At 41.0% G+C, this 512,550-nt stretch overlaps 34 protein-coding genes across 60 annotated transcripts in view; 12 read left to right on the top strand and 22 right to left on the bottom strand.

The window, feature by feature from the left end:
- The window catches only part of LOC118120514 (calcium-binding mitochondrial carrier protein Aralar1), a 20,670-nt gene extending 13,933 nt beyond the window's left edge, over positions 1-6,737 (top strand). For all 3 annotated transcript variants that reach the window (XM_035175543.1, XM_035175545.2, XM_035175544.1), the window contains exons 11-18: positions 1-53; positions 1,044-1,096; positions 1,335-1,415; positions 3,273-3,413; positions 5,138-5,276; positions 5,654-5,812; positions 5,957-6,047; positions 6,130-6,737. The exon at positions 1-53 is cut by the window's left edge and continues 106 nt beyond it. In XM_035175543.1, coding sequence (XP_035031434.1) covers positions 1-53; positions 1,044-1,096; positions 1,335-1,415; positions 3,273-3,413; positions 5,138-5,276; positions 5,654-5,812; positions 5,957-6,047; positions 6,130-6,337 — 925 coding nt within the window. In that variant the 3' untranslated portion in view covers positions 6,338-6,737. The remainder of the gene's footprint in view (positions 54-1,043; positions 1,097-1,334; positions 1,416-3,272; positions 3,414-5,137; positions 5,277-5,653; positions 5,813-5,956; positions 6,048-6,129) is intronic.
- Positions 6,685-25,312, bottom strand: dync1i2a (dynein, cytoplasmic 1, intermediate chain 2a). 3 transcript variants are annotated; one of them, XM_035175546.2, is made up of 17 exons: positions 25,212-25,312; positions 24,245-24,362; positions 22,804-22,918; positions 21,435-21,522; positions 20,133-20,222; positions 19,681-19,796; positions 14,172-14,258; positions 13,824-13,986; positions 13,629-13,728; positions 12,637-12,762; positions 11,320-11,466; positions 11,122-11,235; positions 10,498-10,631; positions 9,403-9,547; positions 8,164-8,304; positions 7,864-7,989; positions 6,685-7,591 (listed from the first exon to the last, which is right to left on the bottom strand). In XM_035175546.2, the coding sequence occupies exons 2-17, from the start codon at positions 24,350-24,352 to the stop codon at positions 7,478-7,480; spliced, it is 1,914 nt and encodes a 637-aa protein (XP_035031437.1). In that variant the 5' UTR covers positions 24,353-24,362; positions 25,212-25,312; the 3' UTR covers positions 6,685-7,477. The 3 variants fall into 3 exon arrangements, with proteins under 3 accessions (XP_035031437.1, XP_035031438.1, XP_035031439.1); XM_035175547.2 differs by having other exon boundaries at positions 20,163-20,222; XM_035175548.2 differs by lacking the exon at positions 20,133-20,222.
- Positions 25,313-25,561: 249 nt separating this feature from the next.
- On the bottom strand, positions 25,562-28,320 carry LOC118120054 (plasma membrane ascorbate-dependent reductase CYBRD1). Its single transcript, XM_035174666.2, has 4 exons — positions 27,972-28,320; positions 26,676-26,884; positions 26,253-26,407; positions 25,562-26,145 (listed from the first exon to the last, which is right to left on the bottom strand). The coding sequence occupies exons 1-4, from the start codon at positions 28,162-28,164 to the stop codon at positions 25,854-25,856; spliced, it is 849 nt and encodes a 282-aa protein (XP_035030557.1). The 5' UTR covers positions 28,165-28,320; the 3' UTR covers positions 25,562-25,853.
- A 1,132-nt stretch (positions 28,321-29,452) lies between these two features.
- dcaf17 (ddb1 and cul4 associated factor 17) lies at positions 29,453-35,253 on the bottom strand. 2 transcript variants are annotated; one of them, XM_035173996.2, is made up of 14 exons: positions 35,117-35,253; positions 34,914-35,017; positions 33,898-33,988; positions 33,644-33,780; positions 33,461-33,539; positions 33,215-33,304; positions 33,016-33,123; positions 32,721-32,823; positions 32,431-32,573; positions 31,687-31,796; positions 31,383-31,470; positions 30,881-30,964; positions 30,602-30,757; positions 29,453-30,512 (listed from the first exon to the last, which is right to left on the bottom strand). In XM_035173996.2, the coding sequence occupies exons 1-14, from the start codon at positions 35,246-35,248 to the stop codon at positions 30,405-30,407; spliced, it is 1,533 nt and encodes a 510-aa protein (XP_035029887.2). In that variant the 5' UTR covers positions 35,249-35,253; the 3' UTR covers positions 29,453-30,404. The 2 variants fall into 2 exon arrangements, with proteins under 2 accessions (XP_035029887.2, XP_035029888.2); XM_035173997.2 differs by lacking the exon at positions 33,016-33,123.
- Positions 35,190-41,906, top strand: mettl8 (methyltransferase 8, methylcytidine). Its single transcript, XM_047342523.1, has 9 exons — positions 35,190-35,326; positions 38,057-38,213; positions 38,462-38,553; positions 38,652-39,010; positions 39,165-39,214; positions 40,179-40,239; positions 40,595-40,734; positions 41,113-41,219; positions 41,574-41,906. Exons 2-9 carry the CDS (start codon positions 38,062-38,064, stop codon positions 41,765-41,767), a joined length of 1,155 nt encoding a protein of 384 aa, XP_047198479.1. The 5' UTR covers positions 35,190-35,326; positions 38,057-38,061; the 3' UTR covers positions 41,768-41,906.
- Positions 41,907-42,512: 606 nt separating this feature from the next.
- Positions 42,513-54,194, top strand: tlk1a (tousled-like kinase 1a). Its single transcript, XM_035173995.2, is given in 24 exon segments — positions 42,513-42,952; positions 42,954-43,016; positions 43,019-43,031; positions 45,579-45,700; positions 45,811-45,882; positions 47,061-47,099; positions 47,378-47,453; positions 47,559-47,602; positions 47,794-47,889; positions 47,980-48,066; positions 48,175-48,267; positions 48,410-48,520; positions 48,610-48,746; positions 49,384-49,572; positions 49,703-49,769; positions 50,245-50,342; positions 50,542-50,623; positions 50,709-50,800; positions 51,008-51,097; positions 51,189-51,358; positions 51,444-51,579; positions 52,263-52,374; positions 52,466-52,573; positions 53,092-54,194. Coding segments are annotated over 24 exon segments (2,310 nt in total). The 5' UTR covers positions 42,513-42,910; the 3' UTR covers positions 53,263-54,194.
- Positions 54,195-54,389: 195 nt separating this feature from the next.
- LOC118119760 (Golgi reassembly-stacking protein 2) lies at positions 54,390-60,490 on the bottom strand. 2 transcript variants are annotated; one of them, XM_035174000.2, is made up of 10 exons: positions 60,245-60,490; positions 57,874-57,954; positions 57,578-57,781; positions 57,402-57,488; positions 57,189-57,319; positions 56,325-56,454; positions 56,108-56,237; positions 55,872-55,952; positions 55,659-55,772; positions 54,390-55,224 (listed from the first exon to the last, which is right to left on the bottom strand). In XM_035174000.2, exons 1-10 carry the CDS (start codon positions 60,470-60,472, stop codon positions 54,989-54,991), a joined length of 1,422 nt encoding a protein of 473 aa, XP_035029891.2. In that variant the 5' UTR covers positions 60,473-60,490; the 3' UTR covers positions 54,390-54,988. The 2 variants fall into 2 exon arrangements, with proteins under 2 accessions (XP_035029891.2, XP_035029890.2); XM_035173999.2 differs by having other exon boundaries at positions 55,872-55,955; positions 60,245-60,488.
- A 10,181-nt stretch (positions 60,491-70,671) lies between these two features.
- Positions 70,672-84,274, bottom strand: LOC118120516 (glutamate decarboxylase 1). 2 transcript variants are annotated; one of them, XM_035175550.2, is made up of 18 exons: positions 84,226-84,274; positions 83,307-83,551; positions 81,531-81,593; positions 80,264-80,419; positions 79,559-79,801; positions 79,328-79,418; positions 77,338-77,450; positions 76,042-76,157; positions 75,852-75,931; positions 75,714-75,768; positions 75,161-75,277; positions 74,982-75,046; positions 73,799-73,877; positions 73,487-73,636; positions 73,286-73,393; positions 72,953-73,042; positions 72,220-72,435; positions 70,672-72,088 (listed from the first exon to the last, which is right to left on the bottom strand). In XM_035175550.2, exons 2-17 carry the CDS (start codon positions 83,419-83,421, stop codon positions 72,262-72,264), a joined length of 1,815 nt encoding a protein of 604 aa, XP_035031441.1. In that variant the 5' UTR covers positions 83,422-83,551; positions 84,226-84,274; the 3' UTR covers positions 70,672-72,088; positions 72,220-72,261. The 2 variants fall into 2 exon arrangements, with proteins under 2 accessions (XP_035031441.1, XP_035031440.1); XM_035175549.2 differs by having other exon boundaries at positions 70,672-72,435.
- Positions 84,275-93,450: 9,176 nt separating this feature from the next.
- On the bottom strand, positions 93,451-95,727 carry sp5a (Sp5 transcription factor a). Its single transcript, XM_035173843.2, has 2 exons — positions 95,371-95,727; positions 93,451-95,000 (listed from the first exon to the last, which is right to left on the bottom strand). The coding sequence occupies exons 1-2, from the start codon at positions 95,419-95,421 to the stop codon at positions 93,915-93,917; spliced, it is 1,137 nt and encodes a 378-aa protein (XP_035029734.1). The 5' UTR covers positions 95,422-95,727; the 3' UTR covers positions 93,451-93,914.
- A 3,185-nt stretch (positions 95,728-98,912) lies between these two features.
- On the bottom strand, positions 98,913-162,837 carry myo3b (myosin IIIB). Of its 6 annotated transcripts, none has more exons than XM_035173671.2 (37): positions 162,680-162,835; positions 157,754-157,937; positions 156,446-156,466; positions 155,628-155,762; positions 154,471-154,575; positions 154,128-154,227; positions 152,776-152,852; positions 151,929-152,074; positions 145,653-145,718; positions 143,082-143,237; positions 140,880-140,964; positions 140,672-140,788; positions 139,900-140,004; positions 139,658-139,741; positions 139,347-139,549; positions 139,171-139,269; positions 138,975-139,089; positions 138,754-138,880; positions 137,741-137,951; positions 136,804-136,951; positions 135,027-135,180; positions 134,785-134,873; positions 134,513-134,642; positions 126,282-126,361; positions 125,517-125,537; positions 124,337-124,414; positions 123,059-123,264; positions 120,032-120,143; positions 119,596-119,758; positions 119,111-119,191; positions 117,554-117,650; positions 116,108-116,162; positions 115,082-115,205; positions 105,913-106,013; positions 105,488-105,534; positions 104,950-105,103; positions 98,913-98,965 (listed from the first exon to the last, which is right to left on the bottom strand). In XM_035173671.2, exons 1-36 carry the CDS (start codon positions 162,799-162,801, stop codon positions 104,971-104,973), a joined length of 4,077 nt encoding a protein of 1,358 aa, XP_035029562.1. In that variant the 5' UTR covers positions 162,802-162,835; the 3' UTR covers positions 98,913-98,965; positions 104,950-104,970. The 6 variants fall into 6 exon arrangements, with proteins under 6 accessions (XP_035029562.1, XP_035029568.1, XP_035029567.1 ...); XM_035173677.2 differs by lacking the exon at positions 162,680-162,835 and adding an exon at positions 158,312-158,445; XM_035173676.2 differs by lacking the exon at positions 119,111-119,191 and having other exon boundaries at positions 162,680-162,837.
- Positions 162,838-164,341: 1,504 nt separating this feature from the next.
- On the bottom strand, positions 164,342-205,715 carry ubr3 (ubiquitin protein ligase E3 component n-recognin 3). 3 transcript variants are annotated; one of them, XM_035175202.2, is made up of 40 exons: positions 205,085-205,715; positions 203,900-204,039; positions 203,534-203,686; positions 202,989-203,144; positions 202,577-202,617; positions 202,286-202,352; positions 202,072-202,202; positions 201,675-201,903; positions 200,855-201,034; positions 199,919-200,052; positions 199,676-199,762; positions 199,535-199,600; positions 199,360-199,449; positions 199,129-199,257; positions 198,985-199,037; positions 198,743-198,876; positions 198,400-198,485; positions 198,163-198,304; positions 197,187-197,283; positions 195,682-195,823; positions 194,802-194,906; positions 194,540-194,710; positions 193,174-193,206; positions 191,893-192,338; positions 190,120-190,208; positions 186,951-187,100; positions 185,849-185,982; positions 185,265-185,375; positions 184,875-185,075; positions 183,732-183,868; positions 179,303-179,388; positions 175,738-175,843; positions 174,090-174,187; positions 172,850-172,974; positions 168,895-169,002; positions 168,570-168,695; positions 168,264-168,443; positions 167,463-167,672; positions 167,208-167,347; positions 164,342-166,770 (listed from the first exon to the last, which is right to left on the bottom strand). In XM_035175202.2, exons 1-40 carry the CDS (start codon positions 205,516-205,518, stop codon positions 166,653-166,655), a joined length of 5,565 nt encoding a protein of 1,854 aa, XP_035031093.1. In that variant the 5' UTR covers positions 205,519-205,715; the 3' UTR covers positions 164,342-166,652. The 3 variants fall into 3 exon arrangements, with proteins under 3 accessions (XP_035031093.1, XP_035031092.1, XP_035031094.1); XM_035175201.2 differs by having other exon boundaries at positions 174,090-174,190; positions 205,085-205,714; XM_035175203.2 differs by lacking the exon at positions 193,174-193,206 and having other exon boundaries at positions 174,090-174,190; positions 205,085-205,714.
- A 776-nt stretch (positions 205,716-206,491) lies between these two features.
- On the top strand, positions 206,492-208,624 carry mettl5 (methyltransferase 5, N6-adenosine). The gene is made up of 7 exons (XM_035175207.2): positions 206,492-206,750; positions 206,837-206,951; positions 207,027-207,211; positions 207,687-207,769; positions 207,915-207,966; positions 208,037-208,086; positions 208,508-208,624. The coding sequence occupies exons 1-7, from the start codon at positions 206,651-206,653 to the stop codon at positions 208,547-208,549; spliced, it is 627 nt and encodes a 208-aa protein (XP_035031098.1). The 5' UTR covers positions 206,492-206,650; the 3' UTR covers positions 208,550-208,624.
- Positions 208,183-213,101, bottom strand: ssb (small RNA binding exonuclease protection factor La). Its single transcript, XM_035175206.2, has 12 exons — positions 212,958-213,101; positions 211,630-211,720; positions 211,445-211,548; positions 210,825-210,999; positions 210,496-210,603; positions 210,313-210,416; positions 209,685-209,756; positions 209,566-209,608; positions 209,321-209,461; positions 209,048-209,234; positions 208,815-208,940; positions 208,183-208,725 (listed from the first exon to the last, which is right to left on the bottom strand). Exons 2-12 carry the CDS (start codon positions 211,684-211,686, stop codon positions 208,646-208,648), a joined length of 1,197 nt encoding a protein of 398 aa, XP_035031097.1. The 5' UTR covers positions 211,687-211,720; positions 212,958-213,101; the 3' UTR covers positions 208,183-208,645.
- An 881-nt stretch (positions 213,102-213,982) lies between these two features.
- Positions 213,983-218,190, bottom strand: klhl23 (kelch-like family member 23). Its single transcript, XM_035175196.1, has 4 exons — positions 218,008-218,190; positions 216,632-217,867; positions 215,066-215,218; positions 213,983-214,987 (listed from the first exon to the last, which is right to left on the bottom strand). Exons 1-4 carry the CDS (start codon positions 218,012-218,014, stop codon positions 214,677-214,679), a joined length of 1,707 nt encoding a protein of 568 aa, XP_035031087.1. The 5' UTR covers positions 218,015-218,190; the 3' UTR covers positions 213,983-214,676.
- A 1,972-nt stretch (positions 218,191-220,162) lies between these two features.
- phgdh (phosphoglycerate dehydrogenase) lies at positions 220,163-227,694 on the bottom strand. Its single transcript, XM_035175043.2, has 12 exons — positions 227,472-227,694; positions 226,059-226,210; positions 225,905-225,970; positions 225,748-225,802; positions 225,458-225,556; positions 225,235-225,367; positions 224,454-224,602; positions 224,202-224,354; positions 222,469-222,607; positions 222,108-222,235; positions 221,782-222,004; positions 220,163-220,633 (listed from the first exon to the last, which is right to left on the bottom strand). Exons 1-12 carry the CDS (start codon positions 227,607-227,609, stop codon positions 220,479-220,481), a joined length of 1,590 nt encoding a protein of 529 aa, XP_035030934.2. The 5' UTR covers positions 227,610-227,694; the 3' UTR covers positions 220,163-220,478.
- Positions 227,695-230,331: 2,637 nt separating this feature from the next.
- On the top strand, positions 230,332-234,097 carry LOC118120259 (protein CFAP210). The gene is made up of 10 exons (XM_035175045.2): positions 230,332-230,467; positions 231,088-231,113; positions 231,265-231,464; positions 231,556-231,729; positions 231,814-232,019; positions 232,164-232,320; positions 232,389-232,528; positions 232,614-232,806; positions 233,130-233,294; positions 233,388-234,097. Exons 3-10 carry the CDS (start codon positions 231,282-231,284, stop codon positions 233,739-233,741), a joined length of 1,572 nt encoding a protein of 523 aa, XP_035030936.2. The 5' UTR covers positions 230,332-230,467; positions 231,088-231,113; positions 231,265-231,281; the 3' UTR covers positions 233,742-234,097.
- Positions 234,098-235,793: 1,696 nt separating this feature from the next.
- Positions 235,794-240,609, top strand: LOC118120258 (protein CFAP210). Its single transcript, XM_047342674.1, has 9 exons — positions 235,794-235,894; positions 237,660-237,856; positions 237,948-238,121; positions 238,230-238,429; positions 238,655-238,811; positions 238,880-239,019; positions 239,135-239,333; positions 239,742-239,906; positions 240,001-240,609. Exons 1-9 carry the CDS (start codon positions 235,846-235,848, stop codon positions 240,340-240,342), a joined length of 1,623 nt encoding a protein of 540 aa, XP_047198630.1. The 5' UTR covers positions 235,794-235,845; the 3' UTR covers positions 240,343-240,609.
- A 1,788-nt stretch (positions 240,610-242,397) lies between these two features.
- ppig (peptidylprolyl isomerase G (cyclophilin G)) lies at positions 242,398-249,777 on the bottom strand. Of its 2 annotated transcripts, none has more exons than XM_035175008.2 (13): positions 249,642-249,777; positions 249,078-249,161; positions 247,770-247,844; positions 247,570-247,677; positions 246,848-246,892; positions 246,674-246,761; positions 246,528-246,557; positions 246,284-246,423; positions 245,988-246,162; positions 245,716-245,901; positions 245,532-245,622; positions 245,292-245,431; positions 242,398-244,847 (listed from the first exon to the last, which is right to left on the bottom strand). In XM_035175008.2, the coding sequence occupies exons 2-13, from the start codon at positions 249,136-249,138 to the stop codon at positions 243,860-243,862; spliced, it is 2,127 nt and encodes a 708-aa protein (XP_035030899.1). In that variant the 5' UTR covers positions 249,139-249,161; positions 249,642-249,777; the 3' UTR covers positions 242,398-243,859. The 2 variants fall into 2 exon arrangements, with proteins under 2 accessions (XP_035030899.1, XP_035030900.1); XM_035175009.2 differs by lacking the exon at positions 249,642-249,777 and adding an exon at positions 249,527-249,610.
- An 804-nt stretch (positions 249,778-250,581) lies between these two features.
- fastkd1 (FAST kinase domains 1) lies at positions 250,582-257,670 on the top strand. 2 transcript variants are annotated; one of them, XM_035175096.2, is made up of 16 exons: positions 250,582-250,629; positions 250,715-250,910; positions 251,040-251,551; positions 251,630-251,698; positions 252,324-252,449; positions 252,795-253,193; positions 253,301-253,411; positions 253,815-253,946; positions 254,022-254,508; positions 254,591-254,705; positions 254,790-254,918; positions 256,393-256,524; positions 256,628-256,741; positions 256,892-257,036; positions 257,123-257,237; positions 257,362-257,670. In XM_035175096.2, the coding sequence occupies exons 3-16, from the start codon at positions 251,217-251,219 to the stop codon at positions 257,455-257,457; spliced, it is 2,505 nt and encodes an 834-aa protein (XP_035030987.1). In that variant the 5' UTR covers positions 250,582-250,629; positions 250,715-250,910; positions 251,040-251,216; the 3' UTR covers positions 257,458-257,670. The 2 variants fall into 2 exon arrangements, with proteins under 2 accessions (XP_035030987.1, XP_035030986.1); XM_035175095.2 differs by having other exon boundaries at positions 250,605-250,910.
- A 581-nt stretch (positions 257,671-258,251) lies between these two features.
- Positions 258,252-261,586, bottom strand: klhl41a (kelch-like family member 41a). The gene is made up of 6 exons (XM_035175097.2): positions 260,405-261,586; positions 260,076-260,233; positions 259,867-259,974; positions 259,585-259,770; positions 258,717-258,863; positions 258,252-258,601 (listed from the first exon to the last, which is right to left on the bottom strand). The coding sequence occupies exons 1-6, from the start codon at positions 261,488-261,490 to the stop codon at positions 258,490-258,492; spliced, it is 1,797 nt and encodes a 598-aa protein (XP_035030988.1). The 5' UTR covers positions 261,491-261,586; the 3' UTR covers positions 258,252-258,489.
- Positions 261,587-262,519: 933 nt separating this feature from the next.
- Positions 262,520-266,157, bottom strand: bbs5 (Bardet-Biedl syndrome 5). Its single transcript, XM_035174667.1, has 12 exons — positions 265,951-266,157; positions 265,675-265,757; positions 265,531-265,596; positions 265,227-265,276; positions 264,861-264,988; positions 264,630-264,765; positions 264,163-264,258; positions 263,759-263,821; positions 263,494-263,628; positions 263,196-263,279; positions 262,932-262,955; positions 262,520-262,836 (listed from the first exon to the last, which is right to left on the bottom strand). Exons 1-12 carry the CDS (start codon positions 266,010-266,012, stop codon positions 262,735-262,737), a joined length of 1,029 nt encoding a protein of 342 aa, XP_035030558.1. The 5' UTR covers positions 266,013-266,157; the 3' UTR covers positions 262,520-262,734.
- Positions 266,158-267,454: 1,297 nt separating this feature from the next.
- Positions 267,455-283,426, bottom strand: col28a2a (collagen, type XXVIII, alpha 2a). Its single transcript, XM_035174989.2, has 34 exons — positions 283,282-283,426; positions 282,417-282,991; positions 281,858-281,878; positions 281,681-281,740; positions 280,421-280,474; positions 279,340-279,384; positions 279,222-279,248; positions 279,091-279,135; positions 278,952-278,996; positions 278,149-278,202; positions 276,894-276,962; positions 276,702-276,770; positions 276,487-276,555; positions 274,596-274,664; positions 273,593-273,661; positions 273,392-273,460; positions 272,961-273,029; positions 272,786-272,857; positions 272,534-272,602; positions 272,367-272,438; positions 272,164-272,232; positions 271,948-272,016; positions 271,773-271,841; positions 271,601-271,669; positions 271,427-271,495; positions 271,141-271,209; positions 270,807-270,875; positions 270,637-270,717; positions 270,259-270,294; positions 270,138-270,174; positions 269,138-269,695; positions 268,705-269,003; positions 268,348-268,597; positions 267,455-267,657 (listed from the first exon to the last, which is right to left on the bottom strand). The coding sequence occupies exons 1-34, from the start codon at positions 283,424-283,426 to the stop codon at positions 267,455-267,457; spliced, it is 3,714 nt and encodes a 1,237-aa protein (XP_035030880.2).
- A 2,502-nt stretch (positions 283,427-285,928) lies between these two features.
- Positions 285,929-289,920, top strand: LOC118120275 (ATP synthase subunit beta, mitochondrial). Its single transcript, XM_035175067.2, has 10 exons — positions 285,929-286,085; positions 286,748-286,921; positions 287,011-287,185; positions 287,607-287,728; positions 287,822-288,006; positions 288,102-288,260; positions 288,357-288,479; positions 288,566-288,778; positions 289,369-289,570; positions 289,663-289,920. Exons 1-10 carry the CDS (start codon positions 285,989-285,991, stop codon positions 289,758-289,760), a joined length of 1,548 nt encoding a protein of 515 aa, XP_035030958.1. The 5' UTR covers positions 285,929-285,988; the 3' UTR covers positions 289,761-289,920.
- Positions 289,921-290,429: 509 nt separating this feature from the next.
- Positions 290,430-295,027, bottom strand: zgc:172182 (coiled-coil domain-containing protein 89). The gene is made up of 7 exons (XM_035175068.1): positions 294,879-295,027; positions 291,722-292,194; positions 291,213-291,343; positions 290,993-291,129; positions 290,837-290,913; positions 290,651-290,750; positions 290,430-290,557 (listed from the first exon to the last, which is right to left on the bottom strand). Exons 1-7 carry the CDS (start codon positions 294,924-294,926, stop codon positions 290,471-290,473), a joined length of 1,053 nt encoding a protein of 350 aa, XP_035030959.1. The 5' UTR covers positions 294,927-295,027; the 3' UTR covers positions 290,430-290,470.
- A 752-nt stretch (positions 295,028-295,779) lies between these two features.
- Positions 295,780-344,481, top strand: lrp2a (low density lipoprotein receptor-related protein 2a). 4 transcript variants are annotated; one of them, XM_035175146.2, is made up of 81 exons: positions 295,784-295,941; positions 301,415-301,522; positions 302,007-302,129; positions 302,540-302,656; positions 303,064-303,174; positions 303,270-303,383; positions 303,533-303,649; positions 304,177-304,320; positions 304,413-304,532; positions 304,803-304,931; positions 305,366-305,535; positions 307,352-307,575; positions 308,308-308,514; positions 308,617-308,819; positions 309,044-309,184; positions 309,372-309,575; positions 310,133-310,325; positions 310,931-311,056; positions 311,226-311,356; positions 311,565-311,702; positions 311,789-312,070; positions 312,215-312,454; positions 312,890-313,009; positions 313,503-313,619; positions 313,779-314,159; positions 314,480-314,494; positions 315,783-316,031; positions 316,640-316,851; positions 316,974-317,158; positions 317,261-317,489; positions 317,629-317,806; positions 317,975-318,103; positions 318,917-319,083; positions 319,536-319,679; positions 319,835-319,944; positions 320,490-320,667; positions 320,791-321,004; positions 321,101-321,340; positions 321,555-321,743; positions 322,881-323,813; positions 323,904-324,069; positions 324,261-324,419; positions 324,515-324,804; positions 324,885-325,085; positions 325,288-325,314; positions 325,430-325,465; positions 325,546-325,788; positions 325,894-326,019; positions 326,794-326,913; positions 327,465-327,596; positions 328,172-328,373; positions 328,482-328,777; positions 329,301-329,967; positions 330,730-330,900; positions 330,988-331,211; positions 331,411-331,588; positions 332,028-332,224; positions 332,336-332,581; positions 332,828-332,956; positions 334,945-335,064; positions 336,189-336,305; positions 336,743-336,859; positions 336,997-337,134; positions 337,306-337,428; positions 337,568-337,696; positions 337,884-338,015; positions 338,127-338,258; positions 338,375-338,518; positions 338,627-338,792; positions 338,884-339,012; positions 339,102-339,325; positions 339,454-339,633; positions 340,249-340,368; positions 340,556-340,646; positions 340,816-340,883; positions 341,762-341,879; positions 341,971-342,091; positions 342,321-342,431; positions 343,010-343,126; positions 343,214-343,285; positions 343,386-344,481. In XM_035175146.2, exons 1-81 carry the CDS (start codon positions 295,869-295,871, stop codon positions 343,557-343,559), a joined length of 14,058 nt encoding a protein of 4,685 aa, XP_035031037.2. In that variant the 5' UTR covers positions 295,784-295,868; the 3' UTR covers positions 343,560-344,481. The 4 variants fall into 4 exon arrangements, with proteins under 4 accessions (XP_035031038.2, XP_035031041.2, XP_035031037.2 ...); XM_035175147.2 differs by lacking the exon at positions 314,480-314,494 and having other exon boundaries at positions 295,780-295,941; XM_035175150.2 differs by lacking the exons at positions 325,288-325,314; positions 325,430-325,465 and having other exon boundaries at positions 295,780-295,941.
- Positions 344,482-344,484: 3 nt separating this feature from the next.
- rdh1 (retinol dehydrogenase 1) lies at positions 344,485-350,155 on the bottom strand. Of its 2 annotated transcripts, XM_035175153.1 has the most exons (6): positions 350,008-350,155; positions 348,994-349,029; positions 348,560-348,890; positions 347,416-347,674; positions 344,907-345,070; positions 344,485-344,829 (listed from the first exon to the last, which is right to left on the bottom strand). In XM_035175153.1, exons 1-6 carry the CDS (start codon positions 350,008-350,010, stop codon positions 344,603-344,605), a joined length of 1,020 nt encoding a protein of 339 aa, XP_035031044.1. In that variant the 5' UTR covers positions 350,011-350,155; the 3' UTR covers positions 344,485-344,602. The 2 variants fall into 2 exon arrangements, with proteins under 2 accessions (XP_035031044.1, XP_047198643.1); XM_047342687.1 differs by lacking the exon at positions 350,008-350,155 and having other exon boundaries at positions 348,994-349,270.
- A 4,988-nt stretch (positions 350,156-355,143) lies between these two features.
- On the top strand, positions 355,144-363,336 carry LOC118120005 (bile salt export pump). Its single transcript, XM_047342667.1, has 22 exons — positions 355,144-355,306; positions 355,438-355,517; positions 355,622-355,755; positions 355,836-356,007; positions 356,447-356,571; positions 356,673-356,847; positions 356,944-357,057; positions 357,155-357,265; positions 357,350-357,475; positions 357,561-357,764; positions 357,855-358,025; positions 358,119-358,308; positions 359,215-359,279; positions 359,430-359,617; positions 360,292-360,472; positions 360,729-360,932; positions 361,029-361,270; positions 361,375-361,531; positions 361,621-361,818; positions 361,902-362,108; positions 362,375-362,521; positions 363,136-363,336. The coding sequence occupies exons 1-22, from the start codon at positions 355,144-355,146 to the stop codon at positions 363,334-363,336; spliced, it is 3,555 nt and encodes a 1,184-aa protein (XP_047198623.1).
- A 3,242-nt stretch (positions 363,337-366,578) lies between these two features.
- Positions 366,579-367,970, bottom strand: LOC118120147 (glucose-6-phosphatase 2-like). The gene is made up of 4 exons (XM_035174881.1): positions 367,753-367,970; positions 367,554-367,663; positions 367,183-367,479; positions 366,579-367,090 (listed from the first exon to the last, which is right to left on the bottom strand). The coding sequence occupies exons 1-4, from the start codon at positions 367,968-367,970 to the stop codon at positions 366,579-366,581; spliced, it is 1,137 nt and encodes a 378-aa protein (XP_035030772.1).
- Positions 367,971-369,360: 1,390 nt separating this feature from the next.
- Positions 369,361-376,145, top strand: spc25 (SPC25 component of NDC80 kinetochore complex). Its single transcript, XM_035174948.2, has 7 exons — positions 369,361-369,468; positions 370,651-370,822; positions 371,625-371,690; positions 371,876-372,022; positions 373,329-373,454; positions 373,887-373,985; positions 375,051-376,145. The coding sequence occupies exons 2-7, from the start codon at positions 370,672-370,674 to the stop codon at positions 375,173-375,175; spliced, it is 714 nt and encodes a 237-aa protein (XP_035030839.1). The 5' UTR covers positions 369,361-369,468; positions 370,651-370,671; the 3' UTR covers positions 375,176-376,145.
- On the bottom strand, positions 375,380-381,897 carry nostrin (nitric oxide synthase trafficking). The gene is made up of 16 exons (XM_035174946.1): positions 381,480-381,897; positions 381,223-381,308; positions 381,036-381,119; positions 380,751-380,813; positions 380,583-380,664; positions 380,435-380,497; positions 379,256-379,354; positions 379,036-379,161; positions 378,497-378,595; positions 378,273-378,398; positions 377,781-377,889; positions 377,577-377,665; positions 377,335-377,460; positions 376,154-376,409; positions 375,989-376,081; positions 375,380-375,901 (listed from the first exon to the last, which is right to left on the bottom strand). Exons 1-16 carry the CDS (start codon positions 381,573-381,575, stop codon positions 375,765-375,767), a joined length of 1,734 nt encoding a protein of 577 aa, XP_035030837.1. The 5' UTR covers positions 381,576-381,897; the 3' UTR covers positions 375,380-375,764.
- A 1,312-nt stretch (positions 381,898-383,209) lies between these two features.
- Positions 383,210-400,350, bottom strand: cers6 (ceramide synthase 6). Its single transcript, XM_035174947.2, has 11 exons — positions 399,998-400,350; positions 398,286-398,391; positions 398,068-398,198; positions 392,920-392,977; positions 390,903-390,953; positions 390,697-390,789; positions 387,731-387,859; positions 387,238-387,344; positions 385,723-385,879; positions 385,515-385,538; positions 383,210-384,161 (listed from the first exon to the last, which is right to left on the bottom strand). Exons 1-11 carry the CDS (start codon positions 400,165-400,167, stop codon positions 384,003-384,005), a joined length of 1,185 nt encoding a protein of 394 aa, XP_035030838.1. The 5' UTR covers positions 400,168-400,350; the 3' UTR covers positions 383,210-384,002.
- Positions 400,351-402,019: 1,669 nt separating this feature from the next.
- stk39 (serine threonine kinase 39) lies at positions 402,020-427,320 on the top strand. Of its 4 annotated transcripts, XM_035175307.2 has the most exons (19): positions 402,020-402,340; positions 404,068-404,180; positions 404,379-404,487; positions 405,300-405,438; positions 405,780-405,835; positions 406,908-407,017; positions 407,216-407,317; positions 407,997-408,130; positions 408,277-408,325; positions 408,876-408,941; positions 411,402-411,473; positions 412,545-412,667; positions 413,915-413,944; positions 414,336-414,389; positions 415,752-415,813; positions 422,613-422,665; positions 422,875-422,943; positions 423,165-423,229; positions 425,789-427,320. In XM_035175307.2, the coding sequence occupies exons 1-19, from the start codon at positions 402,226-402,228 to the stop codon at positions 425,861-425,863; spliced, it is 1,596 nt and encodes a 531-aa protein (XP_035031198.1). In that variant the 5' UTR covers positions 402,020-402,225; the 3' UTR covers positions 425,864-427,320. The 4 variants fall into 4 exon arrangements, with proteins under 4 accessions (XP_035031198.1, XP_035031201.1, XP_035031199.1 ...); XM_035175308.2 differs by lacking the exon at positions 411,402-411,473 and having other exon boundaries at positions 402,021-402,340; XM_035175310.2 differs by lacking the exons at positions 413,915-413,944; positions 414,336-414,389.
- A 694-nt stretch (positions 427,321-428,014) lies between these two features.
- Positions 428,015-473,624, bottom strand: b3galt1b (UDP-Gal:betaGlcNAc beta 1,3-galactosyltransferase, polypeptide 1b). The gene is made up of 2 exons (XM_035174202.2): positions 472,984-473,624; positions 428,015-431,744 (listed from the first exon to the last, which is right to left on the bottom strand). Exon 2 carries the CDS (start codon positions 431,507-431,509, stop codon positions 430,523-430,525), a length of 987 nt encoding a protein of 328 aa, XP_035030093.1. The 5' UTR covers positions 431,510-431,744; positions 472,984-473,624; the 3' UTR covers positions 428,015-430,522.
- Positions 473,625-474,523: 899 nt separating this feature from the next.
- xirp2b (xin actin binding repeat containing 2b) lies at positions 474,524-492,737 on the bottom strand. Of its 4 annotated transcripts, XM_035174199.2 has the most exons (10): positions 492,578-492,737; positions 489,655-489,816; positions 488,871-488,999; positions 488,164-488,253; positions 487,836-487,893; positions 487,644-487,732; positions 480,565-486,696; positions 477,030-480,513; positions 476,104-476,234; positions 474,524-475,933 (listed from the first exon to the last, which is right to left on the bottom strand). In XM_035174199.2, the coding sequence occupies exons 2-9, from the start codon at positions 489,703-489,705 to the stop codon at positions 476,143-476,145; spliced, it is 10,125 nt and encodes a 3,374-aa protein (XP_035030090.2). In that variant the 5' UTR covers positions 489,706-489,816; positions 492,578-492,737; the 3' UTR covers positions 474,524-475,933; positions 476,104-476,142. The 4 variants fall into 4 exon arrangements, with proteins under 4 accessions (XP_035030090.2, XP_047198581.1, XP_047198584.1 ...); XM_047342625.1 differs by having other exon boundaries at positions 477,030-486,696; XM_047342628.1 differs by lacking the exon at positions 488,871-488,999 and having other exon boundaries at positions 477,030-486,696.
- Positions 492,738-512,550: the final 19,813 nt, after the last annotated feature.

The following is a 512,550-nucleotide window of genomic DNA, read 5'->3' as shown; positions in this document are numbered from 1 at the left end:
CGACTGCGCCAAGAAAGTGCTGCGTTACGAGGGCGTCTTTGGATTCTACAGAGGTAATCCTTTGCAGATTTTATAGTGCGTCAGAGGACCTGAAAATCTGCAGCACCGGGTGCAACATGTGGCGGGGGCCGCGTCTTTGCAAAACAAACTGCCTGATGGGAAAGCATCGGGATTTGTCAGCGTGCAAATATCAGCAGCATGGTTTTGCTAATTGATACCAGAAACCTTTGCCCTCGCTGTGCGGCATGAGAATGGAAGCGACACCCAGGGGTCGAGTTTTCATTATCTCAATACCTGGGAACGCTCCCCGAGGAAAATGACCAGCAGAATTCATGTCGCGGCGGCGTCTGATCTGCCTCTGCCGGTGATGATAATGGTGCTGAAGGCCTGTGATATAGAACACTTCTCCCCTCAGGCTGCTCATATGAGGGAAGTCAAGACTGCCATCTACTGCTGCAGCTCTTTGTTGCTCAGATCTGGCTCCTTCCCTCCTCTCCTTGCACACGATAAGAGGGTGATTGACTCTGAGACAGACACGCTCGGCTGTTTTCTGGCCGCATACCAGCAGCAGTCACTCAGCAGCTCCTTCAGAAGTTTATCTGGCCTGATGAAGGACAGACGGTGAAACAGTACGGCGGTTATCGCCACCGTAGCACCCAGCCTCAACCCCCCCCGGCCCCTGCCCCCACCTCGATCTTGTCGGTGACCACACAGCGCTCCCTCTGTTCCCCACCAACAGTGGGATCAGGCCTCAGCAATGTTGATCCCATACGCACCGGCAGTGTCATATTTTTTTGGACTTTTGTTCCCATTTCAATGGGACCTTTGTGTTTTCGGTGCATCAGATGTATCAGGCACATCTGTAAATATTTATGGGTTTGTTTTACACACACGAGAACCCCGCAGCTCGTATTGTTCTCGCTGTCAGTGGATGTATTCATTCCGCAAAAAATACAAAAAAGTGCATTCATTTCAAACCTGACTTTCTCTCCCCCTCTCTGTCAGGTATACTAATGGTATCTATGAATAATATTTTTCTGCAGGTCTCCTCCCGCAGCTCATCGGTGTCGCACCGGAGAAAGCTATCAAACTCACGGCAAGTCATTCCACTGTGTAGCTTGTTGGAGTGTTCAAAATAGGAAAAAAAAAGTTGCTCTGAGTGATTCACTGTGAATGAAAAACATGCACGGAGCTTAGAGGAGATGCAGTCGTCGCAATCAAGATGCGACTGCAAGCACAAGTTAACATTAATGCCCCAGAGCTATCAAGAGGGGGATTGTTTCTCATCTGCCCCTTTTTTTTCTTCCTGTGGTCTCCCCTCCTTTTTTTTTCAGATGAATGATTTTGTCAGAGACAAGTTCACCACACAGGACGGCACCATCCCTCTGCCGGCAGAGATCCTCGCTGGTGGATGTGTAAGCATGACCTCCGTCATCCCTTAAATTCAGCCTGTTGGTGAATAACTCAAACACTAGTTGGGGAACAAAACAAAAAAAATATTTAAATATGTTAAACTATTATACTCCTATCAACACATAGCCATGCAAGTGAAGTAAATACAGTGGTGGTTGAAGTATTCTGATTACTTTACTTAAGTAAAAGTAACAATACTGCAGTGTACAAATACACTGTAACAAGTAAACATCCTGGATTGAAAATGTAATTGAAGTAAAAGTGTGCACTTTATATTATTAGTAAAAACTACATTAAATTAATGTATAATTTCCTAAAACTGTATTTAATATATTAATATACTATTATACATTTATATACATTTCATACTGTATATATTATCAGTTTAATCTAAAACAATTCATCAACAATTTTATAAACTCATATTTTGTGTGTAAAATCATGATCTGTAAAGTAACGAGGAAGTAAAGCCGCCAAGTAAATGTAAAGGAGATAAAATATTATGTGTATATATAAATTTCCTTTTGGCCAAAGTGTTAGAATCTGTGTGAATTTAGTCTCATTTGAATTCAATCTGACTAAATTTATCAACAGATGTTTCTCATAATAATGTTTCATTTATCATGAGTGTGCAAGAGATAAATTGTTCTCAGCTCAGCTCGTCTACAAAAGTTAAATTTAGACTCTGAATTCTCCAGATAGATTTTTCTTTGCCTCATGAAGTCATTTGAGTGCAGCAGTAGATTAAAGGTCTATTTCTGTGGTAAAGTGGAACAGGGGCGGCCGTGGAGCAGAGCCTGCAGGTTGCTCCTCACAGAGGAACGGGGTCTGCGGGGTTGTGACCCCTGTCAGGGTGTAATTGGAGGAAGAGGCCCCGGAGGGTCCTGGATGAAGCGGGGTCTCGCTCAACGTGATTGAGTCTGACAACGCTTTACATACCTGAGGCGTGGTCCCAGCGCAGGTCTCCTCACGAGCAGCGAGGATCTTTCCATTACAAACTGTTGAACAATATATATGGCCTGTTGTTTGAATTTATTCATGTGCTTTATATCAAGCGGCCCACCTCCTCATTATATTTAATGCAAGTTTAGAGTCTGGCTAATGTGATGGGAATTAGCTTTTGAAATGATCGCTCCCTTGAGAGGAGAACTGAAGAAGATAAAAGAGAGGAGACATTAATCTTCAGAGCAGCGGATATTCCCCCTCCACTTTGAAAATGACTGAATGTGCCGGAGCACTTTTTAGACCTTTGCTCGGATGTTTACAGATAAAACCGTTGGCCTGAATGTCACCAGCAGCCATCCTGGGGCCTGATTAGATTTGGGGAGGGTGATAAATGTGCTGGAGTCAGAGGGTGCCTCGCCTTTAGGGCATCGCTTATGAGGACCCGGAGCCGTCCGGGTGATTCAGCGCTCTCCCCTGGGAATGGGGGGTGAATTGGGGAAGTGTGCAGGGCAAGGCCAGGCAGGGCTGCTCACCCTGCCACAGGAGGTGCCTCAGGGGAGGCGAGGGGGCAGAGGGCCGGTGCCAGGGTCAGAGCCTCCCAACCATGGGCCGGGGCTTCTCCGCGCTCGACGCCTGCTCTCTTATGACCCCCGTTGTTCTTCCATCAATGCTTGCTTTTTCCTCCTCCTGTCAAGGCCATTCTCTGGCAAAATCAGACAAAAGTGTATCTTTTGTGCTGAAGTTTACGGAGATAATTAGAAAATTCCTACGATGAAGAAATGCTTACTCACCATTTTAACCCCGAGTTCACTCCTCAAATGTGTGACCCCACTTATGACAGAAAATCCACTGCAAACTCCTCTCTACATACAAACAACTCATCAGCTGTTTCTCTTTCCGCTTGCGTCCTGCAGGCCGGAGGTTCCCAGGTGATTTTCACCAACCCTCTGGAGATTGTTAAGATCCGTCTGCAGGTGGCTGGAGAGATCACCACAGGGCCCAGGGTCAGTGCCCTGAATGTTGTGAGAGACCTGGGCTTCTTTGGCCTCTACAAGGTAGGTCAGCACCTCTGCAGCACCGTGACGTCTGCAGCCTCAGCCTCTGTCACACAAGGGCAGTGAAAGGTGCTCCGATGTTTCTGAGACACATCAGCAACACTGAACGTTTATTCATTGTAACAGCAATTTGTTGTGAGGATACAGACTCAGAAATGTGATACGTTTACATCAACCTGTAAAGATCAAACTTCTTCAGGGTAACAACAGCAGACAACAAGCAGGGACAAGTGTCCACATTATGTCTAACATTCAGGTTAGAGACTGAATTCACAAAATACAGGCAAATAATGTTAAGGGTGAAATAAAGATGTTGAATTTTATTATTAATCTTTCAAATAACTGAGTGAAAAATAAATCATTGTAGAAAAATTAAAAACAAGAAATTTACAAAATAGGAAAACACTGGTAAAGAAACAGGTAAAGTTGAGAAATATCTAAACATACAGTTTAATAATGTGTTATTGTCAACGTAACAATACAATATGTACAAAAACAAGAATCTAAAATGTATTATTGTTATTGTCCTCGAAGTATATATCAAAAGAAGTTCTTGAGGACAACTATACTTTAAAGGTTGTAAATTAATCTGCCGCTTATTGTCTTCAATGTTTGTTTGGTCTATAAACCAAAGAAAATATTTTTTTTAAAACAATTTTTTTGGGATCCTACAAATTCCAGATGGGATCAGAGAATTAAGGGGAAAAAAGGAAAAATCACTTAGACAATTAATTATTTAAAAAGGTTAATTTTATGTTGCTGTTAAAAAAATAAGAGTAATAGCAGCAATGTTACAATACGTACGTAAATGTCCTCTATGGATAATGATGTCATCAGCATCACTTCAGTATTAAACTTACTCATTATACAGAATGGCCACTTTCACTGTTATATTATCATATACAATCATATTTATGATTATTAATGGTGCATTCACTTGAATGGAACTTTTTAACATCATTAGTGGAGGTGGAGTTAATTTTAGACACAATGTTGGATAGGTAATCAAAATTCATTGTGTTTTTTTTAGATAATGATTTTTTTCTATGAAAAATTGTCATCTGCAAAATAACAAATAAAGTTATATACAGTTAATATAATGGGGTGATACATTTATAGTTCCCTTTTAAAAGTAGTGAAGAAGAAGTTTCACAGTAACATAAATGGAAACACGTAAATAAAATACAACACTTTATTTTGCACTACTGTATATTATCACATAACAATGCACAGATGAAATACTACTGTATTTGAACCAACTTGTTGTTTGTGTATACAGACAAAACCAAGATCAAGATCACAAATGTGCACATCAAACAGTGCTTTTGTTGACTGTTTGTAATTTTCCAATTTTCCATACTTTGCTACTGCTCCTTTCCAGATTCTTGTGGGTTTACTTAGAGCTCCAGTCATGTGTTCATCCTCCATATTTTAATGAGGAGCAGACAGCGTGTGGCTTGTTAAAAAAAATGCTGACTTCCTCTTGGTAGAAGAAGCCAGCACACCGGGCTCCATGTTGGAGTGTGTGTGTGTGTGTGTGAGAGAGAGAGAGATGGATCTGTCTCTGGAGGCTGCAGCTCAGCCCGGGGCTCTTTGGCTCCATCATCATCACTGAAGCCCCCCTGTGGGTTGAATGAGACAGCTCCCAGACCTCAACCACTGCCTTTGCCCAATTTAGCAGCCCTCTGATATATGTTATATTTTAAAAAATGTCTTTTCTCTAGGGAGCCAAAGCCTGCTTCCTGCGAGACATCCCCTTCTCTGCCATCTACTTCCCTGTTTATGCCCACAACAAGAAGATGCTGGCAGATGAGGACGGAAGGCTGGGGGCGCTGCAGCTGCTCTCTGCTGGAGCCATCGCAGGTAACAAACATCTGGAACACCTCTGGACAGCAACAACAACAACATGTTGTGTTTTTATTAAGTCATGTTATTAAGCCTGCTCCTTCCACTGAACCTCAACAACAGCCTGTCTGCATGTGCATATACGTATTATCCTATATACACAATACAAACATCTACATGTATGTGTGTGTGCATTCCTGAACACACATTCATAAATGTATGGTTGCTACTCTACATATTATTTATATTAAATAAACATATACACACATATATTTGTATGTATATCTATAATATTTATTGTGTATATATTTGTCACACTATACTATCTAAATGCGACACCATCTGTTCATAGCCAAAGTGCCTCATCTTACACCCGTTGTGAAATGTATCCTAAGGTGTACCGGCAGCATCGCTGGTAACCCCTGCTGATGTCATCAAGACCAGACTCCAGGTGGCGGCCCGAGCAGGCCAGACGTCGTACAATGGCGTCATCGACTGCTTCAGGAAGATCCTAAAGGAAGAAGGTTTCAGGGCTTTTTGGAAGGGTGCAGGAGGTAAATGTACACACACACCGGTAGTCCTGTTAAGTGATTTTATGATCGGGGAAATGAGGCTCGCTGTGATGGCCGTGATTGTCTCGAAGCCACTGGAGAACTATTGAATCCCTCATTGTGATTTTCAATCCATCTTCCGTTCAGCTCGTGTCTTGAGATCCTCGCCGCAGTTCGGCGTAACCCTGGTGACCTATGAACTGCTACAAAGATGGCTCGACGTTGACTTTGGAGGACAGTAAGTGCCTCGCACCCCGTTTTCAAAAACACTCATTAATACCATGAAGTGCGTTTTTGCCCTAATCCGACTCTCTCCTCAGTCGTCCGGTCGGCTCCGAGCCCACTCCCAAACCCTCGGCGGAGGACCTTCCCTCTGTGACAGCAGACCACGTGGGCGGCTACCGTCTGGCTGCTGCAACCTTTGCAGGCGTGGAGAGAAAGTTTGGCCTTCACCTGCCTAAGTTCAAGCCTTCTGGAGAGGAGACCATCAAACCAGCGGAGTCCGGAGCAGATACACAGGCGTCATAAACCGTTGTGACTGCGAGGGCTGCATGCTCCTCCGCTCATTATGTCTCCTCCTTAGTGGTTTTATCGAGCCACGTTTCAATTCAACGCATTTGAGCGGTTGTCTTGCTTTGAATGCTGCATGAGTATGGCTTTACTGCTTCGTCTTTGCACACTTTATTGTACATATTGTACTTCTCTTCAGAGGGACATTATGGCTTCAAGAAAGGATTGTTAGCTGCGTTCTTTTTCTTCTTTCTGGCGTGCAACAGCTTTGGTGTGCATGTTTCAGTCGTATTTCAAAGACATGAGGATGTACAGATGTTTTCAAGTATTTATTTTGAAATCATGACCTGGGAGACTCGGGGGGGAATTATTTAAATGTATTTATTGTATTTTATTGAAATAAATCATTCAGACTGTTTCTACTGTGTGAAAAGTACATTCTCCCTTTTGACACCAGGCTTCGAGATTCTTCCGGAAACAAACCGTCTCTGTTCAGATCCCGTCAACACACGTGACAGATCTGGGAATCACTGAGCAGTTACAGCATCGAGGATATTCAAACTATCCCAGGTCTAACCAGCTCCACTGATCAAGTGTAAACTGGTGTAATCTATAACAATATAGAAGTAGAAATACATTTGGATTTTGGACAATTCAGTATTTTACAAACAAGTGAAGTCTGAAGCAACAGAGATGACAACATGGGCTACAGCTGTGAGATGTTTACATTCTTGAATGTTTAAAGATGTGATTGCTTCAGTTCAACTGTAGAGTTTCTGGTGAATATGTGGAGTTGAGCACTTACAGTATTTGGCTTGAAAAACTCAAAATTAAGGCTCATGCTTTAAATAAAGACAGGATCTTTACAGTCAAGGTTTAAATGAAACCTTTAAATGAAAATTTAAGGCATCTGGTTAAAAGGAGGACGACAGTTCTGCATTTGCGATCATGGCTTCCTGTTCACGTCTGAGGTCATGTTATTCCATGGAAGACTGGTGATGGTCCAGCTAAACAGACAAGGTAGAGTTGTCCGATTAAAGTACATTGAATCAAAACATGTCCATACTTCTTTCTGATCATAACCTCCATCTTTCCCGGGGGGTTGATATTAACAAGTGCACCACTGGTCCCTTAAGCGTTGTGTCCATGGCGATGAGATCAGGCAGCCAGGCGCTGGGCCGCCAGCTCTTCAGCATCGTCTCTGTTCTCGTTGATCTCTGCCAGCGTGCGGACAAAACGGGTCCACTCGTCGTTTCGTGGCACCGCAATTTGCTGTGGAGAGGCATTATCGAAATTTCAAAACACGGTCCCCAGTGGCACAGGATCACACGTAAAGTTTCACTTTGAGCAAAATCCTCAAGATGCTCTTAAGAAAAATCTCATTAAGGTGAATTGCCCCATGGTCTGTGTAATTAATCACTCGTTACTAAAAGTACAACTTAAGTCAGGCAAGAGGCAGAATCGCGTCTGCAACAACACGCCTAAGTGACAGAGCAGAGTAATCAGAGATCGAGTGGTTAAAAAGCTGAGTCATGCCCACTCACCTCTCCAACATCATATACACGCACTCGCCCATCAGAGTCTCCCACAGCGATTTCTCTGCCAGAATGAGCCCATCTGACCCTGTTGAGGGCCGGGTTACCCTCCACTGTGACGCTGGCAGTGGGGACCTGAAACAATAACACAGCAGAATAACAATCAGAGGAGCGGGAACATGTTCATCTACCTCTGCAGTAAATCATCTCATTAGGATATGAGTGTAGCTCTTACTAGATACACAAAATCCTTGTTTTTCTTTTAAGGGTGTCACAGAAAACGTGTATGTTTCAAATAGACTGCAGTACCTCGGTGTCGTTGTTGAGGTTCCACAGGTCCAGATGTCCAACGCCGTCCACACAGGCAAACAGAGCGGGGTGAGTCGGTGACCACATCACGTCATACACGTAATCAGAGTTATCCTCAAATGAGTACAGGGGCTTGTTGTTCTGCAGTTATGTTTGGGAAGAAAAAAAAAAGGTACAGAATGAATTATTTTTATCTTTTATTTTGAAGGGAATTCAGTTTTTGCTCTTTACATGAATCGGTTCACTCCAGCATTTTTAAACACCACTGTTTCTTCATCACGATCAAACTGTCCAATCTTTCTTATTTGCGAGACTCTATGAACTTCAGTTAATTGATCCAGTCTGGTCCAGAGTGTCTCAAAATATATTTAATGAATTGGCACATGGCTCATGTTCCACACTGGATATCTTTATGACTAAATAGCAGCCAAACTGACCACATTCTTATCAGCTGTTGTGTTGTTCATTGCTAAACTAAGATGATAAACATAGATTCAACACTGCTGAACGTTTAGCATGAAGACAGTGGTTGTGCTACAATGTCAGTTAGTTAGTCATGAGGCTGAAACTGTGGTAGAAATTCTTAATATGTTTTGTGTTTATAACATTTTACTTAAGTTGTTATAAGGTGTAAGAAAAACAATGGATCAGCTGTTTAATCTGTTGTAATAGTAGTGTTCTGATTGTCTTGTGGTTTCATTTCAACTGATTGCTGACAATGAGGGCACACATTTAACACTCCTAACACTTAATACTCTTTATTCTGTCTTATAAATTTGTTTACTTCACATTGAGAGTTACAGCCTCACAGAGCTGCTAACATTTCTTCACCTTGCTTTTAACTACTTTTGGGTAAACAGGATCCAGGGCAGCGACTCTTCTGGTTGTCAGAACCCGAGTGCGCCTTGAGTGGCAATTCTCTGACCGAGCCCAAGAGAAAATTAGCCGAGCCTGACAGGAATTCAGTTTTTTGTGTCCAAACCTGATCCAAGCCTGATGTTTCCCCCCCCCAGCGATTACAGACATGTGCAGCATAAAAAGTCAAGTAGATAGCCCAGCCAACGTGTCTGAACCCCCACCTGAACTACGAGGTGTCAGGTTCGGATATCCACACTCTACTTAGGACGTCTGTCTTACCGCTTTATCAACCTTTTGACTCAAGTGTGTGACTTGCACTACAACATCAACACATGAGAGGGGTCCTATCAAATCTCAGTGCGCGCTGGATCTCACTCGTACCTTGGTGCTCCACAGCTTGACAGTCCAGTCGAAAGAGGAGGTGACAAACAGGTGGGAGAAGTCCAGGGGCCCTGCAGCTGTGTGGCAGTCGATCCCTGTAATGGGCCCATGGTGGCCCTCAAACATCTCACTGATGCCCGCTTTGCTGTGGAGCAAACAGATGAACAGGGGAGTAAGATGTTAAGTAATGAGCTACAGTTTTAATGTTTGAATATACGTGTCTGTACAACGGAAACAAATGAAATTATTAACTGCTTTCTAATAACTGGGTGTTAGATTAAGCATGAACGAAAGCAGCAGGCGCAGACAGACCTCTGCTGGATGTATTCACATTAATCATTTACTTATATCATGTGATTACCAGCAGGGTGGCAAAAGATTCTGCAGCCCCTCAGCCACATGTTGCAGAGCTGTTACCGAACTGAGGCTCTGATAATTAACGTAGAGAGGTAAATACTCAGCATGAGTGATGCTTATGCATTATTAACTGCGATGAGAGTATCATACTATTGTAAATGAGGTGGAAAATTATTCCCCCAATTACAGAGGTGATTCTGCCGCGGGGAGCCTTGCAGCGATCCCCTCTCTGCGGTCTCAGGGCATACTGCAGGACATTTAGTGTGGCGCTAACATGCTACTCAGTGGCAGCTCTGATTTAAGCCACATTTCTCGGCTGCGGACCATCCACTGTATGAGGAGGCCTGGTCTCTTAAATGAGAACATTGTGGGATGAACTGCAGCTTTAATTCTCCCCGGGACGAACGACTGTAAACAAACTCTCTCACCGGGAGAAACATACTGAGAAAAAAAAAAGAAAAGGACGGGGAATGATTTGTTTCCCCTGCATGTGTGCCCTGTTTATGTTGAACAACCTTTACAAACACAACTGACAAGCGGAGAAGAAAAACAGGATGACCGGGCAGGAGTGAAACCTCAAACAGCAGGAGTGTGGATTGTGTTGGATTTGCGTTGCACGGGGAAGTGAGTGGGCTATATTTATTTGACACACGGTCTTAGGTGGGCCTAACAAACCGCCTCGGTTTCCTGGCGGCGTTCGGAAGGGGCGCAAGGGACCGCAGCTCCTTATGAACACACCTTCCATGACGACACGACATGTAGACCGAGCCGTCCTCGCTGCCCACCGCAAAATTGTTGACATCTCCAAGAGGGAAAGACATGGAGGTGACGGCTACAGCTTTGGACTGCTTGAACACCAGCTCCATGCTGTCCTGTGGAGGGGGGGGGGGCATGGAACAACATCCATAAAAAGCTCCCTGCTCAGACTTTAATGTTAACACACACTCTGCCAAGCACAACCTATAAAAATCACTTGACAGTTTATTAATGCATAATCAAAATTCTACGAGCAGTTTATGAAAAAAATATTTGACGTTTGACAGAGGTTGAGGTCTTGGCAGCACGGATGAAATGACACAGCTAGCAAAGTTAATTTCCTTGAAACTGAAAAATGGCTGGAGACGGGTAAAGCCGGGGAAAATACCAAACTGGAATGCTAAAAGGAAGAAGTCCGGCCAAAAACTTTGACATTTAGCATGAAAGGGAGGGACAGGAAGTGAGAGGAATGTGACACTGAGGAGACAGACATTACACAAAATGTAAAATCTGAGCTTAAACAATTAAACGTTGTGGTTAAAACTTTAATCCTATTTTTATGTTCAGCTATGAATAGAGAACCCACACACACAGTAGATGTGTTACCTGTGGCTGTGAAAGCATGTCCAGACTCCAGGAGCACATCTTTCCATCAGTGGAGATGCTAATCAGATTGTGGGCGTTCTGGGTGCCAACCACGTTCACACAGTAAACCGGGTGCTGCAACAACAGTGAGGGAGGAAGTTCAGTCTCCTGCTGTATTTTAATTAAGTGCAGTTCCACTCTGCCAGTTGTTTACAGTACCGTATGTGCTGCTGCAGACAGGGGGGTCCTCTGCACAGGGGTCCTCTTATTACTTCTGTTGTCCCACAATACAATCTGCCCTGAATATGTGCCCCCGACCACAACGTTGGGATGGAACTTGGCAAACGCAGCCGACATAACAGCAGACTGTCAGAAAGAGGAAAAGGCGGAGAAGGGGAAAAGGCAATATTTAGTTTCTCTGGTGGTGAAAAAGTACATGTTTATAGTGACACGTCCTGGTGCCAAGTCTAAAGTCATGTCCAACATCCAATCAAACAAAATACTGTATTTCCTGTCTGTCTTCATTGTCTCTATCAAATAAAGTTCCAAAATGCTGCAGAAAATATTTGTCAGATTGACCAAAAATGACAATAATCATTGGATAAAACCTTAAAGAATTATACTTTTTTGATGAAAGCTAATGGAAACACAATTCTAGGATTAAAAAAAACCTTATAGTAACTATCCACTGAGGTAACAGACCACAAGGCAGACCTGTGTTAAACCTTCAGAGTTACCAGTAATCAGAACATGGTAAACATCAACATGAATCCGCTGTTCTCCTGCTTTATCTCAAAAGTTCAAAAACTGTTTAGTACTTTAACAAATACATCTTGCATCACTCATGTCTGACTTCTTTTTGTGTAAGCAAAACAAAACTTGAATTATAACTTTAATTCATGAACTTTATCACTGGTTCTCGGGTGCTGACATACACTGCTCTACCTGCCACTATATTTTTCTACAGGGACTTCTTTATAACCAAAACTGTTATAACTTGATGAGCTAAATCTCATTTGGAGTCGACTTGGAAGCACTTGGAAAATTGCATTCTCACTTCTGTTCAGTTCTACTCATCTGAGCAGCACGCCTGCATCTACATCCGCTCTGGAGGCAACAACATGTGGTTCTACTCAACTTGTCTTGGTGAAGGAGCCTCGGGGCATGCATTATAATAAGGCTGGGCAGAGCGGAGGAGCTCTGCTGCTCTCCCTGCTCGTTCATCTGAACACAGGGCCCTTGTTTAGATGCACATGATAACCAGCCCTGCCCCACACACTTAATCCTGCTGCAGCGCTTGGACTCCGTTCAACTCCTGCACCACAGGTCTTCTCCGGCGCCGCGAGAACATGTGTTTGTAGATGGATGCGGTGGAGGTGGATGCCAGCCCAGTGAACTCACATTGTGGATGAAGGCAGAAGGGGTGAGCAAACAGGGGTTGGTTGGAAGGGCTCCATGCTTGTCATGGAAGAAGCCACCCATGAGAACAATGGGAGGAGTGGGAGGAAGAAACAGAGGCGCTTCACTTTATCGTACCTGACAATGGAAGACGTACTCCGGTGTAGGCCTCTTGTACTTCATGTTCCACACTAATACAACGCCATCTGGCTCATGAGGAGCTTCCTCGTTGTTGTTGTATGAGGCAACCAGGAGTTCAGGATACTGGTGACAGAAAATTTAAAAAAAATCAGCCCAAATGAATGTTAGGGGGGGAGGCGTGCAGACATGCCCCCCAGGCTTGGCTCCATGTGGACGAGCCTTGCTTGCCCTTTGCAGTGCTGCTGAATGCCTTAAAGAATGAGTTACTGTTTCCTCAAGATTTATGGCTCGTTTACGTCTGACAACCCTGTAGAAACTTTGGCAAATTACGTTTTTATTTGCTTTCATTATTTTTAACCAAAAGTTACAGTTCTGGAGGCGCTCAGCGGAACACAGCAGTCGACCAAAACAGAGCAGCTCACTGAGAAGCTTTTAAGATTTAAGCCGACTGATGTGCAGAGAATAAATTCAGAAACACTATCCAGACGTAAACAAACCATTAACCTCAGCTACTTCTAATACTTGATCTGAGGGTTTACAGTGTGTGAATACATAATTTCAAATCACCAGGGAGTGGATGTGGCTCTGAACAAGTGAATACTGTGCACCAAGAGTTGGTGTTCAATCACTGTCAGAAGTCGTTGCAGCATCATGCATTAAATGACCTTGGACACCGGAGGAAACAAATCATTACGGTGACACCTTGTATGGGACATAACTTACTTTTCCTGAGGGAGTTGTGGCTATAAGTAAATGCTGTCAAAGCCAACCTATGTAATCATAAAGCATTATGGCTGCTTAAAGCTAAGTTGTTTTAACAACCATTTAGCAACACATGCACATATTACTTTTATTTTAGCACAAACACGCCACAAATTAATTGTCGGGATTGACGTTTGAATAATTGCAAACTCTTTCTAAACTGTGTCAAGTGAGATGTGTTAAACTGTTGGTTTATATATAAAAGAGCTGTAAAAAAGGAAAAGGACCTGGGGGGACCAGTCGAGACAGGTGACAACACGATGTTTGGACCAGCGCTCGTCCATGAACTGCCTGTTGAGAGACAGCTTCGCTCCGGCCTGGATTTCACTGAGGGGAAAACAAAGCACCACAAATCAATAAAAACACTGCTTCAGAAACCAATTATGATTTAAAAAAAACAGCACTAGCTGTCCGACTATTACCCCTCCTTCTCCTCCAGGTCACGGCCACTGTAGTCAAAGAAGAGGTCCACATGCTCTGATAGAGCTCGCTCAATAATGCGAGTGCTGTGGTCAAAGAAATTCGCAAACTCCTCCGAGTGCAGGATCTGGAGTTTTTCCTCCTCTGTTAGCTCATGGGGGGCCACTATACAGAGGAGAAAAAGACAATGAAATGTATTGAGGTTATCCAACGCTCGGGGTCATTATGAAAAGTGATGCACTGCTTTACAGGAATAGAAACCTCTTTGTTCTCTGCATTCACTATTATAAATGAAATTGTAAAATTTCTAGAGGAACTGAAGAGGCTCAATTTCATGGGTAGTGAAGTACCTTCCTCCTCCTCTTTCTGGTCGGGTTTCTCAGTCGGAGTCACGACTGCTGGTTGAGGAGCAGCAATTTCTTCCTCCTCTTCTTCCTCTGTTGATAAAAACAGGATATGAAAAAATACACTTAGCTGGGTCGACTACATCTCTGAATCAACATATTCCTATGCAAGAAATTGCAAATCATTCTGTTTATGTCAAAACTTGAGCAGAAAATAAAACCAAATTCTGAGTAAAAACGTTCACAACACAGACGATCATGACTCCGGCAAAATGTTTGATCATTTCTGGTCAGTACATCTTCCACCTCTATTATTTTCTTCTTTCAATAAAAGCTTCACCCGGTGATTATCGGCATGCCAATAGACTGATTTTGTATCTCTGCCTTGCATTTGTTTGGTTTGTCAGCACAATGTCGCCTTTCAGACAGAACCTGCTCCTCTAAAGCAGGGAAGTTTGTCATTTGTGTCGAAGGGACACAGCGCAGCGGGTGTGTTGTTGTCATAGGGACCCCTGTCTTTACCAACTGTTAATGAGACTCTAGCCATTCAATAGACTTGAGCTGTCAGTGTAGCTGTTTCCTCTGTGTCCCAGTAGCAGGTTGCCCCCTTCTAGGCCACAGGGCAGCGGGGCAGAGGGTGTGGAGCAGCTGCCAGGGCCCGTCCCATTGGTGTGGCCAGATGACGGCATGGTGCAAAAGCAGATGGTGATGCTGGGATTGTCTTGTGCTCTTCAGAGGTGGCATGGGGATGGTACAGAGGTTTTCCGCCTGGCTGCCCTGACACAAGCTTCTCCCTGAACGGCAAGCCTATGCAATTACCATCCTAGCAGGAGGTCCTGCAACTGCTATTCAACCTCAGAGAATGTACGACAAAATACAGGCCAGACCAGCTGGCAAACTGCACACCGGTTCTACCTCAAAGAAGATGAACACGCTTTTTCAAAACACATCTCTTAGAGACAGTATATAGCTCATTCTTTCGATGTAAAAAATAGAAGAAAAAGCAGGACAAAACAGATTCATGAGGAGTGGGGAAATACTCGTCTGGTTCCTACAGCCGTTTATCTTGGTATGAACCTTATAGTTAATCTAGGATGACAGCACCACATGCCAGAATTTCCTTCCTACTGAGATAATCTAAATGATAATGTCATCCGTCACTTTGTCCATAAACTGATTTATCCCCTTTCTCAGACGGAGGTTTGGGAAGAAGGTTATTGGGTGCACTGATGAGTTTACAGAACTGGGTTGATGAAACAAGCCATTTCAATGTGCGGCCGTACTCCTGCAACCAACAGGAGAAGGTTAAAATCTTTCCTTTCAAGGGCCTCAATCAGGCTTAAAGGAAAACAGTAATCACTGTCTTTCAGCTAGTCCCGGCCGTGCTCGTCAGCCCTTTTCGTGGTGAGGCAGCCAGAGCAATCAACCTGCCAGGCATTAGGAGCGGATAGACAATCTGAAAATAAAGGGTATAATGCACCTGCCAGCCAAAATGGCCATTTGGAGAAAAGCTAGTGATCCTGGTGACCCCGCTGGGGAGGGACGTGTAGGGGGGCAGCAGCAGCGCTTAGCAAGGCTGGGTGGTGGAGGAAAGACAAGAAGGAGGGGGTGGTGGTGGTGGGGGTTTGCATTTAACAGAATTCACCCGAATCACCGATGTCCCATACACTGACACCTCCTCTCAAAGCAGGCCCAATTATGGCTTTTGTACCACTTAAGGAATAAAAGCTTTTCTCTGGGGGAGCCGGACAGGAGGAGGTGGGGTGAGGGGGGGGCAGAGTAATCACAGGTCTTCGTCAATTGACAATATATTAATGCAAACACAGCATGCGGCCAGTGATGTACAACCAGAAAACTAAATGACCTTTGCTCTTCGCTGCAGGTGTCTTCCACTTTCTATATGTCCCGCCAGAACAAGGACCTGACTTCAGCACGTGCAACAGGGTTTGTCTCTGCCAATAATGAAACCACACGACAAAATCTGCCAGTGTATACACACACACACACACACACACACACACACACACACACACACACACACACACACACACACACACACACACACACACACACACACACACACACACACACACTTTTACTTCTTAAAATAGAGAATCTCTATTGACAGTTTCCAAAATTGTGATCAATATTTTTCAAGTTGAAAAATGTCGGAATCTTTGACTGCAGCAAACCAGAAAAACGGATTTTGACGATCTGATAACACTTTGGTCGTCTGGGAAACTGGAGTATACTGTTTTCAACTGTTTCAACAGTGGTTACACACATGTCTAATAAACAGTGAGGTGTAAAGATCCCAAACATGCCCGTGGTCAGCACAAATCCAAAACCAGGAACAAAAGGTATAAAAAAAAGTATTTTCAAAAAACTATTCAACTGCACACTGAGAAAAATGTTCCATTAAAATGTATTAGCTGCTGTATGACAGAGGGATACGATTGATATTTAACAGTACTAATCATCAAGTGCATAAAAGCTGACCAATACTACAAGTGGCACTCGAAAAAAGAAGGCCATTAAGAGCTTTTGTGATTAAAAGTTTTAACCTGCCTCTGAATTCCGAGTGATTAAAAACAATCACATTCAATTAAATATTCGATTTACTAAACTCCTCTACATACTTACTGCTAAGTAGACACACACACAGACACATGCACACACACACCCCTCAGCTCTCCTCAACCTCCAACAGTATCTTACTCCATAATTACAGCCTCTTGTTGAGGAGTGCATACTGATGCTACATATTACCTACCAGTGCAGTTGGGAATACTGTAGCTGAATTACAGACATTCACCAATCTGACAACTAAAAAAATCAATTAATTTTTTTAAAGTGCCACCAGATAAAAACGTGCATCTATATAGAGCTCAAGAGCGTAGTTTTCTGAATAGAGATTTTGATTATCATCCATATTGTAACCATCCAAGGTAGACTTACCACAAGCTATTTTATATTATACTATTTTATATGCTCCTGCAGAAGCCAAGAGTTCTTATGATATCTGTTTTTTAAGAAAACACTTTTTTGCCCGCAATATCAAGGATACCACGCTGCCCACAAACCTCAGGTGTAGTAGCAACCATGGAAACGTTTACCACAACCGCTAAAATCAGGTTGGCTACGTCAGGATGGTTAAGCGTTACTCCACTAGGATACTGTACTAAACACTAATCGTCATACACAAATATTTGAGATACAAACTCAAATATATACCAACACTATATCAACAAGGTTGAATTCAAGAAGAAGGACAGTGGAAGTCGTTGGAAAGGGATAATTTGCAGTGGTTTCTGGAATCAGTATTAAAATAATTATGCACACAGTCTTGTACCTTTGCCATATTTTCCATTTTGCAATATTATTGTTTGATGTAAATCAAATGTTACGATTCATCTCGGAGCTGGTGCCTCCGGTTGCAGGCATAAAACTCTATGTATAAAAAAATTTCTGAAACATCAATGGAAAAAACTAATGGGATATTTAGTTCTGAAACCAGAGCCGTTCTAAAAGTGGGCGATAACTGTTATGCTACATTGTCCAAAGTTCACAAACTGGGATGATTAAGATGCCAAGGCTAATAGTTATCAATATGTAAGTCGTCTTATACAGTCACAGGAATCTGAGATGTGATTTCATGCCACAATATGTTAATAAAGACGGTCCAGTACTTGTTCAGTGGGCGAGTGACGCACTACTGTCCCTGCGACCAACAAACAAATAATATAAAAATGAAGATGCATTCTCCTCGACTGTTCAGGAGGTCTTTCTTCAGGGTCAATGGGGCAAGTGATGTTAAAAATAGAAAAACCTTGAATCTTTTACTCCTTTTCTCTGAGATGTCTTGCCGACACTGTGGGAACCCTTGGTCTGCAGCGAGCCGGGCAAGGCCACCGCTCCCTCTAATGCCACCGCCCGCTGACCTTGAGAGTGCCGCGCTGTTGCCTCCCTTTGACAACATGATAAATCGCTCAATCACAGAGCAGACCTGATGCCATCCCGCACATCAGAAATGCGCCGAGGGGAGCAAGCAGGGAAGGGGATGCCGTCTCATCGAGTGCCAGAAGTGATGGTGTGAAAATGCACAATGTCACTGACTGCGTTTTGTTATGTGCCTGTTCAGTGAAGGGAAAAGACAGGGAAGCGAGGGAGTTGATGAAATGATTACATAGTGGCAGAGAGGGGAAGGGGGCCTCGTGTTGAACAGCTGGCAGAAAACATCGTTGTTTAACACAGTTTTTACAATGCTCAGTAGAGTCCAGAGTAAAGGGCGACAAGGAACAGAGGGATGCTCTTCATCCTTCACTAGTTCTGCTCATAGTTTTCCACAAAATCACACAATTCTATCTCACTCACGCTGCATGCCACCAAAGAATTTCCGACACGTCACCTGATCGAGCAGAAACCAACAATCAGTTCACTGTTTAAAATCCTTACCAAGCTTTTAAGTACGTTTAAAACGATGTCAGCTGATTAAAATAAACTGAGAAATCATCTAAAAAAAAAAGACTCTTCTTCTTCCAGTGGTTGTACTTTGAGGAATTGCGACTAGTCCAGATACTTCTCTCAGTCGAGTGAATACCTGAGCCAAGACTCAAACGGTCCTCTTCAAATGAAACAAGCTGCTCATTGATATCAGTCCCCTACTACATATGCGTTGAAAAATGTCCTATGTCTAAAATTCCTGCATCAGCCCCATGATCCAGATCCACACCAAAATGTAATGGGTTCTTCCCTGACTCATACCGCATCCTTCCACCAAGTTTCGTCAAAATCCTTTTGGTTGTTTTTGTGTTATTTTGCTCACAAACAAACAAACAAACAAACAGACAGACAGGAGTGAAAACATAACCTCCTTGGCGGAGGTAAACATAACAGAAAAACACAAAACACAAATCCTCCAATCAGGATTTTAGTCAAGCGTGTCATTCACCATCTGTCAATACGTAAATCAACCACGAGCAAGCAGAGCACCCACAAATAATGCATATTTCATGGACATGTGTCCAATATGTGGACGTTAGCAGCAGCCCGAACATCAGCAATTACATACTTATCGACATGCTTCAGAGGCAGTAAGCAGTCATATGCACTGCGCTTCATATCTTCCCCTCAAATCACATTTCTCTTTCCTGTCACTGGTTTCTCATCTTGCTCATTAATTATACCGAGTTGGTTTTCGAGCTGCACATGAGGCTCAGAGGAGCAGAAAAGGCCGAGTTTAATTCTCTCCTCTGACTTGTATTTCCTGGGCCTCATTTTTACTTTACTTTCATCTCAGTGCTTTGTTAAATCAACTCTCTTCTACTTGTTGTTCATTTCCAGTCTCCACTTGTGCACTTCATGCAGCAGTAAATAAAACATTTGTCAACCCTCGTCAGACGACCATATATGTCGATGTATATAGAGCTTGTAAAACCTATACATTGACATATTCAAGCACTCAGTTGTGTACCGACATCTTTTGTTTGTGTTTTTTGATGTAAACCAGAATCACCTTCTTTTTGCTGGGTCACGACAGGTGTCTGCGTCTCTTTTGTGTAGGACACAGTTTCACGTGGAGGGAAGTCCACCTGTGTGACTTTGGCCATTCCCAGTTTTGGAGTCACTCGCCTAAAAGCACAGAACAACTCAAACTTTGCACAACATCACTGCAAAAGAGTAACAGGTTTAACAACAACAAAAACATACAACAGTCATACTACTATAGCTGCTCTTCTGTGTTTCTGAAACAATTCACAGCTTTTTTTTTAATTAAACTGCTGATCAAAGTAAGTAAATGAGTGTTTCATGGGATGGCTTCTGATTAGTTTAACAACCAGTGTGAATTCATTAAAAAGGTTTCGTCTTCTCACTCTTGCATGCACGGTTGTCCTGCACTGCATTAACTGAATCATGACTTTGAAAAACAAAGTAATCATGCCATAGATTGAGAGAAGGGAAAATGACCAGGAAAGGAGAGAAGAGAGTGTCCAGTACCCCAGCTCAGAATCAGAGTGAAGTTGAAGTGTGGACGGGTCAGAGTCCCAGTGCAGATTCCTGGTTAGTGTCACAGCAACGAGGCGGCATTAGTGAGAGAGACAGGCAAGCACAAATGAAGAGAGGAGATAAGGTTAGCTTTGTGGCACACAACATGCTGATCGGATCCTACGTCACTAATCAGTCAAGTTTGCATGTTGCCAAACACACTTAACAAACTCAATGTATTTTTGTTATTGTTGTTTTTCAGGTCAAATCACGCTCGCGTCTGTCTACGCAATACTCAAGATGACAGATGAAAGAACGTGTCTGCTTAAAATGCATGGACACATAGGCCCTCTGAGTGGGATGACACAGGGTGTAATGTGCGGCCTGCGGGGCTGATACAGCCGTGAACTGTGTCACACCAAAGGCTCCCAGTGCTGTGTAGACAGAGAGGGAAGGGGAGAGAGAGAGAGAGAGAGAGAGAGAGAGAGAGAGAAGGAGCCCTCAGGGAGAAAACATGACCTCCATGTGTGTAGGAAATGGCCATGCTGGTGAGGGAAATGAGTCAACACGTAGGGGGAACAGCTCCCTGGGCCTGATGGGACACTGGGGGAGCTTGGATTTCTGTGCAGGGAAGGGGCTCTAATTAGGGGTTAAGAAGTCCCCCAGGCATCGCAGCAGCAGCCTGCTGTTTTATTGTTAATTTAGAATCGTCCTAATTCAACAGCACACAAATTAAATAAACACGCACTCACTTGGCATTAACTCCTCATCATTCGCTGTGTGGGTGTGAGACTTTGTAAAAACTTTCAGCTCTCTTGCTCTTAATACAATCAGGCTTCACATTTATTCATAACCTGTGTCCCGAGTTCAATGTAATGCAAAGCTCACAAAGCAAAAGCAGATCTGCACTTCTTCAAGCCATGTGAAAGATATTTCAGAACTTATCTGCTGTATAATAACATTTGGAATTTCAGTGGCTGTGACAGTGAAAACATTTTCTTGTTGGCATAAGCATGAATGAGCACAAAAAGTGGACAAACAGAGCGGTTTGAAGAGATTTAAGATCAATGATGTAAAACACATTCAGACCTTCTGTCTTTAATGCAGAAAAAGCCCTTAATTCTTATAGATTCTTATTACAGTGGCCTGTTTTAAACTCTTGTAAAGTCCTGTAAGGGAAGTGGGGGGAAATCGTGTGATACAAACATTGAATTAGGTAAGTGTGTGTGTGCGTATATATATATATATATATATTTTTTAATATATATATATAAATAAACATACCTGGGTCCAACGGCTCCATCAGAGTCCTGGCTTCCTGCCTCGCTTGGCGTACCTGCCGATTTGGCAGTCGGAGACATGGGAGGAGGGACTACACAGTGAGACACACAATAATCATCTGTTACCATGTAAAGTTGCTGAGGTATTCACAACAGAGAACAAATTCATCCAAACTACAGTGGATAAACAATATTAAATGTTAGGACATTTTCTCAATGACACGATATTACTGAACATGTGGTAAACAGTGTTAACTCCTGATATTAGGAGCAGAGCAAGATAAATATGTAAATCTGTCTGTAAGTTACAAACATGAGAGTGAAAAAAGAGGCATAACAAAAAAGAAATTACATTGACTTTGTCTGTATTAAATAAACGTTTGAATAGCTGCAATGATATGTAGAATATAAAGACAAACATGATGTTGTGTCACTTCTGTTAAGAGTGTTTGCGTGCTGCTCTGAGGTGATGAGGGTTTTTAGTATGGATCTCTTCTGCCACCTGGTGTTAGCAACAGGACAGTGCTCCAAAAACCCACAGTAAAGAATCTGAGCATTACAAAAACATTAACATTTTTGACATTCACTAATACTTCTTTTATCAATGACTCTGCTCATGTTGTAAAACAACATCATTGTCATTATTGTGAAATCTGCTTAAGTAAGACTGTTTCAGAGATTATTTTCAGGCTCGTCTCAGCAATTTGCTGTGAAAACCTGCAAAAACATATTAAACACATTTTTGGACATGACATTTCCTTTTAAAAATCCCTTGGTGGTAGCCTAATAATCTGTGTAATGGATATGACTTTTCTTGTTTGGCTCTGTAATAGAGAGCTCTGAATCTCAAATAACTAAAATAAAAACATTTCACCTCATGAGAATGACTATGAGTTTAAAAGGTTGGCTTTCAGCTTTAATGTTTGGCTGTTAGCATCCAAACCAGATGAGCAGTATTAAAAAGGGTCCTTTATTCACCAAATTATCAGTGGCAGAAAAATAACAGACAAACTAAGGTTATTATAGTTAATATTTGGTTGTACATTAGTAGCAGTCAACGACTGAATGTTACTGCTTCTGAGCTTCTTGCCTTCAGTCTGGTCTTTAATATGATCTCATGATCAGCCGGATTAGAATCATGTGACAGAGTTGCCAAGTAAAGAACATGCCACTGTTTGGCCGTAAAGAAAAGATTCCTAAACTCTTCACCCAGTAGAACCTTTAACTCTTGTCATAGAGGCAAGACAGTGACAAAATATAACCATGAGACTTATAAAACAGGCTCCCCGAAATACCTGTTATTCCCTAAATTAAAAGTTATTATTAAAAGCGGATATGACTGAAGGAACGAACCAACAAGTAACGTAACATACCGACAGGAGCATCTGAGGCTATGCCCATGCTCTGTAGCATGGCCTCAGTCTCACGTCTTTTCTTCTCCAGGTCAGAATCATCCTGGTGAGCTGCAGCATCTTTCAACTGGTCTGCCTGGAAGAATGAAAACACATCACCTATTAATGCAATCATTACACATTACATTGCTATGATCTCAGACAATTAAGTTTTGTCCACTGACGTCACGACATCACTTTTCAGATGTTTAGCTTGGGGAGACTTTTGCACATCCCCAGGTTCTGACTAATTAACTGACAGATTTGCATTTGTTGGACAGTTCAAGAATTTAACCTAACTAGCACCAGAGAATTCAAAAAAATTCAAAATGAGGCAAGACAGAGCTGATCATCATTACGTTTCATTATGTAGAAAATCAAGTTATGGAAAATGAATTTAAGGCCTTTGAACAAATTACAGCTTTGTCATTATTTGACGATGCCCCTCTGTTGGACAGGCAGATTGTAGATTGTCTTAAAATCACAATGTGCAGACATGTTGAAAAGCTTTCCCCTCTCAATAACATTATTTTTGCTGACATCGCTATAGATTTATAGAAGTGAAGGCTTACGTTCTTATCTGAGTGGAGATTGTGTGCTACACGTACACATTATCCTTTTTATGAAAAACAACTTGCAAACACTTAAAAACTGACTCAGTCATTTTAGTTGTATTGTTCTGTGATCACATTACATCAGAGATGAGCATTTTCATACACTCTACTTAGTGTCAATCAACTCACACAAAGCAGTCCATGAAACACGTTCTCCTTTGCCAACTTTGTTTTGACATCGTAGATCATCAATATGAAATGAACTGTCTTCACAGATTTACAGTATGTAAATAGCACATAACTGAAATCCCAGAATCATGATCATGAATCATAACATGTTTTTAAATGATGTTTTACATGAGAAAGTTATGAGTGTCATAACAAAAGAGTAGCCAACTTTGTGTTTAATTTACTTAGACATTTTACAGTTAAATCTTCTGAAACTTGACATACTGACAGTGGGGGTCACCATGAACAAGAGTGAGGTGAAATGTCTGTGTTACCTCTAAATGTTTTTTCTAAATATAATATTTAATATGAGCATGTTATGAGTTATGAATGAAAAAGGAGCCAACTTTGAGTTTTATTTTCATTAAAAAAAGGAAATACATATATATATTTCATTAAACTTGTTATTGTCTTGTGTGGAATAAAATCTAACGTCCATAAGTCTCATTAAACCTTTAACGTTTGTTTATAGACACACAAATAGACTTTAGTTTTCAAAGTGCCACATGCCCACAGTGAATTGAATCATGCTTTCACTCAAATCGAGCCACTAATGGTTTTGAATGCGTTCCTTCTCCTTAATACTTTTCAGTCCTCATTGCCAGTGAGTGCTGGACACATATACAAAGTGATACTCATACCTCTTTCTTCTTGCGCTCCTCCTCCTTCCTTTTCTTCTCCTCTCGGATTTGGGCCAAACGCTGCTTCTTCCTCTCCAGCTCTGCCTTCAGCTCACTCTTGTCGGACATGATGCCACAGCTGGGAACGCAAACACAATTTCTTCGAGTTGCACTGAGAAAACAAGTGAATCTTGAGATGAAACCTGTTGACATCAGGGGGACTCGTTGTGTTTGCACTGGAAACTAAAGACAGCCATTTGAGGTGGGTCTGCTGACAGCTGATTCTCTCAGCTTCAGCACCACCTTGTGCAGGATCACAGCTGTGAGCCCAGCCTCCCCTGGCAGGAGGAGCACTGATCATCCAGCGGTGTTTCCTCTCCTCTCTGCAGCTCAGGGACTTTAATGTGTTCCCTGTTTGCAGAGCGACACTGACCATTAACGTCAGCTAGCAGAGCCCCACCCTAACCACTGACGAGACCGTTCACACCCGGCATTAGCTTAGCATGGGGCTAGCTTATCACCTCACTCTCTGCTTCTTATCATCTCTCGCGCATGATGTCGATCTACAAATAGAGTTCATGTTGGCATCTCTTTATTTTACCAATCGCATTACGGTTCCATTGAAAAATGACAAAGCGGCCTCGTTAGCTGCTGACGTTAGCCTTCCTTGTTATAGCTAGCATCACTGTTGTACATTTAACTGTGAAATCCTAACACCGAGCAAAGTTGGGTGTGATTTCTTACGTTAAACGGCGCTTTTAAGAAATAAAAGAAAACCTGATTCCCACAACTCAGCCCCTACTTTTAGTACTAAAGATGTAGCATTAGCTTTGTTTGTTAGCGGCTAGCTTTCAGCTACACAGTCCGCAGGCTGAATAAAGCTAAGCTAGCGAACAAAGTGGAGCTACAAACACGGTGACAGAAACATGTGCATGTTATAAGTGTGTGACACTGAAGAAAACGCGACTTTAATCCGTGGATCACCAACCTTAAAGCAGGTTTTCGACCTGACACCAAACACGCAGCCAAAACAATCGAGCTGACAGCCCAACTACAGGAGCCGGGAGGGGTCCAAAGGGTTATTTTAGCTTCGCCATGCCGGGGCTTGGGAAAAGACAAGCCACTGGACTTGATATTGTGGATAATGTTACAAAATTATCTTTGCAAAAAATCATCAATCAAGGACAGTAACAGGAACCCACAGTCCTAAAGGTTGCTCGTCATACAGAGTGTGTTCCACTCATAGACTGTACTCCATTGTAACATTTCTCCCTCTTCAGCAGCCAATTATTAGAACAATCATATAAGTTTCATTATTCAAGAACTGTAAGATGCTGATTAGAAATGTCCAGTATTTATTGTAAATATATAGAAATGCTCTCAAAATTTAAAAGCCCACACATCAAAATACAAAGCAATGAGATTATAGAAAATCGGTCATGATTATTTATACAGTGTATATTGAACCACCACACCACTATTGCACTATGCACTCGCAACAATACATCTTCAAGCAAACAGGAACAAGCTCAAGGTGCCAACAAAATGAAATCTAAGGAAAGATGAGCACACCCTCTCACACTAGTGCAGACTGGGTTAACATATTCTACATTCAGCCCCCCCAACTCATTTATTCTGCAATCAATGAATCTGCTCTGTCTAGTTTGTTGATCCTCTTCCTGACATCCCCAGTAGTCTCAGAATCAGCTCCATCCGTCAGCTGAGACAGGGATGGACCCACTTTGGTGTTGTCCTCACCTCCCCCGTTGGTATGCAAGGTATGCAAGACCTGGTCACTGGGGCGTTTCCAAGAGGGTCGAGTGGCAATCCAGAGGATCAGAGCTCCAAAAATCACCAGGAGGAGTCCCAGAACGTTCACAAAAATTGCCTCCGGAGGCAAGTCTTTATACTTTGGGTCACTCCTTTGTCATGACATACAAAAAAAGTTTTACTCAGTTTATGCAGCAAATTCACATTGCACATTTATTTTGTAGAATATAATTGATCTTAAGTATTAAAAAGTACTTACAGGCCAAAAATGAGTTTCTCTGTGATGCCCATGAGTGCCACAGCGACAACACTGGTAAAGAGAAATAGACCACTGTAGATGTGGAGGGGCATAACCGCTGCTCTCCAGTATACCGGAGTAATTGGTATCAAGTATATGCCAACTCCAAGGACCAGCTGCTCATTGAAGGGGAGAAAAAAATGCACTTGTCAGATACTCTACCAATCAAGAATGTTATTCACTGGGACTTTGCATTTTAGAGACTAAGTGAGAGTGGTATTTGTTTTTTGGTGTTCTTTAAAAAAAACCTCAGTATCACATGAAACTGTCCATAGAAAAGGATTAACAAAAGAGGTAAAAGTAAATGCAAAATACTGCACCAAACAACCAGCAGTCATTACTTCAGACACAAATAACAATAAATAAATACAAAAGTGTATTTACCTGCAGACAGTACAGTGCGACAGCTGTCAGGCCCAGCCAGCTGTGCAGACTGTACATGTTGGGGATTTTTGCACCATTATGGAAGTCAAAAACGGCCACCACAGATATAACAGCAAGAATGAAGGACACTAAGTGCAAGCCTGCATGGGTGAACTTCATCGTCAGTTTGCTGCACTGCCAGGTGAAGGGGAGCCTGTAGACAATGATGGCTGCAAGAGAGGGTCAGTCGGTGTGAATCAAACAGGTTTGGATGCAACCATGAGGGAAGATAAGATGAGACCATGTATATTGTGATTTGGCGTTATACAAGTAAAATTGAACTGAATTAATTGATTGTAAACATCACTATCCAAGCATTGTTATTGTCACTATATAATTACGTTTTAGGTCTTTTAACCATGTGAAGTCAACATGTGTCAGGTTCATGCTTCCCTAACAGGGATTATATCAAATATGTAAACCCCTTATATAAAACGTTTCATCACAGCTCTGCAAAGAGCGAAGGTGGAAGAAGAACTCTGCTTCTTTACTTTAAGTAGCATTGCAACACAGAAACACCACAGGTACAAGTCTAAAACCTTCATTCAATTACATACAAGAAGTATTAGCAGCAAAGTATTCTGTATATTCTAAAAGTGCTTATTTTGCAGACTGACCCTTTTTATGGTGTTTAGTCATTGGGGCAACCAAGGTGATAAAAGGTTGTTGTTTTTCCTTTTAATGTGCAAGATAATATCTTGCGCAAACAATTTATTATCTTGGGGGCTTCAGGAACTCTTCTGAAAACTTTATTGAGGGACAAGTTCCAATAAAATCCTTCTAATCATTATCTGGTGACTTATTTGACCATTTGTCTTATTGTTGCTATAGTACACAACACTGCACAACTCGACACATAAAGGACATGCAGCGTCTCCAATGTCATCATATATTATACTTAAGAAATCCACCACATATTTGAATTTAAAAATCACAATACACAAACTTCTACTTGCCACAAAAATGCACCTTAAGTTAAAATGCCTTTGGTCCATTTTCCACAAGTTTAGTGCAACAGTAGAATAAATTGGAAATATTTAAGTCTAAACTTAAGCACAGTTGTGTAAACCTGACACAATGAAAGATCAGTTAAGTTTTATAATTACGCATGAGTCAACATCAACCTCTTCAACGATCCTTTTTTGAGTCTTGTGTAACTTAGCCTCAGGGACAATCCTTAGCACTAATTGTTTACACTACTACAACAAACTTCATTAAACAAATCATATTTATTTAAGGGGGAACGAGTCCTCTCACCTATTCCTTGAATGAAAATAAACCCTGTGACCATTAGCAGCGGATGCCAGTTGAATTCGCCCAGAGCTCCATCCCAGGCTAAACCTTCCCTGTATTGCAGAACCCAAACCAACACGAAGATTATGGAGACAACCCCGAAGAGGACGGCGGCGAACAGAGCGACCAGGAACTGCCTGAAGTTCTCCATCGCCATCGGAGCCAGTGTGTGACCAATCTCGGCAGCAGAGGAACCCGAGGCTGCTTCTTCTCTGACGCAGCAGCTGTTTCGGTTTGTGTAGTAGTGGGAAGGAAAAGAGGTTTTGTAACTTCAGTGTTTACAGAGGAGTGAGAGGTCCGTTAGAAAACTACAAGTACCGCCCCCAGCAGAAGGTGGTCACTGCCTCCTCCTCAGCTACGTCGTTGCGAAATGGTCACGTCAAGTGTTTTTTTAAAAAAAAAACGAATATCAAGATGTCACTGACATTGACCGTTAGGATTTTATACTTCAGATGGCGTTTGTGGTGAATTTTAATGTTGACTTGTGTGTAATTGTCAAATTAAACTTTGACTGAAACTGATCTTAAGTAGGAAGTTGACACAACTGTGTTTAGATGCAATACGTTCATTTACGTTATACTTAAGTATTTACAATTTATTCTACTCCCTGTTCCACTGCACTTCAAAGGGATTAGTTAGCATATAGTTCATATTCCCTGCCCCCTCCATGTTAGTGGATGGGACAAACTTAAGAGTCAAAGAATTTTTCTCAATGATGGTTTCTATCATTTTAATAGTTGTTATCACACAGATGTATGTTCAATTGTTCATTTTCCTGGTAGGTTTGGTTGTAATTAGTTATTTGAGGGGTAAAACATGGGGTAAAACATCATGATTGACAGCTGAGACTGACATGTGACTGGCCGAGCGCATGTATTAATGGGACCACACTACCATGTTGCTACTGCACAGACCCTGGCTCCAAATGCCCAAGATGACTGCATTGGTTTCTGGGATATTTTGGTGTCATTTCTAGATAGAGGAAGGAAGAGGAGACGTGTTGTTCATCTTTATACACAGTCTATGGTTCATCTCAGAGTCCAAGTGAGTCATTCCGGGAATGACGTGTTCATCGGCACGAGAAGGACAAAATCCTCAAAAAAGTGTTGAAAGAATGGATTTTCTTTTTTTTTGACATTGTCTTAGTTAAAAGTTGTGTGCTTTCGAGAGGTGGATCCAGGGACTTTGGGGGCCCAAGGCGAAAGGGACCTGGGTGGCCCTATATCAAACCAAACTGACCCCATGTACCCACAAAGAAACACATGATACCAACATCATTTCAATTTTCCATCTAATCCACCACCATCCTGAGCAAATCATTCTGTTTAACTGTACTGCATCATACTGACAGGTGTTTCTATTATTTTGTCAAACCCCCTTAATATCAGTAGTTAAAATAACTCTGTATGATTCAATGCAGTACAACGGCACCACAAACTAAAGCCTTCACTTCATTATATAGTTTAATCAACAACAGTTTCAATAACATAATAACCAGCAACTGTGTATTTAACAGACAACATGGAAGGAAATAATAAAACATAAGATCTACAATACATCAGCTCACTTAAAAAATTGCGAACAAACGTGTTGGTCCTGAAAATGTGTTAAATCTCAAGTAATTCTCTTAGCTTAAATTCTCTTAAACTTAGCTGTACACAATCACTGTTTAGTGTAATATTTAGATGTTGTGTTTTCACTCTTCAAACAACTAGGTTCTTGACTATTTGCATGAATCACTGGATGCATTGGCTTCTTTCATCACTGCTTATTAATTTGATTGACAGTTGCCTGGTATCATAAGCAAACAAGTCAGACCAGTGGGGAAGAGCTTGGAGAAAAACGCACAAACAAAATTCTCTCACGTTAAACCGTCAAAACCGTTGCAGCTTTGGCAGAAAGCCGTCTCTTCTTGTAGAGACCACATCAGTCACCGTACAGAGCTGATTGTGAAATATGATGGGACCTTCAACAAGCTGCAACTGCTTGGCACAAACAAAATCTGCCAATTTTAAATACATAGCCGGGTTGTACCAGCTTGTTGGTGCAATACAATAACTGAAGTGAGTTGTGCGTGTGAAAGCAAGTAGACAAGAAATGTCATGTCAACAACTTATATTTTGAAAACCATTGTGGAAAGACAATATGTATGTATACGTAGCAAGTTTTAAAAATATATCATTTTAATTTAAGATTAACTGTATAAAAAAAGTTCACTTCACACAGTCCAGTGAAATACACACAAACAAATAGTTACGCACTGATTCAGAGGGTGAAAAACAGTATTGAGTTAAACTGAAAACTATAAAAAAAAAAAAAAAAACACGTTTGAAACAAATATTTACACAATATAAAAATTAGCTATTAAATGCTTTCCAGCAGCTTTATTTACATCACTTATTTCCTGTTGGCCTTGAGTTTGTAAACATGGCAGCAGAAGTTGGCGTTCTTCTGTTCAATGTGAACAATCGTGTCTTTGTCAAAGAACAACTCGTGCCGATACGTCTAGAAACAAACGATAAGAGCAGACGTGTGTAAATTCACATACACAGATCCGTAGATTAACGTTGGTGTGTTCATGTCGAGCTACTCACCTCATCCCAAGGTTCATGCAGATCAATTCTTCGCTGTAACTGTCCACTTTGGTTGTCATGCAGTCGGATGTGAGCTCTACCTTCTCCCTCCTCACCGTTAGTGAGCACGACTGCCAAAAGGTCCAGCTCGTCCTCGTATTCCACCACACGGAAAGTCTGCGAAATCAATTTTCTGTCACCACAGACACCACGAGGAGTTCTTTGTATATATAGCTATATATTTATATAATATATTTCTTTGCAAATAAACTCCATGAGCAATTTAAAGTATCGTGATACCTCTTGATCTGGGTCATCATCCAGCTGCTGAAATCTTCTCTTCACTGTGCGGCCTGATGAGGTGACGGTGACTTGTGAGGTAGGCTGTAACAGTTGATCACAATTGAGATTTTGTAAATGTAACATTAAGTCCACCTCTACAGTAAGATCATCTACTTTGTGCCTCTTTTGTAGGTAGGAGTTATTGCATGGGATTTCCATCCAGTGTTACAGTTACAATGTCGTACGTACACAAGAATAATTAATGATCAAGGTAACGTATGTCTGACGCACACTCTGTGACTTTTCTAACACGCAACAGGAAGACTACAAATATCTCAGGATGAAAAAGAGGTGCCATACACGTAAAAGATGCAGACAAAGATGTCAACTCGGAAAGACAACGAGATTCGAGAGCTTTTTGTGACAAGTGTCCTACTACTGTTGATCTAGAAGACTTAGGGCTGAAACTTCTACAATCTTGATAAAAGAAAGATATTTAGATGAGTAGCATTATACTCACGTTGATATTTCGAAGGGTCATCATAGAGAAGTCCTTAACTACCTTTGACAGCAAACTACTGTTCAGTTCATCAAGAATTTTAAGGACACTGAGGGAAAAATACATTTTGTGAAAAATGCCCAGTAAAACGGAATAAAAAGAAACAAACAAGTCATATGCACCAAACAATATAATATTTTTGTCTGACAAAGGTTGATGTCTTAAAAGGTCTTAGGATTTGGTATATTTGTCGACATACCTAAGCAAAATTTCACTGCCGTTACTTTACAAGCATTGTTTTGTAAAAGTTGACTAAAGTACTCACTTGATGGTGGTTGGTCCAACATGGATGATTCTTCCGGAGTCGTCAGGATGAAAGAAGATACTGTCATTCTCCAAAGAGTTGCAGCTCATGTTTTGTATTCCATTTGTTGCCTAAAGCCATACATACACAAATTAATAACTAATTACAGACAACAGCATGAGCAATTTACCTTATTACCTTTTAATAAGGTAAATTGCATACTATTTCAAAAATAACATAATTTTGACACTGTAATCTTTGCAGTATTTGAAGTTTCATCACAGGTACATTACAATGATCAGAGCAAAAACAAAACTGCAGTAAGTTTTCTTTTGGAACCTGTGGCAACTTAACTATGTGTCAGAGTTTCGACAATAAAGCTCTATTAATAAATCTGAGTGGTATTGTCATAAGACTGTGAAAATCTAAATTGAAAAAAATACAAGGAAGCATATTTGACACATGCAGCAAAGATCTGCAAAAAAGGTACTTGGCCCATTTTGTGGGTTTCTGAACTGCGGTTACAGATTTGGTTCCATCCTGCCTTGTGCAGCAGCTGAATACAGAGGCTGTCAAAAACATCTGTGGCCATTCTTACCGTGACACTTTCAATAGGCTCTGACCAATTTTGTGGCAGTTAATTCTATCATACAAGACTGGGCACGGCTATTACAGTCAAGCATGTGTTACATTCTATAGTCCAATTACCACAGTTATTGAAATGTGTGAGGCTGATGGTGTATGGTAAGGATTCTTTAAATTTACCATAATATTGTCCTTGAGTGAGCAGATGCGGTGAGTTCCCTTGTGATTTTTCTGCGGTGGTGTATAGATGTAGTGCCACGGGTACCCTCCGATCTGGACTCCATTATTCGTGCAGGACACCTCGAAAAGCACAGGAAGACAATCTGTGCAATAAGATAAAAAAAACAACAACTCATGCTTACATTGTAAAGAAAAAATTGTATTCTCAAAGAATGTATTCTCAAAGTAGCTAAGAAGGTTGTAACTGAAAAACAAAGACAGCACAAGTTTGAACCGAAAAACGGAGCTACCTGTGATCTTTATGTTTACTGGGATACCAAACGGAGCCTCTCCCACTTTTTTGCCTCCAAGAAGAGAACTGTGCTCTCCAAGCATTAACTTCTCCGTCATGTACTGAGAACAAAGAAATATTCCTCAGTTAAACAGATGTAAGCAGCTACCTAAACCAAAATGATGAGGAAATATTAAATAAGTGAATATTCGCAGAGACCTAATCTTTATTCCGGGAGCTATTTTTTATATTTTGATCGAATTAAATATTCAGCTAGAAAGACATCGGGTGAATTTTCACAAAAAAATACCAACCCTTTGCACAATGTGTTCAAAGCTGTACAGCTTCACAGATTTGTTGCTGTGAGACACAGCCAGGACACCTTGAGACAAAACAACATCGGTAACACCATTACCAAATACCTGAAAGAACAAGATTTATATTTCAATAATAATATATCAATCTTACCAACACATTTGAAACATGTAATAAGCTAAAAACAAAACTGCATACCTTTCTGTTAATCTCCACAATGCCTACAATCTGCAAGGGGAACACATGAAAGATGGCCAAGTGCAACACTGTATTGTGAGTGATACCTGCCTGTGGAATAACAAAAGGAAAAAGTTGTTTAATCAAATAAATAATCCACAGATTTATAGTCCTACGTACATTGTCATTATGGTTTTTTTTATTCTGTAAAATGTGCCGTGTCCCTCTTAAATTAAGCATAAACCTAAATAAAGAGATTGACCTTACTTGTCTTTCCAAAGGTGTTTCTTTGTTTTGAACAGATTTAACATAAAATGTTTCTTGAGAAACTTCCCAGCCAAGATACCTTTAAAACAGAAAGCAACACAATAAGGTGAAAATATTGTTGAACGAACTAAAATGAAAACTAAAAGTATTTATCTAACAGGAAACTCAGAGCATTGACAATACCTGAACTTATGGTTTGAAGAGAGGTAAACTCGTTGCAGCTCCTTCCCCGTTTCAGCTGAAAGGCGATACAGCCAGTTATTGGCTGTCAAAGTCAAGAGACTGGGTTTATGATCAGAGGGAGAGGCCAAACTTTTGTCCTGTCAAAAACACACACGAGACAAGAGTCTGAAACGGGGTTGTCGAAAAATGCTCACTGAAAGTTTAGTACTAAGAGGTCTACAAATATAAAATAAATGGTTTTTAGTTACACTTACAAGTGGGCTCTGACACAGCAGGGCATCTTCAAATTTCTCCAATTTAGACCTTTTAGGCAGTTTGTACAAAACCTGAGGCTCTGAGTGAAGACTGCAAACACAGGAGGGTTGAATCATCAATAAGCATGATGTAATGCATATACCCAATTTACAAAATAAACCACAATACATGCAGGAACAATTCATGTCTTAGTTGTTTCAAAAAGTGTTTCTTTTCCACCTCTCCGCTAGTTCTCACTACCAAATTTTTATTGTCTTCTATTATAGTACTATTACATTGAGATGATATTTGGTCCTGCATGAAACAGTGAATGTCTCTTAGTAATTATAGCTTCAGAGCTGATAAACACACTTTTTAAGATATTTTGACTGTATTGTTTACTCAAAGAAGATTACTATCGTTTATACAACAGCTTTTTTCTTGTATTGTTTCTTGTCTTTTCCCAAATCAGACAAACTTTAAAGAGCAACATTAGTGTAGGCTGCATTGTAACAGCTCCCAAAGAGCAGGACTCCATAATAATCTCACTATCACATTAAGTTCCTTAATGGTTAAATTAATTATGAAAATTTAGCACAGAGGGCAAAACTTGAGAAAAATAACCACTAAAGAAGAATTTGGAGTATAGCTATAAGTTTATTGAGGTCCCATTCATTTAATAGAAGTTTTTACATTTTACTTCTTAAGAAAACTCCAGACACAAACCGAGAAATTCTTAATAAGTTGACATAGGATGACTCCAATCTTTACTTTCTCTGTTCAAATACTTTCTTAGTAAAGAATCACATAGAAAGGCATGTTATTGTAGGCCGCTAGTATAGTTAATATATTCATTAGCTGCATCTCACAAATAATCTACATTGGTCTTCAGCATAGTGATTTACTCTGAGATACACTATTTGACTCAGGTTTTGTGTGACTTGTGTCATTTTGAAAGGTTTTGTTGTGAATCTGTAACTGAATGACATTATTGTATGATGCACATACTTATATTCATGTATGTATTAATACTCACCAGCTGTAGCAGTTCCGGTAGTTTTCAAAGTAGATTTTACCATTCTCGTACATGATGGTCGATTTTGAGGTCTTGCTCCACACTTTGATGAAGTCCCTGTTGTCCTACAGAATAAAACACATTCCGTTAAAGATAGCATGTCAGCAAAGAATCAACCACAACCAACTGTCCCCTGGTGGGTATTTAAACAGCCTCTCCATCACCTGGAGGAGGATGTTTCGGAGGATCCTCGTGTTCAGTCTGATCAGGCTCCCAGCATCGGTGACACCTCTCCTCCTCCGGCTCAGCAGCTGCGCGGCGTTCACGGCCCTGTTTCTCCGGCACGGCGCCATCATCAGGTGGCTCTTCAGTCTGCAGGAGGACGGTCCGGTGACATGTCAGGAGACGACAGCCAGAGGTGACCCCGAAACCAGGTGGGGAAAGCTTCCCTCTCTCGTCTGACAACTGGGGAACTGTTTACTATATGTTTACAGCGGGTTTTAGGGTTAGCAACAATATGGTTTTTAGCTTCATTCAAAAAGACGTACCCAGCTAGCTATATAATAGCCTAGCTTAACCGGAAGTTGCCCGAGTATGATTGAATAATTAGGTGTGGTCAGCAGCTGTAAGTTAGTGGAAGCTAATTTAACATTTTAAATGATGTAGCTTTAGTTAGCAGCTAGCGCCACAATGTTTGTACGAACGTCTTCTTCTACGAGAGAATTCAACTCACGACATTCTCCGTTGTGAATTGTAGCGCGCCCCCCTCTCCACCGCCGGTACTACAACTCAGTATTTTTATGTCGCCTAACTCCGGCTTTTAGAAAATAAACCCTAATATTTAACACAGCTTTCATATTTATTATTACGGAGCCCCTGAAGTCCCAGATGATTATTTTTAAAATCTTGCGTGCACAATATATTTATCGTGTGGGAACAAGATATTTATTTTCAGAAGATGTTTGAGTTTGAATCACTCAGATGCACACAGCCACCAGATTTGTACCGTAGATGGAGAGAACTCAGCATATCAAATTTTATTTTCTCTGGGAACATGTCATACAATGAAATTCCTGTTGCTCTTTCACAGAGACACAGGATTGTCAGTAAATCATTTGCAGCGCAGACTGAAGGAAAACAGGCTCAGACAACAGAAGGACTATGTTTGAATCATAATACTTGAGAAATAAACAAACCCTGAAAAGCTATAAACGCAATTTAGTGTAGTCTTTAAAGCAGTGGCCAGTCATCTCTTTACTACACAGATATTAACTCTGTGTGCACAACTTATTTATAAATATCTTTTTCCCACTAGATAATTATCTTGTGCGCCCAAGATGGGAACTTGTCAGCCCAGGATAAAAAATATATAATCTTTTCGGTCTTCAGTATGTTTAAGCTTTTCCCAGCTCTCTATTTTAACAATCTTAGTAACTGATATGGCAACAATTGGGCTCATCTGGGCTCGGTTCTATATGGGATAAAAGTCATGCCATATTCAAAAACTATAAAAAGGCTTGAAAGGTTGAAATTTGATCCAAAAAATTGCTCAAAACATTATCTTTTATTTGAGTTTTCCTTCTGCAGCATTCTTTTTACTTTATCGTTTCGCCAACATATTTTCAGTTTGTTTGTCAGGTTGGAAACATTGCAAATTGTAAACATTGGTGCATGTGTGTTGGGGAACAAAAGAGCTCTGAAATGTTGAAACCTGAGTTTTGAAAAGGCGAATCTTTATGACGTCCACCTGCACTCCTGTTACAGTCTGTTATTTCACAGTTTAGGACTCTCACTTTTCTGAGATTTACCCTTTCATTTGCGAACTCCTAACCTATTGTTTGCACTCTGCTGAAGTACAGTCCAATCATATGTCATATACTGGGTTATTTGATAGAGGTTTCCTCCTTCAGTTCTCACATGAGTGTCCCTCATCCTTCAGCTGTAGGTTTTATCACTCACACTCGGCCTCACGTGACTCCAACAACTCTTAACTGTTGGTACAACACCCCGTAGCACTAACAAAACATTTGCATACAAGGGCATATGAAGTCAAATATGTATTTCCACAAAATTCAGCCTTATATATTTGGTATCTTTGTTAACTTGGAGATTTCCACTAGAGTTTGAATTAAAGATTTGTGGTCTGGCTTCACAGCATGAGTTTATAATCACTGACAGTGTGGTAAAGAGGTGTGTTCTCCTTATACAGTAACATAGACGGTCAGGACTAGATTTCCTTCAATGTTCCCGAGCACCTTCCCTCATACAGTGTTTCTCTTCACACTTTTGAAGAGATTTTGTTTTCCATGGTTTCTATCTGAAGACCATTCACTCATACAATTATTAATACATACTATTCCATTAACAGTGACCCCATGTTCCTGCTAGATGCCATTATATTCCATTCATCATATTTATTTAGTTATATACTTATTGTGTGTTTATTTTATTTATTCAATGCTTTCTATCTAAAGATTGACAACAATAGAGCCATTTGGAACCAGGTCAGTTTCATAATGTTTCTGAAAGGTTACACAAATTTAGAAAATAAAAAAATTCACCATTTCCACATAACAGTACTAGTTATGGATACAGTGTCTCTGTCTTAACATTCTATTCATCTTTCCTTAACAAAATCCTCCTTGTTTGTTGAAAACCAAAACGATTCAGGATTGTTGATTTGTTGTTTTTAAATAGCAACTCCTCGAGTCACAGCACACAGGGGTTGTGACATACTAATTAAATTTGTTCTCGACAAAACCAAGATCCTAAAAATAAACACAAAAATGCAGAACTTTTGGAAAGTTCTAAACTGAGCACGCAGGGATGTTTGTTTGCTCATAAAATAAATACAAAATATTTACTGTGTGGAAGTCCGTGCTTTGAATGTAATGTAATTTCGAGACTTTATTATTAATAATTTTTGAACAGTTTTTGCTTGAATGTTTTTAATTATTCCTGAAAATAAATGACGTGTAAAAAAGAAAAAACACATAAAGATGTTGATGACAATATCCAGCAACAAAATATCAAAGATAGTATCAAAGATTAAACAATGATTTTGTTAGCATTAAACAGCTACAGCTCCCGCAAATCTATTAGCCATATAGGTGCACTGGCGAAGCATTGTTAAAGGTTGTTCAACTCTTGCTACATTTTTACAGAGTAAATGCATTCACTGCGGAGCGTCTCTGCGGCCAGTTTGGCTAAAGTTATCAGCAGATTGTCCACAAGACAGAAGAGCACAGGAGGACGACCTTCGGCTCCACTGGGTTCACGGATTCTGACCAATCCTGACGACATCTTTAAGCACAACATGTGGTTAGTGATGTACTGTTATTTGTTTGCGGCCAAACTGTACGTGCCTGTGAGGGGATCGCAGGATTTCAGTGTAGCTGTGCCAATAACATCAAGTTGAAATTTAAGCTGCATTTTTATTAAATTTGGAAAGAAAAATGTATTTTCAATGCAGTTTTGTATTTTCTTTAATTAAGTATACAGATTATATTTGGGTAGGGGTTAAATATGCAGTGTCTGCATTGGATAATGGATAATGTTTTACATTTTAGGGATCATGTACAGTGGACGGAGGAAGACAAAGAAAATGCCCGGCAGAAGGCACAAGAAAATTCCTCTGTACAAATTCCTTTAAATGAACAAGGTTCGATGATATTCCTGTAAAATATTTACCCAGATAGATTTGATTTATGTTACACGGCACCAAAATGGTAAAAATGTTCTTAAATTCCATCCACTCAGGTAAATTTGACACAGAAGCTGACCGGTACTGGGACAAGTTTTATGAGATGCACCAGAATAAGTTCTTCAAAGATCGCAAGTGGCTGTTTTTAGAGTTCCCAGAACTGCTTCCTCCGGATAGAAAAAGCCAAGAGACGACCAAGCGACAGGTTGATCAGCAGACAGAAATCCTGCTACCTTCTGGATCCAGCATCATCCAGCACCTAGAGAGCGGACACCATCAACACAGTGTTGACATTCCCCATCACAGACACACCTCTGATTATCAGGCCTGTCTGGGAGGATCACTAGAACAAAATGAAGATGTCCTACAGACCTCTTCTTTCCCTGGACAACATGCATCTTTCAGAATCTTGGAGGTTTTTAAAGATTTGTACATAAAATTGTCCCCGTTTGGTTTAATTGCTTTTATATGTGTATTAGACATATGAAAGACAATTTGACAATTAGACAATTTGCTTTGGCACATTTCCTTGGACAGAATTATCAACAAAATGTTTTCTCTCATGACAGGTTGGATGTGGGGCTGGTAACAGTGTATTTCCCATTGTTAATTCCATAAAGTAAGTACATTTTTATTTCCATATATTAATATATTTCAGTGTCTTCAAATCTCAGTATTGTTTCTATTTAAAGACACAAACTACTTTATATACACCCAATAGCAAAAAAAAAATGGCACAAAGATTTCAATGGTTTTTATAGCTCTAAGGTTAAGAACAAGATATAAACTGTAGCATTAAAGGTATAACTTGTATGGTAAAATACCCAATCAACTAACAATCATTACTTTTGTGCAGTTGGGAAATGTCCTCATTCTAACATGAGAACCATTAACTTAGATCCACGGAAAAACATATTGTTGCTTTGGAGGGAACAATATTTAGTCTTCAGTGTAGTTAAAGGTTAGAAAAGCAGAAGTGAACCAGCCTCATGTTTCAGTATTGTTGAAGAATTGTTGAAGATTGAAAGGTTCAGCATAGCATTGACAACCATTAAGTATGTTGTGATACAACCACAAACTTTAACAGTTGACAAATTTAAAAGATGAATGTTTTTGTTTCATGTTATAACTAATATTATAAAGATCACTCAAATCTCTTCTTCTCGTTATATTTATCTTAACTTTAGCTACAACACATGTGGGACATTAATTAGAAATAAATGGGTCATTACAAAACACTTCTTAGTGGGTGTGAAAAATCTCTGGATGGCTCTGTTGTGCATTTTAGACAAGGATGCCTGCAGATATTGAAGGGACAAGTGGGTTAGGCAGCACTCAAGTCAGTTTGTGGGTCAAAAGCACATTAGAATAAAGACAAGAGTTTTAAAGTGGGCTTTAACTCTTTTCACTTCCTCTCACTGCAAAATCCTGTCCATTTGTTTTTCCCAGAAAGACTGCTTAAGATTGCTCACAGTTTTTTTCCTTCATGGAGTGTGAACTGGGTTTTGAAGCCACAAGAAAGCTTCATCAAACGTTTATTTACGTACATGTTATGATCTAAAAATCACGCCTCTTTTTCACAGAGAAACAGATGCATTTTTATACTGTTGTGACTTCTCTTCACGTGCCGTTCAGATGGTTAAGGTAAGTTCCTCTAATATTGCCTAGCATGAATACATTTCATGGTAATCCATCCAGTAGTTTTTGCATAATCCTCCTAACTGACAAGCAAACATAGCGAGAAGTAAACATAACCTCCTTGGCGTAGGTAATAATTAGTAAGTGAATGCAGAGTTACATTGAACGTGAATTTCTTCAAAGTAAACACTTACGGGGGGGGGGGCAGAGGTCACGGTCACAGAGCCAGAGGAATAGTTAAAACACCTCCCGTAGAATATGATAAAGAAGTGATAACAATCCTTATCTTTGCCACAATTTGGATATGGACCCTGTTAATGACCCTGTTTTGGACGAAGCTAAATTTGTTTTCCTCATATAGACCCATCCAGACTATGATGACTCTGTGTGTCACTCCTTTGTCCATGACGTTCGTGAGGAGACGGCCTCTTTTCCCTTCCCTCCGCAGAGCCTGGATGTTATTCTGGCCGTCTTTGTGCTCTCCTCCATTCATCCGGAGCGGTAGGTGAAGGTTATAACTGAAAGATAGGAGAGTTTGACGTCATTTGTTTGTCCCCAACCCACCTTCACTCCCTTGCTTTATCTGGACATTATTGCAAACCTAATACAGAGGGTATTGTATCATAGAAGTGGGCAGTGGTTTGGTCGACATTAAAGTGTATACAAGAGTTTAAGGGATGACAGCAGAAATATTTACAAGAAGTATTAGGCTTAATATAACCAAGTGCAAATGAGTAACTTATCACGCTCACATTTCAGCTCAATGAATGAAAGCACTCGCATACATCATATATTTTGTCGTTTAATAGTTAGATCATCAGAAGCTGCAAACCTATTAATCAATATTATTTTCCCATTAATTGACTATTTCGTTGACAGATTGCAAGGAGTCGTGAACCGACTCTCTACATACCTGAAACATGGAGGGATCTTCCTTTTCCGTGACTATGGGAGATATGACCTCTCACAGCTCAGGTTTAAGAACGGTGAGCCTCCAAATATTGAAAAAAACAAGTTTGCCTAATTTAATGTGAATTCTCTATATTATTTTTACTATTTAATACGCGTTATTTTTTCACAAAAGGTATTATTCTGATTTTCAAGGAGTAAATACTTGCTAACGGAGCCGTGGGTGCTAAAGAGGACACTTAGATAAATTTGGGGGAATTTAAGAATATGGTGGGTGAGTTTATAATCTCTATTGATGATTATTTTATAAATAAATCTAAATATTAATAATGATCCAAATAATGAAAACAATTGTTTGACCTTATTTTTGATTTTTGATTTTTCTGGGGGAGGGGGGACTTGATTAAAGACCTCAGTGTTTAAAATCCAAGTGACAGCCCTTGTTTGTTTTTTTATATATTTCTTTACAGAAGAAGTCCATGATTTATTTTCCAACGCTGGACTGGAAGAACTTCAGAATCTGGAGGACAGACGACTGAAAGTGAACAGAGGAAAGAAAGTTGCAATGCACCGGGTTTGGATGCAGAGCAAGTACAGGAAGCCACATCCACCTTCGTCATCCTGACATCCCACCGTGCAGAGTCCTTTTTATAAACTTTGCTGTTTATTAATTAAATCCTGATAACTGTATTTTGTTTCTTCCAAACTAGTATGTGTACAACACCTTTACTGTACACAATAAACCTATTAATCCTATTTTTAAACAAAGCTGTGGGTGTTTTTTATATACGGTCAACATGCATGAAAGTTATAAAACAGATATGATTCAAATTCACTTAATTATCCCTTATTATTATTATAATGAATATGAGTATTGTAATTATTATTGATTTATTTTTCGTCAAGCGAAAGCAAAAGAAAATTGACAATTGCAATGTCAATTTCCTCAAATTTATAAACATGAGTATTTTTATTTCAATGTACCTCACTCTTCAGATAAATGTTGGTCTAATAACTAAAATGTAGTCTTATTTGTATGAGTATTTTCATCGTGCCTGACACTTAGGACAATCTGGGATTTTGGCATTTAAAATTAGCTCAGAAACGAAAATCAAGATAAAAAAGTTTATTTTTATCATGACCAACTCATCAGATTGTTGTTTGTGTCGGATCATTTTTACTAAATTGTCCAAATGTCATTATCACTAAGTCAACATTTTGAAGATGCCTTGCTCTTCATTGTTTTTTAACATATTAACACAGACAAGTATCCAAACCTTTTGTTATCTATATGTTATCATCACAACTTTTTTTATTGCCTTCCATAACTTTATTGATATGACCAATTTGATTTGTAATTTCATGGGTCTGAAGCGTGATCGGTCCACAGCTCGTGCCTAAAACTGCACAAAGATCATTTGTGCTGCGCGAGCGTTTTGGGTATTCACGCATCTTTGCATGTTGTCATTGACGTGAGGGGAAAAAACACGCATCACCCTCGCGATAAGAATTTTGCACACGCTGCGTGACGTTTCGTAGCCGAACCACTTGAAGACGGAGGTGTCCCCGGAGCCAGGACGCACTGCCGAGGTGTGGAGAGGTTCGTGTCCTAAAACCAGACAATAACTCGATCATCTCACCCAGCGGCGGGCGCTGTGTCCGTGTTAAAAAACCAAAAAACACCCGTGCTGCGACCATTTGCTCCATTTCCCCGCCGCTGTGGCACATCCACCGTGCGCGCTGCCACCTACACACGAAAAGTAGCTTGATGAGTGTCCAAAGTAGTGGAAGTTTGGAGGGGACGCCATCTTTGGTCCCAGCTCTCCACGTCCCCAACACGGACCGTGTGTTCAGCAACAAACCGCGGCGGTGGTGAAGGCCCCGGGAAGGTACCGTGAAACGTTTTGAGACGCTTGTGTCTTTTCCTTTTCGCCCCTTCGGCTCATTGTGCGCAGGACGCCGGGGAATTGCCCTTAAAAAAATGGAGCGAGGAAAATGTTTGTGTGGCGAGAACCTGCTTCGCTAGCTAACGATAGAGTGAACGCGTCGGCTCCGAAGTCCATTGAGCCTGTTTGGCTAGCTCGTAGCACCGAGGACACAGGACCGTGCTCCCGAGCCCAGGCCAGCGCACTAACCTCCGGACATGTATATACGTGCGTAATGGCGATAAAAGAGCTTTAGCACAGGGGGGAAGGTTAGCGCTGGAGTCGGTGCATCTTTCTCCAAAGCACGCTGCCGTTAGGAGAACAAACACTAGTCAAGTTGCCGAAAGACGAACAAGATCAATACATGCGAGCAGAGATGTCGGGTAAATTCCTGGTGATGCTTCTACGTTGTATGACACGATCAACCACAAGCTGTGCATCGCTGTGCATCCCATTTAACATGTATTGTAAAGTGTGTAGTGTTCACAGTGTGTGTGCATGTGTGTGTGTGATCGTCTCAACCTTGCACAGGGGCAATAGCTCAGCTGTAAATGTGACTATATGCACCTAACGTCAACTATGCTCCTGGCTGTCTGCAAGGGATGCTAATGCACTGAATGCTAGGTAGCCTCGTTTGACCTTAGTGCAACTAAAAGAGCTAAGTGTTGATGGACGGCTGGATGGATGCCCCAGCACACACAACAAAGATGTGTGGGATAAAGGCTGCTTAGGGGTTTGCGGCGCACACACACAACACCACACACACACACACACACACAAATGATGCATGCTTGGTAATGTTGTTGTTGATCTCATGTGGCTGTCACTCATGTTGATAAAGCCTGGTTGCACCCTCATCAGTTTTAAGAGGACTTTGTAATGATGCTGAACTTTTGCTTAGTTTGGAGAATTCAAACAGCCTTTGCATTCCTTTGTATTATCACTGCAATGATTGGGGATTAATGTGTGATGGCTGCCCTACACCAGCATGACACTTGTGGGGTAATGTATGGTCATTACTATATGTGCTGTGTTTCTATTTTTGGTGCCTTGAATGAATCGAGGTAATCCAACCCATACTGCGCCAGAGATTTTTTTAAGACTTCCCAAGTGTCTGCCATAAACAGGTGGTCACTCAGCCAGGCAGCATGGAGTCAAAATGACATCCACAGCAAGGGCTGTAAGGGTTCAACCGCTTGTTCCTGCAGGGGCTTGAAAATAGATAATAGTCATGCACCGAGGCCTTCATGGTAGAAACAAAGGGAAATCCTTGTAGGCACCACATGGCCGATAATGTATTTATGATGTAAAACTGGTATGAACACTGTGGGTGAAAGGTGAGACTTGGTTACGGCCTTGTCTCTTCAAATTAAAAGTTGTACCAAAAAGCCGCAATGGGAAGGTTTTTAAAGCCACAGCGTCTCATAAAGGTTAAGGTTTTTATAGGAACAGAGTCAAATGCCTTCAACGACCACACCTAGTGAATATTTTAGTGCCTTTTGTTGAAGTTACCATAACGCAACAGTTGATCTATCAGCCAATTATTTTTGCATACAAGTTACACAAGGATTACAGGGATGAGTACGTAATGATGCTGTTTATACTGCAAAATCATCTGGCAAGTTAATGACCAGATGCTTTCTACCTGGCTCTCAAAGGGGTGCAGATGCATGAGCAGCATCCCTACTGTAGTCTTATTCAACACAGCTGCAAAATTCATTCATACTTGAGTGAAAGATCTTAATAGTTGGTATATTTGTGGATAACTAATACAAGGAGGCTATGTTGTTGTTGTTGTGATTTTTGTTTTTGTTATTTCTCATTTTAGGATCTCGTTCTCTGAAATGTATTTAAAAATCCCTGCCCGCTGCACTATGCTCCACAGCCCTTTATACATTCAAAATGGTTGTCTCATTAAAAGCCAGGTTTGGTGGGCAGACCCCTCAGAGTCTGCAGCAGCACTGAAGCCGAGGGAGCTCATGTAACAGTCCCACAGGAGCACAGTATTCATCATTGCCTAGCAGTTGATACATTGCTCTTGTACTCTCATGATAATAGAGCTTGTGAGACAGAAATGCATGTTACTGTTAGGCCTGCTCCTCCTCTGCATTTTGAGTTGTAACTAATTATTTCTGATAGATTTGTTGTCATTTTTGGTGAGAGTAGTATTATGCTGCTAGTAGCAGACCGGATGGTGGTAACAGGAGTGAAATAATAATTAAAAAAATCCTTTTCTCTTCAGTGCTTCATGAATGTAGAATGAAAGCTGTCTTGGGAATACCACTGGAGATTAGGCATAAATTTGGTTTCGGCCTATATCCTGGTCTAGACTGAAATATTATCACCTGTCAGGGTTTGAGATCGTAAATTACATTTATCCCAACTCTGCTCTTGAGCTCATCGCTACTGTGTCATCTGTTTTGTTTTTGTTTGAGTGGGCATTCAAGGGCTCCAATTAAGCTGATCCTTAAATAACTGAGGCGTACTGTGAATTATTGCTAATCCTCCCAGGCACCATGGAGGAGCTGCACAGCCTGGACCCCCGGAGACAGGAGCTGCTGGAGGCCCGCTTTATGGGCGGGGTCAGCGGCAGCACAGGGGGCAGCACTGGCAGCATGAGCGGGGGAACCAAAGTGAGTGAATATATAGCAATGTCCGTTATCTTGTTGTTATGGAGTAATTGGAGAAATACTATTTTCTAAAAAACATGTATCTAAAGTAATATGTAACTCTCTTATTTCAGGGTTTGACCAATAATGAATGTTCCAATCACAGTTTTGGAAGCCTGGGATCTTCAAGCGACAAGGAATCAGAGGTACAGGTCCAAATCTTTGTCTTACAGATGCCTCTTTTAGACAAAAATTTGTGGGTTTTTTTAACGCAGGTAAACTTGCTACAAAGATGATTGACTCATTTCACATTGCCAGCACTGGCTTTTCGTTTTTTCCTGGTGATTCATGTTGAAGTCACAAACGGCTGGAAACCCCGCTCTCTAGCCAGTTTTGCATCTTGCACGACTCAAAGAAAAGTCGCTGTTGCACCGTGTCCATATTACAAATTAACAAATGTATTTGACTTTTTTGACAATTCATCTTTAAAGGTGCAATGGTTCATGCAGACCACATTAGAGGTGAATTTCTGAGAGCTAGAACTTTTATTAAATGACTCCTTTTTAGAAGGCAGGGGCATTAGCATTGTTCACCTTTTATAGGGCTTGGCGAAGAACCAAAAATGTATCGAAACCGACATTTATAACCTCACCGACTTAATCGTGCTCATGACTGTTAATTTGTTCAATTCTGTGCACTACCTGATCATGATCCAGTGGGGGGGGGGCATGAAATAATAGCTCATTTATCGTAATCGAGGTAAAAGTTTGAAATCACGATAATGATCTGGAGTCATATCGCCCAGTGCTATCACCTAATGAATAGCATGAACACTTTCATTCTGACACTGTGAATGACAAAGCTCTGATATATTTCTAAATCAACTGCTCAGTCATGTGGCTTCATGACTTTGGGAACCTTCATTTGTGAAGGTGACCATTGTAATAGTGTTTGACTAGGACTTCATCCTAGGGTCCTTACTCGTGTCACTGAGATGGATGCGTTGGCACAGCATGAGATGTCAACCACCATGTTGTGTCCTGACATTTAATATGGCTTCAAACTGGATTTTCATGTTCATATTTTATGTCCTCCTGTACACTGCAGCAACACACCCACATCACTGCAGCCCCTTGATAATGTCTCTGCAAATGTCCTTTTAAGAATACAGTCACACATTTGCTGCATTTGATGACGGACACCTTTACTGCAAATAGTTGATTGGATTTTGTCGTCATGGAAAGAGTGAGGTAGTGGGGAGAAATTCGGACTTGATCCATATTCACATTAAGGTCTTTTACTATCTTGTGAACAGAATCTGCTGGTTACCACCAGGTTCTTTCTCTCATGGTTTTGTTTAAAACTCTTTCTTCTCACTGTATAGGGTTCAGATGTGAAAAGAGGCAGCTCTCCAGCCTATTCGGTAAGTAAATGATCATATCTGAAAATGTGGTTGCTTCACAAGTCTTGCTCAGGGCAGTTTGCAGTGCTCCCCCTGGGTTAAGTGATAATGTAAAATAAACCATACTAAAAACGGAAAATAATAATAATATTTTAATGGATTATGAAAATATTATTTTATAAGATAAGACGAAATAAGATTGGTTATTATCATTAGAGATCACATTTTATAGCAAAACACTTACTATATATACTTATATGCTTGTTGTATTTGTATTTATTTACAACTTCTTTTGTTAGACCCCAGAGAAGAAACAGTCAGAAACTACAAGAGGCAGAAAAAGGAAACCTGAGATCCAATCAGAGAGCAGCCAAGGTGAGCATCTTTGTGTTTAACAGGTTTTATGTTTACTTTTTTGTTTGCTTTACTCTTTTGGAGTATTTTAATAAAACCCAATAACTCTTTCTTTTACCAACACAGGGAAATCCATTGTGCGAGGACCCAAAATAAGTGATTATTTTGATGTAAGTATTCTGTTTGGTGTGAGATGGATATGAAGTGATGTGTTAATCCTTTGTGCTAAATACGTCTTTATTAAACATCTGGCATAATCCCATTCGTGTTTCTAATAACACCAGTATGATTTAAACGGAGCCTCTGGCAGGTCTGCAATGTTAGGCCGGGATGTCATTTGTGTCCTCTTTTACCTTTTTAGTTCCAGGGAGGAAATGGGTCCAGTCCTGTGAGAGGTGTGCCACCGGTGCTTCGCTCGCCCCAGAACTCACATTCCTACTCCACTCAGGGCTCTGCTGTGAGAACCAAACTTGTTCTTAAAATCTCCTTTGCTGCTCTAGTTGTGTTTGCTCCTGTTACTAAAGAAATGCTGCCTCTTCTGTTGCAGGTTAGACAAAATAGCTCATCTCCCACTAGTCTGTCTTTTGGGGACCACATGATGCATCCAAAGCAACTAGCAGTCAAATTTGTTCAGGTGTGGTCTACGACTGACGAGAGTCCAGTCTCCATAACTTCCTGTAGTCACTCTTGAATGTGTGTTGGATCACTGCAAGTTTTTAAAATGTGTTCTTTCTCTCTCTAGACTGACCTTACAGTGTTGAAACTGGCTGCCCTTGAAAGCACTAAGAACCTTGACCTTGAGAAAAAAGAGGGCAGAATAGACGATTTACTAAGGGTGAGAAGAAAATCTCTACTCTCTACTTGACTGGCCTGTGATGTTAATGTCATACACACAATGTTGGATGAAAATTTGTTTGGTAATAAAAAATGCTTAATTAGTATTTGTCTGACTGTTGATGTTTGTTTCTGCTTTGTAGGCAAACTGCGATCTCAGGAGACAGATAGATGAACAACAAAAATTACTTGAAAAGTACAAGGAACGCTTGAATAAATGCATCACCATGAGCAAGAAGTTGCTCATAGAAAAGGTAATTGTGTTGTTTCTCCTAATCCTTTAAGAACACTCAGCATATATGTGTGTATGTTATATATTTGTATGTTTTGTATGGTTCTTCAGAGCACTCAAGAGAAGCAGGCGTGTCGAGAGAAGAGCATGCAGGATCGACTACGTTTAGGCCATTTCACCACAGTGAGACATGGTGCCTCGTTCACAGAACAATGGACAGATGGCTATGCCTTCCAAAACCTTGTGAAGTAAGAGTCTTATATTTGTAATATATAATTTTATTGTACTTTTTATTTGTTTTACTTATTATTAAAATGTTGTTGGTTTTTTTTTACCTGGAAACACCTGCAAGCTTCCCAGTACAACCACTCTGATCAAGTGTCAACCTTTTTAAAATTCCACACAGATCACATTACCACTTGTGATCACCTCCTGCACTGTCAGCAGTTGTTAGGATTCTATTACTAAACTAACACACTCTTCATTAGCGCCACCAAGGAAATTATGTTTTCATCTGCGTTTGTTAGTTTGCAGGATTATGCAAAAATAATTGACTGGTTTGACAAAACAACTTGGTGGAAAGATGTGGTTGGGGTATGCGGGCTTGAAATCTGGGTGTATGCAGGATTTCTTTTTCACATTTCATCCTTGATTTCTCAAAATAATGAATGGACCTTGATGGAAAAAAAATCTGGCATGTTTGGGTGACTGATATTTATGAGATAATTTTTTCTAAATCTACATTAAGAATCTGGATCTAGTGAATTTATATATGGTTTCTCAAGGGCCCAAGTTGGGCCTTGGCGGGGCCTTACAGATGCAATGAATGGAACACAAGTATAGAAACTGCTTAATTAACGAAAGTCACTGTTTTCCCATCAAAAGGCAGCAAGAGTGTATAAACCAACAGAGAGAGGACATCGAGAGGCAAAGAAAACTTCTTGCCAAGAGGAAACCTTCTTCCTCCAGCAACTCCCAAGCACCAACCACAAACTCGGAGCCAAAGCAACGCAAAACCAAGGCAGTGAACGGAGCAGAAAATGATCCCTTTCTAAAACCCAGCCTACCTCAGCTGTAAGTCCTGGACTGCTGTTAATCATAGATATCAGAGCAGTCCAAATAACTTCTACCATTAATCTCTTGCAGCAGCAGTTGTAATGCAAGTGTAACATGACTGTTTTTCCATGTCTTTCTTCCTGTTTAGGCTGACACTAGCAGAGTACCATGAACAGGAAGAGATCTTCAAACTGCGTCTCGGACATCTTAAGAAGGTTTGTCAGCTGCCGAAGCAGGCAGACATTTTGTTATCTGTCCAGTGGGGAATTTGCTTCTGTGTCTTGTGACATAAGAGCTTGTTTATAAATGTATTTCTTGAGTTACTCAATTAGTCCAGGACCTATATAATGGGGAGATTTTACACAGTTTAGAAGTCAAGACCTAATTGGAGTCAGTAAATTATTAAATGCTGCAAAACTTTTTCTGTTTCCTGAGCTGAACCGCTGCTGCTTTTGTGAATCACCCTGAGGATTGAGTTAGCCTGTAGTTTGTCGACGTATTCATTGTTTTCCCGATGAATAAGCCTTGCAGACAGCCCCTGACAGACTCTGTACCAAGTCAACCGTTAATATTTAATACAGAACTATTCAACTGTGCACAAGTGGGTTTTGATGAGCTCCTCTCCTTGTAGTCAGTACTCTGAAGTTTCTTCTGAGCCTTTGTGTGTTTGTGCATTTGAATCATTTATAGGAAGAAGCTGAGATCCAGGCGGAGCTGGAGCGTCTGGAGAGAGTGCGCAACCTTCACATTCGGGAGCTGAAGAGAATAAACAACGAAGACAGCTCACAGTGAGTCTGAATCGATGTCTTTGACAGTTACTGCATTGACACTGGAACATGATGAGCTCACAAGGCCAAAGAGCTACTTGACTTCTGTCACGTTTGTCATGAAACGGTAAAGGTGATGCTGAAGAATCTGTCGATGATACTTGTGTCTCCATCTGTAATTTTGTTTTCTCTGCTCTTTTTTTTTTTTTTCACTCCACAGATTCAAAGATCATCCAACGTTGAATGAACGATATTTGCTTCTGTACCTTTTAGGGAGAGGAGGCTTTAGTGAAGTTTACAAGGTACGTCATTAGATGTTAATATCGTAGGTTTCAATATAAAGAAAATTGCTTTTCACGTATAAGCCATCGTTTTTGTGTCCTTCAGGCTTTTGACTTGATTGAGCAACGATATGCTGCTGTGAAAATCCATCAACTTAACAAGAACTGGAGAGAAGAGAAAAAGGAGAACTATCACAAGTATGTAACTCCATGTGAACAATTGTAACTTCACCTGCTTTATCTGTCTTTTATTATTCATCAAGCGTTTAAACAAGTTGTTCTGATGTCGTTCACTTTCAGTGCATGTGTTATTCCTCTCTATAAACCTCAGCACCTGAGTGTCAGTGCAGAACCTGCACCTTCCTGCTTGGGTTGCTAATGGACATGTGATTACCCTCTCCACAGGCATGCATGTCGGGAGTACAGAATACACAAGGAACTGGACCATCCCCGGATCGTGAAACTTTTCGACTACTTCTCACTGGACACAGACACGTCAGTCACTTGATGTGTTTACAAAACCTTTCATTTGGTTGCTGTGAGACATCACGTTTAATTCTGATCACGTCTGTTTTCCATTCGATAGATTTTGCACCGTTATGGAGTACTGCGATGGCAACGACTTGGATTTCTACTTGAAGCAGCATAAGCTAATGTCTGAGAAGGAGGCACGGTCGATAGTAATGCAGATTGTGAATGCACTAAAATACCTGAATGACATCAAACCCCCAATCATTCATTATGACCTTAAGCCAGGTACATATCCCCCCCCTCTGGACAACTTTCGACAGTTGCTACTTCATCAACAACACGGTGCTGACTATTGTCTTTTGGTTTCCAGGTAACATCTTGTTGGTGGATGGCACGGCCTGTGGGGAAATCAAAATCACAGACTTTGGTTTGTCCAAAATCATGGATGATGACAACTATGGTGTGGACGGCATGGACCTGACATCACAGGGTGCAGGCACCTATTGGTGAGAACAAACAACCCATATGCATTAAACAACATGTAGGCAGTAGTTTAATGTTGCAGCTGTTTGACAGGGGTTCAGGTTTAACTATTTTTTTTAACAATGGGGTAATAAAATTAATATCAGCATCCTATTTAATAACTGACCATACAGTAGGGCGGTCCCGCAGAGACACCCACACAACCAATCACACGTCAGTCTCACCTGTCAATTGTGATGTTTCACTCTTTTAAAGCATCAGACATTAATTTAAAACCACGCACTTTAACAAACCTCGGTGTGAGAAATACCTAAAATGACAAACTATCTTTGAAAAACGTGTACTTTGATTTTTTTATTGTGGTCCATGTCCAATCCAGTTACATGGAGGTGTGGTTTATGACCTGTACTGCAGCCAGCCACAAGTTGGCGATCGAGACATCTTGGCTTCGCTTTTGAGGAGTTGTCATGTCGTCCGTCTTTATGCACAGGCCATGCATGCAATATATAAATCTGGATTCAAAACGTAACCACTAACATGTCAAATAAATGCAGTGGACAAAAAAGTAGAAAGGAGGAATTAGAGATGTTAAAGGAGCACAATTATCTTAGATTAGTACGTAATTACAGCACTTCACAAATTGCTTACCATCACTGGACATGGATGTTCATACTGACTAAACCACTTCTTGTTTTATTTTGGTCAGGTACTTGCCTCCTGAATGCTTCGTGGTTGGTAAAGAGCCTCCAAAGATCTCCAACAAGGTGGATGTTTGGTCTGTGGGCGTTATCTTTTTCCAGTGTCTGTATGGAAGAAAGGTAAGTTGGGAAACTGAGATCCTTCCCTTTTTAATGGTTGTTTTTGTTTTGTAATTCATGCCTGATAATTGCGCTTCGTTATACTTTGCAGCCTTTTGGCCACAACCAGTCACAACAAGACATCCTGCAGGAGAACACCATACTCAAAGCTACAGACATCCAGTTCCCTGTCAAGCCTGTTTCCAGCAATGAAGCAAAGGTAAGTGAACTTGTGTTGACGCCCTGTCCACACCAATGTGAATATTTTGCTAAACAGACTTTTTCCTTTGTGTTTGGGCCTCTTGTCCACAAATAGTGTTTGAAGTCACAGAAATGTAGATATTGCCAAATGCCATCACAAGGGCACATTTTAAAAGAAGGTTTGTGTCTCCGTGTGTGCATGTAAACTGCAGCGTTTGGTGAAACAATGACATCACAGTTTACTGGTCTCCTCTGATATTTGACAGTCTGTTGATGGTAGACTTTATCACCACCTGCTGGCCTGGCATGCTTGTTTAAGCGTTTTGTCATTTTTGTGTTCTCGTCTGGACAGAGACATTTTGTAAAATGAAGGTCATGTTCATTTTCAAACAAAAAAAGAAAATATCCATTAAAAAAATATCCACTAATGTAGACAAGGCCTCAAATCAGCCCATTTAAAAATGTTGTGAGGTTAAAAATAAAAAAAACCTACTTACTGACCTTGACATTTTGCATACTGCCTGTCCCCCCTTTTAGGCCTTCATTAGGCGGTGCCTGGCATACAGGAAGGAGGACCGCATAGACGTGTACCAGCTCGGAAGCGACCCCTACCTTCTCCCTCACATGCGGAGGTCGAGCTCCTCTGGAAACCTGCAGATGAGCTCTGCCAGCTCCGGACCAGCCTCCTCCAGTATCATCTCATACTGACGCCATCGAACTGTGACAGAAAGGCAAACTGACCAAGTTGCTCCTACGCCTGCAGCGCTCCGTTCATGGGATAGGCAACAGCCAGAAAGGAGGGAGGAGCAGGACACAGGTGGGGAGATCTCACCTGACACCCTCTGACCTGTGCCAGGCTTCTTCTTCCTCACCTGGACTTAATAAATGAAGGGACAGTGAAGGGATGTTTTTTTAAAAAGGACATGGGTAACAGGATCTTTCGACGGTCCGACGAAAGCACTGAAACTGACAACGTACCTTGAAGAAAAAGTGACTGTGCACTCTGTTCAGATGTTGCAGATGGATAAAGCCTTAAAGAGCCGAAGGGAAACTTGGCAGCCCGCCGTTAAGATTAAATAACATGGTCCTGCCAGGGTGCAAATGATTCCGCTGCTAGAAGTTAATATACTGTGAGGAGAGGACAGTCATTGTTAAGTAGAATTACAAAGATTTCACTGTTGATTTGGCAAAAATGTTTTTGTTTTGTTTTTTTTCCACAAATATTAGGCTTTAATTTGAGTTACTTAGCCATGGGAATGTAATGTTGTAGCATACAAGTGGCATCTAGTGACATGTAGGTCGGGGCAGCGTACTTAACTTTTAATGCACAAAGTAACCAAATGTAGAAAAAAATTACAATGTATAAAATCCTATGCAGGAATATTAATTAACAAGTAGATTGGAAGCTGTTTATGCTGTACAGGTGAATTCTCAAATTTTGAGCTGCAGCAGTAACGTGTACAAAGACTTAAAAACACAAAAATCTCCCCAATGTAAAACTAGTTACCTGGAGTGGTTTCATTTTGCTGCTTTGTTGCTCTTACTTTTTCAAGGGCTCTATGTTCCACTTCGGGTATAAATTGTACAGTTCTGCTAAGAGTGAATAATAAATGCCAGGAAACCTTTTTTCTCCCAGTGAATAGCGTTGAACTGTGTTTAGTTAACGTCCATATATATCACCCACATTTTAGGATGCTGTATACCAGAATTTACCTCAGTTTTCTGAGATTATACTGATCCCATGTGGCTTTGGCCGGTACTGCATCACTACGCCAAGGGATGCTCACAACATGAATTTAGGAGATGAGCATAAAAACACAAAGCAGAGGGTGAGATAGAGAAAATACATCAGTTTAATCAAACAGATACTTTTTTTTTTGTACAAAACCAAAACAGTTAAATATTTCATGGCTGCAACAGCAAGCAAACCTATTAAACTTGAAAATCCCCCATTAATGTAGTTGTGGAGATTCAGTAGTTCCACCCCTAAAGAAAAGATGCAAAGAAACTGAGTTGCACATTAGAAAGGAACCCGTTTACCACATTTTCACACTTGCCTAGAAAGTCCACATCAAGTTTGTTAACATATTACAAAAGAGTTGTGGCCTATTTTTTAAAGTTGTCCTGCAACAGATTTATTTACTCTGCAGAGGAGTTTGAAACATTCATGTCCCTTTATCTCACTGTCAAACCTACTGGATGGGACTACTTTTTTCTTTAGACAACCTTTTCTTAGGATATCTGACCGTTTAGCTGCATGTGTGAAAAACATCAGCGTAATTCCAGTGTCTGAGAAGGTGGAGTTCTCACACAACAATCTTCAACAGTGTGTAGGAGCAACTTGTCAACAAGAGTAGAGTGCAAGAGTGCAGCTAATAGACTGTATGTTGTAAAGGCTTGAGAGCGAACTGACAACCTCAAACAGTGCTCTCTGCTAAGAGGAGTCTGCAGACATTGGGATATTTATTGATTCAGATGTGGTTGCTGATGAAGAGACTGGCGTTCTGGTCAGTGAACTGTTCATCTGGAAGACGGAAGACGGAGATGATGTGTTTTGTGTAACAGCAGCAAATGTGTTCGCTGTGATGGGGGGAAGAACAAAGTCAGACGGAGGCAGAGTGACACCAGGAACCACACCGGGAAGGTTTAGTGGGTGAAATGGTGGAAGACCTGTGGCGTAGAACACAACATAAACAAAATCAGGACAGTGTTTGTGGAATGAAACCATAATTAAAGAATGCAGTGCCTCCGTACATCTCTGTGAGGGGAGGGTTAAAAATATATAGAGTTAAATATACAGTATGATTTTTAGTCTATAGTTTTTAGTCAGGCTGAACAATTGACAATCAATTATATCAAAATCCCAATATCTAAAGAGCAGAATTTTTGGGGGGGGGATAAAGGTAGAATGTCACATCAAATTATGCATTGAAGTGCTACTATCATATCCCTGGTCTACAAATCATATTCTTTAGATAAACAAATTTAATGTTCCCATGAAATTTGTGGACGGTAAGAAAAAGAAAAAAAAAGAACTACTGACTTAAAAACTTGATATTTTTTTACAACTAATCCAAGTTCACACCAAAAAAACAAGACAATACCTGGATGTTGTAATCCAAATCCAGAAGGCAACGATTGGCTAATGTCTGACAAGGACATTTTGAGGTTTGGCAAATTTGGAAATGGTGGAAGACCTCCAGGTAAGTGCATTAAACCTGTACAAAAGTATATATACATATAAGACAATGTTATGAGTAAGAGTAGTTACAAGTTTAGCCTGGAGAGCTACAAGCACAAGAATAATTTGGACTCACCTGGTATTGTCAGAGCAGGATTGACAGACAGAGGAATGCCTTGTGAGGGGGGGGCTTGGCTCAGCAGTGGAACTGTCGGGTCTTCTGAAAATAGTCATTACACAACATATTGTTGACTCCTGGTTTGTACCTTTTCTTTTTGTAATTTTGTTGGTAAACTTTTTTAAATTAATTTCACGTTATCTGCACATAATTAATTCAAACAGCTAATGTTAAACTGTTAGATGAGAGCGTACCTGTCGGTAGAGAGTCATCAGCCGGATTAGAGTTGACTGTCAGGCCGGAGAGAGACTGCTCTAATCCAGTCGATGCAGAAGACGATGACGCAGCGACTGGAACGGTTGGAATGACGGCAGAGAGATGGACCTGGTGACAAGAAATCGTTTTATCTCAGTTCATGCTCACGACATGCGGAACCAAGATGATATCAAAATGATGTTTATTCTGAGTTACCTCTGTGAAGCCATCTTTAGGTGAAGGAGATTCTTCAGGAGTCTCTGCAGGGAAACCGATCGTCTTGCCCTCTGCAAATGGGAGGGTAGGTATCCGGTGCAGGTAGCCATAACCAATCCCACAACCTAGACTGAGGTGAGAGAAATGCAGTGATTCTGTGAGGGCGTCCAAACATTTCACAGAAGCTTCAAAAATCAAAACCCCAGACACGATTTAAGAAACAATGAAATCATGTTGTATAGTAGCAATTTAAAATCCTGCCCAGTCACTGATGATTTTCCACACAAACACTATTGTTAAGTCCATGTGTCGATGGACAGGGAAATATTGATTTCTACATTTACTAAGAAAAGCAACGAGATCTAAAAACAGCATGTCTAATAGATATTGGCATAAACTGGAAAACTATGATTCTTTTATTTTTTTAAAACAGGATTAAAGAAGACTTTTCACCAAATGTTAAATGAGAAATTTGAGGGTTTTTTTCAGAATCATAGTTTAAAATATAAAAATACTTTTCAGAATTCTTTCATCCTTACCGAATTACATCAATCAAAAACAAATCAAGTTCTGAAAATAAAGAAAACTAAAACAAAACAAATACTTGCACTCACTCCAGACAGAAGCGGGAAAAGAATCTGATTTATATCAGGTAAAATTAAGACAAACTTAATTATTCCTGGTCGTAGTTGAAGCCAATATTTAACATCTACACCTGAAACAGCATTTATGTCACTGTATGTGCCTTAGACGAATCATTGTGTTCTTCAATTGGTTTCATAAAAATAATAAAACAAAATTCCTGTTTTTTAGCTGACAGAAGTTAAAAGTTCAGGTAGATGATTTCCTTGACGATGGTCATACCTGCCCTCTCCGCCCCATTGACCATTGGGCCTGATGATGACCTCGCGGCAGTTGTCTGTGTCCGTGCTGTAGACATACATCTTCAGCTCCTTCCCTTCATGGGTTTCAACGAGGGAGAACAGGTCCTCGCTCTGTTCAGAAAGCAGAGAGGGACGTTGACTCGCTGTCACCTTCATGTCAACACTAGCGCTACATCAAGCATCTGCAAAGTACCTCGCTCATAACGGTGTCAGCTCCTATGATGTAGTCAGAGTGGGCCCTCAAACCAGCCAGGGCCGCAGGTGAGTTTGCCTCTACTTCCTGTATGCAAAAAAATATCAAGTAACTCATTCACATTCATCTTTGAGTTTTTTTTTTTATGCATCTGCTCTTTTATTTGCAACACTCACCAAGACGTGCCAGATGTTTTCATTGGCTCCTTCAAAGCTGCAGAAGCGAATGCTGACGCCCAGCAGCCCCTGTCCTCCCCACATGTTGCTGGGCGTGACGGTCGTCTCCCTCACTGCCATCGACTTGCTGCTGTATAACAGCATCTTGATGGGCCTCTCCACGTTCACCTTCAGCAGCTCTTTCAGGGTGTCATTGTCTCTGCTCTATCGGCGGTCCAAACATTCACATCACGTATGAGACAGAGGAAAGCAGGTCCAGCAGCTACAGGTTGTTAATGTTCTGATAGGAAACTCACCAGTCTAGTCTCACAAATGGAAAGGATGAAATCAAAGAATGGCTCCAGGCCTGCTTGGCGACCGGGGGAATTCTCCTGCACCTGTAAAACACAGCATCATAGAGATAGGACTATAAAGCCTACATGGTGAGACATTAATGTGAAATACTTAATTCTGAGATGTAGGCAAAAGGCAGTGGTGGAAGAAGCACTCAAAACTTTAGCAGAATTACCAATGGAATAAAGTGAAGATACTAAATTTATAATATTCTATATTCAAAAGTGTACTAAAGTAATTATCATCAGCAAAGAAAACTAAGTAAAGAAAAGTTACTTGGTTCCTGTGACTGATAAATTAACATGACTTATCAGATTGCTAATATTATCACCTCAATTCATAAGTACTAATTCAAATGCCAACATTTCCCACATGTTTACCACCCGTGTAACACTGCTGGAATGGCTGCATCCAGGAATACAAATCAAATTTAGATCAAATAAATATTCAGAAGAATTTAAAAGGATGTCAAAATCTCTCCTATGAGGAGAAATAAAGTATGGTAATAACAAAATATGGTTTATCACTGAATCAAGAACAATAATCAACATTTTTTTAAATCATTGTCATTATTAGACATTTCAGTCTCTTTCTCCTTCTTCCTAATGTCAAAGTGAGACCAAGCTCATGTGACGGCACAGATCATGGTAACTCAAAAACACTTCCTAGAAGATATTTCTGACATGACTTAACTGGTTATCTTGCTTCTTTGAGCACCCCTCCCAGTTTGATTACTGCATTTCCTTAACAGATGCCTACACGTGACCTACAGAACAACTTAACCTAACAGAGGTGACTGCTACTTAGAGTGAAGGTATTTAGCAAATGCCCTTATTCAGACAGGGGTTTTACAATATGTGCAGAGGTTTACTTCTCAATATTAAATTCAGATAAGGCAGACTGAGAATTTAAAGATTAATTATTTATGATTAATCCAAATAAACAGCAACAATTTAAACATGGATGCGAAGATCCAACTTTTCCGTCCCACATACTGATCTCAAGGTATTGCCACCAACAGATATCTGCACACCTCAATAATAGTGAAGTCTTCACCACGCCTCACTGCATCAGGACAAACGTTCCCAATTGTGTATGAGCTAATCACTGTCTGTTATGAGTGAGTAATTTCATTGTACCCATTGTTGTACTGTGCCCGACTAAAATTTTACAGGAAACGGTGTCATTTACACAAAGCTTTTAGCCTAAACTTCCTCTGATATCCTCCTCTGGATCCGCGTTCACACGTAGACCACAGAGGACATTTAGGCTAAAAACATGGTGTAAATGATGAATTTGAATGTTGGGGCTTGTGGACGCTTGGAAGATGTATTGTACTGTATTTGAATTGGATTTGGCTGCAACGTTATTTACCTCTGAAACTCCAAAAGTGCTTTGTGGACTCAGACACTATAACCACCCCTCCATCGGCATATTAGACGGTGAGTAGATTTTCATTTCTGGGTGAACTATCCCTTAAACATTTAGTCTCTGAGAATAATTCACCGATCTCCATGAATAAAATCAGGCACATTTAGAGTACTGATATCAAAGAGTGTGCAACGTGGGACTGTGAAATAATATGAAACAGTAACAGAAGATTGACAACTGAAGATTATGTCTAAATCCACACTATGCGTGTCGTCCAGAGGAGGCCGCACCACCTCATCCAACTGTAATAACAGGGAGGTGTACGAGGCATTAATGGGATAGTTAGACGTTCTTTTGTTGGAAATCCACACGTGGGAGCTCCACGCCCAATTTTCCAGAAGTAAGGCAGTGGTTATTCCGGTTTCTCAACAAGGTTATCGCTCTTTAGATACAGTCTATGGTTATCACCTGCACACCATGACACAGAGGAGTTCACCCTGCCGGGCCCCGACAGGGACAGGAAGTCCGCTCATGTCGACCACCACTGCGCATGCGCGTGTAAATAAAGACCCGGTGTCAAATCGATCATAAACAATGATTCTGTTAACAAGCGTGAGGCGAATAAGCTGCTACGTAGAACAACGAGCAGCGTGAAAGACACACACGCAGACATGTGAGGTGTGCGTGTGAATGAACGTTTCTCCAGGTAAACCGGTGAGGGGCGTTAACTGCAACACTTCTTTCACACAACACGACAGATGACAGGCAGCTAGCTGTTAGCCACGAGCTACGTGGCTGATAAACTACAGAAACCTCTCCAGTCTCCCATCGCACGACTTCTACTGGATCCACGTGAGCTTGTTGATATTCACCAGAGGGATTTTAACAGTAATGTCTGCTCCTCCTCCAGGTCCCTGCAGCTAACAGAGTAAACACATGAACACAGCAACATCTGTCTCTTACTCTGAGGACGTGGTAGCCTTCAGTTCCTCCTCCTGGTATCTCGACGCTCTGAGAGAGCCCCATGTTTCCCATGAATGTGTGTGTTTGTGTGGTTCGGGGTGTTAGCAGCAGCAGGAAGCGGCTCTCCTCCAGATCATGTCCGTATAACAGCGCTGTGTTTCCGGCAGCTCCTGACTCCTGACCGCCTCCACTTCCGCTCCTGAGCAGCAGCAGCAGCAGCAGCAGCATCAGATCTCTGTGGCGGCTCAGTGGCGACAGGACAGGACTTCATTTATCCTGGTTTAGTTAGAGACAGGTCCGATTTTTATTTTCTTGTTTTGCAAAGATGGATTAACAGCTGCCTCCAGGGCCCCCACGCCCTCAGGGACCTTTTAGATGCAGACGATAATATCAGAAAGGTTTAGTCAAAATCGGGTGCACCACATTGCAGTGAGACAGTTAGATATACAGGATAAAACCAGTCAAGAGTTTTGGAAGGTGAGTGATGACTGTCTCAGCCGTCATCATCCTGTCAACACAGCTCAGTATGTGAAAGAATGAAACAGTCTGAGTGATGGAACAGTGATAATAAGGGATATCATCAATGCTTTGAAGAACACTGGGCTGCAGGAGCAGATTGATGTAAATGTAATTGAATATCTCTATAGTGCAGCCTCACAGTCACCTGACCTGAACATAAATCACCTAAGGAGTTGAAGTGATCTGCGGGAAGAGTTGGTGAAAATCCCTTAACCGAGAATAAAAAGACTCTTAACTGGCTACAAGGAGTGTTTACCAGCAACAATACCACCTATTGTTATCTCTGCCAGGGAGGTTGTGGTTTTGTCCCCGTTTGTTTGAACTTGCTGGATTACGCAAAAACTCCTTGATGGATTCCCATGGAACTCTGTAGGAGGATGTGGTCAGGATAGAGCAAATTACATTTTTGGCGCAGAAATGAAAATTCACTCATTATCTACTCACTCATCTACTCATCTAGTGTTTGAGTCCACAAAACACTTTTGAAGTTTCAGGGGTAACAGTGTTGCAGCCAAATCCAATACAATTGAAGTAATTGGGGACTCATTACTTCCATCACGTTTGGATCACCAAACGTGATAAAACCACAGAGAAAAAAAACATAAAATGCCTCCATACTGCTCCTGTGGTGTCATCCGAGTGTCTGTAAGCCCGGCTATTCAAATTTTACACGAAACGGTGTCATTTACACAAAGCTTTTAGCTTAAACTTCCTCTGATATCCTCCTCTGGATCCGCATGCAGTGAGACAGTTAGATATACAGGATAAAACCAGTCAAAAACAGTCATCCTGTCAACACAGCTCAGTATCGTCAGTGAAAATCACAGCTTTACTTTTCGAAATGTGTTTATTTATTTTTTCAGATCCCTGCTGCTTATGATCCGATTGTATAATCAAATCCGAGCAAAACCGAAAGCCAGAGAAGATGTGAAAGAATGAAACAGTCTGAGTGATGGAACAGTGATAATAAGGGATATCATCAATGCTTTGAAGAACACTGGGCTGCAGGAGCAGATTGATGTAAATGTAATTGAATATCTCTACAGTGCAGCTGCTCTTATCAAATAATTTGAAATAAACTTGCTCAGTATTGTGATTCTCCTCATTAATCATCGCTTATCCTGTCAGCCTTCTCTCTGCGGGCCACACTCATGATATTTTTAAATACACATTCAAGAGAATAGATATTGGTGTGAAAAAACACATCTCTTCTCTTTGCCCTTATTTTCGAGTTGAATACATTTTTATCCCAGCAGATTTAATTTAATTTTATTATCATCAGTATTTTGATATATTACGTATTCCTGTTTTTTTGTTGTACCTTTAACTTTGATAAGCACTTGGGTCAACCAAGTTGTTTTAAATGTGCTATATAAATAAAGCTGACATTGAAATTGTTGAGTGACAAAGTGCTTCACTAGAGGATAAAACCACAATTAAACAACAATGAAATAATAATGAAAAAAACTATTAAATGCTACATAGTTACTTTTTTTCAATTATTATTTTACAATTGGTCTCCTGCTTGAATTATAAATACCCAAGCAAACTGGTGGCTCCGACGAAGATCTTAAAACATTTCTGACAGACATTTAATTAATATGAGCTGTATATTTCTAATATTTAAAAATGTTTCTTAAAGTGACTACTGTGATGGAAATTTGACCTGGTGAGATTTCTGAAATAAAGAGACTAGAGAATCACAGTCTTTTAAGTAGACTTTATTCCTTGCAAGGAAGGTCAGACAATCATACAGCATGCGAAGAGCATTCTGCAGAGGGAATGACAAAGAAACAGTTGCAGGCGTATGCTTTTTATGCAGATGCAGTGAAGAGATGTGTGTGTGTGTGTGTGTGTGTGTGTGTGTGTGTGTGTGAACTATGTGTTGTGAGAACTCTGTCTGTGAGAACTACTGTATGTGTTGTGAGAACTACGTGTGTGAACTGAGTGAATATTAAAATCCCAGGAGATAAGACACAGACACATGCTGAAGGCCTCCTGGACACAGATGAGCACAGTCTCAGATTTGTGGCCCTGTTGCCATCTTGGCAGTTAAACAAGCAGAAATAGAGATGAATCAGATTTGAGATGAGTCTTCGAACATGTCACATCATATCCATTAACACCGTGGTTTGTTGTGGTCCCAAATTGTTGCTAAATGTCACACACACAACTGGAGACACTGTTGCAACACATCTTGGAAACCCGCCAGTAAGAAGCTCGCTCTTCATCCTCGCAAAGCTTCGACAGTTCACCACCACAGCTCAGGATGTTAATAAAAAACCACAAGAAGTGGTGAAGATTATTGAAGTCACTTTACCTGCACAAAAGATATTCAACAATTTTTGGGGGCTTTTATTTTGTAATCACTCCTGTTTGTTGTAATTCTCTAAAAGGTCCGTCATATTTAGGCAAGGCAAATTTATTTGTGTAGCACATTTTAACAATAAGACAATTCAAAGTGCTTTACATAAAATATAAAAGGCATCATGACAAATTAGTGTTATTTTATTAGATTGTTAAAGCAACACATTTAAACAGATTGTTCTTAAGATTCCAGCTTCTCCAATGTGAAAAATTGCTGATTTCCCCCATCATAAAAGTAAACTAAATAAGTTTCAGTGGGATGGAATGGGTGGGGTGTGTCTGTTCGTTTTTTCTGTAGTGACTTTTTGAAAATTGTTATTCGTATGTTTAGCGTATATGTATCTGTTTGTGTTTTCATGTAAAAAACGAAATATACCATGAAAAAGAAGCTAATTGCAGAGATCATGTTCATCTTTGGAAAATTACGATGTTTCACTGTATTTTCTGATGTGTTAGGCTTGATGACCATGTCAAATAATCATCACCATCATCATCATCATCATCATCATCATCATCATCATCATCATCATCATCGTCATTAGCAGCAGCAGCAGCAGATTAATCAGTAATAGAAACGGTGATTAGTTGCGGCCATTTAAAACTTACATTCTTCATGGTTCCATTGTCACAGATCTTTATTAGCATTCTTTACCACCAGTGAGTTATACACTTTACGTGTTGACACTTGCTCTTTTAAGGTGCAGATAAATAAACTCTGTATTTCAGCAGAAGCTTGCTGACGCCTTAAAACTCTGTGATCACCGCTCTGGATCGCTCTCGAAGATTTATTTCGTCTTCGGCCCAGCGAGGAATTTACAGCTGAAGCTGCAGAGAAAGAGCACTGTGCGGTTGTTCAGGCATTTAAAGCACAGACACGGGGGAGGCGGAGGAGGCGAGGACGACACTAACAAAGAAGTGGCCAGAAATGAAAATGTCCATAATTTGATAAATATCTATAGCTTGCTGGTCTCCCCGTCCAACACCCACTCACACACACATACATACACAGATTTCTGCGAACATCACGAGTGGTTACAGTCATGGTCCCCTCCACTTCTCTCTGTACACCAACTCTCTCGGCTCTGTCATTCACTCACATGGCTTTTCCTACCACAGCTATGCTGATGACACCCAGCTAATCCTCTTTTCCCCCCAATCTGAAACACAGGTAGCAGCACGAATCTCTGCATGTCTGACGGACATCAATCAGTGGATGTCTGCATACCACCTGAAAATGAACCTTGACAAGACTGAACTACTTTTCCTCCCAGGGAAAGGGTCTCCCACCCACAACCTGATTATTACCTTTAGCAACTCCGTGTTAGCCCCCGGACTTGACAGTCAACTCTCCCTTACTGCCAACATTACTGCAACAACACATTCCTGTAGATTCATCCTGTACAACATCAGGAGAATACATCCCCTTCTCACTCAGAAGGCGGCGCAGGTTCTGGTCCAGGCCCTGGTCATCTCACGCCTAGCCTATTGTAACTCCCTCCTGGCAGGTCTGCCTGCTAGTGCCATCCGACCTCTGCAGCTCATCCAGAATGCAGCAGCTCAACTGGTCTTTAACCTAAATTCACTCACACTACTCCGCTCCTCTGCTCCCTTCACTGGTTACCAGTGGCTGCCCGCATCCGTTTCAAAGCATTAGTACTTGCGTACCGTGCTGCGAACGGATCGGGTCCAGTCTACATCCAGGACATGGTCAAACGTTACACCCCAGCCCGTTCACTCCGCTCTGCTTCGGCCAATCGGCTTGTTGCTCCCTCACTGCGAGCTAAACACTCAACAAAATCATGACTGTTTGCTGTCCTGGCTCCTAAATGGTGGAATGAGCTCCCCAATGACATCAGGACAGCAATAAGTCTATACATCTTCGGCCGCAAACTAAAAACACATCTCTTCCGACTATACCTTGAATAAAAAAATACAAATAAAAAAACTTTAGTTTAAACAAATAAATTTAGTAGCACTTAAATGGCACTTACTTATAGCACTTTGTAGTTTGGCTTTCTTGAAGAAGATTGTACTTTCTTGATTCTTGTTGTTCTGGATTTGTACCCTCATGGTTGAATGCACTTATTGTAAGTCGCTTTGGATAAAAGCGTCAGCTAAATGAAATGTAATGTAATGTTTGTTTCTTAATGCCGTGCGTGTGTGAGTGCTCTTAAAACTCTGTGATCACCGCTCTGGATCGCTCTCGAAGATTTATTTCGTCTTCGGCCCAGCGAGGAATTTACAGCTGAAGCTGCAGAGAAAGAGCACTGTGCGGTTGTTCAGGCATTTAAAGCACAGACACGGGGGAGGCGGAGGAGGCGAGGACGACACTAACAAAGAAGTGGCCAGAAATGAAAATGTCCATAATTTGATAAATATCTATAGCTTGCTGGTCTCCCCGTCCAACACCCACTCACACACACATACATACACAGATTTCTGCGAACATCACGAGTGGTTACAGTCATGGTCCCCTCCACTTCTCTCTGTACACCAACTCTCTCGGCTCTGTCATTCACTCACATGGCTTTTCCTACCACAGCTATGCTGATGACACCCAGCTAATCCTCTTTTCCCCCCAATCTGAAACACAGGTAGCAGCACGAATCTCTGCATGTCTGACGGACATCAATCAGTGGATGTCTGCATACCACCTGAAAATGAACCTTGACAAGACTGAACTACTTTTCCTCCCAGGGAAAGGGTCTCCCACCCACAACCTGATTATTACCTTTAGCAACTCCGTGTTAGCCCCCGGACTTGACAGTCAACTCTCCCTTACTGCCAACATTACTGCAACAACACATTCCTGTAGATTCATCCTGTACAACATCAGGAGAATACATCCCCTTCTCACTCAGAAGGCGGCGCAGGTTCTGGTCCAGGCCCTGGTCATCTCACGCCTAGCCTATTGTAACTCCCTCCTGGCAGGTCTGCCTGCTAGTGCCATCCGACCTCTGCAGCTCATCCAGAATGCAGCAGCTCAACTGGTCTTTAACCTAAATTCACTCACACTACTCCGCTCCTCTGCTCCCTTCACTGGTTACCAGTGGCTGCCCGCATCCGTTTCAAAGCATTAGTACTTGCGTACCGTGCTGCGAACGGATCGGGTCCAGTCTACATCCAGGACATGGTCAAACGTTACACCCCAGCCCGTTCACTCCGCTCTGCTTCGGCCAATCGGCTTGTTGCTCCCTCACTGCGAGCTAAACACTCAACAAAATCATGACTGTTTGCTGTCCTGGCTCCTAAATGGTGGAATGAGCTCCCAATGACATCAGGACAGCAATAAGTCTATACATCTTCGGCCGCAAACTAAAAACACATCTCTTCCGACTATACCTTGAATAAAAAAATACAAATAAAAAAACTTTAGTTTAAACAAATAAATTTAGTAGCTCTTAAATGGCACTTACTTATAGCACTTTGTAGTTTGGCTTTCTTGAAGAAGATTGTACTTTCTTGATTCTTGTTGTTCTGGGTTTGTACCCTCATGGTTGAATGCACTTATTGTAAGTCGCTTTGGATAAAAGCGTCAGCTAAATGAAATGTAATGTAATGTTTGTTTCTTAATGCCGTGCGTGTGTGAGGAGTCATTTCTTTGCAGGATGAAAGTGTTGTGTAATAAATACCTGCTCTGTGCTGACATCATGTTCTCTGCTGTGCTGGGAGACAGAGATATAGACTGCTAAGTGAATTAGAAAAGCCTGTGTTAAGATGACAGAGCACAGGAGCCAAACACGAGTAAGCAGTTATCACGTCCTTAATGTTGTTGTTCATCATTTTAATTTCAGCAGAATCAGGCACATGTTTCCTGTCCGGTTCGGACCTATAGATCCTATTCAGGAGAGAAAGAAATGCAGCCCCCGCTTGAACGCTTTAGAGCTCTGGATGACATTGTGCGCTATAATCTTGTGCCGGGGTTGTTTCATTCATTTTGATAGCAATCAGTGCACAAATACTTGTTTAACTGCAGTGTAATTGCTCCTGGGCTCATTTATAAATTCTCCAACAGAGACATTTATTAGCAGCGTTTCAACTTCAACAAGCGTCACATTAGGTTTACACTCCCCAGCCGTGGAAGTTACAGTCTCTGGACTATTAATCTCCTGCTTAAAATTTACTTTCTGCCAAGATTCATCAAGCCGTGGACATGCAGTCAATAAGAGGAGGCTATTTAGATAAGTGTGACCCATTATAATTATTTCAGAAGTCGGAGGTGTTGCAGTTTGTTCTGTTATCGCTGCTTTGCTTTGTCAAGGGGACAAGCTTTGGCTGGAATGTGAGAACAAACTGGACAGATCACAGATGCAAGTACACACCTTTTACACACAAGAGTCTTTGTAAGCCCCAGGAAGAATTTGCACCGATACAGACCCACAGTTCATTCAGTTTTGATCAAAACAATTTGCAGTAGTCAAAAATAAAGTATAATTAACTAAAAAAGATAGAAATGAGTAGTTTGAGTTACAAAGCTATTTTATATCTGTTTCATTGTACTGTGCATTCTGTTCATCTTAATACTGTGTGCCCTTCCCTTGCTCCTCTTTTCTCATAACATGGTTCATGTGTCTAACGCAGTCTCTTAGCCCATGTTTCTGCCTCGTCATTCCCTTCAAGTCCCAACGATTCACAAGAGAAAATTGATTATTACTTGATTCTGAACCCAAGTTGTAACTTTATTTCTTAAACTCTGTGTCAATTGCATGTAGTTAGATTTCGTGTCTCCATTATCAAAACACCGTTGTGGCATTGTGTGAAAAGTAAATATGTCTGGATGTGGACAGCAACACCACCAATAACCTTTAAATTCCTCAAACATAACAGCACAATTCTTACCAACTGTGAATTATACATAAATAACAGTAAACTTCTTTCTTTTCAAAAAGCCATTGCTTTGGGTGTAAGACTGGGGGGAAGGGCTGGAAGGCAGCCTGCAGTCAATATCATCATCATCATTTCATTAGACTTGCCTTACACAATCGGAACGTCAGTATCTATCAGGAAGCTAGTGTGGCAGTGATTCCCACGGCTGGGGTTTGTATTTGGCACATCAGGAAAATCACTGACATGATTCATAGTCATAAAAGAGAGAGCCGTAACTCGAGTAAGAAGGAACAGATGGGCGAGCGTCCTGCAGCATGTTAGAGGAAACTTTGCATATATACAAAACATGTTTGTGTGGAAATAAAATAAAGACAGTCTAGAGAGACAGTGTATATTTTTTTTAACCCTCCCGGAATGAGGAGATTATAGCCGGTCCTCACTATTTCAAAGGGCTGTTAATGGATTTAGACTTGCTTTTAGGGGTAAAGTTATGTTTAGGTGAGGATAAGAGTTTGGTTCACTTTAGGGTTCGGTTTGGACTTAAATTAGGGTTAGGGTTGAGTTAGGGTTGAATCGGGGTTGAGTTAGGGTTAGGGTTGAGTTAGGGTTGAGATAGGATTTGGTTGAATTAGGGTTGAATTAGGGTTGAATCAGGGTTAGGGTTGGGGTTTGTGTTCGTGGTCTTCATTTCTTTGCACTGGCCTATTGATCCGTTAGAGTTGGCTTGAATTACGGTCAGGGTTGAGATAAGGTTAGTGTTGAATTAGGGTTAGGGGTGAATTAGGGTTAGGGTTGAGTTAGGATAAAGGTTGAATTAGGGCTATGTTAGGGTTAGGGGTTAGGGTTTGAGTTAGGAATTTACTTTGTCAAGTGTAGGGTAATGGGCTTGGGAATGCATTATGTCAATGAGTGTCCTCACAAACGTTTATTTATATGTGTGTTTCTGTGTGTGTGTGTGTGTGTGTGTGTGTGTGTGTGTGTGTGTGTGTGTGTCTGTATGAGTGTGTGTGTGTGTGTGTGTGGGTGAGTGTGTCTGTGTGTTTGTCTGTGTGTGTGCCTGTTTTTCAGTGTGTGTGCCTGTTTTTCAGTGTGTGTGTGTGTGTGTGTCTGTGTGTGTTTGTGTGTCTGTTTTTCAGTGTGTGTGTGTGTGTCTGTGTGAGTGTGTCTGAGTGTTTCTCTGTGTGTGTTTGTGTGTGTGAGTGTGAGTGTGTCTGTGTGTTTCTCTGTGTGTGTGTGTGTGTGTGTGTGTGCAGGTGTGAAATGGAGGGTGAACAGACTGGTGCAGAGACAGACAGTGCTTCACAGTCTGGTGTTCAGAGCCTCCTCACTTCCCCTGCAGACACAGATGCTCCTGCAGAAACACAACTGCTCCCACTACCCATCATTTTACCGACCTGAACAAAAACTGATGGCGATTCTGATCGTTCATCACATAACTGCTTAATACTATTTATATAGTTTGAGTTATATAGAAACCTGCTATTTACATTCTTTTTTGATACTTCCCCATCGGAATAATTATCAGTAAGGTTTTTTGCATAGTTTTGAATAACTGATATTTGCGTGGACTTACTTCGTGTGGTCATACATCCAGTTACTAGACTGTGACAAACTACAGCAGCCGAATGTCTGATATCATTTGCATTTAATCATTATAGGATTCTCCGACACCTGCTTCCAAATTAGCCATGTCATTACACTTTGGCACGTTTAACCGCCGGTGATGCTGCCATCCTCAGAGCGATCAACAAACAAAAAAAATAACCCATTCTCCTTTTAGATGTGACTATGAAGTCAAGGGTTATCATTTTGATTGCACCATTATGGGTGGTTATTCCTTTAATCCTCTGTTCCCCTGGAACTTTACAAAGCAACCAGGGACACCGAGCCTGTAATGATTGCTGCACTCAACCATGAAACAAAGAAACAGCGTCTGCCTGGTGGAGGATGGGAGCAGAGCCGCCGAGAGAGAGACTGTCCCTGCGCGACTGTGTCGAAATAAAACGCAGCCAGGCAGAGCGCTGAAATAGCCTCTGGGGGGGGGGGATTGTTAAGAGAGCACAGTGTAATGCATTTTATGATAAATATCTTAAAATTGTGAGTAATGATAAGAGAGGAGGAAATGGCAGGGAGTTCTCGTGAAATCGCTGCTATGAGATGATGGAACAATAAAAAGTCCCTCCACGGTGATTAATCCCACCAATTGGTAACAGCCAGGTGGAATGAAAAGATAGAAGAGAGAAAAACAAGCGATGGACAACATGCACATTTACCCAGAAATGCCCTTTTATGTCAATTGATTATTTTACCCCACTGCATATATTGAATTTATTTTGCATATGTTTGTCTTAAGGTTGGATTCTCATCTGTAAAGTGTGACCAACTGGTTTCAATCTCTCTTTGACAGTGACTGATGAGCAGTGAAAGTCTTAATCAATAAACTTAACACAGTATATTTAACACTGTTTTCATCACCTTGAGAGTTCACAACACAACTAATAAACATGATTTATAACTGATGACTTCAATCAGAAAATAATGAAATCCTTAAATTTTATGATCTCAGAGACTCCAGCTGCAAAATATTAAATTAAAATTTTTGTTTTATGTGTTGAGTGTCGACAATATTTTTCAAACAGCACAACCACATCAAAATAACACATAATATGAATTTTTACCAGACAAAATATATGTGCTCATGAATGACCCATATGACACATAAAACATCTTTTTATTTGGTTCATTAACAAGGCTTTATGATATTCTTATTCGTATGCTTTACCTTTTCACCCTGGTCCCTTTGTTGGTTGGTTTGTTTGTAAGCATGACTATTCAAAAACTACTGGATGGATTTCCATGAACTTGGTGGAAGGATGCTCTATGAATCAGGAAAGAGCCCATTACATTTTCCAGAATCACTTTCTTTAACATTGCAAAAAATGGATTTTTTTTTTTTTTTACAGTTTCACCGATTTCCAAGGAAACAATTCATGGATCTTGACAGTCTGAGTGAGCATGTTATGATAAAAAACAAAAATTTTGCATATTATAGTTTCACTCCACTGAACACAGTATGATACAGACAATCATGTGTGCCTCGGACATAAGCTAACCCACGATCATGGTTTAGCATTGTGCTTCTTATCAGCAGCAGCGGCAGCAGCAGCCGCACTGGCAGTCAAGCCTCCCACATCGAGCCAAATGTCTGGACAACATTCAATCAGTGAATCACGACATTGCACAGTTACACAACATAGATTGCACTAAAGTTTAAGGGCGGTAAGTCAAAGTGTTCTTATATAAACATCTGAATTCATCCATAAGGGTGAGTGAGGGTCGTGTGCATGTTCATGAACGTAACTCAACCCTTCTTTGGTTCACAGATACACTAAAAGACTTCAATGTTAATGGGAACATTGTGATATTGTACATTACAGGTGGAACAGAAGAGCAGATAACCTATTCACAATTATAATCTCTCCATATAAATAAAGTTACTCCTCTATTTCATACTATACCGCGCGGTTGATTTACATATAGGATTTTTCTCACTGTAAAACTCGGACACGTTTGGCACAAAGGCAATGTAACAATACTATACACAATCTACACAAAAATCTCTAAAAACACAGCACTCCAGCACAGTACCTGCTACAATGAGTGTGTTATATATCCCCACTTATGTAATATCAAATAACAGCTATAGGGTACAATATGGCGGTGCTTGATAATTACATAGACCACATGAAGCACCAACACTCAAACATCATATATATATATTCATATTTTACATTGATACTATTTATGTCAATGCTGTGAGGTTCCCTACATTGTGCTCTGTTACTTGTGAAAAAATATTTTGATCTTATTCTGTTTTCAATCGTGATTTTCATATAGTACAACAGTAAAATTACATTTCTATACCTGCTCATTGACAGAATCAACCAAGTGCTCAGGTATTCTTGCTTTTTTTCACATTTACGTGAAGAGGAACAACTCATCACTCTGACATTATACATATGAATTGTTTCGGCAAGAATAACAGTGTGCTCGTGTGATTCTCTCAAGCTTTGACTCATGTACTTTTTACTCTCACACCCGCTTGTGCAAATGTTTTCAATATCGTTGCTGCTAAAGACAGAAAGAGACAGAGAAGTGACACACAGGGCATATTATTATTCAATGTGCATTGTAAGCAACAAAAAAAAAATCTCAACATCTGTATAAGACAAAAGGGACATAAAGCCAAGCTCACGGCTCACCAGATGTTTCAGGGGGGTGGTTTTATTTTACAGGGGTGACGCTTACAAGTCATTCCCCAGTCGCTCCATCTCCTCGATGAGGAAGTCGATGTCTGACCTGGTGGCGGCATGGTTGGAGATGACCATGCGGAAGAAGTTGACCTTGTCTCCCTGTGGCTGGTAACCCACCATGGTGGTCCCGGACTCCATCATCAGGGCCTTGATCTTTGGGGCCACCTGAGGAAGGGAAAAAGACATCAGCATATCTGCACACAATTGTTTTCATCAGTGTTTGTTGCATCATGCAAAACCACTCAACTGATTTCCATGACATTTAGTGGAAGGGTGAAGCATGACCAAAGGATGAAATACATTGTATTTTATTTTTTAATATTTGTATACATTTTGGAGCAGATCCAAATCAGAGGGCGATCAACGAATAGTTTTTCGCTTTCCTAAACATTGCAAGATAGGGCGTATTTGTTGATTTCTCAGAGAATGATTTATGGCCCTTGATGAAAAAGCCTGCTGATATTAATAAGTGTATGAAATTTGGTGCCGATCCAAACGAAAAATCTGGACCTATTGAATTTAAATGTGAGTTCATACGGGGACTGTTGGGCCTTTGCACTCTACTGATGCCATTTAATTTTTTCTGTATGACTCCCTGTCTCTAAGCAGATAATATAAACCAGTCTGAGAGTGAAGGGGAACTAGAAACAAAGCTCAAAAAGGCAGATTGATGAGTCATTACCTTGTGTAATCTCTCGCGTCTCTCCTCACCATCAGGGAAGCTTCGCAGGCTTGGTGGTATGTACCAGAAGCAGACGTTGGTGTGCTGCGGCTGATAAGAGGAAATTGCAGCAACATTTTTAAACAGGCCTAGAAACAGTATCTTCAGCAATTTCATGTTTTTCTTGTCAATGTGTCAGCAAAGCTTAAGATCAAGCTAAGATATCAAACATACAGGTGAAGCTCATTCATCAAACAAAAAAGCAGGTGTGTCAAGCAGAAAAGTTGATTAATAACAGTTTTCCTTCATTATTAAAGCAGATCATCTACAGTAAAGTGAATATTTGGGTCTCACCTCTCCGTTGAACACCATCTTGAAGCCCTCTCTGTTTTTGATCTTATCGTAGAGGTACGCTGACAGATCCAGGCACTTGTCAATGTGCTGCTCAAATCCTTCTGTTCCCTTTTAGATTGAGAGACAAGAATAAGGAGCTGTTATCGTCACATTTTAGATACAACAGCATTGACTAAGACACAGGTCTAGATAAATACCCACTTTTGCCTTCCACATTAGCCAGAACTTGAAGATATCCACATGCCGTCCGCACTGGATGGCCTTGTCACCGGTATCGTATGTGATGTCGTACTGTTTATCTGGCTGGAAGAGGTAGCCTGCAGACATGGAGTTGCAGTTTTGTAGTAATCCCTGCAATGGAAACAACTGTGATGAGACATAAACAGGATAATAAAGCAGAATAAAGCAGTTTGTGTGTGTGTGTGTGTGTGTGTGCATGCATTTGTGATTATTTGTGCACATTATTTGTGTGGTGGCCTCTGTGTGCGGCAGGAAAGTGAGAAACCCTCTCACCCTCTCTCTGACCAGAATGGCAGAGCACTGCAGTGGCACTCCCATCATCTTATGAGGGTTCCAGGTGACTGAGTTGGCCCTGCACAGATATTGAAACAGTAAACACAGCTCTGTGTGTGTGTGTGTCTGGAAACAGAAGTGGCAATCTGAGAAGTACATCAACATTTTCAATTTCATTCCAATATCCATGCATGTGTCTGAGAAGACATGGTTGAAATATGTGGTCATATGAGCTGACTATAGATCTGAGATTTTATACTGTTTTTTGTGCAGATTTTAAAGGGAAATTCCAACAAATCACTATTTCACTTTCATGAGGTCCCTGGTTTGGGAAGTTTGTTGCACATCATTACTCATCTCTCTCTTCCCTTATTTCCTGTCATCATCACGTTGTCTACATAAAGGGATTCAACTGCCCCAAAATAAATTCTATTCAAAAGATGGGGGAATTACAGGAGATACATTTCAAAAATAATTTTCAAAAAATCTAAGCAGCACAGACAGAGATATCCTGACTTTTATTCTGAAGAATAAATCAAGCCCATGAATGTATTAAAAGAGCTGTTTACCAAACCTTCATGTTCTTGCTCTACCAATAGACTCTGGGATGATAACATGCACATAATAATTGCTTTTCTGGACTCTGGGGTAGTTTTACAAAAAAAGAAAAAAACACCTTTACTACAGCTGTGACTGTATATTACAATTAAACAGCTTCTGATGATAAATACCTCACAATACCTGGTAGATCAGAAGGAGACTGTAAATAAACATGGCCGACGTGTCTCATTACTATTCAGTAATGAAGCCAAGATGGATACTAGCGCTGCCATCTTGGTCCCGCCTATACACACACTGACCAATAACATGGAGGAGGCAGGGTCTATAACCTTTACTGCAGCTAGCCAACGGGTGGTGATCGAGATGTTTTGGATTCATTTTTGGGCACCAGTAATGTCGTCTCTTTTTATATACAGACTATGTGTTAAAATAACCTTGATGACATCACTAGGGTTGTTTTCTCTAATAACTACTCTATATAAAAGACAAAAGACAATACTTTATAAAACCATTTTTACAGGCAGAATTTGTTGTTTTGTCTGTAGCAAGTAAACTGAACTTGATGTATAACATTGGTGAAGTGCTCTTTAAAAGAATATGTTAATGTGTTGTGTTCTTTTACCTCTCGACTCCGTTCAGCTTGTGTCTGTGTTTCCTGGACATCAGCAAACCTCCTCCCCAGGCTCCCTTCAGACAACACAACACACTTATTACAGACTTATGAACCAATGGTCCTAATTATAGCTGATATCTACAGTAGTTGTCTCTTTTTTGGAATGAAAATTATCAATATTCTCTTACGTCCACGTGAAGCCACATGTTGTACTTTTCGCAGATGTCTGCAATTTCATTGATGGGATCAAAGGCTCCGTAGACGGTGGTACCGGCGGTGGCGTTCACGAACATTGGAACGTACCCCTGAAAACCAAAAGCATTGGGGAAAATAGAGAAAATGAAATACTGGCTGTGCACATTCTGGGCAGAATTCAGGTTGTTATATTCTTTCTCTGCAAGCTATTGTTGACATCAAAGAGACGGGGCTAAAGCCCATTTCCCAAATAATGCACTCTTCCTGTCTGTGCCTATTGTTGGGGCATAATTGCTTTCCAATTTCTCCCAGTCTGCACATCATTTTAGCTTTGAAGAATTACTTGCATGAGAGGTACTTTAGTGCAGGGTTGCATCACATGTGAGCAGAGGGAATTATTAACCTCATTGAAGTAACGCTGCGGCTCTGGTATACATAAGTTCTTCCTCCTCATATGAGTAAACTCCATATGAGAGTTTCTCCTTGTGTAGAGTAAATAAATAAGTTAGTGGGGACGATGTTTGACTCGCTGTTGCTGACATTCACCTTTTGCTTGGCCTCTATTACTTTGGCTTCCAAATCAGCAGGAACGACTCTCCCTCTGGAAAAAGAAGAAAGCGTACAGTAAAAAGATATTTGAAATTTTACCAGGTTGTGTGTGCGTAGGTCAAATATGAGGCAAACCTCTCATCTGTGTTCAAAAGGATCAGGTTCTCTGTTCCAAAGCCCAAGGCTGCACTGGCTTTCTTGATGGAGTAGTGACTCTGCACGAAAAGATGTTGATTGGTCACAGTCAGGTGAAACTTGTTCACTTGAGATTTGTAAAGATAAGAACAGTGATTAATGAGGGTCATGGAGATGTTGTTGGACTGACGTGCTCTGAGGTGAAGAGGACCAGTCTGGGGGCAGCTGCCATGCCTTTGGTCTTGACTTCGGGAAAGAACTTGTATCTGGCAATCATCACACTGTACATGTTGGAGATCGCTCCCCCTGCAGACACAGTACAGCAACCTGTCAGAGCTTAAATATGATGGTTACACAACTGTTCCTGGTCTCTCTCTCTCTCTCTCTCTCTCTCCCTCTCCCCTCTTTTCCACCCAGCTCTCCTCTTGTCCCAGTTTGTCTCCGCTCACCCCACCGGTCGAGGCAGATCGATGCTCACATTGAGTCTGGTTCCACCAGAGGGTTCTACCGGTTAATAAGGGATTTTCTTTCCCACAGTTGCCGAAGTGTTTGCTCATTGTAGGAACTGCTGAGTTTCTCTTTAAATTGTGTTTGTTCTTGACCTTACTATGTAAAGTGCCTTAAGATAATTTATGTTGTGATTTGTCGCTATACAAATACCTGTAAAACTGAATTGAATTGAATTACTCAACCACTGTAATCAAGTACAATTGTCAGTGACGTGTGCTTGTGAGTACCTATATTACTCAATGTACTCAATTGCACTTTATTTTAAAAATAAAATACACTTTGATATATTACTATAGAGGAGACTACCCAGCAGGATACAGATTAAATTTGTCCCAAATTTACTATTTTAGGCGAACATGACTTCAAACCAATGATATGTCTTATTCAAAGACACGTGGTATATAAAATTTTTAATGCATAATTCAAAATTATGAAATAGTTGAAGAAATGGGTTGCTTCTTTCACTTACACTGCCATCTGTAGAAATTCCTTTGCCAGATTCAGATTCATTGCTAAACTAAACTAGGATGGCATTCAGTGGTGTGCATACACCTCTGCCAAGGCCCAGCAGTCATCTTAAATGTAATCAAGCCAAACTATCAGTCTCCTAAACATGCCTCAATCATTCTCTGAGGAGTCGAGGAAAATGTAAAAAAAAAAACACCCTATCTCACAATGTGAAAGAAAGATAAAAGTAAAAAAATAAAATATCCTGGATCAGCCCTTTTATTTTGGATCTGTAACAAAATGTAATCGCTGCATCCTCGGGTCATGTCTCACCCCTCCACAAAATTTCACGGAAATCAGTTGAGAACTTTTAGCCTAATCCTGCTAACTAACAAACAAATGTAAAACAAACAAAACAAACAAACATAACCACCTTGGCGAAGGTAATAAGAAATGAATGTAAAATAAAAGTTAAGCCTCTGATTGTATCTGAGAGTAGAGATCACGACAGGAGCGGTTTGGCTTTTACCTGGAGAAAATATTCCATCACCCTCTCCTTCAGGCCAGCCAATGATTTCTCTCATCTTCTTCAGTGTCAGCTGCTCCATGAGAACAAAGACAGGGGCGATCTCATAGGTGAACCTGAAATCATAATCATAATCATAATCATAATCATACAAATAATAATACAGTCTTCTGTACACAATGTCACTTCAATGAAAACATGTTCTAATATCTTCAGAAATGGACTGTGCAGGGAAATGACACAGAAAATGACACAGACTTACAGCCAGGGCTCGTTGCCAAAGCATTAGGAGTGAGAAATGTGATGAAACATTGCAGAAAGAGTAGAATTGCTATCAGTTACAAAACAGATGTTTTTTTTTATATTGTCTTAAATCTTCTTATTGCAGAATAGTTTTTTTCACATTTTAATTTCTTGAAGAACAGTATACGTTTTATCCCCCCCCCCCTGCATATTCTAAGTACATGAAAGCCTCTTCGGCCTCACAGAGGAGTTGATTTGTGATTAAAGCACAGACGGCCTTATCCATCTTCTCCTGACCAACATGTTTACATACAGTCAATATCTCTCCATTCATGCAAAAAGAAAGAAAATGAACAGGATGTCGTATGTGCCCCACAGCATCTTCAACATATATACACACAGAGAGCGGTAATACCAAGGGAAATACAAATACAAACAAGTCAGATGCCACTTCGCAGACGTCACACATTAATTTCCTTGCATTCGTTCATGCAGACGACACTCGCTCATTGTGATTATGTAAGACCTCTGTGCGGCTGTCAGTCTATTAGTGTCAGTCAATATCTGAGGTAATTAGGGTTGATGTAGTAATTAATGAAGGTAAATCACAAGTACGTAAGAAGCCTCCGCCCTCTGGTTTCAACTTATGCTCTTTTGATGGTGCCAAAAACACAACAGAGTGATCTCATTGGAGATGTGAGCCGGCGAAACACAGACTGAACCAGCAAACAGGAGGCAGACCACAGACACTGATCAAGGTTTAAGTTGAGCAATAGAGGCTTGTAATAGAGGTTTATACTGATATCAAATGTGAGCCCTCCTTTAATGGCGGTTTTTCAAATTGTATATATGGTAAGTCAATTATTTAATGAGCCTTAAATAAGCAAATTCAGGGTTGGAGGGTAAGGACTGTTTACATTATTTGTTATCCATTACAGTTGATGGTAATGATCTTATCAATGATTTTTTTTCAGCATTTCACATTAATTGAAAAGTTTACAATGGGAATGAGAGCAGGAAACATGTTGTTAAAGAAGCTCTGACGTAAGCCCCCATAGGCTTTGTGGACCACTGGGCCACCAAGAAGGTCCCATAGCTACAGGTTTATGACGTAAACTTGTAAAAATGCATAAAATACAGCACTCCTCAATTTTGTTTTATGTTCAACCATCATTTATGGGAGAGACTATAACAAATTGCAGGGCCTATGGACTGTTTTGCATTATAGTAGAGATATCTCCACAGTACATCAGTGTATAAGAGTCATTGCTGAGTCCCAGTGATGTTTGCACATACACTGTGTACAGATGGTCTGGGGGGGAGAGGCGGTTTCTCCCTCCTGGCATTGGTATGTCACAGGAACTAGCGTTACATGAAACAAAGACACCATGTAAACTGTGAATGCGAATCAATATGCAATTTAGTTGGCCTGCAGGGCTGAATTATGTGACCACAGCCCGTGCACAGGCCCGCATCGACAACACTGCAGGGGGGAGAAACTGTACAAATGTCTTCTTTTGTTCTTTTTATTTTCCCGCTTGATTGACGGCCTATTAGAAGCTGCAGGGCATTCTTAAGCTAAAAACAGTCATTACTGGAGGTCCCTTCAAATGAGAGCTCCTCCTCTACACGGGCCATTGAAAAACAGGGAGGGCAAATAAGCTTTTCAGCCTGGATTTAATACGATCATTATCTGTGGTTATAGAGTGCAGAGATCTTAAAGAAGTACTGGATGCGTCACTGTACTCACATGTTAGTGTTGGCCGTAGAGGTGAGCCATTCTCCTGCCAACCCAACGATGTCTAATCCAGTGGACAGCTGGTTAAAGAACCTGGGGTGGCCTGCAGCCATCGACAAAGAGACAACAAAGCAACAGAAAACAATTCATCATTTGAGATCCGTGATCATTACACACGACATGTAAGCTAATGAGAGTTATTGATCGCGACAGGCCATGCTGCACCCCCCGGGCCTCTCTCACCTGTCCTCACTCCATATTTCAGGGTGTCCCTGCAGTCCACCAGGATCTGCTCCAGGGACTCGGGCTGCTCGGACAGCTCCAGGTTGAAGCCCTCCATGCCCTCCAGCAGCTGGTGGGGGTGGTGGAAGTCCAGGACCTTGGTGGACCGGTCGAAGGTCTTCCGGATGTAGTTGGTGAGGATTTCCACGACCTCCAGCATGAACTGCATCGTCTGTTCTTCTCCATTTTTAGCAGGCAACAGATCTACCAAACAAGAAATATACATCCATTAAACCAATGTTTGTTTGTGTCTCTTGTGATTTTATCTAAATCTGAAGCTTACTATCATGCTGTGGATTTTCACAGGTATTTTTCACAAGTTCCTGTTGAATTCGGTGGTGACCTCAGAGTTTCTGAACTGGCTAAGAATTACTTTTCTCATTTGCAGATTTTGAATCCTTACATAAATCCTTTGAATGCTAAAAACTGTTTTAAAGCGTCAATTAATCAATGCACATATACAACATGATGCAATTAAATAAACATAAGTGTCATTGCATCTAAGGAATTATTTTCTATCACTTGCATGTTGGATTTTTAGAATCCAGATTCTTTTCTTGAATTTTCTGTACTTAGTTAAATTTTTTATGTTAATTTCATTACATTACATTTTATATTCAATGAACCATGTTTCATTTAAAGTGGAAATAGCATATGCAGCCTTACCTCTGGCGAACAGGTTGGAGAAGTCCGTCTCCGTGCGTCTGAAGTGCGCGTCTCCGCCGCTGTTATCGCAGGACATCAGGTTCTTGGCCGCGCGCTCCTTGAGGGAACCCACGATCCTGCTCCTCTCCTCCAGACTGTTGTTCTTCTGCAAAAATCCTACACGGTTGCAGGAAGACGGGGAGTCCGGAGCATGGTTACACTTTGAAAACATGTTGAGAGCTGCTGCTGTTTTTGTTCAATATACCACAACAGGCCCACTAATAATAATAACAGGCTTTCTGCTCTCCCTCGCCTCATATATCCCTCCCTCTGTCTCTCTGGCCCTGCTCTGGGGAATCTAGACTTTACTGTCTCTGTTTTTGGGGAGGGGTTGAGGGTTGGGGGGGTGGTCCCAATCATGCACTGGGACTCCCATTCACGGGCGGAGGGAGGGAGGGGGTGCTGTGTGGGAGGTTGTGACATCAGCACCAAACTCCAGCCAAGCAAACACAAATCGCTGTCACCGTGTGGCGGCATGTAAATTCTTATTGAAGCTCCTCCGACACTGTGCGCACTTGAGGAAACATCACAAGTGGTCCGATAACAGCACAGGCGGCCCCGAGGTACATGCCAGAGGGCCGCGGGGATAAGAATACATGTGAATGTAATACATACATGTGCTTTATCACTCAAAACTGCAGGAGAGAGTGAAACGCACTGGTAAATTTCTAAAATCTCATCTCCAAATTGCGCAACAAGCGACGCTTTGTTTTCCTTCTTGTGCCAAACCATCAAGAATAAAGCTTTATTTTATTTTTATTTTATTTCACTGCTGCAGCTTGACTTAAAGTCCCATGTAATTAAACGGGCCCCAATCAAACCAGTAGATCGTGTCGGTCAAAAAGAAAGAGAAAAAAAAGCCAGAAACATTGCGCTGCGCACTGACGCGTGACATGCACCATTATGCTGGGTGTCAGTCCGTCCTTGGTCAATGGTGTATGAGACTCAAATAGACTCTCAAACTCCAACCCAGGGAAAAATTAATGCTTTGACAGTTAATGCCCATTGCCCCCTAGCTTCCATCCAGTCTGAATGGTTCATCCTTTATTGGATGATATTTCAAAATCAAATTCGTCCAAGAATTCACGTTGTTTTCCATTGCGTAAAACCATGCAGGCCATGAAGCCTATCAGTGGCTCTAACGCCAGATATGGTATCTATTCGTGATAATTAATATTTTAGCATAATTTTATCACAAATATATAACAATTCAAAATAACAGACTTACCACATATCTTCATTCCCAATTTCCTAGTACATCCATGCGCAACTCCACACCAAGCATCATAGCCTGAAATTAGTATTCATCAGGAAAACAATTAGGGGGCCTAATAAACGGTGGTGCTCCCCAAAAAAATTACATAGTCGTTTATAATTTAGCATGGAACAATAAAATGAATAGAATGTAAATGGAAAGTATATGAGGTCGAGTGCTGAAACAAAAATAGCCACGCAGACTAAGTGTCTTGGGATTATTTTTGAACATTTAGTCGCTGCACTCCCCGGGCCCCTGTCTGGATTAGCCCACTTCCACTCAACGTGTATAACCGTTCATGACTTATGGGCGAGGACGTAAAATTAATTAGGCGTTTGGGATCCACGCCAGCCCTCAAAGATCTAAGTGGGTGAGGAAAAGGGAAAAAGACAGAAAGATGCTGGTTAAATATGCGAGCATCAGTCGACAGGAGGCGGCTGCCCGGTGACAGATAGAGAATTACTGGCGTTATCAAGGGCTCCCAGCCAGAGAGGGGATGGGGCACCTTGGATGGGGAGGCACAGACCAAATCCTGAAAAGCAGCAAATTTGGAGGAGGAGGAGGGAGGAGGGGAGGAAGAGGAGGAGGATGGGTGGGTGGTGGGGGGGCAGTCCCATTCCCACACCCCAATTTAACCCTTGCTTTGGATCATTAGATAAATCATTGCCCTGCTCAGCTTATTGGACGCATTTTAACTCAGTCCTCACAATGATTTTTTTTTTTTTGCAGAGGAAATTAGATGGGCAACGAGGAGAAAACCAAGAAGACAGACAATGGAAAGAGAAAAAAGAAATTAAAAAAAAGGAGCAGATGTGCTGACAAATATCATCCAGATTATATGTAGCATGCATCTGCAGAGCTGATGCTGTAAAACAGGCTAATGTGGACAGAACATTTTATTTCTGCATGGGCCTAACACAATGGGTTTCACCAGACACATATTAATTCACAACGCAAAGCCAATGCGCCCTTAAAATCAATCACTGGTGAGATAAAATGACCATAGTAAGGTTTGCACTCGATAATAAATGTAATAGCTTATTATTATAAATTTTTTTTTTTTGTCAGAACACATCTACACCTGTCACTTGAGTTTCTTTAGACCTCCAGCTCATTCATCACTGAGAATCAGGCGTATATACATTTTTTTCTCTGTGGTCTCTACAATGCTTAAGTGTGCCATTAGCAGCCATTTAATAAAAGTGAATTAACCAGCACTTGAGGGGCAATTCGCCCCCCCCCCCTGCCCTCCTGCAGCCACTTTAATCTACCGGAGCACATTCAGCCAAACCAAGGGGCAAACAAAACATAGAATAAAAAAAAATTGAAATGCAAATATGAAGGCACTAATATGACAATATTCTAAGACCAATAATACAATTTTGACAGTAATAATAACGATGATAATTTGCAGTTTTTGTTAATGCATCTATATTTGAGCCTTTCTCAATAAGAAAACCTCCAGAGCCATGACAGGAGCTGCCCTCAGTGTGTGACATCAGGGGCGGCATTCCTGTGTCTCAGACGCCGGGAGGTCCGCAAACATGATGGGGGGGATGAAATGCAGCGGTGATTTGTGGCGGAGGAAGCCTTTTCAAATGGCAGTGGATTTTTTTCTTCCCTCCATCCCTCAATCCATCCCTCTCCTCCCTCTCCCCCCCCCTCTCGATGGGAAATGATGAATGGCGATGCCCACAAAGTAAATAGCGCACTGCACGTGAAACAGCATTTTATCTGTGATGGACCTACTTGAGCCCGGTGGTCGTAAATTTGTCGAGTTGGGATCCGCTTCGCCGCCGCCGTTGGTGGAGGATGAGGAGGTGGTGGTGGTGGTGGAGGAGGAGGAGGGTGCAGACGCCGCCATCGCTCCCGAGACCCTGTGCCAAAGTCTTCACCTCACAAAAAAAAAAGCCTGGACACTTTTCTTTTCTTTTAATCCCCCCCCAAAAAAATCTCTCCTTCTTTATGACCCAAGAGGGAAAAGTAAGGACTCACTGGCAGAGAGAGAGTGAGAGAGAAAAGCGCACAGGGATCGTGCAGTGAATATGCGGTTTAACAGTGAAACAGATGTAACTTGACAAGGGCACATTCTGTCTGACAAGTTGAAATTCAACTGGTCCAGGCAGGAAGGGGGCATTTAAAATAATAATAATAACAAATAAACAGTGGAGGACAAGTTCAGTCTCAACTATTCAGTGACAGGGGCAGCATCATATCTTGATCAGGCTGGAGGATGGAGCCTCATGTGTTTCATTCAACAATAAATAGCCCCTTGTTAATTAAGGAATACAGCTACAGATATCACATCCTCAGGAATATATAAGAGCCATGTGCAAAATTCAAAAAAACAAAATAAAAGAGCAGATTATTTGGCCTAAATGGTTTTGCAGTAAAAGAAAATATCAGCTCAAGGTGATTATTCCCTTATTGACTGTGATGCAGGTTGAAAAAGACGATGTGCACCCCTCTCTAAAAACACCATGAGAATAAAGAGCAGCAACAGTTTTTACACATTCTATTCAAAAGCCAATTATGCCCCCGACCTCATATTTTAAAGGCAGCAGACCTTATAAAAACACCTGTTAGAGCATCTCCATCTCCATCCCAGTTCAGTTTCTGACTCTTTTTCTAATAGAGTCACATCCCAAAATAGAGCAAAGCCACTCACCGTTATGCTGTGTATCCAGGTGAACAGGTGCAGTCCAGTGGGGGGGGGGAGAAGAGAAAGTGAATTTACCACCAAAAAATTGAGTCCTGCAGGAGGAAGAGGCTGCTGCATGCGTGCGCTCTCTGGCACCCTCCAAAAAGAATAACAGCCCCGTGCTTCAGTTCCCCCACTAGATCCATATCAAGGTGACCTTGCTGCTGCTGCTGAAGTAGATAGGACTTGTTTAAAGCGAGCCTCGTCTTGTCTTGTGGTCACAGATGAGTCACGGGATTCAGGCTGTGCACTATCTCCACCGGTGCATGCTGCATGTCTGTGCACGGAGCAGATGGGTCCGCAGGCACAGGCAGTCTGTGGGCTCCACTCTGAATGGCGCCCCTGAAGTGACACTTTTCGTTTCTTACTGGAAAAGTGTTATTGTCTCCGGGATCTCTGCAGCCCAGCTCCGGTTTTGAATCCCGGTTACGAACGTGGACTTGAAGTTTGATGCCATGAGCAACACATTATACGTGAGGAGGGATCTGGATGGAAGAGGGGAGGGAGGGAGGAAGGAGGGAGAGGTTTTGTTCTTGTGTGTGTATGGGGGGGGAGACAAGAGAGCAACACTGTCAGGAACCTGAATGCTGCTTTAATTGTTTCCAGTTATTTATTTACCCACCCTCCCATCACGTGCACGATTGTGACATCATTGGAAAAATACAGATCAATGGCCAACACTTGCAACACACTGATTTGAACACGGTTTGTTGTTGAATAATATTCGCCTGTCTCTTACATTTTATTTCATTTTTTATAGTATGTGTGCACTCGATGGTGTGAGGACGTAACGTGCATGATGACACAGAGAGAGCACGAAAACCTCCACAAGGTGGCAGTGAGAAACCAAGAATGGCTTTTACACAACGGTTCAAATGGGCCATTCCAGAAATACACCAGCAAGCTAATTATAAACCGGAGCCATTAATGTGGAACACGTCACCATCTTACATGATCACAGGGACATGCACAAAGAGACAGCCAATCACAATCAAAGGTCACCCATGGAGTCTCCATGCAGGAGATTTGTTCTGGACTCTGCTCCTTCCTCTGGTGATGGGTCATGACTGAAGGTAACATCACATGTACTAACACTGGTGATAACGTGTATGAGGAAGGCTGTGGAGCTTCACGTGTTGCCCATGTGTAGGTCGCTGTCCAGCCCTGACTCCTCCGATGACGCTCAGGGGCTAAATTGAGCTGTGGACCCCTGTCCATCCTCTGGTTCACCCCCACCTATATGTCCCATGAAACTGATCTGAGTCAGTTAGGATTTGATATTTCTGACTACATATTTTCATTTCAAGACTTGTGTACATAATCTTGTGGTGTTGGTCAGTAGTGTTGTCAATTAGCTGCATATTCTCCTGCTTTCCTTTCACATGCTATATTGTACTGTACAGTCTGAACAATCAACCACTAAGCATTTTTGTGCCACTCAGTTTTGTTTCCTCGACCCTATAGCTCTATGCCTGTTTCATTGTAGGTACAATGAGGACGATGTAAAAAATCCTTGTATGTACACTCATACTTGGCCAATAAAGCCAAGACTGATTCAGATATTTATATGTTTTGAAGTTTGCACACAATATCAAGAATTAAAACAAATTCTAAAGAAATACATTTTGACACTGGAGGCCTGTACGAGACAGGACCTGCCCCAAATTGTATATTTACATTGTTGGAGTACACACATGCCCAGACTTTACATGCATTAAAGGATATGTGTCTGTTTTGACTGATTACCCCTCCTATTCATACTGCCTGGTCTCAAAGAGATCCCTTGTGATGACACTATCTACAGTCCTTTTTCTTTGAACAATAAATGTTACGTTCAGTCAAAAATTGTATGAGGCTTCACGAGCCTGAGTTAGTTAAGTCAAGTTAAAACTTAAAAATGTTCAGTCTATGACAAAATTCCTTCTTATTTTGGAAAGAAAACAATGTGGAGTCACACGGAGAGAATTTTATACTAAACTGCACCGGAGTGACCAAGAACTCAGCATACAATAACAGACATCAACATACATATGTGAGAATTAGTGTATGTAGACATTAACATTTCTAAGCTGACAGTATCTTTTAAGGCCTATATATTATTTCAGTTTATATTATGCTTTTGAAATATGTAATTGATAAAATAACCACTGAGATACCATAAAGAAAAACTATGTGATTTTAGGGTGGTTTAGGGCCCCTGGCTGTTTCCTGCTTAGCTCATTTGGTAATTAAACCTTTGTACAATCAATTCGTACCAACAAATACACTTACAGTCAATGTCAATAGGTCTTTGTAAAAAAATAGAAACCCTGCAATGGTATTGACAAATAAGCAGGTTTTGCTTTTTTTTGCAGATGATTGGTTTAAGAAATACAACAGAAGATGTGAAAATCCAAAGAGAAAGGTTGTGATGATGGTTTTCACCAGTATGAGACTGTCCACAAGGTGGCGTATAATCCAAACCCAGAGAATCTGAATGAGAGAAAGAGAGTAGGGGTGTGTGAATGAGACTATTATTGTATTTGTGATTATTTTCACTGCAGTCTGTGGACAAACTCTCATTTGAACATGACTAATTGTCTGAATTGCCAGTGACTGAAAATAAGCCTGTGACAGAAATAAAAAAAAAAACCTCCTTGCGGGAAGGAACTTCTCCTGGTCGTGCTCTTGTGTCTCTGTGAGCCTGCAGCTGTCAGTGAATTACAAGAGCAGCACACAAATCTGGCTTTAAACACAATAATGACTCTGCCTTAAGTCCTGTAACAACGCAAATCATCATGTTTGAATAAAAAGAGGTAAATAAAGTTATTCATGTGGCAATTTACTAAAACAAATGGATGAATTAAACTCATGTGGCACAGATTAATTGCAGTGAGGATTAAGAATGAAATAGGCTACGGCTGCTACTGTGTGAAAACCCTTGTTTTATCACATTAGAGCAGGTGATGCTCCAGGGCCGTAGTCAGAATTTTCAGAGGAGCTGGGGCAATGTGTCCAAGACTTCTGTATTTTGGCACTGCCTCCTGCAGTCTGCTGGAGCTTCCTAAACCAAAATATGGAGCTGTATTTTAATCATATAAGTGTATGGAATAAAGTGCATGGAGCAAGTGCAAGTCTATAAATTTTCATTTGCTACTTTAACACCAAAAACTGTTTTACCAGGTTTTGGTTGGTCAAATACAGATACAATTGCTTTCCACTGCGTCAAGATAACGATGCACCAACATTACATTTGACCAACATGCTCAGGTTCTGGGCTGGACCCTGATGGCCGACCAGGGCCTTGCTGTCTGTGCGGAGCTTGCATGTTCTCTCCGTGTCTGTGAGGGTTTTTTCTGGCTATTCCAGTTTCCTCCCACAGTCCAAAGACATGCAGGTTAGGTTAATTGGAGAATTGGCCTTAGGTGTGAATGTGAGGATGGAAGGTTGTTTGACCCAATGATGGACAGACGCCCTGTTCACCCCTCGCCCTCACAGCATGGTTGGATAGATGGATGGATGGATGGATGGATGGATGGTGAGTCAGGTACTAACACATTGATAGTAACTTATCAGTCTGATGCACCACTGTATTTAAGAGGGTTTGAAAATAACATAATAAATAACCAGCAGCAGCTGGTTAGCTTAGCATTCACTAACAAGCCTTTCAGCTTTTAAAATAATTAGGAAAATGAGCTATTAATCCAGGAAAAAAAATGTTTGTGAAACAATGCTAAGCTATTTGTATTAGCTGCTAGCTGTAGTAGTTGTAATAGTTGATGTGTTAAGAGAAGGACACAGACACTGTATATATAGAAAACAGTCCAGGCAAATATAATGCATGAAAACCCTTTTTTGTAAAGATGCACGAACATTACTTATAAATCTGTTTTTTTTAGCTCAAATGGGGTCAAGGACAAAGTGTAAACAAGGTTTAATGCTCAGGGGATGAAAACGTGTCCATGGGGAGCTGCTGGTTCAAGTACCCTCACTGCGTTTTATTACTGGGCAAACACTGTGAAGCTATGTACATGCTTATCTGCATCTAAACATATTTATGTATTCAATAAAGAGATGGGAATCAGTTATGAAGAAAAATCAGGTTTTAATTAGACTTTAATCACTGTGTACTGATGTATTAAACATGGAGCCCAGTGTGAGACTGACTCTGTCTGACCCCTCACGTGTAAGTCTCCATTCAAGAGTCACCATTTTAATCAGAACTGGCATGAAATTTCGTCTTTATCATTTTAACAGTTTTATATGTCTAGAAATAACAAGACAAAGTTAGAATCCAATTTAACAATTTTTCATGGTTTAAATACCCAGTACCCTCGTTTCCCCCTTAAAAGCCAATTAAAATATGCAAAAGTACAATCCTTTAATTTTCTCATAAAAATGTAAATGACTCAAAATGGCTGGTTACAATCAGAGGAATTATTTCAACAATGGAAAATAAATCTTCGTGAAATTACAAAGCAATGTCATCTGAGTCTTTGTCAAAGTTACATGTGTAGATTAAATAAACAAAGGAACAACAGGGATTTTATTTGTTTCAATTTCTCTAGCTGTTGTGATTTGTAAAATTGGATGAGATGTAATGTGGTCATCTCAATTACACAACAAGAGGCGGTTTATAGGGTTTGACTGAATGAGTCCGTTGTGTTTGAGTGTTTCTCTTGGAACATGAAAACCTCCCATCACCTGTCACTGCTGCAGACAAAAATCTCTCTGTATTTCAGTAGCAAGTGTCAGAGAGCAGATGGCTGTTTATTCACATAAAGTACAATACGAGTCACTTTGCTGAATCACATCATTTTCTTCACTTCAATTCAAAGATTTGTAGTCACTGACCGTAGAGTTTATTCCCTTATATCTTAATCAGGGTATCGCATCATTTGTTAGTTTCACTTCAATATGTACAACAGTAAGAAAAGTCATAAAAGTTCACAAAAGCTTTCATTGTCTGATTCTGATACATTTTAAATGATAAATAGAATATGATGGTTGTCCATGACACAAAAAAGCATTTTCTGAACAGCAGGTCGACATAATTGGTCTCTGACTTCTGTAACTATTACACATCACTGTTGAAAAGTAAATCAGCTCTGGTGAAGAAATGACCTGGTCAGATTCAGTGAAAGGTCAAACGTCATGGTTTGGGTTTAAATATGTGCTCTGCTAAGGTTTGACACACAATTTGTTTTGGGTCAAAATTAGCACTTTGCAAAGGTTAGGGTCTTCGTCATGGCAACATTAAAACGTTTATGCTTGGGAACAATCGTGGTCATTGTTGATGTCCAACACATTGTGTATTTATATATACTGTTCAGCACTGTCATTGTCGTGACATATTGCCAAAATGCTGACAAAATTGCCAAACAACCGACATTTCATCTAGTTCTGGCTGAATCAACTCAACAGGAAATCACTTCTTCTTGCGGGTGGCAGTAGTGCACCACTCAAGCATAACTGCTGTTTTGAAGCAGCAAAGAATATTGGATTTTTGGGAAAAGACAATTGCAACTTTACCTGGGTGAAACTAATATACTTTGGAAGACATTGTATCGGAAAGGTACTTATATTTGCATACTCGCAGTATCGGAGATGTTTCCGATCAGTATTGGAAAATCGCTACTTAAAGGTTCTAAAAACCTATCTTTTGGGATTCTTTGTTCAAAAATGTTAGTTAGTTAACGTGAAACATTTTCTGTATTATGTTTTTTATTTATTCTCACTGTTTTGAGGTGGGTGTGGCTAAGTTAGGAGACAGGTGATGCCTCCCCTGATGTATTTCCTCTCACCAGTCAGGCTTTAACTTGTGGCCACTGTCAATCAAATCTATCCAAACCATCACTACATGAATGAGAACTAATGATACCAAGTGATGTTTTGACCAAAATTTCCCCAAAAATATTTCTTGCATAGTCCAGATTTAGCTATCGGAGTCAACATTCATTTATCAAATGCTCAAACAGTTTTTACTCGGCCTCCTGAAGGTAAAGCAGCAGCTGCCAAATCTGAAGCACTAAATAATTATCCTCCATCGATGCAGCCATTTACAGTTGTTGACATCAGGATTTAAATCACTCCATAGCCTATCAGTCATTTTATTTTGATAGCGTGCGTGGAGCCAAAGCCACAGTGAAGTCAGTTCTTGTCTGATGAAAACATCTCTAAAGCTCACATGACCAAAGAGAATTATTCAATTTCTCATTTGAAGGTCTCAATCACTGTTTTCAATATGATTCCTAAACATGGTAGTTAATCTTTTATCATTTCAGCACAAACCCAGAAGTTCTGTTTAGTGTGCATGTCAACATTTATATAAACACTTAATAAGTCGTTTATAACATGCTAGAATGCAGTGGTAACCAGATAAAAGACATTTTACAGTATTTATTACTGTAGTATTTTCTACAGTGTGAAATAGAACATGTAGTACAAATCATTCACTGACAAACTCAAAATTAGTTCTTGGCATCAGAAACTTTCATTGCATCATATTGACAAAGATAAATTCTTAACTCAAGGTCCACTTATGTCATTGCTTACGGAGCTTTGAGCTACTTCCTGTAGTCATCATCAGTGGTTTGTATTATTTCACGAAGAGTGAAAACTACTCTCTTAATAAATAATTAAATATAATAAAATATAATTTATAGATGCTTCATATTCATAACAATATAAAGACAAATTTCTATGCTATGTCCTGATAAATGAATACAGCTACATTGTTCATATACTGCTTATATATTTCATAAGGGGCATTGAAAGTGTAAATGACAAAGAAAAAGATTAGGAATAAGTATTTATCCTTTTTCCGGATAATTCTTTTATTCGTAGAGGTTAAATAATTTCGAGTCACATATGGACAATGGCAGATGAAACAAAATCTAGGTCATTAAGTCTTTCATTCATTTTTTGAAATAAATTTAATGATATTCTATAATATATGATATTCTTCTCTGTGAGCATTTAAGCATTGTGGTCTTTTACAGTGCTAAAGAACAGTGAGCCTCACAATGCCTCTGTCTGACTGCGCTCAACTTAATATTGGCATCATTTCTATAATAGGATCATGAAATTTGGATAAAGACTTTACAGTTCAAATGGTCAAATCTCCTCCTATACTGTACATTTTTTAATCTTCATTCCTCCTCATTCTTTTGTGATGAATGTGTGTTAATACTCATGCAGATTCTTCATTCTTTGGATTTGGTGAAACAACTCCCGCAGTCTCACTTGCACATCTCAGACCAAATGCACGAGGCAGCAGTCATTTATGACTATATGAACTACAGAGATGTTGTGTACTGTGAATGACTGTTTTGTCATCTGATGATAATTTTAAAAACACAGTCATGATTGGCTGATATTTATAAATATCACAAATGTAAACAAAACTTTCAAGACACCAACATTGTAATAACTGTTGTTATTGTTTTTATTGTTTTCTAATGTTAGTTTTTGTTATTTATGTATATGTGAGTTTATTTACCAAGGACAAGACAGATGAAAATGGCTACATAAGAGAAGTAAAGCAATAGAAGGTGTTGAATTGAGGCGGTCTTTACTCTTTTACTCTGATGAGTTCCTTTTTTTTTTTTAAAGAATATTTGGGTTTATCTTTCAAAAGGGGGCGCTGTTGAGGCAGCAACTGACAGTTCAAAAACTCCAGTGAGTGGCAGCAGTTGTTGTCTTCATACTGACATTTCCAATGATCCCACATAAGACAGTCAGGACGACAGCGTGACTGCTCGGTGCAGGCAGCGGCTATTCTCAGATTTCCTCTTGTTCAGATCTTTTAAATGCTGAAAAGTTCTTTCCTTCAATGCGATTATTAGTTTCATCTAAGAAAGTCTCAAATGGTTAGAGATTATTGTTTTTTTTATCCCCAGAAGGTCATTCATCGCTTAAAGTCCCCAGTCAACACTGAAAAGTCTTGATGGAGGAGGTCAGCATGAAAAACAATCGCCCAAAAAGTAGTTGCACACACATAAACACACAGTCGTACCACAAAGCAGTGCCTTTGAGCAAGGTGATTCACAGTAAACTGCTGTGGTAGAGAAGTTAGTGATATAACATGACATTAAATGTAGGTGTTGACATGTCATCAATGAGCAGTCTGCCCTTAAAAATGTAATATGAGTCAACTCAGAAAAAGACAAACTTCTTCGTCCATCAAGACCCTGAGTGACGTTAAAGTTAGACATTGAAGCTGCTGTATATAATGTGTATAACATGAATCCAGGGATCTGTTAAAAGGCAGTGTCTCTCTGTTACTTGATCTCAGAGAACTCAGTCTACGGTTTCACTACAAAGTTCTCAGAGGTAAATGTAAAATGCAGAAACAAATAGACCACATGGATTAGAGTGGATTCATAAATTTTAACATCTGCACACTTTATTCAAACGTAAGAAATAGACAAATATACAATGTGAAGAAAATGTACGATAATTTCCCAACGACTTATTTAATTTACTTATTCTTTTGAACAATATTTTGCATCTTTTCCTATAAAACTAATTTTGTAATTTTGAATTCAATGCCCCTACAGTGAAACGTTTAAGTGTGAATATGTGCACCTGTGTGCACCTATGAAGCGCTCAGGTTATTCAGTGGAGACAGGGTTGTATGGAGAGGAAATATTTACATGAATTATGTCAGATTTAACACAGTTGCTGGCTGATTTTCAGCACTCACAAAGCTACTTTTCATCAATTCACACTATACTGGGAATTGTTTGAGATCATATATATATACATTTCCAACATATTTCTGTAAAGATTTTCAAATACAGTGCAGACCAACACAACCACGGTCACCTCACTGTTCCCTAAATGTAATTTAAGATTTTTTTAAGGTTATACGAGACAAAAACAAGTAGGAGTTAAGACTGTGGAATATATTTTCAAAATAATATACAAAGACCCCTTTTGGGGTAAATTACTTTTTAACCTTTATCTAGAGGTAAAAAGTAAATATCACATTTGTCACCACAAGGGACAACATCTGGTTCTCACATTTACTGGTTTTAATTTAGTTTTAAAATGTAGAGCTTAACTTGTAAAACTTTTGACACCAGTTTACAAAGCACACACATATTATTCCAGGTAATATCATATTCAGTTTCTTAGCAAATATAAAACACTGACCGTCTCGTCGCTCATATAACTGAGGGAGATGGAATGAATTATTCTGAGAAGGGGAAATGTTATAATCTTTATTCTCACACAGTATTTGGGTCATATCAACAATAGCAGATCTTTTCAAGAGCATGCTTTTAAAAACAGCCCCATATGGAGCGAAAAACGGACACTTTCATTCAACAAAAGCTATTAAATATAATGTACAGGGGAGTGAAATCTTCCACCGAAGACAATGATCAAAACACAAGTTGAAAACTCGTCTTCCTTGATACGACAAAGACACTGAATTCAAACTCATGAGCTAGAACTTCTCCATGGTCCCAAAATTAACTTATGAAACTTTTATATATACACATACCAAAAAAACGTGTTACACAGACCAGCAATGTTAGAAAGTCTTGTCAGGATGTGAGAAATCAACCAAGGAAAGAAACAAAATGCCCTATGTATAGAAACTGTTAACTAATGTAGGACAGACTGTATTGCACTATGATGTCTACGGTTTAAAAGGACTATAACGTGGGTTACAACATATTCCTCGTGTCCTCCCTTTTGACGTGGTCAAGAGTCTTGTCGTGGCACTTGCTCTTTTTGTTCTGGTGCGTTTTCACGTGTTTTGCCAAGTGGTCACTCCTCATGAACCTCTTGCAGCAGTCCGGGCAAACAAAGCGCTTCTCCCCCGTGTGAGTCCTCAGGTGTCTCTGCAGCTCGTCCGACCTGGTGAAACTCTTGCCGCAGAACAGCCAGTTGCACACAAACGGCCGCTCCCCGGAGTGCCACCTCAGGTGCGCCTTCAGGTGCGACGTTTTCCCGTAAACTTTCCCGCAGCCCGGTATGTGGCAGATGTGCTGCTTCTTCTTGCCGGGCTCGTCGCTGGACGTGGAGGACTGGCAGTTGGGACACCTGCACCTCCTGCACCGCCGCGCAGTCGCCAGCGGGGACTTGGTGTGCAGGAGCGCGGCGATCTGCGTCTGGTACTGCGCAAAGTCCGTATGTCCCAGGACCAAGCCCCTCTGCAGCTGGAAGCGGTGGTGACCCAGGGAGGCAGAGTGGGTGACGTGGTTCCCCTGCTGCAGGCTCCACCACGGAATATCCTCCCCGGGGTTTGGGGACAACTGTCTCTGCTGCTGGTGGTGGTGGTGCATAAGGCCGGAGGGTCCCGTGACAAAACTTGACATCGCGGGCGGAATCTGAGCAGGGGCCGCGTAGCTGACGGCGGGGACGTAGGTGGGGGGGCAGGTGGACTGCAGGGACTGCATGGAGCAAGGCAGCATCTTCACGGGGGAGAAGTCATAGGGGTACGAGGGGTCCGCCGGAGGGGTGAGGGGCAGTTCGTGGTGCGCGCTGAAGGAGCTCTGGATGTGCGCGGTCAGCTGGGGCTTGGAAGATAGTCCGAAAGTGGAGTTGCCGGCCAGGCTGCTCTGGGGGTTCCCCTCGCTAGTCCACGGGTGAAACAAACGCGAGGGGGAGCCCAGAGTGGGGTCGTATTGGACCTGGAGGAAATCTGTGTGGTTGGATCCGTGGTGGTGCCCGATCCGGTTACAAGTGGCGGCCAGGAGAGCCAGCGGAGAGTGCTTACAGTTCTCTGGAGAGGAGTTCGGAGTGCGATCCTGGATAAAGGACACACGTATATTTTTATAATACAATCATTATTCAAGACATTTAATGAGGTAAAGCGTTCATAGTCTTTTTTTATTATTCTTCAATGCTGGGATGGTTTGCCTGAACAGTTTGAATTTCATGCGCACTAAATCGATCCTGCAGCCTGAGAACCGTGTGGATGTGACATAAAAGTTGACGCAGGAATCATTAACACGCACACTATTAGTGTTGGCAATTAAATTATATGACACCGAGCTATCAAAAGTCTGAAGTGCAGCCCTGTGCGTGAGACGCGTAATGCAAATCATCGCGGTTGAGCGAGTTTATTAAAGTTAAGTTTATTAAAAGTCGTGAAAAAGTAGAAAGTGGCGCACCGACCTGAAGAAAAGCCTGGAGTGTTTCATTCCGCAGCACCGCCACCGCAGCCATGGTTGGAAAAAAAACGTCCTCCTGCCTCTGGACGGAATAAACCAAGTAAAAATAAAAAATAAAAAAAAAGTTGTAATTCAGATAAATGTGCGCATTCGCGGTGGAAGAGCTCGTGGAGCGGTGCCTGCCTCCTCCTCGGTGGCTCCTCTCTCCCGGATCTCCTCGGTGTATCTGAAGACTGAGGGATCACTTCTTAGGCTTTGATAAGGACTTTGGTGGGCCGCCAGCCAGTCAGAAATAAGATTTATTACTTTGAAGTTTGCCGCTGCCCAATCATCAAAGAATGGCGGCTCTTTGAGAGGGGAAAGCAAATCCTTTGAATCCACAAAGCTCCAATGGTGTGTTTGTTGGTCTGGATAAAGGGGCTGATTATTAGGGGGGATGGGCAGGGAGGAGATAAAGGCGGGACAATTAATGAAGTAATCACTATGTGGGAAATGTATATACACAAATAATTGGATTTTCTTGATCAAAGACCCCTCATGCCGCCTGGAGACCCCGGTATTGGATGCTGTAAGTCATCTGATCCTCTTTTTGTAATTAAGGATTTGTAGCAGAACCGTATGTGACAATATGACATTGTTATCTCTGGAGATCTCAGAGAGCAGTTGCCTCACTCGCTTGATGGAGGAAAGAGAGACCTAAATCAAGTGACTCAACACAAAGTTCTCATTTCTAATTTGAATTAAAACCTTGTCTTTGTTGTGCCTTTGAACCGCAACACAGCATTAAACACTTAATTATGCCCCCACTGACTTATTTCAACACTTCTCTCTCCTTCTCGCATTTCAATCAGATGTTTTATCACAACTTATCACTAATTGAGATTTCTCTTTCTCTCGCCCCCTTTGTCGAGCAATACAATCTTAACTCTCAAGCTTATTCAAATGAATGTTCGTTAACGTGTCACACAGGCGGAAGCTCTGTTTTTAAATCAGGTGACAACAGCAACACAAAAGTGACAGCTCTGTTATGTTTCTTTAGAAACATCCTATGTCAATATGTCTGAGGAGGAAGTTTACGTTAAAAATCCCACTGCAGAGTCCAAATCAAACAGATTGTAATTTAAAGAAACTTTAAAACAAAGGCTAAACTGACATATCAAATCACATTTTCCCTTTTTTGTTTAATGAAGGCAGAAGTATGCAGTTTTCACGAGATAACATCCAAACTTTGGTGGGAGAGCAGTTGAAATGGAAGTTGTAGTTTTCTATATCAACCCTCTGATCTTTATCTGGCTTCCCTGCAGAAACAATCACTGTCCTCTCAACTAGTTTGGAGCGGCAGATTTTGAATTAGATCTGTTCCTTTGAAGGGATTAATGTTCCCAGTCCTCTCCCACGGCTTTATACACAGTCATGAGGGAAAGGAGGAGTCCTGCTGGGCTGCACTGGAGCCATGTTAAACTACAAAACTGGCTACAGGAGTGGTGTAGTCACACCGTTGACTGATAATAAAATAAAAAACAGAGGAGATTAACCTTGTTTACATCAACTTATGGCAGCTGTTTTTGAAGAAGCGCATAGAGTTAAGTTTATAGAAAATATGCAGAGAAAGAAAAGATCATTGCTTTGAATTCTGAGCCAAATTTACACAAGAGAGTGTTTGTACATTTGTTGGCGCTTTCACACCTTTACTGAAAATCCTCCTGCAGAGGTCAGGTTATAAACGAACGCAACCTCTGAATGTGTGGATGGAAGTTACTTTTATGATCAATAAACATTGGTACAACTTTTTAATAAGGCTCATATACAAATCGTTATACAAATCGTTATTATTAACTGATCTTTAACGCAGCATCAACATTTGTAATTACCATTATCGAAGCCATTAGCGACTTGTTGTGGACATTAGTGACGTACATGTATTTACTCAGGTTATCTGGGTGTTGAATGATTTTGACATAAAGGAGATAAAAACAGGTGAACAGATTTATGTTTTGAGTTGCCAGGTTGTAAAACAAATCCTTGTGTGGTGTCTAACATTTGTATTAGGGGAAAATTGAGTTATGAATGTTGATAAATACTCATAGCTTCTCATTTTCTACCAGTATATCAAGTCAGCAATATGTTGGTAAGTCATTGATAAAGGGTTTTTACACACATTCACTGTATATGTTAAAACAGTATCAAGCAGAAGGAGGATAAACACAAGTAAAAAGGATTTTTCACACCCTGGCAACCCAAAAGCCATTCGTATTCATTGCTTATAAAGTATTAGCAAATGATTTATTAACCATGAATAAATAAAATCATTAGCTACAACGTGTTAAATATTTGTAATGGCCATCTTACCAGAAACATTTGACCATTACAATAAAAATCATAATAAAATGATCAAAAATAAACTCAGTTGACTAGAGTGGACTAACTGAATTACAATAAGTTTGCATCTGTGCAGCAAAGAGCTGTCAGTTTATCTTTGTTAAAGGGACAATCCACCCCAAAAATTAAAAAAACAGACATCCCTTTTTCTGCGTTTCTGAAAAGCAGGGATGTGGACATTAAACTTGAGTATATTAACTCTGCCTTAGGGCGGATTTTAACTTAAATCAGCTTTACATATGAGCTGTCATGCAATGCAAGGAAGAAATTCTGCCATAGGTGACAACTGCATCAATGTTATGAGCCATCAGCTTAAATTATCAGTATCTTCCTTTGAGATACTCGGTTCAGCCCCAAATGCAAGTTCTTACATTATGATGCATCTCAATGGGACTCCATCTTAGGGAGGATTCTGCCTGAGCAGGACTTTGATACAGTTTGTAAGAAATTCATGACTGTGTGCGTTGACACAATGTCCAGTCCCCGAGGTAATTTACTTGCTCCAAACCTTCACCGTCTAATGGCCGTGACTCAAGTTTTACAGGTCACCTCAGCAGTGGTTTGGCTAAAAGACATTTTTCCTCTGGCATTTGATGGGAAAATTAACTTGAAGGAAACCCTACTGCAATAGTTTTCTGGCTGGATACTCAAAGGTTTGAACACGGTATCAGTCAATACCATCCGTGTACTTCATAAAGTACTTAAAAGCATAAAGCAGAGAGTCGATCAACAGAAACGCTGTTGAGAGGTGCAGACATGTACAGAGCTGCAGCAGGGATTAGCTGAATATTTTAAAAGAAGATAAAGTCTTGCAGTGGATACAGGATACAAAACTGTCAACAGTTGTCGTAATGGAAGCAGGCCTTTTTTGAATCTACCAATAATGAAAATCAAAGAAAACAATGAGGTGAATAATGGAAATGTGAATTTCTGAGTTTAAAACAAAGAGCTGATCAAAGAATCAACTCATAACAATCACTTTCAATAAAAGTGTGAGCGTGAAAGTGCTCATGTATTCTTCTACATACTTTTGTTTTGCATAAAATATGAAAAAGACCATTAATTACAAGGAAGATAATCAAAGTCAATGGTTTAAATACATTTATTTGACTCATATAAAACTGACATTTTCTATAAATAAATAAAAATATACAATAAATGTAAAGTGTATTGTTGAGATGCATTTTGTTTTGATCCAGTTCGGTGATGAAGACGTCAATCTGCAGAGGAGACAGAAAAAACACATTTATATACAAATTATGCAGCACGACCGGAACATCATTCATTATCATTCTGCAATTTTCAGGTTAAATCATTTAACGTGCAACTTATTGAATTGACCACGGATGGATGTGATAGAAGGGAGCTGTGTGTGATTCTGACATCTTGAGTGAACTGACAGTTCAGCTCTGTGGATTTGACAGAGTCGAGGGGCAACGCCACAACATGAACCCCTTTTTAACTTTCCCTATTCTCTGGACAGTTGGAGCGAAAACAGGTTCCACATCTGTCTCATACGAGAGATATCAGAGACTTGGGATGAGGGAGGGTGAGGGAGAGGGTGAGAGTGGGGGGCGGGCTGCATATGTGAGAAGGAGAGTGAGGGAGAGAGGGAGAGGGGAGAGAGAGACGCTCGGGGCTACTGGGTACTTGAGCCGCTATAATGGTGTCTCGTATGAGAAAACATCTGTGAATTTCCTCAGTGATCTACAACAAAGTATAACTCAGAGCAGTCACTCAGCAGACCTTTGAAGTTGCTTTCTGACAGAAAGCTGCCATTGTTCGCAGCCCCCAACACACAGAAACTCCAACTTTGGTCTCACTAATTTTCCCTGCAATGCGATACAACTCTTTTCTCTCTCTCCTCCGAGTCTATGAGGCAGGGGACCTCTGCATATTCAAGAGCAAAGAGCAAAGCCTTGGCAATGTGCAGGGTTGGCCTGGGGTCACGTAAGGCAGGACAGGTCATTTTACCTTCTCCTGGCCCACCCTGCATGTGTTAATCCAGCCTTAAAGAGGGGATATCCTCCCCCTCTATGATGATGTACAGCTGGGGTCACAGCCTGCAGCACTCTCCCAGGAAAAATTACAATAAAAAGACATCAGTTATTACACTGCAATGCCAGGGACAGGATATCCTTAAATAATCAAGTGTTTTAAAGAGAACTGGTTGATGTTTTTGAAAATATATGATAAAATCTTATAACAGTCATTCCCTTTGGTGACGACTTTCTAGGTGATATTGCTACAGAGCACTTGAGCAAGGCACTAAGAGCTTGATAGCTTCAACATCAATCTGTTCAGGTTAATCACTGTATTTTAACAGTACAGGAAGATTCCTTGCTGCACAAGGTTAAATAATCTTAAGCCGCTTTCAGACATGACCTGCGGGAAAGTCCGGAGAATTGGGTCCGGACTTAATCCGCAGTTTGCTTTTCACACATGCACAACGCAGCGGGAGGTTCTCTGCAAAGACGCGTTCACGTCTGCGACAAATCCTCCGCATTATTCAGGCTAGAGGTGGTGCAGCCGGGAGCAGCAAGCAGAGGCAGGAAGTGACGTATTAATTCCACTGCGGAGATCACGTGGTTTTCTTGACACACAGGCATTGGTGTCGGTCTGCAAACAGGAGGTACGTAGGTGGTTGCTTAGTTGTCTGACTCTACTGCTGATGTATATCTCACCAGAAATGTAAAGAAATACTGCAATAACACGGTAAATCAACTACGGGGGTCTCCATTCACAACTAAGCAAATAAAAGAAATACACGTATAGGAGCCGCTGGACAGGTTTTTAGAGCCGTTTTACCACACACCATTTTATTTTGACCTTAATAAAAAGATTGTTTGGTTGAACACCAGGTGATACGTCCCTGCACCTCCTGGCAGTGGCAAAAAAGACAAGCTTTCTGTTATGCATTCCAAACTGAAACAAGGCCGCGGTAATTCTCACACTGTTAACCGTCCAGCATTTATTCAGTGGCAGCTGGTCCCACCATCTGGGAAAGCAGTGCCGGGGCAAAACAAAACAGGTTACACCTTTGGCCATGCCAAGTCTGCTGGTGCCCCAGTCCGTCTACAAACTGAGAGAGGCTAATCACAATTTCACGCTCTGATTTGTCAAATCCCACTCCAGCACCGGAGGCACTGAGAAAACTTTTAAGTCAATAAATTTCATGGTGTACAGGATAACAGCTTTTCCATACGGTGCCTCTTGTTCTATGTGAGCCTTCTCTTTATCCCTCTTTACAGTGGCAGCCTGTTCTGCAAATGAAAAGGGAAGCGATCGTTTTGACCAAAACATCTGGTCAACTCCAAGAGTAGCAGCCCTCATGCATGCATTTAACATTCATGCAAATGTTAGACAACAAAACAGTGCATAGAGAGCCCTCAACAAACTGCAGGTGTGAGGAAGCTGAAACAAAAGCCACTGTAACCCTAATGGCATCCCCTTGTCATTAACAGACCTTTGATGTATCTACTCAACAGACTCTTTTATCTCCTCCTTCCTCTTTGCCTCTCACTCTCTCCTTCTCCACAGGCTCGACCAGTTTCTTTATTAATGCCGTCTTTAGGGAATGTTCTTTTTCTCAGAGCCCTCGACGCACTTCTGACATCTGGTCGACGCTCACGTTATGCCACTTTCTTTGGCGCCAATCATTAGCCGGCAAAGAGCGTCACAATGCTGAGTATGTAGCTACTTAAGGCGTTTGTTCATCCCCTGTCCTTGAAGTTCAGGGGAACAAAAACTATTAAGGAAGAAGACGCGACATTAATTCTTTAGTTATGCAAAATGCTGTTGTATGCAGCCATAATGTAGTGTGCTATATTCTACTGTGGGGAAAATCTGACACATCTGGATATCAAGAGCACATAAACTGCATTAAAACAGTATTTGAAAAGGCTGCACATGAAATACAGGTATTCAAACTCTCCCTTTGAACTCAAAGGATACAGAAGCAGGACAATGTTGGCCTAATCGTGTGCTCCCTTTGAAGTGAGACAACACTATTAGGTGAAAAGGTAAGTATACTTCTTTAGAAAATAAAAGCTTTTCATCATTTGTTAAGGCTGCAGCTTGAGCGATTTTCATAAAGGTGATTTAAAACTTTTGGAAAACAGTGTTTGTGGCTGCGGCTTGGATGTAGCTCTAATGAAAGTTCAGCACATGCAGAAAATAGCCAAAATGGCAAAAATAACACCAGCAGCAACGGCAGCCACATTAAAGGAGCCCCTCTCTAGCACGCCAGATGTTGTCAGATTTAATGAGGAAAAACAAGAGGGAGTTGGATTTATGAAGTCGCATTAAAGAAAACACAGGTGTCGGGCCTCGAAGCCGGACTTGACGCGGCGCTAAGGCGACCAGCAGTCCAAGCAGACGCAGACGCATCAGTTCATTAGGTCAGAACATGTTTCCCGAGAGTGACAACAGCATTTCATAACATTTTTCCTTCTGCAACGCATAATCAGCTAAGCAAGGCAATTACGTACACACCTCCGCTCACCTCCTCTCATATGCTAAAGCAGGCAATCAGCCAGGGAGTTAATTTGGCAGTGAAAAACAGGGGAAGAAACACCCACTCTGGCACCATTTGTCACCACAGTCCAACCTTGTTATTGAAACGAGTGAGCCTATTTGAAATTCCTCTCTGTGGTAAAACAGGGCCAAAATAATCAGGGGAGCATGATCACACTTAATTGATTCAGTGTACTTTTAAGATGCACTACAGGGTGCTGGGGTGACCTATTTCCGACTGCTCTTCAGAGGAACCAACTATCCCAGCAAGGCAGTAATGCACAGCGAGGATTTTAATTATTGTAGGATCTGTGGCTACGACCGGAGGTGAAATGCTTATGAACTAGCTGTGACACCACATTATAACACTGCCAGTGGTCCAGACTATTACTTCTGAATTTTCTGTACGGTTACATATGGCAAATTGAAAAGACTAGTGATATATTATTGATGGAGCTTAATTTGGTGAGCTATTTTTTTTAAATCATGGAATCAGCTTTTTTGAATAATGATGGTTGATGTGTGTTCCATCATTTCGTCATCTTATACTAGCAGTGGTGGGATGTAACTAGGTACATTTGCATTGTCCATAAGTCCAAATATAGGTCACTTTACTTGAGTATCTGCATTTTATGCTACTTAAAGACTTTTCAGCAGGAAATTTGTCATTCAATAAATCCATTTAACATATATAGTCACTTTGTTTCTTTAACAATTCATTTTAAAGTATAAATTTTTATATTGTTGGGGGGTATACAACCTAAAAGTATACTGTATGATTTCAAGGTTAATTTAATAATAACGATAATCCAATAAGATAATAAGTAGATAATCAATTTAACAATTACAAGAGCCCTTTCCTCTTTAAGCACATTTCACTGCTAATATGCTTACATACTTTTACTTACATTTTTAATGTAGAACTCTTACTTGCACTATAGTATTTTGGTGTATTTCAACTTTTACTTAACTTTGAAAACTTAATTCATCACTGTGTCGAGTTTGTGTAAACATTCCGCCTATTTGGATGTAGCACTACAAGCATTGTGGTCGTTCACTACAGCAAACAGCATAGTCATGGTTGGAAGTGTTGTCAGGTGATAAAAGTGGTGGTTTTAAACCATCTATCAAGTTAAATTTCACTCATACTGTGTTTTAATTATGGATGACCGCTGATGTTTCGTTGATGAGTCAGTCGTCAGCGTCTCAGCCTGCGTCTGACCTCCGCAGCACCGAGCAGAGGGATTTGACGAACACTTTGGGCCTCTTTCAACCCACCAGGATTCTCGGGAACCTGAACCTGAAAGTGAAGCCGGTCTCACTGTCTAGGCAGAGCTCTAATGTTTTCCCTGCTGAGTATAAGGAGGATGAGATCCTCAGTCATACCACCCTACTCTTCCTATTAAGATCAAAATCTCCTCTCAGGCCCTCGGGTGTCAACAAAGGGAGATGCAGTAAATGATATGCAAATTGAAAAGAAAAAAACCCCCTCTACAAATCAACTCGCCAGCCCTGCATTTCCGACACTTCACATCTTTAAAGAAAATTCCTGTATTTAGGGTGAAATTCAAAGTGAGGTCTGGCTCTGCCTCTGTGAGGCTATGTGTGGTGATTCCAGCACTCAGACAGCACAAAGCCCCTCAAACTACAGGCAGCTCGCTGTGGGAGCTCTCATCACGAGAGTTTCAGGGTTCAGAAAGGATCTGTCTCCGACAACAAACATAATGCTCGAAAATAGGTAAATGTTTCCATGTCAGGAAAACACCACTGAGTTTAGAAACACACTGCAAGATGAAGGGGGAGGGCTCTTTGTTGTAAATGTAAAGTGGTATTTAAATGATCCTCAAATAGGAAAATCTTATAAAGGAAATTAGAAATTAGAATTCTAATATTAATGTAATTTAAATGTTAGACCATACAACATCTACTAGTTAAAGCAAAAAATTAAAAGGATTAGCTTACTTTTCTTGAGTTCACATCAATTTATATTGAATACTATGGCTGTTTTGACCATAGATCACACAAAACATAGTAAATTAAAGACAAACATTTTGTCTATTTATTTAATATTTTAAATATTTCTTAGACTTAAGACCGAGTCAATAAAATAAATAACATACATGATAAACTACAAGATATTTATATAAAAAAGTCACCACCCCTCCTCTGCACTACATGATGATGTTACATCTTACGTCACTAATTTATTTATTGATGCAACATCTTTAACATTTCACAGCCATTTAAGAGCCAGCTAGTAATTTCTTATTCAGTGAAGGATTCAAGACCCTGGTAAGTTATAAAAATCATAATGCTATTATGAATTTTTGCACATTGAGACATACGATAGCAGCAAGTCAAGTATACAAGACCACAAAAAGAATAGGATGATGTCTAGAGCCCCTCTTCTTACAAAATGTAACGTCTCTCACTATAAGAACCTCAGAAACAGAGGAACTGTCAAGTCACTTCACAGAAAATGGCACAATCCTTATAAAAGTGTTAGTATAAAGTCACTGATGAGTAACTTGTTCCATGTGAACACTTTCTGACCACTTAGGATTCACAGCTGAGGCTACTGCCTGTGCAGGGCGCTTATTTTGCACGGCTGCTACTGGCTCCACAGCACTTCCAACACGGATGATATTCTTTGGAGTGTCTGTCTACATGTCTGCTGCATCTGTCTTACCGGTTGACATGGTTGTAAGGCTCAGCTCTGACTGACGAGCGGCCCAGTAGAAAGGGCGGGAGAGGGGGCGGGCACGTAGTCTTCCTCAGGGATCGACTCCACTGTTGACAGTAATTTGTAGTACTCATCTTCTCCATCCAGCACTTTGATTTGACTGTGATGTGGAAGAAGGAAAAGAAAGTGGTCAGAAGTTGCTGCGATACAAACTGAGTTTTCGTGATGGGATAAAACAGACATGCGGAAATAAAAACAATATTTGCAGATGAGGCGTTCAGGCGTCCTCTTCTCGCTGATCTGAACCAGGACGTAATTTATAGAACAAATACAAGTCAGACCTTCAACAACTTAAATTAGCATGCTGACAAAGCCCTAATATGTAACCCCCTCTCTAATGACGCAGAGCAACTGCTCATAAAAAGCCTGTTATTTTCGGCTCTCCATTTACATTATGAGAAAACAACTCCATTTCTGGATTCTCCTATTCCACAAAGGGCCTGCTCTGTTTAGAGTTGCTGTAAGTAGGAAAGCAGTTATTTACCCAAGTTTTCTCGGCTTCCTCTTGCTCCCCTGGTAATCCAGAGTTCTCTGAGGAAAGGGCCAAGAGCACACAGTCAAAAGATGAGCAGAGAGTCATTAATTTTTAATTCAAAGTGATTTTGTGTTGAATGCGAGCAGATGCTGATAATATCAGAAGTCACAGCATAATTTTTTTCTGATCAAAGGGCTCAAGTGAGTCTGATGAAGCATGCATCTTGCTCAGCTTTGATAAACCACATCAATTATTCACCGTGAAGGCAGACATCCTGACATGAAAGCAACAGATAAAGAGCATAAGCGCATGTTCAAGACAAGAGGCAGAGAAGCGTGGGGGTGGGGCTCCAGGGTCTGGCACAGGTAGGTTTAATTGTATTATCATGTGGAACCAAAGTCAGACAAAGGCCTTTATCGGCACTTTGAACTCACATTTAGCTGGTTGTAGTACAGGCTGTCTTCAGGGCTGTTGAGCAGCTTGGGCTGCTGGCCCCGCCGGCGAGGAGTTCTCTGCTGCAGCTTCATCACTGGACCTGCAACAGAGGAAAAATGAGGGCAGTGATCCAACTAAGAAAAAACAACAACAACACGAAGAAGCACCAAAATGACATCGACGGTAATGACAGCAGCAGTAAACAGATCCTGCCCTCGACTTTGAAAAAATCTGCACCCTCGTGTGTGACAAAGTGGCAAACATTTGAAATTTACTTTGGTGAGATTATGTAATTTCACTGATGAGCTGACTCAATAACAGCTTAACGTTACACAAATCCACACATATAAACCAAATCGAATTATATCTCTCCCCACAGGTACACAGACGACGACAAGTTAAGTTTGCCAAACAGCTACACTGGAAGAGGCTGAGGTGAGACTGTGGTGTGTGTGGTATATACTGTGGCCAAGACTCAAAGAGAAGATTCATTTAATTCCTGAATGAGCTTAAACTGATGCTCAGATCAGATCTTACCAAGCCTTCACAGTAGAAATCACAGAAAATTTTGCAGACGATTGTGGCATACTAGAATCAGAAGATGGCATACCTACGCCAAGGCCCCCAACGGGTCCTTAAATTCTGTCAAACATCACCAAATTTCTCAAACTCCTAAACATCAGTTCCCTAAATGTGTAAATAGTTTTCATCAAGATCCATCAATTATACCGTGGGAAATCAGTGAATACATCAAAAATGTGATAGAGTGTAATTCACTCTAGTGCTGGTCAAACACTAGCATAATATAAAATCACCCATTAGTTCTTGAAATAAAACACTTTTCAGAGTTTGATGGAAAAACTGTTATATTACACGAAGCCACAAACAACATGAGTTACCTTAGCTTCGCATAGAGAAACAACCTTGCTATGTCCAAAAGTAAAACCATCAATCTATCATCTACACTATATAATCTTTAATCTATATAATATAATCTAAAGCTACACCTCCCTTCCCAGTCTCTATGCTAAAATAAGATAATCATCTGTTGGTTATAGCTTCATTAGAAATTAGCTAATTTTTTCCTCAAACGATCAAAAGTGTATTTAAATGTGTTGATAGGTTGATGTTGAGACAGAACTTGGCTAGCGACACTTCCAGTCTCTATGCTAAACTAAGCTAATCATCCTTTGGTTGTAAATTCCTAAGGCACTTTTCTGACCCATATGAGTCCTGGGCTATTTTTAAATGCTTTTCATTTTGTCTTTATATACCACATTAAAATGTATAGATGGAGAAGCAATATTTCCCCTGGGCATATTGAACCCATGAAACACAGACACATCTTGGGATTTGATCGGCGACTCCTGAGAGTTGATCTTCACCTTGTTACCTCCTGAAACGCACACATTCACATTCGGATTCCCAACCATTGAACGAGTCCTCTATGGCTGCGTGAAGTTGTTTTCCCCCGATTTAAAAAAACTAAACTGTGTGAATGAAATCTGAAGAATGAATTAATTATCAAAGCACACACAGTGAGATGTTATTGATGTCTCACTAAAGATAGAAAAGAATTTTGATTATTCAAACACAAGTAAATTATGAAGCCTTACCACATTCTTCAAATTCGCTTACAAAAGTGCGCTTTAGAGCTGAGCCACCTTTACAAGGAAGCATATATATTTAATGTCAGATAACGTTTCATCTTGTTGAGACAGGACATTTCTTCATCATCTCTCCCTACCCCGGCTTCTCTACCTTGACTAAAGCTGCATTTGCTTTTTCCATCTTAACACTACTTTGTACTCACTTTGAACAGACCTCATCACATCTGAATCCTATACATCAAAGAGCAGGCCCCTCTCCTCAGCTCCCCCATCTTTCCTCGGTTTTCTTGATGTTATATTCAAACCAGCGCAGGTTTACTAAAGTCACACTCCTTAAATGCCCAGAAAGTTCCTGTCAGTTCAGAGATATTAGCCAACTTTTACCGTGAATCTTATCTCTCCATGCCTCAGAGGTGCTAACCAGCCACTGTCTGAATCCCTGCTGCCCCTGAGTATTTGAGGATATTTGGATGGAGCTCATGTAACTGTAAAAAAATATGGCTGAGGAAGAAACAGCTCAGTATATTTCCTCTTGACAAGTAGCTCGGTGTGGCTACATCATAATCACCTTTAATATTTAGATGTTACATTGAGATAAACTATAAACCATGTTGTGTGAAACCTGAAAGAACCATTGTATCTGCATCACAGGTTGATAACAGATTAAATAAACCAGCACAAATAAACATTTGTACCTTACTCTTTTAATAAAAACAAAACAATGTCAGTATGTAGGACAATGTTGGGCTAATGATGCAGAAAATGGGTTTGATAAGCAAATGTTTAATTCCCCTGAAATTGCATCAAAGCACTCAATCACAAATAATGAATTCTGACGGCCTTGGACAAGGTTTCGGAACTGAATCCTCCTGTAAAACAGTCTGAAAAGAGCCTGTTTGTGTTTTAAACAAGCATATGTTTTATCTTAATAAAATATCAATTCCACAAATATGAAAACAAGTGAGGCACTGACCCAAAACTACATTCAGAGCAAACATTAAAGAATCAGACCTCCTGTTTGTTTAAGACTCTCGATTGTAACTAAAAGAGAGGAACTGCTGAACAATTTAAAGCTTTTATCTCAAAATCAAAAGTACCAACATCTTAATTTTAAATACATAAAGTTCAAGCTGATCACTGGCTTTCGTGTAACTGATAAATTAAAAAAGTTACAATTAATTGGGCTAATATCTTATTTCTGTTATTTTATCTGTTTGTTGTATAGACTGTATGCAAAGATGGACGACATGACAGCTCCTCAAAAATGAAACAAGGGTGTTTTGATCGCCCCCTAAAGGCTGGCTGCAGTCTAGGTCATAAACCCTGCCTCCTCCATGTTAATGGAGAGACGGTAAACTCACGGCTCCATCCAGCGATTGCTACCGCGCAAACTCTAGATCCAAATGTGCACATTTCTGGATAGGGGAAGGAAGTAGAGATGTTTATATACAGGCTACCTCAGTAATAATTACATGTAGCACAGGAGGATTCCTACCCTGAAATTTCAACTAGCTCCAACTCGCGTAAAACATTCATGGTTTTGAGTTAAATGTCTCCACAATTCTTGGATGCGCTGCCATGGAACTTGGTTCACATATTCATGCTCCCCTCAGGATGAACTGTTATATTATTTGGGAGATGCCATGATTTTTCTAGCGCCATCATCCTGTTGAAATGTTATTTGTTGGGTTTTACATTTTTTAAATCAAATACCTGCAAAAAATGACACTATTCACATCATAGCGAGTCTTTAGTGCTAATGCTAGCATGCTAACTCAAGATAGCTCAAGGATGGTAAAAGTGCTGTACCTGTTAAACCAGTATTGTCACTGTGAGCATGCTGACATAAGAATTTAGATCAAAGCTGCACTGTGTCTAAATATAACCTCAGAGAGCTGCTGCCATGGCTGTATAGACTTTGTGTTGTTGATAATGAACAACAGAGGGGAGTCTCAGGGATTGAGGTTGTCTCACATTGATTTCAGACACATAAAGTATGTCACTTCTGTCAGTTATGCAACTACACAGTAGAGATGTTAGCATTATTATTTCATCCTATACATTATTAATAATAATAATACATAATTGTATTAATTATTTGTTCAGTGTAAAGCACAATAACGTGGGGGTTAGGGTTAGGGCCTTATTTGATCAGATCTTATTGTATCTTCTTTAGTAAAATGTACAACACAGGACTGCAGTTAAGTTTATAGAAAATAATTACAATTTAAATCACTGTATTAGTTGAGAAAAACACAATTTGATGTTCTTCTAAAAATCGTTCAGGCCTTAATCTGTTGGCCCCCACATCCTGCTGCTGATCTGGAGCCCAGAACATCACCCATGGGAGTTCAACATCTCCATTTATCCATCCTGACCTGCAGCTATTAGAGCGTGTAGCAGATCAGAGGATGGGTCAAGCCTCCCATCTCTGTGCCTCTGTTTGGGAAATCACTGCCATTTGATCCAGGCCAGCCCCAGAGGAATGCTGCTCCTGCAGATATATTACAGGCAGGGAGGCAGACAAACTGGCTTCTGGCAGGGGAGCACGGCTTGGACATGGAGAGGCAGAGCTGGGAAGGGGTCAGACAGTGGCTCACGCTGGGGGTTCGCTAAATGATCGTGGGTAACGTCTGCTGTTTGGGGTGGGGAGGAATAATGGTCGACTGGGAATACAGAGGCTGTGTGGTTCATGCAATATTGATTCCTCCCTTTTCAAAAGAAAGCCAAGCACAGTTTGCTCTTCTCGGTGAGAGACTAACATATTGTACAAGTTTGCTTCTTGAGATATAAAAGGGCTGGAATTCTTTTTGAGATAGGTATTTCTTTCATTTTCAAAGAGCGCCAGATGACTCGTATTACATCTCTAAATGCCACTTTGAAATCCCTTGAAAAATCTGAATGCTCCTCAAAACAACATAAAAGAGGTTTTTTTTTTTCCTTCTTCAGTCGAATAAATTAGATGTGTATCGATTTACTTCCCAAATCACGTGCCACAATCACCTGACTCTCCCAGACCACAGAGAACCACTTGGGCTTTGTTTATTCAGATGGAGGGAGCAGAGGCACCAAAAGGCATGGATTATAAGGAAAAATCATCATCAGAGCGCTTTGATGTCTAAATGAGGCATGTGCAACCCAGACCCCTCTCTTTTACTCCCAACCGCCTCTTCTTGCACACACACACACACACACACACACACACACACACACACACACACACACACACACACACACACACACACACACACACACACACACACACACACACACACACACACACACACACACACACACACAGGCACATAAACCCAGACAGACGCATACAAACATGTGCATGAACACACATACACACAGACATTACTTGTCAGTTGCAAACAAAGACCCTAAACAGATAGCTGCAGTCGAAGAGAATTTCCAGAAGTTTCTTAGGGTTCCAAAGATCCATTACCGCTCTCGTCATTTTGAACATCATACTTATAAAACAACTCATGTGCTTTAAATTACAGGACACGCTGGTCAGGTCCTGCAGATAATTCAGAAAAAGGAGTCGTTACCGCATCTGTTTTCACTATTGCAAGCGGAGGATGTTGTTACTTACAAGTAATTTTTCACACTGAAATCAATCATTTGGCCTGACAGCAGATTTCGGAACTTTGACTCCTAAAGAAATGTTTGCGTGGAGGAAAAAAATAAGAAATCTCTCAACTTTGTGGAAGTCAATCATTTGTCAGAGGCATAATACATGTAACTGTGACCTCGCAGGATGAGTAAAAAGTAAGTAGCGAGGAGGGAGACAAGAATGACAAGGAAACCAGGCCAAAAATGGATTAAAATATGCAAACTAACAGCATTAAGCTTCTGAGTTAGATAAAATACGTTTTTACTCAAATATAAAAATTCTGTCAACAAAAATAAAGTAATACGATTTTGTGTGTATGGAAAAACTTGTCCAACTACATCAAATGACTCATTCCACATGTGCGAAATAACAGAGAACTTGGAGCATCATCTTCCACCTTGATTTCATGTCTGAGGAGATTATTCTGTTGGAATTGTGATGATGAGTAGTTTGGAAGTACATCCTGTTAACTACTCCCACTGACATTAAGAGGATTACGTAGGTAGCGTCAGACAGAGGCAACTCCTTCCGTTAAGTTGAGTCTTTTCCTATCCCCTCCAAATCTCCTCTGCCGCTTCATCGAGCCTGTAATTTGCCTAAAACTGAAGGCATCCGGTTGAGTCGCGAAGATACGCGGAGACAGACAGATAAATCAGGAGGTTGAGAGACAGCGAGAGGGAGGGAGAGTATTTGTCTAGAGAACATGGAGAGGGTGGATCATTTGTCTGGCAGATGCATGTTGATACAGTGATGCCGCCGCTTTGGTGGTGGTGGTGGTGGTGGTGGTGGTGGGGTGGAGCAGCACCTGGTGGCTGCGAATCTCGCGGAACATGTGGGAAGACGTTTTAAGAGGCGAGGGAGGGAACGAGAGCCGAAAGTGAGATGTACTGGTGGGTGTGGGTTTGACCTCAGTGTGGTCCACGTTTTCCAATAAGCTCTCCAGCTGTGGCTATAAAGCACAGGGACGACTCCGGGCAACAAACAAAATCAATTCTTATTGACTGCACCATGCTATGCACTGGCAGCACATGACTATAAACGATAATTCGACGTAAACTTCAACCGTTCTTTTCTTTCCCCTCCTCATCTCATCCCTTCGAACAGGTTAACCATTTTCCAGAGTGCAGAGGTAATTGGTCTCTGTGTTGTGGCTCTGTTTTATCACATGTCTCTCTCTTGACATGTATGTTTACCACAACTATAATCTTCAAAAAGCCTGTTAACATAAGTAGCTCAGTTTTCATAAACCATAAAGTCAGCTCTGACTGATCCTCGGCACCATCCTGTTTACCACGCTGAGGAGCATAAGCAGTGCTCTGATCATATCTGCCGCTCGCTACCAAAAGCTTTCTTTCAGCAAACGCCTCTGTGACGCATTTATAAATATGTTGTATTAATATTCAGGCTTGGGAGACAGGTGACGAGAGGTGACATCGGTTTTTTTTTAACACGCAGCTTACACGACGACGGAACTTTTTCACTGACAAAACACGGGAAATCAAAGGTTGGCGCTTCAGACGTCTGAGAATGCCTGGAGTACAAAGTGCTTTAATGCTCTCTTCACGCCATAAAATGCAGCACTGCGGGTATTTGGCTAAAGAGGAAGACTAGTCGCCTCGCCTGGTGTCAGATACACAGTGAAACAGACATCTCTCCAAGTCATGTGCTCCGCTTTGTTTAATACGTTAAAGAAAAATACTGATTATCTTGTCACTTGCAACACCAGGCTTTGGTAAATCACTCAGAAAAGACCCAACGTCCGTCAAACACGCTCAAACACGCCCCGGTGTTTTGGCATTAATGGGAGCAGGGTGTGTGGAGTGTGTGCGACTGATTCTGGAGGGGTGGGGTAATTCAATTTCCATGGCTAATTTTCTGTTTTTCTCCACTGGTGTCCTGAAACACTCCAGGTCGAGCTCCAGCCCCGAAAAAAGAACCCGATGCGATCACCAGAGGCGACAGCAGGATGAGACGCAGGAAGGAGTCTGGTCTCCAAACATCTGGCAGGGCAAGGCTTCCATGACTCGCTCAATCTCGGGATGAAAAAAAAGGGCCCTCAGATCTGCAGGGATCAAAGTGTGCCCTGGGTGCCTGAGCCACCGTGGCCTCCCTCAACGTATTCAAATGGGGTTTCCTGAAAGAAGTCGCAGCCACAAGCAGACCTTAATAATCGCAGCAGGAACGGGGCGCATTGAATACCTGAAAATCTGTGTGCTCGCCACAGAGAAAATCTTAAGAGTCAGAGAAGCCCATATCGGAAGGAGAAGAGGATTTTTGACTGGACATTTAGAATATAGAATATATATAATAGAATAAACCTGGACTGACAGATGTGATGTTAGGTATGAAAGAACATGTTCAAAGCCACGTGTCTGACTTCTTGCAATAAATGCTGCAAATAAGTCTGAAAGGTTTTAGGTTACATTAGGTCGCAACCTCCAAACCTGGGAGTTTGGAGCCCCCATGAAATTCAGAGGGGTCCTGAGATCATTTCAAAAATCTAATGTTTGCTTGGAACTTGTAATGAGTAAACTCTTGAAACAACTTGATTTAATCTGGAAACAATTTGAAATCTATGAATCTAGACTTAAATGACTGTGGCCTCGGTACTTTTACAAGTTAGGATAAAATAAAATAAATAGTTTGTTTTCATATATTTTCCTGTCAAAACTGGACACTTTTTCTGACCCATGAAAAAATCCTTCAAGTTTAACAGCCTGAGAAGTGTAACTACTCGTAACTCATATCCACACTAAAGGTGCAGAGAGTAAAGAGCAGCGGAGGAAATACCCTATTTTACTTGAGAAAAAGTAAACAAGAACTTGCTTTTAAATATATATTAAGTATTAAAAGTCAAAGTACTTTCTGAGTGTAACCTTTTTCGTAATGTGACAATGTAGTGGAGCACAATGTACAAATATTAGATATACACCTAGAATGAAACTACATCCTCATCTCGAGATTTCAAGCAGCAGAGAAATAATAAAAACCAGAAAGTCCAACTGTTATTTCAAAGCTTTGTGTTTTAAAAGTAATGGAAGCTCCTGCGACGCAGGACAAAACACACATTAGAGCAAAAGGCCCTTGTAACCAGCATTGACTGCGACTCACATAATCACTCTGACATTATAAATTCATCAAACACTGCCTCCCTTCAGCTGCAGTGATGCCTGGGAGCGGAGGTCACCTGTATGCAGCATTACCGAATTAGCCGCTATCTAACCCAGACCTGCTGTGGCGTGCTGACACTAATCCCGGGCCCGCTGGAGAGCCCTGTCTGTGTTACATTATCATGTCTAATCCCAGTAATCTCTCAGCCGCGCCGCTAAATGCTATTCCACCTCCGTCTCTTACTTCATACCCCCTCTAATAACATTAATGAAGGGCCGGGCCCCCATTACCCAGGCTACCCTAGTGGTGGGCTGGGTGACGGCCGTAATCGGAGGCCCCCTGCGCAGCCACCCACTCAGCCTTCCAGGCAGGCGGGAATTAATGTAATTCATCGCCTGGGGCAAAAAGCAAACCAAACATATGTTCAACAAATCAGGGTTTGTGTATTTTCTTGTCACCGTTACTGTGCAGGTCTATTAAGAGTCACTGATGAGATCCTTAGTGAAGGACTCACCGTGCAGGAGAGCGAAAGCTTTGAAGTGCTCGTGCCACTTCCAAAGAGCCCCCACCCCCCACCACCACCCTCCACCACTTGCCATGAGACGTTTGTGATGAGCTGACCCGGGTTATTAAAATACCGCAGAAATGATCACCCATAATACTCCTCTCCCTGTGCTGTCAACAAAGAATGGCAGCAGGGGATTGGCTGGGATGAAAGGTTGAAAGGGGTCCCGTATTAAAAATGGCACTTTATCCATTAAAGCGGGATTTCTGCTGTCTCTTTGTGTAATTACCTGCACCCGCCAGCTCTGCGCTCGGGCTTACCTTGTTTACACTGCATGTCTCGCAGCCTAGCTGTCTCCCTGCAAGGCTTCGTTACACTGTCTTCCGCTCTGCCTTTGTCTCTCTTGAAGTCTTTCACTTGTCTGTCTCGGCTGTCGGGGCCAACCTTGAAAGAGGAGGCGTAAACACACCCAGAAGAGCAATGTCAATGAAAAGCGCTGGATAAATAGACACAAGTAGAAGCAGGCTCCGTAATTTTTTTCAATTTAGTCATGTAGATGCTGTATTCATTTATTTACAATTTACAATTTGGCACTCACACCCATTAATGTGCTTTGCAATGTTAATCAAATGCTAATGCAATTGCATATCCCCCTTTAGTAGCCCTACCTCCTAGCAAACAGCACCACACTGACTTAATTGTGAGGTTAAAAAACAGCACATACAGACTTCCTCTCATATTTAATTTTATCTTTGAATAAAAGAGCTATAGGAAAGTATTAATCTGCTTAACATTTCTAAGTACATCCTCCAAAGGATTTTGCTTTTTTAATCTTACATATGCTCAGCAGAGTTACTGGCAAAAACTGTACATTTTCCTCATTTCATCCTTTCAACATCAAATGGTGAGCAGCAAAAATTGGATCAGACTTCAAAGACTGTGATGTGCTCCAAGTCACGGAGTGGCTCTTCTATTTCACATATTGAATCCGAGCAGGATATCAAAGTGCTACCAAAGAACCTCAGGTCTTTACTAAAAAAGGGGTCTAACATCTGTAGAAAGAGGAGCGCAAAGACAAATCACCTCGGGGGAAGAGCGGGCATTTATTCTCAGCCGTGAATTTCCAGCCTTTTGATTCTCTCGCTCCCGTACCACCCTGTCTTCTCCGCTGAGATGGAGGTTGGAGCAAGAGAACTCTTTTGTCTCAAGGACTCAAAAATTCCCAAAGAATAATCTGGGTTAAAGCTGCTTTTTTATTTGTATTTTTTTTAAAAGGAGCAGCATTTTTACATATATGGCTAAAGTCAGATGTGAAAGAAAAAGATAATTTATATGTGGTTACTTACATTTCCTCTGCATACGTGATCTGTATGGGACTCTTTGCTCTTCGGGCTGATAGACCTGTGTAATTAAGAAGCATCTTTAGGTGCAATGAACATAAATATCATTAAAGCACATACATTATATTTATGATATTTACATGTTAATAACTGTTCAAACAGTATTAACATTAGTGGAGCTCGGGGTGATTTGTATTTATCTCCTTGTTTAGTGTTAAAAAACAGCCTTAGTTCATGATTATGCAATGATTATGAAGAGTGAGAGAGAGGTTTGTTTCTGTGTGATCACTCATTGTTGCATTATTTAAAACACAAACACACACAAAAAACCCACAGCAACATCTGCAAACACAAAGGTGCACACCAGTCACAATCACGCTCCGAGTCTAGAAAAACAACATCTCTTCCAGTTTGGACTGGGTGATGCAACTGGAGGCTCCGCTCTTTGGATGCAAAACGCGGAATTCATGCGTGGCAGCGAGGAGGGATATCAAAAGGGAAAAGAACAGCATGTAGGTGAGAACATAGATCTTACAGGAGGAAAATGGGCCAGATCATGTCAAAATAAATCTATATGGAGAGATTCCAACACTGATTAAACAGAATTGTTGAGTGGAGGTTTGAAGTGTTTCTCACCAAGGAATATGATTGTAAACATGGAGAGAAAACTCCCTGATGAGGCTGCGCTTGGTTTGAGCATATAAGGAGCATAACATTTTCAGATGTGTAAATCTAGTATTTTAGAGTATTTAAAGTCGCCCACGATTTGAAAGCAATTTCTTAACATGTGAGCCGTTTTAAGACATCAACATCATTTTAAACATCATACTCAGAATCATTGAATTTTTCCCTATTGTAATTTCCCCGGATTCTCTGACTCTCATAACACAGAATAATTCAAGAATAACTCTGTTCTCCCAAACCTTACATCAGGGGATTTGTAATAAACTGAAGTGTGTGAGTTGCGGTGCTGCGTTTCTGCTAAAAGCCTCCATCGACACCACGTGTGCTGCTGTTTGGTCGGTGGCTGCTCTCCTGCTTAGCACATACTTTCTTAATGACTGGCCTGCCCATATGCTGAATAAACACAAAGTTCTCAACTCGTACATCTGGAGACCAGTGAAGCGCCCAGCCCCGTTTGTGGTCAGACAAGTGTGCAATCTGGTGGAAAGATATTTATTACATTTATAAAACTGAAAGAGGTGGCGCGTGGGGAGGAGCTTTCTCTGCCGCTTGAAACAACAGTACATTATGGGGTGAAAGGAGCCCGTCCGACAGGGCTGGAGATGGGTGACGGGTGTGTCAGACCTCTTGTTCAATAAGTCGTCTCTAATGGTCTTGTTTTCAGTTGCGTTTGAAGACTACTGTCTGAAATGGGAAAAAAATCTAACTGCAGGGAAATAGGGTTTTGATGAGGACAGACCCTGAAGGGCGAGAGATGTCAAAGTTCACCTCGTGTGCTCCTCCTCGGTGGTCTTACTGCCGGCCTCGGGCCGACATCTGTGCCTTTGGGGTCCGTGGTCGCGACGCACCCGATGGCCTCTGTAAGCTGCACAGAAAATATACGTCAGACATGCTTTCACATGGTCAGAGAACCATTGTCCTCCCTCTGTAATACATCTAAACTACATTGGTATAGTCCACTGAGGCAGTTATCAAGTCAAACACAATTTATCAAAGCGTTATGACAGATTTGTATTAAAAACAATGCATTCACTGGGAGAACTGTGTTTAGCAACTGCACAAGGAGCGTAGTGCAGCAGTAGGAAAACAGTGTGATTATTGAAACATACTGAAGTGAGATGGATGGTAAATGGAGCCCACTGATTTACTCCGTCAACCGGCTTTGTATTTTTCTTGTAAAATTATATGCACAGGAAAGGAAAGCTCAAGTACATTGTTGAGCCGTGGTTCTATTTTGCATGGTCTAATCTGATCGATGGTGAGCATGTCCCCCAGGCCCTGCTGAGATCTGAGAAGCCACCAGGCTCATGCATTTGAAAGGCATCTGTTTATTTTCAGAATGCAAATGCAGTCCACCTCAAAGGCTATAAGCTGCAGAGAACACACAATGTGAATGTGCTGGAGTGCTCTGCCGGGGGGCTGAGGCCCCACTTATGTCAGGTTCAGGCCCACCCCCACCCACCCCTACACCCCACCCATCCAACAAACCCCGGCGGCCACACACAAACACTTTTCTAAAGAGAAAGACGGCGGCGACGACGACGGAGAGGCTTTTCTCACACCAAAAGCATGTTTACCCATTCTGCAGCGTTATTTACAAGGGCTTTAATGGAGGACATTTACACAAGGTGTGCAAGCGACCGAAATGCTCCATGTGCCAGATGAGGGCAGCCCTTAGGGAAGCCAGGGGAAACAATGCCAAATCTCCTCCTTCTGCCCTCCTCTCCCCTGCCCCTTTTGGCACCCTCCCCTGTCCTCCAGTGAGAGGCTCCAAGGAGGGAGTGGAGGGGGGGGGGGACCCGGGAAGGTTAATGTGCCCACTTTGATCTTCGTCAAGGCACACTGAGTAAGAATTAATTTACATTTCAGATGAAAAGGTTGACAGTATAAAAAGGCATCTTGTTTCTGGTATGTGAGAGCTGTGTAATAGGCCAGGAATTTGAGAGAGGAAGTCGTGAGGAAACAGAAGGGATAAGCCCCTCTCTTGCCTTTACTGGGAAAGAGATGAAAGGAAAAGACGGATCTCAGTATGCACTGTTCTCCTGAAACATGGGGACCAAATGCTGCCCAAACTTTCAAAAGCTTTCCTTTATGCATTATTAATTAATTATTACTGTTTCGTGGGCCACTCATTGAGATCAAAAAGGTGTTTCACAAAGATGCAGAAGGTTTTTGTGCTTTTATCCCTTTTCTCCTTTTGAAAACGTAGGAAAAAATGGGATTAATTTTTCCACCGGACACGGGTCCACAGTACATGAGAAAATTCCAGAGGTCTGCATTTGAATGTATGAAGAGCTTCAGAGGAAAATATAAACATTTTATTACCCGACTGTATGCGGATAGCGGCCCCTTCCCGCTCCTTCTTTATTTGCTTGAGGTTCTGCCGAGCAACGTAGCCCCTCCAGGCTAGAGAGAGAGAAAGAGACAGTGTGTGTGTGTGTGTGTCTGTGTGTGTGTGTGAAAGAGAGAGATTGCTGACCTACCTCTGTGAAACAAAATAGACGGCATATACTACACAAGATCCCACTTCAAAACACTGCTAAACCAGGTGGCAGAGGGATGGATCCCTTTGAACTCTCTGAGGTCTTATTGTCTGCTCTGAAGCATTGCTCTTAACCCTCGCAGGTCAAGCTCTGGTTATCAAACTCATCTCTTTTATGAAGAGTTGCCGATGCATAATAGCCTCGAGGTCGTTAAGAAACCAATATAGTCAGAATCACTTTGAATTAGCACCTGTTTAATTGTTACAAGATAAAAAAGAATGTTTTATATATTTTATTTAAATCAGAATAATTCCTTCTCCAGTGTACCTGACTGGATGATGATGGCACCGTGTTTTCTCTTCTGCTTCTCTTTTCGGTAACGTCGGGCGCCCAGCCAGCCTTTGGTGTACGCTTGCAACACCACGACCCGAGCGATCACCTCCCGCAGCAGCAGGTTGAGCTGCTCCACATGGTAGTACCTCAGAAACACCTGACAAGACATTAAGACCAGGTTAGAACGTCCCAGTCTTTTAGTTCTTTGAACTGACACTCACTGGATTAGACAGTTTGGACAGTTTTGTGCCTCCATAGTAGGACTTTATTACTTTATCATCTGCTGCCTTTCTGTTTTTATTGGTCTATGTTTTCTTTCTCTTTAACAAAAACTCTTGATCACATAAAATGTTAAAACTATGCACAGGTAAATGTGATTTCCGAACACGGATTTCTTCACCGTTTTAATTCTCAGGTGTAATCACGTTACCTTTGTTTTCCCCAGGGCCCAGTCCTCTAATTTGGCCCGCTGCAGGATGGAAACAGCGTTCTCTATGCTGGAGTCGGGCATCTGGTGAGCCCGAAATGCAAGATAGTAATATCTGAGAGGGGAGGAAAAGAAGGAAAGGATTCACAATGTGATTCAATTTAACATTTATGATCAGATCATGAAATAAAGTTTAAAAAACGTTTAAAGGTTTAACTTTACTATAATATTTGTTTTCTTTTTCATCTGTTCCAAAACCTTTTGGCAGGAACACAAAGACAGTGTCACCAAAAAGTTGAGATGAAAGTGCAGCATATTGTGGAAAAAAGATGTTTGAGACATGAGTAGCAATTAAATATTCAGGCATGTTTTCACTTAAATAAACTTTTGGAAATTTTACGTATTAATTCACATCACATTAACATAAAATAGACAAAAGTTGTAGAGTAGTCAAATTAAAAGTAGACATTTTTAGAAATTCTCTTGTCACATGAGGTGATTGAAACCATTGTCATGTCTGTGAGCTAAACATGAACTTAATATGAATCTACCTTCCCAAACCTCTTAACTCATAAATTACAATTGTGAATCTCTGTTAAAAAAACCGAAGAGTGAAAATGACTAGCTACTGCATCTCCTGGTTGTTTACTGTACTGACGTGAGTGGTAATGATTTGACTATTAGCAAAAAAAAGAAGCCAAAATGATTAGAATTCCCAAAATGTTATTATTGTACCCCAATGCTTCTTTTGTCGGAGTCTGCATTAGTAAAGTATAAATGTGAAATTTGGGATTATTGGATGACTAAATAATCCAAATGTGATTTTAGAGAAACCTGATTATTCCTCAGTTTTGTCATCTTAATCACAAACATGTGGCTCCTCCTCAGTAAATGACAACGGTACCAAGTCATTTTACCTGACCATGTTCAAAAGAAGCGACTGTGAACTTTGCATACAACTATATTGAAGCACCACAGTTAGAAAGCCGGCTGCTCAGTCTGAGGAGAAAAACGAGCCGGACTGAGACATGAGTCTTCAACAGAGGCCCATTGTTGCAGCTCTTTTGAACAGATCATCGTCTCGTATTTCAGTGACCACAGACGATGGCCATCAGCCTCGGCCTATCATTGTGCATCAGCTTCCTTGCATGTTTTATCGCTGACGGTGTCTGGATCTGGCCCATGATCCTCTAGTTGTAGTTTACAATATACCAGCATGGGACAAAGTGGCTCTGACTGTTTGCTCAGAGGACATCAAGGCTCCAAAACTACTGGTTAATCTCTTGGGTTCTGGCGTTGGTCAAAATCGAAGAACAACAAGAAGAAGAAAAACTTCTTTGAACTCCCCGTACCCGCCTCAGTCTACAGCCTTTCATTCTAATTCCTGTTGATACCTGTTATTTCTTTGATGGTAAATACAAAGCACTGCTTGGCAACATCAGACGAGCCTTTGATATGAGCGCACAAATTGAAATCAGTTTTCACTAAAGGTGCAGTTTATCCATTCGGGTCTGTTTGTACGACTTTTGCGAGGCTCAGGTAGGATGATATGGATTCAGTGGTGAGGTTAAAATATGGTCTGAAGCGGTAACATACACAGACACACACACACACACACACACAGACAGACATACACACACAGAAAATGTTTGGACAATTGGGTCCGAACTTTCTCTGGACTTTGCCTTCCACAAATAACGAACGCTACAGGTGATTGTGTGGGTCAGCTGTGTTCACACAAACAGAAAATGTCCTGCACATTAAATTGAGGGGTGGCGTCTGGCCGGCGCAAGCAAGAGACAGGACATGACGTATAAATTCCATTGCAGAAATCACATGTTTTTATTTAGAGCACATCGACACCAGCGTCGGCTCCTATGGCAAAAAGCACTGGGACCTCGTTGTCTCTTTCCTAGTTGACATCTTCTTATGTGTATGGATCATCTTTTTCATCCTGATAAATGTGTTTTATTTTTGTTTTTTTCCCTAGTTTTTCATCTGTCACGTGTAAGAAATGTCATCAAAACGTCCACTTGCTCGCAGTGAATCCTCCGGACATTATCCTACTTCATTCACACATGGGCTCACATAATTCATAGATTTTACTAGGGCGCTGACAGGAGAAACTCCAGAGAATCTCCGAGGTAACTGACTCGGAAATTTGCGTTCTCACATACAGCCCCTCCGGATAATTTCAGGAGAATATCCGGAGTTCATCTGAAAGCAGCAATAAAGTGTTGTGAGGAAAAACTATGTGGTCATTCAAAGAGCAAATTTCTAAAGCTTCACTAAATCAGTGAGACTGCCCGACAAAGTTATTTCTCTCCTAGAGGCCACAAGCCCAAGTTAATTAAATGTTACATCATTTTAAAGTCGGCACATTAGAAGAGGCTGGAATATTTTTCAAAGGAAAATTGATCGGACTTAAGTTTCCTTGAATTTTCCCACAGACGTGTCTAAAAATGTGTGTTTGTTTTTTGAAGGGGCTGAGAATGTTTAGGTTTACTACTTTTTAAATCTGAACACAAGTTTGCAGCATAGTTATCGGATCCTGTCCCACATTTTTAACAACAAAAACAACACCCTTACATAATGACCCCCTAATGAGGAAATCTTGTTTTAATTGTGTTCTAATATATACCAATGGGACGAGGAGACTACATTAGAGCTTTTCCAGGTCACTGAGTTAAAGAACAAACTCTTTATGAATAGCAAAAGGAAATCCATTAAAATGCATCAGCCCTTAATCACAGTTCCTCCCTGTTTGAATTTTATCCATATTCTCCAGACTGGAGTATCCACCCAGTTACAAGAGTTGTAGGATTTAGTCTTGCACTATCACTAATGACTGCCAATTAGTCTGCCTCTTGCTCTGCTCAACTTGTACCCCTATCTAATTAAAGAACCTGTGTTTTTGTGTGATGCAGAGCATGGCTCACTTGTTCTGCACTGTCTCCAGGGTTATGACAGCGCTCAGCATGTGTGCGTGCCGGAGAGAGGATGTGCCGCCTGCCTCCACGCCGCTCTTACCTGTTGACAAACTCTTCGAACAGGATGCGGTGGGAGTAGCCCTGTCGACGGATGTTCACCGTCTCCAGGATCCCGGTGTAGCGCAGCTGCACCATGACCCGCTCCTTGCAGAAGCGCAGCGCCTGCCTGTCATCGTTGGGTTTGATGCAGCGCACAAAGTGTGGCTGACCCACCACCATCTTAGACAGCAGGTCCATCAGGGAGTACTGCAGAAACACAATGAGACAACAGTAAACAGTGGGCAGGGGCAAGAACACAAGAGAGCATGAATTCACATTATCAAAGTCTGGTGCTATAGTTCAGTTGGGATGATTTGCACATCAAAGAGAAACCGACTTCTTCCAGATGAAAATGTGTTTCATTATAAAGTTTAAGGTGAATAGTAACTGGCAGGATTAATCAGTCCCAATGGGATTGAGCAAAGTTTCTCATTCTCATATAACACATGTAAATAACTGAATAATAACTGATTTTTGTAACTTGGGGCAACAGAAAATTATTATACATCATGTCCTGCCTCCTGCTCTATCCAGGTGCCATCCCTCGCTTGATATGAAATTTCCTGTTGTTGTGAACACATTTGACCTAAATGTAAAATGTCCATTCCCAATTTTTCAGACACTGCAGGGACCAGGGATCGAACCATGCCACCTACTTATCCAGCAGACATGGATTAAAATTAGAATGGATTTGGAGAAGAACTTTTGAATACCTCATAAAGTGACGTCCAATTTTGACTTCTTTTTAGCTCAGTTTTGTTCTGCACCAGCTTCCTATTCACTAGTAAGTCAGACTTTTGTTGCTGACCAGTATCAACTCAAAGTAAGTATATTTATATTTCTGAATGTATATCTGATCTTAATTTGGTGGGAAGCCCGTTGTCCATGTTGTCCTCCAGAGAACTTGCTGTGTTTGTGCTGTTTTTGCTTTATCTTAAAAACCTTCCAGTGGCTCTAGAAGAATAATCACATCTGCTATATCAAATTTTTTTTATTATGAAACAACTAGTGTTCTTTTTTAAGAAAAAGCAACATTAAGAAAGTACAATCAATCTCAAAATAAATGTATCTATATTTGCAGACATTATTATTGTTAAAAAATTTAAAAAATGTACGAAACTTTGATTACGATCAAGCTACTGTGAGTTTTAACGAAACTGAATAGTAGAATCTCTATTAGAATATCTTATATTTCTCTAGCACACGGACACATGTATTTCTTTAATGGTTGCATGCTGTGTGATAGCTGCTGGGAGAATGAAAGAGAACGGACACCTACACGGAAGTAGGAGGCAACTGTCTGTCTCCTCATGTTGGAGGTTTCTTCTGGGTGCCGCATCATCTCCATTGTGTCCACCTGGACACAAACATTCACACTGAACACGCAACATAGACAAACAGGCCAGACTCAGGCCAGGAGCATCACTGAAAACCAGGCAGATTCAAATGAGACGTCGTTTATTTGCAACCTGACGTCCTCTGTCGGCTCCGTAGAAATAAAGGTATTATTACAGCAGGTCTCCTTCCTCTAAATGGGCCAGTTGGGAATTCACAGCTGTACTAACTGTGCCGTCTGTATAACACAGCCCCATAAACACTTAAAGCTAACAATCTAGAGAATAATTCCGCACTGCTGTGGGGCATGGGAAAATTGTGGATCGTTCTGAGTAATGAGACTAGCCGTCACAAAGCAGACAGTCATCCTGACTACGACGGATTAACGAGGACACAATATAAGCTTTCTAATGGCCTTCGCAGTTCATGGCTTCATCAAAATTAATGATGCAATGGATATTTTATGGTAAGTCTACGTAGCAAAGCGTGTATGTTAATACTTGATTCCATCCCATCACAGAGAAAGAAAAGGTACGTCAAACGTTGTCTGCTTTACATGAACAGAGGAATCAGATTCTTTGAGAACCATACAGAGCTCCCGATATCTGGGGCTAACTTCCACGACTCTTAACCACCACCGCAAGACTTTAATTTCCAAACTTTTCGGAAGTGTCACTTTCTGTCAACTTCTAGCGAACTCTGATTGAGAACATGACTGCATACATATTACATCAATCACACCGAGTCGATATTAAAAAAGTCCTTTCTTGTTAAAGAATAACTGAGTAGGTGCTTAGTGGAAGTTCAACAAAGTTGTTTTACTAGTGTTATTTCTTACCCAAAATGATGTCCTGTGTTTGTGTCTCATATTACGTATTTCTATAAACTAAAATGATACATCACAGATAATTTGTTTATATTAATGTATCAGAATTGTGGCCATTTGGAAAAAAATAATTTTCCAAAACCAGAGTGTAATTGAAGATAGAAAAGTGAAGCAAAGTTAGTGAAACAGAGTTAGAGTCTCAGTTTGGATTAAAGCGAACAGGCTGATTTCAATGAATAATGTATTTCCAGAGAGCGCTGGCAATTTGAAAAGATTCATTTTTAAACAGGATTCTTACCTTCAATAGGTATTTGGGAGACTTTGAGTACAGCACATGTCGAGGAATAACATGGAAATAAAGGAAGAGAGAAATAGATAGACAAGAAGTAAAGAAGGTGTAGTTTTTTTATGTAAAACAAAAGGTGATTTCTTTTTTTCTTTACACAGAAGAAATTCAACAACAGACAAAACTATTTTCACTTTCATAAGAAATAAGATTAATCCCAAATTATTATGTGTCCCCTTAAATAAAGTGAATCAGAAATGAAGTGAAATCAGAAGAAAAGTCAAATCAGAAAAAGATTGTCCCTGCAACTGATGCTCATAAAACACAGTGTGTGTGACCACATAGAAAGTTACTCAAACAAACTCTGCAATACAAACCTCAGAATGAACATTAATATATTTTCAATGTGGTCCTTTAAAAGTTACTGCACACAGAGAATTATCATAGAAGATTATCCTAATAAAACCATCATGGCCTCTTAGTGAATCATGTACTTTAGTGAAGCGGCTGTTGTGATTTTTAGAGAAGCTACAAAAAAGTGATTCCAAGAAACAACTTTCCTGTCGTAGACAACGAATGCCAGATGGCGAAGCTGCATCACCACAAGCAAGACAGCAAACATAATAGGGGAGTCAATTAATGTGGTATACTAGAGCGCAGCTTTTTACTGGGTTTCTTTTGGTGCAATGTCTATCAGCAACAAATAATTAAAAAAAAACAAGAAAAACAATATGCTATCAGATGGGATGATTTGTGCTACAGGAGCACACGCCTCACCTTGGTGCGTCCTGAACTGAGCTGCGGGGGCAGAGATCTGGAGGCGGCGGTGACCCTCGCCCTGGATGTCGCTAAATTTCCTGTTTAAAAACAAACAGAAATCAGTTGATATTCAAAGGTAGTAACATCAGGACGAGGTATGAGAGACTGAATGAAAACAATTATTGTGAGTGAACTATCCAGCATTTGTGTGATTTTCTTTTTCAATATACAAGATAAAAAGAAAAGTAAGGTGAACAACTCCACTACTGTATTAACAGTGTTAGCGCTCGTATGCAGCACAGTATAAAAGACAGTTCAGAAAAAAGCCTAAATCTGAGCTGAATCCCATAGACTCAGGAGTGCAGCTGCGTGCACAGCAGTCCAACAGCCCCACACACAGCGGAAAGGATATGAACGTAGCATATGCACGACAGTCTGAACATTTCAAAGTTTCTGCACAAGATGTCCAAATGTTTTCTCTGGCTATATCTTCAGAGGCTAAACTGTGATTAATAGCAGTGAAAGAAGCCTTTGAAGCAGGATTGGTGACATCAAAGTCCTAATCCATGGGTGGCAGGATTTTTATAATGAGTGGGAAGTATCTTAACACATTTCAAAGGGTTTACTCCATGAATAAACAATAGCTGCACAGATGTGCCACACACACCTTTAGAAAAATACGTCTGCAGACACAGGAGGCAGCATTACCAGAGCAGCCGTGTACGGCAAGGAGGGAAACCTTTGTAAGTTTTTAAGATAAAGCTGAAGTGACAGGCCAACAATTGTTCTAGATTTTTCAGCCGCACACAGCCCAACTTCGAAAATGCAAATGTGCAGTCGGCTTTTCTCTATGTAACTTCAAGACTCAGACGTCAGTTGTTGAGGACATGGTCTGACAACGAGCCAGAAACTTAAAACACTGGATCAGCGCCTGCCTTCCTCAGAGGACCCCGCGCTATCAAGTGTGTGGACGCATCAATCAAGCACTGGAGAGATCAAAATCAATTTATGATGGATTAATTAACAAGCAGACCACTTCTAACTTTAGACAAAGAATGTCCCTTTTGTGCCAAAGGTTTTGGCGCGAGGCAACAAAGCAATGTGATGTCGCTCTATCTCTCACACACACATACACACACTTGTCTTTCATTAGTTGAGGACACTCGTTGACATTACGCATTCTCGAGCCCCTTACCCTAGCTTTCACCATCACAGCTAAATGACCCCTTCTATCCCTCACCCTATACTAACATGAACCTTTAAACGTCTTAACTCTCAAAAAGCAATTTTAAGATATGAAGAAACACAAACATGCCCTCACAACAATAGTTTAAAACTAAAATCTACACAAAATCAAAGGCATACACAAAAACAGACACTTGTCATTCATTAGCTGAGGACACTCGTTAAAGCAGTCCCTGGCCCTTTACTTTACTTTCCATATCACACCTAAAAACCTGCCGCTCACCTAAAATAAAGTTTAACTTGAACCTTAAAACAAAGTTGGAACTTTCAAAAAGGCCTTTGAAGTTGTGAAGATGAGCCACAATGTGTTTCATTAGTTGAGGACACTGGTTGACGCATTCCCTGGCCCCTTCCGCTAGCTTTCACTTTTACAGCTACATGCCTACCACTATGCCTTACCCTATACCCCAACCTAAAACTAATGTTGTGAAGACCCATCAAAGTGCCCTTTCAATGATGTTTTAAAGCAAAAATGTGTCCACAAAATCAAAGGCACACGTGAACACGCACAACCTTGTACTGTACTTCTGTCTTAAGGAGGACACACGAAGCCTAATTCTAATGTTTGACCTAGAAGTAAATCTTAACCCTCAAACAACCCATGGACAAAGTGAAGATGGGCAAAAATGTCCCCACCCAGGGAAGTCTTGGCTCAAAATGGTCCCCTAATAGACATCTGTGCAAGTATGCACGCACACACGCACACACTGCTTTAGTCAAAACAACCAAAAACATATGATGTGGGAGCACTTCAAAAGACTCTTTAAAGCTAGCAGTGATGCTGCTTTTAGCTTTTGACAGTTATCTGCTAATTTTTATTTATTTATCTCATTTATTCTGCTTTTAATACATTTTGCGTTCGGCAAACAAACCTCACAAGATACTCTAGGAAACATGCACTTTGTCTATTTGTTACTAACGTGCTTGAAAACGTAATCACAGGTTCAGAATTACAACCTAAAAATAGGAGAAAGTGTAAAATATGGTTACATGGAAATGTGATCAGCTAATTGCTTAATTTAAACGTGCGTGTGAGCCTGCATTATGTTTAAAATCGCGGGGACAGATTTTACATCCTCAAAACAGCCCTTCAGCACAATCCACACAAAAAAATATATATATACACACACAAAAAAAAGTATGATCTTTGAGAACAGGAGCCGTTAAACTGTGTCGGGTATATTACCAGCACACAGGCAGGGAGGGCCCCGCTCCAATTAGCCCAGAGTAAAGCTGGATGGATTAATTGGAGTGGGTCTTGTGCAAATGAAGTGCGCTCTCTCCTCTCCCCATTAGTGCTGCTGGGCCAGATCATCTGAGCACATTTGTCATGATGAATTAGCGGCTGCGGGTGGAACGGGCCCGTGGAGTGTCACTGTGCTTTCACGCCTCTCACTTCCATGACACCATCAAGGGGAGATGAAGGGGCTGCGCCACGATGAGAGAAACTATGACAGTTGTACCTAAGCCGCGCAAACGGCCACTCGCTGCTTTCTTCGTGTATTCCTTGGCGAGTCGTATTAATTCATTCTTCTGGCGGGTTTCATATCCCCTCCTGACTCCATGATTAGAGCACGGGTTAATAGTCAGCATCCTCAAAGATTTCCGTCTCCTGAGACATGAAACCAAGGGAACACCTGTGATGTCCGGCCTGAAAGAAGACCTTCTAATTTAGATACAGTGGGGGACTTGTCTAATGATGTGGATAATAATTATTCAAACAGAGACGAGCGAGGAAAAGCCAGATTTATTCTTTGACAGTGGATTGGGTACGAGGAAAAGGCCACATGTGTTTTTTATTACAGCGAACGGCAGGTCTGACTTTTGTGCTCTGGAATGATGAAAATAAAATGAGGGAGAAGAGACATTTTAATGTAAAAGGTTAATAATTAATAAAGGAGAGCGGTGAATATTTCCCATCAGGTCTTTCAGTCTTGAGAAACAGGAGGTGGAGGAGTGTCCCACTGATCGTTGTTGCTTCATGCATGTTGCTCTTGGCATGGACTCCCAGGACAAACACTGTGGTTTGTGTGTGTTCATTTGCGTGTGTGTGTGTGTGTGTGTGTGTGGGGTGTGTGCAGAAAGAAAAAAAAAAGCCTTCCTAGGCATCTGTGCGTTCACTTTGAAAATTAAGCCCAGCAAGAATCCTGTAGGAAAAAAAAAGCTAAAAAGCTCAAGCTGGCAGTTGTATTGGGGTTCTATTGACAAGAATAGTCAATGTGCTTGGGATTAAAAAGCAATCCCGCGTTCAATATGACACCTCCCTGCATGCTTTTATGAGTGCCAGTGTGCGCCTTGTACTTCAGAAGCTGTGGATCGAGCTGTCGACACGGGGGACAATCAAAGTTGTAAGAGAGTGCAGCCATCCCGAGCTGAGTGAGCAGAGGCTTGCTGGATATCTCCGCCGCTCTCCCGCTCTCTTTTTGAAAACATGTGATCTAGAAACTCAACTCAGCAACCAAGCAAATGAGATTAAAGCACCCGTAACCCCCCTGCCAACCCTCCCCGCCACCCTCCATAACCACCGCCGTTTATGCCCAGAGATGGCTCGGGGGGCTGTTGATTTAAATGCCATACACTACTGTCAGAGCAGATCAATCATAAAAAAAGCATGGTGTAATTGGCTTTTAGTGACACAACACAGTGTTGAATTTATCAAAGGATGTTGTACCATGTGACTTAGGAGAAGCGACTCCTCACTATTGATGTGCGGGGCCATCGAAAATCCCACTGCTGACTCAAAAAAATAAAAAAATCTCCAATACCACGATTAGGAGAGAAAATGAACAAAAGTATGAGTTGGCGAGTGTGAGAGTGGAAGTCTGGAGGAAGACTGCGGTGTCTGTCCACTGGGATGAAGAAAGAGGCTTCAGCTGGGAGGGAGAACAAAGAGCTGAAAGTGTCATAGCGCTGGGAGAAGCCTGTCACTTCTATACAGGAGCATCTCCTGACATGAAGGGAGACGCAGAGGGTCGGAGAGTGGTGACTGAGGCTTCATGTGAAGATGTAAAACCAATATGTAAATTGTTCCGCAAACATGACGACCTTCTCGAAACATGGGATTTGTTACAGGATCAGCTTGTTTCGTTGTAACTCACACTTTTGAAATTAAAATAAATGAATGAAGACAGAAATTCATTCCAGAAATCTTATCACTCCATAAATATAAGAGGAGTTTGGCCTTATTCAATTGTCTTATAAACACTACAATGAAATTAACAAAATTGCTGGTTTTAATGAAATTAAATGTATATTCTACGATCCTACAACTTGATTTGTGTAATATGGTGTATATATCTGTACATATATTTGCTGGAGTCTAAAGCTGCTCTCAGACGTGGACTGAACTCTTACATGTCTGAGTGAGAGACTCTGGAGTTTCTACAGACTTTCTCCGCCTGGCTCCGAGTATAAAGTCTGCAGAAAGTCCGCAGAATCTGCAGCAGGAGATCCTCTGCAGGATTCACCGTGCACGAGTTGGGGGGGGGTTGATGACGCTTCTAAAACATGACGAACGGTAAATCCGAAGCCTTTGTCGATGTGACGTAAACAAATTCATGTGATCTCCTCAGCGGAAATAACACGATGCATCCTGCCTCCGCCTGCTGCGCCAGCCCTCACCTGGATCCTCTGAAAAATGTGTTGATGTTGTGAATGCATCTGAGCAGAGAACCCCCCGCTGTGTTGTTCATGTGTCAAAGGAAAACCCAATTCTCCGGAGATCCTCCGCAGGTCATGTCTGATTGTGATTATTTTTCTTCTAATTGAAGTCACTTGCACTGTCACTTCCTCATAAGTCCCACTCCTATAAGTATATGTGTTTGTTTTATCTTTGCTATGCATTAGCCACTCTGATAAAGAGTTTATCCTGTTGTCTATGAAAAATGCTCATCTGCAAAGAAACTAATAATTGTAAATGGATAGTACAATGTTTACCTCTGACATGTAGTAAACATAAAGTATAAGTAACATAAAATGGAAAGAAAGTACCTACAATTTTTACTCAAATACAGTATTAGAGTAAATGTACTCGATTATTTTCCATCACTGCAGAGAAATATACAGTAAAACCACACAAGTCACCAGTTCGCAATGTTTCGTTTTCCTAATGAGACTTGTTCAATCATAGTCATCTGCTGTATACGATTTTAAAAGGGATTTTTAAGTTACTATTAAAAAACGTTCTCAAGGACGTAATAAGTTCCTTAAATCTCTGGACTTTTCAGCCTGATAACAATATTTTCAGAGGCAGTTGGTTATGATGTTAACTGAAATCAGCCCAGTTCTCATACTGGTGATTTTTCTACATACAGCATACATTATGAAGTAAAATATAAAATCCTGGCAAAGATTAAATGATGTAAATCAATATTGAAGACAAATTCAGGAAATAATGTCTCCACTATCTGTGAACTTCAACTTTTCATTGGGAAGCACATCTCTCCATTTTCATCGAGCTCTGACAAAGGACTGGCAGCCTTGAGGTGCAGTGTGTGTATGTGCAGATGTGCTGTGCTACAACCAGCAGGGCCAGGCAGCCCTGAGGCTACACACACACGCACAACACACACAACACACACACACAAATAGAGAGACCCATACTGTGACTGCAGGCTGCCCGGGCCCTGGTAGGCCCGACTGAACTCGGCCAATTCAAACAGTGTGATCCCCCTGATCTAGGGAAGGCCCTGGCTCTGAGGAATTTGTCCATGCAAATACATCCCATTTCCTCTGACAAAACACCACCACATGTCCAAGCTTCAAGGACCCACATTCTGCACGGCTCAAGTGGCCACGCTATTCACCACCTGGGAGCTTTTTACTTTGTGGGGCCTTCCTAGTTTCCTACTGTTCCACAAACATGAACTGCGTCGGCACACAGAGACACGAGCATCTACAATCTGGTGTGTGGAGAATAAAGCAGGTCATGGACATCATGACAAATCACATAAATCTGGACAGAGGGTCTGTATTAAACTTGAAACTAAACATAAAATAAAGGAAAATTATGTAGAGTAGTGGATTTCTTTTATGTATTGCTTCAAATTGATATGTGGGGTCAGCAGAGATATTACCATTCAGTGTGTGTGTGTGTGTGTGTGTGTGTGTGTGTAGCCATATTTGGCTTCCATCACAGAGTCAGGCTGCAGGTCTATGAGGGTGTCCCCTAGTGGTGACACAGTGCGGAGGCGACCCAGAGTGCGAAACCACCCTGGTGTAAAACAGATTTCCATCAGATCCCCCCAGATAATGGTAATTTCACAGATAACAGTGAATCTATAATGTGAAGTAAAATGCAAATTAAATCCCCCACATATTTTACCCTGAAGAATAGATTTGTAATTTTCTTATGCTATACTCTATCTCACTGTAAACAGGGCTCCATCTTTTCCAGAACGATAAGCCGGAGCCGAGTGTTTCATAGCTTTTATCTAATGAGATGATCTGCGGGTTTCGCAAAACTGCAATGAGAAAATTCAACCTCCAACTCCACAGAAACAACAGAGAACAGACGCGTTGCAGGCAAACTTGCTCTCAATGAAGAACGGAAAAGAACCAGTGCACCGACTGTGAGCTTTGGTGAAGCTTTTAAAGACGTAAAGGTTAAAACGACACAACGCAGTAACATTTTTTTTCTCTGATGCATCATTGCATCAACTCGATCCACCAGCGCAGACAAAAGTGCAATGGAACAAAAAGGAAATAAAGAAGCTTTTAGACCTAACTGAAGCTATGTCAACAAGCAGTAAACAGTACCTTAGTGCACTGACATTAAGTGTTCATTGAATTTGTTTTTATAATGTGCACTCCCAAGAAGCCGTTAATTGCAGTGAGAAGTGGCTGAAGGCTCCCTCGTGCACAACCTGCAATTGGAGTTTACAGACACAGATTTCTAGTGGAGTCTCGGCTGAGGTGCCTTTTGTGAAGTGAAGCGCCTTTTAATGCCACCGGGAGCGAAAGCAGCCATTTACAGGTCCCTAGAAAGGAAGTGAATCACATAATGTGGCTTAGCTGAAATAAAGGAGGAAGTGAGAATCTGATAATTTAACACATCTATTAGCATTTTGGCTAAGTCAAGTGACCAGGAGGCCTCGGCTGCGGCTAATGACGAGCACATTAGCACCTTCATTTAACTAACAGAAAAGAGGTGGGGAGAGTTGCTTTTGTGTTCTCTAAATACTGTTTCTTCATCCCCCGGGTATTTAGAAACCTTATCATAAAAATATCCTACTGCACCCACAATCTGTAGATAGCATTCAGCACTTGGAAACCAAGAGGGACAGCTTAGTGAAAATAAAAACAGAGCGCCGTGCAGAGAGCTGAGCCTCTCAAGAGATAATGGAGACTGCAGATTTATCCAAGCGCGGCACACAGAGGCTTGAAATGAAGGGGGACCAGGAGGTGCCTGGGAGCCGCGTCTTTACGAAACCCACTTACCTGAACGTTCGTGGGAGCAGGAGACACCAGCACAATTCAGTGAGTAATACAGTCAGAGCCCGGCATTGTTAACAAAGAAAAGTTTCCATTTCCATTTCTATTGTGGTAAGCGGGAGAATAATGCTCCTGTTAGCGGCAGGGCTTGATATGTTCTAAACGGCTATGTAAATGAGTATGTTATGTATATGTGTATTTGTATCTATATATTTATGTGTATATGTATGTGTATATGTATGTGCATGTATTTCTATTGATGTATCTGTATATTTATATGTATGTGTATAGTGTAGTGTAGGTGTATATGTATGAGAATGTGTATGTGTATGTGTATGTATATGTTTATGTGTATGTACAGTATATGTATACTGTATGTGTATATGTGCATATATCTATATGTATATATGTATGTGTATATGTACGTGTATATTTTTAGTATGTTTATATATGTACATGTACATACACGTGTATATGTATGAGTATATATGTTAATGTGCATAGGCTTATGTATGTGTATATGTTTGTGTATAGGTGCTATATATGTATATATTTTTGTTATTGATGCCTACCTATTTTAGTCAAGGGGCTGGAAAAGAGCTGCTGCAGAAGTTTGTCCTCTGATGTTCTCAGCACCACAACAATGTCTGCAGGAAGAGTGTCTCTGTTCTTCTCCAAAAATCCATTCACATTGTACATCACCTGTAACAGGGCACAAACAACACACATAGATACATTAGCAAGTATTGTTAATACACAACTAAATCTATACTTTTGTCATGGCAGGAATCAAGTCAGTAGATTGATTGTTGCATTGACATTGATCCAAACGTTCGTTTGATACCTTTCCAGCATAATGTTGGATTCCAAAACAAAGCTCTACACGTTTTGGTATCCAGAAATACTTGCAGCGAAGATTGTCGTCAAATTTATCTGTAAACCAGAAAAGAAAAAGAAACACCAATACATAGCAATGAATTACAATGATAATTGATAAAACTATTTTGACCTCTGACCTCTCATTCCATTCAGAATTTTTGTTCGTGGAAATGCGTGAGCATCCGTCAGGTGTAATTCCAGTCTTACCCACTAGGGTCTGGTCCGTGGCCTGAGGGAAGCGGCTCTCCTCATCCAGCAGGGACAACAGACCCATGGGCTTCTGCAGGAACATGTCCAGAATGGGCCGGTTGTCCTCGTACACCACCAGGCTGGCATCCACTCCCTCACTCTGGTACTCCATCTAATTAGAACCAGCAAATGTAGAACAATCTAGTTAATGATTTCTATAAATGACCCAATTAAACAATCTGGGCTAAATATGATTTCTGCATGTGTGGTGGAAAAAAAAAAAAAGAGAAAAGTTTCTCATCAACAAAACCAAACAGCAGCAGCGGGCTGTGTGTGTGTGTGTGTGTGTGTGTGTGTGTGTGTGTGTGTGTGTGTGTGTGTGTGTGTGTGTGTGTGTGTGTGTGTGTGTGTGTGTGTGTGTGTGTGTGGCTGAAGTTTACAGCATAATAGAGTCTTTACTGAATGCATAAAACAGAACAGCTCTGAACTAACAAATAGAGTCACTTACTTATTCATAATTTATTTCAATTTGCAAATAACCCACAGTCATATCATATTATTGCATCTATTTAATTTCAGATCAAAAAGTTGGTTTAAATATATATTTTACAAATAAAGTGGAACCATTGGATCTAAACCGTCCTCATGTTTAAGTCATCAACACTGAATAATCAGTTTGTGTGTACAGCCACAGCCACAGATTGTTTTTGATACCCATACTAAGTAAAAGTGCTTTTCCACTGAGCGTCAGGGGCAGCTGGCACTTCTTTGTATAAAAGCAACTTTTCCAGGAGTGTGAAGCTGCTTGAAGCTGTATTTAATGTGTAAAGGGGCAAAAGTTGCTTCTAATAACAGTTCCAGTCCTGCAGAGGGCTGGAAAATGATAATTAATGAGCAGTTCTGATGCTAAGTGAAATCCCGCCTCAGTAAATAATTCTGTTGGTATTTCTTGGGGTATTTTTCTTATCATTTGTTGCTGTATGTATTTTTAGGCACAGCACAGTGAGTTTGCACGCAATGGAATTATTACCTCAGCCAAGGAGGTTGGTTTGTTTGTAAGCAAGACTACGCAAAAACTATTGGATGGATTATTGTGAAATTTAGTGGATGGATGCAATATGGGTTCAGGGAAAAACACAAAAACCTTAGATCCAGGAATCTTTGATCCAGATTTGTGAGTCGCCTGCTAATGTATTTGTGTTACCATTCATATATACTCAACATATACAATTATAAAGACAATTAAGTAAATGACCAAAGTATGATTGGAGGTGTTTATTGTTCTTAATACCACACGGATCGACTGAATTGAAATCTGGTTTCTTAAGGGAGCTGTTGGACCTTGGCGGAGGTTTGTGCTTTATTGAGTGCAATTCTGGGATATAAATAAAATTACCTCTCCTTCTTTTTCCCTTTAAGAAGAGTGTTGCAGTTAACATAGACTAAAAGGCATTATGGTAAAACCCCTCTTGATTAATGGCTTTTCATTTCCATCAAGGAAAATAAAGACTTCTCGCACTTCAGGGTAAACAACTTCATTAAATCAATTAAGAGAGTAATCTGGTGGTGCACAAAAGTACAAACAATCCTTTAAACATCACAGCCTGGCTCCGAGAGAAATGTTCATGTTGAGAGTATCTCCTCCCCGATAGATATAAAAACACACATAATAATATAATCACTGATTTCCATTACAATGTGTTGTTTTTCTTGTTTGTCGCTGACAAGCTTTCATTGAATCTTTCAGTGGTATTTTACATACCACAGATAACATCCTTGTGTGTGTAAAACTGACCTGTTCCAGGGCAAATATGTGCTGGTTGAAGTAAAACTGGATCTGCTCGTTTGCGATGTTGATGCACAGTTGTTCAAAAGAGTTCTTTTTGAAATTTTCGAACCCGAAGATGTCCAGGATTCCCACGTTCATGCCACTCTCCGCGGCACTTCAAAGAGGGAAAAAACGGGGACAAGCAAACTTCAATTCTTCTATGTCATGGAACGAGCACATCCCCAGCAGCCATATTAATTGATTAAACTTTAATGATAATCCAAGTTCAACCCAAATAAAGAGTCTGGTCAGGATGGATGGGAAATGATAAACATCAGCTTTAAAAATAGTCCGAGCTTCTTAAATGTTTGTTATTTCTGTCTCTATTGATTAAACATCCAGTTATTTTCATCGACTGCACAAACAACACATTTCTACAACACAGCATGAAGACTTAACACTGGGTATTTTATATTCGGAGCTCGGAGCTGCTACTTTCCACGATCAGTCATTAACCACTGTATGTAGAGGTCACCTTTAGCCTGGGCGACCGGGTTATTAATGGCAATAAGGAAATGGCAAAGATGAGTGGAATGCAGACAGGAACTCTGAGCTTTTGTACATCTCAGAGATGAGTCCTTGACAGTAGACGCCCATATTTATGAAGGAATTCTTTTGGATCAATGAACAGCCCCTTTGCAGTCTCTCTGATGTCTTTTTAATCATCCCAACATTATTTTCTCTGCACGCAACTCAGTATCAAAAATTTATCAAAACTTTTTTTTGCTCTCCTCTTGCTTGCCCATTGATATTCTCCTCTGCAGGTTTGCATCTACCTCTGCAGACTTCCATAAAGGTCGTCAGAGCTTTGCCGAGAGGCCGCCTGATCGTTTGAGACAAAGACGAAGACAAGAGAGTAGTGGTGGACGTCTGCACTGATGCTCATCACCGGAGGACAACTCACCAGATATTCATGTCAGGCTGCAGCAAGGAGTTGATGCGGTTCACTATCCAGCTGAAGAGGCGTCCGTACAAGGCCTTGGACATGGCGTCTCGCACGTCCGTGGCTTTGTCCACGGTGTTGGTGCGGATGATAGTCTCACCTCTGGTGACCACGCACTGAGAGGTCAGCGCCTCCTGGAGCTCCTCAGGGCCGATGCTCAGGAGAGACGCAGCTAAGAAAACAAGAGGGATCAGAAAATGTGTTTGAATATGAAGATCTCGTCTGCCTTAATTAATACTATAGAAATTCGCTACGACTTTACTTTCATCTGAATCTGTTGGCGTGTTTACATTTTCACAATGCAGTTGCTGTTCTGAACATATTTCTTAGGCCTGTGATGATGCTGGTTGCAGCTTTCTTCAACAGTAATTGTGCCACAGTAAGTAAAGACCTGTGGCAGTGACCCAAAGAGCTGATTATCTGTTTATTCAAAGTTCAGTGAAGCTCCACTCAGAACTCCTATTAGTAGATAGATGTAAGTGGAAAGAGATTCTGTGCTTTTAGATACATTATGGTTTCACCTGCACTCAAAAAGATTTTTCCTTTAATTAAAAAGATGTTAAAAGATGAGATTGTTTGGTTTTGTGTTGTGCAAGTAAAAGTGCCCAGCCCACACAGACTCACAATCCATAATGAATCATGTATCACAAAAGAACGTAAACTATTACACAACATAACAAAATATAACCCAGACTTTTTAACATGTGTCTTTCATTCTTCCTCTCCCACGCACTGCAGATAAAATCAACCACTAAAAGGTTTGATTCTTAAAACCAAAAATCATCCAACCAGAAAATATGTTAGGACAGATTCCATAAAACATCACACAAATAAAGCATGAAAAATAGACTCTCTCTTTTAATCTCACCTAAATCACATAAAGGTATCTGTCCTCTCTGGGGAGACCATTAAAACTCCTTGGTTCCATGTTGAAAAGAAGGTTAGTGCCGACTACACCTCACGTAACAACTCACCGTTCTCTAAGGCCTCTGAATTTGGTACTTCACTCTTATCAGTCTGGTGCTGGGATGTGATGGCTGCAAATTCAATATTGCCTGTATTCAAAATGGCCGAGAGAATTCTGTAGACAGAGTTGACTTCCTAAAGAACAAAAGAACAATACATTAATTTACATAGAACCAAATGGATCTACAGATGAAAGCAGTGTAGAACATTTTGTTGAATATTTAACCACCTCTTCGGTAAAACCAATGTTCCGGAAGCACTCCTGGATTGCGTCAAACTGCTCCGTGTACAGTTTGCTGGACACAATGTCTTGCATGACTTTGCAGTGCTGGTTGTCTATGTACCTGCAGATGCATATAATGTTAGTTTCCACGATGGGAAGTGAAAGACAACAGGATTTCAATGAGCAAAGTTGCAGCACCAACCTGGGAGGTGTCTTGTCTGGAAGCCTGTACGTTTTCAGCTTGTCTTGGTGGTAAAGTCCGGCGTATATGTAATAAAATATGTGGAAGTTTTTCTCCCACCTGGAGGAAAGGAAACAGAGTTGTCAGAAATGTGACATGTGCAAATCCAACAAGATCGAGGAATGCGCGGCACACACATGGCCTGTTTGATGACCCTCGACTTCTCCAGCAGATATTCGGATATCTTGGCCCCGATCACCGCTCCCGTCGGCGTGAACTTCATCTCCAGGTACTTCCCAAAGCGACTGGAGTTGTCATTGATCGCTGTGCAGGCATTTCCGAAAGCCTCCACGAGGGGGTTCACCTGCAATATCTTTTCACGCAGCGTCCGATTGTTTGCCTGGAAACATAAACACATTTCTTTAATGAGCTGTGGTGTGATTGGTTGATGAAGTTTATGCAGTATTCAGCAGATTTAACCATAAGAGAATTGACCACACTGCTGTACCTTTCCCAAGAAGGTCAGATGTTGAACAATTAAATGAGCGCTCTCTGTTTTTCCAGCACCACTCTCCCCACTGATTATGATGCACTAAAAAAGAGAGATAACAAATGGGGTGACAAAAATATTTACATTACAGAAAACACATTATTTAACCAAGTAAAAGTTTTTAATACGTATTATATATTGCTTTCAATAGTCTTCTTTAAAGTTTTCATCTTCATCATCATCATTTTTCTACAGATTACCTGGTCTTTGCAGAAGGACACCATGCCTTGGTACGCTGCATCTGCAGTAGCAAAGATGTGTGGAGGGTTGTTGGCCCGCTTCACACCGTGATACAGCTTAGAGAACTAAGGAAATACACATGGATACATATTAATATACAATATGTTTATTAATTAATACAATTTACCCCCCAAAAAACATATTATTAACATGAAAATATCTGTTAAAAAGTAATTTTCACACATTAGCTATACACCCACACATTAACATGTTTGTGTTCCTCTGTCAAACACAATTTACAGTTTACAGATGATGTTTTCTTGTGATGGAAAAATCTCACAAAATATAGATGAGGAATGTAACAAGAGAAAAAATTAAGGGAAATTACCAATCAGTTTTTAAAAGACACTTAAAAATGGTCAATTACACAATATTTGTGCTGAAAGTAGTGTTTTTAAAGTCCGATTTTAGGCTAGATTTTCACATTGTTTATAGTACACATACAACAATCAGCGACATCATTAAAAAGGGTAACTGGTTTAATGTTGTGCTGGATTTTTTTATTTCATTTTTTGCTTGGTATGACCTATAATTAACTGAAACTACACAATAAGATTTAAATCAGTTGACTGATGGTTCAGAATGACCTCTTTCAAAACATGCCACAGACATACACATATCAGTGTATAGAATATTATGTACACCCACTACAATAGGACCAATGGCAGTGAATCAATCATCATTTCCATGATAAACCACTTGGAACATTTGTGTGATTGGTCGAAAGCCAACCTGGGGAGAGTAGATGCTGAGATTCTGGAAAGGGTTGAGAGCGATGAGGATGTCACCAACGTAGGTGTACACCTGGAGCTCATCAAACCTCTTTTGGAGATGGCTGATTATTGTCTCCTGCACACAAGAAGAAAAAAAATACATCGCATCAAGAACATTGTACCTTGCGCCGATCAATGCACGATGAGATAAACACGTTAAATCTTACCTCATCTAAGAACTCCAGGTTTACCAGATCATCATCAGGGCAGCTCTCTATTATGAGGGTTTTACGAGTATTGATCCGCTCGTGCCTGTAAGAAGCCAAGGACATGATAATGCCTCAGTAAAGTAACCACCAGATGAGAGGTGGTAGTTTGACTGGCTGGATGTAAGACCCAGTCTCTTCCATGGTTTGTGTGAAGCCCTTAAAGCCTGATCCCAGGGGACACATCTCCCACTATCAGAGGCTGTGATTGCACTTCATCTGTGTTTTGACCGATCACTATCCAACAAGCCCCAGTGGGCAGAGGTCAACCACCAGCTGGTTCTGTGGGGCTGCAGCAAACCTCAGGGGAGAGTGTGAGAGAAATAGAGTCTGTGAGGGCTATCTGCTTTATGTGCCTGTATAAATGTTGTGTATGCGCAGCACACAGTAATGTGCTGTCTACAATCAACCCTCTCTATGGAATTTAAAGGAAAATACATGAAAACCATTAAAAAAGACTGAAACCAACAATGAATCGATTCTACCACCCTGTATTTTCCATGTAGCAAAAGCAGAATTGGTAATGTGTTTTTATTCAGCGGTGTGTAATTGACCACTTGATGAAGCTACAATGTGTTGAAAATGTACCTTTACAGGGCTAAGTTTAAACTTATAGGCTTCACACAGATATGTATTGATCCATGGTTTTAAAAAGTCCCCAACAAATATGCTATTGTGTATTGTTGGTGTATGTTTACTAGAAACAAACTGTATACTTGTAAACTGTTTGTTTTTTTAAGTATCCTAAATTGAAAAGAATTAACTTGAAGCTGGGTGTTACAGAGGGCAGCGGTGACGTGGTGAAGGTAATGGAGGGATGGATGGATGAGAGGATGGAAGGATGGATGAGACAAGGGCTGGATGGATGGATGGATAAGTGTCATTGAGTAGCACAAACATGTTGTTAAAATTGTTTTTTGAATTTTTTTATTGGATTTGCAGGCAATAAGAAAAATACAGAATAACACCACCTCTTTTCTGAAATTGATGAAAACCCCTTTGGTTACTTCTCGATCTCCCAGACATTAAATAAAAATCTAAATCACAAGATATATCTATATTCTATTACAATAAATAATCAATCACAGTATATAAATAAAGATATGCATGCTTCAGGTCATGAACTGTTTCCTCCTCTGCCTTTGTATTCATCCTGTATTCTGAGTATAATGGAAATACTCAACATCTGCTCCCGATAAAGTGACTGTCATCATCATGTCCCTTTAGAGAAGGGCTTGAGACCTGTAGCCTCTACCTCCCTCTCTCCTGCTTTGAAGTAAGTCACACTATTCCACCTACGGCAGCCACTTTTAAGTTCCCTATGTCTTTATTCTTATCTGAAGTCATTGTGCGCTGATCTGTGGCATGAGAGACTAAACCAGGCGAGCCCAGTTCTCGCCCTACAAGCTCCTAATCCCATTATCCACTTTCACTGTGGACAGGAATTCGGGATCAGGCTCAGGCAGCGACTCTGTACACTCGCGGGAGTAAACAGAGCTGGCACAACATCAAGACTCTCAGTCAAGGGCAGGTTCAGCAAACTCCTTTATAATGAAGATTAAACATTGCCAACGTCAGTATATTTCTCCAGGAAATAACAGGAGACGTTCTGTGCTGTCATTCACCGACATGAGAGTCATCATATCCCATTTGACAATAAACCATCTATCCATCTATAACTAAGGAAAAACATATATGGCTAATTGAAAAACAAGCAAATAGAGGAGTAATTAATTTTCAGGAGTAAATTAACCCAGAAAAAGTAATCCATTTACTCTATCACTGGTTTAATCAGACTGGTGGGAAAGTGCTTTGAATCAAATACTCGTCCCCATCACACAGTTTTTCTCATCCACTGGCCTAAATACCATTTATTAATCTAAGGTTAGTCAGCACAATCACTCCTTCCGAATTAGTCACACTCCCCTAACTTCTCTTTAATCACATACTGTAATGTCCATTACTGGCGCTCATCATCATCATCTCTGTGCTCGAGTGTAAGAAGATGAGACCCTGCCCCCTACTGGACAAAAAAAACACTAACACTAAGTCAGAGGCTATCTGCAGCAGCAGAGATGACGGCACACAAATGAGAAAATAACCATTGCCACTGTTCTTCAAAGAGCTATTTTCTATTCTAAATTACATTTCAAAATAACTTACTTGGTTTTAGTTTTGCAGCCCAATTCTTGCTGCTCCTGGATGAGAGACGCTAACTGCTGCCGGAGAGCCAGCTCTTTGCCGTGGGCCTGCTTGATGAAGGGATGCTCCAGGAGGTGGGTCACAGATGGACGTGCCTCGAAATCCTTTATCAGGCACCTTTACAGACACAAAAACACCAGAGCGTTACTTCACCTCCACACATCAGTCAGTAAAAGGCGTCACACGTTACAAAATACCCAGCTAAGTGCGGAGTCACCTGAACATTTTAGAAAGCTGATTTGTCTGGGTCAGCTCAGGCTGATAGTCACAGCAGCAGGGAGCAAGTGTTTTAAAGTCTGGGTCACTAATCTGTCGTTCTCTCTCTTCGAGTAACACACGGTCACTGTCACCATGGCCCCGAGTCCAAACAAGCCCTGCTGGGGCAAAGCGGTAAGTCCTATCTGTGATGTGCAGTGTTTGCCAATAGGTGATGTCACTTAGTGATACTGGCCGGCGGCAACACTTCAGCATCAGTTTGTCTTTGCTACAAAGCCTCTCAAAATATTGACTGTGACAACACCGCGCACTGAAAACCCAGAGCAACCCGTCCATATTAAAACTGAAGTCATAAGGCCTGAAATCCTCACCTGAACTCACGAAAGCACCAGCATCAATATTCCACATGTGCTCTGTTCATTTGTTCAGCTAAAGACCTGAAGCATGGGACTGTGTGTGTGCAAAGAGCTACAACACCAACAACTGCAGGCGGAGGGAAGATAGGAGAAAAATACCAATCTAATTACGAGCACCTAATCTACACTCAAATTCTGTTTCTTTTATCAGTTTGTTCGGCTCTGGAAGTTAATTCCATGAATTCATTAGCACCAGGACATTAAGCAGAGGTTGCTGCTATTAGCAGGGCTGTGCTGCCGGGATGCTGCAAGGCGGGCCACTTTGTCACAGGAGTCGGCCCTTTGCCTGCACAAGTGCAGACACCGGTGATGGATTTATTATCCTGGACCCCCCCCACCCTTCCACTTCTCCCAACACACACATGCAGACCTGACAGGACTGAAAAGGCTTCAGAAACAGCCTGCAAACCTTGATAACATTGTCCAGCCTCCTCACATTGAACTCTGCTGGGCTTTGTTTGGGGAGATTAATTCTGATATGATATCAAACAATCCATTAACCCAGATTACAGAGCTGCAATTCACACAGTATCCAATGAAAACCATTGCAATGACACTGTAGACATGTATGAACCAGTATCACTTAAATGTATGTTGGCTGGTTTAAGAGGTAATATGCCTTGACTCTGTTTTGATTAATCAATATCTTGTGACGAGGCAGAGGGTCTGTTTGTTTTCTCAATTGCTCCCCTTTCACTTCATGTGTTAGACACACACAAATAATTCTCCGGGCAAATTTAATTCTATTTTCTCATTACGGCGGAGGCTCACACACCTCTGCATAGCAGATATTACGGCTGTATATTGTGAGGAACCATTACAGGCCACCCCCTGACATTATTAGCTTTGCACAGTGGAGGCATCGAGAAGTTATCTGGGCCACAGATGGAGCTGATAACTCAGGTGAATTAGTTTGTTCCTCTGTGGCAGATTTACACAAATGAAAGTCAATGAACAGAAAGACAAGAGGGTTGATAGAATCTGGCTATAAAATATCAATTTCGATTCCTTCCATGTTTACATGCACCTTCCTGCCTGCTGATAACATACGATAGCTACTGTTACGCTATCCCTGCTCAGGCTTTTTTTTTACCAATGTATGTTCTATCTTTCTATATACTGAACAAATCCTTTATTAAATACTGTGGGATATTCTTTATTCATTTTTGCCCATCTATAATCACAGGTAGGGGGCACAAGTTAAAGTAAATGTATGATTTAAAACATGTAGCTGTAAGTACATTTGTAGAATGTTCCTACTGTCTAATCCTATATAAATATATATGCGTGTGTGTGTGTCTGTGTGTGTGTGTGTGTGTGTGTGTGTGTGTGTGTGTGTGTGTGTGTGTGTGTGTGTGTGTGTGTGTGTGTGTGTGTGTGTGTATGCCCCCACACACATCTTACCCTTTAATAATAATAACTAAGAGAACTCTTGATAATAATAATAATATTATTAAAATCCTTCCATCCATTTATACATATTTATATATAAAGAAATAAGAATCTGCCTCAGTTCTTCAGAAAAGGTAAAACAGTCTTTTTGGAACATTACATTTCTCCATCAACTGTGTGTTTTCACGACCCTTTTAGTGAGTAATTAGATAAGTAAAGTTTATTCAGTGTAGCACTTTTCCCAGAGCAAAGTCACAAAGTGCTTCACATAAATAAAACAACACCATAAATGTAGTAATAAACAATAACTGCATGCATTAAAAGACAATTAAAATGCAGGGTTTCAACTGCAAAGCACAAGGTGAGACAAAGGCCTATGGGTTTTCACTTGTCTTTTGAAAGGCTTTAAGAGATGCTTGGGAAGTAACAGCTTTTTTCTTAAGACTAAAGTCTAAAGACAGAGGAGAGGACGAAGGCTGACAACTTAACGAAGTTAGAGGAGACTTACTGTCCGATGAAATGACAGAAACTCCTGCACCACTGTTCTGGATTTCGTAAAGTTGGGGAGGGATTTCTGAAACAAAATCACAACACGAAAAAGTCAGCACAGTGTGTGAAAAACTGAATTCATCAAAAGCATATAAATGACACGATCGTTGCTGCAAATTAAAGACTTGTCTCCTGAGTTCTGCTGACAAATGATCAGCAGCAGGCAGAGAGGGGCCGTGGAGACTCCTGTGAGAGCCGTTGGTCTGAGGAGGAGCTGGTCGGGCTCCAGGTCTCTGGCAGCCACAGAAAAAAGTGACAAATGATAACAGCTCCTCCACTGTCTGGCAGCAAGCATCTGCCATTGGGAGCCAAAAGTTATGGGAGCTAGTTATACCTCTGTCAGCAGCATTTACGGAGGCCATCCATAATGAGGCTAACGCTTTTCAAGTGCACAGGGTGACAGGAGGCAGGTCTGTATGAGGAGCCAAGGCTGGACGGGCCTGAGTACAGTCATCTTCACGGGGAGCTGACAGCTGGAGGCTGAACCTTTTATCACTGTCAGGAAAACAGTGACACCCCCGGTGAAGATATTTATTAACCGCTTTAATTAGCTAACGCATGTTGGTCCATGGAGCCATCAATCTATCAAATACAACACGAGTTTGGATTTAAAACATTTGAAACTCTTTCACAAACAAACCGGAGTGAGATGCTAAGCTACACATAAAACTACTACAATATATTCAACGTCTATTTTCCATCTCTTTGGAAAGGGTGGGGAGGATGTTGGGGCACAGAGTCTGTCATGTTACGCAGCACTAAGTTGGTGGAGTCTTTGATAAGGATTCAGGCAGCCAATCCTTTCCAAAGTGCAGATCAAAGCCTCTAACTGACTGCTTCAATGCAACCTCTAATATGAGCCTGAAGACACGTTCTCGCCTTGATGTTGTACCACACTGCTTATACATTACAAAGTCAATATAGCAGCAGGGCTGATAACACCGTCAACTGTGCTCATTGTGCTTCGCAAATTCAGGCATTTTTCCCCCCCCTTTCACCATTTGTGAGAGGGCTGGCTCATATTGTAAACACAAATGGCTTATTCCAATCTAGGTCCAGGCAGCGCTCGTACTGTCAAACGTTCCTCACAGTGGATTGAGGCAAAAAAAAAAAAAATATCACAGAGGTGTCAAAAGCGTTTGACGGCTGCAACTAAGCCATGAAGGAAGACAAAAATCAACCCCATGCAGCTGGATTTATAATTCTGCTTTCCATATGATGTTGAATATTCCTATTTTTCATTCAAGCAATTCTTCAGTTTGAAATGTACATTTGTCTTTGCTACTTTGTGATACTTTGAGACTGATATGGATTACTGCACACCTCTGCCAGGGTCCCCTTATGAAACTGACCAACCCCCTAAATATGTCAATGTTTTCATCAAGATCCACACATAATTCTTTCCGCCCGATCTCACAACGTTAAAGAAATCAAATGCAGACCTGATCTAGATCTGCACCAAAATTGGTCATGCCCCACCTCTCCATAAAATTTGATGGAAATCGGTTGAGTAATTCTGCGTAATCCTATTAACAAACAAACAAACAAAACAAAAATAAATCTACAAAATGAAAACATAACCTACTTGGCAGAGGTAGAAATTGGCAATCATTCCGAAGATGATGTTATCAAACCCTTATGATGACGTTTTATGATTGAACCTTGATATCTTACGGCTTAACCATAAACTATATTATTAATATCTATAAATACAAAAAACACCAATACAATCAAATATATAGAACTTAAAGATAATTTAAGTAGAGTATAAATATAAATGCACATCTTTTCTGCATTGTATGAAATACAATTCTGTGAAATAATAACATATTTGCCCATATCGGCAAACATAAACCTTGATAATATGCATGAGATTAACAATTTATTGGCCAACCAATAAATCGGTTAGACTCTACTTAGAATCTTTCCCTGAAGCTCTCTGTGCTGTAACTTTAAACTTTAAAACTGTACAATTATTATAAACGCCAATACAAATCTGAAATGATCTGTTTCTGTATCACATATCCACGGTTTACATCCTCTAGAGCAGAAATCATGATTAATGTGTCAAAAGAACAGGCACCCATACTGAGTTGTTCTCGCAAATGTAAAAGTGGCACAAAGATAAATCTACATTTGCTGTAAAACTATCTAAAAGCTGCCTTGCGTAACCTTGCTGATACAGAATTGATTCTGATGAAATTTGAGGAGAATAAAGAGTATAAGCTTGAATTCACTTTCAGGATTTATGCATTTCTTTGACTTACTGTAGAGGGCATTGGCTTCTGAAAGCAGAAACACAGTGGCCTTTAGACAAGGTAGTGAGGGCCCAAAATGAAGACTTATCCAGTGAATAGACCACCCGCTTAAAATCTCAACTCATCCATCACCTCAGCCAGAGCACTCGCACTTCTTCGAGCACACATGCATGAGCACGGAGAACTGCTGCCACATTTATCATGTCTGTGGCGGCCACATCACCGAAATGCAGCAGCTCTCCAAACACCGCACATAGCAGTAAAATAAGTGCATCAAAGAAGGAGATGATACAGTAAATGTTAAAACCATCCAACCAGCCAGAAACCTCTGGACATGGGTCAGGACTGGATCAGAGTCTGATGATGACGATGATGTGGTTTCATCCCTTGATTCAAAGACACTTTTTTTACACAGAAAATGTGGAAAATCAATTCAGTTATTTTAGATAGTGTCTGGTTTTTACAGTTATGAGGAATTTGTTGAGCTAAACGTTGGCAGGGTTCCATCAGTTTCCAAATGAGCGTACTTCTGACACTCAACTGTGACAGACATCGAAATCATCCAAATGTACTAGAATGGAACTCAGTGGAGAGCAAACCTCCGCCAAGGCCCAACAGTCCCCGTATGAAACCACATTCCAATTCACTAGATCTGGATTTGCACCAAATTGTACACACTCATAAATATCAGTCCCCTAAAGAGGGAATTTTATTCATCAAGATCCATGAATTATTTTCTGAGAAATCAACGACAATGTTAAAAATGCTCTCACAATGTTAAAGAAAGTGAAAGAAAATCCTGGATCCGTACAAAATGTAATAGGTTTTATGCCTCTTCCTTCCGCAAAATTTGATTTCATAGATATCGGTTAAGTAGGTTTTGCGTAATCCTGCTCACTTACAAAGGTAAAAACACTTTTACTTTCCTTGACGGATCAGGGATTTCGGGTTAATCTAACGTCAGGTCTTCATGGAGCCATGGTAGTTGAGTTGATCGGTCAGACCACAACTTTGATCCAGACTGAAATATTTCTAGAACTATTGATTTGGACCAAAATCTAATTTTGGATTATGTTAGAATCAAAGAGATGAACTCTAATACCTTTGGTGAATCCCTGACCTTTCCTGTTGTGCATTTAAGGTCACAACATGTATACATTACATTACTTAGTACTATACTATACTATATTACTTAATGTTATTATACATTACCAGATTACAAAATGGATTGGCACAAAACTCTGGACAGAAATTCATGGTCCCCGGAGGATGAATCGTCATCACTTTTCCATCCTCTGACTTTTCCCTCTACCGCCACCTTGAGTTTTACAGTTGTGATTATGAGTGAAACAACATTGATATCCCTGTCCCTCACCAGGTCTGGGTTCGTCTCCCTGAGCCTCATGATTTGATGTGATTAGCCTCTGTTTCCTCTGACACGCCATCATTTACTCCTCCCTCACCCGTTCTCTGCCTCTGCTCTGACAGATACGACTACTATTAAATATGTGGCTAGTATCTGCGAGCGATCTAGCCGAATCAAAGCAACCTTGGGCGTCTTTGCCAATCGCCTCTAACCTTTACAACGCATTTTACACACACTTTGGTTTAACGTTACATCGGACACTCCGGGGCCGTGCCGAGTAAAGAACATCGGTTCAAGCAATTAACCTTCGCACATATTAAGTTTCGCACGCCCTCTTTTGTCTTGAGTGTCTGTAATTAATTTTGCAGTTGATGATTTTACAACTTTACCCTCTGACACGCTCCATTACCTCCATCCATGGTCATCACGGACATCACATACCTGTCGAACACGCTGTAACACATTCAATTAATTTTGATCACAACAAAGAGCAAAAAACCCTTTGATTCATCAAGAGAACTGAAGTTACAACACCAAAAATATCAGAATGATCTACCTGAGGTTTAAACGCATGCATGGGTGGACAGTGTGTCACAACTCATCAAGCATCAGATATTTCTGAAGCACAAACAGACCACGCACCAAGGTGACCCTAATTCATGGAGCTCATCAGCGTCCCCTCTGACAGATATCAGAGCTGCTCTTATCGTTTATAGCTGCTGGGACAAGAAGCCTTTCCACCCGTGCATGTTTCCACTTGCACAACCAAAACTGGGACATAATGGTTCTCTGCTGCTGCTGCTGCTGCTACAGTCAATCTGTGTGTTGATATTGTCCTCACCAGGAAAAATGAAATCTGGGGCCTGACAAGACAGACTGACTTTTTCTTTTGTATAGCAGACAATGAGGAAATAGTCGCACTACAGAGGGCTGACTACACAATACGAGAACATACAAGGAAAATGTATAACATTACCTGCAGCTATGGGAGTATTTTACTGTCTCAGTCTGTTTAAGAAGCAGAGGAAGGATAAGGTGGATGATACGCACAAGATTAACAACATGACAGTGAAACCTTTAGCCTGGAAACATGCAACTGTAAAATATCTGAATAATGAAAATGCTTAATGCATGTTTTAGTGCTTATATGGATTTCATAAAGCATGTGCTACCCAAGGACAATACTTCAGACAAGGCTCCTCTGGTAATGGTTTGTGACGTATTAAAGAAAAAAGAAAAAAAAAGAAAATCTAGATCTAAATGTCGAACTTTGCAATCATCGAAACCTGGTGAAGATGAATCTCTTTGATTTAATCGTGAATCACTGTCGCTGCCACTAAAGACCCAAAGGTGAGACGCATTTCCATATTTAGAAAGTAATTCAGACAGGAGTCATAATTTACAGCACGTTTTTCCTGTGGTCTGGTCTGCCTCGCCACGGTGATGAGAAAATATATTTGAGATAAACGACATGTTAACAGAATCATTTCATGGTTCAACACATTCGCCGTGATTTATACCACGTCGGCAGAGCCTTTAAAGGCCCCGATTCACACACAAGAGGGCACAATATCTATTTTGAGTGGGACAGAGATGGAGAAATGTCAGTCGGAGATATACGTCTGATTCTATTAACATCCTAGTTATCCCCCAAAGTCAAAGACACTTACAGATCTGCAGTAATGAAACAGGATTGGACATTGACAAGGGCAAATGCATATGTCCCCTCTTATTAGGTCTGCTGATAAGGAAACATGCCTGACAGAAACCATTCATCCAGTTCCAGGCTACTTGGGGTTAGGGTTAGAATATTTAAGCTACATTTTCTCCCCACCCAAATAAAGTGACGTGTTGTTACGTGCATCCCTGAGAAAAACCCATCCCTCTGCATCCTGCTTTTAACCATCCCCTTTCCCTGTAATCATCCTGAATCCTGGTTAAATTCGGGTGCTGATGAAATACTGCACCGGCTCCCATAATTCCTGCCCCACGAGCCGTCCGCGTTCCTCCCCTGGCTTGGCAGGGAGGAGATAACATTGTGACGGGGAGGAGATGACAGCCTCATCTCAGTGTGAATGGAGCTCATCAACAATGCAAATTGCAATCAGAAGGGCATATCTCCACCTAACTGAGAGATAATTGCGCGATTGTGCTGATAACAAAAGGTCAACCGCGTGCAGCCACTAAGCTCTCAAATGATTATCAGACGTACACACCGTCTCCAGCAGGGAATATTTCTACAGATTAATCACTGCATTGATTTATAGCAATACAGCAAGACAATATGCTACTGCATTTTTGTGATGATAAATATTATAAACACTGATTATTTAGCAGATGCTTCCTTTCATGTAAGAAAAAATGGAAAATAGAAAAATGCAATGGCAACAACAAACATGGATGAAACCACAGAGATCCAGTTAAAATTTCAAGGAAATAAAAAATAAATGTAAATTTAAAAAAAAGCTAATGTCGTTTTCCCCTTTATCACCTTTGCTGTCAAATTCAGTTTGTCATTGTCCTCCTTACTGAAAGAGATGAAACAGTATTTGTGTGTCCTTGTGTGGGCTGCCTCCAGCTGTGTGGCAGGAGCGCCCCCTGGTGGACTCACCGTGGGATCTTGAAGAGGGCTTTGACTGGATGCATCTCAGCCAGGGGGGGGTCTCCGTCTGCCAGCTCGATGGCGGTGATGCCGAGGGACCACACGTCACAGCGGGCATCATAGGAGTAATCATACTGCTGTTCGCAGGCTATGACCTGGCAACACGACACCACGGTGACCATCTGAACATTTCATCTTCACAGAGTCCCAAAATACAGGTTTTCATCAAAGCACGTTAGGAAATGTGCCAGTAAGGTGACATTAGCAGATTTTACCAAAACATTATGTCAAATACATTTGAAATAAAGCACTTCATTAACACGGCCTTAGAGAGGCTACCTGCTCATTTAAAGAAAGGCTCATAAAGCTGAATGTCTCTTCCTCTCTCCTACTTTAAGACAAGAATCTGGCAGAGTTACAGACATCTATATTTATGGACTATTTAAAACACTGAGAGGTGGGTCAGTTCACTGGGCTCTGGCATGAGCTTCTCCCTCCACAGTCGATAATTATGACAGACACTACATTTTAAAGCCCAGTTTATTCTAATTGCCCATGAGGTGTCTCTCCCCGCCGACCCAATCACCGCACCTCATTTCTGCCACAGAGTCAGCCGAGGGGCCACAGACTCCCGGCTATTAACCTTGAGGCGACCTCGAGAGCTGTGCCCATGGAGGGGAATACACAATGACACAGGGGAGAGCCACACAGAAATAACCCAGGCTCTCCTCCCTCTCTCTTTCCTCTCTTTGTATCACATGAAAACAGACTTTGTTCCATTAGGCTCCGAGACACTGTGGCTATTTCACTGCTGCATTACTAGAGAGGAGCGTGTGCGTTAAGTATAGACTCTGACCTCAGGAGCCATCCAGAACGGAGTCCCCACTGAAGTGTTCCTCCGCAGCCGCGCACTGGTCAGTTGAGCTGAAACACCTGGAAAAAAATAAGTAAAAATAACCCTAATTCAAGTCTAATAATAATCAAGATTTAGATATTTAGTATTTCTATCAATGTGAAATGACTATGAATAAAAATAGAATTTATAGCAAAGACTAAGCGTTCGAATTAATCAATAAATCCTGGCGTATAATTTACTATGGCAACCTGCCAAGCAGTAATAATAATGGGCTATAATCATTTCAAATTATGTGGGACAGATTTTTATCAGCATGGGTCCACTTCGTCTCCGCTACACAGAGGACATAAACTTGCCTGGGGGTGACTCAAAGTCATTTGCCATAACAGTTTTCTTTTAATATGCAAAGGATCAAATAATGCAATTTAAATGAGCAATAATAGCCTTGGGTCCGGGCTACAGTCCATGGAATAACTGGAACAACCACCTCACGGGTCGTATGCCTCCACCAAGCAGTTAAGAAAAATGATCCTAATCTCCCCTTCTGCTCCATATGACTCTGAATAATGGTCATATTGTTTTTTTAGAAAACATCATGAAGTTGAACTTTGATATGTTTTCATCTGCCTTTGTTGGATTGTTAGCAGGATTGCGCAAAAACTACAGGATGAATTACTACAAAACCCGGTGGAAAGATGTGGTCAATGAAGAACTCATTCAATTTAGGTGTGGATCCAGATTAGGGGGCAAATCCAGAGTCTTTTTTCTACTTTCATAGGGATTGTGAGATTTCCGAACATTTCCATTGAATTCCCAGTAATTCATTTATGGATCTTGAAGTAAAAAAGATCAATCGTGTTTAGGGGACTGATGTTTATGAGCCATTGGCAGAGGTATGTGATCTACTGAGTGACATTCTAGATTCTAGTTCAGATCATTTTATCCTTTTAGATATTTGTCTTAAACTTTGTCATGTGAATTCTTGATTTATGACCAAAATCCTGCTTTGAGGTCAGAGTAACCTTTTCATTTGGTAACCAAATTCATATCAGTTCATCCTGGAATTGAAGTGGATGTTTGTAGATGTAATGAATTATGCTCCAGGTGTCGACCAAACTCATAAAGAGATGTAGTGCTGAGCGAAGGACTAGAATGTGTGAAGCACTTTAAACGATTAGTCCTGTGCTTGTGTTCCTGTCCCGTGCTGCTGACACTTCCCACAGATCAGTCAAATACTAAAAGATAATATCACGATGCATCTCAGATAAATCTGAGAGGCAATACTCAGGCGTTGATAAATTTGTCTCTTTCCAACAATCCATAATGTGGTTTAATTGCCATTTTCAAATTACCAAAGTCAACCAGTTTGACTCCCCCCTCGCTCGTCAGGAGGATGTTGTTCCCTTTGACGTCACGGTGGATAATCCGGTTGTTGTGCAAATGCTGGAGACCCTTTCAAACGAGAGGCCAGAAAACACAAAGTGCTCAGCATGAATCACAATCACATTCGTCATTAGTGAAAATCTGAACATGATGAATTCAAAGTTGAGTAGTGGAAGGAGCAGTTAAGGAGAAGAGACATCCATCACCACCTGCCACACTTCACACGCTGAAAATAAATCCTCGGCACGTTCTTTGCATGTTTGAATCCCACCTCCTCCCCAACATCAGCAGCTTTGCAGCGGGCCGTCTTACCAAGAGGGAGCTGTATAAGATGTATGAGATAACGGGCTCCTGCAGACGCTGGCCTCGCATGAGCAGACCTTTGATGAGTTCTGTGACGGAGCCGCCATTGCACAGCTGGGAGGGAGACAGAGGAACTCACAGTGACTCGTCCATCTTTCACAACACCCGAGATTATGATTCATAGGCAGAGCTGGCCCACACACAGACACAGACACACACACAGACACAGACACACACACACACACACACACACACAATGCAGCATCACACTGGCAGCATGATGGCATCAACATTCTGTAGATGAGTTGTCGTGACAAACTGAGGAATACTACTTTAAAGACAAAAGGTTTAACTTAAGCTTCCGCGTTTTCTGAGTTTTAAACATTTTTGGGGTAAAAAAGCCCTAATGACGCTTTGACATTTTTCTTCCTGTTTGTAAAGCAACATTTTTAATATTTTGACACCTGGATTATTTACACCCACATACAAGCTAGCAACTAGTCGGCCCCGTCATTCGTAAGCACATTGCTGGATTTACTGCTGCGTTCTTGTTGTCAAAAAGCTCAATGTGGACTCGGCTAGCTTTTGAGGTAAATGCCAATTTTATTTAGCATCACTTTTAGCAAACTGAAGAGCAGACTTTAGGTACAGAGACGCTTAAAGCTGAGGGAATTTAAGCTCTTAATATTAGCTAGTATCGTTAGCATCTTGTTTCCCACATTCATCTCCTTCTTTGTTATAAGTCATCATTCTAGCTCTACTGTACTCTGCAATGGCCGACATCTCGGCTGCTCTATCTTTATAAACAGTCTTTGAACTAAACAGATATAAGAGATGTGGCAGTTTTGAAAATACTGTAACCAGGCGCTTCTAGTGGACAAAAACTACACTGCACACCTTTAGAGAAATTATTTGACTCTTGGGGAATCGCACTGAATTTTATATTTGTCAAGAGTAAGGTTACAGCCAGCAATAATTTTAATTTAGCTTAACGCAAAGAATGGAAATGTGAAGGTGTGTATTTTCCAAAATGTCAACATACAACTTTAGCACCAAGACACATTTTAAAAATCCATCAAAATGCTTTACTGCAGTGTGCTAGGGATCCAAACGCGAGTACTCTGTGATCCAGAACCTGCAGAAAAAGACGTAATGGGGGAGCTCACCTCCAGCACCAGCCACAGCTGTCCGCCTGATAGATTGTCTGACTTGTAGAACATGCCATAAAACTTCACCACATTCGGGTGGTTGGACAGGGACCTCAAGATGTTGTATTCAGCCTCTATCTCCTCATCCACATCCTTTAGACAGCAACAGACAAAACAAGCTGAAGTGGATTGTACAATTGCAAGAGATCTAGGTAAACACATGTAAACAAACCGTTACAGTGACAACAGTAATAAGATTGAAATATTTCAGGTTGCATTCGATTTTGAAACACAGCAGAATAACGACAATTGAACGGCTAATGAAAGGGTTGTAAACTCGGTAACAGGAGAAAAGGGAGGCACTGGGTGCTAATCTATTTCTGGAAGCACTTTTCTATCAAAGTAAATCTCTGAAGGACGGAAGAGCAACAGTCAGAGAGGCAGAATTTCTCTTCCTGGATGTCTGAGTGATAATGTCAGCAGTCTAATCAGGGAGAGGGATGGAGGAGGAGGCAGCTTCATCTTCATGGGCATCAGGGGAGCATCCTGGTGGATATCACTGCCAGGATGGAGATTGTTCCATTCACACAACCACAGGCCCCTCCAGAGACAGAGTGTCATCAGCACAATGCGGTGCAAATGCAAAGTCTACAGCGTCCTTATCACGCAGACAAACGAGTGGAGGATACGGCCACTCGGAAAAGAGCTACACTTTCTGGTGAGGGTGTGTTGGACTTAACATGACAGGAAATAAATGAAAAAGGGGAGACATTGATGTATTTCACGGAAGCAAGAACAACTGCATCAAGATGGAGAGAAGGGAAAAAGTAACTTACTCTGTTTGTATGGCTCGCATGCTGAGACAAGTTACATAGTTATAAAGAAAAACACAGAGATTTTAGTCTTTGCCTCTTTCGGGCTTCTGTCACAATATTATGAGTTTTTGTAGTCATGAAATAAAAGTGTCAGAATAAAGGCTTGTGGGCATTCTTTCCTTCTCCAATACTGATAACAGCAACTTACAGAGAGGAGCAATACACACACATGTCACATCAATGAATAATCTAATTCATCCACACTGTCAACTGCACATCAAGCTTTACATTAAAGTATATTTTAAACTGATACAGGGACATTTGGCGTTTGTTAAGTTCGTCGATCCACAGGAAGTAGTGTATGGATCCTGATGTAAACAATCAAAAACCTGTATGGTGTTTGATTATTAGACTACTTAGAGCTACACATATATGTAAAGGACTATTTGGAGGTATGTGCCTTACTCTGTGCTTTTTTTTGGTGAATACACAAATGACTAAATTGTCTTTCCCAAATTCATAATTGTGAGAAAACCCCATGCAGATCTAGTTAATTTTACACTTGAAGTCACGTTGCAGTTAGAAGCAACTTCTGCTGGACAACAAGGAAACCACGGCATTAAAGCAACCCTATGTCACGTTTACTGAGCCACAGCGCCCTCTGCAGCCACATATGGTGATTAACTCTGTGGGCTGTGGGTCTGAGCGATTATGATATTATTGTTTTCATGGAGAGAAAAACAAATCTATCGATGTGTTCACTGAACTGAAACGCAACTCAACGGTGGATATTACCCATGATTCCCAGCTCCTTGAACCAGAAGAGCTGCTGCTCTAACAAATGCACCAAACTCTGTTTGGAACTTATGACTGATCTGCAGTTCAGCATTACTTTTGAGTCTGGCATTTTAAGCTGCGATTATCAGTCAGTTACACCCTTCTCACAGGAAATCGTACCCACTCACTACACATAGAGTAGGAACTGACATTCGAAGTGAGGAGTGGGAATGAGAGGGGAAAACATTCCTCCTATTCCAAGACTGTGAACCATAAAAAAATAATTTTAAAGCGGCGTTTTTAGGTTAAAAAGTTGCTTTAAGTTACTGTGTGATTGAGTTACTGGATGCTCTGATACATTATATTAAATGCAAAGTACTACTTTAGACTATTACATTAAATACTACATTGCTGCTGCTTCTATATCATCAGCATGTGTCAGCACCTTTAGGGATAGTTCAAACAGTTTAAGGTTATTATTCTGTCGAACAACGCATAAAAATCGCTGCATAAAACTTTCCCCAACGTAAATAAAGCTTTGATACGACTCACATTGATTGGGTCCAGAACTTTCACTGCTGCCTCACTTCCATCCTTCTTGTTGGTGACTCTGTAGACTTTGCCATATGTTCCTTTACCGATGGTCTCCACGATGTCCCAGTTACCCGACGGGTCGCCCAGGTTCTCCAGGCCAATCATGCTGGAACTGTAGGGGTACAGGCCGTACAGCGACCTCCTGGAACATCAACACAATCTAAAATCAACAGTGACAATTTCAAATCTCAAACCAGGACAACAGTAATTACTTGTGAATATAAGGTATGTAAAGCCCTTTCAAATTCCTAACACTTTGTCCTACAAAAATGAACCACACAGGCTCACCTCAAGACAGAGAAACACATACTGTTATACCCACAGAGAGGCAGGTAATTAAAATGTATGAACAGTGGGCAGCCCACAGTGCACACGGGTACATTTGCTCCCAAAAGGCCTCCTCGTTTAGCTCAGTGAAGCGACTACATCTGCCAAGGGAGACACTTAACAGGTTTAAAGCAGGACAAATCAAAGCAGAGACAAAGCTGTAGGTGGAGAGAACAAGACTCTACTTACACGACCAATGTTCTTTTCTTCTGACTCATCGGGGTTGAGAAAAAAACTCGACTAAGGACTCTCCAGTGACCATTATACAACAACACCTGTAGCAACAGCAAGGGCTTCCTCCGAGAGGACGGGCAACAAGTGGCATATTCACAGCAACACTGAATTAGCCCTCTCCACGGGGACCTTGTCACTGCCCGCTAAGAAGTGCAATCTCCTAGAGATCAATTGGATTGGTCGGAGATTACCTTGACAAGTGGCATCCTGAATGAGCGGTGAACCGGTGCCACACCTCCACACAAACACTTTTGAATAATGATTATTACGTAAAGGTGTTTTATAAAATGTCTTCGGCACTTGACGTGGTTATAAAGACCGATGATCGACCGCGATGGAAGAGGCCGACGTCGATCATCAGGCAACTGATGTTTTCCTGCGCCCGCATACAACATGCGAGCCTAACGATGCAAAGCATTGAGTGTCGAAGCAGCTGAAGCCCACTAGCATGATGGATGAGGAGATGATGTTGCCATGTTGGGGCGACACGCATCCTATTTTTGGAAAATGACACGAATCCCAGATAAGCGTGATGGAGGGTAATGTTTGTGTGCGATCACACGACTGTGCCGCTTGTCATAAACATGTTATGCATCACAGAGGTTGTGCGACCCTGAGGAGGGGAAGGAGAAGTCGTTTTTCGAGCAGCAGATTGATGTAAAAGCCGCTGAATGATGTCTAACCCTCAGGAGATGCAAGCACAGATTCATGAATTGTTGTGCACGCAGGTTGACATTAGATGGATTTACCCCTGTTCCTGGGAGGCGTTCAAACGTGCAGCGCAGAGATACAACAGATATCCTTCACTGTGTCCTTCAAGAAGCAGCCTGTGACAGCACGAGCCAAATATCTCTTATAATTATACATTTTCATATCACACATTTAAAGTCTCTTTTTGTCTTCAGTCTAACAATCCATCTTTGACTCTTCTGAAGTTAATCGTCCATCTCAAACCGACCATGAATAATGCATCGCAGCTGCCTTATTAATCAACACGGTCCAAACCTGTTTACCTGCCATTTATAACTGTCGCTCTGTTTGGTAACATGCACAGTGCGTTCAACACATCACCGGTCACCTGTTGCCAAGGCACCTTCACCAACTTTTCAAACAGATGGATCATATTCCTCTCTGGCAGCACCACGTACCGCCGATAGAATGTTTGACTGCAACTATTAAATACAGGTTTAAGTGACATGTGCAGGCAGAAGTGACACATGGTTAAATGCATAACATATTTTACTGGCTTTTGTCTATTATTGTACAACTATCTTATTCTGCAAGAGCTTTCAACGTACAACCCAAGTGTAACATCAGATTGAACATCACCAAAGGATTTGATTTAATAATAGAATCTATTGTTCAACCATCAACCATCAAATGCACAAAAAATACTGCATATACTTAAAAGCACAAGGTCGCTATAGCAACTGTTTTATGGCAGCCTGTGTACAAATATCTAATGAGCTCACTCACTCATTTCCATCTATTTAATATTCGAATTAGAGTTCAAAGATCAATAGAGCTCAGATCATAAAGCCACAAGTCAAACTTACCTGTTTCTGTGAAAGTGTTTGTTTCTCTCCTGCTCACCGACGTGCACCGGACTAATTCACGCCAATCTATAGGGATTAATAATTCACCGGTAATCTGCCACCTGATCCCCGGCACTGTTCAATATTCAAGTGGCAGATGTAGCTACTCATAATGGCCTGCTGATATGAAGCATCTCGGGTTGCACGCAGGTTACCAGGAAGTTCCCCGACAGTTGCTAGGTCACGTGATTGCTGCCCCGTCCCCCCCTCTGAACACAGTGTTCTTCACACGTGCGGCTGTCGCTAATTGAGAAAACAACTTCTGACATCTTGGTCTCCTGAACGTCAGTGACAATAACGTAACGAGCATCTCTGCAGCTGCTGCTGTGGTTGGAATGTTGTGGCAAAAGGATTCAAGTGAGCTGAGCACAATGTGTCGATAAAGTCATGTGTATGTCCAGAAGTGTGCAGGAAGCACATATCTGCATCTACATAAAAGAGCTTACACGCTGAGTGACAAGAAATTACTCCACCTGAAGAACCAAAAACACTGGATGTTTCTTTTGAAAAAGTCCCAAGGACCTAATATAACCAGCTGGAAAGAGCTAGAAGACAAAAACAGCAAATGCCTTTTTGAAGAACAAGGTTTATGTCAGATCTTCTTATTTGCTGAACAGATTTCCTCCTCCAGACCAAGAAGCATTAAAGCAAATGTTTAAAAACTGTAGATATATGTAACCTGCAGGGTCACAGATAGAAATGCATGGGCGTGGGACAAACCTCACTGTATTAGTGAATTGTGAAGCTTTTCTAGTCTTGATGATCAGTCAAAGCGCTTTACAGTACACTTTTTCCATTCACACATTCATAAACTGAATCTATGTGCAGCACTTTATCGATCACGCGTTATTCACACACTGCTGCTACAGACGTAAGGGGCAATTTGGTCGTGCTCAAGGAGACTGGGGTTCGAACTGCCGAGTTTTCGGTTAGTGGACGACCCGCTACCTTGTGAGACAGAACTGCCCAAATTTATATTTGTATATATTTACATTCAGCCGTATAGGTTTCAATATTTATGTGTTTTCTGCAAAATGTGGGTTCTTGTGTATGCATAGTAGAGAGAGGCTATAGTATATGAGCATAGACATTGACTGAGTATAAAGATGGACAACACGTCTCCACTTCCTACCACTATCTGTCATGTCCTCCATGTAAAATGTCAAACCTATGGTGCAGACATACAGAGGAAGTTTTGGCAGAATGTTAAATAAATACAGAACTCTAACTTTCCGTGAACAGTCGACGTGCTGTTCAAGATGGAGGACACACAAGCAGTGGGTTAGAACAGGACACCAGGGTTCCTCGATGGCAGCGCTCAGGTTTCCCTTTGTTTACCATCGTCTGTCAGCGCCTGAAAAAGATCGACTGGATCTGCAGTTCAAAATGCTGTTCTCTCCTATGTGGCCCTGTCAAGTAGTTTAAAAAAAAAAATCCAACATCAGTAAAGTAAACATACACATGGCTGTAAACTGTGTAAATCCTGGGATATGTGTGTGTCTATCTGTCGCTTTGGGGTTAAGCTCGAGCTAAACGATGCTCCGAGGTTCGGACGCGGCACAGGGACCAGACGGGGTCTTTCACACCAGGAAACAACGCAAAGTAAAAGTGAGTAATCTAATTTTCTGCTTCCATCAAACTCGCACAATCCCACCCTCTCTGGTAAAGCCCTTCGGGAACTTGGTAAACCCTTTGGTAAGTCTGCGGAGAGAGGGGCGGGAAAAAAAACTCTCATGTATAATCCCTTTTAAGGGGATATGAGGAGGCTTTGCAGTAAACCTCCAGTAGCCACGAGTCAGGCCTAAAGCCCTGTGCCCTTGTTGTCACCCTGGATGACCAAAGTCTCACACGTCCAGACACCAACACATCTTTCTAACGTTAAGGCCTTTAAATCATAGCTGTGCACCCACAACGTTTTTAACCAAATCTAACTCAAACTGAATCAACCCGATGAACAAAGAGACAACACTATGATCAGTGTAATGAGTCTGCACACCTTAACCACAGGACTTAAAGTAATCATAGCTGTTTTCATAACGACTGTGATGTGAAGCAGTGCAATGCTCCTGCTTGTGCACAACATGGTTAAATCTAACATGTTATAAATAAAGGTTTGAGATAATTCATTGCATGTGGGTTTTTGTCATTTTTATTCAGGATCATTTAACATGTTTCTGCACAAAGTGCACATTTTTGTATTAAGACAAATTGAAACAGTAGACAAAACCAAACCAAAGCTTAATAACATCAGAGCTTGACCCTCACTCATATTTTCCATAATTCTACAAGCTCATGAAAAAACATCTTATAAAGTATATATGACAGGATCTATAAAAATGCTTGTGTAGATGAATTGGTGAAACTGTAGCCTGCTACTTTAATTTTCCAATTTCCCAAATAAAGTACTTGCCATCCACTCCCAGACAAAAACGATATCCTATTGGAGCTCTTGCAGAACTATGAGGTATAACATGGTCTATTTTAACCTTGTAATAAAACCTGTTACATAAATGCTCACCTATTGAACCTCTGAGGTCTGTCAGTGCTAATGATGATGCAATTATGTGATTTGCACTCTTTACACCTCTGTAAACTCCAATGAAAAGATTAACACCACCATAGGAAGGAGCCTATTTTCTAAAATATAAAATAATTAGAATAAAAGACACCTACATCTACACCTGATGTGACCTTGAAGGTGTGTTAGTGTGTGTATTGTGAGTCCTACCTTGACATAGCTGCCCCCGTGTTTCCATCTCTAAAATCTGCAAAAGATGGGAAAGTGTGTGAGACCTCAGCTGATCCCTGCACACTCCTGTGTCCATCTTTAGATGAGTCAACATATCCCATCACCGGAGACAGTTTTACACTGGACTCACTGCTCTGACCTAAACCAACAGTTCTCTACGTGCAACTTACCCATGTCCACAGAAACATCTCCGAACTGATTTCCCTGTTTACTCAGAGCAGGACTTTAATAATTCACAGACACCCGAGCCTGTTTGTTCAACAGGACTGGAAGCTGTGATCTCACCTGCATCACCTCATACACACACACACACAGAGGTTTGTTCCAGTTTCTGCTCCGGCTCCAAATACTGACCTGGATCTGGAGGAAGTGAGGACACGTCCAGTGAAGCTCTCCCCAGCCCCGTCTGCAGCACCAGCTTCTCTCTGCAGCAAACCCGTCCCACAGTCCCGGTGATTTTACCCAGAGAAAATTCCTCTGCAGCTCCATAGTACTGACTGTTTTCTCTTTGTCTAACAGGCAGAAAACCAGAGGCTTTGTGCGGCCTCCCGTCACTAACCCGGGGGCCTCCCTTGTTTATGAAATTTCAACCCAGTTACCCTGGAAGAAAAAAGCTCAGTCACATGGTAACTGAAGGCCAACACACACACTATCTGGAATAACTTGAACTGCACAGAAGACTTTTAGGGCCAGGCATATGGAAAGAAATTAGAGGAGCAAGATTTTTTTTCTTTCATTTTTCATTTCGAGAATGTTGACAAATGTGTTTTTTTTATTTCGAATATAAAGTTCAAACGTCGAGAAAACAGCTGAAATGTCAAGAACAATGTCCAAATTGTATTTGAAATACAAAATGCTTGTGTAGATGAATTGATAAAACTGTAGCCTGCTTCAGAATCAGTTTTAGGAAGAAAGAAATACTAGCACAAATACAGAGTGAGGTAATCAGTGTTGGCACATTATTACATTGTGCCAATAAAAGTTTGCCTAGATGGGGAAAACAGACAAACTTGAAAAGCGCTGGCAGCTGTCTGTTGGCCCATTTCAAAATCTATTCCCAAAATGCAAAAAATATGATTCATTTTGACTTTGTTTTCAACATTGACATTTTTGCTCAACATTCCGAGTTAATTCATAAAATACTAAAATATATTTCCCTTTGTAAAAAGAAAAAACTGTACTTGTGCGCTCAGCTGGCAGCATTTTAAAAACATGTACAAACTGTTTTCAGGTACAGTCACATTACACGGTCACAGGATGTGCTCTGGAAGTTGTCTCTCTTAAGATTTGAGCTTGAATGAGCCAAGTCCCTCGCTCAACACAGTTTGAGGTGGATGTCTGTATCTTAAACAGACACATGTGCCCAATACAGCCAATATAGTGATTGAAGACAGGAGAAAAAAATCCTTATATTAAGTAATATTTTAGCTTAATGGAGCCAAATCAATGTTTTGAAATCATATGTCCTGTTGTCCTTCAACATTTATACCTGCTACAAGTGACTCTTAATGAGTATTATACTTATTAATATTACCACATGAGAGCATTAATACTAAATAAAAAAATACAATCATCTGGTTAATATAGTCGATAGGATAATGTAAATGACAATTCACAGACAGGAAAAGAAAAGGAGAAGAATCGGTGTGTTTATATTTTATTCACATATGTTACATTTTGCATTAAATGTCCAAGTCACACTTTCTGAACAAACTCAGAAAGTTTGAGTCAGCACCTACAGTAATATACTGTATTCTCTCTTCATTCATACAGGAGAACACACAAGAGCTTTCAGTTACTTTTACCCCCCCCGTTACTCATTGGCTATTTTGGTTGCGGTCATTTACAAAGTTGGTACTGCAGAACAAAGAAGGGAGGAGAAACTCAGTAAACAGAAAAAGCAGCATGCATGAATTCAAGAGGAAGGTTTTCAAGTGTTAGCTTGTTCCTTAAAAATTCCTTGATGCCGAACAATGTGGCCCAGCATTTCTTAGAGAAAAAAAAAAACAACATCAGGGATATCAGCAGTTTGTGCCGCTTATCACTCAGAAGAAAAATTATATTTCGCAGGCACTGGATAAATCTCCTCCCCTCCAGAAAAAAAACAACAGGTGATAATCAGAAAGAAAAGTAGCTAAGACACTTGAATAATTGTGGCGTAAAGGATGTCATGCACAGTGTAGACCAGATACTCAAGTTTGATGATCTTGTAAAGTTGGAATGCAACTATAAATCACAACTAGATGACAGTTATCACAGTAAATGTACTGTACTGCAGTTTGGACTCGACAATCAAAAAAGCATCAAAAGGAAAAGATTTTTTTTCTGACAGCGCAGACACATAAGGAATATCGACCTTTCTAGTCAAAAGCAACTTAGATTTCACAGAGTTTTAAATCTTTAGAGAAAACTTTGATGAAGCTGATATAACGTTTCATTTCTCATGTGGAGTTCAGCTCTGCCAGTGCAGCAGGACACCAAATCAAACAAATATGCGACTTCAATTCTGGGGGTTTGAATTCAGGGTTTCTGTGGAGCAGGGACAGTGAGTTCTAGACCGGATGCGAGTTTAGCTCAAAGACTGTATATAAAGATGGACGACATGACAGATCCCCCAAAGTGGAGCCAAATGATCTGGATCGCCCCCTAGTGGCTGGCTGCTGTATAGGTCATAAAACCTGCCACCTCCATGTTAGCAGATGGGAAATGGATAAAACTAAAAAGTCAAAACACATGTCGGATACATTTTTCTAAAAGATGTGTTCTGTCATTATCACTTTGATGTTTGTTCAAGGGATGATCTTTCTGGTAAGTTTGCTTTTAATTACTTGTTTGATGCTATTAAAATGGGGTGAAACGTCAAGTGGCTCCACACCACAATCACTACTGCGCAAACTCTGGCTCCAAATGACATCACAAGCACAAGATGGCCAAACCTGTGTCAAGGATATTTAAGCTTCATTTTTGTTCAATGTGAGGAAGTGGAGACACGTCTACCATCTTTATGGACAGTCCATGGTTTAGCCATTTAAAGAGTTGGCATTTGAGTGGCTTCTTCAGAACAAGCCAGACACACAAAGAGCAGATGGGGCAGGACTACGTTAAGTGTAGAGGGGATTCGTGAAATAAAGCGACCGCAAACCTCCATAAACATTAAAGTGAGTTGGAGTCAACGTTCCCAGCCATCTGCTGTAAACCCAAAGCACAACCTTAGAAAAAAAAAAAAAAGTCTTCACAAAAGTTAAAATTACTTACTTGAACAATGAGCAGCAGCATTTATTTAAATATCTAAAACTTGTTTTTTTAAACAGCAAAAACAGAAAAAAAATAATTCCTGAGGATGGATTGCAACAAGACCCATTAAAAAGAAAGAAAAGAGTCTTTGCTCGTTTGCAAAAAAAACCTCTAGTGTTGATGGGTGGACTTGTCCTGCCTAGACAATGAGTGCAAAAACATCGCTACACTCATCAGGAGCTTGAAACTCATGCCAGTACAGCAGAGCACGTTTTGATAAATAAAAAAGGGATATGCATCAACATCAGAAATTTTGCAAAAAAAAGTTATCAAACTCTGCAGGGACTTTCAGCACTCTCTACCTATGTAGTTTTTAACCCAAATAAATATGCAAGGCTTCAAAAGCCTGCTCCAAACCAATTTCAAATTTGGGCAAAGTTGTGCTTGCTTTACTTAGATCTCACCAAATTATTTTATTTCCCTGTTGAAAACCACACAATAAATCACTTAAACACACACACGTGTTAATCTTTAGGCATGATTGTACACCAAACTTCACATAAACCAAGGCTGTGGCAGCAAAAACCCTCACCGCAAGTTTGTGTTTATCACGTTAAAAAGTCCCAAATATTTTGATCGAGACAGACGCATGAGCCAGGAAAAAAAAAAAATCCTTCTCCGTTCACGGGTTGCGGTTTTCTCTGGACTGTGGAAGATCTTAGAGTCCATTATAGTGAGGCCCCCAACGCTTATTGATGTGATCAAAGGTGTGTGATACCCACTGCTGCTCCAACACTCGATACCTCTCCGCACATAAGAAGAGAGGCTTGCCACGGCTGGAGAAAGGCCAGAGGGGGAAACAAGAATGAGAGATGTGTTTTCACTGCAGCAACAGATATTTCAAAAAAAGAAAAAGCTGTGTCCCAAATCCATGCTGGATAGAAACCATGAGGGTTTTGAGGACGTTATGTGTTTTTACTACAGAAACATCAGCATGCACACTGATATGTCATAATACTTATATTACTTATAATATAATACTTATATTACTTATTTCTAAGTTTGCTGTAGTGCACCATTGTCCACGTCAGGGAATAGTTCAAACTAATTTTACTTTCTTGAAAGCTGGGGGCGTACGCTATATGGCCATTACTATTGGTACATACTGAACATAAGTATGATGAACACGGTATATGTGTATTAATATGTTTTAACTGTTAAAAGCTCACTGCACAATATCCTGTCTGTAATGGCTGCATGTGATGTTTCATACCGTAAATCCCGGTCCTCCTCTCCGTGAGCATCGAGGTACACAGAACCCCACAGGCAGAAACGATGTCCGCGGATGATGATGATGACTGAGGCGTTTATCAGTAGAAAGATGCCTGTAGCTGCGCCACAATGCTGCGAGTGCTACAAATGACAAGCAACACGTGAGTTTTACACACACGGATCATAACACTGTCAAAAAGCTGTGATATATTATATAAAGTCATCAACAGTTTGGCCCTGCCTTTGAGTCACTTACCAAAACACATTCACAAATACCCTGCTGTTTGCAACACACGCCTTTGAGACAGACGAAGGCGCCACACACAAGGCAGAGTGCAGGGTCTTTTGGCACCTTTTTGCAGGCAGTGCAGGCCTTCCTGTGATAGTACTGGAAGATGATATTGTAGTTGTCAGGTAGCTGCAAAAGGCGAGGGGTCGCCCACTGAGGATCCTGGACGAGCAACGTCTTCAGAGGACGGGAAAGACAAGAGTCAGGCCACAGCTCTGTTGTGCACCACAGTCAGTAATGAATTATTCCAGACTCTTTATCATAAAACTCTTCAGCTTTAGTCATCAACAAAAAACCCTGAAATATAAAACTGAATATGCTACTGCTATTTACTGTTTTTTTTGTTGAGTCGAGTAGTTTAATAAATCTACCCAGGTTGCCTTCCTAGTTTTTATGATTTTGTTCAGCTATCAGATGTAATAAATAACACAACACCTTAAATCCAATATAAATTGACATGCAAGACAAGTTCCCCCAAATGTGTAATATCCGAGATGACTGCAGTGCTGAATCATGAGGGAGTGTTAGACACTCGGTTATTTGTGCAGTCACTCTCCTCAGAGACACAGCTATGGACCTTGTCAACCAAGGTTGGAACTAAAAGTCTAAGTGTCAATAGCAGTTTTAGTTACATGAATCATTTACAAAGTGCCGAGTTCAAAATATGTGCTTTGAATTTTGACACTGCAGAGAGTTTGGAAGTCCAACTTCTCATTAAATGCTGATATTTTCCATATAACTTTTATATTTTGACTGAAATTCACGCACCACTGACTGCTCAGCCTGCATCTGAGAGAGCCCCTGGACCTCAGCACACCACTGTGTCACCAAGTCGAAGGCGCTGACCGCCCACTCCAGGTACGAGGCACTGTGCACAGTGTTGGAAGGCGGAGGGGCCGATGGTAAGAGCCCCACACACACAGCCAAGGACGAGAACTCATCCTCCTCCTGACAACACACAAACAAGTAGAGGGTTTCAAACTCATGCCTACTTACATCCTGAAACATAAATACATATAAAAGAATAACGTAGAGGATAAATTAGCCTGTAGAATGACTGATGTTATAACATACCATGCAGCCAGTGAGGTTATCTCCGTAGAGGTGATGCTGCAGGAGGCAGGAGAGGCGGAGGAAAGGCAGGCAGAACTGCTGGAGGCTGAACTCGATAGACTGCGGGGACCACACACTGGAGCTCAGCTGGAAACAATAGCAACACTTGATCAATAACCAGCAAACAGCTTGGTGATAACACTGTGATGTATATCTCCCCCTGGAGATGAGCAGAGATACTAGACCACTGTCTCTCACAGTAATGGCCACATGAGAGAGATAGACACAGAGATCCTGAGGGCGCGGTTATGTTAGGAAGTGCTAAAGAGTCAGTTTCACGGCTCACCATTGACGTTTCCTCAGCGTTCACCTTGTAGACACTCTTGTCCTTGGAGAGCTCACTGATGGCGTGACTGAGCAGCGCTTCAAAAGATCTCTCAGCGTTTGCAGCATTCTGTAGCAGAAATGCAGAATATTCAGAGCAAGTTATCAAACATTAAATGGCAAAGATTTTATTTTTAATCGAGTCTATGGTCGTCTCTATATTTCCTCTGTGATGTGAAATGAGAAAACACCAAACTCCACACACTTCTCTCTCTGTTACACCAAAATTAGCCGGTATATGCAGGTTCTTTAAACACGGGTGAACCTTCGAAAAGAAAATGCTGATTGATGCCTTTCCATTTGCCAGTAGAGGAGTTTATCTTTTTGTATCCTTCCCCGGTGAGTCATATTTGACGTCATGAACGCACCGAAAACTGAGAAGCTCTCTGACCTCGCTGTCTTGCTAAATTAGCACATTCACCTCGATGTCTCATTTCCTGATATGATTGAATCAATTTCCATTGCAGACAAAAGAGATTGTGTCTGCACATTTCAGAAATACTTCAGAAATAGGTAAGACATTGTAACTATGGACAAAACCACAAAAAAATAAAATTGTCCTGACTTAATCAATCTCTTGTTAGTTTTCAATTGTATAAAGGTCACATATCATAATGCGTCACACATGTGTCTTCCTGTTGCTCCTCTTTAGTATAAAATCTGAATCACTGTAGAATATAATGACTTATGCGGAATAAGCACAGGACAATCATTCTTTGCACACAATATAACATCTGATAAGTGGTAGAGACATTACTGGATGTATGTTCGGATAAAAATTCAACTGGTTTGGCGTATTTTATAAAGAGGAAAAGCTGCGAGCATTTATCAAGCTGAAGGTGATAGAATATAAAACAGCAGTCTTATCTCGCCTGCCGTCCCTTGTCATAGATTTATAGAGGAGGAATTTCTAATCCATGGATTTCTTCCCTCCAGGCTCTGATCTTTGCTCAGACTTTATCTATTCTAACAACCTCAATTTAATTACAATGAGCATTCTACCAAATATGGATGCCGTTCTCGTGGTGGATTTGAAATCCATCTTAACGGCAGCCCGTGAATTCCCGCATTACTGTTTAATGACAGCGTAGTAAGAAGATAGGAATCCAGGCCTCCATTATGGATGGAAACACCCTGCAGGGGGACAGTTTCAGCTATTTGTCATTTGACATTCAAGGCAGTCGCTCGCTAATACAGATTTAATAGACTGAGGACAAATAGCCAATTAATGCAACACTCTCCAGTAATCACACTTTTCCAGATAATGAAGATCGATACTGTCGACTGTGAAAAGCATATAAATGAAATCGGAAAGGGCTTAATTCATCTCAATACTTAGTCACAAACAATGATTTACTGAGGTTGTGGACATACTGTGGTTCCAGGGAAGTGTTCAACGAGCAAAGAATACATGTGGACTGACAACATATTCCCGTGTAGGCCTGAAACTGCACCGAGAGCAGAATTCTGTAATGGTTTCCTTACACAACATTTTCAGGCGCACTGAAAATGTTATGTTGTTTTAAGTGTTCGGACCAGACTGTATATAAAGATGGATGATGGACTTCCTCCAACTGTCCAGAAATGTAGCCAAAATACCCCAGATACAAACGCTGCCATCTTGTGCATTTGAGTCTGCGCTGCAGCGATTGGAGGATGGAGAAGCGGTAGCAAGATCCCGCCGATATCCACACTCGACCAATCATGAGTCAGTCTCAGCTGGCAATCATGACATTTGACCCCTTCACTTTTCTGGAGCTTTCATATCGCCCATCTTTACATACAGTCTATGACTCAGACATTATCTTTATGCTATAAACCAATGTTTATTCAGGTTTTCCTTGAGCTCCGGAGCAGATTTTTAATGAGTAGGTCCAGGTTTTGTTTGCATTGTGAACACGCACCACATGTACATTCACATGGATGTAATAGTCTTTCACACCATTTCATTGATCAATAGGTGGCAGTAATGCTTGAGGAAACATAGCAATACATCAATAGGGCAGAGAAGAAGAGTGCTAACCAGTAATCATGGAGGCAAATATGGCAGAGTTCAAATCTTTCGAAAGAATTTGCTCTGAAATTTTTTATGAGGAAGGAAAAGCAGTAATACACACAATGCTTTTAAGTAAGTAACGATTAATGTAAATGTTACTTTTGTTTGTTAACAAGGAAACTCCACAGGGTACCTCTCTGTACACTTAATTAATTATTAGGTTACACAGAGATTCATTGACTACCGAGGCAAAGCACACGAGAAGCAAAGGAAAACCAATAAAATCAGCAAAAAGAAAAAAGTAGAAAGAAAAGAAGCACAAAATATATGTAAATATTAAAGGGGACATAGCATGCCCATTTTACCACAAGTTGATATGGTTCCTTGGGGTCTTAATGAAATGTCTGTAACATACTTTGGTCAAAATACCACAAGGATCATTTAAAACAGCACCCTTTTACCCTGTATAAAACAGCCCTCCACAGAGCGACCTGTTTTGACTGCCTGTTCCTTTAAATGCTAATGAGCCAGCTCCCCCTCCCCTCTCCCCCATGATTTTAAACGATATAAATTACATATTTTATATGATATAAATTATCAAATATGCATCCCATACTTTGTATTCCCTTGTTGTCCTGGAGTTTTAATTTTCCCAATCACATAATTAAATGTCCCCCTCTGCCCATCCACTACAAGCACACAAGCAGACAGACAGAGAGAGAAAGAGAGGTGGGGGGCTATGAAGACCATCATTTACCCCGAACCCCGACATTCAACGGGTACAACAACAAGCGGAGAAAGCAGAATCGCGGGCTGACCTTATATGTACAGTCTATGGGGCTGACCAGCGAGAAATGCTCGTCCCGGGTGAACAGCCAGGCGGCTGCGCGCTGGAGAACGGCGCTGCGCTGCCTCGCAGCGGCACTTCGTCTGGTCTCGCGGTTACCCCGGCGGTACTACTGTAACCCGGCGGAACTACTGTAACCCGGCGGAACTACTGTAACCCGGCATACAGTAGAGCTGAACACTGCGGAAGTCTTCCACACAGCTGGCAGTGTGGAAGATCAAGGTGGCAGCGCAGCGCTGCTTCAGCCGCGCAGCCGCCTGGCTGTTCACACGGGACGAGCATTTCTCCGCGCTGGTCAGCCCCATAGACTGTACATATAAGGTCAGCCCGCGATTCTGCTTTCTCCGCTTGTTGTTGTACCCGTTGAATGTCGGGGTTCGGGGGTTACAGTAGCGCTGAACACTGCGGAAGTCCTCCACACTGTTGGCTGCGTGGCGCTGACACAAATTCCAGCTCACGCACGGGAGAGCGGCGGTCGCTCCCGAGCAGCTGCTGCAGCCTCCCAGTCCCAACGATCCAGACAAATGCCACATGTGAGTGAATCGCGGGCTGACCAGCGGAGAAATGCTCTCCCGTTGAACAGCCCGGCTGCGTGCTTGGGAACGGCGCTGCGCTGCCTCGCAGCCTCCGGTGTAAACCGGAAGTAACGAGTGTGGGGGACGGGACGGACGGACGGGGGCCAAGACCATGTAGGAGACTTCCAGTGTATTGTTACGACACAATACCCAGGAAGCGTAATCAGTCGCTCAAGCATGACGTTTCTGACTGAGAGGAACTATAACAAACGCTGCAAGTGCCCAGAGTTTTTGGGTTGGTAGACATGCCAGATACCCACATTAACCTGTAGAAGCACTAACAAAGTGGAATTTGCATGCTATGTCCCCTTTAAAACATCTTAAGTAATGAACTTGCCCTGACCCTGTTCATAGCACTAAAAGCTCTGAGCATTGCAGAGCAGACAAAAGAAAAAAAAGTGTCAACCTACACTTGATACCAGAAAAGTTAAAAGAGGTCAAATTAGTATGTGATGGTGTAATAAGGTCTCAGAGTCGTGTCAATTGATTGCACTTCTACCTTCTTGAGTGCTCCAGACGTGCTCCAGGCCTGCCTCTCCTCTGGGCTGAACTTGGTCGACAGAGCAGTCACAGCCTGGATGAACTGCAGGTTGTACAGCATCTTCACCACACAGGTAAAGTGTTCTACGAGAGATGAGAGATGGTGACACAGTGAGCATGCGTGATCTTGAATTACAAAAAAAGAGCATTAAAAAGTGCTCTTTGAGGGAGGTTGGCCGTCATTCACAAGGGCTTTGTGTTCGTTTCCGCTGCATTGTATGGAGAGCCTGACTGAACAGTGTGCAGGATAATTAGCAGAGCATGTCAGGTGGAAAATGAAGCCTGAAAGACATTTAGATTTTGTACTGAAAAGAACATCAGAGAGCGGGGTTGGTTTTCTTCCACAGCAAAGTGGTTGTGTTGGTCACTATGACATGAGTCAGTACACACAACAAAACAGAATTCAAAAAAGGTCATCCCTTTTAACCAACAAGTGCACTCAGGACCACGCATTGACCAATCATGGCTCTCCTTTTCTATTGCTCACTTTAGAAAAATCAAGGTTTTTTAAGATGTCATTATTTTTGCTTTAAGCATATTCATTCAGCACATTACTACTTCATTAATGTGCCTCTTATCCTGTTATTTAAAAAAAACTAAAAATTCAATCTCTTTTAATGTTTTTGCAAGAGCCAAACCAATATGTTTTTTTGGAGGCAGATGCCAATATCGATATTTGGTGTAACAAAATATTAACCAAAAACAATTTATGAAACCAAACAATATCTAAATATAATGTTAACAGTTTCAATCAAAGGCTTCTTTCCACTATATCCATCTTTGTTGTGCTGCAAAAGTCCTCCCTGTCCCTGCCAGCGGTCAACCCAATTCAGTCATCAATGAGATGATCTGCCTGCTGCGACTCTTCTCCCATTAAACGTGACTGTAGTGTGTCGGGCCAGGTCTTTAGGGATCCCCCCCCCTTACGTTTTGTTGTAAAGCTCTAAGATGGAAGAAATGCAGCGACAAGTCAAAGATAAGGGGCAGATGGAATTGCAGCCCTCCCATCGCCAGGGTCGCCTCTCTCTGATCCTCACAGTCAAAACAGCAACAACAGGAGCTTCGATAAGAGATGTGAAATGCTTCTGTCCTGCACTCAGCCCTGATTACGACTGATAATGGAGTTGTCCTTGTGGAGCAGCCACTGAGCGACTCCCCGCTCTCTAGTGGTGTCATGATACAGACAGAGGGGACCGTACCTTTTCGCAGAGGCTGTGGCATCGTAAGCACAAAGATGATCAGGAGGGAAGGGACGTCTCGAAACAGCATGGGTACCTCGGGTCTCTCTTCATCGAAGCTGCTGTGACAAAAAGCAGAAGAGCTTTTTATTACATTTGCCATCACATTAATGTGATGGCAATTTAGCATTCTGGTTTTATGTCTGAATTTATCTTTCAATAAAAGTCTATTTTCCCTTCATTGAATGACAAAAAGATGGAAAATCTCTCATCTTCCATTATCACAGCATTTTTAACTCATTGCTGTTTTCTCTCAACTCTGCTTCCTCTTCCACTAAATGCCAAATAATAATACAAATGACTGTGGCTTTCTCCATAAATTTGCTTTAATATCAGAATAACAGTAATGTTAAGAGTCACCTACACCGATCATCAGCCGATCAGATCATTCATGTCCTGGTGTCTAACACATTATGTCTCTTTCTGTCTTGAATCTTGACTGCATGTAAGAACGTGCTACTTAATGTACAAATTATTTCTGTTGTCGGTTGTCATTGCAACAGTTGGTGCGAGAGGAGCTTTAACAACCTTTCCTCCCTGTTAACGTTGTAAGACAGCTTTTAGACCTGTTACTACTAAAGTGCTCACAGCCATACAGTATTCTCAGAGGAGCCATTAGGTGTGTAAAAATACTTTGTCAGGGTTTGAGGAGGGAGCACTGTCATTGACATCCTGAGGCGGTCAACCTGATCTAGCCCAGTTAAATAGGACAGAGCGATGTTTCCACAAGATGTGAAAAATAAAAAAATAAAACACTGCTTTTGGCCTGTTTTTATTAGAGAAATTTAAGAGGAACGTATGCAAGTATAGTGTATTTTCAGTAGTCGAACCAGGGGTTGAAAGCTCTGTCCTCTATTGCTTTCCTCCGATGCACAGTGGAATTAACTGGTGAGTGCTCTGGTAATGGAAGGTATTATTCTTTAAGTGCAGTTCCTCTTTTTTCAAAACCCCTGAGGCCTTTCAATAGTCGAGTGGAGATTGGAACCTCGTTGAATTGTCAACAGAAGAGAAGACATGTAAATGGAGATGGCACGCAATATGAATATGTAACTAGGGCTTAGAGACGTTGAGGTGGAAACACAGGGAGCGGGCCTTTTAAAGACCTTTATTTGTTAAGCAAATTTGAAACTATATACACAGCAAGACCTGTGCTCTGATAGCTTTTTTTAAAAAAAACCTTTTTAAAACACTGCTGCTTTGACCTGGGAGTTAAAGTTATGGCTTATTAAACACTCAGATATACAGGGATCAGCATGCTGGTATGGTGCTGGTGCGGTGCAGTTGTTCTCCTTACAGTGTATTTGACAGGGTCGTTTTGTTCTCTGCAGAGTGCCCGGTAATTTGCCAGATGCAGCAATTATTGGTATCTATGGAAACCGCGCGGGGTCCCTTTTTATGTTTTTAGCTCGTCTTTGTGTGGAAGAAAAAGGCTGTTGGGGGCAGGAGGATATGGAGGCGTAAAGAGAGAGCACAAAGTGGTTCTTTGATTGCATGTTTATGAGAGAGAGGAAAAGTGGCAGAAAAAGTAGGGACTGGGGAGTACGTGACGCGTACAATCAGATTTATCGATGTACTGTTTGCGGCGGTGCTTAAAGAGAGCGTAACTCACTCTGCCTCTTTGCTTTGTGTAATCTGAGTCAGCTTAGTCCAGGGGTTGTAGGCTGAATCAATGCTGTACAGACGCATGTGCATGGCCAGCACATGGAACAGCTGATCTGAAAAGGAGGGGGGGGGGGGAACAGAACACATCATTGTTACGTTCTCACAAAGCTTTGACAGGCACAAAACCAGCGTGTGTCTGTTTATCTCAGTGCCCATTGTCACAACCCAGCAGCAGCAACCAGTGCAGATGAGAAGGATGAAAGCGGTTGACTAGAAGTGACTGCAGGCTAATGGTTTGACTCAGATAAAACCAGACCAAGTCAGGTGGATGCACGGTGGTGCTCGATAGCCTCGAGCGAGTGTTTGGTCAGGTCACACCTGTTCGCTGTGAAACTAATGGAACATGAACAGAGACCCCCTGTGCACGCACAATCTCTCGTGTACACACTAGCTTTTAATAGCAGTACATTTCAGAGCCTCTAAAGTCTTTGCCCAGATCAAGCCTGTACTATAAAAGGTAGAAGCACCAAATCCATGACATTATAGCTGACTGGATCTGGGTGAAAGGCAAGAACTAATTTTAAATGTTTCGTATCCAAAGTTAAAAAAAAATGTGTCTCGTCTTTCTTATTAGTCCTGGAATAAATTAACCTACTTTTACTAACTGTGAAATCAGAAGGTCTCTTAAATCCAGTAATTCAAATTGTGTAAGAGAAACAGATTAAAATCGCATCCCTGTTTGAAATCAGTGCCACTAAACCAATCACTTCCATTTGTTCTCATCTTTGGGTGAATGTAACAACGTTCTGTTCAACCTAAACCTTTTTCCATTGAGCAACACTAATCCTATTTGATTTTGTTTTAAAGGGAATTATGATACTGTAATGCAGTGCTTCCAATTATCAGCTCTGCAATTTGACTCGGACGGGAATCGTCAATATCTGGAGCAACACTGCCCTCCGCAGGGTGACATGGACACAGCAGTTTGAAAGCAAAAAGTGTCTGTTCCAGTCGCTGGTTACATCCCATTTGTCTTCACTGTGGCATCGTTTCCTCTTCCCTCACCTCTTGCAAGGAATTAACCTGGGAGCGGCAAGGGTAGGAAGGCAAGAAGGTAAATGAGAAATAGACGAGGGGTGAATAATATTATGGTAGTAATTTCCAGCTACTGACATTAAACTCCAAGATGTATACAGCTTCAGGTCCAAGATCTAATCAGTTGTTTAATAATAAAATAATATTTTTTTTTGCTGTTGTATGAGTTGAGTTGTAGTATTACAGTACTACAGAACACCCCATCTCACAATGTTAAAGAATCATAACCTCCTTGGCTGAGGTAACAATAAAGCATGTTATTCCGCTTCCCACACTACTGAGACACTGAGGAACACGGGAAAGAGGGGACAGTGGGAGAAGAGTTGAAGCATTTCCAGGGTAATGGGATGTGTCCTTTGTGCCAGACAAATTTAACTGTCCTCTACGATGAAATGAGTAAAAACATAAGAAACTTCACATGTAAATGACTGCACTTTCATGCTACTTGCCTGGTTTATGAAAGGTGGCACCGCCAACAACTCTTTCTCTAGTCTGATCCACCTGACTGGACAACATGCTTAAATGTAGGCACCTCACTCTGTTATATATAATAATGTTTCTTCTGTTTCCCATGTCATAAATCTTGATGAGGGGACATTTATATTTCTGTATTGCCAATGTCTTTTATCAGTTGACATACATTTGGGTCAACCACACGGTCTAGAAAATGGACCTTATTCACAGAAGAGGTTTTGATCTGTGCATTGACTTTTCGTCTTGGTGCATATGATCATACAGTGTTCTACGAACAAAATCACAGATATCATGTTCAAGAGAGCAAAAAAATGTTTTGTGATTGACCCTGCAAATTCTGATGAGTTCATCTTTGAGTCTAAATGAACATTTGTGCCAAATTTTAAAGGATTCCCTGGAGGTGTTCCCGAGATATTTTGTTCGCAAGGCAAAAATCTGTTTTGTGAGGTCACAGCAAGCTTGACCTTTGACCACCAAATTCTAATCTGTTCACCCGGGAGAAATCAATGAAGAAATTCCTAAAAATGCGTTCTTGAGATATAGGGTTCACAAGAATGGGACAGGTGGACAACCCAATAACACCTTCCACCACCGGTTGTCGCTGGCACGGAGGCATAGAACTGAGGTGAGTGAAATACAGCAGTCAACACCCTTCCAAGTCTTCACAACTGAGGTCAATGGGATTCGCCTTTAAACTCCCTGTACAGTAACAGCCACACAGTCCCAGAGATTAATTCAAATATTTGCAGTTAAATAAACCAAGGACAGTCTATTTTGAGGCCGGACTCTGGAGCCGATTCCGCCCATTTCAGTGGAATTGCAAACAGCTCGTCTCTGAGGTCCATCATATCCTCATCAGCAGAACAGAAGAAGTGCCTGCTGGGAAACAGGCTTAGGAACCCCTTGGGCTCTCACAGTTAGCACACGTCTGCCTTTTTCCTTCAGATCCATTTCCCGAAGAAGAACGAACAGTAATGTACTGCAACTGAGTAAATTTGGCTGTCAGCGCGGCTACATGGTTAATGTAGCTCATAAATGGCAAACCTCTAGTGTGAAATCTCTTTTCAGCCACTCAAGGATGACAGGCCATTTCACTGCAGCAGCCGCAACTTTGATAGAATAATTAAAGAAATAGGAAATGAGACGGAGTGTGAACAGGAAACTTTGACACCTAATAGGTATATACGACTTTGTCTTGCAACATAAGGTCATTCATTCACAAATGCTTGAACAATTAATTAAAATTGTAGATTTTGATCAGTAATCAATGTGATACATATTAGTAGTGATTGATGTTTAGCTTTGATCACCATTTTCATCAGTTGTGACACGGTCGACAAAAACATTTGACCTATTTGTCTGCTTCATTTACCCTGACTGCCCCCGACAGTTCACCTGCAACAGTCTCTGTCGTTGCATGCCATTGCTAATCACCCCTCAGTGTTTTTCTTTTTTTCTTTTAATGGTTCATTGCAGTAACATTGAAGAATGGGTTTGACTACAATTCACACAAACGTGCCCTTACAACTGACAACCACCATTTTATTAAAAGAAATATATAAAAAAATCTGTGGAAACACTGAAAAACTATAAATCGGTACACAATAAGAAATAATTCAAGTGTTATTTTGCACCTACCATTATTATTTTATAATAAACCAGACATACAGTATATGAATATTATTAGGAAAAGGGAATTGGTCGCTCGGTTTACTAAATGTCTTTCTATTGGACTTCTATCATTGGTCTCTGTCAGTACTGGAAGCTATTCATTCTAATGTTGCATGTGCAGTGTTGATGATATCTAAAATGTGATGTAAAAATGTATACAGGATCCATAAAATGATCCATAAAAACCTAATTTTTCATCCTTGTAATTAATGATCCCATATGTGGAGCAGTATCAGGCTTATAGCTGACATAAAATATCACACTCACCATACACAGATTTAAAGGAGACATTATATGAGATATAAAAGTTGAGGAGGTCTTAAAGTACTTACTGAGACATGAGCGTTTGGCAGCTGCACTGGCTCCTCCAGAGCGCAGGTTTCCTCCCCGATGCACAAGCTCCAACTCCAGGTTGGTCCTGAGGAGACAGACCCTGAGCATCAGTGGACAGCAGGTACACATGTGAAAAGACACAAACACTACACACAACCCTTTAAAGTAAACTACTCCGAAATGTGATACTATTCCATGGACGCTGCACAGCTGACTATGTCAAAGAGTTTACTACTCCTGCTTTTAAAGAGGCAAAACATTTCAATTTATTTATATTGCATATCCGTGAAATATATATTTACATTAAATCTCAAAGAGCAAACATTAGAACCTGCATTCACCCCAGACAGAAACCACAGACATAGAAATATATGAGAAGTCTCTCCAACTGAAGATCTTATGTCTACTTGCCATAACCTGTTAACCTCCTTTCAATCTAGCTGTAATAAATTTGCCAAGCAAACAGGGTAACGGTCACCCAACAGATAATCAATCAGTTAGTCAAGATATCCTCTATCCTGTCCTTTTTTCATCTGTGGTTTGAGTCCAAATTTGCTTTGTCTACTCTGTGTTCTCAATCATTGTGTTGATGACTGAACACATGCTGCAGGTCTGGTCTCACTCATTTACCTCTGGCTTATTCATCAGTGTAGACTAGTCCTGCTCAGTCACTCATACTACCACTCAAATTATTGTTAGGGCAAATACATTTTAACTGGTTTTCCATTGGGTAAAATCTTATAGTTTTACACAACACACAGTTTATCCCATGTTATACCTGCACATTAATGTAGTGAATCGTCAGGCAGAGTGAGGGACTGCTTGCCAAACAAGTAGGAAGCAGTTATGAGTTATTAAACTAGTTATTGAATTAAATGAACACCCAAGTCTGCCCAAGTGTGAACGCAGGTAGGTATTCAAGGGTTTTTGAAAAAATAATAATTTTAGGAATATATCATCTGTTCGAGTACTGAATTTATGAGGCACGACTAACAGGGAAGATTTGCCTTTTGTATTCATTTTCACTTTCATTGTATTGATTGAGGGTTTAAGGATAGAGTGCCATATGCTGTGCAGATTGTAAAAGCCCCTTGGGAGAAATTTGTGATATTGGCCACTACAAAATACAATTGACTGGTCTCTGAAGGCTAGTTTGCTAACGTGGGGGAGACACACAAACAAATTCCTACATTTTGGGTGCAGTATTTCTTTAAAACCATCCATAAAAGCAGATTGTACTCTTTTTGAGAAAGGGAGTGTGGGCACTGGTATTAATGGTGCTGAGTGAGTATCATCATATTCAGCTTCTGGTTACGTGGCCTGCGTCTTTTCCAGTTTGATTAGGAAGATGAAAGATGCATTTCTAGTTAAGCCATTTGCCATTTAATGTGCCTGTTTTGAAGCAGCAATTCCGTATCAAATAAGTGACAGCTTTCCAAGACTGATTTTGCAAAAGCTGGACCATTAGCATAAAAGCTGTTCCAGCTACGGTTCACTCATAATCCTCAATGTGCATTTCCCATGCAGATCCAAACACATTCTACTCCTGAATTTTAATTCCTCAACAGCAAAACAGTGAAAAAATAAACTAAAAGCTTTAACAAAGTACATAGATGGCGAAAACAGATAGGAATTACTAAAATGAGACTGATCTTAGCCCGTTTTTATCCTGCCACTGGCCATTTCTTTATATGGGCTGGGAAGGTGGGGGCAAATCCTTGGGTTTCCTGGGAGAAAAAGCAATTTCACATAGATAATGCAGCCACGGTGAAGCTCCATCTGGCTTTTGCTGATAAGAGCGCCCCTGTGACAGAGGAATTTTCCACTCCTCAGGCAATTTGCGTTGTTCATTGAACTTCAGAGAGCCAACAGGCACCCAGACGTACTCAGGGGATGTTTCTGTTCAGGGTGGAGGGCTGAGGGAGCCACAGTGTTGGGTGGGGGAAAGGGTCTCAATGGCTACGCTCCAGGAAGGGAAGGGAAGGGTTTTTTGGAGTGGGAGTGGTGTGGACTTAATAGACTCCAAGGTGAACTGGAGGCTGGTCATTTCTCTTACCTGTATCCAATCTGTTGAGAAGATACAAATACACGAGAAAGGGACCAGGTAATTTTCTTTCCCAAGATTACACTTCCGGCCTATTCTCCAGAGGATAGATGGAGGGCGACATACAATTAAGATCTCTAGTCAAAATTTAACAGGAACATCGAAGTTGAATAATGTGCGTCTTACAAGGCTAGTTCACCCCAAGATGACTCGGGACTAATGAAGAGGAACTGCAGACCATGTCAATGAGCAATCATCAGAACTGCAACTCTGACTAATGGCGTTGTCAAACTAAAACGATCTCTGTCCACACAAGCATTTCAGAGCTGTATCAGTTTTAATCCCTGTCCATATCAACACACCTGAAAACGTATAACGCTTGCAAGCTTACACCGGAAGCATTTGGTTGTTAGTTGTAGAAAGAGCTAGACGACAAACTAGATGCACCAATGGCAAAAGATAAGTGCAGTTGTACCATTGCTAATGGCTGCTGTTAAATTCTGCATTTTACAAGGACAACCGGGTCAGCATCGCTTGTAATTGATTATCCACGTTGCGTTCTACACTGGTAGTTGAGGCTGAATCCAAGTTGTTTTCTTCCGGAAGACGGTTATGTGATAAGAGCCTGATGAATCAGTGAAGGCTACGAATCAGCAAATGGGTTTGAGTGTCTAGGTCATCATTTCCAAACATCTCAGTTTCTGCCCGTTCAGACTACAATGCAGCCCCTATGTAGTGTGGATGCCAGTCGTATACGTAGTAGAGGTGCGGCCTTTTTAAACAAAAATGTAGTTGTATGCATGTGGCCAATGCAAGCTTACAAAAGACCACTGGTCATTAAATTCAGACATAGGACGTGTAATAAATTCATAGTCAGTTAGATGTCCCATCAAGTGGAGACACAGGCAATTGACACAGAAAGACTCGATACAACTTCATTGCAGCACATAGCGGCAAAGTTGCTAATGCTGCTTTAAAAAAACTCTTGAAAGACTTCCAGAACCAATACACAGCAAACAGTCAAATGAGAAATATGAAGAAAACTAATCAAACACCTTCACAGCTCTCTGAACAACTGAGAAAAAAGGGGAAATAATCCATAGACTTGCTACAAGTTCTATGCAACAACTGCAGTATTGAATTTCAGTTCAAGTTGAAGTAAAAAAACGTATAAAGTAAAACTTGAACACTGCAGAGGGGACACTTCTGTCTTTCTTCTACAGCGACAATCACTGGTATTCTATAAGAGGGGCTGACCTTCAGAGTCAAGTGGAAGAGCGAGTTGGCATTTATTCCTCTGGTCTCAATAGTCAGTGGTGTGTGAATGGGTTTGAGTGCTGCAGACAGAGAGGTCAGTGGCCACACAGAGCAACTTAGAGATAACCTGATACGACCTAGTCATTGCTCACATTTGCTGACAACACATGCGCGCAGGCGCTTTCCCAGATCATGGCAGGTTCTGCCAAGCCCCTAGTAAAAACTCTGGAGAATGTCCGTGTGAGCCCATGTGAGAATACAGCAGGATAATGTCTGGAGAATTCACGGTGAGTGAGTGGGGGTGTTGATGACGTTTCTAACAAGATGCAAAATTATATGAACTCATGATCTTTCTCTTGTTTTGCCTGCTGTTCTTTTAATCTCCATTTTTCTTTCTGTATGAATAGTCTTGTTTGCCTCAGTTTAGATCCATATTCAGCCCAGCAAGGGCACAAAATCATATGTGTATGTACAGTATGTATAATTTATATACATATAGCAGAAACACTATTTGCCCAGCTGTGTTCTCCAAGATGCTGGAAAAGTCCAAGGCCAGTTGGGATATAAGATCCCTGCTGTGCACTCTGGGCTTCTGGGTTCCAGGGTCACCTCCTAGTTGGACGTGTCTAGAATACCTCCATATGCATATCCAGGAGGAATCTAAGCAGATTCCCACCCAACATCAACCATTTCTATTTAATGCATAGGAGCAAGTACTTTACCCTAGTTATTGAGTTATCGAGTTATTGTTTTAGGTGTCGTTTCCTCTTTACCACAACAATCTATACCAATCTGCCTGTTGAGAACCTTTGACTCCTCCCCTTGGGACAGCACCTAATGCAAACCCTCGCCACACTGCCCAAAAGCAAGAAGTCTTACTGATGAGGAGAAAGAGTTACATCTGAACACCATATATCAGATGTGATGGAGTTTCTGTCCATGAAAATCACAAACAAATTCAGTGATAAGGTACAAATCCTGGTCAAAGATGTGCTGGCTGAATGGACACACTCCATCATCCCTCAAGTATTCTTACAGTGCTGAAGATTATGGTTCTAAAACCACAAAAAAAAATCTGCAACACTCACACTGCATCCCATCTAATCTCCAGGTGACTCTGCTCTTACCTTGCCACCGAGTACATGAAGAGGAAGTCGTTGTCAGGAGAGCCCGGGTTCTTGCCATAGTCCATGTATTTCTTCTGGGTGGTGTTCTTGATGTCTTTGATAACCAACTCCATCTCCTTACTTAAGTTGGACTCCGTCTTTAAAAAATAGGAACAACATGAAGTCAAAATTCTTCTGAAATAAACTTTGGGAATCTAGCCTGAACTCAGAACCTACATTTTTCGATCAAAATGATAAATTCACATTTTACCCACAACTTCCTTTTAATGTCAACTCGTGACAAAGCTTTAAGGTGGAGGTATTTACAATAAACTCATTGACCCAGTACGTAATCAAAAACAACTCATCTTTCCGCTGCAGCTAGTCATAATTGTGTTTATGATTTAACTTTAATGAAATTTCCTCCATTAGCAGTTTGGACTGGAGTTTATGATAAGTAATGCAATGATTTTTTAGTACACAAACAAGTCATGATTTTATAGTACAGGTCTTATATGCCTCTTGCTTCCAGAAACTATAACTACTACTATTAAGAAGGGAGCAATCGTACATCAAAAAGTTTTTATGGAGTAATCTTGCATCAGGCCAGTGAGATTGCTGGTGGTTAAAAGCAGCTGGACAATTGCAAGGGTAATACTAGGTAATCAATTTAATCTCAGAGACAGTATATTTCAAATAATTTACATTTACACCTCCATTGAATACAGTAAAAGCTAAATTTAAATGAATTGTTACTTAACCCATACAATACTAAAACATGCTGTGAACAATTATTAGACTGATCAAGTATTTATAGTGATTTGTAATAATCTGGATGAAACATGCAAAATCAACTGTGTGGTCCTTAAAGTGTCCTTAAAGAGTGTTAGTTTACCACTGGATCTAATAAACACTGACACTTTGAGGAAGGCAGGTGCTTGATGAAACAGGAGCTTATTTCCTGAGAGAATTAACCATCCTGTCCCATTTACATCAGTGGTCAACACCCCCTGTGATTTGGCATCAGCTGATTGTTTGTTCTAATTACAATCACCGTCTGTTACCACCAGCCACTGATGACTGTGTTAAAAAAAAGCTGTGTTAAACATACAGGATACTTGGATGCTTTTAGTGATGAACCCCAGGATTTATTGTAAAACTTACGGGAAAAGGTCCGAGTTTCTCCTGAAGATCTTCTACTTCATTCACAAGCACACACAACTTCTTGTTTGTGGGCGCGTGCCAGGCACCGCCCTCTGTGCCCCGCCCGGGGCGACAGGGAAGGACACTATTAGCAAACTGCCGACAGAGTGGGCACGTAAATTCACCCTTGTCAACCGAGAAACCCTGGAGCACCTGGTCATTCTGAAAAAAAAATACACAAGACAGTTGAATTTGACTAAAACTTAAAACTTGAAAGAGGCAATTGATACCAAGTAATATTAATAATAATAAATTTCAGGATTGCAAAATTGCAGAAAATGTCATCCAGTATATTTGGATCATACTGCAACTAAATGTGGAAAATATAAACAAGTGGTGGATTTATCTTACCCTCAAAGACTCCATGTATGACTTGTGGCAATCTATGTGCAAAGTGTGTCCACAGGTCTGGACGTAGACGCCTCCGTCCCAACCTATGGAGACAGACTGCAGACAAGAACTCTGCAAAATTCAAAGGAGACAAATGCCATCAATTAGAGAATGCATATAGATCTGTCTCTGGATGTTTTGTGGCGCTGAATTAGCAAACAAACTAAAAACTACATAACAAAGTGAAAATAAAGAAGCTTATGTTATTCTGTTGTGTTGTACACGGTACTTAAATGACAGATTATTTTCTAAATGAGTAAATAAACTGTGTTGTATTTGATTATATCCAAGGGATTAGTGTAATCATTATAGATGAGTGGTTGGCATCAGGAATTGTAAAATAGTGCTACACAATTACTACTGCATTTTACAACATATATTCATTTAGAAGACCATGCAACGTCCTGCAGTTACAATTTTTCTTTGGTGATGTTCCATGAAAATCGAGCAGTCATGTTGCATAAATAAAACCATATCCCTAATAGTGTTCTAAGCACTTTTTCTCTCTGGTATAAAGGTATTATTATTATGAGCGATACACCCACATCTTTGAAGAACCGTTGCATTAGCGTCAGCCTGACATCATGAGCCACTCCACACGTGTCTGCAGGATAGATGTGCTCTTCATCGCTCGTCGGTAGCTTCTTAGCCTCTTGGTTTTTGCAGCGGTGCCCAAGCACTGAAAGACAATCAAAGCAACATATGATTAATTAAACTATTGATTAATCTGTTGACTTCTTTTTCTTCTTTTGGTTAACCAAAAATGTAGGAAAACAGTGACTAATGCATAATAATTTATCGAATCACAAAATCACATCTATAAAATGAAACGTATTTTGCACTGCTCACCAGAAAAAAAGGAAACGGATGATATTTAATTTTCAACGATGTAAAACAGAAAAAAAAAAAAAATTCCCAATGCAGAAGCTGAACCAAAATAAAGTCTGGCATTTTTGCGCGGTTAATTAATTAAAAACGGATTATCAATATAAATGGCAATCTATTTTCCATTGATTGACTAATTGCTTAATGAACTACTCATTTCAGCCCAAGACAATATGGTTTGCAACCATAATGAGATGTTCATGCTTTTGTAACACATTGAAATAATAATAACATCATAACATGTGCAGCTTTCAATGACAATGGTTTCAGGTCACTAGAAAGGACAATGTAATTGTAAACTATAATGGACCTGCTGTTGGGGTTGTTTTTTTACGAGATGTTTTTTGACATTGAGGTCAGAGCCTTTTGAAAGGTTTTACAAGGTGACTAATTAATAATCAAAAATACCATTTATCTGGATGACAGTGAATGATCCTCCCTGTCCCCAAAATGGGAAAGAAATTACCTCTTACAAGAGCAGTCTCCATGTACAAGTGAGCAGGGATCAACATGAATGATAAATGAGCCAATTAAAACAAAGCTTAACCTGCCTATTTAACATGTGATTCACAATATGGTGGATCAAATGTGATAGGAATAAATGTTTCTGACTCTCAATGGTGAAATAGAAGGTGATGTTTGTCAAGGACTCATCCTGTTCATGTGACCCGACCAGGCTCCTTATTGTCAGGTATTTTTAAATTGTAGAAAGAAAATCAGGACAGTTAAATTGGAAGAGGAGGAAGCTGGGAAGTGTAGTACCTGAGGATGCCTGCAGGAGAACTACTAGGCCAGTGGGACGGTCCTCAGTGGACGGTCCACTCTGGCCACAGATGACACAGTCATAAAGAACCTCAGACTCCATTACTTCAGATGCTCCAAGATCCATGGCTGCCTCGGCCTCAGGGGATTCTGTCAAAAAGAGCAGAACCTTAAAGATATGACTAAATATGGCACAATAGGGATCATGTAAAATTATGAATACTATGAACATGAAAGTGTAACAATGGGATACAATGCAACAGCTCAAATTATTACTAAAATATTAATACTAATTTTGAGAGAATTCTGAGTGGTTTTATTTTGTGTTGATGATCCCTCAGCATTAGGTTCACATGTGAGAGGGTGAAAACGTCTCACTATGAGAAACACAAACACATAATGCTGTCTGAAAGGTTTTCATTTTGGGAAAGACAGAAATAGAGGGAACAAGCCAAGCCATCATTCGCGAAAATACCAAACTTACTCTGAAAACACTGAAAATAAATAAAAGCGTAAGAAGCTCCTTCTGATGTTGAACTTATGGTGTCTTCAAGAATTCAAAACCTATGCTTCTTTACAACAGTTATGGGCAAAAAAATAGGGATTGACAGCCAAAATGGGATTAAAGCAATGAAATATATACGTACACTCTATATGTCAATACTGAGAAATTTAATTAATGCACTACGTTGCTACTATTTGCGTGATTGCCACAACACTACAGATTAATTACTGATGGGAAATTAGTTTTAAATGTTAAGAACTGTGTTCAATTTGTGCAGCATGTATTGTGTAGAAATGTCAAGCTGTGGTGGAAATTGATTTATTGCTTTTTGGAATAATGTGTTCTCAGGAGAGGTCACTGTGTTCCTGGGGAAATGAATGCTGTTTGCATTAGATGTCAACGCTACAGCTTTAGCCCCCGGCCATCCCAGTACTCAGACACATGCGCACGCGCACACAAGGTAAAATGACAAGGACACAGACTGAGGGTGTGCTACAGCTTTATGCTTCCAACAGCATACATTTGTGATTCCTCTTTGAAGTTTTGTATTCACGTAGCAGGTACGTTTTTTAATGTAAAGTTGTTCTTTGAGAGAAGCTTTTACGTCAATGATAATGCACAACACTACTAAACACATCTAAACTACAACAAACGGACCTAATGAACAGTCATTGATCTGAAAGGAAAAGTTCACAACATTATTGATCCCACTAATCTCTGTTTAGAATCACATCCAATACTCTACGGCACAAAGGATTATTTTCACAATGAGGTCCTGCGGATTAACTCAAGTAACAGAGATAGTGATCTGGAAAATATTAAAGATAAATTCTCCACTGCAAAATTATTTCAGAAATCTCTCTGACATATCTAGGAACTTGGGCAAAAAATAAATAAATAAAATATGATTAATTAATGATCATATTTTACACGTTTGAGTGTGTTTACTTCAGATTGTTTTACAATCATGTCTCTATGATATAATAACAAAAACAAATTACCACTCTGAGATCAAGTCCTTCATCTAATCTTTCTCTTTTCCAGTAGCCACACCAATGTCCAGGTGGGAAACAGAATATGTTAAGATAAAAATGCCATGGTCTTTAAGTGAACTTTGGTATATTCTATGAGAAAATCGGATTTTAAGGACGACTTCAAGAACAAATAGCAATTCCAGCTGCATAAAACATAACACCTCTTGAAAACCTATCACGAAGGGCAGTTGGAGGAGAGATGCCTTTAATATATTTCCTTCCCGACATAAAAACAAATGCTAAATCCTGCAGGCAAATTCAAAAGATATTTGCAAGCATTCTACAGTACATTCACATAATTGGATTTATATCATCATCTTTCAATTACATTTAAATTTAACTTCAGTATAAGTGATCCTTACAACAAAATTAGCTTGAGGCAAAGCAAACTAAAGTTACTGCTCAGGAGGAAGTGTGCAGTAAGAGGTCAGAACACAGTCTTGCCACAATGGTCCATCCGATCACAGCAGCTATTATTCACTCACTAACAATGCTGTGTCAGAGTGGGTCCTGGGAGTCCAGCCCACTATTAGTGCTTTGATCCTGTGTGAACTCAGCCAGCAGCCACCCACACTCCCACAGGAGCACTCTCCTCTCACTTTCTCCTAACAGGCCCACAGCCACGGACTCAGACCACTGTCACCTTGTTCCAATGTAAAAAGGAAAAGCAATGATAGGTTTATTTCAGCGGTCACTTTCTTTAAAAGGTCTACAGAAGCAGGATGTCCTTCAAAAAAATACGTAGTGTGCTTTTATAAAAAGCTGTACATGTACGTCAGAACAAAACAAGTTTGATAAGCACGATTTATCAGACTGGTTGTTGTATTCGTACACAGGACACATCAGTGTCTTATCAATTTTTTTTTTTTAAATATAAATATCCGCAACAGAGCTCTGTGAAAATTACATCTTTTCATTTTTTTAAAATTTATATTAATGTTATTGTTGTTTATAGAAAAAAGAGCTCTATTGTAAGTAGAAGACAGTCCAGAGAATGTTGCTGTCAGTGTTTACCACTTCCAAGGCCCAACAGTCCCCTCAAATTCACTCAGGCTGCACCAAATTTCACACACTGATAGAAATTAGTTTCCTTAATGTTCCTGATCTTTTTTGGGATCAAAATCCTTGAAAGTTTTGAGGGAATCCGTTCAGTTTCTTTTGTGTAATATTGTTTACAAACAAACAAACATACAAACTAACCAACTACCAAATTAACAAGGGTGAAAACATAAACTCCTTGGTGGAAGCAATGTTAACAAAAACATGTATTCTTGAAAAAATGAAAATAAAAAATAGCATTCACACCATCCAAATACTAATCATATTTTCAAGAGCACTATATTAGAATGAAAAGGGAACTGTATTTGCACTTGTTAAGCAGCTCCACCACACATCTAACCTTTTGCATGTGTTTACGGAGGGGAGACAGTACCTCATTCACCGTACATTATACCGTCACCATTCATCACTTGCCTCAGTTGGTTATTGTAGACTGAATTTTGCACTTTGATTAACAACTACAGCGAGCACGTCGCAGTGCTGCTGCTGCTGCTTTTTTGCATATACAGAGCGTCCTGAAATGATTGGTGGCAAACTCTCTGCAAACAGAATTAAGTCGGCCTTTTCTTACCAACATCCATGGCTGTTTCCATGAAACTCTTCTGCCTGGAAGCAAATTCAGCGAGCAGTTTCTGCTGTCTCTCTCTGGCCCTCTGGCGTCTGAAAGAAAGAACAAGCAAAATGTTATTTGATGAATCTGCAGAAATATGACTTTTATAACTCTACCAGTAACATTGTGTCTGATTTTAACTAAGCTTTGCTGTGAAAGATGAAAATCTGTTAATCTATTAATTAAATTCGTATAGCATATTTCATACAGAGGTATGAAGGTATGAGAGACTCAGTGTGCTTTACAGTAAAACAGAGAAAACATTAAACAGATGACATAGAAAATACATAGAGATGCTACACACCAACTAAATAACCTAAGAGACACCCATACAGGACATATATGAAACTACTGCATTCAAACTTTATCACACACACACACACACACACACACACACACACACACACACGCACAGAAATGTTTTAAGTTTGTTTTTAAAAGAAGATACAGTTGCATTAGAAAGTTTGTTCCACAGAATAAGACCATAGTGACTAAATGCACATTCACCCAATTTAGTTTGGATTGTAGGTACATTAAGGAGACACATCAAAAGGTTGATTGTTAAACTAAGCCCCCTTTCCACTGGTCAAAAAACCCAACAACACCAACTAACATCTGCCTTTTGTCTGCAATGGGAATGGATACAAAAGGCATTCACTCCAGAGTTGAATGACTCTGGAGTAGACATGGGTTTTAAAATCGGGTCCGATCGTCAGTGATGGAAATGTGACACTCGGGTGAATGCGCTAATTTGGCAAGACAGCGACGTGAAAGAGAGTGGCTTTTATTATTAGTCTATTTAGCCGCATTTCGAAAACCTGCATAGACCTGTTCAGTTTTGGTGTAAAAGAGGTCTAAAATGGAGGGTTGAGCTCCACTCTGAAGACGAAGGGGTGAGAGCTGACTGTAAATTAAGCTCCTAATAAGAGCACATAAACAAATACTGACAGGAGCGTTGCAGCTCAATAATTTTCCACTGATGGCTTCAGGGGTGCCGACAACCAGCCTGAGGAATGGGCAGCAGCTCCTCACTCCTCACTGCCCAGAGCGCACTGCTGCCTGACTGTTGCCATGGAAACTGGCACTAGTTCCAGTGAGTGGGACTCGATTCTACCTTTACCTTTGTCTGTGGGGTGAAACCAACCCCAAAAGCAGGCCATTATCAGACGGTTATAGCCCATTCCATCATCGTTAGAGGAGGGGAAAGGGAGACACGAACTGGTGAAAAGCCAAAACCCACCGAGTTTGATTTGATTTTTGCAAAGTTTACGGGCTTAATGATGACACATGTGAGTGCATGAGGATATTGTCTTTCCACAAAGATGGTGAGTAGAGACTTGATATCTTCAGAAATTGATTACAATCTTGAGAATTTAACAAAGAGGCTTCGTCAGTGGCACATATACTAATGGTGACATACAGAATATTTGCATCCCGACACTCTGCACATCCAGTGCCTAGTGCAGCTGTTGAAAAAATAAAATGTGACAGGCTGAGAGAACCATGATTAATTATCACTCCTTTTGATTTGCATTCTTTTTGACATAAACCTCTTCCTGGCAGTGGATATATAGAGGGAAAAGTGACAGGATACACATTCATTGTCCTTGAACACATGACTTGAAGCAAATATACTGTAAAGCACTTCTTGAAAACAATTTGATAGATTATGTCTTCTAGAGGAATGTTAAATGCAAAATGGAGCTGTACAAAAGCACTTGCAGATTACAATACCTCTCTTCTTTATCCATGGTTTTCTTGTCAGATGGACTGTTCTTCTTCGGTGGCACTGGAGGACACACTTTTCCACAAATGTCCTGGATGCTACGCTTGATTTGGCAGCTGCGCGTGGCTGCCTTGGTGAGGATACGCTCAATGGCCGTAATGCCGTCTCCGTGAGCGTGACGGCTCGTGTCCATATCCTCCAGCCAGGACGGCGACAGGGAGTTCGGCCTGGACGACAGTTTCTGGTGGAGCTTGATGAGGAGGGACAGCATGCTCTCTCGGATCTCCAGGATCTCCGTCACCAGCTGGGGAGGTGTGCCTGGCGGGACCCAGCGGGTTGAGGAGCTCTTGGGCCTGACAACCTGGGTGGCCTCGGTGTTGCTGCGGTTGATTATCTCCTGGAACTTCCTCCTGCGCTCCGCCACGAGGCTGAAGACCTGAGCTTCACGCAGGTTCTAGGAGAACATTGAACAGACATGAATTACACAACACCATTTGTTTTCACATTAGTTTTTTACATGGGCAATGCTAATGTGATGTTCTATGATTTAAGATACAAGAACCCAATGCAAATATGAATGTTGTACAAATACTGTCACACAGATACAAACTCATTTTACAGCACTTGATACACATCAAGTATCAAGCCCCCACTGTATCAACACAATATGCGAGAAGAAAGAGAAGAAACACTTGATGGTTGACTTGTCTTCAAAACACAAACACCCTCTCCTACAAATATGTCAGTAATCGTCCGATTGGCTTTGATGGATTGAACAGGTGCTTCATTACCATAGTCTGACTGGGACAATATATATAAATGTCAAATTAGATGTCCTTTTTAAAATTTCAGCTGACGTCTCACGAATACCTTTGCTGATAGTGCTCAAAACAACCATATTCCTGAGAAAAATTCTAATCTTCCCCATGTAAAAGCTCACAAGCCGTCTGAAGGATTGCCCTGACCTGACAAAAAGGACCTGAGCTGCACCGTTAAATAAACATAAATCATATACCCCAGTCAAGGCGACATCAATCATACTGACATGCGGTTAAAAAGCGTTTACCCAAACCTGCATTACACACATAATTAGTTTCAGCAGTCAAGAGGGAGGGAAACTGCTGAAGCACGACATTATACACACGCCATAACACACCAAGGCAGACCTCCTTTGAAAGGCACAAAACAAACACGTGCACGGAAATTCTCTGAGAGTAAAAGATCACATGGACAAATGCAGCTGCTGGTGGCATCAGAGCAATCAGCCTTGTTTAGAAAAAGACAGCTACCTCTCTCCAATTCCCTGAAAGACGTCTGGAGTTCTGTGGAGCAAGTACAGCAAAGTGAACAACAGTGATGATGATGATGTTACAGATGAACACACCATGAGCACCAAACCATCAATGTAACCTGGTAAATGAAGCATGCACATGCCAGGGCTCAGCTGAAAGAAAAACGTGGGGAAAAAAAGAATATCCAAAAGAATCTTCCAAGTCAACAAACACTGAAACTGTCAGCAACACTTGTAAAGTCAGTTAATTACTAATAAATGATTTTGTGAAAATGTATCAAGTACTTCACACATTCAGTCCCTGCAATCCAAGAAAAGCCATTGTATTCAGTACTTGTTATATTGTTGAATTATTTAAAGCTGTAGTTCAACATTTCTGGAAATACGCTTACTTAACTTCTTAATGAGGGCAACACTCATCAGGCCTTAACCATAATTATTAAGCAGGTAGCCAGTTAGATTCATTTAGCACGAAGTCAATAAAGAGAGAAACATTGGAACCTACCAGCTTTTTTTAAATTCACTAAAAAAGCTCACTTTTACAACATGTGGCAGCTGGTCGTAGCCAGGAGAAGTGACTTTCTTTAGTTGCCTGGTGGTGTTCCTTTTATCAGGTTTTTGTCTTTGTCAAATGTCCTTGTTATTATAATATATAGCCAATCTAATCCTGCTTTGGCAAGTTTTATCTGACAAAATTCCGAGGGCTTTTCCTTTGCTCTTACCTCTGCTACCTGAGTTTCATATTTGGGTTTTCTTGGTAAATGAGTTCCAACTACCTCAATGTATTTCTGAGTGAAAATAAAGGTTGAACTGAAAATTTGAATTGAAATGATCTGATATCCAGCACAGTAAATACGACTGAAACAGAACTCAATATTTCGTCTCCTCTTCTTTCACCAACAAATATAAAGGAATTTTGATCATGTAGTTTCACATGAAGCACCGGAGCGAGGGCAGACATTTCTGACAGCAGAGGTTGTGCCAGTGGACTGGAGCAGCCTGAGAGTGAGGACAAGAACTCAAACTGAAGCACAAGTCATTTGCACAATATCAGCGTAGCTGGATGCAGACAATCTGTTTTGAGCAGGAGCAAAGGAAACTTGTACATGTGGAGCTATTTGAGGGAAATCATTTCATACCTTAAACATTTAATGAGGACATAGTGCCCTCAAAACAAATGACGGCACTCTTGTATAAAGACAGGAGAGAAACTCCACATTTTGTGCAGCCAGGAGGAACACAGTGAATAACAAACTGAGAGCTAGACTCACTAGAAGTCTCACTTCCAGATGTTTTTATTATAGCAGCATTGCAGTGTCATTAATGGCACTATAACTCAGCTGAGCCTTCAGCAGAACTCTCACCTGGCCATAAGAGGAAGCTTCAGTGCTGGTGCTGGGGGGGGCCTCTCTCTTCACTTCAGGGGCCGTTTCAGGGACCCGAACCCTCACAAAGTTGATGACATGGTGCAGGTTGGAGAGGAGGTTGGTGCCAGGGAACCAGCTGTCATGGCAGTGCTCCTCAATGCAAGGCTCCTTAAGGTATAAGATACACAATTTAAAAAAGGATGCTGGTTTGGGAGTCTACACAGTGAGAAGACTGCTATTCACAGCTCTTGTATCTCACCTCATTGTCCTTGTTGTCTTGAATTTGGTTGTCCAAGCCCAGCTCGATCAGGTACAGCACCATGCACAGCACATGCTCCGACATGTTCGGATGATCCATCCATATCTATAACATAATGAATCATTACTTTAACCTGAGGAAAATGTTTCTGCAAGTGCATCAACATTTTTGCTTTGACTTAGACCTGTAATGGTACCGGTACAAACATGATCCCCAAACAAATGGGATACTGATGGAGATGTTAAATACCATTTTCCCCTTCCGGATACCAATAAGGATACCAGGACTTTGCTAAATCATTGTGTTGACAATTACAACAGTGGTGCCACCCGTAGGCACAGTCTTGCTTAAGGAACATGTTGCTGTTTTGCTTGTGGGACCTAACAGCTTGAAATACTGCCAAACTGCTAACATTTTAGCAGGCTCTGGCTAACGCTACACTACTGGGAATGACTTCTTCTTCAGCCCCTCTAAAAACAATACTTGCCAGTGGCAGTACAGTGCAACTGATGTTTTGGAGCGGCGAGGAAGTGATTTCCAGGTAAAGAGGATGCTGGTATCAGTATCAGAATATCTCTTATTATTGATAATAACTACGCCAATGCTCTTCCAGTTAATGCACACCTCATAATGCACTGGTCCTTTGGTTCCTGCATTATGCCTCATCTACACAGTCTGTTCATTTAGTGCTGCACCTTCTGCATTTTGTCGTGAATTCAAGCAAATTCTTGTAACACGTCAACACCAATTATTTGCTAAGTCATTTTACTTGTGCACCAATTAAACATGGCAAACAGAGTCACTTCTGATTAAGTTCAAGGAGTAAATTGAGATGCAAGGGCAGCACTGCATTATCACATGAATGGTCTTTGAGGCTCACCTTGTAAAGCAGAGTGAATATCACAATGTGCAGTGTCTTGCAGTGCAACAGCTTGATTAGGCCTTTGTAGCATGGGTGCAGAGGAGTCCTCTCCTTGTAAGGCGGCCAAGGGTTGCCAGTGTGAATCCCAGACTGTTTCAAACTAGGTGAAGACATCATCGACAAGAAAAAAATATATATCAGCAGGACAATCAGCTTACATGCAACAGAAGTTTGAATTTCCACACTTTGATGAGGTGACACTGTTATAGAATAATTCACTGTAAAAAAAGATTTCAGTCTATTCAACAGCACAGCCAATGGGTATCACGGTCACGCACGCTATTAGTGATATTGGGATCATTGTTATATAAAACCAAGGCCAGCTTGACAGGCAATCCATCATAACCAAACAGCGTGAATGAGCAACATGAGCAACATGAGGCTGGTATCAGACTGAAGGTGGCAATGGCAGCTTCAATATGCTTCAAGGAGAAATATGGCTCCATTCCATTTGGTTTGGAAAAGAAAATACTGGCAGAGAAAAGGGTATACTACATTAAGGACATACAGTTCACTACATGACTGATCTATCCAGACTTTGAATTAAACTTATACTAAAATGTGCTAAAATCTTAAGACCAAATGATATGGATTTTTTGGGGGCTAATGCCGACACCATCATTAGGGAGATACAAAATTCCAACACAGGTTTATATAGAGATTTAAAAAAATTAATGATTCCTAAATTGTCGTTATTGTAAATTGTAACTGAGGCTTGCTATTTTTCGGTTTAACCATAAACCTTATTATAAATAACATAAAACACAAAACACAACCAAATATATATATATATATATATAAATATTATATTATGAAGAAATCTACATCTTTTCTACACAGTTAATTCTGTAAAATTAAAGTTTTCATCTTGTTGTATATCAAACAAACAAACAATGATACCGATATGACTGTGAAAGGTTCATGTCGGAAAGTATTATTGGCCGGGCTCTACTAAAATCACATTGTGAAAAAGGTCATATGCCCAAGTACGATTTCAAACACTGAAGGACGCTATGGTATACTTAGCATCCCCCACACACTCCAGTAACCTTTTAGAAAATTAACTCTAAAACAATTTCCTTCACCACCTTCACCGAGACGTCTCTACTGCAATAAAGAAGAAAGATTTCCTCGATTCTAATACAATTTAGCCTGAAATAATAAATTGATTTTTCTCGACAGCTATCTAATTGGAAGCAGCTCTGGCACCGAGCAGACCTGACCTTTCTTATCATGTCCCTTCATGAGCAGGTGAGAGAGGGGACCCTGTGACACTGAACAGATCGTGATGCAGGTTGGCTTTGTCAGGGATGACTGAACATTAATACTCCCACTAAAGAACAGAGTACTGTCAAGCTGGATACAGATAAAAAGAGCATTCTGCTATAACATTCTTAAATGAAAACCACTGCTGCAACCAAGGGATTTACTGAGGGGAAATTAAGGCATCAGTGTTCACTTACAATGCTGAGTATCTGTCCATTGCTGACTGGACGTCACGCCGGTAGACTGTTCTGAGAACGACCATGATGGGGTCAAACTCCTTTTCCCACACCTCGGCTAATTGAGAAAAGGGAGAGAAATGATTTGTTAACTCTGCTGCAAAGCAACCCTGATTCACTTTCGCACCATTTTCCCCTCCTCTTTGTGAGTGGTGTAAGCCTGACCCCAAGTGGTCAGGGACATTAATGACAGTGGAATGAAGTGTCCCAGTGATTCAAATAGTAACATAGCTCACAGATAAGGAGACACATTACAGTGTAATAGATAAAAATACAAAAATAGAATAAAAATTGTATAAAACGTAGTGTATTAAAGCAAATTAGTTCATGTACGCAGGATCATCTGATCTGATTTATTGAAAAACATTATTGTATGTGCCAGTATATACATAGCTCTTCTTACTGTAGAGCAATTCAAACTTTTGTATACCCACAATATTTAACTTGCGCAAAAATAAGAACATTTGTTGGACTGGAGTAGTGAGTTCTTCCCAATAAGGTATTAATAAAAGCACTATAAATAATAGGTTTTCCATTAATTACAAAACCAGCCCACTGATTCTGTTAATATTACACGCTGTACTTTTTTAATCTATTTTGTCCATTTTCTCTTAATCTGAAATGCCCAATTCCCTTCACATAGCAGTCCTTCTTACTGTTATAATTAGACTTGCTCAGTGGAGGACAGCAGATAGAAACATCTACCTCTTCACTGGAGGTCCTGCAGGTATCGAATTCAGTTTTTTTGGCCTGAGTGGCTGGGAACTTTGAGTCTTTGCAACATTGAGCCAAACTTGATATTAAAATAATCTGGACAGGCCACAGTGCTATGGTGTCGCTATTAGGCACTTTGAATTACAGGCTTTCCAGCACAAGTATTCAGTAATTTCAAATGACAGGTTACCTGTTCAAATGTTGAGTAATCAACTCATCCTACCTTTAGGTGTGTACATGCCCTGCTGCATCGAGCCTCCGGGCTCAAACACTGGGGCTTTGAAGTCGGCCACAGAAGAGAGCATCTCCTCAAAACTACAACTCCCTGGTACAATGCCACTCTTTGGGTTGGGATTCTCAGGAATCTAAGAAAACACTCTTAAGGAGAAAAAAGATTGTCTGGGGAAAACTGAAAATATCTATAAGCCATGTAATGCATCTGTTAAATACTGAAGGATACAAGATCCAAGAGTGCACTGTGTGTGCGGTCATTCATACACAGCTGGGAGACCATCTCAGATCGAAGGATCTCATCGTCCGTCATCCCTGTTGGTGAGAATGAGTGAGAGTGAATAACTGACAAAGTACAGCCCCAAACATTAATCATTTTTCAATGTCTCCCAATGATGCAGCAATAAGCCATGAGATGATCACCCAGTCTCTAACTGTGAAAGTTTCCTTGACAAGGATAAATAATCACACTGCTCGTCATAGTTCACAGATCTGTATTCACTGTAGAGCTACATTATCATATAGTAAGGTATTTATTATTGTGGTAATCACTGTATTTATGTACAACTTACCCAAATGTACACGCAGGCTCGTGAGTATGACCAGGAAGGTCAGAGCTCCTTCAAGCATCGGCCTCTCCTGCTCAGAGTCTAACACGGCGTTCTGATGCTGAGACGCCATAGTCAGCAGGTCGACCACTTTAAACCTGTGTTACAGACAACAGAGTGTAAAATGCTGGTACGACTACTAAGCTGTGTGTGAATTTAAGTGCATGCTGCAGGAACAAGAAAATAATGTGTATGAGATGCTTCACCTCTCAAAAACACTTGATATGAAGTAGTCAGGATCTAGCCTCGACGCACACACCTGTAAACCAAGAAACATGTGCATAAAAGGATTTAAAATAACAAAACAAAAAAATTAAATGAATATATGTATGGGATTCAGCAATTCTAACCTGGAGCAGATAAATGTCTGGGTCAATCATGGAGTTGCAGAAGTGCGACTGTACGTAGGTCATAGCCTGTCCCTTGATCTGTAGTCCATTCCTGACCCACATGTTGCTGTGGATCTCGGACAGGCTTGCCTACAGCAATAAAAAAAACACAGTGTTCATCAAAACATGGCTACGAACACAGGCAGGTGAATACAAATTGTAAATGTGTTTATTGGGCTGTGAATGTCAGACCTGGATTTGGAGTGGATGCACCATGATCTTCATCAGCATCTCTTGGTCGGGCAGGAGACTGTCCAGGTCCAGGCCTTGGCACTTTACAGCCTGAATTTTAAACCGCACGATTAACTTTAAACCACATAAAAAGATATGCCTGCGTGTCTTTAAGAGATGAGACTGTCTGACATACCTTACTGAGGAACATGGCATAGTAGCGGTGCAGTGGCAGGTGAAAAGTCACTTGATTTGGAGCAGGCTGTGAGAGACACATAAATCGTGAGAAACAGGAAAGAGGAATGTTTGCTCATAACACTTTGTTGTTTTAATTTACCTCGTCTATGAAGCCAATGGAATCAAACCAGATCTGAAGGGTCTCCAAACAGTAGCGAACCACAGTTTTAGTATATTCCTGAGTCTCCTGTTAACACATAATTTAATGGTTTTAAAATAAATGCAGGTTTATACATTAAGGGCGTTAAGTACAGGATATGTATGCGGCATGTTCCGGTAAACAAGACCATCAGGATATGGGAGCTGTGTGTGAGAGCAGTCCTGGTGTGAAGACGGGACTTACTTTGACTTTGCAGTGTGTTAAGAGACCCCACATTGGTTGTGCACATGCCTCAAGTTCTGCTGCAAACGCTGCATAGTATGTCTGGGACTCAAACTCCACATGTTCATTCAGCTCCCGCTTATTCAGGTTCATACCTGTCACAGCAGGAAATTGTTTTGAAAAGTTAGACAGTTGACAGATGCTACATGAAGTCTATACGCCAACATAAACTATCAGTTAAATAGGGGGGAAAGAAAATCACAAAGAGTGAGCAGTTTTTTAAGTTAAGTGAAAATCTGGCGATCCCTTATATAATTCTCTAAACTCATATCTGCCAAAGAACGGTTATGAAACAGCAGAATTAAATGCAAAAAGTAGTTCAGCAGACATGCATTCAATCTAATAGTGACACTGCACAGTGCCTCTGCAAGAGGATACTCAAACCCACTGTGCAAGGGTGAGTGTTATTTTTAGGGCGGTGGTACAGTTCACATGGCAAATGAGCAGCACTAGCCTCAATTCTAATTCAGTGACAAAGCGTCATGCACCCCACAACTCACTCTTTCTATTAGGGGTATTTTTACCAGGGGCCAGATGAGGTCGCCTTTATCTTGACTAAGCATATTGAGGGTATATAAAGTCTAAATTTGAAAATGTGCACAAGTATGATGAGCTGTGATTTAAATCAGCTGTTGTGTTTGACCTCATGTTGCTTCCATCCCAAATGACAGACATATCATATTGATAGTCATGGGTAATGGAGAAACCACCAGACTGTCACAATAGAACAAATGGGGAACGAGTAAATTTCAATCAAATACAAATAAAACACATCTTTCTTGAGTATTTGCCTCAATTTGTGCAACTATTATCTGAATGTGAGAAATCACAACAAACTCTGCTACCTTCAGTGCATGAGTGTGTCTGTTTACTGCTCAGGTTGAAATCCTGTTTTACCTTGAAAGAATGACACAAAGCTCATCCAGAGCATCAGCAGGGAGTGGTCCTCCAGGAACTTTTTCGCTACACTTTGGTGTGAGAGGATGTTAATAAAATCACTAACTAACGGCCAGTAGGTGTTGTTCTTCAATAGTGCCTCGCTACAGTTCACCACAACGTGACGACTGTTCTCTTCATCTAAAAAAAAAGGGGAAACGAACGTGCACGTTAGGTTACAGCAGTTTTTTAATATGTATAGGCAACACATTGAAAGAAATAGGCAAATATATAGAGAGACAATTCACTTGCAATTTCAACACCTGGCTGCCAATACAGAAAGACAATGTCATCTGCAGAGTTTAAAAATAAATAGGACGGCACTCAAATGATAAATTGAAGCTCATTTCACTCAGACCCTGTGAAAATTAGAAAGGCCAGAGGGATGAAACATCTGTGCATGATTTCGTCTACACTGAAAATGATTAGAAATAAAAAATTAACAGTTGCATTTCTTTGTTTGAAAAGCAATTCCATTTTTACATCATTGAACTAAGGACCAACTTGTATGATGCTATCCATTCCCTCGGGCTCAATCCATTACACAGGATCTTTTGACTGAGTGTGTGCAATTTGATATTTTGAGATACGACATAAAAGCTCCGTCTTAAAACTTAAATTTCAGTTTGATAAAGCAACAGTTCGACCATGTTCACTGCCACAGTGTTTGTGCAGTGATCCGTAATAAGCATCCCTACATCGGTCTACTTCATTCTTTACAATAATTACATGTGAAGAGTCGGATGAGCTGTGCAGAATCCAACACATCTGGACAACTTACCTTGAAGTTCACTTTTAATAAGGCAACTCTCCATCATGTAGAGGAGGACTGTGACCATTATGTCCAGCAGGTGACAATCCTCTGTCATGTGTCGAGCCAGCTCCTCATTGCTAAACAGCTGCACACTGATATGTACGATGCGATTGGACATGGTGTCCGACTCGTGGCTTTTCATCAGCGTTTTCATGATGAATGCATAATGCTGAACAAATGTCTTTGTAAAGGTGATCTGCCAGAGAGGAAAAGGGAAAAACCCACAACACAATTTAAGCAGACTGTTACTATTTTGTCTCTCTGTTTAAAGTATAATTTCAATTCACGGACACATCTGAGAAGGAAACTAGAGCAACACGAGACATATTTTTATGAATAAATGCAAACACAAAAAAAGAAATACCTTGTAATCTTGATCTGGCAACATGTTTAGTAAGAAGGTGACCATCTTCTGCGGAAACTCGTACTTTATTGTCCAGAACAGCAACTCCTCCAGAAAGCATTTATGCTTCAGAGAATCAATAATCCTTGGGTCTGAGGGCAGAAAAAAGACTCATAATAAATTAGGTAATTCATGTTAAATTTATCGCTGCATTACATTTTCTTTCCATTTTTACCTTTGGTACTGCTGCTCAGCTTCACCCTCTTCCTCTGACCAACAGATTGCCCAGCATCTTGATCTTCCTGGGAGTAAAAATAAAACGAACACTTATAGTAACTGTACATCAGTTCACATCAAGTTAAACTTCAGTGGATCTGTTAAATTGTGATTTATCATAATTTGTTCACATATAATAGATATTTATTCATATACTAATAACAAATGACAGAATAAACTTTTGAAGTCTGAACGTAGATTCAACTGAAAATGGTCATTAAGGTTTTATGTGTTTGATGCTGACACAAACCTCTTTACTAGACTCATCTGGGCCCCCTGGTGCAGTGGTTCCTAAAATAAATAAAAGCATACATAAATAATAAACGGATATCTTTTATTAATTAAAACAAATACATAAGTATAAATTTGCATCATCTTTAGACATTAGACAAACACAAAGCACATTTCTGAAATATAAAAATTTTCAAAAGGGACAATTTGTTCAAACAGCAGTATTCAGCATTGGTTAGAACAAGACGTGAAATGTTCTAACACATTCAAAATCACTTCGGCAAAGTTTGATCTCTCTAACAGTAATGTCTGACAATAACTTATTATTTCTGGCAAGAGCAAGACTTTGACCCCTGTGAGGAAAGCATGCAGATGAACAAGGATAAGCCATTTCCCAAATATGCTTCACATTAAATGTTATGTTATCTTACCCAATAGGACCATTGCCCCTGCACCTCCTTCAGCACCAACAGTGACATCAGCAGCAGCACCTTGACTTTTCTCCTCCACAGACACCAGACCGGAATTCTTTAACGCTGACAAATACTTGTCATAGTTCTTTTTAGCGTACAAATTCTCCTCTTGGCCTGCAACAAAGAAGAAAAACACTCGACACTGTAACAACAAGAGTTGTGTTGAAATCTCAAGCTGAAGAAAACTTAATTTGAAGCTAGTATGCAGAATTTGAAGAAAAGGGAATTTGTCCCTTCTTTCAATTACTTTATTTGTTAATAGTGGTGGTCAATTTTAGTATATGTTTTATTTCTGGTTTTGTCTTTTTATATAAGTGCTTGAGAAGATCAAGCACAGTCTACATTTTCCAAGCAAGTAGCTGTTGTACATCAACAGCAACAGATGAGAATAAAACAATAGCAAAGTGACATAAGACCTTAGACCACTACAAGTTATTTCTTATTTAAATTATTGTGGTCTCACTCTATGTTGTTTTAACACAAACAGGAGTGTAGATATTTACCCATGCTCAACTCTTTGAATGTTTGCTGATTGGTCAAGATCTTCGTCAGCACAGTCCTCATTGCTCCGCCCATCTTGGTGAGCTCCTCCAGGAAAGAGATCTGAGGCTCCAGCTGCTGCAGGACTTTCTGTAGATCTCTTTCAGTTGTGGTGTCTGACGAAGCAAGATAACAGATAGAAGCCACGAGACTCAATACGTAATTGGGGATGTAAACGGTTGTATAACACAACGGTATCTGTATGACACAGCAGACCGTGTTTTGAATTTGATATGGTTCCCAACACAAGACATTTTTACTGGTTAAATTGGTCCCATTAATATTCCATATCTATATTAAAAGAAGGTCGTTGTTGTGAGTGTTTTTACCTGCTTCGACATATCCATCCCTCAGGTACTGTATGATACACAGGATGAAGCGAGGAAGAACCATCTCAGACATCAAGAGAAGGTCTCGAGGTATTGAGGGGACATTTTCTCCTGTTCTCAACCGATGTCGTCTGCAAAATCTGAAGAGAAACATACGAATGTTACTGTTGCAGAAAACTCACCGACCACAAATCAGCCAAATCTCTCTCAACTTCATTTTTAATTCATTTATTATTTAATTCTTCTGACCTACATGATCAGGAAAGAGGCTCAGTAATGATTATTTTATTTCGAATTTCATAAGAGTTGAGTATTGGGGTTGGGCTGATATTACAAATGTTCAGGATTTGTTGATTAAACCAAGGTGAGTGTATGGGGAAGTATTTTTAATCTCTGTAAATACACATGGTGTGACACACAAATACACATGGTGTGACACAGACTAGTACAGCCCTCACTCATATTGCTTAAGACTACACAGTAATTGCTACACACAAATCTACACACAAATCAGTTATTATCAGTATTATATTAGGTGGTCATGGATAAATTTGTATTTTGTATTCTTTTATGGCTGTCTTTAATTGTTTTTGTGTTCTTTTTGCTTGGGTTTTTTTCTTCGTGAAGCTCTTAACAGAAGTGCTGTATAAATAAAGACATTATTATTATTATTAAAAGACTTAAAAGTACTAGGTGGGCCACTGTCACACTGTTTTGGATGGGTATATTTTTGTCCATCTCTTTAATACAGACAGCATCATCACGAATGGAGATATGTCAGACAGACTGGTTTCCACTGTTCATATAACAGCTGGATTAGCTGTAGCAACACATCAGTCTTCAAGATTATTAATGACACAACATGCAGACTCATGTTTGTGTCACAACAGTGTCACAGGGATCTGTTGTAGCCTCCAGTTGTGGCAACGAGCATGACATTAATGTTATGGTTGTAACGGGTATGCTGGTGAACCATCCAGGCTCGGCTGCTGTATCGAACCTTTTCTGCGATCAAATTATTAAAATTATCAGAACATTCAAACATGTCTCTCCCACGATTGCCAACGACAGCGCAGTAAATAACCACGTTGGACTATTTCCATCCGAGAGCTGTCAAAGCGACACCCGGCTGAACCCGTTCGTTAGCTAGCTAGCTAGCTTAGCTCGCAGCTAATTCGGTCTTACCCAGTCTCTCGCATGACATTACTGTCTCCACAGTCACAGGCCCCGCCAGCCTGGCTTCGGAACATGTTGAAGTCGTGGCCCGTGTGGTCTCCGTTGTTGAAGCACTCGGCGCACAGGGACATGCACGGGGAGATGCCACAGGTCCGGCATCGATACGCCACGAAATTGGCGGTCCACACCAAGCCGCACAGGGTCGCGTTGTCATAGGACCGGACCGTCTTGCAGAACTCCTCGAAACCTTCGCCTCCTGCAATGAGACATTTGCACCAGTCCAGCGCCTCCGTGTCCGCCGCGGGTTTCTCGGGATTTAGCACAACGTCGAGCAGCTCCTGGAGTTGCCCGACCCCGCTGGTATCGTCAGTCCGGGTTAAGTCTGCCTTCAAGTGGACGGCAGTGGTCTTCTTGTCCCGGCGCAGCAGCGACGCCGCCATCATGCACTCTGGCTTGTTGTCCACAAATTTATTTTTGTTGTCCTGTTTCCATGTTCTCGGGCTTTCTCGCGATACGACCCGTCGCCTCGCAGTTGGCTGGCGGACTCCCGATGTGCTCTCCGTCCGCAGTGAATGCAAATAAATGTGGTGTGAAGTATTTTAATCCCGCTGAGCCTCGAACAGGTATTTGATCCAGCAGAGTCCGAGCGGACGTTTACACGGAACATACACAGTCACCGCGGGGACGTTGTGTTCGCTTGTTTCTAGGCAACTGATAACCTTGTGTGGGACCGTCCCATCATCATCATCATCATCATAATCCTCCTCATCATCAACATAATCCTCATCCTCATCATAATCGTCACCCTCATCATCACAATCCTCATCCTCATAATTATCATCCTCATCCTCATTATCATCACAATCCTCATCATCCTCATCATAATTATCAACCTCATCATAATATCACCATCATCTTCATCCTCATCATCATCATCATCACCATCATCATCGCACTGATAAAGAGAAATTATTATGCAAGTGCCCCCATAAATGAAATGAGACCATGAAGACCAGAACATTATTTAATCTCTCTCTCTCGCTCTATATTATACATATATATGTATGATATACACACACAGGGTGCATCCTATATATATATATGTGTGTGTGTTTGTATATGTATATGCATATATGTATTTGTACAAATATTTTTTCATTCATATTATTTTCTCTCTCTCTCTGTATCTATATTTTTTTCCTCTGTGCATGTGTGTTATTGTATATGTATATACATATACGTATATGTATGAACATTTTTTCATTATTAATATTTTCTCTCACTCTCTCTTTTTCTCTCTGTGTGTGTATTTATAATTTGTTTCCCTCTGTGTGTGTGTTTGTATGTACATGTATATGAACTACTTTTTATTACAACAGGAACAGGAACTATCGAGATTGGCCTCGATCTGGTCGGATTGTTTTGAAGGATGCACACTCCCCAGCGGAAGTCGTCTGGAGCCATGCTGAATGTTTACACTCTCACAGATCACAGCTGAAGAAGATCGTGAGAAGTTGCTGATCTCTGGGTTGTGGAGCTGGATCCTCGCATGTTGTGTTGTCCCAGTCTCCAGTGATGAAACTGAAAGAGTTGGAGAGCTGTCTTCAGCAGGTGGACGGGTTTGACGAACCAAAGATCCTTCTCGAGCAGTATCCAACCAGTCCTCATATTGCAGGTTGGAGCAGATACACATGTGCTTATTGGGGGAGTTTGTGTGGAGAGATTGTTGTCACTAACTTTGCGTTTTATCTCTTCCTGCAGCATGCATGCTTTACACTATCCAGAACACATTTGAGGACATTGAGGGCAGACTGGTGGCAGATCTGGGATGTGGCTGTGGTGTCCTCAGCATCGGAGCTGCGATGCTAGATGCAGGGTGAGAGCTTTTGATTGTCCTCACACATTTGTTTTTAAAGGAGTTTCCCCTCCTCACACCCTCTCTCCTCTGCAGTTTGTGCGTTGGCTTCGACATTGACGAGGATGCACTGGAAATATTCAGAAGAAATGCAGAGGAATTTGAGATTTCCAACGTGGATCTGGTCCAGTGTGATCTCTGCTCTCTGGACCCAGATGCTTACGCCTCAAAGTTTGACACCGTAATAATGAATCCACCGTTTGGGACAAAACACAACCAAGGTGAGGGCTCGTTTTAAAAGTGCTGCTCCAATGATTCAGTATTTCACATCCATTAGGTTTGGCACTTCTGAACGACAGATGTGTGAACAGGAGAGGGTGAAATATTCTGATTCATAAAACGTACTTTGCATCAAGATCCATAAATACTCAATACTGTAATTCCCATAATGCAATAGTGGCCTTTTTCTGACTTTATGTAACATTCAGTACATAAGGGACATATGTTAGAGATGAGACAAATTCCCATGTTCACAAGTTCCTGAACAACCTTCCTTTGGACATGGTTTGAAAAATGACTTCATCTATATTATTGCTGAGATTTTCATTTGAGATTAAAATACTTTGCATTGAAAACACAATAGTTCTGCACATTCAGAGCAGATTCCTGTTAATTAATCATATAAAAAAAAAAAATCAATGTAGGTCCCTGTAGCTCTAATGTTATGTAGTTTTTATGTTGCTTTTACTCTTTAAGGGATGGACATGAAGTTCCTAAAGGCTGCTTTAACAATGGCAAAGACAGCAGTGTACTCACTTCATAAAACAACAACACGAGAAGTAAGTTCATACCCATCACCTGTTGACCACGTCCTTTCAATGACGTGGTCAAAACTAATGATCAAATCTCAGTTTAGTTAATTTCATGTCTACATCTCTGGTATCTATAGTGTGTAATGCCTGATGTGTAATCCTCCATCTACAGCACATACAAAAGAAGGCTAAGGACTGGGGAGTTAAGATGGAAGTAATCGCAGGTAAGAAAAATACAGTACATATCCTCTACAATTTAAATATTTGAAGTCTGACTATGTGTTTTCTTTACAGAGCTGAGATATGACTTGCCAGCATCTTATAAGTTCCACAAAAAGAAATCGGTAAGCTAATGAGCTGCATCACACCAGTTTCAGATGTTTTCCTGCAGATATCTGAAGCTGTATTTGACAAACACACAAAAACAAAACAAAAAATTAATTTTAATAAATGTTTTATTTGCTATTCACATATGCAAACATAAAAAAAACAAAATAGCAAATAAGATGTTCTCACGTAATGTAGGAATTCTACCAAGGAAAAACAAAACACACAATGGCGCACAACGCTAGATGTCACACGGGCCTTACAAGACCAACTAAAATGTCCCAGTGAAATCAAATGACTGTCTTTATGCTGAATATGATAAAATTAAAAAAAGATCTTACAAACAAAAGGTACATAATTAATGTAGGAGGCGCAATATAATACAGGGACTTAAAATGCTGAAAAACTGATGCCAATCATTGCAAATCGTTTCTCTAGGTCGACATCCAGGTGGATTTCCTTCGATTCTCCAAAGCCTGAAGCTTTCACTGGAATGGATTTAAGTTGTCTCTGCATTTTAACTGTTTATAATAAATGTTTCCACAAAAGAAAAAATCTCTGGCTGTGACCGTGTGACTAAGATCCGTTTTCAGTTTTGGCGACCTTTGCTGCAGGACCGTCTGTATCTTCTCGTTCTCTCTTTGGGGCAGCGGGTGCTGGAGAAGAAACGCAAAGTAAATACATTTTTAAAAGTCTAATTATCTTGCCATAACAAATTAGGAAGTACTTAAGATGCTGCACTCACCATCGTCTTCATCACCACTATCAAATTTCGTCTTTTTGCCTTGGTACCGACCTCTGCTTTGATCCCTTCCACCTCTTCCCCTTCGTCCTCCTCTTCCTCCTCTGCCGCCTGATCTTCCTCTACCACCTTTAAGGCGAACAAGATGCATCAGGACAAACTAATCAATACTGTAAATAACAGATGAGCTTATATATTGATCTACAAATCATTCAGTTGGGAAGTTTAGTATTCACCTCTACCCCTGGACCTGCTGTAAGATTCTTGTTGAGCTTCGATGATCTTCTTCAGCTCGTCTTTCTCCTCGTCTCCCTCAAGCACCTGCCATGTAACGCTGTTGTTCTTGATTTTTAGCTCTCCTTTGTTTGCCTCCTTGGCCTTGTCAAACGCCTCCTTTGCGTTTCCATCGAAAAGGAGGGTACCCTTGTTTGGAAGGTAAAAAAAACATTTTAACAACCCGATCTCTTCATCCTGAGTTCGAGGCTGCGAGTGGTGCAGATTTTATTTACCTCTTTAGCTCCTCGTGTGAAGTCAACCCACTTTATCTTTCCGTGCCCTGAGAACAATTCATGAAAGTCCTCTCGGGAAACATCTTCGAGCTCCCCTTTGAACTTCAACAAGCACCCTGTCTGTTCGTCCAGGAGCAGACCCTGCAACACAAATAACAATTTATTATTAAGGTGGCCATAACACGTTTGTATGAGTCCATCGCAGTGGTAGAATATAAGGTGATTAACACTTGAGGGGATCTTACCATTTCTTTATCTTCTGTATTTTTCTGCAGTTGCTCCTTGTCTCTAAATAATATATTTTTGTCAGAAATGTTTTTATAAACTGAATACTAGGACAAAATGGTATTGCATGTGTACTTACTGTTTTGCTTTTGCCTTTGTCTCTTGTTTGAACTGTTTTCGCTCTTCAGCCTTCTTTGCATGGTAGTCTTCCCTGAAAGTATAACAGCAATCAAATGATTACTGTCTTAAGTAATTAATCTATCTGGTGCATTAATCTATTCCTCTAGATCTTTGGATCATCTTAAGTGCATTTTACCCGTACAAACATATTTGAAACAGTTTCTCAATAATAAGGTAGTAACGTCCTGGTGGACTCAATGCCATGTCAAATGTAGTTTAATGTGATAGTACACCCATTTTTTGTATCAGACACATTACCAGTAATATTTTTTACACTCAGCGTAATCCGACAGCACATATCCATGGCACCAACAACATGTAAGAATGACTAACAGTACTTCCATTATCTAGTTTCTCAAAAGCGGCTCAGAAGAAGCACCCTGAGAGCTCAAGAAAGTGAAATAAGCTCTGGAAATGACTGACAGACTTGAAGGGTGCAAAAACTTCCAAATGCGTTTCATCCAGCAGAATAAGTCCACTTGTACCCTTTCTCAGATGTGGTGCTTCTTTTTTTTTTTTTTTTTAAATCACTACACAGAATTTGTCCACTGAAGATAAAGCTTAAACCAAGAAGCAGCACAACTTACCTTGATAACACAAGCATCTCATTGTCCTTGAATGATTTTATGTCTGAACGTTCAAGGAACTGCTTGGATGACTCTTCTGTGTTAAAACAGATGAACACTGATCCCTGCAAAGACACAAGTAATAAAAAATCTCCTCCAAAAACACAGAAAAACAAACTTGAGTGATAAATACAAAAATATTACCTTGAACTGCCTCTGCAGGTTTCTCCTCATTTGAATATTTTCTATGTCGCCTTTTGCATTCAACCACTCCTGAATCTCATCGAGAGAGGTTTCAAGAGGAAAACCTTTCTAGATGTTTAAAGATAAAAAACATTACAGAAACACGACACAGCAGCAGAAAACACCAAGATCTAAAGTTGGAAAATAGAAGACTATGTGACTGTGAATTTATAATAAAGTTTTAAAACAAAAATGTCTGATGTATATTTCAATACAGTGGGAATACAAGAAAATGTATGTATCTACAAAGACTATTTTCTTTATGTGTGGGAATCAATTCATAAACTTACAATGTACACAGATTTGTGTTTAACGGCGTCTTTGTATTCATCGTTCAGTTCAGGTAAGGGTTTATCTGTAGACCTCCTGATTTTTGTCTTGTCTTCATTGATTTCCAAGAGGCCGGTCTTGGATTTCTCAAGAGCTGCAACAATGACGCTGCTGTCGGTAGTTAAAGTCTTCAGTCTGGGAGGAGAACGCAAATGTTTTAAACACTCTGAGCAGGAAGGAAAGAAAGCAAGCACAGCATTTTACTGCAGTGACAGTACATAACTACAGACACTGGATGATACTGCTCCATTAGGCTTGATGAGAACACAAGTGTGCCGAGTCACACCGACTTCTTACCAGTTGAGCTGAGTTTCTAATAATAATCATGAATATCTCTCTGTTTACGAGGTGTGGCCGTTTTGTGTGTGCACGTTGTGGCTAAATGTGATCTGGTTGCTAACAGGTACACTTAAGGGACAGGTTTGAGGGAGCACATTAACCTTGTCCTACCTGTTTAAATTTTATTTGTATAGCCCATATTCACCAACCCCAGTTTGCTTCATAGGGATTAACAATATGTACAAGGTGCGACAACCTCTGTCCCAGGCGTTGTAAGGAGCAGTTTGAGAAAATAGCAAACCTGTTGAATTTAAGCATCGTCTCCAAAGGCACCCAGCCTTCATCCTGCTGCAGTTGTTCTTTCAGAAACTTGTCCCTGGGAAGATTGTGATCTCCAAAGTAGTACTAGGTGAGAATGAAATAGATTTCTGTGAGTTAAATGTCATTGTTACATTAATATAAACAAAAATTAAGCATTGCAATTACCTCTACTTGTCGTGCCACTTTCAATTCAATTGAAGACATCTCTTGCTTTTCTGCCATGATTGTCCAGTGGAGACAACAGTAACACCAAGTCCTAAAACAACAAACAATTATTATGTCTACAGCAAATAAATCCACAACAAATCTGCTGAGTAATGGCCTAAGTCATTTAGCTGAATATTCACTAATTCTAGCTTCTCAATAATGGAAACTTATCCTCCTTCAAGTTTGTTTTTACATCAGTCCAAATTTGATATTATTGAGTTGAAAATTACAATGATCCTTTTTACTATTTTATAAACTCTGACTATTTGATTGAAACACTGACACCCTAATTATCTGCCACCACCACCATAATACATACATCAAGTAAATAATATACAATCATGTACATTCATTTATTGTAACCGTGGTTTGTCCTTAATCTCTTGGTGTTCAGCACAGTTTTTAATAACGTTTAGTATTGCAGGCATGTGTTGAAGTTAAACTTTGTAAACCTTAACACATCCCTGCTAGAATTTGTACTTATTGCAATTTTTATGAACACTTTTGAGTATCTACATTGTTTGGTTCGACTCAGTCTCAGTGTATGAAAAATGAGCACAGAAAAGTTTAGTAAATTAAATTAAAATTGCACATTGCAAATGGAAATAAATGGAGGGCCATATACCATGAGTTTTTTTCTTTCCGATTTATTTAGATTTGTTTGAACCCGTCCTGTCGGGTCTTTTTAGCCATTAGAAGCAAAAACAGCTGTTTCTCGGGATGAACTGAGTGAATTATTCAGTAAAATTAAATACATTTGTAGTTTGTTTTGGATAAATACCAACAAAATAATCCACAAAACAAGATTAGGCAGATGTTCAGCAGCTGGAACATAATGATCAGGAATATGATAATCCAATCAGCAGATTTAAAACTGGCAAAATGAGAACATCTGAGCGTGATTGCCATGAGGAGTGGACATTTTTCATTTACCCCGATCTCACGCTGCCGGTGCTGCCGCTAGCTTGATGGCTAACACGCTAGGTTAGCTTGCGTGCACCAGCTGTACACTCGGACATGTTTTCGGGTGTAGACACGGCTGCTAAAACGTGTTTTATCCAACGTGAGAGTTAGTCGGCTGCTAGTTGCTTGTTCGCGTTAAGTTTAATTAGTTCTTTAAGTCATTAAGAAAACTGCGTAACTCCTGTCTCGTGTCAGCATGTTGCTAAAACACGCCTAACGTTGAATAATGTCTATTGCGCTCGTTTGTAAAGCTGCTAACATTAACCAGGTGACATAAAAACACTATAAAGCTCGTAGTTTTGTGTTAGGAAGCAGAAACTTACAGTACGAAGAGTCGGCGCTAGCAGCGGGTTTTCTGCTGAAATCTAAAAGTGCTTCACTTCGTCGCCTGCACGTTGTGGGACTGCGTGCTACGGCGAACAGCGAGGACCAAAAAGAGTTTGTTTTAGCGCTACAGCTGCTCCTCGCTACGGGAGCGGACGTGTGTGGTGCCGCTCACATCCTCAGGGTGTCGCTGTGATTCCCCCCACAATAACTACTGGCATAAAGAAGACAGCGTTGGCAACATTACAAAACAAACCCCCATATTTGAAATTGCTTTGCAACATATTTATTATTTTAAATAATTCAACATATTAAGATTCTAATTCAATTGTTCCCTTCCAGTTTATTCATTATTTCCATTTGACTCTTTGAATTGTTTGCATTTATATCATGTCTTGATGTACAATATGAAGCCCTTTGAATGTCCTTGTTGTTAAAAAGTGCTATAGAAATAAACTTACTTTGCGTTTACATTACAACCAACATGAATTAACTTTAATTCTCATTTTGGAATATAGGACTAGATCGTGAATATCCCTTGTATGTTTGAAGGTCTTCTGCAACTTCAGTTATACCTCCTGTGTTTCAAGGAACTAACAGTTCGGCAATCAATCCTTCTTTCATCAAAGTTTTTATGTTTAATTTTTGTTGGAATTGATTTAGATTTATTCAACCTCATGATTATTTTATGTTTGTGTTATTTAGACTACCTTCACTGAAATTAATGGGGTGGAGTAGTACAGAATAACATCGCAACAAACTACATTCAGAACAGGAGAACACCTCCTAAAACAGTATGAGCAATTACTGGACATTATAACCTTCATAAAAGGAGGATTCATTGCAACATTATTGTATTGGACTGCATTAGTTTGAGCTAGACAAAGCTAATGAATTGTCAACAGTATATGACATTCAAAGTCTGTGTCAAACATAAAATCTGTCTGTAGCTGGTCAATGTCAAATGGAGTCCAGTGTTATACATTTTATGGAAATAAATAAGAAATGTAGACAGAAATCACACCACAGTTGTAGATATTTATTTAATCAGTAGCAGCCTGGTGCTGCAGCTTTATAAAAAAAAAGATCATCATTGGCATCATTGGTCTGAGCTGGATTCTGCATTTCTCTTTTCAGTCTTTCCTTTTAATCTAATAAAACAGAAATACTCAAAAATGTAAAGTAAAATACTAGTTGTCCCTGAGGTTAAGTAATATACTTGTTCTTCACTATATGGACCATAGACTGTATATAAAGATGAATGACTTGACTGCTCCACAAAAATTAAGCCAATGCAATTCAAAAGCCACCTGCTGGGTGGCTGCAGTATTGGTCATAAATCCCTCCTCCATGTTAGTAAATGGGACATGGACCAAACAAAACGTACAAAATGACACTACAATGGCTTCATCCCCTGATCACTACTGCAGAGACTCTGGCTCCAAATGCGCAAGTAGACAGCGTTTGTATACGGGATGTTTTTGGCTTCATTCCTAGATAGTAGGAGGAGGTGGAGCCATGTCATTCATTTTTATACATAGTCGATGCTGAACAGTTTGGCAGTTGTGTAGTTCTCTACAGTGCAAAACATGGGCTAGCTTGGCATCTTGTGTGACGGTTTACATGGCATTTGCATTTTGACAGCATACTGTTCAGACTTTCATCGATTTGGCACAAAATGACAATAAATAAACATAAAATGTGATGAGGGTTTGACATTACACGCTGTGAACACACACACATCCATGTGATCTGGCTGGGCTAGGAAGAGTCCCCACTATCTCCCATGTGTCCAGCTCAGGGTCGTACTTCTCGATGCTCTGCAGATAAGTCCCCTTTGAGTAGGAATATCCCCCTGTTACATAAATACATCCATTTATTACTACGGCCCCACACTCCATCCTCCTCTCCTTCATCACTGATATTGGCCTCCACTCGTCTTTCTCCGGGTCGTAGCAGTCGGCGATCGTCGTCTGTCCGCCCACCAAATACAGCTTGTTGTTGAGAGGCACAGAGCACAGCCCGTATTCTAAAAACACAGGATTTCAACATAAGAACATGATGTTTAGGCCATTATCACTTACGTTCTTCTCTCCTACGTTCATACCTGGATGGGGACTTATTGTAATGATGCTCCACTCATTGACCTCTGGCTTGTAGACCTGGATTTTTTCATAGGTGCAGCTTCCTCTGTAGCCATAGTGGCCTCCGGTAACATAGATTTTGTCCTCCATTACACAGGCAGTGGCATTTCCAACACCTTTCAAGAGAACAGAGGTCATATGCAACATCTGATCAACAACTCAATATTTTTTGACTGACTTGGGGGCAGCGTGACAAGCTGTACACACCACATTCCTACATTATCAGGTTTCAAAGTTGACATGGTGAATTATTATCAAACAGGTTACACATTCAACAGACACAAAGCAGCCATAGCATGTATTTCTGTATCTGGCCACCTGTAGTCTAATGTTCACTTTGTTTTAAGTTAAATTTAGCTCACCACAAACTGCAGATGGAAATATCTTGGTTTCCCCAACAGTTGCTGGGCTACGTTCACCATCTAGTCATTAACATTGTCTGTTATTTGGTGAGAAGGTGTTTTACAGTGAGTTTAAGAGCTTTTTGCTCATTCTAGCTGGCTGCCCATGTCTGGTGAATGAAGAATAAACCACAACAGTGAATTTGTGGGCTGAAAAACCAAATCAATGAGCTGAAAGGCACTAAAATGCTCTTTGGACCTGGCATTATACCAGGCATTATTTAAACCAATTTTCCCAAACTGATTTCTCTATCAGCTTTCTTCAATATCTAGATTCAAGGGATTCAACCAGCTCACTGATAACTGAGCAAACTCCAGCTACTGATGAAAGACCTCAGATAACACTGATCAGAAACAGGAGTGGGCCTTGTGTTAAGATTATTTTTGTCTTACTGTAATTCCACAGGTCAAGAATGAAACACTAAGCTCAAAGTTGGGGTTTTAAATGATAATATAAATTGATGAAATGTACAAACTCTTCTCAGTATCATCAACAAATAGTATTTTCAGGAAAATGTCAATTTATTGAGTGTTCATTCTTGACTTTGGAGAAAAATGCAACTAGAAAGTCTCAATACAAGGTCTAGGATCTGTTCAGGAGCTTTCAGTAATGCAGCACGAGCTTCATCAGGAGATCTGAAGGCTAAGGAAGGACTTTGAGCCTCAGCTGAAAGGGTTTATTGGATCTTAAGAGGGTTATTCGTGTAAATGGTTCAATTGTCGAGATTTCCTTAAAGATATCTGTGAGAGATTCTCAGACATCCAGGTCATGGTATCTTCAGAAGTTGTACAAGTGTACGTAGGCAACTGGACTTGCTTGTGTTTCTTGAAGACATTACACCTCTCATCCAAGAGGCTTGTTCAGTTCAGTTGTGGAACAGTGTTACCACAGGTCAACAGTGCATTTCAGCTTCTGGACCTTTAGATGACAGGCGAAACTTCTTCAAGAAACACAAGCAAGTCCAGTTGCCCACGTACACTGGGTAAGCTCCACCAATTGATGAAGTTCATGTGATTTGATCGGAAGCTCCAGAAAAATAAATGGACCTTGTGGTGAGTTTTCTCAACATTAATTCATTCATTTTTCCTGCTTTTCAGTCAATCCATAACATGTCACCAATTATTTACCTTGGATCATTTTGGCCACTGGAAGCCATTTCTTTTTCAAAGGGTCATAAAATTCAGTCTCTCGCTCCGGAGCTCCTCCTCTGTAGCCTCCGATGGCGTAAATACAGCCATGCAACGCCACGGAACAGTGGTAGTACCTCGCTGTGATCATGGAGCAACCCTCGGTCCATTCGTCATAGTCGCAGTTATAAATCGAAACAGCGTCCAGGGCCTCAACCGTGTTTGTCCTGTAACCTCCCGTCACATATATATTTGCTCCCAGTGAGCTGATGCTGTAACTCTCTCTTTCGTGGTCAGGCATTGCTTTCCCTTGCACCCATGTGTCACTGACAGGATCCCAGAAGTGGACCTCACACAGTGGGTGCCAGTAGTATCCACCGATGATATACATGCTGGAAGACATTTTTCTACTTGCACACAACTCCTTGCCATTATTGGACCTTAACGCCTTAGTTATCATAGATTTAAATTTCCCATCACTGCTCAGCAAGCCCTGCCTGTGCACCTCTAGAGACGCTTTGAAATAAATCTCATCCAGGTCCAGTTGGATGGAGTGCAGCAGGTCTACAGTATGGTGAACGCGGTTATCCAAATCATGGGTCACCCACTTGACCACAGCATCTATCAGGACCTCATCCCTCTGCACAGTGAGGCTCTGTGCGGCCACCACCGCCCTCATCCTCTCATGGTCCAGCTCCAGGAACTCCTCCTGCAGCACGAGCTCTGGGAACCTGCTCAGCATCACTCTCCTGGCCTCCCTCTCCAGTGCGGGACACAGGTGCAGCTGTGCGAAGGCGTGCATCCCCAGGCAGTTGTCCACGTCCAGGAGGCGGATGAGGAACTCCTCGCACGCTTGTTTGACAGGGATGAACTGCAGGAGGTCCGCGGCCTCCAGCAGGCTCTGCACGTTGCTCTCGGTGATGCGCACCTGAGCCGTGTACACGTAGTTCACCAGGGCGCCCAGGACCTCGGCGCGCAGCCCGGTCAGGGTGATGCTGCTGTCGGTCCTCTCCCTCATGTCAGCCGTGAACATGACTTTAAAATAGGAGCTGCGGGCCGACAGCAGCGCCTTGTGGCAGTGGAACACCTGCGCCCCGGAGTCACCGCACTGGAGGGAGACGTCCGTGAAGAGGCCGCTGACGTAGAAGTGCCTGAGTGCGTCCAGGAGCTGCGACGGATGATCTCCATCAGTGAAGTCGTATGTGTAGATGTCGCCTTCTTTGTGTGACATGGTGTCTGCAGGAGAAACACACGCGTGGCATTGATCCAAGGGCACTTACAAGCAAAGGGCAGCACAGTGTCATATTCCCATGTATAATGAATGACAGTCATGCTGTCAGTTATTTACCTCTTTGCTGTAATAACACAGGTCTTACCTCTCATCTTATATCCATGAATAAAGGCTGCAGCTCCACACACACACACACACACTCCTCTGTGTCCTCTCTCTCCCTGTGTGTGAACAGATCGTCTCTGACAAACACATGAAGCTCAATTTAGCTCAGGCAGGACAGTCGCAGGCAGCTCAGATCCTATTTTGGTATTTGTGTGCCGCGGACAACCCCCCTCAACCCCCCTCCTCCTCCTCCTCCTCCTCCTCCTGCACCTTCCTCCTCCTCCTCCTTCTCCAGCAGTTTCAGGTCTGCACCAGCAGGTCCTCCATTGACAGGATTCACCCCCCGTGCACCGCTACTTTCTCTCCCCGAGCCTGTATATAAAAGCTACATCCACGATCACAGTCCCGTGGTGCGTTCACGGACCCCGCGTTGTGCAGGAGAGGCTTCGCCGCTGGAATACAAATGTTATTCTGTGCTGCTCCACTGCCTCTTTTCGCCATTCATGTGTTTTCCCCTCTCACTCTTGCGGTTGCCATGGCATCCTGAACCCACTTGCAGCATGGTCAAGGGCTTTGCCTGTTAATCCTAACAAGGATTAAAGGTTAACAGTGCTCACAGAGGTATAACTGCAGGCGCTGGTTTACATTCGTTTCCACTGGTGGGGATTATTTCTGATACTATGTTTCTATTTACCATCTGAAGTTTAATGATGATTTTACAAACAAATCATATGATCAAACATATGAAAACAACATACAGTTAAATATTAAACCGCTGGTTCCCTACCCTCATTGACTTGTGACCTCTCAGAGAGGGCCCCGGGGGTCTATTGGGGCCTCCTGTCTCAGATGTCCCTGTTATCAGTTCCACCAAGGGCATAAATATGTGTTGAAGTTTTGGGGGTTGAGAACAAATGGCATGGCCAACACAAAATGTATAATAATTTCTAATAAATACTCATTTCTAAATGAATATGTCTTACCAATGAAAATGTCCTTTATATACAGTACCTTAGAAATAATCCCTATTTATACTAGCCAACATAGCTACAAAAAATTGCAGGTAAAAAAAGATGGAAATGGGAAAAACTATTTTGAATCAAGAAAACCAACCACTTTATCATGTTTTATCATATTCAGTCAATGATTTTCATTCAGTGTCAAGGTATGATTATAAGGGGGCTGTACAGGCTGGTTTTGATTATTGGGGGGTTATAACACATCCATCCCCCTGTTAATTCCCCTGAGTTCCACCACAGGGACAGTCCCCCTATAAACTTTCGTGGTTTCATCAGTTAAATTACTATAAGAGGCTGTAAGAGGTCAAAGTGGGCAATTGTGCAGTTTTTGTTGGTTGGTTTATGTGATTGTTTTTCAGCAGAATTATGTAAAAACTACTAAACAGATGTCCATGAAACTTGGTAGAAGGATGGGACATAGGTCAAGAAAGAAGTCATTAAATTTGGCACAGATCTGGACAAAGGGGCAGACCCAAGTTTTTTTGGACATTTTCAGATTTCCCACGGAGTAATATATGGATCTTTTAGTGTAGTGTTGTCTCTTAACAGTGTGTATTTTATGTAGTTTTTAATCCATCTTTTTGTCACTCTTCCACAATGGAGATTATGATGTCATGATCCACATTGTTTTGTTTTCTTGTAGCTACAAGGCCTGATTGAATTTAAAAGGAAATGTTGGACTCTGGCAGAGCTATGCGTTCTGCGTGTGTGCTCTACGGAGTGTCATTCTAGTATTTACGTAGTGATACTTGCGTCTTGTTTTAGAGAAAATTGACCTGAAGTTCAAGCAGATGGGAGAGTAAAGGCAAGTGGATTTGAAATACAGAACTTGAGCTGAATGCATAAAACGATTTTGGAGAATGTTATCAAATTATTCTTTAAGTCCTACTGTCAGATTCAGACAGTAAATGTATTTAAAAGTCAGGAACAATCATACTGAATGAAGAAATGGGCCATTTCAAAGGGGTACATTTATAGACAGAATTCTACAAATTGTAGAAAATGGTGGTTGGGTTGCATTACTTCACTGTTGGGACATTTCAAACAGTGATGAATCATATTTTATTGACTGGTTTGGCATAAAACTGCAATGCCCTGGATCAATTGACATAATCATCCCGTGTAATTCATTGTTCAAACTCACTAAGTAATAATAAAAAAAACATTCTCACAGTGTTTTAGTAAGTGTATTTTATTCCACAGCTCTGCTTTGAAACGGTCAAATAAACTGAAAAAGAACAAGTCACTCCAGTCTTCACTTCAAAGGGCTCCTAACCCTTTATAACCACTGGAATGTTATCAGAACGCAAGACATTTTAAAGTGTTCAAGTGTTTCAAAGTGTTCTACACGAGTTCAACTTCTAAACAAGTTGTTAGCTGTAAACATGAAGACCAAGACAGATCAATTATATTAAAGACACTATTGAACGTGTTAGGCTTTTTCAGATACTGAATGTTATCCAAGCACTGCAGCGGTTCCTGCTGCCGTCAGTTAAATGGTGAGCTGTGCGGACTCCTTAACTGAGGACTTTAAGGCACCGAGGTCTCGCAGGAGGGAGGACACCCCCACACAATACCACAGATCACCACTGCGGTCTGAGGGAGTGCTGAAAGACTCGATCTCCACTCCCTCTGTGGCCAGCACTCCTAAACAAAGAACAATTGAAAAGAGAGAAAAAAACAGGTGCGAGTTTAAAAAGGCAAAAAATAAATACAAATACCTCAGGGAAAACTGTTTAGTCCTTAGTGATCATAACTCAATTCCATCTTTTATTTAAATGGAAAGCCTGAAATTAAAAAAGAGCATCTGTGACCACTTGTGCTATACTGCGTCTGCTTGATTCACTGCTCCAATCATTAACAGTAATAACTTGATGCTGCTCGATGCCCTGGAGTTCAGAAACTGAATTCCTCCTCAGTCGATTGATGAATAGACATGATAGAAAGGTTGTTAGTTGTGCGCATGACACAAAAATGAAAAAAATAATTCTGATCCCACCTCTCGCCCAATGACAGCTGGGATTAGCTTTGTAGATGGTTGTGCACGTGACCTCAGTTTGTTGTCAGTTTGGCTGTTGTATTCGCTAAGATTATTTTATAAAGTGCATTGAAAAAAAAATAGCCTTCAGTTCAATTTGTTAATATTGTTGCCACTGTAGTATTATTAGGGTTTTACTACCAGCAAAATGAACATTGTTTCAACAGATACAAACCATCCTTCAGGCTACTTTCTTTAAATTTTCTTCTTCTATTGTTTGATGCTGTATCAACTTCCCGAAAATCGGAACTATCCAAAAAAATGTCTTTCAAACTGGAAACAAACTAAACTATGGTTCAGTTTGATCCAGACAGAGACTAACTCTTTTGTCTGGACTAAATTTAGGTCCGTTGGTTCGGACCATGTTCTGTGGCACCTTTCACACCTGCTCTTTTGGTTTGGACTAAACTGAGAAGTCTGAAGGTCCTGACCAAACAAAGTAGATGTGAAAGGGCCCATAGATATGGATGGATGGATGGATGAATTCCATTTGTGAGGGTACACCATTATACTAATTTGATCATTCTGATAAAAGATCAAAAATAAGATGTTAGCGATGACCATGGTCCTCAACAGACTCAACTGTGCTAGTTTTTCAGTGTAAAATGCTGAAGCACAAGAAAGGACTTAGCTATTTAATTTTTAAATCTGAAAAGACAGAGACATAATGGTTCCTATCTTTTAACTGAGGCCTTATTCAAACACATTCAGTTCTACAAGGCTGATTTTCACACAAATGATCTTCAAAGTTTCTCACCAGCCACAGAAGTAAGGAGCTTGGGACTCGCAGGGGCTTTGAAGAACAGCAGATTCCCAGTGAGACGGACCGGTTGTCTGAACACACTGTTGCTCAGCTCCAGCAGGACCGGCACACCACCATGAACTGCACCCGTGGCTTTGAAGCTGCAGCCGTTGGCCATGACCTCCACCTTGCACACTCCATCAGCCGCCTCGTCAGATGCACAGTGGGCTTGGTTTACCTGAAGGGTCAGTTCACATGCACGACACGATTATTCCACTAAAAACAAAAAGACACACTCCTTGTTGTGAGGTGGCATTTGTCACAATGAGATGACACTGTACCTCGATTCCAGATTCCTTGGCCAGACTCAGGACATTGATGAGGTTTGGGCAGCAGCCAGATTCAGATTTCAGCAGTCCAACCAGGACTGATGATGTCATGTAGCCGGCGGAGGACTTCATGCCATCACCTGTTTGTAGAAAACAGTGAATAAGATTACCTTCCAGTTAATTTTTATAAAAACAGATAACACATAAACAGAAGGTCACATCTTTTACATTAGCTCATGTACAACTGATATCAAATACAGTATCTGATTCACAATCACGCCACTAGAGGGGGGAAAGCGCCACTGTTGCAATACTGTCTTCCTCCCTTTGAGTTCACTGATGAAACAAACTGATTAGACAAGTATAGTTTTACCTTGAGTGGTGATCTTCACTTGGCTGAACGGTTTATTAGAGCTGGAGCACGACTGCAGCACGGCTCCAATGGCTTCTCCGAGTTTAATCAGCAGATGAGATTCCTGGGAGAAGGTGCTCGCCAAAACCTGAGCATTTACCTAGAAGAGAAAAAGACATGTCGGACTGGGTCAGGTGTGTTTTCGTGAACGGGAGCAGATGCTTTAAGCAGCACACACAATCATACGATTACATCTCAATATCATGATTTTGCCATTTTCTTCTTGACTTTCAAAATTCAGTGACATAAATACAGATTTAGTCAGACAGTAGTAGTGAAAGCCTGCTCCTTGTACATGAACAAACAGAGCGGCGGCTTTCTCGGGGATACAACGTAAGAATAATGTTATAATTCACATTTTTAGATGAAAACATGAAGGTTATTGAGAAATCCCTATAATCTATGGCTGTACTTAATCACAATTTGATAACCTGTACTTATACATCATGAAAAATAAACCATGTTCTATTATCACTTCAGTCTCTCGGTGGAGAAACGCACAATCATTCACAACACTCATGGTCTGAACACATTCACTGGTGATATCTGAATGTTAAATAGTGACTGAAATGTAGAAACCGTCTGAACTTATCAGGTGTTAGTTACCCTTAGACCCTGTTGTGACCTGGTTTTAACACACGTCTCTGGTGCGACACGTCGAGGATGTATTTTCAGATCTGATCACTCCGGCTCACATGACATAATGCCACTACCTGGCCATGCTTTGACAAGTATTATAGAATCGTTGACTGTAAACGTAAAGGCTAACTTGGAGGATTATGTGACCGTTGCAGATTAAATTAGTTTGAAGTGGTTGCATGCATCGCATATTCCAATGAAGTGAGAGACTTGTGACAGCTCTGAGACGGGATGAACTGCAAACTGGTTTTCATAGAGGAAGTCTGCAAATGGAGATGATTGCCAGTAGCGTGTGCACAAAGCTGCATGTTCTTAATGCATTCGATTTTTGCTGTGCATTGTAAGTGTAAATAGTGAGAGCTCATGCTAAAAAAAGCTTTGTGTATGACGCCGCTGTCATCTTGCCATTCAGGTAAAGTGAGTGTTAGTGTCACATGTGTTCATTCAGTTCTCTTGTTACCTACCTTGGATTTTATGCAATAGCTTTAAAAAGAGAAACACAACATGGATTTAACATGTGAAACAGCTTATTTGTCATGAAGATGAAAACTGTTGCATAATGACATATGTGGCTCTAAAAAAAAAAACACCCACAGAGGGCACTGTCACATATACACAAATGAAGCAGTGGCAAATCTTTGCTTCTTGTTCACACAAACAATCTGCAAACATTCACTTCCTGTGTCAGAGCAATCCGCAGCATGGCTTGGCGTGGAGTTTAGCTTTGGGGGAACTTTGAGCCGCGACATTGGCCTGCATTCATGTATGTGTGACCGTGCCTTTAAAGTGTCATCAGCTTGTGTTCGTAGATCAATTTAAAAGTCTGCATTACAAACTGAGTGAGTTTGAAAAAACTGTGGGAACAAAATGTTTCATTTTATAACTGAGAGATTTGGTTTTATTGTTGTCGTTGATTTATCCATTTTCTCCAGCTTTCATTTTCACCATCTCTTACCAATCCCCCAGCTTTATGGAAGGGCAATACTAAATTCCTAGTGTACCTCTTAAATATTCTTTTCAACCAAAAAACTGGTGTGAGATCGGGTACAACTTACTGCTCCAACCAGTTTCTTGCCCTTCACCATGTCCACAATCTGCAGGGCGATGTCCTCCCCACAGCGAGCCTGAGCCTCCTTGGTGCTGGCTCCCAGGTGAGGACAGCTGATGACGTTGGGATGGTTCACCAGTGGGCGGTTCTTCGGTGGCTCCTGTGGCCAAACATAACAACACATCTCCATTGAGGAAAACAGTTTGATTTGTGTTACGTGATCAGACTTACGTGTGACAATAGGGGGTCGTAAACTTGCCTCAACAAAGACGTCAAGTCCTGCTCCTCCACACTGTCCGGACTCCAACGCTCTGAGGAGAGCGTCCTCATCGATGATTCCGCCTCGTGCGCAGTTCACCACCTTCACTCCTTTCTTGCATTTAGCGAATGATTCGTCGTTAAGCAGACCTTGAACACACACACACACAAAAAAAACATCTAATAAGTGCATTCTACAACTCCCCAGTACAATGCATCGTATGAAAAGTGATGTAATCAGCAAAGATTTCATTGAGCCTATTCAGACCTGGTTTTAGCATCCATCCTGAGTGATCCGAAGTACAATGCACCCAAATGTGTCCAGAGATCCCATCACTCAGACCACATTTCCAGGTGATCTGGGACACATGTGGCCACATTACTTTTCCTGTGTGAACGCACATGTTTCCTGGGCCACGTATGAAGGACCGCCTACTCAGCTGACGTCCTCTGACCCGCTACAGTTTCACAATAAATCAAAGATGTTTTTAAGATTCTCAGTGTCCACACATTGATTTGTTTGTAGCCACCACACTGATCCGCACATAATGATTGATCCTTTTCCTTAAAGTATCATTCGTAATTCAGTCCCTCCTGAATCCGCTCGCCCTCTTTCTCTCCATCTCTCGCTTTTGCCGAAACACAAATGAGAAAGGACAGTCGTGTTATTTGCATATAGTGCCGGGAAGTGAGATCCAATCACAACCGTAACGCTGTCCACTGGCTGGAAGCTAACACCAGGTCTGTTGCTGCTCAGTGGGGAGAACCTGTGTAAAACTCACCAACAGTAGAGGGCATCAGGGGAGTGTGGACAGTAATATAATCACACTGGGGCCAGAGCTGCTCCAGCTGCATCTGCTCCACCCCCCAGCTGGCCGACACCTCCGGTGGAGTGATTGGGTCATAGCCGATAGTCTGAAGATCGAGAAAAGAAAATATCTCAGCATTTGTGTCTCATCTGAACGTGTGTACACAGTTTCGTCGTGTTATAATCTGTTTACTTGCCCTCATTTCGAATGATTGCATCCTTGAGGCGACTTCTTTTCCTATTCTGCCAAGTCCCACTATGCCGAGCACTTTGCCGTAGAGCTCTGCACCCATGAACTGTAAAATTAGAAACAGGACAATGACCCTGATTACAAAATCCACAACTACACAGATCCAAGTGTCGTGTCTGATTATTGCAGACTGGACCAACAATGGAGTCGACCATGCGATGGTAAATCGCTTTGTGAGCCAACTGCGGACGCGGTCGTTCAAAGGGGAAAAAGGGGCGAACCAACATCTCTGCTGACCTTTTTGCGATCCCAGTTCCCTTGTTTCATCGACATTGCAGCTTGAGGCACATTTCTGCAAACACACGGACATTTTAACGGAAAACCACAGTGTTATGGTGCAATTAAAAAGACTGAGCATATCGACAAAAGCTCATGAATACAGAAGTCATCTTACCTTGAGAGGCTCATCAGCAGGGCACATGTCAACTCTGCAGCACTGATCGTGTTCCCACTCGGTGTGCTGCAGGAAACAGTCTACAGTTAAGGAACTGCACATTATATTGAGGCTGCAATCCAAGTCAAATTTTTACAAAAGCCTCGAGACTTACTTCATTACAATGATGCCCCTCTTGGTGGCAGCGTCAACGTCCACATTGTCCACACCGGTCCCAGCTCTCCCAATGATTTTGAGATTGCTAGCAGCATTGATAACATCGGCTGTTACCTTGGTTGCAGATCTCACCACAAGGCCATCGTAGTCCTGGGATGGTGAGAGAGGCACATTGTTGATTAGAAATTATTTTATATCTGTAGTTGATCTTATGAATAGTAACTATGCAAAGCAGAAAATTAACCTGCAATTCCAAATCTTCCAAAACCCTGAGGCCCACAAATTCAATTCTGTCAGTTACTTTGCGGTTATGCTACATTTTTGGACATCTGCACCACAATAGCATGATATGAAATGTACATAAGAAAAAAACAACATAGTATTGTATCACCTGGCGACGTTTTCTCGGCAAATTGTGCAAAATAAGTTAACAATAACTTATTGTATAACTTACTATATAATTTATATAAAATAATAAGTTCCAACACTTTAACTTGTTTCATTTAATGTGGAGCATAAATCGTACTTGTTGGAATCAGTTTGTGTGTTCTCATGTTATCGAGAATCAAAAGTGATTTCACAACAAACCTAAATCAAACAAATTTTGTAAAAGGGGGAGGGGCATGACCCAGGGAAGAACCTACTACATTTTGGTGCAAATCCAGATCAGATGTAGATCCAGGATTTTTCCCACCACTTTCTCTAAAATAGCTTGATTTTTCAACATTTTCAATAAAAATCAGGCATGTTTAGACGACTAATATTCCTGAATGTTTGCAATCTGGTGCAGATCCATATGAAATCTGTACCTAGTGAATTTAAATGTGGTTTCATAAAGGGAACTGTTGGGCCAGTTGTGGTGTAAACTGTGACATCAATGTCCCTCTCCTATCTGTTTGTCACTTTTTATGATACATGGAGGTGCAGATACAGTTAATTGAAATGCTCTTGAAATACAGAGCCTCCTCCTAATTGCACCATAATAAAAAAGTTTAAAGAGTTCATGCTTGCACTTATGATCTTTGTGGTGCGAACAGATTCATTTAATTCGGTGTAGTTCTATGTGATTGGAGAACTGGTAAAATCATGGATGAGTTGCATCAGCTTCCCAAGGGGGCGGTCCTAAACTCAAAATCCAGCGATCACACCTCAGCCTGGTGGGAAAGCTCTGCGAACCGAGGCTTACAAGTGAAAGTGCGCACTCTGCAAATCAAAGTTTGCATGAATCTAAAACTACTGTTCGCTGATGCATTTGTTATATTCACCCCCCCCCGACAACTGCAGCAGCAAAACTAATGACTACACTTTTCGGAACAGGATTGGGAGAACAAAACAAAAAAAAAGTCTGCATGTTGCGTAGCAGGAAAAAAAAAGGAAGACGATGCACGCTAAAGCAGAGAGTCAACTTCACCTTGATCTCCGCGATGAGTTCATCCTTTGTCATTTGCTGCTTCTCCGTAACTCGGATGCCATTTTGCTGCAGCAGGGCTTTGCAGCGAGGGTCCACACTCTCACTGATCAACACGGTCTTGATGGAGACAGGGGCCATCTTGCTGCTGGATGCTGGATGAAGTTGAGCTGAGTAGCGCTTGGTGCCCGGAAGAGAGTGATGGTGGACAGGGGGAGTTTCCCTCTGCTGGTTTTGAACGGTTACCTCGGGTTTGGGGACGGCCCCCTCACTCAGTGGACCCGCCCCCATCATGTCTACTGTGACGCAGCTGCACGTTTGATTCTAAGATAAATAGTGAAGGTGAATTCTTTATGATAGATCTTTTCTTTCTAATCGGTAACTACCACATTTAACAGATGTAAGTCCAGAGGCTCTAAACCATCTTTTCATGTTTTTAAAGTTGAGATGAAAGACTGTATTGACGTCATGACAGGCTCCAAGAACCCTAAAGCCATGAGGACTCTACTTTAAAAAAATTATTACTTGGTTTATAACAATTTTTCAATGAGTGCCTTGTTGTCTACCCATGGATTTTTTAAGCCATGACACTTACCCCAGGGCTTTTTGTTTTCTATCCTTTGTCATGTGTTTTATGTGTCGATATGTTGCATGTATGTTTAGGATTATGAATTCGATAAATACAATTACAATTTAAAGGGACGAAGAAGAAGAAGCTGCCCCAACCGATATGGTGAAATAAAAACAAGATTATTAAGACATAAATAAGAAACAGAAAATAGATGAAATTGAAGAAAAAGGTATACAACAACAAAAATATTAAATAGTAGCATCACAAGTCACAGTAAGCATTCAAGCATTCAAAATGTTGCTTAAGTCAAAGTGTACAATCGGCGCAAATGTACTTAAAGAGTCGCAGTGCTTATCATGCAAGAGTTTCCACTCCTCTTGCAGATCACTTCATCTTCCGAGATAATTGCACACACAGCACTTTTAAGATTTACCTACGGATTGTTTTTGATACTCGTTTTCTCTTAGCAGGACATTTGTAGGCAGAATTCGATGCATATTCGAATTGTTGGAATTATTCTTCCCTCTGCCTGGCAGCATATTTCCACCTGCATGCTTAACAGTTGGTAAACAGGAGGCTACAGACAGCGTTGAGCCGAAATATAATATATTTGTTTTGTTGAAATACACAAGGAATCACTTTGATCCCTTCAAGCAACATCAAACTTGATTTTATCTTCTTACACTGAACACTCGCTGGGGTCAGACGAGTTCAGTCTTAATTCAAGAGACAGTGTTCATCACCTGACTCATTAGGCTGCACATGACTGCCCTCTTATTCCAGTGTTGGCTCAGTATTTACACGTCCAACCCTTATATATATGCTTTTAACTCTGGTGTTAAAATGCATTTCATTTGATTTTCAACAGAATCCGTGTCTGTATATTTTAATGTAAACCCAATATGATGGACCTGTCAGAGGTGTTTCCCTGACTCTGTGTCGAATAAGAGTTAATTTAAGTACAAACATGTAGTTATAGTTTAAAACAACATACTCTTGTTATTTTACTGAAGTAACACACTATGAGCACAGATGCTATTTCCAACATGGTTCAACAAGGTCTTTATGTTAATTATTCTCAATGTGTGCACCAAAATGATGACTCTGTTCTATAAAACTTTTATTGAAATCAGTCTTGTCCGTTTCTATCGTAGCATGGTTGTGAAACCTCAATCTGACCCACGGGATTGAGCTTGGTCATCTTGTGGCCAGCAAACTCATTGGGGTGAATCCAGGTCAGCTCTCTAACCTCTATGAGCTCAACCTTAAGGAAGGTCCAGGCCATGTTGGACTGTGCTGACCTCCCCCTGCACAGCGAGTTTGTGTGTCTACCTTCAGGAAGAAGATACAAGGAAGATAAAAATGAAAAAGAAAATTCAAACTCCCTTTTGGCTGTATACTTTTGTCTTTACATGACAATTGTTACGCCAGGCCGAGGAGCAACCTGAGCATAAGCCAAAATAACAAACAAAACAATATATAAGACCAAAATAACTTCCCTACATCCAAAAGAGACGAAAAGAAAATGCAGGGATCCTACCAGCCTACCTTAAAAAAAAAACAGTAGTAAGGGGTACTAAAACAAAAAGGCTTCTCTTCCCTACAATTATCAGGACTGCTCCGAATATCATTCAAAAGGTAACAAATATAAAATACTCTTAACAAAATAGCGATCACACAACAATTTAGATCAGACGGGTTTCAACAAACGAAGGCACGGTTGTGTTGGGCGCCCGGAAAAAGACGAAGGCTACCGGCATCGGCAGGTGAGCATTTTAAAGTCAGCGCCATCAGCCAGTCCTCCAATCACCTGCCGGACCTGAAACACAGACACAGGAAAAACACAGAGCAGGGGAACAGCACCACCCCCAGGCAGGGAGGAAGAACAACACACAAACACACACATGCACACAATATGACTCAGTCATAACAACAATAAATATGTTGAATTTGCCACTAGTGTACTTTTTCTTTCACACTGGACTTTAGATGATCTTTATCTCATCATGTATTGACCCTGTATTGTGGTGTTTGTTGTCCCGGTCATCTGTTCGGTGTTTGTTTTTAATGATGCATTTATGACGGTTTGCATGTGATTTTCAACGCCAGGCTGCAAGGGAATCCCTATTGAATGGGAATTTTTTTGTGACTTTGTCTTGACTTGATGATGTAATACCAAACCAAGAATAACTACCACTGAATTTTATTGATAGATAGATAGAGCGCCACCTGTGGTCAATCAGCGGAAATGCTTGCTTCGGATTGGTTCTGCCGTCGCCTGGATACAGCGCAACAAATCCACACTGACGTGGCTGTAACATTGGCAACAGTACAAGTTTATTTTATCGTCTTTTTAAATAGATAATATATGTGATAAAAAGGACCTCCGAGGTTCAGCTCAGCCGCCGGAGAGGATCCAGTAGAAGAGGTAAAATAAACAAGGGTTTTGGGGGTTGAGGTTGATAAGAATGTGTTTTTAGTTCATAGGCAACAGCTTTAAAATGTATGTAATTTTATGAAATGGAGGAAGCTACTAAAATGCAGAATAAGCCCAGAGTTAGTCTGAAACCTTTAATATTCTAATCTATACAAAGATTTAAGCTAGTTTAAAATAATACTTTATACTATACACTGTACTTGTTAAGCATGCTATTATTGTTTGTTGTTTATAATATTATGCAGTATTATTTTTATGCATTTAATTATATTTCTCATATACAAGTTAAGGTCATCTATCTATCTATCTAACTATCCATCTATCCATCCATCTATCTATCTATCTATCTATCTATCTATCTATCTATCTATCTATCTATCTATCTATCTATCTATCTATCTATCTATCTATCTATCTATCTATGCATCCATGCATCCAGGCAATTTATTTACTTACGCAATTAATATAGTCTATTTATTTAATAAGGTTATTTAATCTATATATACACTTAGGCTATTTGTTTGTTTGTTTGTTTTTTGACTGGCCACCTGTAAACCCTTCACCAATAAAATCTGTTTTCTACACGATCCCATGACACAATTGTTGAAAAGCTCTTCAGTGGGTCCTGGTGGACAAAGTGAGTAACACATTCAGGATTTTATTTCAAATAATTAATCTGAATCGTGCAAATCTATGGTTTGAATAAACATACAGTGTTCTGGGTGTAGTGGTAAATTTACAGTTTTGTCTTCCTGGGGTCATTTCCTCCCTTTTAATCGTGTCTTCAGCAGAGGAAACCAGCAAGATGTTCCAGGCACCTGATCTCCGACAAGTCACCGTGTTGACCAAGGCTGAATGGAAGAGGGTTCAAAATGAAGTCAACCAGGGTGATAGAGGCAAGGAGAGTATGAGAGAGGCAGAGAACCAGAGAAAAGCCCTGCACCTGCAGTCAAAACAGATGGTGAAAGAGTGGCCAGACACCATCGCTGTAAGTCGTCCTTACAGGGCTTCTTGTCCGATTTTATTTGCTTTTATTGTTTCCACTTGTGAGTATAAGTGTGTGTTTGTTTTTATCAAAGAATCAAAGGCAAAAGAAGCTGGAGGCGAAGAAGATCCGGGAACAGATCGAGGAAGAGAAAAGGAAACAGATGGATATAGAGGAGGCCGAATACAAGGATCAACAACGTAAAGAGGCCGTGGAGAAAGCCAAGACTCAGCTCTACTATCAAACCGACCAAGTCAAAGGATTACATGTTAGTATTGCTTATTGTTTTTTAATTGTAATAGGCTGTTTATTAATATTGTGGGATAATAATAGATTTTTACTATTTCTACAGAGTGCTCTCTTGATGACAGAGGTGTTGAAGGAGAGGGAGGCTCAGATTGAGCTGAAGAAAAGGATAAAGAGTGCCTCTAAAGATGTGGAAAAAGAATTCATCAATTTTGAGGGGACCAGAAAGGACGAAGCTCTGAGGCAGGAGGAAGAGAAAGCAGTCCAGAGGAAGCTTGAGAAACTGGCTATTGCAGAGGAGCTGAAAAATCAGTGAGTCTCACATCAGATCAGTTTCATTGGCTCCATTTAACATCGTATTTTTTTTAGAAACAGTGCAGCCCCAGGTTAGAACCTGCAGGAAACTTAAGTATAAAAATATCTGTTTCACATAAGAATGTGATTTCTTTTCGTTAGGATGAAGAAACATGAGTTGGCCAGAGAGCGACAAGAGAAAGAGAACAAGAAGGACGGAGAGGAAAACCTTCGCCTTCATGAGCTCTATCTGTTGGAGCAGAGAATGGAGGAAGAAAGACAAGAAGAGCAGAAGAGAAACCTGAAGCAAGCTCAACTGGTAGGGTCTTAACAACACATGTTGTGTCGTATTATTTTTATTTTCTAACCCACATCTTCATTATACAGGAACATGTCACTAAAAGAGACATGATGAGAGCAGCAGAGGCCCAAAAACAGGCGGCTGAGGAGGAGCAGAGGAAACTGTTTCTCTCTGCGAAACAAAAAATGATGAAGTTAAGGAAAGAGAAAGAAACTGAATTGTTCAGGTAAGAACAAGCATCTCTTCATGCAGCTCCCTGTGTAGACCCACTTATCTGCCTCCACGTCAAAAAGAGTTTCTTTACTCCACAGAGAGGCCCAGAGGCAGAAAGAGGGGCTCATGAAGAAACTGACAGACCAACAGCAGGAGCAAACTGTGAACGAGGATCAGAGGATCGCCAAGGCCGTCGCCGAACAGGAGGCCAGACGTGAGCAGCAGCTGAGGGAGGAGGAGGAGAAGAGGACTGAAGTGTTGAAGTCCATCACTGAACACAGGCAACTGATGGTAAATTAGTTATGATATAATAGCAGGAAACTTTTGTTTATCAATTTCATTGGTACTTTAAATTAATTTTTTATGGCGACAGTGAAATGCAGTTTGTTGTTTTTCAGGGTTTTTGCAGGCTTTAACAGTTTAAATTTAAGCAGGGGCATATCGAGGATAAAAAATGGGCCACAATTTACACAGAGGGGCCAATTATATTAGATTATAAAATTTTAGGCTTTTTCAGACTTTTTAAGACCCTGTGGAAACCCTGTTTGTGCTGCTTTAGCCAGCTGAAGCAAACAAAATGTAAACACACCTTTAACACAACACTGTTTTATCAGAGACAAGAAACGGAGCAGAGGGACAAAGAAGACCAACAGAGATCCAGAGACACGCATGTGGCCAAGAAAGAGGCTGACCGCATATTTTGTGAGAAACAAAAAGCGAAGGCACAGAGGATCAGAGAAGATCTGAGAAAGATACAAGACTGCAACTCAACACGAATGGTAACGACACAGCTCACCATCACTGCACCATCACAGACGGTAACAGCAGCCTTTGTTCTCTGAAAGTAAATCTCGACATTTTTGCATACCCAGGCTGCAAAAGCTGCCAGGCAACAGCACCTGAGACGGGAGGAAGAGGAGTTTGAGGCAAAGACCAGAGACCTCATGGCTGAGGAAGAAAAGCAGTTTCTAATCTATTCACACAAGGTCATCCATGCAGCAGCAGAGGCTCAGCGAGACGTCCTCCCACTTTGCAAAGCTGCAGGTGAAGGGATCGGAGGAGGGCTCGGTCCTGTGTTCGGGGGAGTCAGGCCCAGCTACATGGTTCAGGACCGCAGCGGTGCTCAGATGCCTAACTACATCTCTGGTGCTACCCAGAACATTAAAGAGCTTCATGAGACAGTAGATATTCAAGAAGCAAAGAAGAGACTGGGGTTTATGTGGTGAAGACTAAGATGTTTGCAAGAGGAGTTGTTCCCATCTCTCTCTCTCTCTCTCTGTCATTCCCTGTCATGTCATTACTCAAGGCATAAAAATGTCTTCTTATTATTATTTTTATCTTCATTATGATCAGATTCCTTTTCTTATTACTGTTTCAGTTTTTGCTCCTTGAGCAACCTATCCTGCCATTACTTTTGTGCATGTGACCTTTATCTCCTTTTTCCTTCATATTGATTTTACTTTTAATTTGTCACCTGTCTTTGCATGTATGCAGGGGGGGTCCTAATCTACACTCAAACCAATAAACTACATTAAAATGAAATAATATGTGTTTATGAAGGGTTTGTAAATGTGTCCTGGAACACGCTGGCACTAAGAGAAGGAAACTGAACATCTAGTATTCGTATTAACATCGTATAGGCTGAAAATGTATTTCAGCACTCTATGATCGATATACACTAGTGACAGAGCAGTGAACAGCTTTAAGCAGCACTCTTTACCTCCCCTCAGAATTCCATGGCTTTGTGCTCAAATGAAGGTAAAAAAAAAGTTCTTTAAGTTTATGTTTCCTTTAAAAAGCACACAAACTCAGTATAAAGTAAAACAAACAATATATATATTTATATATAGCTTACCTATTGCTGTGTGTGTGTGTGTGTGTGTGTGTGTGTGTGTGTGTGTGTGTGTGTGTAGCAATACAGCAGGTTTAGATTAATGCTTATATTGATAAAAAAAAATCAATATCCACAACCGTTTTTCTAGAAGGGTTCAAATAATTAAAAATATATAAATATAGGCATATGTGATTCATTGTGATCTATTATGCCTTAAAGGTTCAGCGTGTAGAATTTAGTGACATCTAGTGGTGAAGTGTCATGTTGCAGCCAAACATGATTAAACCATACTTAGTGTGTCAGAAAGGCATTAATATAAAGCTCAATCATTCTTATAAATGAGTCAGTGATGCCGCTTGTTAAAAAGGCCATCACCATTAGGTCTGCCCCTCCCTTAGAGTGGTGAGTTTTGTTTTCCGTCTTGCCAGTGTAGTTCACGAAGATGGCAGGAGATGCTTTTGAGTTCCATTCATTCAACCAATTAAGCCCCGAAAAGGGTGTTATGGTCTTTGTTTTCACTGTTGTGTGCGCCATGTTAGTGTAAGTACTGTGACTCACTTATTGGTATAGTTTTATGTATGTTCATCATCTGTAAAGATAATTGTTGCTTGTTTTATGTTGGCCACTTGTTATCAAGCCTACTTAAGGACAACCTGGTGTTGGGAGTGTTCGCGGTCTGGGTATCATCGGATAATCTGTAATTAATGTGTAACTATCAAACAAAAAAAACGTAAATCTATTTGTTTCAAAATCTGAAACGAAAAAAAAAACGTTTTTGGTGTCAGAACGAAAAAAACGAAAAACCAATCCAAAACTGCAGTTTTTGAATTTTGCCAATTGCTTTTATAATGTTTCTTTTGGGACTGAAGAATGAAATGGCAGCTCACGCAGTTCGTTTTGGGGTTTTAAACGAACAACAGAAGTCACTTTACAATTCCTTTTTTATTTCAAAATGAAAAATGGGTCCCAATCTTTTTATTTCTCATTTAAGAGTGAAAGTACAGTTATGCCTAGACCGGGAGCAGAAGAGAAGTATTCAAAAAATAAAAGCCAAAGGGACTTAATAGGCAAATCTGCACTCAGAGACAGATATAAGAAGTCCTTTATTAGTCCCGCAATGGGGAAATTTACTTTCTGTGGCTAATCGGGAGGACCGGGACAATTCCCGGTGGGCCTGACTGACATTTGGGCCAGGAGGGCTGGTAAAATGGGTTGACACAATTCTCTCCAGCTCCTCCTTCTTTTCCAAATTTGGAAATGTCCAGCTCCAAACTGCCAAGATGGCGCTGGTCAAATGCGGCTTCAAAGCGGCAGCTCAGAAACAAATGAGTGATGTAACTGTAGGTTCAAAGGAAGTGGCCACCTTTAATGATTGGACCCTTTGATGATAAAGATGCCAGCCCACGTGGAAACAGCACAACAAATTCTGACTGACGCAGCTGCGTAAAAGGTCTCTTTATCGGCTTTTTAGATAGATAGACAATGTATGTGATAAAATGACGTCCAAGGTTCAGCTGAGCCACCGGAGAGGATCCAGTAAGAGAGGTGAGAAATAAAGAAACAAGAGTTTAGGGGTTGAGGGAGATATGGATTCATTTTTATGGTTTATAGCAGCATGATGACTGATTTAAAATCTTAATATATTATATAACCAAGAAATGAAAGAAATGTAGGAGTCGCTACCACAATGCACAACACCGCAGAGTAGCCCCGAAGCCTTTTATTGTCATGTTTCTACAAATAAATATTTAAGCTAGCTTTAAAAGGATAACATTCCTGTAACATGGTGTACATGTTAAGTAGGATATTACTGTTTCTTGTTAATAATATGCAGTATTATTATTGGAGTACTGAGTCTGCCTATCTATCTATCTATGCTATTTATTGATTTATTTTTTGGAAGTGGCCACCAAGAAATCTTTTGTCCCATAGGGAAACTTCTCTTCATCATACAACACGTATCACAATAAACGTACACACATATACATGGATCCTACACGTATCACAGGCAGTTGTGTTAGTGATCATATAATAAGAGGACAGTAGTCAATTTAAAAACATAGAGATAAATACATCACAAAGTACTCCTACTTGTTATTTAGTATCTTGATGGAGGATGGAATAAAGGAATTCTTGTACCGGTTCAGTCTGCAGTCTGGCATCCTGAACCGTCGGCCTGAGGGCAACATCTCGTATTCCATGTACAGGGTGTGTGTGGGATCGCTCAGAATCTTATGTGCCTCTTTAAGCACAGATTTTTCATGGCTGAAGATAGAGCTGAGTAACACATGCAGAGTGGGCGTCTACTGCCTCGATAATGCCATGTCCCATTATACCTCAGCCCTCGGAATGATGTCACACCCACCGAACCCGAGCTGATAGCATTCCAGCTGCACATTTGGTCAGAAGTCGGATGAATGCATTTAACGTAAACTTTGATTGAAAAGGTGAAGTGTATGAAACATTGTGACCATACAGAACAATGTTTATGTTAGCCAGCTCGCAATTGTTGCACAACCAGATCCTAATAACGTATTACGCTGTATTTCAGGCATACTAATACCGTAGTAACACGTCCACAGACAGTAATTGGACAGTACTATGTGTGTGACAAATTTAATGACAGAAGTGCTAATAAACAGTAAAAACTACAGCTTTCGCTTCTGTTGATATACAGAGCAGCCATCTTGGATTTTGAAGTCAGGGATGGTGAGGTTCCTCCGACCCTCCTTGAGGGAGCGTTTTAGTTGCAACTTCTGACTCGGGGGGGGGGTCGGTAATTCCGAGTTCCAAGGTATAATGGAACGCGGCATCAGCCACAGCCAGCACCGTCAGTTTAAATCAAATTAGTCTAAAACACCGAAACAATTAGCCCTCAAAAGATAAGTTAAAAATGGTAAGACAACATACACATACCAAACAATCAGCAACCAATCATTTCAGTCAGTGTAGTACAAAATACAGTAGCACACTTTGTAATTAACAGTGTGACTTATCATGTCTGCTTTTTCGAACCTGCAACTAATTACAAAATGAAAACTGCCCATATTCTAAGGAATTAACGGAGGGCATGGCCTCAGTGTGCTGCTTTAACCAGCCAGTATATAGCAGATGTTCCACCTTTTAATATGGAGGAAATACATTTGTATTCTATAACATTATATAGAATAATATTTCATACAGTAATTTATCTTAAATTATTCATCTGCACAATCCTCAACTATGTGAATAATGCAAATCAATGGTTCAAATAAACATACAGATCACCTTCATAGGGTCATTTCCTCCCTTTTAATCGTGTCTTCAGCAGAGGAAGGCAGCAAGATGTTCCGGGCACCTGATCTCCGACAAGTCACCGTGTTGACCAAGGCTGAATGGCAGAGGATTCAAAATGAAGTCAACCAGTTTGATAGAGGCAAGGAGAGTATGAGAGAAGCAGAGAACCGGAGAAAAGCCCTGCACCTGCGGTCAGAACAGATGGTGAAAGAGTGGCCAGACACCATCACTGTAAGTCGTCCTTACAGGGCTTCTTGTCCGATTTTATTTGCTTTTATTGTTTCCACTTGTGAGTATAAGTCTGTGTTTGTTTTAATCAAAGAATCAAAGGAAAAAGAAGCTGGAGGATAAGAAGATCCGGGAAGAGATTATGGAGGAGAAAAGGAAACAGTTGGATATAGAGGAGGCCGAATACAAGGACCAACAACGTAAAGACATTGTTGTGAAAGCCAAGACTCAGCTCTTCAATCAAACCAACCGAGTCAAAGGATTACATGTTAGTATTGCTTTTTTAAATTTATTTTAAAAATTTTTTAATTGTAATAGGCTGTATCAATGTACCGCCTTTTTGTTTTGGGATAATACGTTTTTACTATTTCTACAGAGTGCACTCTTGATGACAGAGGTGTTGAAGGAGAGGGAGGCTCAGATTGAGCTGAAGAAAAGGTGTGCCTCTAAAGATGTGGAAAATGAATTCATGAATTTGGCAGAGAGCAGAAAGGACGAAGCTCTGAGGGAGGAGGAAGAGAAGGCAGTCCAGAGGAAGCTTAAGCAACTGGCTTTTGCAGAGGAGCTGGAAAAACAGTGAGTCTCACATCAGATCAGTTTCATTGGCTCCACAGTTATCTCAAACATATGCATCACTGTTGGTAAAGTTGCATGAAAATGTGCATTTAACATCTTGTTTTTTAGAAACAGAGTAAAGTAGAACAGTGCAGCCCCACTGTTTCTGGTTGTGACATATTTCAAGTTAGAAAGGCTTGAGTAAAAAAACATTTGGTTCACGAGAATGTGATTTCTTCTCTTTAGGGTGAAGGAATTTGAGTTGGCTAAAGAGCGACACGAGAAAGAGAACAAGAAGGACGGAGAGGAAAACCTTCGCCTTCATGAGCTCTATCTGTTGGAGCAGAGAATGGAGGAAGAAAGACAAGAAGAGCAGAAGAGAAACCTGAAGCAAGCTCAACTGGTAGGGTCTTAACAACACATGTTGTGTCGTATTATTTTTATTTTCTAACTCACATCTTCACCATACAGGAACATGTGACTAAAAGAGACCTCAGGAGAGCAGCAGAGGCCCAAAAACGGGCGGCTGAAGAGGAGCAGAGGAAAGTGTATCTCTTTGAGAAAGAGATAGAGATGGAGTTAAGGAAAGAGAAAGAAACGGAATTGTTCAGGTAAGACCCAGCACCTCTTCATCCAGCTCCCTGTGTAGACCCACTCATCTGCCTCCACGTCCCAGTGGCTCCTTGGTTAACACAGTTTAAACTTATGAGTTTCTTTACTCCACAGAGAGGCCCAGAGGAAAAAAGAGGGGTTCATAAAGGACTTGATAGACCAACTGCAGGTGCAGGAGCACACTGTGAACGAGGATCAGAGGATCGCTAAGGCCATCGCCGAAAAGGAGGCCAGACGTGAGCAGCAGCTGAGGGAGGAGGAGGAGAAGAGGACTGCAGTGTTGGAGTCCATCGGTGAACACAGAGAACTGCAGGTAACACTGGTTCAGATTCTACCGACAACAACCATAAAACCAAGTCATGATATTATAGAAGCAAACCTTTGTTAATCAATTTCATTGCTTTTAATACAGGGAGCTAATATCTATATTGTGGAGGGAAAACTAAAACACACAAGAGACATTACAAACTTTGAAGGGCGGCCAAAACATTCTCTCAAAAAATATCTCTTAAAGATTTTTTTAAAAGCACAACAGAAGTTGTTAAATGAGCATTAACATACCTTTCAATTAAAAACACTGAAGACCTAACTTTGTTACTTTGTAAGGCCTAAAGTTCTGATAATTAAGTTTTAGACCAAGCGGAAACCCTGCTTGTGTTGCTTTGTCCTGCTGAATCAAACTAAATGTTACGGCACCTTTAACAAAACACTGTTTTGTCAGATACGCCAAAAGGAGCAGAGGGACAAAGAAGAAAAACAGAACTGCAGGGACATTCTTGAGGCCAAGAAAAAAGCTGAGATGATCTTTCTTGGGGAAAAAACAGCGAAGGCTCAGAGGACCAGAGAAGATCTGAGAAAGATACAAGACTGCAATTCAACACAAATGGTAACGACACAGCTCACCATCACTGCAACATCACAGACGGTAACAGCAGCCTTTGTTCTCTGAAAGTAAATCTCGTTTTTTGTCGCATACCCAGGCTGCAAAAGTTGCCAGGAAGCAGCAACTGAGACGGGAGAAAGATGAGTTTGAGGCAAAGAACAGAGACCTCATGGCTGAGGAAGAAAAGCAGTTTCTAATCTATTCACACAAGGTCATCCATGCAGCAGCAGAGGCTCAGCGAGACGTCCTCCCACTTTGCAAAGCTGCAAGCGATGGGATCGGAGGAGGGCTCGGCCCTGTTGTCGGGGGAGTCAGGCCCAGCTACATGGTTCAGGAACACAGCGGTGCTCAGATGTCCATCTCCTCTGGTCCTACCCAGAACATTTATGAGACAGTATTTATTGAGGAAGCAAAGAAGAGAATGGGGTTTATCTGGTGAAAACTAAGATGTTTGCAAGAGGAATTTCACCGGACTATATTGTTCGCTGTTGCTCCCATCTCTATTTCCGTCTTTTCCTGTCACGATATTACTCGAGGCATAAAAAATGTCTTACTATTTATATTTTTTAATTTGATCAGATTCATTTTCTTTCTTATTACCGTTTTGTTTTTGGCTTCTCGATCAACCTCTTCTCTTCTTTGCCCTAACTCTCTCTCTCGTTTGTTGTAATCTCATTACTCAAAGCAAAAATGTCCAAAAATACCAATAAAAATCACCGCACTGTGGTTGTAGGCCTCCACCAACCAGAGCAGTTTCCGTTTACATTTGTCTACATACTTTTCCCGCACAGATATATGGTCACTTTGAGCTTTGCACACTGAGACAAAATCAATATATATTTTGAGTTCAAGTGACTGATCAAAAGTTTAAGAAATTCCCTTAAGCAATCTTGAGATTTCACATTTTGAGGCCACCGTGACCACCAAAATCGAATCAGTGAGTCCAAGTGTAGTGTACCAGACGTAGTGAAATTCCCTATGGGCAGTCCTACTACACCAAATTCACAGGGATGCAAAGTCACAAAGACCTTGAACTTTGACCGCCAGACCAAAAGCTAAACAGGTTCCTCTTTGAGTCCAAGTGAACATTATAAGCCGATCTTAAGATATCACGATCAAGAAAAACAAACGTACTCCGAGAGGCCACCGTGACCTTGACCTTTGGCTACCAAGATCAAGTGGTTTAATCCTTGAGTCCAAACAATGGTTTGTGCCAAATGTGAAATGATTCATTCACGATGTTACAGAGATATCACCTTCACAAGGCAAAATATTTGCTGTGTGAGGTCACTGAGACCTTTCACCACCAAAATCTAATCATTTCTTCCTTGAGTCCAAGTGAATATTTGTACTAAATTTGAAGAAATTCCCTCAAGGCATTCTTGAAATATCGTGTTCATGAGAATGGGACGGATGGACGGACGGACAACCCTTAAACATGATGCCTCCAGCTCCTGGCGGCATGAAAATCTGTATCCATGGCTACCAGTGCCCCATCATTACTACACCAGTTCTGAGCAAGTTTTAGAGCATGGTGTCTTCACATTGGAAAAGTGATATCAAGTAAACCAGACAGCATTCATACTAAATACAGCAGAATTCTGAGTGTGCTGTCAGTGCATATTCTCCCATAACGCAGTGTGCAATTCTATTTGTGGACTATAATAGTAACTGTTGACCTATTTTAATCTATCCATCAATAAATCTACTAATTCCAGAAATCTGTTTGTGGAACGCAAAGAGATAAAAAGAAAAGAGAACTGGATATATTACCGGCTTCACACTTGGCATGTGTATTGTTAAGGGCCAAATGAAGCACATTGTCGAATTTGGTGCGATTTGGACACATGCTTTATATCGAGCTGAATTAGAGCTTTTATCAAGTTGTTAACTTGGGTCTGAAGATTGTGTCTTTTGCTTAACAGACGTCTGAAATAACCGAAATGCGATTTATGAAAAAAATAAGAGCAGCTTGGTAAATCATTCAACCTTGTACATAAGCCACATGCGTGATCAGAAGTGAAGCGGGTTCGTCTTTTGAAAAACTGACTGTAAACTCTTCTCTCCAGATAAACCAGGTAGGATGAACACAAACTTTTCTAACTTCACTCTGCACCATCAACTGTTTATTAAAGACGCTGCACACAACGTCTATCATGCAATATTGTAGTGTTGTTTGAAGAGGACTCAAAAATGACAAGGAACAATTCTGACAGAGGGTCTGGAGTGATTCAAAAAAGTAGTTATACTTAAAATCATTAAAAATATCTATTATTCACAATATGGAAGGGGGCGATAAAGCAGATCGTTAAGATCTACAGCATTTTCAATATTTAATTACTGCACTTCTGCAGTTTCAGATAGGTTCATTCCAAACAGGCATGTTAAGAACAGGCACTGGACTAGTTAGTGTAATGCTGGAAGCTGAATGTTTGCGATATTAATTGCATTGTTTATAATTATATCAGTATTAACAGAATATCAAAACAATAGATTAAAATCCAAATTGAGCATTTTAATCATTCTACACCGTAGTTGAGTACTTGAAACCAACTTGCACAAAACACAATTATACAAACTGATTTTATATTGTACTTACAGCATCATAATCACATTTCTTCTTTCAAAACAGAAACGCAAAAAAAGAAAGAAAACAAAAGACAATCCAGAGATATCACAAAATCAGTTAACAGTTGTGGATGTACAACAAAAAAGAGATGAATATATTTTACCTATTGATGTCAGGTCTAAGCACACATGCAAGTAGTTTTGAGTGGGCTCTTCCTGACTAACTGTGTAGTGAAAATAACTTGAACGGCAGGCATTTCCCAAATTTGGAAGAGGGTAGTCATCCCCAAAACCAACTGCTTTAAATAATATTAAAACAAATTTTAGTACAAAATGTCATCAGGGGAAAAGAGTTTGAGGATCTGTGTAGTAAAATCTCAAATGATCAAATTTTTTACAGCCTGAAATCAGAGCTTTTGATATGCCAAAACATAATTAACCAAGTAATCCAAAATTGACCCCAAAAAACATAAAACAGTAAAAAAAAAAATGAAACAGCTTCAACCCAAATTCCTCTGATCATGTACAATTAAAATAAAATCTGGTACTAATTCTAGTTTCTTTTTCAGTCTCAAGTCCTTCTCTTTTAAATGGCCGTGCAGCTTCAGCTAACCATCAAAAGTGATATATAATGAATTCACAATCCCCATTCAGAGCCAAACAGTTCAGCCAAATTTCATGTAATGCCTCAGTTTGTAATTTTAAGTAGTTAAATGTTTACCGTTCTGTTTATTGTTTGACTCTTCTGCTCTCTTGTTTACCGCTTAAAATGGGGAATTCCGGTATTTTTGAATCTGGACCGTATGTTTATAAATGAAAGGTTACAAACATTTTTGGAATCGGTCCAATAGATCCCCTCCACTTCTTTGCAAAGAGTGTGACAAGATTACACATGTGCTAAACAAGAAGTCTCATGAGACTTGGGTTGCTGCAGCAAGACGGAAGTAGAACTGTGAGTGAGCGTTGGAGAGAGGAGTTTATATTTTACTGAAACTATAATGACTGAATCCTTTCCTGATGTGGACTATGTCGATTCAGCATTTGACTTGAAGGCCGTCCCCACTTGTTACCGACTCCCTACTTACAATTTAAGCTTAGGGACAACCCACCGGACCGGTTAGAAAGGTTTTTGTGAGTACCATTCATTTACACTACCACATATATAAACAGGAACCTTGTAAAAAAAAAACTACAGAATTTCCCCTTAGGGCCTGTCCTACTTTCAAAAGTGTTTTGAAAATAATTTTCCACACTGTTTTTAAGTTCTCCTGAACATTTTTTTGCAATGAATGAGGAATGCGAATATGTTCCACTGTAGTTAAAAAGCTGCATGTGTCTATAAAATGGAGACAAACCAGAAATCTGTTCCTTCAGGCTACTGTCACGGGTCAGTCGCTGTCAGAGCTGGAGCTTGAACTCGATTTGTTCCTCTTGCTGTCCTTTCTGTCTTTGCCTTTTGTACTATCAGGTCTTGGTCTGGATCTATCTGGACTTCTTCTGTCTTTAGATTTAGATTTACTTTTTGGTCTTGTTTTGGACTCTGGTCTCTTTCGACTTTTCTCATTTCTGTCACTCTCGGAGCTGCTGCTACGTCTTCTCCGGTGACTGGCAGCTGCTTTGTCTTTTCTATGAGATGATTGGTCCTTGCTGTGATCACTCTTATTACTCTTACTTCTGGAGCGCCTGCTTCTGTGAGAGTCTTTAGTCTTATTCCTGTCTGGACTTCTTGTACGATGTTCCCTATCCCTGGATGTTCCTCTCCTCTTGTTCTCTCTTTCATTGGTGCGTTGTCTTTCCTTACTCCTGCTATGTTCCCTGCCCCTCTCTCCGTCTTTCTCTCGTTTTTCTTCTTTGTCTTTTGAGGGTGAAGATCCATGTCTATCCCTGTTTTTGCTACTCGATCTATGTCCATCTTTTGAGGTTGTTCTTTCCTTGCTTTTTGACTTTTCTCTAGTTCCCTCACCATTTCTTCCTTTTGGGTCCTCTTTATGTTTTTTGTCAGACTCGTGGCTCTTGTTTTTATCTTTACTACGATCAGATTCGGATTCTTTTTCTTTCTTATCACTGTTTCGGTTTTTGCTCCTTGAGCGACCTCTCCTGTCATCACTTTTGTGCTTGTGACCCTTATCTCTGCTTTTTGACCTTCTACTCTTCTCTCTGCTTTTACTACGACTTGGAGATTTATCTTGTTTCTTTGCCTTGTGTTTGCTATGCTTCTCATCCTCAGCTGTTTCTTCCTCTTTGCTTTTGGATCTATGTGACCGACTTTTCTTGTCTTTTTTACCCTCAGTGGTTTTTTCATGCTTCGTGCTGGAGGCTCGTCGCTCTCTTCTTGGTGCTTTAGCAGCTTCATCCTTGGCTTCATTCATATCACCTCTGCAAAAGAAAAAAATGCAGAACATATGTTACTGACAGAACAACAACTGACATCAGGCAGCATTATGCTTTCAGTAATGTGAAAAATAACATTACTTTAATGACACTGATAACACTTGAAACATCCAAGTATCCTGATTCAGGATGACGAAGTGTGAATCTGCCACGACTGCAGGTGCAGCCTGTTAAGCTTTTAATATTTAGATTTGAAATTTCGTTTTACAAATTCCTTTCACAATTAACACAATAACTCACAATATTAATATTCAATGTAAAGTTGCGTCAAGGGTATATTTTGCTAATATTACTTATTTCATTGTCTTCCAACTGCATGTCATGCAATCACGATCGAGTGATCAGACCTACAGTAAAAGTTAGGTTAGCTCAGTCAGCCGAAGTTTGTTTTAAAACTGTCCACAAGCATCCAAAGTCACTGCATCTTACCTGTCACCCTTAATCCAGCGCTCTCCAGTGACTGCTCTCATCCTCTGACGCTGCAGCTCTTGACGCCAGTGTGGAGGAGTTTCACTTCTCCGAAAACGGTCTCTGGACCTTGAACGAGAGTGGGACGGTGTGCGGTACCTCTGGATTGGAGAAATGACACATCAATTACTTCCTCTTCGATAAACACACTAAAACGACGGCTCAATAGAATGAACGGTGACAAGATTTTGGTCCACCTACCCTAGGACCTCTGCCTTTAATTTTCCTGCCAGATCTTGTCATCACCAGTCTTCTGTTGTATGCTGACTGAGAATTATATGTTGTGCTAGAACTGGAAAAGAGGTAATAAGTATTAATTGACAGAGCCAATTAAATGCTACAAAGAGATTATATTATATAATAAATGCCTGTGAGGCAGACTAACCTCTCTCTCTGCCTTTCGTCTTTATGTCTCTGATCCTTTTCAGCCACCTCATTCGACTTTTGGGCGGCCTGTGGACTTCTTCTCATGAGGAATCGGTTCTCTGGGATGGGCGGGATTTCTTCAGGACGTACAGTAGATGTTACCGTCTCCTCTTGTTCCTTCTCTTCAGCACTTTCAGCTTCTGACCTAGAAAACCCATTGTGGCTCAGTATAAAGACACCAAGTACTGTTTACACTGCACACAGTGAAAATGTGAAAAACTCATTAGGTACCTTTTCTTGTCCTTCTTCTTCTGTTTCTTTTTTAGCTTCTTTGCCTTTTTTTTCCGCTTCTTGGATTCTTTCTCGGACTCTTCAGAGTCAGAGGAGGAATCTGAGGAGCTTTCAGAGTCGCTGGAGCTACTGCTAGAACTGGAGACTCTCGCTCTCTTTTTTTCATCCTTCTTGGCTGCAAATAAGTAAAAGTGTGTCATACTTTATAAAATCTAAAAAGTGTGTCTCCTCAGACAATAACAGGAGAATAAGTTGAAGTTTTAAACTCATTTTGAAAATGCTTTGCACAAACAAACCTTTAGATTTAGGGACCAGCTCTCCGCAGTTCAAAACTTTCACGTCTGAATATGGTCTGCTGTTAGGATCTGTTTTCTGGTTCTCCATGGTTTGAACCACCTCTTGGCCAGAGATCACATGACCAAAAACCACATGGACTCTGAGAAAGTGAAGTGGTGTTGAATTTAAACTGCGAGACATTTAGTGTACATTGAGCACTATGCAATCAAATAGACTTTCAAATGACAGTCAAGCAGCCATTACCCGTCCAGATGCGGTGAAGGTTTTGTTGTTCTGATGTGTCACAGCGCGCCATTCAAAAGACAAAAGCAAATCATTATTATGAAGGCTTAGAGATGACAGAATGATACAAAAATAAACTATAAACACGTAATATAAACACTGCTTACATGAAAAACTGGGATCCATTTGTATCTTTGCCTCTATTGGCCATAGACAGGAGGTAATCCTTGTTGTGTTTAACAGCGAAGCTTTCATCTGGGGGAAAAGGAGAAGATTGTACTGTCACCTTGAAGCCAACGTCGATTTGGATAACAACTGACAGCTGATAGTGGCCTCTTTACCTTCAAAAAAGCCTCCATAGATGGATTCACCTCCTTTTCCATTGCCTAAAATGTGAAAGAAAGAATAGGTAAAGAAGCTGAAGCAAAAAATAAATAAATACAAATTTGAGAATTTTGAAACTTGTTTTGATTTCTGGATACTCAAGACAGAGGCTGATAATAGCTTTATTGCTGCTTTCATTATAAGATGCTGTCACTATCTGCATCCGATATCTAGGAGGTAAAACCTGAGAGCACACTTTCCCATAGCTTTTGCTGTAGATTGACATGCACCATCCAAGAAATGTAACAAAATATCACAGCCATGCAGATCACAACAACTGGGATTGGTCCTTCTGATGTCTATGGCTCGATCCCTCCTTCATCTACTCCAACATCTTCTGTCTTTTGTGCTTTGTGGTAATTTTATAGTAACAGTCGTTTCATATTTATCAGCTTCAACTACAACACGATCTATTCAGTTTCAGTCGCCATTGTTTGAAGTAAACACACAGTGGTATAGAAGCTCTATCTGCAATCTGCGTTTTGATGGTGTAATTGCTAAGCAACAAAAACACTAGTTCACAAATAGGCAAAATGCTGTAGGCCACAGTGTAGACACTGTGTTGATCCTGTGTAGAAATATAAACCAGGCAAGACAGTCAGGAACTGCATCCTTGCATGCGTCACATTTGTTCTCAACGAAGTACACCATTCACGAGTGTCAACATTTATTAACTCACCTTCACTGAAGTCTCCCCCTTGAATCATGAAGTCTTTTACAACACGGTGGAACAGACATCCTTTGTAGTGCAGAGGTTTCTGAGTTCCTTTACCAACGCCTTTCTCACCTGGAGGTCACATCAGCAATTATCATTATTCCAGGTGTGATCAGAGAAAAAGAGCTGCTGGAATATTCTTGGCGAGGAAATTACATATTCACCTGTGCAGAGGCATCTGAAGTTCTCACATGTTTTGGGACAGATGTCTGAAAACAACTCCACCACAACTCTGCCAACTGAGAGGAGACACCGGGTTAGAATGGTTTACTTGTGTTTTAACTGAGGTGAAACCCTGTACTCTAGTTGTCTTTGTATTGTATGCACCCAGCTACAACTAATGCAGTCTAAGGCCCCTTTCAGACATGGCATTAACAACTATTATGAGAGATTCAAACACAAGTGGACAGTTCCAAGTACAGTATGTCAGTTCACAGCTGGCATAAGAATGTAACTCTATATGTCTCCTGTGACCAATTCTGATCGGATCTCCCGTAACCCCTTTGTATGCAAATATTGAGGTTTTTATTTTTATTTTTAGCCAATCTGACTATACAGATGTTTCCGTGGTCATTGTGTGTGCGTGTGTGTGTGTAAGTAACAGAGAGAGGAAAATCAGTGTCAGGAGAGGCTGAGTGAATCATTGCGCTGCACACAGTTCCACCATGCAGGAGGATTTTACCCATTTGGAAAAAAAGGAGAAATAATCTCAGGATGCACAGTTGAATTTAGAGCTGACCACTTATGACCAGATCACTCAGGACAAATGTTAATGTCAGCCCGGAACAGTGTGTAATACAACATCCCTGAAATGAATCCTCCCTTAAGGGAGGTTATAATGTTCAGGTAAAATATTAGAGGGATTCCTAATCCTACTTTATGGCCAATCCATAGGCTGTAGTTTGTGGTGCCGTATTCTAATGCACTACACTGGGACTTGTTTTCAAATAGTATTTTGTACACCACCTTCATACAATTCATATTTAGTAGAGGTGTTAATTGCAATGCAAATTTCTAAATTCTTGGATGGATCGCGACACGGACAACTCTGCATCGAACAATCTTTCATAGACTTACTGTTGTTGTCTGATTTTCTTAAGTGAAACACTAATTTAGTAAATTACAGCACACTTGTTATAACAGTAACAGTCTATCTACCTTTTAAAGCACTTCCTAAATAAAAAAAAGGCACTGATTGAATTAATTGATGAAAAAGCCACCATGTGCAGTAATAGAGAAGATAAAATAATATGTAGAAAATTGAGGATGTGATACATTGAAATGCATTGAGATACATTGTTGTGCATTCAGCTCTGAATCACTCCTCTCTAGAGGTGAATCAAAAAAGACATTGATAATCCTCATGGAGTTTGGACTGTCCTTAGAAGACTGCGTTCGTATTGCAGAGGTTTCCCCGGTGACCTCGCAGGTGAGCGAGCGCATCAGAGAGTGAGGTGAGTTTCGATTCTTACCGAGCACATTACTGATGCCAACATCGAAGAAGCACCGTGTGCGCGGAGCCTTGATCCCCATTATAACCTGAACTGATCAAAAACCTGCGGGTGAGAGACACAGATCACAAAGATGAGTGACAACAGGGTGCACGAGTTAAGGAACACAGTGAAAATCTTGGTTGGTTGAAGAGTTACCGAAACCCACTTATCACAATAATAAACGACGCTGGTGTTGACTGTAAATCAGAGGTGTCCAACATGGCACGTTAACAGGGCAAACGTCGCTAAAACAGCAGAATTATAAACAAAATTACGAAAGCTAATGTTTATACTCGTAAGCTAACGTTAGCTAGCTAGCGTTACATTATAAAGTGTTGTGTTTAAAGTGTCCCCGTTTACACGCTCAAATCGCGGGTTCACGTCTCTCTACCCAGCGCCAGGCCTGGTGTTAGCATTAGCACGCTCACCTAGCCTCAGCACACACAACATGTAGGGGGCAGAGCACAGCACAACACGGACGGTCTCGGTGTATTAACCGCACACAGAGGTCGCCATGATAAGGATAATGTTAAACCACAGCACCTGGGGCGGAAAGGAATCGGTCCATACAGCGAGCGGCTCCTCACAGGCGACGAAAATGAAGTTTCATTCAGCGTTGCGCTCAGGGTTTCTAAAGATGGCGCGTCAACGTCTGTGGAGGCGCGTGCGCACGTCGGCTCGGCCCGAGAGGTTTGGTGCCCCGAGTCTTACCTGTCAGGCACAATCTCGTTTTTTGGCTGCTTAAAGGGATAGTTCACCCCCAAAATTAAAATTCACTCATTATCTACTTACCCTTATGCCGATGGAGGGGTGGGTGAAGTGTTTGAGTCCGTTTACATTTACTTTTAGCCTAAATGTCCTGTTATCCTCCTCTGGAACCGCGTTCACGTTCGCGGACACCCACTGCACACAAGCTGTTACTGCTTGTATCTGCCTTGACCTTGCTGTTGGTTGGTTTTGGTACTACCCTATATGGAAATTACTTCAGTTCTGTATCTTCGACAACTCTATTCATAAAAAAAAATATTTTGTACATACATGCACCATTTGTGATACTATGATGACAAATGTTTAACTTAATATTATTATTATTATTATTTTATTTCATATTGGCTAAACTTTCTGGTCATTATACCAAATTCAGAGATTAAAAAGATAAACTTTTTGTTATTCACAACACAGGTTCAGTACAGGTTTTCATAAGTCACATTAATGTAGTTTATTAATATGAAGGTTTTGTTTAAAATGTATGAATTGTATGAATAAATATTTTAGCCAATAAATGCAAACAGATTCATATCGATGTGGCATGAGGTTGCATCTAGTGCCTGGGAAAATAGGTCATTTTACAGATTTCATACAAATGGAAATCACTGGTATTCAAGCAAAGTATTAAAGTTTATGTTCGGAAATTGACAGTTGCCTTCATTCTCCAGGATGAACGAGCTGCAGCCTGAAAGACAAAACCCAGGGTTGAAAACTCTCCTACGTCACTGGCTACGGAAGTGTTTCACTGTAGCACACATGCTAGGTGATTTTGACTTTGAATGAGCGATTTTAGTGAGACTCTTGTGTTTTTGCCTCATCTATAATGTCTGTATCTGTATAACCTGCAGAGACACCGCTCACAACAGGGCGAGCAGGGGTGGTCCGGTCCTTTCAGTCATCTGAGCTGATTGTTTCTTCATCCACGTGAAGACCTCGTTGCAAAACTGAAGTGAGCTGCTGTCAGTGGCTGTCCACTCCAGTCCACACCAGAGGAAAGTCACAGGAAGTGTCTGAGTGGGTCTTTCTCCTCAAGCTTCAGAGCAGGTGAGATCCTCTGAACTCAGAGAGATCTGACATGTCAGGTGTTTGTCTCTTTAATGTTATAGAACCAGAGTCAATGTTAGAAATTGTGATTTAGATGAAAACAATGTGTGTTGTTGTGTTTTTTCTCAGTTGGTAGAGGTCCTTCAAGGTGCAGCTAACATCTACCAGCTCCACACTGAGATTTGATGGGAGTGATACCAGACTCCTGACCCTGCTTGTCAGTTTGACGTGGATGGTGGTGGTGGACACCGTTGGCACAATGAAGACCCCAGTCTACACTTAACCCGGAGCCCCAGGCCTGTGATCATGTTTCGCCTCCGGCGTGTGACCCCCTGCCTCCGTAGGCTCCTCCACGGGGGTACGGGGAACCGGGACCAGGTTCTGGAGCAGCTGAGGGTCTGCTCGGCCGAGGATCAGGTGTTGGACATGGTGGGCAAGAACAAGGCCAAGCTCACGGTGAGCCATGTGAGCTGTGCTGTGGGGATGCTGTGGCAGTTCCAGAGGGAGAAACCTCAGCTGCTCAGGACCGTGGAGCTCATCAGGACCCACCCACAGTTCCTCACCCTCCGGGTTTTGGCTGAGAACAAAATCGCCCTAATGGATGATTTCATCCTGGTGGACATGCTTTATAATTTCCTCAGGTACCTGAACACACAGACACCATTATCTTAAAGAGTATCTATCTGACTTATGAAACTGTATTATTGTTTGTCCTGCAGGCTGAATGTGGATCCACATGACTCCCTTATACAACAGTTGGTTTCTGAAGCATGGCTCAGAATAGACAGGTATGATTATATTACACTATTTTGTTGTTATTTTATATTTGTTTTTACGCAATAAAAGGCTCAACTATTACTTTCATCACTGATTAATCTAGTATTAATACGTATTTTCTTCAGTTAATCGTGTGATTGTTTAGTCTATAAGATGCCAGAAAATTGTGAAAAATCTTCCATCATTATATCCCAGAGCCAAGTAGTGATGTCATCACCTGTCTTCCAACCTACAGTCCTGAACCCTAATATATAAAATCTGCAATAAAACAGAGAAAAGCAGTTGATCTTAGGACTGGGCGATAACAGTAAATACCACAACGTAATTTTAATCAATTGTAATTTAACAAAAATTCGATAGATAGATAGATAGATAGATGTGCATATATGTTTTTTCTGTTTTGTAAAGAGCTCAAAACCACAACCTTCTCTTAGGAGAAAAAAATCGTAAAAGAAATAACAATATCACATTTATCTTGATAATATTTTGGCCATGTTACCCAGCCCCCGCTGGAACCTGCAAGTTTCCTGCATTGCTCCTTGATAATAACGACTGAAGCATCCAAGATGTAATTTTATTTGATTTATGAAAGAAATGTTTGATATTAATGAGATGTTACAAATGTTTATTTTTCAGATTTCAAATGGGTTCCCTGTCCAAGTTTGCCATTTGTCTCAGTGATCAGCACCTTCAACACAGTCCTCTCATGGGTCACATCACCAGTATTGTGGATCAGAGGTTGTCATCCATTGATGATGCCAGGTTGGTTTCTTAGACAAAAATCAGACAAATTAACCGTCCCCTTAAATTCAGTCATGCTGCACTAAATCGCACACACTCATAGATATCGATCCCCTAAATATGCCTGATTCTTTTCATTGAGGTCTGTGCATTAATTCTTAAGAAATTCCCAAAAATTTGGGAAAATCTTGCAACTGTTCCAAAGGTTAATGGGTTATTTCTTGGCTCATAAACTATCCTTCAACCAGTAAAATCAGTTAGGTAGGTTTTGTGTAATCCTGCTAAGAAACAGACTATGAAAACCTCCTCGGTGGATTAATCTGAATCATCTTAATTTGTGTATTTACTCTGACATCGTTTTCTCAGGATCCTCACGACACTCATGATAAGCACATCATCCCTGGTGTCTACCCGGCTGCGGGACGCCTTCGTCAGCAAAGCAGATGAACTCCTGGACACCATGGATCCCTCTAATTACAATAACCCTCGCAGAGTGGTGCAGTTCCTCCGCAACATGAAGTATAGCCATCGCCCCCTGCTGGAGAAGTGCAACCAGATCCTGTTGTCCAGCATTCCCCGGCTGGACGCAGAGAATATCAGCATCATCATGGGGCTGTATCAGGCCCTGCAGTTCAACAACTGTGACTTCAGGCTCGCTGTGAAGCAAAGACTGGTCGAACTGATTGATTCCAGCACTGATCCTTTCTCCTTCTCGAAACTGTTTGTGGCGCTGACTCCCATGGCCAGTCTGGAGATCCGAGAAGGGTTGGTATCATTATAAGTGGAGTAAGAGCGCAGTGGAAATCCAACCCCTTCACTTCACAGCAGTCCTCGAGTGTCACCCGTCTGCTTTGTGCTTTCCATCCATTCAGGCTGGAGAACACGGCCTTCCTGTTGGCGGATGAGCTCAGTGCACAGCAGGCTCTGGCTGTAGCTGAAGCACTCGAGGAAATTCAGAGCAGGAACCTCAGCTTACTGAACAAGTGAGTTTATATGTCTGCCTTATAGCACCTGGATAGGATATATGAAAAAAATTAAAGATTGTACGTTTTTTGTAAAAAAGATTGTACGTTGCTTTTTATTTTTGATCACACAATCGACCTCAGCAGATGAAGCTTCCCTGCTGTCATGTAATTGGACACGTTCACGTTTTTTCGCTGCCACATTTGCGTATATGTGACTGAAACAAGTAACATTTAAAACTGTAAAACCTCCCACTCAGGTTATAGCTTGTTTACTTTTCTTTAAAAATCTAATTTCAGGGATCTTTATCACGCTGTTGTGTATTTTATGTAAAGAATCATCAGATTTTTAAAATATGTTACATATTTTGTGAATTTTTTAAAGTATATTAAAGCTTAAATATTTTATTGCTTTATTTTACAGAATTGCATCAGTGGTCCAGAGGAACCTTCATGTGTATAAACCAGTGGAAGTGGCCAGAATCACACAAGCCCTTTATCTGTTGCAGTACCAGAACCCTGAATTCTTCACGAAACTAAGAAGGATTTTGGTCAAGTAGGTTTTTCTTTAAGCCATTCTTTGTCAACACTGTGATTGAACAAAAACACTGATGACACTTCACATCTGCAGCTTTTTGCTGAACAGCGTGTTCCCCCACGAGGTGACCATGCTGACCCGCGTCCTGTCCATGCTGCCCAGCCCGCGGCTCGAAGAGGCCGTGAAGTCGCGCGTGGAGGCAGTGGTGACGCAGTGCAGCCTCAACGACCTCAACACCATCTCTTTTGCCGTCGCCAAGTGGGTACGGAACGATCCGTCCTACCGCCACGGCACTCCCAGCAAGTACGTCCGCCTGCTGCAGACTCTGAACCGCTGCGGCCACGAGAGGCTGCAGACCACCGACCGGCTCGACCTGCTGCTCGAGGAGCTGAAGTACGTGTCAGGGGAGTGGTTTGAAGAAATGCTGCTGCAGGAGACGATGGTCACGCTGCAGAGAATGATGGACCAGATGAACTGGACCAGTGTGCCGGAGTTGGCTTTCTTTTTAACCAGGATGAATCACCTCTGCCCTCCGCTCATGGACCGAATCGCCAGTGTGGCCATTAAAGAGATTGACAAGGTGCTTCAAGGACCATCACACCACATTAAATCCGTAATAACTGATTTTATATTAACTTTACATTTCCTGTGTCATTTTAAAGATTCACTACTCAGCAACATATGCCACCCTGCTCCCCTTCTCTGTCCTGAGTTATGATCCTCCACAAGCAGACGAGTTGTATGACGTGTGCATTCAGCGTTTCACTCCTCATATCAGTAAGTGAATATTGGGATTATGGACTTTTATTTGTCCTTATTTTTTAAAGCTCACACTAACACCAACTTTTTGTGTATTCGCAGGCTCCTTTGACCCACATCTGCTGGTTCTCCTGGCGTACTCGTTGGCTGTGGCTGACTCTTTCCCTGAAGAACTCATCAGAGAAATCTTCAGTATTGACTTTCTGGGAAAACTGGATTCCCAACTAGAAAGTATGTGCCCAGTTGGTAATTTTCAACTTTTTTCAAGCAGACATTTAATAGACACACTAATGGAGAAGGGAAGGGGTGAAGGGGTATAGGTGGGTCGTTTCAGTTATAATGTTTCACACAGGATCTGTTTGAAAATATTAAATGTTGGGGGTCTTACATTTCTTTGCAAGACCCCCATGTTTGAGCTCCTTGAAGACGTTTCACCTTTCATCGCTTCTTCAGTTCTAACTGACTGCTGGGACTCCCAGATATTTAAATTGTAGGGTCGTTAGGAGTGGTTGAGGTTACCTGAGAGGCTGGACCCACCCTGCTGTTGGTTTCACTGGGAGTTGTTGTGGGTCGTTGAGAGTTGTTGACCCACCCGCCCCCTGTGAGCCATGTGTCCTCAGGTGTGAATTTCAGTGAAACTTCCTGGAGATGGAAGTCAGGACTGCGTTGTATGTGGCTGATAGATAGTGTCTTAAACCTCCTCCTCTGTTCAGAGATGCTATTATAACAATCCCGTTTGTAGATAGAGGGTCTAGTGTTCTGTCCAGTTCTGTCGCAAAAGTCGTTGTGTTGGTGCAAAGTCCAACTGCCTTTCCATGACCTCAACAGTCGGGCCGTGAACCTCCCCCCAGAAGTGCTGACCCTCATACAGCAGGGACTTCTGGCAGATGAATTAGGGAACATTTGACTTCAACAAAGTGGGGATTGGCACATTCTGTGCATGAATTTATAATTCTGTTCAACCATTTTCATTGCAACACAACGAAGCAAAGATACTATGACAAATAGTGTCCCACTGAGTTTGGCTAAGGTTACATCCTAAATCTTTTTGCCATACATCCCTAAGTGGGTTCAGAGAAGAGCTATGATGGACAAGTTCTCACTCTTTTTAAGAAATAACTTGAGGTCAGGATGACTAATGGTCAAATATTATAACAGTATTGACACATTTATCCCCATTTTTTGTTCCTCCTTTTTTAATGATGCCGGGTTCATGACGTGTGTGTGAAGTGTCTCTGTTACAGGTTATGGCTACATCCATCATTGTTAACTATGAAATAAAGTCACCTGACCCTTATTTGAATTGTGACAGTCATCCAAACAAGGAGGTCCCTCGTACAAAATTTAAACTTGGACACAAAATGACGAACAATTTGAATGTGTCGTAATAACACTAGCAAAGCTTTTAACCAACAGTGAATTTCAAACAAACTATGCGTTGAAGTTTACATAGGCGATCTATGTCAGGGGCTAAAATACTCCAAGTACTCCTTTCCAGGACAATAGAGATCCTTTCCAGGATATTTCATGATATTAATATATTTTCTAGGTTCTTTCAATGATGGGAAAAGTACTGCTTAAATGTTTTAGTTTTCCAGGAACCTTTTAATTACATCTCCTTGTTCTCTGTTCAAATATCATCTGAAACATAAACTCATCACTCTTTCTCAATAGGACAAGTTTAATTTCTTGTTATATCTTTCAGCTCTGCCTGATTCCCTCAACATGCGGACCCGATTGCGCCTCATGGAGCTCAATCGCGCCGTGTGCCTCGAGTGTCCTGAGTTCCAGGTGCCGTGGTTTCACGAGAGCCACTGCCAGCAGCTGCAAAGGAAAGGTAACATGGTTGTCTAATAATTTCCAGAGTTGGTGGGTTACAACTTTTCAATTCAAATCAATTTATACTATCGACTGACTCTCAATCAAAATGTCTTTCTCAGGGAACGGCTCTGTGAGTCCTGTGCAGCAGCAGATCCACAAAATGCTGGGTGAAGTTCTCGGTGGCATTAACTGTGTTCAAGTAGCTGTCGTCACTCCGTATTTTTATACCATAGGTGAGTAGCTTCTGTATAATGAAATTTGCCTGCACTTGGCAACACATGCTTAACTGGTCCCTCCTAAGAACTTCAATTGAGGTGAATGGGAAATAGTCCAGATTCCTATGATAGAATGGAATGCAGCCATGTCTTTGTTTTTTCTTTTAGACTTTGAATGTGTTCTGGACAAACACCTACAGCCACTGCCGTACACCAACCTGAACACACTGCAGATCTCTGACAGAGGGAAGGCTCACTGGGGGGTGAGGTCGCTGGAAAATGACAAGCATGAGCTGCCACCCGGAGCTCAGCGGTAACTAATACAGAACACGGCCCGAAATATCCAACAGGAATAATCACTCAGAAATTCGATGGACACTGTTTTTACTCATCTTTCAGAGTGGCTGTGAACTTCCTTGACTCAAGGTGCTTCTGCAAAAATTCCCACCACATGAAAGGTGAAGCCCTGATGAGAAAACGACACCTTGAGATTCTGGGATATCGTGTTGTTCAGGTGAAAAGACAAATTTCCAGTAGACGTTGCATGAATCATCTCTTGTACTGGATCTTATTAGTTGCCAGTTTAATGTTGTATAAAACACAGACAGTGAAATAATAAGTGTGTGTTTTGATTACAGATCCCTCACTTTGAATGGAACTCCATGGAGCTTTCAACACAGGATGCTTGGAAGGAATATCTAAAGAAGAAAATATTCAGAGAGCTTTCTTTATGAAGCCGTATTTATTGAAGAATGAAAGAAATGTTACATTGAACACTTACAGCATGACTGAAGAGATACCAGTTTTTTTGATATCGTTGACTAATAATCAAGTGCTCCTTATTTTTTGTCAAAGAGCCTAAAATTGACATGAATCTACCTCATTCATGTTAAGAACGGTTGTGTATGATGTGCTTTTGTATTAAATATCTAAAAAAAAAAAAAAAGTTGTTCTATATTTTTGAAGTTTTGTATAATTTTTTTTGGAAAGATAATTGTTGGCAATTGAAAGTTTACAGTGTGTTTATAATTCACTGTTATTTGGTATTACTATGCTAGCCCCCCGGCAGCCCTCAAAGAATAAGTGGTATGGATAATTGATAGATGGACGGTTTTATTATCTGCATTACACCTTTATTATTATTCCTGCTTGCTGCATTCAAAAATGTGGGAGTCAATGTGTGAAGTCACTGTATAGAAACATATAGATAGTTTTTTTTGTTAGTATGATATATGAATTTGCACAAACATTCCAACATTCATCATTAGCAGACATCTGACTTGTTATTATTCTTGTATTAAAAACAGCAATAATGTCTTGAAATATATATGCACAGGGCTTCATGTCCTAAGTAAGGAGACTTAATATTTCACGAGTCGTGTTAAAAATGCTAATGCTCATGGACATTTTGTAAAATGGAAGTGAAGGATAAATGTGGTTGAACATAAAACTAACATGTCAGAGTGGGCGATGATTTGCTAATGCCGAAGAGTTAAACTAGACATTTTAGATGAACAGACGAGGAACATTTCCAGATGAACAGGAGATATTTATTTCTATTCAAACCATTTCCTAAAGAAACAACAACTTCTGGTCCAAATAACAGTAACACCGCCTGATGATGATGAATCATGATCAGAATTTATATTGAAAAAAATACAAGTTACCGGGACGTGTCTGATATGTTAAAGTGACATTTGACCACAATGAACCATTCTGAGGATGTACTCTTCTACAGCAGAAAACTGAGTGTCCCTGAACTGTTATTACAGTTTAGGCATTCTGGCTGCATTTAGACGCATGGACACACACGATGCTCCGGCTGCGTAACGCATCTCTTTGATCATACCAGTCCACTGTTTCTTGTCATCTTCATACCTGGCAAGGAAGTGAAAAGATGTGAGGAGAGTTGTTATTGTACAAGAAAGTCACCAAAATCGTGTTGATTACCACAATAAAATATGTTGTATAATGCAAGAAAATCCACACTTACTGCCAAATGTCAGTGATTTCAGTGGGTGCACACTCTTTGTTCTCATTCTCCATCACAGCGAAGCCTCCCACAGCGTGGAGCAGCCCACCACAGCTGACCAGGTTGACTGAAGTCCTCTCCTGGGGAAACTCTGTGAAGGGCGACCACCTGCAACACAGTGCACTCAGTTGTAGTAATGTGATACTTTCCCCCTTTATGGTTCTTGATTTTTATCTTCTTTGTGGATTTAAAGCAGTTGCTCCCAAAAACTCCCACACAGAACATTCAGATAGATTAAGATAGACAGTTAGAGAAAAAAAAACTATATTTCAGTGACACATTAATCTTATTTTTTCTGTATTTCTCTAACTTTGGGGTTGGCGATTAAAGATCAGGTGAACTACAGAGGGGTCACAAACGAAAAAGGTTGGCAACTAAAAAATGTTATGTATATTTGACTGAAATTGATTTGAATGCTATAATTGAAGATAAAAATGTCACAAGAACAAAATATTATAGACATCCAAAGAAGACGTAATCTGCTCATATTCAGATTCACAATTTCAATCTAGGTTATTATTAAGATTTCCATGCTCTGATATTCAGAAAACGCATCACTTTCCTCATATACTGTAGCTGCAACTCCTCTGTATATTCTTTACTGAGGACTTTGGGCTGTTTAACTTGACAGACCCAAACCAGACTAACTCCTTTACAGACACACAAAAACCCACCTAACACACTAAAGGAAAGAGAAACTGAAAAAGCATGATGTGTTTACTTTTACGAGGAAATGTTAGAGCGATCCCAAAATCATATCCAAATATAGTGATAAAACACATTGTAAGTTTATAGGGTCCATACTAACTTTAAGAATAAAAGCACATACTTGTTGGTTGCAAAGTCGTAGGCTTCACATGTAGCTGTGAGTCCATCGTCATTGACGCCTGCAGCCACAACGATTCTGCCTTTGTGGATAACTGCTCCGAACATCGATCTGGCCGTCGTCATGGAGGCCACCTCCTTCCACTCTGACCTCTTGTGGTTGTATGCAAACATCTTGTTGGTTGATTTACTTTACGGGTGAGACAAATTGATTCCCATAAGAGTTAGCATACTGTGAAAATCGTGTCATGACTTTATATTTAATGTTCTGGCATTGCGGTCTTACTTGTCATCCGTTTTGCCTCCGATACAGTAAACCAGCCCGTTCTCAGAGACAACACAGTGGCCGTGGATCTTTAGGGGCAACTTTTTCGTCTCACTCCATTTCATTTTTCTAAAAAGGGTAGATAAAGTAACAAAGCATAGGTGAATAGAAAATTATTTTTATAAGAATCCATTGAATTAACATCCAAATGTTTGACGGGCTGAACTTACTCAGTGTCATAGCACAAAACTGTGTCATGTGACTCGTCAGCCTGTAAATCTTTTCCAGCTACAGCAAAGATGAGATTCTCAAACTCCCCCATACCGAAGAGACACCTGGGGGAGGCCATTGGTGGCAGAGCCATCCATTCAGAAGAAAGACTGTCCAACTGGAAGACACATTTTGAGATATTTGTTAAAGTGGATATATTCGAATGAAAATTAAACGTTGTCTTTCAGTCAATACACTCGGTACAAGGACGCAATCCCTGTCTTCTAATGTGTAGTACCGAGTACTGACCGAAAGGGAACATTGGTTATATAAACACATTTTTTCTTACCTGGTAGAAGTAACATTGCAACGGGTTTTCTTTGTCTTCTTCGTCGACAAAGAGTCCTCCCAACACATACAGGTTGTTCTGCTTTGATGTCAGACTGACGTGGTTCCGTGGGATGTGCTCAGCCATCGCAGCGAGTAAGCATTCGTTCTCCTGGCTGTCATAGGCCACGGCAGCAGTGTCACTGATCATCAGCACCATGTCTTTGGCATACATGCCATATCTGCGGCTGTTGTTCAGGTAGCCGGGCAACTTTTCCTCCTCTGCTTCCTCACCATCTTCTCCCTTTTTCTTCTCGGGCAGCTTCCCCGCAAAGGCTTCCTTGATGACTTTGATTTTCTTGAGAAGCTCTGGATCTGCCTTGATGAGGTCATCTTTCTCTACCTTTTCCTGGAAGTACTTCTCTGGGAGCAAACGGAAGCGAATGCAATCGAAAGCCTCTCCCAAGGATTTCACATGCTTCTCTTTGTCCTTCCTGATCCACTTCATGACAGTCTCAAACACCACCTCCTCCTTTTCTACGTTTAGTGCATCCGCTCCCATAATAGCAAGGAGTTCAGGAGGAGAAAGCTCTAAGAAATCCTCATACATGGAAATGGTCTCAAACCGATCTGCGATGTAATCACGAGCTGCTATTGCCAATCTGACGGAGTTCAGCATCAGTCCCAGCCTGTAGATGGCGAGGCAGTTTTTCTTTGACAGCTGCTTCTGCAGGTAGTTCACACAGACCGTGAACACCGAGGGGATCTGGAAGCGATTGGCAACAACCAGAATATCCTGCACGTTGTTCTCATTGATGTCTATGTCTGCTGAGTACATGTAGTTCACAATCGCCTCCATAACATCGGGATCCACGTTCTCCAGAACAAACTCAGATTTGTTCACATCCTTGCCATCCTCAGAGAAGTAAAGCTCCCGGAAATAAGGACTACATGCTGCCAGAATGAGCCGGTGGCAGGGGATGCTCCTGTCTCCAACTTTTAAGATACAGTCGATTAACTTGTTCTCATTCAGAAGCTCTTTGAGTCCGTCCTGCAGCAGGGTGCTCTGAAACAGACGCAGATCTTCCTTCATGCCTTGGGGATCCATTCTCTCAGGGCAAGGAGTGGATGAGCAGATGAGTTCTCGACCGACTGTCCCAGCTTGTGAAGACAGAACTATAGGCAGTCAGGTCTGAGGCCACTTCAATATAACTGTGCCCCTCTAAATATAGCCAACCACCCCATTCACAAAGTATTCAGCTTGGCCAAATCGGAGAGCTCACACAGCTGTCACAGAGCAGAAACAACTGTGACGGCCTTGTCACCTTGGTGATTAGTGACAACATTGTTGTACAGGCGAACAGAAATAACCTCTGATCTTTTCATTTGATTCACTCTGGTCTAACTAATAAAAATATATTCTTAAAAGAATTTCAGCAAAGTACATAGTAAAAGCACCACACACTTATTAACACAATGTCAGGACCATGTTCTCTACTGTACATGATGATGAATATGGTTGGTATTTACCACAATCCAGTGTGTTCTAGGTACTTCTAGATACTAAGTGTGGAGTGCGTCACAATCCTGGACAGGGACAGGGAACAGCTGCTGCTGCAGGAGGCGACAGTTTGTCCTCCTTTGACATTTTTTAAATACTTGTGCCGCTTTGTTGAGATCATTGTGTTCCTTCCCCACACAAATGAATTTTGTCTGATACATATTTAAAAACTAAATATTGTGTAACTGTGAGTATGTTTACAGAGGACTACCCCGCCTTATTAATTATTATTTTATTTTATTATCTATTATTTTATATTTCATTAATTATTTCATCATCAAATTATTTATTTAAGATAATTCTAACCTTATTCATCTTGTATTGTATTTTACTAATCTTTGTACTATACACATTTTTTTATATATTTTTATTTCTCAATGTAGATGAGTTTACAATTGACATTTCTTATGTGTATATATGTATGTTTATGTCATTATATATATATATATATATTTAAATATTGTTTTACTTAAAAAAAAATATTTTATCTTTTGTTTGCTTTGTTACTTTATCAAAACTCAACAAACATATTGTTGAAAAAACACCAAAATATTGTGAAAAAAGTACTCTACATTATTTATTTAAATACATTTATTTATTAACTTTAAAACTGTACAAACTTTATTATATTTCACATTCTACCCATGACAATAAAATATACTTTATACAAATGACTCCAGAATAAAGTATTCACACATGATATTGTATTTTGTCATTATGTTTGTATATAATATAGCTATAAATAAATACATTATTTTCTTAATGATTACACAATGTACATGCACATTATTTCAGCCCATCACTTCCCACAGTCCATTAAGTGTGAAGCCATCTTTTAGCTTTTCGATGGCGAGGCCCAGGTCCTCAGAGAAAACTGGCTCACGGTCTTGTTGCTTTGGAAAAACAATGAACAAGTTAAGTTTAGCATATTCTACAACATACTTAAGGATGATGATTATCATTATTAATTATTTGTGTGACATCTTACCTTATTGCCATCAGCAAAGTAGGCCTGAAAGCAAACAAACAGAAACAACAAAAACATATTGAGTGAAATTAGCTGGGCCGCTAACGGTGATAATAGGTTATTGTTGTCTGATGAGCTCCACCCATACAAACAGGAGCACCAGGCAACATAAATTCATGTTTGTTCATTAAGCTGAGGAACATTAGCTCACAGCTATTCTGAGAGTCTGAAAAGTAAACCACTGACTCCCAGAGGAGTGTTGTGGTGGCCAACAGACACACTCACAGTGAAAGCGTCAGTCTGCTCATCGGGCTCGATTTCCACATCATCAGGGGGCTGGTCCACGGTGAGTTCTTCCAGCGGCTGGGGCTGCAATCACAGTCAGGACAAACAGTGCTATGACAACAACATCAGCTGAACATATGGAAAACTATCAAGAACATTATTGAGGGTCTAGGTAAAATAAATCCACTTGTAAAAATGACATTATCATATTTGAGACAATGTTAAAGTTGGTGTGTTTACAGTTTTAATTTTATACTGATGAGGGTCAGTGAGATTTCTGAAAGTCAGATATTCCTACCTTTTCTTCCATTTCATAGTCCACTCCAAAGATAGGGTTGGCAGAGTAAACCTTATGCAATGAGTTGATTTCCTTCAGGGCGTCTTGAAGCTTATCCACAGGGTCAATCTTAAATCCGAGCACGTAGCCACCGCTCTAAAACCAAAACAGACAAAGCATGTTTGTCGATTACCAGTGAATTGATCAGAGAAGGGACTCCTATTACTAGTATTCAATCTTTGTTTCATGATGAGTGGAGGTGAATGACACTCAAAAACAAGTTTACCTGACGTGAACTCTCTATCACCAAAGCCAAGCCAAACTTTGAGTCTCTTATCCTGATAGACCACTTTGAGGGGGGGAGAGAGAGACAGATAAGACAATATAAAAAATAAAATACATACACAGTCTCAATCTGAAAGAGAAAGATAAATAGTAGCAACTCATGTACAGGGGTTGTGACATGAAACATGTTAACAGGGATGGTATGGGATTGTTACAGCTGTCTACATTATAGTATCTAGTCCCTATCTTATAGAGATATCATTTCAAAAATATTTTTATCAACAAAGAAGCAGAAAACTGTTTGTGAGAATAAAAATAATGTTTATTAAAAGCTAAACTATGAGTTATGTTAAATAGAAAGTCTGACCCTTGGATCTTTATTGATATTTAGTGTTATATACTTACAATCTGGAGGTAAGGAATGCTGACATTGAAGCTCTCATTCATATTGGCATGCCACACAATCCGAACATTTGTGATGAAGAAAGTCCCAAGATTACCCTGAAAGAAAGAAAGCCAACAGCAGAGGAGTAAGTACAATCCAGTAACTCACATTTATTTATTTATTACCAATCAAATTAACAACAGCAATAAGAGTCAAACTGTAGACACCTTTAATTAAGTCTGCAGTTAATGTCGTTTGGAAAATTTCTTACATTGTTTACTTTTGTTACAGTCATACTGCTTATTACGATGATTATTACAATTGAAAGTACACAATCTCAAAATATTTGGGTTTTGCATAGTAGAGTAACTGTTAAGATATGTAGAGCTAATCCAGGTTTAATCTGTACAGGTAAACTGTACATTACGTGAACGTGTAAATGCTAAATATTCTTTCAACAGACACATTTCATGATGAGCACCAGTACCTGATCACTGGATAAATTCCAAACTCCATTGATTTTATCGTACACTTGCTCCCGGGGCAAAAGTCTCAGCTGCTTATTTTGAATGAGAGCCGCTCGCAGCTTCAGGTCCCTGTACATCTTAGAGGTCTCATAGGCCCTGCAACAAAACAAAACATGGGAAAGACATTTAGTAGGAAATGTATTTTAAGTAGAAATGTAAGAGGATTGAATATTTCCACAGCTTTGTTTTACCTGTGTACAGCAATGACAGAAGTAAAGAGCCGTGGACTTCCTGGAACCACATTTGTAAAAATGAACTCAAATCGTGTGTTGTTGGACTTTGTCAAGATGTAGAGCGCTTCAGTTTGGCCTCTCAGTTTCTATAAAAGAGCATTCATTTCTTAAATTTCCATTCGCCTTTATTACTAATATACTTCAAATAAAATGGTGTTGAGGTTGGCAAAACTTGAGGCAGTTTTTCTTTTCATTTAAGAAGTGCCCATAACATCTCAAGCAATGCAGTATATGCAAAACAAGATTATTTGTAATTATATGTCATAATATTACAATAAAATATCTGATAATAAAATACTTAACAGTTAAACAAGGTTTACTTACTGAGTTAGCTGTCCTTGTTGTGATGTTAATGATAGAGTTGTAACCCACAGCTGAAAACCAAAAGAGATTTGCATTTACATTTCTCATTAAGTTTGTGAGACTTTTTTGTTTAATTATTCAGAACTATTGTTGCTTATAAATATTACAATTTGGAGGAGGTACATCCTAAAAGGAAAACTGAATAGTGGGTGCACAGGCCCCCCAAAAAATCTAACCTCTGACAATAACTGTTTTAAAAGAGTCATTTAATGTCCCTGCATTTCCAAGAGAGGGCAGAAATATTCAGCTGTTGGTGAAACCTTACACAGATTGACTCTCGGCAGGGCCAGCGAGTGCCAGATGATCCTCAGGTTCGTTACCAACAATCGTCCTGTAAGATAAAACGGACACGGTCGGTTATTAAGTCTCCGATCGGCCACACACTAGTTGTCCAGAGAGCGTCAAAGACCTCGATCTCCGTTGTTTCCTTTCGTGTCCTCTATGGAGTCCAGGCAGTCGATGAGCGCTTCTCCTGGACGAGTTTTCATCTGCCTGTGAACAGCGATACGTTGATAGACAGGTCGGCGTGTTATACAGTTATAATACTCACATCTACCACATGGCTGCTCTTCATAAACACCGTGGACACACAGTTATTGGGGAAACAACTCTTAGCAGCAGGCCGTGTAGCGCAGCTGAGCTAACCAGCTGCTAGGATGGAGAAACGAGTTCAGCGTAAACTTACTGCGCTGTTATGTCGAATCTCACGTCTCTGTCTTCCCACAGAGCGTCTAACACAGACGCCATGGCCACGGGTTATAAATCCCACAGGTTAGTTTATCCACGTCAACAACCTGTGGTCGGTTTACCTGTTGGACAAACGACCACTCGGTTAGCTAATCGGCTAATCTGAGCGAGCCTGTAGCGTCATAATCACTGTGGCAACAGACGGTGGGAGAGGAGGGCCAAAAATGTGGCGGAACCAAACTGCCAAAATAGAAATAGATGAAACATTTTAATAAGCAAATAAATGAATTTAGAAATACATACATATAATTACTATGGTATTATGTATGTATGTATGTATGTATGTATGTATGTATGTATGTATGTATGTATGTATGTATGTATGTATGTATGTATGTATGTAGGACGTCTGACTCAACTTATTTCTGATTGGCTGGTGGAGGTCTATCAAAACATAATGGAAGGCTTTAAAACTTTTTACGGCTTAAAAAATTATAAACTTTAAAAAAATTAGATTTCAAACTTTCAAACACAGAGTTTCAACCTTTCAAGGCAATGTAAGTTAAGCGATGGTACTTTTCATAACTAACAATCCAAAACATTGATTTCTCTGTATTGTGTATTTATTTTGTATAAAACTAAAAAGGTGTTCAAAAACTATATTTAACGCTAACAGTAGGAACTCAAAGAAGGGTGCACAAATATTTTAATACTAATAATGGTATTAGTAATACTGAACCAGCACATGTGAAACACTCAACGACTCTTGTTTTATATTTTATTATTAAAAAAACATACAAAACATATTACACACACGCTGCCCAAGTAGACAGGCATTTAAATGGATTGATTTCAGAATGCTTGAATGTACAAGATGACACTTTCACCAGTACCCACATAGACCGGCCCTTTATTACAGCTGCACAAAAATAGTCAGGACATATTTCAGCATATCAACATAATGTAAACAAACATCTCACTATTGCTATTTTATTAGAACTATATTAAATGTATGTAAAGCATACATGGGTCAAAGAGGCAGACGATCTAAACCATAGCTTATTTATAGATTAGTTTTGAACTGTAGTTAATTCCCTGAAGTTGTCGCTTTAAACCCAGAACAGCAAGGATTAAGACTTTTTTCTCTTCTGTACAATTTCTTTGAGGTAATACAGTCAGTTTTTGTAGAAGTTATTAAGTCAGTAGGTTAAAACAGTAACATATTGGCACTTTTTCAGCGTTTGATTCAATTTGTCATGACTATCTGACACAGCTTTGCTATTTGACCAAAAAATACATTTGCGTGACAAAAGTGCATGAAAAGTTTGGAACACGTTGAAAGAACAATTCAGAAGAATGTAGAATAGAACTGTCAACTTTCTGTCACGTTCTGCTTCTTTCTTCCTTTCTTCCTTTTATCCAGCTGGAGACAGAAAAGTGTAACAGATAGATATGAATAATAATGAGACAACAATTTCTAATATAGTTGCTTTTCAAAATCTCTAAAAGTCACCTGTTCTGGATAGAACACAAGTCTCCTTGCATTCGTCCTCTGTTTCATAACGGTTGTCATTTCCGCCACAGCCTCCATACCAAAACTGTGCACAGGCGTTGGCCTGCTTGTCATAGTACCAGCGGATAATGTAGGCTCGGCAGGTACCTTGGTTCAGGCTGAGGTTACAGCGGGATACAAAAATAGCGGCCTCTGCAGGAGAAATGGTGTGTGTGAGATCCACATTTTTCATAAAACATTTATTTACCCAATGAGACTAGCAGCATATCCCAAATCTATACTGAATATTACAACATGTCACTTTATTAGTTGTATCTAACTAACTGAAACCACAAATCAGGCTAATATAATAATTCTGCAATAAATCATCTCTTCATGAAGTTATAATGATCAGTTATTTAAATTTAGAGATGTTGATTCAACTATATGGTTTAAAATTAAACTTCATTTTCTTGAGAGGTTTTTCTAACAATAAGTCCAAGCCCGTGGGGATGAATATAGTACAAAACAGCACCGCAATCTGCAGCCTCCAAAATGACCATGCAGTTGTATTAAAACCGCTCACTTCACAGTTTCAACTGAAACAGAGCATTTTAACCTTCACTGATGTAGGATCTATTGTAGGGTTGATGTACTTGACTGCACTAGTTTTAGCTAGGTGTACCTAATAATTTGGTAAGCAGGTTTTGGTATAAAGAGCAATGCACAAAGGAAATGGAGGCGTTGCTCATTGTTGGAGGTGATGAAACAACATAACACAAAAGTATAAATACACTGGGCAGGAGAGCCAACTCGGTCTTGGACTGCCCTTTATGAAACATAAACCATCCAGTGACATGTCAGAATGTTCTCTGTGAAAAAGGTCTACTGAGCAGCTCTCACCTTCAAGCAGGACTGGGGTCACCACTGGCTGCAGTTGATTAGAGTTTAAGGATGAAACTGAACTCAGCGTTGAAGAAGACGTTGCTGATGAGGATGAGGAGGAAGAAGATGATTTGACTGCTTCATTGGGGACGGAGCTTTCTATCACAGAAGTTCCAGGCACTGTTGTTTTGTTAACAACAGCCACAGTGCTGCTGCCCCGCACTTGGGCTCTGATGTCTAAATCTTCACCATCATCATCTTCCACCACCTAGAGTAAAACGACATACATTTTTTTTAATCAAAGATGAATTTTGAACAATCAGTAGAGAAACATTTTTTTTTAAGAAAAACAGAATTTGAGTATTTCAGCAAGACCTGAAAAGGGAGAGGATCCGCACTGATGGGCAGCGCAAAAGTGTCTCCACGGCCTCTGCTGTTGGTGCGTCTCTGGTTTTGAATCTCCTCTTGGTAGTTATAAGTATTCCCGTTGTTCCCATGTCCATTGTTTCCATAAACATAACCATTATTACCATGGCCATTATATCCATTGTGTCCATTGTGTCCATTGATACCATGCCCATTGTTGCCGTTCCTGTGGCCATTTGCAATGCGATTGGAAAAGACTGCGCCGTTTTCATCTTCACAGAACTGATTGACGAGCTGAGACTCCAGTGCTGAAAAAAAGAAATGAACTCATCAGTTAATTTAAGGCACTTTACAACCTGTCGGCTGACAACAATTAGCTTTATATTCTAATGAAGACCCAGCTTAAAGAATGATATTTACAACATCTGGCTGTGAATATCACCTGGTAGTGTGTTGAAGTCATCAATAAGGTACATGTGTTCACTGTCGGGGTCAGAGGCAATGAGGTTGAGTTCCTGCAGGAACTCGGCCTGCGTAGGATCAGATGAATTGACGATCCCCAGTGCATACATCTCGATGTTGGCAGCATGAGCCTCCCTCACAGCTAGGTCAAGCTTAACAGGCTCTCGCTTGTCGGTCTGACCATCAGTGATGACGATGGCCACTTTCCGGACTCCAAGCCGAGCGCTGAAAAAGGCCTCCTGAGTGGCTTTTCTGATGGCCGTGCCAGTGTAGGTGCCCTCACCCATGTAAGGCATTTTTCTGATCGCCTGCTTGACATCCTGTTTGCTCATGTAGCGAACCAAGTTGAATTCCAAATGGACCTCCAGACTGTAAAGGACCAGTCCGATTCTGGTGGCGTTTCGACCAACTGTGGTGCGGTCCACCAGCCGTGTGACAAAGTCTTTGATGATTTCAAAGTTCTCGGGGCCGACACTTTCTGAGCTGTCGATGACAAACACAAGCTCCATGGGCCTCTCCTTGCACTTGATGCCACATCCTGAAACAAAATAAGGTCCATAGGTTTTAGCATATCTCTCACGTCTTCAGGACTCTACTTACCTTGTCACAGTGACATTGTTCATGATCTTAAATTTGCTTGTTAGCCTGCTAAAATTAGCATCAGACACAGCTGAGTCTGATGGGAAGGTCATTACTTTGGTCATAAACCCAATTATTGGTAAGTGAATTCTATACACAACTTCATGGTAATCCATCCAGTAGTAAAGATTTTTTGATCTGGATCCAAATGGTCCAACCGTTGGCTAAATTAATTGTAGCTTATTCAAAATGCTGTTGCCATTATTTGGACCAAGCTAATAAGATTTGAAAACAAAATACTTATACTGTCAATCTCACTTTGGCTCTACATTTATAGCAGTTGTGAATTTAAAAACTACCAGCAACGTCATAGTTTAACTAGAGTTGACTTTTGGTCTTACCACAGATTTCCTTGATCAGCTTAATAACGTCTTCTCTCTGTGAAACATGGAACATTTTCATTAGTATAAAATCTATTTAATTTGTTGAATGGTGAAACATTTGTTGAATTTATAAACTTACCGTCAGGCCTGTTTCTCCTTTTGTTCCTGGCTTCCCCTGGGGTTTGAGAAAAGTATAGAAATATCACCATTTTCACTTTGTGGTAAGTAGTTCAGTTTCTATGTCATAGGTTTGTGATGCTTATACTAAAACTAACAGTATACTCGTGTCCATGTGCTATACACACATACACTATAACTTCATTGTTCTGGAATAAGAAAAGCATCAATTTGACTAATTTTCATTTTTCTGCCTCTTGGTACATTTTACAAGGAAATTGAATTGAAAACACATCATCTGATGTATAACAGCTCCCTCTGCGGTTTTATTTGGACTATAGATGTGTATTAATCATATTCATGCAGTAAGTAAAGTCAAAATGGCAATGTCAGTACTTACTGCTTCACCAGCGACTCCAGAATCTCCCAACTCTCCTTTCAAACCTTTCATTCCCCTCTCACCCTGTAATCCACGATCACCCTGTAACAAGGAGAGTATTGTCAGTCTAGTCAAAGACTTGTTAATCACATAATCATTACATTTTTCAAGGCTACATAGAAATGTCTCACCTTAGGGCCAGGAAAACCGTCTCCATGCGGACCTCTTGGCCCAGTCATACCTTGAGATCCAGGCATTCCCTGAAATTAGACTGTACTGTAGACTGACTGTACATGGGACTCACATTCATCCAGACTCTTGAAAGACCTTAAATTACTTTTATGATTTGTCCTGCAGCTAGTTCATCAGACAGTTCTCTACTGTGTAACTTGTCAGAAATAATGAATTAAATCATATTGCTTCACACTTGTTACAAGGAGAATTGTGAAACAAACCTGATTATGAGAAGCTTTGTAAATGCCAGAAATAAAGAATATCCACAAACTGTAAACCACAATTATTTACCTTTGGACCTTGAATGCCTTCGCCTTGAGTTCCAATTGGACCAGGGGGTCCTGATCTCCCAAGATTACCCTTAAAACAAAGGTTTAGAAGTAATCATGACACTAGTTTACGACCAACTTGCATTTAGTTAATGATCAAATTCATGTGTTGGACAATTTCTAACCTTATATAGTATATTGTGTGTGGTTTATTTTATCATTTATTAGTCGTAATTCAGATTTTAATACCAATTGTAATTAGATTGATTTGAGTGGTTTGTATCTTAATGTTCAATAATGTTTTTTACCGGTGGTCCTTGTAAGCCCTCTCCAGCTGGACCAGGCAATCCTGGCAATCCTCTAAAGCCAACATCACCCTAGAATAGACATGACACAATCAAATTGACAATGAGCATCACCATATTCACACATACAGTCCCACACAAACAGAAAGAAAAACAACACCTAGACTCGACACAAACCTTGGGACCAGGAATTCCAATTCCCTCTGGGCCTAGTTCTCCTTGTAAGCCTGGCAGGCCTGGAGGACCCTAAAAGACGATGCATAGATTAGTTCACACTGTGCCAACGTCCACAGGGTTTTATAGGATAAAACATATTAGGATTTGTGAATTCTTGGTTGGTAATACAAACCCCAGGGCCAGGAAGGCCTTCTCCTTTTGGACCATGTGGACCCGGTAAACCTGGATGACCACGATCACCCTTGGAACAAAATTCATTGATGAAGACCAATAACATGTTGCAGTCCATACAAACATGGTTTTTAAAGTTCTATAACACTCTAAAATAAAAGAATAATGGTATTTACCTTTGGACCGGGCAGTCCAAGGCCTGTTTCCCCAACAGGACCATGGGGCCCAACAGGACCTTGATCACCCTGAAGACAGGACAATCAAGTCAAATGGATTCTTAGCTACAACAGTATTGGTTGCATTACATCTCATCAGACACTATCAGGAAATTACTCTTGATGTGTGGTTATAGTCTATCTGCCAAGGTAGATGATAAGTGTTTATTCATTTACCTTTGAACCAGATATAGACCGTCCTGGCTGACCTGAGATGCCCTGCTGACCTGGTATTCCACGTTCTCCCTGGAAAGTGAGAATTGGTTAGAGACGTAACATTCTCTATATTGACAATACTTCAGATGCCAATTTAAGATGTGTTTTTTTTGGTTTTAGGAGGAAGCTATCATACCATAGCAAAATACCACATTAATTCTTACCTTCGGTCCAGAGGGTCCTGAAATCCCTGGAGGACCATGTAACCCACGGATACCCCTCATACCCTGGTCACCCTGGACAGAAGGACAGCCATACATTATCTGATTAGCATTTTACCTGATAAAAAATGTGAACTACACAATGATATATGGTATAATTTAGAGCATACTTTCTCCCCTTGAGTGCCAATTCCTTGTGCTCCCTCAAGACCTCTTGAACCAGGTAAACCAGTCTCCCCCTAAGAGAGGAACATTAGAAGAGACAAAGAAACAATCTTATTAACACAAAGAGTTCTGGAAATAATCTTGTTTGTCTTTGTAAAAGTCAGTGGCCAAAGGGAAGGACGGTATGGTTCAGATACAAAGAGGAAATTGGGTTACACAGTAGAGGTTTTCCACTAAATTGGCATTAAATACTGTACCTTCTGTCCTGGAGCTCCATCTTCTCCAGGAAGACCAGGCAGTCCACCCAAACCAGCTGCTCCAAGCTCTCCCTGTAACAGCAAAATAGTTTTTTCATGGATTTGGTACATGGGTAGTGATAATATGGACCTTAGCTTCATTGAATTGTTTGGTTAAAGACATGTGTTGGATTACCTTTGAACCAGGCTCACCGATGCCTCTCTCTCCTGGACCTCCCTGCTCTCCTGGTAAACCTTGGTCTCCCTAGAAATAGAAACAGAAAAATGGCATGGGTCATCATTAAAAATGTAACACAGCATCAGGAGCAATCTTTACCCTGAGAATGTAAGCCTGCAAAACTCTTCTGACTCCACTGACTTCCCCTTTAACACAGCCAACAAGAATGGTCACTTCAAACATACTGTCTGTTTTCTGTCTATTTAACCATTCACACTGCTACGTATAATCATGCACGTCATATCACATCCTAAGTCTCAGCAACCCAAAAAAATCCTAAATGTAAAACCCTTGACCTTGTCTGTATGAGATGATAATAAATATTGCACCAGCTCTCTCTGACCAAACAAGCAAATAGACTCTTGAATTTTACACGTGTTTAAACAAACCTTAGGTCCGGGTAAACCTTCTCCTGTTAGCCCTCTGCCTCCTGGAGGACCTCTTGGACCCTCGATTCCCTGTGTAACAATAAAGAGTAGAAGAATATAATTACTGAATGTTCTACTATTGCATTTGTATGTGTCAGAGATTGTGACAGAGACATGAGATACACAACTTTTTAAACATTTAGAGAACACTATCCTGCTGACCTTTTCTCCCTGTATGCCGACTCCTGTCAGTCCAGTTGGCCCGAGAGGACCTGGAGGCCCCAGTTCACCCTAAAAGTAGAACACCATTGACAGGTCAATATCGTAAACTGTATATAAAGATGGAGGCCATGAAAGCCCCCCCCTAAAGTGAAGCTCAATCGCCCCCTGGTGACTGGTTGTAGTATAGTGGAAGGGACAAGTGCCAAACTAAAAAGTAAATTTCCAAAAGTACATGACAAAAAACATTTTTTGCAAAGACGGTTTCTGGCATTTTAGATAGTTTTTATCAAACTGCTGTTTGTTGAACTGCTCATTTTTCCCATAAGTTTGGTTTTAATTAGTTAAAATGATGTTATAAAAACGGGGTGAAACATTATGATTGACAGCGGAGATTGACTCAGAACTTTATTGTCCACCAAAGTGGAACATTTTCTTCAGCTTGTCAATAAACAAGCAACAACATGGAGACAATCATATAAACAAGTAACAATGAAAGACATAGAGTCATAAAAACAGGCAACATAAAGAGACAACATAAACAGGCACGTACACAGGGTTGTATTGCAAGCAAAAGGACTTCTTGTCATAGCCTACCTCTGGATTGGATGTCACTTTGTGGAGTCCAAAATAATTTTTTGCCAAAGCTACTCTACAGCGCCTCCCAGAGCTAGTGGTTCCATCTATTCATACTACAGACACCAGCCACAACATTGAAACCACCTGTCTGATATTATGGCGGGTAGTTTTTATGCTGTGGCTGATATGTATTACCTTTATAGTCCCACAGTATTCATAGCACATGGTGTAGCCCCTCTTTCCCACCACTAACTTTAAACTTTTCCATATTAACCAGATGTTTAATGTAGGTCTCCCTAATGTCCTCTTGGCTCAGTCTAGTGTTTCAAAGAGTAGAGAACATTTGGGCTCCTTTATGGATTTCATTTGTGCCTTTGTTGTGTACCGCAGTGAATACTCTGTGTTAGATGATAAATTTAGAACCCACCCTTTCTCCTTTGATTCCTGCACCCTGCTGTCCCCTTGGCCCCCTCGGTCCTGGAAGCCCCCGATCACCCTGTGGAAACGAAAATCAGATCATGTTCGTCAGTTGCATCACAGCCACTTGAGATTGGGTCAAAGCCAAATGTGCATTGTTCTCACGGAGAGAGTATGGAAGAAAGAGCATGTTGGCTCCTGTTAGCTTTTCATGATTGATGCACAATGATCCTATGCACAAGGAATGATACAGTTTTTTTTTCAACTTTCTTCATGGCCGCGCGATTGTTCAACTTTTTCCACTGCCCGTGAATAATGAAGCGCAAGGGGGTGATGATAGGAGCTGAACAAGCAATGGAAGTGTAATGAAATGCAGACAAGCCGACCTGATCTGAGAAGTTGATCACCTGTGAGAGATCCCCCTTTTACAAGAGCTAGAAGTGAGCGGAGAAGTACAACTTACAACAGCCAGGAAGTCTGGCACGGGTCGAACAGATGTGTAGTTGCTTGAGGACATTTCCCAGCGATCATTTTCTCAGAGCTTCCTTCGACCAATAAAAGTGTCCCAAGGTTTCCTCAACAACCTCATAATTATGTTCCTTACATTGTCAGATTTACTGACAAGCTCTGTCATGAGCCGCTGTAAAATGAGATATAGTTAACGTGTTGTAATTTCACTTCTTAATGCTTTTTGTTTTGAACACTAAGACATTTATAATCTTCATGTATATTTTACATTGTGAGCCACATGCTATTGCATCCAGTCTTGTATGTCACTTTAACACTCTGGTTGAATCCCTGCTATGTGCTTCTGAATGAGGAGTTTGCTGTCGATTGTAAAATACAATGTTCCATTGTGAGGCATGTTGCAGCACGGGAGGAAAAACAAAATCACCGTTTTTACAGGTTTAACACATCATCTGCAACACTTGAACAAACACCTGAGCCGTGAGCCATCGAGTTGGAACAGAAAGAGATGTGGTTTCGACAGATGTAGGCCATGAACTGAAGAATGCCCCTATTACCTACAATTACACTGAGAGATCAGGAAGTTTGTCAGCAGATTGTGTTTCTGTGTTAATTTTAGGCCTGAAAGAATTTGTCTATGAGCAATGCCAGCCACACACACTGGCAGCTGATGTCCCATTACTTTCAGGATCCAACAATCAATTGATGTGGTATTTATGCAAGTGGGTTTTTAACTTGGTCAAAATTGAAGCAGGTAGGTATTTAGATTAAGTAGTAATGAAACAACTGCTTTTAAACTAATTGGTTCCGAAATCTCTGTTTTGCGCATCAATTACAGAATGTCTGCTGCCCCCAATTTTATATTGATATCATGTTACAGGATACAGGAGCGACACAGAAGTAAACATAGGCAGCGTGACTCGACAGAATTAACTTGTTGTAAAACTCAAAGATCGATAGAGCGTGAGGCCAAATTTCCTGAAGGCATAGACACACTCAAAGTATGTATTCACTTGCTGCTGCTCTTTCGATGTTTCCTGTCAACTATTAAACAATGTGGAATAACCTTAGAGAGTGTCACAGTGGTTCAAGCTCTGGTTCTTCGGATACTTACTGACTTCTTTATTTAGATTTTCTACTTAAGTTAGGCTTTGATTACATTCCCAGAAGCACTGTACAGATTATATTATTGCAGATCCACATATTTACCGCTGAGCCATTGCCTCAGCAGCACTGGAGGTTAAATGCTTTCTTCAAGGGCAGCTTGACAGAATCATCAGTGCAGGGGATGGAGGGGTCTTTGCTCACTCTATTCTACTTTCAAGAATGTATTTATCTCTTTTTTAAATCTGTTACCAAAGCAATATTCCATACTCTAGTTTTGACCTAGACAATGCTACTGTTGTTTGATAGTCTCAAAATAATAGGCCTACCTTTGACCCAGGGAACCCTTCACCCAGGGGTCCTTTGTCCCCTTGAACGCCTTGAGATCCTTGAGGTCCCTGTAAACAAAGCCAGAGTGTTGAATACGTCACCCAAACAGTAAATTGAATAAAACATTTAACAATTTACCAATGATACAACTACGGCCATCACAGACACAAAAACCTTCAACAGTTTGCTACAGACAGTTTGGTTCTTAACTTACAGGAAGTCCAGGTTCACCCACTCCTTGAGGACCATGAGGACCTGGCCTGCCCTGGAACCCCATGTCACCCTGCAGATAATATAATGATTTAGTTTAATAACAACAACCCAAATAAACGACACCAAATAAACAATCACAAATAATCTCATAGTACAATAACTTATTCACTGGATCATCCATTACACATCTTACTTTTGGTCCAGCAAGTCCAATACCAGTTTCCCCTTGAATTCCTGGAGGACCACCTGGGCCACGTTCACCCTGTGATGACAAAAATAATGACACTTGACAAAAGTGTACACAGGAACTTAAAACTAGACTTGATTGACACGCAAACACATGTAGACGAGATGCTGAAATTAATGCAGTCAATCTTTCAGCGGTTGTGTGTACTGTAAATCAGGTAATGGGCGAGGTATTTGATCTCTTCCTGCAAATCAGGACAAATATGAGTGAAACTTAAGCCCCTGTAATGTCTCAATGTTTATCCCCAAACAACTGTGTCTCAAAATAACTGAGAATTGGTGGAAGCTCTTTGTTGTCTTTTTCTTTCTGGTTCAACTTCCTGGATTTTCTGCCTGGGTGTTTTGTTTTATCCCCATTTAGTTTTTGTTCCTGTCTGCTAGTGTTGCTGGGTAGACGAGACTTCTGGCTTTTTCATCTCCTGCCAACTGGCCCACACACCTGAGCTTCATCCTTCAAATTCAATCTAGGCCGCTAAAACAACATTTTAGTTTTTGATGGATGTTATAAAAACCAAGTGAATTGTCATGGTTGACAGCCGAGACTGAGAATTTGATTGGTCGAGAGCATGTATTGGTGCACCCTCGATACTGTGGCTCCAGACCAACATCACTAGCAGAGACACATCGTCCATGTTTATATACAGCAAGCATGACACGAAAAGATGTTATCATTTTGCCTGTTTTAATGTAATTGAATCATCAGTTGAATTTGAGCATTTGCTGCATTTCTTCCAGCAGTCTGTTTTTGGGATCAAATGCAAATTACACTAAATAGAGACCACCAAGATTGCTGTTAATCTTTGCAAATGCCACCTACGAGCATGTCCTCACATGGCGAGACTGAGCATATACATTGACTATCCATGTATGTTATTAACAGGAGCTCTCGTTGGAGAAGCTGACAATGCTGTAGGCACTTTCTAGTCTGTATTTAGAAACAGGATACACACAGGAGAAGCAGTAGTATGATTTTCTTTTTTCTATGTTGGTGAATAACAGTAATAATGGTGAGGATTTCGGCTCATTGCCAAATGTTCATGCAGGGGTCTATTAGCAGACAAACAGGCCTCTGTGCAGGATGGTTAAGACTCTGGGTGGTAAAACTCCAACCTCTTGTTTAAACTTATCATAAAAGGAAATGTAAAGGTCACAGCAGATGTGCACGATGAGCTGAAGTGAGAGATGTTGAGAAAGGGGCTGACCTGCTTTCCCTGAGGGCCCTCTGGTCCGATGTCTCCTTGTGGTCCTGGTACCCCCTGCAGAGACAACAAGCAACCATTAATTAGAAAACAGCCAGACGGTCGGTTTGTACATTACTCTGTATGGATAGGAGGAAGTGTTTGACGATGATGGGTACCTTGCTGCTGTGATCTCCCCCTATCGTGTACTGTCTTGAGACATGTATGATTTTCTCTTGCCTGTTGTCTGTCTTATGTGTAAGGTGACATTCATTTAACAAATCTTTTATCGTATAGTTTTGTTTCAAATCGTATATTTCCGAAACGTACCATACCTTACCTGTATCATTTTATTTTGTTTATTTCGTAGCAAATCTTTCCATACCTTATCTTACCTTGTCTTGCCTTACTGTAAGCTATTGTTCCGTAACATACCTTTTCTTGTCTTGACTTGTCGTATTGTATAATATCGTATGTTATTGTATCATCCTGTACTATACCGTACCGTATTGTACCATACTGTATCGTATTGTATCGTAGTTTAATAATCAACACACAGCATTGCTAAAGCATACAGGGATACAATTGGAACTGCTAATAATACACACCTATGTAAATTTAGAATGTCTTGCTAATATATATCTATATTTTTAATGGTTATCTAAAGTATCTGAAATAAGTTTCATTGTACTTCAAGTTGTAAGTATCCAGAGTATCCATGGATTGTAGGTAAAACGTCTCTTTTTTCTCTTCTGTGTGACTGTTTAAACAATATAAAGTCTTAACGAACAAAGACAAGCTCTATAAACACGTGAATTATGACTAACCTGCGGGCCTCTGACTCCTCTTGGACCAAATGCACCTTCAAGACCCTGGAGGAAAGAGAATGATCACAACATCAAATACAATGTTTTCAAACTGCAAACATGATATTCAATACGAGTAGTGTCAGTAGTACCACCGTACCCTGTCTCCTTTGATTCCTGGAGTGCCACATTCTCCCCCCTCACCCTGTGTAGAGATTACAAGTACAGCACAGGTCCATTTTGTGTGCAGCAGTATAAAACATCATCATTGTCCGAACCTGAATTGCATACCTTATCTCCTTTCAGACCTAATTTCCCCTGCAAATAGAATAAATGAAATATGTGTCAACAAACAAATGTGACAGAAGAGAATATTTTCTTTATTTTGGTCATAAATATCAGCATTTACCTCAGCACCTTCTCGTCCAGGTAGTCCACTCAATCCTGCTTCACCCTGATATGAAGGGATTACACAGACTCATTATATTAATCAATGTTAGTTTGTCCAACCTGTTGTAGAAGTTCAGAGTCTGACCTTGCAGTTATAAACAAGTTTAAAAGAAAAACAAAAAACATATCATAAAAAATGAAACTTCCAACTATCCAATCAAACTGTTACCTCTTAATGGACTGAAAACTTTAGACCCTTTAAAATCTTTGTCTATAAGCCCCATACGAACAAGTCAATAATATTAATAATATAAAATATATTTTAAAACAACAAATTCTAAAATAGTGCAAAATATACAGGAACAGATCCATGGATGAGCAGACATTATTGGTTAAACACCAATAAAACAGGTTGTGAAGGTAGTTCACAGTTGTGTAAAACAATGTCAAATGCTAGATCAACAAGCACATTAAGACAGGGACCAAAAGGGGGAGGCAAGGACATGAACACTCGGTGGCATCATCTGTTATTGAAGGAAGTTACAGTTACAGATCATCAGTGCAACAATAAAGGTTGTCACTTTGTCTATAAATAGAGCCTAGTAAGTATACAAATAAAATAAAATAGGGCCCAATAGCAAACCTTGGGGTACTCCACAGGAGATCAGTGAAGAGTAAGATGCAAGATATCATAATATGCTCAATATTTGCATAAATACTCACTAAATGTCAAGTAGAGCACAGAAGCGCTTGGGTCAGTAGCTAACGTTACTCCCAAATTACATTACTCAAAATGTGCACATCTGTTTAAAATTATTAGCATGTAATTGATCTAACCCTAAAACTAACCCTAATCACAGATAACATGATCAATAAATAAAATATAAATAACATACAAACAAAACAAAATAAAAAATATCCATAAACTTTGACACAAATATACATTTGTTGAAGTTTGGCTGAATGGATCACACTTTACAGATATTGGATGATGCAAAACGGAAACATACAATTTAGGAGTGCACTCAGGAGGGTTAAAAAAAAAACCAGGGGCCCCCAGCTAAGAATGTCAGCCCATATGTCCATCAAAAACCACCTACCTTATGCCCTTTAAACCCCGAGGTTCCATCATCTCCGGATCGGCCTTTCTTTCCCTGGAGAACGAAACAAAATATGGGTCAAGATTGGGATCATTTGTTCTTCTGAGTGTTTTCTCTCCAATCAGTATGCATTAAAATCACTAATGACAAATACACAAGTCCATGAGCCATAACCTGAAAATTAAAGGTTGTCTACTACGTTGTTTGCAAAGTCAAAGTGCAAGGATTTTTGTCCACTACAGACAGACACTGTGCAATTCAGACAGAGGCTAAGAAAACCACTGGCCTCGTGTCTGAATGTGTCGTAAGGGTGTGCTCATGGATTTGAGGGCTGAACGTCAGTTGACGCCATTAGTGGGCATGAAGTGTCTTGTCCACAGAGCCACAGGTCGTTGTCTATAGCTGCACCTGGGCAGTGAGTTTCAGTTGCTGTTCCCCAGAAATTGCTACTTTTTGACCATTAAACTAATGAGAGTAATTATGAGAACCTTTCTGTCTTAGTGTAAGAATTTGAAGAATCTCTCTGAGGAGAAAGCACCTGGTTAATGACCATGCAGCTGTCTGTCAGCAAATGATTACCCGTCCGTCTGCTGGAAAGCTTCACTTTACCTGCGCTGTCTGAGAAGGAGAGGGATCGAACGGAAGTTTGGAAGTATGTCTGAAAGTGTGCGTGGGTACTTAGAGGGGCTATGAATGTCTCCCTCTAGCATCAACCATTACATACAGTAGAATATCTGTCTCGCCATACTGCACTCCCTCATCCTGTGTCCCTGTCTCACTGACCTGGTGGCAGAAGGGGTTGCATGTGAGATTTATGATGGCCAAAGGTCCAGTTTTATAGGGAGAAGAGCCCTAAATGTGGTGCCTCTGGTTTCCAGGGGACATCTTATGTTGCATGAGAAATGCACAGTAACTAGCTGAGACAGGGCACATGGAGTAGCAACAAACATATTTCTCTGGGAAATACAATTCACCATCTCTCCTCTTGTTTCCCAGTTGCCATAGGTTTGCTTTTAGAATGTGGGACGGCACCACCTGTCCACTTACTGCGCGTTTGCAAATGCCTGCAAGCTATACTGGTGGGGGAAAAGCAAACAGTTATCCTGATTGTTCAAAACGGCACAATTACCATACCTTAAATAACAGGATCTATGTCAGATTTCTGAAATCGTTTGTTCTGTCAAACATCTGTGACACTTCAAAAGGAAAACTGATCTTTGGTTGTGAGGTATTTTGAAAAGTTTGAGGATTAGTACTCACCGCAGGCCCACTGGGCCCCCTCTCCCCTTTCTCGCAAGCACATCTCTGAGCCAGAGGGCACTTAAAAAAGAAGAGACATCGTTGCAAAGTTGTCACGGGTGTAATTCAGCACAATCAAAGTGGGCATCTTCACCTACACATTATTAAATGTCTGTGTCAGTTAACTGTAATACTTACTCCTTCCTCAGCCAAGCCAGTCTGCAAAGAAATGAGAAGTATATGAAAAAACATTATCAGGTTTGTTCATTCATTGCCTATAGATGTGTTTTAATAACTCAATGTTGCACAAACAACACAAAGAAAAGCTGATAAAGACTGATAACATTCCTGAATACTTCTACGTTAAGCATCTTCTACCCTTCGAGATGAAGTGGAATGAATTGCATAGCTTGCGTGTTGCTGTAAAGATAATCCTTGTTTAAATGCCACCGTTTCCACATAAAGGAATGTGTTGAGAGATTTTTTCTTAAAACAGACACTAAGCCTTTAAAGGAAATCCAGGGGATAAGCTCATAAAAATATGTTTTTTGTGTAAATTCTCTCGAGAAAAACTTAAATCCAGAGCTGTCACACACATGTGATCCCTTTGTCTCTCTGCTGCATTGTCATCATTCCATCTCTATATAAATACCTGAACAAGCCCGTATGTGTCAACTCCCAAAAGATGCTTCGTCAAGACAAACGCACGACTTTTCTTCTAAGTGCTCTCCGCTGAAAGACGAGGTATTTTACTCACAATCTCAGTGACGATTTTGTTGACTATGTCTTCGTCCTGTAAATTGCGGAGGAACTGGGAGGCAGGGGAGCTGGCGAGCAGACGCAGCTGGGCTACATTGGCTGGGTCATTGGCCGACCGGGTGATGCCCAGGGTGAAGAACTTGACACCCTGGTTCTTGGCGTCAGCGACAGCGGAGAAGATGTCAGGGTTCCTTGGGTGGGAAATGCCATCTGTGAGGAGGATGGCCACTTTGATGCTGCCGGGACTGGATTCCTCCAGGTAGATCTTGGTCATGTTGGTGATGGCGTAGGTGGTGTAGGTGCCGTGCCCGATGTAGATGATGGGAGCGATCCGGTACTTGAAGTTCTCCGTGCCCCTCCAGTCTCTGAAGGTTTGCTCTGTGATGACATGGCTGCTGTACTGCAACAGGGCCACCCTCAAACTCGTGCTGCGGCCGGTTTGCAGTCGAACCCCTTGGAGTCTGTCCACCACGTTCATGGCAAACTGCTTTTCCTGCTCATGGTTGTCCTTAGCGCTCTCAGAGCTGTCCAACAGGAAGGAGAGCTCCAAGCTACAGTCCTCGTCTAGGATGGCTGCGTGCACACAGAACAAGATGCAGCACTTTCCATTGACATTACAACCCAATTTACCGGTTGTTCTTCCAGTGATTTCAATGATACATTTTCATTGAATTTCATGTAAAAACCTTGCATTTTTTCAGGTTTTTATACAATTTGTATTGAGTAAAACATATATAAATCCTAATTATGATTTCTTTGATATAAATGAGGGAAAGCATACACAAATAAACCACCTAAAATACTGAGTGATGTATCACAGCAATATAAAGACTGAATATATTGTTTTTCATTCATTTTCTTACCTTGTCCATCATGAATATTTGCAGCGGTTTGAGGTTGAGGTTTGCCTCTGGATTTCTTAGCAGTTTTCCTCTCCTCATAGTGGTCCTGGGCCCAGACACTGGTCAGTGCAGTGACTAGCAGCACCGATGTAAAGGAGGGGAACATCCTTGTCCCGGCTGTGGAGAAAAATGGCAACAAGAATACAAAGTTCCATCAATGTTACTGTCCACAAAAAGTAGTTTGAGCATCTAATCAAGTGCATCCATACTTCTTATAACAGGACAACAGTTTAATTGCAGAAAGTTGGAGGAATAAGTCCTAAAAACAATTGAGTTTCCACATTGACTTACCTTTCAGTAAGAAACGCTGTACCTCAGTTTGAGTGCAGCCCAAAATGTAGACGTGATGAAGTCAGCAGGGACAGCGGAGGACCCGGGGTGCACAGCTGGCTCCAGTCAGCTCATTGATTCTGCAGCAGCCGCGGTCGTGTCAGTCATTCTGTGGAGCAGAGAGTGAGGGACCCTGAGACGCTCACACCTCCTTTATAAGACGGCACCTTGGGACCACATCCCATGGAGCCTTGCCAAGACTCCACTTCTGCCCTCGGGCAGGGGGGCGGCTGTGTGCAGCAGTGAAGCAACATTGTGTGTGTTTGCTGAATTTAGTGTTTGATCACTACAAGCACAATAAACTGCAGATACATAGGTTAACTAGAAGGCCACTAAGTTATTTTATTACTGCAGATTTAAAGTTATCATGTAGTGCAATTTGTTACACTTTGTATTTGACAATTATAGAACTTTAACAACTAGGTAGAACTACTAAGTAATAGTTAGGGTTAGATACATCAGGACACAACATACCTCTATGCCTTTTAAAATTTGGATAGGACAGCTTCAGGCTCTTTGTTTTGATTGCAGGGAGCGAGGAGGAGGGGTGGAATTGTTGGGCTATACATGGAAACTTTGGAATAGAATTTCCGTTTTTATACTTGCATTCCCTGTTCTCACTGTGTAGAGGTTGTGTTGCAAATAAAACAGTTCGTAAATTAGAAAAGCATGAATATAAGTTGCAATAAAATAACACTTAATTAATTTCAACAAAAATGTTCATTTTAAAGAAGTGTTATAAAAAAAGGCATTAATGCCGGCATAAATACCACAAGTAGGGTTATAAAGTTTAGAGCCCCTGATGGAAAAGGCCTGGCCACCTTTGGTCTACACCCTGAACTTTGGAAAGACCAACAGCCCCGCCTGAGAAAAAAAGGGTTAAAAGGTCCAGGATTTTTTTATGAAGTTACTAAGCCATGATAAATGGAAACAGGATGCTAGAAATCAGATTCTGTTGTGTTTTACAGTGGATGGTAAAAGCATTCGGAAAAAACATCAACTATATATAAATTCGGTTAACTTTATTAAAATCACCAAGGAAAAAAAGGTCAACAATACCTTCTCAACAGATGAGCGATGCGTTAAGTCTCTTTTTTAAGATCAGAAACAGATTAAGGATATGTTGTTGTCTTGTTTTATTATCATTTCATGAAAAGGAGGGTTGCATTGAGAAGGTGAGTGACATGCAAGATATCTTTCAGAAAATAAATTGCTGAACGCCGCTGGTGGTTCACCTCTAAGACCCTGAGAGATGACCATCTGACTCGTAGTAGTGACCTCTTAGCATACTCCTCCTGCTGGGATTTAAAGACGCATGGGGTCCGGTCCTGTGCAGACATGGCTTAAGATTCATTTAGCATTCTGCCTGCTGTGCTCGAGGTGAAGGGGCTTTGTATTTTCCGAAGCTTCAGGCAAGAAGTAATTAGAGGAGACTCCCTGACACAAAGGAATGTTGCGCTGAATGATCGCTTGGCAAAATTCACCCCGTCACTTTGTTTTATGACGAATGACAGCCGTTCACGCTGTGTATGTGCTGCAGCAAGATTTATAAGATGTGGAAAATTATAGTAAAATCCAATTGTCGTTCATTTACTTTCATCACTGACTGAATGCTTTTGTTCGTGTTCCCTTTTGTGTTTATGACTGCAAATGATTACAAGATAAGAGAATTATCTGAAAAGTGTTTTAATTTTAACCGATCAGATTTCAGAAGCGACACTAACTCCATCAATCAATCAACTGAATCATATTGAAAATATATAGAAAAGTGGATTTTGAGATGAATCACTTTCCACTTCTCCCCTCACCAGTTACATCAATTGGATTGGATTTGGCTGCAACGCTGTTTACCCCTGAAACTCCAAAAGTGCTTCGTGGACTCAAACCCTTCACCCACCCCTCCATCAGCATAATGGTGAGTAGATAATGAGTGAATTTTCATTTTAGGGTGAACCATCCCTTTAATGATTTATGGAGAAGGGGTGAGATTAAATAGATTTGTACTTCTTCTCACTCCTTTTTGAATATGTAGATTAAATCATGAAGCGTTTGAATTTTTTTTCCCCTTATCACTGTATGTAAATAATACTTTTTTCTGTTTATTTGTTTTTCACTTGTTTTTTATCATTTCTCGTGTTCTCATTTAAATGAATGAATGAATACCTAACGCAGTGGAGCCGAGAGGTCAGGTGACGCTTTAGGGTGGTGGGGGCTGCCCCCCTGCGGTTAGGGCAGGTCATAACAACACTGAATAAGGGCTCAGCAGTTCCTCCGATCTCCTGAAGGAGTGTGTGTGCGCGTGTGTGTTTGTGTGACTTCACCTTCAGCCATCTTTACCATGTTAGCCTCTGCAGGACGTCGCGCTCTGGGGGCTCTTAACCCCGGGATTAACTCCCTAAAGACGATCTGCCCAAACCATGCAGCTCTTAATACGAGTAAGTGAACATTTTGTGTTTAACACGGAGCGACTGTCAGTGTTTTATCCGTGACTGGTTTTGTGACGCAGCTGGGGGGGGGGTCGGGCCACAACTTCACCATGAAGTCTCTCCATTCACTTCAGTCAGAGATGTGGGGATTTTTATTCAAATGGAGCTGCTGGAATAAACTAAAAGCTGATATTTGATCATAGTGTTTTCTTCCGTCAGACTCTGGAGCTCCAGCAGTGGTTTGGTTTGCTCACTGCAGCGAATGACCTTTCAAAGTGACTTTGTACAAGTCAAATGCGACTGAGTTTCACTGACTTGGTTTAACTGTACAATAATACTTTTTTATCTGTGTGATTTGAATTGGATGAATCTGTTAAGATGTATATTGATTCTGTTTACATTTTACATATTATTTTATATTTTTTTTATTCGTCTTTATCAACTAATTTAACTGTAATTTAAGTTTATAATTTCTTATTGTAATGCACATGGATATATTGATCATCGTTCAGTCTTTTCCAGAATCTAAGAGATATAAAATCAAACCTGTAGAAACCTAACAAATAGAAAACTAAGCTATATATAGATTTTTCAGATCTAGCTGCTGCTGTCTCACTTTCAACATGTTGCCATTTATGTCATTGTCCCCTTTCTGTCTCTTTCCACCTCAGGCAGGACTTATGCAGGCCCGGCTGGTCAGGCTGCACTGGCCCATGGTCGCATCGTGGCAGTGATCGGTGCTGTGGTGGATGTGCAGTTCGATGAGGGCCTCCCTCCCATTCTCAATGCTCTGGAGGTGGCTAACCGTGAGAGCAGGCTGGTGCTTGAGGTGGCCCAGCATCTGGGTGAGTGGGTTGAAGTTTGTAATGCAGCTAAGACGCCTGCTATGACCTTTAAACACTGTTTTACCGTCCCTCCTCATGTGTTTCTCCAGGTGAAAGCACAGTCAGGACCATTGCCATGGATGGTACTGAAGGTCTGGTTCGAGGTCAGAAGGTTTTGGACACAGGGGCCCCCATCAGGATCCCTGTGGGTCCTGAGACCCTGGGCCGGATCATGAATGTCATTGGAGAACCCATTGATGAGAGGGGTCCAATAAGCACCAAACAGTGAGTATCTATTGAAAAGAATGATGCTGGAGTTCTGTATTTTTCTGAACCCATTTTCGAATATGAACTCCAGGAAATTGGGTCTGGGCCATTTCCAGAGTTTTCCTTTCACAGAAAGAAGAACACAGCAGGAGATTGTCCAAGTCAGAAAATTCAGTCGAGCTGTGGCGTCCAACCCGACATTGTGTCTTTGTGTCGGACTCTAAATAATTTCTGACTTCCCTACCCAGTCTGTAGAAGCTACAAACTCATTAGTTTAACTGTGGATTTAACCTTATAAAACTATATCACAAATTTTACAATATAGTTTTTAAAAAGGGAACGATTTGATTTCCTATTTGTGTGATTTGGGTCTCTTGTGGACAATAAAGTTGTATTCTATACATTTCATATTTAATCATGAGAATTATTATGTGTACAGGACTGCTGCTATTCATGCTGAGGCCCCTGAGTTCACAGACATGAGTGTGGAGCAGGAGATCCTGGTCACTGGCATCAAAGTGGTCGATCTGCTGGCACCCTACGCCAAGGGTGGAAAGATCGGTTGGTGTATTATATTACCACCATTTATTTTTGACACATTTTCCTACATGCTTATCATGCTGATTGATTATTGTGAATGACATCTTCCTTCAGGTCTGTTTGGCGGTGCTGGTGTGGGCAAGACTGTATTGATTATGGAGCTGATCAACAACGTGGCCAAAGCTCACGGTGGTTACTCCGTGTTTGCCGGAGTGGGAGAGCGAACCCGTGAGGGAAATGACCTGTACCATGAAATGATCGAGTCCGGTGTCATCAACCTGAAGGACAACACCTCAAAGGTAACAATCTCTAATTAGTTCACTGTATTTGTTTGAACACTCAAAGATACTCTGTGTTATATCATGCTAAACTTCCCGGGTCTTCACATTCTCAGGTAGCGCTGGTGTACGGTCAGATGAACGAGCCCCCAGGTGCCCGTGCCAGAGTTGCTCTTACTGGTCTGACTGTGGCCGAATACTTCCGCGATCAGGAGGGACAGGACGTGCTGCTCTTCATTGACAACATCTTCAGATTTACACAGGCTGGATCGGAGGTTCACAATGCTAGATTTTCTTCCCCAAATTTTGCAGATGTCATTAATGGAACAGTACTTTTTGTATCTCGTGTCTGAATGTTTGTGTTTTTCCAGGTGTCTGCCCTGTTGGGTCGTATCCCCTCTGCTGTGGGTTACCAGCCCACCCTGGCCACTGACATGGGTACAATGCAGGAAAGAATTACCACCACTAAGAAGGGCTCCATCACCTCAGTACAGGTGAGAAGACACAAGATGCGAATCACATTTCAGCAAACTCTGCTTTTTCTGGTCTTTTCATACCAAAACTGTAAACTGTGTTACAGGCCATCTATGTGCCGGCTGATGACTTGACCGATCCTGCACCTGCCACAACTTTCGCTCACTTGGATGCGACAACTGTGCTGTCCCGTGCCATTGCTGAGCTTGGAATCTATCCTGCTGTGGACCCTCTGGATTCTACCTCCCGCATCATGGACCCCAACATTGTCGGGACCGAACACTACGATATTGCTCGTGGTGTCCAGAAGATTCTTCAGGTTAGCCTTATGGTGGATGGCATCAAAATTTGACCATAGAAAAAAGATGCACGTTGCGTATTCAATCTCTATTGTTGTACAAAAATGAAGCTAATACATTCTGGATACGGGTGCTGCCATCTTGCACTTTTTAATTTGGAGCCAGAGTCTGCTGTAGTGATCATGGTGTGGAGCCATCGATATCCTGCTGATACACGCACTCGACCAATCACAAGTCAGGCTCAGCTATCAATCAGGCTGCCAAACCACATTTTTATAGCATCAAATAACTAATTAAAACCAAACTTGCGTGGAAATTAGCAGTTGAACAAGCATCAATGTGATTTAGAACTACCTAAAATGACAGAAACCCTTTTTAAAACGTGTACTTTGACTTAAGTTTGGTCCATGTCCCATCCACTAACATGGAGGAGGCCGGAGCAGTGAGCCACCAGGGAGCGGTAAAGATGATTTGGCTTCACTTTTGAGGCGCTGTCATGTGGTCCGTCTTCATTTACAGTCCCATGATTTTTGACTGACTGTAAACAACTGCCGCAATCCATAAACTTAACTAAAACCTTGTCTAACGGTGAATCTGTTCTTTTGTTTAGGATTACAAATCCTTGCAGGACATCATTGCTATCCTGGGTATGGATGAACTGTCTGAGGAGGACAAACTGACGGTTTCCCGCGCTCGCAAGATCCAGCGTTTCTTGTCGCAGCCTTTCCAGGTCGCTGAGGTGTTTACTGGTCACATGGGCAAGCTGGTGCCTCTCAAGGAAACAATCAAAGGCTTCCAGAGTATTCTAGCAGGTAGAGTGCTGCACCAACGCTAAGACATTTCTAAATAAGGGCTAATTAAGGACATTTGATGGTAATGACTCTATCCTTTTCTTTATTTCTAGGTGACTATGATGCCCTGCCGGAGCAAGCTTTCTACATGGTGGGTCCCATTGAAGAAGTCGTCGAAAAGGCTCAGAGACTGGCAGAGGAGCACTCATAAATGATTTGTCTCAAGGTTGGGAGGTTTTATGAGATAAATATTTGCACAGTATAATTTCTAATAGAGGAACTGCTGAAGTGTCAAGTTGCATATGATGTGTTGTGGCTCCATTTCTCTTGAAATGAGAAAATGAAATAAAAAAATAATGTTGTGATATTAACTTTTGTGATGGTCTTTCATTGCCAGCAGTCGGTGAGCAAACATTCTCGGTGAAAATTAACATTAGGTTTTCATTTTTATTAAAACCATGTCTCATTGGTAAGAAGACATAAAACTTGTATAATAATAATTGTCAAGTTCTCCAAGGTTTTTGTTCTCCTCCTGCCCAAACTTGAAAATGGCCTGGTTAACTTTAAAGGACGCACGGGACAACTCACTCTTCTTTGCCTCCCTTTTTATTTTCGATCCACTTAAGTGCACAATGGAGGTTTGATGTTGATTGTAGAATTTGATTTTAGTTAATCAGTTTGTTTTTTTCAGGTTGATAACCTTTAAAGACACAAATAAAAAATGTTTACACTATATAATAACAGAATATCCATTTAAATGTACAGAAGTACATCAAAGCTTGATACTCTTCTAGACAATTGTATTCACATTACTCGTAATCAAGGTGAGTCAACTTGTATCATTTTCATTAACTTTTCTTAATGAGCCAGTGATTCTCTCTCTCGCTCTCGCTCTGCCTTTATTTCTGCCTTCTGTTCAATTTAGCCTATCATGTGGCGAAGTTTCTTATTCAGCTCCCTCTCCTGTGTCAGGAGGCTGGCGCTGTGTTCTCTGAAGGCATCGAAATCCTGCAAAATCATTTAAAGAAGAAAACATGTTGGGTAAGTCCTCATTTCTTTATGGGCGACTGATTTCACTTTTCAATGCTGCAGATTTCAAACCTTTTGAAGCCTCTGGTACTTTGTTGCGGATTCATTGAGAGCACACTTGAGCGACTTCACTTTGACGTCTGCGTTCACAGCCTCTGCGTCCTGTTCAAACCTGAGTCAATGGCAAAGACCGATGGAGACATTACTAGTTATACTACTAGGCAGTGAAATAGAAGAAAATGTTGATCCAAACTTTACTTGTCTTCTGCTTCAGCTCTGGATTTCTTCTCCTTTTTCCATTTTCTCTCCAGCTGCTGGATTTCCTCTTGTTTCTCCTGAATTTAAGACCAAGGTGTATTTACATGAAGAGACTGAATCATTCTAAATTTTTCAACAAATACTCTTTTACATCACCTGTATCACTTTCCCTCTCTCCACGGACAGAGACAACAGTTCTTCCTTCTCTTTGATAAGACATGTTGTGCTTTTCTTCATGTTGATCTCCTTCGCAGTGTACTTTTCTTCATCTCTTTGTAGCTTCAGCTTCAGCTCTGAATGTAGACCGAAGACAACACTTTTATAAAAGCTTGTATTTTGTTGCACTTGAGAGAATGATAAAACGACCACTACCCACCTTTGCACATTTCTACAGCTTCTCTTTGCTGTTGCTCAGTGTCGTGCAATTGATCAAGTAGAGATGCTTCTTTGGATTTATGTTGAGTCGCTTCTTCCAGGAGTTTTGACTGACATTCAGCTAAATTCTTCCTGAAACAGAAATGCAAAATATCCAGCATGCAGTAGCAACTTACTGTATGGTTAACCAGTTGCATTACTGATTAATCCATATATCTCCAATGTAAAGCACTGTGTAAAATGTTTCTTACATTATCAATGAAATTATTAAAAAGTAAAAAATGCCTATAGCAATTGACATCTCCATATTGCTTGCATGAAGTCCAAATTCAGTTTTTACATTCTACAATCATGCATAAGTCTGATGTTGATTTTGAAGCTTAAACCAGTGAATGGTAGTTTAGTTTGACTTAATCGGCTAAAAATGTTAAATTTCAGTACCTTTACAAATGGATTTATCCACTAAAGGTTTAATTGTTATTAGTATATGAGTGATTTAAATAAACTTACTGATATTCCTTTTCTTTATTTGTGTAATTCTCTGTCAGCCGTTTGTTTTCTGGCATCAGTTTTTGTACCAACACTTCTTTATCTTGCAATTTTTGGGAGAAAAGTGTGTCATTTTCTGACTGCAGCCGTTTGTTTTCGATCTTCAACTGGGCATTCTGACTTTTGTGCTCATCCATAAAGACAATAATTGCTTGATTGTTGGCGGCTAAATCCAGAAACCTCCTCTCTATTAACTCTGCTTTCTTTCTTTCACTGTCCAGCTCTCTCTGGTGGTCTGTTACTCCGTCCTTCTGCTCTGTGTTGATTTTCTGCAGGGCTTGGCATCGAAGTGTCAGCTCATCTGCTCTCTGTTTCAGGATGCAGATCATACTTGACTGTTCATTTATCCTGGACCGCAGCATTTCTGTCTCGGTCACATCCTCTGTGGAAAGACTCCGAAGTTTGTCCAGTGACCTCCGAAAACTGTCCATATGCTGGTGGGAGGGGAAAATGGCAGATGATAAAACATGATAGACAGACACTATTCATACTACTTATTTTAACCACATACTAATATTAATAGACTGGCACATTTAGCAGCTTGATAGCTAATTCATGCTGTATTTGAGCTTTTAAAACAGATGCTGATGAGAAATATAAACAGAGGAGAACTTTTTACACTCAAATAATAAAAAACTTGTAAAACCCTGCCATGTAAACAGCATTTTCTGATTAACTCAACAGAAAATATTGTGATTATTATTATTTGTTATTTTTGCATTTATATTTTAAGCCACTAGGGGGCACTAAGCACTAGACCAGGTAGGATTCGCAATAAAGGTAGCAGGTGTGTTAATGAGGGGAAGCACCAGGAAGGGAAATCGTTTTTTTAACCAGAGCATGAGGAGAAGTACATGTATATATTTGTTTTTGAACAGAAAAATAAATCGACCCAACCGTGAATTCAGTGTGGACAATTGACTTCTTTATCCTGAGTACAACCCAGCTAGACTGGTGCCTCAGTGGCTTTTTGTTAAGTTTATTTAGACAGAAACATCTTTTGGACAAATAGCCACTACATAAAGTAAAAAACTATCCTTCGGAACATCAAAGTAAAAAACCTTCCTTTGGAACATCAAAGTAAAAAACGTTTCCTTTGAAACATAAAATTTAAAAAACCACCCTTGGATCAAGAAAACAGGAAAAAGGAACATCCACATTCCTGTGGATCGTTGGATCCACTAAGATACATTCTAGTATTTAATGGAGATCCTCAGCCGCGAGACGTGTGTGCAGCCATCTTCCTTCAAATCTAGGATACAAGAGAGCTCAAAATCTTCTTAAAGAACATTTTGGAGATGAAGAAAAAATGTATTCTGCTTATATGGAGAGAGTTTTAAGCTGAACACCTATTAAAGGTGCGGATGTTCAAGCGTAACAGGCTTTTGCTCTCTTTCTCCGTGGAAGCTGTAATGCAACAGAACAAATCATGTACATGAAGGAATTGGAAATGCCATCAAACATGACAAACATTGTGCTGACGTTGCCCTTTAAGCTTCGAGAAAAGTGGAGAGGCACTGCCTGTGATCTGCAAAAGCGCAGAGGGCCATGTTTTCCCAGCGCGTCAGATTTATCGAAAAACTAGTTAAGATTGTATCAGATCCCTTGTTTGGCAACATTTATGATACACATCTTGTAACTTCAAACAAAGGTTTTACTCCAAGGCAATGTTACTGCAATGGAAGGAAAAGCCAAGTCAGAATGGATGGAGAAAAAGGCATCCGGGAATTCTCAATATTGACGACTCTTTTCTAGTACGTTCTAACCAAATAGTCTGGCGCAATGGTTGAATGCGAGTAGACGAAGAACCCGCATTCTGTTACGAACAATGGGTCAAGAAAAGAATGTGGACACTCATGTGATATCAGGTTTGAAAACGTCTGGATTGGATAAGGATGACTTCATTGAGTTGCCTGATGTTTTCAAGTCAGTTTCATGTTTTCATGAAACTGACTTGCATTAGTTTGATATATTGGGATTATTATTATTTGTTATTTTTGAATTTATATTTTTAGACACTAGGGGGCAGTAAAGCCTAGACCAGGTAGGATTCACAGTAAAGGTAGCAGGTGTGTTAACGACGGGAAGCCCCAGGAAGGGAAATGTTTTTTTTTGCAAGGGCATGAGGAGAAGTACATGTATATCTTTGTTTTTGGACAGGGAAATAAATCTACCCAACCATGAATTCAGCGTGGACAATGGACTTCTTTAATATCCTGAATACAACCCAACTAGACTGGTGTCTCATTGGCTTTTGTTAAGTTTATTTTTACAGAAACATCTTTTTGACAAATCGCCACTACCAAATTAAGACATGAGGAGTATTTCAACCCGTAATCACTTTTTATAGACATGTCTACAGCTTAATCGAATTATAATGTCCTATTTGAGTTTTCGGAACATTTTGTGACTTCAAGATGTTTAACTGCTCGATGTCATACTCAGACTATGCTCTCCAACATGACCAGAATATGAATTGAGTACTCTATTAGCAACTTGTGTAAAACATCATAGTCAATATGACATCTTAGTCAGATCAGGTTTGAGTTTTTTTGTCCATGTAAACATACTCACTGTTTTTAAAATGACCCAATTTACTGATTGGGCTAAGGTTTGGACAATTAAAGTGGCAAACCTGGGTGATATCTATAATTTCAGTAAAAAGAGGTGTCAATACAGCCCAATTCACATATACATTAGAACATTTAAAGTAAAAGTACAGCTGTATTGTCAGCCAATATACATGTGAAAGTACATGTTGTTTGGGGCATAACAAACATATCAAGTAGAAAAAAATGCCCAAGATAAAGCAAATTAAGAGGCAAATACTGAACTTCAGGGGGGAAATGCAAACACAGCAACCTAAAGTACAAAAGCAATGGGTGAAACGCTATATAATAAAAGTAAAACATATATAAACATTTGCACAATATGAAATGCAGAGTGTGTGTACAAGTAGTGGATGTCAGTGTGGTGGACGCCCAGCTACAAAGTCTCTGAGGTTCATGCAGCCGTGTAAACAGAAAAGTAACACTCATTGTTAGGAAACTGTGAACTAACATTTCTCTGCAGACTCATTAGCAAACAGTGATTTATCATTGTTGTTACATTTACATACCTCAGAGGACGTCATGACCTTTTCAGCATTGCTCTGTGGGGTTGCCATGGTGACTAGAAATGCATATTCTCAGTTTTACGTGTTGTTTTCTTGTATGATATTTTTTAGTTTACGCTCAGATCCGATTTTACTCAAGAAACCTCTGAGAGTTTCAGTTGCTCGGTCGCTAGTGGCAACAGAGACGGATACGTTGCTCGACCGCACGATGGCGGCGTTCAGCTTCACGTTAGTGACCAGTGAAGGTACGCACCACACTGACAAACAACGGTAATCTTCTAAGTGTTCCTTAAATCCCCTTGTCAGTGTTGCGTTACTTTATGTTTATACGTGGCAGAGTTATTGGTCGCTTTCACCTCGTTTTGGAAATGTCTGTCGTGTATCATTGGAACGATTTATATTTGATTTCCCTAAATGAAATATATGGATTTTTAACATCTTAACGCTTCGTTTTAATGCGTAAAATACTCATAAAGTGAATTCTTATTGTGTGTGTACATTAAATTCAGTGTGTGGGTGTTGTTAGTGTAAAGTATGCCACATTAAGTCTACTACTAATCAGGCTCGAACCAGAGACGCAGGGATTACGTGACATCACCAGGCCTCCAGGACACCCTGGTTTATTATTATTATTATTTATACTAGTTTGTATAATCTAATAGTCCCATGGTTGTTTTCCTCAGTGGCAGCGACTTTAAGTCCCAAGTATGGAGCAAACACACGGAGCCGCTGAGTGAGAAGAATTCACCGGCACTCGGGACAAGTCGGGCCCGCATGGCGTTATGCAGATTCCAGGGCCAGAGGGATTTATCCGGAGGGCCGAGGCCGGGGCTGGGGCTGGGGGGGAGCGGCTCCCGGGCCTTTGTGCACGCCCCCTTCTCATCAACTAGCGGGGCCGGGAGAGACAGACAAGAGGAAGGCAGCAGCATCCCAGGCCCAGTTCCCCCCCACAGCTCCTCCATCTGCACCGCGGAGCTGGACGGACCGGCCAGAATGTGGAGAGCACCGCTACTCAGACTCCTCCTCGTCTTCTTCGTGTGCTGCGTGCGATGGTGCCACTCTGAGGGTAAGTGGTGTGATTTATTATTATTTATATTTTTTGGGGAGCTTTATTTCCCATTTATTTATTTCATCTACACTCACTGACACCTTAAAGATTCACTGAGGCAAAGGCAGAGTTGTTGAGATACCAGTGATCCCCCCACCCTCTCATTGCACTTGTTGCTCAATCAAAACAAACCTCAGATAAACTGAACTTTTTTTCTTTTTTTTCTTGGTTGAATTAAAGAAAAAGGTGAGTGCAGTTTATTTTTGATGAAAATGAAGATATTAAAATTGAGTGAACACTTGAAAACAACCCTGCTGAAGATTAAGAAAGCCCCTGTTTTACCCGAGCTACGGGATATCTTCCACTCATGTTAATGTGGCCTTTAGATAAAGTAAATCTGGCTGTAGAGCTAAACGTTTTACCACATAGTATTGCTTTAAAGGTTAGGCACAAAGCCTTCCCTCAGACAGATTGGAAGTTCTCTTGAGGAACTTTTGCCTGAGCTTTACTGTTGCTAGGTAACAGAAAAGAGCATGTGACTTACAGACAATCTGTGAGGACTGAGGGCTACTGGTACAAATCTCATTCGGCGGGGCAGGTTTTTTCACGCCCGCAAAATCACTGATTCAAACTTGATCGCGCCTGAGGGGAGAACTTTATTGTCCTAATGTGAGACGGACGAACAACATGCTGAGATGCTGCTCTTTTATACATGACAGCCTTGTGTTTGTCTCCTGTGTTTGTCGCCCCGGCTGGATCCTACTTCTCAAATTGTAATCTGCTTTCTTTTTGCTCAACCCTCAGTACGTAAGCTCCTTAGTGTGAATCAAGCAACTAATTACACTGCAGGTGCTGCAGAATGGAACCATTTCTACCTAAGGAGCAGTTTAAAGTTGAGAGAAAGAACTGCAAAGAGAGTAAGGTCACAGCTACTGCTTTCTTATTGATTTATTATGAAACATCCTATTTCCTCACTAGCTGACAGACACAGAAAAAAAAATAAAAAGTCAAACTCTACAAAAGACAATATATCTGAGACTGTGGCATCTGAAAAAATGTTACTTGGCATTTCCTTTGAATCGCAGCAATCTTAGTACTCACAGCTGAACTTTGATGATGACAACTGAAACAAACAAAATGATGTCTTATCTAAAAAGCACAGTATCTTCAGTAGTAATTGGTATCTTCATAAGCACATATTTTTTGAGATTAACATACAAAAATAGTTTGGAGACTTGTGGGTTGTGATGAGGTTCCTCCATTTATCTTTTTTCGGAAGTATAAAAACAATGGCATATTAATGAGGACAGTAACCACCACATAAGCTTCCTGAACGTTTCCAGTGAAGTGTGAATCACATTGGGAGTATATTTACAGATTACAAAGGGTTTATTTGTGTAGTTCCACTTTGAGATGACAATGTACTTCCCCTAATCTCGGCTTGATCCTTCGCCAAAAAGTGTGATAGTTGTTTCTTCCCTAACTTGTGACACGCTATCCCGGCCTCAACCTTGAAACTGATGCAGAATGCTGACACTGGTACTAATAGCTGATGTGACAGTCGGGGGCGATTTCGTGGTGGTTGTTTTGTTAACTACCCTCTGCAAATTTTGCTGTTCTATACATATTTTGTTAGTAAATTGAGTTGTTTTCTCCATTAATCATTGGCCGCTGACATCCTAATAACCCACTTAGTTCACAACAACAACCACAATTATGTTACACATTAAGTTGTTACTTCATGAGAGGACTATGAAACAGTATAATGAAAACAGACACGTTTACTAATGTCATTTCAGTCTGCTTGGGCTTGGGTCATGTGCGCAGCTATAGTCCGTCTTAATTTGATCAAACATATTTTCGGTTTTAGTCTCTTATGACGTTGATAAAAAAAACATTGCGTTCAAACTTCTAAAGGCACACAAACTTGCCAGCATGTGCACAGTAAACCTCATGCATGCCGGCTTCTTTCCGGTGTAGGAGCCTAAATCCTTGTGCAACAGTAACACAGCGTTAGAAACAAGAATGCAGTTGGCACAAATCGAGAGCAAATCCTTTCTTTTCCTGCGGCTCCCTGAGTCTAGGTTACAGACACTGAGGATGGAGTCCAGCCTCCAACTCACAGCTGGTGATCTGTGACTCACTGTACCGAGGAAAAACAAGTTGTCCAGTGGCTGTGGCATTGCATCGTAACAACTGAATTCTGTGATACATTTTACACAAAACCCATGTTGAGTTTTCCTCAGTAGTAACCAGACTAAAGCTTTATCCCTCGCTCCATCCATTTCTTCCTTTTGCTGCCATGCCAGTGCCAAAGCCCGCTCGGTTTTGTGCATCGCAGTTCAAGCCAAAGTCACTTGTTTGGCAATTGACTGCATTCTGCTGCTTTGATTTCCATATGAAATAGGCAGCAGCACTTCGCTCTGACAGCATGGACGGGTCCAGTGTTTCATGCTGCCAGCAGCCGTTTTCACAACTCTTCTCCACACACACACATTCAGTCAGTTTGGAAGAATGCGCCAAAACAAGACGATGTCGGTGAAAGCTTGACGACATCTTTCAGGGATCCCACGTGACAAGAAAGAGATTCAGAGAGTTTCAGTGGCAGTGCCCAGGTTTGCTTAATGGGTGGCCGTGAGAGGGGAGCTCATGTTTCATTTTTGTTTCACCTTATCGCAGGAAGTGAGCCTTACTGTACTCTGCCTCCTCCTGCCCATCTCCAGAGTGGCATTTTTATGGCGACACTTCCAGTTATGAGTTCGCAGCCCTGCTGGCACCTCTTTTGTGCCATTGTAATTTCACAGTGGGGTTTAAGGCTTTTGGGGGGTTTCATTCTAATGAAAATTCCTCTACTGCTCTTCTTTGTTGGTCAATAGTAGGGCGTCCTTATCTTTCTGCATGGATGGTGCGGTGCGCTCTCCTGCTGTGGGTTTAAGTTGCTAATTTGAAAACACAAGGCTGGAAAGAAGAGAAAGGAAAACCACAAATAAAACACAAAGTACAGATATAAAACACTCATTAACTGACTCAGACTAAACCTTCTAATCAGTGGATTTGCATCATTCACTCAGTCTTTTATGTAATATTTACAGAGGTAGTCAGATTGCCACTTTGTCAGGATGAAGGGATAGAAACTTGAGGATTAAGGAAAACTTACAAAGGTGATGTTCTTGTTAGGATGTAAGAGGAACCCTCACACAACGTAGCGTTGTTGAAAGGTTCTGCTTCACTGTATCTGTCACCTTTCCCAGAAGTGATACTGCCAGGAAATACTGGCTACATTTGAAAGCCTCCTGTAGACGATTCTCCTGGGAATACGTGGTTTTAAGTTGACAAACTGCAGGTCTCAATGTTTGGCAGCTATAAACATCTTGATATTTTCAAAAGCAGATTTTATTCATTTGTTAAGGACATTTTTACGGTTTTCTTTCATAACTAGTGTTATTAATGTTGGTTGAATGTAATAACTTTATATTTAAATAATATGAAAACATTTTTACTGTCCACTTTATTTGTTTTTTAAACTTTGTTGTCCTGGTGTTGTCATTTAATACTTAAAATCAACAAATATGCCTTTATTACCGGGGAAATTTTGTATTTTTGTTTCACAGAGAACATCTCTTTGCCATTCTTATACTGTACACTTGTCCCTGCTGCCAAGCTATAGATGATGCTGAAACCTCAGGGATCACTGCCTTGTAACAAAGGCTTCCTTTGAGCAGATCGTGAGCAATTTTATCATTAGTAAACTGAGCAGGAAAAACGGTTTGCTTCCCAGGTAGCTGCTGCAGGAGTTCAATTTGCAGCCTGGTTTTGCTGGGTTCATCGTAAAGACGTTTGGTTGGTCTTCAGTTAACATGAGACAAAGAAGTTTGATCAGAGTGGTTTTAAAGATTTTACTGCAGTAGCACATGCAGTGACCCCCACAACTGATGTGGAAGTCATCCATCTTTTAGAGAGTATATTAGATAAAAGAGATGATAAACTCCCTGATTTAAACTCAATAAATCAGAAACTTAGAAATGTTTAATATTGTATCTTTAAGATATTACTTTGTTACTGCACGTAAAACCACATATAGGCATACAAGTTTTACACAACATGTCTCTTTAATTTCTAGTAGCTTTAAGGCATTACAGAGGAGTAATGCAGCATTTAATTTTAATTATTCAAGTATTTAATAGGTTTTTAGTTTTGCTGTTAGTCTATTTGATTAAAAAGTGTTGTAAAAAGAGTGTTTTCAGAATGCAAGATACAGCAGGACAGACATAGACCACCAACCCCAAGCATGCACCACCAATCACCACCTCACAGCTCGTCTCGTGAAGAATTTGGGTTGAAATGGTTGTGGTACCACCCAGTACCACTATTTATTCCAATTACACCTCAGACCGGACAGGAACAGCATGCACCATAAATCAGGCTGTCGGAGAGACAATCAGAATTGCACATTCCTATTTGGACGGGTCTGATGGAGTGCTCTGCCACTGAACTATGCTGCCTGAATCAATCTCCCCTGGAAAATGTCAGGGAAGGTAGAGTGGTAGCACCTTATCTCTACAGATGCCACTCAGTGAGAACATCAAAAGGAGGCTCGGGATGAGTGCAGTGAAGGTTGTGTAACTGTCGGGAGGACGGCTGGCACGCTTGTCTCCAAGGCTTGTCAATGCTATTAACAGCATGCTTCATCAGTGGAAGGCGTCTCTGCCCCCTCATGCCATGTTTTCATTAAATATACAGTATTTAAGTATTATCTGATTTCTTTTTTTATGACAGGATGGATAGAATAACAAAAGTTTGGGATATATTTGAATAATGATACGATTAATAATTGAATCAACATTTATATTTCAAAAAGTACGAAACTGAATGATAGCAGTGGATAATCTTCAGTAGTAATCGGTATCTAGCACGTATTTTTTGAGATTAACATACAAAAATACAGGAATGGAGACTTGTGGGTTGTGATGAGGTTCCTCCATTTAGCTTTCATCGGAAGTATAAAAACAATGGCGTATTAATGAGGATAGTAACCACCACAGTAGAATAAGCTTCTTGAACTTCCAGTGAAGTGTGTAGTTCCACTTTGAGATGACAATGTACTTCCCCTAATCTCGGCTTGATCCTTCTCCAAAAAGTGCGATAGTTGTTTCTTCCGTAATTGTGACACGCTATCCCGGCCTCAGCCTTGAAACTGATGCAGAATGCTGACACTGGTACTAATAGCTGATGTGACAGTCGGGGGCGATTTTGTGGTGGTCGTTTTGTTAACTACCCTCTGCAAATTTTGCTGTTATATACATATTTTGTTAGTAAATTGTGTTGTTTTCTCCATTAATCATTGACCGCTGACATCCTAATAACCCATTAAGTTAATTTATATTTCAAAAGGTAAGAAACTGAATGATATCAGTGGATAATAGTCATATTAGCATGTAAGAAAATGCTTTAAATGAAGTACTGAATTATGGAAAATTATAATTGTTCATAGGATGTGAATTGGGGCAGTTCCGCTGTGGGACAGGCCGATGTATCCCAGGTGACTGGCGCTGTGATGGGACATTAGACTGTGTGGACGACTCTGATGAGCAAGACTGCCGTGAGTTACTCATCACTCATTATATCATGTATATTATATGCCAATATATTCTCTGAGAGGGTTGGGATCTTCATGATACTCGTTGGATGTGCCATTCCAACCTGATCCCTCTTATTACAACAGTGGTGAGAGAAATACTCAGAATTACATAAATATTAGTTTTCAGTAAAAGAAGAGAAGTAATGTTCTTTATTAATACTTTAGAAAAATATACTACTCTTTAGCACATCCATCATATTTTAACTTGTTTTAAATTCTTAATCTGCAAGTAAACTATAGTAGCCAAATGTAGTTATTGAGTGTAAATAACAATATTTTCCTCAGAAATGTTGTGTAGCAGAAGTAAAACACTCAAGTAAAGTAGAAGTAACTCAAAATCACACTAAAGTAGTGTCAAGTAGAAGAAATTATAGTTCTACCAGTGGATTTCAGTCAACTGTTATAAATACTGACATGCTCTGTGTGTGTTCCCATGTTCTCACAGCTCAGGTACCATGTGGTGACAGTCACTTCCAGTGCTTGAGTGACGGTGAGTGTATCCCTGATCTGTGGGTGTGTGATGATGAGGAAGACTGCGAGGATGGTTCCGATGAGAGGCAACACTGCCGTGAGTATATCTTACCATATCAGTAATTCTTTATCACCTGAAACCTTTAGACGCACGCACGCACGCACGCACGCACGCACACACACACACACACCTTTTTTTGCTGCACCATACATTACATCAATATTGTGTGTGTTATAGTTGATGTTGTTTACTATAATTTTTTTACAAATTTCCTCACAGTTTAATTAAGTTGTATTTGGTGTTAAATGACACCTTAATATTTTTTATTACAAACTTGAATTAAAATCTGTGTTTTGGAAAAAAAAAGAAATGCCCCTGGCAAAAGGTTCTGTGAGGATGAGGAGGTTAAGTATTTGAATTACAGTGTTGTACTTTGTATATATTTCCAAGTAGATCAAACTTTATCTATCTGGCTCAAACTTTCCTATGTGTTGCTTAATCCCCAGCTGGACAAACGTGCACCAGTGGCCAGTTCAGCTGCAGTAACAGGGCGTGCATCCCGGGAGAATACCGGTGTGACAGACTGGCGGACTGCTCAGATGGGTCGGATGAGAGAAACTGCCGTAAGTTTTCTCCAGGGTGGTTTCCTTTTTTTTTACATCTCAGGCTCCTGAGGCATTTTAATCAATTTGTTAAGATTAAGAGGCTCGCTGACTGACAGAATGGGCCACAATATGCTTCTTGTTGTCAAAGGTTGATTGCAGATTCCTTGGTGGATTAGTCAAGCTGAAGTTCAGCTGCTATGCCATTATTGTCCCGACATGGTAGACCCACAGCACTACACACTGTGGTAATCTCACAATTGCATAAAGAATGCTGCGGCGACTGCCGTTGTTATGCTGGCGGTGTTAAATTTGAGTCCTTTATCCTTCCCATTCCTGGAATTTTCACATTTAAAAGCTGAAATGCACACAGTTGTCAGGCGGATTTGAATGCATTGCATCCCCCTGATGATGATTTAATCTTTCAGATTACCCCGAGTGTACACAGTTGAGATGTGCTAATGGGGCGTGCTACAACCGGACTCAGCGATGTGACCAGATACTTGACTGCCGCGATGGCTCTGATGAGGCGAACTGCAGTAAGACACCAGTCAATTTTAGAACAAGGCTTTTTCCCAGCAACTGTCACTTGTGCTGATCAGTAACTAAATGTTTCTTTTTGTGTCCTTTTTAGCACAGCAATGCAACACGGGCCGGTTTCCGTGCCATAACGGCGAGTGTGTTCCTCAACGCTACGTCTGTGACCATGACGACGATTGTGGAGACAGAAGTGATGAGATAAATTGCAGTACGTAGCCTCTGTCTCTATATCCTCTTTTTTCTCTTTAATCTAACCGCATTGTCAGTCTAATAAATCGTATCTTTAACCACATCGATGAACAAATAAATTGTTATTTAATCTTTGATGTGTAATTAAACTCTCCATTTCACCTACAGCATATCCCACCTGCAAGGGCAACTACTTCACCTGCCCAAGTGGCCGCTGTATCCATCAAGTCTGGCTTTGCGATGGAGAGGATGATTGTGAAGACAATGCTGATGAAAAAGGCTGCGGTATGGATGTAGTTGGAAACCAGTTGTCATACGTTTAGTTCATTTTTACTGTTAGACCCAGTCATGGCTGGTTAAGGAAAACTGAGTGGGCTTACTGGGTTACAACTGGAGTTCTCTGTGTGAACCAGATTCATCTCCAGTCACCATTCGGGCGAGCAAGACACTATGCCTGTGCTCCTTTAAGTGCGCTATTCAAATGCCTCTTTGTGGCACAAGATTGCGCAGCCCCCCCAAAGGGCTTTAGAATTCCTTCACACGGCTGTGAAGAGTGTGTGTTTTTAGAGGATGGGCTGCAGAAGCCCTCTGAGCCCCCATGTGACCCCCTCAAAGCTCCACTCCCCTGCATCGATTTAAAGTGACAGTAAATTCCCTCACAATTAAGTCCTAGTCACAAATTTCTTAAGACCAGTGCCGCATTCCTGTGGACCCAGTATAAAATCCCAACAGTCACATTTAAAGCTTACTGCTGTCCTATTTTTTTTCCCATGTGTAAGCCTTGAAAGATGATGAATCTGTTTGGCCTACAGATAATGTGTCGAGAGAGTGTTACCCAGGAGAATGGCCCTGTCCCTCCTCGGGCCTGTGCATACCCATGGATCAGCTGTGTGATGGGACAACTCACTGTCCCGACGGAGAGGATGAGACAAACACCACCGCTGGCCGCAACTGCAGTTAGTACCATCACAACTAGTGTACAGCTGGTATCATAGAAACCGTGCCACTGAATTATGTTCCTCACCGCTCTGGTCTCCGTGTTGGTCAGGTATCTGGAGATGTGCCACTCTCAGCTGCGAGCACCGGTGTCATGCTTCTCCTGGAGGAGGGAGCTGTTCATGTCCTTCTGGTTACATTGTCAACAGCAACAATAGTCGCTCGTGTTTAGGTATATATATATTCATACTGCAACATTGCCCAATGATTTAGATTTTTTTGTACGTATATTATAGTAAGGAAAAATTACTATACTATTTGACACTTTCCCATGTAGCAAAAAGTTTTCTACTATTGCTAAGTTGATAAAGTAAGCAGTAGCTCTTTTCATACCTGTTTAGAATCATACTTAAATTGCAAAAACACCTTTTGAATATGCAGTGTGACTCAAACATTACAAAATTGGTGTTTAATCCTCATCCGCTCTGGTTTCATGATGAAGACTTCGATGACTGTTCGATGTGGGGTGTGTGTGACCAGCTGTGTGAGGACCGCGTTGGCTCCCATCGCTGCAGCTGCCGTGAGGGCTACACGCTGGAGCAGCACAGACACTGCAGAGCCGACGTCTCGAGTGAGTGTTGTACCCTCTCAAGTTCCAACTGATTGGTTTTACATGCAGTATGCTCAAATTCTGAACATATGAACGGCCCACCCCATTGAGGCCCATTAGCTTAGACCCACTTTCCTTCTTGCAGACCTCTGTGGCTGCTCTGCTGAGAGCTTGTGCTGCTTTGTGGTGCATCGTTGCGTACTGAACGTTGTTTTAGCTAGTCTCTGTCCTCTGTTGAACATACCGAGAGTGTTGACTTATTTGCCTTTGATGGGTATGCGTAAAAAAAAGAGTGTGAAATGACAATGGATAGAAAGTCCACTACCTTCATTAGTCTGAGTCATAGATCTGAAATAATGTGCTACATTCTTTGAAAATCACTACAATTCAGTTGTACATGCTTGCTACTTCAGTTTTAATACAATGTGACTTGTTGTATGCTGTTTCCTCTGCAGCTGGAGTCCCTTCTTTGATATTTTCGAATGGCAGAGACCTTTTAATAGGTGACGTCCACGGCAACAATCTGCGCACTTTGGTCAATTCACGGAACAGAGGGGTTGCAGTGGGAGTGGACTTCCACTACACTCTGCAAAAGATTTTCTGGACTGATACCATTCAGAATAAGGTAATTTTTTGTATAACCAATTTATATATTCAATGATTTATTTACTCTTACTACTATGGTAGTCAAAGTGCAGTGCCCCCAGAGTAGTCTGTTATGGCTGGGTAACATTTCATGGGTGGTAGACTAGTGTCTTCTTTGAGTAAATAATGGAGTTGGACTGGAGCTGACCATTACTGAATTCTCGCTGTTATCTGTTAAAATATCAGAAATGTTGATACTATAATAATAGGATTGCTGTTGGCTCCTTTGTGGCTGAGGCATAATGAAGGGGGGAAATAGATTTGGAAAGGAATCCAAATTGCCTGATCGTGAAGCCCGTCTGATAGGCTGGTATGATGTTCACATACCAGGGTGCAATTTTTGTAACTTGATCTTGTTCGAAGTTAATTATGCTGTATTTGTTTTCAGTGGCACTGTACATGCACATGCATTCTTTGGCCATCTAAAAAGTCTTTGTTCAGCCCCTGCCTTGGCTCCTCAATGGTTCGAACCGCAGCCAAAGACTAGGACACATCTCTGACTGGGCATCTGTGTGTATCAGCCACCTCCATGGCAGCATGTCAGATTCAAAGTAGGGAGAGAACAAACAGGGCATGTGAATGCAACTGGAAAGGTTAAACTATCAGGCGATTTCCACATCTTCTGTTTCTCTGTAAACAGGTCAGTTGAAAGTCCTGCTTTTTAGATGTCGGGATTTTGTTTCAAAAGAAGCAGAGCAGTGCCCCTCAAACCAGCTGCATGCTGCCGAGGCTTCCAGACAGAGAAGCTAGTGTCATCATAGACCCTTTTTTTCCTTTGTCACAGTAGGAGAAGCACTGGTGAAAATAATGACATCAATAATGGCTGAATTCCATCGAGCTGCTTCAGTTTCAGGATCCTGGGAATGAGTGTGTTGGTGCCCTGTCACAAATCTAATTACACCTGAACAGAACAGAGCCATTGTTACTGTTGTCACTAACACCTGTGCTTTTCCTGCTGTGACATTTAAAACTGTCTGCTGTGAAGACCTATGGTATCTATAGAGTGGCAGGTTCAGATAACTATCTCACAGAATTAAAAATGTAACAAGACAAGTAGAATCAGACAAGCAAACAAATAATCTCCACCTTTCCCTATAGCATCTTCCTAAAATGTGTTTCTTGTTGTTACCTACATTCCGCTCGATTGGCAAAAATACTCTCATGCCCATATGCACATTGAAAGCACATTTTTATATTTTAATACTTTCTTCTCTTCACATTAGCTGCAAGGAGATCTCAGCTGAAAGCAACTTCAATATAATTGATGGAGGACAAAATCCTCCATCAATCAGTTTTAGATCTTCTATCTAAAACTGATTCCAAAGTTCTATCAAAGTTAAAATCAGGCAGCTCCGGGTGTTTTTTGTGAAAAATCCTCATGTTGTGTTTCTGACTCTGCCATCGCTCAGCAAGAACACACTGAAATGCAAAGAGGGAATTTAGTTTAAAGAAAGAAGAACACAATTTTGAAAGATACCCGCTTGATTTGCCGAACTAATCCCACAGAAGCCAAATATTTGCTGTAGTTAAACTTCAGTAGTAATTTTTACACCAAACCAAGAATGTGGATTTGTCTCCCATCACCTACACTAAATAATTGATGGGATACCTTAATGGGTAGGGTTTTCAATTGCAGCACCTAATAACCCGTCCAATACACCTACATGCATGTGGGTATATACTTAAATACTCTTAATAAAATCTGAATCTGTCCTTTAATATTTTTCCTTTATTTTTAGAAGCAGTAACCACCTAAGGGCTAAATTCCCGACAACAATGGTGTGTTTTGTCTACAGGTGTTTTCTGTGGATATGGACGGTTCCAACATGCAGGTGGTTTTAAACGTATCAGTTGACAACCCGGAGAACTTGGCTGTGGATTGGGTGAACAATAAACTGTATGTGGTTGAGGCCAGCGTCAACAGGATTGACATGGTGGACTTTGATGGAGGTAACCGGGTCACGCTCATCACTGAAAACCTCGGAAACCCTAGAGGACTGGCAGTGGACCCCACTGTAGGGTAAGCACATCTCCTGGTTTCCATCCAGCCTTCCATTCATCTATCCACCCATCCCCACATATAGTATCTGTCGTGCTCCATTGGCATGGAATAATGGGGGGGTGTGTGTGTGAGATTAGGAGATTGCCCTGGGTGGATTAGTGTGGAGCAATGTAAGTGATGACCCTCAGTGTAATCCAATAGTATAGTTCAAGGGGGGAGGTTGGTGGTGGCTGCAGAGAAGTTGCTCACTGTAAATTAAACAGCATTCTGTTGAGAGGCAGAGCCACCCACCTGGAACATTCTGAGGCTGTGGACACTAGAGAACGGCTGATGTGGATTTTGGGGCTAATGTCGATACTAATATTAAAGAGTACAAAATGTCAGATATATTGGCTGATATCCTTTTTATTTATATTTTCCAAATGGCAATGATTACTAAGATGTCATTATCAAACGTTTATGACTAAGGAATGTAGTTGAATCTTGATATTTTTCAGTTCAACCATAAACTTTATTAGAAAACACTATAAATAAAAAGAAAACACAAGTAAAACAAAATAAGTAGAAAATAAGCTTTTTTTGTAAACCGTAAAATATAAATACACATGTTTTCATCATTTTGTATTCTGTAAATAAAAGTTTTCGGATCGGTGCATGTCGGCAAACGCTGATACCAATATGTCAATGACAGGGTAAATGCAGATTATTTTAACAGCCAACTGATAAATCATTCCCCCTCCTTTCACACAGGTACATGTTCTTCACAGACTGGGAGGCGCTGAATGGACAGCCAGGCCTGGAGCGGGCTTTCATGGACGGCACAAACCGTCACGGGATCGTTTGGAGTAAACTGGGCTGGCCAGCTGGTCTCACAGTGGACATCGAGGCCAAGCGCATCTACTGGGTTGACAGTCGCTATGACTACATCGAAACGGCAACATATGATGGCCTCCACAGGTACATATACCATATGGGATCCCACAAAAAGAACACAATAACAAGAAAGATTATTGCATTGATAATGGAATAAATCAATTTCATCATTATTTCCTTTAATAGAAAAACAGTGGTCCATGGAGGTGCTGTGATCCCACACCCATTTAGCATCAGTCTGTTTGAGCACAGTGTCTATTTCACTGACTGGACCAAGATGGCTGTGATGAAAGCCAACAAGTTCACCGACAGCAGTCCTCAGGTGGTTTACAGTACAGCTCAGACTCCACATGGAGTAGCAGTGATACATCAGCTGAAACAGCCTCAAGGTAAGACCCTTACTGAGCCAAGTGTGCATTCTTCAGAGTGGTCCAGCTCACAAACTGTATCTCATAGTTCTACAGAACTTCAGTGTAAATTAACCCAGATTTTCTGCTGTTGTTTCCAAAGGAAGAGTTGCAAATAGCTATCGTTGAAGAAGATCACAGTCCCTAATTGATCTCATATGAGTGTCTCAGGCCATTTACTGGGATTTGTTTTGTCTTGTCTCCAGTGCCAAACCCTTGCAGTGTCGACAGAGGTGGCTGTGAGCAGATCTGTGTTCTGAGTCACAGGAGTGACAATGGAGGACTGGGTTACAGGTGCAAATGTCGCATGGGCTATGACCTCCATGCTGATGGAAAGCGTTGCATGGGTAAAAGAACAATTCTACTATTACTATTTCGCTAATTATACTGAACTCCCTAAAGATATAACTCACCTACACAGCAACCAACATTGGTTTCATGCCATTTAACCTTGTCTTGCTTGTTTCATTATGATGTCTTGGTGAAACATAGCCCTGATGTCTATTGTTTTGTGTGCCGATGTCCTGTTTGCAGCTTTGAGGCAGTTTCTGCTGTTCTCCAGCCAGCTCTCTGTGAGAGGGATCCCCTTTAACCTCTCCACCCAGGAAGACATCATCCTGCCCATCACTGGATCCCCTTCCTACTTTGTTGGGGTGGATTTTAGTGCCGAAGACGATGCCATCTTCTTCTCAGATACAGTCAAAGATATCATCTACAAACAGAAAGTGGATGGGACAGGTGAGAATCATGTCGCTATAGCTGAACTACAATATCTTAGACATTCACAACAATAGAAGAAAAGTTCAGCAGCTAAAATGTTTACAGTGTTTTCTCTGTGCTTACATATTTGGAGCAGAGAGCTCTACCATGTGATTCAGTCAGGCTTATACAGGGAGTTATGGGAGTGCCTGATGGGGCCGACTGGTACAATGGGGGAGTGAATGGACACGAGTATGGACAATGGAAATGAATCATAAAATAAACCTACATCTAAAACTAATCTTCTGAGTAAAGACTAATCAAGGGTGTTTTACCAAGCAGTTTTGATGTTTAGTTAATAAACGACCACTTCAGCCGTGGCAAGTCGTTACTAATGTGATAATCCCTGAGGAGTCACACCGTACCAAAAAAAAGAAAAGAAACACCACTGCCCTGATCTGTGATGTTGTTTTTGGAGCTGCTCTAGTTTTTTCTGTCCCGTCTGGTCCACATGGGGAAAATGAAAGCTGACAGCCTATTTATTTAAATGTGTTCCTCTTTCATCTCTGTGGTAAACTGTGGTCTGATCTGTACAGGCAGGGAGGTACTGGCAGCCAATAGAGTGGAAGGTGTGGAGGACCTGGCTTACGACTGGATTTCAAAAAACCTCTACTGGACTGACCCGCGATACAGGAGCATATCTGTCATGAAGCTGGCTGATAAGTCGAGGAGAGCCATCGTACGTAACCTCAACAACCCGAGGGCCATCGTGGTGCATCCTCTTCTTGGGTAAATCAGTATAAGATCCTTAGAATTGTTGTACCCAAATGTAAAATATTAACATTTTGCTTAACCTCCACTTTAAGAGGTTATGTAGGTAATGCAGGGTCACTTCTAATTCTGCACTTTTTAGGTTGAGGGGATACAGTGGTATTCAGACTTGTATTGGGACATATTACTATCATACATTTATACTGCCCCAATAAAAGAGCTTTAAGCCAGTTTACACCTGTACTGAATGTTCTCCACTTTAATTAGTTTTTAGAATATTCCTTTGTTTTTAAGGATCGGGAAGGAAATCCCTGCAAAAGCAACCATGTACAGTAAACCTGGTCACACACCTTAAGATGTACTCACCAATTCATAAACTGTCCTCAAAATAAGCCCCCACCTGATAAAACAAGAATCCTTATTTAGAACAAGCTCTTATTTCCGACTGCCTCAAAGTCAAAAGACCTCTGTGTCCAACAGCTGAGATTAGTTGAGTGTGAAGGGCAGTATTGTAGTTGGCTTAAACCGAAAAGCTCCATAATGTGAAAGAATCTAATATAAAAGCTTTTTTGATTGAAATATGACTGAATGATTTTTGATCCTTGTTTTTTTTTTTTCTAAAGGTATATTTTTTGGACTGACTGGTACCGGCCAGCAAAGATTATGAGGGCATGGGGTGACGGGTCACATGCCCTGTCTATTGTAAACACCACTCTCGGCTGGCCCAATGGCCTCGCTATCGACTGGAGGTGAGCCAGAAGTCTTACAGTCTCATAATACACCATTTCACCTTCTTAATATCACTTAAGATTTATGTAGTTTTTATTTTCTTAAACAATGATCTTATATTTGAGTATTTGTGTGACTGTATTTTGTTTCTCATCCTCCTCTTGTTTCTCTGCTTTGATCTCCACGCAGCGCAATGCGTCTGTACTGGGTGGATGCGTTCTTTGACAAAATTGAGCACAGCAATTTTGATGGAAAGAACAGGCTTTCATTGGATCGCATTACCCAGATCTCCCATCCATTTGGTCTCACCATTTTTGAAGGTAATAAGCCTGGTATAAACAACAAGTCACCTGTAAAGTTCCAGTTCAGTAGAATGTGTTTGATCTGAATAAAGAAGAATTGCGTCTATTAAGATTGAACAGTGGTTTTTCAATTTTGCTTTAATGCTTATCATGTCAAAAGATCAATTACTGCTACAAGGAGGTGATGAAAGATGAAAAGACTTTCTGTTGCTCCCGTCCCAATTAGGTTATGCATATTTCACCGACTGGCGTCTGGGTGGCATTGTACGTGTGCGCAAGACTGATGGTGGGGAGATGGTCATTATCAGAAGAGGAATCAGCCACATTATGCATGTCAAATCGTTCAACTCCAACTCTCAGATTGGTCAGTAGCTTCATTCACTGCTCTTCTCACTGTCTCATTCATGTCAGTCCTATTCCTTGGTAATCAACCTTTACTCCCCTTCTCAGGTTCCAACTTCTGCAACAGGCAGGCAAATCCTAATGGGGACTGCAGTCACTTCTGCTTCCCAGCCCCAGACTCTCAGCGGGTGTGTGGTTGCCCATACGGCATGAAGCTGTCGCCCAATCAACAGACGTGTGTTGAGGACCCTTCCAGCGAGCCCCCCACACTGCAGTGCGGAGCCAATTCTTTCTCCTGTGGCAACGGCAAATGTGTCCCAAACAGCTACAGATGCGATGGTGTTGATGACTGCCATGACAACAGTGACGAAGTCAACTGCGGAATAAACAGTAATGCTTTTCTTGTAAATCCAGTTTATTGTACTGGTCCAACCTGACCAGGGTATAAACCAGTTTTCATGTCCTGGGTCTTTTAAAAAAAAAAATTCTCTTCAGTTTTATGATATTTAATCAAGATCCTCTCTTTTTTCTCAGACAACACTTGCTCCCCCTCTGCATTCACATGTGCCAATCAGCGCTGTGTGCCTGCCAGATGGCGCTGTGACGGGCACAATGACTGTTTCGATAACAGCGATGAGAACAACTGCCCTACACGCATGCCTGGAACATGTCCATCCAATCAGTTTACCTGTACCAACCATCGCTGCATCCCACAAACTTGGCGTTGTGACACTGATAATGACTGTGGTGACGGTTCAGATGAAGCTGACTGTCGTGAGTATCCTGATTGAGGCTATCAATTCAAAATTAATACAGTTACTTTGTCAATTCTAAATGTCAAATAGGCAGAAGCAAGGCATCAAGGAGCCCACAATTATTAGAGTGGCAGCTCTTAATTTCAAGAGCCAAACTACAAGCAATGTCTAAAGAATGAGTTTAAAATGCATTATACTAGATTTAAAGTTTTTAATAAAGTAATGGATGAGCCTATGTATGTGGCCTTAATTATAAAAACATAGATATGAAAGCTGGTTAATAGTCACATAGTAACATTAATTAGATTATTACTGAAGCATATTTTTTTTTTTTACGTAAAGAAAACTAAGACCCGTGTAGTTGTGTATTTATTGGCCAAGAAAGCCAGAGAAATTAGCTTTAAGGAAGAAGTTCATACTCTATATTCTCATATTCTACAATTTGTGTTGACAGATCTGAGGAGCATTTGTAATCCTGGACAGTTTCAGTGTCCAGACCACCGCTGCATAGACCCCAGCTATGTCTGCGATGGGGACAGGGACTGTGTGGATGGGGCAGATGAGCAGGGATGCAGTGAGTACCTTTCTACACTACAGTTTTCCCTGGACATGCACATAGTCACAGGTCTTATTTGGTCCTTACTTGTCTTTTGAGTGTTTTGTGGATAAAATCTATTTCGTTATTTCTTTGTTTATGTATTTATATAACTAATAGAAATTACTTGAGATTGCTAATCAGATCTATTTGCATCAGATCTCAAGACCATGTCGATTTTCCTATGACCTAACTGTAAACTTGCTTCAGTCTATCCTCTCAGTGTGAAATGTTATTATGACGAGTTATTTCAGATTTTATTAGCTCAAGCATGTTGAGCTAATAAAATCAGAAATAACTCTAAATGTTGTAGAGGTCAATTGAATGTTCTGAAAAATCCAACAAGCATTTGTTAAGCCTCTTAGTTCATTGATCTCATTGCCTGTGTTTCACAACAATGTAGCTCAGCATACATGCACAACTGCAGAAATATGGAATATCAGTATTAACATACTCGACTGGATTTTTTCAGTCTATAGCTGCACTGTGACTGAGTTCAAGTGCTCCAGTGGTCACCAGTGTATCAACTCCTACTACAAATGTGATGGAGTCTTTGATTGCAGCGATCACTCAGATGAGCGAAACTGTCGTAAGTATTTCACGTAAACTCTTCCTTTGGCCCCAGGTCATAAGCCTGAAGCATTACTCGATCTTGCACGATTATGCACACAGTTGCTAACATGTTTGAATTTTGATTCTTTGGTCCGTACCCAAAAATTATTTTATGGTGTTTCCTAATGTATTTCAGCTACCAGGCCTCCAGGGATGTGCCACCATGAGAGTGAGTTCCAGTGCCAGTCAGACGGGAGCTGTGTCCCGTCTACCTGGGAGTGTGATGGTCACCCAGACTGTGAGGACGGCAGCGATGAGCACCACGCCTGCCCACCTCGCACCTGCCCTTCCACACTCTTCCGCTGTGACAATGGCAACTGCGTGCTACACAGCTGGATTTGCGATGGGGACAACGACTGCAGGGATATGAGCGATGAACGAGACTGTCCCACGCCGCCTTTCCGATGTCCAAGCTGGCAGTGGCAGTGCCCTGGCCACAGCGTTTGCATCAACCTGACCACAGTGTGCGACAACACTCCTGACTGCCCTAACGGTGCTGACGAGTCTCCTCTTTGCAGTAAGTCCGTTCTCTGCTTTTACTCTTTGTTGACCAAAAAGGCTTGATTGTTTTATTACATTTCCAAGTTTGCCGGTCTCCTCAAACTCAATTACATTGTCACATCACATGACAAACAGGATCAGACTCACAACTGATTTAGTTTTAATGCCACATTGTGTGTTTCTTCATTTGTGCTTGATTTCACGTAAATTCTGAATTGAATGTCATCTGTTTGTCTTTGGATTCTTATTTTGAAATCATGCACGTGTGTGATTTGACCTGCATTAGCCTGAAAATGATGTGTGATCTGCCTTTCTTGCCTTTCTCATAACTTTCAGATGAGCCTTTGCCAGGTAGGAACATACTCTCAATCATTGGTATTAATTCTGCTTTAGTAGTTTTTCGATCGCTTTCAACTTTCAACATAAACAATATCTATAGTAAATAGTCTCCGATTGTTTCAAGCAGCATGAATCTCTGCATGTCTGACTGACATCTCTCAGTGGATGCCTGCACACCACCTGAAAACTAACCTTGACAAGACTGAACTACTTTTCCTTCCAGGGAAAGACTCTCCCACCCATGACCTGACTATTAACTTTGACAACTCCGTGTTAACCCCCACTCAGACTGCTAGGAACCTGGGTGTGACACTCGACAGCCAACTCTCCCTCACTGCCAACATTACTGTAACAACACGTTCCTGTCGATTCATGCTGTACAACATCAGGAGAATACGTCCCCTTCTCACTCAGAAGGCGGTGCAGGTTCTGGTCCAGGCCCTGGTCATCTCACGCCTAGACTATTGTAACTCCCTCCTGGCAGGTCTGCCTGCTAGTGCCATCCGACCTCTGCAGCTCATCCAGAATGCAGCAGCTCGAATGGTCTTTAACCTAAATTCACTCACACTACTCCGCTCCTCCGCTCCCTTCACTGGTTACCAGTGGCTGCCCGCATCCGTTTCAAAGCATTAGTACTTGCGTTCCGTGCTGCGAACGGATCAGGTCCAGTCTACATCCAGGACATGGTCAAACGTTACACCCCAGCCCGTTCACTCCACTCTGCATCTGCCAATCGGCTTGTTGCTCCCTCACTGCGAGCTCAACACTCATCAAAATCACGACTGTTTGCTGTCCTGGCTCCTAAATGGTGGAATGAGCTCCCCATGGACATCCGGACATCAGAAAGTTTACACATCTTCCGCCGCAAACTAAAAACACATCTCTTCCGACTATACCTTGAATAACATTTTAGTAACTAACAATTTAGTAGCACTTAAATGGCACTTACTTATAGCACTTTGTAGTTTTGCTTTTTTGAAGAAATTGTACTTTCTCTATTCTTGTTGTTCTGGGTTTGTACCCTCATGGTTGAATGCACTTATTGTAAGTCGCTTTGGATAAAAGCGTCAGCTAAATGAAATGTAATGTAATGTTTCAAAGCATGATCAAAGGTGTGTTGGGTTTTGCAGTTCTAAGCACACTGAATGACAGTAGTTAGTTTTTGTTTATTATCATAGAGTGCTGTGTACATATTAATGAAATCATTTGATGGATTTCTTTTTTTTTAATCATTTCCTTAGTTTATTTTGAAATGAAGATTTTTCAGTCCTAACTTGTGCGTCCCCTGCTTTCAACGCAGATCAGGAGAGCTGTTCTGACAACAACGCCGGCTGCACCCACGGTTGCATCCAAGGGCCATTTGGGGCCCAGTGCACGTGTCCTCTGGGTTATCAACTGAGCAATGACTCCAAAACCTGTCAGGATATAGACGAGTGTAATCCCCCTGGACTTTGTAGCCAGCACTGCTTTAATGAGAGAGGTTCTTTCCGCTGCCACTGCCAGGACGGTTATACTCTTGAAGCAGACCAACGAACCTGCAAGGCCTCAGGTAAAGAGGGAGTGTGTCTTAAACCCTGTGTGTATGGAACATATTGGTCCCCTGGTAGTTATACATTACCTGTTATTTTCTATAAATTAGGAAAATAGGCATATTATTAGTCCTACAGTAATTTGGATGTCAGCATGATATGCCTATTCAGCACATGTCTCAGTTTTCTCCACTGTGCTGGCTGCTGGGCAGGAATGAACTATTATAAGGTGGTGGGGGGGGGGGACTTGGCCACCAGACTCCTAGACTGACACTCCCCCGTGTCTCTCTCTGCTGCTCTGATTTCTTAGATAAGACAAATAACATATATGTCACTCAGTGGCCATCACTGGTATAATTAGGACATAATCACCAACAAAGGGCCGTTTATAGGGAGCGTGCCTGACATGAGCTCCTCTTCCACACAGATAACCCGCTGAAAGGCTTTGCAATACAATGGCTCATTATTTGGACAAAAGCGCATTCCCTTAGGATTGCCATTTGAGTAGGATCCCATTTAACAGTCCTGTTGTATAGTTTTGGAAGACATGCAAAAGCTGATAAGTGCTCTTATTAGCTTGAGAATGGACATGAAAAACAGGTAACAGAGATTTGACGTCTGTTTACAGATTCCCGTCAGGCCTTCCTCCTCGTGGCCAGTCGAAATCAGATCATACTAGATGACATAACAACTCAGCCCAACGTCGTCCGCTCACTGGTTCGAGATGGACGCAACATTGTGGCCCTAGACTTTGACTCGGTTGAGGACCGTGTTTACTGGTCTGATACCAGCCAGGACAGAATCTGGAGTGCTCACAAAAACGGCAGTGACAGAATTGTGGTAAGATTGATTTGTTCCATTTTTCTTACACATACATTTTTGACCATTTATGTACGTTATGTACAGTTCGACAGCGTCACCAGTAAATCATCTGTGACTAAGATTGAGTCTCTTTTGGACAGATATTTGACAGTGGAGTGACTGTGACAGAGAGCCTTGCTGTAGACTGGGTGGGCAGGAACCTTTACTGGACTGACTATGTCTTGGAGACTATTGAGGTTTCTAAGTTGGATGGCACCCATCGGACGGTATTAGTCAGTGAAAACGTCACTAATCCTCGAGCCCTGGTGCTGGACCCAAGGGACAGGTCAGTGACACTCAGAGAAATCTGTGTCTTGGAATATAAAGTATGAAACAGCTTTTAAAAGTGGAAGCAGTTGGTTTTAAAAGTGGAGCATTTGGTTTTCAGTGCTCACCTGATGTTCTGGACTGACTGGGGGAGGAACCCCCGCATTGAGAGGGCCAGCATGGATGGGAAATTGAGGACCGTTATCATAAGCAACAAACTGTACTGGCCCAATGGTCTAACCATAGACTACCCAAACAACTTGTTGTACTTTGCTGACGCCTACTTGGATTTTATTGACTACTGCGATTATAACGGCAACAACAGGAAACAAGTTCTTGCCAGTGACCTGGTGAGTGTATGAGAAGGCAGATTTTATTATGACAAGAAATCATATTTATGTTAACAACCTTATAGTAAACAGTACAATTTTCTTTTGAATAGTATGTGTAAGATGCACTTGTTTTTCTTTTGCTACTCTCTATGAAAAGGTACTGCAACATCCCCACGCAATTACCATTTTTGAGGATTTTGTGTATTGGACCGACAGATATATCAACCGTGTGATGCGAGCCCATAAGTGGCATGGGGAGAACCAAACAGTGATGCTGTTCAACCTCCCTCAGCCCATGGGTCTGGTGGCAGTACACCCAGCCAGGCAGCCAGCAGGTATGGCAAAGATAATTACATACGCCAATCTCTGACCGTTGTGAGGCCACCAGAATAGATTTGGTTGATAATGAAGCCAATATGCAGCAAGATATAACCTCTATCATAGTGTGTGTGGGTATGCATCATGTAACTTTGTGTGTGTCTGTGTGGTTTGACAATGTTTAGGTGAAAATCACTGTCTAAGGAGCCCCTGCACTCACATCTGCTTGCTCTCTGCGGTGGGGCCGATGTATTACTCGTGCGCCTGCCCCTCAGGCTGGACACTGGCAGCAGACCAAATCACCTGCACCAGAGGTATGCATCCTGCCAAATGAAGGAAAACACTCATCACTCAGTTTGATGAAAAAGGAAGTCAGGTCAGATCCTGGTGATAAGTACTCATTAGGTATTCGTCTTATTGTTGTGAAAGAGCACACTTGTTATTTTAGAAATTGTGGTCCTTGCATTTGCCGCCATATCAATGTAGGTAAAAAGGAAAATCTTCGAAAACACTCAGGTTGTGTCCAGGTTCCTGTCAACAGTCTCCCATTTAGATTTTTGTGTAAACTGCTGTTCCAGTCATAAATATTAAGATCATATAAGTGTGTCTTTCAAGGTCTCGAGAAGACAAAGGAGCTTTAATTCAAAGCCCAACGGGTCCCCCCTAGGTCAACAGCTTAACTCGTCTCTGGTTTCAGCCCATTCAAGCAAAGCAGAAGACCGTCTCCCCCTGAGACGATTATCTAAGAAGGAAAATGCCCTGCAACCATTCATCGATTCTAATCTCTGATGACAAAGCAAATCAGATTGTAGGACCAACTTTCACCAGTCAATCCTCTTTATAGATAAGGGGCTGTTAGCTTGGTAGTTTTATTTTGCACCAGATAGCAAAGAAATGAAAGCCACTTCAATAGTATTGAATTACAAGTGACCAAGTCCAATAAAAATGCTTAACTAGCTCAGTTTCAGAATTAGTTTCATAATTTTCATTTTAAAAGGACTGAAATCACAGTCTTTAAAAACAAATAGCTCTTGTTTATGTTTGTTTATGTTTAACTGTAGGGAAAAGAGTTTTTGTTACTCTAGTGAGTTTATTGATTAATTTAGCTTTTTCTTTTTTACCTGTAGTTGAGGATCCCTTCCTGGTGGTTGTGAGAGACAGCATCATCTATGGAATTCCCTTGAACCCAGATGACAAGAGCAATGATGCGATGGTCCCTGTAGCTGGGCTTCTGAATGGCTATGATGTGGACTTTGATGACAATGAACAGACCATCTACTGGGTGGAGCACCCGGTAAGTTGCGGTCCAAAGACAGACATGCACTAAACTCCTGAAACAAAAAGAATGCAAATATCTCAGGATGAAAAAGTGGAGCCATACACATAGAAGATGTGGACGAAGATGTTATTTTGGAAAGACAACAAGATAATAATAACATAATAATATTTGACTGAAAATAACTTAGTTTCCCCCCTTTTTATCTGTTTTCGGTACATGCTGGGGTGGACAGGGATTTTATGTGTTGCTCAAGAGACATAGTAGAGCTATTAAGTCTACAAGAGACATAATATACCTGTGTTGTAACTGTGCATTTTACAGTTCAGTTCATCATCCAAGGACAACTAGGGTTAACCTGTTAAAAAGTACATCAAACTAAAACATGCCAGAAAAATATAAAACCAGATTCTTCCTGCACATCTCATTCAACAGGGGTAGAGATTAATCATTCGTCCTTTCTCCACCAGGGTGAGATCCACAGGGTGAAATCAGATGGTACTAACAGGACAGAGTTTGCCCCTGCAGCCATCCTGGGCTCGCCTGTCGGCCTGGCCTTGGACTGGTTATCAGAGAACCTATACTACACCAACCCAACTACACAGTCTATTGAGGTGAGATAAATATTACTCTGCCTTGTTATTGTTTTTCCATTTATCACTGGCTGTACATTTTTGATAATTCCTCTTGTTATGGCAAAATCCAGGGATTAAGGCAGTGTCACAACACAGGACAGTAAAGGCATCTGTTTGTGTATGTGCTTGTTCAGGTTTTGAAGTTGAGAGGGGAGGTGCAGTACAGGAAAACTCTAATCACAAATAACGGCTCTCCAACTGGCGCTGGAAGTCCTGTTGGCATCGCCGTGGACCCAGCACGTGGGTAAGCCCCATTTAACACAGTCCTGGCACAGCCCCTCATCCCCACAGCTACTGAGCTCTAACAGCCTCCTCATCGCCATCTGCTCTGCCTCCAGAGAGAACTTAACCAGTGTTACTGAATACCACGCTGCACTCTCAGAACCCAGCGACATACAATACAGAGTGGTCAAGAAACAAGAAAAACAATCCCCAACCATCCCTTTTCACTCTTATCTCATATTACTACTTAATACTTCAGCTTCTGGTCCATGATAAATTCGTCATGACTTTCAATCCATGACGTCATGAGTAAATTCTCTCACTTACCAACAACTTTTTATATCACTGCATAATTGCTGAAAGTGTGTTTATTATTGTGTTCCTTAAAAGTTCTTATTTTAGAAGTAAAATATTTTTCACCCAACAGAGACAACTTACAACAACTTATGTGACTATAAAGTAAACAATTACAAGACATATATTAAAATGTAATAGGTGTAACAGGAGATCAATGACGAAGTGGCAAATTCTTAAAACACGAACACTCATCTACTTTTGTACTTTCAGCAAACTGTACTGGACGGATCAGGGGACAGAGAGTGGAATTCCTGCCAAGGTGGCATCTGCAGACATGGATGGCCTAAACCCAGTCACCCTGTTCACCAACAACTTAGACCATATTGAGTTCCTCACTGTTGACATCCAAGAGAACAAGCTGTACTGGGCTGTTACAAGCACTGGCTTGGTGGGTCTTCATGTTCTGTTCAGTTGTCACAGATGTCAAATGATATTAACCTTGAAGTTTGGAGATTAGATACAAAGTACAAATGCTGCTTTTGACTTCCTGCCTGGCATTGAATCTCCACAGATTGAGCGCGGTGATCCAGACGGGACTAACCGTATCACCATAGTGGCCGGCCTGTCTCACCCCTGGGGTGTGGCGGTCTATGAAAACTACCTCTACTTCACTGACCGCGACTTTGAGGTCATAGAGCGTGTGGACAAGTCGACCGGCGCCAACAAGGTTGTGCTGCGTGACAACGTTTCTGGCCTCAGAGTTCTGAAAGTGCATTACAGAGAGAGTGAGTAACACAATGAGACATCATCAGTGAGAGACAAATTCACAGTTGTCACTCGTCGTTGCTTTTTCATCTGTTTCTCACACTGTTTTCTCTCAGCTTCTGCAGGCTCATCCAACGGCTGCACCAACAACGTGGGAGTGTGTGAGCAACTGTGCTTGCCACGGCCACAGGGTCTGTTTACTTGTGCGTGCGCCACAGGTTTCAAACTCGGTGCTGACAACACGACCTGCGCTCCCTACCAGTCCTATGTCATCATCTCCACTCTGTCTGCAATCAAAGGCTTCAGTCTGGAGGGGGAAGATCACTCTGAGGCCATGGTGCCCGTGGCTGGGAGAGGTCAGTGGTTCTCATCAGATTTAGCAATGTAAATAACATTGTTAAATCTCATTATTATATTAAAAAATGTCATACATTTTCATTATATAAAAACATTTCATACTACATTTCATACAAATTTAGGTGATGGACTTGGACTGGAAATGTTCATGATGTGGTTGTTTTGTTCGAAGTAATGCTAATGGCCTCTAATGACTTGGTTATCCTCTTTCAGGCCGTAATGCTTTACACGTTGACGTACACATGGCTTCTGGTTTCATCTACTGGTGTGACTTCAGCAGCACTGTGGCGATACAGAACGGGGTCAGACGGATCAAGCCAGATGGCTCAGGATTACGTAGCATAGTGACATCTGGAATTGGGCGTAATGGCATACGAGGCATTGCTGTCGACTGGGCTGCAGGTACGCTGTTGTGTCAGCTTGCAAATGTGCTCAACTCTGTTTTTTGTTTAACCACAAATGTGTCATTAAGTCACTGCAGCAAACAACACTGCCAGTTTGGGATCTCAGACATTTATTCATTCAGTGCCCTTTAAGCTACGTCTCTAATTTTATGCAAGCCATATATTTTAATCCATGTGAAGTATTTCTACAACACTGAGGTAACAGTTTAGATGCAGGCCAAAGAGGATCTTAGTCACAGGAGATTAGGATCACCACCATCTTATGTTCATATTGTAGAGCGGAAGAGCTCAGTGAATGGAAGTGAAAAGGATATCAGTTATTACACTAGTTATCAAAGGGTTTTGTTATAGAGATAGTTCAGAGAATAAGTAGCTTGTTGGACATTTACTGTTTTTCTCACTTTCCCTAAATCAAAAACGAATAAATGCTTAGGACAGACTGTTTTGTGTCGGCCTATGGGGTCAAATAACTTAATCATGATCCCATAGGCTTTCAGAAATTACTACTGAGGGTGGGCTGAGGGGGCATCTGAGGGGAGGCCAAGAGGCCCTCAGACTTTGAAAAACCCTGTTGTAAACGTTGTTGCAGACAGATACCAGTCTCCCCTTTAACTTCAGCACTGGAAGATGTTATTTTAAACTGCTATAATGGTCTGCCTTGTTTGTGTTGAGTCATAATTTGTTCATTACAAGACAGTTGACATGTTGCCCAACTAAATCTATACAAGATTTTTATTATATCTGATCAGAAAACTAAAAGAGAGTTGGATCAATATGAACTCATGCTGTGATACAGGTCACAGCCAGAAGACTGCCCGGTCACAGTCAGAGTTAAGAAGCTTTATCACAGCGTCTGACTCATGGTGCAGGGAGATCAGTCCCACACTCGTGACAGGGGAGAAGGTTTAAGTAGCTAGCTGAGAAAAAACAGAGACATCTGCAGGCGGAAGAATTTGTAATTGCATCACTGTGACTAAAGACGTAACAGAAAATCTATCATGTAATGATATCACCATCATAATATCAGATAGTCAGACGTCTACTCTAATTTTGACCTAAATAGTTTACGACCTCTTATGATGTATAAACATGTGATGCTATTTTAAACATCAAGCCTCCTGGATTCTGTTCTCAGGGAACTTGTATTTCACCAACGCTTTCCTGACCGAGACGTATGTGGAGGTGCTCCGCCTGAACACCACTTTCCGCAGGGTGCTTCTGAAGACCCAGGTGGACATGCCACGCCACATCATTGTGGATCCCAGAAACAGATACTTGTTCTGGGCTGATTATGGCCAGAACCCCAAAATTGAGCGAGCACTCTTGGACGGGACCAATCGCACAATTTTAGTGTCATCAGGCATCATCACTCCACGAGGTCTCGCTCTGGATGGGCAAACTGGCTACGTCTACTGGGTGGATGACTCCCTGGATATGATTGCTCGAGTCAACCCTCAAGGCGGGGAGACAGAGATCGTGAGGTATGGCAGCCGCTATCCGACTCCTTATGGGATCACAGTGTTTGAGGAGAGCATCATTTGGGTGGACAGAAACCTGAAGAAGGTGTTTCAAGCGAGCAAAGAGCCCGGTAGCACAGAGCAGCCTGCTGTGATTAGAGACAACGTCAACATGCTGAGAGACGTTGCCATCTTCGACCAGCGTACTCAGCCAATCACCGCTCAGGACCTTAACCACAACCACTGCATTGAGGCCAATGGAGGCTGTGCCCACTTCTGCTTCGCCCTGCCAGATTCTAGCATGGACAACCAGTACAAAAAATGCGGCTGCGCTTTTGGGAATCTTGCAGCGGATAACGAAAGCTGCGTGGTGTCAAGGGACGATTATCTCATCTACACAACTGAGAGCACTGTGCGCAGCCTGCGCCTTGACACTGAAGACCATTCGTTGCCCTTCCCTGTGGTCAACGTTCCTCGCACCTCCGTGGCGCTGGATTTTGACATCTCAGACAGGAGGGTCTACTTCACTCAGAGCTCAGGCGCAGGAGCAAGCAAGATCAGCTATATCAGCCTGTCCTCTCCCACCTCAGCCCCTGTAGTGGTGGCATCAGGTAGGTTTTGTAATCATCCTATTATTTTTGGTAGCTTTGGTATTATGGATGTAGGGAGTTAATATTTTTGCGCCCTGTGTGTTTTGACAGATCTTGGCGCTCCTGATGGCATTGCTTTTGACTGGATAAACAGAAGGATTTATTTCAGTGACTATGTTAACCAGAGCATCAGCTCCATGTCTGTGGACGGCTCTCGGAGGACTGTTATTGCCCATGTGCCTCGACCAAGAGCCATCATGTTGGATCCTTGTAGGGGGTAAGACACACTCATGCGCTAGGTTGATCTGGAATTTAGAAGTAAATGCTTCTGGGCTGGCATGAAGTGCAACTATAAAGTGCACCATCCCCAGTACAGATCCATTTGGTGCATTACTTTGTTGCATGTACACAAAAGAGAAACTAAGGCACAAAAAAGAAAAAATACAAAAATGCTTCCTTGTTCCACAGATACATGTATTGGACAGACTGGGGAACCCATGCAAAGATTGAGCGCGCCACTTTAGGTGGAAACTTCAGAACAGAGGTTGTGAACAGTAGTCTTGTGTGGCCTAATGGACTCACGCTGGACTATGAAGAAGAGAGGCTGTATTGGGCAGATGCCAGCTTGTAAGAGAAAAAAAAATACCACTGTTGAAATATGAACACAGATTTTTCTATCACATTATCCTCAATCTACCGCTGTTATTATTTTCCTCTGCCAGACAGAAGATTGAGCGATCCTCTCTCACGGGGTCCAATCGGGAGGTCATCGTCAGCACCGCCATCTACCCCTTTGCTCTGGCCATGTTTGGCCAGTTCATCTACTGGACTGACTGGAACACACGTAGCATCTATCGGGCCAACAAGCACGACGGTTCTGATCAGCGGGTCATGATTCAGAGCCTTCCATCTCGACCAATGGACATCCACGTTGTAGCCAGCAGGAAGCAGCAGCAGTGTGACAGCCCCTGCCAGCAGTTTAACGGAGGTTGCAGCCATATCTGTACATCAGGTACAATTAATTCATCATTACCACTTCAGCATGATGACACATTTTTTATCCCATTAATTGAAAATCTAAATCTTTCATAGGACCTAACGGAGCTGAGTGTCAGTGTCCATCTGAGGGTCGCTGGTACCTGGCCGACGACAAGTACTGTATCCCTGATAACGGGACTCGGTGCCAGCCGGGACAGTTTACCTGCATGAATGGCCGCTGTATTCATGCCCAGTGGAAATGTGACAATGACAACGACTGTGGAGATGGCAGCGATGAGTTAGAGAGGGTCTGTGGTAAGGTGTTCTTTAAGACAAGGAGTTTGAAGTCACTGTGTTGCTTGGGTTTCTTCCGCACTATTAATTGAATCTCAAATTTCACAGCTGATTCTTTGTAATAGTTCTCATAGAGGATTTGGTTCTCTTCTCTTTACTTCTTTACTCTCTTTTCTATTAAATCTTCACTAACACTTCTTTTTCTCTTAACAAATTTGCTTAGGACCAAAACCTCAGTTCAACTATGTTGGTGTGTATGCTTTCACTTTGATGATCAAATTTCCTTTCACATGCTCCCTCTCCCTAAATGATAACACAAATCAACACTAACACCTGAATCAATCTGCTTATATCTTTGCATGCAGTCCCACAGTTGCTGTCGTCCTTTATTGCGTTGTCAGGTAAAATGCGCGCGCGTGTGTGTATCCCCCCTCTTACCCCTGACCTCGAGCTCTGACCTGTCCTTGATTCTGATTGGCAGCCTTCCACACATGTGAGCCCACTGTGTTTACCTGTGGTAATGGGCGCTGCGTGCCCTACCACTACCGCTGTGATCACTATGACGACTGCGGAGACAACAGCGACGAAGTGGGCTGTCTGTTCCGACCTTGTGACCCCAACACAGAGTTCGCCTGCAACAATGGCCGCTGCATCGCAAAGGACTATGTCTGCAATGGCATCAACAACTGCTACGACAACGGCACCTCTGATGAACAAAACTGCCGTGAGTATCTTGATTTTATCACATAAATTAAACAGAGGTACATTTCTGTGAAATTGAAGAAGTCATTGCTTATAGTAAATTTGTGCTAATATATGATTATCTTAGCGGAGAGAACCTGCCAACCAGAACACACAAAATGTCAGTTTACCAACATCTGCATCCCACGATCATACCTGTGTGACGGAGACAACGACTGTGGGGATATGAGTGACGAGAGCCCTACACATTGTGGTGAGTTCAGTTACAGCTCATAGGAGAAGAATAACTTTTTTTTTCTGTTTCTGTTGTCGATTTTTCCATTTGTTCTTTTAATTTAATTATAGCCTGAAAACATTTTTTTCACAGCATAAATATTTTCAAATAAAAAAGCATAGGTGTAATTAGAATGCCATTCAGTAGAGTGAAAACTCCACCAAGGTCCATCATTCTCCTTGGTCTGGATCTGGATCCAGACCAAACTTAAATGAGTTCTTCTCTGGGTCATGCCCGACCCCTCCCCAAAATGTCATTGATATTGGTAGTAGCAGTTTTTGCGTAATCCTGCCAACACCCAAACAAACGCAGGCGAAAACACAACTTCCTAGCTAAGTAGGTAAGTAATGACTTCATGTTAAATTGTAGAAAAAATGTGAAGATAACATGCAGTGCATTGATTTCACATTCATATTTTAGACACTCAAAGAAGATGGCAGAAAACAATCAATAGTGCACAAAGTCGTTTTATACAAAGTCCTGTAGGTTCATGGAAATAGGATTGATCATACAACCCTTTACAATTAGAAGAGCGCCTCTACAAAAGGATTTTACAGAAAATCATTAAGGTAAAAAAATAAATAAAACTGTGTGTGGATTTAATCCACAGTGGTCTGTAACTATAAATTAGACTACTATAGGTTGCAAATTTCCAGATCCACTCAATCTGTGTAAAACAGGATATAAAAGAGCGAAGAACAGATCAGGTCTTTGTCCTTTAAGTGACTTAATGCCTTTTTATTCTCTATGCAGCCACATCCACATGTTCCCAGAGTGAGTTCCGTTGCTCCAGCGGCCGCTGCATCCCCGCCCACTGGCACTGTGATGGAGGGGCGGACTGTTCTGACGGCTCTGATGAGCCCCTCTCCTGCAGTGAGTGTCACACGACTCATCTCACCCTCAAAAACGGGGCCTGTGTGCTTTTGTGTGTCTGCCCCTGCCCCACTATCAGCTGCTTGGTCATTGTGTGATGGTGTCTGTCCGCCAATCTTCGTCTGTGTGCTGGTGTGAGAGAGTGCTGTGAGTGATGTGGCGGAGAGTGCGAGTCGCTGGTGTATTTCTTTGTTGACGATGTGGTCAGCCAGGCCTCCTATTGTGTGCGGCATTCCTCTGTGGTGACGCCCCTCAGTGTCCTCTGACAAACACCACCTCCCCCTCCCTTTGTCCACCAGGGGTTACAGAGCCTCACTTTGGCTTTTGTTTAGATAGCTCACCATGCATGGGAATGTGGAGCTGCAATGACTATTTTGAAAGGCAGTGTTGTGGGGGAAGTACCCAAGGTAATTAGTAACTACAAAAAGTAACAGCAAAGGATAAACATTTATATTGGATATAAATCAGTTAACATACATCATAGAGTCACAGCGCTGTATTTGTTTTGCTGCACTATGCACAGTTTAATGTCATATGATTTGTCTCTGCAGTCACATTGGTCAGAACCTGCAACGCAGACCAGTTCCGCTGCGATGATGGCAGGTGTATTGCCACATCCTGGATCTGTGACGGGGACAATGACTGTGGTGACATGAGCGATGAAGACGAGAGACATAATTGTGGTATGCATCCTTTCATTACCTTTTCCTCTCTCATTTTGTTTTTTTTAAACGACTTTCTGCATCTTCCCAGTTCTTCATCTCCTCCACTTTGCCCCCTCCTGCCTCCTTCATCCTGTCATTACTCAGGACTGGATGGATGGATTAGGATGCCCACCACTGGGGAAGTGTTATGGGGGAAACGCTGGCAGTCAGTGTCCAGCATCTTTAGTTTCCTGTAGAAGGTCTCCAGCCGAAGAAGCTGACATTCCTGATTTCTCCTGCCTCACTCATTACTTTTGTTCCTTTCTCTGGCTTCCTGGCTCAGGGAGGATCAGGACTCTTATGTCTCACCAGTGTGTGCTCTAACAATAAGATGCCTGAAGCTAAAGTGTTCAGCATGGCCTGAGCCCCTGTAGGAAACTTTCTTCAAACAATGTGAATCAATCGCTCTAGGTGGATAAAAAAAGTTGAGGTCATGGCTGGGTTTTATAAAATACAGATTGGAATGTTTGGCTCTCCAAAAATGCAAGTTGACATTTGGTCATTGTTATCCTTTATTCCCGTTCCTGATTTTGTTTGTTTATTCTTTTTTTCAGCAAATCGCACATGTTCAAGTTCAGAGTTCACCTGTGTGAACAACCAACCTCCTCAGCGGAAATGCATCCCACGTGACTGGTTGTGTGACGGAGACGCAGACTGTGCGGATGCATTAGATGAGCATCAAAACTGCTCACGCAGATCCTGTGGCATCAATGAGTTCACCTGTAACAATGGCCTCTGCATACGGAGCTCCTACAGGTTAGACAAAAACATAGATTACAGAATAACATAAATGAAATCTGTCAAATTTGTTTCTGAAAACTTAAAGACATATCTTTGTCTGGCCTGTTTTATTTTTCAACTCAGGTGTGATCGGCGAAATGACTGTGGAGACAGCAGCGATGAGCAGAGCTGCACCTACCAGCCCTGCCAACAGCACCAGTTCACCTGCTACAACGGCCGCTGCGTGTCCCACGACTTCGTCTGCGACGGGGACAACGACTGCGGCGACGAGTCTGACGAGCTGGAGCACATGTGCCACACACCGGCACCGACCTGTCCTCCTGCAGAGTTCAGATGTGATAATGGCCACTGCATCCCCCTGAGCCAGATGTGCGACAGGAATGACGACTGCTCTGACAACAGTGACGAGAAGGGATGCGGTGAGTAAATATACTTTTCAGTTGGGTTTTGTTCAGCTGGTGCATGCTCCCTCTAGGGGAAATGTCAAAGAAGTGCTGGAAGTGGTATGAGAAAGGACAAGACCACAAATCCAAATATAATGAATGGAAAATTTGGGAAAAAAACAAATTTGAGAATTGTACTTAGTGAAATATGAATGATAACTGGTTAGTAGTTTTTAAGTCCTCTGTACTGTACATACAACAAATCACATTTTTACGACACAGATCTGGAAACAGAATCAATTATATACTATGATTTTGATTATGACTGTAGATCTAATATGTAAAGTTAAAGTAAGAATAATGAGTCATTTTATAGATTGAAATTAAAAAATATTATCAAAGGAAATTAAAAAAAAGAAGAAGATATTGTTAAATGAATAAAAGAAGACAAATAATACGACTTTACATATTACTTATTTATCTTCTTGAATATTGGGCTGAAAATGTTTCGTCTTTGCTAAATACTTTGAGTGACTGTGTGGCTCTTCTCTCACTGAAGGTATCAATGAATGCACAGACCCATCCATCCATCACTGCGACCACAATTGCACCGACACGCCCACCAGCTTCATCTGCACCTGTCGTCCGGGCTACCACCTCATGTCCGACGGCAAAACGTGTGACGATGTGAACGAGTGCGAAGAGACACCGAGTGTGTGCAGCCAGGTCTGCGAGAACACCGTCGGTTCATACGTGTGTAAGTGCGCCCCAGGATTCCTGAGAGAGCCCGACGGCCACACCTGCCGCCAGAACAGCAAGATCTCCCCTTACCTCATCTTCAGCAACCGGTATTACCTGAGGAACCTGTCTACAGACGGGCAGTCCTACTCTCTGATCCTGCAGGGCCTGACCAGTGTGGTGGCGTTGGACTTTGATCGCGTGGACAAGCGCCTCTATTGGATTGACGTAAGCCGCAGAGTCATAGAGAGGATGTCCTTCAACGGCAGCAACAGAGAGGTGGTGGTCAATGGTGTTCTACATGGGGAGGGCCTGGCGGTCGACTGGGTAGCAAGGAAACTCTACTGGGTGGACAGCTTCTTGGATTGTCTCAAAGTGTCAGAACTGGACGGGCGATTTGTGAAGAAACTGGCTGAACACTGTGTCGATGCCAATAATACCTACTGCTTTGAGAACCCCAGAGCCATTGTGTTGCATCCAAAATATGGGTGAGTAGGAATCAAATCTCACAGCTGAGTGAATAATATACTGGCTTGGTTTGGCTGCTGTACTTGCCAACATGCTCTTATCACAATATATTAATACGAGCATATATTGGTAGACATTTAGAACAATAAATCACAGGTACATTTTTTCTCCAGAATTTGACCTTATTCTGACTTTTATGACATAATGTGTATTTGTAACACTTTATTTTAAGGTCTTGATTTTTGATGATCACCACGAAAGTTTATTGGATGCAATTTTGTTACATATTATTTGTTGCTAATTTACTAAAGGACAGTTCAAAGACTCTTATTTTAGTTCAGATGTTGTAAGTTTCCGAGCAGCATTTAATTTCCTGAGGTATTTCCTTGAAAAACAAAACTGCCCCATTTAAATCCAAGTCCCATATTATTCAATCATCTATTATTGGAATGACATTCCTCATATTTGTTGGAATTCTTTTTTTGTCCTTTCCGCATTTTTCCTTGTCTTGCTGACCTGATGTGGACTGAGTAGGACCAAGTATTTTTAGGTCACGCCAGTAATTTGCCAGAAAATAATTATCTTGGAATGTACCAACTGAAAAATGTACTGACAGTATTTTACCAATAATTATTTACAGATTACAAAGTAGCTGTGAACTAAAGCGTTATTCCTATTATGATGTTTTCATTTGCAATATTTAGTTATAAGGAAAGATTCTATATTCACATATGTTGTATGCAGAGATATGATCTTAAGTGATTTTCTTGGGTTGCTGTTAGATACGTGTACTGGACAGACTGGGGAGAAACAGCGTTTATAGGCCGTGTTGGAATGGATGGACTCAACAAAGCAGCCATCATTACCACCAAGATCGAGTGGCCCAACGGCATCACGATCGACTACACCAACGACAAGCTCTACTGGTCTGACGCTCATCTCAATTACATCGAGTAAGTGCGTTTGTCAGGAAGTGGTCCCCCTCTTTCATCCTGCAGCGCAGCGAGACCTGTGACCCTTGACCTTTTTGTCCCCCTCAGGTTCTCAGACTTGGACGGTAAACACAGACACACAGTGTACGATGGAGATTTGCCTCATCCGTTCGCCCTGACTGTGTTCGAGGACTATGTCTACTGGACGGACTGGAACTTGCGCACGGTGGAGAAAGGCAACAAATACGACGGCTCGGGTCGTGAGGCCCTGGTTAACACTACACACAGGCCGTTTGACATTCATGTATACCATCCTTACAGACAGCCCATCGGTGAGTTCAAAATCCCAGAATATTAATTTCCAAAAGACTCTTATGTCGTAGGTAGTTAAAGCTGTTTATTATCTTGACATATCCTTTAGTTATCTACACCTTTGGTTGATTTAAGCACAGGTATTTACTAACGATCTGAACAATACCTGCCCTGTGTTTTCCCAGTGGTGCTGAACTGAGATTTCTCTCCCCCTGACAGTAAACAACCCCTGTGCGGTGAACAATGGCGGCTGCTCTCACCTGTGCCTGATCCGCCACGGAGGGCGAGAACACGCTTGCGAATGCCCCGATCATTTCATGACCGTCCAGATTGGCGGCCTGACCCGATGCCTTCCCATGTGCACCAGCACCCAGTACAGATGTGCTAACAACGAACGGTTTGTTAAGATTTCTCGTTAACTTACTCATGTGATATGTAGCGTTTTAATAACATAGAAAACCTAGAACAAAGAAAATTTGACTATTGTTGTGAAGAGTGATGGCTGATGGTGGTTTTGTTTGTATCATCATTCCAAAGTATTTACTGAGAACAAAAAGATAATTCCGCTAACATAAGCTGTTCACTTGATAATGTCCATGTTTTCTCTCTTTGCATTGGAAAAACTGCGCCACCTGCTGTTTGTGCTGTAACGTCCATCAGATATTTCACAAAAATCATCCTTTGGTGGCACAAAATATGAACATGATCCACTATAAAAAATGTTTTGAGATTGTTTTATACTATAAATTCATGTAACATGCTCTGCTCTATATAATTCAACACATTTTTAACATAATCTAAATCTCTCTTTTTTATCCTGACCTCTGCACCAACAGTTGTATTCCTATCTGGTGGAAGTGTGACGGTCAGAACGACTGCAGAGACGGCTCCGATGAGCCCGCTACCTGCCCACCTCGCCACTGCAGGCTCGGACAGTTTCAGTGTAACGACGGAAACTGCACGAGTCCTCACTTCCTCTGCAACAGCAACCAGGACTGTCACGATGGCTCAGACGAAGACCCTATCCTGTGTGGTAGGTTGTGTTCTTGTAAATATTAGTGTTATTGCATGTTTGCGTTTACTGTTTTACTTGCAGTTGTGTAATTTCCCCCCCCGTTTCTGTGTGAATATGTCTTCCCTCTAGCTACACACCAGTGTGAATCCCACCAGTGGCAATGTGCAAATAAGCGGTGTGTCCCCGAGTCGTGGCAGTGTGATGGCGAGGACGACTGTGGTGATCAATCGGACGAGAACCCCGCCCACTGCTCCGCCAGGACCTGTCGCCCCGGACAGTTCAAGTGCCGTAACGGACGCTGTATCCCCCAGAACTGGAAATGTGATGTCGATGACGACTGTGGTGACAACTCTGACGAACCACTAGAGGAGTGCAGTAAGTAATATACACGTTCTCTCTCTAACTGTAATCTTAAAAGGACCAACATTGTGATGTGATGTATGTCCTGATATCTTAATTAAGTCACTTTAGAGTCATACCTTTAATCCAGATAAGGAAGCACCTTGAATCAGCTGCAGCTACAGACATTTACCTATATATGAAAGTATGAAACTCAATGGATTTTGATATTCTATACCTTCATTAATCGTCTTCATGACAATCTTGGTGTTTTCTCCACAGTGGGTCCGACGTATCGATGTGACAACCACACAGAGTTTGACTGCAAGGCCAACTACCGCTGTGTGCCCCTGTGGTCCGTCTGCAACGGCCACAACGACTGCAGAGACAACAGCGATGAGCAGGGCTGTGGTGAGTCCGTGACCGAACTGAACTCCTGCTCGCATTGTGGAACTGATTCGAAGACTTCTTATTTCATGGTTTTTATCATTATGGCACTATTGGAGCTTATGTTAAAGTGGATGCAGTCACATTTGGTGTTTTTACGATGGTAAGGTGATTTTGGAGAGGATTCAAAAAAATGACACCTTGGAAACAGGAGTATGATTTCAAGCAGTGAGTGAAGGGGAAATTAGCCAACTCCTCAGCCTCCTGTGGAACATTACACAGTGAGGTAGTGGGAGATGCTGATGGAGAGGGTCTCACCACTCATCCTCCCCCGCAATTTGCCACTCCCCGAGAGCACCACAGATTTATGAGCTGTCCGGTGGAAGGGATCCACGTACATGCGCGTACGTGTGTGTTGTTGCTCTGTCCTTGCGTGGGGGCAGGGTTCACACAAGCCTCTTTGTAATTTGCTGCAATCCAAACACACTCACCGCGGCCCTCCCGTCTCTTATCAGAGGCTCTCACTCCATTAGTGCCATGCCCGCGCAGGAGGGGAGATCCGCGCTAATCTTCCTGTAAGAATGTAGCAGATGGGCCAGGTGGAGGGCAAGCAGGGCAGGACTAGCTAACTTTGCGCTATCTTTGACCCCCAGCACTGTGTGGTAGAGACAGCTCAGAGCAGCTCTCCTCCACTCCTCTCCCTTCTGTGCTTCTCATCTCCTGTAGTCTTATCCTCCACAGACACGTACTGGCATGGAGAGAGGTCACCCATCTGCCTCAGGCATGCTGCTCTCCTCCCTTCATCACTATTGGGCTTTAATTAAAAAAACGAGATGCCTTTCATTTCAAACTGACATTTTCATTATTACATAAAGGTCTAAAAATGTCCTGTCGTAATGTGAAGTGATTGCTCTAATTGATACATTTATCTGCTGCAGCTTCTCGCTTTTTCTCATCTCAGACATAATAGAAAATAGTGATTATACTATATATAAATTAATGATGTAGTGAATAGTTTAAGTAAAACAAGATTTTAGTTTAGTTGTAAACATTATTTATGATAATTTGAATGCTGTTGAAATGTCCTGTGTTACACTAAGAGGCATTTATTACATTTAGTTTATATCATTTATAAGCGATGAAGGTAGTTTAGATATTAGAAACACCTCTCACCCAATAAAGTTCAGCAGCACCACGAACAACAACAGCTTCCAAACATCACAACATCAACTGAACATTGTGACTGTAATAATCATTTCAAGAAAATACTGAAAATATTAAATTCTCTACATGAAGATTCAAACTCTAATCTGAGGTGGCTTATATCTTCTCCCATTCATTTTTTTACCTGCACCAAGAAACTACTAAGATAACCACAACATTTGGGGATGTGGTATTGGTCAGGGAAGAACCTGTTAAATTCCATTGCAGATCTAGATCAGGGGGCGGATCAAGGATTTTGTTTTTCACTTTCTTTAACATTGCTAGATAAAGCATTTTTAAAAATTGTCCTTGATTTCCTCAGAGATATAGTAATGGATCTTAGTGAAAACAATCTGACATGTTTACAGAACTAATATGTTATGAGTGTGTGCACTTTGGTGCAAATCCCAAACTAGATCTAATGAATTTAAATGTGGTTTCATATGGAGACTGTTAGGCCATTCTTTTTATTTATCAAATTAATTAATTAGTGTCTAATTAGCACAAGCTTGTCAACATAGGCCTTTTCTTAGAAGTTTTAATACATTTTGTCTTGTAGGATCATTGTAAACTAAGTAAACTGTGTCGTTGTGGTCCTACCAAACTTACAGTACAGTATTAGTGTTGATAAGTTTCATGTCTCATGTGCCTAAAGAAAAAGAAAGCCAAGGTCACATGCTCAGTCGTTCCACATAAAGTTAGAAGTTATAAAGCACTGTTCTCCACGTTCTCTCGGTCAAGTTTCTTTATTTCAATGTGCAGTATGTTGTAGGAGAGCGTCTTCATTCTTGTGCCTTGTCCTTTCCCAGATGAACTGACCTGTGATCCTAACGGAGACTTCCGCTGTGACAACAACCGCTGCATCCCAGTGAGATGGTCGTGTGATGGGGATGACGACTGCGGGGACAATTCAGATGAACGCAGCTGCAGTGAGTGCTGTTTATCATCACTGGCAAAGTTGTAGCATTCAGTCACGTTTGAAGGGTTCGGCACTTACAAGAGTGTGAGCAGTGAAAATCAGTGTACATAGTTTGGTAGATTGTACATTGTAAGGTTTATTATGGGATTTCTGCTCAGTTTCAATAAAAGGTCCAAATGAAAAGGGGGTGTCGATGAAAAAGAATAGTCATGCTATCATCTCATCGGATACAGTTTTGTAAGAGGCTCGACACTTCTGCCGACAGCAGAGTGCTGAGAGAGGAGGTCTTATCAGCTGCTAGAGAAACAGGCTGTCTCCAGTGTGTCAGGCAGAGGGTGAGGGAGTGTGTCACCCTTTGCCCTGGAGAATTTAAACATGTCGGCTTGCATGCCAGTTAATAAGAGTAACGTAGGCGAAGCCGTGACGAGGGTGAAATCACAGAGGAGCCGCTCCCCTTGTTGCTGCGCTGGTGATACCACGAGAGTTTATCTCTTGTGAACTCATGAGCTCACTGCAGAGTAACGGCTGCACACGCTGCTTTTGGATTAGTGTGGGTGTGTTATGTCAAATTATGGAAGAAAATAAAACAGGTCTTCATGTATTTTTAGAAGTTTGAGCAATACGATGAAACGTTAGTCTAACGAAAGTGACTTCAAGCTTTACACGTTTGCTTGATTAGTTACCTCCTCCATGGAGGTTATGTTTTCCTCTGCGTTTGTTCGTTTGTTTGTTAGTGAGCAGGATTACGCAAAAAACAACTCAACTGATTTCCATGAAATTTTTGGGCAGGGTGGGGTATGACTCAAGGAAGAATCCATTACATTTTGGTGCTCATCCATGTCAGGGGGCAGAACCAGGAATTTTATTTTCACTTTCTTGATGACAAAAATCTGACTTTTTTTGGAGACTGATATTTATGATTGTGTGCAAATTAGTGCAGATCCAAATAAAAATCCAGATCTATTGATTTAAACGTGGTTTTGTTCGGGCACTGTTGGGCCTTGGCGGAGGTATGAACTCTACTGAGTGGCATTCTAGATTGTTTTTAATATGGGTACTTACATCAATATGATGAAGTTCTACATTTTGCTCGGTTCTACACTGAGATTTCTGTTTTCATGTTTTCCCCCTTAGCTCCACGCGTGTGCACAGAGAGTGAGTTTCGTTGCGATAATCTGCGCTGCATTCCCGACCGTTGGGTCTGTGACCATGACAACGACTGTGAGGACAACTCGGATGAAAGGGACTGTGGTAAGTGGAGGGTCTTTGTTTTGGTTTGGGGGGCCTGGCTGTTTGTCAGTAACAGAGTGCGGCACTAAACAAAGAAGCAATAAAACTTCAAGATTTGAAGGCTAGCGCAGACAGACGGGACCACCAGAGAGTCGTTTATTCAAATAGTTTATTCACGCCTGTTCAGCTGGAAGGATTTCTTCCATACAGCGCTGGTGGAGTGCAGGGCAGAAGTGTTATTTTTAGATGATATACAGGAAATAGAGTATTTCCCATGTAGAAAATAAAGACACAATTCTGGGAATGCAGTGAGATGTTTAAAAAAGTCTTAGAGTTCAACTTGTAAAATGTATCTTTATTGTAATTACAAAGACAAATCTAGTGCTTCCCTCTTGTGTGAGTTTACTTTTATCTGAAGTAATGTTTTGTTTTCGTGCTGGTTCGTCTTTTCGTTGCAGAGCTGCGGACGTGTCATCCCGGCTACTTCCAGTGTGGCAGCGGACACTGTATCGCTGAGCGTTTTAAATGTGATGGAAACGCAGACTGTCTGGACTATACTGATGAGACGTCATGTCGTGAGTGTCCCACATCTAATGGTTTTCATACGTGTATTTTTAATAATCCTCACGTACAGCATTTGACTGAATGGCTGTGTTGATTTTCATGTCAATAAGTCACAAATTGAATTTGACCGAATGGCTCTTACTTTCAGCGACACGCTTTCCCAATGGCACATACTGTCCCCCATTCCTGTTTGAGTGCAAGAACCACGTGTGTGTCCAGCCTCAGTGGAAATGTGATGGAGACAACGACTGTGGAGACAATTCAGATGAGGAGCTACACCTCTGCTGTAAGTCAACACAAACACTCACAAGTGCAGCATGCATGAAACCACAGCATGTCACATTGTGTGAAGCAGACAAACCCAGAATCACATGAAGCAACATTTGGACAAATAATCACTATTTATTGATCTATTGAAGTCGCTGTTATCAGACCTGCTGTTTCTGTTCGTCCGCAGTGGACATCCAGTGTGAGACTCCATTCCGTTTCCGCTGTGAAAACAACCGCTGCATCTACAGCCACGAGCTGTGTAACTCGGTTGACGACTGTGGCGACGGCTCCGATGAGAAACAGGAAAACTGTACGTGTGATGCTCGTTGTAACACTGCACTTAGTTTAGCATATATCTACTCAAACTAAGGAATTCGAACTCTATTTTTTAAAACCTGATTCAATGCATCAATGGCTGCTCTTGAGCTGATGTGTTCCTCTCCATCCAGGCCAAAGCCCCACTCATGGCCCCTGTACAGAAGATGAGTACAAATGCAGTAATGCACAATGCATCCCTCTGCAGTACGCCTGCGATGACTATGACGACTGTGGAGACCAGTCAGATGAGCTTGGCTGTCGTAAGTTACACTGTAAAAAAAATGCCATATTGCTAACAGAATCCAATATTTATACTTATTATAGCTTATAAAATCAATTTATCTCTGGAAAGATCAAGTTTTCTACACGATTGCATGGTTTAATTACTAAACAGGCACATGAAGTTTAATTCACAGTGTGTCTTTTTCTTTAATCTGCTGTTGTCAGACCAAGGCAGTGGGCACATGTGCAGTGACAACATCTGTGAACACAACTGCACTGACCTGACGGACGGAGGCATCCTCTGCTCCTGCAGGTCCGGCTACAAGCCCAGAGAGACAGAGAAGCACACGTGTGAAGGTAAACTGCACCCTCAGTTTGTCGGTCATGCACTCAATCCATTTACACACTGACAGATTACATCTTCATTTCTTTTTTCTCTTTTTTAATTTCCTCTGCTTTTGCCAAAAGACGTGAACGAGTGTGAAGTGTACGGGACGTGTCCTCAGGAGTGTCAGAACACAAAGGGCAGTTACGAGTGCTTTTGTGCTGAAGGCTTTCAATCGTTTGGGGAGCCGCACGGGACAGAGTGTGCTGCCCAGGGTAAGAGCTTAGCTTTCATGCTAAGAAGGTGCACATATTCTCCTTTATTTCTCATTAAAGCCAAAGTCTGGATTGTAATTGCTAATAGCTCTCATCACACCTCAACTTCTACTCAGGAAACCCACCGGTGCTGCTCCTGCCAGACAACGTTCGCATCCGTCGTTTCAACCTGACGTCTGAGGAGTATTCAGACTATGTGGACAATGCTGAGCACATCCAGGCCCTGGATTATCTGTGGGACCCCGAGGGACAAAGCCTCAGTAAGAAAGATGCTGTTGTAGACCATTTAATCGTCTGCTTTCAGAGTGTATATAAAAACAGCAATATCTCAGAGTTTGGATAACCTGTATCCCCCGGATGTGCTGCAGGTATTGTGTACTGGACAGTCCTGGGTCGAGGCTCTCAGTTCGGCTCCATCAAACGTGCCTACATGACCACGTTCAACGATCACGGCAACAACCCGGTGAAAGAGCTGGATCTGAACCTGAGATACGTCGCTAATCCTGACGGCATTGCTGTGGACTGGGTTGGAGGGTAATTTACCAGTGTTGAGAATTCACTTGTATAAAGGCCACTGTAAGTTGCATTCAAGCTGCTCACTTTGTTCCTTTTTGACCATTTACAGGCACATTTACTGGACAGATTCTGGTACCAATCGGATTGAAGTGGCCAAACTGGACGGGCGGTACAGGAAGTGGTTGATCCACACTGACCTCGACCAGCCTGCTGCTATTGTTGTCAATCCATCACTCGGGTAAGAGGCCGTTGAGTTTTAGTGTTAAAAACATGTTGTTGCATCTTATTTTACGTCTTGAAAGAAATGGTGTGTTTTGTGTGTGCCAGAATGATGTACTGGACAGACTGGGGCAGGAAACCCAGAATAGAATCAGCGTGGATGGACGGTCAGAACAGAGTTGTGCTGGTGAAGGAGGAGGACCTGGGCTGGCCTACTGGGCTGACTCTGGACTATCTGAATGGAAACAGGATTTACTGGTGCGACTCCAAAGAGAACATCATCGAGTCCATGAATCCTGATGGCACAGACAGAAAGATCGTCATATCGGGAGGTCAGAACACTGAGATACAGGGCAGCATGGGCACTGATGCATCCAGTGTTTTCATTCAAATCATAGGTTAGGTGAGATAAGACTGTGAGTGTGATGTGCATTAAAGTCTTGTGTTTTCTCTGCTCTAGATATTGGACATCCCTACAGTCTGGACGTCTTTGAAGGTCACGTGTACTGGACGACAAAGGAGAAAGGGGAAGTGTGGAAGACGAACAAGTTTGGGAAAGGAAATAAAGTCAAAGTTATAACCATCAACCCGTGGCTGACCCAAGTCCGAATTTACCAGGAGCACCGACACGACCACTCAGGTCAGAACACAGAGCGACTCAAGCGATTGTGTAGAAAATGAATGAAGATTCACTACAGTACACAGAGAATATTTCAGTCAGTATGTGACATCTGTCTTCACATGAAAATTGTATTGGGGTTGTTTCATTTATATTGTATTTTCACAACTTACCATAAAAAAAAAACTTATCATAAACCAAATACTACAGAAAAAGAAGAGGATAGTGATCAGCTTTTATATGTTTAGAAAAGTACTCGCTTGGGTTTTTTAATTCAACCCTTACAAGCAAAATCAGATTTTATTTGTTGATGCATCCTTGATCACACACACACTGAAATTCTACAATAAACAACAAGTTATATGAATGAAAGTAACAGCATACATCATCAAATATCCTAACAACTCCTTGGGATTAAATTTGTTGATTAAAGTAGATCCTGGAAACAAAGAGCAGAGCTGCTCATGTATTTTAGATTTTCTAAACAATCTCAGTGAAAAGATTTATTGGTGTGGTGATGTGTTATGAAATATATAATCAATCCAGTACGAAATTATCTTAAAGTATGCATTCTCTTGCATTGAACCATACCTAACAGTGTTGTTCTTCTATTCTTCTGTGCTCTGTCCTCTTCAGTGCTGAACCCTTGTAAGAACGTGTGCAGCCACCTCTGTCTCCTCCGGCCTGGCGGTTACACCTGCGCCTGCCCACAAGGCTCCTCTCAGGTGGAGTTCGACTCCAACGAATGTGATGCAGGTAAACCACAACAACAGCCTGGCTGCATGTAGCTGTCGTGTTGTCATCATTTTGCATTCATTTACATTTCTAAATCTCTGTTTGCTCCTGGCTGCTCCTGTGTTGCTTCTGTGAGCTCTTGATGTGATGTTGTTTTGCCGTTTTTCATTTATTCATCCCGTGCCTACCTGGCATTTTGCTCCTTCAGCCATTGAGGCTCCTGTTCCAATGCCCCTTGCATGTAGATGCATGAATGGTGGAACCTGCTACACCGATGAAGGTGGTCTGCCCAAGTGCAAGTGAGTGTGAATGCAGGTTCCATTTATACCAGTGAATGATTCTCCATCAGTCATTCTCAGTGATGTCTGTTATACTTGATGATCAACCTTTTCATACATACTGGAAAATGTAGTTTTCCAATGTAAGCTCTCCCAGTATTAAAAATTGTATTCTGGTTGTATTGTTTAGATGTCCATATGGTTATTTGGGCAGCTACTGTGAGATGGGGAAGTCACGAGGAGCTCCAGCAGGAACAGGTACTGTGTTTCCAATATTATCCATCATTTTATAATGAGAATAATAATAACTTTATTTATACGGTGCCGTAAACAAGGGGGTTTAAAATGTGATTTGACAGAGCAGGGAAACTTGGGGGCAATCATAAAAATCCAGTCACATGAATGAAATAATTAAGAAATTGAAGCAATAAGAAAACATAAAAAGATGACATCCCATAAAGGCAAGTCTGTAAAATCTCCTCTCCTGAGGCTCATGCTGGCTCATATGGGGTCAATATTTCTGTTAAGTAGTTAGACGAAGCCGAGCTTTAAAAATGATCCGACAAGTCTTAAAATCAATTCTAAATTAAACAGGGAGCCAATGGAGAGAAGCCACTCTCGGGTTGATGTGGTGTCGTCTGTTAAAACCAATATTTTTTTTATTTCAAAATGTATGAATCAGCTCATACTGCTTAGTAGTTTGCAGGATTTTTTTAGGTGATGAGGTTAATCGGTTCTCACGCGTGTACTGGCCGTCATGTGGGGCCTGTTGTTCAGTACCAGTCGTGTTATCTTGGCTTCACTGAAGCAGGTCGAGGCCAAAGGTGATAAAGTCAAACTTCTTGCTCATCGCACAGCTAATGGCTACACAGGGCAGCAAAACAACTTCGAAAACTGCCTCAATCAGCAAATAATGGAGATGTTAACCGGACAAAATATAACTTAAGCTCAATAAATAACCAAGAAATATAAGAATTGATGACTGTTTACCTTCAGCAAAATAACGGGTCTTCTAGAAGTCATGAACGGTAACAGACCAGCAAAATATCATTAGAGAATATTATTTCGCACTTTGTTGTGACAATGTCCCATAACCACACAACTGAATATCTGTCACTCTCTGTGTGTGTGTGTAGCTGTGGCTGTTTTACTGGCCGCCATTGTCATCCTGATCACCGGAGCGTTGGCTTTCGGAGTTTTCCTCAACTACAAGCGAACAGGATCCTTCATCCCCTCCATGCCCAAACTACCCAGGTATCTCAGCTCTTGTCATTTCCACTCACTGCATGTTTGAATGAACTGAAACTAAACTGAAGCTCACTGGAGGGTTTTTGTTTGTGTGCAGCCTCAGTAGCCTGGTGAAGTCCAGTGACACCGGGAACGGGGTGACGTTTCGCTCGGGTGATAACGTCGACCTCGGACCATCACACATTGGAGTGTCATTCATTGACACGCCCATGCAGATGGTGAGTCCAGGAGGGAATGTTATTAACAGTTAATATTCTCCTCAGTCACTAAAGTGTTTTATCAGCAGTTTACACTTTAACACGTTCTCTATTTGATTCATTAACAACTGTTATTTTAGCATTCATGCTTGTCTCAGCATCAATCCAGAAAAGTTAACAATTGCATAGTGTGTCATCTGAGGTTGAATATGTACTGAAAAATGGATCTTATTAATATCATATCCCATAGGATGATAACTTTGCAGTGGACACTGGGAGGCAGCCAATCACATTTGAGAACCCATTATATGCCACCGCTCCCGGAGTTTCTGGAGATCCTGCTGTCATTTATGCCACACAGGTACTCGTTAATGAATGTGTCTTATCTTTTAAAATGTCTATCACACATTGAGGCTTTATGTGAGCAGGGCATCTCAGAAGTATAGGATGAACTGACTTCATTGAAACATACAGTTGTGAATGAAGAGAATCCTGGTTGAAAAAAACAAACAATTCACTTACTTTGGGATATGTTACTATTACATTTAATCTGAAGCTAACAAATGTGTTTTGTACCCTGGTTAATTGAGTATGCTGTGTCCCTATGAAGTGAACAATATCATAAAATATAAACGATCTTTATATGTAACAAAATATATATATATATTTAAATACATATACGTACGTGAAATGTAAAAGAAGTTTCTGGTCATGAGGAAAATAGTTTGTGGTTCCAAAATTGTTATGTGAGTTTGGATCATTGCAGGTATTTATTTATTTTAAGATAATTCAAGACTTTATGGACATGCATATTTTTCCTGATAAAAGCCTGAATCTTATTTGATGAACCCTTCTAAGTGACACATTTTGATCATATGTTAAGCCTGTTACCGCAGTTGTCATGGCAGCAGACATTACATCCTTGTATTTTCGTAACAGGTGACTGTTAATGTGAGCGGTGAACAGCTGCAGAACAACTTTGTGAACCCGGCGTATCACGTGGATCAGAGCGTGGGCGTCGTGAACACGTCTTCAGTCAGCACCAAACCTGCTCCGGTGAGTCAAGTATCTATTCACACACAACCACATGTAAACTGAATTATTCAGGTGTGATGTCAACTGATTATTTGTGCTTGTTCACAGGAGTCAAAGTGGAGCTTACTCAAACGAAAATTAATGCCAAGCACCCCGTTTGAGAACCCTACGTATTCAGAGGTGAATTAAGACGATGATAAATCTTTTTCAGAAGCAAGTTGCAAAAGAAAAAATTTGATGTTTTTTTCCCATCGTTTTCACCTCCTGCACTTTTTTGCAGATGAAGGATGAAAAGCCTGTAAGCAGCAGCAGCGGGGACTCCTCTGCCCCCGAGCCCTCTCCGTTCATCCCCCCCGCCAAATCTCAGAGGAGGGATCGTCTGAGCACCTTTTCACCGACCGAGGACACTTTCAAAGACACGGCCAACCTCGTCAAAGAGGACAGTGACGTATAACCCCCCTCTCTCACAGACGGGGAAAAAAAAGACACACTTTGCACAGAATTTATTTTTTTATGCAGCCTGTGTACAAAACTCAAATTGTCTTAGAAAAGAGAGATACATTTCTACAAAATGAAGATAAAAAAAAGTCTCGTGACTATGCCTTCTGACATTTCTTATGCCAATTCTTGTGTTAATGTTCTTTTCTTTATTCTGATGTACAATATGTATATCGTTGCACTGACGCTGCTGATAGAAATGTTAATAAATATGTTTGTAAATATATATTTGTAAATTTGAACAGTAAGATTTTGTCAGAAAATATCTTTGAAATAGATTCCCACGCATAGATCAATGTAAACACAATAACACGTATAAAAGCATTCTGAATGTACAGAATTTATATGATCAAAGGTTATTAGTGTCGGATGATGACGTTTTGGCCACTGAACAAAACGGAGGATGGATTTGTTCATCTGTCACGTTTATATACCTCATTTCAGGGCTGAAAAATTCAAGCAAACTCATGTGGATTCTAACTCGTGAGCCAAAACAAACATGTGAAACATACTTAATGTTTTTTTAATCTCCACCTACATTCCCTGACTTTGTGACTTTGAATCAACGTGATCATTTTGTTTTTATCTCTAGCAATGATATTGGAATAATGGCCAAAATAGTTTGGGACAATACTTGAACACGCCCCATGTATGTTGCATGGAAATTAATTTATGTAGTCGATGATCTGGGAGAGCGACACATGACCTGAGGATGTAGAGAGTCATTTTATAAACAAGGTGAATGAATCCTTTGCAGAATGATCTGTTTTGTATCTTAATGAGGACCAATTAAAACTCTACCTGTGATCATGGAGAAACGTGTGGTTTAAATACTGCTGCTGGGACGTGAATGAATAAATTTGCTATTTTGTAACAAAGTCTGGATGTGTTCTTTTTTATTTTTACGACATCAATTTTCATGTTTTCATACATTTACACTGCTCACAGTAAAAATCTGTGGGTACCACGGGTCAGTAGTTTTAATCTACAACTTGTCTTCTACATGTTTCTTGTATCTTTGGGCGAAGGAAGAAGCATGTTGATGACAAAGTCTGAAACAAATGATGGCAGATAGGACAGAGGAATCCAGAGGAGCTTGGCGTCCCAGCCGGCACTGTAACGGGCCCGAGGGAATCGAGCCGTCAGCGCGTGCTCCATACACCTGGTCACCTTGGAGATGTCTGGACTGCACAGTAAACCCATGGAGAAGTTCTGAGCTTTCACATCTGATCGAGAGGAAAGAGGAAATCATTTAGAGTATTTACTATGAGACACTTGCTGAATGAAATTCACTTCCACTCACAGTCTTCAAGGTACGTGGCTCCGTATGAGGCTCGAACATCTTGAGGGAGGCGAGTCCACAGCCTCCTCAGGTCGGCCTCTATGAGATCCAGACGTGTCACAGCTGTTTTGAAGAAACCAGGCTCGATGATGCTCACTTTCACACCAAAGGCCTTCATGTCCTTCCTGGACAGGAGAAACAGACGATAGCGTTTCTTTACTGCAACAAAAGTTTATCTTACTTCTGTCAATTTTTCTATAAAAGCAGGTTAACTAACAGCCAACATTTTACGGCTGTGGTGTAAAGTAACTAAGCTACCCCTTGAGGTGAGGGTGCAACATGCACTTTCACCACTAGATGTCACTGAAATCTACAGACTGAACCTTCAAATACAACCTGGCATAAGCCTATACTCCTACTTTACTTGAGTATTTGTTTGTTTGTTGGCAGGATTACACAAAAAGTACTCAACCGATTACCATGACATTTTGTGGAGGGGTGGGGCATGACCTAAGAAGGAACCTGTTAAACTTTTGGTGTGGATCTGGATCAGGGGGCAGATCCAGGATTTGTTTTCTTTCACTTTCTTTAACGTTGTTTGGATGTTAGCATTTTTCAACATTTTCGTTGATTTCTCAGATAGTAATTCATGGATCTCGATGAAAAAGACAAGTCATGTTTCTTCAACATGAAGAAAATATGATGATTTGAAATAAAACACATTGCTCTGTTAAAGATGAAATCAGTGGTCGTGTCCACATGTTTCAGATATAAGTTATTAGCGTTTATAGCAGCTTTTTACATTCTTTTATTCAAGCAACCCAAAGAGGTATTTCATAGAAGCATATTGTGACGACCCCCCCTGCTCCTATTCTGTTTGTCTTGGTTGTGCTCTTTCCCTTTCAGGAGGTCGCAGCAGAGTGGAGGTCGTCAGGAAGGTTCACCTGGGTGGGTGGTCTCGAGCCTATTTAGCCGCCTGGCTCAGTCTCTTTCTCTCTCTCTCATTTCACACATGTACTCCTGGGTTATTTTCTTTCAGTTTTCAACCGGTTGTATCTTCCACTCACTCATGCACTACTTTACATTACAGATTTTTACTGACTAAGAAGCATCTTGTTTTCTTCTTTTTGTAAATAGTTTGATTTAATAAACACTTTTTTGATTGACAACCGTTGGTGTATTCTCCCTCCAATTTCTGTTTGTTTGAACCGTGAGCCAGTTCAGACATTATACTAGGAGAAATGTCAGAAATATGAAGACATATTTGTTTTGCAGGTCCCCACCCAACTGTTTACAGTTTCAAACCAAATATTGGTCCTCTGAAATAACTTTATAGGTCTCAAAGTTGTCAAGTGTGTGTTGAAATGTTCTTTCTTTGTTGACTCAATCAAAGGTGCGTTATTCACTGTACATCTGTGTGATGATTTACATCGTTGAAAAGACTGGAGCAGGACACAAACATGGGGAGCCTCTCCAGAAAAAGTGACAGAGCAGCTGCTTATTACCTCCGCAATGGAGGTTATGTTTCACCCCTGTATGTTTGTCGGTTGGTTTGTATGTAAAACACTGCTGGACAGATTAACATGCAGCGTTGTGGATGGATGTGGTAAGGGTCAGGGAAGGATTAATTCAAGTTTGGTGTGGATTCAGATTAGGATGTGGATCAACATGGCGAAATAACACACAGTTTTTTTTTTGGTGACATTTTCACCAATTTCTCTAGGATTAATTCAATAATTCATATATCTGTTATCTAAAAGATATAAAGAAGATACTAAGGGACTATATTGGGCCTTCGCAAAGAAACTGGTTTTCAGGGCACAGTCAAAGCACAAGTAAAAGTCCTTGAAGTGGTTATGGAAATTTTCACATTCAAAGTAAACTGTGGTGGATTGTAGGTCCCAACCTGTCATTCGTAGTCATTAGAATTTTCTTAATGACCCTTTTACAACTTACACATCTTAATGAACAAATACGATTGAGGCCTAACCTGAGGCTTACATCAGACATTCACATTCCACCTTTGGGATAATAGTTGAGTTTAGACAGTTAATAAATTTATTTAGATAAACATTAAGGTTTCAGTTCAAACATTTACTTTGACCTGACCGAGTGATAATCAGTCTGACAGAATTACAGGGCTGTAAAATTACTTATATAAAGTCAGAGGCCTTGGGTCATTGTTCTGGACTCTTATTGTCTCCAGAGAATAAGTTTGATTATCTTTTCTCTGCTGCGATATATAAATATGTGGTCTTTTATTTCATGTATTTGAACAAAATGTAATTCGGTCTGTTACTCACCTCGATCTCTGTCTTTTTCTTCTTCTCATTGTTTTCTGTTGCTGATAATGATAGCAGTGTTTTTGAACACTAATTATTTACAATTTGACTTCTCTCCAAATGACCCCTTGGGAAGAGTTAATCTTTAGCCTATTGGACACGACAGGTTTGTTTTGTTTCTACCAACTTCTTTACAGCATGTTAATGTTGACATCGTGAGGTGATGAGTCACTTTTGCGTCCATCTACCTGAGGCTGTCAGAAAAGGCTTGCACTCCATATTTGGACAGGCAGTAACCTCCACCAATCATAGACAGTCTGCCCAGAATACTGGACACGTTCACCACCCTGCCCTGGGCTTTCTTCAGCAGCGGCAGAGTCTGGAGCGTCACCTCGATGACTCCGATCAGATTCACATCCAAAACCTTTGTGAAGTCCTGCAGATCCATCCACTCTACTGGACCGATGGGTATGGACCTGCCGGCGTTGTTCACCAGCCCCCACAGACCTGCAGAGAAAAGGCCGCAGGGATCAGCTTCTCATCTTTATTTCTCTTTTGTAAATAAATAATCAGTGAATGTAATTTTCACAGATATCTGAAATGTCTTTTAGAATGCAGGTAGTGACGTGCACACAGTTATGAGTTTGAAATCTGAAAGGTTCAGTGTGTCAGATTTAGGTGAAAGGGAGCTATTGGCAGAAATCGAATAAAAAATCCTCCCAGTGATGATTTCAAAAGTGTGTTTCATCTAAATTGTATGAATTGTTGTTTTCCTAACCCTAGAATGGCCCCTTTATATTCAAATACTTTATATTTACATCAGGAGCAGGTCCTCTCTACAGAGGCCGCCATGTTTTTTACAGTAGCCAAGACTGGACAAACTAAACACCTTTTGAGTTGTTATGACAACTGAAGGCTAGCACAGGTTCTCCAGGATTCGAAGGGGAGGGTGTGGTGAGGGGTATTCAGCTGCAACATGCAACTTCACCAATCTTCACTAATCTTATCTTGTGGAATGAAAATACTTTTAAACAATATATTTTAAATGAAAAAGTGCTCTTTTTAGATTCTGTCATTCTTTAAATATGACACACACACACACAGGGTAAATCTACAGTAAAAATAAAGCTTGTGGAAAAGCTTGTAAAAAGTTTGAAATGAAGTCAGGATTATTTATCTGTAAACCAGATTTATGTGTAAAGAAGCTTTACTCTCTCTGAAAGTTAAAGTGCTATCATCAGGAGAAGGATGAGTTGATGATGGGATGGTCCAGGTTGCCTTATCTCCCCCAGTGCCTCACTCTGACTGGCACCCTATCTCTCTCTCTCTCTCTCTGTGTGTGTGTGTGTGTGTGTGTGTGTGTGTGTGTGTGTGTGTGTCCACCCGGCCCACCTCTCTCTCCGACCTCTCTGCTCACAAACTCCACCGCCCTCCTGATGCTCTCACTGTCTGTAACATCCAGCAGGAGGGTCTTCAGTCTGGACGAGGCCGCCGCTGCCAAATCGGCAGCCCCTTTCTCTGTGAGACAAGCTGCTATCACATGGACACCTTTTCTGTCCAGCTGTCTGGCCAGCAGATTCCCAAAGCCGCTGTCACAGCCTGTGATCAACACGTGCTTCTGGCCGAAGCCCCCGACCCTCTGGGAGTCTCTGATGTACCAGCGGATGGCAGCGAGAGTGGCCAGAAGTAAAGCAGATGTTAAGACCAGATGTGGCAGGGTTACCTAAAACACACAACTCACTTTGAATCCACGCTCTGACTCATGTTAATCCGGAAAACAAACGTATTCATGCAAATGGTGCAAACAGAAAGAGGAATCAACTCACCTCTAATAGATATGCGGTTAAACTGTCAGTTGAAACCTGAATGGAGAAGAATGAGGTTCTTAAAAGCACAACATTCATGCTCCCACGCGATGAACATGTAAAGTGCATCGATTTTCCAACAACATGATCAAACATTATGCACAAATAACCTTCACTTCTGCACTGTCCACTCCCTCCTCATTAACAAAGATCCTTATTAGGAATGAGGAGCAGGGATCTGAAGCAATAAAACAAACCCATCCATCCATTATTAATACAACTTATCCTCTGAGTGTTGTGGGGCAGACCCCTGGGGACATTAGGCAAGAGGTGGGGTCCACCCTGTCCACCCTACTGCAGGTCAGTTTAACAGTTTCAGAAACAAAGCTACAACCAGCATCACCACAGGCCAAACAAACAGCCCATTACAAACAAACAGCCCATTACAAACAAACAGCCCATTACAAGCAAACAGCCCATTAAAAAACCAACAGCCCATTCCAAACAAACGCCCTATTCAAAACAAACATGTTTAGAACAGACACTGCAATAGTCTAATACATTAAAGAATGATCATACCACACATCAAGTTAATTTTTCAGTATTTAGATAATGGGATGAGTTTAAGTCCACGACACTCTGCAACACAAATTGACCAGAGATGACACAAGATTAAGAGATTTTTGTTTGTGGGGGTCAAATTATTTTAAAAAAAACACATCTTGATTATATTTTGTGTTATTTTCTACAACACAAACCTCACCACAGTTACCTGCAGTGGAAATCCCAAAAGTAGGCAGGTGAACCTTTAAAGCATTTCTTTCCCCCACTTGACCACCAGATGGCACCAATAAATAAACATAAATGGTTCTCAAAGCATGTGCTCCTTAGTTTGACTTGAATAATGAAAACAAGTTAATATTCACATGGCAGATGTTTGAGTACTTCCAACTAGCCTCAAGCCACAGTTAACACAAATCTCATTTATCATAATAATAATAATAATAATAATAATAATAATAACAGCACACATACCATGGTTGCAGTTGTTTAGATATAGGTGTGTCTTCCTGATCCCGAAAATTTATCAGGAAAAACTAAATGTGGTGAAGATCCTGTCTCAGTCAACACTGGCCCCTCCACGAGAAACTTAAGTTTGTCTGACTTCTGTGCGTCTGCAGAGTCAAGGTCCATAAGTGGATGTAACTGTTTCACCAGCACACGATTGTGTAATAGACAACACCAGATTACATGACCCCTGGATTTGATAACTCCAGTCCCCTTTACCTCAGATACTATCTGAAAACAGTGCGACTCGACCCCAAGGTTGCAGAGCAAATGTCGATTATGGTCATTGATATTGAAAACAAACAATATGTTTACAATCGTAGGAGCAGGTTTACACAGGTGGAGTGGAGACAGAGTCCATCAAGACCAGGAGCCCACTGAGGTCAGCAGGAGGAAGCATCTTAAAAAGACAAATTCCTCCTGTTCTGGCTCCGGCCCCTGCTCTCCGTCCCTCACCTGGTTACAATCCTGCTGTCCTGGAACCCAGCATTACACCCCTCACCTTGGATATAACCTTCTGGACCTGTCACCCTGTCATTGCTCCTGTCTCAGCATAAAGCTCCTGGCTCCCCACTACCAGCTCCAGCTCTCCCTAAACTCCAGCCTGGCAATAACTACCTTTCACCTACTCCTATCTCCCCGTCTGTGTTTTCGCTCCTGGGTTGACCTGTCCAACAGTCCCACTTAACAACATTTACCCTAAGAAACCACATTTAAATTCCCTAGCTCCAGATTTGTATTTGGATCTGGACCAAATTGCACACACCCATAAATATTAGGCCCCTAAACAGTCCATATTTGTTTCCATCAAAATCCATGAATGATTTTCTGAAAAATCAACAAAAATGTTTAAATGAATCTCGCATTGTTAAAGAAAGTGAAAAAAATTTAAATCCTGGATCCACCCCCTGATCCAGATCCACACCAAAATTGAATGGGTTCTTCCCTGACCCATATCTAATCCTTCCACCAAGTTTTCTCATAATCTGTCAGTTAGTTTTTGTTTAATCTTGCTTACAAACAAACCAACAGACAGGGGTGAAAACATAACCCCTTTGGCGAAGGTAACAACAAGTAAAAATTGTATAATATTTTTTTAACATCCCGGGTAATGAGAAGGTTTGAAAAGTCAAAAGTCCACAAAAAGCAAACATTCGTCATGGAAACATTCACCTTGTAGGAACAAGATATATGTTGTAGGTGTTTGTCCAAAGATCGCAGACTTTTTGGTCTGCCCTGAAGATATCCAGTTACTCATAGGATGTGACAGAACAAGTTCTTCGAAGACAGTTAACATGCAGATGATCAGCCAAAGACTCAGAAACCATCTTCTGCAGCAGAGAGGACACAACCGGCAGCTGCAATTGGTGTTTTGGCCAGGCAGAGACGGTGATATAAGGATTTACTGGTGAGATCTGCAGCAATGAGCTCAATCAAAGGTGCGTTATTCACTGTACATCTGTGTGATGATTTACATCGTTGAAAAGACTGGAGCAGGACACAAACATGGGGAGCCTCTCCAGAAAAAGTGACAGAGCAGCTGCTTATTACCTCCGCAATGGAGGTTATGTTTCACCCCTTTATGTTTGTCGGTTGGTTTGTATGTAAAACACTGCTGGACAGATTAACATGCAGCGTTGTGGACGGATGTGGTAAGGGTCAGGGAAGGATTAATTCAAGTTTGGTGTGGATTCAGATTAGGATGTGGATCAACATGGCGAAATAACACACAGTTTTTTTTTTGGTGACATTTTCACCAATTTCTCTAGGATTAATTCAATAATTCATATATCTGTTATCTAAAAGATATAAAGAAGATACTAAGGGACTATATTGGGCCTTCGCAAAGAAACTGGTTTTCAGGGCACAGTCAAAGCACAAGTAAAAGTCCTTTAAGTGGTTATGGAAATTTTCACATTCAAAGTAAACTGTGGTGGATTGTAGGTCCCAACCTGTCATTCGTAGTCATTAGAATTTTCTTAATGACCCTTTTATAACTTACACATCTTAATGAACAAATACGATTGAGGCCTAACCTGAGGCTTACATCAGACATTCACATTCCACCTTTGGGATAATAGTTGAGTTTAGACAGTTAATAAATTTACTTAGATAAACATTAAGGTTTTTTTCCTGATCTGTGATAAAGTGCATGACCTGCCATTGTGAGAAAATTGACATCTCAAAGGAACACCGAAGAGAAAAACTCTGCTGTTGGCTTTATTGTGTTAATTTGCAATGTATTTGCTGTCTTTTTCATTCAAATATTTGCATATTTGCATACCTCTACAGCTGTCGATGCAGTTAAGTTTTAGAACATATGTGGCTTTCTAAAGGTTGAAATGGAAACAAATTAATTATAGTAACTTAGTAGATGTTTTTGGGGGTCAATGCCCGCTAGGACAGGTAGTAGATGGCCTGGGTTCGGAATTTGCTCCTTCTTTACAGCCATGATATTATTACAACACAGGTGATTGATAATGCAACAGGAAGGAGGGGGCTCGAGTCCAAAAACACAGCGTGGTAAACGGTGATTGCTCTGTGAGGTTCCCTCTCATGGGGCTGAGGGTTGCCTGGCACGATACTTATAATTGGGATTTAAAGAAGGAAAAACGTACCTGTCGTCACTCAGCCACAGTCAGGAATGGCAGATGTAGGTTCTCCAGTTTAAAAAGTTAAAAACGTGTTAAAATCACAACAGACAAATGTTGACAGTGTATAACCACAAATGAGGGGAGCACGCATGCAAATACTTATTTGGGTTATTATTTAGCCCTCAAGTTAAAACAAGTTTCATAAAAACTATTATAATGACTAAAGTTGTGAGCAAGGTTTTACCATCCACCACAGTTTGATTTGTAACAGTAGCTGAACATTACTAATGGCCCTGTGGTCATTCACCCAATTTACAATCACCTGTGGTATTTAACTCAAATTAAACAAACACATTTAGGCTTAAGGACATATTTCCTGGAACCAAACAGTCTTGCCAAATTTCACATTTCACTAACACCACAAATTATATAACTAAGAATAAATATAATGATACAATGATGCCATTGTGATTGTATTTAATGAATGTACTTGGCCTTGCAGAGGCAGCCTAGTAAAGGTCGTACTGGTGACACAAGCCTTATCAGTCTAATGGAGACGTAGATAATGGGAGAGGAGAGTCATAGGTTGCCAGAAAATAAGATAGGATTTTTTCTTCTGATGAGCTTCAGTAGAGTCAGTGGATTTCTGAGGATACCACAGATTCATTGAAAAGTTCAGGTACAGTACATTTTGCTCTTCTTCCACCTCAACCAGGACCCCACCCTCCTCACTAATAGTTGCTGTTGTTAACGTATGTAACTGACCGTTTTGTTGTTGCCTTTAGCATAGTAACCTTTGTGTAGCACATGTGTATTTTCTCTCACATCCTACGTAACAACAGTTTTAGGGAAGCGTTGAGTTTCTCTATGATACTGTTATTGATATTGATTTGGCGCTATACAAAAAATAATAATAATTGACTTGAATGTTCATGCTGCTTGATGAAAAATGTAAGACAACAAAACTAAAAAGAATATCTTGTCAAAATCATCCAACATTTTTATTGATTCTTTATTTATTGCATATGTACTTATACTACTAACTATTTTTTGTGATATACTTAGTGTATTAGTTTACTAATAATGACTATAAAATCATTTACAAATTGAAAACTAACTTTTGTGGGTCAATGGAAATTCAATCTTTGATACAGAAGTCTTAATAAACAGTTGATCATATTTTAAAAAATGCATCCCACTAATCTGATTCCCGACGATTAAACTTCCAAATTATAATTTTGATGATTTTCTACAGTTGCCAAGTAAGCACACACTTGCTTGACTCAGGAAGGTAAACATGAAGAAAGCGTTCAAACTTACACCGATACCAGGTGTCGATAAAGGAGGTGAGTGAGCTTCATTCATTGTGCAAAACTGATGCTTTATTCTAAAAATTAATTATGTGCAATTCTAAATATTGTTTCCCTTCTTCCTCAGCCGATCAAAATGGGTAAGTTTTTGTTGGGCGGACCGGACATATACATATAATATACAACGTTTCAGACCACAATAGATTTTCTGTTGTCATGTTATTTATTCCCTTTGTAATTTACATGTTTGACAGAGATGAGACGAAAAAAGAAAACGCACTGACTGTTGGATACTTTCAGCTGGTAAGTTGATCATATTTGTGTGTGAGCACTAATTTGACATTCACAGAACCGTGATCCCAATCTTCATTTACCAAATTATACCAAATTCTTCTGACATTTTTGGACTAGCTGTATTCTAAGACATTATTTATGTTACTTGGGACATTCCAGTACGCTTTTGAGTTCTTTTGTGATGTCGTTATGATTATGATTTTAGAACTGTGAGTGAAGCTATGTGCATGGTGTGACACCCAGAATAGGTGTGGAGAAAAACCTGCATATTTTTTTATCAAAAACAGGGAGCAATACTCAGAAGATCCCTCTCTCTGGTCAGTTTATCACAGTATTGTACAGAAAAGTTACGGATGATGTTAAAAGCCACACTCAGGTTTATTCCCTTGTCTGAATGATCATTTATTTTTTAGACAGAGTAGACAAAACCATCCAGTGAAGTGGAGTAACAAGTTCATTCGACTTGCCATTTTGAGTTTGATGGACTTTTACAATATGTAAATGATATACAACAACAACAACTAGATTTAAAGTAAACCTAACTTAAAACTAATAAACATGTTTTCTCCTTCGTTTTCCTAGATTTTTTTAAAGTAAGATCAACTTGTCAAATTGTACAGTGTAGGTACTGACTGCAATGTGCAACTTTGCCAGTATTACATCTTAAAATTTTGGATGTGTCAGAAGAGTCAAGTCTTTTTCGCTAATTCAACTCAGATTTCAACTTTTCTTTCAGCAGTTCTTGGCAAATTCTGTATCATTAGCAGGGAAATGCATTAATTAGTTAGTTAATACCTGAGTCCTTCAATTTCTACAATCTTAATATATATCTCCAGCATACAGTTTGTCTTCATTCCATTTTTATCTCGCAGTTCCAGTTTGCCACCAGGAAAGAAATCGCTATGATGGTGGTGGGGAGTTTGTGTGCTCTCGTACATGGCGCCGCGCCACCTGCCATGCTTCTAGTGTACGGTGAGATGACGGACATGTTTGTGAATTATGAGCTTGAGGCCCAAGAACTCAAAGATCCAAACAAGATGTGCGACAACAACACCATTTATTGGATAAATGGCTCAGTTTATGAAATGGCTGAAAACACCACTGTCTACTGTGGGTGAGTCATGAGTTTATTGCTGATATGAATGTTGTTACAGTGTGTAGGAGCTGTTGTTAACTGTTTTATTGTCTTCACAGAACGGATATTGAAGCACAAATGACCATGTTCGCATATTACTATGTTGGAATTGGATTAGGAGTCCTGATTTTGAGTTATTTACAAGTAAGTATTTCTGCTTTAATTTATTCCCCCATAGAGTAATTTTGTCTTATTACAGTGTGGCACATTTCCTCTACTCAATGAAATCATTTTGTGGCCCGGTGCAGATTACGTTGTGGGTGTCAGCAGCTGCGAGTCAGACTGACAGAATCCGAAAGACTTATTTCCGAAAAGTCATGCAAATGGAGATTGGATGGTTCGACTGCAACTCTGTTGGCGAACTGAACACTAGGATCTCTGAGTGAGTCTGGGGTCTCTGATATCAATGCACGGCTGTGAGAACGCTTTCCAAAGACTCTGTTGTCTTCTGTTTCTTTACAGTGACATGAACAAGATCAACACTTCCATCGCTGACCAGGTGTCGATCTTCATTCAGAGGCTCTCCACGTTTGTGTTTGGCTTCATGGTTGGATTCACGGGTGGCTGGAAGCTGACTTTGGTGGTCATAGCTGTGAGCCCATTGATTGGTCTCAGTACCGGACTCATGGCTATGGTAGGGATCCAGTTGGGAAACACACATTGTGTTTAAACAGGGGCAGCCCTGTGGTGTGGTGGTTAGCACAGCAGGAAGGTTTAAATCCCGGTTCTGCCAATGTCTTTCTGTGTGGAGTTTGCATGTTCTCCCTCTGTCTCTGTGGGTTTTCTTCCTATTACTCCGGCTTCCTCCCACAGCCCAAAGACAAGTTGGGTTTGGTTGGGTTTGGTTGGGTTTGGTTGGGTTTAGGTTTATCAGAGACTCTTAATTGAGCTTAGAGGTGTGAATGGGAGTATGAGTGGTATTTTGTCCCCTGTGATTCGCTCTCCAGGGTTTGTCTCCAGCTCCCTCAAAGGATAAGCAGTATACATAATGGATGGATGGATGGACATCGTGTTTAAACAAAAAAGTGATATGTTTTTAATGTTTTATGTCTTCTGGTTACTTCTTCCTGAAGGCTGTGGGCCAGCTGACCGCAAAAGGGCTGAAGGCCTACGCAAAGGCAGGGGCAGTGGCTGATGAGGTCCTGTCCTCCATCAGAACAGTAGCAGCATTTGGTGGGGAAGAAAAAGAAGCCGAGAGGTATTTTGTCATTTTCTAACAACTCAAAAGGTTTTCCTGTTTTGCATGTGATGATGGGCAAAATGCTTCTGCATTCAAAATGAAATGCAAATTCTGGACAGGTACGACAGAAACCTTGTGGAAGCTCTGAGCTGGGGTGTGAGAAAGGGCATGGTCCTGGGACTGTTTCAGGGATTCACGTGGTGCATCGTTTTCCTCTGTTACGCTCTGTCCTTTTGGTATGGATCCCAATTGGTCATCGAGACCAAGGAGTTGTCCCCTGGTAGCCTTGTCCAGGTATGTAAATTCACTGGAACATCTGATACTTTATTCAATTTTGGCATTTCAGAAACAGTGGCAGTTGTTTCACCATTTTCTGCTGTTTGTTTGCAGGTATTTTTCGCAGTGCTTATTGGAGCTATAAACCTGGGTCAAACATCATCTTGCCTGCAGGCCTTTGCTTCTGGTCGAGCAGCAGCAAAGACCATCTTTGACACAATTGAGCGGGTAAATCATGATGATGTTAAAGACTTCATTACAGATACAATCCAGATTGGAAAGATCGCATTTTAAGAGAAAGGTTCTTCTGCTGCTGTGTTCACAGGAACCAAAAATTGATTGTTTCTCAGATGAGGGTCACAAATTAGACAAAGTGAAAGGTGACATTGAGTTCCACAATGTCACTTTCTTCTACCCGTCCCGGCCCGAAGTCAAGGTGATTGTCTTTGCCGAGCAGTTCTGACAGTCCACATCTCACTTCTCAAGACTAAACTGATCGAAAACCACCTATTTGTTTCAGATTTTAAATAATCTGAGCATGCAGGTCAAAGAAGGAGAACCCACAGCTTTTGTTGGACCGAGTGGATCTGGAAAGAGCACGGCAATCCAGCTCATCCAGAGGTTTTATGACCCAGATGAAGGAATGGTAATGATCTGACTGACGACACGTGACATCATTGGGAAGATTGAAGCCTTCAGTGTAGCATCACGTCTGAAATTTTCATTCTCAGGTGACGTTGGACGGCCACGACATCCGCACTTTAAACATCAAGTGGGTCCGCTCCCTCATTGGTATTGTAGAGCAGGAGCCGGTGCTGTTTGCTACAACCATAGCTGAAAATATCCGCTTTGGTAAACCAGGAGTCACCATGGAAGACATTATCCAGGCAACAAAAGAATCCAATGCCTATAATTTTATTATGGAGCTGCCCCAGGTAAGTTTCGATAACACACATTCTGAACCTGTCTTAATGCAAACTATGAAACGATAACTAACCAAAAAGGCTTTAATTAATATTCTCCAGAGATTTGACACTTTGGTGGGAGAAGGTGGAGGCCAGATGAGTGGAGGCCAGAAACAGAGGATCGCTTTAGCTCGAGCTCTGATCCGAAACCCTAAGATCCTTCTGCTGGACATGGCCACGTCCGCTTTAGACAATGAGAGTGAAGCTGTTGTCCAGGAAGCACTGGATAAGGTGAGCCACACTGTCACTACACTACATGACACAACACACTTCATTACCTCATTGTGTTTTGTGGAATAAAACTAAAAACTGGAATATGTGCAGGTGCGCATGGGCAGAACAACAATTTCTGTAGCCCACCGTCTTTCCACGATTAAAACTGTAGAAGTCATCATTGGCTTCGAGCATGGGCGGGTGGTGGAGAAAGGAACGCACAGTGAGCTTCTGGAAAAGAAAGGTGTTTACTTCACCCTGGTCACCCTGCAGAACCAAGGCACATCCAGCAAAACTAATGGTAGGATTGCATTTCCCAACCTCAGGCTACGTTCACACCAAGAAAACCTGCTTCAGAAAATAATGCTAGGGCCTGCATTGTTTGGCATGTGTTTAGAAGTATGTGCATGCAAACATTCAGTAAAAGATCAAATTTGATGGTTGCTGGATCAATGAAATTTTGCAAAAGTTTGAAAATAGAAGATCCATGCTCCTAAAGCTCCTGTTAAAGGATTTATTTGCAATGTTAAAAATGAAGTTCATACAAATTTGACATGAAACTAGTGGAATATATTCTAATAAGCTTTGATTGTTGTAGTCCTACATTTTAAACTTGACATCACTGACTTACTTTACTGGTCAAGAGGGCACGCAATAGGTCCAGCTAATAGTGAGTGCCCTCTGCTGGATCAAGAGGCAAACTCCTTCTACATTTTGACATCTTACCAGGGGGCTAGCTGAAAAGGTTCCTGAAAATGTGCTGAGCAACAGACTCAGACATTTGCATTCTCTCATACAGCCCCTAAAACATCAGTGCATGTCTGAAAACAGCGTATGTTGGAAATAAAACTACTGTAAACCACCTCCTCTGTCTTTGTCGCCGTTTACCCACAATTTCCTCCCAGTCCCTGGAAGGACCCCAGGTTTGTTGAAACAGCTCATTTCAAAGTGCACAGCAGGAGTCACAGGGTAATCCCCTTAAGACACACAGGAAGGATGCTCCAGAAATTTTATTAAAGCCCTACTGATCCCCCAGATGAAGTCAGTCCTGCTCAGAGAGAGGAAGTTGATGTGAAAATGAGGAGTGGGAGCTGCAGATCCAATAAAAGGTATAAATCCAGCAAAAAAAAAACATTTCAGAAAAATGTGATAACAGATCATAATGCCAACATTATAATAATTTAATGTTCTGATATTACTCTTGTAGGAATTCTGTTCGTCTACGGTCTCACAGCACACTGTCAAGCCATGATGTCCCTGATGCTTTATCAGGCAGCCTCAGGATATTTCCCAACATGGAGATTGAAACAGAATATGTACTTTGCTTTATTATTATATTATATTGTGTTTTTTTATGTAATATTTGACTTTTATTGCCAATTGTCCTGTGGGGATTAAATTTAATCAATGCATTTTAAACAGAGAAATGAGGATGAGGATGATGAAGATGAAAAAGTGGAGCCTGCCCCAGTTTCACGTGTCCTTAAGTTCAACCAACCAGAGTGGCCCTACCTGCTGCTGGGCTCGCTGGGAGCTGTTGTCAATGGCTCCCTCAACTCCATCTACAGTCTCTTGTTCAGCGAAATTGTTGGTGTAAGGGCTGCTCCCGAGTATTACAATCGATTTGTACTCACTTTTTACTACCTTTTATTGATTCCCTTGATCTTTGTCTTTCCAGACTTTTTCGATTCCCGACCTGAATAAACAGAGGCTACAAATCAACGGGATATGTGTTCTGTTTTGCATTTTGGCTGGGATTTGTTTGTTTTCACATTTTATAGAGGTTTGCACCATAATTTTCTAACAGGGAGATTCAGTGGGATTCATTCAACTGGGATTTACGTGACGGGAGTATTTTATAGCAATTTTTTTACCTTAAAACAGCAGCTTCAAAGTTAGTGAGTTCACTGACATGCAATAAGGATAATGGGGCCCCTTACCAAGTGGGTAACTGACAGTTGGTTGCAGCTGAAATGACCAGAATCAGATCCAGGAAGTTAAAGAGTAACGCTGATCTGTAGATCAGTTTAAAAGACTTAGAAATCATCAAAAAACAGCGTTTATCTCCAATGTTCAGCAAGGTATCTATTAAAATATCAAAATTAGTGTTGTTACAGCGGTAGCTCTTCTGGCTCTAGAAGCCCGGGATCTTGAGGAATATCAGTTTTGTTTCAGTTCAGTGAGTGGGACTACACAGTCAGAGCTCCGGTTTGTTTTAGGACAGGAGCCTAACAGAAGTAATCCCTTACATGCGGCTGCAGAGAGCACGGTTGCTCAGTTAAAGTTTTGCTTTAATGTTCCAGGCATATGCTTTTTCCAAGTCTGGAGAGCTGTTGACCTGTCGTCTGAGGAAAGTGGGCTTCCAGACTATGTTGAGACAAGAAATCGGGTGGTTTGATGACCCTAGAAATAGCCCAGGAACTCTGACAACCAGACTAGCCACTGATGCATCCATGGTCCAGGGGGTAAGTGGCAATTTTTCAATCCTGTACCTCTATTTCACATTATTTATAAAACAGTGGTTCAGCAGCAAGGACCACACCATCAGCAAGTTGCGTCTAATGATTATGAGCATTGATGTATGAGAGGTTGAAGGATTGTAGCGTCTTTGCTGCGTTTCAGGGAAGGAGGTTGAGGTGTGGTCCTGCTCTTGAAACTCTGCTGGATAGCTTCAACTTTGATAATGTCTGTTTCACATATGGCTGGTTTTGACTTTTGCAGGCAACGGGTTCTCAGATTGGCATGATCATTAACTCATTGACCAACATTGGAGCATCTCTGATCATTGCTTTTTACTTCAGTTGGAAGTTAGCTCTGGTAGTTATTTGCTTCCTGCCATTTATTGGGCTGTCTGGAGCATTACAATCCAAAATTCTGACGGGTTTTGCAAATCAAGATATAAAGGCCATGGAAGCAGCAGGGCAGGTAGGCTCCTCTTTCAGTATGATATGAACATTTTCCACTTAGGCCCATTGATATTTATTAATTTCACTGTAAAAATCATGTAATCTCTGCATTCAGGTGTCCAGTGAAGCTCTTTTCAACATCAGGACCATTGCAGGCTTGGCCAAAGAGAGCTTGTTTGTGGAATCATATCAGCAGAAATTGGAGCCTCCATTTAAATCTGCCAAAAAGAGTGGCCACATCTATGGCCTCTGTTTTGGCTTTGCTGAGTGTGTCACCTTCTTTGCGAATGCTGCTTCATTTAGATATGGAGGCTATCTGGTTGTCTCTGAGGGTTTATCCTTCATTATCGTTTTCAGGTTGGTAAAACTTCACATTAATCAGATATTTTTCAGCTTCTATAATGATATTCATTTTCTGTTTTGTGGCGTGATTTCCAAGCAATCATATGTTGTTCCTTCAGAGTGATTTCATCTCTAGTTGTCAGTGCGACGGCATTGGGCAGAGGTGCCGCCTACACTCCAGATTATGCCAAAGCCAAAATCGCTGCAGCTCAGATTTTCAAAATGTTGGACAGAGTTCCAAAAATCAGCTTAAGTCCCAAGAATGGAGAGAAATGGGTTCGTGAATTTACTAAATAAGATGGAATAATGATTAATTTGATCATGATGTTACTTTGAAATGATGATGCCTTGTTATCCATCTTTAGGACAACTTCAGAGGTGAAATTGACTTCCTCGACTGCAAGTTCACGTATCCAACACGGCCAGACGTCCAGGTTTTGAAAGGGCTGGTTGTGTCGGTGAAGCCTGGTCAGACTTTGGCGTTTGTCGGGTGCAGCGGCTGCGGTAAAAGCACCAGTATTCAACTATTGGAGAGGTTTTATGACCCAGATGAGGGACAAGTGGTGAGTATACGGATTTAGACATCAGCACAAAATGAGTGTTATCTATTTCAAAGCTATTGTTGATGTCATCTTTTTATTTTCAGATGATTGACGGTCGCCTGTCTCATAGAGTCAATGTGCCGTTCATAAGAGCTCAGATTGGCATAGTATCCCAGGAGCCAGTACTGTTTGGCTGCAGTATAGCAGAGAATATACAGTATGGAGATAACACGCGCATCGTCAGCATGGAGGAGATTGTAGAAGCTGCTAGGAAAGCCTTCCTTCATGACTTTGTAATGACATTACCAAATGTAAGTGCAAATACATTAATTACTCCCCATTTACGATTTTCTGATATGAACCAAAGCTACAGAACAGCTACTGAATGGATTTAGTGTTGAGATTGTCAACTGTCAGTTGAATACCTAAAAACACATGTATATACACGTGTCACAGTGACTTTATCACGACAGGTCCAGATTTACCGCCACAATAAAAAGCTTTCTAAATGTCACAATCGCTGACTTCATGACCTTTGTCTTTCTCCACTTCTCCCATCATGTTTACCAACATGTAGAAATACGAAACTCAGGTTGGTCTTCAGGGCTCTCAACTGTCAAGAGGACAAAAACAGCGCATTGCCATCGCCCGGGCCATTGTCAGGAAGCCCAAGATCCTGCTCTTAGATGAGGCGACCTCTGCCCTGGACACAGAGAGCGAAAAGGTGACACGTTTCTTAACGCTATCAAACAACATAACACATAAAGCCAGGTTTTATCGTGTATTTATTTGTATATTTATTTGATCGGGACAGTTCTCAATAATTAACAGACAAAATACTATTAATGAAGAAGAAATGACTGTATAATCTCTGTAATCCATAATAAATCTAAAATCCAATTTTCATCTGACGTCCCTGCAGCCAGTTTAAACAATGTGACTTGAAATAAAATAAAATAATCTATTTTATATATAATTACAGATATCTATGGATAATCCATATGGCTTGTACATATCATCCAAACTAAGTGTAAAACAAACAAAGGATTAAAATGCTACGTCTGAGACTAAATACATTATGAAAATTAAACCGTATAATACAACACATACAATACAAAGCCACAGACATGCATGTAAACTAAATCACATGAGACGTAAGTGGAATGATTACATATGGTGATGCCTTTGGTTTGTTATATGTCTTAAGTTTGTATTTAAAAGTTAGACAATCTCTTAAAATGTATTTTAATCAAATACATCCTCTCTATATTTACACAAGACACCAAGAGGTCTTACTTGAAGTGGGACTGTTAATAAGAAAGATTTTTTTTCCTGCAGATCGTCCAGTCTGCTCTGGATGAGGCAAGAAAAGGACGAACCTCCATCGTCATCGCTCACAAGCTCTCTACCATCCAGTCTGCTGACACCATCGCAGTGATGTCACAAGGAGTCATCATAGAGCTCGGCACACATGATGAACTCATGGCCACGAGGGGCGCCTATCATAAACTGGTCACAACAGGCGCTCCTATCAGCTAGGCACCTGAAGCCACGTATGATGGGCATTGAACTTTAAAATATATATATTTGTTTCGGCCTTATAGTACTTTTAATTGTTGGCTTGTCATGTTGTGGTGTCACACTGAAAAAGTCTTCGATGCACTGACTCAGAATCAGAAAAAAATTTTTTTGATCCCCATTGTTACAATGCAAGAGTAGAAATATAAGCATATAAAGAAAATATATAAATTAAAATGGATATGGATATGTGTGAGTATTGCTGGCATTGTAATGGTGAAGCACTCCATAGAGCAAGGCAATAAAACAGTATCAATAACTGTCACAATATAATTGTCCAATGTACACTACCGTTAAAAAGTTTGGGGTCACCCAGACAATTTCGTGTTTTCCATGAAAACTCACACTTTTATTTATCAAATGAGTTGCAAAATGAATAGAAAATATAGTCAAGACATTGACAAGGTTAGAAATAATGATTTTTATTTGAAATATTAATTTTGTTCTTCAAACTTTGCTTTCGTCAAAGAATGCTCCATTTGCAGCAATTACAGCATTGCAGACCTTTGGCATTCTAGCTGTTAATTTGTTGAGGTAATCTGTAGAAATTTCACCCCACGCTTCCTGAAGCACCTCCCACAAGTTGGATTGGCTTGATGGGCACTTCTTGCGTACCATACGGTCAAGCTGCTCCCACAACAGCTCAATGGGGTTGAGATCTGGTGACTGCGCTGGCCACTCCATTACAGACAGCATACCAGCTGTCTGCTTCTTCCCTAAATAGTTCTTGCATAATTTGGAGGTGTGCTTTGGGTCATTGTCCTGTTGTAGGAGGAAATTGGCTCCAATCAAGCGCTGTCCACAGGGTATGGCATGGCGTTGCAAAATGGAGTGATAGCCTTCCTTATTTAAAATCCCTTTTACCTTGTACAAATCTCCCACTTTACCAGCACCAAAGCAGCCCCAGACCATCACAGACCATCACATTACCTCCACCATGCTTGACAGATGGCGCCAGGCACTCTTCCAGCATCTTTTCACCTGTTCTGCGTCTCACAAATGTTCTTCTGTGTGATCCAAACACCTCAAACTTTGATTCGTCTGTCCATAACACTTTTTTCCAATCTTCCTCTGTCCAATGTCTGTGTTCTTTTGCCCATATCAATCTTTTCTTTTTATTGGCCAGTCTCAGATATGGCTTTTTCTTTGCCACTCTGCCTAGAAGGCCAGCATCCCGGAGTCGCCTCTTCACTGTAGACGTTGACACTGGCGTTTTGCGGGTACCATTTAAAGAAGCTGCCAGTTGAGGACCTGTGAGGCGTCTATTTCTCAAACTAGAGACTCTAATATACTTGTCTTCTTGCTGAGTTGTGCACCGGGCCTCCCACTTCTCTTTCTACTCTGGTTAGAGCCCGTTTGTGCTGTTCTCTGAAGGAGTAGTACACACCGTTGTAGGACATTTTCAGTTTCTTCGCAATTTCTCGCATGGAATAGCCTTCATTTCTAAGAACAAGAATAGACTGGCGAGTTTCACATGAAAGTTCTCTTTTTCTGGCCATTTTGAGAGTATAATCGAACCCACAAATGTGATGCTCCAGATACTCAACTAGCTCAAAGGAAGGCCAGTTGTATAGCTTCTCTCACCAGCAAAACAGTTTTCAGCTCTGCTCACATAATTGCACAAGGGTTTTCAAGGGCTTTCTAATCATCCTTTAGTCTTCTAAGGCGATTAGCAAACACAATGTACCATTAGAACACGGAGTGATAGTTGCTGGAAATGGGCCTCTATACACCTATGTAGATATTTCATTAAAAACCAGACGTTTCCACCTAGAATAGTCATTTACCACATTAACAATGTATAGAGTGTATTTCTGATTAATTTAATGTTATCTTCATTGAAAAAAACAGTGCTTTTCTTTGAAAAACAGGGAAATTTCTAAGTGACCCCAAACTTTTGAACGGTAGTGTATATCAATGTATTGCTTATGCATTGTACAAGCACAGTGAGGCAGTACAACACATAATTGATCTATCTCATGATTGTTTATCAAGTGTTTTTCATTTTCTGTCCATAAAGAGTTTAAAACCACAACCATCACTTACAATATCAGTCTTTAAACTTAAAAGAATTAATAATGTGACATTTATCATTATATTTATGATCAATATCGACTGATATTATATTTTTAATCTTGATATATTTTTGGCCACTTCGCCCAGCCTGTTAACACTGGTGCTGCAGAAGAGGACTAAATAGCAAGACTCAGACAAGATAAGTTCAGAGGCAAAGTATTTTACGCCGCACACATGTTTGTTCAAGCCTGACTGAACAGTAGCTTGCTTACTCAGGTACAGTTACATCATGTTGTGCCCGGCCTCAGGTGCTGCTGGATGCTAGACAACCACAGACAGCGGGAAAAGACGTGGAAATCAGTTGAACTAATGTGTCTAATCTACTGACATCAGACACTTTGTTCTACCTCATTACATTTTGCCTGATTAGTATTTGATTGATTTGAGTTTGCTTGAAGAAACTAAGTGACATTAACACAGAACAGGACATACATACACACGTATAGATAGATAGAGAGATAGATGGATAGATAGATAGATAGATAGATAGATAGATAGATAGATAGATAGATAGATAGATAGATAGAGAGATAGATAGAGAGATAGATAGATAGATAGATAGATAGATAGATAGATAGATAGATAGATAGATAGATAGATAGATAGATAGATAGATAGATAGATAGATAGAGAGATAGATAGATAGATAGATAGATAGATAGATAGATAGATAGATAGATAGATAGATAGACAGACAGACAGACATATAACCTGGTTTCAGGCTTTGCCACAGTAAAACACATGTATTAATTTGAATTTGACCTTTATTTCAATCTGATATTTACAGTGACCCAGTTTAAAAATGTAATGTATATTACAACCTGTGTTATGCCATTGATTGTGTTCATAATGTTCTTTAGACACTGATGCAACAACCTGTGTTTATTAAGAAGAAAATAGACTCTTAAATAAAAAATAATGCAAAATAACTTTCCAATAGAGCTCTTTAATGAAAAACCTAACAGTTTTATTTACAACAATCATATAATATCATTAATGCTTCACATATACACTCATACAACAGGCAAGACTAGGAGTCTGACAAGTGGTGTCAGTGTATCCAATGCCCATGTCTTCTAATGCTGGTTAAAAAGGGATGTGAGAAATCCTACAAATTCGTTGATAATCTAAGACAGCTTCCTGTCCTCATCTCCAATCAGCAAATGAACACAGTAAGGAATAACAGCCACCACACCGAGAGGTACTGAAGCACTCTTACAGAACGACAGTACGTAAAACAGAACCTCAGTGTGAGTGGGCATTTTCATCAAGTCAAAGAGCTGCAGACACGTGAGAGTTGCGGCCACACACATGAGTTTGAATCTGGTTTTGTTGCCGTTCTTCCCCTTGCAGCTCTGGATGAACATCTCAGAGTTGACGGCCAGGCCCAGGCCAAACAAGGCTCCGAGGTTTCTCAAGAGACCAGCGAAAGGGCTGGTGTCCAGATGGATCCACTCTGGGTTAGCGCACCACTTCTTGGCTTTGGTGACGGACCACAGAAGATCAATGCCCATCATTTTGAGGAGCAGATACAAGCAAACGGCAAAGGAGAAAAGAAAAACGTTGGTCTGCATGTAAACTTTCAAGCTCGCGCTGTAAACTGAAGGGATATGATCAAACACGGCAGCAACCAGCATACCTGAATAATAAAAAAACAAGTGTTAATTCTTACACAAACAACAGCAGCATTCAACAGATTGTGTTTTATTGTGAATGCAAGATGGAACTCACCCGATAAAAGACCGAGGATAACCTGATGTGGGAAATGTGTCGCAATAAAAACCCTGGAGATGCAAACGCTCATCTGAATGATCCAGAAAGCCATCCACAGACCAGACCTCAGGAGACGAAACCTGAAAGGACACATTGACACATCACCAGTGATGAAGAAACTACTCACGTTAGGGAATAATTGCAATATATCTGCCCACCTCTGAAAACTGGGGGAAGGCCTGGTGAAGTGGAGAACAGAGGTGATCATCACATACCACACACAGGATGAACCCATGGCATGACCAGATGGACTACCTGCAGAAACACATCAGGGTCAGTATTGCTTTCAATGGGATTATTTACCATTATATTGCAGACATGGTGCTGACCTGGCCCTGTTTCACACGTGATTTGAAATTGCTCCAAATGTGGGGCTGAATTGTTGTGGTAGAACGTGGTTTCTTGGACCCACCAGTAAGGCCGCTGACCAAACATAATCCTAAAAAAGACAAGCACCAGATTATAGATTGCAAACATATAAAATGCACTGAAAGTTAAAACATTCATCTGTCCTGAAGGTTGGCTTACCATTTGAAAATTAGATTGAACCAGTCTCCTATAACAGCCACCCATATCATCTTGGTGCCCACTTTATGGCTGAGATGGAACCAGAGGGGGAAGTAAACCAAGAAGATGTTGCGAGGGTCGCCCACGGTTGACATGAAATTGAGAAAGCTGTGATATTCCCTGTAGTTGTTCTGCAGGTGCTGTATAACCAGCACGCCGCTGCCGTGCACTAAATCCATCTGAAGCTGCGTCTCTGTGTGCACCACTGCAAACAGCTGCTTCCTCAGCTCCAGTCAAAGCACCATGAACCCACATCGCACCTCAGATACCTTTATATATCTCAGACCACCATCATAAATCATTGGACGGGACCATGGTAACACCTTCCAGCTCTCCAGAAAAAAAATATTGTGTCCCCTGGTCGTGAGGGCTCAGCATTTTAAGACATGTTACAAAAGCTGTTTACACCCAGACGAGCCATTAGATGTTTTACAGACCATTGCTTTTCCAATTGTTAAATATTAGCCATTGAACACACTGAAAGAGACAGTACCCCGTGTGACCCCGTGGATCCTTTCAGCCTCATTAATATTGTCATTCTCTGTGAACGTAGCAACAAAATGGGCTTCCCATAAAACTGTGACTGGAAAACACATCCCATCTGCCATCCACAGCTGGGAACACTGACTGGCTCTGTCGCCATTATTTTTTGTGGTTCCATATTAAAACTACAGTTGTCTTTGTTAAAAGGTTAACATACATTATCAATGGTTATATGCTGCTGTACAATAACAAAGTTATTACTTCATTACTAGTTTTTACTTCATGCTGATGAGGAATATGGTGCCGACTTGGTTCAAACCTACCTGACCTTCCTAAATTTCACCACAAGGTGTAGTAAAGTCACAGCAAAGACATTGAGGTATTATTTGCATTGTGGGATCCTCAACGTGTTCCTGGTTTAAACTGAAACATTCATCAGTCGATTACTATTTAAATTACAAGGATATTTCATATTTAGGAAAAATATAGGAAAACATGGCGCTTCTAAAAATGTGTGGACTAGTAAACAAAAGAAAAGTAATATCACGTGGTTATTGCCTCATAATTACTTTTTACAAAACAATTGTGGAGTAAATTGTCCCGTTTTGTTGCTGATCATATTTTACCTAACTTCACATTACTGTGGAAAAATGTGTTGTTTGGACACATAGTGAATGACAGGAGTCATCATCAAGACTATTTAATAATTTGATCATTATTTTAACAAAATTTCATATCCATGAAACTAAATTCCAACACAGAAAACCAAATTTTACAGATCTGACCACATTTATATCAAGCAATACATCTCCTACATCTCTGATTGTACAGATAAAAAAAGATATTAAGTATTGTAAGCTTTACAAGATTTTTATTTTAACAGTTTTTCCTTATTTTCCTGTAGATTGATTTTGCTTTTTTAAACCCCCACATGTCGTATTTATGATTTGAATAATTGTGGACTTATGTTCAAGATGTTTGTATGTTTATATTTGTCTGTTTCTGAATGACTTAACAAAGTTATTTAAAAAAAAAGTGATTATTAAACGTCATTTCCGGCGCTCGGTCCCCGCCCTCGTACACCAGTCAACAAACAACGAAGAAGAACAGGCCCCGCCTCTTGATGCTAACCGCCCATATTTGAAAATAACGTCTGTTTCAGCCACAGGACGTGAAGAGGAAAGAGCTGAAAATGTGAGTTTATTATTCATCACACTTCTTTATAACGTCTCTGACATGACTCCCACGTGCAACCGAGTCAGCTTTGTTCAACATGAATCTGTAAAAGCACCAGTCGCTGTCTTTTTGCTGCGGAAGTGTCAACTGTGGGGAATCTCCGGCTAACTGCTAATGTTGCCCAGCTAACGCTAACCTGCTAACGTTGGCTGTCGGTGTTGATCACTCGCACGGTTTCCACATGTTGTCATGAATAACCACGTTAACGTCACTCCGCAGTTTAAACGCAGTGTGTTAACGCACAGAGTGGCGAGTTAGCAGACGATGCTAACTACAGCGAACGAGTCGCTCTGTTCTACATTCACTTGATAACGTTAAAAACCTGCCTCATTAGATGTCGTTTTCAGGGACCAGCAACGACCAGATATTGTTGATGCCGCACAGGAATTTAACTTGGTTGTCATAAAAGTTTAAGATCGTATCTTATCGATCTTTCACCTCATGGGTGTTGCAGATAGCAGATTGGGTTTGTTCTCTTCTCAGTTGTTTTGGATGAATCAAGGGATTCAGCTTTCACTGTTATTGTCAATCTCTCGTTTCGTTGATGGCTCATAAAACACAAGGAAACGGTGAAATATCATCTGAGACTGAGGAAAGGCAGCGTATTTGAGAACAATAAAAATAGCATTTTGGTTAAAATAATTAACTGATTATCATTTAATCATCTTACTATTTTAAATTAGCTTTTTTATCAGTGGTAACTGAAGATGAAAATATTAATAACGCGATTAAGTAGTACGTTTTTAATACTAATAACTTCTTTTTTAAACCACTCTCTCGTAATCTGCCTATGTATTTATACAACCTAACTGTTTAACATATGTATGTATGGAAGCAGATAGGAGTATTGATTTATGTCACATCTTTTTCTATTGTTTAACATTATGGCAGGTGCCTGGTTCCCACATCTTAACATTACCATTTTAAGTTAGTTGGTTGAAAATCATCTGTTCTTGCAGCCAGATGTTAAACATTTAAATCATAAATATATTGGTGATGTTACAAGAGGCAATTTATTGTATAAATCATACAAGCATTGTATACATTTTTCTCTTCTAAAAAGTTTATTGTAAAGTGAGAATAATGCTCATCTTCCAAGTGTACACAATGAGCATCAAGGTGTTGTCCCCCAAATCTCAGATTGTCCAACAACAGAACATCATGACGTCCATCACAGACCCGAGCTCCAGTGTCCGGTTCACCAGTGCAATGGAGAAGAGCCACAACAATCTGCTTAAAGAATATGGGGAGATACTGGACACATCTACAGAGCTGTGTCAGTCCCACAGACAGTTTGTGAAGTCTGCACTTGGTATGTTCTATTTTCACACTTTGTATCTGAGCTTGGTTAAATCTTTCAAATGTAAAGCGACCACTAGAGCTTTTGTCTTGTTACCTTACCTATAACCACCTGAATTTTTTTACTATGGAATTGTAAGCTTCTTTCTCAACCACAGCAATTCACAATATTAACAGTAATCCAGGCTATGAAAACATGCAACGACTGGGTCATTTTTCAAACCCCTAGCTAGAGTTATTAACAGTTACTAAGTGGAGCGCAGACTTACCTAGTTCAGACCTGGTATTAATATCAGATCGAGTGGACAGCTCTAAGGTCAGGTGACCCACCCCAGGACCCTATTTGGAGGTGGTCTGGAACATATGTGGCCCCAGTCTTTTAGCAGTGTATTTTTTCACTTCCAGTCCCATACACTGAATAATTTGTGGCCACTGCCACAATATTAGCACTGTCCGCCACATATTTATTTTCCATTTTTATTTGTAATTTTTCTTTAAATGGGCAAAATCGTATGTCCATGTAAAGCTGTATGCAAACCACACATGGTTACTGGCGACACATTCAGGACCCATTCTAATGCCAGGGGTGAACAAGCTGTCCACTTTTGTGATTGTGTCACTCGGGACAGATATTAATATCAGATCTGAGCCTTTATCACTGTAAAACATGGCTGCAAATGGTGAAGGGCTTTTGCAAAACAGGAGCAACAGCAGAAAAATGTATGCCATGGTTATTATTTTATATCAATATATGAGTTTGTTGTTTTTCTTTTTGCTCTGTTGCGTGGATATTTATCGATGTTTTTTTCTTGTAGATACATGTTTAAAGAAATGCAAGGATGATGAGATGCTGTTTGAGACGATACAGACCTTCAAAAAGGGTGAGCTGCTGCATTAGATCGTAGAGCGTTGATCTGTGCCTTACACTCAGTTGTTATACTTTATTTATATGTTTACAAGATTGATTGACTTGTGTGAATCAGCATCACCATCTGTTTCATTGGTCCAGCACCAAAACAGTTATCATAAGTTTTTGACACATACTGATGCAATGTTTGTCCCCCAGACGTTGAACAGAAGACTGTATCATTGAAGCAGAAACAACGTGATATTTCTGAGGTCGTATCTGAGATCCAGCAGAAGGAGATGCAGAAAGATGAAATCATTCAGAAAATAGAGAAACTTAAACGGGAACAAGCCAAGAGAAAAGATTGTAAGTTGATATTTAAAAATTCAATTAAAGGGGACATAGCATGCCCATTTTACCACAAGTTGATATGGTTCCTTGGGGTCTTAATGAAATGTCTGTAACATACTTTGGTCAAAATACCACAAGGATCATTTAAAACAGCACCCTTTTTACCCTGTATAAAACAGCCCTCCACAGAGCGACCTGTTTTGACTGCCTGTTCCTTTAAATGCTAATGAGCCAGCTCCCCCTCCCCCTCTCCCCCATGATTTTAAACGATATAAATTACATATTTTATATGATATAAATTATCAAATATGCATCCCATACTTTGTCCCTTGTTGTCCTGGAGTTTTAATTTTCCCAATCACATAATTAAATGTCCCCCTCTGCCCATCCACTACAAGCACACAAGCAGACAGACAGAGAGAGAAAGAGAGGTGGGGGTGGGGGGCTATGAAGACCATCATTTACCCCGAACCCCGACATTCAACAGGGACAACAACAAGCGGAGAAAGCAGAATCGCGGGCTGACCTTATATGTACAGTCTATGGGGCTGACCAGCGCGGAGAAATGCTCGTCCCGTGTGAACAGCCAGGCGGCTGCGCGCTGCTGTTCACCAGGACGAGCGATTCTCCGCTGGTCAGCCCCATAGACTGTATATATAAGGTCAGCCCGCGATTCTGCTTTCTCCGCTTGTTGTTGTACCGTTGAATGTCGGGTTCGAGGTTACAGTAGTGCTGAACACTGCGGAAGTCCTCCACACTGTTGGCTGTGTGGCGCTGACACAAATTCCAGCTCACGCACGGGAGAGCGAGCGGTCGCTCCCGAGCAGCTGCTGCAGCCTCCCAGTCCCACCATCCAGACAAATGCCACATGTGAGTGAATCGCGAGCTGACCAGCGGAGAAATGCTCGTCCCGTGTGAACAGCCTGGCTGCGTGCTTGGGAACGGCGCTGCGCTGCCTCGCAGCCTCCGTGTAAACCCGGAGTAACGAGTGTGGGGGCGGGACGGGACGGGCAGACGGGACGGGGGGTGGGCCAAGACCATGTAGGAGACTTCCAGTGTATTGTTACGACACAATACCCAGGAAGCGCAATCGAGTCGCTCAAGCATGACGTTTCTGACTTAGAGGAACTATAACAAAACGCGCGAGTGTTTTTTCCCCAGAGTTTTTGGGTTGGTAGACATGCCAGATACCCACATTAACCTGTAGAAGCACTAACAAAGTGGAATTTGCATGCTATGTCCCCTTTAATGGAAAAGATCACAGAACTAAATTTTTAACTGTAGCATTCAACCCTGAACTTATTATTATTTTCCCTTTCAGTGATAGTGTCTCAAAATAAAGCAAACAAAGACAGACTGAAAAATCTCCAGAAAGCCAGAATAGTCTTTCAGGATCATTTGGGGATGGAGATACGAACAATTCTTGGCAAAACACAATTGGTTAAAGGTACGTGGAACACCAACTTGTACATTTTCATATTCAGCATCTTTATATTTTAATTATTAGGGTTTTTTGTGAGGTTAAGTTTTGTACAACTCAGCTGGTTTTCTACCTGCATACCCATTCTTCTGACCTGAAGCTTGTGGACTCTTTCTTCTTTTGTTACTTTTATTACCTCCATAGAAAAACACAGTTGTTAGTGTGGAAATAACTCTACATTGTAATAGTTAGTCATATGATGTGCACCCATTGATTACCTTACAACCAAAAAAGAAAATGTGATTCGTAGTAGAACACCATTAAGGACTACTGTGCTGTAGAATAGTTTTTACCCCATCAGAAAATGATATCTTGTCTTAAGTAAAGCAATGGCTGGTTTTTAAGTACGAGTAAATATGACTTCAAGATTAACAAATGTGTGTTTTTGCCCTCGTGAAGGTGAAAAGTTGCAGTTTGTTTTCCGGAATATCAACCCCTCGAACCAAGACAGCGCCTACATCGTCACAATGGGGATTAAAGAAGACGGAGCTTACCAGAGTAAGTTAACACACAGACACGCACTTTATGCAATAATAAGAAAACTTTTCTAGCTGTTAATATCTTTGTTGATGGAAAAAAAACAAAGCAAACAATTAAATGATCCTACCAAAACATGAAACATGTATCTAAAGCAGCAGTCTTCACTATTGTTTAATGTGAGCCAAACTGGTAGGGCACTCAATTTGAGACAGTGTGAGAGTCAACCGTGCATCTTAGTGTTTGTGATCTCTAACGTTACCTGATAATGGAGCAGATGTAGTTGCACATTAAACTCAAAGGCTTTGGTCCAACAGCTACAGTACAGTTTCTGAAGCTATTGAAAGTGTAGTTTACCCAAGGGGAGGATCAAACCACCATCTGTCTGATAAGCCAACAACCTGCTGCATCTGCTCACCCCCTAACTCCGGCACATGTGTGACTTTGGCACAGGAAGCAGGGCGAAGTCTTAGCTCATCAGAAAGTCCGATTTTTTTTTTTATCCTCCAGCCTGCATATCAAGGTGTCCTTGGGAAACAAGCGGAACTGCAATTTGCCTCTGATGGCTGTGACAGCAGTGTGTGAATACATGAGTGATGGGGAAGTGCTGTATGAATGACTCATTGAACGTGACTTATAAAGCACAAAATGCAAGAAAGTTACTGTAAGAATGCAGCCAATTTAGCAAAGTGTCTCATAAAAAGGTTTATAATAGTATAAGACTGACATTAGACTTCTATATGAGATTGTCTGAACACTGTAGTGAGCAGTTCTAAACTTGAAATTTACCTTCGACATCAGTGATATGTTAGGATCTCACATCCATTTGTTAAAGACAAACAACTGTCTCCATCTGGGACATAAACCATAACCAATCATAAATCAGGCACAGACTTTTCCTGGCCCTGGGCGGACCCTGTATATATTTGTGACCAGGGACAAATTGGTGTTAGTGGATGAGTGCCACAGGAAGGAGTTTCTAGAAACAGAACTTTTAGTCAAAAATACAAATGTAAAATGTCCTCATCCTTGTTAAACATCACAGGTGATTTCCATAAGATTTACCAAACTCTTCAATTTCTACAGTTGTGTCTAGTGACCCAGTGCTCGAGTGTTTGCCGGCATTGGAACGTCGACTTCAGGAGACCAATAACTTACCAGCATTCCTGGCAAATGTCAGGAAGGAGTTTATCTCTCAGGCACGCTGCTGAGATCAGAATGATGGAGGGACACAAAAACGTTCCTGCTGCACTGTGGACTTGCGTAAACAAGGAGGAACCATATGAGAAGAAGAATCTTTTTGTAAAGACAGTTTTTAATCTGTATCTACAGCCTGCAAACAACACATTATCTAATGTTTGTGTTTATGGATCTACAGTACAGGTATGTTCCAGGGAAATAATTGAAAATTCACATATTGATATGTTTCATTTATTCTTTTCATGTATTTACTCCTTTTTCAGTATATTTTCCTGTGTTCCATTATTAAAACACATAGAATTTTTTTTACAGTAATTCACTTCGCTTGCATTTCATGTGGCTTAAATAATGAAAAATTCTAACAACAATGCAAAATAACAAAACAAAACAGTGACAAAAATCATCCTGACTGTCGGCAAAGGAAGGTGTGTCATCAAACTGAGTGCAATTGGATTTATTAATGATTTTTAAACCATGAATATCATTAAGTCACTACGTGGATGGGAACGTGATTAGTTACAAGACGTCTCTTCCATTTCTTTGCCGTGCATTGTAGAAGTGAATCCTCAATTCATGATTCCTTTTTAGTTTTTTTTATATTCAGGCGTCAGATGATTTGATGCTGTTTAACACAGGCAGTTCCTCCACATAGGTTGATGGGAAATGTCCAGTCTTTCCATTAAGTTGACCAAACCACCAACCATTGTCCTCTCTTCTGTAAATGTCTAGAAGATCTCCTGTAAAATACAAACAAGTCCATACATTAGTTTTTCCATCTTCCTCTTCTGTCATTTTATATCATCTGCTTCCGAGTTGTAACTCACCTTCTGTCAAAGTCAGTTCATCTGCCTGTTCAGATTGGAAGTTGTACAGAGCCTTGCATTTTCCTACACTGCAGAACGCTGCCGTTGTTTGACCTGTAAATATTTTTCATGTTATTGTAAATGTATGTTTAGAAATAAATCTTAGTGCGTATGAAAATGTCTTACCCTCTTGTTTGTCCTCGCCTGTGTGAGCGGGGGCTCTGTTATCTGTGCTGTCACACTCCGCGGCTTCACTTCCATGTGTTGAAGACGTGGAGGTGACCTGGTCACTGGAGCCCGGTGACGGCTCCACAGACGGCTGTGTCACAAACTGAGCCGGCCCTTTGTAAATGATGGACGCTCTCAGTGACTGTCGGGATCTGAATGGTGTCCTCCTGAGCTTGACTTGACGCGTCAGCTGAACGACACTGTGCTCGCAGTCCTTTGAAGAAATAATAGTGGGTTGGGTTTTATTTATGTTTCTTAAAAATGTTTAGGAGAAAAATACAATTTTATGTGGCTGATTTAAACTATATTTCCTAACAAAATACCCGCACAGGACACGGCTCTGGCTAACCAGTCATTTCAAAAATCACCTCATCCTGTGTTTATAAGTAGGGAAGTCAAATGGATCGCTAAAAGAATTGGAAAGATACACATGTATAGTTTTTTTTAATCGAAGCTGAAACAATTTATTGACTAAAAATTACTTCATTATTTAATGCCCAATTTCCCAGGATTTGCTACTTTACTTTGAGTGTGACACATGGATAATGTTTACAATAATAAGTGATAAATGAGCTATTTTAAGACGCCATGAGTCTTTGTCATTTAGGAATTTTTTGGGGCATTTTTCTCTATTTTCTCATATTTATAGACCAAGATATTAAATGAATATTCAAGACATAAGAATACTGACAAAAAAATTTGAGACTTAAGTTAAAATTGATAATCTTTGTATCTCATATTACAGCTAGTATAGAATAAGGGGTAGTTGATGTCATGTGGGGGTTAAGTTATACAATAAAAGGCTAAGAACCTCTGTCCTTTAACATCTGGGACAGGCACAGTAATTTTAAATCACCAGCCACCTAGACAGTAATTGCTAGATTCGGCTATTCTCTAAAAAAAATTACCATATGAAGCCTGTCGCACTGAGCAGAAACCTTTCCACACGTCCCTTTTAATCCAGGGAACACTTGTCACAATATGAACTGTACTGTGGGTCTGCTTTAAATGCAGCCGTTATGCTGAAGCTTAATTGGTCCTTCCCTCTTTCCCAGGACCCTTCGTCATTAGTTCCGTCATACTAATCAAATATAAGTGGCACCAGCAGTCTGTCCTAAAGTTAATACATGTAGTCGTACCTTATCTTTCCATTTCACGATGCTGTCACTGAATCGGTGAAAGGACTTGGGTTTTCCCTCCAGTTCCGACAGTGACACAGACAGTTTGTAGTGAGTGGCCTCGAGCAGATCCAGTTTTAGAGAACACTGCGGGCAGAGAGACAACATTAGCCTTTTTGCACATATCTAACTAATGATCAATTTAAATATTCACCCGTACACCCCACAATCCAGCCACTACACACACAGTCTCCAGTGTTCACCTCATCCAGCTGCTGCTCAGTCTCCTCAAGGTTCTTCTGGTTTGAGAACGAAGGATTCTCCGAGTACGTTTTCCTCAGCTTTTCAATTCCTGCAGGAGGAATGTCCAAGGTGTCTTAGAAACCATGCGAATGACCTTATGAGCTCTGTCAGGTGTGAATCACAGGTTTAGGCTGAGAGATGATCTGTGAGTGAACTCAACGAACCTTCACAGTCTTTCTTTGTCCTCGTAGTGCCGTCCTCCAGACGCTGGAGTTTGACTTTGATGGCCTCTCTTCGTCGCTCTCTGTCCATCAATGATTTGCTGTCCTCCTCCTGTTTAATCACAACACAGATAACATGTGTTTAATACATCAGTAATTAAGATGGTCTTGGTGTAGTATTGACTGGGGGAGTATTTTAAGGAAATTCCATTTGCGAGTAACCTTTATTAAATCAGATTAATTCCATAGAATCTACTATCATATTGTTGAGCCAGAGTACTTGACATATACACGTGTTAAAATAATCCACTAAACAGACGTCAAAATGACAAGTGCATCTCTGTATGTGCAGTGTGCACGCTCCCATCAAAAACACCCCCCCCCTGCAGAGATATGTCTTTGAACAGCTCAATCACTGGATGAGTCAGAGGCCTGCAGACAAAACCCTCTTCAACATGCAGCAGCACATTCTGAGTGTAAAATTGCGAAACTTACGAAATAATCAGCCATCAAAAACTCTGCTGTGTTGTCGTCAGCTGTGATTCTGTTTTCCTCCACCAGCATCTGTATGTCTTTATCCGTGTCCACCCTTTGGACCAGCTGTTCTATCTGTCTTTGGCCCTGGAGGAGGAAGGAATGTATTCTTATATAAGTTCAAAAATATCCATAGCGGGATTTAGAGTGTGTTTGCGAGCAGGGTGAACATCAAGATGCCTCACGTGTTTGAGGGTCTGGCCGAAACCGGACATGTGGAGGTTGTATCTGTTCAAAATGTTGCACAGAACTTCGATTCGCTGCTTCTCCAGCTCCTGTATGATCTGAAAGCAGAAAGTGGTGCTGTGACGCTTTCTGTGCTCCAAGTTCAATCCCTGCCCAAAACACCAAGGAAAACAAGGTCAGAGTGACTGCAAAGATCAAGGATTACAGCTGCAGCATCACCCTGTCCTGCTGCAACGTCCTTGAACCAAGCCTCCACATGTACTGCTGTTACGTTCTCTGCACATCTGTGTATCTCACAGAATAAAGGATGAAATCAGTTTCAGAATGAGATGGTAATGTGGAGCTCCAAACAAAGCACTGGAGTGGTGGACTGACCCGTATAAACCATATCTGCAGCCAAAAGCTCGCTGGTTCAACTTTTCCTAAATGAGGCGTCCTGGAACAAGTCTGAACTTTCCTGATCGCTCACAAAAAAACTCTGGATAATGAGGAACAGCTTAAAATCAACGTGAGAACAATTGGAAATCATTTTCCGCACCTGGTAGCAGTTTTTCAGTGTGTTTTCCCATTTGAGTCTCATCTGATGACCATCCATGTTAATATGAAAGTACTCCTCATCCACCCGTGACTGCACCTCTGCAGACTTAGTCATCCTGTTGAGCATCTGTCGTCAGAACAGGGAAAAACCTCTTTAGCGGCCACATCAGTATTAATTCAAACTTAATTATTAAAAAAGTTTGTTAACTAGTGTTCTATACCTTTTGTTTTTCCTTTTGTGTGCAAATGTGTTTGTTGTTCTCAACAAAGTTGAACAGAGCCTCGTGTTCTCTCGTTAGTCCGACTAATTTCTTCTTTATCTGTTTATGACACAAATCACAGAACAACAAATTTGTACATGTAAATAATTCAGCATCATGCAACAGATCAGATTTGACCTATTTTTCTCAATCAGCTAAAATGACAAGTTATTTCCAGTGTTATACTGTAATGTTTTCATGCAGTTAAAGTCACTACGGTTGACAAAATTTGAAGCAACTTTGAAATACCAGCTATGACGTATGAGAAAGTGACAGAGAGCCTCACATAGAATGAGTAAAAATGTAAAGTTTATTAAATTACAACAGCTTCTTAAATGACTTATTCTTTGACAAATCTATATTTACTTCTCAAGAAATCTGTAACTTATACTTATTTTTCTATTTATTTTGATACTACACTGTCCTCTCCAGTTTTTTGTGTGGCCCCATTGTACTGTATATCATATATTTTCTATGTTTTTAATGTTGCTGTGTCATGAATGCACCGTTGCTGTATTTGAGAGAAGCCAAAGGCAAATTTCTACCGATACATATTCTACATATTATTCATTTATTATATGTTATTTATTTACATAGCACATGATCATACATTCATAATGCAGGAATAAGCTTTCATAATGGGTTATGTTTAATAGCAACAGCCACAGGTACTTTTAACTATGGTAATAATACATTATAAAGTCAAACATTACAGTGGCTCATGATCCTACATGTTTTATATGAGAGGTTATGAAGTCACCTGAGCAGCGCTGTGTTTTCTGTCAACATGAGCAGGAAGTTGCAGCTGATTCGTTCCTTATTGACAATACAAGGATCTTTTATACGTCTTTATCACTTGTCACACAAAATGAACAGTGTGATTATAAACTATTGAATCATTGACCGCTTATAGAATTGCTATCCCGCTTTTAATGGCTCATCACTGTTTTAACACAACGTAATGCATTATGAATGCTTTGCAATGCATTATGTAGGAATACACCATACATTATACATACTGTAAGGGCCTCACTGTAAAGGTTACCATGACATAACAGAGGACAGCCACACAAACCTTTTAATGGGTTTATGGATTTGTGTGATAATAACTGTCTCTGTGGCGACAACTGGAAGATTTACCTTGAGTTGATCACTCCAGTTAGCAGTGACAAGTTTTCCAGTTCTGTCAATGGCACTGTCAAGCTGTCCAAACACAGGACAGGTTAGAGGCAAATTATGACATGGAAGCTGAAGCAGAAATTAACAAAATAAAGAAGAAACTACATACAGGCTTCTTCCTCTTATTATGCTCGTCTAAGACTTGTCGTATTTCCAGGATTGCCTCTTGTTGAAAAGCATTTCCTAACGATCTGGAATGAGAACAACAACAATTTAACCCCAGATCTCCTTCACAGTGTGTTTGACAGGCACAGTTGCGAGGTGAGCTGAAAACTACCTGTGGGCGTCTGCTCTTGAGTACATCTCATCTGACACATGACACCAGGCGCTGTAGGTGGAACTGAGCGGGGGAGGCAGCAGGAAAAAAGGTTAGAGCCGTGGTCTAATTATCCTGACACCTACCTGTGACTTTGCTCTTGTCTAACTCGCTCAGAGTGTGTTGTTTTCCCTAATAACACTATTTCCATGCGCCACATGGCAGCTAGTCCCCGGGAGGAGGTCACATGTAACACAAAACAGACGAAAAGACGGAGCCAAGCACAGTTTCTGCTCTGTCCCTTACTTGTCTGACATTCCTTTGGAGGCCCGGATGAGTTTGCTGGCGAGTTTTTGCAGTCCTTTAGCGTACGTAAGCTCCAGCTCAGCCCTAAGAGAGGGAGAAGTTGCAGAGAGGGAAATGAACTGAGTCAAACAATAACCTGTGCAGCCATTAAAAGTTAGTCCGAGGGCCAAAGCTGCACTGAACCTACCTTTGCTGAAAAACTGCCATGAGCTCTTTGCAGAAATACTCCCCTGATTTAGAGAATTGCTTCACATTTTGATACAGTTGGTTATACTGGAAGACAAAGGATAAGGCTCCAGGAGATTTTGCCACATAGAATCAACCTTCAACCGAAGACAAACTTAGATGCGACTGTTCTCATTGTCTTATCCAGTAATATCCACACAATAACATTCCTTTTTTCACTCGTGTGCTGTAAATTTAGAAAACATCAAGTGTACTCACAGAGCAGGTGCTGATAGGATCCCTCATCTTGAGGCTGTGGCTGTTTGTTGACTTTGGACCTGGAACTTTGACCACCTTCCCCTGAAAGTCACTCATGCGGAAATCACCTGAGCTATTGTCAGTGCGCCATATGAGGAAAATTCCAAGTATGAACTCAGGCCGGACGCCAAGTTAGCCTGGCACCGGTGCAGAAGAAAGGGAGAGATATAAACACTAAACAAAGGCCAATCCTTGTTCTTATCAGTCACTAATAGTCTATGTGTGTTGACATGTGGAAGTATTGCATTCACTTGAGAAAAAATGTTTTTCTGATTTAACGAGATTGCCTACCTTAAAATTCTAAGAGATGCATTTATGTCCCGCCTGTGTGATCCGGTTTTATTTTGGTTTGGGACATTTGAAGATACTTGTTTCTTTAAGTGATATCGATGGCATTGTTATAAATAATAAAAACGAAACTTTTATTTCTGTTGTCCTTATTTTACAAAAGTGCTTTACAAAATACATGGGAATAAAACAACACAGAACAAAACAAAAGTAAGAAAGATAAACTTAAAGGAAAATACTAAAACAAACATCCATTAAAACCAGTTAAAAACCAGGCAAGAAAAGGCTTTGCTATAAAAAATATGTTTTAAACAATGATTTAAAAACAGGTGCTGGCAAGTCTAATGTAATCCACTAGTAATTATTAGTGTATGTGCTTTGTGCAGACACCTCAGGACTTTGGGAGGTGAATGCAATACTTCTGCAGTGCTAAAATTAGAATGGCTTTATAAACCTAAGTTAAAAAGAAGCAAACCTGGTGCCACTTTCTAATAAGTCACCCTTTATAAAAGAGATGTAACTTGTAACTACAACGACACTCAGTAGAGCCCATACCGCCGCCAAAGCTCAACAGTCTTCTTATAAAGGCACATTTAAAATCCACTAGATCCAAAAATCCTGGATGTGGATTCATACCAAAATGTAACGGGATCTTCTTTCGGTCGTGGCCCACCCCTCCACAAAGTTTCGTGGAAATAGGTTGCGGAGTTTTTGCGTAATCCTGCTAACAAACATCCAAACCAGTTTAGTGAAGGTAACAAACTTTCATAATGGCTAGTAAATAATTTGATAATGCTTTGTCGATCAGTTTATCCATAAATGAGAACAACATTTGGCCTGTCAGGTTTTGTCTGTTCGATAATGCAGCTACAAATTCTGGTAATCTGCTTTGCTTGAAGTTGGCGCATTTATTGACTATTGTGTTCCGTAAACACAACACTGACACACGATAACCTTCCTTTGTCGGTGAGTCAGAGACTGTTCTTACTTCTCATCGACTGTTGTGGCTGCAGACATTTTGAAAATACAGATGTTAACAAAAACATTAATGATGACTCATGAGCATTGTCAGGGGCCTGAAACTGAAGCAGATAAATGAAGCTGATCCATGATTCATTTTTTATTTATGCTTGTGTTTTTCCTACTGAAAAACACCCCTGCTGTGATACGTCAAACACTCAGCATAAATCTCAATGTTTACTCATGAATAATCAATGGATTAATTCTATCTCTACACATTATTGATGGCACTCCAGCATCAGTTTGCCATTTAAATTTCTTTATGAAAATTAGAATCCGCCACCAGAGTTTGATGAATGGGTTTCCTGTTTGATATATCGAACACATCTGCAGTATTCATTTTGTTTTTTTTCAATGAATAATTCAAACGATTCACGTCCGCCTCGAAGGAGAGCAAATGGCCTTTAATGAAATGCTTAACCAGAAATGTACCAGAATACTTAACAAAATGCTTTGATAGGGAATACAGCCCCGAGCCATATCTGATGCACACACATTAATACTGTTGTTGACATCTCATATACAGTTTGAGTGGAGATTGTTTTACTTTCTTCTGTTTTGAAAATGTGAGTAAACGTCCCACATTACAATCCATTCGTGAGTAAAGACGAACTCAAGTCATCGTTTTTGGCAAATCTTTGGGGGTGTAGCATTGAAAAATAAGCCCAGGTCTCCAGCGTGGTGCTCGTACTCGTCGTGATGTGTGGTGTGGGAAAAAAATAATTATCTTTAACACTGACATCAAGGTAGAATAGATGTCTGACTATTGCATGTCTGCAATTACATTTAGAAAAAATAAATAACATAGAAAGAGACAAACATAAGGAAAACACACCCCCAGTATGCCGGACTGCTGTTTGTTAAAGTAGCATGCTTACACCAGAAAGTGGAATGCTTTTCATTCATTGGCTAAACAGAAAGTGGGTTGTACCAATAGGAGTGCTTTGATGCAAATATGACAAATGCAAAGATGAAAAAAACCGCGTGAGGAAATTAGTAAAGTATCGAACCAATAACAAAACTGCATTCACATAATTCTTATAAGAACTTTCAGTACCAGACAGGCGATGTTTTTCATGTGTCCACCATACACTCAATTACACAAACACACACACACGCACACAGATTGATGGATGGAGCCTGTATTATGGCTCCAGTGTTGTGATATCATCTTAGTCAGTGTTCGTCGGGATACGGGGCCCCCGTCAGGTAGCCGTTGGTCCCGTGACTTTTGTTGGTGCCGTTGGTGGCGCTGCTGTGGTGCTTCTGACTGGGCGGGGGGCTGTCGTCCTCGTCAGAGCTGGACTCGATGTCGCTGCGGTCGTCTTTAGACACCTGCAGAAGCGAGAGGGACGGGGGTCGGAGATTAGATTTTCTTCTCATTAAAATTCTTGTCTGAGTCATTATCTGTGGCAGCCATGCATGATGGTGTTGCAAATGGGCTTTTGCATATCAGACAAGGGAGGTGTTCTGCCAATCAGTATTTGCCAGCACGCCGCAAAAGCCATAAAATCAATTTGCAAACTTAAAATATGGAGAAGTAGAGCCGTGACCTTTATTTTTCTGATAGATCGTTTAATTGTTTGTCTGTAGAATGTCAGAAAATAATGGAAAATGACCCTTGTGATTTCCCTGAGCTCGGGACTGGTTTATCCTTCAATGTTCAATTTGGAAGGAATTAAGCAGAACAGCAGCAAATTCTAACGCTTGAAAGACCAGTAACATTGAATGTTGATAAATGATTCATTGTTAAACAAAAAAAAAAAAATCACAAAAAACTATAATTATAAAATATATAATATATTTAACATGCCAGGTGTAGATCCAGACATAATCAAATACTCATGATTTATAAATAAATTGATGTTTGCAGGAATACCAATAAAAACCTGGGACAAATGGTAACGATGAGATGGAAGATTAATGGAAGATACTGTTAGCATTAGCAACATGCTCACAATGACTATATTTAGCATGCTAACATTTGCCAATCTAGCACTCATCAAAAAGTACATCTGAAGCTGGTGGGAATATCATCAGTTTTGTATTTGATTATAAATCAAAGTGTTAAAGGAGACATATTGTGTCTTTAAGTCTTTATGTCATTAAGTGTTGTCATATTGGTTTTTGTAGAAGTTCTGCTAAGTTAAAAAGAGAGTCTGCGGTAAGGTGACCTCCTCTCCTCCACAGAAAACTCTGCTCTTGAAGCTCCTGAAATGCTTTTACCAGGGGGGGAGGGCATTTCCTCCACACACCGGAAGCAATCGACCAATCAAAGCACACTCTGCCTCATTGGGAGGGGGCCTTAAAGAGACAGGAGCTAAAACCAAGCGTTTCAATCAGAGACTGAAATGAAAATAATATGTAACTTGTAAACAAATTCAAATCTGACCTATTGAAAAGGTGAAACGGTAGAAGATCACCATGAGAACATGAAGTACTTGTACACTATGCAAATCTAATTTCTCCTTGAGATTTTTCAGTCTGGACCAATAGGGTGGACTGACAAGCGGACTGACACTGCTGTCCCTGGAGCCCTGCTGCTGGTGGGGCTAAAGATGCACTGATTGGGTGAGAGCTGACTGACAATCAGGATCATGATGGATGCGATGATGACATGGCTGCTTGAGAAATGAAAATGTAAGATAATGTAAGATACACCACGTGGATTGAGCTGCTCCTACTTACATGTAAGGGATTCCATTTCCCCACCTTGAAGGTTGCAGGTTAGCATAGAGAGTAGAAAGTGAGAGTCAAAAGAGGCGATTGAACATGCTGCACAGTATATATATATATATAGACGTACTAGCAGCATTTATACCGGTTCTTGCATGAACCGGTATAAATGGAAGAATTAATGTGGTTAAGACACAGAAGAGGATCTGCAGTGACTCACCTTTCCTTTGGATATGGCTCGGCACGCTGTCTTCACTATGAGGTAGGACCAGAAGGAGTGAAGAAGCTGCAGCAGGATCAGGAGCAGGTTGAAGACCCACCAGGACGGGTAGGGCCCAACGATCTCCCAACTCTCAAACAAGGTGGTGTTTAAAATCCTTCCATAGCAACAGAAGACAAGGGAGAGAGAGAGAGATAATTAAACACAAGGATTAAAAGCACGCTCTTTGAGTGGGTGGATTACTGTGCATTCCTGAGGAGCAGGTAGACAAAGAAATGAAACGAGGACGGCTCTGCTCCAGCTCTTTGTCTTTCACGGAGCATCTGGCCTCTAATGAAGCATTCATAGCACAAATAGATGTGTGCAAGTTATATTTATAGTTGCTGATGGTTAAATACATGTACATCAATAAATCAAATGCCATAAAGATCAGCCGGTGGAGTAGAAGCATCGTCTGGCTCCATTACGCACAATCAAACATTCAAGTATCTGGGAGAAATGTATCCCTCGGCCGATTCTTCCAAACGGCTGTGTGTGAATCATACTCCAGATACTGACGCCATGGCAACAGCTTTACAGTAATGACAACTTTACTACCAGTGTGGTCAGGGCTGACTAAAGTGTGGTGTAGCATCATCATATTCTAATGTGGAAACAAATTGGGAGAAGAGTGGGGTGCCAACTATAACATTTTTTTTTAAATACTTCCCTTGAGAATAGAACTACTTATTAAAGACAACAAACTTGAATCTAGATGCTGGAAATAGCCTTTTTGTGCCGATCAAGTATCGAAGGTATCGACACAGAGAAGCAGCCGACTGCTGTGGCCCCGATTCTGCAACTAAATCACGCCTCCCTTCACTTGTGAGAGGCGTGAGAACACTGCTGCTGATGACTGTGAGATGACTGCTGCACACACTTACAGGGGCCAGAACTGATTAGTGGTAACCCTGCAAATGTCATTACAATCATGATAATTGGCATTCATCAGCTTCTGCAATTAGACTTTCACTGTGGCTAAAACAAAGCAACAGGAAGTGAATTCAAATATTTAAATCTGCCTCTGTTGCACAGTAATTTGGATAAATTAGCAACAACTTGAAAATCTTGAATGAAAACAAAGCAACGTTTAAAATGAGAAAGTAACACAATCAAAATGATAAATAAATAAAAAACATGGATGTTTAAAGAATCAGGGGGAAGTCTAGACAGTGTTTTCTATGATAGAGCTATAACCATAATGATCGGCTTTTCATTTGTTGATTTTGCTTGGATTTCTTTTGAGAGGTCCGAGCTGCCGTATCCATAGTAACCATTTCTTAGCAACAAAAATTCACAGAGATGTGTCTGAACTCCAAACCGTTGAGGAGAAAGTAGTTTAAAAAAAAAAGGCACTGAGCTCTTCATGGGCTCTGCTCGTCCATTTTCAGGGATGGTCGGCAGAAACGTGCAGACAAACTCGCATCTACTGCACAGATACCCCAAGAGGAAGTGTGGTGAGTGAGCAGCACTTACCAGACAGGGTAAACCCCCAGTCTGGAACTTATGAAGAGAACTGCAAACATTGCAAACAGGAGGTTGCACAGAATCTGACATTTGGCATAGTTGGCCATCTTGGCAGCCTAAGGAAAAGAAAATCTACAGTTAATGTTGATGTAAACAAGTGGTTGAATATAGTATCAAAATTAAAAAGCTTGTCTTTTCATCATATTACTAAACTAAATCAAATATAATTGCATTGTAACTTGCTAATTCCACCTGCCTTAATGGAGCATCTTTTCATTATAGCTACATCATCTTATATTTATCTTGGTTCCCACACATTATTTCATTTTATTTTACCAGTATTATACTTGTACGCCAATCTACTCTATGCTTAAGCTTGGAAAAGTAACATATAGATAAATTGTATATTTGAATAACGATGTTCCAAACCCTCCACCCACACAACCAGCCAGCTGCGCCCACGAGTCCTCCTACAGTATTTCATTCTCCCAGCCGTCCTCACCTCTATCAGCACGTCGGCTGCGTCGTGCAGACACATGACCAGAGTTCCCACTCGGGCCATGTTGTTCACGTAGGAAAATGTGATGAGGGAGATCGTCGCCACGTGATGAAGGAACATGATCAGGAAATCCTAGAGACAACAGTTATACCAAAAATAAAAGGTCACACAACTACAGAGAGTACTTTTAAAAACGGGTTCATGGCTGTCGGGAGTCACTGCATGCAGGACAAACCCAGAGCTTCTAGTACAGTACAGCATTGAGGTAAAAGTGAAAGGGAACTGTGTGCACACACTGTGGCCTTGGAAATTCTGTGTTTTCAAAATGACAAGGCCCCTACTGCTGACTAATATAAACTGAATTTTGTGGAACCAATGTAGAACACAGTGGAGCCTATTTTCAAAGCAGCTGGAGGAAGCACTGCACATGTTTATGGTTTCACGGCCTTGAGATGCACATGTGATTATTGCATGGAGCTGTTTTGGTGGGGCATGCTCGACATGTGCCGGTGTGATTTCACAAAGCTGTTTAAAAGATGACACAAAAATGATAAATCACCACTTACACAAACATAGAATGCACATCCTTAGTGTTTGAACATTTTTGTTGCTGCAAATTTGTCTGATTCTGCCATTGTGTCTGTAACATACTGTATCTATAGAGGAACATGCAGATTATTTAGTGAAATACCTGACAATACCACCAAGTACAAATACTTTGGTACAAGTAAAAGCGATACATTGAAAACGTTTCTAAAGTATAAAGTCAACAAAATGTACTTCAAGTATCAAAAGTAATCAATGCAGAAAAATGTCCCCGGTTTAATCATAAGACTATTATTACTGATGCGAAAATGTTTGAGGAGTATTTTACTGTGGTCATGGTGGAGATATTTGTAAATGAACTAAGATGCTGTTGGGTAGTTTAATCTTTAAAAAACATGTCATATTTCATAAGCTCATCAAATATGTTTTGTTCACAACCTCTTAATTTGTAACTAGTGAGTAAAGATGCCAGATAAATGTAGTGGAGCACAAGATATAATATTTTTCCTCTGAAGAATCGAAAAAGTGAAGTATAATGGGGCATGAAGTACAAATTTAAGTACAATTCTTGAGTAAATGTTCATATTTATTCTATGCCACCAGCTGAGTCGATCGCTATTGTGGCTATAATAAACATTTATGTATCAATAATCAAAATATACGTCAGTGTAGTTTTGGCCCCGTCTAGGTAGGAGCCCTTCTCTTTGGAATTTCCCACATACAGCTCCTATGGTTGACTATATGGATGCAGACAGGCGGCATGGGGAAACATTCCTCGAGCAAATCTTTAGCTACTCAAATTCCTCAGCTCAAAGTGAACAAGCACCGGTCCAAAGTAGCGAAAGAATGAAAAGGAGGATGAGGAGAAAAGGCGATGATGCAAGATACAGAATGAAAGCGAGGCGAGAGTGTGCAGGGAGAACATACTGGAATTGGCAGGGGGTGAAGAGGACCTCCTCAGTGTAGTACTGTGCATGAAAAAACTGAAAGGAGAAACAAAAACAGACAACATGCCAACAGTCAACAAAGAGATGACAGAGTGGAGGCATATGCAGCATGGCATCATGGGGGCTGCTGTGAGTGCGGTGAGAGGAGTGTGTTTTGGAGAGGGAGCTGAGCTGGGAATGGACTGGAGACAGGAGGAGTAAGATTATGGCTGGAAGACATGCAAATTGATACTTAATGAACCGTCTCTGATCCTAACCACTATACTCACAGCACTTTACAGTCACATTCACACACACACACACACATACAGCGGCTCTATATATAGGACTCCTCTATATCAAGTTTTATTCACACACTGATCGAAAAGCCATCGGGGGTTCAATTTAGGTGTCTTGCCCAAGACAATGGAGGAGCCTGGGATCATAACTTCTGATTGGTGGACGACCTGCACTTCTTCCTGAGCCACTGCCACCCCTACACACATATATATATATATACCTTTCAAGCTTCATTTACAGCGGAATGTGCATAATACATCTTATACTTAACGGGTTAACACATTAAAAAAAGACATAGTAGTCATATAATGTGCTTTATTAGAGTGTGAATACCTGACCCGAAGCCGCTGGGACCAGCCAGGCTGGGTTTAAACAAATATTTCGAAATTATATTTGAGTTCAAGTCAGTTTAGTTTAATTGGCATCTACTTCCTTATTATTTTTAACTGCACCAGTCTGTAATCGAGGAAAATTGGGAAAAACCTGCCTGTCGGGTTCAGGTCGGGGCTCGGTTAGTTTTCTCTCAGACAGAGAATTAAGTACCTGAGCCGCACTCTAGTGTGTACAGTATGCACCAATTATACATTATATTTTTTCAGTATTAAGTGTGAGTGGGTAATAAGTTAGTAAAGTTAATGATTAAAATGTAAGTTACTGTCATGTATAATTATCGACTGCTTAACTTCAAATACAGTCAGAAAATGTGTTATTTCTGCTAAATGTGTCCTTTTATAATTTTTTGTATTTTATGGCACCATCATTACAGAAGTAGTAATATGTGCAGAACACAAAAGCTGTTACTCGAAAACAAACTCTACACCAACCATAGACTGTAGGACACCAACCATGTCTGTGGAAAACTTTTTATGAAGTTGAACTCAATTTCTGAATGTTTAAAAAAAAAAAACCCTGCTAATCCTTTTCACCCTCGAAGAATTTTGCTATTTCACACATCAGTGAAACTACACTGAGGCCAAAAACCAAATGCCCACAAGCAAAACCCCTCCAGAGTCACGCTGACAGTATGAAAAGACACAGTCGGACAAACTAATGTTGCTTTGTGAAAACACAAAATGCAACTGTCTGTTTTTCAACACAAAAAGTGAATAAAAGAGTCACTTTTTCCTGCAGTGAGTCTTTCAACAAACATCCAAAGAACATGCAGTTTGTCTCGGTGTGACTTGCTGTTGCTCTTACCTTCCTCCTGATGTCTGTGAATTGGGAAAAGAGTAAGGACAGGTAGAAAGACAGCTCCAGTACATAATAATAATGGATGTCCACAGTCAGTGGCTGCATGAACACACAAAGCAACAGGGTTAAAATTACACATCTGACAAGTAGGAGTCATCTCACTGTTATCGTTTAATAACTGAGGAAAACTGCTGTGTTAAAGGGAGGCTCACCTGGTAGGGATAGTTGTACCAGCACTCTTTAGTGTTCCATAACCAGGGAGTCTGCAGAAAATGGAAATATAAAGAAAGTTAAATCAATATGTTTTAACCTTTATGAAACACATAAAACTAGATGAGATTTAGAAATATAAAATATTATAATACGCTGTGATAGAGAAAAAAGTGAATCATTTTTATGCCATCCCTGATGAAATCTCATTTGTTGTATTTTATTCAAGTTAAACAAAGTTGTCAATGAACCCAAACAACCTAAAAAAGATTATTTGCCTCAAAGTCCGCTAAAATACTTTCAATAAAACCTAGAAAACTCCATTAACGACAATATTAATGCAGTGTCGTGGGTTTTATGCAGTTCCCATATATGCAGCTGGAGTTTAATATTTCCTTGTTATTTCACATCTAACACAGGGATATCAACATGGCCACTAAAAAATGAATAACTCCATTCATAGATTCTGAATGAAATCATGGAGGTTTATAAAAATCCTGAATGAATATTAGTGAGGGATTTTCTTACATACTCAAACCAGAGGAGTTTATATGGGGTCCTGAGTAAGGGCTTGGTGATATTATCAGGACCACAAGAGAAATGGTGTGCTACTTAAGAATGTGTTATAAGCAAACAGTGACCATAGCTGTGACTGAGTTTACGTCTCCTGAGCTGCTCTGCAGACACACTCTATTAATAACGCCCACAGAGAGTGGAGCTGCTGCTGCTGCTGCAGGGACTGACACAAAATGAACTGTTTTCACAAAGTGCTTTGTCATGCAACTTGTTTCTGTAAGATATTTTCCCACTTTCTGCTGTCTCAACTATTGCTCTAGTCAGATACGCTTATGAAATACATCCATTTTAGCTGTATATTTATTAATATCTACTGGACTAATTTGGCACAATGGCCTTAATGTCTGAGAACCAGTCTCTCCTCCTGAACAGCTGCTGGAGTTCAACCTTTCTAAACAGGAATTTATTGGGCTGTAAAACTGGAAATGCTCGAAGCCCTGAACTATTTTCACAAACCAGAATTTAAAAAGGTAGAAATGTTTTGAAAAGAAAAAGTTTTCGATGTGGAAAATGTTCAATATGAATGCAGAGATGAGATATATTTTTTAGAAAGGTTTACATGCTGTTGTTAACATAAAACTTGCAGTGCAGTTGGTTTGTCGGTACTTTACATGCACAAAATACTTGACTGTACTGTACACTATGTACTTGATGTATGTTTATGTTATAAAAGTACAGTGCTGCCATTGTGTCGTATATTAATAGTAGCTTATACTGTATATAGAGAGATAAGACACAGATTTTCACTTCTAAAGCTAAGTAGATCTGTAGTTTTTGCGTAATTTGCTAATTAACTTACGAACAAACAAACACAGATGAAAACATAACCTCCTGGGTGGAGGTGATTAAAGGCTCTGGTAGTGGTCAAAGCACATTGTTATGGATAACCTTTATGAGAGCCACTTCAACATTAACTATAAAAAAAGAATATAGTCATTCTATCAGCAGAACAGTAACAGTGATTGTAATGGACTTAAAGGGTAAAAACTGCTGCCAACAGGTCACTATATTTATTTAAGCTGTTATCATTTTGCTGGCAGACTCTGAGGTGGAGTAACTATTGCAATGAGATAGCATGACCTTATTAGTACATATGTTGACATTGAACTCCAGCAGCTGAAGTTCATGATCAAAAGAAAGACTGAGTAACACAAACTCTGCCTGTTTCATGAAGGGTGTTATTCACTGTAATGTGTGACAACAGCTTCCCCCTGACCAAATGGTTTCCCTATTCTATTATGAGTGAACACCTTTTGCACTGGACTGTTGTTGAACTCAGTAAACATAGTCCCTGACACCATCACTACTATTGTTCCTGTTCTCTAATGAAGAGACATCAACCTATTCAGAAACCTCATGATTTTTCATAGGTCAAATGACTCATACTAACTTAAACAGTGATGCTCAGGAGGCTGGTGCTCATTTGTCAGGAAGTAAACAAACCTTTTTAAGGAAACGCACTCCGTAGGTAAATATGTACAGATAGAATGTAAATCTCCACCTGAAAGAAGATAAAGAAGAACATGAGGATTTCACAACAACAATGATTTACACACGCCACATTTTCCTTTACCATGGTTTGATCTAAATGAAAGGTTACAAAAGGTCAAACACATATTTATTAATTAGGAACATTGTTAACATTGTATAGATAGTGAAGATGGAAGGGTGGATGGGCAGATGGATGGATGGATAGATGGATGTTGTAAAGATTCAAGTGCCATAGACAGAAGCCCTCAGTTAAGCAGTGTGATCACATTTCTTTCTTTCTTTCTTTCTTTCTTTCTTTCTTTCTTTCTTTCTTTCTTTCTTTCTTTCTTTCTTTCTTTCTTTCTTACAGGTTAAAGATCTGAATGTGATTATTGTGTCATATTGAAATGTTTGGTCCTTATTTATTAAGAAATATAAAATAAAAATCTTTCTTTCTTTCTTTCTTATCGTACATTAGCAAGAGAAGCAAAGTGTTTTAATCTCAGAAGAATTGAGAATAACAGAGCTGCATCACACCCTCTAATCGAATACAAATACATTCAAATATATAAACATGACCAGTGGATTTGCAGGCTGATGTAACTTGTGCTGTATGCTGCTTATACGGTTTGTTTCTCGTGTTCACTGCAGCACACTGTGTCGGTCATGCCTCAAATCCAAAATCTGAATGGGTGTGAGCTCCTCTTACTTCCTCCCATCTGCAGAGGAGGGAGACTCACTAAATAAAATTGGACATTAGTGACTTAGTGACACTGGGAAAGTCCTGTCCCAGTCCAGCCTGCTCTGATGTGCTTTATACAACCCTGCACAGAAGTTAGTCACCACAGCTACACCAGTGTGGGGAAAGTGATGATGAGGTCAGAGGCTGGGAAGAGACTGGTTCAGCCGACACCTCAGTGATCAAAGCTTTGCTGAGCAGGGAGATGTGAACATACACCCAACTCATAACAGTCAGCTCCTGGGGGGGAAGGATTTAAGACCAGTCAACTAGCACATCACCTTTCTACACAACTCTGGAGGCTGCATCAGACGAAAGAAAACACAGGCGAAAAACTGACTGAAAGGCCTCAACGACAGACCCTTTGTTGTGTGTTCATTATCCCCAGTGGGGTCGAAGTTATAAGATAAATACTGTGCATGTAATATACCTGGCGCGCAGTAAAAACTGTTGCATGGCAACTGGTTCATCAAGCAGGCAGGAGTCTTTTTTCAAGTGCTGCTGGATGGCTGCTATATATGTGCAATCCAAATGACACAACAGCTCACCGTGGATAGATCTGTTTTTTCTGAGATCAGGCACAGATGTGTTTTTTAAGTTCCGTTTCTTCAGATGTGGTGTTGATTTAAAGTGGTTGTAGATTTTATTTTCTGCTCTTGATGAAGCTGCTTCTCACTAACTAGGCTACACTTATAGTTAATTAGTGCTGGTTAGTAACTGGGGTTAAACTGGTCCTGTATACAACTTACAAACATTTTTGATTTATGTGACACAATGAGAGAGAGCATGTGTGAGGAGTCGTGACACAAACAGAGTTGCCATCCTTTCATAAGAGCTTTTAATTAAACTTAAGACCGTTTTTTTAAGTGGGACAGATCTGCTGATCTGCATCAAACCAAATGTTCCTGTTCAGACTGAACATCGCCTGAGGGAGGAAATAATTGTAAGGGGCAGCTTTGATTGGATGAAATGCTCTGAATGAAACGAGGCGGGCTTTGTTCTGAGTGTAGCACCTAGGATAAAAAGCATCATTGAATTCAGCTTTACTTCTCCGGGTATCTAAGCAGCAGCTGACAGCAACTGTTCTCTTTCAGCTCTTTCAACACAACAATTAATCACGGGGCAGTAACTGTGATCAAAACTCAGAAAGCCCTGATACATTCCCCCCTTCACACTTCTATTACTCTTCAGGCATTAATAACTATCCTTCTCTCCTTTGTACATTTCTCCTACGTGGTTGGATTATGAGGGATGATTTCAAATTGTCCACATGAAAACGCTTGTTAATTGCCAGTTATTTTTAACGTGGTGCCAGAAGACCGAATCATTTTTGAGGGAAAGCAGGGGCGTGGCTGCTGTCTCCCCGGATCACGAGAATGTGTCTCATCGCTCAACGTGAGTGGAAGAAGCATGTGTTGAGGACAAACATGCTTATTAGCTGTCAGCGTGGTGTCTGAGCGACTTCTATAGGGAGGTGTGCTGGTTGAAACTATGAAAATCGCAAAACCTATTGGTTAGAGGAAGACCACTAATGAGGATATTGCTAATCTCTATTGATGGCATCCAGGTACTCAGGCTTAATCCTCACACAGTCCAAAGACACGCAGATTGGGATTACATTGATTAGAGACTCTCAATTGACGAGGGTGTGAATGGTTGTTTGTCTCTGTCTGTCAGCCCTGCAACGTGCTGGTCCAGGGTGAACCCCGCCTCTTTCCCAATGTCCTCTGGGATTGGCTCCAGCTCCCACCACAACCCTCAAATGTAAAGCGGTATAGATAATGAATGGATGGATGGATGGATATTGATAGCAAGTTTCTATAGATGTAAAATGCCTTAATTTAAAAAAAATGTAATGAGTAATGAGAAATTAAGAGGTCATAGTGTTCATTTTAGTTATAAATACGACATTCTGCTTTGTCCACCCACTTCAAAAACTCGTATTTATTTAACGCAGTCTCTAATTATATCCTGGGCTATTTCTTGCACATGCATAATTATTTTCTACAGACCTGTCATCCCAGTGTTGTCAGATAAGTCTCTGTGCCCAGCCAATAAATAAGGCAGCAAATAACCCGCAACCAATAGTTACTGCTTAATTCTTTTTTACATTTTGGTTTAAAGTAGATACGTTGTGTTGATTAGTGAGTTTTAGAAGTACAGTTAGATGTGTTGTGTTACTTTTGACCAGAGTCAGGCTCACTGTGTCTCCCTGTTTCCAGTCGCGGTACCAGACTAAGGTAACCAGCTGCTTCTAAGAACATTCGTCAAAACCATTACATTTTATCCACTGAGGCCAAAGATAGATATAACAGGATAAAAATAGTAACTATATTAGTGATATTCAAACTTGTCATATAACTACATAGTCTCTATGTCTTAAGAAGCTGTGAAATCGTATTATTTTGCTCATGATCATTTCTCTGTTCTCAGTGGAAGCGGAGAAGGGAGACGAGAGAAGAAGATGAGATCAGACAGTTAAGAGCTATTGAGGACATGAAAGCAGAATCCTGCCCCAGCCTGTTCTAACCGAGGAGAAGTGAAGAGAGGAGGCGTTCGCAGGTAAAACGACAGTTTAAAAAAAAAAACCACTGGGACGTCTCGTGATCTCATGACGCAACTTTAAGTTGCGTCATGAGATCACGAGACGTCCCAGTGTTTTTTTTAAAAAAAGTTTAAAGTTGATGAGTAATCTCTGCCACTGTGATCAAATAATACATCTACACGTCATTTTCATTGTTCTTTCTTGATCTGTTTATAGGTATATAAATGAAATTAGCTGCTCTTAAAAAAATATGTAAACATTCCCTTTTCTTACAATTAGGTGCTGCAGGTTACTTGCAAAAAAAAAAAATCAATATTTAAACTTGTTGGAACAGCTTTTTTTTTCTTGCTTTATACGTGGAAATAAAACAAGGCGGTAACAATAGGTGCTAAACAAACTCCACGAAGAGTCTTGATTATTACTCGACCAAATGTGCCTGCTACATACTGTCTGCTTAATGAACAGAACAGACAGCAGATCAGCCGTTCTGACAACCGAGAGACAAAGACTGCTATCAGTCTGCAACAGCTGTGCATGAGGGCATAATTAGAGCACAATCGCCGCTCCGAGGACCGAAGCCATCCAACGTTCGGAGAATTGCATCGTAAGCAAACTAAGACAGACAACCTGGCCCGACTACTGCACAGCCCGGAGTCGTCTGCAGTCAATTATGCTCTGGGCAGATAAAGGCTTTGGTGCAATTGTTGCTTAAACAGAATGAATGCAAGCTGAGCATATTTGAAAAGGTCATAAGCATTCCAGTGTGGAAGAAAGACCCTTTTTTTCTTTTTTGTTGCTTTTTCCGGGGTTCCTCTGGAAAGTGGCACTGGGAGTGGAGCGGTCTAATCAGCCGACACTGTCCTCCCCGAGTGAACAGCAGCCCTGGGCTGATCAGAGGCTGTGAGGCTCCCTGGGTTCTCCGACTGCCAGACTGGCTCTGCTGGTGTCAGACATGACTCTGGTCTGACAGCCACGCTCGCTCGCTGGCCTTTAACATCACACTGCTAAGTAACTACAATCTCCCCGATGGCCAATGCTCTACTGCAGATTAGCCGGTTCTCTATTGCAGCCTGAGTGGGTTTGTTGGTTCGCACTGGGACACGTTCGAGTATTATTCCACCGCGGCAGGGGCCACTCATGTTGCAATCCTCATAAGCCATGTAGGAGACGGTGTAAGGGTTGACCAAACCTGAAGTCGCTTCATAAGGGCCGGTGAAGGACCATAAGGGGCCGGTGAAGGACCGCAAGAGATTAATTGTTTTGGTAATCAACCAAAAATTCCAAATACTCCAGTATATAAAAGTGAGGATTTGCCATTTTTCTGTTATAGAATTGCAAACTGAATATTTTAGGTGTTGCTCTGACGAGCAATGTAATGATGTCATCCTGCAATTTTGCTGAATAAATGGTGCTCAATTAATCAGCATTGTGATCGATAGTGGAATAATGTAAAAATATTAAATTATAGGCCTAAAAATCACCTTCAAATTACAGCGATCATTTACCTAAGTAAATATGCTGTCATTGTGGATGTGTGCAGCCATAGTGTTTCCCTTCATTTCCATATGGTATGAAAATTAACTATCACTATCACATCAGACCTGCTGTTACTAATGTCCCGTTTTCGTTATTGATGAGTGGTAACGCAGCGAAGTCTATTCAAATCAGTCCTGACCTAAATCTGAACTTCAAACCAACAATGAATTCACATTACACATAACAATATGGCACACATGAATTTCACTGTGACTGGATACATATACGTCGGGCAAGTTTGTGCAAATTCACTTTCACAAACTTATATATCTGTTGTGGTGTAAATGTGATTTTTCCTTACATGCTTTCACAGAATCGAGCGAGGGTGCTGGGCTTCTCCTGGTTGCGCCGTTGTCTGAACCAGCGCTGGATGGTCCGTACATCCCAGTCGAGCTGCTTGGACAGGCCCTCCAGCCTCTTCTCATCAGGGTGCTGGCGAGGAAGAATAGATATGTTGGATGAAGCTTTCACTGTAGCACAACAGAGTATAAACAAGAACAAAGAGAGAACGTGCTCCACCTTGGTTATAGCAGTGAAAACCTTCTCCAGGATAGCGTTGGGCTGTGCTCTCTGTGGCCCGTTGGTTTGGATCTTCAGGCCCATCGCACATGGTCTTGCAATAAACCTGCAAATGAACAAAACTTTATAATCATCATCAACAAAGAGACAATCACTAATGTGAATTACATGTAGGAGCATTTTTCACATTTAGGGATGGGCACAGAAGGTATTCAAATGTCAGGAGGCAACATGTATCTATCACTTCTCTGCTGGTTGTGGGTAACAGTTGTCCTCATCTACTGACACATGCATCTGCTGGTTCTCGGTTCTTATTTTAGTCGACATAGACATGGCAATATGTGGGCCCCTCTGGGCAGCTCAGGAGCTAGAGCGGGTTGTCCAATAACCAGAGGGTCAGTGGTGAGATCCCAGTCTCCCCCATTCTGTTTGCCCAGGTGTCTTTGGGCAAGACACAGAACCTGGAAATTTCCCCTGACGCCTGTGTGCGAGTGATGTGTGAGTGATGAAGTGTACAGTAAAGAGATTTGAGTGGTCATCAAGACAACAAAAACGCTATATAAATACAGACCACTTACAAATTGTGTTCATTATGTGGAACTTGTGGACGGTTGACATTTCCATATGGAATAAAACAGCTGGAAAACTAAATAAGAGCGGGAAGATATTTTCTGCATTTTCGCCATATGAACTATTTTACAGATTATATGCAGTCTGGAAAATGGTAAATTATAAGTTGCCTGTGAGCAGTAATGAAACTTTCTATTAAAATGATCAAATAAGTTACACTAAGATAGGACTTTAATAATTTAGAAGAAACCTCTTGTGCCACATTCCTCAAGATACAGTATCACATTATATAATAGAATACAGTGAATAAAACAGTATTAAATCTAAAAAATGGGGAAATTTAAATAAAAGTATTTAAAGTATTGAGTGTATTGTATGTTAAATAAAAAGTAATGCAGAACCAGTGACAAATAGAAATGAGAATAAAATAAAATAAGCAAGTTACATGAGACGGTAAACAAATACAAAAGTGGCAACAAGTAGTAATGATAATAGGAGGAAGTATTGATAATGGGAGTATGTAATTTGGAATTTATATAAGTAAGTTACATGAGAGAGTAAACTAATAGTATGTAAATAAGCTCTATTTACACCATTACATGGATTCAATGGATGATTTATAATTCACACACTTCATTTTCAGGGACAACATTATGAGCATGAGTGAAGGTCTTAGTGTGGAAGTAGAAGGCCTCAGTCACTTCTCCCCAAAGAGCCTCCTGACCCACATTTTGCAGGACGAGCATCATGACTCTGTGCCTCACTGTGTATCGATGATTGCAACAACTGGGTCAGTGGAGTGAATAAATAAAGAAGGTATATTTAAAAGGAGGGTCCTGGGTTGTGGGAGTGAGGGGAGAGCACAGCTGGATTCTGTGCAGGTTTACAGTGATAACGTGGCTGCACTGACAGATGCATCAGACTGTGCTGCAGGCCTGCAGAGAGACGGATGATCAGCCCCGGTGATTTGTGGGCTAACCGGAGAAGATGCCATTGTTTGGGTAACAACAGTCTGACTAATAACACAGGAGCGTGCAGCATTTCCATCCGCACAACCAAAAAAAACCCCCAGCACAGCCACCTGGATGAAGATGAAGATGATGGTGGTGGTGGTGGTGGTTGGTGTTTGCTGTGGAACCCACCTTTCAAACACCAGCCGGATCATGAAGATGCAGAAGGCTACAGGACACGCCAGATACAGATCCTCGGCTTGCGGGAACGTCGCCTCGTCCGTGTTTTTTAAGTCAGCCCATGTTACGTTGTGCGGGAGCCAGAAGCGCTCGTTCCAGAACCACGCCAGGATACCGGCCATCTCCCCGCGGCAGACTGTGGGACCGGGTCGAAGGAGAAACGGAGGGCCCCGGAGGTGTCTTCCTGCGGCGATCCGAGCGGAGATATCCGTGTGAGAGTGGTCCGTGTCCGGCTGCTCCCCCCTCAGCTCCCCGCTCCTCTCGGTAGGGAAGTCAATCAGCTCCTGCGCCGCTGATTGGTGCGCTGAGACGTCGCGCAGCAGCACCGCCGCTGTACGTTAACGACGTAATCAAGGTGAACCACAGTTTACATCAATACACTGACACCAGCACTGTTAATCACCAATAAACTGATCATACGTGAATGGGCTTTTTGTTTTCTTTGTTTTGTGTGTTTAATGTTTGTGTTGTTGTTGTTGTTGTTGTTGTTATATCGTGGTGGGAATTCAGTATAATAACGCACACACCATTTGATGCGTCAACTTGAACGTGTTTTCAAAAAGCCGCACTCCGGCTGATCGTTACGCAGTTTTTGCAGAACAATGAAATGTAGGCGCAGATAACATGGCAACGACGTAGCGACGTTCTCCAGGACCGCACAGCTTGGTGAACCACGCCCCCTACCGACAGCTCTCATGTAGTAAACAGTGAGACGTGAATCTGACCTTCATGAATGAAGATGAGTCTGAGCGTGAAGTAAGAAGATGATTCAGAATATCAACTCTTTTTTTTTAACGTACATTTATTTTTTTTACATGAATGCACATATTTTCTATGCGTTTGACCTGAGGCCTGAGTATATTTTGATTTGGGAGATTTAATAATGTTTTTAGTTGATTGTTGATTTTAATTGTGCTGTCATTTTTTAGGAAATGTTTTTCTGTTGTTTTTGCATCTTGTAAAAATATAAATAAATAATTGCAAAGATGTTGTGTATGTTCCTGGCTACATTTAACTGATTCAATGTATGTGGGTTTGTATTGTCTTCCTTTCACTCACTATTGAATTTGCCAGGCACACTGTGGTATTCGACTTCACTTTATATATCAGATTTAGACCATAAAGAATATTTGTCAAATATATATATTTGACAAATATTCTGAGGAACATTTAATCATTGTGTCAGTGAACATTGTCAATTTCAATTTATTGTAATGTCATTTATGTTTTAGAGATGACAGAGGAACATTTTTCAAATGTTATGTTGTGAAATTCACGAATAAATAATTTTTAAATAACTTGTTTCAGTGAATTATTATAATATTACTTTATGCATGTAATATAAAACAACACAAGATATAATATAAAAATATTACAAAATATACAAATATTATATAAATATTACCTATATATGTATGATAAAATACATAACAAAAAGAGTGAATAGTTCCAATCACAACATTTTAAAGCTGGAGATGTAATTACTTAATTACAACATGATAATAATAATACAACACTAACAATACTGAAAATTTTTAACTAATCCTTTCAACTCAACCGAAAAGAAAAAATAAATTAAATCTTACTTCACCAAATGTCTTATCTCACAAGACATTATAAATACTCGATGGCTCCATCTACTGGCCAGCGTCAGAAACATCGGCTGCAGACTCTCGGCTGCATGTGACTAATTGAATCGTCACATATCCGTGACACTTCTCACCCTGAGCAGCAGCCAGGAAACTTACTGAGGTTCAAATGAGTAATTAACTGATTATTGATGAGCTGATTAAACACATGGATTCATTTAACATCTGAATAAAATACAGTCTGACTGATTTCTGAGAGGATTCACAATCATTTCAACAATAACAGGTCATTTCAGTCACGAATGGATTGAACCATTCCGCGTGGGTGACACCACCAGAGTGTGCATGAACTCATAGAGAGAGAGAGAGCGTGTGCACGTGTGCGTGCTCGTGCATGTGGGCCGTTACTTTCCGGGTTGAGCTCATGGGGAGCGGTAGTTGCGCTGCCAGCTGACACCGAGGAGGGAGGTCACTCTCTCTCTCTCTGTCTGTGCCTGTATCTCTCTGTCTGTGAGTGAGGCTGCGAACCGGAGCATCATCATCATCATCACCACCACCATCATCATCTCCACCATCATCATCATCATCATCATGGCGGATCAAGGCGAAGCTCCGGCCGCCGTCCTCCTGCCTCAGCAGCCGGCGGCAGCGCTGACAACCAGCTGGCCAATAAGCCGGGAGTCGTACGAGCTGCAGGAAGTCATAGGTTAGTACCGGGAGGAGACACGCGCCGCGGCCGCTCATCTGCCGGGACTCACGACCGGGGCCTACCGGCGTTTTCTCTGCAGCCTCCAGTGGTGCTTTGCAATGCGGATGTTAACTGACACTACCGGTCCACAGCAGATGTGTGTGTGTGTGTGTGTGTGTGTGTGTGAGCGTGGGTGCATGTAGTGCGTATGAGCGTGGGTATCTGTGTGTGCGCGCTGACATGCATGTTACAGCTCGTTGTTGACAATGTCACATTCCCTCAGTGTGTTTGTGTGTTTGCTCTGATCGTACACACTTACTCGTGAGTGGCACGTGTCCACTTCATTGAATAAATCACGGATGCTGCGGTCGTGTAAAGAGTGTGTTAGTTGGGTCAGTGGTGTTATCTGTGGCGCGTGCATGCTGTTACAGTTGTACCATGCATTTGCTATGGTAGCCATACAGTATTATTATTATTAATGATAATTGTGGCACTGATGCACAGTTGTTTACTAAAGTTTGTCTAAAAAGTCAGTAAAAGAGCCACTTTCCACTCGGACTATTACTTAGTTTTCATTATTTATATTATTCATAAGAAATGTGTTCAATATTCTCATAAATCGCAAATTATCCTATTTATATATGATAAATAAACGATGAATAAGGCATCTCTAATTTCTCAGAACTCAAGGTGAGGTCATAAACTTTAACAATCCAAAACTCAAAGGCTCATTAACAGTTTACTTGGTGATAAATTTTCCGTAATGAACGAATCAATAAATTGACAAGTTGTTAAAGCACAGTAGCCATCGTCTAATAAAAGGCAGTGAACCTAGCCACGCTCACTCGCTTTATTGTATTGTTTATGTAAAGCTAGAGTAAAGAAAAACTGATAACATATCCACTGCCAGTGTAATATACATGGTGTTATTATCATTAACCATTTGTCTTGGTGTTTCCTGGCACCGTTACTATGCAGATCGCAGTAATTTATGGAAGAACTTTACTGTCGGAATTTATTTTGCCAGGACATCTGACAACGCTAACTTCCCCAGTTAGAAAGTTTTACTTCCTTCCATAAGTCACAACATATTTACAAAATATGAAATTCATAATAATGTAGAAATATTCAATTGCCAATACAACAATGAAAATCTCAAATGTACTGCAAGTTGTCAAAAGGAAGTTTCCTGAGCATTCTTAGGTAAACGCCTGTGTGGTGCAGATGAGCTGACAAGTCATATCATCGCCGATAAGAAATAGCTGCACAGCTGTGGGCTGCTGACTGTGTTGACTTATTGAGACCCCCTCTGTGTTCTCACAATCAACTGGGGAGCAGCCAGATCTCATGTGTCCTCTACTTTGTCTTATCCACCACCAGCAGTTGGCAAGCGAGTATATATACTGTACGCTGTATGTTGTATGTTACAGCTTCCAACAACTACACTTGTCCTGCGTGGCCTGATTTGTATTGAACCAAGCAAACAACCCATCGTGTAGGGGTAGGGGTGGGTGGGTGGGGGTCTGTACTTTAGGTCAGCTGATGTCGTAGCATTGGCCTCATGTTCCAGCTAGCTCACGTGAAAGGTGAATACCATAACTTTAACACAAAAATGTGGGGGGGAAAAAAGGCCACAGACAGACGTTGAGTTTGAGAGTCGTCTTCCAGCTGCGTGTGCAGTTTGTCTTTTTGCTGTGTCCCTCTTTGCTCCTGTCGACGCTGTCATTGCTCTGTTGTGATTCCAGGCAGCGGGGCCACAGCTGTGGTGCAGGCGGCCCTCTGCACCCCTAGACAGGAGCGCGTGGCCATAAAGAGAATCAACCTGGAAAAATGCCAGACCAGCATGGACGAGCTGTTGGTGAGTACGATAAATACGGGCTATTTTCTCAGCGTGGGTGCACAGTGTTTTTGTACCTTTTGTCTCATGCCTTATTTCTACTTTGCCTCTAATCCATACTGTTATTGTTCCCTTTGTTCATATCGAGGTGTGTATATATATTTATAGACATACGACATCCCAGGTGATATCCGATTCCTGTCATTTCTCTCACAACAGAAAGAAATTCAAGCCATGAGTCAGTGCTACCACCCCAATGTCGTCACCTACTACACCTCCTTCGTGGTGAAGGATGAACTCTGGTTAGTGATGAAGCTTCTGAGCGGAGGTAAGCTTCACCCTCCGAGCTGCGCGGAACCAAATCCTACCTCTGGCTTAATAATACATGAATGATCAGTGAATGTGTTGATGCACTGTATCCGCCTCCTTTTTCCTAGTTTGTGCTTTGACCTGCTGATAACTAGGTAACAACTCAGCTGGGGTTAAGTTGTACTGCAGTCAAAGTGACTGTATTTCATGCTTTTCCAGTTGAAATGATCAACTCAAAGCTCTGTACAGTACGAGTCACATTCACCCATTCCCATATACATTCATACAGTGCCTCTATACACAGAGGTCATCACATTCATTGTCAGCCATCAAGGTCACTTTGGAGTTCAGTAACTTGCGTATGGTCACTTCGGAAATCAGTCTGGAGGTGCCGGGGATTGAACCACCGACCTTCTGGTTGATGGACGACCCTATTGCAGTGGTCTCAAATACTTTAATGAAAAAAGTATCTACTTTTTCAATTTTATGAGCCTTTAAGCCGCTGTTTTCTACCGTGTACCCTAAAAACATCAAATCTTAAAATGTGTAGTACTTTTCCCGCCTGACTTTATCGCAGTGACACTCTTGGTTGCATGCCATGTTAAATAACATGTGTAGTCTAATGATTTTCTTCAGCACTGTCATGTCTGTCACTTGTGAAGAAAGTGCAGCAGTAGTGTTAATCCTGCCTTTTATGATTTACTCTTTAAGGGAGAACAACATCAGCCAGTGAAACAGATTGTGCTTGGTCGTAGATATTGATCGTGTAATGACTCAGTCTCACTGTGTGGCTTATTGGTGTTGTGCATTTTCCTGCTGTGTGTTTTTTAGGCTCTATGCTGGATATAATTAAGCACACAAGCAAAGAAGAGGACAAAAATCGAGCTCTGGATGAGCCTATTATCGCTACTATATTAAACGAAGTGCTGGAGGGTCTGGACTACCTGCACAGAAATGGACAGATTCACAGGTAAACACAAGACGTTTGCTTTAGTTTCTGATTAGATGCTTGTCATTATAAGAAATTAGAAACTCAATATAAGAGAATATATTCAGTCCATTGTCAGATGCTCTGGATAAGAGAGGTAAACAAATGCACAAGGAAGTTGAAAAGCTACATGTTATTGTGCTGATTTGACTGCAGCTCAGCTCTGTTCACTTCCTGTATTACAAGGTCGTTGGGAAACGACCTCTTTGGGCAGAGGTCCTGGTGATAGTGGCCCGTGGGACTCTGTTCACGCGAACATAAAGATCAATGCTGCACCACATGACTCTGATGGTTTCACTCTGTTTGTGTTTTGTTGGCCTCAGGGATGTGAAAGCTGGGAACATACTACTGGGAGAAGACGGATCTGTTCAGATTGCAGGTTGTTACACTCTCAAGTCTTTCGTTAAAACTACAATCCTCAACACAAACTGAATTTAATGTATTGAATTAATAGATTGTATTAATTAAAGAAAAATTGTAATGCCTGTTTTTTGTAATCATACACTAAGAAGGTCTGACATGCGACTGATTATAGGTCCTGAAAATACTTATATATGCTTGTTCAGTCCCTACATTCAAACTGGCTGTTTTTGGAAAATTTAATTTAATAGTAGGGATTAATTACTGTCTTCAAGTAAATAATACATTTAGAGGACCAACAAATTATGGATGCTGCTGTGTAAGAAAAAATTATATATGCAGGTTTGCCCCATTAAAGTTTCATAGATGTCAACGATAAAATGTTTTTTTCTATTTGGGTAAAAAAGGTTTAATCAGTCAAACCAGAATGAAACAAATCCCCCTTTTATCATTTAATCAATGACCTGAATTGATTGTATAATGTTTACTAGAATTTATCTGGATGTAACAGTCATTGATGATGGTTTTTATTGACATTTAACCACCAGTTTATTGACACTTCCTGTCACTCTTTTTACCACCAAATCGAAAATATTGTCCCTGCCAAATTTTTCTCATATCTTCAGAGTTGTGAGTTGGAAGCTGATGAACAGTTGTTATTACTTGGCTGCTTGTAACCATATGATTAAGTGTCAATACTTACTGGGACCACCAGTGCTTTTGCGGCTTGAACAGTCTAAATGTTACCCGTGGAAATAAAAGGCTAAAATGAATAATTGTATTCTTCCTCAGCTCGACTAAAATTCATAAAATATTTTTGATTTTGCATTTACTCTATAACTATTTGCTCTTGTGCTTATTTGGATGTACTGTTTTGACTGTGGGTAATCAATGAGATGCAAATAACGGGAGCGGTCAATGGCAAAGTCCTCTTCGAGAACGAAAATTTAAATGAATTTATTATATCATTATTGCTGTTCTACTATAATATTTACCTCCACCCAGCATTTTTTTTATCAGAAAAGTCTCCCTTATACTTTATATTTTAGAGTATAGATTTAAACCATGTATTACTTGTTGTTGTCTTTAAGATTTTGGAGTAAGTGCGTTCCTAGCTACAGGGGGCGATATGACCAGAAACAAAGTACGAAAGACTTTTGTCGGCACACCATGCTGGATGGCACCGGAGGTGATGGAACAGGTCGGTCTATCTCTATCCATACAACAGTACTTGTTGGTGACAATGTAAATTCAATTATCTTATAATATGTATTTTCCTGATACTAAGAGTTTTGTATATATATATATCTTTAGTATTTTTGTTACCCACTCAGATCATGACATTAGCAGAAGGTCCAGCAAACTTATTCCGGTGATATTGTTGTATTTCTTTTACCAGGTACGAGGTTATGATTTCAAAGCAGATATATGGAGTTTTGGAATTACAGCCATAGAGTTAGCGACGGGCTCCGCACCCTATCACCGCTACCCTCCCATGAAGGTGAGTGCTGCCGATGTGTTATGGAGGTTCTGCTTTCAGCCCTGTGCGTGCATTTGTTTGTTTGTAAGCAAGATCAAGCAAAAACTACTGGTCGGAACTTGGTGGAACTATGCAGTATAGGTCAGGGAAGAACAAATTAAATTCTGCTGCAGATCTAGGATTTATTTATTTATTTACTTTAACATTGCGAGATAGGGCGTTTTCACAGATTTATCAGGGAATAATTGATGGATCTTGATTTAAAAAATCAGGCATGTTTAGGAGACTGATTTCTAGAAGAGTGTGCAATTTGGTCCAGCTTGATTGAATTTAAGACTATTGGGCCCTGGTGGAGTTCTGCACTCTCAGGCCATTGTAGTTGGGTTGTTTTATCAGATTGCTTCCCTAATAACAGCTTTACTTGAAGAGCATTCATCAGCACAAGCAAAGAGGAAATCAGTATCTATTAACATCTTGGCCTACTAAACCTGGGCTTAAAGTTGCATTCAAGTTTCGTCATTTAAATGAAAGACACATACTTTGGAAACAGACAATTAACAAATAGATAAATATATGTATTGAAAATAACTTGCTGCTTTTACTGTCCACACCAGATCTACAGCTTCCTGCTTGGAGTTTCTTTTCCTCATCTGCACACATCCATTTTCTGAAGTGTGACCATTTCTCCTTGTTGTTTCAGGTTTTAATGCTTACCCTACAGAACGACCCACCCACTCTAGAGACGGGTATCGAGGACAAGGAAACGCTAAAAAGATACGGCAAATCGTTTCGGAAGCTAATAACTATGTGCCTTCAGAAGGATCCTGCCAAAAGGTTAGCGCCACACACCGTATATCAGCCAAATATTTCTGCGAGGAAAGCTGATGCAGTTTGTGATCAATAAAAGTCCCCTGATTAGAATTCAGCCAGTGCTGCGTTGTGATGTATCTTCCAACAGTTGTGCTCTCCTTTATCTGCAGGCCGACAGCCGCAGAGCTTTTGAAGTGCAAATTCTTCCAGAAGGCCAAGGTATTTGTTTCAACTCAAACATTTGACTCTCCATATTTTTGGGGTTTTCATATCAATGACTTGCACCTTCTTCATTTCAGTTTATTATGGTTATATGTACTGTGATACAATAGAAAAAATCCACATATTTAACACAATAGCCCTCTAATAATAATGACAGCATAATATAATTATAACAGTACATAACTTGTATAACTTATAAACTTGCTCTAAGTAGGCTATTTAAACATACATGTTCTGGTTCAGAGGTTCTGGCTGCCTGCGATGAACGATACAGGAATTATTTGTATCATTTGGTTGCATAGTTTGTAGAATGTTAATTTTATGAATGTGATTCAGAAAGATCAAGTCTTTGAAGCTGACTCTGGTTTAGTCACTGGTCTAACTTTTAACATTTTAAAAAGATCCGTCACAAAGTTTTTTTCTGATCACCACCACTTAAAAACATTTTCATGACTCATCATCAGGTTTTGATTAATTCATCAGTCTTCTATTTATTAATGATGATGATAATTTTCCTATTTTTCTTTTTGCGTTTTCTCTCTTGCAGAACAAAGAATACCTGATTGAAAAGCTTTTGTGTTGTGCACCAAAGATTTCTCAGCGAGCTAAGAAGGTTTGTTTACACAAACGTTCCCTGTAAAATAACTCAATTATTGACTAAACATGGGAAAAAAAAAAAAATTGAGGGCCGGGATTGACTGAAGTATCTCTTTCCGCCAGAGTGATGCATTTACAGTCAACACAAGCTGTGCACTCTGACTTTCTTCAGCATCTCAAACACGTCATGCTGAACCTGCTGTGTATATTATTTCAAATGTGAACCACGGCAGAATGAAGTGCTATAGATGTGTCAGTGACTTGTTAACGTCAGGTCACAGAAAGGAGCACATCACTAGCGCACTGGCCCACATGTTAGTTAAGAGGAAGTGCAGTTTTCAGGCACAGCTGATATTGGCTGCACATTATTACTCCGCCTGGGTGGCCGGGACCGAAATGGGGGCAGAGGGTCCATCGCCGAGAGGCACATTGGCCGAGTGCAAGGGTGGAAATTCACTGGCATGTTCGGGTGTGAATGGAGGGCATGGTGGAGAGCAGGGCTGTTAGTGTGTGTGACGTTAACATTACGCACAAACAGGGCAGGGTGTCAATACAGAGGGAGGCAGACGGTGGAGGGAGCGTCATGCTTCTGTGGAGGTTTGTTGATGGTTAATGTGGTAACTGTAGGTACCTTTAGCAGCCATGCGTCTGAATTGAGACGGGCCTATTTCTAAACAGTGGGATGAAGTTTTGTCAATACTGTGTGAGGCAGCCTCCACTTTCCCAGATTGGAATGACTTTACCGTCATCACCGACACAAATTCTAGAAGATTGGATCTAAAAATGAGTGACAGCATTAATGATTAGCAGGATGTTTTCCAAATGATCATTTGAATGTCTCTCAGCAACAGCCCCCTCATGAAAACACATTTGAATTCACTAGTCCTGATTTTTTTATGTGGATCTGCACCAAATTGCACACGCTCATAAATATTCTCTGAGAAATTAATGAAAATGTGGGGGAAAAACAATTTATGCCCCCATCGATCAAACTTTTATGGGTTGATTCCTGTACCATGTAATCCATTAAGTAGTTTTTGCAAATTCAAGACAATGAAAATGTATAGGTTGAATAATAATAATAATTAAAAGGGGTAATAATAATTTATATAAGTAGTTATAAATGAATCTTTTATAATATTTATTTTACCTTTCTAGACACCCAAGGGCACCTTACAATATATCATAAGTAAACACATGAATGACTCAAATTGGATCAGGAGACGCAAACACCTGTGGACACAACACATGAAACACAACAGTAGTTCAAAAGTAAAACCAAGGTTAAATAGGTCATATGTGTTTTTATCAGTGGAGTCCTGTAGAGATTGTAAAAGAAATAGGCCGTACATGTAAAGTATATACAGCCAGATAAAATCTGACTCTTGATACTTTCAGTGGATGAAATGCAAGAGCCTCAGAGAAACATTGTCATCTCAGGATGCTGTGAACCACTTCATAAGAAAACTCTCTTCTGAGAATTTCACTCAGGTGTACCCAAACCCTCAAGTTCAGCTCTTCTCTATGTCCACAACCACCTCACATGTCTTGGCCTCTGTGAGCTGCAGTGTGGGTTTTTTTTTCCCTCTGCCCTTTTTGCACCTCTTGTCCCCTGGCGTTCTTGTTTCTGTTCTATTTTTCTGCGTGGTGTTCTGTGGTCACAGTAAACACATGCAACTCTGCTCCCAGGAAACAAGCACTGTGTGGGTTCAAGAGGTGAAACTTAAATCCAAACAGCTAGAAAAAAAAAACCTCACCAGCTTTAAAATTGCCCTGATTCTCCTTGGTAATCCTCCAGTGAATGAATAGGAGATGGCAGATCCTGTCACCAATCAACTCATTTTAAATAAATACTTCCTTTTAATTAAAAGTGGGAGAAAATCGGCAACATTTCCCTTAAAAAGAAGAAGCAAGTCCGGTAAAGAGAAAAATACTTTCTTACAGACAATTATGTGTCAACGATTTTTTGTTATTTTGGAAATATAAATGTAAAAGAAAAGATGTTATGCAGAGTCATTCAGTTTAAACAACAGGTACATGTGAGTTGAGTAACCAGCAGAGGGCACCCTGACACCCATAGTGGAGCCTCTGATTTAGAGGTATAAATATCAGGATTAGATATAAGTGGTTTATAGCCAAGGTTCTGGGCTGCTCTCGTGTATTTGTAACATAATGAAAAGTGGGAAAATAAAAAAGGAATTAGATTGAGTTTGTGGTCCACCGACTGCTCATATGATGATATATTACTGCACAGATGTTTTTCCGAAGCCTGAGGCTTTTTTTACCAGAATGTGCAACAAATTCTTCCGTGAAAAACTACTGATGTGGCTTCTGCTCTCAAATTCTTATGTTATGATGTTTCACATTCACACTTATTTCCGTACAACTGCAGTGGGCGTCTTTGTATTTGATGTAAGTCGCGTACTGTATGATGTGTGGCTGCAGAGTGAATTGATCTGTGTCTGTTTTGCTCGAGGACCCTGAACACAGACGGGGGAGCCTTGGTGCTGTGTCAGGTTTGGATAATAATCCTGACACCAGCAGAAGGGTATAGTGCTGCTTTAACTTTGACCTTGTAGAGCTGACGAGTTTATTTGACCCTGGAGGTAGCAGCTTACATTTTTGTGTGCTGCCTCTTCCCTAACGCTGTGGTGCTCTCATTTCTTAACACTCCCAGACTAGTGCTGCTTGTCGTGCTCGCTCTTCCAGGCTGTAGTACTGCAACAATTAATAGTGTGTTTCATTGACTCTGCCTTAATGATCTGCTTTATTGTGCTGGTAGTTGCAGCTGTTGTTGCTCCTGGTGTTGAACCTGAGTTTTCCCTTTTGCTGTGTTGTACTCATTGTGCTGTACCCAGCCTCTCCCTACTAAACTGACTGTTAAGCAGCCGTATGGTTTATTTTGGAGCACGGAGCATTTTCATAAATCAATGTATTTTATATATCAGATAAAGTTAAGATAACAGGATACTCAAATTTCCAGAGTTTTATCAGTCAGTCTTTTCACATGTTGGCAGATCATCAGGTCCATTAAATATTTTTGTGTAAATGTTTGCTTACGTTGATTTGGTTGATTGAAATGTCGACAAACATGATTTGTCTCCATTAAAATTAACATTGTAAGATCACGAGGACCTTTTAAACAATTGCTTACTCTTAAGTATGTCATTGTAATGTGAAAAATATTAGAGCTAGGCCGATCAGTTGGCCGGTATGAGCCTTTCACAGATATATCCCAAAATATATATGTTTATGTAATTCAAGTTCTATATATCTGGTTGTATTAATGTTTTTTATTATTTAAAGTTCTTCATAGTAAAGTTTATGTTTAAACTATAAAATATCAAACGTCAATTACAATTCTTTTTTATAAGGTGCGATAACAACATCTTAGGAATCATGGCCCAATATATCGGTATAAGAAATGTTTTTACCCGATAAAAACGACATCTGCACCCGAAATCTTTCTTGTAACATGAAAAGCAAATCCTTTAACGTCTTGTCCAATTTTAACTGGATTCATGGGTAGAGCACAATGTATATCCACATGTAATAAAACAAATCTATGAACGGGGTCATTAATATTGGTTGTGCTGGCTCTGTGCTCACCGTGCCCCAGGTGAGGAGGGTGCCAGGCTCCAGCGGTCACCTGCACAAGACGGAGGACGGAGACTGGGAGTGGAGCGACGATGAGCTGGACGAGGGCAGCGAGGAGGGAAAGGCTGCAGTGAATCAGGGCAGGGTAGGTGAGACCCCACCAACACGTGCTGTAGCAGCATGTATTCTTTTATATTAGGTCTTTACATTTATATTCAAATACATACAAGAGCAGCAGTACGTTTAAACATATTTTCACTTGTCTTGTTATACGATGAAACCTTGAGTGTGACCTTATGAAGGTGCTTGTCATTATTTATGCATGTCATGTCTAACCCCCCCCCTCCCCCACTGTGTTTGACCCAGTACATTCCTTACCTCCCTGATCAGTGAACTTTTTGGATGGCAGATGGTTTGCTGTCTCTCTGAGAGAGGCTGTCCTGAGGTGGCTGTAATGAGCTGGAAGGTAGCAGCAAGGACTGGAGGCAGGAGGAAGTAGAAAGATGTGATCAAAGCACTCTTTGATAAAGATTCCCCGCTTTAATGTATGATGCAATAAATACCAAAAGACATGATTTAAGATATAAGTTCATAGTCTGATAGTCAGTGGGCGATTTGATGGGGGGGGTGGGGGGTGGTGGTCATTTTGGATGCATCTCCCTTGTTAACCTGCCGCCCCCACCCTCTCCATCTCGTAGTAGTGAGAGTAGAGTGCAGGGGCAGACGGGCTGTTTAATTGAATATGTAACTCTAGTCTGCCTGAAGCATTGATTCTTCATCTGACTGAGGTTTGAGCGAGTTAGCCACGCCCTGACACTGGCTCGGAAACATCAGTACCGTAGCACAGTAACTGTCTCCATGCCGCTGCCTGTGGGGCTGAAAGTTCAGTTTTAATGTTTATTCATTTATTATTTGATAAACGGTTATAAAAAGACATTTCTTAAAGTCACAGAAGGAAGATAACTGGGGAAGATGGGATTGTGAAATCAGAAATACTGCAGTTATGGTTAAGGCGTCCTGCACAATGTCCTTTTGGAGGTGTACGTAGGTGTGTGTTGGTTTGTTGTGTGGGAGCAGAGGTGTGCTCCTATTTTTGTTAAACAAAATAACAAATCACCTGCTGCTGATCGTTTTTTTACAAGGACGTGTTTTTAGTTTCCTTTCATCGATCCTGGGCTACTTTTCATTAGTTGTTCTGTTTCTTCATGAAAGTAAAAAATATGTTTGGACAAGCTGACACATGAAAATTGAAAAGTGAATGAAGGTGCACTTTATTAATTTCTTTGTTGTTTTTTAAAAAAGGAAAGACAGTAGTAATTCTTATTGTGGTCCTATGAATATGAATATGAATATCAAAATGTAAATGTGTAAAATCTATGTGTTTCCCTCCAGTCACGAAGGGTCAGAGATGAGGCCGATGATGTAAGTTCCTCCCGTACACTGATTCAACATGTCGTTAAAACGATAAACGTCCTCTTTGTGTTTTGTTGAAGAGACACGTTGTCATAGACACACAGGCTTTACTATTCCTACCGCTGTGCAAGTCGATAACTCAGCAGAGGTGGAATTTCTGGAATTGCAATCAACTAGCAAACTTGGCCTGAAGCGTGTGTTAAGAGTCATGAACTCAATTAGGAGTGTTCATTTCACCGCACATTTAATCTCAACAGCCAAGGGCCCGTTCTAAAATGAAGCCAGAAAAGTCATTGATTGTTGGGACCTAACTTTCCTGCATTGTATTTGTAAGATGAATAATTTAAACAAGGATGTTAAAGCATTTGTGCAATTATGCCTCTCATTTGATTCCTCCTAGAAAGAGGACACCAACAATGTTCCCATTGAAGGGTTATCTATTCACCATCCCCAGGTGAGGGACTTGGCCACAACACTAATTTGTCATGAATCAATGACCTTGAAGCCACAATGATTGTTTAGTGTGTGTGTGTGTGTGTGTGTGTGTGTGTGTGTGTGTGTGTGTGTGTGTGTGTGTGTGTGTGTGTGTGTGTGTGTGTGTGTGTGTGTGTGTGTGTGTGTGTGTGTGTGTGTGTGTGTGTGTGTGTGTGTGTGTGTGTGTGTGTGTGTGTGTGTCTGCTGTTTACGCAGTCACATTATGAGGACTTGTCTTCAGGGTTTCCGCAGTGTCTTAAGAAGTCTAAAAACATTTAATCATCTGCATTTTGGGCCTTAAAAAGTCATAAATATGTTAAAAGAATACATTCAGGTAGATCTTAATTATGTAACGTTCATTTAACGTTACATCTGTCACGCTGGAACTGTATTTTGTGAGATAACATGGTGTTTAGAGGGTTATTCTCTACCAGGCTACTTCACCTTATCTTCAATTTTGCCTCTGATATTCCTTCATATCCGTCTTACCTGACAAAGGTCTTAAATTTCATTTATTATGGTCTTAAAGAGGCTTAAATGTAACTTGTTGAAACCTGCAGAGACCCTGGGGGAAAAAAAGGCAAGTCCCCATCATGTAAAACATTAAATTCATGTTAAGTGTTCATGTTTTAACGTTAGGTTTAGATTGAGGTTAGCGTAAAGGTTAGGGCTGTGCAAGTGCTGGCTATGCTTCAGGTTAGAGTAAGTCTGCAGAAAATGAATGTAAGTCAATGTAACATGAAGTCATGGAGACACGAGTGCGTGCACATGTGCGCGTGGGTCTTGTGGCGAGATGCTCTCATCAGTGATCACTCAGAGTAAATGGCTGTCTGCCCGACAGTGCCGGCTCATAGCCTGTGCCTATCTCACCCGCAGACTCGCTGCCATTCTAACCCATTTTCGGAGGCTATTGTCTGTTTGAAAATGAGCCTCAGTAGTTCGAGGTGTAGTCTTGTGCTCCTGTCGTGACTGAACTCTGACAGCTCCACTCAGCAGTCATTGCATCCAGCTCAAATCCATCTTTTGGCTCTGAAAAAAAAAGAAGCCATTTTTAAAATGGCATTGATAATGTTGGTGAGATCATTTCGCAACACAACGTAATGCATTGTTCCCTTTCCTTACCCTCACACCTTTTCCTGCTGCTGCAATGCACTGAGGACATTTGTCAGAAAAAAACAAAGCACATGGACTGAGTGGGAGTTCACTACATTCACATTTTTCCGACTATATGTTCCTAACGTCTTGGTCTGCAGTAAACGCTCTGTGCAGAAGTCCTTCTTCTGCAATGTTCCAATCTATTTGTGTCCAATTTAAACTCATCATCAGCTGTTTTTTCATGCAGGTTGAACCGTATGGAGATAAACCAGACATTCAAGGTGCTGTGAACATGGTTCTGCGGCTAAGGTGAGACTGATGATTACAGACAGTTTCCTCCATCACATGCTGACACACAAGAGCAATCTTAGGAAAATATCGACTCGAATCTCTCCAGGCAGCTCGGGGTCAAAACCACTTTGGAAATCGCTCAGTTTCTATGCAGCAGAAGCATAAATTCCGAGCAGATTTTTACAGATTGTGTCTCGCATTTCATCATCACTTCACTTCGTCCTTTACATGCAGGCTCCTTAAAAGACGTCATGATCTCTGCTCGCTGTGGAGGGGATCTGGCATCGCCACAGATCCCTTCATCTCACTTTGTCTCCCCGGTCATTTCGCAGGGAGGAGTGTTACACTCCAGTGGTTCTCTGGCTGTGCTCTGCAATCTGCTTCTCTCCCTCTTGCATGGATGTCACAGTTTTGTTTTGGTTCTTGTGTGCCTGCTCGGAATAAATACGCGCTGCTCCGCTGTATAAAGCCCGATTTGTACTCCAACTGTGTAAGAAAGATGTTGAAGCCTATGCAAGTGACCTTGGCTGTTTTGAGTATTTATACTTGGAGAACACTGAACTTATTGAGGCAAAATGAGTGTGAGTTTTGTGTACTTATCCAGCGACTGTGGATGAGACACGCTGTCAAGTGGACCAATCGGCATTGCTGCAAAGATGTAATTACATTTTGAGGGAGATGCACTTCAGGACACAGAGTTGTGTATGCAGCTACAAATCGCACTGTTGAATTCAGAAGTATAACGTGGCCCTAAGGCCTCAATTATATTCAATCTCATAAACAGACAGCTCAGACAGTTGTTCTTCATGGACGTCTTTCCTGTTCACGTAGAGGACACATTGGCAGTTGGTGCCCTTGTCAAGTAGTGGCCACTAGAGATGTTCGGATATCGATACCAGCATCGGAATTGCCTCTGACACTGCTGAAAATGTACGCAAATCTATGTGCCGTTCTTTCCCTGGAAAACACTTCTTCTTGTGCTGTACTGCCGTTGGTCACTAGCTGTTTTCAGAGCGGCAAAGAACAATTATTGCAATATTTCATGCTTTTAAGTTCCATGAGTCGTGAGCCGCATGCAAGACTTCAGCTTTGGAGGATGGCGTCAGTCAGTTACAACACTAGCAATAGGCCATGCAACAATTATACAGGGTTGGTAGCCTAAAGCTGTTAAAATGCATTATATAAGTCTTTGTTTTTTTAAATGCACTTTTATTGGATCAGTACTTGGTATCGGCCAGTACACACAGTCCAAGTATTGGAATTGGTATCGGAAAGGGGAAAATGGTATTGGAGAATCTCTAGTAACAACGCAAGTGTATTGAGACGTCTCCCTCATGTACATGCTCTCATGACAAAATGTACGTCACACAGACCCTAGCAGACCCTCCCATACTCACTGATTTAGAAAGTATAAAGCAAACAACTTCCTCAGGGGTTTTCAAAGTCCGAACTTGAGAGCCTCCCCTCAGACACAGTTTGGAAAAAGCTTTGATTTTTGGATTCCTGTGTAATCATGATTATTTTATTTGAACTCATGGCTCATAGATAATGTCCTGAGGCAGAACGACTGTATTTCTGAACTTTAACAAGATCGAAACATTTAGACAATGCTAAGTGATCTTGTTTAACTTCACTGAGACTCCCCCTGAATCTGTTTCGGAGCCCCCTCCCTCGGGAAGGACCGTCTCCCTCTTTGAAAACCTCTGAACTAGACGTCGGTGATGTCGGCAGCGGTCTGTGTACGAGTCCAGTAATGGAGTAGACTGCCACTTCTCATATTATTCCAGAGACATTTCATGAATGTATCGAGGCTTGTCGATTTAGATCCAGAATGGCCTCGTAGATACTTTCTCTCTCACATTATATATACAGTAATCATCATGAGGGAACGCGGGTATTCAGAGCACAGGCTCAGATCAGTCATTGTGTGAGAAAGAGAAAGAGAGGGCATTTTTTAAGAGGTGCAGCAGCAGCAGCAGCAGACAGACAGTGGTGCATATTTGGACATTTGAAAGTCGGCCTTCCTGCAGCTCCCTGATGAGCTGGTTGTCGAGCACACTCTTGGCTGAACAGACGTATGAAGGTCCCTCCCCGGGCGTCCAGTCGAGCACACAACAGGAGACAGCTAACTGTTCATTGGCTGCTGAAAAGTTATTTCTAACCCCTAGATGAAAATAAATCGGGAGCACTTTGATGGTTCTGTTCTTTGCTTTTACAACTTACACATGAGATGTTGGCTCAATCTGTGGATTCTTTATAGCCCAAGGAAAACAGATTCAATCTCTTTATCAGTGGTGCAGTTACAACATGTGTAGGATTGTTGCTGAAGATCTTATTAGATTAGGGCGGGGGCGGGGGAACAGTTGGAATGGTTACTTCAGAAAAACCTTGCAAAAGAATCAGTCAAAGCAGAGTCGTGCAGCACTTTCCTGCACGGAGAAACGTATTCATTGTGTGTAATGTGAGCAGCATTAGTCTGTCAGGTCACCTCTCTTTCTTTAACAGCCCAAATACTCAGTGTTAGACGTACGAACATGTGATGGATGCTTTCTTAGATGCAGTCCAAAAGCTTACTGAAGAGTTTAAATACTCATTTGTGCCCTGGTGGAATACCGAGACCTTTCACTACGCCCTCTTCTTTGACGTGCTCTGTATTGACGATGGGATTTTTGTATTATGCTTTATATTCCCCAAACTAGAAGATAGACTCGGCAGAACCTTACATTGTATTTGATGTAGCAGCGAGATGTAAGGAAACCCTTTGAAAGCCTGAGTAACACTGAGTCTCTGCAGCAGGTGTCTCCTCTGACTTTGATTCATTAATTCTATCAGCTTTCTGCTTTATTTTGAGTCTGAACTGTGGGATGAGGGCAGAGAGAAAGGGTGCAGTGCAATTTGTTCCTGACTGAGGAAGTGTTTCTTCAGGAGGAAATCTTTTTTATTTTTTAGTGCTGAGGAGGATTTGGCTGCTTCGATTCAAAGTGAATCAGCACAGAAGGTGTCATTAGATGAGAGGCTGCATTCACATTTTGGCATTTTCTTTGGCCGCGTTCCGATGTTTGGGCAACAGAAGAAATATTATGAGACCTGCGTGAGAGGCAGTGTGTTTAAGTCGGGTGATTAAATGAGGGACTTATGTAAAGTAGATGTTGGGTACATTATTTTCGTTAATTATAAGATAAAAATACTCAGGCATCTGTAACCCAATAATTAATGTGATTTTCTAACAACTCATATTATAGTGAAAATGCTCCTGTCTTGTTTGAACCCACTCAAAGCAACTGTGAGCCAAGTTTGTTCATCCTCGCCGCTGTGACGTCTGTCTGATCCGTGGCCATCACCAAACATTTTGAGATTGTCTAAAGCAAATAGTTGATCGGTGGCTTGTTAGTCCTCCCCATGTTCTGTGTATAAAGATGGATGACATGAAAAGCTCCACAGAAGTGAAGCCAAATTGTCTTGATCGACATCTGGTGGCTGGCTGCAAAATCAATCATAAATTCTGCCTCCTCCATGTTAGTGGATGGGACAGGAATTTTCAAAGATGGTTTATGTCATTTTAGGTAGTTCTTATCACTGGTGTTTGTTAAAGTGTTACTTTTTCCGGTAAGTTTGTTTTTTATTAGTAATTTGATGCTATAAAAACGGGATGAAATGTCTTGATTGACAGCTGAGACTGACTCATGATTGGTCGAGTGGGACCTCGCTCCCGTGGCTCCATCCCCCGACCACTACTGCACAGACTCTGGCTCCAAATACACAAGAGGGTGGCGTTTGTATCTGGGATATTTTGGCTTAATTTCTGGATAGCGGGAGGAAGTAGAGACACGTTGTGCATCTTTAAATTAAGTCTATGATTCTCATTGTTGAGAAAATGTATTTTTCTTAATGGATCTTATCAGTTGTCAAGTGCAATATTATACTAGCCTGTAGAGAAGTTGGCAAAACACACAACAATCAATCTGACTATTTGTAAAAGTTTTTAAATCCATGAATGTAATTGGGTTTGAGGGAACAAAATAAGCAGCTAATTGGCCTCCTTTGTCAACAATAAAGGAGTCCAAGCTGATTAGCATCAGTCTATGTTAATATGAAACTCCCCGTCGCAGTGACGAGGAGAAAAAGCAGCCGCACAAATTTAATTTTTGTCGACATTTTACCTGGAACTGACTCTGGTTTTTTTTTTCTCCCTCGTCATTTCTCACAAAGGCACTGAGCTCTCCTGAGAGTAGCATTGTCAGCAGTTTAAAGGGGAAGTAATGACTTGCATAATATGCTCGGCTGTTGGTGCAATGTCCTTCGGTTAGCACAGATGCAAAATTGATTTCCCCTGACCGGAGTCCAGAGGTGACATTTCCTTGCGTCTTCTCAAAGTTCTTGTTCATAAAGGGGAAGCAGAAGCAGACACAAGTCAGGGTCACTGCTTCAAATATCCTCCTTATTTACGTGTTTGGGGAACATGAATTTATGCCTGTGATATCAGTTTATAAAGAGATGCTTTGAAGCCTGCAGCGTTGGCTTTATTGCCTGATTGCCTGTCAGTTTTTTGGAAGCCAAATAAGTCAAAACTTTTGACAGATCTCTAGTTATGATATAAGCACAGGATATTTTTTCGATCATTATAGTGAATCCTCTTTGCATTGATTGTGTTTTTTAATATGTTAAAAAAGTGCCTGTATGTCAGCGTGACATAAAATATAGAATAAACCTTTGTGATCTCAACATAGAAGAACATGTGTTTGTTGGCTTAGGTCTCATCAAGTGTTGAGATTTTATTTTCTTTAATGATTTTCTTACCCAAAGATACCAGTTGGCTGCTGCACTGTCAGTCACTTCTTTGATAGACAACAGTGAAGAGCAGAAATAATTTTTTAATAGATTCCTCTGGGGATTGCTGTCACTTGAAATGTATGAAATCTTTATTAAAAATCAGACCTGTCTATAATGGTGGAAAAGAGGTCTGTCAAAATAACTTGTTGAAACCTTCCATCGTTCAGTGGGATTATTCCTCTCACTTCATCTCACATACAAATATAATGTGTCTAAATAAACAGTCAGCGAAATGCTACTTTTAATGCTGTTAAACCATTAAATCTCCCACGTCACGACAGTGGTCAGTCTACTTTATATACACCTCATCCCACATGGTCCTGATGGAGTCTGTCAGAACACTTTCTAAACACCCACTGCAGTCGTATCTTTGGAGGAGGCAGATTTTAGGAACCTTTTATTTTGGCGGGGTGATGATCCTCTGACATACACGTACCTAAGCTTTGACAATGTGTCCTCTCTGTTTCCACTGCTGGAAAATAGAGAGGTTTTCCTCATCCGTATGCTCTGCCTGAATATTTACTGAATCTCTGATTACATCAGACGTCACATTGAAGTCTGACTAAGTGATATTAAATCCTCACTCAGACTGTTTTGCTTATAACAAACTCATGGTGGATGCTGTTTGTCTTTGGTTGTGTTTGTGTGTTTGTGTGTGTGTTGACTTATGGGTCTAATCTCATCTGAAATGAGAGTTGTACGCTGGCCGTGTTATTTATATAACCACACTACAAACCAAATTCATCTGCTCCTGCCATAGTTCTTTAGAGAATAGCACCGACATGTCCTGCCTTTACCGGAGGCCGGCTACTCCTCCGTCACACTCACCGTAAAGACAGATTTATAATGCAGGTAATGCAAATGAATGCAGGTTGATTCCGCGAAGAGGCTGGAGGGCACATTTTATGAGTGCAATCAAATGCACTAGATGTATACATGCTTATTATTCACATTTTAACTGCAGTGTAGGATGCAGGATACATACCGCTTCAGAAATGGAGGTACATTACGTACTATGTTCATTCATTTAAGAACATTTCGTCATAATTAAACACAGAATTTAAATAGATACATATCTCAGTCTGTTACCAGCATCATTCAAAAACTTAATGTCCAATTGCTTTTTGATTATTGGACTAATGTTGATGGGGTGACCGGGAAATGCTCCAAACGAATGATAACCTTGCTGCCTGACAAGTAAATGAGCTGCTGTTTGTTTTCACGTTTGCCAACTTTAGGAGGCGATGATATGTTTATAATTTAAAAATAATTTTGAGGTTTGGCTTGTTTCTACTGCCCTCAAGTGGGAAAACCCCCGCAAAGTGCCGGTTTATGATAGTATTCCTAATAAAATGTATTTATATGACACCTTTAAAAACACAGCTAAGGTGCTTTACAGGTTAGAAATTAAGAACTGAAGGCAAAATGTAGGACATGATTAAGAGCAAAGATCACAGAACGGCCTGGTCACCCTTGGTCCTCAGTCGGGACTGTGGTATGCTAAGTACGGCCTTCGCAAAGGACCTCAGGTTACGACCGGGACAGATGGTGTCAAAATATTCTAAACCTACTTAAGTGCAAATCCATTACGAGCCTTAAAAGTCAACAATAAAAATCTTGAAATCAATTCTAAGATTGATTTCAAGCCATTGAAGAGAAGCTAAAATCAGAGGAATATGCTCTTTTTGTGGAATTAGTGAGAAGAACAATAATTTCACACATTTTCGTCCACGTTTGACAAACTCACAGCTGTGGTTCGACAGTGTTTAACATCCCATCTGTGCTGTTTGCTCACCTCATCATCACTTCCCCTATTTCACACAAGTCATTTTCATTAATGCACTCAACGCTGATCTCCTGCTTCCTTCCGGATTTCCTTCCACTCTGTCGTATATCTGCTCCTTTTTTCAAAGGGAGATGCAACAACTATTTATCTGACATTTTGGATACCACTTGTGCAATCACACCCCCTTGTCTTTCCTCTCAGGAACTCGAAGAAGGAGCTGAACGACATCCGCTTTGAATTCACTCCTGGCCGAGGTACGAGCTCAGCTTCTAATTGATTTGTATGTGCTATTCCCTTCGTAATAACATTTGCAGGCTCCGTGAATTGTTATGTGTGTAATGGACGAGGGCAGTGTTTGTAGTGGGAAACACTCATGAAAGTGTCTAATGTAATTTCTAACACAATTACCTGGAGAGTGAAGTGTTGCACATCCAATATTTGTTATATGTTATTCACTCACCAGACACAGCCGATGGTGTTTCCCAGGAACTGTTCTCGGCTGGACTGGTCAACGGGCACGATGTGGTTATTGGTAATGTTACACCTGATTCTTCTAGTAAAATTGATCGATTCCAGTGTGTGAGTAATGTGTGATAGAGAAAGTGCTGCACATACAGTAGATGCACTGTGTGAACCAATATATATATTCTAAAAAAATGTAGATTCCCATATAAACGGTTGACACAAGATATTGCTTTTCTTTAGCATTGACATGTCCTGAAATGTATTTGTTTGCCATTATAACCATTGCAGTTGCTGTCAACCTTCAGAAGATTGTCGATGACCCCACTACATACAAAGTATTGACCTTTAAGCTGGTGAGTCTCCGGATGACTGATGGTCGACGACAGCCTCCCGGGTTTGTCGTGCCCGACAGCATCTCGCCGTAAACAGGTTGTTGTTGATGAAAGGAACGGGAGAGGTGGAGTTATTAGGAAGGACACAAACAGACCAAATAGCTTCGGCACCAACCCGTCATCTGTCGCTGAAGCTTTTTCAGTCAGTGAGACAGAGGATATATTTAAGGGCTGTTTAGTTGTGTTTTGTATAATATTCAGTGACATCATTCTGTCAGCGTCTCTTCATCTCCAGCACGAACAAAATCCTGAAGGTCAAACCCAGTTTTCATTCAACAGCAGCACCGTCTGTCTGTCTGTCTGTCTGTCTATCTGTCTGCTTCTCTATCTGTCTTCTTCTCTATCTGTCTATCTGTCTGTCTGTCTGTCTGTTATCTACTATCTGTCTGTCTGTCTGTCTGTCTGTCTCTCTGTCTGTCTGTCTGTCTGTCTGTCTGTCTGTCTGTCTGTCTGTCTGTCTGTCTGTCTGTCTGTCTCTCTGCAGCCATCACTCGAAATTGATTCTTTTTTGCAGTTCACATGGGGGGGGGGGTCACATATTCTCCACGCAGTAATGGTTTTTCGGAGTCTGCATGTGATCCAGACTCACTCTAATACTTCATCTGTAATCACAGCAGAGGAGAGGCCAGACAAAGACTAATTGCACTTTACGTATGAGCCACTTCAAGAGGTCACTTTTCTGTGGCTATTAGAGAAGCAACAACATTTGTGTGGGGGGGGAATGGAAGCAAAGCAATAATGTCAGTTCTGCTGGATATGACAAAAACATGTCAATGATGTTTTATTGACCTTTGTCTAGTTGTGGGTAAACAACAGCTGTGCTTGGGGTACAGAGCGACCTTTCTGCCATGTTTGCCTCCCCAGCAGCTGCTAAGTGTTGCAGGTAGACGGCAGTGCAGATGTAGACGCACCATGTAGATGTATGCCCATACGTTACCTCTGCTCTATGCTGCAGACTGCGTACAATCCTCACTTCTCTCCTAAACGAAGCGTTACTGGTGCAGAGTCACAAAACCCAGCAAGTGGGAATAATGACCCTCGGTAGGGGAACACTTTCATGCACTGTTTATAGTGTGGGTGGCACCTCTGTGACTGACCTGCTTTTAAAGCACTAGCAGCATGTTGATCAGACAGCTGCAGGACTCTCAGATCTCCAGAGAGATGGAGGGTCTGTCTCCTATCAGGTGTGAATCAATGGAGGACGGCGGGTTAGGTCACGCATTTTCTAGAGAACAGCTGGTTGGAAAAAAAAAACTCTTATCTATCTTAGTCAGTGTAAGAAAGGGGGTGAGATGAGTTGCTGGGAGATTGACCTGTCAGTAATATATATATATATATATATATTGTGCTTTGTCACCAGGACCTGTGACACTTGGGGATTCAAACATTTTATATGGACACCTGAGTATTACATGTGATTGTTGAGCTCTCATTCCAAATCCACGGACATTAATATGCTGCGGAAATAGCCTCCACTCCTCTGGGAAAGCTCTCCACCCGATTTTTAAAACCTGGCCGCAGGGATTGGCTCCCATTCGGCCACAAGAGCGTCAGTGAGGTCGGCCACTGATGCCGGGCTGCATTCAGCGTTTCAATCCATCTCAAAGGTGTTCGCATGGGGTTAATGACTCTGTGCAGGTCAGTCAAGTTCATCCATACCAAACTTTAAAAAAAGCCATTTCTTTACTGACCGATGTTTGTGCACAGGGCTACAGCAGGGGGGGTAAACTAAATCCTGAAAACAAGCCCAGACCAAGAGTAGATTAAAGAACTTTTGGTCATTAACTATACATTTCTTATTCCTTGTATACAAACTAAAAATAAATCAAGTTTACATTTGAGCTTTTTCATTTCGTCCTCCAATATTATATTATTAAATGTATAAGATTTTCCAGAAGTGACCTACCTACATTAATTCCTCCCTCTTACCGTCTTTTAAAAAAATTGTAACAGTGCCATCGTATAAACCCGCCAGAACAAAAAAATTGACATTTGCACGAAGCAAAGGAGAGTCAATAACCGAGTCTGCAGTTTGCTTTAGCTCCATGGAGCTTTACTCACAGCTCACATGTTTTGAGTCGGTGGAGACCAAAAACTGAGGTTAAAAGAGAGGTTAAAATGTAACATATCAGAAACACACCTACAATTGAGGAAATAGCAACAATCACAACAGCAAGTAAGAAAAAACATCATCAAAAAAAACCAACAACAATAAATCACAAAACACGGTAGATGCTGTTGACAAGGATCATCGCTGTGTTTTTTTTTTTTTTATTGTTGTTGTGCTTTGTTGTACGTATGATTCGCACTTCAGGGCCACCGTAGTTTGTAGATAAATTCAAACCCTGAACCAGGTTGTTTTATGAGAGTTATGGGAGTAATGAGCGCACTGACTTGCAGTATTTTCATCCCGTGGTGTTCCACTCCAGCTGTTCTAGAGATTTCTCAGGATTAGTTTTTTGTTGATGGAGATGAAAGTCTTGCCCCGCTGACCCTCTCGGTGTCTTCTCCCCCGCTCAGGAGTCCGGCTGTGACGACACGGAGATCCCGGACGAGGTGAAGCTGATCGGCTTTGCGCAGCTGAGCGTCAGCTGATGCTCTCTTTACGCCTGAAGCAGGTGAGACAGTTCAGGGCAGACAGACTGAGGAGCACACACCACCACTTCCTGCAACTTCCTCCCGACAACCCCCCCTCAAAAACTCCTCCTCCCTCACTCCCCTTCACCTCCCCCAAGGCTAAGCTCTGCCGCCGCCGCCTTCACCCCCTTAGCGCACACCTCCCTGCTCACTGCCCCCTGACCTTTAACCTTGACAACATTCCACCGCCCAGCGCACGGAGCGGGATCAGGATACAGCCCAGGAACCTAAAGATGAACTCAGGTGGAGAAAGAAGATGATAAAGATGTAGCTTTGAATGTTATATTTATAAAAAAAAAAAATTATTTTCCTCATTTTTATTTGACATCTCATTACCTCTGTTTTCCGCAGAAGCTCTCGGTATTTATTGAAATTAGAATGATTTCTATTTTTAATTCACCTTTTTTGTTGCCATGGTAAAAAAACAAAAACAAATTTGCTTTAACTCGCATCTCACAGACTCGCTCATTTGTGCTGTTTGTCTGAGGTCTGCTGTCAGAATGTAAGAATTGAGTTCATTTAAGGGGACAAGCACATTTTCATATTAACATAATGAATGTCTAAAAAGAACATGAATTGTAATTCTTCGTCAAGACCTGTTTTACACTGACGAGAAGGGAACCATTTGCTTGAGTGTGCAGCTTTAAAAAAAGAAAAAAAGAAGCGAGACCTGGATGTTACTGTGTATAATTTGCTGCTCTCGACAGTGTTACTGCTTCAAAATGCTAGAGGTGCCTTGTTCATTTTTCTGTGCCTAAGGAAGTAGTCAGTGAGTGAGACCACACAAAGACCAGAACCTGCTGATTTTTCCATTTCACAAATGTATTACTCCAGCAATGACACAGCTCACATGAAAGTATCTTAATGACACACGCTACAATGCACTTTTTGGCCCCCCCTCCCCTCTCCCCCCGACAAGCTGACGCTTATGGCCCCGGAGACAAGTTTAACTCGTGTGCTCTCATCACCAGACGCATAAAAAAAATAACAGAACCTGTGCTCATGTAATCCGCTCTGGTTTCTGCGTTTTCAGATGCCAGGCTAGCAGACAAAAATCCTCTCACTCTGTCCTGCTGCACTACGAAACATTCTTTTTTTGTTCCCCAAAATCATTGTAGTTATTAAAATGTACTGTACAACAACGCATCTGAGGATGAAAAACCAAAAGGCATCTACTGAGAGGGTGACGAGCCATTTGTTTGTTCAAACAAGTCCTGTAGCTCGAAATCATTTTTAAGTATTGAGGTGGTTAATATTAACTTGTACTAAATTCTTTATTTTATGACGTAATTTATTGTTTTCTATGTACAGTATGTGAACCATTTCAGCATATTACCCCTTCTCCCTCTGTAATCAGCTGATGTCAAGTTTCTGACGAGGAGCGACGAATAAAATATTGCTATTATTTAAAAAAAGGTGTGGACTTTTGAGGGTTTTTTATATAAGCATATATACAATTTGCCTGTTCTATGACTCGTAGCTTATGCTAATGTTAGCAACTTTTAGGTAGATATTATCATCTCCGCCAATGAGGTAATGTTTGTTTGTGAACCGAATTACACAAAAAACTACTTGATGGATTTCCATGAAACTCTGGAAGGACGGGACACGGTCCAAGAAATAACCCATGAGGTTTTGGAGCAGATCCAGACAAAGAGCCGGCTCCAGGAATTTTATCTCACTATCTTCATTCTCTCTGTGATTTTTTTTTTTAACCTTTTCACCACAGGGAACAATTCATGGATCTTGATGATACAAATCACGCATATTAAAGGTACTGACTTTCACTGTCTGTGAAATTTGGTGCAGATTTAACCCAGTGGGAGTGTTGGTAGAGGTTTGCCGTCTACTGAGAGTCATTCTAGTTGTGTAAGTGACATTAGGGAGTAGTGTTCTGACTTTCTGACTTATTTATATGCCACATTTTAACCCCCATCTTTAACCTGTAATTCCAGATGAAATATGACACAATGGTAACATAGATTTTGTTTTAAATAACTAAATAAATAATCCCTGAAGGGAGCACCAGAAAACAACCGACTGTTGGATAACAAATGCAACGATAAAAATAAAACTGCATAACTGACCAAAGTGGAAAAAGACGACAGGTAAAAGCAGTAATATAACTTTAATTATTCAAGTATTCGTTTTTTAATGTAAAAAACATACAATATATAACAACAACCCCTTGCGGGATAGATGCATTCACAGTAAATGTCACATTAGCTTGACAATACTCCAAAATCTCTGGGGGAAAAAAGGGGAAAGGTTTTGGCCATGGAAGCCTCATTTTCTGAGAAAAACTAAATGTTGCCATGATGTCAGCAGCGGCTCTTCAGCAATCACTGACACGGCAGATACATATGATAAAACAGCCAATCTTAGCTACTGTTTAACTCATTCTTGTAGGACATGACACTGCGTTTCTCTGGATGCGTGGAGGAGGCGAGGAGTTCAAATAGCTGCAGACGTATTACAGTGCACGTTACAGAGAGCAGCGGCCGGACTAATGAGGAGCTGGCGGCTGAGAGACACAATTACCTCGAGTGGGAAAACAACCAAATGCATCTTAAAAAAACTGAAAACTGAAAAACATAAACATGATCAGGCAAATTCATGAAAAAGAATAGCATCCGGTGATTTCAGCTTTGTGGTTTCATTAATACCAATACTGGGGGAAAAACTATTTATTGGAAATTATCAATTATCAGTCAGCTGGTTCTGTCTGGAGGTTAATAAACTGCAGAACATTTTCAGTGCTATGTTTGACTTCATTCATAAGAAAAGTGCAAAAACTGGGCGACAGATAATCTTTTCCAACAACTTAACATTCTCTTTGTTCAAGAACTTTAAATAGTAAATAATACTGACTTTTTGACGTGTAATATCATAGATGCAATATAGCAATTTCATATTGTATTGCTTCCTGCACAGAAATCCTGTTTTAGCCTGCACACTGCAGGAATATTGAGATGCTGAGTCAGCAGTCATGGAGCTGGTACAGATTCAATGTCTAGCTCAAGGACACTTAAAGGCCGTGTAAACCAAAATCAGTCATTGGTCTCTTAACATGCTGTACAAGTGATTACTGAAAACATGTGAAAAGAATGGGAACTATGTAGATCTGAATTGTGAAGTTTGACCGTTTTACAGCATTGCTTGGTTCCTGATTTTAGGACAGTCTGAAAGGGGGACAGCACAACATCATCATACATTTTATTGGTCGACATGCATGACGATTTGTGGCCCTCATTAGCATAGCCTCGCCCCCACAAACTATCTAAGAGCTAGAGCACAGTAACATCAATGGTTCTCTCTCGCCGTGGTTCTGCTGCTAGCTGTGAACAGACGACGATACTATTAAACACAACAGTTATGATTATTTGTAATGATACTGGTGTAATTAATTCAAAATATGTAAAAAAAAACTGTTCAACAGCCTGCTTTGCTTTAGTAAACTGTGAACACCGGGAGACTTTAGCTTGGTTGTAGTCTGTGTAGTGTTTTGGTTTTTCAACAGCACCTGAAGGCAACACCCTGCCCGCCAGACGCGGAAGCCACGCCCAGTTAGGGAGAGCTGTGTGAGGGAATAATTGGCGATTTTTTTAAGCGAACAAATCTGCTAGGGTTGTTGGTAACACATTGTTCTGTGGTGTGACAAACTCAGAAAATATATTTTTTAATTGCTTTACACAGCCTTTAAGCAGGGAGAAAGGTTATTAGCCATGTCTCAATTCAGGGGTGATAACATGGGAACCCCTAACCCTACCACTGAGGAGACAGTCTTTACCCGGCCTATAAAGACGGGCCAGGTATAGACCGTGAAGGCAGAACCAAAAATGAGACAGTCTGGTCTATGAAGGCTTTCCGTGATCGGCGTCACCAGTTTATCCCAACCTCATTGCTGTCACCTAGCAACAGAGCTGCAGTTGGACATGAGAAAGTTTTAATGCTCCTTGATTTTTTTAACATTTATATCAGATTGAGTTGAAGAATGATACTCAAGCATTGGACGTCTCTTCGCTGGCCGGCGCCTATACCCCACTGAAGCGCAATGAATCCTGGGATAGGTTGAGACGGGAAGGTTCCACCTGTTGGAGCCTTTGTTTCTCGGGAATGGAAGGACGCAGTCGACGGCTGCATTTGAAGGAGCCTTCAAAGTGGGACAATCTAGTCTCACCGCTGTGATGCAATCTGTTTTCAAATGCAGCCTCCGGAGGATGCGGCCCCTGAATTGAGATGCAGCTTGTGTGAGAGCATGAACCGAGGTCGCCCCGATCAGGCCACATTTCAACGCTGATTGACTTAATGCTTGTAAAGAATAGTGGTATTAAATTGCACCCCTGGAACATGAACAAAAAAAATACTCTCAACAACAACAGCACATTTTAACTGTATGTGAGAACACGCGCTTTACAAGCCCCATGCATTCATTCACAATCATGAGGTGAAATCAGCAGAGACGGACGGATTCATGAGAACATCTATCATGAAATACAGACTTGCAGCAGCCCTCCATGGTTTACATTAATCAGCGCACGACTGATGAGGTTTGAAAAGGAGCAAAAGGCAGAAAAAAAGAATGAGACAGTCATCGTTTAGTGTTCCTCATGTCCGCTAACATCTCAGGTGCTTCTTGCTGGACATGTCATTCCAAATGCGGTGCATCTCCTCCGGGGAGATCTGGTGGACGGTGATAACCCGTCTGTACCTGCACAGACTGTAGGCCATTTTCCAGTGATTGAAACCACTGTTCTGATAAGGGTGTATACCCAGCTTACGCAAACACAGTCCCACGTACACATCCTCGAGGTGCAACAGTCTTGTGTGGAGCGAAGTCTTGTAGATTAGCTCGGCCACATCTGATGAGAACACGTAGCCAGTGCCCGAGCAGAAAGGAGGATATTTATTATCGGGGTACAAGTCTCTGGGCATGTACCACTTACTGCGCATATCCCTGATGGGACCGCCGTTTATCACGTAGCCAGTGAAATACCTTCTTCTCGGCTTGGTGGTGGGCTTCAGGAGCTTATAAATCAGATTGTCCATGTTGACGTAGATGTCGCTGTCTGTCTTCAGGATGTACTGCGCCTTGGGGCAGAAGGTAGACACCCAGCGCAAACCCATCATGGTCTTGAGGGTGAGGTTGTGGTACGAATCGATAAAGTCCTCCACCACAATGTCGTGAAAGATCTGACTCTCCTGCTCCACCATCTGGTTCAGGACGTTGTCCGTGTTCCTCCCCAGCAGGAAGATGGTGAGGATGCGGATGTCGCCGAAGGTGCTCTCGTCGCCCCATGTCTCCCGGATGGCCTGCCGCGCGTCAAACTCCTTGTGCGTGGTGCTGATGAGGATGACCAGGAAGGGAGCGTCGCCTTCGCACTTCTTGGCCTCGTTGATGACAAACTCAAAGGCGTGTGGGTTGAGGGGGCGGGTGCGGATGTTGGTGAAGGTGATGTTTTGGGGTGGTTTCACACCCTTCCGTATGGACATGGACATGTGGCCGACATACGTGGACGTCGGACGAGATATACTCAGGTACCACAGAGCGCTCGCCCAGCACACCACTGTCAGAATGTATAAACATGACACCTTTGAAGGCATTATGCTGCATTGAGGTGTGCTTCGACAAGTTGGATCTTATAAGGCTTTCTTTCCATCAGCCACGGTTCACCTAGCGAGGCAGCCTTAAGCTGCTTCAGCGTGCAGTTTGACATTAATTGTGAGTAATGGATTACTTTAGAGAGAAGTGATGCTGCTCGTGTCTTAATGCAAAGGGCTTCAATGTTGTATGGAAGTCCAGTTTCTCTTCATGACACTGCTGGTCCTCCATTTACATCTGAAAGAGACAGAAAAGAATGATCCGTATCAGAAAGGTGCTGAAAATGTACATTTGAATAAAACTTGACAGAGTTTTAAAACAAAAATCCAGTTCAGTCAGTTGTGACATCTCTGTCAGCATCTACAGCAATATGTCAAACAAATGAAGAAATACAGCCTGAATCTCATATTATATCTATAAAATAAATAACCTCAAGGACTGTGGACACGCTGCAGAGAAACCTGATGTATTGAACTTATACACGTCGGTGTTGGAATCAAAAATCATGAACTAGTCGTTTCTAAAATGAATTTGTTCTCTCTGAGTGAATCTGGTTTGAAAATGAAGAGGACTTAGATGACACCGCTGGATGAAACACGTGTGGGAAAGATTGTGGCACAATAGTGACTCATTGCCAGACATTTGTATTATTCATTGCTGAGATTGTTATTCATTGGCAACACACACACATTGTGATGTGAGGATTGTTTGCATGCTGTGTTACATCACTGGCTTGCAACAGGCCAAATGTAATCTGCCATAATATGATTCACATTTTCAGTTTTACTATTTACTTTTCCCTCACGTAGAGTGATACACAGAAAGGTTTGTTCATGGTTTGTGATCCTGCTGATGTTTTCATCAACATTTCAGAAACCTTGAGCGCAGTTTTTTTGTCTGAAAACTGAGTTGATGTTCATTGGTATTGAGATTCTTTTCTTCAATAATATTAGCGATCTGTGAAACATACTCTATTCAAAGTTAGAGTCCTGCATTGAACCATCTGTACCATAATACATTATTATAATTTTACCTTGTTTGTTTATTTGTTGGTTGTAAGATACGGAAAATTCTACATGACAGATTAACATGCAACTTGGTGGAAGGATGTGACAAGGACCAAGAAAGAAAACATAACATTTTGTTGCAGATCCAGACAAAGGGCTGTATCCTGAAATAATTTTTCACTATCTTCAACGTTGGATTTTTAAAAACATTTTCACCGTGGATCTTGAAGAAAGAATCAGGGATCGTTTGGGGGCTGAGTGTTTTCATTTGATTGAATATAAGGGGACTGATGGGCCTTGGCAGATGTTTGCACTCTGTGCCATTCTAATTACATCTGATACATCCATATAGTAGATTTTCACTATTACAGTTAGTCAAATTGGACCTGACTGTGACTTGATTAGCCTCATATTGAAATTAAAAACCTTGGTAAATAACTTATGACTGCAGCTGTCAAACAAGTGTCGAGATTAGCCTGATATTCAAATTAAAAACCTTGGTAAATAACTTGAGACCGCGGCTGTCAAATCAGTGTTGACAGTATTATATGGTGGCACAAAGGGAACACTGTGCCATGATGTGCTTCTCCCCTGGGGTGTGTTTTCCTCTCCTCCTCAGTTTGTTCAGTGCTGCACTGCTGTACCGGCTGCTTGTTACTGAGCTGACAGATATTTGGCACGTCTCGTCTCTGAGCGTCGTCATTCTGCAGCACGGACGGTGGCATTTGTTTTGTGCCTGTGCGCAGGTGGCTGAGCCCAGACGGTGTGTGTAAGCGTGTAGATCCTTGTAAGTGACTCGCTGCTTCCTCCCGCGAAGGCAGATGAGACGAGGCTCTTCAAAGAGGCGCGGGCGTAATGCAATAAATATCTACATTTTGATCTTCAAAGCTGAAGAGCAGACAAATCAAAACATAATGACATGATATGGATTCAATTTTATGCCATTAACTGCAGTCTATACCCATATTGTCGACAAAGGAACTCTGTTAGACTGGAACACGTGACACTAACAACAAGAGACACATAACAATGCCCTTTCCTTTCTTTGTAGAGAGTTTTATCTGCATTACCATGAGGAATACACCATCTTCTCTTGCTCTGCGACTGCATCTATATAGTTTGTTTTGTGTGACAGCTCCAGAATAGATTCTCTAACAGCACATTATCAGTTTTGACGCCGTCTAACAAAAGCTGTTACTTCTCCGTTTATTTTGTTCTGAACTGTTTTCCCCAGAGTCTTTCAGCAAAACTCTAACTTGAGAGTTGTTCACAATATCCGACCTCTCCTCCTTTTGTAAAATTACTGTCGAATCTCACAGGAGTGGGAAAAGCAAACAATTGTTTATATTAACGGCAGTTTACTGAGACGCAAGACACACACTGACACACACACACTAATATTTTCTGGAACCTGAGGAGCGTGGAGGGTCAGGTGCAGTGAGGACAGACTAACAGTAACAACGACCGCTCCCTTAATAACACAGTGAAAAGCAAAACCTACACAAAAGTATGAGGCACATGCTGTTTGTTCATGTACACATTCAGCCACTGCGTTCCCATGTTACTTTGAAAACTCATTTTCCAGACTAGAGCAAAAATATTTATGAGACAGAACTGTGGCAATGTTTATGTGACAAGTCTGTAAAACATAACCTCCGGTGGCTTTTCAGAACAAACATTTCTAATCCGGCCCCGGGTCTCTGATGTGCACGAACACCACAAGATTAAACAGACTTCTTCAGTTTGTCCCAGACTCTATTTCATATAGAAGAAAGTGCATTCGCTGCTGGTGAATGGCTCTCATTAATTAGTTGGTAATGAACTGAGGACGCTCTCTGCCTTAGTAAAAGCTGAAGTGGAGGAATTACATAATGGCCTGTTGCACCACAGTTGACAAAACAGCCTTGCTGACAAAATGTGGCTTTGGGAAACGGCTCAGTTACAGCTCCATATTTTCACATATTTTTTTAATGTCACACGATCAAACCAAATGATAAACTAAGTGACTCATCTGTGTGATGATCGTGCATACTGTAACTTCAGATGCCTCATCAGATAGGAGTGGGTTGCAAATACAGTATAAATGGGCCTTTTTGCCATTGAAACAAGACAGTATCAGCCGTAAAATAGTGAGCTGTGTGGAAAATATAGTAAAATGTGGTGGGGGAGAGGGGGACTTAAGAGAGTGGTTGACAGATTAGGTTCAGGTTGAACTGTGAGCAACAGTCTGATATTAAGAGACGCTGCATAATCATTCTTTCTGCCCTGATACCACTTCACAGACCTACACTGTCTGAAACAATGTCTGACCACAAATGCATCATGTAAAGGTTGTAGTGGAAAATTGCACTGACCAGTGTCTAAGGTATTGGAAATCCCCCTGACCAGGTGTCTCACTGCTGTGATACTGTCTACCTGACAGGATGGAACCCTTATTTGGCGGTGTCTCACTGCTATGACCTTGATCAACAGGGTGCATGCCCTTATTTGGTGATGTTTTTCTTCCAACTGCTACAGCGGACGGACAGACACAGATGATCTCATGTCTTTCATGTCTTTTTTCATATTATGTTTTATGAAACGCCTCTTTGTATAAGTTCTGGCTTTTGTGAACTTGCGGCCAGTTCCATTTTGAGCACCCGTGCTTGTTGTGTAACCTCTGCAGAGCTTACTATTATAAAGACTCAAAGGCAACTCCAGTCTGAGAATTTCATTATTTCAAATCTCAAGATGAATTTCCATCACAAGGTTTCTTTAATAGCATCAGCATAAACTCTAGTCTGTTTCGAAGTTTTGTAGAAACTGTCCTGTCAATACTCTTTTGTCACTTACAAACAATACTAACAAAAAATATAATAATTTGTTACGATTTTTATTTTCTTAGATTTTTGGAAGTACACAATGTGCTGAACAAGGAACAATTTTCAAAACATATTCACTGTGTGGCTTTGCTCAAAGCTATAGAGCTAACAGCAAACAAGGAATGACTTACATGTGCACCTCACTGAATCAGGAATTGGGTTCAGATGTTAGACATATAATTGGTCCCTCTGTGTAAATTTTGGCCCCTTTATTTAAAAAAATCCTAAATCTGCCATTCACCAACTAACCTGAGGCTGAAAGTAACTCTTGGCCGGCTGAATAAAGAGGAAACATAAGGGGCAGTGAGTCCAAACTGTGACACTTGTGTTTTAGGTCACATTGGTGATGGGACTCTAGAGGTGGATGTTCGTTATAACTCTTGAATGCAGGGGAAATGCAGTTTGTTATGGCGATGAACTTGAAATATCCGAGAACCTCTGCCGGAGGTCCATCAAACCAAAAATGCTCTCTTCAGACTCCACTCTGTCGAAGATAGTTAATTAATATTGACTTTTATTGTCACTTCATATCCAGCACCTGGACCACAGTAAATGTCAGGTTCAGTCGGTGGTTGTCTGCTGGTGGAGCTCAGACGTGGCGGCTCGTGTCTCGGTCACTGTAGCATGGAGCAGACCTCTGCTCAGCCAATCAGTCTCCATCATGGTGGAAGTCACACTGAGAGTCGGTGTTGAAATCTGCTGCTCTGTGTGACCAGGTTGTTCTGGTGACTGGCAGAAAGTATGTAATATATATATTATGGTCTCTATAAGAGGGAGGAACAGGTGTAGGTGGTGGCCCCTCTGAGCGCTGGACCTTCAGGACATGAAGCAAACTACAGAAGCACGGCGGGGAGGGCAATGAAATGGGGAGATAATTAGCCCGTACTCCCCAACAGAGACCCAATTTATCATGATTTATTACATAGCAAGAGGTAAACTTGCACGGGGAACACGGCACAAAGACAGCCATTCATCAAGACATGACAGTGCTTTCTCTAAGCCTCTGGCCTGACTGTTTGGTGGACTGGCTTCTAAAAAGGGCCATTACACTCTCCTCTGCACACAACAAAAATGTTTTGATTCATGGCCCCATGACCGTCTATTGACAGGTCTCTAAGGTGTATTTCCAACAACAGCGCATATGAACTAATAGATTGCCAGATTGAATTAACTGCTTCACATTAAGCTTGTTGCTTATTGTGGAGAGCCTGTGCAAAAAAAAAAGTAAACTGATTACCTTGGCTTTCATTAGACACAACACTCTTACACATTTAATCACATTACACACACACCCACACACACACACACACACTATTGGCAGAACTTTGGACAGCAATATCAATTTAACTTTAGCTTTAATTTTTTAATGTCTTACTGCGCTCTGCATGAAGACAACATAATATCTACATCATGCTGTTTTATGGAAACACCTCTGCATCACTAAAGGCTCAGTAGTGCATGGATGATGTTATGAGGGTTGGATTTCTGCTTAGTGGCGGATCAAGTATTTTCCTGAATCCCAATTTACACAGAGGGGCCAATTTGAAAACATCCATGCAGAGTTGTTGGTTCAGTAAGGTGCACATTTAACTAAATCCTTGTTTACTGTGAGCTCTATAGCTTTGAGCAAAGCCACACATCATTGAATGTATTTAGAAAATTGTTCCTTGTTCAAGTGCATTGTGTACTTCAAAAAGAGCTTGAGGCCAAGCAAAACATTGAGTTTGCAAGGTCACAGTGACCTTGACCTTTAACTCTGCCCATGGATTTGCCCCTGCTGCTTAGGTTGATTCCCGTCCTCAGACTTTCAATTTAAGTTTTTAGTTTCAGCTTTTTCCACAACGACAAGTAATTGAATGAATTATGAAACACTGATGACAGGACCTCCTGTCGGAGCGGAGATGTGTGGAAAATGATATGAAAATGGAAGCCCAGTGAGGGGTAAAGTCTTAAATCTCCCCTCTCAGCACTCTGATCCTGAACGCCACATTTATAAGCTTACAGCCGGGATTTCAGTGACCTTGGGAAAAAAGGAGAGCGACTGTGTGCACACACTTTCACAGCTCTTCAAAGACGCCGTTCGCGACATTTACTTGAACCTCTCTGTATTTTAAGAAGCAATTTCTCTTGCTAGTTCTCTATTATGAAACATAAATCGAACAAAAAGCCAAGTTGAAAAGACAAAGTTTGAGCTACAGTGCCAGATCCTTTTTTTATGCAAACAAACTGTGGAAAGCTTCTCCATCCCTCTGTGTATCAACGCTCCACTCCAGAAAGGCTGTTGTGTACTGTGAGATCTGTTGTTCTAGAAACACAGATGGCGTCAGGAAATCATCTCATCAAACACACACATCGTCTAAGTAACGTGGCCTCTCTCTCTCTCTCTCTGATAATTCATCAGTGTACCACTGTAGAGACGTTTACTGTATATCACTATTTATTTCTGCTGAGCTGTGCCCATTACTCTTTACTTCTGCAGATCTACAGTGAGACCAAGGGCGTAAATAAATATCATACATAAATACAGGCTACAACTACATACATCATAGAACCGTGGAATGATTTAAATCTCAGTTCATGCATGTATGTATGTTTTTATATTGATACTATATTTGATCTACTGTATATTTTCTGTTGATATTAATATGATTTATTTTTATTAGGCTATTTATGTTATTGTTAATTTGCTGACTCTTAAAGGTTTTTTGTTGTCTCTCTAGAGTTTGTCTGCCTCCCTCTGCGCTGTATATTATTTATTTATTATTTTTATTATGTATGTTATTTATCATTTGTCATCATTGTCTTATTATTTGTCATTTTTCTATGTATTTTTGTGCTAAATATTAAATTCTAGTTTTTGTCCATCACAATATCAATTAGGTGAACAAATCTGTGTAATGTAAAAAGTCATTGAGAAAATAAAAGTTGTGCAATAAAAAGAGACTTTAGAAAAAGGACATGTTGCATTAAAAGCTGCTGGAAATAAAGAAAAATAAATAAAATACAATAAAAGTAACCTGCAATAAACTTATCATAGCAAAAAGGATGAATAAATAACATGAGATAAAAATATAGGTATATTTTGAAATTTCATGGATCCATTGCATAATTTGTCTGCATTTATATAGATTACATATTTCACACTATCTCCTTATTTTTAAACATGCCCTCCAGACATGTTATATTAAATTAAGAGGAATAAAGAAGTTGTCTGAAGTTGCTTTTCCATAAAAAAATCATTAAACCACTTCCAAATTCCCAAAATGACTTTTACTTCTTCCACTTCAGCCAAATTATCAGAACATGTGAAAATGCAAATGACTTTTTATTCCATTTCAACTGCAAGATGCAAAATGTCTTCTATTTTACTGAAAGGTTATTTTAAATGGCTCAGATGTCAAGATGAAACCAACACACTCTGAGAAAGACACATGACAGTCCACACACAGCATCATTATGTTCTGCATCCGAGTCCTTGACTCTGGGACGAGAGAGACACATTCATAAGCAGATGAAAAGAATTGGTTTCTATTTTTCCAGTCCTGTTTTATTGCTCCCTTACTGAAACATTTGGGATAATATTGTAATTTACATATTTTATGCTTAGGGCTCCATCTAAATTGTGTTCTGCTATTATAATAAGACAAACACTGGGGAAAGTCTATACAGGCGTTAAATGAGCGATGCTACTTTGGGCTGTGTGAAAACTTTTGATGGATTGAAAAACATAAACGTGTTTATTCCATAGGGAGAGCAGAAACCCCCTCGAGTATCGTCTTGAGGAAAACTAATGTGAGTTAATAAACGCTGATACTGTGTGAGCGTATCTCTAAAAACACAGATTCTTGGGTGGAGGACTGTTTTCTGCTGTTTACACAGTAAAACACAGGATTAGCTTCACAATGGGCTGCTATGGTAACAACAAGGTTTTGCTAATTATGTACATGAATACATTGAATTAGGGAAGTGAAGTGTATAATAATTCTACACAGGGGCAGTTGTTGAAGTGTTGGACTTTAGATCAAATGGAAATGAGATTTAAGAATCATATACAGTGATGTAAGGGCAGTAGTATTCTGTACTACTACTACTACTATATTTTATACTTTTATACAGCAGGAGATTGTCCCAGTCAGATTAGTTCTAACTTTCTCTCAACTCCTCTTCATGATCCTGAGATACTTGTATTCTTTTCATTTTTTTCTCTGTTCTGCTTCCGTCGCGTGTTTGAAATGTCATCACACGCCCACTCACTTGCAATGAATTCTCCCGACAATATCTTTCTGTATTCTCACATGGACTCATTGTGACATTTTCCTGACATTTTACAAATTTCTGGAGTTTATCCGGAGTTCAGTGCATGTCTGAAAGCAGCTTTTGAGAAACCCTGCTAATAAACAGACAGACAGAGAAATAAATGGCAATGAAAACTTAACCTCCTTTTCTGCAAGTAACAAAAAAACCTTTTTGGAAAAATCTGCTGTTACTTTAGGAAAATGAATTGTCATCTTAATCATATTTTTTAAACAATTTGAGGAAATTATTTAGATGAAAGTTTATGCACAAAATCCATATCAACAATGTGCCAAAACATGATTTTAGTTTTTTATGGTTGTGTGTTTTACAACACTTGTTGAAAGATCATTTTATTCTTCATCAAAAACTTGAAAATACCTAAGTAACTTTTGTAACAAATCCTAACTTTAAAGATCATTCATCTCCATCTTTGTGAATTGTAATTGGCTTATTAAATAATAGTATAACTGTATGAACAGTATTTATTTTCTAGAATAATATCACAGTCATAAACAAGAACAAAAATATGGCTGAAGTGAAGTGGAACAATGATATCCTCCATTCTCTTTGTTACTACTTTAATGAATTACAATTTATCTAATTTATTTAAATAATGTCCCTGATTTATGATTTTTAATTCTGCGGCTGGAAAAACAAATGAGAAAAACAAATTAGCAGAATATAAAAGTAATTACTTATAGACATTGTAATATTTTTCCACAAACGTGCTATTTACTTGTTATGCTATATTTTGAATAAGACTTTGCCCCTAATTCCAAAATATTGAATTGTTCATTATCCTCAGGCAACCCCCTACTCCTGTGGGACACTACTGTTCTTAATAACCAGCAGAACACGGAGTATCGGAGGGATCCAACCTCCAGACACTTGCTGGTAAACTTTTTGTTGCCAATTTCAAGCCTGGGCACTGCACAGACTGTAAATAAATAATAAGCCGTGTCTGAAACAATAAGATTCATTTGCAGGTTTCAAAGGGAGATGATAGGCAGGCAGGCGGGCGGCCGGTGCCAGAGGAGTAATGATGGTGACAGATGAACCAGCGAGGGGATTAAAAAGTGGAGACACAGATCCTGACTTGCTGGTTTCCGTGAGGACTGGTCGCACGTTTTTCTTCAGATGTCGCTGAAAAATGTATGCGAGCATGCAGAGTGAGTCGGAAGCTTTCAAAGCTCGAGCTGCGGACAAACAGGAAGCTGGCGTCCTGCTGGGATGATGGCAGCACACTTTATACCTCAACAGATGCCGCCCAGTGCCCACTTTTTTTTCCTTTCCAGAAGGCATCTGGTGCTGCACATAGAATGAAAATATTCACCACGGTGCCAGTAAAGGACACGTGGTGAAAAACATCCAACAAATTCTTGCCAGTTTCAAGCCATCGACCACTTTGGCTAAGTGCAACAAATTACTACCCAATGAGTTACTTCAATTTTTTCTTTATGCTTGCATGACTCATCCTGAAGTAAAGTAAGTATCCCACAGATTGGTCAGTGTGGCACAATATCAGTACTGCAGAGCTTTGCAGAGGCGCACTGGTGGCTCGTGTAGCAGAAATGAAGGAAAAATGTGAAAAACTGACGGCCTAATATTAACTTATCGAATAGTTAACGCATTGTTTATCAATGACACTGTTGTGTTTTTATGTTGAAGATATCAACGGTGGCAGTTTACAAAGAACATCTGGTCGGAAGGTTCATGCAGGTGTCCATAGCAACCGTTGTAGACACGACAGAAACCTGAAAATCTTCATAGTAAATAATAACAAACCAAAGATCGTGTACGAAAAATTGTGGAAAAAAAACGCTATTTCTTGCTATAAATATCATCAAAATGTCAAAAAATTTCGTTGGATTATACACCGCAATTTGTGCTTAACTTTAAGTAAGATATACGATATGAAACAACGTTGCAGTGTTACAGACAAGTGGCCTGATGGATATTCAGTTTCACAGCACTAGATGTGATGGAAAGAAAAAAAAGTCAAGGAATATATGAGGAATAAAATGAAGATTTTCTTCACTCCAAGCAGCCGAGTGACAGAATGATCTAAAAACTAATACTCATCTCTCAATTTATGACACTGAGGGGTATGAAAATTGATTACACAATTTATTACACATAGCTTATTCGATAGAGCACGAATGAAGTCCACGGCCCTGCATCAATCAGATGAACCGCTCTATAACCTACAATGTGTTACTTCTTCAAATCAGGACGACTGAAAACATTGGATAATATATACAGTACGTTCACAAGTTCACCAGCTAAAAACTGTGATGACCAATAACTAAGAACTGAATCTGTGAATCAAAGATACAATAATGGGCAGAAAATAAATTATTCTAACCCTGTGTTGAACTTGTGAAAGACTTCTCACCATTGTTGGACACTTTGAGAAGAGATTTTTGAAAACTTTTAATTTATATCTTTGCACTGAATTTTACCTGTTTTATTTTAAACTTCTTTCTTCGAGTGTCTCTCTGACTTTACGTCCTGTCTTTGTCTGGTTTCCCTCCTTTATTGATCACCTGCCCCGTTAGTTTGACCGTTTATCTTGTTAACTGTGTCCAGACTCTGTGTTGCACTTTGTTCTGTGCCAGTTCTTCTCTGTCTACGAACCAACAATCTTCCCATTAATTCTTCCTTGGGAGTTTATTTCCCTGTGAGTTTTTGACCAGCTTTTTTTTTTACAACCTAAATTGTACAACCTCTCAACCCCACTCTCCCAGACAGAAACAGAAAAATATACCAATGCGTCATCTCATCATTTCAACTATAATCTTAATGGTTTGAATACTATAATAGAAATGTTCGGAGAAATCAATGTTCCCCTTTTTCGGCCCATTAGATGCTGTGTATGCAGTCGATTGCACTTTTGCATTCTCCGATATTTTCTCTGCAAATGATCCCTTAAAATCTCATTCCATGAAGTAGCTGTTATTAGGATTATAAGGCTCAGAGACAGGCTGCCAAGCAGATGGCAGGTGAGCACAGATTTATGGGTTTAATGCAATCAAAGCCCAGAATTAAGTGAACACCTGATGGTTTGATATGCGAGATTATGAACCTGAGTTGGGGAACATTTCTCCTATCAAGGGAACTGTCATTGGCGTACCGACGCTAGGTGAAAACGAAGAGCGTGCCGGCCAGCGGGACAGAGATGGGGTCAGCGCCAGGATCAAGAAACCAGTAACACAAATCTTTTCCTCTAGCCCGATGCCAGAGGGTTCGCCTCTCTGTATGCACGGGCGACCACGCCTTGGTCGCCCTAGACAAGCCTCAAAGCATCAAATCCCCCAGGGTGGGTTGCAGTGACACCAAAAAGAGATTTACATTTCACTGTATGTCACCTAAGAATGGGGAAACGCCTCAGGTCGTACATACAGTAAAATCCACCCTGAAGGCCAAATCCCAGCCACTTGCTATCACTTAGTTTTCCCTTCATCTCCATCAATTGTTTTACTTCTTCCCCCTGGTTTTTAAGCTGCTTGAGTGTATTTGCACCTCACAAAGGTAAATCAGATTTATGTCGTGCGACTCAATGAGCTCTGACTCTTGACTGAGGGTGATGGATGTGGCCGAGTTTGAAAAATGAGGCCTGGGCTCGAGCGACTGTTCCTGAGCGGCCGAACAGCCGAACACCTGCAGTCTGAGACAAACAGGTGCAGATACTTTTGTGGATTACTTAAAGATGAGATTTTGTTTTTCCATAAACACTTAACATGCGTGTTTCTATAGTGAAATATATATACATATGCTATGTGCATGAGCAAGAGCAACAGGATAGAAAGCATATTTGCACCCATCATGTAAAACCTATATACCGCTTTGCTTTGTAATTAAATGATAAGGTGGCAATTTTCTTCATCCCATATTTATCCCATATACCAAAGTAAAATAACTTAACTAACTATAGTAATTCGTGTTAAACCAAAGCCTGATGCAGTTTATTCCTCCACTGATCTCCATGGCACACACTCACAGTGGGGGACATATTCCTTCATGACTATGAACATGGACACTGGTGTATTTTGACTCAATCCTTCCTACTGCTGCCAAAAATAACGACTGCATCACTGTGTTGGTGTTAATCCACAGCTAAAAATAGTCCCAGACAAATCTCCTACTTAAACCCGATTGAATAACATTCCCTAAATGACAGTGTATAGGTGTTTTGAGGAATTACTTGACCATTGTTGGTTTTAGCATTGTCTAGTATAGAGATTTGTTTGCATAACAAAAATGCACTATGACAGTATAGAGCAAGGCTTGAATAATGACGTTTGGCCTTGTAATTTATCCCACACATGACTGACACCTTACAAAGATTTAAGTATGTGGGCTCCATCCTGATGTTAATATTGAATATGATGACACAGCAGGATTTCCAGAGCTTCTGGCAAGAAGTTATTATGCAGAGGATTATCTTACACAAAATGCCAAATGCACATGTAAGAATCAGTTCTCAAATGTCAAGCAGGCACAAGTTTGAGTGATGTGCTCAGTGTTACGGAGAGTGCCCTGGATTTTTTGGCATTAGCACATAGCCGGAGGATAAATAAATTGGATTGTGGCTATCCGGGCATCGGCCCTGGCACACGGGCTCCCAGACATCATCAGGCCCGGCTAAACTCCGACATATCCACCGTGAGTGAGTCATTTTTCCATCCCGCAAAATTATTCACTTTTCCTACTGTGAAAACAAGGTATTGTTTACATCGTCATTGTTCATGAAAATGTGGGAAAGAAGGGTTTCAGATGTTTTGTTGTTGTTGCTTTAGTATGAATGATGTTTCGACTAATATCACATTGTGTACTTTGTCAGCACATACTGACATTCATGCAGCGGAGGTATAGGACTTACTGTTTTTATTTTACTTGCTTTTATGACTAAGGCTTTGGGCTGTGTAGTCAACTAGTGCTTAAAGTGAAAAAATGAAAAAAAAGATAAGAGGATGTTTTTAGTGTATTAATGTACAGTATTTACAACATCTCCTGAAAATCTGAATATGTCCATTTACAACTTTGTGTAAATGTTACTATGTTTACAGGCCAACTGCTACTGACGGTATAGGTGCACTCAGGAGGAGTTCTGGTTATTGATGAACACATGAATAAAGGCTTAGATCTGCCTACATCAACATCATAGTGTGAAGTGAATTTGAAGTTTGTTGCCATGGCAATACTGGCAAGAGAGAAAGCAGAATTCTTAGATCACACAATACGTTCACCTTGAAGTGTCTCAGTGAAATAGTTTACTGAGATAAATCAACTTTTGAAGCTACACTTCAAAAGCTCTTAATACCGCTTACAAACTCCGACCGCCGCTCACAAGACCATGGATCATTTCATTCCCCCTCTGAAAACTGACGTGGTCTCTATACGCGGCTGCGGGAGATTGTTGTTTACATTAACCTATTTAAATCCATTTAAAATAAATAACAATAATATGCACTGTTCTTGTGTCTTTCACCTCCTCACATCAAACGCTCAGGATGACGTCAACACATTGCATAACATACAGCACATAATGTGGTAACAACAGGTGGTTGCGTTGGGTGATTTCCCACGTAATGTCACCGCAAAATCGTTCTTTACATTATCGTGTTAAACCAAAAGCTAACGTTATGGACAATTAGGTTTTTACCCTCCTCGCCGACACTCAGTCCTCAGAGTCTCAGCTGTAATTGTGGCTTTTCTCTTTCTCCTGTGAGAACTTATCTTTCACTCTTCAGACTGTGTACCTGTCACTCAGAATCCGAGAGTGACCTTCATGCGAGTGCATGTGCAACCCCTTACCGCCAGAGATGGAAGTAAATCTTTGGGAAGCGCTGTCTGACCATTATTATTATATTATTTTTAGAATATATTATATATTATCTGATGTTTTTGTGTCTCATGACTCATCAATAAGGGCAGACTACGAGAAAAGCCCCACACAATACATTTCAAAAGCACCTCAATGAAATGACAATGCAGTTGAATGAACACATCTCTAAAACAAAAACAGAGGAAGGTAGGATTTATTTCCACACAGGTGTATTTGTCAGCATTCATTATAGCTTTTCCAATTAATTAAAGTCCAAATTACAAAGTAGCTGAAACTGTCCAACCGAGTGTAAAATATAGTGATAAAGTCTCATTAAAAAGGATTATTTGGAGACGTTGTTAAAGTTGTGCTTTACTTAATAATTTAACAATAAATATTTTATCAGGCACTCAGCTAAAGAACGGGATTATGAAAATCTTTAAGTAGATCATTACTGTGCATCGGCAAATATTTTCACATGAGGGTTTTGAAACCACAGCGCAGGGTTAGTTGTGCTCCAATTTCACGAGACAAAGGAAGAAGCTGTTCACCTTTGGCTGTTTATACATGATGGGAAAATCATTTCCTCCTTCCCTGTTGATGAACAGGCAAGATAGGAGAATATTTCCGTGTGTTGAAGAAGAGACAGGCCTGATCGCGTTCGCAGAGTTTGGATGAAATGTGTTGACTTAATGAGAGGATTTTTTTGTTTTTCTTCTATGGAGCTTCTCCAGCCAACCGTGTCACATCACAGAGCAGCCAGGTATAGTCGTTAGAGGGACAGATGGTGATGCGGCTGATTGGTCTCTCTGCTGACCTATTTGAAGGTGTTTTCCCTCATCATGCTTCTCTTCGGCGGCGGCGAGAAATGGAGGAAACAGTGAAAACAGAAAAATGCAAAGTGCAATTCAGTATAATCTGCAGGGCGCCTATCGTGGCTTTGATGTGGGGGAGACTTTATGAGACGCTCAGTGAGACTGGGAATTACTTATGATTAAAAGAAAAATAAATGTTGTCTTTTTGCATGAAGCTACTGTGGCATTTTTTAGCGGTTCTTTTGCAGGAAAACCATTGGCAGAAATGTGGATTGAGTTAGAGAGTCAAGATGATTCTCTGTTGTTGTGCAAGACAAATGCATGTGCATAGAGAAAATCATAAGAAGGTTGCTTCATTATCCGAGCAGATGTTTTCTTGTTTTTTAAAGTAATTTTTTCCTGGCATTGTTTTCTTCATTACGATAGAAACAGTGGAAATAGGGAAACAGGAAAGTCAAAGGACAGGGGATGGATTCGAATCGGGGCTTTAAGTGGTGCACTCTTAACCAGGTGAGCTACTGATGAGGCCCCATGAGCAGCAGTTTCTTTTTAACAACCAGATTTCAACATGTAGTAAAGCCTGTAATCTCTTAATGATGTCTCTGGTGTTTTGAATTTACATCTGAAACCGAACATTTTACATAACAATAACACAGCATGCTGTAAAAAATAGATTCAGCCAGATGGAAAAACATAGCAAAGGTGGCGGGTTTTAAAGGGGACATAGCATGCAAATTCCACTTTGTTAGTGCTTCTACAGGTTAATGTGGGTATCTGGCATGTCTACCAACCCAAAAACTCTGGGGAAAAAACACTCGCGCGTTTTGTTATAGTTCCTCTAAGTCAGAAACGTCATGCTTGAGCGACTCGATTGCGCTTCCTGGGTATTGTTTCGTAACAAGGAACTGGAAGTCTCCCTACATGGTCTTGGCCCCCGTCCCCCCCGCTGCGCTGCTTCGCAGCGGTCTTCCACACTGCCAGCTGTGTGGAAGACTTCCGCAGTGTTCAGCTCTACTGTACGCCGGGTTACAGTAGTTACGCCGGGTTACAGTAGTTACGGCGGGTTACAGTAGTTACGCCCAGGTACACGGTTAGCGAAGCGCAGCTGCGAGCAGCGCAGCGCCGTTCTCCAGCACGCAGCCGCCTGGCTGTTCACCGAGGACGAGCATTTCTCCGCTGGTCAGCCCCATAGACTGTATATATAAGGTCAGCCCGCGATTCTGCTTTCTCCGCTTGTTGTTGTACCCGTTGAATGTCGGGGTTCGGGGTAAATGATGGTCTTCATAGCCCCCCACCTCTCTTTCTCTCTCTGTCTGTTGCTTGTGTGCTTGTAGTGGATGGGCAGAGGGGGACATTTAATTATGTGATTGGGAAAATTAAAACTCCAGGACAACAAGGGGAATACAAAGTATGGGATGCATATTTGATAATTTATATCATATAAAATATGTAATTTATATTGTTTAAAATCATGGGGGGAGAGGGGGAGCTGGCTCATTAGCATTTAAAGGAACAGGCACTCAAAACAGGTCGCTCTGTGGAGGGCTGTTTTATACAGGGTAAAAAGGGTGCTGTTTTAAATGATCCTTGTGGTATTTTGACCAAAGTATGTTACAGACATTTCATTAAGACCCCAAGGAACCATATCAACTTGTGGTAAAATGGGCATGCTATGTCCCCTTTAACTATTTCACTTTTAGTGTGGCTGTAGCCTTCAGCTGCTTTCAGACCTGCACTGAGGTCCAGACAGTTCCCCTGAAATGATGGAGGGGGCTGTATGTGAGAATGCAAATGTTGAAGTCTTTGGCACAGTAGGGATTTGAGCTACGTCAATGGTTTCTGAACGTATTTTGTCAAAACAAAATTAAAATTTTGCACATGGAAAAATTCACCAAAGATACAATATTTCGTCCTGAGGTGGGACGTGAATGTTTGTGCTAAATTTCACTGGGAGTCATCTCGTAGTCAAGACATTTCGTCAGTCAGGAAGTTCAATCAATCTCAAATCTCTCACTCTCTCTATACTTATTGATCAGCTGATTGTGGGCGTTTTTTAAATGGCCAATTAGATTCTGCCACAGTCTCTTCCAGCCAATCATGGGGCTGCTGTCAAACTTTAAATCCCTTCTTCTCTTCTATTTTCAATGAGACTGCTTGATATACAATATGCCTATACGGATACTCTACCATTACCGACAATAACTCCTCCATTCATTTACTTTCCATTATGTTACAAACTGTTTATGTAATCGTTGTTGTAAATACACACGGCATCTACGCGGGGGAATTCCTGAACTACGTTCTGCTTCACCGCCATCTAATCCCGATGACATCACATAGGGGTCTAAAATGCCAAAAGACTGCAACATTCACATCATTCTCTGTGCGCTATCAAAAATTATTGTTAAAACCTTGAATTGAACTGCGCGGGAACACAAATGTCTGAGTCAGTGGCTCCAGACAATTTCTGAAACTTTTCCTGCCAACCCCCTGACATCAGAGTCGGAATACAGCAGGAAGTCTTTCATAAAATTCACAGCGAGCGGATCGGCGTGTTGATGACGTCACGTGACAGACACGAAACTGGAATAATACAAATATCTTAGGATGAAAAAGACGTAGAAGACACTGATGAGGATATCAACTTGGAAAGACAGCGAGAGTTGAGAGGTTTTTGAGATAAGGGCAGTCAATGTAAACGTAAACAAATTTTCTGATTTCCACAGTGGAACTTATACGTTATATCCTGCCTCTTGCATGCTCCACCCAGGAGTCCCTCCAATGCCTTCATGTTCCAGAAATGTCCCCGTTGTTGTAAACACATCTGAGCCGACGATCCAACAATCTCTTGCTGTGTTCTTCACATGTGAAAGACAAGTTCATGTCTGCAAACAGCTTTAAAGTCCCTCCTGTTGATTCTATGAGGGAAATAAACAGTTGATGTTGTATCCCTGCTGTTGGCATATGGGGATCCTCATGTCAGCTGCCAGCCTCAAATATGCATGTGAAGCAAGAAGCGAAATGTTTATGTCGTGCCGGCAGCCTGTTACTGACACAGCTTCACAAAGTTAAAAATGAATAGTTAGTTAAAGCGATGTCTTGGCTCAGTTAGTGTTTGTGTACTTGGCAACATGGGCATGGAAATCAGAGTTTAATGCTGCCATAGCTGCTAGCTCTTTGATAGCACTGAAGCAGATCTCTGATGTTGTGCCTTCTGCTGCCTGATCGTTTCTGCATGCGTGTTGCTGCCGAGCAGAATTTCGTATATTTAAACAGCATTTATTGTGAATTCCACGAATTTCTCTTGCTGATGAGTATGTGCATCATGGGGCTTCAATGCTGCCCCATGCATGCTAGTTAAAGGTCGAATATGATTATGATGAGTGTCGGAAGTTGAATTAATTTAGCTGCATTTCTGAAGGTTGTGGTTGTTCTGGATCCTGTGCTAGGAAGCAGGATTTGTGGTTATCAAGGTGACGTCAGGTTCAACTCTGGGTTTTGAGTTTCATGAAATGTAATTCACCATGGCAACTTACGCTGAACAGCTAAGAGCCAGTTAAGTTTGAGATAATAGATCAAAACCCATCGACAGCCAAACTTCTGACCAATCAGATCACTGGAAAAAAACAGAATCATGGAGGACTACAGGATCCTGACAGGAACAAACGAGTTCACAGTAATGTAATATAATATAATGTAATATAACATAACGTTATATATTATAATATCATATTACGTAAAATAATGTAATATAATATGTTTGTGACAAACAGAGGGAAAGTTTATCACAATAAATGAAAAAATATAAAAATCTAATGTAGTTTAATTTTAATTGAACAAAGATTCATTAAATCTTTAATTGATGCTTTTATTTTCTAATTCAAACACTGCAGCTCATCATGAGGAGATACTGTGACAATAAATGGAAGCGAAACCCTCGTCAATGTGTTCGTACCAGCTTCATAGAACAGGTTATCCAGGACAGTCAATGTTAGGTTCAGTGAAACCAGATAATAAAAAGATGTTGAGCTTTCCTGTAAAGTATACTACATAGTGGTTTGAGGAATCTTTTTCTTCAGAGGCTGGTATGTAAGCGAGGGGTGAGAAGGCCAGAGCCTGGAAACCAAGCATCTCTCTACATTCTTTGTATTCACATAATAAACTGTTCCATGTGAGTCACCTGAAGGATATTTTTAACTCTGCAATATTGAGTAGGGTTAAGCCTAGTATATGCTCGCCATTCGCATCTTTGTGCACGGCAGTGTTTGTGGGAAATGAAGTAATTTCCCCTGGCAAGCAGGAGGCAAGACTCTGTACAGGTCTGTCTCTACAGAGATATCTATGACCCCCTCATCACTGTCAATAATGATGGAGCGTAGAGATTCTCAGATGGCTCCTGGAGGGAGATTGCAGGACGGTAGGTAGAGAGGAGACATTCTGTTGGAAACTATGAAGAAAACCCTGCAGCCAGTTTGTCTAGGCAAAGACGTGCGCACCAGCAAGAAGCATTGCTCCTGGAGGAAACAAGCCGGTGCCAAAACTGTTCTGTTTTGCGTTTCCTCTTCTTCTTCTGTCAGTGTTGCTGTATTTTTCTCAGCAGCGACACCTATTGACCTATTGTTTGGGAGCACACGTCACAGAGTCACGGCAACTCAACCGCAGAGGGAAAGGCGTCGTGTTGACGTCACAGTTGATGCGCACAAAGACTGATTCGTCGAGGATGTCAAGCAGCTTCAAGGTTTGGGTGGAAAAGTGTCCCCTCTTACTATTTTGCTTCAGGCAAACTGACCCAAAACAGACTAAACATCTTATTTTGTGATTTAAAACCTATTTTCCAGTTTAAATTATTTTCCACTGAGAAAAAACTATACAGATCAGCCACAACCTTATAACCAGTTACCCATTTAACTGTTGTGGCTGATCAGTCTAAATGAACTTCATTATGTCACCACACATCCTGTGGAGTAGATCCGTGTCCATTTATGCCACAACCACAGCTGAATAATGAAAAGCGCTCCATCCCAGTACTTAACATAACCAGATGAAATTGTACGACTAAGAACCGACTGAGTTTGCCAGAAAAGACTCTGGTCTGCTGTGAGAACTAAACCCTCCTTAACAAATATATTTAATCTCGGTGAACGAAAACCAAACAATGTTGGCTTAGAGGTATCACCAGAGACTCCTGCCACAAGTAGGATTGTTATGGCGTTTATTTAGTCTCAAAGTTCGTGCACTTATTAACCACATGCATGCAAACTGTACTTGCTCCACATGCACAACTGTGGTTCAGGGAGCCCGGGGATGAGACCAGAAAGAACCAGCCCTTCTCTATGCATTCAGAACTGCTCAACACCGCCTGATAGATGCTCATTCGTCAAGTTGAATTTTGACACTTAAGAGGCAGGGATGCGGGTTGTTGATGCTCCCCTCCTTCCATTGGTCACTTTGTCCCCAGCCTACCTCTGATCTTCTAACCCTCTTCCCCTTTATTTTCTCTCTAGCAGCTATAAACTTCACAGATCGTATTGCTGTCGACACAAAAATCTGATGTTATATAGTTTTGCACTCGTGGATACTGTTCTGTGCACTCGCAGGATAGAAATACTCTGTTGCGCGGAGGGTTTTTTCTTTTGCCCCGTGAATCTCGAGACTAAATAAATGCCCAAGATTGTGATGATAACCAGGGTGATAACGCACAACATACGGCTGCTAATCAAGCACGTCCCTGTCATTAACCTGTGTAACTATCATTGTAATCACTTCAGCCTCCGTGCTTCTCCGCCGCTTGACGTTGTTTCACCATGCTGTTTCCTAAATTAAAGGTCAACCCCGCTGTGCCTCTCAAACCGGCGGCACGTTGTAGAGCGAGTGCAATTCCATGTGTCAGAGCTGTATCTGATTGAACTGTGGCCAACTTTGGGACCTAAAATCCAATGCGTCCTACCGGGTTCCACATGGAAATTAGTGGGAGGTGAAAAATGACCCATCGGGTCACAGTGGCTGCACCGTACAATCACGTAAATTATGATTAGACCTTATTAGTGAGCTGGACGCCACGCTGATGAATGAGCTAGTGATTGTGAGGCACGAGCTGAAAAGAACAGATCTTTTGTGTGTAATTGATAACATTAAAAATGACTGCTTTCAGGGTCCTTTGAGCCATTGTAAACCAGAAATTTATAACTTAAGTCAAAATGTCCTCTGTAATAAAAAGAGTGTGACTTGACCTGAACTATTTGGTCCACTGCACAAATTGTTAATATTCTTACACTTTGCTAAAGCTCGGCGTATGTAAGGTCTACATAAAATAAAAGCGCAACTATTTGTTTTCATGCTTTTTTAATCTCAAAAACATTAAAAGAAGCACCACAATTTTCAGGCTTTTTGGTTGCAACAATCCAAAGAGAGCAAAACCCAGGAGAGAGTAATAAATTGGAAGATCCATTAACTTTAATGGAAAAATACAGAAACACACTGATAATGGTGGGTGTTTTACTGTACAGACGATGCTTTGGTGGAATGTCGCAGCACAGTTTTTAACACTATCAGGCTACATATACTGTACATGTCTGTTTAAGTTCCATGTTATATTTGTTGTATAATCTCATGGTTTTATCATCTTTAATATGTATGTTTAACAATTAATCATTATTACTTTCTTAGTCTATTTTGTTTTATCAAACTTGTGTTGATTATATATATTTTATTTTCTTAACTTTCGTTTATTGTTGTCTTTTCCTTTTTCCTTTTTAACATTTTATTTATTTATTTTCGAAATCCTATGTTTTGTCAATCACTTGTAAAGCACTTTGAAATGCATTTTAATGTTTGAACGGTGCTATATAAATAAAGATTGATGGACTTATTATATGTAAGTTAACACAGCGATAAGAGCAATATTATTTTTAAAATAGAATAGAGCTCAATATAAATCCAATAAAAAATCTAATAAAAAACTACATAGTGTGAGGATGTAAGAGGTAAAACAAAAGCGACAAGAGTAAAACCTAAAAATTAAAACGTGTTTTTCAGAGGTAGAGGAATATTGGACATGTATTGAATGATGATTTAGGAATCTTGCAGATCATTTTAAATGCTTTTTCTTAAGTAGGCATAAAGACAGAATGTACTAAGTGCACCAACCATGTTCCTAATGGGGCACTCACCTGCAGGTTAACAAGGGTTGGTAAATGTGTTCTTTATGAAGACAGGCGTTGATGTATGGGAGTTACAGCAGCTGTGGGACCTGCACATGTGACAGGAAGTAATTAAGCTTCCATTACACAGAGTGGCTCATCTCCGTACACCAGTAACCAGAGATTTCACTCTTGTCGCTCCAAACACACGGTCACGGTTATTGTAAAAAGCCGAGCGTGACCCTCCTGTCACTGCAGCCTCTCCCTTCTGTGGTGACATCAGCATTAACGATGAATCATTATACAGGGGGTCGGGCATTTTCCTCTCATTACCTGACGGGCTGCAGCTCCCTAACCCCGACGACACCTCGGAATCCTATTATCCCCGTCCGCTCCTCCCGCCCAGTGGCACAGTGAAGACCCTCGCCACGCCGTCTTATGAAGCACTTCACCGTGACACACGTTGTTGACCCACAGTCGCACCGGTGATTTGCTGCACTTGTGTTACACAACAGAATAAAAGAACAGCGGCGTGAATGCAGAACTTGACGTCACACCGCACACCCACGCAATGCACACACAGGCCACACCGGAGTGTTTTTTATCGCCACGCACACCCACACACAGACGCAAGCACAGCACAAATGAAACGCAAGCCACAACTTTCTTTGGAGATAACACTGTGTACTCGCTGCTGTGTGTACCCCTCAAAAAAGCACGGGTTCTCTTCGACTCACCGCCCTCTCTCCTCTCTCCCCTCTCCCTCAATCCCAAAGCTCTGTCATGAAATATGCATTCACATTCAATATGACGGGAGCCAAAGTCAACACACAGAGAGCCCAAGGTAAGAAACCTATTTCCTTTGCTGCGCTCAGTTGTAAAAATCGGCTTCTTCTAGCTTCCAGCCCCTCTTCATCAGTACAGCGCTCTGGATAATTTATGATACAAGTTAAAGCTGTGAGGCAAACACAATTACAGCTGGCCACCATGAGTCACTCTGTCAAACACCTTTTGTCTCCATTGATCATCAGGCGGAGAATCTGACACTAAGTCTCCAGCTCTCTCAAAATCCAGTCTCTCGGTGAGTCAAGATTTCCTCGGCTGAATGTGCATTATGTGTCTTTGTCGCATAATACAACCAGGGCAAGTGTTTATGCAAGCATGGCGCAGAGAGCCAGCAGAGAGCCAGCAGAGAGTCAGCAGGCCTGGGGAGGGATGCTGGGAAACATTGCAGCTCCAGGGCTCCTATTACAGGTACAGGATGTGAGAATGCCAACAGAGGACAAGTGTCTCTCGCCTAAGTTTGTCCAAGAAAAAGTTTAGGGCGCTCTGACGCAGCGTGGCAGTGTCGTGCGAAGTGAAAAAAGACAATTAGAAGAGCCAAAGAAATTGGAAAGTAAATGGATTCAGAATGAGTCAGTGTATGGGTGCAGTGGTGAAACTCTTTGCAGTGTAATACAAATCAGTAATTCAGAGTTTTTAAATGCAGGTTAAAATACCAGACAGAACTTGTTCACATGCACTTGATCAAGGCAAAAATGAAGAGGTATAGAAATTGTATTAATAATACTGTTTTTTTTTGAGGGAGAGACAGGACAATAACAGATCAAATATTCAAACTAATGCACAAAGACAGTCTGAAAAATGCTGTCACAGAACAAGACTTCTGAAAATATGTACCACTGACATACAGCAGGTCTCCTCCATCATGAGCAGACACAGGGAGCTACACAATTAAAAAAAACAAAATCAATACCATCTTCATACTCCGAGATGCAGCCACAAAGTGATTTATGTCTAACATCATCAGAGAAAAAAAGCACGCCGCCATCTCAAGTGTGGTTCACGGCAGTTCGATGGTCACAGTGGCTTAATATGATGAATGAAAAGAATAGTGGAAGAAGACGTGGTAAATGTTGCTCCAAATCCATGTGTTCTATTCTATTTTCTCTCACCTGAAATATCGAGGCTCGAATGTGCACAGAGCCCTCGACTCAGATTGGAAGTGACAGAACCAATGAATAGGTCTGTACGCCCTATTTGGGATTTCTCTGCCTGGCCAACGTATATAAACCATCTGCTGCGGATATTTGCCGCCTTCATCTGATAAGAATTGTAGTTATTATGCTTTAAGTCAAAAGTGCACACACAGTAATAATATCTGCATCCACTAAGCCATTTTGGCTGGGAGCCTCAGTCTGCTAAGTGGTGTGCAAATAGAGAAAGTAAATTACCATAATACCACATTGCTAGTGGCGGTAAAAAGCACCAAGGACACACATAGCAACACACACACACACACACACACACACAAACACACACACATGCAACACACAGCAACAAAAAATGTTAATGTGTTGAGCCAGGAGCTGAGATAAAGCTTCAATCGGTAAATCCACAACGAGTATGAATATCAATATCATTAATTCAATTTTAGTGCATTTGATGTGGAACAGAAAGAAATGAAAATAGAATGATGTCCGCAAATTTACTAAACCAATCATTTCATGCAACCTGCATGTTTAATACAAGGTTACAGCCAGCAGCTGGTTAGCTTAGCTTAGCATAAGGACTGAAAACAGGGGGAAACAGCTAGCCTTGCTCTTTCACGCTACCAGCACTTCTGAAGCTCACAAATTGACACGTTTCACATAACGTTTCACTTGCAGATATGTAGTCACATTAGTAGCATGGCTCATCTGGTTCAGACTGAAATACCTCAACAAATACAGATGGATGAAAGAATACATTTTGTATTCATGGTGCCCAGAAGATAACCCTAACCCTAACATGCTAAGCTAAGATGTGTTCATCCATGTGCATTCAGCTCAAAGCACCACTTTGCCAAAGAACATGCTAACAAGTGCTTCTACCGTGGCCGTACACTCTCAGTGTTGTTCAACTTCTTGCCAGAGTGAGACCAGCTGTTCCCCCCCCCCCTCGCACACCTTCCTCCATATAAACAACTCTTCTGTGTGTCTGTGAAATCTGTGTGTGTGATGCGTACCTGACTCGAAAGAGAAAATCTATATCCATCACAGCAGGGCAAAGAAAGTCTATACTTTTTTAAAAAGGAGAGGCTATAGAACTGCCAAAGTGAATAACATAACAGCAGCCTGCCACTCATCAAGTACCAAAGCTTAAGAGAAGAGAAATGTGGTTTTTCGGTAAAAAAAAGAAAAGGTAATGCTGGTGTGGCTTAAAAATAGAGCAAATAACAAGAACATCACGGTGCAGAAAATCAAGAAACCACAATATTCACCATGTTGGTGCTATGTAATAATACATCCATTCAAATGCAAACGCTATTTACTATACATTTTCTATTCCTTTTCAACAGCCTGCATGGTGACATTTCACTTCTCTGCATTGCTTTGTGTGCTTTGTCCACTCAAACATCTTTTGTACATGAAAATACACATTGCCATTTGTTTTAATTTGGGCAGTTTGGCTGCACATCTAAACTCACCCACAGGAGCAGAAAAAATTCACTTCTACTGAGCACACACAATCTACGCTCCTCTGGAGACGCCGCGCCGCTGAGACCTGGCATATGGTGCATTATTCAGATTCAGGATGTATTCAACTGATAATTTGTGACTCTGCAAAGAGTAATTTAGCACAGACAGGACCAAGCAACCAAGAGTATTTACTCTGAGAAATGTCACGGTAATATTTGCTGTGTGCAATAGAAGTGGCAAGCTATATAAGAGTCCGGAATAAAATGAACAAAGTTATTAGAAAACAGAATTCTCTACAAATTGTAAATATATCCATGAGGATCTATCTATCTCTATTTCTCCTCATGAAGAAAGAAAAAACGATGAAATCAACCACTAGATGTTTAATCACAGAAGGAAAAACTAGATGAAAACAGTCGATTTTTAGATAATTTACTGTTCATTTCATTATTTATAGTGTAAAAGCAAAAGCAGCTGTGTTTCCATCTCTCCTGGAGTCTGAAAGGGCCATTTTTTTTAGTAAATTGCCCTTCATTCAGGCTGTTCTCATTGTGTCTGGAATTTTCTCATTTCAGGGTCAGTCCGGATGACCTGGCACTCTGCTGTCATGTACCGTCTATGTAATTATCTCTCTCATGTCCTCAGGGATTTTGCCAATTTCATGTATTGTGGTTTTGCAGCAGTTGAAGCGGTTTCTCCAGCTGTTGTGTACAATATGATGGCTACTCACTATAATTGAGTGGGTGCAGACGTTCTCTTGCTGCGTGCAGTGGAAGTTTTCTTGCCATACACAATCATGTAAACGTTGTATATTAAAAAGTTTAAAATACGTGATACTTAAATGTGATCACTGTTGCTTTTCTTGTAACAGTCTGCGTTAGTTGTTTTTCTGAACAACTACTTAAAATTTCAATCACCTCCTCAGGTTTTTTTTTCTAAAGCTGAGCCACAACCGCTGTTTAAGTCCAAGTAGCTGGCAGTTATCATGTCTGTAGAAGATATTCTTTTAAAAGCACCTTTGGTTGTTTGTTTACCAAGTTTAAAACAACCTATTCCATTTTTCTCAGAAGCAAAAGGCATCAACTATAGCGTCATACTGCTGCAAGAAGTCACAGGTCGTGGTCAAAATTCAAAACCTGGGATTTTGGTAACAATATATAAACTACAAGCTAAAGAGAAAAAGAGAAGAAAATCTATAAGGATCCTTTTGGTTTGTCTCCTTTGTTCAGGGCTCACTTGAATATGCAGTGTTCCTCCAGGTATTTTTTTTTAATCAACTATCCCCAATTAGGATTTTACACTGAACATTTATAAAACTGTGTAACTGACACTGACTCTCAGTTTGGCTAATGCTCCTCACATCACCAACTTGCACACAAGCCTGAGTGAACACATGATTATTTTTTCCCCCATAATGTCGCACCTCAGCCTCTTCAGTACAAAGCTCTAGAATCAAACTCAGTCCATGACTCTGCTGCTCTGCCTCCACCCAGAACTCCTCTACCTGCCACAATCAAAGAAGCTGCAGAGCTGTCTCTGCCGCAGACCAACCCTCTCTCCCCAACACCTGCATCAACTGTGCGTATTGTTGTGTGACTGTAGCAATAGCTCATCCCTGAAGAACAGCAGCCCGTTTTAACATGAGGGGGTTTATATAAAGTAAGGGGCCTGTGTCCTCACAAAATGAACGCCCCTTGGCGCTCGCTGCCTCTCCCTCATGGCGGCCGTGTGATCACCGCTGCCAAAAGGAGCACGGGCCTACCTGCTGAGCTGGACCTCCTCATCCAAACAGCTCAGTAAAGGAACGCTGCCACCAAAATGAAAGATCGTCACACACAGTTAGACTGAATGTTTTTATTCCGTCTATTCTCTGCCAATAGGGAGGTTTACTGTACGAGAAGCTTTACGACGAGAGCCCAAAACAATCAGTGTAAAGCAGATGGGGCTGTTTGAGGAATCGTCTTTTCCGTGTGAAACTGTGCAGAAATGGATCTTAAAAATTTGTCCTACAATAAACCACAAGCCAAATCCTTCCAGAAGTAGTCTATATTTCTCCCTATATTTTCCTCAGTAGGTTGTGATTGTACCGTTAAGCTTTCACGATTGCTCTAAAGTTCTGAGGTGCAGCCACACATTGTCAAGAAAAGTGTCTCATTATGCAGATAATTTCCCGGTGCTGACAGTCAGAGGCGGATAAAACAGACCAGCGCAGTAATTACAGAACTAGATTCATCATAGTTACTGTCTGTAATTATGTCGAGGCAGTTTAACTGTAATTCAGCGATGAGACCGGAAAGTAGAGAATGTGCAAGAGGCTGCAGAAAATCTTCAAAAAACTAAAACAAGTAAATTGTGAAAAATAGGAATAAAGTGACAGGTTCCTCTGTGAAAACTGCAATGTGTGAAATTGAGACTTACAACGACCTTTTCTGAACTCTTTCAACATCCATATGACATTGATGGCTGACATCCATCCATCCATCCATCCACCGTCTATACCACTTGCTCACTTAAGGGCCGCAGGCCGAGAGGCGGAGTACACCCTGGACAGTTCACCTGCGTATCGCAGGGCCCTGATGGCTGGCAGGTTTACTTAAAGTCAGTTCCCTGAGCTGTAAATGGACGCTTTCACTCTAATCTTTTATTCCAAACTGTGCTTCTGTGCTGCAAAACAAACAGAAGAGGCAAACGGACAAAAAAAAAAGAAAAGGGTTGTAATACCAGAGACAAGAGCAGCCCGTGCTTTGTTCTGTGTGAATTTTCATTGGTATTTCTTGGAAGCCAACCCGCAATTAACAAAAGCAGACAGGAAACAAACCCACAGGCAGGACTGTGTTCTGAGAACTGTAAATCTCAGAAACACTATGTACTTTTCTGTACAGTACAAGGATCTGTTCAGTTTTTGTTTACCTCCGTTCAGTTGTTCAAATAACACAGAGTTTGAGAAAGGTGTCACATGGAGTAAACCGTATTTTAACACTCCCAAAATATCAAGTTTGTCCCAGAGGACTTTACGATCTCACCCTCGGTCAGACAGATCAGGAAAACTCTGCACAAAATCATAATAACAATGACGATAACAATAAAGGTTAACAGCAAAAAGATTACCAGTAAGGGGAAACACAACTATAGCCACCGTATCCAGTTTGAAAACCCTGATAGAGTTTCCCACTGCGGCCACATTCTTTCCTGGTTCATCTCTACTGCACAGTGTGGATATGAGATCTAGGTGGTAATACAACTCCTCCGATGACACTGTGAGATACAGGCCTGCAGCAAACTGAGCTATGATGCTTTCTTCACCTATCAATTCCAAAAATAGATCCAGACCTTAAAGGCACCTTCACAGTGCGTCTCAACTGGGGCTTTAATTCAAACTCTAAATTAAGATATAAGAAAAACGGGTTTGTGTCTATATTTCAGTTTGGGCTCATTGTTTCCAGTTCAAATGATATAAAAAGTCTCACAACAGACTTAATATAATAGTAATAAATCACACAGTGGAATAATTGGGTATATGACACAGCAGTAGAAACATATTTCATATATATCTGGAGCTCTGCGTGACGTATAAGATGGATTGCAGCCGGAGCACTGACACTAGAAATGTCCCCAAAGAACCTCTGTCAAAGCAGCAATAATTAAATGTTGTCTCCTCACTGATACTTGAAACCGTCTCTAGATGTAATAAACTTAGTCTGGAGAAGAGTATGTAATGTTTGCCTTAATATATTTCAGCCTGCTTTGTTACTCTTTAGCAATTACTAACTTTGTAGAGAAGAGAACACTGATACCATCACGTTCAGATTTGTTAAAGTTAAAACAAAATCACGTTTTTTAATCTTCTCCTCCTGTTCACTTCGTTATTCAGCATATTCATAAAATCCAGCCATGAAATGAGGAAGGAAAGTGTAGAGTTACATTTAAGCTGTTTTAAGGCCATGATTGGAATTTCTTTCATAACAAACCTTTATGATATGTTATTTTGAAGAACACAGACACATTTTGGGGATTGTAATAAGCTACTAGAGTGGGACACACACAAACAAACACATATATATGTGTATGTTTGTGGTTGCAACTATATATATATATATTTGGAGTGAGACATGTGACATCGAAAGGCTTAATTATTACCACATGAATCAAAACCAATAATCACCAAACAAGGCGATAGTTGCAGCCCCAGTTAGGAAAATAAATGAATGATCAAAATATGTTATTTGGCTTTCTTCAGAGTAAATTGCTTTTATTCTGAGGCTCTTACAAACAAAACAAAAATATCTTTTATCAATACTTTGACTTGAGGGAAACGAGGAGCTGCAGGTTCTCCTTAAGAATACAAAGGAAGGAGTATCTGTGGAAAAGGATTTGGGTCTTTGAGCACTTGGACACAGAGTGATTAACCTTTATCTTTCAACCTGTCTCCTTCAGACATCATTAGCACGGGGACACTCAAAAGAAAACGATAACGCGAAACAACTAGGGACATTGCGCATGTGCATCTCGTTGACCTTGTCACAGAGTTTTACTTCAGACAAACTTATGGAATGCTTTGTGACGTGCCAATACAACGTATCAAGAAATATGGCATGGTGCTAAAATGAATAAGTCGTACACTATAAAGTATACAACAGCGCTGACCCTGGCCAATGACAGTGTAATCCTAAGTAATTACAAATCCTGTCTATTCAATAGAATTTATTCGTTTTTATCCAAAGCCCAGAAAGAATGATGCTAATTAATCTGAAAAGCAGAAATGTCGGACGACTTAATGAAAGATCCATATTAAAGAACCAACAACAACAAACAATTTTAACATCCTTCATTACAAGTGATTCTATTTCTCTACTTTCAATTTGTAATGTTTTGTATTTTTCCCTTCTTTCCGATAACAGATCCGATCCTCCCGGGCGTGGATCATACCCGTCTTGCACAAGTCTGTGGGGAGATGTTCTGACATTCTTGGATCTTTTCAGCTGCTCTTTGCTGCAGGGTTTTTTATCGCTCTACCTTCCACTTAAAAATACTCCAAAGGTCTTCTCTTGGAATCAAGTCAGGGGATACACATGTACTTGTTTTCATATTTTCTTCTCCTTTACAAAATCTTGTGTGATTTTTGCTGTGTGTTGGAGATCATTGTTACGTTGGAAAAAATCCATCTCCTCTCAAGCTTCTTGAGACAGCCTCTGGTACTGTGGCTCTTCCTCTGCCACTGCTGCAACTGTGCCTTGGCCCAAGTTCAGTAACTATCTTGTACCCTCTCGCATCTTAATGAAGTCTTACCATCTGGTCTCTTTCTCGTTCGGGCAATTTTCTTTTCCAGCGGAGCCATGTTACCATGAAACATAACCCAGGTCCAGACCGAGGAAGCTTTCCCAGGTTCTTTTTATAACCTTGTTAATGCAGTTCCTCTTAATTGGAAATGACAGGTTTAATCACATTTCCTGCATTGAGGTTCTATTTTTGGGGGCCTGTATATTTAAGACACATCTAACCTGTTTCATTTCATTTTTAATTATACATGAGATGATCAAATACCTTTCATCTTAAACATAACACAATTACTTTAAGATTTTTTTAAAGAACTTTTGAATAAATTTCATATTTTACATAGTTTTGCTGTGTACTGCACACTATTAACTGTACTGTAATTAAGTTATATGGAGTTATCACAATTTGTAGCCTTATTTATGGTTTCCCTGCAGTACTTATGGTACTTTATTTTAGGATTACTATATTTTTGTGGTATTTTGCTAATATATGTGACTCCTGAGCTGTTTTCACACACGCACTGAGGTCTAGACTTCTTCCTGAAATTTTCCAGAGGGGCTGTATTTGACAAACGCAAATGTCAAAGTCAGCTGCTCTAGACATTTTCTGGAATTTACCCAGCCAGTCCCTGAATATAATGTCCAGAGAATACGGCAGGAAAAAGTCCCGAAAATTCATAGCGAGCAAGGGGTGACGCTTCTAACAAGCAGTAGACGCAAACTGGAAAAACACAAATATCTCGGGGTGAAAAAAAGGTGCCATACGTGAGGAAGATTCAGATGAAGATGCACAACTTGGAAAGACAATGAGATTCAAGAGCTTTTGGCTATAAAGGCCGAGGCCAGTGTCGATGTGCTATCAACAAAAACACTGTGCAATTCTGCAGCAGAATTTATATATTATATTATATATGATAATTTCCTGCCCCCTGCAAACTCTACCCAGGTGCCATCCCTCGCCTGGATGTTCTAGAAAATGTCCTGTTGTGAACATGTGAAAGGCGAACAAAACAAAAAAGTCCAGATCCAGATCCCCCAACGAGTTCATGTCTGAAAAGTCCTCCAGTTGAGACAAAGCACGAAGCAGTGGAGGAAAACTTTTCTTCACTGCTTTTCCTCCATTGTCTGAAAGCTCAGTCCACAAAGAAATCATGTCCTGACTTGCAGCAAACACTGGAACTCCATAACCTCACAGGGCCATGCTAATGAAGCTGGAGTAGTTTGAACCCAGGAGCCCACATGCTCTCACAGTGGCCTCTATGACCGACGAGACATAGTTTTACATTTCAATTCTAAGACGACTATTATTCTATTGTCACTTATGCCAAATATACAGAATACATCAGCTGATTCAGTGCAGTTGTGAGTAAAACAACTCTTATGTTTACTGAACACACACAAACAGACGCACACATCAATATTGATAATGTTTCTGTATTTAACAACGCGGGGCCAATACCAATACAATTTAAGAGATTAAGAATTTCTGATACCATATATCAGCCAAAATATATATATATATATATTTTTATATATATAAGATTTCCTCATCAAACCTTTATGACAAAGAAATATAAGGTTGGTATTTTACAGTAGAACCATAAACTTGTAATACCTGAGCAAAATGTTTTAAACTGAATGCACATCTTTTCCTGCATTATTCTGTCAAATAAAAGTTTTCCTATCAGAGCATATCGGCAAACGTATATGCTGATACTGATACGTTTGTAAAAGGCTCACATCAGCCTATTTTATAACCTATATATAATATATCGGTCAGGCTTTAGTGTATATTGCTCTGTAGATCTAAGTTTACTGTTCACAAAAAGAGACAACTGCCATGATACACTAAGGCGTCCATGTCGGGATCTACACGTACATGTGCAACATATGACATTTACCATCCACAAACCTTTCACTGCAGCTTCTCCTTCTCTAAAGCTCACTGAGCAAACACAGGTTGAACAAACAGAAACTCTGCAGACCAGGATATTTAGGAGAAATTCATAAAAAATGTTCTATTACAGTTAATTAAGATAATGGAAGCTGGAATGGGGGACGAAACAAGGAAAAGATCTAAAAGGGAGGTTGCACACTAAATCAATTATTTGAGTCATCATCATAAAAGATTCTGGCCTATTACGTGAGTTCTTCACTAAAATCTTTATTTAGCAGCGAAGAGAATTATCATTGGTATTCTGTCGGGGACTTTTTTAAGTCAAACCCAAAAATGCTTTTCTCAATTGAGCCTTCTCTATACAAATTAATTCCAGTTGAGTCAAATCAAAGTAGATGGCCTTAGCACACGTTGAACACAGAGTGCAGTGTTGCGTCATCCTCTAATTTAAAGGATCAGTTTCATGTTGCCTCAAACAGTGGAACCGACAATGCCCACCTACCTCCATGCGTCCTTTACGTTGGAATGGTTATTAAGCAATACATCCAGTAGAGGGCGGCACAGAGTTGAGACTTTCTGACAAAAACAAACATGGCGATGGTGGAGGAGGTTGCGATAATGTGCATCGTAAATAAGAGGCGAAAGCGATACGTCCGTTTAATAGGGTGTCAGCGTCACTGTTTACGTACTATTTTACCTTCACATTGGCATGGTTGTTTAGCAATACATCCACCAGAGGGCAGCACAGATTCTGGAGTTTCCGACAACAACAAATAGTACACGGAGCAATTGGATGTGATAATCTACCTCTTAAGAAAGAGACACAAGTGACTGTCCCTGTAGTTTTTTAGCTGTTTTTTTTTACCAAGACTTGAATGGTCTCCTCTAAAAGTTACACCATTGTTTTAATTTCCTTCTCGTGTCCATTGTGGAACTATTGGCTCCACTTCCCCCCACGAGTTCCTGTGCTACTGCTCCTTTTATTTGAGTACGGACAGAAGGCCCCGGCCTTTTACTTATGTATCGAACGTTAAGCATTAAGATGCTTGAGAAGGAAATGTAAAGTGTACTGTTTTGACTTTGGCTACATTTCTTTGTTTTTATCCTGTCAAACTGTTTTTAAAACCATTTTCCCAGTTGACCTCAGACTTGCACATGCTTTTTTTTTACATTTTAATGTGCTGAATATGTTAAGTGATGTGTCAAAGTTGTTTTTCTGCTGCCTAGAGGCAGAAACTGGCCTGTAGAAAAGTTTTTTTTTCATTCAGTAACGCCACAGGCTGGTCTGCCCGACAACAGCTGCAAAGCTCGAGTTTGACTGGAAAAATATTCTGCTCACAATAGATACTGTCATTTAGCTGGAGCACCTTTAAGATGGAAGTAGGCTATACATATCCACCTCAGCTCAGCTCTCGAAAGCTTTCAAGACAAGGTCCTTAATCTTGTGCTGATATTACTGCAAATTGACCAATTACACCATGTCTCTTTTCCCTCCTCTGTCAATGCCTCCATCACCTCTTGTTAATACCTTCTGCAGTGCTTTGTGTTTTATCACAATTACCTGGTTCTGTTATTGCCTAATTGATAAATACACCTCAGGGAAGCCAAAAAGCAAGATACGTGTTTCCATCTGCTCTAGTTTGGTTCAACTTGCTGTGAGCTGTTTTTTTCCCCCTCCCTTTCACACAGGAGCTTCAGTGAAGCAAAGAGAAGACCATTTTTCTCAGACACATGACATTACAATTCTGTCTCTCTCCAACAAATCAATAGCATCCCTCGTGTCCGCTGATTTCAATCAGGTTTTCTCATTAAGAACGAGAGAGCTCTTTTCCATCTTTTCTAGAGGCAGAACAGACGCATCGCCTGTGGGGGCGTGATCGCTCCCTCCTCTGTATCATCGAACAGGTGCTGCTTGCCAAGTTGCAGTGAAGTTGACCTTTCTCTCCTCTGAACCCTCCTGAATAAGCCGTACTGTTGCCGAAATTCAGAGGGTGTCGTTACACTGCACAAAGATACACCATCTAAATTACAGAGTTGATAAGGTGAAAAAGTTCTCCCAAAGTAGCAGCACAAAGAATTTCAAAGCTAACTTCTCCAGGAGGTCTCCACATGCATGCTGAAATGAAAAGTGGAAAAGTGCTCGAGGATTGTTTTGGAGGCTTTCGAAGTTAACTCCAGTTTCAACTAAAAGCTCTTTTACAAGCAACCATCGCAGTGACGGCTCCGGTGCTTCAGGATATATAGATATATATTCACCCGCTTCCCTTGAACAACAAAACACGGAAATCAGAGTCAGAAATAATGTTGCACTAAGTGCATTGTGCTGTATGTTGCAGGACTGGAGTACTTGTCATCTGCCCAAGCTGAGCCTCGTACATTTTCTGCAGTCACCACCAAGGCTCCACTTCCCTAATTGGCTTGGGATTTTGAGGAATATCCATTCCAGGCAGGCTGTTCTGTGTTAAGTCCGCGCCTCCGGTACAGTGTCACCTTCACAGCCTGTCCTGTTGCTGTGTACTTCTGAGGGAGACGAATAAGACTGAGAACTCGGGCACTGTTTTCTGTGATGGATCAAGGAAAAGGGATTCAGAGGCTGACTTCTCTGATAATAGTGCAGGGCGCCACATAAAGGATCAGCTTAACAAAATTGAAAGTAAGGCAGTGGCAGACACAAAAAAACACATGCACACAAAGAAAATAAATCCAGTTTACTACCTTATTCTCTCTCTGACAGGTTCTGTTTAGTGTCTAATGAACAGCTTTGTTTTGTCGACTTGTTGTTTTGTCACACTGGGCCATAAATGACACAGCTATAAGTATGTCTATCACAGGGCCCTGCCAAAGAACACATTATGGAAATATTCAAACGGGGTGAAAAGTCCTGATCAGGGTCATTATTACTGCGCAGACTCTCGCTCCGAAATACGTCAAACATCTATCTTTACACACGAGCTGATTCTGCAACACAAGAAAACGTTACTCAGCTTTGTCTTTGTGCCATTTTGCTGTTGTTGCTCATAATATCTCTGCACCTGCATTATGCATGAGGTCCTGCTACATTTTGTCTTGTCTTGCACTAGACCGACATTGTGCATCAACCAAGCTAAAATCATTTTACACCTCTTTTATGGTGCCCACATAGACTGCTGAAGTACCCGCGATATGGTTGTGGAAACTTTTTTTCTCCTTCAAAGATGGAAAGTCTTGCATTATTCAAATGCTGGAGGAGCAGCAGGTAAACATATTGTATTGTCTTCATGCACAGCATCTAGATGAAGGAGAGGCCCGAGTGCCTGTGGTAGCAACTGTAACCGTCAATGACCCATAAGACTCAGCATTTCAAAAGAATTCTTTCTATACAAGTTGCAAGATGCATATTCTGAATAACTGCAGCAAAAACACCTCTCAAGGAAGAAGATCTATGAATTTTGAACAGTGGTTGCTGGTGTAAAACTACACATTTTGTTACGCCAAAGGATGTTATACAAGTAGAATTCAAATGGTGGCTGACTAAACAACACAATATGTGTGTGCAGTGCACACACATATTGTGTTGTTTTTTGTTTTTGCCTTTTGGCGATAAATCAAAGCTGTGACAGCCGGAAAAGGCAACAGGGAATTTTTTTGTTTCTTTAATAATATTAGAATAGAATTAGGTTAACAGAGGAAAACAGTGTGCATTCCTTTCTGCTCAGTAAAACCAGCATCAGGCTACAGCAAAACCCAGTGAGTGTAGGATGCACTGCACAGAGATCAGGATGAGAAAAAGTAAACATGTTAAACTGGCTGATTTGTATCATGTTGCATGTTTAACTGACTCAAGCCAAGAGTTTCCACAAGCAGCATCTTCAGTGGGAGTGAAATGAGGGGGACATGACTCCAGAGGGACTAGATGATGCTGGTGGACAGAGAGCTAATTTACTCCATGAGTGCATCAGATTACATTTTTGCCTTTACATCTTTCTAAACTAATAGAAGTCTGCAGTGATTATAAATAGATCCGTTCTAAACGTTCAGTGAGCGGCATGTTCTCATGTCTGTGTGGGTTTTCTCCAGGTACCTGAGGCTTCCTCCCACAGTCCAGAGAAGTGCAGATCAGGGTTAGGTTAATTGGAGACTCTAATTTGACCGTAGGGGTGAATGTGAGTGTGAATGGTTGTTTGTCTCTGTGTGCTGGCTGTGTGATACACTGGCGACCTGTCAAGGGTGTATGCTCAATATGTGGGATTGGCTCCAGTCTCCAGCACGACCCTCAAAGGATAAGCGGTATACATCAGGGACGTAGGACCCACACAAGGCAACAAGATCTATGCAAATTGATCTCCTGCAAATTGACTTTACTGAGTGCATGGGACTGAAACATGTGGAATGGGTAAGTTTATAATACCATAGCTGTTTAGGATAAGATACATATTGTTATGATTGATAATCGGATGCTAAGTCCCCTATTTTAAAGTCAGGACGAGCCTCAGGCCAGGTTCAGACAAAAGGAATTGAAATGATATTCAGGTCGGGTTCTATCCCGTTGTGTGGGCTATCTACTTGATTTCTGTTACGCTTCACCTAAACAGGGAAAACGTCAGGCTTGGGTCTGGTGCGGACACGGGAAAACCGAATGCCTGTCGGGTTCAGGTCGGTCAGGTTTGGACAGAAAATTACTGCATGTCCATCCCCCGCCCCGACCTCTACACCCGTACACTCTTGCTTTGTATGAGGCACACTCACAATGAAATTGGGACAGCATCAGAACAACTATAAAAAAAAAGCAACGTGTCACATTAAATCAACTCATGGGTCAAAGGCAGTTCTCGACAGCACTTTGTTTGGTTTTCGATGGAGAATCTTTCGCTGTCTCCTGCATAGATTTTTTTTCTCTGGCTTGTTTTTTTCTCTGGAGAGCAATTTGTTACCTCTGAATGTGGGAGTGGGTTTTTATTTTTTTTTTTTTTTTGAGTAAGTCAGAATTGTAGAACCATGAGAAAAATAAATCAGATTTGAGCCGAGGCTGGAGACTGTTACAGAGCCCGCCGTCGCTCAGCTGAAACAGACTGTCATTCAAAGAGCATATGTGTTAAAGGATTACAACACAGCTCAGTTATGGTAGACTGGGGTATCACACTGTGCCGACTAATGGAAACGTCCATAAGCAATAATTCTGTGAAGCAAAAAATAGCAGCAGACGAAGAGCAGAAAATCATTAACACCAATCGAACCACTACTCACCCTGAAAATATTTTTTGTATAATAGCAGTGATATTAGAATTAGTGTCATTTTGCATTATTAGCCTATTATTTTCTTTATGAAAATGTTTTCATTCATTCAATCCAATTGCACTTTGGCATTTTCTCCTGGTGCTGTTGCACTTTACTATTAGTAGCTCAGCTCAATAACTATAACTGCTTTCTCAGCTGTAACGTCTCATAAACGCTGTCAGCAAACAGATTTAGATGACTCAGTCTGTCTACACTGTATTTTAAAGACAAACACAGACTAACACACTGTTTAATGAGTCCAACAAGTTACAGGAGAGACGCTAAGCCTTCAATCATCGGCTCTTATCTCGAAAAACCCACAACAGTGGTCTTATTAATGCTCTTCCTGTACAACAAACAACCCTCGCTACGTGTACGTTTCAGCCTAAATGATACGAGTCAAGATGTTAGCAGTCCCAGCATCAAAGCAGCTTTTTGAAACTCTTTCCTATTTGCAGTTTCAGGGTCATGGCTTGTGCAGAGCCTGTCCAAGGCCCTTTTTCGTCACTGCAATAAAAACTGCTTTGGTCTGCTGGTCACTGGGGAAATCAAGTCAAACTTCAAGAGGCCCTGGTTGAGACTCATTCCTCTAATAGGGTAGCCCGAATCCAGTCATGGGCTGGAATTGTTCCTCGATGCCTCCCAGTGAAATGCATTCCTTCACTCTCAGTATTTCTAACCATGAAATAATTGAAACGAAAAATGCCCTGTACTGGGATTATGGTGTCTCTTCAAATCAGTGTTTGAACTAATGTGCCCATAATTGCTGGTTCGTAGACTATATATATACTATATGCCTTAATATGGAAACAAAAAAATGTGAATACTGTCTTTAGCAAATATTTCACTTTGCTTATTTAAAACTGCACTGTAACTAAAAATTCAGAGTCAGGTTTTAAAGGCTGATGCAAGACTGATGATATCAATTAATGAGCAAGAGAGGAAAAGCATATAATACTGCATCTATGCGTATGTTATACAGATCATCCAATTGTGTTGTTTTAGACAGATTGCAGTGCATTCTGGGAAGTATGAGGTGACTAATTAATGAAAAGACACAAGGATTAACGCCCTGCGGTTATATGCCTCTGCCAAACAGTCAAGTTGCAGTTGCATGTCTGTCCAGATCCACATAATATGTAATGAAGACTTCATAGGAATGTAATAAAAATGTATTGATTGTTTTTGTCATGATTTAAAACGGGAATTCTTAAGTTATGGCCGTAAATGTAGTTTGTCACTGTGACTTTTGACCTTTGACCTCCAGAATCTATTCAATTCATATTTGAGTCCAAGTAAACATTTTTGCCAAATTTGAAAAAAATCCCTCAGGGTGTTTCTGAGATATCACACAGTCATACATATGCATGTACAATCCAAAAAACATAAGCAGAGTGTGTGTGTGTGTGTATGTGCCACTTCTTATCTTTCCCTCTTATACCTGGTTAACCCATCGTCTTAATTTTTCTCCCCTCTAATCCTTCTCCCTTACCAATCCCTCTTCACACCTATGCATCCTTTCACTCATCCCTCCTTTCCTCGCCTCCATCCTCCCTCAATCCCTTGCACATCTCTCCCCTCCTCTCCTCCTTCAGGAAGCGTCTGACACATGAGACAGATCCCTCACACTAAAGTCTCCCTGTTCCCACCTTCGGATTCTTGTCCTGAATCAGCCGACTGCTTTGAGTCAAGATGTATGAGCTAGTTGCACCTAAGAAAAACAAAGTTCCTCAATCCTGAAAAGGGGAGAGAACATTCTTGTCTTGCATTTTGATATATGTCCTTGTTGTTTCTAATGGATCCATAATGATTTACTGGGAAATAGCCGTGGGATGGCTCCAGTGTGTGTGTGTGTGTGAAAAGCATCACACATGTCAACCTATTATTAGCTATAGCCGGAGCCCAGGCTGTTTTGGACAAGTAAATACGCTGCTATTGTCTGGACGTGACACAATAGCCATTATAGCCAATAAACTGCCAGGATGCACCGCATTAGATTATGCCAAGAATAAAATCATGTTTTTCGCAGATTTGCAAGAAACCCTCAACTGACGCATTACATTTCATACAAATACAATGTTTGCATTGTAAGATATTTAAAATCTACATTTGAGGGGTGGCTCTGGCACCAATTCTTTTTATCGCACATCTCAAAATTGCCACTTTCTTCTCTTTTACTTGTTTTCCACTGACCTATTTAATGATCCTCTAGTTCAAACAAAACGCTCAACACACAGATACCTGAAGAAAATCTACATAAATGCATATTCTAAGACTAATGTCACATTGGAAGCAACACTGGCTAAGCAAGACAGTACATTTAAACCAGGGATTTGGCTTCACTCTCCCTCGTCTAATTACACCTTGCAGAAATGTGATAAGGGAGAGCAGTCACAGGAAGCAGGGCACAGACACAGACCTGCAGTTATGGCAGGAGCACGATGAGCAGCAAACAAAAAGACAGACAGTCTGGCAAAAATCACCGCTCACTGTCTACTGGTGGATGGACATGTAATGGAACCCATCATGGGGTTAAATGAGAAAGAGGATTAGCGTCGGATCCAGATAATGATCTATGTCCTGGCAACGGCAGCAGGAAGAAACAGATCCTGGAGACGACTCACTCTCTCCAGACTTTGAACTTTTCAGAGTATTTTCATCAAATCGTTTGCAACACGAGATGCACAATAGGATCTTCAGGACGAGAAATATAATTGTGTACCTCAAAGGGAGAAAAATGAAGGTAAACGTGATAATCTTACATTTTTGAAAGATGCTAAATGGATTTTGAGGATTATATTTCACTAAAATAAGTTTAAATTGACCTCCTATTTCAGGGAGGTTTTTGTGCATGTCTTACTCAAGCTTGCATTTCTTTCAGACTCTTTTCTGTCCAAACATAAATGGTTTTATTAAATATTAGAAATAAATTCACTGAAGTTTCAACACAAAACACCAGTGGAGATGATTTTTTTATCAGAACATTTATTTTCTAAGCAGGCCAGTGTCTAAACTGGAAATCTCAAACCACACACCTTCTGAGCATTATCCATTTTTGAACCTCTAATAAATCATACTTCATTTAGAATAATCTTTACAGTTTTAAAATATCAGCCTTGGCTTATAGGAACATTTGGTTCAAGTTAATTTTCTATGAGATGCTCGCTCCCTGCCTGAGGGACGAGAATAAAAAAAAAATCCCATCAGAATGAATAAATACATGTGATTAAAGTTTGATGGGCCACCGTGTAACTTGGCCATCTGCACCGCCCATCGTCCTGGACAACCTACGCATTTCCACAAGGGTGCAGGGGGCTGAGAGCTCCGCGGTGCCACATAGGACGGAGATCAGTGATCAGCCCGAGTAGCCGCATCGCCACGGACCCAGACAGGTAGCTTATCACCGGACTAAAGCGGCGAGCACAGCCCCCAACAGCCGGGGAAGCTGCGGATGAGCGCACGGAAGCATCAGGAAGGACCGATTATTGTCTGAGGCGCAGCTACAACCGCGCAGAAATTACAACAATAAAAAGTAGAGACGTCCCCTGCACAGGCGGCCACATTCCGCAGGATGAGTGCGGCTCAGCCCCGCAGCGCACACGCCATGATGGAGAGGAGGAGAGAAAGGGCATCGCTGCTGTGCCTACCTCACTCGGTGTCTCCATCCCACTCCGGCTCGTGGTCCTGATGCTGCTGCCGCCGCTCCGACATCCTCCTGCACTGTTGTTCCACAGTGAGGAGGGGGAGCACAAGGTGGGGGGGTGGGGGTGAGGGGGACGTGATGGTAGTGGAGCCGGGCTGACGCGTGGCCTGACGAGGCAGGAGACGGCCAATCAGAGAGCGAGCCCGTGGATTCCTCACCAATCCGCTCAGAGAGGGAAAGTGCGGAGAGCGTGTGGACACACGCAGCAGGGTAGATTGTCTCTGAGAGAGGATTTCAGTAAACTCCTGCCAAGTGTGCTCCAACCAAAGATCACACTCTGTCTGCTGTCCAGCTGGAAAAACCTCCTCACACAACCAAGTGTGTGCAGGGGTATTTAGTTATATACTATAAGTTATATAAAAAGAAGCAGGACCTTTCTTAGATTATAGAGGCATCTCTAAAACTCAGTATGTTCAGTCGAAGGCTCATTGTTTTAGACTGTGCTTAAGGGCTAATGTGAAATAGTGAATACAAATTAAACTAAAGAATGTATAATTTATATATAGACACACAAACAAAAAAATATACACACATAAACATATAATAAAAATATAAAGGATAAAAAATACACACAATATGTGTAAACACAAAGAAAAACATAACAGCCTAATCTATGCAATTTATGTTGTATACATAAGTATATAGGCTACATAATATATATATATATATATAGTGTGTATATACATACATAAATAATCTTTTAGGATATATATTCAACAGTGTAAAAATGCTAAAATGTATACTTTGTTGTGGGCTGTGCAATATTTTCACATCAGTATTCAAAAGTAATAGCAGGGTAAATGCTGCATACAAAACCCTATTTGTGTCCCTACTTTAAACATTACCTTATACACAGCCTGATTTTTAACTTGATATACTTCCTCCTTACATGCTGAAATACTAATCCTTCCATATAAACTAAAATGTATATCTTGTTTTGCAGTTGTAAAGGTGGTCAGACTTGACAAATTGGATGCTACGCTTGTGGCCTACCACAGTGAGCAGCAGTAAGAGGATGAGTGCCCACATTTGGTCATTGGCTTATTTTAGACTGGCAGTAAAAAATAATTTACGGTGTGGTTTCCTCCGCTGCTGTATATCACACTGCATGTGCTCAAGCTGTCCCTCATCCTCCTGCCTGTTAATGCCCAATTTCAAGTGTTCTTATAGGCTACACACAATCGGTTGTCCTGCTGGAGGGACACCTGCAGTCTGAGCTCCAAAATCCCCCCTCAGGGGTGGGGATAGCTTCTAAAGGAGATTACACTGACTGTGTGAAAGGGATCTGCTGACCTGACCCTGTCTACTGTAGGCGGCTTCTGTCAGATGCACGCCTGACAAGCTCTGTGACAGCTCGTCCTCTCTGCGTTTGATATGGATGAACTCTGGAGATGGAGCGACAGATTGACATTTCACGTACGGTACACTGATGCTAATGCATAAAGTAGGCCAGAGACTTTCAAAGACACGGACAAATGAAACAATGACATTCATACATTTTATTGCCCTTAGATCAGCAATAAAGAAAGTGAACCAGCCTGACAGCATGACAAAGTCAGGAATTGTCTTATATCGGTCTAATCTAAAAAATACAATTCTTCATTGCAAAATAGTTGTCGTTCAAGATAGGATACAAATGTCCAAAACAAACATGATAACCACCAACTCACTGGTTTATATTATATACTTTCAATATTATAAATAAAATAATTCCAATATGCTTTTTAGTAGTCTGCACACCAGGTGCTAAAAAGACAAATGAAAAAATGTTGATATGTTAAAAGATAAAAACCCTGACGAAATAATACAACAGCAGAACAGCATCACCATGCAGTTACAAAAAAAATTTACTGAATTGTACAATTAACCAATTAATGGTAGACTAAAACAAAAGCGGTGAAAAGGAAACAGGGAGGGCAGATTATTTTTGAAAATGTTTATCTCTTTTACAATGCTAATACTAATATTATTTGACTGTTATACTACTAAATTTGACATGATACTGTCTTTATTAACGAGAAAAATAAAAATTTGTATCAGGTTATTAGGCCCCGAGCACAAATAGTGCAAGGTCCCTATTGAAGTGCGAGGAATTTAATATTGTTTTTTGTCAAATTTGAAAATCGAATTATTTTGTGTCAAATACTAAATGTAAACAAATATATAATATTCAGCGGATGTAAAATTACACATAAGCACGTCAGTTCAAAGCACACCACTTCACATCTGCTTCCACTTTCCACATCTATCTCTCTAAAACTTACAATTAAAACCTGCTTTTTCACACCATCTATGATACAGTTTATCGTATCCTTACATCTCATGTTCCCTTTTGAATCAACTTACTGCGCGACCTTCAACCAAACACTTCCTGAAATGTGCCTCCAGGACAGTTCTGTAACATTTTCTATTACCCTTCATTGTTGTGTGCTGCTCGTCTTTGTATTTACTTGACTAAACCGTACATTTTGGTGACTCTCTTTCAAAGGACACTTCTGGGAACAGCCTTTCTGTGCTGTTGTTTGGGGGACCTGGGGGAGTTGTCTGGAGGGGGCCACTGCGGTTTAGTTAGCTGAATGTCTTCTTCTATTTTAAAGGCTTTCTTTGGGGGATCGGCCTGTGGGGGCCAAACTACAGATATTTTGCTGGAGTGCGGTTTGTTTTCATCAAATGCTTTTGTCGTTTCGTTTTCACCGCTGTGTGTTTTGTCTACTGAACTAATGCTGCTCATGGAATATCTCCATTCAAGTTTCTCATCTGAGGGGATAGGTCCACCTCTTCCTGCGGGAGGTTTCAGCCCAAGTCCATTATCGTGGTTCCCTTTGGACTTGAGGAGTTGTTTGTAATGGTGCAGACAGTAGAAGTGTCCGTGGAGGGAGACGTAATTTCCAAGGCTACAAGAAAAGAGAAAACACCTCCTGTTGTTAGTTAAACGACATAAAAAGCATGACATTGTTTTTTGAAAATTAAGCTGTGATTAAAACACCAAGAAATTAACTGATTAATATTGCAATGTTCAAATAGTCCATTGTGGGCATTTTGTTTGAATGAGTGCCACGTTTACCTTAATTTATTTTTGCAGTGCTCACAGCAGAAACAGGATTTATGGTACTTTTTTTTGTCCACTATCAGAGCATCCATTGGATAAGCTCTCCTCCGACACAGTGTGCAGAGCTCCGACTTCGGAACTCGAACCTGTTTGAAAGAGATAAAATGCAAATTGTGAGGTTTTTTTTTCATCAATCCAACGTGAAAAGCATTTTCTCTGGGCTGCGTCACAATGCAATAATGAGCCAGAGCTTGTATTTCAGTTGTTATTATGGTTAATCTTGCAAATACAAAGCAATACGGTACATAATGGTTGCACTTAAAAGGTTATGTGTCATGCTCATTCATTCGTGTAAACTGTGGCAACTGCTGTCAGAGAGAACGGTTACAATTATTCTTCAGGTTTTAGTTTTATTCGCTCCCATTTTCACAGACACCTGCATCTCTCAACTGCAATTTGTTAGTAGAAAGAGACAGATTGTAAACAATCTCTGTTCAAGGTTGTTTGCTGGGGTTGGATGTAATTGGCTTCCATTTGTATTCAGCGGGAAAGGACATTCTTTAACAACTCCATGGCAACTCGGCACACTCCTTTTGCTGATGAGGACCGTGAGAATATTAGCAGGCTAACTTCCAAAAGTAAGAAGTTAAGGATGACCTCCTAACCATCAGCATGTGAGTATTTCCATTGAAAGCATGTTAATGAGAACAGAACTGTGTCACACAGCCTCACAGAGCTGCTAGCATGGCTGAAGAATCCTGGTCTTGTTGGTTAGTACCAGCACCTCTGGTCGTACATAAACACTTGCGTAATCTACGTGTATATATACACAGTATTGGTAATTCTGCTTTTGCAACACAGCACAAACAAACATACTCAAATTAAAGCCACCCGTTGTCCATGCCATTCAGTTCTGTGGTGTCATGCTGTTCAGGCTTTACCAGATGAGACGATCCTTGTTTCACTTGATAGAACTTGTGCCGTCGTCTCTTCAGAAACAGTGTAGCCAAGACTCTTGAAAACTGTCTCACTCTCCGTCCACGTTTTGTGGAAATTCCTCAGCAGCTTCTCCGTAGCATCTTCATCGTACGTTTCTGTTCGCCTCGCTGCTGCAGCTTTTCTTTTGACTACATCGGCGTAGGAAAAAGGAACCTGTTGGGTTGATGCGCTCTCCGAATGCTTGATGACAGCCGTCCTTGTTCCGACGACCTCATTACCAAACTCATCAACATTTGAGAAATGTTCTGTGATTGATTTGGCTTCAGAGAAGGCTGATGGTTCTGCTGGCACAGCTTGTGCCTCATGTTTCTGGAGAGGGAGGGGGGTGCTCTGCCGTGAGCCTCCCCTGGTCTCTTGGGGCCTTTCCCGCTTTGAAGTGTCTGCTGTTGTTTCACTCAGATTTGACTCAGGCTCCTCCTGATCCTCTCTCTCCTCTCTGAAAGAGGAACTTAGCTCACCCAGTTCAAAAACATTTTTAATAGCCTGGATGTCAAAACTTGGCATTCCCTGTTCCAGGATGTCTACTTTCTCTTTGTTACAAGCTGTTCCTTCAGTTTTGTTGTGAAGCTGCTTTGCGAGTGGGATAAGCTCTTTTTTGAAATACATTTTCTCTTCTGATGATTCAAATTTATTTACAAGACCAGACAAGTCTGCTCTGGGAAGCTCATCCGTTTCTTTGTTCTTATTTTCTGCTACATCCTCCTCCATGTCAGGGCCCAGTCGTTCAAGGATAGTAATGGGCTCCTTCCGCACATAGGTCTTTTTAATTTCAGCCTTTTGGGCATCTTCAAAAAACTCTCTCTTTTCTTTGACAGATGCAGACGATAGCTCTGAATCTTCTTCGAGATCTGGGTTATATGGACACAACGGTGCTTGAGTCTCAGACTCACTTTGTGTTTCATGTGCTGTCAAAGTCTGAGCCTCCACAATTTGGGACTCGATTTTGATTTGCCGATGGAATGATGCAGGCGGTTCCACAATCTCTGACTTCTTCTCTGATATCTGTTGAGGAGAAAGAAGGGGCGGTGGGGTGACGCCACGTGAGAGCTTGGCTGTTGTGTCTTTGAGACGAGCCAAATTTTCTGCTCTGTCGAAAGTTGGAGAGGGTGTTATTCTATTGAGGCGAGATGTCGGTGTGTCACACCTGCGTGGTGGTGGCGTGGGAGGTGTGGGAGGCCTGTGCAGCAGGGTAGGTGATGGGGTTACCCTCTGGGGTGAGTCGGTTCTTCGTGTGGATTCTATAGTGATAAATGTCGGCGAGGGAGAACGCATCCTCAGTAATGGCGAAGGAGCGCGCAAGTCGACAGACTTGAACTGACTCACTTCTTCCCTCCATACTTGAGAAGTCTTTTTAGTTATTTGGTTCTCAATTTTGGCAGAACCAATACTGATCTTGGGAATTCTTGGTGTTGCCCCACTAGAAATAGCCTTCTCAGAAACTGACTCACATTCATGCTTCTCCATTGTCTCATTATCTTCCAGATGCATTAGTTTAGCTTCGGCTAGTTTCCTCACATGTGAGAGAATTTCTTTATTTTTATGCGCATCACTTTCCACCACAGATCCCTCCAGTTCACATTTTCTCTGTGGACTTATGAGCCAATCTGGGACTGCACTGAGCAGAGTCTTTAAAGATTTAGAATCATTTTTTCTTTGTAGCTCTGTCATGTGAGAGATTAACACTTGGACCTCTCGCCTTTGAGATTCCCCATCTGTTCTCCCGGTCGTGGATTTAGCCATCTGAGTTTGTTCTGACTCGCCTGTCACTGTAATTGGGACATTCCTACTTTCTTTTTGCGGTTCCTCCACGCTCTGCTGAAGAAGCGTCACTCCTTTCTTCTTTTCAGACGACTTCACGTCTTTTTGAATTCCTTTTAGTTTCTGGGAACTCTGATGGTCTGTGGCGATGACTTCTCTCATGACTTGCATGTGCTCTTCTTTTAAACTTTTGTGAACTTGGGCAACTGCAATTGTGTCCTGAGTTTGATGGGTAGTAACAGTCTTGGTTTTTTTAGCTTCTACCTTCGATTCCGTGGAAACATCTTTACTTTGACTTGGCGGTGATCCCCCTTTAGACCTTTTGGACTTCTTTTTCCTCTTTGTGGGAGTCGGAGTTTCTAATTGGCTGTCTGTTATGATCTCAGAAGCAGCAAGCGCTGAGACAGGAGCAGGCGAGGCAGTGACTTTCTTAATTCCAAGTTTTAACTCTTTAGATTCACTGATCACTTTCACCCTGGTAGTTTCCACCTTCGACTCTTGTGAAACTCTCTGTTTCTCACTCTCATGTGACATTTTCGTCTCTACTTGCTTCTCTTGTTTGTTGTTCTTTTTCCCCTTTTGGTTCTGTTTGCCTGTTTTTCCATTTGCGTTGTCAGCTGTCTTTTCTGTTTGCACTGGCTGATCAGAAACTTTCTCTTGGCTCTTGGTAGGAGAGTGATCATTCTTCTTTTTGTTTTCACGCTGTGGTGATTTTGACTCCTTTACATTTTTGACTGTTTTGGAGGACTGATTAGGAAGGTTAGGGTTTAATTTGGGTGCTGTATTGTCTTTAGTCTTCTTGCTCTCAGATTGCGTTTTGCTTGATTTTACATTCTCCTCAGCAGTGACAGAATGTTCAGGTTTAGGCATCTCGGCTTCCTTTTTATCTTCAGATTTGTCGGATCCCTTTGTTTTCTGACTTTTAGACTCCTTTCTCTCAGCAGTCATGTTTTCTGCTTTTGCAACTTCAGTGTTTGACGTGTGGACTTCGCCAGTAATGACAGACGCCGCAGACTGACTGGAGGAAACGGAAACTGTTTTCTGTGATGTCGAATGCATCTGTTGTCTCACTGAAGTCTTTTGAACGGAGACAACCTTAGAAGTCTCAGAGACAATTTGCTGTTTAGCATTAGATATAATCATAGAATCACTGAGCATTGTCTCCTGACTGGCACTGACATTGCCATGGGTGGTATTAACAAATTGCTTGGATAAATCATATGGTACTAAGTCTGAATAAACATTGAGAGCCGTCTTTTCAGCTTGCTGCTTTGTGATTTCTGATGTTTTGGTATCGAACTGCTCTATGTCTTCGTTGGAGAGCATCTCAAGAGCTGCACTAACTGAGTCATGTATGTAAATGGGGGTTGGAGTTGTTGGGGGCGTGTTTTCGTCTCTCAGCTTCCGGAACTGTTCTTCTGCTTTTATCAGAGGAGTGTTGAATTTAGTCATTTTCCCTTTCATGGGGGGAGGAGGAGAAGATGGAGGGGTGAATTTAGTCATTATCCCCCTCATGTGGGGAGTAGGAGAAGACGGAGGGGTGAATTTAGTCATTTTCCCCCTCATGTGGGGAGTAGGAGAAGACGGAGGGGTGAATTTAGTCATTATCCCCCTCATTTGGGGAGTAGGAGAAGACGGAGGGGTGAATTTAGTCATTATCCCCCTCATTTGGGGAGTAGGAGAAGACGGAGGGGTGAATTTAGTCATTATCCCCCTCATGTGGGGAGTAGGAGAAGACGGGGGGGTGAATTTCACAGGAGCAACATAAACTTTCTGTAATGGTCGTGGTGACTCAGGCGGTGGAGGAATTTCATATGAGACAGTCTTTGATGTATGTGTTGTTGTCTTTGATTGGCTTTGGCTCATTTCTACCATTTTCTCTGATGTAACCTCCACCTTTTGTGTTTTGCTGATCTCCACTTTAGGCTCCAGTTTCGGGACTTGGTGTAAAGCCGGAGCTTTCACTTTTTTCACAGTCAACTTTTTTGCTTTGGCTGGCGAACGGTGAATTGCCTGTGCTGGCATACTCTCCAGTTCTTGTTGAGATGGAGGAGGTGGGAGGAGGTCCTGCTCACTGGTGAGGGGTGGTGGTGGAGGAGGAAGCTGATCAATGTCAGAATCAACAGAGGGAGGAGGAGGAGGAGGAGTGGGAGGAGGAGGAGGAGGAGGAAGGTCAGTGTCTACTACTGGAGGAGGTGGAGGTGGGAGAGGCAGATCAGGCTCTGGCACTTGTTGTTTTAAGATGTAAACACCAGTTTTCACTCTGGTTTTTTCTTGTTTTGTCATTCCCCTTTGGTTAGATTTTAGATTACGAAACTCTGTCTTCAATGTTTTGATGCCATGGTTTTGAGTAATAGTTTTATGCTCCACCACAGTTGTCGATTGCTGAGAAGACTGCTCCACAGTACAAGTCTTTGCTCCAACAGCTTCAGTTTCATTCAAGGATGTTGATGTTTCAACCACATTAGCTGTTCTTAACTTTTGAATGTTCCTCTGTGCATCAGTGTTCAGGTTTTTAACTGGAGGGCTCTGCTTGACTCGAGCTCTTCTGTATGCGCCTTGCCTGACTTTGGTTTGAGCTTCCCGCTGCGCTGTTTCCAGCAGAGATTTAATAGTGCCTTTAACATCCCCCTTTATCACCTCTTCTTTCTCCAGCTGGGTTTGCTCCTGCATGTCATATAATGACTTAATTGACATCTTGACATCACCCTTTAACTCACCCTCGAGGCTCGGGCTTCTTTGCATCCTCGGTGAAGGTGGAGACTCCATTAAGAGCTGAATGGTCCCTCTGATGTTTCCCTGCACATCTATTTCCTGCTGACACGTTATCCTTTCACTGGAGGCATCGTGTAGGTTTTGCATTGTTGTTTGAATATCACCCCTCACAATTTCCTCCCTTTCAACTTCCCGCACCGTTTGCTTTGCCAGCTCCAGAGATTTCAGCGTGGCCTTTACATCTCCAGAAACCAAATCCTCAACATCAACTTTAGTTCTAGACGTTGCTGATTTCTCAAGCGATATCTTAGCCCCCCTGATATTTCCTGGTACGATATCTGGCTTCTCCATCTCCTTGTAGCGCTGCTGAGCCTTCTCGAGACACCGCAGAGTTTTCGGTATGTTGCCTTTCACCACCTCCTCTTTCTCCATAACAACTGTCTGATTCACTGATTCAGAGAGGGAACTCAAAGCAGCCCTTAAATCACCCTTGATGATTTCCTCCTTTTGGGGTCTCTCTAAGGTTGGCTCCGTCATGAACACTTTAACTGTGTTGTGAACATCACCAGGTGTCACATCCTCTACTGTGCGCTCAATTTGCATTTGACTCCGACCGAGGATTAGTTTCGTGCCCCTGATGTCACCTCCGACGATCTCCTCTTTTTCTTCTCTCTCAGTTGACGTCTCATCGGTTCCCAGATGGAGCTGTTTAAGATAGTCGAGTGCCCCAGATTCAATGCATGTGGAGTAAAAGTTGACATTTCCTTTCTCAATATCATCCACCCTTATCTTCATGGCCCGATCTGTCTTGTCGGAGCTGGACAGTTTTTGGAGGGTGCTCTTTATATCGCCTCTTACGATGTCTTCTCTTTCAACATTGGCATTCTCTTGTTGATTGAGAAGGGAATATATTGTCATCTGTACGTCTCCTTTTTCATCCTCCTGGATGAGTATTCCATGTTTCGTTGACCCGTCCCCACTGAAAAGGTTGTTTATGGCTTCCCGAATATCCCCACTTAGTATTTCCTCCCTTTCAGTAGAGCTGTCTGTTTTTTGGCTGAATAGCTCCTGCATTGTTGAACTAATATTGCCCTTCTCCTCTGAATCTATGATGATCTGCTGCTCACTTCTTTCCTGTCTGTTCAGTAGGTTCATCATAATCGTCTGTAGATCTCCCCTGATGACGTCCTCTCGTTGAATCTCCGGAGCCTGCTTATTCATTAACTGGTACTTTGCCATCCTCACATCGCCAATTTCATCAGCTTCAATGAGTATTCCCTTCGACTTCACCATTTCCTGACTATAAAGCTCCTCAAGCGTTCCCTTGACGCTCTTCCCCAGAATTTCAGTCCTCTCCATTTTGGTCTCATTAAAGTCATCCATTGGTGTCGTTTCAAAGAGCCATGTCGCTGTCTTCACATCCGCTTTGGGGATCTCCTCTTGAGTGACGCTTGTCTCCACATCCTCATCTGCCTCTTTAATGTGGTCAAGAGGATTTTTCTCAAAGAGCCAGACCGACTGTTTAACATCTCCTTTGGCAACCTCCTCCTTTTTAACAGTTTCAATCAGATTTTCAGAGCTCATGCTCCTTATTTTATCGATTGACTGGGTTTCAAATCTCCACTTCGCAGTCCTAACATCACCTTTTTGTATTTCACTTACATTTACCGTTCTAACGGACTCCTGTGACGAGGCATCCAACTCAAAACGGTGTTTATTCATGCTGACGTTACCTCCTTGAATGTCATCAACAGTCTTTATGAATTCCTTCTTTTCTTCAGCAATCCTATCAAGAGGTTGGGTCTCAAATTTCCACTTGGCAGAGGTCACATCTCCTTTTTGCACATCCTGTTGTGTGACAGATTTTATAATATAAACCTCATCTGTGTCCTGGATGGCATCGAGAGGCTTGGTTTCAAACAACCACCGGGTTCCCACTACATCTCCTCTTGTTACCTCCTCACTCGTCACAGTGGTGACCTCGTGGTAATGGCCCTCTTTGTCTTGAATAGCGTAAAGGGGCTGAGTTTCAAACATCATGGTGTAATTTCTCACATCACCTTTCTCATCTTTGTCGCGAACAATCTTTTGTATTTTCATCAGCTCCGTGTCAGATTCGGCCGACACCTCGTGGATTTTATCCAATGAGCATGTCTCGAAAATGAAGCGGCCTTTATCTACATCTCCGCCTTGTACGTCATTTACTGTGCGGCTTATCGATTCTTCTTGGCTATCGTGTAATGTATCAATGGATTGGTTTTCAAAGCGCCATTTGCAGGTCCCCACATTTCCTCTTTGTATATCCTCAGTCTGAACTCTCTTGAGCTTTTGCATCACTTCGTCAGATGTTGAAGTCATGATATCTGAGGTCTGGTTTTCAAAAACATACTTCATCCTCGACACATCTCCAGACCCGATGTCAATCTCAGTTACGCGCTTGAAAGAATCCGTCTCCTCCCCGCTGAGGCTCTCCAGTTTCTCTGTCTCAAAGAGAAAACAAGCCGTTCTCACATCCTTCCCTCGAACGTCCTCTTGATTGACTGTGCACGTTTTCAGAACTGTCTCCGTCTCGTCATGGATAGTATCAAGTGCTTGTGTCTCAAAGAGCCAAGTGCAGGTCTTGACGTCTCCCTTGCGCATTTCTTCAGACTCATTTTCACCCTTCAACTCAGATCTTTCGCACAGGATGTCCATCGGTTTTGTCTCAAATAGCCACTTGCAGGTTTTCACATCGCCCTTCACAACGTCTTGTTTTGTACTTGTCTCCACAGTTTCTTCATCTTCAATATTGCTGAAGTACTTAATAGCATCGAGAGGCTGCGTTTCAAACAACCACTTTGCAGTTTTAACATCACCAGATTCTATTTCTTGTTTGGAAATACCTTTGATAACTTGGTATCTATCCATGGTTTCGTCAAACTGGTCAATTGGTCGAGTTTCAAACATCCACTTGCAGGTTGTCACGTCTCCTTTTACAACCTCTTCACGCCGCACTGTTCTCACCTCATGAAAGTGGCCTGAGCTGTCTTGCATGGCATAAAGCTGTGAAGACTCAAACAGGTTTTTATTTGATTTCACAGACCCAGATTGCGCACCCTCTATGAGGATCTTCTGTGATTCATCTCTCCAGTTTAAATCTGTGCTCTCAAAGATTTGCTTGTAGTTCAAGACATCCACTTTGTCGATTTCCTCCAGGTCGATTGTTCGAACGACTTCCTTCTTTTCCTCTCTAATCTGTTCCAGGGGTTGGCTCTCGAATCTCCATTTCTGATGTCTCACGTCACCTTTTTCCTCATCAAGTGCTGCTGCTTTTTTAAGTTTGCCCACCTCTGCAAGCTCTTTCAACTCCTCATCTGGATTCGTTTCAAAATAATGTCTGGCTGATCTCACGTTACCCGCGATAATTTCCTCTTTTGTCACAGACTGAGTATTTGAATCATCTTTCAAAGTATCCATTGGCTGCGTCTCAAATACCCAGCAATTCTTACGAACATCCGCCCTGCAGCTTGTGCCATCCTCCTGCGTGAGGTCTTCCTCAATGTTAACGGTTCGTGTAACCTCCTTCTTTTCCTCTCTTATGTGCTCCAGAGCTTGACTCTCAAAGCGCCACTTTTGGTGTCTCACATCCCCTTTGATTTCTTCACTTACTGTTGCCTTTTTAAGTTTTCCCACTTCTGTGCAATTCTTCCTGGCTACTTGAGGGCTGGTTTCAAAAAAGTTCCTCGCCGATCTCACATTGCCTCCGATGATTTCTTCAACACCCTGAGGTCTGGCGTTGGAGTCGTCCTTCAGAGAATCCATTGGCTGCGTTTCAAACACCAGGCAGTGTTTGCGCACATCAGTTCCGACGAGCTCTTCCTTCTCCATCTGAGAGCTTTCCCACTCGTTGAAGGAATTCAGCGTCTTTATCTCGAACAGCCACCTGCCCCAGTCTCCCTTACTGCTGTCCTCCATGGAAAGACTGCATACAAGTTTCAGAGGTGTAGGCTCTCTGTTTGTCATGTCCAGGGGTTGGGTGTCGAAAAGCCAGCGTGATGCAATGGAGTTTTCCAATTCGGTTTCGATCTTGCGCACAGACTTAATCTCCAGCATTTGGCTCGATTGTCCCATAATGATGCATTCAAACTGAGTGTCAAAAGTACTTGTTACGGTTTTCACGTCTCCGTTAATTTCCTCCAACACTGCCCTCAGACTCAGCAGGTGGCTCTCGTCAATGGTCTCGGTGTGCCCAAGGCTTTCCATGTACTTATTGTCAATCATGTAAATGGTGGCATTTCCATCCTCTTCAGTGAACATGACCTCTTTAGTTAAATCCTCCTCCTTACGCATTTTGTTCAGAGTGTCCATAGACTGGGTTTCAAACAGCCACGCTGCGGCACGCACGTCCCCTTTGTCAAATTTGTTGAATTTATTTCGATATTCTGTGGAGTTGGGGTTTTGTGAACCCAGCTCATCTATCTGCTTCGTCTCAAACATCCAGGCTGTGCGTCTCACATCTTTGCCGAGAATGATTTCCTGTTGAGTTATTTTCTTGTCGTCGTCGTCGTCCTCCTCCTCCTCATCGAGAGTTTCATCTTTGATGGTGTCCAGCGGCTTATTTTCAAACATCCAACGCATGTTCTGCACCTCGCCCGGAAGAATCTCCTCCCACTCCGCGTATTCTTCATCGTTCCTTTCATTTGGACTAACACGGTCGTCCTCGTACATGTACTCTTCTCTCTCTAACTGGCTGATCTCTGTTTCATTGTTGTCACTCAAGTACTCTTTCTCAATATTCCTGCGAACCTCAGGATGAATGTGTTTGTAAAGACGTTTCAGCTCTGACATGCCCTTCTGCTTGATGTAAGCCTCTCTGTTTAGTTGGTATTTGGGGTTTGCTGGCTCTGGAGGCTCGGGTGAGTAATAGCCCTCTGGAATATTATCATCGTCTAATGGCATTTGTAGTAAGTCGGGGGGTGGGGGTGGAAGATAGTCAGAATCCTCAGCCGGTGGGGGCGGGAAGTCTTCATAATCCATCACTGCAGCTGTTGTTTCTTCTCTCGCCTCAGCAGCAGACGCCTCATAGACCTCACAAGTCAAGGCGTTGTTATGTGTCACATTTGAGGACCACTTAGCACGATTGATGTCACGTCCAATCTTTTTAAGGAACAAAAACCACATTTATGGGTAAATACCTATACGTCCATCCCATTACTCCCAGGCAGAGCTATATGTGCATTACAAGTCACCTTGTTGTACCACCTGCAGATTAAGTACAGAATTGACATCATATCACATGAATAATGCAAACTGATCAGTTTGTACAGCTGCTTCCCATTTAAAGTGATAAACTGGTAAAACATTGCTTCGCTTTCATTGTGAAGCTGGAACAGGAAATACAATTTATTCGCCGGTAAAGTTAACGTCAACACTGAACGTGGGCTTTCTTGTCTTGACATTGGTTTGGTTTTAATACCGCAGGAAGTACAGGAACAATGAGGAGCAGCCACTGTGAGTTGTTGGATGAAGAGTTGCAAACAGGCTGCACACTTCCAACTCCTTAGCAAGTTGACTAACTTTATGTGTGTAATACTACTGTCAGCAGCAGTTTTTTACTGGCTGCACTGTGAACACATACAACAGCTGCTCTTCTGCTGTATTTTTGATGAAGAAACAAAATGATGTATTATTAAATAGCTGCACATTTAGATGTGTTCTTTGAGCAGTAAACTAAATTATAAGACTGTTAGTTGATGAAACACATCAATGCTGGTTTAAATATCACATGTACTAGCATTATATATGGGTTGAAAATGGCTCCTAACGCCACCCAGTGTTTTAAACCGTTTGGAATGTCTCTATGTCATGGACTCCCCCAGCTCTGCGGGGCATGTTTTGAATTTCCAGGCACTGACACTTCAGACAAAACTTAGGGATGAAGTTACACTTTAAACAGCACTCGCTGTTACCACCAGTAAACCAGGAAGAAAATATTACAGATTTTCACTTTAAATAATAGATCAAGTATCTTAAAGTACACATTCTTAAATTCCCCAAACTTTTTCTCTGTATTTGCCTGACTCGAGTGAAACTGAAATGCTTACTTTGACTGGTTTGGGAGGAGCAGCTTCTTCTATTGTTCTTTCAAAGCGATCCCTCAGTTCTTTTGTAGTGTACCTGGGAAAGTCCTCTTCTAAAAATCACAGACATGAGAATAAAGGGAGGCCTTAAATTTGCAGTGACAGTCTTTATAGCAGAGGATACAAATATCCAAAAGGAAAAGAAACCCATCCTACCTGTTTCATCTTGATGGTTTTCATAACTGGATGCCAGGTTACTGTCGCTGTATGACACCTGTGTGTAGAAATGAATGAAAAAATGTTCGAGCATCATCAAGTACACAAATTGAACTCGTCAGCTACACCCTTCAAGTGCTGCCCATGTTCTCATTAAGTGTTTTTAATCCCAGGCCAGACTGTTGTTCCCTACTACACAAACATTAATTACACAAAATGGATTGATTGCAGTCTGCTCCAGTTTTTTTCTCAACAAGGTTATTAAAGAGTCGATCTCATTATCACAGCCACGGCTGCAGAAAACACAGTGGTGGGACGTGTTCAGTACCATCGTCTCCTGGTTGAAGTTGAGCTGCTGGCTCCCCGGGAAGACCTGCCTGCTGCCGCTCGACACCGTCACCTCCGAGTTTGATGTCTCCTGTGGAGATGAAGACGGCGGGGTTGTCAAACACGGCGAAGAAAAAATGCGTCCGCGCCGCACAAAACCCGGCATCACGCAAAACGACTCCCAATGTTTCATTTCACACATAACCACAGCGCCTTGTCGTAGCCACAGATGTGAGTTCACTCCGCTACAATTTACTCCAACAGTCAAAGCTTCATGGTACATGACTGAGTACCGCACGGAGAGACAATGTTGGATTGCTCGCTGCGGTTCGAGATAACTAATCACAGATGGAGGCCGGATGTCAAAGAATGTGCCAAGCTGTTCACTCACACTGTACCAAAAGCCTGGAATAATGAATTATTTTCCACCGCTTTGTTCAGTTCAACCGAACGGAGCTACAGTCCGTTAAAGTGTTATGAAACTCCCTGGAGGTTTTTCATGAAAGCTATTAGAAGTGTCAAGTATTGTCAGTAACATAAATGCATAGACTTTTGCTACGTTCGGTTATTGGCGCAATAAGTCGATTTGTTCCTTGCATGCAGCGATGCAGATGAGAAGCTAAATGAAGGAGTGCAAATAGAAACCAGCTCATGCTGTTAGTGTCAGCCTGACGAAGGTATATAGACACTGTGTTCTAATATGTGTACCTGCACAGTTCTGTGATGGTAATGGAACTGGGTTACATTGTGTGATGTGGCCGTTTCCTGGGTCTCAAATTGTTTCCTCACACTGGCGATTCCCACTGGCAGGGAGCAGACCTCCGATTCCTCCATGACCTAATGAAGCAGGAAATATTATTAGCTGCCTCCATTTCTTCGTGACCTGAAATCACACAGATGCTGCGAGGGCTGGTCTCTGCTGTGTGCATGCAGCTCAGGCTTGCTGTCAAATGTGGTGCAGCCAATACTATATGTACTGTTTGCTTTGTGCAGACACACAAATGTAGACACAAACCTATATTATTTTATGTCATGGTTCCAAATTCACATTAGAGATTGCACAAGCTCTTCAGAGCAAAGCCACCAATATGTTATACTCTATATGTTGTCTGCACCATCCCTCTATATTCTGCCCTGTGAGGGGAGTCTCATGTTTCACCCCCCCCTATTTATACATGTACATGCAATATCGCTCACCCCATTTTCCCTGCTTCAAAACTGTCATCAGCTCCACTAATAACTGCATGAGCGCACCAACAATAATGGTGACAATACCTTCTCAGTGTAGTTCAGCTACTGTGCAGCACTGGGTGCTCAGGTAGAGACTTTACCCCACAACATACACACCAAGAAAGCAAACAAACCGATATAATTAGCCACTGAGGGTTGGCTTATACCTTAGGCAAGTTTTCTTTTTCAGTGCAGGCAGAGCTCTAATAGTAGTATGTGTCATAGCTGAAGCGATACCAAGTCCATGCACGAGCGTAAATACCCCGCTGGGGATGGTGTTGCCCGCTCGCTTGGAGACAGCTGCCTGGTACATGGCCTCACAGTTGGTCAGTGGGATGACCTCTGAGTCCGCAGAGTGAATCCGGTTCCTCTGGTTCAAAGCTTACAGGAAGTCCTGCCCTGGTTAAACCTGAGCTGCCAGCAGCTACAGCACAGATAGCCAGTAAACTGTTAGAGTAAGAACGCCTCTTACATGTGTTATTAGGTCTTTTCTAATTATCAAGAGGTAGCACCCTTAATGTTCTCACCCGCTATTAAAGGTCTAGTGGGTAAGATTTAGGTGAAAGGGATCTATGGGCAGAAATCCAATATAAAATAATCCTAATGATGTTTTCACTCGTGTGTTTCATCTAAATTGTATGAATTGTTGTTTCTTTACCCTGGAATAGGGCCGTTTACATTTAAATACTTTATATTTACATTGGGAGCAGGTCATCTCTACGGAGGTAGCCATGTTTTTTTTTTACAGTAGCCCAGACTGGACAAACTGAACACCTTTTGAGTTTTTATGACTATTGAATGATACCACAGGTTCTCTTTCAGGATTGGAAGGGGAGGGTGAGGTGAGGGGTATTCAGCTGCAACATGCAACTTCACCACTAGATGTCACTAAATTCTACACACTGAACCTTTAAGCAGTTTGCAAGTACAAATGTAGAAATATAAGTATGTGGTAGACAACATGGCTCATATGGTGATTATTCTATTTTGTGTAATAATCATAGGTTTTTCAAAATAAAAGCCCTCGAAGCACCAGTCTGTTATTAAAATTGAATTTGTGATATTTGGTTAATTTGTAACCACATTAGCAAAGGCAACAAAGTGTGAGGCATAGTAATGCTTTCACTGTGATACATCAGTGCAGGCGGTGCTCGTGTTGACGATCCATTGATTTAAATGGCGTCCCTCATTTAAATCAATTACACATCTGTCCCCCGACATTTATTCAGAGCTGTGGAGGATTTATTAAAAGCTGTGTAAGTGATAATGATATGAGGTGATAAGATATTGGTCGACACTTAAACATCTGAAACTGCTCAGCTGTTTCGTTTTTTAAGACATATTCCTTCAATATCATTGTACCTCTGGTGTTTTTAGTCAATTTCCCTGAAAAGCCCACTGTGATCACCCTGGCTTTCGTCCCCTTTAAATCACTTTTACTTCTTGTATTAATCATCGTTATTCAAACTCTGCTTTTTAGACTGCATTTCCACTTAAGATAGAAATGTATCATCAGATGTAGGTGATCATCAAGCAAGTGGGATTAGCTGTGACATGGATTTTCATTTTAGACATAATTAGATTTGGTGAGAATTTATGTCTGGAGCAGCATCAGCAGTCCAGAACCACGAGCATATTTTCATTAACCCACTGAGTGTTTTAATGTGCTGCAAGAACAGTCAGCGAGATAATAAACTCCTCCAACAGCCACCCAGGTAGTCGCTGACTCAACATATACGGCTGTTGTTTGAATTTAAAGTATTCACACATGCACTGATGCAAATAACAGAATAAAATATGACGTAAAAACTTCACTTTACTGTTGAGACTAACAGCACGGGGATAATCATCTCTGCGTTGCTCTGTAGTGAATTAACTCTGTATGCAACCAAAGTGATTTAAAGATAAATGTCAACAACTGCCTGCGTCAGACGATATTTAACAACTTTTATATAATTTTTGGCAGCAAAGGGAAAGACATAATGGCTGCATATTAAATGTCAAAGTACTTAAAATATTGCAAATCAAAACATCACATTTTTTAATTAGTTATTTGAATTAGTTCGGTGAAAGTTTAGTCTTAACCTTTTGATAATGCTGTCTTATATCATGGCAATAACACACTTCATAGCAACTTTTGGTGCATTATTTCTCCCATTGGCTGTATTTGTAGGTTAAGTCAGTCACCCATCTATTTTAGCCTTGGAGGAATGGTGGGTATGTTTGTGTAAACCAATCAGTACATTAAGACAGATAAGACAACTTAGTATTACACGTATCTTAAATTAAGAGACTTCTAGTTCAGCAGTTACTTATATCCACAAGTTCAACTTTTGATTTCAGCAGTGAAACTTTACCAGTGGCATATTTCAGTTCAGGTTTTGGGGGCATATAGATGCACAGACTCTAAATGTTTGTGGTTGGACCTTAATTTTGTAGCCAAAAAAATGTGTCAACAGTCTGAGGATATCTCCTGACACGTTAGGTCGGGGTTGAGGGCTCAAATAACAAGAAAGTGAAGTAATCTCGGCGCCATGTACCTGCAAAAATAAATCAAGCCTATTTTAAACTTAACCATGAAGGGTAGTGTTTCTCAGTATAATAAAGAGGAAAGCTGTAAGGTCAAGGCTCTGCCTTTCCAAGATATCCTGCATTGATATCCTCGTATATATATCTGCCTTTATTTGTAATTCCGCTTCTGTATTCCTCATTTTATGGCTTTCCTCACAACAAGGAAGTAGAGCGACATAATGCCTCTGGGTACTTGGCCTTGGCACAAACAGCTCAGCAGCTCAGAACTCCATCTATTTGAAATTAGTTAATAGAATAAATCTAATCTCTCCTCAAGCCCTAAAAAAAGAAAATCTGATAATTTAGTGTTTCAGTCACAGTTTATCCCCCTGCAGGCCTAACATAAGATTATATTTTATCCTGGTATTTTTAGTGGATGTGCATGGGGACAATCTTAATGCATTTTTAGAATCAAGAATTCAGAGCCAGTAGTCCTTGTTTTTTTTTTCTTACATGATATCCAAATTAAATGTTATTCTGTATTCCATTTATTTCCTTTGCTTGTAGATGTAGTAACATAAAAACATAACTTCAAAAGCCAGAATCATTCACATACTTTTATAAAAATCCACTTGGCACAAAGACTCAACTGCTCACGAGCATTTGTTACCTACCAGGATGTAGTTAATTATAAAAATCTATAAGCTCAGCAGGTAGAATCCCACACGGAGGCCACGCAGCCGGGTCTTCCCAAAACCAAAAGCAAATCCCAGTGTTGGAGGCCAGCTCCAGAAGTACGTGTCCACCTCTGTCCACCGAGCAGACAGTGACAGCTGATTTTATTTTAGACCCTCCGCCCACTTGCAAAGGATGGGCCTGGGCTGTTTTTTTTTAGAGAGTGAGGCGTCTGTGACTCCCATGTCAAGTCCCCAGAAAATCCATATTGAAATACTTCCTGTGACTCCCCTACAGACGCTTGCGTACTAATAAATCAGGACACCCGGGTTTCATCATCACGTCTCCCATTGGAGTGCACCGCGTACTCCAGCAGCTGTTACCACCTGTCATGATACGCCAAATTATGCACATACAAATCCAACAAGTACTCCGATAATCTCTCATTATTCTCGATACTTCTGCTAATCCTAAAGCAGCGCAGAGTGGATGTGGGTCAGGTGCGAAGTGACTGAAAAATGTGGTGAAATGTGTTTGTTTCCCGTGTGCTGTGTTTTGCATCTGGTCTGGAATGAGGTCAGTGATGTAATGCTTTTTGTTGAGAGGGGTCAAAGGGGCCCTGAATACGACAGGAGACACCTCAGAGCCAGGAAGAGCTCGCCAGCTCATCTTGTTGAGGCCCAGCTGGAGACAGTGGCGCCGGCCTGGCTCTGGTATCTCGTGGAAGCCAGTGTTTGGGAGCTGACATGCCTGTCAGGCATCTACACAGCGCCGTTCCTCTGCTGCATGTGTAACTCATACCTGAGTTCCCGAAGACCACCTATTTTAAAGCTTCCACCAAACGACAGAGTGGACTAAGAGGCAATGGATCCCATTCACCCTTATAAAAACTTAGATTAATGTCTGTATCTATTCTGGACAGTTTCATGTTTAAGTAATTATAATAATATGAATGAAAGTCACAATCATTTTTCTGTCAAATATAAACAGGAGAGAGAACGGATTATAAAATAAATCTGAACATTTGTGTGAGCGCTTCAAGGCCTCATGTTCTTTTCATGACGACCCTGCTTTATTCAGCTCCAAGCTCGTCCTCTGTGATCCATAGCAGAGTTAAGTTATACAGTAAGGAAAGAAAATATATTAAATTCTCTCACACACACACACACACACACACACACACACACACACACACACACACACACACACACACACACACACACACACACACACACACACACACACACACACACACACACACACACACACACACCAGAACCCCTGCCAGCAGATAAGAAATGATTTCCAGCAAATACCATAGACTATCACATATTGGAAGACACTTACACATGGTGCCAAGAAAAAAAAAACCAGTCTGACGAATATTAAACTAAATATTTTAGTGTTGAGTACTTTCACCAAGTCTTTGGCTGAAGAACTGTCCAGCTCTCAATCGGATGTGTGCACTGACTTTTATCGAAGGCAAACAGAGCTGCAGAACTAAAGCGATGGGCATCATCGACTGGTAATGAAGCCAAAGCTTCCACAGACAATAGCCTGCTGTTACCACAGGTGGGCATAAAATAAAAAAATGGATGCAAACCATAATACATCCACAAAACCAAACAGGAAATATCACATCCTTTATGGAACTGAACGCTGTTCTGAGATCAGATGAAAGGACAGAATTTATTTGTGCTTCGGATTCATCCAATTGTCTGTTTTTAACTTTAACGGGTCAAGCACCGATTGCTTTTCCTGACATCATATCACTAGTGTTAATTTGTACTTCTTTGTGTTCTGTAGTGCTGTAGCAAGTCCTTAGCTTTGCATCATGTTACAGTAGTGAGCTGTAACAAAGTATATTTACTGTTACTATACTTAGGTACATTTTTCATGTGTCTGTACTTTACTTAAGTGGATTTATTTTCGGGTGCATTTCACTTTTATTCGACTACATCTATCAGCAAATATCTGTACTTTCTACTCCACTACATATTTATTATGCACTGTGTTCCCAGTGTTTGTTTTTTTTTACATATTTACAAGTGATCAATAACGAGAGGAGGCCTGGTCCAGTGATCCAATCAGAGCGGGTGGGTAATATTAGACCCCGCCTCCTTCGACAAGTCCACCTGCAGCAGAGCTCAGACGGATTCAGTAGAGGTCACAGCCGAGACTCAGCCATAATGATGTAACAGATCATTGCTTAAGGGAATAAGCCACTCTCTGCAAGTACTTTTACATTTAATACTTTAAGTGTACTTAAAAGAAGTACTTACTTTCACTCTAGTAGACAAGGAAGTGTGTAACTGTTAACTTGAGTATGTTTTTGTCCATTCCTTTTGTGTCTATATATTTTATTGCAAGTGAAATGTTTCAGCGCTTCTTTCAGCACTTTTGTGGAATTGTACATCACAGGATGGTGATTTCTATATTTTTCTTACCTTTACTAAAGTTTATGAAAATAATTTATAGTACTTGAAAGTATTGTCTGTAAATCCTGTCCATAAGTGCGGTTCAGTCCACACAGCCCATAGACATTTGAACACTTACACAGTTGGTATTGTTTTGGCTCTCTCCTCCAGAGCTTTGCTTTTGAAACAAACCAATGACCATCAGCTGAAAGTGCTGACTTGCGGCTGTGTTTTAGCGGAGGTGAAGTAAGAACACATCTGAGAAGGAACCAAAGCCACTTATTATATTATTTATATTATTATTGTAGATGTTTTTGAAAAGTGCAGCAGGAAGTTCACCCATCATAGTGCCCTCAAATTGTCTTTAAACACGTAATAATAATAGTAATAATAATAATATACTTTATTTGTGTAGCACCTTCCATACAAGAAATGCAGCTCAAAGTGCTTTACATACAACATCGATGAAAATAAAAACATGTTAATAAAAATAAAAGTTAACTAGAGAGTCAGCTGTGTAACTCGCCCATTCAGAGCCTTGTATGTAAGGAGGAGGACCTAAAGTCATATCCTGTGTGTAACAGGCAACCAGCGCAGAGCAGCTAGAACTGGACTAATGTGTTCCTTCCTCTTGGTTCTGCTTAACAGCCGAGCAGCAGAGTTCTGAATCAGCTCTATTGTTTTCTTTGAGAGGCCTGTAAAAAGTGCATTACAGTAATCCAGTCGGCTAGAAACGAAGGCGTGAATCAGCTTCTCAGCATCTGTCTGATTTATAAATGGGTGAACCTTTGTTATGTTTCTAAGGTGGAAAAATTTGGTTTTGGTCACCTTGTTAATGTGGGCCTTGAAACTCAGATCAGAGTCTAACAAAACACCTAGACCTGTAACTTCTGATTTAATCCGAGGAGTTAGCTGACACAGATTATTTTCAAGCATTTCTCTTTTTGATTTTGGGCCGACCATAAGAATTTCTGTTATATCCTCATTAATATTTAGGAAATTATTGCTCATGCATGTATTTATTGCTGAAAGACATTTAGTGATGGAGCAAAGAGCTTTATCATCATTTGACTCAGCAGCAATGCACAGTTGTGTATCATCTGTGTAACTATGGAAACAAACATTGTCTCCCAGTAGCACTAGTACAGTGAGAATAATAAAGGTCAAAGGCAGCTCCCCTGTGCAACCCCAACACAGCTGTCATGTTTGTCAGACACAATATGCTGGTGGTCTTAGCCAAAGCAAAGCATGTGTCCCGGCCCAAATACTGCATGACCATGAGAGTTAGCATTGACATTGGTATATAGACGTTTTATGCCACGTCAGGAAAAGGAACAGGCTTGAACTTTCAAACATCAATATGAAGCTTTGGGATGTTGCCCAGGAACATGACAAAAATGATAATTCACACTGAATGCGAAAAGAGAGGAATTTACAATGACTAAAGACAGGCTGGGTGAGTAAATGCTCTGTGCTGTCTCGATAACTGTCAACAATGCCCATGAGCAAGGCACTGGCTGCTCCCTCCAGAGAAGTGGCTCGTTGCCAAGCAGCAGCACTAGAGTTTGCTGGAGAGCCTCGGAGAGTGAATTTGTAAACCTCGCTCATTCCAGGCCCTCGCTATAAATATCGGTGAGGTTTTTTGTCATAGCGCCTGATTAAATAAGAGCGACGCCCTGAGGAGAAGACTCTGAGCTATTTACATTACAACATCTAATTAGGCTTCAGAAGAAACAAAGGAAATGTCGAATTCACGAGGGCTGACGTTTCCGCCTGATGTATTCTGTGACACTGACAACAAATATGTTTCTATGTTAGAGACAATCTGGAGATTACAATAGAATAATGTCATAATCTTAGGAAAGATGTGTTTATATATAACAAAGCAATTTAAACAAAGGTATCAGTAATATCTTAATATGACACAAAATTATCCACACAAAGCCACGGTTTCCTGTTTAATAATTTACTCTGATTGCATTTTCTCTAATTACACAGTAATAATTACTAATTAAACACATTTCTTTGTCTGAATGTTAACAAATAACAGACTAAATGCAGAGAGTCACCTGGAATTAACCGAAATACAAATGTGAACCCCTGTAGTTCTTCAAAATACACCAATCACCTTAGAAAGGTGAATTAATGAGCAGATCTGTCAATAGAATTACAAGTTTACGACAACAACAAATCGTATTGAATGAGCAGGACAAGTGAACCACGACAGTCGATGGGTGTCTCCTCTTGTTTATCACCTCTTGGCTCTGACTGCTGACACATAAAGGAGTTTTATTTATGCTGTTGCTGTTCAGCTGTGCTCTGTGGTTACATCCATAACTTGGGCCAACTTGGACAGCACATATTTAATACTTTTTTTGTAAATTGTGTTAACAGTGTTTTCGGTTTTGATCCTCTCCCCCAGCAGAGGCTCGGCGTAGATCACATCATTGAGCACTGCATGCGGACCACAGGCAGATAGTACCATGGGGTGCATGACAATGAGCCACATCTCAGCCAGATGCGTTTAGAAGTGAGACTGTGAATCACAAAGATTTCCCGTACAAACGCACAGGTAAAGATTTTTGGGGTTCTTTCTTTCAAACTTGAACTGGATTTCACATTTGAAGTGATGAATAAAAATGCTCCCAAAAACCTCAAAATAAGGAATAATTAGCTGATGCATCTATAAGTTAGAGGACTCCATTTTTCTTGTGGTTTCTTACACTCAGGACTTTCAGATTTTTTTTTTCTCATTGCTTTGGATTTTTGTTCATCTCAAGTGCAGCAATGTAACGTGTTATTTATGAGGTGAGATGACGACCGTGGGTCTTCCATAAAACCCAGCAGGCCAAACAGATGATGTCACGTCTGAGAGGCCCAGTGATATGCTGTATTTTAAGAAGAGGTATGAGGTAACTCCAAAATGTCTGCACACTGTGGCGGCATGTGGAGTGGCAGCTCCTCTGGGCCACTGCTCTGTGTGTGGTGGTGTGTGCTGTACACTTTGTGCTTTTGACCACAGGCCACCAGGTATAGCACAACAAGGAGCCACACACTGTTGTCAACCATCAGAAATGTGTGTCTACCAGCTGGGGGAAATGAAAATATCAGTTTGCATTGGGAGGTTTTCATGCTTCCTAACAGCAAATTCAACAAAAGGGGTAAAGTAATGCAATGAACTGTGACACTTGGTTGATTGCAACTTACTCTATTATCCTAGAAAGCCAAACATAAGAGAACAAGCAACATGTTCATTATCAGGACGGCCATTATCTTTGACAAGCTGCGTCTCCTGAAGTCCAGAGAAAACATAACAAGATCTAATTTATAGCCGGCACATAATGACCTGCACTACATGCTGCCAAGTCAGATGAAGGCAGTTTGTCCTCAGTGACTCAATGAAACACATGAGTCAACATCTGAAAACAATATTCTAGTTTCTGAATTTCTCCTTTGGCATCATTTACAGCAGCTCTGTGAGGCTGTATGTAAAGTACAGTAGTGCTAATGTTAAATCATCAACATGCTAATATGCACACAGTAACATGCTGATGTTCAGGTTCAGGGTTGGATCCAGGTGCACACCCAGGGGTGGCACTGACCCCAACTGAAATGTGATTGGTCCCTGACATGTCCATGTCCTGTCAGCATTTTTTAAATAACATGGTCAATAACAATACTAAAGAGAAATGTGACAATTTGTTAAGAAACTTTATTTTCTAAGCTTAAAATGTGCTTCAACTGTAAAACAATTCATGAAAGTTGCAGAGGTATTTTAGACTTTACCAACTTGAATTTCAAATGTATGTATGCATGTGCTATATCAAGTTTCTGTGACAAATTAGAAAAAACAACCACCATTATTCTCTGAGAAATGTATTTTAAAAAAAGGTTGAAAATGAAAATCTCGCAACGTTAAAGTAAGAAAAATAAAATCATGGATCTGCACCCCCTGATGTGGATATTAATTATATGTAACATAATTTAATGGATTAATGCTAAAAAACAAAGAAATGCAGATGAAAACACAACCTCCTTGGCAGAGGTATTGATTAATAAGCTGTGTATTCTGCTGCTGCTGTGGTGAGAATCATTTGCACTGTGCTAGGCTGCAAAAGAATCCTTGGATAAACAATAATTGGCTTTCAAAGGACGCTCTGATTAAAAACTTCAGCGTCAAAGCTCTCATTTAGTGATATTACATATTTAATTTAAGATATTAAATTACTGTAATCAACAGCAGTAATGAGTCTGGGTTGTTTAAACCTTTTTTAGTTTTCAAAGTCTTCTGAAAGTTGTAGAGAAAGCTCATCTGAGAGAAGTGTAACTTTTATGTATCTGCAGTTTTGTTAATCACAGAGTCCAAAAGATCCAAAAGAGAAAGAACATCTCAGCGCAAAAGTAGAGGATATCCACAGCTGCGGACACGTTAATAATAGAGTATCACAGATGATAATATGCATAATTCTTTATCTTTATGTATGTATATGCTCTCGGGGCGCAGCAGAACGACAGCAATGAGGATAGACCGCTTAGCTGCTAATCAGCCCTGCCAGGCGCAGGAATGCCTTTCCTTTGGTTTCCAAATTGTTTGCAAATTAAATAAGCCCCTCAAGGTGTTTCTCCTGCTGATCTGGTAAATGAGGTAGAACTGTTCTTAAATCGAAGCAGTGGCAGACCTCTGCACGGAACCTGCGGGAAAGAAACCACCTTCTCCACGCAAAGCTCAACCTTCACATCTCAAAAACTCTTCACGGGCTGAGATCTGAAATACTTGTGAGAGAGGAAATGCTGAGCATTTCACATGAGAGACGCAGAAACAGAGATTCTCTGATCGAAATTCATCTTTCCCCACTTGCTTTAAAATATCTATGCTCATTTTGAAATTGACACTGTGATCTCGTATCACTCCCACTACAACTCAAACAAAGTAATGGAGGTGTTGTTGCTCTGGGCATGAACACAGAAAATATCTGGTAACCGTCTTGCCAACATGCCTATTTCTGACACTTCGGTGCTGCTGTGCACAGATTAGTTGTTCATTTTAGACCCGAGGTGGAGTATTTATAAGGCAATTATAGCTTCTCGCACTCCGAGTTTGTCCCTGATATATTTAGTGTGGTGTTGGGTCACTGGCTGAAGTAGAAAGGTAGTTTCCAACATGATCATTTAATCACTGAATACAAACAGCATTGTCACAAACACACACACACACACACACACACACACACACACACACACACACACACACACACACACACACACACACACACACACACACACACACACACACACACACACACACAGTCAAATTTGAAAAGTGCTGAATTTAAAGTGGTGGAATGGCTCTGTGTATTTTGAATCAAATCATTGGCTCAGTGATGGCTACTTACAGACCCCTGTCACAGGCTATAGGATGTAATGAGGTAAATGGTTCCACAAATAAGAAGTACAATTTTTACTTTTTTCTGAAGGGTTTCATTATCATTATTATTATTATAATTAGAGCTTAAACTTAAGCAGTTTTTATGCTAAGCTATGCGACACACTGTGCTTCAGTTGAGACTTTAAACACCCAAAATGTTTAACTATTCCGTTAAACATTCTAATTGACGTTTATCATTTCATTTGACTCTCACATGTGTTCTTTTTAAAAGGATAATAATAACAATCCTTCAGGAAAGTACAGATTTGTCCCTGCAGACGTCCTGCTGCTCTTGCTTTGTGTAAACCACAGAGCCACCCTGAGCTGTGAGTGTTCAACACTGAGGAGGGAGGGGGTTTCTATGAAAGCTCCAATCTCTCACTCCCAGCTGTCCACAGCTGCCCTTTAGGAAAAGCATCAATGGAGAATGCTAATGGACAGAATGGATGTGTGACTCTCTTGGAAAGGTGACGTCTGTTTATAATGCAGCTCTCACTCCTCTTCATCATCTCGAGCATGATTGGACTTTTTGAATACATTGTTCTTCTTTTTCCTTCGGCTTTCTATAGCAGTGCACAAACACAAACTAAATTTCTTCTTCTTCTTCTTCTTCTTCAAAAATAAATAATCAAATATCACTCTGGCTAATGATGGCTCCAACAATATTCAAAGACATAAGTTACTGGAAAGCTCACAGACTAAACCAGACAATTCAGCTCCCGTGCTCTTCAACTGTTGCTGTGTTCTGACTTTCTCCCACGATGACGTGTAAGAGGAATTTAAAAATTCATAAAAAATAAAAAAAACTATGAAAATGGCTGTAACGTCTAAAAAATAAACAGACACTTTATATTAGACCGAGGTCTTTGATGCGTGGAGGGAAGTGTCTCCTACAGCAAATAATCCATTTCTTCCGGGTGCTGCCAACTCTCATATACAGGTACTTTGTGCTTTTCAGGCCGCCAGCCAGCCTTCAAAGCTGCGAGCACAGAACAAAAAGCAGGCAAGACTTTGTTCAGACGCTCAGCGGGGCGGGGGGGACTGCTTCTGCTCACTACTCACTTTCTGTGTGTGCATGTGGTGTGTGTGCGTGTCCTTGTGTTTTCTTCTGTCGATGTTTGTGTGTGATGTAACTGGATTTATGCCAATAAAGCTGTTTCCCCCATTCCTGACTTGAGTGAGGAAAGCTCTGAGACATGCACTCACAAAAGCGCACGCAGTTGTGTCTCTCACTTTAGAAGATGAGATAACCCTAGCTCGACTTTCTAGAGACTAACCCATTAACCGTAGTTACTAACCTTAACTTCACACACAAACACACATGTTTACAAGCTTTGCAAATCAATATGACACTAAATTTTGGGAAAGGAATATCCAACATTAACCGAGACACAGAAGACTGAGTTGAGTTAAAAACTAGAAAGGCACAAGTCCCAACAATCCCCTTAAATTCAATGCACCAAATTTCACACACTCATTGATATTAGTTCCCTAAACTTGCTTGAAAAAGCTTGCTTACTTTTTAGCAAGATCCCTGAATTATTCTGTGAACATGTAGAAAAAGAAAAAGAAAGTCATGGATCAGCCTCCTGATCCGGATCCTCAATAGATTTCAATGGGTTCTTTGCTGACCCATCTTTCCAAGATATTTCATGGTAGTTTTTGTGTACTGCTGCAAACGAATAGACAAACAAACTCAGATGAAAGCATAACCCCTTTGGCAGAGGTAACAATCACGGAGGTGCACAGCGAGGTCAAAACACGACGAAAGCTTCACCGCTACAAAAAGATTGTTTCAGCAATTTGCAATTTCTCTAAAAGATGAGAAAGTCATTTCCCACATGAGCAGTCAGCATGAAATTCATGTGAGTGATACCTGATATTCTGACCCCACACTTCACTCAATCCCACCACTTGTTACTTAGAGAACTGCTGGGATGTTTTTAACACATTAATGTTATGCTAATGAGCGTGGGTTGAATTCAGTTCAGGTGAAATCAAAAGAGCAAGATAAAGACATTTTGAGAATAATCAAGCAAAATTATGAAGGTTATAAATGCAGTCATAATATTTTACTTTATTGAAGACTTGTTTTTTTGGTGTCCGATTCCTTCACGTCTATTCATCTTTCACAGAGCAGCTCTTAATACCAGAGCTTTGCCATGGCAACCAAATAGTCTAGTGAATAGGGCACTTCTTTGAAGTTCAATAAAACCTTGATCATGTGTGAACTTCCAATTAACATGTTGTGAGATGTAAAAGAAAGTGAACATGCAAAGTGCGTCAGCATCGCTCGCAGAGAAAGGCTGGCGTGATGTTGCCTTCTTCCTGCCGAACATGTGACTGGAATGCATCAAGGTAATTTAAATATTTCAACATGTTTGCTGAATTGGGGGCGAGGGGATCACGCTGCAATGACCTTTTTTCCATAAATCAAAGTAAAGCTTCGCTAACCACTGGCAATATTCACCACTTTACTGTTCCACAGTCCATTTTTAATAATAAAAATAAGATCCGTCATAGTGACAGTGACAAAGTGGCAGTTTATTCAATCTTTCATTCACAGGTACACTAACAAAGATGTAACACCCCCTGTCTATGTTTCTCCTATGATGATTAACACTTATATGGAGAACCAAGTGAAGCTCAAACCACTTATCACTTTAATTAAACATATGTGGTATCCAAAGTATTATGAAAAGCATTAACACTTTCGTGACCAGATTTCTTTGGAAAATTGCCCTTTAGAATGATTAAAATTAAACAGTGTCTCTAAGAAGGGAATTCGTATCATGTGCTGTTTGGGGGTCCACACATCCTACCACACTTTTATCAACTTAACTTCTATCTGCAGAAACAAATATTACATCTTCCTTGAATCTGGGTCACTCTCACAGAGGAGGAACCTCATTAAAATGGAATGGTAAGCATGAGTTCCCTATGATCATTATGGGGGTATTGTGGTAGATACTGTACGTGGCTCCTAACTGCCTCCCACCCACCGCTGTCCATCAATTGCAGTGTCAGGTTTCTGTAAAATAATCAGCAGACATTTTTTTGCCCATGATCTCTCCAGATTTTGGTTGTTCGCCTCTGAGGCGCTGTGTAACCAACGAGCTGAAGCGAAAGGAGGGAAGGATAAGGGTGGGCGAACAATCTTCACACGCAGCCCTGACAGATCCTGTCTGAAGGATACAACAATCAAGACATGCACATTGACACCAGGTGGTATTAGAGCCGAAGGGCAGTCAAGAGAAACCTAAATATCCCATTCCACTCAGGTAACCTGTAATCATTATGATCGCTCTCATGAATCATTTGTTGGATAAGCCTCTTAGACAATGACAGGATACATTTTGCGGGAAAAAACCCACACATCATGTCAACATTCATAGCAACAGGGCGTATATTTAGCCCCTGCTTGTCCTATGACATCGTCATTCCTGACACCCAATCTCGGCACCAAAAGCCACGACGGAAACTCAAAAAGAACCTAAAAATAACTGTCTCAAGTGACAAAAGACGAAGCATCATGACTCGAAGATGGGTGACCTACATTACTATCAATAAAATGTTCAGCGTGCTCCAATGCAACCTAATGACAAATAAGTCCATATCTCTGAAGCAGCTCTATTGATAAATAATGTAAACGTTGAAAAGGCTGGAGATGGAGAAGAGTGACTTTTAAAATTGTATTATCTTATCACATAAACACTTCTCATTGAATGGACTATGTTGACTTTCTTTGTCCATCGCCATGGCTATTTATCATCCCGGAGTCCGGTCCTGTCAACTCTTTCACACTCATCAATCAAACAAGAAAGCTATCTATTTTCACTGCATTGTTCCACTTCACCCGGGTTGATTTGCTGCGACAAGCCGTGGCAAGGTCAAATAGCTCCCCCACTTGTTTGGTTGAGTTTGTATATATTCAGCTGCGCTCCAGCCCCAGGGCAAAGTCTACCTTACTTTTTTGTCCTGCTCTGACTAAGAATGCTGACCCACGGAGACAGCAATCTTAGGCACTCCGGACCTGAGGCGAGTCCTGAATTCCCACTGGCATGTCTCCAAAAGCTGTTGGTTCCAACACCAGAGGAGAATCAATATGTTGGTCAGTGATCAGGAATCATCTATGTTTGTAATGAGTCTCAGAGGATCTCTGATCTCTGACGCCTGGTAACAATGTTTGGATGATTCAAATGTGTTCGCCAGATTAGGTTCATTTAAATTGGCTATTTTCTACCTCTAAATGAATAATGTTTCACACATATTGGATGAGTCTCTTTTCACTTACGTTTACAAATGTGCTGCAGCCAAGTTACTCGTTGTTTGCATTACAATCATGCAGTTCTTAAATATACAGTATATGCTGAACCAAAATTTAATGATTTATAGTTCAGGCTGATCAATTTCAATAAACCCAGCTCCTTCTGCCCTGCTGGCCACTTCAAATCCTGACTGTGAAAAGTTTTTATCTTTTTTTAAGCAAAAAATAGTGCACATCAGAAATAACATTGTACCAACTATCACTCCAAATATCGCAGAGCATCCTGCCTGTCCCATTCTCCTTGACACTGTGTCACACATGCGTTCCTCTTCCACCCCTCTCGACATCCTACCCACCTCACTCCTAAAAGAAATAATCAGTACTATTGGCGTGTCACCAAAATATTTTTATATATAAATTCCAGTCTGAATTTCGCAAACGATACAGTACTGAAACTGCTCTCCTTAAAAGCACAATGATTTATTTATGTCTGCTGATGTGGGAGATTGCTCCGTATTACTGCTCCTTGGCCTTAGTGCTGCAATTTGACACCATTCTCATCAATAGACTAACAGTGCGTCGGCATATCCGGAATTGCCCTTAGATGGTTCAAGTCTTATCCGTCAGATAGAGACATTTCTGTTTCCATTGGAAATAACATCTCATCCTTGGCTCCACTGGTATGCGGGGTGCCACAAGGTTCTATTCTTGGTCCAATCCTGTTTTCGCCATACATGCTCCCGTCACAAGCAATTTTAATGGGATATCCTACCATTCCTATGCCAATGACACCCAAATCTACCTGTCTTTTAAGCCAGACAACGTCAGCCGCTTGAGTGTCCTAATAGAGTGCCTTACTGCCATTAAGGAATGGATGTCACTTAACCTTCAGTTAAACTCAAACAAAACAGAATTAATAATCTTTGGTCCCCTCAGCTAGCGGGCAAACTCCTATCACCTCTTGGTCCCCTGGCAACCAATATCAAAACAACAGCTAAAAAGCTAAGTGTCACATTTGATTCCCAATATGAACTTTAAAACACACGTTAATGAAATCTTGACATCTATTACATCCTGTTACTTCTATCTATGAAATATTTCCAAAATTAAATCAGTTCTATCTCTCCCTGACTTAGAAAAGTAAAGAAAATACATGCCTTTGTCTTTAAATGCACTTTATACATGACTTAGTCAAACCCTAACTGGTTTGCAGCTTGTTCAAAATGCTGCTACTCGTATCTTAGCTAAAACAAACCGCAGGTCTCATATCACGCCAATCCTTGCATCACTTCACTGGTTGCCTCTTGAATTCAGGATGGATTTTAAGATTCTTTTAATAACTTTCAGAGCTCCACCTGGGCTGGCCCCTATTTGCATTTCGCAGCTCTTGACTCCCTACAATCCCAGTCGCAACCTGAGATCGGCCAGCCTGTCCTTGTTAACTGACCCTAGGTCAAGGCTGGCTACTCGGGGTGGCCGGGCTTTCTCTGTCAGGGCCCCGAGGCTCTGGAACTCCCTACCTGATGAGATTATGCTCGCCAGGTTGCAAGGTTCAACTCCACTAATGCTGATACACTTTGGCTCACATTAATTAATAGGGCAGTCAAGACATATCCTCATTTAACATAGCATTAAACTGTGGTGTACGTCAGCGACTGAAACACAAAGGTAGAGGATAGTTGTACTGTGGAGAAGCTTTTGGTTCTGCTCTACAGTGGCTGAGGTAAAATCATATTATTACTGTGACATATCTCCTTATGTCATTTACCAGACTGCCCACAGTAATTCATGTTAAGTAAATTGTTTTCTAAACACAAACTCCCATTATGCAAAATGTACCATGCTTAATAAATCAATGCTGCAGCACAAGTGTTGTAAGCATATTAGATAAGAAACATCATCTTTAACTCAAACATATCACCATTGCATTGGTTTGGACTCATGAAGGATTAAGAGTGGAGTCAGATTTTGAATGAATGTTGTTCTAATGTTTTTAGGAACTACTGCAGTGCCTGTTCTAAACCTGCCTGTTAGGAATAGACTGTTTACTTTAGGATTATTCTTCGTAATTAGTGTGTCTTCATCAAACAGTTCTACAATATACTGTCACTTTTCTATTGCTTGTACGTTGTGTGCAGACCTTTTTATAAACAGTCTATTTTGTGAAATCCCAAAACTTTGTGTTCATCCTACCTGGTTTAGCTGCAATGAAGATTTCATAGTCATTGTTTTTCGTAAAATAACACTGAGTTCTTCTTTTAATTCAATTTTCATTTATATAGCGTTGCATGTCCAAATCGCAAAACAAACACGGCGCTGCACTCTCTCTGGCAATTTACAATAGTGTGTGAAGTCAATAAATGAATGTGTTGCGTACAGGCAGACAGATGTTTGTGGGATTAGTAGGTATATACTCATATTTATTTGTATTTGTCTTTTTTTCTTCATGCATATCATTTTACGGCAAGTCCAGTGACCGGCCTGCAGCAGGTATGTTATTACATAACTAATTAAAAATTGTGCAAAAGGTGGTCAAACAGCATCATCCAGTGGAGGAGGACCAAATGTGTCTTTGCTGTTATTTACATACATTTTGTGAGTAATTGGGACATCAATTTCTTATGGGTGTTTTGTTTATTTTGTTGTTGCAGGCAGCAACTTTTGTTTCAGTAATTAAAGTTTAATTTATTCTGCCTTGCCTGGAGAAACACTCTGGTAGAAGGAGGAACTTCAAAAGAAATATTAGAGTCTTCTCATGCGTGTGACTAACAGCCATCTAGTGGTGAAGTGCAGTTAATACAAAGTTAGTGTGGTTGACCTCACAGCAGGAGATTCATTAATTTCCTCTGCCAGCTTCATCCTTTTCCTGTTCATGAGGTGCTACAATTACACAGCGAGTGTATGGAGACATAAAGTGCTAATGACTCAGCGGTTATCCTTTGGCCCTATGGTTAATTTCACATCACAACATCTATCACACAACAAGTATTTACTATTCCTCGGCTTGGAAGGTTGCACATATATCAACTGTTATATGTTGTTTCTCCAATCGTAGAGTCCGAATGCAAATGAAAAGCCAGCTGGCCCTCTGAAACAGTAGCTCACTGCTCCTGAGCCCCACGCAGCATAATGTGCATCCAGCTACGCCTGCTATTCATTATTAATGGAAGAGAAACGCTGGCCACACACTGTCACATAGACTGAGACATCTGAAAAATGTCAGTGCAGGCAGGTACACGCGCCTCATGCTCCGTTTGACACACAACATACCGCTTGTTACTGACCAAACCAGGATTTACTATTGTACACATTTGTCATAGTTGTCATGGATACCCTTTCATTTACGGTCATCTGCAGCTCACAGTGAAGGAATATGACACAATTTGCACCCACGCACTGTAAATCATGCATTTATTCTGTATTCTGCTGGATCGTATTCGGCTATTAAAATCATTCATGTCTGCCCGATTGTTCTCATTGTTGCTCTCTGTCTAAAATAACTCTGAGAAATGTTAAACAGTGAGAACTGCTGTTTCTAGAAATCATGCAAGCAGCAGACATTGGTTAAACTCCAGCTTTGACTTTGCCAATAAAGAAAGAGGTGATATAGATATGAACTTCTCCCTAAAAATCTATTAGTTTTTTCTCTATTTAACTTTCAAATAACAGGTACTCACTTGTTATTCTACAGATCAAAGATGTATAGAATAGTCTTTGAATGGCTCTTAATAGAACAATTTGAATGGGGAAGAGTTTTGTAGACAACATATTAGTGACATCGAACCCAGGTAAGTTAAAAAATGTTACCATTGTCATGTGGCAGACACAAGTGCAGGAAATTCCCAATTTAAATGTACTCACAATATACATAGGTGCTTTTCCCAAAAAGTCTATTTATTTTGTCCATTTTTCCTTTTTTAAATTAATTTTACTTAATTTTACTACTGTGTCCAGTTTTCCTTTTTGATTATGTATATCTTTAAAACATCAAAGAAGTAAAGAATAATATTTGAATGATTTATGAGGATCCATTTTTAGGTGTTTCTCTGGGGTATTTGGATTTGACTTTGAACCCTGCCCCCTTACAGCTGCCTTTGGGATTCTACCACTGGGCTGTTTGATTCGACCACTCTCCTAGCTTGACAAATCATGTTTTTTAGAATGTCATCTTTTGAGCCTCTCTCTTTCTCATTTTCTCTCCTTCCCCACATTCCTCTCTCCCATATCTCTAACCCTGTACCTACAGTACATTCATATACTTATGGATGTGATGTGAAATTAATGTTTCTATTTCTGTGTTTTATTTTTAATACTTTAGGTTTGTCTACAGTCTGAATTTGTATGTATTTGTTTGTTTTCTTGATTGATGTTTGTCCTGTTAATGCGAAAAAAACAGTATATATAATCCCCCAAAAAAAGGAATGACCCTAAAACTCTGATAGTGTATTTGAAATTTAAAATGAAGAAATCCACATGACAGTGAAACATACTGGAAAAAAGCATGGCACATCAAGGTTCACCAATTCTCTGGCTCCCTCACTTCTATTGGATTGTATGAGTGATGCCTCCGCAACAAACCCACCAATGAAAAACATCCATCACTGTCACTTTCCATTTGACACAATCAACACTGAACGAGCGCATGGTGGTGGTTATGTTTTGCCATTTAAAGCTTTGACTGTTGGTCGGTGGTAATTACCTCACACTTCGAATAAAAATTACCCAACGCCATTGGCCATTATCAGCTCCACAGAGTCACACACACAAATAGAAGAATAATTGTACTCACAGCTGGTGAAAGTAAAATGTATGATCCTCTCTGCAGCCCACCTTGTAATACCGAGGTTTCTTTAATCCTGACGTGTTTGAAGGGTTTATTTAAAATCAATTAGCGGGCGAGCCGGAGAGGGACACGGGAGTGGACTCCTCTCACTCTGGTCCATCTCTTGATTGAATTTCCATCGTGGTGCAATTGTATCACCAGGGAACTCGGACAGCTGGAGGGAGGGGGGACACAGGTCACCACACTCGACAAGGTTTCACTTCCTCTGCAGCCTGAGGGGGCCTCTATCAGCGACTCTATGAGGGCACTGAATTGACAGGCTGTGCATAAAGGTTCCAGAGAGCTCCCTAAAGAGAGACACAGTAATTATGGTAATGTGTAGTGGCCTTTCACACACATAAATACACCAAGATGCATACACACCATCATATATTATATAAATATGGATAGAATTTCTCTGAACTCACTTTTTTCCCCGGCAAGTTTCTTGCAGTTGCTGCAGGAAGAGAAGAACAGTGAGAGAAAAGAGAAATCTTCAGGATAGATCCGATCGCCGTGATGAGTTGAAAAAGGGACACTGGATACCGAACTCTGTTAACCTGAGAGCGATGCATAATTCAGAGCGGCCAGAGCCGAGTGTCAGGGGTAGCCTGGTCCTTTATCCATTCACATTCATCAGGTTACACCGGTGCTTTCAACTCACAGGAGACCACTTTCCTTCACAGTGAAACCCCAAACTACAAGACACAAAACAATATCCTCAGAGAAAGAAACTGTTAATTACGCTTTTTTTTAAATTACCTAATGTGAAATATATAAACACATTTGCCTGGTGCTAACATAACGTGCAACATGGTAACACCAAATTCTCATTAGTACTAATGAGGATGCCAAGACAGAGTAATGCTGAATTAAACAGCATTTGGGAGGAAAGAATAGAATATATGTTTGGGTCTTGAAATTAAGCCACTTAATGCCACAACAGTTGGTGCACTGTCAAGTCCCCCAATCCAATTTACTGATAGTGTTTACTTATTTCTGTCCTGCAGTGCTATAACGGCTAATATTTCAGAAATAATTATGCACTATCTGTGTGGCTGTGTAATCCGCATGTGGACCCTCTGTGCCAAGATTCATTTCTAGGCCCTCTTAAATTATTTCTGATAATTAGAACAATTTGTCTGACAAGAGCAGACGGCGATCACGAGAAAATTAAGATGAGAAAGTAACAGATAACAGTTCAGCAACGCTCCCACAGTGTTTTAACATTGTGTATTATTGCGATTTAAGCCATTGCTAAATATTTGATTGAGCGATAACCAGGTATATGTGTAAACACCTCATGGGCTTTTGTGTTGTAGTGGTTGAATTCATTATGTTTGATTTGCATAGTTGTTGTTTTTTAATAATCCCACTAAGGGCCACAGACCAAAACATGTTACTGACATTAAAATGTTTAACATAATACTTTTCTACCATTTTCACCCTTTAGCCTTTAACATTGGCATGTGTGGAATCATTATTGTACAGGCCTATACTGTACTTTTACATATTCTTTTTCAATTTCTGTTTGTATATTGTACCATAATGTTCATATTTTTACAAACATTTTATTTTATCCTCTTACAATACATAGAAATACAAAAGATAGGCAATTGTCTTGGTCTGTATATATCTTTGTATTCTTGGCAGGAGCAACTGAAACAAAAACTTAATTTCCCCAGATCAGCATTTCTGCAAAACAGAGGAGAATCACCTCAACCAAAGCCAGAGGGCGCCAGATGCCTGACTGTGCAGAAGAAGAGGGAGAACACAGCACTGAGGAAGACTGTTCTTTTTTTTGCTCTTCCTCCTCTCAGGTGTGAACAAGGGGAGGTCGAGCCCCACGACAGGAAGCCGTGCAGGTAAAGAAAAAGACCAGGTTACAAAAACAACTTGTGAAAGGTGATAGACAGTTACTAACACATTAAGAATTGCTCTCTAATTTCAGGTTACCGGTCACAACATATAGTGCATTTGGATGCTTTGCCAGAAGGGGGTGCTGCAGCGTCAGAAGCAGTTTTCAGACATGCACTGAACCCCAGATAATCTCTGAACATTCTCCGGAGAAGCTATACGTGAGAACGCATATGTCCAGAGTGAAAGCCCACAGACTTTCTCCGGAGAATGTCCAAATGAGCCTTTGTGAGAAAACGTTTGATTGCTGGTTTGAATTTTATTGATTAACTTCTCTTTGTTTGAGTTACCTGCCTGGACTCCTCCTTCCGGGTCCAGCAAAGGACCTGAGCTGAGGGCGGAGCTTGATTCTACTCAGAGGCCCAAGAGAAGGACCAAACAAAGAGTTCTGACATCATGGGGGGAATAGAGTATTTTGCTTAGTGATTTAGTTTCTGTTTCTGAAGTCCCCCCCCCTGTGTTTGTTTGTTGGTTTGGTCACTTATGTTTCATTTATCTCTTTTAAGGACCCATAACTTTGTTAATTTAGTTTTTGATAAGTAAATATTACACCTTTTTTTGCAAAGGAGACAAGTGATTAGTCCACTTGTAGCCCTGATCTGAGTTGTAGGAATGTTGCACATTAGCTCATCATGGCCGATAGCAGAGTGAAGGTTGAGTGTAAATTCAGGAAATAATTTAAGTAAGCCAAGATACCGTGAAAAAAAAAACACCTACTGTCAACAATGCACGTTTAAATTTCTGTGAAAATACTAAAAATATATTAATCTCTCATCAGATAAAGTGGTGGCATCACATAATCCACAAAATTGTCCGCTGGTAATTTGCTGTTGTCCACTGACAGATGGAACGCTCCAAACAGTAACTTACACTTTAGACACCTGCATTGTAAACAAAAACACACGTGATCTCCGCAGCAGAATTAATATGCTACATCCTGCCTCCGCCTGCTGCTCCACCCCCTCACCAAAACAATCTGCTGAGAAAACTCACTTTTGTTTTAAAATTCTTATGGACAGATCATGTGTTATATTGTAGGCATAGGGAGTTTTTGTGTGAGTAGATATATTGAGCCAGTATTGCATGCGTACAAATGTTACATTCACTTTCATCCTCATGAGGTA

Source organism: Hippoglossus stenolepis, chromosome 13 (assembly GCF_022539355.2).
Source record: "Hippoglossus stenolepis isolate QCI-W04-F060 chromosome 13, HSTE1.2, whole genome shotgun sequence".
Taxonomy (NCBI): Eukaryota; Metazoa; Chordata; class Actinopteri; order Pleuronectiformes; family Pleuronectidae; genus Hippoglossus; species Hippoglossus stenolepis.
This window is presented reverse-complemented; position numbering and strand designations above follow the sequence as displayed.

Coding starts and splice junctions, on each gene's coding strand:
- dync1i2a (XM_035175546.2), bottom strand. CDS start 24,352: ATGTCCGACAAGAGTGAGCTGAAGGCAGAGCTGGAGAGGAAGAAGCAG. Junction 13,729..13,823: donor GACCTGGAGGAGAAGGAGGG/GTAATAGTCGGA, acceptor TTTTCCCCTCAG/TGAAATCCAGGCCGGAGCGA. Junction 11,236..11,319: donor TGTCTGCAGCAGCACATACG/GTACTGTAAACA, acceptor CTGTTGTTGCAG/CACCCGGTTTACTGTGTGAA.
- LOC118120054 (XM_035174666.2), bottom strand. CDS start 28,164: ATGGCGATGGAGAACTTCAGGCAGTTCCTGGTCGCTCTGTTCGCCGCC. Junction 26,885..27,971: donor TATTTTCATTCAAGGAATAG/GTGAGAGGACTC, acceptor CCTCTCTTGCAG/CCATCATTGTCTACAGGCTC. Junction 26,408..26,675: donor TCGCACTGTACTGTCTGCAG/GTAAATACACTT, acceptor TTCAATGAGCAG/CTGGTCCTTGGAGTTGGCAT.
- dcaf17 (XM_035173996.2), bottom strand. CDS start 35,248: ATGATGGCGCCGTGCCGGAGAAACAGGGCCGTGAACGCCGCGCAGCTG. Junction 33,781..33,897: donor TGCTGTGTCAGAGCCCACTT/GTAAGTGTAACT, acceptor TGTTTTTGACAG/GACAAAAGTTTGGCCTCTCC. Junction 33,124..33,214: donor TTGTGGAGATTAACAGAAAG/GTATGCAGTTTT, acceptor TTGTTCTTTCAG/GTATTTGGTAATGGTGTTAC.
- mettl8 (XM_047342523.1), top strand. CDS start 38,062: ATGCATTCACTGCGGAGCGTCTCTGCGGCCAGTTTGGCTAAAGTTATC. Junction 38,214..38,461: donor ATCTTTAAGCACAACATGTG/GTTAGTGATGTA, acceptor TTTACATTTTAG/GGATCATGTACAGTGGACGG. Junction 38,554..38,651: donor AATTCCTTTAAATGAACAAG/GTTCGATGATAT, acceptor CCATCCACTCAG/GTAAATTTGACACAGAAGCT.
- LOC118119760 (XM_035173999.2), bottom strand. CDS start 60,472: ATGCTGCTGCTGCTGCTGCTGCTGCTCAGGAGCGGAAGTGGAGGCGGT. Junction 57,782..57,873: donor CCATTTGTGAGACTAGACTG/GTGAGTTTCCTA, acceptor GACCGCCGATAG/AGCAGAGACAATGACACCCT. Junction 55,956..56,107: donor TGATGACTCTCTACCGACAG/GTACGCTCTCAT, acceptor GACTATTTTCAG/AAGACCCGACAGTTCCACTG.
- LOC118120516 (XM_035175549.2), bottom strand. CDS start 83,421: ATGGCGGCGTCTGCACCCTCCTCCTCCTCCACCACCACCACCACCTCC. Junction 79,802..80,263: donor CTCCAACCTGTTCGCCAGAG/GTAAGGCTGCAT, acceptor CTTGTTTGGTAG/ATCTGTTGCCTGCTAAAAAT. Junction 73,394..73,486: donor GGCTAATGTGGAAGGCAAAA/GTGGGTATTTAT, acceptor TCAATCTAAAAG/GGAACAGAAGGATTTGAGCA.
- sp5a (XM_035173843.2), bottom strand. CDS start 95,421: ATGGCTGCGGTGGCGGTGCTGCGGAATGAAACACTCCAGGCTTTTCTT. Junction 95,001..95,370: donor CACTCCAGGCTTTTCTTCAG/GTCGGTGCGCCA, acceptor TCCTTTATCCAG/GATCGCACTCCGAACTCCTC.
- myo3b (XM_035173671.2), bottom strand. CDS start 162,801: ATGGGATATGTTGACTCATCTAAAGATGGACACAGGAGTGTGCAGGGA. Junction 139,550..139,657: donor ATCTGACCTTCTTGGGAAAG/GTACAGCAGTGT, acceptor TTATGTTTCCAG/GCAAACAATCGGACGCTGCG. Junction 116,163..117,553: donor ACCGAGGAGGAGCACACGAG/GTGAACTTTGAC, acceptor TTAATTACACAG/GTCTATCAGCCCGAAGAGCA.
- ubr3 (XM_035175201.2), bottom strand. CDS start 205,518: ATGATGGCGGCGTCGCTGCTGCGCCGGGACAAGAAGACCACTGCCGTC. Junction 179,389..183,731: donor TTCATGTACTCGGTGGCAAG/GTAAGAGCAGAG, acceptor CTGTCTCCTCAG/GACCAACCTGGAGTTGGAGC. Junction 169,003..172,849: donor CGTCTGGAGCACTCAAGAAG/GTAGAAGTGCAA, acceptor TTTCTGCTACAG/AATGCTGCAAACGCTGAGAG.
- mettl5 (XM_035175207.2), top strand. CDS start 206,651: ATGAAACTGAAAGAGTTGGAGAGCTGTCTTCAGCAGGTGGACGGGTTT. Junction 207,212..207,686: donor TGGGACAAAACACAACCAAG/GTGAGGGCTCGT, acceptor TTACTCTTTAAG/GGATGGACATGAAGTTCCTA. Junction 207,967..208,036: donor TAAGATGGAAGTAATCGCAG/GTAAGAAAAATA, acceptor TTTTCTTTACAG/AGCTGAGATATGACTTGCCA.
- ssb (XM_035175206.2), bottom strand. CDS start 211,686: ATGGCAGAAAAGCAAGAGATGTCTTCAATTGAATTGAAAGTGGCACGA. Junction 209,757..210,312: donor GAGATGCTTGTGTTATCAAG/GTAAGTTGTGCT, acceptor TTATACTTTCAG/GGAAGACTACCATGCAAAGA. Junction 209,609..209,684: donor ACAAAGGCAAAAGCAAAACA/GTAAGTACACAT, acceptor TATATTATTTAG/AGACAAGGAGCAACTGCAGA.
- klhl23 (XM_035175196.1), bottom strand. Junction 215,219..216,631: donor AGTGGCCAAAATGATCCAAG/GTAAATAATTGG, acceptor TTCTCTTGAAAG/GTGTTGGAAATGCCACTGCC. Junction 214,988..215,065: donor TACAATAAGTCCCCATCCAG/GTATGAACGTAG, acceptor CTGTGTTTTTAG/AATACGGGCTGTGCTCTGTG.
- phgdh (XM_035175043.2), bottom strand. CDS start 227,609: ATGGCCCCTGTCTCCATCAAGACCGTGTTGATCAGTGAGAGTGTGGAC. Junction 225,971..226,058: donor AGGGGCATCATTGTAATGAA/GTAAGTCTCGAG, acceptor TGTTTCCTGCAG/CACACCGAGTGGGAACACGA. Junction 222,608..224,201: donor GCAAGAAACTGGTTGGAGCA/GTAAGTTGTACC, acceptor TTTCTCTTCTAG/GTAAATGCTCAGGTTTTGGC.
- LOC118120259 (XM_035175045.2), top strand. CDS start 231,282: ATGTTCCAGGCACCTGATCTCCGACAAGTCACCGTGTTGACCAAGGCT. Junction 231,730..231,813: donor ACCAAGTCAAAGGATTACAT/GTTAGTATTGCT, acceptor CTATTTCTACAG/AGTGCTCTCTTGATGACAGA. Junction 232,529..232,613: donor AAAGAAACTGAATTGTTCAG/GTAAGAACAAGC, acceptor TTTACTCCACAG/AGAGGCCCAGAGGCAGAAAG.
- LOC118120258 (XM_047342674.1), top strand. CDS start 235,846: ATGACGTCCAAGGTTCAGCTGAGCCACCGGAGAGGATCCAGTAAGAGA. Junction 237,857..237,947: donor AGTGGCCAGACACCATCACT/GTAAGTCGTCCT, acceptor TTTTAATCAAAG/AATCAAAGGAAAAAGAAGCT. Junction 238,122..238,229: donor ACCGAGTCAAAGGATTACAT/GTTAGTATTGCT, acceptor CTATTTCTACAG/AGTGCACTCTTGATGACAGA.
- ppig (XM_035175008.2), bottom strand. CDS start 249,138: ATGGGGATCAAGGCTCCGCGCACACGGTGCTTCTTCGATGTTGGCATC. Junction 246,558..246,673: donor AATGGATCCCAGTTTTTCAT/GTAAGCAGTGTT, acceptor GTGACACATCAG/AACAACAAAACCTTCACCGC. Junction 245,902..245,987: donor AAGAAGAAGGACAAGAAAAG/GTACCTAATGAG, acceptor TGGGTTTTCTAG/GTCAGAAGCTGAAAGTGCTG.
- fastkd1 (XM_035175096.2), top strand. CDS start 251,217: ATGTTTCGCCTCCGGCGTGTGACCCCCTGCCTCCGTAGGCTCCTCCAC. Junction 254,919..256,392: donor ACTGGATTCCCAACTAGAAA/GTATGTGCCCAG, acceptor TATATCTTTCAG/CTCTGCCTGATTCCCTCAAC. Junction 256,742..256,891: donor TCCGTATTTTTATACCATAG/GTGAGTAGCTTC, acceptor TTTTTCTTTTAG/ACTTTGAATGTGTTCTGGAC.
- klhl41a (XM_035175097.2), bottom strand. CDS start 261,490: ATGGATCCCCAAGGCATGAAGGAAGATCTGCGTCTGTTTCAGAGCACC. Junction 258,864..259,584: donor TACGACTTTGCAACCAACAA/GTATGTGCTTTT, acceptor ACTGTGTTGCAG/GTGGTCGCCCTTCACAGAGT. Junction 258,602..258,716: donor GAAATCACTGACATTTGGCA/GTAAGTGTGGAT, acceptor CTTCCTTGCCAG/GTATGAAGATGACAAGAAAC.
- bbs5 (XM_035174667.1), bottom strand. CDS start 266,012: ATGGCGTCTGTGTTAGACGCTCTGTGGGAAGACAGAGACGTGAGATTC. Junction 265,597..265,674: donor AGGAAACAACGGAGATCGAG/GTCTTTGACGCT, acceptor TTTATCTTACAG/GACGATTGTTGGTAACGAAC. Junction 262,837..262,931: donor ACTTTGCTGATGGCAATAAG/GTAAGATGTCAC, acceptor GTTTTTCCAAAG/CAACAAGACCGTGAGCCAGT.
- col28a2a (XM_035174989.2), bottom strand. CDS start 283,426: ATGTTCCCCTCCTTTACATCGGTGCTGCTAGTCACTGCACTGACCAGT. Junction 278,997..279,090: donor CAGGAATCAAAGGAGACAGG/GTACGGTGGTAC, acceptor TCTTTCCTCCAG/GGTCTTGAAGGTGCATTTGG. Junction 270,876..271,140: donor AAGGCATTCAAGGTCCAAAG/GTAAATAATTGT, acceptor GTCTAATTTCAG/GGAATGCCTGGATCTCAAGG.
- LOC118120275 (XM_035175067.2), top strand. CDS start 285,989: ATGTTAGCCTCTGCAGGACGTCGCGCTCTGGGGGCTCTTAACCCCGGG. Junction 287,729..287,821: donor CGCCAAGGGTGGAAAGATCG/GTTGGTGTATTA, acceptor ATCTTCCTTCAG/GTCTGTTTGGCGGTGCTGGT. Junction 288,261..288,356: donor TTACACAGGCTGGATCGGAG/GTTCACAATGCT, acceptor GTGTTTTTCCAG/GTGTCTGCCCTGTTGGGTCG.
- zgc:172182 (XM_035175068.1), bottom strand. CDS start 294,926: ATGGCAACCCCACAGAGCAATGCTGAAAAGGTCATGACGTCCTCTGAG. Junction 291,344..291,721: donor AATAAAGAAAAGGAATATCA/GTAAGTTTATTT, acceptor TTTCTGTTTCAG/GAAGAATTTAGCTGAATGTC. Junction 291,130..291,212: donor AGCTGTAGAAATGTGCAAAG/GTGGGTAGTGGT, acceptor GTCTACATTCAG/AGCTGAAGCTGAAGCTACAA.
- lrp2a (XM_035175146.2), top strand. CDS start 295,869: ATGTGGAGAGCACCGCTACTCAGACTCCTCCTCGTCTTCTTCGTGTGC. Junction 308,515..308,616: donor ACATATGATGGCCTCCACAG/GTACATATACCA, acceptor TTCCTTTAATAG/AAAAACAGTGGTCCATGGAG. Junction 338,519..338,626: donor CCCCGAGGGACAAAGCCTCA/GTAAGAAAGATG, acceptor GATGTGCTGCAG/GTATTGTGTACTGGACAGTC.
- rdh1 (XM_047342687.1), bottom strand. CDS start 349,128: ATGTTTGATCATGTTGTTGGAAAATCGATGCACTTTACATGTTCATCG. Junction 347,675..348,559: donor CAGAGAGGTCGGAGAGAGAG/GTGGGCCGGGTG, acceptor TTTTCTCTGCAG/GTCTGTGGGGGCTGGTGAAC. Junction 345,071..347,415: donor GCCTTTTCTGACAGCCTCAG/GTAGATGGACGC, acceptor TCTCCTGTCCAG/GAAGGACATGAAGGCCTTTG.
- LOC118120005 (XM_047342667.1), top strand. CDS start 355,144: ATGGTGGTGGGGAGTTTGTGTGCTCTCGTACATGGCGCCGCGCCACCT. Junction 358,026..358,118: donor TCCAGGAAGCACTGGATAAG/GTGAGCCACACT, acceptor GAATATGTGCAG/GTGCGCATGGGCAGAACAAC. Junction 362,522..363,135: donor TGGACACAGAGAGCGAAAAG/GTGACACGTTTC, acceptor TTTTTCCTGCAG/ATCGTCCAGTCTGCTCTGGA.
- LOC118120147 (XM_035174881.1), bottom strand. CDS start 367,970: ATGGATTTAGTGCACGGCAGCGGCGTGCTGGTTATACAGCACCTGCAG. Junction 367,480..367,553: donor CACGTGTGAAACAGGGCCAG/GTCAGCACCATG, acceptor GTGTTTCTGCAG/GTAGTCCATCTGGTCATGCC. Junction 367,091..367,182: donor TATCCTCGGTCTTTTATCGG/GTGAGTTCCATC, acceptor TTTATTATTCAG/GTATGCTGGTTGCTGCCGTG.
- spc25 (XM_035174948.2), top strand. CDS start 370,672: ATGACGTCCATCACAGACCCGAGCTCCAGTGTCCGGTTCACCAGTGCA. Junction 370,823..371,624: donor GTTTGTGAAGTCTGCACTTG/GTATGTTCTATT, acceptor TTTTTCTTGTAG/ATACATGTTTAAAGAAATGC. Junction 371,691..371,875: donor GATACAGACCTTCAAAAAGG/GTGAGCTGCTGC, acceptor TTTGTCCCCCAG/ACGTTGAACAGAAGACTGTA.
- nostrin (XM_035174946.1), bottom strand. CDS start 381,575: ATGAGTGACTTTCAGGGGAAGGTGGTCAAAGTTCCAGGTCCAAAGTCA. Junction 379,162..379,255: donor CACAAAAGGAAAAACAAAAG/GTATAGAACACT, acceptor TTCTGACGACAG/ATGCTCAACAGGATGACTAA. Junction 377,890..378,272: donor TTTTGATGGCTGATTATTTC/GTAAGTTTCGCA, acceptor GTGATTAAACAG/GAGGAGGACAGCAAATCATT.
- cers6 (XM_035174947.2), bottom strand. CDS start 400,167: ATGGCCGGTATCCTGGCGTGGTTCTGGAACGAGCGCTTCTGGCTCCCG. Junction 398,199..398,285: donor TTTTCACTGCTATAACCAAG/GTGGAGCACGTT, acceptor CTTCCTCGCCAG/CACCCTGATGAGAAGAGGCT. Junction 392,978..398,067: donor GCTCGATTCTGTGAAAGCAT/GTAAGGAAAAAT, acceptor ATCTTCTTTCAG/GTGGAGATTTACATTCTATC.
- stk39 (XM_035175307.2), top strand. CDS start 402,226: ATGGCGGATCAAGGCGAAGCTCCGGCCGCCGTCCTCCTGCCTCAGCAG. Junction 402,341..404,067: donor CGAGCTGCAGGAAGTCATAG/GTTAGTACCGGG, acceptor TTGTGATTCCAG/GCAGCGGGGCCACAGCTGTG. Junction 415,814..422,612: donor AACATGGTTCTGCGGCTAAG/GTGAGACTGATG, acceptor CTTTCCTCTCAG/GAACTCGAAGAAGGAGCTGA.
- b3galt1b (XM_035174202.2), bottom strand. CDS start 431,509: ATGCCTTCAAAGGTGTCATGTTTATACATTCTGACAGTGGTGTGCTGG.
- xirp2b (XM_047342625.1), bottom strand. CDS start 489,705: ATGTACCAGGCAGCTGTCTCCAAGCGAGCGGGCAACACCATCCCCAGC. Junction 487,894..488,163: donor ACTTCAACCAGGAGACGATG/GTACTGAACACG, acceptor TTCTACACACAG/GTGTCATACAGCGACAGTAA. Junction 486,697..487,643: donor CTCCTCCCAAACCAGTCAAA/GTAAGCATTTCA, acceptor TTCCTTAAAAAG/ATTGGACGTGACATCAATCG.